Source organism: Patiria miniata, unplaced genomic scaffold, assembly GCF_015706575.1.
Source record: "Patiria miniata isolate m_02_andy unplaced genomic scaffold, ASM1570657v1 HiC_scaffold_1, whole genome shotgun sequence".
NCBI lineage: Eukaryota > Metazoa > Echinodermata > Asteroidea > Valvatida > Asterinidae > Patiria > Patiria miniata.
Window position 1 is genome coordinate 7,739,698 of NW_024037047.1, and position 557,475 is coordinate 8,297,172.

At 41.6% G+C, this 557,475-nt stretch overlaps 18 protein-coding genes, 1 long non-coding RNA gene and 1 other non-coding gene across 33 annotated transcripts; 8 read left to right on the top strand and 12 right to left on the bottom strand.

The window, feature by feature from the left end:
• Nucleotides 1–1,483: 1,483 nt before the first annotated feature.
• On the top strand, nt 1,484–53,544 carry LOC119730087 (leucine-rich repeat-containing G-protein coupled receptor 5-like). The gene is made up of 15 exons (XM_038202873.1): nt 1,484–1,629; nt 25,171–25,242; nt 27,342–27,413; nt 33,915–33,992; nt 36,161–36,376; nt 39,175–39,318; nt 41,560–41,628; nt 43,027–43,098; nt 43,369–43,434; nt 44,747–44,890; nt 46,714–46,785; nt 48,071–48,278; nt 49,397–49,445; nt 50,222–50,371; nt 51,196–53,544. Exons 1-15 carry the CDS (start codon nt 1,484–1,486, stop codon nt 53,409–53,411), a joined length of 3,774 nt encoding a protein of 1,257 aa, XP_038058801.1. The 3' UTR covers nt 53,412–53,544.
• A 23,437-nt stretch (nt 53,545–76,981) lies between these two features.
• On the bottom strand, nt 76,982–113,289 carry LOC119721488 (protein lin-9 homolog). Of its 2 annotated transcripts, none has more exons than XM_038191570.1 (14): nt 113,210–113,289; nt 111,230–111,327; nt 108,291–108,401; nt 107,212–107,429; nt 104,092–104,217; nt 103,067–103,230; nt 99,647–99,780; nt 97,693–97,775; nt 96,426–96,558; nt 94,746–94,826; nt 93,337–93,462; nt 83,283–83,462; nt 80,966–81,060; nt 76,982–79,291 (listed from the first exon to the last, which is right to left on the bottom strand). In XM_038191570.1, the coding sequence occupies exons 1-14, from the start codon at nt 113,232–113,234 to the stop codon at nt 79,189–79,191; spliced, it is 1,677 nt and encodes a 558-aa protein (XP_038047498.1). In that variant the 5' UTR covers nt 113,235–113,289; the 3' UTR covers nt 76,982–79,188. The 2 variants fall into 2 exon arrangements, with proteins under 2 accessions (XP_038047498.1, XP_038047504.1); XM_038191576.1 differs by lacking the exon at nt 113,210–113,289 and adding an exon at nt 112,935–113,168.
• A 61-nt stretch (nt 113,290–113,350) lies between these two features.
• Nucleotides 113,351–118,231, top strand: LOC119721506 (protein SPT2 homolog). The gene is made up of 6 exons (XM_038191586.1): nt 113,351–113,550; nt 114,183–114,306; nt 114,637–115,674; nt 116,218–116,386; nt 116,952–117,029; nt 117,822–118,231. The coding sequence occupies exons 1-6, from the start codon at nt 113,491–113,493 to the stop codon at nt 117,922–117,924; spliced, it is 1,572 nt and encodes a 523-aa protein (XP_038047514.1). The 5' UTR covers nt 113,351–113,490; the 3' UTR covers nt 117,925–118,231.
• An 883-nt stretch (nt 118,232–119,114) lies between these two features.
• LOC119721517 (collagen alpha-1(X) chain-like) lies at nt 119,115–128,272 on the bottom strand. Of its 4 annotated transcripts, XM_038191602.1 has the most exons (7): nt 128,119–128,272; nt 124,814–125,057; nt 123,748–124,144; nt 123,184–123,345; nt 122,127–122,393; nt 121,700–121,774; nt 119,115–120,127 (listed from the first exon to the last, which is right to left on the bottom strand). In XM_038191602.1, exons 3-7 carry the CDS (start codon nt 124,136–124,138, stop codon nt 119,943–119,945), a joined length of 1,080 nt encoding a protein of 359 aa, XP_038047530.1. In that variant the 5' UTR covers nt 124,139–124,144; nt 124,814–125,057; nt 128,119–128,272; the 3' UTR covers nt 119,115–119,942. The 4 variants fall into 4 exon arrangements, with proteins under 4 accessions (XP_038047530.1, XP_038047538.1, XP_038047546.1 ...); XM_038191610.1 differs by lacking the exon at nt 124,814–125,057; XM_038191618.1 differs by lacking the exon at nt 124,814–125,057 and having other exon boundaries at nt 128,115–128,272.
• Trnad-guc lies at nt 121,368–121,439 on the bottom strand. Its single transcript has one exon. It is a non-coding gene; the product is annotated as a tRNA-Asp (tRNA).
• A 2,545-nt stretch (nt 128,273–130,817) lies between the features above and the next one.
• Nucleotides 130,818–203,947, bottom strand: LOC119721605 (cytoskeleton-associated protein 5-like). Its single transcript, XM_038191684.1, has 46 exons — nt 203,849–203,947; nt 194,853–194,976; nt 193,839–194,032; nt 192,550–192,676; nt 191,832–192,083; nt 190,056–190,188; nt 188,627–188,730; nt 187,879–187,992; nt 186,638–186,742; nt 185,530–185,619; nt 184,308–184,472; nt 183,077–183,205; nt 182,441–182,602; nt 180,821–180,916; nt 179,720–179,830; nt 179,486–179,578; nt 178,679–178,864; nt 177,638–177,735; nt 176,773–176,956; nt 174,878–175,126; nt 173,791–173,889; nt 173,094–173,207; nt 171,549–171,677; nt 169,663–169,857; nt 168,278–168,469; nt 167,263–167,385; nt 162,638–162,745; nt 160,405–160,554; nt 158,531–158,734; nt 157,613–157,748; nt 156,791–156,984; nt 155,811–155,959; nt 153,918–153,941; nt 150,959–151,162; nt 148,772–148,871; nt 148,241–148,417; nt 147,319–147,506; nt 146,056–146,131; nt 144,498–144,686; nt 142,455–142,607; nt 141,809–141,907; nt 136,943–137,132; nt 135,382–135,563; nt 134,354–134,401; nt 132,076–132,108; nt 130,818–131,029 (listed from the first exon to the last, which is right to left on the bottom strand). The coding sequence occupies exons 2-46, from the start codon at nt 194,907–194,909 to the stop codon at nt 130,910–130,912; spliced, it is 6,225 nt and encodes a 2,074-aa protein (XP_038047612.1). The 5' UTR covers nt 194,910–194,976; nt 203,849–203,947; the 3' UTR covers nt 130,818–130,909.
• A 75-nt stretch (nt 203,948–204,022) lies between these two features.
• Nucleotides 204,023–206,906, top strand: LOC119721546 (post-GPI attachment to proteins factor 4-like). Of its 2 annotated transcripts, none has more exons than XM_038191629.1 (2): nt 204,023–204,201; nt 205,630–206,906. In XM_038191629.1, the coding sequence occupies exons 1-2, from the start codon at nt 204,121–204,123 to the stop codon at nt 206,863–206,865; spliced, it is 1,317 nt and encodes a 438-aa protein (XP_038047557.1). In that variant the 5' UTR covers nt 204,023–204,120; the 3' UTR covers nt 206,866–206,906. The 2 variants fall into 2 exon arrangements, with proteins under 2 accessions (XP_038047557.1, XP_038047564.1); XM_038191636.1 differs by lacking the exon at nt 204,023–204,201 and adding an exon at nt 204,220–204,243.
• A 5,963-nt stretch (nt 206,907–212,869) lies between these two features.
• On the bottom strand, nt 212,870–214,237 carry LOC119721575 (thioredoxin-like protein 4A). Of its 4 annotated transcripts, none has more exons than XM_038191672.1 (2): nt 214,039–214,237; nt 212,870–213,473 (listed from the first exon to the last, which is right to left on the bottom strand). In XM_038191672.1, the coding sequence occupies exon 2, from the start codon at nt 213,416–213,418 to the stop codon at nt 212,990–212,992; it is 429 nt and encodes a 142-aa protein (XP_038047600.1). In that variant the 5' UTR covers nt 213,419–213,473; nt 214,039–214,237; the 3' UTR covers nt 212,870–212,989. The 4 variants fall into 4 exon arrangements, with proteins under 4 accessions (XP_038047600.1, XP_038047606.1, XP_038047592.1 ...); XM_038191678.1 differs by having other exon boundaries at nt 214,030–214,237; XM_038191664.1 differs by having other exon boundaries at nt 212,870–213,512; nt 214,030–214,237.
• Nucleotides 214,238–214,344: 107 nt separating this feature from the next.
• LOC119721621 (NADH dehydrogenase [ubiquinone] 1 alpha subcomplex subunit 9, mitochondrial-like) lies at nt 214,345–223,583 on the top strand. The gene is given in 10 exon segments (XM_038191685.1): nt 214,345–214,471; nt 216,782–216,955; nt 217,379–217,476; nt 218,200–218,291; nt 219,078–219,219; nt 220,098–220,200; nt 220,337–220,404; nt 221,253–221,329; nt 221,673–221,835; nt 223,403–223,583. Coding segments are annotated over 10 exon segments (1,197 nt in total). The 5' UTR covers nt 214,345–214,359; the 3' UTR covers nt 223,571–223,583.
• A 2,645-nt stretch (nt 223,584–226,228) lies between these two features.
• On the bottom strand, nt 226,229–234,715 carry LOC119721564 (KRR1 small subunit processome component homolog). Its single transcript, XM_038191646.1, has 7 exons — nt 234,671–234,715; nt 232,377–232,564; nt 231,385–231,519; nt 230,189–230,455; nt 229,147–229,398; nt 227,009–227,164; nt 226,229–226,338 (listed from the first exon to the last, which is right to left on the bottom strand). The coding sequence occupies exons 1-7, from the start codon at nt 234,699–234,701 to the stop codon at nt 226,240–226,242; spliced, it is 1,128 nt and encodes a 375-aa protein (XP_038047574.1). The 5' UTR covers nt 234,702–234,715; the 3' UTR covers nt 226,229–226,239.
• Nucleotides 234,716–235,025: 310 nt separating this feature from the next.
• LOC119721637 lies at nt 235,026–343,574 on the bottom strand. Of its 5 annotated transcripts, XM_038191686.1 has the most exons (32): nt 343,448–343,574; nt 343,265–343,341; nt 338,864–338,921; nt 304,976–305,056; nt 303,145–303,530; nt 300,541–300,644; nt 299,092–299,198; nt 297,774–298,076; nt 296,140–296,811; nt 295,101–295,372; nt 292,822–294,140; nt 291,972–292,162; nt 290,200–290,396; nt 289,660–289,808; nt 288,863–288,982; nt 287,849–287,994; nt 286,369–286,570; nt 284,250–284,390; nt 282,155–282,388; nt 280,232–280,333; nt 279,606–279,744; nt 278,764–278,963; nt 272,627–272,858; nt 271,753–271,866; nt 270,295–270,407; nt 268,355–268,489; nt 263,582–263,842; nt 257,971–258,135; nt 255,085–255,227; nt 245,887–245,913; nt 238,469–238,617; nt 235,026–237,884 (listed from the first exon to the last, which is right to left on the bottom strand). In XM_038191686.1, exons 1-32 carry the CDS (start codon nt 343,528–343,530, stop codon nt 237,835–237,837), a joined length of 6,672 nt encoding a protein of 2,223 aa, XP_038047614.1. In that variant the 5' UTR covers nt 343,531–343,574; the 3' UTR covers nt 235,026–237,834. The 5 variants fall into 5 exon arrangements, with proteins under 5 accessions (XP_038047614.1, XP_038047616.1, XP_038047615.1 ...); XM_038191688.1 differs by lacking the exon at nt 268,355–268,489; XM_038191687.1 differs by lacking the exon at nt 245,887–245,913.
• LOC119721694 lies at nt 314,084–316,558 on the top strand. Its single transcript, XM_038191691.1, has 2 exons — nt 314,084–314,324; nt 314,743–316,558. The coding sequence occupies exons 1-2, from the start codon at nt 314,085–314,087 to the stop codon at nt 316,435–316,437; spliced, it is 1,935 nt and encodes a 644-aa protein (XP_038047619.1). The 5' UTR covers nt 314,084; the 3' UTR covers nt 316,438–316,558.
• Nucleotides 343,575–346,251: 2,677 nt separating the features above from the next.
• Nucleotides 346,252–348,604, bottom strand: LOC119721710 (forkhead box protein B1-like). The gene is made up of 2 exons (XM_038191692.1): nt 348,120–348,604; nt 346,252–347,433 (listed from the first exon to the last, which is right to left on the bottom strand). The coding sequence occupies exons 1-2, from the start codon at nt 348,460–348,462 to the stop codon at nt 346,544–346,546; spliced, it is 1,233 nt and encodes a 410-aa protein (XP_038047620.1). The 5' UTR covers nt 348,463–348,604; the 3' UTR covers nt 346,252–346,543.
• A 59,517-nt stretch (nt 348,605–408,121) lies between these two features.
• On the top strand, nt 408,122–424,937 carry LOC119721726 (homeobox protein DBX1-like). Its single transcript, XM_038191694.1, has 4 exons — nt 408,122–409,100; nt 412,483–412,629; nt 418,093–418,298; nt 422,881–424,937. Exons 1-4 carry the CDS (start codon nt 408,395–408,397, stop codon nt 423,286–423,288), a joined length of 1,467 nt encoding a protein of 488 aa, XP_038047622.1. The 5' UTR covers nt 408,122–408,394; the 3' UTR covers nt 423,289–424,937.
• Nucleotides 424,938–450,141: 25,204 nt separating this feature from the next.
• On the bottom strand, nt 450,142–452,777 carry LOC119721733. The gene is made up of 3 exons (XR_005270294.1): nt 452,763–452,777; nt 451,773–451,927; nt 450,142–450,201 (listed from the first exon to the last, which is right to left on the bottom strand). It is a non-coding gene; the product is annotated as an uncharacterized LOC119721733 (long non-coding RNA).
• A 1,542-nt stretch (nt 452,778–454,319) lies between these two features.
• LOC119721742 (rhombotin-2-like) lies at nt 454,320–460,329 on the bottom strand. The gene is made up of 3 exons (XM_038191710.1): nt 459,859–460,329; nt 456,938–457,153; nt 454,320–455,562 (listed from the first exon to the last, which is right to left on the bottom strand). The coding sequence occupies exons 1-3, from the start codon at nt 459,975–459,977 to the stop codon at nt 455,373–455,375; spliced, it is 525 nt and encodes a 174-aa protein (XP_038047638.1). The 5' UTR covers nt 459,978–460,329; the 3' UTR covers nt 454,320–455,372.
• Nucleotides 460,330–461,292: 963 nt separating this feature from the next.
• Nucleotides 461,293–479,887, bottom strand: LOC119721737. Its single transcript, XM_038191706.1, has 9 exons — nt 479,624–479,887; nt 474,886–475,034; nt 472,585–472,780; nt 471,266–471,463; nt 469,405–469,582; nt 467,191–467,324; nt 465,886–466,027; nt 464,457–464,626; nt 461,293–463,128 (listed from the first exon to the last, which is right to left on the bottom strand). Exons 1-9 carry the CDS (start codon nt 479,790–479,792, stop codon nt 462,974–462,976), a joined length of 1,491 nt encoding a protein of 496 aa, XP_038047634.1. The 5' UTR covers nt 479,793–479,887; the 3' UTR covers nt 461,293–462,973.
• A 341-nt stretch (nt 479,888–480,228) lies between these two features.
• Nucleotides 480,229–508,870, top strand: LOC119721745 (putative cation exchanger C521.04c). Of its 2 annotated transcripts, XM_038191714.1 has the most exons (20): nt 480,229–480,392; nt 482,913–483,145; nt 483,508–483,616; nt 486,855–486,971; nt 487,727–487,965; nt 489,859–489,936; nt 492,258–492,371; nt 493,884–493,961; nt 495,057–495,162; nt 495,727–495,803; nt 496,867–496,931; nt 498,355–498,544; nt 499,756–499,908; nt 502,688–502,756; nt 504,197–504,344; nt 506,123–506,268; nt 506,974–507,068; nt 507,542–507,620; nt 508,067–508,175; nt 508,663–508,870. In XM_038191714.1, the coding sequence occupies exons 1-20, from the start codon at nt 480,293–480,295 to the stop codon at nt 508,749–508,751; spliced, it is 2,394 nt and encodes a 797-aa protein (XP_038047642.1). In that variant the 5' UTR covers nt 480,229–480,292; the 3' UTR covers nt 508,752–508,870. The 2 variants fall into 2 exon arrangements, with proteins under 2 accessions (XP_038047642.1, XP_038047645.1); XM_038191717.1 differs by lacking the exon at nt 489,859–489,936.
• Nucleotides 508,871–515,412: 6,542 nt separating this feature from the next.
• On the bottom strand, nt 515,413–520,304 carry LOC119721763 (microtubule-associated protein futsch-like). Its single transcript, XM_038191726.1, has 2 exons — nt 520,057–520,304; nt 515,413–518,870 (listed from the first exon to the last, which is right to left on the bottom strand). The coding sequence occupies exon 2, from the start codon at nt 518,818–518,820 to the stop codon at nt 515,758–515,760; it is 3,063 nt and encodes a 1,020-aa protein (XP_038047654.1). The 5' UTR covers nt 518,821–518,870; nt 520,057–520,304; the 3' UTR covers nt 515,413–515,757.
• A 1,125-nt stretch (nt 520,305–521,429) lies between these two features.
• Nucleotides 521,430–550,090, top strand: LOC119721774 (RNA polymerase-associated protein CTR9 homolog). The gene is made up of 22 exons (XM_038191736.1): nt 521,430–521,579; nt 525,357–525,455; nt 526,449–526,688; nt 527,577–527,694; nt 528,329–528,418; nt 531,195–531,451; nt 531,620–531,727; nt 532,261–532,380; nt 532,500–532,706; nt 533,682–533,810; nt 534,572–534,755; nt 535,320–535,408; nt 536,616–536,801; nt 538,249–538,392; nt 539,180–539,272; nt 540,505–540,621; nt 542,129–542,346; nt 543,146–543,281; nt 544,492–544,635; nt 545,630–545,769; nt 547,347–547,544; nt 548,371–550,090. Exons 1-22 carry the CDS (start codon nt 521,523–521,525, stop codon nt 549,224–549,226), a joined length of 3,930 nt encoding a protein of 1,309 aa, XP_038047664.1. The 5' UTR covers nt 521,430–521,522; the 3' UTR covers nt 549,227–550,090.
• The last annotated feature ends 7,385 nt before the right edge of the window (nt 550,091–557,475 follow it).

The window sequence follows — 557,475 nt, forward strand, 5'->3', positions numbered from 1 at the left end:
CCAGGGTTGAGTTCAACTCGGGTGGAGAGGCTCTAGTATGAAAAGGCCTTAGAAGAACCTGCATCCACCACTACCAAATGGGTTAGTTCACTTCACCTTTCATAAGCCTGTCTGAACTTTAAAATAGTGCTCATACATTTGTAGGATCACAGGTGCATACATGTATTACAATTGCTAATGTTTTGTACAGGGCAAGTTTTATACCAAGTTCTCCTTGCCCGCCAAAGTTGTTTCTTGTGCATATTGACTGAGCTCCTCGACAAATACGAAAGATCCCCGAAGAAGGCCACATATATGTGCCCATATTCATTACCCAATCCTGATTTTGTCCGTGTGGAATCGTTTTTGAGTTCCCATCTTATTCGACGGAATTCTCCGTGATTGATGATGTATATTTTTTTTGGACGGCCATCATCTCCAATCTTTTACGGGAGTGTGCACGTAATGAACTATGAAGAAATCAACCCCCCTAGGGGTAAGCGCAGTGGCTGATTACACACAGACGTGTCTTGTCAAAAGGAGGGGAAGTGCAAATCCCCCTCCCTTCCTCCCCCCCCCCCCTTAAAAAAAATGCTCTTATGCCAGAGATCCCATCAGAATGGCCCCTCAATCAATTGAATTAGACACAGCAGTTTTAACCTCTACAGAAAGACCGTCTCAAAATAGCTTTTTTTTCGGCAAGAACTCTCACTCGTAGATGTCATGTGAGGTCCCTTTCAATTCTGATTAAGTTTCCTATCTGGGTACTTTGTGCACTTCCTCACACTTTAAGTCCATTCTGACTGTCCTCCTTAGTGATTTTTTGATTAAGATTTTGTTGGAGCAATCTTCTTCTTTTTTATCATTTCCATTCAACTGGATAGTGGCAACGGGATCGGGCTTCGGAACAATTTGGAGGTTGGAATTTGTAGTGAAATTCTTCATGAAGTTGTTAGTTGATGCACTTTTGTGTACGGTCCAGTAAAACTGTAATCTTGTTTGTTTCTTGCTGTCATCATGGAAATAAAATTGACGTCATGATGACGTCATCATGTGAGTTTTTATTGATTTCTAAATTGTATTAATTTATAACACCACATTCACTTCTAGACAACCAAATATTTTCAGAACCATACACTTGTAGCCTACATGCCTGTACATCCGACTTTGATGATACCACTAAAACTATTGCCAAAACAGCTACGTGTTTGTCCACAAACACAATTCTAGTTTGTTTCTTGCAGTCATCACGTGGTCCCTTAAGCATAAAGTGAATCGGTGGCATATGTAGGATCATGCTGGGGGGATGGGGAGGGCAGTCCCCATCCGTGCTGGAGGGTAGCCAGGTTTCTTTCTCCGGTTGGGGGGGGGGGGGGGTGTTCACTGTCTGACAAGAGCATTACGATCTTGGACACTATCGAAGATCTCAACATCATCTTCACTACCAACCAATCCAGGCGTTAAAGAAACTCATTCAGATTCTCATTCTTCAGTCCACACCAATATGGAACAGGCTCCTGCTGGAAGCAGTAATAGCACCATCAGTTACAGCTTTTCAGGCAGTGGCCCTTCCGGCGGTGAGAAACATGCGTCCCCGCCACCACCACCCACCAGCAACTCTAAGAAGCGAGGATGTTTTTACTTGCACCTGTATCTACTGCACCTGCACAACTGCACAACTTCTGTATCATTCATTATCATCAGGCCTATAGACGGTAAAGCATCCCAGGGGAAACATCACACCAACTTAGAGAGAGAAGACAATGAGAAGAAATTACAGTTTTAGAGGTGGGAGGAAAAGCCCAGAAGATATTCTGGGGAAAACCCACGGAATCAGGTCGGTAGGGACTGAAAACCCAATCCACATATTGACCCAGGCGGGATTCGAACCCGGGTCACAGCGGTGGAAGGCGAGGAAAGTACTGCTACGCCAACCTGACTCCCCTTGAACCACCTTGACTATATACTCCTTGGACAAGCAGCACTGCTTTCCAGGAGTCTACACACCAAGCACTGAACAATAAATGGCACTCTTCATAGCAGAATATATGCCAGCAGACAAACATTGGAAAACACCAGTTGATTATGTCTTCTGAAGGGGGGGGGGGGGAGGGGTACGGCATCATGGCCCCCCTAAATATGCCACTGTCCAGAATTTATAGCAACAGTCTATTACATTAATACCTGAGACCTCTGATCTGTGGGTGCAGCTCAGCAACAGACTTATTTTCTTACAGTCTTAATTAGGGCTGTCCGTTTTCGAATAATTTAGTATTCGATTACTTTGAAACTGCGTTTGACCGGATATTCGAAACTGCCACCTGCAACTGCGAGCCATGCTGGTCAGAAGTTGTTGCATGCAGAGCGCGCCAGTTAAAATTTGCATGCGGCGATCGATATGGGCCACTGGAGTGTTTTGCAGTGATATTTTATAACTGTCAAAGGCTTTAAGTTTAACATGCTGAAAGGATGGGAACAATAAACCACCGTGATTGATGATTTATTTTTTTTTGACGGCCATATCATCTCCAATCTTTTACGGGAGTGTGCACGTAATGAACTATGAAGAAATCAACCCCCTAGGGGTAAGCACAGTGGCTGATTACACACAGACGTGTCTTGTCAAAAGGAGGGGAAGTGCAAATACCCCTCCCCCTCCCCCCCCCCCCCCCCCCCCCCCACCTGCCAAAAAAAATGCTCTTATGCCAGAGACTCCATCAGAATGGCCCCTCTGTTAATTGAACCAGACACACCAATTTTAACCTCATCAACAAAAATATGGCACCTGGCAATAAAGTGCTGAACTTGACGATAAAATAACATCACAGTTTTGTGTGTACGGTTTTTGGGTTTTTTTTTTGTTTTTTCCTCGAATATTCCAACTGGCACCAACTTAATCCATGTATGATGTACTTTTATGCGTCTGTGGTAACTTTTTAGAATTTATTTGTCCACTTAAAGAGAATAGACAACATTTGCAAACATCAAAAAACCAAAACTACCAAATTATTATGAAATACCTTACTGGACTGTTAGTGAACGATAGTCTAAAGCATCCTGTAAAATCATGGCACCTGGTGTGCTGTCATTTTCAAGAAAAGTGGTATTTTTGTATCAATTCCCAACGCTGGTCAGCCAACCAGCTTTGGATAAAAATAGCTTTTTTCAAATACTGCCCCTAATTTACCGCATTTTGTTTGCAGTTGATTACACACCTCCAGGTACAAGCCAGCTAGACTGGTTCCCTGACCTTACAATTCCCCGATGTCTATATATTGCTCTGTTTCATCTAAATTGGGGCCAGGGAACCAGACTACAGGAACATGATTGTTTTTCTTGGTTTTTCCAGCATCTGTGAAAACTTCACAAAACTTCAACAAGTCAGTGTGACAATATTTGCTATAAAATACTAACCCCCGGATCCATCCATTTCTGAAAATGACAGCAAAAGTAAATGTTGTATATTCCCTTTAATACTGACCCAACAAACTCGTCGGTAAACGTTTTACTTGTTTTGGGGTCCTCCCTGAGCATTGCTTCTTTTTCCTAAGTCTCATTTCTTTTTCAAAAGAAGGAACAAAATTTTCAATATTACAAACCGACTTTGAACATCCACAGACAGTAAGGATCACAATTTGTCAAAAGAGAAATGTTTTCAAACAAATGATATAGAATAACCTTGTTTCCACCAAAACATTTGCATCTCGGGTGTCTGGTTTCATCCGAGAGGGTACTAAGCTTTCGCGTGGTTGCTATTTTAGGCGAGAGAGCCACGTCGAAGACACTTCAACGAAAACGTAGACGGCCGTCATGAATTGAAACAGAACCCCAAAGAGTTGGAGCAAACAGGCCGGCGGCGGCAAAAAATATGGTCACAATTTTTTTTTCCTGTGATCCTGCGGCCGTCGGCATGGCTAGGCGTTAATTGTCCTCGTGGCTTGAGTTTGTCGTGGCTGCATCACTTGAGCCGAGTGCCTCAAGTCCCCTCCACATATCGCCGCAGCTTCATGAATTTTCATAATCGGTTTTCCGAGATATAAAGGTAGTCACTGATCCAAACGGTTCTGACAAACGTTCCTCTTGCCGCCAGACACAAGACAAGAAAAAGAATTCAAGGGAGAACAAAATTGAGAGGTGGTAGTTTGGTTTTTTTTTCTCCCCGAGGGTAGGGAGTCAGAGGATCGGGGAAAATATTGGAAATTTGAGATTTTTGTCCCTGCATGTGTGAAGTCGTGATTGGAGATCGGAGTCGACTGGGGAGGGACGGAGGGGAATAAAAAGAGCGGCGTTATTGAGGAATTGCAAAGATTGAATCGAGTTAGGACAGGGCAGAGGAAAGATGAGATAGACGGAAAGAAAAACAAACCTTGGCGAAGCCGCGGCTCCAACAGAATTACACGTGTTACATCTCTGAGTTTGTTATGTTGTGTCATATGAAATTGGGCAAACTGTGACATGAGTGGGTGTTCAAGTGAAGTGATATTATCAAGCAAGCCAAGTCTTTCAGGGTTTGTGTTTCACATGTTTGTTTTTCTTGTCTTGATTGGTCAATTTTCCTGTTTGTTTAATTTTCCTGTTTGAAGAGAGGGTTGCGGGTAAAATATTGTAACAGAGGTAGATTTCTATCTCTAAAAAGTCGCTCTTTAGAGAGTTTTTAATTTTGTCTTGTCTTGCAAAGTTGTCCTGTGAAGACAGTCTTTTTGTTTTAGGGAGAAATTTACACTATTTTTTTCTCAAAATATAAGCGTCTTAAAAAATACTTCCCAAGTCTTTAACCTGTCTAATGCCACTTCCAAAACATTAAAAAGTTTCAATTTACATTTCTGTTTTGAAAGCCATTTGTTGTTTTTATCCTTCCTGGACTAAAGAATTTTAGCAGATGACATCGGTCAATAAATTTGTCAGCAACTGTTCCAGATGACTTCAATAAACTTTCCCTTGGCTAGACTATCCTAACCGGTTGAAATTGCTGGCCAACGAAAAACGATTACGTTTTTGTGAAGAGCAACGTTTAACTTGGAGTTGACAACAGAGGATTTTGTCTGTCTTCTTTTTTTTTTTCAATTTAGGATCTCATCATCACCTTCTTTTCTGTCTACACCTTGGAAGTTCTGCGTAATACGGAACGCGTCAGCAGCATTTTTGTAAGTTTTTTCTCCAGGTGACCCCAGATGAGGAGCAGACAGATCAATCTCAGATGCTTTAATTCCCAAAAGATGAGAAAAAGATCTGCCACCTTTGCTATTCTGGGTTTCATACCAATTAACATCTGTGTCTAATGTCGCATCACGAACGTGCCCTCGCATACCAAAAATGACAGCAACAGATTTGTATCTGTTGTGGAAGACAATGAAACAGCTCTTGTTTTCGTTAAGATTTTTTTCTTTTTTTTCCTTTGAAAAAAAATTCAAGTGACCTCAAATGATGTTATTACATGTCATGTGACGTCACATTAAAGGGGCGTTTTTTGATGAAAGGCTATATATCTTTAAAATTATATGTTGGATTTGGTTGAAACTTGATATGCACTTATACTGTGATGTGTTATAGATGAAATTTGTTGAAGTGACGTCATGTACGTCACAGAGTCATTTCAAACATCCTAAACAGCTGGTGTTTGTCCACAAACGCATTCTCTAGTTTTTAATTCAGCTGCTGGTTTTGCCGCTATTAACCCGGTCGGCTCCGTTTTCTTTCCAACCTCTTTGAGGTCCAACATAAATCGTGATTGCCTGCGCCATCATCAGACATTGGTCCCATAACTCCCGGGTCGGTTTCATAACTCGGCAATTAACGCGGAAGTCCTGTGTAACCGCAGATTCAGCTTAAACCAACACCACCCAACGAGCGGCTCCCGAGAAAATGTCATTTGAGACCTCCGAGAAATTCTGACGCGAAATAAATTTTAGAAAAAAAGGAACGAATATCTTCTGTCTTAGACGGAGAAAAAAAAACCTAGTCAATTAGTCTTTTGGACGTGGCACAGTTTTCAGGTTGGTATTCCGTCGGTCGTCTACTTCGGTTGTCACGGTAGCCAGCCGCGTGTAATCCATCTGCTTTTTGGCGGATCAGCGTTCCGAGAGGCAGATGCTTTTTGTGGTACGTCAGCACTCAGCGGGATGGCTTTTGTTTCAATGCATTTTGTCGTGGGGCACTAATTGGCTGGCCGGCAGGTAGTATGTTATGCAGATTCAGAGTGTGTGTATGATGGAGCACTTCCAACACCTACTTTATGAAGAAAACAATCAGACAGGGGGCTAAGAAAACAGTGCAAAATGAGTTTTTTGTTTTATCAGGACATGATTCTCAGAAAACTCTTTTGGAAGTGTTTAAAAATTCCTGGCAAATATGTGGACAATGTTGGGTATTTTTGTCAGTGAAGGAAATGAGAATTGGAGGTACTTGTTGGGAAATTCGACCAAAAGATTGGAAATGACGTCATCTTAACTAGCACAAAATCCCTGGAAACTTCCAAAAACAATTTAGATAGAGATTTTGGAAGGATCTGCCCCCCCCCCCACCAGACCCCCATAGAACTTAACAGTACTATTGAGGTATCTCACATGATGTCACAGGTCACCTACATGCCCACCATATTGGACGTCTACGGTTGCAGACTAGTAAAGACACTGCCATATAGACCCCAGTGATAAATATGCCAACTTCCGAAATTCGGGACAAAATACTCGCAACTCTCCAAGGTGTTTGAAACACATATCAAATTAAAGCTAGTTCATCATCTTTCATTTTCTCTTCAATTTTTGGGGAATTTATTAATGACTTTTGGGAGAAAAATTGGGTATTGAACTTGACAAATACTACAGAACATGCACGTTATGCATATTGCAATGTACATGTAATGTACGATCGATGGAGCACGCTATAGACGTCCAAAATGTTGGATCTTGCACAGAGTCACGTGAGATAATGTCACATGGATGATAAACCTTCATTACAAATGTGTATTTTTTTCTCTTTTTTTTGGTGATCAATTTAGGTTTCTTACAATTTAGGCATTACATTTTGGTTTCTTTGAAGTGATTTTAGCAAGCATATCCCGTGCTGAGAATATTGCAGACCAAAGACAGATTTAATTTGTGACCACAGATGTTTTAATAGAGTTACGAGGTAATTTGCTGACATCGTTTTGCTAGCTTTGATTGTTGTTGTGACAGCCCGGGCTTTTTTTTGGTGGTGAAGTTGGGACCATTAGGGAATATCATGAACTGCAAATGTTTTGTTCAATAAGTGATGTTTTCCCCCGTAGCCGTGATTTATCTGCTGAGAAGATGGAGACGCCTGTACGCCTTTATTAAAGTGATAAATCCATACCCCTAGAGAGGTTCAAAGTTCCATTTATCCTGATGCAATGTCCCATGTGTGAAGTCTTATATCTTTATACCTTGCATGCGGCAAGCTTAATGAAAGCGGAAGTGCCAGGAAGTTCAGGACAATTTCCCAGCTTCTTGTTTGTATCATTAATGTGTTCTTTTTCTCGGAAGACTATTTTGAGCTTGAAAATCTGTCACGTTGACTGCCAAGCCAGTGTTTCAATTTGAATGTAACTCTTTGAACTAGCATGAAATGGCCTTTAGTAAGAGGAGGCTCTTTTCTTTAACCAGCTTGCATCGGAGGCCGTGATAACACGCACTGGCTGTTTTTTTACACACAGGCACGGCTGACGGGTTAAGACGTCAAGACTGCCTTGACTCGCCTCCGGGTGACTTCTAAGCATGCTAATCTCTCATTCCTTTTGTACACACACACAAATTCTGTGAAGTCTGTGGAGGCAGACCATGTGTTGATCCTGAATTGGTCGTGGGCACGGCCTATTGTTGTACAATTTACGCCACAATTTTGCCATTTTTATGCCCCGCGGCGAAGCCAAAGGGGCATACTGTTTCCGCCTTGTCCTTCCGTGGGTGGGTGGGTGGGTGGGTGGGTGGGTGGGTGTGTGTGTGTGTGTGTCCGGACAAATCTTGTCAGCGCGATAACTTGAGAAATACTTAACATATGAACTTCAAATTTGGTTTGTGGATTGTCCTAAGAAGCCTTTTGCATTTGGGGCCGAAAGGTCAAGGGTCAAGGTCACAGTGGCTGAAACAATAGAAATTTTGTCAGCGCGATAACTTGAGAAATACTTAAAGGGAATATACATCATTTGCTTTTGCTGTAATTTTCAGAAATGGATGAAATTGGGGGGTTGGAAATATATAGCAAATATAGCTACACTGATTTTTTTGAGGTTTTGGGTTCGAAAATGCTATAAAAACCAAGAAAAACGATCATTTTCCTGTAGTCTGGTTCCCTGACTCCATATTAGAAGAAACAGAGCAGTTTACATACATTGGGGAATTGTAAAGTCAGGGAACCAGTCTAGCTGGCTCGTACCCGTTCATAGGTTTGTAATCGATTGCAAACAAGTGCGATGGTCAATTGGGGCCAGTATTTGAAAAAAAAAGCCAGTTGTTTCCAACGCTGATCGGCCGATCAGCGTTGGAAATTGATACAAAAATACCACTTTTCTTGAAAATGACAGTATACCAGGTGCCATAATTTTACAAGATGCTTTAGACTGTCATTTACCAACATCCTATTAAGGTATTTCGCAAAAACTTGGTAGTTTTATTTTTCGATGTTTGCAAATGTTGTATATTCCCTTTAACATATGAACTTCAAATTTGGTTTGTGGATTGTCCTTGGTAATCCTTAGAAGCCTTTTGCATTTAGGGCCGAAAGGTCAAGGGTCAAGGTCACAGTGGCTGAAACAATAGAAATTTTGTCAGCGCGATAACTTGAGAAATACTTAACATATGAACTTCAAATTTGATTTGTGGATTGTCCTTGGTAATCCTTAGAAGCCTTTTGCATTTAGGGCCGAAAGGTCAAGGGTCAAGGTCACAGTGGCTGAAACAATAGAAATTTTGTCAGCGCGATAACTTGAGAAATACTTCACATATGAACTTCAAATTTGGTTGTGGATTGTCCTTGGCAATTCTAAGAAGCCTTTTACATTACGGGCCAAAAGGTCAAGGGTCAAGGTCACAGTGACTAAAACAAAAGAAATTTTGTCAGCGCGATAACTTGAGAAATACTTTACATATGAACTTCAAATTTGGTTTGTGTATTGTTCTTGGTAATCCTAAGAAGCCTATTGCATTTGGGGCCGAAAGGTCAAGGGTCAAGGTCACAGTGGCTGAAACAATAGAAATTTTGTCAGCGCGATAACTTGAGATATACTTTACATATGAACTTCAAATTTGGTTTGTGGATTGTCCTTGGCAATCCTAAGAAGCCTTTTGCATTTGGGGCCAAAAGGTCAAGGGTCAAGGTCACAGTGGCAAAAACAAAAGAAATTTTGTCAGCGCGATAACTTGAGATATACTTTACATATGAACTTCAAATTTGGTTTGTGGATTGTCCTTGGCAATCCTAAGGAGCCTATCGCATTGGGGGTCGAAAGGTCAAGGGTCAAGGTCACAGTGGCTAAAACAATAGAAATCTTGTATTTATTCTGAGATCATAGGGATTAGGGATTAATTCATATAAAACCTACAGAAGACACTAATGCTGTCAATGAACGTTCCATTTGACCAAGGTACATGTAATTTGATGTTAGAGTGGTGTTATGTCATGGAAACAGTCACGGTTGCGGGGCATTTGTGTTTGTAAACACACCACTTGTTTACTTTTTTCGGGGAGGGGGACACATTTCTTTTCTCAAGATTTTGTCTCAGCCAGCAATCAGGTGATATGGACTGGCCGATTCCAGACTGACATGCTAGCCTCTACACGAGCCGCTAAGACTGGCACTTTGATTGCCGTTGGATAAGGGAACAATCTCATTGACTTTGTGCGTTCTCAATTTACATACCTCTTGCCCTGTCAAACTATCTCGCCAATAATTGGCCCTTGTGTTTATAAGTCACTTGACAAACTCTGTTATTACTACAGATTAGCTGGATCAGATGCGGAATTAAAAAGATTATGCCATGCATAGTTCAGGCCCATGTGGAGGATTTCTGGAGTCTTGTTCTGGCTGTGACCTTCAGAGCAGTTGTTATAATAAAGAAAACTTGAACGAGCTGTTCAAGAGTTCCCAACAACGTTTTATTTGTCCCTGTCGTGGGCTATGTGCACAAGTACTCCTTCAACGGCCACAAAAGAGGAGTTCGGGGAGACCACTAGGAGAGACATTTGAGCACATTGCCGATGACACCTGACACTCATGCTAAGATGAATTGGCTTTGTGCACATTCAGATTAAAACAATTTGTGCGTACTTCACGCCATAACGCACGCAAACCAGTATGCGCACATGCTGTGTGTCCCATCATCCACTCACCCAAGTGTGTATTTACCTGCAATCGTGTACCAACCTCTTACCATCTTTATGTGGACCTGACAACAAAACAGGTCCACATAAACGCAGGTTGTGTGAACCTTATGTGGAATGAGCCAGGTCCACATAAGGTTTCACCCTCTCTGGAAAACAGGTTTAGAGGCATTTGGGGGTTTGGGTCATCGTCGCAAAATGGAGAGGAACACTCATGGAAATCAGGATAAAATATTTGGGTTGAGAGAGTTTTCACAGTGTGAGTAAAATATTTTTTTCCTCCTATCCGGTTTTCCTTAACAGTGCGAAAACAAAGGAATGTCCACATAGGGTATGTAATGTAAACATGTGTGTACCCCCCCCCCCCCCACCCCCCCTATTGTCCCTCTTTTGTTTGTACTTAAAACTTTTTTGGAAGACCTCCCATATGTTTTGTACACGATTGTAAATTGTGGACCTTCAGGAATTGTGAACCCTATTGTCCTCTATTGTTCAACGTCCCTATTGAATGCAGAAACAAACTCATGGGCTCCCGAGAAAGTGGCTGAAAAATGCCAACTGCTGTCTATGGACAGAGCCCATAACTGTATTATGACATGCGTTACCACAACCTAATGTTACTGGACAGTGGGAACACAAGATTGTTTGGGGGTTTATCCTAATTTATTCCCCAGAGATAATTGAGGGGAGGAGGATTAGAATTAGTGAAGATATAGTGTGCAAGATGCTTGCATCCTGTTAGCACAATTGCAGCAAAGGGTCTTTGTGTGTTTTTTGCTGTTGCAACAAAACAATGAGAAAGTATAGACCTGTATATTTGGTTGAGTATTTGAAACCACCCCCCCCCCCATTAAGAGCCCGACATTTGAAGATGTGACTCCCACATACTCAGCAAGAACATCAAGTGTGTAATCGGTGTGGATTTCAAATGTTCAAATTTACTTAGAGGAGGATTAGAATTAGTGAAGAGATAGTGTGCAAGATGATTAAGTGTGAACCTGTAGATTTGGTCGAGTATGTGAACCCCCCCCCCCCCCTGTTAAGAGCCTGACATTTGAAGATGTGACTCCCAGATGTTCAAAGAGAGACTCAGCAAGAACATCAAGTGTGTAATCGGGTGTTGATTTCAAATTTACTGATTTACGCAACTAACTGTTCCCGCTCATCCGATTTCTTCTGCCTGAAACTTGTCGCAAAGTTATTCCCCCCGAGTCACCGTCCGAAATGGATCCCCCGACGACGTGAGCCTCTCAGAGATCCTCCTGAGATCTCTTGCTCCAGTCGTTGCCCTCTTCCGATTTCATCCTCCCTTTTTACGAACGCTGAAGAGAGTAGCGGATAACGTCCATTTATCAAATTGCCCATTACCTCCTTGAGAGGGTCATCTGATAGCCAGCAGTGGTCACTCTTGCTTTGCCGTGGAGATAAATAACGTCTGCAGACGGTTTCAACATGTCTTCTTCTTCCAACCCCCCCCCCCACCCCCTTCGGTCCTGCTGAGTATATAATCCTCAAACATTGGTCATGGTTCTTTGAGCTGAGAGCTTTAGGATGCATGGCTTGCGTGGGTCTTCGCTCTGTCCTCGTTACACAATTGTCCTACATTCTACTGTAGAACTGAGGTTGTAGTCGAGTCCATCACAAGTCCATCACAAGTCCATCACAAGTCCATCACATGTTCATCACAAGTCCGTCACAAGTCCATCACATGTCCATCACAAGTCCATCACAAGTCCATCCCAAGTCAATCACAAATCCATCACAAGTCAACCACAAGTCCATCACAAGTCAATCACAAATCCATCACAAATCCATCACAAATCCATCACAAGTCAATCAAAAATCCATCACAAGTCCATCGCAAGTCAATCACAAATCCATCACAAGTCAATCACAAATCCATCACAAGTCCATCACAAGACTATCACAAGTCAACCACAAGTCCATCACAAGTAATAGACTTGTGACCAGACTTTGTACATTACTGGTCATAAAATACCGCGACTGGATTGTGGTCACCCAACATTTTACATCCACAAAAGTACAGGCTTCTATGGAAAATGTTGTTGCTGGTGTCCATACAGGGGCGGATCTAAGTTTGGCTGGGGGGGGGGGGGGTTAGCAGGCATGTTTTTTTCTCTCACTTAGCTTTTTGGGCGTCCTAAGGGTGGATTTTAACCCCCTAACCCCCCCCCCCCCCACCTTGTAGATCCAACACTGCAAATTTAAGCATGACATTAAAGCATGAGTGTCGAATTTGAGGCAAGGGTGTAAAATAGTTTAAAACATAATAAATTTTGTACATTCCTGCAGTATATCTGTATTCATCCAAAGATACTTTATTACAGAAAAGAGAAGTTAGTCAGAGTAATAATAGTCACTCGGTTTACATTTTCAAATCTGTGTAACCACTAAACAAACAAGGGTATATGCCAAACAAAAGGGGTAAAAGCTTTCTGTGTGTTTTGCAGGCAACACTTTTGCCCCAAGTGTTAGTTTGAGAGAAAACAACTGGCACGTTTTGAAACACTCCAGTCCATGCACAGCATCCCGATAATAGACGGAGGGAAACTTTTTTGGCGAAGACGTGGAACAATGTTGCTTTTTGAAGCATTTCCCTGTTCCACACTGAACAGCTTTTTATATTGAAGTGGCACGGTGGGAACCTGAGCTCAATCCATTTCACAGGTCTTCAAATTTGACAAATGTACCCTTCCTAGTTTTGTTCAAACAGTAGTTTTCCCGCTTTTATTTGTTAAGGCAGACCATATGTGTTATTCCTTCCTGCCTTGTGTGTATAGAGGTATAAAAGCAAGATATATTCATAGTTTTCATGAAGAAGCAATGCACTCAGGTCTATTTTAGTCCTTTTTTTAACTAAATGTTTTTACAATAAACCACAGAGTGTCATGGTCTAGCGGTTAAGAGCACCGGACTCATGCTCTGGTGTTTCAGAAGCAACAGTGGCGTGGGTTCGAGCCCGGGCCCGGGCACTTGTGCACTTTAATAAGCAAGGCACTTAACCATTGTTGCTTCGTCCTTCGGATGGGACGTTAAGCTGGAGGTCCGGTGTGTTATATAAGGCCTAATGCACGTAAAAGAACCCAGTAACACTTATCGCTTAGAGAAGGGGTTTGCCCCGGTGTTTCTGGCCTCCTAGTTATACTCCCTTGTGGAAGTCCTTTGGAAAAGAACCAACCAAGTACAAAGGAAATTGACCAGCTGCGCTATTATAATTTTAAAGTTGAATAAAGAAATTGGCTTTTAAACTGGTGCCCCTTGAACAAAGAGATTAACAAAATGGGCTACCGCCAAGGCACCAACATAGTGCTGAATAGCTCAGTGGGTAGAGCACTGGAATGGCAATCCAGAGGTCGCAGGTTCAAACCCCGCTACAGTCAATTGCTTTGTTCAACGTTAAAATTCAAACGGTTTTGTTTGTGTGTTTTGAGGGACACTTACCAGTCCTAAATTCTGTATGACCGCATCCCTGTATCCCGGTATGTTAAAGTTTAGGTTGAGTTTTTGGAAAAAAGTGTATAACTTCCTTTCATGGATTTGGATGAAACTTGGATGCATTGACCCTTGGGTGGGAAGACGCAATTCGCCATGGGATTACTCAGGTCAAAGGTCATGTATTGTCATTAGAGGTCATTGTTCAAATATGCTTCAAATGTTTCTTTGTCTGCAGAATTTGATGGATTTTAATGTAACTTGGATGGAGTGATCCTTGGGTGGGGGTTCATCACACCTCATCCGAAATTGGATGTCAAAGGTCATCTAGGGGTCATTTGAGGTCGTTGTTTAAAAATGCACAAATTTCGTCTTTTTTTTAAGAACAAACAACACAGTAGGATCGACCACGAAAAAAGGCGACACGTGCAATCCGCGTATCACCTTGTACTTAAGAAGTGGATCTTTTCCCCGCTGGAATTTGTCTTTTTGTGAAAACAGCAACAAAATAACAGAAGAAAAGTCAACGTTGTCTACTGGAGTCAACATAATCCCCAATCTGTCCCGAGAAGTTGGCCAGCTAAGTGCACTTCAGCTGAAACCTGAGCCGCACTTCTCCTGATAGCCTGTTGAATCCCGGTCCATTAATCCAATCTTCCAGAAGCGCGTTCATTGTTTTGAGTTCCAATTTCACTTGTCCTTGTATCCCTTCCCCTCCCTTCCTCCCTATGCACGTCAGAGTTCTTTACTTGTCGTAACTTGGGCACAAATATTTGTTCTTTCTAGCCACGCACTGTACTGTCCTGGGTTTTGGAGTTTGCAAGCTTCTTCCGAGCTAACAAGAATCAAGTCCACCGGAAGGGCGTAGGTGGCCGAAACTTTGTTGGAAAGAAAAAGGAGTCTTGTGTGTTTTATTTTGTTTCGGAGGGTTCGGGGGGGGGGGGGTTGGGGGGGATTTAATTATTGCTAATTCTGTTGAATTGTCTTTGAAGAACTTGTTCAATTAAACAAATTGTGGGATGGGCCAAAGTTGTTATAGCCATCGTACAACTTTGATTTGATAAGCACATGTTGGCCAATCGAGTGTGTTCTTATGTAATAGCTTAATTAAGTTTGTCAACCAGTCAGGCAGTGAATCAGTCAGTCAGTCAATCAGTCAATCAGCCATGGCAATCAGTCAGCCACAGGCCCATCGCTAAAGGGGGGGGCCTGGCGAGCAACTGCCCCCCCCCCCCCCCCCCCCCCCATCGGCTAAAAACATAAGCATAACTAGACTTATGTTTGTGGACAAACATAGGGCTGTTTCGGCAACTTTTTTGTGACATGTAACATTTTTCAACCTGCCGCTAGAGGGCACTCCAGCATTTTATGACGACACTGGTAACTGTTTTTTATGGAAGTACAGCCTAGCCAGTGACTGACATCGTTGAAAGCAAGTTCACACCTTTTTCCACTTTCAAATTATAACGCACTTCCAGTTTGGACCGGAAGGAAGGGTCACGTGATTTAGCACACATAAGATAAAATGAAGATCATGGATTATTCTATCAATCCTGTAAGCGTCAAGTTCAGGTCTCTCAAGGTTGATTTTATATTGATTTTCAAAGATTAAATCTATTAATTTTTAATGTGACGTCACGTGACCCATGATGACATCATTATTGTGTACCCTCCTAACTGGTACTTTGGCCCCTCCTAATACCCGGAGCTGGCAACGGTGCTGGTCAGCCAGCCAGTCAGTCAAGTCAGAGGATAACCTGGCTGTTCAGATCCAGCAAAAAAAGAGGCCATTCATTTGAATGCAACGAAGCCATAAGTTTGGCTCTCCGTTATTGTCCGGGTCCGTGGCTTCTTGATGGAGCCAGGTACCGTCATCATCAGGGGGGAGACTTGTTTGCCTTCGTGGTGGGGAATAAATCAGGGCACTCTCCAAGCAGCCGCCATGCCGATCCGCGGTCCGATCCCTCAGTCGTCTTGTCAAAACAAATTTGTTGTGTAGTCTTTTTTTCCATTTACGATGATGATGCTATCTGCACCACTCATGTGCTCTCTTACATCTTGATTAGGCCAGACAGGACAGAAATTCCATATAATGGGCTCTGGAAAACTCATTCTAATTAATCTATTTAGTTTTTAATCAATAAGGTGCTGAAAGAAGGAATCACTTGTATAATAATGTTCACATTGTTCTGCCAGTGATCTTTTAGGTATTAATTTTGACAAATTGGTTTTGAGACAAATTGTTAGGCATTTTAAAGTTCTTTACGGACCAGATTCACATATACAAAACCTTTGATATAATAATAATACCGGAGTCTTCTGTAGCGCATGTATCTACCAACAATTAGGTACTCAAGGCACTGGAAATTATGTATATTATTAGAGACAGGTAAATGAAGTTTATGAGAAATATGAGACCCATTATGTAGCACCTTATATAAGGGTTTACAAGGTGCTGCGGCCACTGCTAGAAACACCGGGGCGAACCCCTTCTCTTAGCGATAAGTGTTACTGGGTTCTTTAATGTGCATTACACAACGCACGGGACCTACGGCTTTACGTCCCATCCGAAGGACGAAGCAATAATGGTAAAGTGCCTTGCTTAAGAGCACAAGTACCATGTTCCCACGGTCGGGATCGAACCCATGTACCACGGCACACTAGTCGAACACCGTAACCATTGGACCACAACGCCCCACAGTTTCCCCGATAGTAACACCTGTAAAGGTTTGAGGCAAATAAGATAAATTAGACCCCAAAAGTCAATCACTCTACTTGAAGGTATGTAGTTCTGTTATTCTGAATTGACTGCAGACATTGCTTTGAAGATCAATTCTTTGAAGCTCCTTGTTTTTTTTTTATCTTTTTTCGGGGAAAACTGTCCATGGAAGGCTATTAAAACAACAACTGGGCTGTGAACGTCCGGGAACCATGCCAAAACAAACAAACATCTTTGCTATAATTTGAGTGTGTTTATCCCCAGTTGTACATATTACATAAGTAAAGCTGTCATTTTCCTGAAGTCCAACAATTTATGGCAACACGTTTTCAGGAAAAGTTTTTGGGCAACAACTATAAAACTAAGTTTTGTAGTTCAATAGGCCCCCCAAAAAAGTCTCCGGTTCTGGTATGGAGCTTGCCCCAAAAGTGGTGCGGTGACGCGCCTTTTTTTTTTTTTTTTTTTTTTTTTTTTTTTTTTTCCCTCCAAATGTCGGCTGATGACTGCAAATGGTGCCCGACTAAATTTAGTGCAAAATATATGGGAGTCCAGAGAGGCCACATAAAGCTTATACTCGATCGTAACCCCATCTAAAAATACATTAAAATTGTGCAGCAGCAGGATTCCAGTCAAACCAGTGAGCTTGGCAGTTTTAAGACAACATCTTACATTGAAAAAAAAAACTTTTCATTTTGCCGACGCGCATGTCTACGGCAAAGCGCGCGCATACCAGAAACCGGAGACTTTTTAGGGGGGGGGGGGGGCCTTAGCATTGCTTGTAGTTAGCATTGCTCTACATGTCATGAGCCAATATGACCCATCGGGTCGGCGTTTATCTTCGATTTCCTTGGCATGAAGCGACTAAGAATATTTCTATTCCCCCTGAATGGGATGCCAGTCCATCGCAGGGTACTCAATCCCCAGCTAATACCAGAACCCATACTCTTGGCGGAGAGAGGCAAGTGGAGGTGAAGTGGCTTGCCCAAGGGCACAACACTATGACCAGCAGCTGGATTTGAACCCCTGACATAATTTGAGTCGCAAACCTTAGAACCACTAGGCCACACTCCCAAACCTGAACCAGGCAGTAATTGTTGATCCGTGTGGTACTTCGCACCATCCAAGTTTCAACACATAAACCTTTCATCAGCAGACTGTCCCTGTATTCTGTATAGCTATATACAGATATTAGGTGTGCAGTAGGATTTCTTGGTTTTTTGGGTCCACTCAATCACTACAAAAGTCACTACTGATCTATGTCACTCGCTTCCAGCAGGACTTTGCTTTTCCTAATCGAAAAACATAATTCAAATCTGTCGGAGCGAGTGTCTGGCAAGTGTTTATTTTCAATTTCATCGACATTATACAACTGAGTATTTGCTCAGATGGGATGCCAGTCCATCGCAGTGTACTCCCAAGCTTTTTCTGTGTTTGTCACAGCCCATGACAATTCTTGACTGGCTGAAAACAAAAAAAATGACAAACAGGTGCCTTGGTGGAGTCGGAAATTGGAAGACGTAAAGTTTTAAAGAACTGAGTTGGGAAAACTGTGGTTTTCCTTTCAGAAATTCTGAGATCTTTGCAAAACTTTTCAAAAATCTGGGGGACATTTGATATTGTGTCCCCCATCTTTCAAAAAGTGGGGGGTTCCCCCCCCCCCCCCCCCCCAGGATTGACGCCCATGAATGCGGGGGTCACAGGTTCCAATCCCACTCCAGTCAATTTGTTTGTTTAACTTTAACAAGAAAATCATTAAGAAATGTAACGGTCAGAAACCTAAATGTTCTCCAGTATATTTTCATAGGCCCTTCCAAAAAGAAAAACAATCAGCAGGCAAAAAAAAAAGACTTAAAAAATATTAACAACAACAAACAAAGATTTCGTCCAAGCTCTTACCCATGAATGGAAATTAGTGCAGTAATTTTTGTGTTATTGTTGAGGTCACGTTTTAATAAATAAAAAATTAATAAAGAAAAATGCTGTATGTGTGAGAGATTCAGCTTTCAACAACAGCAGGCATCGGGACACAGCGAGATCCGTTGGTCATTCGTGTTTATTTAAAGGGATATACATGTACAGCATTTTGTTAACATAAAAACACAAAACTACCAAATTATCACGAAAAGCCTTACTGGACTAGTGTTAGTGAATGACAGTCTATAGCATCCTGTAAAATCTTGGCATCTGGTGTGCTGTCATTTTAAAGAAAAGGGTTAGTTTTGTATCGATTTCCAAAGCTGGTCGGCTGACAGGTGTTGGGGAAAACAATTGTTTTTTTTTCAAATACTGCTCCCAATTTATCGTATTTAGCTAGTTCGCATTTTCTTTGCAATCGATTACACACCTGTGAATGGGTACAAGCCAGCCATACTGGTTCCCTGACTTCACAATTCCCCGATATCTAGGCTTATAAATTGCTCTGTTTCAAGTTAAGTGGGGTCAGGGAACCAGACTACAAGAAAATGATTATTTTCTTAATTTTCCAGCATCTACGAACCCAAAACGTCAAACAAGTCAGTTTAACAATATTTGCTATAAAATAATAAACCCCCAAATCCATCAATTTGTGAATGTTATATACAACAAAAGCAAATGTTGTATATTCCCTTTAAACACTGCAAACCGTTCTTTCCGTTGACATGTCTGTACTTTATGGAGTTCAGTTCACTGATTCCTAACGTGGCATTTCATAATTTAAAAAAAAAATCGAAAATGCCAGACCTGGAAAAAGTCATTCATGTGGATTTATTTGTCAATTAAAATTTGATTTATGGTGCATGCATGCTGTAAAGAGTCCCCTACCCAAACCCTGCCAGAGTCACGTCCCCTCACTTGAAATACTCCACGGATGAGGACGAACACAGCCTGATCTATTATTTGGGTCTTAAGGCTGTGCTAACAAAAGGAATAAATATAGCCCTCGTCTCTGGCTCATTTTTATTTTCTTGAGTGAGTGATGGATCTAAAACAATCTCTTTTAATCTGTTGGAGTTTGCTTTCCATGCTGTTAAAAAAATCAATTTAATGGATTTCTCCCCCCCCCCCCCCCCCCCCCCCCCCCCCCCGATGAATTATTGTTAAAAATTGTGCACTGAGTTCGGTTTTCCAAAAAATATGTATATTGAAACTTGTTCAATCAGTTACCCATGGTAAACAGATTTTGTGCATTGATTTATATTTGAAAAGCTCGTAACTTTAAGGGTGCATTCTGTGTGCTATTTTTTAGATTCAACTCGAAAAATATTTGTTTTTTTCAATTGCTGTTTTCCTAGTAAAGTAAAAGTCATTCACTATTAAATGAGACGTGGACCAAAAAAAGGGAGGGCATTTCCATTTGGGGGGGGGGAGTGTAGTGTGGAAGTCCAATTGCCAACCCCGGCCCGTTGTGTGATCCCAAGGGGGAGGGGTTGAAATCATAAGTGGAACTTTTTATATGTGAGCGCGGAGCGTGAAGCCATTATGGCGTGGGATCCGGGACCCACTCAAGGGCCCCAGAATATTTTGGATTCTAGATGGTCTGTGAAGCAATCTGAGGCATTTCCTGGCCACTTTCCCCTGACTTTTTGAATCAAATTTGCTTGTGTTTACAACTCGAAGGCGAGATTTTTAGGGGGAGTCTACAGTCAAGTTTGCATACATTTTCAAATTTTGTTAACATTTTTATTCCTCGACAGTGTTTCATTCTTTTTGTATCTCATATCTCCTGGCACTTGAAGTTTTTTTTCAATACTCGGCACATTGTGGCGGAAAAACAAATGTATGGGGTGTGGTACGGGTGTAAGATCATACACTGGAAAAACTGCAGTGTTAAATTTACACCATTGGTATCTATATGGCACCATCTGGTGTTAATTTTACTGGTGTTGTCCTATATAGATACCGAATGGTGTTAAATTAACACTACAGTTTTTGCAGTGTATCTAGGATGCTCCTGTAAGTTTTTTTGAATGCATAAAAAAAGATTAGCCACACAAAAAAATTGTTTTCATCAGAGGTAAAGTCCTCCCTGCACTTTTTGGGAAGATCCAAAAATATACCGGCAGTTTCAAATTCAGCACCGCAGGGCAAGAACCCGAACAATCCTAACAGCAGGGTTATTATATGAAAGCCAGGTGGGGGAACAATGTGTATTTCATGATCCAGACAATGTAGGCTTGTATGAACCCCAAGAATATGTTGTATTTTTTTCTTTCTAAAGATTTGTGGTCAAAAGTTGTAATTTCAACTCCCAGCTGGATCTTCAAGCCTGGTAGCATTATTCATATACAGAAAAAGCGGATGACATATGTATTTCATCAAAGTGTATGGGGGAGGGAAAAGCCCCCCCCCCCCCCCCCCAAAAAAAAATCACTACCAGGAAAAAAAGTATGAAACCAGATCCAGGGAAAAGTTTTGATATTGATGGTTATATGCCACTGTATGGGCATAGTTTGCATTTTTGCACGTGCGTTGCGTTGGGTACCTGCGTTCACCCCTACCCCCTACTGCGGTGGGGTTAGCTGTAAATTTCACCACACTGGCAGGAGTCGTAAAAAAAAAAAAATTGTGGAAACTGATTCCTTATTTTTTTTATGATCAAAAAGCCTGACTTGCTGTGTTCCTTTGATTTTTTGATTACTTGGGTTTTGTGGTTTTTAAATATAACTTGACTGTCAGACCCTGGAACAACAGTCACCTGGGGTTCTTGAATTATTGTTTTCAGGGTCACTGGAAGAAGGGTCATTTAAGAATCCAATCATTTGCATTGCCTTTCTTTGATTTTTTTTATAGCAAAAACAGAATCTTATGTACATAGGCCCTATGGTATTTAGAAAATGAGTTGAGTAATTTTTTGGCTCATCCGTGATGATTCATATTTTCATTTTCGGCATCTAGTTGTCAGTTGGAATTATTTCACAAAAAGCTTATCCTACCAAATTTGTTGCAAATTTTGACAATAATTTGGTAGATGGTTTCACCGTAATAAATGTCTTTAAATATTTCCAATTAATCATGTATGTCCTTGAAACGTTTGTTTGATAAGGTTTTTTTTGCCCCCACACAAAATTGACAGACTACATTACTCTCAGAGATTGTATCAAGCTTCAAAGATATGCAAGTCATTATTTAGGATTTATTGATGAAGTGTGTACCACTCCAGCAAATTTGGTTAGGTGAGGAATTCAAAACAGACCATCCGTACCCCCCCCCCCATAAACAAACAGACAAAGCTAATTTTGTTGGTTGCAAAATGACTTCTTACATCAGATCACTACATTAGTACTAGCATCTGATGAAACCATGTACTAAAAGGTGAAACAAACTAACACAAGGACTCTCTTTTTTTTTGGGGGGGGGGGGCTTTGGTCTATATCTATTTTTAACAATGTCCCAAACATGCACTTTGTGTTCCTACGACCCCAATGACCCCCTACTAACCCCCGGGCCAGCCATCAAAAAGAAAATGTGCAAATTTATTAGCCACGCCATTAGCAGAGGGGAAAACAATATATACTAACATGTATCCCCAGAGATTTCTCCCGCAAAAACAAAAAAAAGGTCTTTTGGCCGCTATCGAATCCTGCACAATTTGACAAACACCGTCAAGATAACATGTGTTGGCCTTTAGTTAAATTGACTTTTTTTTAAGTTTTTTTTTGGAGGGGGGGGGGGGGTGAAATATCCAGTCTTTTGAAAAGGCAAAAATCATTGGTTTGTCCTTTTTGACCTGTATTGTTTTCAGTTGCTGTGTGAAATTTAAGAAGGAAAAAAGGCAAAAGAAAAGAAAACCAAAATACTATCTGGAATGCCTTTGGGTGTAGCATGGCAGTCCGTAGCTTAGCAAGACATTTTTCATGGGGGTTACAAAATAGTTTTCCCACAATTTCAATTAGCCGGATGGACGTGTTGATGGTTTCAACCATGTCCGCATACATTATTAGCGCAATCCCGCGAGCGCGAGTGGAACATGGAAATTGGAATAATGTAGTGCGTCTGCAAATGTGAAATGGAGACTCACTACATTTTCTGTGTTCCACAAGCGTGAGTGGGACGATGAATTAATCTTCGAGCTAACTTGACTCGCAGTAAAGACGGGACACGCTTTCAGAACACAAGTTTATTATCCTCTTACATGTGCGTGTTGTGCGGAGTGGCGCGCACGTCTTAGAATAGCGCAATACACAGAGTGTGGTACAAGGTCCCCCAAAGAGTGCGTCCAAAAAATTTAATTTGTTTGCTTCAAATGTCGGCTGATGACTGCAAATGGTGCCCAACTAAACTTAGTGCCAATATATGGGAGTCCAGAGAGGCCACATAAAGCTTATTCTCGACCATAACCCCATCTAAAAACACATTAAAATTGTGCAGCAGCAGGATTCCAGTCAAACCAGTGAGTTTGGCGGTTTTGAGACATCATCTTTCATTGAAAAAAAAACTTTTTCATTTTGCCGACGCGCATGGCTACGGCGACGCGCGCGCATACCAGAAACCGGAGACTTTTTTTTTTTGGCCTAAGGGCCCCAACAAATTTTTTGATTCTAGATGCTCTGTGGTGCGACGTCACTTAAAAAAAAAAAATTGGGTTAGTTTTGGGAGGGGGGGGGGGCATGGCCCCCGTTGCCCCCCATGGATAAGAAGCAGGGCTTGTTGCCATGGATCAACCAATCAGGATCGAGGATTCAGGTTTACTTGAAGATTAGCTTGCCATGCACAATAGGGCAGGGGTGCAGAGACCGTATTCACCCCGTCGATCAGATGCGCTTGGCCCATCGTGCACACCAGATGCATGAAAAGACTTCCGATGAATATAACCAATCTGAATCAATCTGAATCAAAACAGAAAAATTGTGCACTCTGGGACCTTCGTGTTTGCGTTGTATTTGCATCTGCCTTGTATTTGCATCGTTCCTCTTCAAATTCCCATTGGTCTCCTTATGAGAGCTGTATCTAGGGCAGGGGAAGTTGCCCACACCCCCACCCCCCTCAGCTACCCCTCATCCATCAGATGAGGTGCAATGGGTTTAATTCACTCTTGTACATTCCCTCATTTGTTCCTCCTCCTCAACACGTTCTCATTCCCCCTCTTGCATCCTCGGAATCCCTCCGGAGGAGAAATGAGGTGGGGAATCCAGCGGCACGAGATGATTGATGTACGAAGCCGGACGCATCCACTCCATGGCACATTAATGTAATTGGCAATCTTGACAGAGACACCGACACTCAGAGCCCCCTGGAACATGTGACCCACGACCTCATCGGATCAGGGGTCATCCCTTGAGAAAGCACAGTTGTTTGAAGGGAGAGACAAGATGAATTTACGTCGGCTGTCGGCGAGATGTGTAAATGTTTAATGAATAAATCTTCCGACCGAAGAAATCTTTATGCCAGATAGGCCTTCCCTATGTAGACGGTGTTAACTCTGCACATGCCTCGTAAAAGAACCAGGGCCCAGTTTCTTGGCTGTGCTTACTGCAAGCTTTCTGCAAGCTGCAATTCCACTTATTTTATGGGTAAATCCTCACTAATTAATGGTTGTGTGCTAACAGGGTCGGTGCCGATATTCTGTCCTTTAAAGGGGAGATGCAACATTTGCAAACATCAAAAAAACGAACTGATCAAGTTATCACAAAATAAGTTACTGGATTATTAGGGAATGACAGTGTAAAGCATCCTGTAAAATGGCTCCTGGTGTGCTGACACTTTCAAGAAAAATGGTATTTTTCTAACGCTGGTCGGCCGACCAGCGTTGGAGAAAACTGGCTTTTTTTTTTAAAAGTGCTCCTAATTTTTCATATTTAGATATTCCGCATTTTCTTTGCAATGGATTACACACCTGTGAAGGGGTACAAGCATGCTAGACTGATTCTCTGACCTAACAATTCCCCAAAGTCTATAAATTGCTCTGTTTCATCTTAAGGGAACAAGATAGACTACAGGAACACGAATGATTTTCTTGGTTTTTCCAGCATCTACAAGCCTAAAATGTGAACCAAGTGATTTTAACAATATTTGCTATAGCATACTAAATCCTCCAAATCCATTAATTTCTGAAAATTGCAGCAAAATCAAATGTTTTATATTCCCTTTGAAGGTAGCATCCATCACTTGTCATTTGTGCATTTGTTTTCGTTTGAAGCAACAAAAATGCTCAAAATCTGAAGAAGGGTGCTTAACAACTTACCTGATGAAGTTTTAGCTCAGTAAATATTGTATATTCTGAGAAAACAATATTCTAGGACCTTGATTTCAGTTTAAAAGTTGCCGAGTCATGTTTTGAATTGCGCCCGAAATCAGCATCCAGACATGTTCACATTCAGTCGATTGCAGCTACGCGATGCCATGCTCTGAACCGACGAATTGTAGCAACCATGTGCGCGTGTATGTCATGTCAGCGCTTGCGCGCACCAGTCACCGAATTAAAAATGAATTACTAACGGAAATCCCCCCCCCCCCCTGCTCTGACACCCCAAAAAAAACAAATTAAAACAATTATAGTAATAATAAAAAAGATGACACCCTGCAGGGGTTATTATCTGTATCTGACGGGCCTGACCCCCCCCCCCCCTTGCAAAACCTCTTGGATCCGCCCCTGGACAAGGACATCATAAGGACAACTTTAATACACAGCACGTAGTATCCAGGAAACCTAAAGATAAGATTTTTTGCTCATATTTTCTCTTCTTTCTTTCTTTTAATTTTTGCAGAGACCTGAGTTTCAACAATATCAGCATCCTCCCTGCAGATGCCTTCCGTCATCTGCCTCGTCTAGATACGCTGTAAGTTTGCAAGAATTCTTGTATGTGTACAGATGGAAAAAAAGACCAAAAAAAGTTGGGTAGAAGAAATGTCAAACTTTTTTTTCCAGAAAGTTCCCAATGAGCCCTTTGCAAAATTGAAAGTGATGTGTGGGAACTGGCAAGTTCTGGCCAATTCTTCACCTTTTACACGAATTCACTGACACGTACCCGCTGTGTGCTATCAGTACGTGAAAACCCTGTCATCGATAATTTCGGTTTCATGAACTGACACGCGGGTGTGTGGGTACACTTCGTACACTGACGGGTTAAAGAATAATTTTGGTTTTCACGAACTGAAACGCAAGCATGTGGCAGAAATACAATTCGGAAATAAAATGCTTTGAATTGTTTTCTTCACGAATTTACTCCATCCTATACTTGTGGGCTTACACAAAAATGTAATTAAAACCTTTTTAGTGGTGATATTAAGACCCGTTTCAGTTCGTGAAACGAAAATGTACGGAGTGCGGGCATGTAGCAACGGATGTCAGTTCGTGAAAACTCAAATTACGCCGTTCTGTAAAGTGTCGGGTACTCACGGGCAACCAAGTGTCAGTGTGTGGTGTCGGTGACAAATTGATTGGGTTCTTTTGTAATACCTTTAGTCATTTTTTAACATTTACCGAGGATCAAAGGGAAAGGTCTGATATGTTTGTTTTTTTGGGGGGGTGTGCCCCAAATCGTTGATTAAATGGTTCAATAATGGCAAAATTAGTTAGCCTCCTGCAAAAATGAACCCAACCTGAAAAGTGCGCCATTTTTCCACCAGGTATTTCAATTGATATTAGGTTTTGCCCATCACAAACACTGCATACTCAGTGTGTTACCGCCCGAGTAAAAGTTGGAAAAATCATCCGGGTGGGACTCGAACCCACGACCTCCTGCTTTCTAGTGCAGACGTCTTACCACTCAACCACCGAGCTTGTGGGATCAGTTGGCTGGTTCGAATCTTATGTACATGTACATATAGCAGCAGGTACTGCTGCTACATGGTACCACCCGAGTGAGTCCCACCCTAGTGATTTTGAACTTTCACTCGGGAGGTAACACACTGAGTATACAGTGTTTATACGTCGGTGAAGGGCAAAACCTAATATTGATCTACATCACCCCGATGCAAATTCCATCTTATGAATAGTATTTCAATTGATTATCTGTTGTCTATTTTTGTAAGCCCCTAGGCAAGCAGGGTAATTTTATGCTAAAATTTTATGAAAGCGTAGGCTGTGGTTTGATTTTTGGAAATTACTCAGTTTGCCCCTCCTGTGTTCATTTCCGCCCCTCAACAGGTATCCCCACTCCTACATGACCGCAGAAACTTATAGGGTGGAACAAACCAAAACGTTTGACACAGGGGTGTTTTCTTTTTTCCTCATGAGGGTTGAACCGTTTTAATCATTAAATACATGTACATGTAAAACACTCATTTGTTGATTCCGTTGGTTGACGCTGAAATGTAATATTGATTGAGTTTTAACCATGGTGGAAATCAGGGTACCAGTTAATTAATCTACAATTTGAAGATAACGCTCGACCTCTACAAAATGAATGGAATGGTCTGTGTACCATGGCAACCTTTTTTTTTCTTCAAGTGTGGGTGTCATATGAACTTTGCATTTTTTTATCAAATGATTCATATTTGGTTCATGCTGTGAATGCCGCAACCCCGTCCTAACGCTAAAATTGGTGACTTATATCATATTACTTGCCAGTTATATCGAGCTTAGAGGTATAAATAAACCTGCTGAAATCGACCCCACACATTGGTTTAGAGTACAAGTGAAAGAAGAAAAAAATCCCTGAAATTTTCATGAAAATTCAATCCACACTGTCTTTTACCAACCCTGCATAACATATGAAGGGATAAAGAAAATAACACCCCCACCCCTATAAATTTTGAAAAACTTGAAAAAAAAAAAAATTTTGCACAGAGCATAAACATAAATTGGGTATGATTTCTCCCCCCCCCCCAAGAAAAAATATGAATGTGCAGAAAACCTCAAAGTTGTTACAGGAGAAAATATTCAAAGTTGTCTCACCTTGGACTAAATTCCTTTTTCAATTTCTTATTTTTACAGGATATTGATCGGCAATCGTCTGTCTACTCTCGACAAGAACGTCTTCAGAGGTCTAAGAAACCTAGACACCCTGTGAGTCTAATAAAATGTTGATTTCTGTTTAAAAGAAGAAAAAAAAGCAGCTAAGAAGTGAATTATCAATTCATTATGGTAGGGCTGTCCATTTTCGCATAATTTAGTATTCAGTTATTCAAAACTGCGCTTGACCGAATATTCGAATATTCGAAACTCACTGATCAAGTTTTACACACGCCAGCTGCAGCTGCCTTCCTCACTGGTCACAAGGCAAGGGCGGATCCAGAACACAATTTTTTTGGGGGGGGGGGGCAAACACATTTTTGGTTCCCTCAAAAAGTGGGTCAAAAAAGTTACAGCGTGGGGTTAGGGCCCGCTTAAGGGCCCAAAAAAATGTTGGATTCTAGATGCTCTGTGGTGCGATCTGAGGCAATTTCTGACCACTTTAACCAATTTTATAACACCCTCCCATAGACTTAGCACGGAAACTCACTATCGAGGATCGCTTTCAACAAAAGATGAACTCTCAAGGACAACAAAGAATCTGTTGTTCTCCCTTTGTCCTCGGGGTGTATATAATTCACGTACGCACAACTTTGCGAGTGTTTGGCACAGAGTACACACCAGTTACGTGCACAAACATGTAGGTTCTTCATGTGACCATAAGGCGCGACTGGCAATGCGTCTCCACCAACTCTCCCTGTGCAATTGGGGAGGGGTTGTCCGAATTTAGTCCCACATTGTTACAAATTCAAAGCCATAGTTATATAAGCCTTTTCGGAGTTCCAACTGCGCGCATTCGTAACCTGTGACAACACACATTGTTTGTCTCAAATGCCCTTTGACAGTACCCACAATGCACAAACAGCCTTTTTGTAAAGTCAGTGGCGCGATGATGTCAAAGGCCATTTGAGACAAACAATGCGCGTTGTCACAGGTTATGAATGCGCAGTTGGAACTCCGAAAAGGCTTATTAAGTTGCACTTCCCCTAACTGTTTTGGACATCTAGCCATAAAAGTTCTGGGACTACTGGGAGCCTGGGCTCGGGTTTGGTTTGTTTTGACAAACAAAAATACTGCCGGTAATAAAAATGCACTCAGCAAGTTCATCACCAAAAATGTGGCCTCCAGAAAGGTAAAGTCCCAGTGCATTCCTTTTTTTATTCAATTCAAGGAGGAAGGTGTTTTGGCAGAATTATTAGCTTCCATTCCCAAATTGTTTTGGTTCGCGTGTCAAGCTTTTTCCCTGCGAGACTCCTTCCAATTTGGAGGGAAAAGAGGTCACTGATTCCTTGGGGACGCTTTGCTGTCATCAACCGAGAAATTTCCCTCTACTCCTGAAAACTTTGAAATGGAACTCTGAAACGCAACTCTTCTCTTTTTTTTGTCAAACTCTAAAAAGCAATTTTGGTCTAGGCCTATACTTTACTGTCTCCATTTGTAGACTGCCGCCGCTGCTGTTCAGGCAAATTCAGCCACTACTCCATCCAAATTTCCCGTTGAAAGCGGAACAATTTGCGCCGGATAATTGAATGTCTTACGACCCAAATATTTGCGGAGGACATCCGGCCAAAGTAAATGTGTGTGATTTACGGTTCCGGAGCCGGCCAGCTGTCAGGAGAAAATCCCGAGGCCGAGTTACGCCACTGGCGATTTACTAAAATAGTAAATCTCGGCAGAATTACATCCAGAATTCATAATTGGGGTGTGCTGGGGGGGGGGGGGAATACGTTACCTACAGTGACAAGGGTGTTCCAATTTCAAATTGGGTTAAAGTAGGTCTTGCTGAAAAAAAGCATGTCATTGTTCATTGAAAATGGAATTTTTCTACGACCTCCTGCTTTGTAGTGCAGATGTCTTACCACTTGACCACCGAGCTTGCGGGATCGGTTGGCTGGTTTGAATCTGATGTACATGTAGCAGCGGGTACCGCAATCAAACTATTCATAAGATGGAATTCGCATCAAGGTGATGTAATTTGTAAATCATTCATTCGGTGAAGGGCAAAACCTAATATTGATTACATCATCCCGACATAAATTCCATCTTAAGAATGTATATTGAAATTATGAATGCAAATATCTCGGAAAAGTCTCAACAATTGCGACTGAGCAAAATATCTCACTTTTTTTACCAAATTACGCTACACGCTGGCCCCTGAATTAAAATCTTAAACACTTATGTTGGAAAAAGATGCATATATTTCTTGTAAATTACACGAAAGAAGATCGTCCAAACAAATGCAAAAACAACACTGAAAAAATATGTTCAATATTTCTCTTTCCTCACCCCAACCTCGAAAACTTTTCTATTTCTTTAATTTTTCATGAGAAAGGGTTTGTTGTGCATGACCAGAGGGCCACGAATTCAAATTCAGCTCCTGGCTATATTCTATGTCCTTGGGCAAGCCACTTTACCCCCACTGTTCACTCTCCACTCAGGAGCATAAATGGGTACAACTATTAGCTGGGGTTACAGTAACTTCCGATGAACTTGCATTCAAAGGGAATAGAAATATTATCAGCTAACTGCCGGTCCTTCAATTAACAAAAAAAAAGAGATGAACACCTGCCTGCATAGCCATATTGACTTAAATCTGGCTTTTACCTTTTAACTTGCAAGGGCCTGGACCAGGGCATTTCCCCCTTTTCTTTCAACCTTCCCAACACTAGCTGGGCAATTCCACACTAATAGGCCCAAAATTGTGACATTTGAGAAGACCTTTAATTTAAGTTTTGATGATAAAAGCACGATCTTGGTCTCTCAATTTTTTGCTGTAAACATTGCAAGCTTCGAACAAATATCCTGACCTGCAAAGGATATAACTGGTATTGTGTTTTAGAAAAATATAGTGGATATATATAGTATATAATATAGTATATTGTTTTAAAAAGTGTTACATATGTAACGAAGGACAGACATTTTAGATAAATTCACAAAGTAAGCATAAAATTTCATGATACCCTAATGTTGACTTATAAAAATAAATAAATATTAAATAAGAAGATGTACCCTGGAGGAATGCTATCAGTCAAAACCTAGAAAACTCAGAGTCAATGTGAAGAATTATTTGATATTATATAATCAGGATTTATACGTACGAACCAAGGGCGGATCCAGGGGGGCCAAAGGGGGCCATGCCCCCCCCCCCCAAAAAAAACCATGTGACATCGCAATAAAGCCAGGCAATGAGTACACCACCATCTTTTCTCAAAAAAACATTGGTTAAAGTGGTCAGAAATTGCCTCAGATCGCACCACAGAGCATCTAGAATCCAAAAAATTTTCGGGGCCCGCCCACTTTTTTGGGGGACCAACATTTTTTTTGGCCCCCCCCCCCAAATTGTGTTCTGGATCCGCCCTTGGTACGAACAGACTGGACATTTGTCACAAAATGTCTGTCCTTATTCGTACGTAACCCAAATCACATCATAAATTTGAAGCCAGTGTGAAAACTGTTATATTTTGGTTTGATAACAATGTAAAATGGCTTAACAATGTCACTGGAAGTGCAGTGTGTCTGTCCATGTTACATATACATGTACGTATCACACAGAAAAGATGCCTGTTATTTTCTCCCCCCAAAAGATAACATCTTTTTGTCTTGTCTTGTCCTAGTCACTTTCAACAATCACAAGGTATAGGGAAAAAACGAAGAAAATACTAGCTCATCTTCTACCCTGTGTATGCAACATCCATAAACTTATGTTTATGTATTATTGGAATTGCCCAGCTCTGAACAATATTTGGTGAAGGGTTTTTGTGACTCAAGATCAGAGGGTATAAGGTGTTCAAACGTAGCTGCTGCAGGGGTACTACGTTGTGTCCTCGCGGGCAAGCTCTTTTACCCTACCTATCTCTTACAACCCAGGGGTGTTTAAAATGGGTGGCATTAGCTAGGGAGTCACTTGTGATTAACTGGCTGTTATCTTCAGGGTAATTCATCTTCAGTCATTGCATGCCAAAGAAAGAAGAGACAGACACCTGACAGATGACCCACGCTCACTTGATGCTAACTTTTTACCTTTCTTGTTAGTGCCTGGCCCATTAGTAAAACAAATCCTGCAGGAAGGTTTTCCTTGCGTTGGGAGTACTTAGCCCTGTCAAACGGTCTTTAAGCAAAGTGCATTAACCCCGCCGACGGATCATAGCAATTCCCCAAGTTGGCGTCTCTCAGTCGTCCAGTAAGCCATGTTGTAAACAAGCCCACGGCATTCGGACTCACTTTTAACACCTTCATAGGTTATAGAACGATCTACTCTTGCAACCCCCCTCCCGTCCTCTAGTGGCCCACGCATCAGACACGTAACACAGACACAACCGATGCCTTTTAATTAATCAGCCGTGAATCGGCAATCAATCTTTAAATGGCGCGTACGTACGTCCGTGGCCGCTCGAGCGAATTCGACGGCAGACAACGACATAAAGCAGCAGATGGCCAATCAGATGCTTTTCTGTGCAGTAATTCACCCGTCCACAGAGATATAGAAGTGAGCTGTGATTATTCTCAGATGCACACACACACACACACACACACAAGAAAGAGGGGGGCTAGGATTAAATTCATGCTCGGCAACTCATAAAAATCACGTCGCTGCGGACCACACGAGGGAATTCGCGTCGTGTGATCAGTCACTTTACGGAGGTGTCACCGGCATTGAAGCTTCCCAGGACATCGTTCTGTCTTTCTTTCTGGAGAGACACATGATGCTGCCGGACTCCCTCGATAGAAATAGACAGTAACAGGTTTATTACTGTTTCCCAATTGATATGGAAGTGTGGGAGATGTGCAAACTGTCCTCAGAAGGGATTAGGTGGCACCTTTTTTTAGTGAATCTGGTTTGTTGGATGCAAGCAAGGGCATCAATTGCTTCTCAAAAGTGGGGGGACATACCTTGATCAGAACTACTGCAAGTGCGAACCCCTAATGGCGTGGGGTTCTGGGCCCTCTGTAGGGCCCTGAAAAATGTTGGATTCTAGATGCTCTGTGATGCAATCTGAGGCAATTTCTGACTACTTTAACCAATTTTTTGAGCAAAAGATCATCATTTAAACATCATTTTCAAGTTTGGAGTCATTGAATCAGCTCTTCTGAGCTATAGAATCATATGTAGGCTACAATTTTTATTCGAGGACGAAAAACGTGGGGGGGGGGGCAAATGATGTGATATCCCCCCCCCCCCACTACATTTGAAAGAAAATTATAGCCAAAATTTGGCTCATGAAACCTCATTTGTCTTGGGGAAAAAAGGTTTTTTTTTATCTTCCCTTTGTCCTCCTGAAATCTCAGCTTTCCGATTCCAAACATTTATTGAAATTTAGTTTGCCTAAGCTAAAAAACAAAAACCCTCATAGTTAGTAGCTAATCTGCAAAGGTTCAGACAAGGCCAACTTTCAGCAGTGGCATATGCAGCATTTTGCTGAGAGGGGCCCAAGCAGTCTCACTGTGCTGAAAGATAGCCAGGAGTTTTTTTTTTTTTATTTTCAGGCATGAGATTTTTCAGACTTTTGTCTGAAATCAGACTTATGGAGTCTGAGAGAAAGACATTATCAATATAGAAAGAGATACACCTGTAAGACCTATCATCCAATGGTCAGATTTTTTATTAAATTGACAATCTCATCCCTGTTTTTTTTTCTGTTAGCCGGTCGTTGCAAAGTCAAAAGGTGTGGATGGGGGGGGGGGGGAAACGCCATGTGAATATTGAAGGTGTGCTGCACAAAGCAGACAATATTGGTCATTATATAACCGACATACATATCCTTGTCATTTGATTGGTGGAACCCACATCACGTGACATTCGTTATTACTCCCATTCACACCGGGTCTCAAAAAGTACTATCCACCCATATGGGGAAGGGGAAATACTTTTGAACAGTTAGGATCATTCTTGTTCCAATACGCGGTATTTGTGCGCAAAGGCATGCTGGTGTGCGCGTTCAGCGTTGCACATAGCGCATATTGTTCCAAAGAGCCAGCGCTACAGAGTGGGGTTCAAACATTTTTGTGAAGGGGTGGTTTGGAAGAGAGAAATACATTTCCCATCAATTTTGTAGTGAAATAAAAGTTCAATTATATCAAATGACAAGGATCTATGTCAGTTATATAAAACAAATATTGAGTGGCTTTAAATTGCTTCGCCTCGTGAAATGGAAGAGTCCAGATTTTACCTTGCGATAATATTCCTCCCATTTCACTCTAAGCCACTCAATATTTGTATACCATTGGACAATAGGTGGTGCTCTTCATCGCCGCAAGTCAACAAAGCTGTGAATTAAATATCCATTTTAAATCTTTTTGGGTTGACTCTTCCGAGACAGGGGGGAGGGAGAGGGCACACCCTGCCAAACCCCACCCCCACCCCCCTCACGCCACTGGATATTAGTACATTTTCACCATTGGCAATTCACCATTGGCATTCACTATTGACCTATTCACTTTTGGCAAGTGAATGAGCATTTAAGAACACCTTGGCATCGGTAAACACTGCATGCCACCCATCCAAATTGTGGTTTATCTGAATTCTGAATGTCTTTATTTGTTAATTACACTTGACAGAAATCTCAAACTCAATCGGTTTCAACAAGTCCCAAGAAAAGCCTTCCGCAACGACGACTTGGCCAACCTGAGAAAATTGTAAGTATGCCTTGTAACGTTTGTTTGTGCAAAAGGGTGTTTTTATATAGAGTGGTGTGATTTAATGATAAGAGTCATCTCAGAGAACACTTAACAATATGCCGTAGAAGTGTGACGTCACGCGGGGTCATCTCCCTTAGTGATCAGTCTAAACAATGCCTGGTCTGCCATTTTTACCAATTAGGATTTGCACGGGTGATTTGGGTAAAGTTGAAATTTCTGGGAAATTGAGAATAAAATAAGACTATAATAGCTAGGGACAGTACTTTGTTGGTGACTGTAACCATTGTTCAGAAAGTGAAGAATGTCATTATTTTCTTTTCCGATGGATGAAAAATTGATGAAAAAGCGGGCACCGTGCCTGTCGCTATACGTAAGGGTGTGTGTTTAGACATATTACCCGGGCAATGCGTGACCTCAGTGGCATATGACGTAACCACTATTGTTGACTGCTGTGATATTGGATAAGACATTCTTCATGGGAAGCGCTAACTGGGTGCAAGTGGGGTTGGTTCATGAATAATATAACAATGCGACATACAATTATAGGGCTCATTCAATGACGGCCATCTCTGTAGGAGAAGTGCAACTGCGTATTTTACGCAATCAAGCACACCTTGCACAGTGTTGAAAATGTTCCAAACACGCGTGCTTGAAATGTGTTCGAAATACAACGCAGCTGATGCGCGTTATGCAAGTTGACGCTCAAAATCCCGATGCACGTGGATGGTCTGTAGGAAATGACATCATTTGAACGAGACCTATTAGACTATTGTATTTCACGTCATTAATATTCATGAACCAACCAACTTGCGCCCAGATTTGCACTTCCCAACACCCTCGGGCTCATAGCTGTGCGCCCTGAGAGTGTAGGGAGGATTTTGACGACGGGAGACCAAGTAGTCCCTCCGTGCTGGAAGATATTTTCTTCTCCGGTCCGTCACAAATTAAAAAACTGGGGGAACATCTGACTGTTGGAGGTGCTGTTCAAACCAGATGATATTGGACACCATCGAACAAAAGGTGGCGCTCTTCGTAGCGGCAAGAAGGCAAAACTGAGAAACACCTTTTTTTGCAGGCAACGGGGCATGGCACCATTCTCCCTTCTTAATGCACAACTGGGTGGGAATGCGGAAGCTATGCCCTATATTAAGTCATTTTGTTTAAGAAAGAAGCACCATCATGAATTGTGCAACCTATAGTGTCAAAGTGGCATTAGTCTCCTGTGCATGTACAGTACCCAGTTGATGTCTTTGTGGCAGCAATTTAATGAGGGAATATTTCCTGGCTATACATTTTTGTCCAGAGTTGTCTAGGTGTCCAGAAAATTGTATCCTTGCACCCCGTAACTCAAACTTGTCTTTTTTTAACCACTTCACGCTGGGATTATTTTTGCCGAAAATTTCATTTTTTGCAAAAGGCAAACTTTCCCAGCCAACTTCTGATATACAGCCAAACGCCACAGATACTGATTCGCAAGAGTCATTTCAACAGTATTTGTAGGATATATCTTGCTGAAACCTCATATATTTCAGTACTCCGGGGTGTGCACTGTAGCGTAAATTGTATAATAGGCCGTGCACAATGGCCAACTCCGAGTCAAGATCAACACACGGTCTGCCTCCACAGATTTCACGGACTTTGTGTGTGTACAAAAGACATGAGAGATTAGCGTAATTAGACGTCAATCGGAGGCAAGTTGAGGCAATCTTGATGTCTTAACCCATCAGCCGTGCCTGTGTATAAAAACAGCCAGTGCATGTTAATTATCATGTCCTCCAATGCAAACTGGTTTATAAAACACAGAGACAAACGAGGACAAACGAGAAACGAGGTACACTATAACAATTTGTATATGTACCAATGTAGTCAGGGATCACACCAAAGGCACAATGCTAGCAACATCAGCAATGCTGCAAACATGGGAAATAGCAAATGGGTTTATGGCACCCGTTGAACATAGACATTGACAAAATGCAGAACCATGCCACATAGGGCTGGATAGCTCAGTTGGTAGAGCACCGGATCGGCAATCCATAGCACGCAGGTTCAAGCTCCGCTCCAGTCAAATCTCTTTTCAACTTTTAAAAATTAAACTTGTCTTGAGATCTCTTGTCTAAGAATTATTTGTATCCCAAATCTGTGTTGGTTTTTTCCCCCACCATCAGACACCTGGACAGCAACTGGATCCGTGACGTCCCCGCCGACGCCTTCATGAATCTCACCGCCCTGCACCACCTGAATCTCGACCATAACCAGCTGAGCGAAGTGCCGACGGCTGCGCTGCATCACCTCAGCAACCTCCGAATCCTACACTTGGAGTACAACAGCATCCCCGTTGTACCCGACCACGCATTTGCCGAGAATAGCCATCTGATGGAACTGTGAGTCTTTTTGTGGCATGAAATTTTGTAAATTTTGCGGTGTTTTTTTTGTTTTGGTTTGTTTTTTTAAGTCAGTGTAGGTTTTCCAAATCTCGGCTTCTCCTTTCATAATTTTAAGGGCCCAGACTTGGAGGACTCGGCTCAGCATAAATGTGGTTTTTTTTTTTTACTTTGGGGAACATCACTACATGGGTGGCGGGACAGAGGTGGCAGTTGCCACCCTAAAATAAACTAGTGGAGCGTATTGGGGTGGCAGTGCCAGCCCAGTAAGTTTCAAGCAGTAACATTTCATAATGCAAAGATTTCAACATATAATAATTTGGGAGGCTAATCATCCTTACTGGCAGCTGGTATGCTGCACGTAAAGGCGCCTATGGCTGCCGGCCACATCGACCCATATATGACCACGGAGCACAGCCTGAGATCAAAAGTGTTTGACTGTGATTGGGTGTTAGGAATAAAAATGCACGAAGTTCAACACAATGTATTTGCATTTTTTTTTTTCATATTTAATAAAAACGCTAATTACCGCAAATACTGTGCTGTCATTGGCTTCTATCCAATTAGCTCCATGACCATGTGACGTTATTTGTGACTGGACCTTACGCGTGATGGCATTGTATTCTAGCAAACTCGTATGCAGTGTGTAAGGCAATTTTGTCCTAAATTGTGTTCTGGAACCGCTCTTGTGAAATTAAAGTGTATTATATTTTGAGGGAAAACAAAAAACAAAACAAAGTTTATTCAAAGGGCCTTTCCGTCCCTAAATAGCTGAGCAAAGCTCTCAGAGTGCATCTCAAAAACAAAGTTTTCCGGGGCCCTTAAGCGGGCCGCGCCCTGGCCCCACGTCGTTAGACACTCTGCTTGCTTAACCCGCTCTGCTTAAAAGGTAACTATTCATTCGTCACCCCAATAAAAATCTGCTTCCGCCTCCCTTGCACTATGATATCATATATTATCTTCAAGCAAACTTGAATCCTCGATCCTGATTGGTCGATCCATGGCAACAAGCCGTGCTACATATAACCATACCGCACGGCCACGGTTCATACCGCACTCCGCGTAAATTGACCCCATGTAAATTGGCCAAAGCGCACAGCCAGATGACCTTGGACACATAGAGATAAGAGCTCCCGGGCTCTGTGTATATACAGTAGCGCTGCTTAGCACGTGTACAATAGACAGACCCTACGCGCTGAGCCATTGAGCAACGGCAAATTTTATTGGAGTTTAGATGTACAATTCTTTAGTAAATGAATACACGCGAGCCTAAACCTTAACCAATCACAATAAGGGTTATATTGTTGGAAAGCTGACGAGACGAAGAAAAATGACTCAAGAGATCTAAGCTCCCAGGTGGCGCTATTTAACGTTATGATGATTGGACCAGTTCTTGGCTGAACGCGTGGTTTACACACAAAACAGGGAGATTTTTGACTGAAAATGCAATGTTTAACATCAATTCGCGAGTGAAACTCAGTGTTTTATTCAGGTTTTCTTTCATTTTCTGAAAGAGTATATTGTTAGGGTCACACTGTAGTGAGATCTAAGGTATACCCTGTCGAATAATGAAGTGGTGGCGACAGATGTGAAAAAAAGGCCCGTTTTTAATGATTTTTTCGCCGCGTTCTCTCCTAGAGGTTGCACATAAAAACCGGCCCAGTGGGTTAGTTCCCCAAAGGAATTCATATGTTGCGCTATCTAAGCCTACATGACGCGATTAGTGCTGCACAATTCACTGTGAATTCAAAAGTTGTGCGTAGGTTACACAGCATGCGTGTTCCAACTTTACTGTGCGTCAAGTTTGCTTGAAGATAAATTTGTTATCGCGCTCGCGCGTGTGGAACACGGAAAATGTAGTGCGTTTGTGTCCCACATACCACTCGGCCTTCGGCCTCGTGGTATGTGGGACACAGACGCACTACATTATTCCGTGTTCCACACGCGCTCGCAAGATAACTAATAATATACAGGTAATTAATGTTTTCATATGAGTGCAGTGGAAGGAATATTTTCATGAGGTGAGTGTTGAGTTGAATGAAAGTTGAATGGAACTCACCTGTATCAGGCGAATCACAAATCAATCATAAGTCAATCACCAACCTTGCAGAGGAATTAACAATGAAAAGAATTCCCTCACTGTTCACAGTACAGCTTGTCACATTCGACGTCTGACATTGTGATTGACTTGCAACGATGTGTGACAACTTGTATGATCACATTATCAAAACCCACTCCGTGCGCATATGCGGCAAATCTACTGACCGCTTAAAGAAGTTGTGGAATGCTCGAAGACATTTCCGTCATTTTTCGGGTATATGTAGCCTAAGATGTGATGAAATAAAAACGACTATTGTGTCTGTCATGAAATGAGTACAAAAGGTACTTTTGAGAGCTGTTTTTTTCAGGTCCTGTTTCGACCCGAACGTGCAATTTGTGTAAAAGTCGTCGTTGGGGGCAGCAAACAAAACATAGTAAATCTTGACGTAATAAACAGGACTCGTTCATACTACGCTGCATCGGGAGTCCTGTTTATTACGTCACGATTTACTATGTTTTGTTTGCTGCCCCCAACGACGACTTTTACACAAATTGCACGTTCGGGTCGAAACAGGACCTGAAAAACAGCTCTCAAAAGTACCTTTTGTACTCATTTCACGACAGACACAATAGTCGTTTTTATTTCATCACACCTTAGGCTACATATACCCGAAAAATGACAGAAATGTCTTCGAGCATTCCACAACCTCTTTAATATTCACTTACAAATGTCGGCATGTGAACTCCGATTTCCATAGGATTCTGCGCCACAACAAGATCACACATCTCTCTGCGCATGCCTTCGCCGGTCTCCCCAACCTCTGGGTCCTGGAGTTCTTGGGCAACAGTATCACCAGCATTGCCCACACCGCCTTCAGAAACCTCCCTGCTCTTCAGAACCTGTAAGTCAGTCCTTGCAGCCATTCATGTCTAGGTTTTAATCCTTTGACGCCGGGTGACGTCTATAGCCATGGGCGTCGGACGGGGGGAATGGGGGGGAGTTCCCCCCACTTTGTAAAGTGGGGCATATCATATCATTTGTCCCCTCCACTTTTTTCGTCCCCCTCCAAAAAATCGTAGGCTACATATGATTCTATAGCTCAGAATAGCTGATTCAATTACTCCAAACTGAAAAATGATGTTTAAATTACGATTTTTTGCTTAAAAAAAAGCGTTAAAGTGGTCAGGGGGGCATTTAGAATCCAACGCCGTAAGGGCTTTCGCTTCGCACTCACATTAGTTCAGATCAACGAATGTCCCCCTCCCTCCCCCCACTTTTGAAAAGTGATTGACGACCTTGTCTGTAGCTGCAGCTCAATGAAAGCCGATAAGACTGCTATAGCTGCATTAAACGGCGTAGCAGGGGGGGGGGCATAAAATGTTCGCGCCCCCTCCTCCCCCCCCCCCCCAGGCACCCCCCACATAGCCGCATTCATTCATAGACAATGACCAAATGCCTGCACGTACACATTCCACTCAAAAGTGCAGCTGCTGTGGCTGAACAATACCAGCATTCAGGGGTTAAAGTTAAGACAAAAAATATGTATTTTGCAGAGTCAAGGAATAACAATACAATAAATCTGAAGCAGACCATTAATAAACAACTACAGCTGCTCGAAATTGCAGCTCAAGTAGAATTTTTTTTTTTTTGCTAGAAAACTATGAAAATGCATTTTCATTTTTCACGGCACAAAGCAAGTTTTCCATTGAAAGCCCATCCCTTTTGAATTCGTCAGTTTGTGGTGTCGATGACGAATTGTTCATTAATACTCGCACCCTCTTGTGATATGATCCCAGTTTGTCACTCAGAAAATAATAAATCTCATTCACGAATATATGTAACTGATGGCAAACTAAAACCAGCTTCGGTCAGTTGGAAGCAGAATTTGAAAATAAGTCTTTTTTTTTTCGTGATGGTTTGATTCTAACCATCACAAGGAAATGACGGTAATCCCTGTTTTCTTGAAAAAGACACCAGCATGCTAGGCTTGCTGGTTTGACAGGATGCTTGGTAGTACCATTAGGAAGTTGTGTGCAGTATTTTTGCAATTTCATTTTTGAATGTTTGCAAATAGTTGTTCAATACCTTTACTGGGTTCTCAGCACTTTATGAAAACAAAATTCGCAGAGTTTTTCCTGTTATTGCCCTGAGAAATTTCCAAAAAATCCACGAGATGTATTTTCACTTTAACGAGGTTGCTGGGAAGTCAAGAGGTGGTGTAGCAAAGCCAGTTGTTACTTTCTCTGGAGAGGTGTGTAATATTCACTCTGCATAAACACTCAAAATCCACTGGCACAATCCAAACTGGTAGAAGCATTTCCCCTTTGGGTCACTGTCAAATTCCCTAAGTTTTCCCTGATTTTTGGTCTTTTTCCCCGAATTCTCTGACTTTTAACTTATTTATTTCCTTAAAGCCATTTCTCCCTGTGGAAACTTACTTAAGTACAAATTTTCGGGCGTCTCCCGCCCCTCGTCAGGTGTGATTGCTTGAATGTGTCGTTGAAGAACAATCCGACGCACGTTGTGTTTTCCCTGACTTTTCCCTGGTTGGAAATATGGAAACACATACTGGGGTGATGTGGTCCAATGGTTACGGTGTTCGACTTGTGTGCCGTGGTACATGGGTTCGAACCTGACAGGGAATGGTCCTTGTGCGCTTGGGCAAGGCACTTTGCTACGATTGCCTCTCTCCACCCAGGAGTATAAATTGGGTACCTGTGAAGGTAGAGACCATATTGCGCGGATCTCTCAAGCTGCTGCAGGGTCTCATTCCTGATGAACAGGGATAATACTTGTGTTGCCCATTTGATCATATTTTTTAAAGAATTTGTGAAATACAAATGCATGAATTATTATTATTATTATAAATTAGCACATTTTGAAGGGTCTTCCCTGATTTCCTGAGTGGCTGGGAATCCTGTTTTAGTTGGGGAGATGAAAATGATATTTATTTAGTGGTGTTGCCTTTCACTGACCCAAAACCTTGGAAACTAGGGAAAAAGTTAACTGTTTCTCTCAGTTTCCAAGGTTTCATGTCAGTGAAGGGCTGCAAAACATTGTCCACTTATGTTGTGGGTTGTAATGAACAGCCCACTTAATACAAAACGTGAATATTTACCCGTGTTCATTGAAAAAATTTCAGCATAATATCGGAAGTGAAGAACCTGTCCGTGTTTCCTGACCTGACTGGGACCACAAGCTTGGAACATCTGTGAGTATTGCTCAGTATAAGGTTTTTTCCCCCCTGATATTATTTTTTATTTTTATGTTTTTTAAATAATTTTTCTGAAGGTCGTATTATTAATTATTCAATGCTGGGAAGGTAACAGACTCGCTGTGGAGGAGGTGTGGCGATCCCCCACAGCAGCATTTCATGGACTCGAGTCTGGCCCAATCGGTTCGAAAGAGAGATGGGCACTCCGTTCCTGTGAACACAGATTCATCCCCCTGAACGACGTACATGGGCTTCTTTCACAAGTACGGGGGTACCCCTTCCCACGGTTACAAAGCGAGAATTAGGGGAGACCACTGGGAGAGACATTTGACTGCATTGCTGACGATACCTGATGCTCACCCTATGTCTTTGTGCACATTGAGAATAAAATTAGTCACCGACACCACAAAGTAACACTCCACGTGTTACTTTAGATGCCGTTTTGTCCGATTGCTAGTTTTTACTGTTATGTACATGGGTGTTCGTGGTGTTGCTGATGAATTAGTCATGCCTACTTTGCGCCATACTTGCACGAACCAGTACACCTCTGCAGTGTGTGTCCCGCCCACTAGGCTCTCAAACTTGGTAAAAAAAAAGGGGCCACATCTCTTGTTCGTGCACGGAGTCCATTTCCGAAGGAACTAAGTGTACATGCTAAATAAACGTGGTATTAAGGGCACCCATACTGTAGTGTTTTGCGAATCCGACCCAAAACCGAAACCGATCCAAACCAAAACCAACTTTGGGTCGGTTTGTCCATCATTTCAGTCGGGTGCGGGCAGTTTCGGTTTTGCGTTTGCGATTTTCGGGTCGGGTCGGGTCGGGTCGGTTAAGCCATTTTGAAAAAAACAGAAATAAACTGAAATAAACGGGGGAAAAAAATGAAACAGTTTGGAAATTCACACGGTGCAATATTTATTGCAGAGTCACAGTGCCCGGTACTACCAAAATGGTTTGCGGTCTATCACGCACGGTCTATAACATGTACATGTAGGCCCACCAGTAGGTCATGTTCTGAGTACCGTACGGCATGATTCAGTTACTAAGAGACGATGATTTTCACGCGACGCAGGTTAAGTTCAGGCACAAAAAGCAGACATAGTTGCCCAAGCCCGATATTTTTTTTTTCGGGTCGGTTCGGGTCAGTTTTCCTTGAATTTTTGTCGGGTCGGGTCGGGTCGGATCGGTTTTAGAGAGTTCAGATCAGTTTCGGTTGGGATTCGGTTTACATCTATAATGTTTCAGGTCAGTTTAGCCTGGTCAACCCGACCCCTTGCAGAAAACACTACTATACTGTCTCTTTCTGGGCTCTTTCTAGGAAACATCCATCCTACTGTAATCATTTTGGATTTTTTTGGATTTTTGTGAACTTTCTTGTGAACTTCGTCTCCACAGAGGAATTGAACGCTGCTCATTGAGAGCCATTCCGGCAAACTTTTGTGACAATATGACTGGCTTGACATCACTGTAAGTATATTAGATAAGATTAGATTAGATTTCTTTATTGTCATGCTCAACATTACTTGAAAATTGATTTTCCAGTGTACAATAAAAAAAAAAGTATACATGCAATACATTAAAAATGTAAAAAAAATATGACAAAGCCAAAAATATATTAGTCTGTATACATAACTGAATGTTAGGTCTTCTAAAAGGTATAGCTTCAACTTTGTTAAATTCACAAAAAAATATTGAATTACACTTGTGACCTCTTCAATCTGACTTTTGTTTGGCCAGTAATCTCCATAACAACCTGATCGAAGGCCTGCCCAGTCTTGCCAAATGCTCCAGCCTCGAGGTCCTGTAAGTACAATTTCCATTTCCCAAATTTCCAGAGCACTTTCAATTAAACCTATTACCACTTATATTACCCCTTCTATTACCCTTCAATTACCCCTTCTGTTACCCCTTTTATTGAAGCCCTTCTATTACCCCTTCTATTAACCCGTCTGTTACCCCTTCTATTACCAATTCTATTACCCCTTCTATTACCCATTCTATTACCCCTTCTATTACTCTTCCATTACCCCTTCTGTTACCCCTTCTTTTAGCCCTTTTATTGAAGCCCCTCTATTAACCTGTCTGTTACCCCTTCTATTACCCATTCTATTATCCCTTCTATTACCCATTCTATTACCCCTTCTATTACTCTTCCATTACCCCTTCTGTTAACCCTTCTTTTAGCCCTTTTATTGAAGCCCTTCTATTACCCCTTCTATTAGCCCGTCTGTTACCCCTTCCATTACCCCTTCTATTACCCATTCTATCTGTGGTTACCTCTTCTATTAGCCTTTCATTTCCCCTTCTATTACCACTTCAATTACCCCCTCAATTACCCCCTTCAAGACTAGTAGTTCTTCCATTACCTTCTATTACCCCTTCTATTATCCCTTCTATATTACCCCTTCTATATCAACCCCTTCTATTACCCCACATATTTATTCCCTGATGAATCCATCAACCTGGACAATACTGAGGTAATGCGTACAGTTAAGGGCGCTTTTTGACCACTGCTGAAAGCTGTGCGTTGCACACGCTGCCTGTGCACACAGTCGTATTTTCCCATTACTCTCGAGGACAAGGCTTTGTGTGTCCCTTTGTTCTTTAAAAAAAATTATAAAAAAAAAAATCAACATTTCAAACGGCTCTGTGAATAAGGGCCAATTAAAGCTTCTTTTTTTTTAACGGAACTAAAATGGCCCAATTTGTTCTCCTTAAGATCAAGACGGTCAGAGCATACTGACCGGAACGTCAAGTTTATACCTCTGGTTCTTTTCAGAACCATATTCTCTTAGATGAGAAAATATTCGCACATGCATGTTCCGCAAACCTCTCTTCATCATTACTAACTGTTGTTCTGCTTCAAGTCGATCATTTGCTTTATGACTGCTGCACAGTATGAGGTATGTTTCATATCAGCTTTAATCGTTGACCGCGCTCTTTGACCACTGGTGAAAGCTCTGCATTCGACATGCTGCCTGTGCACACGATCGTGTTTTTCCATTACTCTCGAGGACATGGCTTTGTGTTTTTCTTTGTTCCCATAATACAACCAAAATATATAATTCAACGTTTCAAACGGCGTTTCAAATTGTTTTTGTTTTTAAATTGACAGTCATCTTGGTACAAACAAGCTAACATCGCTCGAGGGTCAGCCGTTCTCTGGCCTTCACGATCTGTACGACTTGCAGCTTAAGGAAAACGACATCTCGTACATCCCAGCAGATGCCTTCCAAAGTCTGTCTCACCTGGACACTTTGTAAGTAAAACACGTGCCGTTGTAAGTAAAATGTGTGGTTTAGCGGTAGAGCACAGGCCTCGTGATTGTGGGATTGTGGATTCGCGCCTCGCCATGGCCATGCGTGTTGTGCCCTTGAGTAAGGTGCTTTACCTCAATTGCTCCTCTCAACCCAGGTGTTAAATGGGTACCGGCATTATTCAATGCTGGGAAGGTAACAGACTCGCTGTGGAGGAGGTTTGGCGATCCCCCACAGCAGCAGCATTATATTGAGTCTGCACCCGATTTCATCAAACTCTTCGCAGCTGCGATGCGTCCTGCGATCCATTTCACAAAACACGTCTTAAGTGCGACGCGTCGTAGGTGTATTTATAGCACAACTCGGTGACTGTTTTTTGTATTTAGTCAGCGTACAGTAAATAGTCATCTGATATTCAACAAAGAGTCGTCGGATCTCAGCTCGAAATTTGTTAAAACGTTAAACAAAATGGCGGTCGTGCGATGCAATTTTGAAGGAAAACAAGCTCTCAGTGGACTGTATAGCTCCAGTGTAATTCATAATTATTCAATAATTGTGGTCTCGAAATACTTTAAAATGTATTGTTTGAAAATGGTCCTGTTGCTGCGTATTTACTACACTTCTAATTGCAACAAAGCAGGTGAGTGCTATGTTCCGATAAGAATTTAGCTGCGGCCAGTGGCGTAGCTAGGATTCTTTTAGTGGGGGAGGGGGGCACAGGGCTGCGTCAGAATATCATGGGGGCACATAATCGCAAATGTCCTATTGCAGTTTTCCTAGTTGGGCCTCGTAATGCCTTGCTATATCCATTGACATAAGAAATTGCAAACAGTAAGCCTTTGGCTAACTGAAAATATACAACTTAGGCGAGCCATCAGATAACAGACCGTTCGGGTACCGGGTCCGGTATGCTAATTTCTTTTACCCCAATCGGTATGAAGCCAGAAGCCACCCGGTTACTGAAGCGTGATGCCCCAATCGGTCCAAACTGGTGACTCAGGGTTTCACAATAGGCAACATAAATTGAAGTCTGGCCATTGTTGGAGGATTATTCGGCCCGCTGGGCGTAATAAACTATGGAGTGGAAAGTAAGACTTAAAGGTTTTTGCTTTTAGTTTTCAGTCATTAACGTTAAGTACTGGCCGGATTTTTTAATTTACGTTTTAATTCACTTCGGTGTTTTATGAAAATATATTTTGATTTTTTTCTTTTGTAGGGCTTCAGAAATAAAAAAAAAACCTAAAATGTGTTTTCGAACTTTTTGCCTGCATCTGCATTTCTTCAATAGGCTTATACATGCACATACTCCGATACTTGTCCCTGTCTTTTAAGCCAAGGGTATGCGGGATTACCAGCGGCAACTTCTTTGAAGCTCACAGTCATTGTTGACTACTGGAGGATTAGCCCGTCACAAATTGGTTCCTTTGTGATGAGCCAGAGCCATGGTGCAGAAGCCTGGTGGAGTTAATCCATGCCGATCGGTTCCATGCAAGGTCCCAATCCCTTCAACATACTGGGCGGGCTCAACCCCGAAGGGTCTGGGGAGGGATTCTAATTTGAGGGCTCGCCTTACAAAACCCCTTGTGAAGGTAAAGGGACATTATCAGTATTTTGGTTGGGGGCACGTGTCCCCCAGGCCCCTCTGTGGATATGCAACTGGCTGAGGCATACACATACCACACATGTCGCAACCAACAAACTAATGGAGAAACGTGATAACTGGAGCTGCTCAGCCGCATGAAGTGCAAATGATCCTTTGTATTTGTAAGGAGAGAATTCAATCGTTACAATGCCTTCTTGATTTTTTTTTGTTGGTAATTTGCAGATCGCTCAATAACAATACAATCCGTGAGATTGACAGCCAGGCCTTTGCCTCATGTACAAGTCTGCAATACCTGTGAGTATGGCTTTTACTGATTGATAATGTGATGACAAGTGAGGGCACTTTTGGCAAACAAGTGAGGGCACTTTTTGGCCACTTCCAAGAGCCTGATGAACAAGAGACACTGAATGCACACCCACTCTTGTTTTATTATACTCCCGAAGACAATGCTTTGTGTTTTCCTTTGTCCCTGTAATATAACACCCTCCCACTGACTATAGCACACAAACCTACTACATAGGACCGTTTTGAACAAAAGACCCAACGCCTGAGAACTGAAAGGATCTTTGTTCTCCCTTTGTGTGTCTGTCCTCGGGGGCTATGAAGAACAAGTACAGACAGGTTGACGTGTGTGTAGGGCAAAGAACGCACGACTCATTTTATTCTGAGTGTCTACAAAGCCATTGCGTGAGCATCATTAACGTTATCCCTGGCGAGTATTGGTTTGATATTTTAAAGAGTTTTAAATTTAGTCGTGTTCAAATAAAGGCATATCAAAAACAAACTCAACCGATTTAAATGAACATTGATGATGCGGTACATCAGATGCAAACCCGAGTCAACAAGCTATTGCAATAACCCCCCCAAAACAGGTGATTTATGTTAAAAAGACATTGAATTGAAACGAAGAACAACATTGTGAATTTATTTAAGTTGTAGTCTATGTGGATCGAAAGAAAGGAAACACAGAAAGTAACAGGCGATAAGATTGTCATATCATGAACATGAAGTATTTCCACTTCAGAAAAAAATGTGCATGATTGATTTTCCTTGAAATCAGTTTAGTTTGTTTTTTTTGACATGCCTTTATTTGAACACAAATAATTTCAAAACCCTTGAAAATCGAACCAATAGTTGGCAGGGATAAAGTTAAGATACCGAGCTTTAAAATGATATAAACAAAATAATGGCGGTACGTGTTTCTGCGGTGACCCTAGATCCTCGCAAAAACAAACAAACTTGTGAAAACTTGTTTCTGACTTGCGAAGACAGAATGTGACTTCTGTTCGACTTGTGACAGAGTTGTAACAAGTCACTGAATTTTGTGACTCAAGTTGAGTCATTTGCTCGCAGTGACTCGAGTGACGTCAATTACCCGTTGGGACTCAAGTTTAGTCAACTCACCTAAAATTGTGACTCAAGTCGGACTCGAGTCGATTTGCTGACTCGAGTCATTACAGCCCTGACTTGTAATGGACTTCTGCTTGAGTTGTCATTTGCTGGTGGACTTCTTCTGACCACTAAATTGTCTTGAGACTGACTAATGACAGGCTGGCGATTGATTGTAATTTGTCTGCAGAGACCTGAGCAACAACTCGTTCCCCGTCCTTCCGACCGCCGGCCTGCAGATGCTGCTCAAGATCCGCACTTACGACAACGAGCAACTGGAGGACTTTCCCCCACCCTCCGAGCTCCCGAGCATCACTGAAATCGCAACCGCTTATCCCTACCACTGCTGCGAGTACATTGAACTTGCTGAGGAGTACTTACAGTCTCTTGCAGATAGGGTAAAGTCCCCCTTTTTTTAACCCCCAAAATCTTCCCGTCTTCCTTCCTAAACCCAGTTGTGGTGTCGTGAAGATGGTCAAAACGTGCTGATTGATATGTCGTGTTCACCCTTCCCTTTCAGGGACACACAAACTAAAACAGAGATTCCCATAATTCGCTCTTTTCACACTTCCGCCATGGGCATGCAGATCCTCAATCTGGCAACTTTACACAATAAATATAGCTGGTTCACTGATTCCCGTGTCGGGGTTCAGATCACTGAACCGGCTATTTTTATTTTGTCAAGCTGCCAGATCGAGGCTGTGCATGCCCAATGGCGGAGCGTGAAAAGAGAGAATTGGTGCAGTTGCAACCACATGACAAAATTATTATTTAACCAATAAAAAAAAAAAAATTATAAGGCAGATAACAATAAACAAATTTCATTAAAAAAAAAAAAAGCGCTGAATCTAAGGAAAAACAAAGCAAAAACAAAGCAAAATATCACTGAAGAAAACGAAAAATCCTTAGATCTGCTGTCCCGCATGCAGACATTGGAAAAACGATATACATAAATTTTGAGAAGTATATGAAAATTGTCACAAAAGTATGTGTACACGAATGCATTAAAAAGGTAGAGATGGAATGAAAATTTCATTAAAAGATAAAAACAAAAACGTACACAAAGAGTTGACTTTTTATGCAAGAATTCTAGAGTTTTAGGCCAAAAAAAAAGTCTCCGGCTTCAGGTATGTGCCCACGTTGCCGTAGCCATGCGTGTCGGCAAAATGAAAAAGTGGGGGTTTTTTCAATGAAAGATGATGCCTCACAACCGCCAATCTCACTGGTTTGACTGGAATCCTGCTGCTGCACAATTTTAACATGTTTTTAGATGGGGTTATGATCGAGAATAAGCTTTATGTGGCCTCTCTGGACTCCCATATATTTGCACTAAGTTTAGTCGGGCATCATTTGCAGTCATCAGCCGACATTTGAAGGAAAAAAAAAGTTTAAAAAAAAAAAAAAAGCTGCGTCGCCGCACCACTTTTTTGGCAAGCTCCATACCAGAAACCGGAGACTTTTGTTTTTTTGCCTTATGAGCCTGTGTAACATCTTTCTCTTTTCTTGCCTTGCACAGCCAAATATCAGTGAGACAACATATTGGGCTTCTGGATCTGTGCCGGACTGTGAGTTCTCCCATTGGAATTTTTTCTGTTTTTGTTTGTTTGTTGGATTGTTGTGTTGGGTTTTTGTTTGTTTGGTTGGGGTTATTTTGGGGCTGTGCATCCTGAAAAATTATCATCTGTTCTACACTTTCATAATCATCTAATTTGGGTGGTATGGGTGGCTTGTGCGTAAAGCGCTCGCCTCTCACCAAGGTGACCACGGTTTGAATCCTGGCCGCGGATCGCATGTGGGTAGAGTTGTGCGTTGGTTCTCTCCTGTGCCAAGAGGGTTTTTCTCCGGGCCCTCCGGTTTTCCTCCCTCCGGAAAAATCAAACACTTTTGATCTCAGGCTGTGCTCCGTGGTCATATATGGGTCGATGTGGCCGGCAGCTATAGGCGCCTTTATATGCCAGCGGCCCGACCACATTGTAGCTGCGTCCTTCGCAATTCAGCATACCAGCTGCGAGTAAGGATGATTAGCCTCCCAAATTATTATTATTATTATTATTAATGCCTTTTCATTAGAACCCACATTTTTGGGGTTTTTTCTGGTTTTGTTTTGTTTGTTGGATGTTGGGGGCGTTTGTTTGGTTTTTTGTTGGTTGTTTTTTGGCTGTGCATACTAAAAAAAATGATCATCTGTTCTATACAATTTAATAATCAACTAATTTGTCATGCAATCCACATTTTCCAAACCCTACGTATAAATATTTATGTGGCATTATTACAACTCCATGTTCACAATGTCATAAGTCCTAATTTACGCTTGTATTGGCCGTCTTTTGTTCTCTCCAAGATTACAATATGACCTTTGACATCAACTCCGATAGTTGGATTGACTCCAGCCCTGGATTCGGTTCATTGTTCATCGGCTCGCAAACTTGGCTGAATGGCAACTACAGCCGTTTGTTGGTGCCACACAACATCAGCTGCAGACCTAAGCCAGGTAAACCTTGATGTTATGTGAAAGGCCCCCCTTCTCTCCCCCACCCCCCCCCCCCCCAGTAGACTCCGCCTACGGATTGTAGACGGCACTTTTTTATTTGTCACATTTGTGAGAGCACACATACTAGAATTTGTATCCTTGTGGAGACATCCCTTTGCTCTCGTGCACTAAAATTTAGATTGGTAAAATCTAGGTTCAAATTGCTTCTATATCAACCAGGACCACCGTGAAGGTATAACTACTGTGCCAGGATTGGTCTACAGAGGGAGCTGTTTTGCCTACACAAACTTTTCGCTGGCTGTTCCAAAGGGTGCTCATCGTTCAAAACAAATTTTGTGAAAGAACTGAAAAGCATTGTTGATCAATGGCTGACCTCCGTAATCAATGCACTCATGGGCATCACCAGGATTTTTTCCGGGGGGGGGGGGCAAAGCAAATTTTCCCCCCAAATTCCTTAATTTTTTCATTATATCCTCAATTTATCATTTTTCCGAGCGTGAGCAGGGGAGCATTTGCCCTATACCCCCCCCCCCCATAAAATTAACAGCAATAAGGCTTCGCACCTCTTTTTTCTTTTTCTTTTGGTTTTTTTTTTTTTTCGGGGGGGGGGGGGGCTCCCTCGTGACGCCCATGAATGCACTTGGTATATTTTGCAAATATGTTGTGTGTCATGGTGGGAGTACATTCAAATCCCCAAGCTTGAGTGGGCGCTGTTCTTTCATAAGTCTTTTAATTATGGTTTTGCATAAACGTGGTTTTGAGAAAGATTTTAAATCTGCCTTATCCTGATCTAATTTGCTGCTGTGTTTTGTTGTGTATTTTAGGGCCCTTCATGCCTTGCGTGGATCTTTTTGGCTCTTGGCCTCTTCGCATTGGCGTCTGGCTCGTCTTCCTCCTGGCGATAATTGGCAACGCCATCGTCATCTTCGTCATCATCGTCAGTCACACGAAGATGGACGTGCCTCGCTTCCTGATCTGCAACCTGGCCTTTGCCGACTTCTTCTTGGGCGTGTACCTGGGGTTTCTGGCGGGGGTGGATACCTCCACGCTGGGCGTCTTTCGCAAGTTTGGCGCCCGCTGGCAGCTGAGTGCTGGTTGTCGCTTGGCCGGGTTCCTGGCAGTCTTCTCCTCGGAGTTTTCCATCTACACCCTGTCTGTCATCACCCTGGAGCGCTTCTATGCCATCAAGCATGCCCTCCATTTAGAGAAGCGGATGAAGCTGCCCCATGCCATCACTGTCATGTGCTTTGGCTGGATCTTCTCCGTGACGGCTGCGGTCCTACCGCTGGTCAATGTCAGCCATTACCACCGGTTCCCTGTCTGCCTGCCATTTGATGTGGACACCACAGTGGCTAAGGTCTACGTGGGCAGCATCCTGATCCTCAACATCCTAGCCTTTGTCATCATCATGGCCTGCTATGCCAGCATCTACCTGGCCATCCAGGGCTCCCACGCCTGGAACTGCAACGACTCCCGCGTGGCACGCAGGATGTCCCTCCTGGTCTTCACCGACTTCGCCTGCTGGGCTCCCATCGCCTTCTTCAGTCTGACGGCGGCTTTTGGGCTCCGGCTAATCTCCCTTGATGGGGCCAAGGTGCTGACCATCTTTGTGCTGCCACTGAATTCCTGTGCCAACCCGTTCCTGTACACCATCCTGACCAAGCAGTTCAAGAAGGATTGCAAGACCATCATGCGGTCCCTCAGCAACCGAGTCTTCAGGCAGCGCAGCATGTCACGCTCGATCACCCTAAGCCTTGGCCGTCACCCCTCAATGAGGAGCACCCAAGCCCATCAGACATCACAGCTGCGCTGGAGAACCAATGGCAGCATCAGTCAGGACCTGACAGGAGACCCCTGCCTCGTCTCTTTCAAGACTGAAAATGCGGAGACCTCCAATGTCTACACAGTGTCCAACTTTAGTAGCCTGGCCGATCCCCGGGCAACGGAAACCTCTAATACCAATGGCTCCTGTTCCCATGATCACTCGCACTCCGATTCCTCGACAATGCTGGATCCCAACACCAGCAACCAGACCCTGGCTGACCCACGCCGGGGTTCCCGATCCCCCCTACTGGACCTTGTTGCCCATGTGAGGGGAAAAACCCATGATTACAAGCCCAAAGCCAAGACCAGACGTAAGTTCTCCATTCCCATCCCTTTTTTCTCCAACCGCAGCCCAAATAAAACCCCAGCCGGGGATTCCGGGCAGCCATCACCAGCTCGCTCAAGCCCACTGGGCCATCGCCACAAGCGTAGCCACTCAGTGACAGAAGGCCTTCTGCACAAGATGGGCAGGAAGAAGCCACTCACCTCAGTATTGAGTGCTCCAGGGGTCACCTCCCCGATCAGTAAGAGCTCTGAGCGTCTACACCAGGGGAACAGCGTGCACAGCGGAGCCATCCGCATCATCATTCCACAGAGTGAGAATCCCGGCAAAGATTCGACATCAGCGACGTCAGCAGAGGACGGGGACCTCCAGCACCAGATAAGAGCCCTCCAAGATCCCTGGAATCCCTCATCCACGCTGTTCAGATCCCAAAAAGGTCCAGACCAGATGGAGGCGCAGTGTCTCCTTGATTCGCCGAGGTCATTCAATGATCCGAACTCATCCAAGGATGAGGCGTCGGAAGATATCAGTGAAGCTGAGAGGCTTCTCAGGTCCTCTCATGACAATCCTGTCCGGGATCAGCTTTCATCTGCCAATCCCTCCCCCTTGCTGCACAGGCCGCAGGAACTGGAACTGGTCACAGTGCCGGCCACCGGCAGTGACAACCCCGACTGCGATTCTGGTCTGGGCACGGCCTCCTCCCCGTTTCCCGATTCCACCGAATACATGAAGTTTCTCCCAGAATCCCCTCACAAACTTAACTCCGGCGAGATTTGTGCGGCCGAGCCAGACTCCCAAAAGACAAAGAGCCAAGGCCTTGGAAGCCTGCTGGTCCACCTTACAAGATCCGAGCAAAACAACAGCTACAACGAAGTACCCAGTAGTCCCAGCAAAAGCGATATCTTATGTAAGCCGAGAGAAAGTGTTGTATAAATCTGTATTAAAATTTATATAAACAAAATTGAGAGATCAGTTTTCCAAAATGTATTCCACTTACATGTAAATAAAAGCATCGATTTTCAGGTGGTTTGTCAATTGGACGAATATATTGAAATACAGGGTGGTGCGAAATGAAGGAAACCCACATTTGATACCAATTTTCACCTACTTGCTGAGCACATTTCAAAAATTCAATTTAATGGTATTAAAACATTGATCTTTAAACATAAGTGTAAAAAAACTGAGGGCAAATGCACATTTTGTCTCTGAGAGATGGTGGGTTAAAAAATTCATGTGCCAAACCTGTCTGTCCACGGACGGCTTTATTCCATCTGCTTGACTGAGCTCCAGAGCTTGATTTGAAGATAACCCTACATTAGACTTACACATGGACAACAGTGATGTGGGTGACTTGAATTCAAATTAGCATAATAACATTATTCTTGCGACTTTTTAAAAAGATTTTTTTCCACCGTGTATGGTTGAAGAGCTATGGGCTCCGTGCACCAACGAAAGAGGGTGCCCTTTTACCTAGCAAGGACGTCCCATGGGCGGGACATTTAGCTGGTTGACGCGCACTGTTGCTTGTGTGTGAAGCACGTACATGTACACCAGGGGATTTGTACTATGTACACGCAGTGGTACGGCCACGCGTTGCGGAAAAATTGCAGTCGGGCAAGATGGCGTTGGTCGGTCACCCCCAACTGTTCCTTCTTTGCCGGTGAGGGGGTACTTGTGAATGGAGCGGATACTGCACTATATTATTTTTTACAAAAAAAAACTTCAAATAGTCAGAAGTGGGTTTCCTTCTTCTTGAACCACCCTGTACCTGGCATTACCATCACACTGTATAAAAGAAACTGTTCATTTTTGTATGCAGCTTGCCAGTCTTTGGTGAATGTTGGGACATGGGATATACTCGTTTCTGAACTTGTATAGTTTTAGAACAAGTTTCAGAACTTGTAGGGTATATATTACCTCATCCATAGCTTCTACTGATTCCATTGTAAATATTATACAAAAGTATTTGATGTTCTATTGGGGAACAAAACAAATATAGACCACCGATATTTTATATATATATACTACAATGTATATATTTCCCTGACTGAAACAGGATATACAATGTATTGTGAAATGTATCATTGTTTTAGCTATATTATAATACTATTAAAATATTATTTAAACAGGGTTGACGAAATATAAGATAGTTACTATAAGAATAGAACGTATATTTTTTAATACTGGTGCCTTGTATACTATATGTGCGTACTTTGAGTTTTAGGTTTTATTGGAGATCGGCAATTTTGGCTGCAGATCTGTTCCGTTCATAATGTAAATACAATAAATATATTTTTTTTTCCTGTCAATGTTGTGTTTTGACCATACTGCACAGGATTTTTACAAGTGGCCATATCACAGATAATTTATTGTGTAGATTTTATTGTAGATTAGCCTATATAGCATTCCTGTTAGAAACAGAGAACCTCAAGACTTTTTTGGGGAGGGGGGGATATTATTATGACAGCAGGCTTTCAAGAATTCCTACTTTTCCCTGTTTTTTTTTTGTTATCTTGTTCCTAATTTCCCTACTGTTTTCTTGAAATTCCAATTTTTCCCCATTTTTTCCTAATTGTTTGTCCCACAGCTCTGAAAAATGAAATCTCATTGAATATTTTTCATAACAGTGTTTACACACACTGTCATTATGTAAAATCATACAATGAATGGCTTGGGCGCAGGAGTACTGCAACTGTACTTCCAAGAGCTTAGTTGAGGATGGAGCACAAGTGCTGTGAGCACAGAACATGCCAAATGAGGCTTATGATGCTGTGGACATGGGTGAGTATCAGCGAAAGCTGCTCCTGAAAGCCAGCAAAAGTCCTACTTTTCTCCTGATTTTGTCCTCCAAAGTCCGACTTTTGTCCTTGTTTTTTTCTTTTGGGAATTTTGATCCTACTTTTTTTACCTGGGTCTGCTTGAAAGTAAATAGTCTTCGCAGATATTTAGCATCAACTATTGAGGCATGCATTGGTTTGACTTATTTTGGGGACTCAACGTTCTTGTAAACAAGAAGAATTTGAAGACCCAATTAAAAGAATTAAAGAATTAAACAAAAGCAAATGGGACTTGTCAGAAAATGTCAACAAAGGAGACGAATAGAAAAAAGGGAAGCAATTTACAGAAGTACCTTAACACACTTTTTGAAAAATTTCTACAGATGTTTACACTGTAACTTAATTAAAGATGCGTGCCCCTTGCTCTTCATGAAAATACACATTTTCTTCTTACAACTTTTCAACTTGTATGTTTTGTTTTAACGAAGAAAACAAAACTGATTTGAGGCATCTGCTTTCATTTTGCGCACAAATAAACCAGCCCTGCGAGAGCCGAATTATCGTTGAGCTACACATGACTCAAATTTGGTAAAGAAATAATTCAATAACTTAATGTTGGGGGATTCTTTTTCGTTCGATGTCTCATTCAAATGTGACAAATGTTATAGTATTTGTGGTCAAACTCAGAATAGCACGGATAATGCATCTTTAAACAAGACACGCAGTTATGAGACCAATACTCAAAAAGTTGTTTAAGTGGAAAGCAGTTGTTTAAGGAGAACAGCTTTGTTTATTTATAACAGTAGCAGTATTACACTTGTTTGGAAATTAACCAAATGTAGGCTACCTTTAAAATCATAACGCAGTGTGATATTTGGTAGAAGGTCCCAAACACTATCCAAAGTGCTAGTGGTGCGGTGATTGTGTGAGTGTGCCCTATATACCTAATTCTGGCTTTGTTGTGAGGAATAAGTGTGTGGATTTATTTTGTCGGCTTTAAGAAGGACAGAGATGATGATGATGTTAAAATGTGAGAGAAAAGTGTTGGTGAAAGCCTGTTTTATGACTACTCTAACAAGCAGGAGTGGGTCGTTTCTTCGTATAGAAAAATATGGTCAAGAATACTTTGAAACATTACATATGCTCATTCTCTGAATTTAATAACCTTGGGGCTTGTTTGAATTTTATTTTCTTTGAGGTCCAAAGTGATTTTGCACATGGGATGGACACTCTCCTTAACCTTCTTGAGGGGGTGGAGAAGGGGTGGGGGAGGGGGAAGGGGTCTGGTGATGTTGCAGATGCTTTGGCAAATTCAATATGATGTTCGTCAGAGCTGCCACATTCATTTATTTTAAGACAGGGTTGTTAGCCATGGAGACCTCAGAAGAAATTTGGTACAAATACAGATTTCCGTTTTAAACTTTAGATGTTGCTTCTCAGCTGGAAAAGATTCAAAACATTGTGGGCCAGTGATATACAATGCTTACCTCCCCTCGAAAAACTAGAGGTAGGATGGCAAAGAAATTATGCCATACATTATTTTAATGAGCCTGTTTGTCCTTTTTGCCGAGTGTTTTGGGACACAACGGTAGTTTTTTGCATTGATTTCTTGGTGTGTGTTCGAGTCTGTGTAAACGTGTATACGGAGAATTTTCAGAGAGCGTATATAATTGGGGTTTTTTTTGGGGGGGGAGGGTCTGGGGTCACTAAATAGAATTGACTGAAACGTGAGTTAGTGAGTGAAGTAAAGTAAAGGAAGGTCAAATGAATTTTCAACAAAATTTAAAGATGTTTTCCCTGCTGAAAGTTATTGACGTTGGGTATGTTGTCTGTCGGTCTAAATATTAATTTCTAAGCTCAACCATGTTTCCTTCCGCTAAAAGTATTGGTTTGTTGTGATATTTTTTATTGGTTGTTTGGTGCATTGTTGGGGGGGGACTCACAAAAATTATACCTGCTGAAAGTTATTGACGTTGGGTATGTTGTCTGTCGGTCTAAATATCAATTTCTAAGCCCAACCATGTTTCCTTCCACTAAAAGTATTGGTTTCTTGTGATGTTTTTTATTGGTTGTTTGGTGCATTGTTAGGGGGGGGGGGACTCACAAAAATTACACTTCTTCCAATTCTTACCATGGTTACCTACCTCTTCATTGTTTGTTGGCAAGGATCCCACTCAGGTCCCGTTAATACGAGGATCGGTCGATTGTTTCAGCTAATTCCTGCAAGAAGCAAGACATTTTTAACAGTAAGAAGGACCCGATTCCCAAGCAGTATCTGGAATCAATTTTCAAGGTTGTATCTGTAATTAGCTTCTGTACAAACACCTAGCGTGGCTATCGCGTACAGCTTCACGGTGTATGCATAAGGATAACTGCCAGAAACACCGGGGCAAAACCCCTTAAGTGTTTGCTGGGTTCTTTTACGTGCATTTATACAACACACGGGACCTACAGCTTTACGTCCCATCCGAAGGACGAAGCGATCATGGTTAAGTGCCTTGCTTAAGGACAAGGTTGTCATACAGTATGCCCAAGTCACAAGAGCAATGAGGAGGGATAGCATGCTTGTACACAGAAGCCTGTTTTGGTGTTGTTTTTGGTTTTTTCGTCTCGTGAGAGTGGGAGAGAAAAGACCAAGAGTCGAGTTGAGTCAATTTAAGTACTGAAAAAAGGTTAATGGATGGTATGGGAGACGGGAGAGTATGCATGTAAGTGGTAGAGAATCCCTCACTTACGTCCATGGAGTGGCTCGCAAGACGTCAGCAAGGTTTATTTTGAGAGAAGCTCTCTTGTAAGACAAGTGGCCCGAGTCTGCGTACTTTCTAAAGTAAGAGCCCTTGAAGCTTTGCATACGGAAAAAGATAGTCATCCTACTTTTGATTGGCTGTAACTGTGTACAACCGTTGCAGAGTCTGTCTGCTCGTAAAACATATACGTGCGGACTTGTTCCTTCTATCGCATAAAAAAAGTTCTGAAATAGGTCATTTAGACTAAAGCTTTTACAAATGGGGATGCCGACCAAATTGTTAGACTAGTCTCAGCCCCAAATCTTTGCAATTTTTGTGCCGATTTGATCAGCCTACGCGCACATAGCCTCACTGTACTGTCATAGGCTTCCTCCATACGTTGGTAATAAGAGCAATTTGCCAAGTGTTGTCCACTGACTAACCATCGTGAAGTAGCTTGCTTAGTACAAAAGTAGCACAATGCTTTTGGCAATTACTAAAGGGCATCTGTAATGTGGATTGGTTTCCACCACCAGCAATCTGGCTGACACTGCATGGTACCAGCAGATGTGATGATACATTATGTAAAAAAAAAAAAAACCTTTTCTTGACATGCAAGCAATCTTGGGGTTGGAGCTCCAACTTCAAATACCCAGTCTGAAATTGGAGATATAAATCACTGCCTATTGCTCAAAAGGAGCATCTTTTAAATCCAATATTTATATGAACAGTACACAGACATAACTGCTCACGCTCCTGAATGCGACCAAAGGGAAGAAGCTAATGAATGATTCGGTGGTTTGAAGTGAGGTTTCTTCGAGAGGAGTTTGGAATGTACGTGCAGGGCAGGCCGGGCAGCGTGTTTGAACTACAGTAGAATAATGCGTGTGAATAAAGCGTGTAAAGTTGGATGTTAAAGAGGAGAGATGTGCGTATGAAAGACAAAGTGTGAAGGGGTCTGTGACATCGCATCTTTAAAACTTTTTCTAGTTGGGCTTCATGTCTGGGTCTACACAATCAATCAATTAGAAACCTTTCATTTAAATACGTAAAACTTTCATTTACTCACGTAAAACTCACTGTAATTTTTTTGCTATAATAATATAAGTTTTCCGGTCAATTTAATAAAATGTTCATTCACTTCTGAAAATCGGTCATTCATTTTCGTCTGAATTTGAAAATCGCTCTGAACACGCGTTTCATATTTGCTTTCAGAGCATTTGATTCCATTTCAGTTCAATCAATTAAGTGATTGAGCAGCACCTTTCGTTTATGTCCATTCAGATTCATTTACAAGACTTCTTTTTTCGCTTTTAGAGGGCGATTTAAAACGTTCACCATTCTATTTCACTTTTAGTTTAATGCCATCAGCACCAGATACAATTAGGGGGTTCTTTTTCATTAACCACCAATCAAATTAGCTGTACCTGAAATCAAAAGGTATGCTTGTGTAAATGAATGCACAGGTAACGTAATTGGCCGTCTGTTTCTCAAAACCGAATTCTCAAAGACGTGCATTCAAATTCAGGCGAAAATGAATGACCGAATTTCAGAAGTGAATGAACATTTCAGGAAATTGGCCGGGAAAACCTGTAGGCCTATTACAGTATTTGATGTTTCTGAAGTCTAGCCTATGCTAAACCTAGTTCCCATAACATACAGCCACTGTCAACTAAGTTACCTGCATTAAGATTTTTTTTGAAAATTGAAATGTGTTTCATTTGGTCAATATCAACTTAATTATTTTTAGACGATATAAACAAACATAAAAAATTAGAAAAAAGAAAAAAAAGTTCTTAAATACATTTCACAAGTAACAGAGCACGAATAATGACAAGGGGAATGATCAAAAGCTAGTGACTTGAATCGAGACAGAAGGTCTTGTGATGGTCTTGTAATGGTCTTGTGATTGACTTGTGAAGGTCTTAAAGGGTCTTGACTATAACACTGATGAAATTTATATGATGGAGTACATCTTGGTATAATCATATTGTACAATGTACATGTATTCATCTAATGAAGTAAGCATACATGTTTGTATGTGTATACATTGTTAAAATGACGAAATTAAAGAGTCAAAGTCAAAACTGGGTACTGTAAATGAATTTTCTTCTCTTCCGGAAAGCGAAGCTATTTAGCAACTGTGAGAATCAATGGAATTCGCAAGGTGAAAAAACAAAGAGCCAGACATCTCATATAATACAGGCTGAGTCAAAAACAACGAAATCCAATTGTCGGGACTAGTGTTTTAGTGAAGTTCTGCACTTAGCACTTTCAAAATCTAGGATATAAAAGCCCAATTCATAAGCTTTCTGTTAGTACAAGAATTATTCAAATCGCTTATGTACTTTTCAAGTTACGGAATTTTAAGCACAACCACCGTTTTAAAGTTCTGTCCATGACTCACCAAAAGGAAAGTGTTCAGCAAAACGACATCACATACGGATGTGTGTGAATTGTTTTCGTTTTGCTGAAAGAACGCCCACTTTTGTTGTGATCCGTGGACAGAGCTTTAAAACGGTGGTTGTGTTTAAAATTCCGTAACTTAAAAAGTACATGATGATATGAATGATTCTTGTACTAAAAGAAAGCTTATGAATTGGGCTGTCGTATCCTAGATTTTGAAAGTGCTGCATATAGTACCTGACAAAAAAATAGACCTGACATTTGCGTTTCGTTATTTTTTACTCACCCTGTAGAGTAATGTTAGCAGGTCTTTTTGTCCGTATGCCTCTGTCACATTACAAGCCTGAAAGATTTGAATGAGTTCTTGCGACAGTGATGGATCAGGCACAAATAATTCTAACAACTTTTCTCACATCATAGAAGTGACAAGCGACCATCCGTCACAATAATATACCAGTTGCAAGTCGCATGTACCTATCCCGTAGTCTTCTGACCGCGAGGGCATCCCTTGAAGACTTGTCAACCAGCTTTCTCCATCCCTCTCGATCCTCAGACTTTCTCAGGGAGTCACTCGGCGTCTGGCATGCATGTCCACTCCGAGATGTTGTCTTCCCACCTCTTTCTCTACATGCCTGCAAATTTCAGTCCAGCACAACAGGTTATGGAGATTTTCTGTGGATTGTTGTGACTCAAGTTACTCTCCGTAAAGGCCAAAATTAAATTTCGATGACGATAACAATTGTTTATCTTAATACTTCATATAGGCCTTTTGAACTAGTCATGACCAATCACTAAGCAAAATGTCAATCCAGTAGGACAGGTATTTAAATAAGCTATATTGTTCAAGCAACGTGTGTGTTCTTTCTGCGTTTTCAACAATTAAGGAGTTTTTCTGTAGACTGTTGACTTCAATTACTCTCCGTTAAAACAAAAACCAATTTTTGGTGACGACAGCAATTTTTTATATTAATACTTCATAGGCCTGTTGTACTAGTCATGACCAATCACTAGGCGAAATTTCTATCCAATACAACAGGTCTTTAATGAGCTATTGTTCAAGCAACGTGTCTTCTTTCTGCGCTCTCAACAGTTCGGGAGATTTTCTGTAGACTGCGAATTCGATTACCCTCCGTGAAGATAACAGTTAAGTTTCGGTGACGACAGCAATTGTTTATCTTAATACTTCATAGGCCAAATTTGCTAGTCATGACCAATCACTAGGCGAAATTTCAATTCAGTACAATAGGTATTTATTAAGCTATTGTTCAAGCAACCTGTGCGTTTTTCTGCATTCGTGTTGAACAGTCAGGGAGATAGACTTTGACTTCAAGTAATCTCCGTTAAGACAAACATAAAAGTTTCGGTGACGACAACATTTGTTTGTCTTAATACTTCATAGGCTTGTTGTACTTCCATTGATCAATCATTAGGGCCTAGGCGAAATTTCAACTTAAAACACTATTAAACAAAAATACAACACTCTAAGTTTGTTGAGACGATAACTCAAGAACAACATATCACATTGGATTGAAATTGCGAACGATTATTTACCATAACATTTGTCACAACCTGTTTGAGAATTGACGTGAGCCGTGGAAGAATACATTTAATATTATTTAAAGAAAATAGGCCTAAGCGTTTAATTTAATTACGAAAACTTCACTCCGAAGTTTATTCTCTTTTAACACTCTTTGTTGAGACGATAACTCAAGAACAACATATTGCATTGGTTTGAAATTGCGAACGGTTATTAATCATAACATTTGACACAACCCGTTTGAAAATTGGCGTGAACCGTGGAAGAATACATTTGATATGATTAAAGGAAAGAAGTGCTTAGAATTACGAAAAATTCATTCCGAATCTGAGTCTATTTTAATTTTTAAAAAAAATGAAGCACTCTTTTGGAGACAGTAACTCTAGAAAAACGATTTGTTCTGAAACGAAACTTTGCTCGATAATAAGTCGTGATGTAGTGACAGAAAAAGTGGAAATCGACTGGAACCGTGATAACCAACGGCCAACAGTGTGCCAGATTTTTCTACCCTCTATGATTTTTTCATTAAGAGGGCGCCCTACACAACCACTGGTCAGCACGCGGCCACAATCTGCCCATTAAACAAAAATACAACACTTTTTGTGGAGACGATAACTCCAGAACAACATATCGCATTGGATTGAAATTGCAAACGATTATTAACCATAACATTTGACACAACCCGTTTGAAAATTGGCGTGAACTTTATAGGAATACATTTAATATGATTTAAAGAAAATAGGCCTAACCCCTTGCATTTTTTTCAATTTTGGCCAAAAAAAAAGAAATTGCTTGAAACTTGCCAGGAAGATGCCTGAGGGCCCTTAGAACACATTCCCAACATCGCTCGTGACAGATGTGGCGTTCAAAAGAAATATGGTATTCGCGAAATTGGTAAAAATTGATTTTTTATTGAAATTTCTTCCAAAAATCCTTCATATTTACCCAAATTTCTTAAATGAGCACTTCAGGATGATGAAAACATGCTCATCATGCTTACTGAAGTGTTTCTAGACTGTTTTCAGAAAAGTCATTTTTTGACCCAAATTTGCTAAAAATGTAAGGCTAACCCCTTGCATTTTTTTCAATTTTGGCCCAAAAAATGAAATTGCTTGAAACTTGCTAGGAAGATGCCTGAGGGCCCTTAGAACACATTCCCAACATTGCTCGTGACAGATGTGGCGTTCAAAAGAAATATGGCGTCCACAAAATTGGTAAAAATTGATTTTTTTATTGAAATTTCTTCCAAAAATCCTTCATATTTACCCAAATTTCTTAAATGAGCACTTGAGGATGATGAAAACATGCTCATCATGCTTTCTGAAGTGTTTCTGGATTGTTTTCAGCAAAGTCATTTTTTGACCCAAATTTGCAAAAAATGTAAGGCTAACCCCTTGCATTTTTTTCAATTTTGGCCCAAAAAATGAAATTGCTTGAAACTTGCTAGGAAGATGCCTGAGGGCCCTTAGAACACATTCCCAACATTGCCCGTGACAGATGTGGCATTCAAAAGAAATATGGCTTTCACAAAATTGGTAAAAATTGATTTTTCTTGAAATTTCTTCCAAAAATCCTTCATATTTACCCAAATTTCTTTAATAAGAACTTGAGGATGATGAAAACATGCTCATCATGCATTCTAAAGTGTTTCTGGATTGTTTTCAGGAAAGTCATTTTTTGACCCAATTTGCAAAAAATGTAAGGCTAACCCCTTGCATTTTTTTTCAATTTTGGCCAAAAAATGAAATTGCTTGAAACTTGCTAGGAAGATGCCTGAGGGCCCTTACAACGCATTCCCAACATTGCCCGTTACAGATGTGGTGTTCAAAAGAAATATGGCGTCCACAAAATTGGTAAAACTTGATTTTTTATTGAAATTTCTTCCAAAAAACCTTCATATTTACCCAAATTTCTTTAATGAGCACTTGAGGATGATGAAAACATGATCATCATGCATTCTAAAGTGTTTCTGGATTGTTTTCAGAAAAGTCATTTTTTGACCCAAATTTGCTAAAAATTGCATTTTTTTTCAATTTTGGCCAAAAAATGAAATTGCTTGAAACTTGCTAGGAAGATGCCTGAGGGCCCTTAGAACACATTCCCAACATTGCCCGTGACAGATGTGGCGTTCAAAAGAAATATGGCGTCCACAAAATTGGTAAAAATTGATTTTTTATTGAAATTTCTTCCAAAAATCCTTCATATTTACCCAAATTTCTTAAATGAGCACTTGAGGATGATGAAAACATGCTCATCATGCTTACTGAAGTGTTTCTAGACTGTTTTCAGAAAAGTCATTTTTTGACCCAAATTTGCTAAAAATGTAAGGCTAACCCCTTGCAATTTTTTCAATTTTGGCCCAAAAAATGAAATTGCTTGAAACTTGCTAGGAAGATGCCTGAGGGCCCTTAGAACACATTCCCAACATTGCTCGTGACAGATGTGGCGTTCAAAAGAAATATGGCGTCCACAAAATTGGTAAAAATTGATTTTTTTATTGAAATTTCTTCCAAAAATCCTTCATATTTACCCAAATTTCTTAAATGAGCACTTGAGGATGATGAAAACATGCTCATCATGCTTTCTGAAGTGTTTCTGGATTGTTTTCAGCAAAGTCATTTTTTGACCCAAATTTGCAAAAAATGTAAGGCTAACCCCTTGCATTTTTTTCAATTTTGGCCAAAAAATGAAATTGCTTGAAACTTGCTAGGAAGATGCCTGAGGGCCCTTAGAACACATTCCCAACATTGCCCGTTACAGATCTGGCATTCAAAAGAAATATGGCGTCCACAAAATTCGTGTAATTGATTTTTATTGAAATTTCTTCCAAAAATCCTTCATATTTACCCAAATTTCTTAAATGAGCACTTGAGGATGATGAAAACATGCTCATCATGCATTCTAAAGTGTTTCTGGATTGTTTTCAGAAAAGTCATTTTTTGACCCAAATTTGCTAAAAATGTAAGGCTAACCCCTTGCAATTTTTTTCAATTTTGGCCAAAAAATGAAATTTCTTGAAACTTGCTAGGAAGATGCCTGAGGGCCCTTAGAACACATTCCCAACATTGCTCGTGACAGATGTGGCGTTCAAAAGAAATACGGCGTCCACAAAATTGGTAAAAATTGATTTTTTTTATTGAAATTTCTTCCAAAAATCCTTCATATTTACCCAAATTTCTTAAATGAGCACTTGAGGATGATGAAAACATGCTCATCATGCTTTCTGAAGTGTTTCTAGATTGTTTTCAGAAAAGTCATTTTTTTGACCCAAATTTGCTAAAAATGTAAGGCTAACCCCTTGCAATTTTTTCAATTTTGGCCAAAAAATAAAATTGCTTGAAACTTGCTAGGAAGATGCCTGAGGGCCCTTAGAATACATTCCCAACATTGCCCGTTACAGATGTGGTGTTCAAAAGAAATATGGCTTTCACAAAATTGGTAAAACTTGATTTTTTATTGAAATTTCTTCCAAAAATCCTTCATATTTACCCAAATTTCTTTAATGAGCACTTGAGGTGATGAAAACATGCTCATCATGCATTCTAAAGTGTTTCTGGATTGTTTTCAGAAAAGTCATTTTTTGACCCAAATTTGCTGAAAATGTAAGGCTAACCCCTTGCATTTTTTTTCAATTTTGGCCAAAAAATGAAATTGCTTGAAACTTGCTAGGAAGATGCCTGAGGGCCCTTAGAACACATTCCCAACATTGCCCGTGACAGATGTGGCGTTCAAAAGAAATATGGCGTCCACAAAATTGGTAAAAATTGATTTTTTATTGAAATTTCTTCCAAAAATCCTTCATATTTACCCAAATTTCTTAAATGAGCACTTGAGGATGATGAAAACATGCTCATCATGCTTACTGAAGTGTTTCTAGACTGTTTTCAGAAAAGTCATTTTTTGACCCAAATTTGCTTAAAATGTAAGGCTAACCCCTTGCAATTTTTTCAATTTTGGCCCAAAAAATGAAATTGCTTGAAACTTGCTAGGAAGATGCCTGAGGGCCCTTAGAACACATTCCCAACATTGCTCGTGACAGATGTGGCGTTCAAAAGAAATATGGCGTCCACAAAATTGGTAAAAATTGATTTTTTTTATTGAAATTTCTTCCAAAAATCCTTCATATTTACCCAAATTTCTTAAATGAGCACTTGAGGATGATGAAAACATGCTCATCATGCTTTCTGAAGTGTTTCTGGATTGTTTTCAGCAAAGTCATTTTTTGACCCAAATTTGCAAAAAATGTAAGGCTAACCCCTTGCATTTTTTTCAATTTTGGCCAAAAAATGAAATTGCTTGAAACTTGCTAGGAGGATGCCTGAGGGCCCTTAGAACACATTCCCAACATTGCTCGTGACAGATGTGGCGTTCAAAAGAAATATGGCGTCCACAAAATTGGTAAAAATTGATTTTTTTTATTGAAATTTCTTCCAAAAATCCTTCATATTTACCCAAATTTCTTAAATGAGCACTTGAGGATGATGAAAACATGCTCATCATGCTTTCTGAAGTGTTTCTGGATTGTTTTCAGCAAAGTCATTTTTTGACCCAAATTTGCAAAAAATGTAAGGCTAACCCCTTGCATTTTTTTCAATTTTGGCCAAAAAATGAAATTGCTTGAAACTTGCTAGGAGGATGCCTGAGGGCCCTTAGAACACATTCCCAACATTGCTCGTGACAGATGTGGCGTTCAAAAGAAATATGGCGTCCACAAAATTGGTAAAAATTGATTTTTTTATTGAAATTTCTTCCAAAAATCCTTCATATTTACCCAAATTTCTTAAATGAGCACTTGAGGATGATGAAAACATGCTCATCATGCTTTCTGAAGTGTTTCTGGATTGTTTTCAGCAAAGTCATTTTTTGACCCAAATTTGCAAAAAATGTAAGGCTAACCCCTTGCATTTTTTTCAATTTTGGCCAAAAAATGAAATTGCTTGAAACTTGCTAGGAGGATGCCTGAGGGCCCTTAGAACACATTCCCAACATTGCCCGTTACAGATGTGGTGTTCAAAAGAAATATGGCGTCCACAAAATTGGTAAAACTTGATTTTTTATTGAAATTTCTTCCAAAAATCCTTCATATTTACCCAAATTTCTTTAATGAGCACTTGAGGATGATGAAAACATGCTCATCATGCATTCTAAAGTGTTACTGGATTGTTTTCAGAAAAGTCATTTTTTGACCCAAATTTGCTAAAAATGTATGACTGCATTTTTTTTCAATTTTGGCCAAAAAATGAAATTGCTTGAAACTTGCTAGGAAGATGCCTGAGGGCCCTTAGAACACATTCCCAACATTGCTAGTGACAGATGTGGCGTTCAAAAGAAATATGGCGTCCACAAAATTGGTAAAAATTGATTTTTTTTATTGAAATTTCTTCCAAAAATCCTTCATATTTACCCAAATTTCTTAAATGAGCACTTGAGGATGATGAAAACATGCTCATCATGCTTTCTGAAGTGTTTCTAGATTGTTTTCAGAAAAGTCATTTTTTGACCCAAATTTGCTAAAAATGTAAGGCTAACCCCTTGCATTTTTTTCAATTTTGGCCAAAAAATAAAATTGCTTGAAACTTGCTAGGAAGATGCCTGAGTGCACTTAGAACACATTACCAACATTGCTCGTGACAGATGTGGCGTTCAAAAGAAATATGGCTTTCACAAAATTGGTAAAAATAGATTTTTTATTGAAATTTCTTCCAAAAATCCTTCATATTTACCCAAATTTCTTAAATGAGCACTTGAGGATGATGAAAACATGCTCATCATGCATTCTAAAGTGTTTCTAGATTGTTTTCAGAAAAGTCATTTTTTGACCCAAATTTGCTAAAAATGTAAGGCTAACCCCTTGCAATTTTTTTCAATTTTGGCCAAAAAATGAAATTGCTTGAAACTTGCTAGGAAGATGCCTGAGGGCCCTTAGAATACATTCCCAACATTGCCCGTTACAGATGTGGTGTTCAAAAGAAATATGGCTTTCACAAAATTGGTAAAACTTGATTTTTTATAGAAATTTCTTCCAAAAATCCTTCATATTTACCCAAATTTCTTTAATGAGCACTTGAGGATGATGAAAACATGCTCATCATGCATTCTAAAGTGTTTCTGGATTGTTTTCAGAAAAGTCATTTTTGTGACCCAAATTTGCTAAAATGTAAGGCTAACCCCTTGCATTTTTTTTCAATTTTGGCCAAAAAATGAAATTGCTTAAAACTTGCTAGGAAGATGCCTGAGGGCCCTTAGAACACATTCCCAACATTGCTCGTGACAGATGTGACGTTCAAAAGAAATATGGCGTCCACAAAATTGGTAAAAATTGATTTTTTATTGAAATTTCTTCCAAAAATCCTTCATATTTACCCAAATTTCTTAAATGAGTACTTGAGGATGATGAAAACATGCTCATCATGCATTCTAAAGTGTTTCTAGATTGTTTTCAGAAAAGTAATTTTTTGACCCAAATTTGCTAAAAATGTAAGGCTAACCCCTTGCATTTTTTTTCAATTTTGGCCAAAAAATAAAATTGCTTGAAACTTGCTAGGAAAATGCCTGAGGGCCCTTAGAATACATTCCCAACATTGCCCGTTACAGATGTGGTGTTCAAAAGAAATATGGCGTCCACAAAATTGGTAAAACTTGATTTTTTATTGAAATTTCTTCCAAAAATCCTTCATATTTACCCAAATTTCTTTAATGAGCACTTGAGGATGATGAAAACATGCTCATCATGCATTCTAAAGTGTTTCTGGATTGTTTTCAGAAAAGTCATTTTTTGACCCAAATTTGCTAAAAATGTAAGGCTAACCCCTTGCATTTTTTTTCAATTTTGGCCAAAAAATGAAATTGCTTGAAACTTGCTAGGAAGATGCCTGAGGGCCCTTAGAACACATTCCCAACATTGCTCGTGAAAGATGTGGCGTTCAAAAGAAATATGGCGTCCACAAAATTGGTAAAAATTGATTTTTTTATTGAAATTTCTTCCAAAAATCCTTCATATTTACCCAAATTTCTTAAATGAGCACTTGAGGATGATGAAAACATGCTCATCATGCTTTCTGAAGTGTTTCTAGATTGTTTTCAGAAAAGTCATTTTTTGACCCAAATTTGCTAAAAATGTAAGGCTAACCCCTTGCAATTTTTTCAATTTTGGCCAAAAAATAAAATTGCTTCAAACTTGCTAAGAAGATGCCTGAGTGCACTTAGAACACATTACCAACATTGCTAGTGACAGATGTGGCGTTCAAAAGAAATATGGCTTTCACAAAATTGGTAAAAATTGATTTTTTATTGAAATTTCTTCCCAAAATCCTTCATATTTACCCAAATTTCTTAAATTAGCACTTTAGGATGATGAAAACATGCACATCATGCATTCTAAAGTGTTTCTGGATTGTTTTCAGAAAAGTCATTTTTTTAAAACCCAAATTTGATAAAAAATGCAAGGCTAAGGCCATCAAAAAAAAAGTCTCCGGTTTCTGGTATGCGCGACATAGGTGTTGCGACACAATACACTGTTTAGGGAGAGAAAAACAACATTTCGTTTAAATATTCTGTCTATTTTGTCTTCTTTTCGTGACCAATCATCTGGCCAAAATTCAATTCAATGCTCCAATTAATTTTTGAGATAGCATGTCGTCGTGGACTTTCGTTCCTGTGCAAAAGTGAGGCAAATGTTCTGTTTGGACTGCCACTGCAGCCCATCGCTATGTTTTGCAACATGTCGCGACACAAGACACTGTTTAGGAAGAGAAAAACAATATTTCGTTTAAATCTTCTGTCTATTTTCTCTTCTTTTCGTTACCAATCATCTGGCCAAAATTCAATTCAATGCTTTATTTAATTTTTGAGATAGCATGTCGTCGTGGACTATCGTTCCTGTGCAAAAGTGAGGCAAATGTTCTGTTTGGATTGCCACTGCAGCCCATCCCCAAGTTTTGCTAGGTGTTGCGACACAATACACTGTTGAGGGAGAGAAAAACAATATTTCGTTTAAATCTTCTGTCTATTTTGTCTTCTTTTCGTGACCAATCATCTGACCAAAATTCAATTCAATGCACCAATTAATTTTTGATATAGCATGTCGTCGTGGACTATAGTTCCTATGCAAAAGTGAGGCAAATTTCTGTTTGGAGTGCCACTGCAGCCCATCGCCAAGTTTTGCTAGGTGTTGCGACACAATACACTGTTTAGGGAGAGAAAAACAACATTTCGTTTAAATATTCTGTCTATTTTGTCTTCTTTTCGTGACCAATCATCTGGCAAAAATTCAATTCAATGCTCCAATTGATTTTTGAGATAGCATGTCGTCGTGGACTTTCGTTCCTGTGCAAAAGTGAGGCAAATGTTCTGTTTGGACTGCCACTGCAGCCCATCCCCAAGTTTTGCTAGGTGTTGCGACACAATACACTGTTGAGGGAGAGAAAAACAATATTTCGTTTAAATCTTCTGTCTATTTTGTCTTCTTTTCGTGACCAATCATCTGACCAAAATTCAATTCAATGCACCAATTAATTTTTGATATAGCATGTCGTCGTGGACTATAGTTCCTATGCAAAAATGAGGCAAATTTCTGTTTGGAGTGCCACTGCAGCCCATCGCCAAGTTTTGCTAGGTGTTGCGACACAATACACTGTTTAGGGAGAGAAAAACAACATTTCGTTTAAATATTCTGTCTATTTTGTCTTCTTTTCGTGACCAATCATCTGGCAAAAATTCAATTCAATGCTCCAATTGATTTTTGAGATAGCATGTCGTCGTGGACTTTCGTTCCTGTGCAAAAGTGAGGCAAATGTTCTGTTTGGACTGCCACTGCAGCCCATCCCCAAGTTTTGCTAGGTGTTGCGACACAATACACTGTTGAGGGAGAGAAAAACAATATTTCGTTTAAATCTTCTGTCTATTTTGTCTTCTTTTCGTGACCAATCATCTGACCAAAATTCAATTCAATGCTTTATTTAATTTTTGAGATAGCATGTCGTCGTGGACTATCGTTCCTGTGCAAAAGTGAGGCAAATTTCTGTTTGGAGTGCCACTGCAGCCCATCGCCAAGTTTTGCTAGGTGTTGCGACACAATACACTGTTTAGGGAGAGAAAAACAACATTTCGTTTAAATATTCTGTCTATTTTGTCTTCTTTTCGTGACCAATCATCTGGCAAAAATTCAATTCAATGCTCCAATTGATTTTTGAGATAGCATGTCGTCGTGGACTTTCGTTCCTGTGCAAAAGTGAGGCAAATGTTCTGTTTGGACTGCCACTGCAGCCCATCGCTAAGTTTTGCAACATGTCGCGACACAAGACACTGTTTAGGGAGAGAAAAACAATATTTCGTTTAAATCTTCTGTCTATTTTGTCTTCTTTTCGTGACCAATCATCTGGCCAAAATTCAATTCAATGCTCCAATTAATTTTTGAGATAGCATGTCGTCGTGGACTATCGTTCCTGTGCAAAGGTGAGGCAAATGTTCTGTTTGGACTGCCACTGCAGCCCATCGCCATGTTTTGCTAACCGTGATAACCAACGTATGAAGCCCGGGAAGGGACAAGGTGGATTTTTTTTTTTTGTCGTTCCCACGAATTAGGAAATCGTGCGAACGAAATAGCAATTCGTGCGAATGAATTAGCAATTCGTGGGAACGAAATAGCAATTCGTCGGAACGAATTAGTAATTTGTGCGAACGAATTACTAATTCGTGCGAACGAATTACTAATTCGTTCCAAAGGAATTAGTAATTCGTGTGAACGAATTAGGAAATTTCAAAAACAAATTTCCACCCTGTCCCTTCCCAGGCTTCATAAGTTCCCGTTTTCACTATAACTATGTTTGCATCTCAACGGCCAGACGTCGGAGCGCGGCGAGCAGTTTTTGTGAAGCGCGCCCTCTTTTGTAAGAAATTGTTGCATGAGGATAAAATACTGAGTGTCCTTCATACTGCAATTTCCTTAAATTATATTACATTTATTCTTCGGCGGTTCCTGTCAAGATCCTAGATTTTTGTGTCAAATACCATGACAAAATATTACAGGAAATTTCATTGCAATACAATGTGTTTATCTTGAGTTCCCAATTTCACAACTAACTGTGCTGACTTGACGAGACAATACGGGGTGCCCTTACGGACGGGTGCAACAGTGTAAAATTCCCTGTGTTTGTATAGCGCGCCCTCTTTTGTAAGAAATTGTTGACAATTATTGGTCGCCCCTAGCGGAAGTTCCGGGCGACCAATGACTTCCGCTAGAGGCGACCACTATTGTCGCCCCTCAGAGGAACGAGCGTTTCTGTATACCGCTAGGGGCGAACAATAACGGTCGCCCCTAGTGGAAGTTCCTTTATTTTAGGGGCGACCAATAATTGTCGCCCCTAGCGGTACGCGCGTTTTTGTATACCGCTAGGGGCGACAATTATTCATTTGCATCTTGAACGGCCAGACGTCGGAGCGCGATGGCAGTGTTTCAAAGATTTGGGCACCAATGACCGATTTATTGAGAAACAAATCATATTTTTCACAGATTTTGACCCAAATTTTCGATGCATTGTTCCTTTCTAACGGCACATATGTCCAGAAATCGAGTTGGAATGTCTTCTAAGGCAGGGGGCCTTGGAAGATTTCCGCAATTGTATTTTTTGGACAACATTGAACAAAAAGTGCATGGGCTTAGCCTTACATTTTTCATCAAATTTGGCCAACAAAAAAATGACTTTTCTCAGAACGACGCAGCAATGACTATTGATGCAAGGAGAGTATCATACAATATTCCGACTGTCATTATTTCAAAGATTTGGGAGCAAATAATCGATTTATTGCGAAAAAAAAGGAATATTTTTCACCGATTTTGACCCACATTTTCGACGCATTGTTCTTGTCTAATAGCACATCTGTCAAGAATTTTTGAGTTGGAATGTCTTTTAGGATCCCTTGCAAGGAAAGATGCCCAAGAGACCCTAGAAGACATTCCAACTCGATTCCTGGACAACAGATGTGCCGTTAGAAAGGAACATTGTGTCGAAAATTTGGGTCAAAATGTAAGGCTAAACCCTTGAATTTTTTTAAATTTTGGCCCAATTTGAAATTGCGCCAAACTTCCAGGAAAGATGTCCAAGGCCTTGGGCATCTTTCCTGGAAGTTTGGCGCAATTTCATTTTTTGGCCAACATTTTTAAATCAAATTTAACCAAAAAATGACTTTTCTCCAAACGACGCAGAAATGACTTTTGGTGCAAAGAGAGTATCATACAATATTCAGACTTCCATAATTTCAAAGATTTGGGCACAAACAATCGAGTTATTGAGAAAAATAATCATATTTTTCACTGATTTTGACTCAAATTTTCGATGCATTGTTCCTTTCTAAGGGCACATCTGGCCAGAAATCGAGTTGGAATGAGTTCTAGGGTCCCTTGGGCATCTTTCCTGAAAATTTGGCGCAATTTTCTTTTTTTGGCCAAAAATGAAAAAAAAAATGCAAGGGTTAAGCCTTACATATTTCATCAAATTTGGCCAAAAAATTACTTTTCTCCAAACGACGCAGAAATGACTTTTGATGCAAGGAGAGTATCATACAATATTCAGACTGCCATAATTTCACAAGATTTGGGCACAAACAATTGAGTTATTGAGCAAAAAATCATATTTTTCACGGATTTTGACCCAAATTTTCGACGCATTGTTCCTTTCTAACGGCACATCTGTCCAGAAATCGAGTTGGAATGTCTTCTAGGGTCCCTTGGGCATCTTTCCTGGAAGTTCGGCGCAATTCAATTTTTTGGCCAAAATTTAAAAAAATTGCAAGGGGTTAACCTTACATTTTTCATCAAATTTGGAAGCAATAAGTAGGCCTCTATCACCATATCTGTGGGAGCTAGGTAAAAAATAATGCCGGTAGGAAAATGAAAATTACATTTCTTTTTACTATAATGACCTCGACTTTCACCTGAATCCCGTGATCTTGACCTCCAGCTTTTTTAGAATCCTTGCAGATGGATTCAGCCCTCCCCCCCCCCCCCAAAAAAAAACCCTCATAATTTTGACACCAAGGTTTTCAATATCGGCTCATTATTCACTGACATATGACACTTAGCGTTTTAGTTATTCGCACGGCAGCCATCTTGGAAATTAGGGCATCGTGGAACTTTTTTTTTTGGCTGGCAACATCAAAATTCTTTAATCCGATGTCCTAGGCCAGGGATTCTAAAAATCATCTTGGAATTTTGTTTTAGGGGGTGCATGGGAACCCATTTCTCCTGCCGCACTATTAATTTAGCAGTCTTTAATGTTTTCTTGCATCTTCAAGAAAAGAAGGAAGTTTGTCAACAGAAATGGTAATTACCCAAAACAACCTCTTGAACAGACAACAAACACGGATGAAGCGCATTAAATATACAAAACCAACCAATTTTTTTTTACATGGATATTTAATCGAAATACGAACTTTACCTTATTTATATTATTTACAAGTTTTATACACAAAATGTAAATAAAAAAGCTCCTCAGCTCATACAATTATCAGAAGCAATCACAAAGAAAGTGGTCAAAGAAATGGAAATTGTTCAATAAACAAAAAGATCAGAATGAAATACATGATTAGTATGGGCACTCAAACTATATCTGTTCAGCTAGATAGCCGAGTGCACAACTTGATATAGATTTTGCTTGTACCTGTAGAGTAGGCCTATGTTCTTTCTAATTTCTCTTCACATACTGTAACTTTCTATGCTACCAATTTTTTTTGGGTGTGGGTACAAGTAACAACGTGAAGTACTGGTGTCGCTCTTTAAGGGCGAATTTTAAAATGAAAACTATGCATCTAATAAGCCAGTTTGCGAATAACGTATCCTTTGGGAATTACATTTGAAAAACGTCTGGTACACTGACTTGCTCGGAATGCTTGCCACGTTTTAACTTTGAATTCTCCAGACCAAAGACACTGTTGCTGTATCACATGATTCGGGGCAAGCTCTTGCACAGTAAGAGACGCTCAGCATCAATACATTGCTCACGATGGGTGAGAATGGCACAAAGACGCCTGACCATGCCGGCAAGGCTTACCCCAGCCGGCCCGAAATCACGTGATATAGCAACAGTTTCTTTGGTCAGGAGAATTCAAAGTTACAATGTGCCAAGCATTCCAGCAAGTTAGGGTACTAAATATAATTAAAGGTTTGCGGAAACACCATGTGCGAATAATTTCTCAACTAAGAGAATGGTTCTGAAAAGAACCAGAGTTGTAAACTCGACGTTCCGGTCAGTATGCTCTGACTGTCTTCAGGAGAAATGCCTAAAGACGGTCAGAGCATACTGACCGGAACGTCGAGTTTATACCTCTGGTTCTTTTCAGAACCGTTCTCTTTGTTGAGAAATTATTCCCACATCGTGTTTCCGCAAACCTTTCATTGTTTAGTATCTCCACCATGAAAAGCCTCAAATCTTACTTAAGTTAGAGCACCAGATGTTACTCGAATTTAATTCTCAAATGGCTTATCAATTTAATTAATTAAAGACCGACTAGTGACAACGCAAAACACGCTTAAAGACAAAGGTGCTACCGAAACATCTCACTGAAACACTGTTCTATTTTCTTGCTCCTTCCTGGCATATCTAAAGCACACTCAACTTTCTCATGTAAAAAGTAAAAACTTCAAATTCTTTGCAAAAGTGATATTATGTCTACTCTCTTTCTGTATGGAAGTTTTCCCAGCAAAAACGTCTGAGTTAAAAGGATTGATTTTGTTCCAGTTTTTAGACTACATTGTACACAGATACAATCTTAACCGAAACTAAATGGATGTTTAGTCCGATATAAAATACACGTATTAGTTCATTATTAGTTCAGTTTGAAGTTAAGTTTTTATTGACTTTAATTAAAACAATTTTTGTGTGTGGGGGAGGGCTAATTAACCCTTACCCTACTTGACCCTCCAACGCATGCCAATTGTGCCTCAAGAAAATCTCCTATGTTTTTTGCATGGCCCTCCAATATCTGCCATGTCATTTCAAGGGTAACTGGACAGGCACTCCAATACATGCCACAGAGAACAATGAGAGTCCTCTGATAACAAAGTGAGTGCCCCCAGCTGGTCAGTATCAGGCACCCTCCAGGGCCTCCAACTCCTGCCAATTGGAGCCTTCACTGCTACATCAAAGTATCCTCCAATAAACTGCAGCTGGAGGGCATTGGCATAACCAACTGACATGCAGTAAACTACCCTCAGAGAGTAAGGGTTAATACAGGGCGAGTACAAAAACCCAAAACCCAAATGTCCGGCCCATTGTTTTAGTGAAGTCTGCATGTAGCACTTCAAAGTCCAGGATACGAAAGCCCAATTCATAAGCTTTCTTTTAGTACAAGAATTATTCATTAATGCATTACAAGAACAAAATGTCAGGTTTCTCTCCAATCTAATGGTTTCAACAGAAGGCTATTAGAAGCTTGACTGATTCTTGGGACATAGAAAAACGGTAAACTTTTTTGCAGTGTTGTAGTACTCGTGTACTACTCGAGTACCTTTTTTTTTTAGTACTCGTACTTGTACTCGAATGTCAAAGTACTCGTACTCGAAATGACGGTACTCGTACTCGGGCAGCAAAGTTCTCGTACTCGACATGTTGAAATTGTACTCGGGGGGAAAAAGCGGTATAAAGCTTCACTTACCATGGCCTTATTTTATCGATACTTTCAGTTTGAAATAATTGATTGGCTTGTGGAGAAATCGAGATTTTGTGATTTTCCTCTGTGCACGTCCGGACAAACACATTTAACAGCTAGCCGTGAGTGGGTCTGTACATTGGTCTGACTGGGCCTGGGCCAATTACGCACAATGAACCATTTGCCGTATGGCCGTATTCGGAAATGGGAGTACTCGTACTTGTACGTACCAGTACTCGTACTCGTACGTACCAGTACTCGGAAGTACCAGTACTCGTACTCGTAAGTACAGGCACTAGTACTCGGAGACCCGTTCTTGTACTTGGACGTACAAGTACTCGTACTCGGCAACCTGAGTACTTGACTACAACACTGCTCTTTTGTTTACTCTGTGAGCATAGTAGGGAGTCAAACAAATAAACCTTCTTGACATTTTTATTTATGCCACTTTAAATTTCATTTTTGGCACAACCAATTCCAACAAAATAATCTATCAAATAAAGTGCAACGCTCGAAGCTTGCGACTAAACTCATAAAACAAAACTATTAATTAAAAAAAAAAAAACCTGTCACTTTTGCACGTCACAAAATACACATTTGTATTCACATACTTTACACATTAACAAATTTCTCAGATACTGTACATAGTTTTTCTCTTTTTGCTTATTAAAAAAAAAGCATAAAACAAATTCAAGTTCGTTAAGATTTAGGCAGTGATTCAGAGAATTAATCATCAGAAATGCGGTGAAGGAAACTGCAAATGATTTTCTTCAGCCTATTTGGCTCCAGAGAGAAAGAACTTGAACAACCACACAGAACTCAACAGTTTTTAATAACAGATGTTAGAAACTTTGAGGTATCTTTGAAGAGAGAAATTCCGCGATTTTCACAAATCGCAAGTGCCTAAATATGAGAATCCACGCTTCAAAAGCATAGAAGGCAATTTGAAAACATATGGCTCATTAAAAATCAATTTTAATAATTTCATAGTTGTCGAGAAAAAAAAAAAGAGGCCTAAAGCGTCGGAGATTGACAAAAGATTTGGTGGTTAAAAGTGTTTAGAATTTTTATTTTAGGGTGTCTTTTTATCACACAGAGTTTATCTTATATACCTGTAAAATGTTTGGCGATGATAAAAAGGCAGAAAGAATGTAGTATCCAGACGCCACTTTGTTGGTTGAGTACAAAGTCTATGGGAAGTCGAGCAAATTTTCAAAGTATTTCTAACAAAATTGGAAATGTTTCTCAGTCCCAGATTCATGTCTTTTCAACATTTTTGCAATGACTGGCATTCACTGAGAGATGTGAAAAAAAAAGCGGTGTCAGGGTGCAACATTCTTTCCTAAAAGACTACACGTACCTTGAATGTCAAGGATCTAATGGTTTCTCAAAGGGAAACCAAGGTCATGATTTTGTTGAGTCAGTACAACAAGGTCGGAACTCGATTCTACAACAAAGTTGTATCTCGCGCGAATACGCTCCGTGCAACAAGGTCGCATCTTGCGACGTCCACTGACTTTGTGTGTTCATCCGGGTTATTTTAAACAAGATACGACTTTTTGACATTGATATCTTGCGTTTCACGTACATGACGTCACACGCCATTTTAGGAGATACAACCTTGCTGCATGGACACGATAATTTGGTGATTAGCAACTCGAAATGTCATGCTGCAACTAAAACTTTACAAGACAATGGACCGAACCATTATGGCTCCGCTCCATGATTTTGAGACACCACAGCCTACTTGCCAAGGGTGAGATTGGGGGAATATGGAAAGCCAAGGAAATAATCGTCAGAGTGTTTTCAGGGTTGCCGAGGGCCCCAGAGCAACGTAGGGTCTATACTGCACAGATCCAACGCTGTTTGCATTTGCCTAAATACACCCTTTACAATTCCTGTTTCTTTTGTTCTATATCAAGTTTCATAGGTTAACCCTAACCCTGCTAAATGCAACATAATGCACCAGTGGTAAAAAGTTGTTGCAAGTTGTTGCATTTAGCAGTCTCTTGTTCTGATGCATTCCACCCCTGAATTCCGTTGCATTTGGCAGGTTTAAAACTGTAGTTTAAAACTGCTCTCCCAGATTATTATTCCCTGAACCCTAACCCTGCTAAATGCAACAGAATGTACCAGTGGTAAAAAGTTGTTGCAAGTTGTTGCATTTAGCAGTCTTCTGATCTCGAGCATTCCATGCCTGCATTCCGTTGCATTTAGCAGGGTAGGTACTTGGTACCAAGGATGGCATGTATTACTTTTTCATTTGGCAGGGTGCCTAGAGAATACCCCTTGGGGGTTTGGGTTAAAACACCAGTATGGAAAACGTCAAAGTTCAAAAGGCTTTCTATAAAAATCCTGAAATCGGGAAAAATCCTGACAAATCTCACCCCTGACATGCATGTACTTACATGTACGTGTAACATGCCTGGCTGGAAACATGTAGTGGTGGCGAAGGAGAGGTGTGTTGTTGCCACATTCAGAGTGGGCGTGGCCTAAGGGATCTGTCTCTTTGGGTGTCACATGACCCTCGAGGTTCCAATTACATTAGGATGTCGCGCTGATGGAGGAGAGGTCACGCTGAAGGTCAGGGGGGTGAATTCGAGGTCGGAAGTGGCCAGGATTTAGTAGTCGACGTTCTTCTCGGCAAAGGCGTGCAGATTACCCATCTGGCTCATGCCGCTCTGAATGTGCGCAATGTGAACCTCTACGTTGTCCTGGAAACATCTGAAAAAACAAAAGTGGTCGAGCGTTTTTAAGACTTAGTTTCTGCTACGTGTGAAACCTGTACTAACGTAACTCATGATTGGCAACCAATGTCACTAGTCTTTTTGAGACAGGGCGGACACAAGAGGGCGCTATTTGGAGCGGATACATTTGGGTAAACACAAAAAAGTTTACCCAAACTAAACAGTGCCCTCCTTTAGTGTCGTCATCTCAAAAAGGCTAATGGGGTGACCTGGATCACAAGATGAGGCCTGGATCATGAAAGGCAACCTGGGTTATCCAAGCAACTTGGTCAGAGGTTACTTGGACTGTCCTGGATAATCAGGTGGTGCCACAATTTAACAGGGGTAGCCTGGGTGGACATGGGTGACCTGGGTGGTCAGAGGTGACCTGGGCCGACAGGGGTGACCTGGGCCGACAGGGGTGACCTAGGCCCACAGGGGTGACATAGGCCCACAGGGGCGACCTGGGCCCACAGGGGCGACCTGGGCCGACAGGGGCGACCTGGGCCGACAGGGGCGACCTGGGCCGACAGGGGTGGCCTGGACCGACAGGGGCGGCCTAGGACGACAGGGGCAACCTAGGCCGACAGGGGTGGCCTAGGATGACAGGGGCGACCTAGGCCGACAGGGGTGACCTAGGCCAACTGGGGCGACCTAGGCAAACAGGGGTGACCTAGGACGACAGGGGCAACCTAGGCCGACAGGGGTGGCCTAGGATGACAGGGGCGACCTAGGCCGACAAGGGTGACCTAGGCCAACTGGGGCGACCTAGGCAAACAGGGGTGACCTAGGCCAACAGGGGAACCTAGGTTGACGCTGGGACTTAGGACAACAGGGGTGACCTAGGCCGACAGGGATGACATAGGCCGACAGGGGCGACCTAGGCTGACAGGGGTGGCCTAGGCAGACAGGGGTGGCCTAGGCCGACAGGGGTGACCTAGGCCGACAGGGGTGACCTAGGCCAACAGGGTTGACCTGGGCCGACAGGGGTGACCTGGGCCGACAGGGGTGACCTGGGCCGACAGGGGTGACCTGGGCCGACAGGGGTGACCTAGGCCGACAGGGGCGACCTAGGCCGACAGGGGCGACCTAGGCCGACAGGGGCGACCTAGGCCGACAGGGGCGACCTAGGCCGACAGGGGCGACCTAGGCCGACAGGGGCGACCTAGGCCGACAGGGGTGACCTAGGCCAACTGGGGCCACCTAGGCAAACAGGGGTGACCTAGGCCAACGGGGGAACCTAGGTTGACGCAGGGACTTAGGACAACAGGGGTGACCTAAGACGGGTGACCTACAATCCCGGCCAAAATGGTTGCGACACAACCACACAATGAGCATACCCTTCCCGGTTCCCCAGTCAATGTTGTCATCTCGCGCTTGAGCACAGACTGCCCAATGAGAGGCAACATTGGGGGGGGGGGGGGCGCAGTGAGTTTTGGCCAGGATTGTAGGTCAACAGGGGGAACCTAGGACAACAGGGGTGACTTAGGAGGATGGGAGACCTAGGTCGACAGAGTGACCTAGGTCGACAGGGGGACCTTGGTTGACTGGGGCTACCTAGGTCAACAGCAGGTGACCTGGGAAGACAGGCAAATCTTTTCACACTTCCTTTTTTGCTCAGGAGTCCGAGCACAAGCCACTGGTCAAAAGTCTAACAACCAAAAAAACTGACCTGAGATTTGAAGGGTCGATCTTCTTCTTCATCTCGTCTAACGATTCGTTTAGCGACTTGAAGCCGTAGGAGTTCATGTCATTCTTTGCTAATGACTGCAAATAAAATGAATACAGAAATTGTATAATGAATACTTCCATGCAAAAACATTTTTCCCTTGAGAATTCCTAAAAAGAATCCACAATGACAGTCTTTCAAAAGTATTTCCCCTTCCTGGCCAGCTGTCGGAACTTTCTTTAGGACGACATGACACAAAGGGCCACATGTACTTATTTTGTCTGGAAGTGATTAACTTTTTTTAGTTTTTGTTCTAGAGCCTGTTTTGTGAAAAAGTGGGGAGTCATTCTGTCCTGATGAATTACTAAATCACGCCTACGAATTTGGATTAACCCCAACTCCCTAGCGTCTTTTACTAGGAACTGGACCAAGTCCATCGAAATCCATCAATCACTGTGCGTCCAATTCAAAACTGTACATGACATAATGGAATCCACCACTGACGCACTGGTTGACATTCATGGACTTGATACACATGGTTTTTATCACAATAGCAGTACAGGAAGCTAGGCAAAATCAATCGGATACCCCTAGCACTGCTTCAGGCCATTAGGCCCAAGTCCATCACACTCCATCAATATTTAGTCACGCCAGGCCTTCTGGACCAAGTCCCCCCCCCCCCTAGACTTGGCCAAGTCTGGGTTGCGCTCGGTCTGTGCCTATATAGTAAATCCACTCACAGCGCATATCGCATATTTACAGTACATAACGCACGCCCTCATACGTCGAATCCGGACCATCATGTTAAAAACGTACATGTACATGTTATTTTCAAGTGATGCAGCAACCCAGACTTGGTCAATCTGCCAAGCGTACGCGCTGGTTTGTTCCACGTTTGTACACAGTCTATGGAAATTAATTCTCGATGTGATTGGCTTCTACCGATTTCGGTAGAAGCCAATCATATCACAGTATTTCAGGTAATGAGCGTTTTTATTCTTAAAAACGCGCGCAGATTGTTTTGATAATATTCCTAACACGCAATCAGCGTTGTCTACGTATCCGCGCATCCAAAGTTTCGCGGAGAACGCACACGCATCCCATGGTGTGAGGAGTAGAAACAGATACACGCACGCGTACGTTCGAATGCTTAGAAACGGGTATGCACAACACGGGGTATGCACAACACGAAGCGGTATCAATGGATCTCAACATCTTTTACAGGTTAACCCCAATAAAAATTCCCTTTTGTTTTGAATAACATTTGAATATCTCATTCTTTATTTATTCAATCCAAGAGCAGCTGATCTAAGCATTATCATCCCAATATAATGTGTTTGAAAGCTACAAATTAAGATTACGTTTTTAAACTTTTGCAGATTGTTATCCAGCCTTCCATACCTACTGAAAATAATAAACGAGTCTTCGAAAAACGGTTACTTTGATTGGTCAAGCGATGTTGCTGCATATGCATAGAGATGGTGTTGCATATGCATTGATGAATACAGGCGCGTGCACGCGAGGGGGGGTGCTGATGGCAGATTGATCAAGTCGGAATTGCTTACTTTTGCACCACATGTATGCACATGCTCTGAAATACATGCACACACATGCAGTGACATGTACGTGTAATACGCGTGTTGTACAATGTACATACAGTGTGTGCGCATTGTTATACGGCACTGAAGTGGAACGCGCGCTGAAGTGTACCTTGTCGGGCATCTGGAAAGACGTAAACTAAGTGATTCTTGCTACTGTTTTTTTAAAATTAAGATTAACGACTTAAAGCAATTCCGACTTGAGTCAAGTCTACCCCCCCCCCCCCCCCCCCGAAATCCACCAAAATGGAAGGATGGATTTTGATGGAGTTGGGGTGGTTAGGGTTAATTATGTAATATTATATAACCGACATACAGATCCTTGTCATTTGATTGGTGGAACTCACATCACAGACATTTGTTATTACTGCCATTCGTGTCGGGGATCAAAAAGCACTACATGTATTTCAGTTTACTCGGCTCTGCCTTGTGAAATGGAAAAGTCCAGATTTTACCTTGGGATAATATTCCTCCCATTCCACGCCGATCCACTCAATATTTGTACAGTACCCACATGAAAGATGTGTGCTTCACAAAATAGGCTCTGTAGCAAAAACTGCTGGACCGAAATCATATTTCTTCTAAAAAGATTCTCCATCCTTTGGTGCAGGTGGTTTGAGTCTCAAGGTAGTGTTAGTGCGCCATTCCCAGGTTTTGTTTGTGGAGGGGGGGAGGGGAGGGGGCATCACCCTGCATAGGGTCAATGTTCCTTATGTACTGACCTTAATCTGCAGCATTAACGATGTCAAGCTGGCTATCAAGTCGTTCAGCTTGGGGTTCTTGACAGCCTGGTCGCCCAGCGCTAAGTTAGCGTCGTGGACCATCTGACTAGCTTCTTGGTCACACTGTAACCTGTCTGCCGTGGGTTCCGATAAGGGGGGTAGTCCCTGCTCTGGCGCAATCTGAGAAAAACAAATCATAAAGGAACCAAATGTTAAAGGGAATATACATCATTTGCTTTTGCTGTAATTTTCAGAAATAGATGGAATTGGGGGGTTGGAAATATATAGCAAATATAGTTACACTGACTTTTTTGAGGTTTTGGGTTCGAAAATGCTATAAAAAACAAGAAAAACAATCATTTTCCTGTAGTCTGGTTCCCTGACTCCATATAAGAAGAAACAGAGCACTTTACATACATTGGGGAATTGTAAGGTCAGGGAACCAGTCTAGCTGGCTTGTACCCGTTCATAGGTGTGTAATCGATTGCAAACAAGTGCGATGGTCAATTGGGGCCAGTATTTGAAGAAAAAAAAAGCCAGTTTTTTCCAACGCTGGTCGGCCGACCAGCGTTGGAAATTGATCAAAAAATACCACTTTTCTTGAAAATGACAGTATACCAGGTGCCATGATTTTACAGGATGCTTTACACTGTCATTCACTAACAGTCCAGCAAGGTATTTCAAAATGATTTGGTAGTTTCATTTTTTGATGTTTGCAAATGTTGTATTTTCCTTTTAATGCCGATCTGTTTGCCTTTTGTCAGTACAGTGGAACGCTGCTACAACGAACATCGTGGGATCCACAGAAAGTGTTCGTAATAACAATCGTTCGGTACATGTATAGCAATCTTGAACCGCCTGTACCCTCTTTCGACCAATAGTGAACTGGCATTTCTCACATCTCACATCCCACGGCCGCACGAGGAGTCGTCACAAAACTTAAGCAATGGTTTTCCCTTTTATTGCTTTGGAAAATAATAGCCATCTATTGCTCTTCAACATTCGAACAAGATGTAACTATGGGTCGTTTGTTGTTCGGGAATTAAAAGTGGCCCAAAAAGTGTTTAATACACCCATGTACATTGTACAACCGGCAGATTTGTGGTTGATCTGTTGACTGTTTTCAACAACGATGTTCGGTACAATTTGTACATTAAAACCAGAAGCCAAGGATGATGTTGGGTATAGCCGAATGTTTGATATAGCAGTGTTCCACTGTAAATCATTTGATCAAAAACCTTGAGAGTCTTTGAGCTGTTTAAGAGTTACCGCCAATTTAAGAACAATATTGTTGATATATGATATTTGTGATTTTCTTTGGGCAGTAACCTTGGGCAATATTGACTTTTTAACGTTTTTTTTTTAACCTGAATCCCTAGGCCCTTTTGGCTAGGAACCATCCTCAATCCTGCAAAATCCTCCAGTTGCCACCATGTAAACATTGGATTCAGCCTCAATCCTCCAAAATCATCCATAATTTCTTGAATTTTGTTCAGTTGAGGAGTGATCATTGCCTCAATCCTTCAAAATCCTCCAACTTTCACTGGTTGAGGCAGTGACGATGACATTTCAGAAAGCAGTGCGGAGGATATCAAGCATAATACAGGGCTCAATTATGCATGGCTGAACGTAAACAATGCAGGGTACAGCCTACGAACTTGACACAATGCATCCCTCAAAATCAACCAACAGCTTTTTGGGCATTCAGCCTCAATCCTCAAAATCCTCCAAAACCATCTGGAGGATTTTGCAGGATTGCGGATAGTATTCACAGCAATTTTATTTATTTACAAGGTTCCAGATTTTTCTACAATCAAGTCTCATTTACACACACACATACATGTACATGTACAGTACATGTACTTCCACCGTAGCTCCCTCTGTCCAGCTAGACTCCAAATGGACACATTATTTGGCATATTTTGTTAATAAGGCCGTTTTTTTTTAATTACTTGGATTACGGAATCGCCGCCGGAAAAAATCGGAATTTTGAAAAAAATTAAAAAAATCGCCGCCAGAAATTGTCGATTCTGACTACCATGACTACCCCAAAAAAAAAAAAAAAAAAAAAAAAAAAAAGTGCCTATTGTACAAAAAACTCTATATTGCGCGCTGTCCAGGCCTGTAAACCATAGTATTAGTACTGGTTTGATCGAACGACATGACATACACCGCGTTCCCACTTGATTTGGAAAAAGGCGGATCAAGATCCGGCATTTTGGTGTGATCGTTATCTTACCGCAACGAAACCGCAAGTCGCGTTCCCACTTATGCTTGATCCACCTTTTCGTAAGGAAATGTTGGGTCCGAAAGGTCACTGAGTTCGGAATTACGCGCGCTCTGTGGGAGTGCCATTGTTGCATGGTTGCATGCTAGGCCAGGATGGGTCAGTTTTCAAACAGCACTATCAGAATTAACAGACAAAAATTACGCGAATTCACCAACATAAATCACGGATCCGTAGAGGATCCGTGCGTGCATAAATTAAAAGGTGAAATCCAACAGAGCCGCTCACGTGTGACATCACGGCAGAAACCAATGCATCGATAAGGGATTCCCTGGTTCTGAAGCTTCTCATTGGTTAGAAACGGTCACATGATGTACTACGACATCACTTTCCAATTTTCTATAATCAATAGACCGCTTGCAGACGCGTTCGATAATTGACGCGCTAAGGTGAGCGACGCCATGTTATGGGACAAAATGTGCGTGAATTGATATACGCCTGTCCCACAACATGGCGTCGCGCGCCTTCGCGCGTCGACTATCGAACGCGTCTGCAAGCGGTCTATACTTCAGATTTGTCACCCCCGTACGTACCGCGTTATCGGCACTATTCCCATCGCATACTCGTAAGCTTTTCAATGATTCTGTGCCAAAGTGAAGTCTTTTGGTGAGTGTGGACTCAGAGTCATTTATGGATGGAAAAATAAGTAAAATTTCAGGAATGAAAAAGGTTTAGTAATGGACGAACACGCAACAAAAATAAGGCCTATAGTGTAGTTTTAGGATACCACGTGCGCTTTTGCATGCGCGGTGCTAGCCCGTAGTTCAGCGGTTGTTTATTGTGCATGTTGTAAACGCTGGAAATGTCCACATGAGCTACACGCCTGAAAACGTGTTTCTTCGTTCATGAGACCGCAACATTTTCGCGCCACTCGTGCACCGGGCGGATGTTAACAGGTCAAATTGCCGGATCAGATCCACCTTTTGCGTTCCCATCTGATCGTGATCCTGCAATTGCCGGATCTGATCCACCAATTGGGTGACTGTTCATTCTCGTGCCCGTTTTTGTTTCTTCATGTCTCTATGGGCGCCGCCATGTTGGATGATAGGGCGCCCCCATTTTTTTTTTTTTTTTTTTTTTTTTTTCATTTCCCGCTCGCCGCCGGAAATGGGGACCCAAAAATTCCGTAATCCAAGTAATTAAAAAAAAAACGGCCTAATTGGTCCCCTCTGCTATGAAAAATTGCTTTTGATAACCAGCCGCAGTAGGCTGGTCCTGAATATTCACCCAGACTAGTCCAACCACGGTAGGCTGGTCCTCAATAGTCGAATAGACTAGTCCAATGGTTAACTATCCGCTCCGTTCACAAGTACCCCCTCACCGGCAAAGACAGTACAGTTGGGGGTGACCGACTGATGCCATCTTGCCTGACTGCAATTCAATTGCCGCGAAGCGCGGCCACTGCGTGGACATAGTACAAATCCCCTGGTGTGCGTGCGTCACACACAAGGAATGGTGCACGTCAACCAGCGAAATGTCCCGCCCATGGAACGTCATTGCTAGGTAAAAGGGCGCCCTCTTTCGTCGGCGCACGGAGCCCATGGTCCTTCATCGAACTTGCCCTAGGCTTAACGTGCGGCGTACACAAACGTTTCCAATGCTGTCACATGGCCACCGCAAAGAGCCAGCGATTGGACTGCAGGCGTTGCGGTTACGGGTGTGACGAGTCCAATCACAATGGCAGTGTGCACAGATTATCCCATGCCCGACGTGAAAAGACGAAGTGCGCTCGGCAGTAACCACTCATGAAGAAAGTTGTGTGATCTTTTGTACACTTTTTTGTGAGAGTTTCAGCAGCAGTTTCTTTCGGATTGGCCTAACAAAACTTCAAGGTAAACGGAGGTACCGACACAGGCATTTCGAGTTACAGGGGGTGTACAAATGTAGGTACTCATGTACATGTATAGACCATTATAATGTTGCAGCCATTTTGATTTTTTTCCCATTCAAATCAACGTAACCAAAGCGAGGCAGGAAGGAAAATTAGTCTGGTTCCTTTTTCCACAAAAACCATTATCATTCAGAACTGTTATTGGATACACGGAACATGACTGAAATTGTGACAGCATGATGGTCTATAAAATCCCATTCTCTTGACGGGAATGCAGTATGACTTTGAGATAAGTGGAGACTTGACTTTTCATATGACTTTGAGTTATCGGGATTTCACTGTAGTTTATAAATTATATGGGATTGCAACATAACATTGCAAAACTTATATATGAGGTTTAAATGTCCAAAGGGATTGAAGCGCTGAATTCGGCAGCTCAACAGGACAGATGTGCATATTAAGAGTGCCCAAGGTGCAGGGTTCAAATCTTGGTGAGAACTTTTTTAGTTTCCCATAATATACATTTTCCTATTTTGTTTTTAATCAAATCACATTTTAAACTGAGGTCGGGGCAAGAATGTTGCATTCTGAGGTTGCTTTTTACATATTATCTCAATGAAGGTCAGTCATTGCAAAAATGTTGAAAAGACATGAATCTGGGACAGAGAAACTTTTCCAATTTTGTTAGAAAATACTTCAAAAATGCACTCAAATCCTTATCGCAAATAGCAAAATCTGAGAGCATCACGGGAAGACTCAGGGACATTGACTGCATACATGTACGTATGCTGTCAAAGCGTACGCTGTATGGCGCACCACTGCGGCGATGGTGTGCGCGTTCGAACACAGCGTTCGTGCGTAGATCTTTGCCCCCTTATCCTGCAAATAATGCTTTGCGCAGATGTGTAGTTTGCTACATGTATGTGTGATAAGGCTATAGACTTTGTACACAGAAGTAGCGTCAGGATACAACTATTTTCTTTCTGAGGTCAATATTTGTTTTGATCGTAGCTCTGGAGGATATTTTTTTTTTTTAATTGAAATAAAGTCCGAGAACCATTCAGTTGACAACTGACGCATGGGTGCAACTGTGACAGGTGTCTCCAAAAAGTATCCAATGAGTTGATGGCCTTTCATTTGTGAGTTACGACAAACCCTAACATGCCGAATAATCTGTATATTTTTAGTCAGGTGTACTTTTGACATTTTTTTTTGTAGCGTGTTGCAAATTCTTCAGCTGTGTACAGTGTAGTAGGGCAACAATAGTCAATACCATTGAGCAAAAAATTCCAAACCATTGTGTACACTTGTCAATGTACATGTATTTATTACCATTCATTCACCATTGCAACTGCATAGGATTCAAGTGTCATGTTCAGCATGTTCAGTGACAAGGGGGGAAATATCACGACCGTCATGCTTTAGTTTTATTTCATTGTTCCCAAATCAATCCTAATATTTTGTAAAGGTGTAAACTGTTCATGTCTCTTATTCAAAAAAATCCAAACCTAGACCATGAAAACCAGTCAAAAATGCACGCAAAAATGGGTTCGTAACATACTCGACGCAGCATACAATTTTACATGCAGAAAGCAATGCGGCTTTCATGCGTGTCATGACACAATGGTTTTATGTACACAAACACGAGGTTTTCGCATACGAATGCGTGCATACGGCTCCAGCACGAGATTCAGCCATTTTTTCCCACGATATTTACCGCCTCGTTTTCCTCCAAATCCCCGTTCTTTTCGTCTTCATCCTCGTCCTCGTCGTCCCAGTGATATCCATTGAAGTCCTCTTCGTCGTACTTGGGGATTTTGACGACTTTCACGGGCACATAATTCTTCCGTTTCCGCGGTGATTTTTGCGGCATAGCCGCCTCGGCTAAACGCCGTGCCACGCCCGGGCTTCCCTCGAAATTCACGGCGAGTACCGATTGGTTCCCGTTAGCAGCGAAATATACGCCACCTTGGGGTTCATCTTCCATGATTCTGGTTCAAATCGGCTCATTTTAACGCCATTTCTCCCAAGATTTCTCACGTAGCAGTGGCGATTTCCTTCCAAGGACGTCGAACAAAGAGCTCCAATTTTCTCCTGGTTTTTAAACTGCGGAAGCCATATTGAAATTTGGGCATTTAAATTGATCCACGCATGCTCAGAAAGGTTACGAGTCACGTTGATTTGACGCGATTGGTCGTGAAAAGTCGAACCGGCGGGCCAATCAGATTTGAGTGGGTCGATGTATTGACCAATCAAAAGCGCGCACGCAGGTCATGTACGAAAAAAATTGCGGGAAAATCGCGCGAATCTTCAAGCATTTGCGAAGATTGAAAAAGGGAAGTTTTTCTTTTTGAAAATTCAAATCCCAAGTGTTTTCAAAATGAATCGCCTGAAATTGCAAGACACTTTCAGTTTTTAAAAGGGTAATTTATTACCATAAAGATGGTCAATTTTTCTCTGCTGCTGTCAGGTTTTTTTTCTCAATATATTTTTTCCCCCACAAATTCCAATTTTCAACTCGTTTTCAATTGATAATTGATTTTTTTTTCAATCCAGGATGAACTCTTCAAACTTTAAGTAGGTAATGTCTTATTTATGCACTTGTGTGTGTTTTTTTAGCAAGAAAAAAATCATTTCAAAGTAATTTCAGTGAACTATACACTTTAAAATGAAAGTTTAAGGGCAAAATTATCAGCAACTTTTTTTTTTAAATGGTCCAATAATGTAAAAAATTTAAACGGATATACTCTATGTTGAACAATCATTCTTTGAAAAATATGTATATGAATCAAATTATCGGTAAAAAAAACCCTCATATTATATTTTTAAAAAAAAAACGATCAGATGATAAAGTGCAATGACGGAGGATTTTTTTCTCAAACTGGGCCCCATCGAAGGCATTAAAATGAAAAATTTTGTATTTTGTTTTCTCTCTTAGTTTCAAGGGAATCAGGTTGGCACAGTGGTTACTTTCCTCACCTCCAACACTATGGCCCGGGTTCGATTCCCGCCCGGACCACAGAATATTCTTTTGGGGTTTTCCTCCCACTTCTAAAAACTTCCATTGAAATAAATTGTTCAAATATGGATTTTCTGCCCTATTCTTAACCTGAATTTAAAGAATTGAGGCATATTTTAAGAATAGGGAACAATTATTATTATTTATAAATTTTACAATGCAGTATGATAATACGTTTCTTTTTTTGTTTTCTTACATAATGAAACTGTTTATAAATAAAGAACACAGACACGATCAAACAAATGGCTTTTATTCTTTGGACAGCTTAAACAATAAAAATACTTTAACGAAACACATCAAATACAAACATTAAAACAATAGCCCAATTTTTTTTTTCCTTAAGTTAAATATATAAGTAAGATTTGAGGCTTTGCGTGGTGGAGATACTAATGGATGAAAGGTTTGCGGAAACACCATGTGGGAATAATTTCTCAAACAAAGAGAAAGGGTCTGAAAAGAACCAGAGGTATAAACTCGACATTTATAAATATTTGCAAATGCTTCATGCCATACGCACACAGTAGACACAGATTTGAGGCAAGTTTGAACCATAAATATCTTTTAAAAACTTACTCCCTTGTTAAAAATTATTCTGCTTAAAAAAAATTCTTCAAAGATTGGAAATACACTGGAGTATTTTACAGGAATCAATTAGAGTCAATGACATCTCGGTGTGTCGCGTACTTGAAAATAGAGAAAAAAGTCTGTAAGCAATTGATGGGTTAATACTCTCACAACTTTTAAACTTTGGTCGTGTTTAAAATTCCGTTACTTGAAAAGTATGTGAGTGATTTGAATGATTCTTGTACTAAAAGAAAGCTTAGGCCAAAAACAATAATAGTGCTGCTTCCGGTTTCCCTACCTTCCCTATTCTGACAGCCCCTACCCTGATTTTTTTTATGGGAAAAATGAGAAGAAGAAAAAACACCCAAAACCATCAATTTCTACCTTTTACCCTTGACTATACGCAGACGCCGCCATACGATCGTACACAATAAAAGTTGCCCCCCAAAAAAAGATTCCCTACCTACTTACCCTATTTCGAACGCCATAATCAGAAGCAGAATTAATTTCTTTGGGCCTAATATGAATTCGGCTTTCATATCCTAGATTTTGAAAGTGCTACATGCAGAACTTCACTAAAACAATAGTCCCGACATTTGTGTTTCGTTTTTTTTACTCACCCTGTAGAACAATGTCAGCTACAAATTAAAAAGTCGGTCCATCTCATGAAATCACGACAAATGCAACTGATCCTATATACCTTTAAAGGGAATGCACAACATTTGCCTTTGCTGCAGTTTTCAGAAACAAATGGATTTGGAGGATTAGTGTGTTATAGCAAATATTGTCACACTGACTTGTTTCAGGTTTTGGGCTTGTAGATGCTGGAAAAACCAAGCAAACCAATCATTTTCTTGTAGTCTGGTTCCCTGACCCCACTTAAGATGAAACGGAGCAATTTTTAGACTTTGGGGAACTGTAAGATCGGAGAATCAGTCTAGCAGGCTTGTACCTCTTCACAGTTGTGTAAGCAATTGCAAAAAAACCAAGGAATAACTAATTATGAAAAATTTGGAGCAGTTTTTGAAAAAAAGCCAGTTTTCTCCAACGCTGGTCGGCCGACCAGCGTTGGAAATTGATACAAAAATACCATTTTCTTGAAAATGTCAGCACACCAGGAGCCACGATTTTACAGGATGCTTTAGACTGTTATTCCCGAACAATCCAGTAAGGTATTTTGTGATAATTTGATCGTTTCGTTTTGTGATGTTTGCAAATGTTGTATCTTCCCTTTAAACAAGACTCTTGAATGAATTGCTACATAAGCCTGGTGCTCACTCAAAGATTATACAGGTTTGTGAACATACAGAATAAAATAAGTCTAGCGCATGTGCCTCAGTGCCCTGGCAGGCACCTCGTTATGGGGAAGTTTTCTATTGTTAGGGAAATAGGGACCGAGTTATGGGGACTTTCTGCTGTCCCCATAGTGTCTTCGGTTCCCATAATAACTATAGCTCAACAGGTGTAGTCCCCACAGTAAGCCAGTTTGGTATTTCAACTGCGCATGCGCACAATGAAATGGGTTACGGGTCATTCAGGATGATCAAACGTTCATCAAAGGCGCATGAACACGCAGGGAGACAGTTGTGCGATGCTCGTGCATTAATTACTAGCAGAATGGGCATTCACGTAGCATTGTGTAATATCGCGCCAGTAATTTTATCCCAAATGACCTTTGACCTGGACTACCTCATCGAGATACGAACTGGCTTATAACAAGATAGAGTGTATTTGTTCTGCATAACCCCCGAGGACAGACACACAAAAGGGAGTCTTTGGGAGTTGGGTCCTTTGTTGAAAAGGCTTTTGTGCTTCTATCTATGGGAAAGTGTTATATTACATGGACAAAGGGAAACACAAAGCATTGTCCTCAGGAGTATAGTAAAACAAGAGTGTGTGGGTAGGCATACACCGCGTTATGGGGAAGTTTTTTTCATTGTTAGGCAAATTAGGACCAAGTTATGGGGACTTTCTGCTGTCCCCATAGCATTTTTGGTCCCCACAAATACCTTGCACAGACGACTGTAAGTCCCCATAATTACGGAACAAGAATGTGTGTACTCATATGTGTGTATCTACTGTTTATGCGTAGAGTCCATAGACTCTAGAATAGGTCACTTCATAGAGATTGCCACATGCATCGGCATTTTGGGCATCAAATTTTCGTGACCTGCATCGGCTGTGCCATATTGCGACGACATTTCGAGCAACACACGTGCATGAACATTTTGCACACTGCGCGCACACGCACCTGTTGGCGTTGAACACGCAATTGTAATTTTCCTACAAAGGTGGCGTCCTATGACAGAGATCTATAGTTACATAGAATGTGTTCGTCTTTCGTAATCCTTACCTCTTGACAGTATTGCTGGACGTCGTTCAAGTGCGTGTTGAGGGCGTCGTTCAGTTTCTCCAACTGCAGCACACACTTTGCATAGTTCTCCTTGAAGTCCAGCGCCGAACTCTGGTTCAGGGATTGCTGTGAGGGTTGACAATAGGGTGGACACATAGGCATGCGAATACAGTGGGGGAAGTAGTCGTAACAACAAAAACAATTGAGGCATTCAAAAAGACAATGTGTTTAAAATATGGATCCAATATCATGATGTTGCTGATGTTGCGAATTGATGGATTAAATATTTGCAAACTGTCAATAATTTGTTGTAAAGTAAAGTGTGTCACGAGCCAATGTGGCCCATCAGGCCAGCATTTATCTCCGGTTTCAGTAGCATGAAATGATTGAGAATATTTCTACTCCCCCTGGATGGGATGCTAGTCCATCGCAGGTTACTCCCCAGCTAATGCTGGTACCCACGTATACTCCTGGGTGGAGAGAGGCAAGTGGAGGTGAAGTGGCTTGCCCAAGGACACAACATGACCAGCAGCTGGATTTGAACCCCTGACCCTCTGATCATGAGTCACGAACCCTAACCACTAGGCTACACTCCCCAATAATTTGTTGGAATCAATTTAACTAGTTAGAATTGTATCAAACAGTCCGGAGCTTGAAGTAAAGTAATTCCAATGTGAAGACGAAGGCTTACTAAGTAGTACAACCAGATAACCCTAACCCTGCCAGACGCAGCACAGTGCATCAGGTGGAAAAGAACTGGTGCACTTTGATGCATTCAGCTACCAACACCAGTGCATGAATGGCCAGCTCTGAAACAATGAGAGCTAGTCCCATTGAACAATGCAACAGTTGTATCCTGCTGCATGCGGTGACCACGAACTCTGAGGCAGTGTGGCCTTGAGACTTTTCCCCTGATGGATCTTGCTACATTTGGCAGGCTTGTCACTTAGTCAAGTGTTGCATGTTGCTACGTTTGGCAGGGTTCTAGCAAACAATAATTATTTGGGAGGCTAATCATCCTTACTTGCAGCTGGTATGCTGAATTGCGAATGACGCGGCAACAACGTGGTCGGGCCGCTGGCACGTAAAGGCGCCTATGGCTGCCGGCCACATCGACCCATATATGACCACGGAGCACAGACTGAGATCGAAAGTGTTTGATTTTTCCGGAGGGAGGAAAACCGGAGGGCCCGGAGAAAAACCCTCGTGGCACAGGAGAGAACCAACGCACAACTCTACTCACATGCGATCCGCGGCCAGGATTCGAACCGTGGTCACCTTGGTGAGAGGAGAGCGCTTTACACACAAGCCACCCATGCCACCCTTAAAACATGCCGTGGATCGGGTAAGGGTTAATCCAGTCATGACTTGAAAGAACTGGTTTGCGCCGGTCCAAACCGACCACTTACCATCCTCTCGGCATCTGTGTTCATGTCTTTCAGTTCTTGCAAGAGGTCCTTCTTGATGCCTAGTATCTTGGATAATCTTGTCTGCGTGCACATCAAGAAAATGAAATTTGACTGCTTGGACAAAATGAACTGACACGATCAACTTTGAATTGTCTCATGCATAACGTCAAGTTAATTCACAAAACACAATATAAAGTTCGACCTACATGTAGTACTTCTGCTTTTGTAAAAAAAATTATAAAAAATGCTTCATCCTGAATGAGTGATCCACGATCGTCTTTCCCAGGTTTGCAACACTGTTAACTAATTCACGCCAGGTTTATTTTTGCTGAAAATTTTGATTTTCACAAAAGGCAATATTTCCCAGCCAACATCTGATATACACCCAAACGCCACAAATACTGATTCGCAAGAGTCATTTCAACACTATTTGCACGATATTTCTTGCCGAAACCTCAGATGTTTCAATATTCCAGGGTGTGCCCTGGAGCGTAAATTGTACAACAATAGGCCGTGCACAATGGCCAATTCAAGATCAACACACGGTCCGCCTCCACAGACTTCACAGACTTTGTGTGTGTGTATAAAAGGCATGAGGGATTAGCGTGTTTGGACGTCACTCAGAGGCGAGTCGAGGCAATCTTGACATTTTAACCCGTCAGCCATGCCAGGCTATAAAAACAGCCAGTGCATGTTATCACGGCCTCCGACGAGAACTGGTTGAATTTGCTAGCATTTATTTAGGGGGAATGGGGGGGGGGGGATCTTGTAAATCCCCCCCCCCCCATTCACCCTTGAAGTACTGTGACGTAAAAGTATTCCTTAGCCACATGGGTGTTAAGGTCATTTACGGCAAAATAATTATGAGTTTGGAATAACGGTGAATATATCAATTTCATGGCTCTGTTGGCCACAAAACCCAGCTTTTTCACAATCACCATACTGAGCGTACAGCACTTTAAAAAAATATGAATTTGGACGTGTACTGGCAAATTGAGAGAGTTTTTCTTTCTTTCCTTTTTCATTAAAAAGTGAATTTTGATTTTCAATTGTTATTTTTTACCCATCCACCCACATTTTCACGAAATGTTTTGAAATTTTAAAACATCGATAATTTTAAAGCTATAGTCCATCATTTGCAGCCATCCGAAAAGTAACTGGCGTATTTATTGTTGAAAAACATACTTAGTTGAAAGATAGTGAGGGAACTAAACTCCCTGTGAAATTATTCTTTCTGGGAAGCTGTCATTTTGAAGTAATCAACGAAAGAAGGCATTTCCAACGGTGATTCTTAAGAAGCACCGTAGGAAAATTTAAATTAGTAGTTCGTTTTGTTATTCAGCGCAGCGCGCGCAAGTATTGGAACGACGCACACGCGCGCGCGGTTGTTATAATTCGTCGGATCAGTGCACGACGTTGCGTATAGCTGCAATTCAAAACAGGATTCAGTAACTTTTGATTTGAAATTGAGATCTTAGAATGCTGGTTTTTCTCGGAATGTACAGCTGAAGCTTAGCTGAAACTTCATCAGGTTAGTTGCTTAGTATCCTTTATTAGATTTTGAACTCTTTTGTTGCTTCAAACGAACAAAATGCACAAATTACAAATGATGGACTATAGCTTTAATGTCAGTTAGCATGAATATTAGATTTACAGGAAGCAGGGCCATTGGACGCTTACCACAAGGACCAGGAATTTCACAGGGAATCCACCTAACTTCTTCTCATCCCCCTGCAGTTTGCCTCTGAGCGGTGACATGCCCAGCATGGGGTCGTGGTCCAGACCTGGGGAGTGCAAGCCGTCCAACGTTATCCTGTTTTCAAAAAAAAATTGAAACGTTTTTTTAATATTAAGGATCTCCAGCTAAATTAAGGATGTCCCACTATGTGGCACATTAGGACTGCAGTCGATGTGCTTAAAGTAATTTTTTTTCTGGAAACCATTTTTTTTGTAGAATGAGATTTTGACATGGCATTATGAAGGGCGAGTAAAAAAAAAAAGGAAACCCAAATGGCAGGACCAATTTTTTTTAATGAAGCTCTGCATGTAGCACTACCAAAATCTAGGATATGAAAGCCCAATTCATAAGCTTTCTTGTAGTGAAAGAATCATTCAAATCACCTATGTACTTTTGAGGTTACGGAATTTTAAACACAACCACCGTTTTAAAGAAGCTCTGCATGTAGCACTACCAAAATCTAGGATATGAAAGCCCAATTCATAAGCTTTCTTGTAGTGAAAGAATCATTCAAATCACTCATGTACTTTTGAGGTTACGGAATTTTAAACACAACCACCGTCACAACCACCGTTTTAAAGTTCTGTCCACGGATCACAAAAAGGTAAGTGTTTTTTCAGCAAAATGAAAACAATTCACATAGGGATGTGTGTAAATTGTTTTCGTTTTGCTGAAAGAACACACCTTTTTGTGCTCCGTGGACAGAACTTTAAAACGAAGCGCGCCACCAGGGGTGAACTTTCAGGCTCGATTCACACGAGAGGAAATTCCATGGGCATCTTGGAGACAACCAAATGCGCCGCAGACTAAAGGAACCATCGGGAAGAACAAGGTATATCATTTCAAAATCAAATGTGATATGGCCCCTAACCCTCCTCAATCCTCCAAAATCTTCATGTCACTTTTGGAGGATTTTGGATGAATGTTGTTTGAGAAACATGATTTTGGAGGATTGAGGATGAATGGTGTTTGAAGAAGAGGAGGAGTTTGGAGGACTGAGGTTGAATGCATTTTGAGAGGCAGGACTGTCTGACCATTTTGCAGGATTGAGGTGCTGGATATCCTTTGTTCGAACATAAGTGCACAATTTTGGAGAATTTTGGAGGATTGAGGATGGTCCCTAGCAAAGAGGGCCTTGGGGGTTAGGGTTAATTAGTTACACAGTTCTGGGGATTTATTCTTCCTGACAGACTGGTTGGTTCGACGTACCTTGGCGGTGAGAACAGACTGGGTCTTGGTCTCTGCTTGTTCAAGAAGGCGGATAATGGCATTGTTTCCTGCGGCTCTGTCCCCTGGTTACATACAAAAATGATAGGGATTATAAAATGAAGAATGGGTTTGTAGGATTTTGCAGGAATGAGGGAAAGTAGAGGCCAGCCATCATTCACTAAAATAATAATAATCGGCATTTAAGAACGCTCTCATTAGTAAACTAAATCACAGCGCTTACAGTATTATTATTATCCCTAATCATTGGGCCAATTAAACATTCCAAATACCATCTCAGTTCCCTGGGGAGCATACAGCTCGATGCTGCCTGTTAGGCGCAAGCAAGCTTATTCAATCACAATAACCATCTCTGCCCTCACAGGTACCCATTTACTCCTGGGTGGAGAGAAGCAATGAGTGACAAAGTGCCTTGCTCAAGGGCACACGCACCATGACCCCCGGCTGGACTTGAACCCACAACCTGCAGCTTTACCCACAGACCACGAATCCAATGCCCTTAACCACGAGGCCACAACACGCCACGAGATGGGGCTTGATGTCATTTGAAACTTGGTAGGTACAAAGAGTGAGCCATTGGGTTCCTGCACAGTGGAGGAGTTTGCAGGATTGAAGAAATTAGAGGACAGCCACCATTACTTTGTATGGGGCTTGATGCACCTTCAAACTTGGTAGGTACAAAGAGTGTGCCATTGGGTTCCTGCACAGTGGAGGATTTTGCAGGAACGAGGACACTGTGCCACAAGGGTTTTTCTCCGGGCTGTCCAGTTTTCCTCCCTCCTCAAAAATCAACACTTTTGATCTCTGGCTGTGCTCCATAGTCAGACATGGGTCATATGACGGCTGCCTAAGGCCCCTTTACATGCCTGGGGCTCAACCACATTGTAGCCACGTCCTTCACAACTCAGCTTCTCAGCTGCGAGAAACGATGATTAGCTCCCCCCCCCCCCCCCAAAAAAAATTATAAGACAGTAAACTCCTGCTAAACCGGCACTCTTGGGACCCGAGAATTTGTGACGACTTACGCGAATGCTGATATGTGCTATAAGTTGTCATTTTGCCGACTTACATGAATGGTCTTTTGCACACATGATTCATTACACTAATTGTCTTCGGTTTACCCTGGATTATCTCCTTAATGCTTGAGTTGAATCCAGCAAATTAATCCTCGAATTGTATCATCACGTTTGGGGTATTGCTAGTGGAGACCACGATGTACATATGTACATGCACAGTAACAAATTAAATGCGTGCGTGGTCCGGTATATACCACGCACGCATTGACTGCAGCTAGCAGTAGTCATTCAATAAGAGGACCCCCAAAATGGACAGAGCGCATGCGTACAGCCGAGAGGGGGTACTGGTATTGATATGCTCACGATACATATGTGATGTATGCAGCAAAGATCCTATAGCGCCGCGTAGTAGTATACAGTAGGACACCCTTTTTTCGACACCGATGCATGCAGCGATCACGGGCCGTGCGAAACCACTTTTCACTCGACACTTTGCCAACCGCAGTACAGGAAGTCGATGCCAATGCGTGATTTGTTGAATGCGGACTTACACAAAGGATTTTGTAATGCTTTTTATGGAAAGGGGACCGAGAGTAACACGACGACTTGAGCGAATGGCGACTTATAAAAGCCGACTTAGAAATAAAAAATTCAATGGAAATGCATTACGGATAATCGGGACTTCAGTCAGACGGCCGACTTGAGCGATTTGACGAGCTGTACGATGTCGGTTTAGCCGGAGTTAACTGTATGAAAAAAACCATAAGCCCCTCCCCTACTTAAAAACAAAAACAAAAACGAGCATTAGCAATAACAAGTCAGTTACACTGAGTGACTCCTACAACTATCATCTACCAATGTGAGAGGATGTCACGGAATGCTGCCCAACTTCATGGGAAGACCCGTAACACCAAACTTACTAAGACTTCCGTGTCTGGAATAGTGTGGGTTCCCAGGCCGTGCCGGTCAAAGGTCACCCGGTACGTTGCATTCTGGGTATCGATGGCGTCAATCTGTCCGGTGAACAGCCCGTCGTGGGGGTTCCGTAAGCGAGCTGGAAATACAAAATCCTAATTCCTTCAAGATCAAGTCACTCAACAGCAACAAAATTACACAAACAAGTCCAATAGGTGGGAGCGGACATCCGGGGAATTTTGTTTACATTGGCTTATCTCGCTCCCAGACTCATGTTCTTGAAACTCAATGGTTCTTGAGTCTAGAGTGTCAAATAGAAACACAAAGCAACTGACGAAAACTAGTGTGCAAATGAATAGTATATAAATAATGAATGTTAATTGAGTGCAATGGTGAGAATATTTTCATTAGTTACAAGATTGAATGTTCCATTCAACAAGGCAAAGCCGAGTTGAATGGAACATTCCATCTTTAAATGAATGAAAATACTCTCACCATTGCAGAGATGCCAACTTTACAGACTACAAAATAGTAATGATTCTTCCTGCAAAGAGTAATGCTAATGTAAATACATAGGACAACAGTCAAGTTTTAGAGTAACCACAGTGCTTTTCAGAGTAACCACAATGTTGGCGTATAGGACAGCTGGAATTTTCAAGAGTAGTAACATGCCTCAAAATCCTAATAATTACTCCAAAAGAGTAATGGTTGGCATCTCTGCCATTGCACTCATAAACAGTCATTTTTTTTGTTTTATATGATATCCATGAAGATTTTTGTTGTTTGGCTGGAGTATAAAACTTTAAAGCTATAGTCCATCATTTGCAGCTATCCGAAAAGTGGCTGGCGTAATTATTGTTGAAAAACATACTTGGTTGAAAGATAGTAAGGGGACTAAACTCCCTGTGAAATTATTCTTTCTGGCAAGCTGTCATTTTGAAGTAATCCACAAAAGAAGGCCTTTCCAACGGTGCTTCTTAAGACGCACCGTAGGAAAATTTAAATTAGTAGTTCGTTTTGTTATTCGGCGAAGCGCGCGCAATCATTGGAACGACGCAAACGCGCGCGCGGCTGCTATAATTCGTTGGATCGCTGCGCAACATCGCGTAGCTGCAATCGGCTCAGCGAGAACGTGTCTCGGACGCTGAATTCAGGCGCAATTCAAAACATGATTCAACAACTTTTGATTTGAAATTGAGATCCTAGAATGCTGTTTTTCTCGGAATATACAGCTGAAGCTGAGCTGAAACTTCATTAGGTTAGTTGTTCAGTACCCTTATTTAGATTTTGAGCATTTTGTTGCTTCAAACGAACAAAATGCACAAATTACAAATGATGGAATATATCTTTAGAACAAACAAAACTCACAAAATTGTATCAAATCCATTACTTTTTTTCAGCTTGTTCAAAGCTAACAATTGGTTTAAAAGTCAAATCACTGAAAATAATGAAAATGAACGTTAGTTCTTAAAACAATGCAAAAAATCTTGTAGGCAACTGCATCAACTTAAAAGGCAAGTTTTCTACTGCTATGACGCATGCTATGGCCTAATAACGCAAAGATCGTATAGCGCCGGGCCGTCGCTGAGCGTATTAGCGTGCGCGCGTCGTGCAATAGATCAAAAGGGGTGGGACGAAAATGCACTGTAAATGGAACCAAAAATGCACGATTATGACGTAGGCCATGCAATAGTTCGATTAATGAATGCCGTGTGAACTACAATCCTCCACTCAAATGACAAGGATTTACTTGGGTGTTATATAAATGTTTTCATCGGATGACGTCACTCTGCCCCGATCCATTGAATAAATAAAGGACTGCCCACGCCCATGAAATATAAAATAAGTTCTTATACATGTCAGATGTAACAGGGACACAAAAAATTGGACCCCAAATTTACGGAATGGCCCCATTGGTGTGAATTCATAACATATTTCAACTTCAGCAAACTTTGTTATGTTTTTCAAAATTAACGTTCTCCTTTAAAGATTTCCTCCCAAATTTCAGTTTTATTTATAATTAATAAATACCTTGGAGAGTTGATGGTTTCTGATTGGTCGAGACTCGATCACGTGGCCGGGCATTAACGGTGATAATGGACCGGCTTCAAAGATCAAGCGAATAAATGGCCCCTGAACCAGCATTGATCAAGCCCCGTTCAGCCCTATACAAGCCAATGATTGGTCAAAATATAGTAACAGGCCTGCGGTAGCTTGTAACAATAGAGCACTGCACATGCGCTCAACCCCCATCGCGTGAGACTGACGCGCGCGTACGCAACACAGTCGCTAGGGATGCGTGCGTGTGCGCGCGTAAGGAAGTTTTGAAACGACATCATACAGCAGTGCAGTAAGTTACGACGAAAGCGTAGATCTACGATTTATTTTCTTTGAAACACTTCACCCACCGACATATTTACCTTTCCTAAACCAAGCATCTTTGTAATTCCGGACACAAGGAATGTGTAAACGAGATTTCAGCTTTCTCCATTAGGTAAAGATATGAAAACATTGTTGTAATTTGTTTCGCTACGGCAGCAGTTTCTGTTGAGTTTACGTCGTTATAGCTGTTAAGCTAAAATATGGCCCATGAACATGAACACAAAAAAGTCTGGAAATATCGCCAGAAAAAAGTCACAAAATTGGAGCATTTTAACTGTTTATTTCGTTAAAAAGGTATTTATTAATGGGAATAATAGTGTGAGGATCCAGTCTTCACTGCGTGATAATGACCGGGTGTGGGGGTGACCGCTGTTAATGGACCGAGACGAAGTCGAGGTCCATTAACAGCGGTCACCCCCACACCCGGTCATTATCACGCAGTGAAGACCGGCTCCTCACACTGTTATTCCCTTATTCTACGGATAACCCGACTGTTACAGTACCAAGTACCTGTATCTCAGATTGTCCGCAAAAAAACCCAACACAGCCCTCCTAAATCTTTTCCACATATTGAAACATTCCTGAGCTACGGTTACTGTAACAATAATGTGCTTATATAGCGCTTTATACCAAAGGTCTCAAAGCGCTTCACAATTATTACCCCTGTTCATCAGGCCATGAGACCAGTTTTCTGCAGCAGATCGTGATCAGCGCATTCTGGTTTCTACCTACACGGGTACAAATTTATACACGTGGGTGGAGAGGGCAATTGCAGTAAAGTGTCTTGCCCAAGAACACAAGCACCATGTTACCCATTAGGGTTCCAACCAACGTACCACGTACGGCACGTGAGTCGAACGCCGTAACCATTGGACCACAGCACTCCACAATACTTACAATAAGCCTCTGTGCTGATGACGTCACACTTTGTTTACATGTGCACTTTCCTATGGAGCCAGTGGGGGCCCACGGTCCATTGAGCACCATAGGAAAGCACACCCGTAAACAAAGTGCAACGTCATCAGTATTATTCAGAAACCTACCGGTGACTTTTGTTCCGATGACCAAGGGAAGCGGTATCTCCTGAGGAAGGTCTTTCATGTCGCTGGTGTCCAGCTCGTTGGATTTTCTTTGCTGCAGCAGCCTCAGGCGGCGCCGCTTGGCGTCCAGCGCCGCTCTCTCCTCGGCGAAAAATGCCGGGGAACATCTGATAAAGAAAGGAAACGTTATTAAATGACGTTTTGCGCACTCTCCATAATTGAACAAATGAGAAACTCCATCGCCCAACGAGCTGTAAAGTTCCAAAGGTCGACAAATTTTGTGACCTAGGTGGTTAAGGTTTTGTAACTCGTAATCAGGCGGGGTTCAAATCCAGCCACTGGGCCCAATTTCATGGCTCCAATTACCATTAGTGAAAAATCCCTGCTTAATGTAGCAGGGATTTTTGACGGGTTAGCGAGGTATTTTGGCTTCTGCGCATGCGTACATCCGTAACTAAGGATTGTGTGCGCGTACGGGACTGGATCGTGTGCAAAGTACGCACGACTTATTTATCCTGAATGCGCACAAAGCCAAGCTGTAGCGCCTTCCCTCGTGAACATCAGGCATTGTCGGCGCCCGAATACGCTCGAATTTAACTTGTGATAGTCTCGCAGACAAATCCCGCCCCCCATTTTGGATCATTCAAAGCAGTGCATGGACCAGGAACTAGTCTGGGTCTCCCCCAACTTTCCTTTTCTGGGCCGTTGAAGGGGTACTTGTGCTCGAGCCCATATCAAATATATTCACAAGTACCCCTTCACCGGCAAAGAAAGTACAGTTGGGGTGACCGACCGACGCCATCTTGCCTGACTGCAATTTTGCCGCGACGCACAGCCGGCCGGCAGTACATGTACCACTGCGTGTACATAGTTCAAATCCCCTGGTGTACGTGCGTCACACACAAGGAACGGTGCGCATCAACCAGCTAAATGTCCCGCCCATGGGACGTCGTTGCTAGGTAAAAGGGCGCCCTCTTTTGTTGGCGCACGGAGCCCATAAGACTCCGGTATTATTAGTTAACACCCACCTCCTAGGTTTACCCATCAACCTGCGAATGATGCACCATTCCACCCTCGTCAGCTTCCGACACTTGAGTTGAGGGAAGGACTCCCTCAGGCAGATCAGAAAATCGTTCTCACCACTGAATAGGGCCCTGCGACAAACAATAAAAAGTAGAAAATGTTACTAAAATTGCAAAATGAAAAGTAAAGGAGCTATATGTGAACCTTGGACCGGGAAAGTTCAAGTCCAGTGCTCTACCAACTAAATTATGAACTATTGAGCCTAAATGTGGTCTCTGTGCAGAAAAAAAGGTGGACACATTACTGAAATTGGAAAGACGAAAGTAAAGGAACCATAGGTGAACCTGAGACCAGGAAAGTTCAGGTACAGTGCTTTACCAACTACATTGTTAACTACTGAGCCTTAAGTGGTCTCTGGGCACAAAGAAAAACTAGACATTACTAAAATTGGACAAATAAAAGTAAAGGAACCATGGGTGAACCTGAGACGTGGAAAGTAAGAGTCCAGTGCTCTACCAACAAAATTATGAGCGATTGAGCCTTATGAGTGCAGATAAGCCAAAGCATCCTCCAATACACTTAAGCTGGACTACACTAGTATATTTCAAGTTTAAACGTTTAGCCACTTCACAAAGGCTGACGCCTGTCCCAGTATGTTTGCACTTGGACGTGTTTAAAACAAAAAAATTCATGATTTTATTCATAATAGCACAATGAGCGTCGATCTTGTGCCAGCAGCATATTGAAATCATAAAACACAATAAATTGAACACATTGTATAATATTGACACAACAAATAGGGCCAATTTTTTTCCGTTTCAGAAAAGTGCAAATTCAGTTTTCAAAAATCCTAAATTCCGTTTCCGGCTGAAAAATTCCGTTTCACATTTATTCAATATATAAAAAGGCATTTAAACATATACCATGTACACAGAAAATAATTCCAAGACGATAATGAAATATCGTAATTGTCGCAATATAAGCCGCAGCTTATACGTTGAATTTGCCCATGAAAATGTTTACTGCGGCTTATACACAGGGCGGCTTATACGCCGAGACTTGAAGAATAAAAATGACATTTACATGTGTATTTAATGTACTGGTACAAGAAGAGATGTGTTGCTGAAATAATTATCAATTAAGAAAGTCATTAACAAACCGAAAGCACGTCCCACAAAAAGGTACCGAGCGGTAAAAAGTACGACTAGTGAAAGCTGTCCCTTGGACATCGACAACCGGTTGTACGTGATGCTGCCTATGCTGCATGCATGCTGCGTGAATTCCCCATGGACCACACCATTTGTGGTAATAAAGGGGTGTACTTTATTGGGAACAATAATTACCAATATTTCCCCTGTTTAAAAAAAGAAAAAAGACAACTAATACTTTTTATGGAGTTTGAAACATATCTTTATTTGATAATCAGTTGTTCAACGTCACAATATAATTTTTTTTTCTTGAAATGTATTCAAGAAACGATGTAAAACTCAAAACAGGGGTGAAATCACCCCTTACGAAATTAATGGATTCGTCCATAAAAATCTCAGCATCGTGTTACAATCCAAACTTGAATTTTTGACGTTACTACTCGTTAGTAATCACAACAATTTGATAAGTTTTGCTGTAAAAACGGACTTGTTTATCCTTTAGGACAAAACAACTCAGCGTCTGTTGCCACAAAGCAGGATTTGTAGCACTCCAGTCAGACAACACATGGTGGGTTGCATACTCTCTCAAGTGCTGGGGGAAAATAATGTCATTCGCCGGCACAGGCTCACTGACGAGCCAGCCGGCAGCAATTCCCGTTTTTTATTTCTCATCATCAATTTCCATATTTGTTTGTAAGAGTAATCGACTGTAAATGATTTGACATAACTTATGTGGCCCTTTTATAGCTTTCGTAGTGTAAATGGAACTGGTTCAGAGCATTTTGACTAGAATTTGGAGGCCTTACAAAATTGAACCGCTGCGGTTGGTGCGGCTTATACGCCGATGCGGCTTATACGCCGACTTCAAATCTTAATTTGCAGATTTTTGCGTGCTGCGGCTTATACGCCACGCGGCTTATATTCCGAAAATTACGGTAGTCGTTTGGTTGGAACGCGGGAAAATTGCCCCAAAAAAGATTGCTATTTTATCGACGGCCGATCAATGTACAGACGTAGTATTTAACGTCACCACAGGCAAGTCGTATACTGCACCGTCAGTGCCACACACGCAAGAAACATGCAATAGCCGCACAGGCCAATCCCATGACCTCACACACATCAGCTGGCCGAAGCGAAGTTCATGTCCGCCATTTTGGTTTCGCGATAAAGTTAGCGACAAAATAGGATGGTTTACAGTAGATTTTTGGACCTAAGCACAGTATGCATTTCAACAGAGCCAAAGTTAGATTTTATACGAATGGTTGATTGATTGAACGGAGAAAAATAAACCTGCCGATGGTGCAAAAGAGACCTGCAAGAGCGTGCCGTGAGTGTGATGATTTTCACCGTGTGCTGACCGACAGCTACGGCGTGCGTTTGGATTTCGCCCCCCCCCCAAAAAAAATCTCAGCCATCGAGTGACAATTTTTTTTGAAACTCGGTACATGCATAAAGCAACTCATCATGAACATACCCAAGAAATTTCATGACTATAGGTCAAAGGGTTTTGGAATTATGGTTAACTAATTATTCATATGTACGAATGGTAATTGTGCTCTGTGTAAACGACGTATATGGGAAAGTTCAGATTTCATGGCGCGTAGCACCGGAAAATTTTTCGCTGTGCGGCAACCCTTGGTCCGATTTTTATGTTTTTGGTATCAAAAGATGCGCAAGGCTCGAGGCTAAAAAGTCATAACAGCTCAGGTCGCGAAAAAAATTTTTTTAAAGCTAACGCCGAAAATGTTTGGGGGGGGGGGGGCCCTTTTAGGGTGAAAGGAATCCTCAACGCTTTATGAAACGCATGTGGCAGATCGAGACAACGTAAAATCATATAATGTAGGTTTCGTTTATACAAAAATTTGTCACCTGATTAAGATTATTTCGTTTAAACATTTAAACGTGTAAACTATCCTCACAACCAACATGCGCTAAATTACACCAAAAGAGCATGGTTTAAGGGGCGCTAGCACTGACTTGTCAATGTTGGAGTAGAACCACTCGTAGATGCACCACTTGTAGGCTTTAGGGAGCTTGAGCAGGTTCTTGAGCCGTGCCCCGGTCTTCTGGGCAGACTTCTTGGCCGGGGTGCTGAGGATCAGGTTCTGGATGGCCGCTGCGGAAGACTTATGAGGGGTGGAGGGCACCGAGTGAGACTTGGGGTGGGGGTCCCGGGAATGCTGGGATTTGGCCGGCTGAACAAAGGAGGTTGGGGGGGGGGAAAGAATGGTTCAAAATGTGTAAGACATTTAACACTTGTATTACATTGTATTACATTGTATTACTAAGTATATATTCCCTGATGGATCTATCTATCTATTAACACACTTAACCAAAGAAAGTCCCCCCCCCCTTCCAATACTTTTTTGTCTAACTCAAAAACTACTGAGCACCTCTCGCTCAAATAATGACTAATCAGTAAAGAAATTCCTTAGCAATCCAGCCATACTCTTTATTTGGCCCAAAACAGTGATAATGTGTACAGATTTATGCAATTTATGACAAACGATACCGAAAACAGTTGTACTTTTGTATACGTGCAAGTTGTGGTTCACACTCACCTTACACGCATACAAAAGTGCAACATTTTTTCGGTACTATTTGTCATAAAGTGCATAATTCTGCACACATTATCACTGTTTTGGGCCAAACAAAGAGTATGGCTGGATTGCTAAGGGATTTCTGTACTGGTCAGTTGTAGTTTGAGCAAGATGTGCCCAGTAGTTTTTGAGTTTGACAAAAAGTATGGGGGGGGGGGCTTTCTTTTTTGGTTGAGTGTAGTTTAGGCGACTCCACACTGATTTTACTGGAATGAATTAAGAACTCAGACTCAAAAATGTGATTTCGTCTTACAATGACCTTGCACCAACGATTCACTGTAATAGTTCGTTATAAGTGACATTTTCCAGGTTTTTTTCATTGATATTTTGCCAGGTAAAATTGTGATCAATTCCGAACAGAATCTTAACTCCTGGATGGAATCAAAAATCAGTACCAACAGTTTTTGGTTTTTTTGAGACGCCAAAGCCTATTATACAGCTGAAGCTGGGACTTACCGAATTTGTGGGCGTGGTTCTGTTCCTCTTAGGGGAGGATCTGATAGGGGACATGGACGTGTCTTCGTCATCGTTAAAGATGAGTCGGTTGCGCTTCCGAATTCTTGGAGGCTGTGTTAAGAAAGATGTACAAAAAAGATGACCAAAACGGCATACATAAAATATACATTTGTTTTACAGCCAGACATCACTAAAAACTAATTTTGAGTGTTCATCATGTGCAATTGCAACATAAAATGAAGCTACAAAAACATGTTCATTTTAAACAGGTAAAAAAAGACACTGATAAGGCCAAAAAAAAAAGGTCTCCGGTTTCTGGTATGCGCGCGCGTCGCCGTAGCCATGCGCGTCGGCAAAATGAAAAAGGTTTTTTTTCAATGAAAGATGATGTCTCAAAACCGCCAAACTCACTGGTTTGACTGGAATCCTGCTGCTGCACAATTTTAATGTGTTTTTAGATTGGGTTATGGTCGAGAATGAGCTTTATGTGGCCTCTCTGGACTCTCATATATTTGCACTAAGTTTAGTCGGGCACCATTTGCAGTCATCAGCCGACATTTGAAGCAAAAAAATCAGGTAAAAAAAAAAAAAACAGCCGCGTCACCGCACCACTTTTTGGGCAAGCTCCATACCAGAAACCGGAGACTTTTTTATTTGGCCTAAAATGGGAACTGCCAAAATAGGACTATATACCGGTAGCTCAGTTGGAAGAGCACTGGAACGGCAATAAGGAGGTCGTAGGTTCAAACCCCGCTATATTGACAATTTACAACACTTTTACAAATTATTAACATGCACCTAGCCACTTTCCCTTTGGGTTTATTTGAAAATGAGTATGTTCACATCATAGAGTGAGCACCATTACAATATTGTTTGTGATGATTTCTTTATATCTCGGGGACTTTTGCATCAACCCATACTGACCCCAATCCTTTAAAATCCATCAATATGATTCAGAATATTTTACAGGATTGAAGCCTTTTTTTGTTTTTGTGTACAACCATAGACCAGTGATAAAGCAGACAACTTAAAGGGAATGTACAACATTTGCTTTTGCTGCAATTTTCAGAAACAAATGGATTTGGAGGATTATTATGTTAGAGAAAATATTGTTTAACTGACTAGTTTCACGTTTTGTAGATGCTGAAAAAACCAAGAAAACCTATCATGTTCTTGTAGTCTGCATGGTCTGGTTCCCTGACCCCACTTAAGATGAAATGGAGCAATTAATTCACTTTGGGGAATTGTAAGGTCAGAGAATCACTCTAGCAGGCTTGTACCCCTTCATAGGTGTGTAATCAATTGCAAAGAAAAGTCAGAATAACTAAATATGAAAAATTAGGAACAGTTGTTGGAAAAAAGCCAGTTTTCTCCAACGCTGGTCGGCCGACCAGCGTTGGAAAAATACAGTTTTTCTTCAAAAAGTCAGCACACCAGGAGCCACGATTTTAAAGGATGCTTTAGAATGTCAGTCCCTAACAATTCAGTACGGTATTTCGTGATAATTTGATCATTTTGTTTTTTGATGTTTGCGAAAGTTTCTTTTTTTTCTCAGTGCCAGGACAAGTCGTGGAATAACATTCCATCCCTCTCCCATCCCACCAAAAAGAAAAGAAATTCAGAGTAGGGTTGTCCATTTTGAAACTGCCAGCTGCAAATGCGCTCTGCGCTGGTCAAAAGCGCCAGTTAAAATTTGCGTGCAGCCATCGATATGGAGTGTTTTGCAGTAAGTATTTTATAAATGTTAAGGGCTTGAACCTGCTAAAAGGGATAGAAACAATGTACAGCCGTCGACAAACAAGTTATCGTCGACAAAAAAACTGAAAATGAAATGTTGCAACTTTATGATAAAGTAACATCACAGTCGTGTGTGTATGTGGGTAGTTTTGTTTTCTTTCGAATATTTAAAGCGACAAAAAGATATTCTTATATTCGGTTGATGATCGAATATTTGAATATTCGGTAAATTTGGCACAGCCCTAAGCTCTTTGTTCCTTCAGGCATGAGAATGAACTTCAATGAAAAAAACCAGGAAACTTGTGCCCAAAAAAAAAAAAAAGATGTGAAATTAGCCAAAAAAACAGTCTCAAAATAAATAAAAACGCAGAAATTTGGGCAAACCCCCCCCCCCCCAGGAATTCCTGTTTAAAGTAAACAGGAAGATTCTCATGCCTTCCTTCTGTGTTATGCATGGGTACACACTTTGATCACTCATTGTCACTGAATTAAAGAGGTTGTGGAATGCTGAAAGTAGTTTTGTTTTTTACATTTTTTTATTGTAGAGTAGATCCATATCATAATGACAAAGTCCCATTCTTTAATTTGTAATATGCGTTTATATGTTTATAACACTGAAATTCATCGAATAATTTGTTGGTCGGCAAGCGCATAATTGAAATCAACAGTCGTCGGGTTCTTCGTAAAATGAGAAAAAATTGTGACGTAATAAACAGGACTCGTATATACTACGCTGCATCGGGAGTCCTGTTTATTACGTCACAATTTACTATGTTTTGTTTGCGGCCCCAACGATGACTTTTACACAAATTGCACGTTCGGGTCGAAACAGGACCTGAAAAACAACTCTCAAAAGTACCTTTTGTACTCATTTCATGACAGACACAGTAGTCGTTTTTTATTTCATCACACCTTAGGCTACATATACCCGAAAAATGACGGAAATGTCTTCGAGCACTCCCCAACCTCTTTAAATAACAAAACCTGTCGACAGTTTGGATGTTACGCTGCAACTATGGCATCGTCCCAACTATAGTTAGAATGATCCCAATTACACAGGTAGCACTGTCCCAGCTATAGTTAGGAATTTTCAAACAATAGTTGGGACTGTCTCAACTATAATTGGGACCATTGCCATCGTTGGGGCATAACACGGGCACTCTGTGCAGGCTCTCTATTAATTTTTTTCAGCCGATACTTACATTTCCCCTCCTTGGGGGTGTGGGTACCGGGTCTTTGATAGGTGAGGGACGGTTCCTACCAGCACTGCGAAGGCTCATCAGAGCCTCCACAGAGGAATCTGCACACACAAAAACAACAACAAAATAGGAAAGAATGTTGCAACCTGACGCCACTTTTTTCTTCATATATCAACTCACTATAAAGTAAAGGTCAATCATTGCAAAAATGATGTTAAGACATGAATCTGTGCCTGAAAAACTTTTCCAATTTTGTTAGGAAATACTTTAAAAAAATTCTTGACTCTCCATAGACTTTGCACACAACCGCTGAAGTGGCGTCTGGATACTACAATCTTTCCAATAAATAATATGATTAAATTAATTTAAAAGAAAAATCGAAAGGGCATTTTTTTTTCAAGAAACGGCAATAACTGTTGTAGCAATTCCTCTGTGGGTACAGCCGGAAATGAACTTAGAGAAAGTGCTCGCCATACCAAATTTTATTTAGCACAGTTACCATGGTCTGGATGGAAACAAAAATCATAAACACTTAAAAATGTGCAACTAATAAAATACAAGCTAATTTGTGAAATGAGCAAGTGAAGTATATTTTTGATAGGTTTGCCAAGTATCATATAAAGTGATAAACCACTGCCACGACAAAGCACGTTCCCGTTCGGTTTCTACTTCATGTCCAAATGTCAAAAAGCGATACGTAGAGTCCTAGTTACTCAGACTAAGTTCGGGGCAAAAAATAGTAGGCCCCCACCAAACATTGACAAACATGATCGACAGGTTTTCAATTTTCAAGTCAAAACTTCTTCCCTTCCAAGTGTCCCTTTTAAAGGGAATGTTCATCATTGGCTTTTGCTGTAATTTTCAGAAATGGACTATTTGAGGGGTTAGTATAATTGATCAAATATTGTTTCACTGACATTTTTTAAAGTTTTGTGTTCGAAAAGGTTGGAAAAACCAAGACAAACAAAAATGTTCATGTAGTCTGGTTCCCTGACTCAACAAAAGATAAAATGGATCAATTTATTGATGATGGAAAATTGTAAGGCAAGGGAACCAGTCTAGCAGACCTGCACCCGTTCATGAACATGTAACCAATAGCAAACACAATTTGGACTGAAAAAATGGTAAATTTGGAGCAGTAGTTGAAAAATAGTTAGGTTTTTCCAACGCTGGTCGGCCGATCACCGTTGGAAATGTAAACAAAAATACCATTTTCTTGAAAATGACTTCACACCAGGTGCCATAATTTTACAAGATGCTTGAGACTGTCATTTACCGGCATCCTAGTAAGGTATTTCGTAAAAACTTGGTAGTTTTATTTTTCGATGTTTGCAAATGTTGTATATTCCCTTTAATAAACATGTTAAAAATATATTTCATTCAAAAGAAAAAAAAACCTGGCGTTACTCATGTTATTTATCAGAACATGCTGGGTGAGTTTCAAGCTCATAAATATTGAGGTTTGACAAAAATGCAATCAGATCAGCAAATTCATCATTCTCGGCATACTCGGTGATGAACTTTTTGGCGAGCCAAATTAGACTAAAGGAGTAAAGAGTAAAGTGAAACTTTAAAAAGTCAATCATCGATTTCAAAATTCACATTTTAGTACTTGGCCTACTTCTACTCCTATGCTTATATTTTTTAGCAAATGGTGAACATCAGAGCCTACTATCGTTAAATTAAAAACAAGTGTAAATGTATAAACCGCAGTTGCACAGCGCAGCAGCCGAGCAGGGCCGGTGACCCGTGATTTCGCACACACAGACGGCGCACACGTACACAGACTGCCATGCGACGACTTGCGCAGTTAGCCGGAAAACTTTGCCCGCACCTTCCACACCGAAAACAACTACAGAAACATAATTTGAGATATCAGGTGGCTGCGTAAAATATTCATGATTCTGTTCGAAAAGTTTCAGACAGAAATGCAACTTGACAATGGCAGACGGTGAACTCAAATGTGACGGAATTTTTGCTTACTTTCCAAGGCAGACGCATCCGCCATCTTGACGCGCCTCTTTTTAAAGATTACCCATGAATCCTGGGATATGGAAATCAAAGCCGAAACGATCCGGAAGATGCCGAAGTTGAAACCGGGTCAAAGGGCAATGAACTCTGACACACACATCGAACACAACAAAATAATTCGCTCAGAGTCAGAGACACCGGCGTAGGCGAAGATTCCTAAAATTTTGGCATTTTTTGACAGAAAGTGGTCACGGATTTGACTTTTTATTGGTGGCATAGATATTTCAGTGGTCATGGACTTCCAAGAGCTGCTTAACATCGCTGCTGAAAATAATAAAAAGGCACAAAAGGAGGTAAAAAAATTGCCAGTTTGTACGGACAAAATGACGGAAATACGGATTCTTCATGATGACGTGTTACAGCATACACGTACATGATTATTGATGCAAAATGTTGCGCAACGCGAACGTTCACAAACAGGGACAAACATGAAATGGGCCTAACAAGATAATTCAGTATTTTCATGGGAAAGAATCATGTTGGTTGTGTTGATTTTTTCAGTCCCACATTTATGTAAATTTGTATCTTTCTTTTTAGTAAAAGTTTCTTTAAATTTATTTGTCAACATCGCCTAATATTTCCGTTGACATCTATCCTTAAGTCGAGTTTATTTGGTAAAGAATACTAGGAAAAACTGTTAAAACCTGACGCCACTTTTTTCTTTATTTATCATCTCAATGAAGGTCAGTCATTGCAAAAATGATGATTAAGACATGAACATGATGAACCTGGGACTGAGGAACATGTTCAATTTTGCCAGGAAATACATAGACAATTTTCTTGACTCTCCATAGACTTTGTACACCATTGCTGAAGTGGCGTCAGGTTGCAACATTTCTTCCGAATACTACATTCTACCCTTTTCTATTTGTATAGTTCTAAGTAACAACTTGTAAGTATCATTTACATTTTATTTCTCACTCAGGTCACCCAATCTAAGCGGTACACCACAGCGATTCCGCCTCCGAAAAAGGAGAAACGACTGAGTGTGGACCGGGCTGCAATTCGGGCCAGACTGGAAAAAAAGCAGCAAGAAGCACAACAGAAAGGTACAAAATGTGTCTTTTATTTTTTTGAGACCTTACGTTTTTTATTATTGAAATATATTTGTATATTTTCAAAATTGTACCCAAAAAAAGAATGAGACTTTATGTACAGAAAAACATGCAAACCAAATCAGTCGAAAAGTTTTTAATCATTTAAAATTAAAACTCTCAATATCGTTTTCCCTAACGTGGCATTGTTACAGTTAAAATGTCCGTGGTCTAGTTTTTCCCAAATTTGCAGAGAATAGTGAAGGATTTACAGAATGAGTACAAAAACTATGAATCACCAACTTTAAAATGAACATTTTTTTAATCCCATTTTTTCCTCAAAAGCTTCGGAGGAAGAGGCCAAAAAACAGCAGCTCCTCAAACTTCGGGCGGAGACGAAAAAGAAAGGCAAGAACAGTGCTGAGAAACCCAAGACGGAAAGCAATCCAAGAAAACAGGGCTATGACGACCAGAAACACGAACAGAAACACCAATCATTTATGAAGAAGGTCCAGAAAGTTGCCGACAGGACTAGAAGAGAGGAAACCGACAGACCTGTCACTAAGGCAGCGCCTGATAGGCCAACAAAGCCCAAGAAGGCTGCTTCTGCCCCAAAAGGACCAATGAGTTACGAGCAACTTCTGGCATTGGCAGCCAATCAGCAGAAAGGCAGTAGTAGAGATGACAGTAAAACTCCAACTCGGAATGACACCCTAGCCGCAAAACCGCAACCAACTACGCAGAATGAGTCAAAGAATCACAGAAAGGACGACATGGCTGCCAAGAAGGCGCTGGCCGCTCGGAAGCTTGGGGAAGCCAGGAGGGAGGAAGGGAACAAGCCAAGGAAAAATGGTGACTTGAAATCTACCAGCACTTCAAGTGGGAAGACTCCAGGCTCGACAACTAGCACCGCATCTTCTCATCCCCACAGAACTAACGGGAAATTGAAAACCGCATCCGAGAAGCAAGGAATTCCATCCAGAGTGAAGAAACCGGAAACAGTGACCTCGAAACCGACGGCCAGCACTGCCAAAACAAAACACTCTTCTTCGGCAGGACCCGGCAAAACCCGTCCAAGCGTCACAGACACGAGGAGAAATGGTGCTCAAAACAGCGACCGTGCGAAGCTGGCGAGACAAGAACTCGAGCGCAAAGGACCGCCGGCGAAGTTGCACCAGAGCCGGGTCCAGGAGTACTTTGAGAGGAAGCCCGTGGCCAACAGGCCGCGCATCGTCCCGCCGGAGCGCTCCCCGCCCAGACGCCAGAGCAAACTGGACAGTTACTATGACAGGGCGCCCTCAAGCAGCAGCAATGGCAGGCCACAGGCTGGTTTGGATAGGAGGGGGCCCTCTGGTAGCGGGCAGGTACCCAGGAAAAGACCAGGTGAACTCAGATGTCAATATACTGCTGCGGTCAAATTAGCCTTGGGGTGGGGGGGGGGGGGGTAATATCTTTGGATTTCAGCCATTTGCTTATTGTGGTGGATAGCTGTAGCATCAGTCAACACTGCCTTTTCGGACACGCCCATATTGGCTATCGTGGAATTTGATGGGGGAGGCAGAAGCTATTCATGCAAATGTCTCCTGATCAATTTTATAAGATTGGGAGGTTTTGGATTACACTGGGCCTGATTTCAAGCAGCTTCTGTGCAAAATCGCTTAGATAACGTATATCCTAAAAGCAAAGACAGGCTTAGAACCAGTCAAAAACAAGCTTCTAAACACAGAAATTTGCCAATCCTAGAAAATATTTGCTTAGCAAAAACAGGTTACCAGGAAAAAGTTACGCTATCTACCTATTGCTTCCTTCCTGGTTGATTCTCACTTAGCGCCTAAATTTACAAAGCAATGTTATCTGCTTAGCAGAGCCATGATATTGGGCTCCGATCTAAAGCACATCAATGTTGGATTTCATTCGTGTGTATAGGTCCTCCGCCGGGCCATCCGTCCTTCCGTGCTAAGCGCGGACGCCTTTTGAGCGAAGAGGAGAGCGATTATGAAGACGACGGCTTCATTGACGACACGCCCCTCGAGGAAGGGGGCGGGGAGGACGTCTCGCACTACATCAAGGAGATCTTCGGTTACGACAAGTCCAAGTAAAGCCAAATTCTTGTCCAAGTATTCATCCAATTATAGGCTACCCTTTCAGCCGGTCCCTGACATGCGTGGTCGGTAGAGGACGCAGTCAACAAGATGAATCAAATGCAGTTTTGGGAATATCGGCAGTGCTACCCAGGAAATTAATTCTGAGCATACCTCACGTGTTGTATTCAAGCTAATGCATGCGCACGAAGTATGCTTGGAATTTCCTGGATAGCGCTGCCAAAGTTCCCAAGATTTGATTCATGTTGATGCACGGAGGTAGGAAACATAGCACTGCCAAAGATCCCAAGATTCGATTCATGTTGATGCACGGAGGTAGGAAACATAGCGACCTCTACCATCGCTGCGGCTTTATCGTGCTTGTCAAGGACCAGCTGTATTATTAGGGGAATAAAATACAAATTCAGTTCTTGAACCAAGACTAGCCAACAAAGGGCTGGATCAGCCTGGATGCTCAATTTTTTTAAATTTAATTGTAAATGAGTGAACTAGTTATATGATTGGTATCTTTTCTGATCATTTTTGTTTCTCGTTATTTTTTCTTCTCTTAATTGTTAGGTATGAGGATGTGAGTGACTGGCAACTGAGGAACATGGAAGCCAGCTACCGTGAAGTCCAACAAGAAGAAGCTCGAACGTACGTCCTTCTTTTATGTGGTCCCACCCCATTGCCACGCCCCTCCCACTTCACCCTTCAAATCCAATTTTCTATTTTAACATAAATTCTGTTTATAAAAAATCAAATTAACAAATTACAGGGATGTACATATTAAAGGCATAAAGGGCATTGCATAATTCGACAATTGTGTACTTATCGTCAAGAATTAGTGTTTTTTTCAAGGGCTATTACCCCTGATGTACACACATATCTAATGATCACTGGGCTGAAACCAGTTACTGATGATTATTCTTTTATAGAGCTGCAATAAAACAAACTGAATACTAAACACCATCATCATGCTTGGATACAAAAAAAAATTACAGTAATATGTCTTGCCCAAGGACATTTCAGGGTTTTAATGTCTGCTTCTCTTGTTAGTTATTGCTTGCGTACATGAGTACCAAGTGATTTGTGGGTTCGGTTTGAACCCATTACAGTCGACTCTGGTTGATACAAACTCAGCGCAGACCTAGCTTAAATGTTTGTTATATCAGGATTTTGTAATAAGAGGAACGTCGGTCCAATTCATCATTTGTGCACATAAAGCACAGTTGGGACCAAGGCTTTATTAAGGTTATAACCAGAATTTGTATTAACAGTGTATGTATTTATAACGAGAGTCGACTGTACTACTTATTATTTTTCATAGAACAGGCTACAATGTGAATACTCAATGTCCTCATACTTTGAGAAAAAAAATTGCAGTCGAGTGTCTTGCTCAAGGACACAGATTTAATTCTTGTTCTCCTGTCCCTGTGGATTCTGCAGAGCCCGTCTGGGAATGCAGGAGGATCTGGAAGACATGAGGAGGGAGCGAGAGGAGCTGAAAAGACTCAAAGGCAAAGCTGCAACCAAGAAGAAAAGACGATGATGAAAACAAGAGATGCTTTCTGCCGACGGTGGCATGCAATGTCCCCCTCTTGAATAGCATCATTTACTCCAACGGTCATCATCTCAAGGTTTTTGCAACCCAAGTTTTGCAATGTATGTTTTGGAAGACATTAATTTGTACATTTTTATTTCTTTCTTGCCAAATGGGAAAAGAACCAAAGATTTTGGAACCTGTGGGATGTTACACATATTAAGTTTAAAGGTAGAGTAGATTATTTGTCTTTTGTGCATTTGTTTCGTTTGAAGATCAACAAAAGTGCTCAAAATATAAAGACGGGTGCTTAACAACTAACCCGATGAAGTTTTAGTTCTGCGAATGCAGTATATTCCAAGAAAACAATATTCTGAGATCTTGATTCCAATTCAAAAGTTGCAGAGTCATACATGTCATATTTTGAATTGCGCACGAAATCAGCATCCGTAGCACGTTCTCATTCAGCCGATTGCAGCTACGCGATGTCACGCACTGAACTGACAAATAATAGCAACTGCGCGCGCCTGTGCGTTGTGTCAATGCTTTGGCAAAGCCATTCACAGATTCACCCAATTACAAACCAACTACTAACGGAAGTTTCCAAAAGTGCGCCACTTGATGCATCTTTGGAAATGACCTCCTTTTATTGTTTTCTTCAAAATGACAGCATTCCAGAAGGAATATTTTCACAGGGAGTTTCCATTACTATCTTTCAACCAAGTAAGCTTTTTAACAATAATTTTGTCAGTTTTTTTTTTATAGCTGCAAATGATCTACTCTACCTAAAAGTATCATCTTTATTTGGACACTGGTGCTTTATGTGTTTTTGTGCAATTTTAAAATTTCAATTAAAAGCAAATGATGAACTTGGGAAGCATTATGAACCTCGACATGTGCTATTTTTAAATCTGGTAAACAGACAATTGCTCACTTTCATAAATGTTCCCCCTCGCAAAAACAATACATATACCATGAAAATGCAGAATCATTATAATTTCTTGTTTGTAATTTGCCTTTTTTTTCAATCAAGGGAGAAATAATGAATAAAAAAGATACTTTTGAAGGGGTGTGTCAGACATATTTTTGATTGGAAGAAGGGATTGGGAATATTTTTTTTCAGGATGTTAAATTATCTGTACTTGGCTGGCGAAAAAACTAACAAATAAATAATGAAATGTATAAAAGAAAAAGCCAAGTAAGAATTCAAAATTGCCTCTCGTCGAGTATTTAATTGATTCCCCCGTTTATTAGTACTACCATTGAAGTTATTTATGTAACACCAAATGTGCTTCTTCATAGTTTCGTGTAAGGTAAATAATCATCATTCAAATCAAGTCCAACAAACTCACCTGCAGGAACAAAAAGTTTCAAATTTAGCATGAAATATTTTGGAGTAAAAAATTGTGACAAATGGTTTGAAGTTTGTAAAGAATAATTGCGATAAATTACCAGTAGTGTTTATCTTACGAACCTGCACGGAAAATTAGTCAGTTTATTTAGTTTTTATCAATTTCCCAAACTATAATCTTGAGACTTTGTTTTGGATTTTTCTCTGTAATCTTCAGGGATGTAATTTCAAGCATAAAATTTCTGAATCTACAGGTATTACTATCTCATCTGTGTCGCAATCTCGAACTCACTTTACAGTTAGCCCCTAAAAAGTTACAGCATTAATATGTATGAGTAATACTGTCATATGAAAAGTATATTTTTGTGCAAGTTGGTGCCGTGAGAAGAACTTGAAGGGAAAGAAGTAAATAAAATTATTATTCTATTTGCAGTTCTTTGTTTTGTTCTGGATTTAGTTTTTTGCTACTCTGTCTCCATTTACAAGTTCATTAAAATAGTAAATATTACAAACACAACACTGCTCCCCCTAAAAAAAAACAGTGCATAACCCTTTACAATATTAAACCATAGTGCAAGGAACAGCCCCTTTCTCAGTTTTGCATATTTGGGCTATATTTATTGTCCAATTTTAGCCCCTTTTGGATGGACGATGGTTTGAACATTAAAAAAAAAATTTAAGCTTCGAAAAGCAGGAAGCCAGAGAAAGTGGTGAAGCGGTAATGGCTGCTATGCAGCTCCCGTCCGTCGTACAGTTGGAGGTAGACCTGGTCGCCGACCTCCAGGTCCAGAATCACGGTGTTGCTGGCCGCGTCTTCCGTGTCCGAGGTCCCGTAGTCGATCACCGCAATCTGGTGGTCACCTGTAGCGGGGGAGAGACGGGGGAGAGGATCTAGTCAGACACGGTGGATGAACGTCACTCGGACCAATGGGCTATAGACCGAATACCGATGTGTTCAAAATATGCTCGAGATTTTGTTGACTCAAAGACGGAGTTCTGAACAGGGCTGCGAGCATTCGTTTCTAAGCTAGAAATTTGAATGGAATTTCGCCCGGAAAGAAAGTGTTTTTACAGTAGAGGGACCTTTTCTTTTCAAAAGAAAATGAGCTCCATGACTAAACGATGATCAACTCTGGAGGACATCATCACTTTTCTGTAAGTTATAGCGGAAGATGATTATTAAAACGTCATTTTAAATTGCACAGGAAAAAAAACAAGGCTACCAGCATGAATTTTACCCCAAGTAAACGTAATTTAAAAAATATATATATTAAGTAATCAAAATCATGGGAATTGATCTATATACCTAGAGAACTTTATGGGAGCTTTTCCACCGTCGTGTGAACATAAACCATTTTGCGGAATTAAAGGGCCATCGCAGATTTGTCCGTTAAAAAAAAAATCATAGAATAACATTCAATGGCCGCCATTTTGAAAATTTTTAAAATTGTTTGCTATTCTATGGTATTTTTTTTCAAAGGACAAATCTGTGATGGCCCTAAAGCCAAATATCTTTCCCATGACGTACTCTAACTGTGTGCCAAACTTTTTCATGCATGTTTTTATCATCAAACTGAACAATTTTATCACCAATCTGCATGACTTGTTAGATTCGGTAAATGTTGTATTGTGTCACGTGTTTTAACAAATGATGTACATTATTTTTAGTTCCCAATAAAAATCGATTACAATGTGCTTGGAGTTTATCAAACTTTTATGCCTATAGTATCTCCCTTGACTTGAAATTCAGCAAAGCAGACATGAATGACTAACCAGCTTTAACTTTTTTTCTGTAAGTACAAAGTCACTTTTGAGCGGGAAAGAACAGATGTAAACAAATTCTCCAGTGAATTTAAGGTGAAATTGTGTAAATACGATGAACACTAGGCTTGGGAGGCAACTTTGAGGGCCAACTTTTTGCTCATACAATGACACAAATTTGCAAATTAGTGCCGCAATATCAAAACAAAATTTAACACATAAGAAAGAAAATAAGAAATGGAAAAATAAATAATCTAATCTTGTATCCACATTATGGCTCTTGCAGAAATACATAGCAAGTATTTCGAAAGAAAAAAAAAGACACCAAAAAATATCAAGCCTCCCCGGCGGGGAATCGAACCCCGGTCTCCTGAGTGACAGTCAGAGATACTTACCACTATACTACCGAGGATTGACAATTGCGTAAGCGTTACTAAGGCTTATATCTGATTGGTTGGAATGTACGTCTGTGCAACAAACGTGTACACGTCATACGTACGTACGTACGTGGTGTGGATACGTTACGTACCGTGTCTCGTATGCGGTATGCATGCATGCATGCATGCATGTACTCCGATTTTGTTTTGCCCTGTACGACGTATGCATATGCAGCACTTATGCGCTATGTAGGCCGCCTACGCACCCACTGTGATCACGTAATCGTCGACTCACCGTTCAGAAGAAGTTGTACGAGTGGGAAGTTCTGAGCGGAGGACTTGTAAATATTCATACTGAAGTAGTAAGTCCCTGCAAAAAAAAGTGAAATAGAAATCCCACGATAAATAATTATATATACGGGGAGTTAACCCAAAAAATGCAGAAAATAATTATCTGATAACCATTTTTCAAAACTCGGTATCGTTTCAGCTGTGGCCACAGGTCTGGCGCCAGAAGCTTTTAATATCCCAAAAGCAGAACATAGGCCTAAACATTTAAGCTTTTTAAGCGCAGATGAGCAGGGACCACCAACAAAATTAATCCCAATATTGGACAAAATGAATCCCAAATTTGGGAGAAACCCTCAACAACATATTCTCTCTTTTTTAATCTTTCCTCTTTTTTTTGAAAATAATAGTGGAGTAGTTTTATAACCGCTCACCGGCGATGGCGCAGGAAAATATCCCGGTGTCCTTATCGAAGTGGCCGCCCCTGTTGGAGAAAATCGTATGGTACGTGACCACGACGGGCCCGCTGGTGGCCAGCAGGCCGGTCGTGCGAGCAGCGGAGAAGGCACTCGTTGCCCCCGTGGATCGGCGGCTACCGCCGGTATTACCCAGCGGGGGAGAGTCGGTGCCGGTGGGCGGTGAGCAGGCGCATTCTCCCGGTAGCCCTTGAAGGCCTAGTTCCCCTCGGTCACCCTTTTGGCCTGTGAAGGTAGCAGACGAGTGAATGATTTTTCAGATATATGCATAATGACATGGGCCAACTGGAGACAATGACAAAAGTAATGAAGCGCATCATTTTGAGAGCTTGGTCACAACAATCTGAGGAGGTTGTAATATAATTATCCCCTCCGTTATCCATTGAACAATAAAAGTTTTATAATTAAAATTCCGTTTTCAAGCTCCGTGACGTGAGCGTTCGCACGTCCCTGGTGAAAAAAAGGGTTCATTCTTACCTTGATGAGATTTTACCTAAATGTGCAAATGTGTAATTGTTTTGTAATCCTGACGCACTTTTCATTAAACTGTTTTGTACAGGAAATTTTGCTAAGCACGGAAAATATTTTTGTAGCAAAAAAAAAGTTTACCAGCCAACATTTCATGTGGTGCAATTTACTTTTAACTGGTCATCATTTCATTAGTGGTAAATTTATAGATCAACTTGTCAAAGTAGTATTTGCTGCGGGTGACTAGACCGATCAATTAGGCCCCGCCCACAGCACACGTGGTAACAATACTTGCACCTCTCCAACAATCCGGTGACATCATTTCAACTTAAACCACACCCACTGCACACGCCGTAGAACCATCGGAACCGGAAGTAGTACAAAGTGAAGGGTTTAGCCAATGGGCGCTAGTAATAAGTGGCGCTGTATGACGCAGTTCTGAATTACGCGCGCGTCATGTGCGAGGGCACGGCATGCCGGACACAAATCACGGTTATGATTGGTCAAAATATAATGGGGCGGAACTTAGCGGGTCGGAGTAACTTACCAGGGAAGCCGATAGGTCCGGACAGGCCGGCCGGTCCTGTACTTCCCGGCGCTCCGGTCAGGCCGTGCTTGCCCGGTGTTCCGAGGGGGCCTGGGCTGCCTGTATCGCCCGGTGCGCCCGGTGGGCCTGGGGGACCGGTGAACCCGGGACCGCCCGGGGAACCTGTAATTTGGGTGAAGAAATTGAAAAGAGTTTAAAATATCGACTGTAATTTCAAACAAATTCCGTCCAGAGGATCCAATGAGGACACAAAGAGGTCAAAGAAATTATGGAGGTCTACAGCACTGGATTACGGTGACACTCTAAAAGTTCTGGGTCAGATGACCCAGAATGAGAATTTTTTTGACCAGATACTTTTTAGGGTCAAAATAACACTTATCAGGTCAAAATGACACTCCCCGGATCGTGGACGTCATTTTGACTCTAAAACCATGGCGAAAGTATCAGTTTGACCCAGAAAATTGTCCATTTTTACTCTCAGCAGTTTCGAGTCAAATAAAAACTCGGATTCCGGATTCTGGGATTTTTTTTTTTTTTTTAGAGTAGAGGGCCGAGCGAGCTTACCTGGTAAGCCGGTGAAGCCCGGTTCACCTTTCTCCCCCTTTCCCCCGGGCCTGCCCGTCGGCCCGGGCTGTCCATTGTTCCCGTTGTTGCCCGGATTTCCGGGAAAGCCCGACGGGCCTTGTACCCCTGGTATGCCCTGCGGCCCGGTGGGTCCGGCTGGTCCAGGCAAGCCGACGAGTATCGGCGAACCGCCGCTACAAGGGTCCGGTACCCGGGGCTGGGACGGTACGCCGCGGCCCTGGTTTGGAATAGACTCCTGCGTGTCGATTGGCTGAACGACACTCTCCCCCTCGGACGGGCCCTCCGGTGGTTGGTCGACGCCCGCGCGGCAGCAGCCAATCAGGAGCGAGATGCAAATTAAAATAGCTGACGGATGTCGGTAGTGATTCATCGTGTCCTACGAACAATAGTAAACGGCGGACAAAAATAACAAAATTAGTGATGATAAAAAGGAAAATGAAAATGTGGAAATACTGATCATACAATACGAGCGGATGTGATTGAATTCACGAGGAAATGGTCAATTCCTTACAAGGTTATTGTTCATTGTCTCATTTCTCCAGTCCAATTCATTCAACACAAAGAGACGCTGTTAATTGTTACGAATACCAGACAAAGAGTTAGGCCTATACCATTGTAAAAGAAATATATACGATAAAGCTTACAACTCGCCCAAAGTTCCCTTGGCAAAATATGTTTTATGTAACAACGAAAACCTAGTATGAACATTTACTGTGTGGGTTATACATTGAATATCACCGAAGCATTACGATTTATAAAACAAAGTTAACAAACAAAAAACAGCGTCTCGAACATTAGGTTTGCAATCAACTGTTGAATTTTAGTAAGCTCAAGAATGAATGACTATTAGACTTCTAAGTACCTTTGATGAAAAGGTGTTAATTGAGATAAACAGTTTAAGACAAGAAGTTGAAATTAAAACTTTATTGCCTCAACATTGCAACTCGAGATAACGTACAAGAAGCCCTGACAGGCCGACAAAAATCTAAAATTGTGCATGAATCAACCCGAAATTGCTCGCTCCGTTAAGTAAATTGCAACTAACCTTTTCCGTTAGTTCTGCCACTTGGACGCTATATCTCTTGAGCCTCAGAAGCAAGAGCAGCTGCAAAGCCGGAGTCCGCGAAATTCTCCCGTCTCACCGAGAATTCTTCAGCAAGCTGGACGAGCCACTCTCCTGTAATTGCCGGCACACCGACTCGCAGGGCGCGCGGTGAAAGTCGATATTGGCGGAGGAAGAGTCAAAGACCTTACTACCACTGAACTACGCGAGCCAGACAACTAAAATACTGGACAGACCGGATGTATAATAATGATCGGATGTCTGGTTTATTGTGTCATCATTATTTGTGGAGGCAGAATATTGAAATCACACACATTCAAAACTCAACTCGTAGCAGGGTCAAACAGGCCTCTCAACCGGCCCCGGCCCATAAGGGCCAAGTTGCACAAGGCAAATTTCGCTGGCAACTGTAAGCATCCGACGCACTGCATGCCACACGAACCTAATATAATTATGTACCTTCAGGTAAAATTAAACAAGTTACCTAACGTTCTTGAACCTAAAGTTTGCCAGTGGCTAAATTTCCTCTTGTTGTTGGCCCTGAGTGCCTTGAGTTGTTGCCTGTACATTAAGACACGGTCAGTACGAGTCATACTGACGGTGTGATGAGGTTCTCATCCCCCTCCCACGCCTATACCAAGTCCAGACCATCCCTTTATTAAACAAAATCGGGAGAATTTGACGAGTTGAATCCCTCCTATAAGATTTGTTGGAGCACCATGTACGGTTTTCTCTTGTGCGAGTTTGGAATTGTTCTATAAGCAGAAAGGTTTATTTAACCATAGGATTTAACATTTCGAATAGTTTGCTCATCTTTGTTCATCTACTGCGGACGAACATAACACAACTGAACAAAACCAAGCTAACGAAAAATCTTAACAAACTCAAGACCATTTAATTTCTGAAAATCAAGGGCAAAAAGAGGTGACGAATCTTTTATGCAAACAGGAACCACGCTTTCCCTTTTCTTGGGTCAGTCGGTTACCCAGGAGGAAATCATAAGGCCATTTTGACCAGATCGGAAACCAAATGGTTTATGACACTTCGGCTGTGAACTTCCCGAAAAGTGGGTCTCGAAACTGTGACATGACTTGTGGGAGAAGATTGCGCAAGATCGTTTGCCAGGATTTTTTTTTTTGGGGGGGGGGGTTGACAAAACAAGAATTGCTCGATGAGGCGTTCGCTTCCGTGCGTTTTGTAAGGGAAATTTCTACTTTGTACGTAAAATACTTGGCAATTTAGAAACGTTTATGAAGTGTTAAAATGACAGATGGAAAATGCCAAAACCGTGAGACCTTTAATTCCCAGTGTATGTTTCATTTGTGTTTGTACCTGGGCTAACGACTTGTAAGAAAATCAGATCAAAAGAAACAATTTATGATTACATGTGCAAGGAAAGAAAAGAGTGGAACGATTCTTCTTTGTAAGACTCTTTTGTGAATCCTCCTTTTTTTCGAAACAGTATTCTCAAAAGTTTCCTCCAATACGGGCGATTCCCAATAGTGCGCCTCCAAGAGTTTGCAACGCGTTGGCCAATCACAATGCGCAAAATCTGTCGACCCAATGCGCGTTTGGAAAAGGTCGACTGATTTCGCGCATTGTGATTGGCCAACGCGTTGCAAACTCTTGGAGGCGCACTATTGGGAATCGCCCGTATTGCGTTACATGAAATGCATCTTCCCGGTCTTCCGTACGCGCGTAATACGGTGGGGATGCTGGGGGCTGGACTAAAAGTCCCCGCATATCAGCGTGGCAAAGTACTCTAACCCCGTACTCTTATAGTTATACTCGTACTCATCGAACAGTACTTGTACTCATACATCAGACGCGGTTCTACGGGGGGGGGGGGGGGGGGGGCTAAGGGGGGGGGGGCTGTAGTGTCTAGCCCCCAAAATAAATTCCGTAAAGAAAAAAAATGCATTAGCAAAAAGAAGGATTGTGATGTACATGCGAACGGTCTCCCCCAAAAGAAGAAATAGCCGTGACAAGGGTGCATTAGTTAATATAGTGTGAATAATTTTAGGATTTTATTGGCGCTCCCCATTGAAAATATGGCATGAGCCCCCGCCCCCCCCCCCCCCCCCCCCCCCCCAATTGATTTTCGGAGGCCTTAGTGTCTGGAAAAAATAACCGGTCTACATTTCAGCACGCCTCCCTGAAAAAAATTCTGGATCCACCGTGCTAGCCCCCCCCCCCCCAAATTATTGGTTCTAGAACCGCACCTGCTCATACTCTTAAAAATACAGTGTAACTATTAGAGAGCAAGTTTAAGTACCAACCATTATCAAACCATATTAATTTGCATCGCATGCGTGACTCCAGTCACAAACTGTTCCATGGCCCCCACTTGTTCCAGTTTTACTCTGAAGAAGCCTACATGTGGCTACACTCCTATTTGGGTTTAATAAAAGGTGCACCTTTGTTCATGTGTTACGTTCATGAACAAACTCGTTGTTTCGTACTCGTGGGAATTTACTTGCACTCGTGGAAAAGTCACGACTACAACACTGGGGAGATATCCGATTTGGGCGCCGCCCGTGGGCCACGCGACTGCACGTGAAGCATTATTTTTTTTCTTAGCTACTAGCTTGCGGCAGGGGCGTGACATCAGGAGGTGCACACTTTTTTTCAAGGGGGCACTGAAAGTAAATGGACTGCGGCTTGCCTTCTTCGTTTTTGGACTGATGCATGATATCGACCTACATGAATGTCAAGGGCAGATTCAGAGCACACTTTTTGGGAGGGGGGGGGGGCCAACAAATGCGGTCCCCCAAAAAGTGGGTCAAAAATACGGCGTGGGGTGGTTCGGGGCCCACTCAATTCTGGATGCTCTGTGGTGCGACCTGAGGCAATTTTAAGAAGGTGGTGTACGCAGTGCCTGCCTTTATTGCGACGTCACTTTAAAAAAATGGGTTGGTTTTTTTTGGGGGGGGGGGGGGTCCTTGATGTATAGGTCCTATGGATGTAAATGCTATAGCTGTTATTTATACTTTTTGAAACACAAACCGCAGGGAGTTATAAAGCTCCTGTTGTTAACAAATCTTACCAATACTGTGTACAATTGGATTTTCTACTTCTTGTGCTTTCCCGAAAGGCTTTTTGTAGAGTCCTTTTTTTTTTGGAGTAAGGGACTCCGCCATTTTGAACCTACGGATACAACATGCGTTATATATTAGTTTTGTAAGACTAATGCAGGGACAGCCTCAAATCACACTCCCAAGACTGAATGCATAGGCCTAAATGAAATTATGAACAGCTACAGAAACTTATATGAAGAACATACTCACGGGGAAGAAATTTCTTGCCAACACCCGCTCATTAGCCTGGCGCCATTCACTGTTTCAAAACTTACAACACATCAATAACATTGTACTACAAACGGCAAAATCGATGTGTTCTTGAAATTCACAGTGCAGCGCATGCACTGGACATTACACAATGTACAACCATGCGTAATCATTGCGGACGTAGTTTGGCCAACAGTTTTGGCACGTCAAGTGTGAATACATTGGCGTACACGTACGTAATAATACAGGTTGATACATTTAGCTTTATTTCTCCATGGTACATCATAGCGCTCACTTTTTTTGTTCATTTCAAGATTTCAAATGGGGGGGGGGGGGGGGGGGGAGGGCAATGTGCCCCCCTAGTTACGCCACTGGCTGTGTCATGCCATTGCTTAAAATTATGCAAGACAACCGCCTCTTGACCTCTACATTTTGACCAATCAGCAGGCGCTTTCTACACCTGGTCTTCGGTCATTCGCCAGTTGTCGCGTCATAGACATGGATACAACTTGAAAAAAACCTAGACCCAGCAAACAAAGGTCACACGCTCTGTGTAACGCGCCAAGCTTGTCTAGTTTTTATGGATCTATGCCCGGCCTTTGTTGCATTACAAAACACTGCATTCGAATTGACCAATCAAACTGTTAGTCCTGATTTGGGAATGAAATGACGTCACGATTTAGTAAAGTCGACTCTGATTGGCCGAGGCGCAGGATCGCATAAATTTGCATGCTTTGACATATCAGACGTTATACAGGAGACTGGGCTCCGTGGATAACGGGTGACACTCAGACTAGCCACTGGAATGCCCTGTCTGTCTGGGTTTGTCTGTCGGTCGGTCGGTCGGTCAGTCAGAGAGGCACAAAGAGAACACTACAACTGTCTCTCTTGGACCAAGTCCCCTGAGAAATAACACACACCACTCCGCACTCTACAAATGCCGTTGGTCCAAGCAGCATTATAGCTTTCGTAGGTTTTATTAGTCGTATAATTTACACCGATCTGACAGAATCACTGCAACGAGTTAATTAGATATTATGTACAATTTTTCTTTTGTTTTGATACAGAGAAACGGAGAGCACAATTTTAAATACACACTTTGCTATTGCCGAAAAAAATGTTAATGAGATCTTTTTTTTTTAGATTATGTACAATGGCCTTTTTCCAATACTGTTTAATACAGGATTTATCGTAGGGAGAGAATAAGTTGATGCGGTTTTGAATCAAACTCCGCAGCGAAAAACAAAACTTAACGAGACCACTGATTGGCTGAATTATATCACATGATGCAACCATGTCAAACAACCTCAATTGCAAATTTTCACAAACAAAATCGCAAAGGACTGTACATGAGATTTATTTTATTAGTTTTATAAACGACAGAGTGCATTCTTACTTTACCTTCAGGATTACCCAGAAAAAATTATTTCAAAATGGCTGCCACCAAATGACCTATGAACTCAAATTGACGGCTGTAGTCAAGTTGCAGGATGTTTACGAAATCTTGGCTTTGATTCCAGCTTCGGTTCTATAATATAAGGCCCCTGACTTGGGGGAGAAAAAACATTTAAAGGAAAATAAAAGTAGTGTGTACATTTTATGTACATGTGACCAACCTGGCAGGAAACGTTTTTAACTGTCCAAAAACAATCTTTCATTTGTTATAAAATTAATCTTTGAATTAACATAAGGCAACTCAATTAGAAAAATCCAAACCAAAATCATGACCATGTACAAAAAAAATGAAACTTAACTTTGTACATTTGTGATGATGTGCATGACAGGAGACACTTTTTAAATTTTGAGTGCTTATCATTTGCATTATCGTTATCGTTTAAGTACCTTAAACGAGGGAAAAGAAAAAATTAAAATGGCATTGCTCTAGGTCATGCAGTGTTTGCTCCATAGGAGCCTACCGACAATGCATAAACTATGATACATTAATATTCATAGAACAGATTTGCATATGAAAAGACTCGGTGAGTTAACCAATCGGAATGACAGCAACCACCTATTACTCAACCACCAATTCAATGAGGCAATCTCCTAGCCAATGGATAGCTATACACGATGACCTTTATATGAATATTCATACCTTCAAACAAACTGCAATAGCCAATGAAAAGACAGAACCAGCCAATGATTCACAAGAGAGACATAATATCAATGTAGACTCATTATGTAGTTAACAATGCGAAATGAAGCAAGTATCTGATTACGTGTCGGGGGGGGGGGGGGTAGCAAATGGACAAGAAGCAAGAAAATTTAAATACATGGAGAGAATACTTTAAGCAATGAAAGACCTCCAATTTTACGTTAGAATAAATGTTCTTACCATGGAGTACGCGACTGTAATGCATTTTTATGCTTGTTTAAAACTCCATTCCAAAATACTCCCTTGCCATGTATGCAGAACCGATTACTAAAACTCCAACCATCTTGCCCGTGGTTTCTGAATATTCAACCACTTTGCGACAATTTCAGATCCTTTCACTCTCACGGTGTATCCCAGCATGCATCATACCACAGATACTGCAATCTGTGCCACACTCCTACCGCGGGGAACCAGACCCAGACTAAAGCACAATCTTGCGTATGACCGGAACCCTGTGCTTGGATGGTTCCGTTCTTTGGAAATGGTTTCAAAAGATATTCCTCAGAGGAAAAAGAATCGAAACCAGACATTTCTTGTGCCAAAATGATGCTGTCCTTTTTGACTTCTTGCCACCTCTGTTGCTACAGCAACCACTGGTGCTTCTCTTTTTCTTTTGTTGCTGTTGTTTTTGTCTGACTACTTGTTCAGAGAGCTCTTGATTCGCTGTAGTCTCTTCTTTAAGTCCTCCATGTTTGCATCCGACATCGACGGGGCCGGATTCGCCGGCACTGAAGAGGAACTGGAACCCAACGAAATCTGAAATTTGAGTGGAGAAAAAAAATGAAAAGGAAAAGTCAGAACTGGAAAAAGTTACGACTTAGTAAAGCAAGTAAAACACTATTGTGGAATGTTGCTATGGGCTCCGTGCGCCAACAAAAGAGGGCTCAAATGTGGTTTCTTTTGACTGAAATATAAATGTGATCCGTGGACAAAAGTGTTCAACTGCGTTCGTGTTCAAAATTCCATAGCTGTAAAAGTACTTGAGTGATTTGAATTATTCTTGTACTAAAAGAAAAAAAGCATATTAGGCCAAAAAAAAAAAATATTCGGTCTCTGGTCAGACCAAAGTTCCGGAATTGATGCGGCGATGCAGCTTTTTTTTTGCTTTTTTTTTTTTCTTCAAGTTTGGATTGTACAGACAAGGTGGGGTACTATTTTGCTTTTTTGGTGTCCTCATGTACATTGGTGTCCTCCATAATTTGCCTTGGTGCTCTCGATCATTTGCCTTTGTGCAATTTCCCATTCCTTGGTGCTCTTTGGTAAAACAAATTGAGGAGGTTCGGAAATAGAGGGCGCTGTTGGAGCTACCGCGGAACATTTTGGAAAAAAAAAAAGATCGACGCGCGCGCTGACCAGAGACCGACTTATTTTTTTTTTGGCCTCAATCGGCTTTCATATCCTAGATCTGAAAAGCGCTACATGCACAACTTCATTAAAAAATAGGGGGCGCCATTTGGGTTTCCTTTTTTTTTTACTCACCTTGTGGATTTTGGTTTTAAGGTCAGTGGTTTAGGTAGAAGTTATTGGTTAAGAAAGTGGATTAAAAACAACATTTATGTCCTTTTTTTTAAACAGGATTCGGATGGATAAAAAATGCCTCCTTGCCATATAGGTTACGGTAAAGGCTGCTTCACATTTTGCGCGAAAGCGAACGTGAATGCAAATTTGCCACGTCACAGCAACTTGATTTCACAGGGACTAGTTTCGTGAAGTCAAATTCGCTTCCTTCACATTTGTATGAAGAATGAATGAATGAATGACAGTGATGTTGTACATCATGAGACGACGTGAAAACAACTTACTCGTTCTGGATTATACAGATGCCTTCCCGTGCGCTGTTATGGGTTAGGAAGCATGCAATGAAAAAAAGATACGGGCAAAAAAATGAAAGCATTAACATGTTAGTATTGCCCGCCAGCTGTTAGTGCTGAACACCTACTTTTATGGTGCTGCCAAACACAGATCAATTAAATGTCGCTTTAGGGCCTGTCTCCTTTCATATCCGGGATGAGTTCTGGACAAGTTGTGGACATTGTATCGGGTATAAGTTGCAGGATTCTGAACAACTTCCCTGCAATTGACCTAAACGCCATTTGCAAGTTAGCCACGCCCCTTAGACAACCGTATGGAGTTTTTGTATACTTAGTTTTGTTTGTCTCAGATTTTGCGTGGTCCGCGTCCGTTTGTATGTCATGTAGTTGGACAACGTTTCACAAGCTGCGCTGACGTGATTCTACCGCAATTCTACCGCGACAGGTCAATTGTACTGGTAAGTCAAGCAGTTGCCAATGAACATTTCCCCGGATCATGTCCGAGACGAATGCAGAGCTTTTTCCCGACAAAATGAATAATTCCACCCGCAACTTGTCCAGAACTCGTCCCAGATATAAATTGAGCTCCATAAATTCAAGTCCCCAAAAGTGTTTAAAACTTCCCAAAGAAAGCGTCCTTATAAAACACCGACTTGTCAACATGTCGAAACAGTTCTGTCAGGGATTCCCCACTTTCAAGAATTAAGAAAACAAAAGGCCATAAAAAGGCAAGCAAATTGTTTTAAAAAAAAACGGTTGCATGCAAACATTTACAATCTTCACAAGCATACATCCATGTAAACGGTATATGGGTCATTCCATAAATTTAGAGTCCACATTGTGACTTTTTCCTGTCCCTGTTACCTTGGTACTTTTTAAGTATCATTATTGAAAAGGTAAGAATGACTTCAAAATATTTTTTATTTCTTTGATAAGTAGTTTGCTTTTCATAATCCCTATTGGAGGATGTCGAATGCATTAAGGAGTGCATCAGAATTATAAAATCATAAATGTCAAATGTAACAGGGACAGGAAAAAAAGTGGACCCAAATTTTTCAGAATGACCCATATATTGTCCTGATCTTCTGACGTGCTTCTTATGGTGTATGTGAGGACTACAAGCATTACATTGCAAGGTGCTTTTTTTTTTCTTTTTAGGCAAAATCAAGGTGAAAATGCAGGCAGTGCAAACACAGCTTTGAGGTCGAGTTTATTCTAAATTCTTTGCAACAGTGAATATGAACACAGCAAGCTATAATTCCACTGGGCTGCAAAGCACAAAATGTTAAATCAAAAATAAAACTTTTAATAAACATTCAGCCAAATTGTAACAGAACATTCTTTGGAGCAAACAAATAAAGGACGGAGCAGTTATAAAAAAAAAAAAAACCTCAAAAAAAAAATTAATATTAATAATAACCCCAAAAAAAAAAAAAAATTTGAATAAAAAAAATTAATAAATTGGACCTTATTTAATTAACATGCTCATTTTCACCGCATGCAGAAATTATCCACAGAGAAAGTGTCAAGCAGTTTGTTTTGAACCAAGTATTTTTAAACATAAACCGCAAATGTTTTTATTTAGCTTTTGAAACGCGGGGCATGCACATGTCGATGGTTAAAATTCAAACACATCAGCCACAGCCAAAACATTAGACTTGTCCATGTTCTCCGTCTGTTTCTTGTCTAGCTTTCTTTCATTTTTTTATTTTTAATACAGTCGTTTGTGTTCCCACTTTATTTTCCCCAAAAGAAACAAAAAAATGGGTTAGCCAACAAGCCTTTGAAAGTCACGTCACGTCAGCTTGTCTTGTGTGCACTCTGTCTGGGTCCAATGAGCAAGTTTTAATAGTCTTAACCCTAACAGAACTCAACCCATCAAACCCCAACGGCATGTTTTGTTGGAATCTGTCTGGATGGGTACAGTACCCCTAAACTGACAGTCTTTTACATTGGGTTGGCACACCTCCAGAATCAAAGTCAGAAATATGTGTGTGCAGTTCCCCATATGGTGTTGGAATTTGCCAGGATGGGTATGGTTCCTAGTAAATCATGCTAGGGGGTTAGGGTTAATAAGATTCAACATCAAATCACGACGAGAATAAAGCTACACAGACGAAGTGCCCCCTCGGTAAGTTTTTGGTTGTCCCCTGAAATATTGAGCTTGCTCGTTTGACCCATGTCTCACTGTGTCTGTAACCCACATGTCTCACTGTCGCCCGGTCTGTCACCGTTCCCCACCCTTGTTAGTACATGTTAATTAGTTTACCTCGTTAGTTTGATGATGGTGGGATGAGGTGTGATGCTCAGTGTGCAGCTTTGATAATCAAACATGAAAGAAATTCAAGTCTTAATTAATTAGTTTATCAACCAACTTGCATTAACCCTAACTTTTTAGGGGGTATGCAAAAACGTATTGAAATTGGAGGATTCAGGACTGTTAGGGTTAAACAGGGGTGTGAGTGACCACTGATAAAAATAGCTGAAAACAGCTGAAAAAGGTGTAAAAAAGCTGAACTTTTGAAATCTCCTATACTTTTGTACACAGCAAGTGAGGGAAAAAAGCTGAAATCCAAAACAAAAAAAAGCTGAAATCAGCTTTAAAGCTGAGATTTCACACCCCTGGTTAAAGTTGCATTCTTGTTCTATTTCCGCATTCCATCCTGAACAATTTCTTTTCTTAATTGTTATTTTCTAGCATACAAAAGTAATCCACTTTTGAATGAGACCTCGACCCCCCCAAAAAATCAGCCCATGTTTAGTTATTGAGTTATTATAATTTCGAATTATTGGCTGCTAGACAACAATTCCCGTTCTCGCGGGGTAGGCTGGTTCCCGACCCACAATAATGTATGGACGGGGAGCCAGCCTGCTGGCAAAGCGGATCTGTTCGTGCCTGAACAACTTTTCTGAGTGACGTCCAAGCCAAGGAAAAAACAGCTTTTTGGTTGAAATTTTAGAGCCAAAAAGCGCATTTGTCAGGCATGCAACTGGGAAGTCACAAAAAAAGAGGAAGTTCAAATCTTTCCAAGACTTTGTACAATGTTTTTCTATTTTCAATGGCACACATTGGAAGTGAAAAAAGAGGAAATCAGCTGATCCGAGGATAAGTTGCATGCCTGATTTGTTGAAGGGCATTTGAAATAAATATAACGCAAAAATATTTTAATGTTTAAGTGAAACTATTTGGTTTGGAGAAGTAATGCCAGTGCACTATCATGACTGTCAAAGACCAGAAGATACTTTTATCAATGTGTCAAAAAGTCAAGCCAACGTAAGTCGATTGCAAGTACTGACCAGGGGATCTTCCATGCTGGCTCGCGACGTTTCCGTCTTCTCCATTCCCGCGGGCAGGTTCTCCGGTACGTCCGGCCCGTTGTCTAATCCGCAGCGAGCCCTCAGGACCTTGATGCGTTCCCTGAGAACGTTGGCGGACGTGAAATCTTCCTCTGACGGCGAGATGGCGGGACTCGTAGACTCTGGTTTGGGGGAAAAAAGGGGGGGGGGGGAGGAAAAAAAGACACAGATGGAATGAAGGGGCATAGTCGATCCAGGACAATAGGACAACTGGTGGTTGATTAGTGATTGATGTTAAGTGTAAGTACTAATAATAACACGTTCTTATATAGCGCATTTCAGGACCGTCGGAGCTCGCAATGCGCTTTACAATTCATAAACAATAATATATAACTAAAAAATTTTCAAATAAATGTGTTTCAAGGCTGCTCTTAAACAATTCCAGGTCAGTTATTGATCGCAGTGACAGTAGGGCCCCCACATGCAAATGCTCTTTCACCATAGTTCTTCATTTTTGTGGGGTTCATGGTGAGAAGATGCTGGGAAGACGATCTAAGGGGCCTTGATGGATTGTATGGTACAAGTAGTTCTGAGATGTAGGCTGGACATAGACATTGGATAGCTTTGAAGATGATGAGAATAACCTTATAATGGATGCGAGACTGTACTAATAAGAGAGTGTGAACATCTCCAGTCAAACGATGGCAAAACGTCATCAGAGGTTCCAACTGTATGATGTCAAAGTACCACGTGACCATTGTGGTGTATTTGAGAAATAGTAAGAAAGAAAGCTGTATCCTCTCTGAGTGATCCCCGTTTGCTATTTCCCAGGTTTGCAGCATTGTTAATGTTGCTAGCATCGTGATTTTGGGCGTGATCCCTGGCTACATGGCATATATGGGTTTATGGCTTCTGACTAGCACCCCTTGAACAAAGACATTGACAAAATGGGGAACCACCAACATAGGGCTGCATAGCTCAGTTTGTATAACCAGGGGTGTGAGTGACCACTGATCAAAATAGCTGAAAACAGCTGGAAAAGGTGAAAAAAAGCTGAACTTTGGAAATCTCCTTTACTTTTGTACACAGCAAGTGAGGGGAAAAAGCTGAAATCCAAAACAAAAAGATTGAAATCAGCTTTAAAGCTGAGATTTCATACCCCTGTATAACACCGGAGGCTGCAGCTTCAAAAACATACTCCAGTCAATCACTTTGTTCAACTTTTGAAATGTTATTATGAAAAAAAACAGGAAACTTGAAAATAATAACATAAATTTGGCAATAAAGATTTGTCAGTAAATAAAGCTTTAATTGCTACCAACTGCGTGTCATTCCTGTTTAGGACGACTGAGTAATCATTGTTTATTTGAGAGGCCCAAAAGTGTTGATTGTTATTTGTAACATATTATAACTGTGATGTGAACGTGGGTATTGTGGGAGACAAACATAGCTGCCAAATCGGCCAACAACACTTTCCTTTTTTCTTCTTCTGAAAGAAAATGAAAATTTTTTTATGTTTCTGGTAACTGAAGGTTCGGTTGTTTTAACAAAGAAAACTGACCAGCTTCTTCATTGTTCTGTGGCTTAGGAACCGTCGGCGCTGTAACGGCGCCTTTCTCCTGTCTCTCCATGGCGATACTCTTCAGTCCACGCTCGATGTAGCTCTGGAATATCTGCGATGTCTTCTTGAGGAACGGGTCGATGTCAACGTCGGGGTACTTCTGCTTGAAGTCGTACAACTCGGCCAAACCCTGTGAGAGGGACAATTTTCCTTTTCATTTAAAGGTATACAGGATCATTTGCTTTTGTGTGTGTTTTTTTTTCACTTGAATCAACAAATTTGCTTAAAATCTTAAGCAGGGTGCATAACAAATAACCTGTTGAAGTTTCACCTAAGTGGATACTATACAATTTGAAAAAACAGAGAAAATGTATCCACAATTTTGGGGTTCTTGTAACTGGATTCTGTTAATAACGCACATAAAAAACTGTGCCAGCTGGCACACTTTCTTAAACCACCTTCAATGTTGTTTTTTTCTGAATGATACTATTTCACAGTGTATTTGCTACCAGTCCTATCTTAACGTTAAAGGGAATGTACAACATTTGCTGTAATTTTCAGAAATAGAACGATTTGGGGGATTAGTATTGTATAGCAAATATTGTTACACTGACTTGTTTGACGTTTTGTGCTAGTAGATGCTGGAATCAACCAAGAAAAACAATGTTTTGTAGTCTGGTTCCCTGACCCCACTTAAGATGAAAGGGACCAATTCATAGCTGTCGAGGAAATGTAAGTTCAGGGGACCAGTCTAGCTGGCTTGTAATTGATTGTAGAGAAAATGCGGACTAACTAAATACAGCAAATTGGGGACAGTATTTGAGAAAAAAAAAAACCCGTTTTTTCCAATGCTGGTCGGCCGACCAGCATTGGAAATTGATACCAAAATACCACTTCTCTTGAAAATGACAGCACACCAGGTGCCATGATTTTACAGGATGCTTTAGACTGTCATTCACTAACAGTCTGGTAAGGAACTTCATAATAATTTGGTAGTTTTGTTTTTTGATGTTTGCAAATGTTGTATATTCCCTTTAAGCAAGGTTTCTGTCATTAAATCGCTAGGTACTTTTCCGGGAAATTTCTAATAATCTTACCTGGCTTTAAACACAGGGCTTGAATTGAACGACGGCCACGACGGCCAGTGCCGTCGTTGCCTTCTTACTGGCCAAGGTGCCCCACAAAAAATCCCTGTCTTCACGGCCAGTTTTGCCTTGCCCCATAATTACCTTGGCCGTCGTGCCTTTTTTGCAAAAACATGCATCAGCCTATTAAAACCACTACAATCCTTGATTCCAGTTGTTTTTCCACACATTGACAATGTATTTCGATGCCATGCCAGCCCGATCAGTTGTCTTATTAGGGCTAGTGAACTTTTTTTTAAATGGTTGTATTTGTTTAAGAGATTGCTTTCATTGTAAAGTCCACCCAAAAAGAAAACAAATGATGGTAAAATTGCAAAAATTGACCCATGCAATCCAAAGTTATGGCCAAATATATGTCGATCAAATGACGTTATTTTGTATAGGAAATGTGTACGAAAATGGTGAATTTTTGTGAAATTGAATAAAAAGGCATATTTGAACATCTGTTATGGTGTAAATAAACACTTTGGTAAACTTTAACTCGTTTTTGTCCATTGTTTATCACAAATACTATTGATTTCAGTTGGTTTTGAGTTGATAAAAAACTTGCAATAAAATGAATGTTAAAGATGTACTTTTACACTAAAAATCATGAACGGCAAGGTTGAAAAATGACTAAGTCCTACCCAAAAAGCACTACAAGTAACAAAACTTCCATTCACTAGAACATATTTTCACCAAATTTGGATGACACAAGGATTGTGTGTAGATACAGCATGTGGACCCAAAAAAGACCACAAAAAAATCTAAAATCTAAAAAAAAACCTACTGTTTTTGGCACATTTTTGGCCAAAATGGAGAAATTTCAGTCTGGCATGCGTAAACGTGTAAACTGGCCCAAGCCGAAGTCCAATTCTCAATGCCCAAAATCCCCAAATTTGACAAAAATTTAAACAAAGATATAAAACTTGGGTATCCCATTTAGGTTATAAAACGAAGGTTCTCTCATATTTGGGTTATTTTATCCCATTTTTGTGCAAATCTCATAAGCCTAGTAATTTAGTAAAAAAAAGTATGCGCTGTGCGTAATGATTTTTCTGCGTAATTCCAATGGCCTAACGTTACATCAGTGCCCATCACATTTGTACACAAAAATCGTACATGCTATAGCCACCCAACAAACTTTAAAAACATCAGATTTCACTCTCAAAAACGGCCACAAAGTTATTAGATATGCTACCTGAGATACAAGGAGAGATCGATTATTAAGATCGAGGAACTACGATGTGGGCAAAAAGTGAAATGATCGCCGGTACTGCGGTAGCAAAATCACTCTGAGTTCCATTTCGTTTACACCACGTGCGATGGAGTCTGGACGGTGTCCGAAAACGAAGGACTTACACTGGTATCCACTAATATATTCTGACCGTACGGGCCATGAAGGGAACCAGTGTAGAATATGCATTACGCGACAATAATACGCATCATGTGACAATGTTTTGGCTGCACTCGATCTCAAACGTGATAATTTTCTGTTGCGTTTACATTATCGCGTGCCGGGAACGAAACAGTGATGCTTACAAGACGCGCGCTGTCAAACAGAAGGCACCATGATGAAAATCCATCGCGACACAAATGTGTCTATAACTCTAAAATACAATCATATTTTGAAGGTTTTAAAAAAAGCAATTCAAGCTTCGATATCACTCATTACAATTTTCAAGGTTCCATTATTATTTTCAATGTATTTCGTGATGAAAAAGTTTTGGGAAAAACAAAAAGAATCGTAACTTTGCAACGCATAGGCCGATTATCATGGAACGTGGATGGTTGAATGGCATTTTCAATAAGCTTTCGACAGACGTATGGTTTCTTGACGTCTGCTATGCTACACTACTGTCAAGACCGAGTTAAACACAGTCACTAGGGCAGACAATTCTTGCCGTGGATCTTGAACGCATGGACCGGTCTGTGCGTGCCGCATGGCCCGTGAACGTAACATGTCATGCGCGCAGCATTTTTCGTACTCGGAGTTAAAATGAGACTTTTCAAACAGCAAAAACCAGTGTAATTTCGACTCAAATCCCAATCACAATGGGAAAATATGTAAGTTTATTACATCATTGAACTATCTTTATAAATTACGAGGAATATTTCAAAATTTTAACTTATAAATGGGGAATGAAAACATCCGACTTTTTGAAACAAAATCACCGGGCGTGTGTATGTTGCGCGCATTCGTTTTGTACACAAAGTGATCACCGGCAGCAAACCGCGAGTGCGCGAGCCCTATTAATATCTCGATGAATCAATCACAAGCGCGCAGTACGGCCGTGGCCGGCCGGCTAAACACCGTCGATTCCCCACTGTACGATGTACACACACGTACATACGTACGTACGTACACTGACAACTGAATCTCCAGTTCCTGTATGTGCCGATACTTCAAGAAGCGACACCCCCGCCGCAAAAATATATGTCTGTATTCGTACACACACATACCAGCAGGAGTAAGTACGGCAGATCTTACGTGCAGTCAACCGACTTTCTTTTTCTCTGTGCTTGCATGCGCGGTATACAGAACGCATTGATGTTCGTGTACGAGGCAAACGAGCTTGACACATAGTCAAAACACGCGTGCACATGGCGTTCCGAATCCCGATTGTCAAAAGCGGACATTGTAAATGGCGATCGTGTATTAATTATGGGCCTGATTCCCAAAGAGAACAAAATCAACTTTTAATCCACATTAAGAACATGCAGGTAGGTTATAGATAGAGGGAAGGGTTTCGAATTTTGAAGGGAAATTTGAGGGAAAACGACAACGAAAAAACGCAACACGAAAATAGAGATGGCGATCGCACGTCACCAACAATAAAACTGCTTAAAAAAACGTAATTTCTATCCCCAAAAAGTGTTCAAAATTACAAAACAGGTGCAATATAAGCTGAGAGAAGTCTGCTTTAGGTTGAAAACGTAATTTTTTGAATGATAAAAAACACCTTTGGCTCAAATGTGATCGAAACTAAAGGGGGGCCCTAAACTACATGATCGCTGATATAAATTCGCATTTTTTTTTAGCCGGCCTCTGTGCCCCTTCTGCAGATATTAGTTTGGCCTTAGTGCCCTCCCAACTGGCCTTGGTGCCCTCTATAATTTTGCTCCATTCAAGGCCAAAGTGGCCTTGCCCTAAAAATCCCCAAATTCAAGGCCTGTAAACATAGTTTGACTTACCCTTTTTTGCTTGAGCTGGGACCAATTTCATGATGCAGAGAGGTTTTCTTTGCACAACCGCTTTTGTTTTGTTGTGTATTTGCTCAACAAAACTCGCTAGGCTCAGCTAAAGCCGCGTTTGCATTGGGCTTAATTTTGTAAAACATTCCTGCGAATGATTGTCAACATTCCATTGTGGTTATACTACCCTGTGTCCGCACTTACAGAGGTCAATAATGTTAAGTTTTACATAGCAGTGGCCGTCTGTACGGGACTTTTCAGTGATGTAAAACTAACACTGTAATTCCTCCGCGACCCATTTGGCCCTGAAAAACTTACCGCTGCGGACCGTAAAGCTTACAATCGACATTTGACAGTTTGAGAAATTTACCGGCTGCCTGCACTGGACTTCATTTGGTGAAGTTAACAACAGTCTTCGTAAAGTTAACAACAGTCTCTGTTAGTTTTACCAAAAGAAGTCCAATGCGAACACGTCTCTGCTTAGCAGAGTCAGTAAGTCTCTTTGATTCGTGAGTCACACAACCTGGATCTTATTACAACAGCTCACCTCTCGTGTGTTTTCTTTGGAGCCGACTTTCTTGAAGATTTCTGCTAAGATATCGTTGGTTCTTGCGGGCGCTCTGCGGGGCGACGTCTTGGCTCCGTTCTGTAAGGCGAGAAAACAGTCAGATTATCGGTACGGGCAACGGTTTATATTAGTACTAGTCACACACCCTTCCAATTTTGGATGGAGAACAAAAATATACTCAATTTTCAATTTGATAGATTCCCAATATATAGAAATTCACAACTGTTGTTTGAGGTGAAAACGCTGCAGGATAAGTCAAAAGTCGATTGCATAGTTGAGAGTTGGGGGCAATGTCTGCACAGACACACACGTTGTAAACATTTACAACTTTTATTGTAAATTTAATTAAAACGGATTCTCACTATTCATAAGATGGAATCTGCATCAGGGTGATGTAAATTCAGTATTGGATTTTGCCTTTCTGCTTAGCGCCACTTGAACAAAGACACTGACCAAAATTGGGGAACCGCCAACATAGGGCTGGATAGCTCAGTTGGTAGAGCACCGGAACGGCAATCTGGAGGTCACAGGTTCAAACCCCACTCCAGTCAATTTCTTTGTTCAACTTAAAAATTTATAGTTATTACACCCTTTAGTGACTTCTGAAGGTGCAGTTGTCATTTACCTGTATGTTTCCTCTCTCTTGCTCGGCTGATCCATTGACTGGCTCCGATGACATGCTACCCTGGGATAATCTGTTGCTTCTCAGCACCCTCTTCAGGTAGCCGTCCATCTCGGAACTCTCCGGATCCGTGATCAGATTCTGGTAGCTCAAAATCTGCAACGAAAGAGAAGAGGGTGGTGGACGTTTCATTCTGAGTTTGAAGTATAATACTTCTCGAGTCAAAAGGTTCCGATTGTATGACGTCAAAGTAACACGTGACCATCCGATTTCCCAGTGATCGGCCACCATTGCAGTTGGCAAGCCTTTGGTTAGCAATTACGTCACATGTTGTTAACTGGACAATTAGGCCATCAGCCTGGGGGTTTGGCCAGTATCAAATCAGGGCGTAAATGATTATAGTGCGCATGCGCAAGGTATACCGCCCCTAGAGTGGTAACAAGCATTTTGATGAACATTTTGAAAAAAAGGGTGATAACATCCAAAAAGCTGCCACCGCTGCAATGCCATCACATATTTTCCAACTCTGGAGGTGTATACCTTGCCAAAAATCGCTATGACGATTATTCCCCTCATTTGATACCGGTGGCCAAAATTTTGGACCGAGTAAATGACTGCAAATTCTTTATCAAATGGAATAACGGTCAGTAGTGTTGTGCAAACCCGACCCAAACCCACCTAGGGGTCGGGTCGCGTCGGTTAGTCCATCAATTCAGTCGGGTTGGGTCTGTTTTGCATTTGCAAATTTTCAGGTCGGATCGGGTCGGTTAAGTCATTTTGAAAAACCAGAAAAAAAAATTTAAAAAAATGAAACAGTTCGGAAATTCACCGATGCAATATTTATTGCAGAGTCACAGTGCCCGGTGCTACCAAAATAGTTTGCGGTCTATCACGCACGGTCTATAACATGTAGGCCCACCAGCAGGTCACGTTGTGAGTGCCGCATGGTATGATTCAGTTACTGAAGGACGACGATTTTCACAAGACGAAGGTAAGTTCAGGCACAAAAAGCGAACACAGTTGCCCAAGCCAGATATCCCGGGTTTTTCTGGGTCAGTTTACTATCGGGTCAGTTTTCCATGAATTTTAATCGGGTCGGTTTTAGGGAGTTCAGATCGGTTTCAGTTCGGATTCGGTTTAGATCTATAATGTTTCGGGTTGGTTTGGCATGGTCAACCCGACCCGATGCACAACACTAATGGTCAGTACCTGTGTGGTGCATGTTTGTCATTATCGTGCCGACCAAGCCCTGGGTGTTGGCTCTGTGTTGTTCTTACAGTTTTTGCCAGCCATCACATCTTTGAAGGCTTGCCTACCACCTACTGCACGCAGCTTGCCTACCAACTTCTGTACCCAGCGCTATACAATCTTTGGAAAGATTTTCATATACGAAGTTCACTCAACACCCTGTGTACAAACCCTATGAGATTGGACTGAAAAATTCTAAGTGTTTTCTAAGAAAATGCTTGTATTTTCTCACTGCTCAAATTGACTTTGATGACATGAAATTGCTATCTGGGGGCTTGTTAGTCAATACAGAGGAAAATTAGTGAACTTCGTATATGGAAATTTTTCCCAATCTTTGCCTACTACAATCTCGACACTAACTTTCCAGTACCCTTGATGTAGGCCAGGTCACGTGTCAGTAAGAGATCTCTATTATATAGGAGGGAATGTTGACTGTTCTACTGATTTCAAAATATGCAAGCTTTACATAAAAAAATCAATTACTGAAAAGTAACTCTGGCAACTTGTGACTCATTTGGTTGGGTTGGGTTACACACAACATTTGTGATGCAATTAAGCTAAATGAGTCGTTTGTCGACCCTGGTCAATTCATTTTTTTGACAGTTTTGAAAAGAGCACAATCTCAGCATTACTGATGTGAAAACTGCATGCTGATACCACATTTAGTCAAAAATTATGGAAGTCGGAACACCAAGAGATGTGATGAAGTGATGTGATGAAGTGGCCCTATTTTGGCCTGAATCTCCAAATGAAATTTCCCGACAAACGACTCATTTAGCTTGATTGCATCACATGTACCTTTTCACCGTGGATCTTAGCCATAGAGTGTAAGATGGTCTTGACGGTCCGCAGCGGGGTGTCGCTGGGCCGGTCCCGCCAGCTGTGAGAGGGGAACGCCTTGAGGAACTGGTGCAGATCCAGCAGGACTCGGTCCACCTTCAGTGTGTCGATAATGTTGGGCATCATGCGCACCATTCGCCACAGGCACTGGAGACAAAGAATTAACAAGGAACAAAAATTGTATTTGCCCTGTCAAAAACCAAAACCGCCCGGTCTAAAACCACCCTGCCTGATACTTTCCTGTGCTGCCCTAAACTGCCCCAGCACTGTATTGTTTATGGATTCATCACGGAGAGAATACACTACTGTAACGCAGGCGCACATTGTCAAACTGTATTAGATTTACCTTTGACCTTGGTTGCATAATTTATTCATTAAGTCCGTAGACGTCACCTAGCGATGCACTGTTTATCGGAGTGCGCGTCCAAAAAGTATACTTTCTAGGTCACCGACTGTAAGTGTATCATGCAATCTGTACATGTACAACGTGTTCACGTGTGCGGGTTTAGGCACACGGTGCGGTGTCAAGGACAACTGCTCGTATCTGAGTTACGCCAGACACTTTTGTTCCTTGCTGTGAAGGCGTTGTCGATGTCAACATGACTTAAGGTAGTTACTGATTTGTAGCTGCAGTTCTGCCGCTGGATAGCCAGTTATCTCGGCAGAGTCGTAAGTCCATATTTTTGGTTTATAAGTCTGATTGTTTTAGTCTAATTTCTTGCCAAATTGTGGACAGTTTTAATGATGTGCTTTGTAACGCTGGGTTATGTACGTTGCATTGTATCTTTGACTTATTGTAACACCCAGACACTTCAGAATGTCACAAACATTTTATTGATTTATATCACAGATTAAACGGAAGTCAACATCCCAAGGTGACAGGCAAACTTGTGTCGCATGTCTGTTATATTTTGGGGTGCGTCAATGACCACAGAGTGAAGGCTTATCATCAGCAGTCGCGCAGAAACTGCAACAACTACAATATATTGAGATGCAAGAACTAATGAGTTAATGGGAATAAACACGACTGAGGAGTACACTTGATTGCTTTTAAATGCTTTTTACCACTCAATCAAATAAAAGGAGTAATTTCGAGGTTGCCCCATGTAACAAAAATCTCTTTCGTGAATTTGTGTGGTTCTGAAAAAAAAACAGGGAAGTAACCCCCCAAAAATTGGGAAATACCAAGCTTTGCGAGACTTTATACAGTGTTTTTCAATTTTTAACGACATAAGTGAGAAGTGAAAAAACAAGGAAATCAGCTGATCAGAGGAATAGCTGCACGCCTGTAACTGTCAGTGCTCTTTGCCATTTTCACCGTTGAGGGAATACTTGCCCACAAAGTCTATAAAGCTTCTCGGGTTATTACTATATCAACTTTATACACAAAGATATTAATCAACACAATACACACAGCTGGATATTACGTTTATTGTGTAAAGAAAAGGCCAATCTCCCAATGGTAATTCTGGGGACTTGTGGTTCAGTTTGTTTTTGGTTCACGTTAAATCCTTACCTTCATTACAAGTTGCACAAACTTGGGGGCACTGCTTTCTCGGGCTGCGCAGTCTTGCAACAGCTTGATCAGAGCACTGCCAAACAAAACAAGAAAATAAATTTAAAAGTCCAGTTCTTTTAAACAGTTTCAAAGTTGGTATATGCTGTTGATTAAGGGGTATGATTGGAGTAAAATGAAAATCCACGAACTAATCGACGGAGGGTTTGAGAGTTGCCGAGCGCTCCACAGCAATGTAAGGTCTATGGTATTCATTTGTATGGGCCTTATACCTGACAGGCAGAAGACCTCAAGCCCGGTTCATAATTCACGCGAATGCGAAGCGAATTTGACGTCACGAAGCATTCGCTGCGAAATTCGCCCGAGTTGAAATATGTTCAACTTTTACGAATTCGCAGGACGAATACTTGCCATGACATCACAAATTCGCGATCGCGTTCGCGCCGAGTATGAACCGGGCTTTAGACTGTCAAATCTCGCAAATGTGGATGTCAGAAATTGGACTGTGTGGAACAGGGCCATTTAGGAAAGACAACGTCTCATCACAGCGTGGGAAAAATGGACGTTAAATGGAAACGAATGATGATGATGATGATGATGATGATACATGTATATCAAGTTTTATAAGTGAAAACACCTTAAGGGTAAAACCTCATGATTTCACAGATTTCAAGAGGGATTCTTTAAAAATTCTGAAACATGGAAAAATCCTGACAAACAAATCCTGAAATCAGGGGGAAAACTGGCCAATTTCACTACTGGCTGATTTCAACACAATAAATTGCTTATAGAGAGTAGTAACTTATTCAAGTTTAGGTCCTGAAAATTAAATACTGTGCTGAGGTGACAATCTTACATGTTGGAGATGTGCGTTGGTGCATACATATTAGATCTTATACATATTTAGTTATAAAATTATAAAAAAGTCTGATGCAACAATGAAAGAAATAAGAACAACAAAGTTGAGAATAAAATGTGATGCGATCAAGCTAAATTAGTCGTTTGTGGACCCTGGTCATTTTTTTTTTTTTTTACAGATTTGAAAAGAGCACATTCTCAGCACTACTGCTGTGAAAACTGCATGCTGGCACCATCTTTAGTTCAAAATCATGGAAGTCGGAACACCAAGAGATGTGATGAAGTGATGTGATGAAGTGATGTGATGAAGTTGCCCTATTTTGGCCTGAATCTCCAAATGAAAGCTCCCGACAAACGACTCATTTAGCTTGATCGCATCACAAATATGAAACGCCAAACTCTCACCCCATTGTGTTACTATGGTCGGCGTTCTCCACGACCTTGACCAGCAAAACATTGACTGATCTCATCACTTGAGGGCCTCCTTCAAGCGCCATGAGCCGGTCGTCCAGCAGGACCGTGACCAGACCGTTGAGGAGATCGCACAGAACATCCTTGGAGGCTTCCTGGGCTAAGGGTCGACTGTGGAATAACTGGAAAGCGAATTGAATATTCATGAGCCGAAATTATTCAATATGCATGAATAGGGCTATTCAATATTCGTGAGCAAGGATTATAAGCCATTTGCGAGTGACCTATACCCTTTGGGATTTAAATTTGAAAAACGTCTGGTACACTGACTTGCTCATAATGCTTGGCACATTTTAACTTTGAATTCTCCAGACCAAAGACACTGTTGCTAATTACATGATTCGGGGCAAGCTCTTGCATAGTTACGTAAGAGACGCTCAGCACCAATACATTGTTCACAATGGGTGAGAATGGCAAAAAGACACCAGACCATGCCGGAGCTGGGGGTTGCTAGCATAAGGTTTGCCCCGAATCACGTGATATAGTAACAGTCTCTTTGGTCTGGAGAATGCAAAGTTAAAACGTGCAAAGCATTGGATAAAGTCAGGGTTCCAGATTTTATTCAAATTTAACTCGCAAATGGCATATTGAAAAGTCATAAGATCACACAAGACGTCCTCCACGTACGTTTCATCCCAATGGGACGTGTGATATTTACAAGTTTATAGTAGGTGCGGCGGGAACTTGACTGCGCCCTCGGAAACCATACGGAATCGGCCCTGGCAACCAGGTACCTCCTCTTGTTAGATGCCGAGTTAAACTGCTTTTTACGCCCGTAATTTAAAGAAACATGTACATTAAATCAATGTTCTGTATTAAGCTTAGCAGCTCTGTGACGAAGGCCCCAGTTCCTCACCGACATGAGCAGAGCCACCATGCAGCGGCACATCAAGACCACATCCTGGGAAGTGGAGACGTCCCCCATGTGCTTGCTGAAGGCCATGCGTAGCTGTAAGGAGGTAGCCACCAGCAGCTGGTCCACGTGGTCCTTCAGGATCTTGTTGCGTTCCGGCTCCTTCAGGACTTCATCAAGCTGAAAAAACAAAAAAACAGTATAAATAATTAAAAACCTGAAGAGCCATTTTACTCCGAAACAAAAGCTGCAGAGGGAGATATTTTTACAAAAGATTTTAAAAGTTTCGACATAACAAAAATCTTTGAAGGTTCTTTATTAACTTAGTCAATCTAGCCTCCCTCAAACTTTAGAGACTAAAGGAGTTGTTCTGGGGGAATTACAAATGTTCAAGATCTGGTCCTTTTTTTTATTGTCTCTCTCTTTAAACTGATGAATGTATCAACATATACGTACCAACAGTAACACAAACATTAGACACTACAACACACTTGATCCCATGAACTTTGACAGAAATTCAGAACATTTTCTCACCTTAGCTAAGGATTTGATGCTGACAGACAGGTCGTTGCTGGCAACTTGGGAGATCATGAAATTCAATTGCATGATGGTGGGCAGGGGCGACTTCTGAACCCTACACAAAGACAAATCAGAGAGATTTTAATTGATAACAGAACTCCACCATTTAATAATGATTCCTCAAATTATGCAGAGTTGTAATGGCTCAAGTCAATGACTGAGTCACATTCTTTTGGCTACTTGACTAACAGGTAACTGACTCGACTCGAGTCGCTGCGAGCAAAAGACTCAACTTGAGTCCCTCATCAGAAGACTCAACTCGACTCAAGTCGAAGGCTAATAACACTCAAGTCCCAAAACTGTGTAAAAATAATGTTCTCTACTTTATTCAATGGTGTTCAAAAAGCAGTGAGTCCCTCATCAGAAGACTCGATTTGACTTGAGTCGAAGGCTAAAAACACTCGAGTCCAAAAACTGTGCAAAAATATGTTCTGTAATTTATTAAATGGTATTCAAAAAGCAGTGACTAGAATTGACTCGAGCACAAATTTGACTCGACACGACTCGACTCGAGCACATATCTGACTCGACACAACCACACACTGTGACCCGACTCGACTCGACCTTCTTGAAGTAATGACTTAACTCAACTCGATACATTTCCTTAAAGTGACTAGACTCTAGTTGTACTGAGCCACTAAATTTATTGACTCAATACAACTTTGAAATTGTGCCGTGTGAACATGTAAGGCCAAAAAAAACAGTCTCCGGCAAAATGAAAAAGTTTTTTTTTCCTATGAAAGATCATGTCTCAAACCGCCAAACTCACTGGTTTGACTAGAATCCTGCTGCTGTACAATTTTAACGTGTTTTTAGATGGGGTTATGATCGAGAATAAGCTTTAATAAGTTTAGTCGGGCACCATTTGCAGTCATCAGCCGACATTTGAAGCAAAAAAAAAAACAGGCCAAAAAAAAAAAAATTGCCGCGTCGCCGCACCACTTTTTGGGCAAGCTCCATACCAGAAACCGGAGACTTATTTTTTTTGGCCTAAGGCACAGACACCAATTAGTGCCTACGGGCTTGACAATTGCAAATTCTAACAACTTTCTCTGTTACTTCTGCATACAGTAACGTCAATGTTTCACCCATGAATATGGACATTTGAATTAGCATAAAAATCATGTTTATAAGGATGCAGTATTACATGGCAAGGATTGTTTTGAAAAAAATATCGCATCGGAATGTAAATTTTAATATTGGATTGATGTAAATTTTAACATTGGATTTTACCCTTTTTATCAGTGAAGGACAAATACCAATACGGCTAAATACTGCTATAATGAACGTTGCAAAACCAAACACTCAGCTGTAATGAACATCTACTTCGATTCACCAATTTTATTAACAAATACACACAGCACTGTTGGCAGAAAAAATTGGTGAAACCAACAACCGATCTAGTTCTGTGGACCTATAAGGCCGGTCTCTGGTCAGCGCGCGCGTCGATTTTAATCATGCGCGTCACTCTTTTTTATCCCCAAAATGTTCCGCGGTAGCTCCAACAGCGCCCTCTATTGCCGCACCTCCTCAATTTTTTTTTACCAAAGAGCACAAGGAATGGGAAATTGCACCAAGGCAAATGATCGAGAGCACCAAGGCAAATTATGGAGGACACCAATGTACATGAGGACACCAAATAGCAAAATAGTACCCCACCTTGTCTGTACAATCCAAGCTTGAAGAAAAAAAAAAAAAGCCAAAAAAAAAAAACAGCCGCGTCCCCGCGTCAATTCCGGAACTTTGGTCTGACCAGAGACCGAATATTTTTTTTTTTTGGCCTAACAGTCTACTTCTGCAAACATGCAGGATTTTACACAGCTTACCGGTACATAACACAGCAATGAAATTGATTAAGGCAATGAACTTGGTCAGTGTCCAAAAATGTTGTTGTGCTCAATTGACAATTGTGCAGTGATGCGTGACTGAAATTAAATGAAACTCATAGGGGTTGAGGCCAAGGATAAGGAGTATCTGCTCAACAAACAATTTTCCAAATCCTCAAAATCCTGACCTCATGGTTTGGTAGTTATTTCAATAATTGTCAGACGGACACTTTTTTGGGGACATGCTGTTTTCAAAATTTACTTCTGCCAAAGCAAACGTCCATCTTTCAAAGGGCATATAATGATGGTTACTCACTTTCTCTTGGGCATGACGATGGGTTCGGCCAGAATCTCGTCCACGTTGGTGTCCTGCAGCGTGGGCATCTCGGGCTCGCTCTCGCTGCGCTCCAAGCCCAGCTTGTCCAGGTCTAAGGAGAACGTCTTGGGGCAGTGGCTGCCGCCTGGCCCGTTGCGGACACCCGAGGGCGCTGTACCCGGCCGCTGCGATTTGCCAGGGTTCCTGGGACAAAAACATGGCGACATCGATGAGAAAGAGAGGGACGGAAAATGAGGGTGGAAAAGCTTTGCGAGAAATGAACGGCTATAAAAAAAAGTTATCAGTGGAAGAACAAAAGGCTGTATTTAAGGCAGTGTTATCGTTGAGGCCATCACAAGTCATCATAAGTCATCACAAGTCCATCACAAGGCCATCACAAGGCCATCACAAGTCATCACAAGTCATCACAAGTCCATCACAAGGCCATCACAAGTCATCACAAGTCCATCACAAGTCCTCCAGTCCCAATTCAACTCACAAGCTATTCAAACGAGCTTTGACAAAGGCACTCCTTTGCTATTGCTCATCCCTTGTTAATTGTGACTGGACATGTGAAAAGACAACATGTGATTTTACTTTTGACTGGACGTGTGACGGACTTGCGATCATTCAGCTACGACACTAATGTCAAGTTGAGGATGAACTTAAAGGGGTGCGCTAGGGAGATTTTAGTTCAAGGAAAGTAAAGTGTCAACACATTTAAAGAATCCTGCAACATATTTAATGGTAAATACATGCAAAGTCTACACTGATCGCACTACACTGCAAGACAAAGAATGAAAACTACAGCAAAACGAAAGTGAATGGCTGCTATTGGCTGTGGTTTCAATAGGCGACAAGAGTTTTTCCACTTCCCAGCCTTTAGCTGATACGTACAAATTCATTCAAATAGCCAAAAATTGTCCTTTTCAACCGAATTGTGCAAAAGGCCGATTTCGTTCAGATATAGGCACAGAAATCAGCAAAACACAAGTGCAGTTGATATTGATAATCTTTTAGAAAGACAGAGGTGGTGCAACTGACGCTATTGTTTGCAAATCAAGCTCAGGACAGTGTGCTAGGACAGTGTGCTAAGGCAGCTGCCAATTGCGCTTATGGAAATGTTGGCGCCCAAAGCAAATAAAACAAGTGCAGCGATATAAAGCAATAAAGCACATGGCTACAGAAACTGTTTCTTAACGCACACCTATAGATGGGTCATTCTATAAATTTGGGTCCACTTTTTTGTCCTGTCCCTGTTACATCATGTACATCTGGCATGTTTTATAATTTTGATGTACTCTTTAATGCAGTTTTCCTCCAAGAGTGATATTGAATACTGGCATGCAACTGGGAATTTACAAAAACATAAGGAAACTCCAAACCAGAGTACAAGACTTTGTACAGTGTTTTTCAATTTGTAATGGCATTCATGAGAAGTAAAAAACGAGGAAATCAGCGGATCCGAGGAAAAGTTGCATGCCTGTGAATAGCAAACTACCCACCCAACAAATAAAAAGTCATTCTTAATGATACTTGAATGGCAAATTACAAAGTACCAAGGTAACAGGGACAGGAAAAATGTCACGCTTTGGACCCTAAATTTATAGAATGACTCGGGTACACACACAAGCCAAATAAAGTTCACACACTTATTCATTCTAAACAAAGAAAAGCAACGTGTCCTGCTTGTTGATCAAAACCACAAGATTCAATCGCTCCAAGATTTTTTTCTCCAAATGCTGATCTAAAATGTCCTTTAAAATAGAATTTATCCCCGCACAGAAGCAAAAGAAAACATTACAAAAGAAACACACTTATTCCTTCTGTGAACGATAAAAGCAACAGCTGAAGTCTGCAAATAAAACGCAATGGAATCAAATGTACTGGCTGCAATTTTCATGGCGTGCAAATGAGGCAAAATAAGTTGTCAAGAAGAAAGCTGAAATAGGGGATCACTGCATATAACTAAACACATACAATACAACCAAAAAAAAAAAGAAGGATACTTAGTGAATATTTTTACATAAAGTCCCTTTCGTTTGGTTTTTGAGTTAACGGTCTCAATATGTTTTCACCAGACATTTGGGAAACTAATTATCAAGGGAGCAATACATGATGGTACAAGACATGTATCTGCCAAAAAATACCACCCCCAATTTTGTTTCAATATTTTCATTACAAGGACTTTGGATGTATCCTGCAAAACAAAAGATTACTCGAACTAGAATCGTGTCTTTTATATTGGGTTTTGCAACTGCAAGCATAGTTACAAGCACGGAGTGAAGCAGAAAAGATTTTACAAAGGTGACACAATACACTACAGACACTCAGCTACACACAATATTCTTACATGTCCGCCATCTTGGTCTAGTCCCCCAAAGAAACAGTACTGTTCAACCATGGAACAAGCCAAAAGGCACCAGGCTTTCATGGAACCAAGATGGCCGCCATGCAGGAATACGGCTATGTCCATCTTGGTCCATCTAGGTCCAGTCCCCCAAAGCCATGGTACTGCTCATCATGGAATAAACCAAAAGGCACCAGGCTTTCATGGAACCAAGATGGCCGCCATGTAGGAATATGGCTATGTCCATCTTGGTCCAGTCCCCAAAGCCACGGTACTGCCCAACCATGGAACAAGCCAAAAGGCACCAGGCTTTCATGGAACCAAGATGGCTGCCGTGTAGATGGCTATGTCCATTTTGGTCTAGTCCCCCAAAGCCACAGTACTACCCAACCATGGAACAAGCCAAAAGGCACCAGGCTTTTATGGAACCAAGATGGCCGCCATGTAGGAATATGGCTATGTCTACATTACTTGACTACGGCTTACAAGTACACATGCCTATGGAAGCGGCTAAGGCCACTTCCCAAGTACACATGTCTATGGAAGCGGCGGCGACTACTTCCCATAGACATGCGTGTTCCTCCTAGCCGTAGCCAGGTAAATTTTTACCTGTACTGATCCCTCCATCCAGGGCTATTGTAGTTAGGAAAGTGAAATGGCAAGGGATTAAGAATTGACTACTTGTGTTAATAAAGTACAATTCCTCAATACTCTAACGCACTATGCATAATCAGTGCAATCTACAATGCACACAGAACTTTGCTATTGGTTTTAGGGACACTGCTATGCAAAATTGACTCACTACCGAAGTGTTTTGTATCTTAGAAGAACTACAAGGTAATGTTAATTATATTTCTAGGGACAGATTTCATGATCTCCATGTCAAATCTGACTGTAATCATTTGAGAATTGGTGGAGACATTTTCTCTAGGATTTTCAGGGCAAAAGCCTGCCGTGTACTCATTTCAAAATGCAAGACAGTTGCGTGCTGCTTCACAATTTCTGTAACGGACACACGATGCATACATGCACGTGGACAGGTTCCAATGTTTTATCAACGCTCTCGTAATTGATTTGGCGTATAAAGGTTGGTGTGCAGTAGAGGTATAATATATTGCTGCCTTTGATCTGCGCTTGCTGTGTTAAACATGAACTGTCTGTTTTCTTTAAAAAAATGCTATTTCTCGATTAAAGGTAATATTTGCAAACATCACAAAACAAAACTACAAAATTATTATAAAATGCATTACTTGACTGTTGCTATTAAAGGGAATATACAACATTTGCAAACATCGAAAAATAAAACTACTAAATTTTTGCGAAATACCTTAATAGGATGTTGGTAAATGACAGTCTAAAGCATCCTGTAAAATTATGGCACCTGGTGTGAAGTCATTTTCAAGAAAATGGTATTTTGGTATACATTTCCAACAGTGGTCGGCCGATTACCGTTGGAAAAACCTGACTATTTCTCAACTACTGCTCCAATTTACCATTTTTGTTCAGTCCAAATTTTGTTTGCTATTGGTTACATGTTCATGAACGGGTGCAGGCCAGCTAGAGTGGTTCCATTACCTTACAATTTTCTGGCATCTATAAATTGATCCATTTCATCTTTAGTGGAGTCAGGGAACCAGACTCCTCGAACATTTTTGTTTTTCTTAGTTTTTGCAGCATTTTCGAACACAAAACTTCAAACATGTCAGTGTAACAGTATTTGATCTATTATACTAACCCCTCAAATAGTTCATTTCTGAAAATTACAACTGCCAATGATGTACATTCCCTTTAATAATATCTCCAGCATCCTGTGAAATCATGGCACCTGGTGTGCTGTCATTTTCAAGAAAAGTGGAATTTTTGTATGAATTTCCAAGGATGGTCGGCTGACCATCATTGGAAAGAACTGCCTTTTTCTCAAATACTGCCCCCACTTTACCAAATTTAGTTAGCCCACATTTTGATTGTGAATAGGTGCAAGCCAACAAGTCTTGTTCCCTGACCCGACAATACCCCGACGTCTATGACTTGCTCCGTTTCGCATGAAGTAGGGTCAGGGAACCAGAAAACAAGAACAGCATGTTTGGGTTTTTTTTTCCCCAGCATCTATGAACACAAAACTTAAAACAGGTCAGCGTAACAATATTTGCTATAAAAATACTAGCCCCCAAATCCATCCATTTCTGAAAATAACAGTAAAAGCAAATGTTGTATATTACCTTTAATGAAATTTTATTAAAAAGAAAATAAATTCTTTGTTATATTTTGAGCATCTGCAACACTCTGAAAAATGCCTTGCAATTTGGGTTGTTATTGCAAACAGATCTGCACTGCGAGTAGACTGGTGCCCAGTCCCTACAGTATCAAATCTAAAAGAGGGACCGGAACCAGTCTACACTACAAACGAACTGAATTATTTTCCTGCTGCAAATAATTCGAAATTTGTTGAGTAATTATAACTGAACTGCGGGCTGGGTATAATATGTCTTGTATCAGACTTACGGGAGTCCCGATTTCTTGGGATCCGGTCTGGAGTTCTTGTCGTCCTTCTGCTGGGCAGCCGGGGCTGTCTTGGCAGGTGGTGCGGCCGAGTTCTTCTTAGCTGAACGCTTGATACGCTCCTCAAGCATACCCATGTCCTTGTCGTGCAACTACCACCAACAAAACAAAAACCAAAGGAAAATTATTTCAGTGTGATCTTAAAAATTTACAAATGAGGATTTTCCTACTTTGTGACACAGAATTGTACATAAAAAGCACTGCCTTGCAAGTTGCGACAGCAAGTGGACATGTACGTGTTCTACATAACCCCCGAGGACAGACACACAAAGGGAGAACAACAGATCCTTTCAGTCCTCGGGCATTGGGTCTTTTGTTCAAAACCGTCCTCTGTAGTAGGTTCGTGTGCTTAGTCCATGGGAGAGTGTTATATTACAGGGACAAAGGGAAACACAAAGCATAGTCCTGAAGAGTATAGTAAAACAAGAGTGTATTTCATTGCCGACCAAAATTTTGAGCGTCGCAAAATGCAATCCGACCGTTCGTGATTCGAAAAGGAGCCTGAGCAAGTGACGGGAATTGTAACTTTACAACACAGATAAGTTTTACAGAATTTCCTACATTATTATGCTTTTCAGCGAGAAAAAAACATCTCTACACTGGAATAAAAGAGTAATGAATCAGTCTTCATGGCTATTTCAAACATTGGAGAGACATGACCTTGATGACGCGCAGGTCACTGGTCACGCAATATCCAACCAATCAGAACGTGAATTCATCAAGAGTATCCCAGCGTCCTATTTGCAGAGCGGGGGGTACGAGCGAAAGGGTAGCGGAAGTATGGAGTTCCGTTTTTTTGGGGGGGGGGGGGCCCAACCCTGTATAGTTCCCAATCCTGCAAAACCTTTCAAAACCCCCAGATGAGTTTTTTAAAGATTTTGAGAGGTTAGGTTTAAAGACAGCAACCGATCCTAGATACTCACGTGGCCCACAAACTTGTAGATGTCCTCTCCCACGGTCTGGTAGCCCAAAACCAGGGTGTTGAGGGCAGCAGAGCGCACGCTGTTGTCTCGGTCGGCAATCTGGCCAGCGATCTCCTTCATGGCCTTAGGGGGCGAGGGCTGGCAGACGTTGATGCCGTACAGCTCTATCAGGCAGCCCAGTTCCTCTAGACACTCTGTGAGAAGAGGAAGTTGAAGGATATTATATGGTGTGCCTCAAATGGTGGATTCAAAAATTACGGGTTTTGAGAGTGAATTTAAGTCCTTGGACAATGTCAGTGTGGTTGTATCCCTTAATAGGGGGCACGACCTGGCAGACGTTGATGCAGTACAATTCTATCAGGAAGCCCAGTTCCTCTAGACACTCTGCTGTATTTAACAAAACCTGAAAACATCCGATCTTCGCGTACACGTGTAGTTGGAATACCAAATAGCTTTATTGACTGAAACACCCCCCCCCCCCAGTACCAGGAGTGTCATGGCCTAGCGGTTAAGAGCACCGCACCGGACTCGTGCTCTGGTGTTTCAGAGGCAGCAGAGTGTTGGTTCGAGCCCAGGAGGACACTTGTGCCCTTCAGCAAGGCACTTAACCATAATTGCTTCGTCCTTCGGATGGGACGTAAAGCCGTAGGTTCCGTGTGTTGTGTAATGCAATGCACGTAAAAGAACCCAGTAATACTTATCGCTAAGAGAAGGGGTTTGCCCCTGTGTTTTTGGCCTCTTGTTAAAACTCCCCTGCGGAGTATTTAGGAGAAGAACCAACCAAGCACCAAGTACCAAGTACCAAAAGAAAGTTATGGGTACCTGTTCTCTGACGTGAGTTTTTGGACTTGAGGCCGTCCATGATGAATCCAAACATCTTGCTGGACGGATAGACTTTGGTCAGGAGACGCATGACGGCCCGCACGTCCTTACGGATGTTCTCCTTGTTGTCCCCGACCTGGTACAATTAAATGGAAATAAATTGCAGTTTGTGTTTGGCAGAGGCCATCTTGGTCTAGTCTCCTATGGTTCACACCGGATAGCAATGAGGGGAATCAGCTACATTCATGTCACCAGACTGGATCACAATAAAGTTAGACTGGCTTTTCAGTTGAATCACATTTGTTTTTTCTTTTTTTTCCTGACAAACATAAAATGACATTTGTTTTATTCACCGACTTGTCTGAATGCTTTCCTGGCTACACTGAAGCAGTAGATGTCTCATGGGTGTTAGGGAGAACTATCTCAAATTCCTTATTTTTGTATAGTTAAGAGGTGTATATATATCCCCACTCAATGTAAAATTCATTTCATTGGTACTTTTCCCAATTTTTAAAGGCATATAGGGTCATGAATGCAATTTGATCGTTTCCAGAAATAATACCACTCAAAATCCAAAGAAGAATGTTCAAAACCTAACCTGTTGAAGTTTCAGCTCAGTGGATATTACACTTTTCGAGAAAATAGTGAGATACCATGCACGACCTTTTGATCACCAAACACGATTTTGTCAATAGCACTCTTAATTTCCAAAAATCAGTCAGTTGCCTCATCGTTGGAAATCACCTACATTTCTTGATTTCTTCTAAATGACAGCAAGCCAGATGGAATACTTTCACAAGAGTGTTTAGTACAAGTACAATCTTCAATCCAAGTAAGTTTTTTTGATAATTCGGTAAGTTAACTTTGGGATAATTGCAAAAGATCCTATGTGCTTTAAGACGGTGTAAGTTTTCTCACCTTTGAGATCAGGTAGGGAATGAAGGAGGAGGCCTCGTGTTCCCGCAGGCTGAGGTCTTCCTCCGCCATGTAGGTGAAGACGGCCTTGAGGTACTGCAGGACCTTGAGGATGACGCTGGTGTTGGTGTCAAAGAAGCGGATGGTAACGTACTTGAGGAGGACATCCAGGGAAGCCATGGTGGCCTCCTTGTAGAGGTCCAAATTCTGTCATGAGAAGAAGTTAATCAGGTTTAGTCCAGGAGCAATTCCACGGGAAAGTGGACATGCTGGGTTCCCACCATAGAGCTATATTAAATTACTAGAGCGCTAACTCGATGTACAAAGTAATGCCTGATGGGCGCATCCATGTTTGTGCACAAACCTATGGAAAACTCAAAATTTCGCACGGCTTTTGTACGGCTATTTGCATATCTGCGTTTGTATTCCATACCGGTGTGTCATCGAAGCCGATACGCCCAAAACCGAAACGCACAATCAGCAAATGAGCGTTTCATTGTGCTCTACCCAAACAGCGCAACGTGTGCGCGTCCGGCCCTCCGCTGCACTATGCTTTTCGCCGTGACGTTTTTTTTAACCGTCATGACGCGCTTAAGTTGTTTGCGTATCTTCTACTTACGCGTTGCATTTAGAGTACACTTTTAAAATTCAATCCATCTATTTTGATTGTGTCCTACAAATACGCACATGAATTCAAAATGTCTGCGCCCAGAGCGGCTTCAATGCGTCTCTGCGCGCAACAATGAAGAGTTAGCGCTCTAGTAATTTAATATAGCTCTATGAATACCAAATTCCATGACTTTTCCTAGACTTTCCAGGACTAAAATATGACAATTTCCATGACATTTAACACCGTTTTGCAGAGGAAAGTTGTTTGGTATTATGATACTGATGAACCGCTGATGTTAACCATTTGTTAGCCTTTGAAAATAAGTTTTAATTAACCCTAACCGCCCTGAATCCTTCAAAATCCTCTTTGCCAACGTGGAGGAATTTGGAGGACTGAGGTTACATGGCAAAAGCGCGTTACTGATATCGTAGGATGCACTTTGTCAAGGTCTTGGGCTGGACCTTGTGTTGTTTTTGCTCAGCCATGCATAAATATAGGCCTGGATTGGGCTTGAAATCCTCTGTACTGCTCCAGGATCCTCAACATAGTGACAGTCACTGCCGCAGGATTTTGCAGGATTCAGGCAGTGGTCACCCTCCACGGATCATATTCAAGAAATAATGGAGGAATTCTCAGGATTGAGGCTATATGCTATTTTTCCATGAGGCCAATTGGAGGAGTTTGCAGGATTGAGGCTACATCCTAGCAAAAAGGACTAGGGATGAATAATGGCCTCCTCCTCCCCTTACAGCCATCCTTAAAGCGGCCCATCAAAAATAACCTTTACATGATCGTGATTTCCATGACTTTTCCCACGACTTTTTTTTTTCCTTTCCACTTTTCCGTGACTTTTCCATGACTTTCCAGGACAACCTTTTTCCAGGACCTTCCATGATTTTTCCATGACCGTGGCAACCCTGACACGGTTGAAAATCTGAAAATTTATGAAATCTTCAGAATTACAAGCATCGCGAACTCAAATGTGGTATCAAATGAAAACAAGACAAGACCTTTTAAGTGGTGTACAAGTGAGATGGAATGTGCTACAATGGTTTTTTTTTGGGGGGGGGGTTTAACAATCTGGGTTTTTTGGGCTAAAATTATGAATTTTACGTAGTTATTTTAGAATCTTGTTTTCACACACATAATGCCAGTGGTAATGTGAGTTTTCGTTTTAAGGCAGAGAGAAAGGTTCGTTTTTAATTAAAATAACACACCAAACTTAGAATGCCATGATTCAGTATGTCTTTTTATCGGGTTTGTTTACCTCAGTGAGCGTGTTGAGGGCCTGTATGTGATACTTGAAATCTGCATGGAAGAGATGTGCTATCATGGGCCTACTGACGCAGGCCTGCATCTGGTCCTTGAGTTGCTCGATGTACTCTCCTCTGGGCGTCGTGAAATTCCACTTCAGGACCTACAAGAATACAAAAGGAACACAGACCATTTTAATTGAAGCTGTAAAGTCAGGTCTGTTACGAGCCAATATGGCCCATCAGGCCGGCGTTTATCTCCAGTTTCCTTGGCATGAAGCGACTGAGAATATTGCTACTCCCCCTGGATGGGATGCTAGTCCATCGCAGGTTACTCCCCAGCTAATGCCGGTAACCATTTATACTCCTGGGTGGAGAGAGGCAAGTAGGGATGAAGTGGCTTGCCCAAAGACACATGTGGCCAGCAGCTGGATTCGAACCCCTGACCCTCTGATCATGAGTCACAAACCCTAACCACTAGGCCACGCTCCCCGACACAATTGAAGCTGACAAAACTGAAAATGTAGGAGTTTATCCAAAACTTGACTGTGTCTCCAGCTTTGGGTCACAGGAGATTTGTGGGTCCATGACTTGGAGGACACAGGCTTAATATTCGTCCATGTTTTCGCTAAAGGAACATCAAATTCTAAAACAAGGAGCCAAACTTGAAGGTATCTCCATTTGATTTGGCTGTTAAAGGCTTCCAAAAGGAATCTGCAGCCAAAGATGAAGCCAGAGCCAACTCAGGTGAAGCCAAAGTTTGGAGAAAAAAAAAATTCCTGCCAGACAAATCAAATTTCAAGGCTGTGACTATAGTTTCCTCACTTAATCAAACTGCAGCTAAGGTAAAACATGAATAGCATACAAATATTGAGTGGCTCAGAGTGGAATGGGAGGAATATTATCGCAACGTAAAATCTGGACTTTTCTATTTCACTAGGCAAAAAATGGAAAAGTCCAGATTTTATCGAGCGATAACATTCCCCCCATTTCACAATTTAAAGCCACTCAATATTTGTGTTATATAACTGACATATAGATCTTTGTATTTCAACACAAAATTGGCGAGAAATGTATTTCTCTCTTCCAAACCACCCCTTCACGAAATGTTTGAACCCAATTCTGTAGCTACTGGCTCTTTGGAAAAATACGCGCTACGCTCAACGTGCAACGCTCAAACCAGCATGCATTTGCACACAAATACCGCACCATGGAACAAGGATGATCCCAACTGTTGAATAGTAAATCCCATTCACCATGGGCGAATGGGACTTTTTGAGTCCCGGCGTGAATGGGAGCAATAATGAATGTCACGTGATGTGAGTTTCACCAATCAAATGACAAGGATCTGTATGACAGTTATATAATGCAAAATGTTGGTTTTGTGATGCAGTGCTTACCTTCAGCTCCTGCTCATCTCTGATTCTCTTGTCTTTGCCGCTTATGCAAAATGTGGGTTTTGTGATGCAGTGCTTACCTTGAGATCCTGCTCGTCTCTGATTCTCTTGTCCTTGCCGCTTATGCAAAATGTGGGTTTTGTGATGCAGTGCTTACCTTGAGATCCTGCTCGTCTCTGATTCTCTTGTCCTTGCCGCTTATGCAAAATGTGGGTTTTGTGATGCAGTGCTTACCTTGAGATCCTGCTCGTCTCTGATTCTCTTGTCCTTGCCGCTTATGCAAAATGTGGGTTTTGTGATGCAGTGCTTACCTTGAGATCCTGCTCGTCTCTGATTCTCTTGTCCTTGCCGCTTATGCAAAATGTGGGTTTTGTGATGCAGTGCTTACCTTGAGATCCTGCTCATCTCTGATTCTCTTGTCCTTGCCGCTTATGCAAAATGTGGGTTTTGTGATGCAGTGCTTACCTTGAGATCCTGCTCATCTCTGATTCTCTTGTCCTTGCCGCTTATGCAAAATGTGGGTTTTGTGATGCAGTGCTTACCTTGAGATCCTGCTCGTCTCTGATTCTCTTGTCCTTGCCGCTTATGCAAAATGTGGGTTTTGTGATGCAGTGCTTACCTTGAGATCCTGCTCGTCTCTGATTCTCTTGTCCTTGCCGCTTATGCAAAATGTGGGTTTTGTGATGCAGTGCTTACCTTGAGATCCTGCTCGTCTCTGATTCTCTTGTCCTTGCCGCTTATGCAAAATGTGGGTTTGGTGATGCAGTGCTTACCTTGAGATCCTGCTCGTCTCTGATTCTCTTGTCCTTGCCGCTTATGCAAAATGTGGGTTTGGTGATGCAGTGCTTACCTTGAGATCCTGCTCGTCTCTGATTCTCTTGTCCTTGCCGCTGTTCATGATCAGCACCGGGCCCGTGTCCTCCTCATCCCCCTTGCCTCGCTTGGTCGACTTGCCACTCTGAATATAAAAATCACAAGTTACATAAACAGTCACAGCCAGCCAATCCTGCTTTAGACTAGGAGCTCTTAACTGTCATTTGACTGATTTTGACTGAAAGGATTACTTGGCACAAAATGTATGTTTGCATAGGAGGCTTAATGAACAAACTGCTCAACATTTTTCTTTGTTGGGTGGATCTAGACAGATAACGCTAATAACTGCAGGCATCATTTCGTTTTTACTATACCTCATACATATTCGTGAGCGAGAACCGAGTTCTTACTGGTCCATTCACCATCACGTGTCAGCCGCTAGTTTATGAAGCGCGCATACGTGCGAATTTGTACACAGGGTAAATACACAGATCGCATGGGTTCTCCGTGTGATAGTCGACTACGCACGGGCTTTACTAAGCAATCGTGGAGCTATCGCACGGGTGTAGTGCGCACGTGCGAACATCACAATAGCTACTAGAAAAGATGGCGGCGTGCGCAAAGGAACCATTTGCAGAGGTAACTGATGCGTAACAAGATGAAATCTTGGTGAATATGTAAGAGGTATAGTGAAACAAATATAACACGGTTTATTTCTGGTGGATAGATATTAGGTCTCCTCGATATTGGAAGGGAGCTATCGTCTATCCCCCGAAAAAAACATGTTATATTTGTGTACTAGATCACCGATCTTGCCAAAGATGCTGATTCTAACACTGATGTTAATGTGACAGTAAGTTATGCGATCTTAATGTGACTCCTGTAAAAGAGTTTATATCTGCCATTCTACGATGCCCTCCGTGGTAACAAATAAAAAACACTGCTGTCAACGAAGGAACCACGTTCAGGCGCATTCCTCCTTTGTGAAGCCACGATAGCATCAGTTAGAAATTAGTTGCATGCACTCAACGTAAAGTCTACATTTGCATAACACCATGGCCCTTCTCTATAACTCTCATGAGTCATAACTTGAAGCTTTGCACCGAGGATGAGATCAAGTAGAACAAGTCAGGTGTGTTTACAAACACAAATGCCCCGCAACGGTGACAGTTCCCATGACATAACACCACTCTTTTAACATCAACTTACATGTACCTTGGGCACATGGAACATTCATTGACAGCATTAGTGTCTTCTGTAGGTTTTATATGAATTAATCCCTAATCCCTATAATCTCAGAATAAATACATGATTTCTATTGTTTTAGCCACTGTGAACTTGACCCTCGACCTTTTGGCCCCAAATTCAATAGGCTTCTTAGGATTACCAAGAACATTCCACAAACCAAATTTGAAGTTCATATGTTAAGTATTTCTCAAGTTATCGCGCTGACAAGATTTCTATTGTTTTAGCCACTGTGAACTTGACCCTTGACCTTTTGGCCCCAAATGCAAAAGGCTTCTTAGGATTGCCAAGAACAATCCACAAACCAAATTTGAAGTTCACATGTAAAGTATTTCTCAAGTTATCGCGCTGACAAGATTTCTATTGTTTTAGCCACTGTGAACTTGACCTTAGGCCTTTTGGCCCCAAATGCAAAAGGCTTCTTAGGATTGCCAAAAACAATCCACAAACCAAATTTGAAGTTCACATGTAAAGTATTTCTCAAGTTATCGCGCTGACAAGATTTCTATTGTTTTAGCCACTGTGAACTTGACCTTTGGCCTTTTGGCCCCAAATGCAAAAGGCTTCTTAGGATTACCAAGAACAATCCACAAATCAAATTTGAAGTTCATATGTTAAGTATTTCTCAAGTTATCGCGCTGACAAGATTTCTATTGTTTTAGCCACTGTGAACTTGACCTTTGGCCTTTTGGCCCCAAATGCAAAAGGCTTCTTAGGATTACCAAGAACAATCCACAAACCAAATTTGAAGTTCATGTGTTAAGTATTTCTCAAGTTATCGCGCTGACAAGATTTGTCCGGACACACACACACACCCACCCACCCACACACCCACCCACACACCCACCCACACACCCACCCACGGAAGGACAAGGCGGAAACAGTATGCCCCTTCGGCTTCGCCGCGGGGCATAAAAATTGCGGGTAACACCATGTAAATAATTCTTCTTGGAAGAAGTGTGGTTCTGACAGAGCACACTGTCTAAAACGTCGAGTTCTACACTCAACCAACCGCTCGTTTCAGAACCACACTTCTTCCAAGAAGAGATTACTTTCCACGTGGCGTTACCCGCAACCTTTCTACTTTATCTCATGAGTCACCTCGTCAATTGATCCAGGTCAAATTCAGGGTTATCGAGGCGTACACTACCTTCAAGTGCTTGCCGGTTCTCTGACTCAGTATCTAAAATCATTTTGCACAGAGCCTATAGACTCCGTGCACAAGTACCCCCTCAACGGTAACAAAAGGGAGAGTTGGGGGAGACCACTGGGAGGGACATTCTAATGCATTGTCGACGGCGCAGACGCTCACGCGCAGACGCTATGTGTTTTGTCCACGTTCAGAATATAATTGGTCATGGGTCTTTTGCGCCATAGACGACGAACCAGTGTGCGTATGTGGTGTGTTCCTCCCATTGGGGCTTTAAAAGGGTTACAAAGCGCCCTCTATAGACCTTTATCATGCTGCCACCATTTCAGTCATGTTTCCTGTCTCCAATAAAAGTTCTGAATGATAATGTTTTGGGCAAAAAGGAACCAGACTATTTTTCCTTCCAGCCTCGCTTTGGTTACGTTGATTTGAATGGGAACATATCGAGATGGCCGCAACATGATAATGGTCTATTGTTTGTACACTGAGTCCATCGGCTGCTAGTACTACAAATGAGTATTAGTACAAGAAGGTTATTTCTGGGAGTCAACTACCTCAAGTTGAAATATTGACCATTAATAATAACTCATTAATACGAATAAGGTGCTATTATTATTTATATCAGGCTTCCAGTGGTAAAAATAAATCAGCGTATTGTATGCTTTCGTAAAAAGTACCCGGATGACTGCAACAGTGTTTCCCCTGCCCATTCAAATGTGAGGTGGCCCACCTCGCTACTTTCAGTGACCACCTCGCTCAATTTTTGCCAATATCACCACCTCGCTGTGAAGATTGGCAAAAAAGGAAATATCAATTGAAAAATTTTCATTTTGTGTAACATATGAGCGTTTTCCTTTACCTCCATGTATCAAGAACTCACAATTTCGATGTGTTTTTGGAATCATCGCGCATTTTTGTGAGCGCTGCATTCCTTTCAGTTTGCAGACTGCGTAAATTTCGTTTCAATCATCAGCTTGAATTGTTACCACCTCGCTCATTTCATTAGCCAGGGGAAACACTGGACTGCAATATCATTTTTTTATATTGCAGTCGTCCGGGCATTTTGGCTGGTTCCTGCACAATCTAGAGCGTAGAAAGTCACAGTTGTCAACCAGTCAACAGAGCGCAGCGCGCGGCACCAGGACGCAGCGCACAGCACTAGCAGGGTTTACTCGCACTGTTGTCAACAGCCACAATGGCAGCTTAGAGCAGTGCGAAATTTGCTTCGGTAAGCGAAGAATAATTGGACGAAATTTGGGAAATAAAGGCAGTGTCCTGAAATTTATTTCTTGTAGATCAAGTCAGCCTATTATAAATAATAAAATGTTGTAGGGCTTTTTTCGGGGGATACAAGATTATATTGCACTCGCTATAACAATATTAAACTCGTCTTCGACTCGTACATAGCTCGTGCAATATATTCTTGTATCCCCTGATAAAAAGCCATCCAATATTATATAATTTTTTCTAATTCATAAATACCTCAAACAGTTTACCCATTCCTTTTGGTCGAAAAGCCCGTCACGTGGCCGGTTTTCACGGTTGATAAAGACCGGCTGGCTGGTCTTAAACACTTTTCCAGTGTCACATGAAATTTGGACTCCCATGAAATCCGGTGCCTGAACGTTCACAATCCTCATGTAGGCATGCGCGAAACTACCAGTGAGACAGAAGTTCATAGTCCTAAATTCACAATACACCGGCTCAGCTGCGTCACAAGCCACACCGCGCAGTACGCGCACAAATCTCCATATAAGGAGTTGTTTACGACACTCGCAAGACTGGACATACCATAATATAGCTAGAGGGCTGTCCCGAAAAACACGAGGTAAAATTGTTGAACAAAATTGTCGGAAATGTATAATTTTTGACTTGTTTTGACTTTTAGACCGAATTTTTTTGATTATTTGACCGAAAAGAATTAATGAATGGGAGAAAATATGTACTTGGCCAGTATTAAACACTTTGTTTAACACTTTGTTTAAGCACGGTTGGAGTCTGGATGCGGAAAATTACCCGAACCGAATCCAGACTCCAACCAGTCTTAAAAAGAGTGTTTAAAACTGGCCAAGCACACATTTATTCTGTTAGTAATACTGCTATTAATGTACTACAATAATTACTTACATCATGAACAAAGAAATAAACATATGCAAAAAGTAAAATAAATTTTTAAAAAAAATTCAAAACTAAATAAAATATCTCCATGCATGGGTTATTTTCTTCCAGTATTAGTATACCACCGGTCAAACAAAATGGTGGTCTACCTTGCCCTTTGACCCTGCTGGGGCTGCTTGTTTGCTTTTCTTTGCTCCAGTGCTGGAGGCACTCGGAGCACTGCTTGTTACTGGTTCGTTGGAGGAAGAGCTACTGACTGAACTCGTATCAGGCTGAGAGAAGAAAGAATTAGGCACGGAGTGCACAAAAAGACAATATACAAATGAAGGATAAAAAGGCGAAATTTTAAAGTACAGGGTGAGTCAAAATAAACGAAACCCAAATGGCAGGACCAATTTTTGAATGAAGTTTTGCCTGTAGCACTTTCAAAATTTAGGATATGAAAGCCCAGTCATTAAGCTTTCTTTTAGTACAAGAATCATTCAAATCACTCATGTACTTGTCAAGTTACGGAATCTTGAACACAAACACCGTTTTAAAGTTCAGTCAACGGATCACAAAAAAGGTTAGTGTTCTTTCAGCAAAACGAAAACAATTCACATGCATCCCTATGAGAACTGTTAGTGTTCAAAATTCCTTAACTTGAGAAGTACATGAGTGATTTGAATGATTCTTGCACTACAAGTTAATGATTGGGCTTTCATATCCTAGATTTTGAAAGTGCTACAGGCAAAATTTCAGTCAAAATTTGGTCCTACCATTTTGGTTTCGTGTTTTTTTTACTCACCCTGTAGTGGTGGGATTCAAATCCAGTCAAAAGAGCATACGGGGATACAGTCTTACAGAATTTAGGACTTGTAGTGTCGCCCAAAACTTCGTTTCGGCAACACAAAAACCATGAGGTAAACCACAAGTTTCTGCCTGTTTAAATTTGCATTGTCCCCACACATGGAAGACTTCAGATCAATACATGTCTGTGTTCTGCTTCAAGACCATCAAATTCTGTCAATACGAGGACAAATTCTTTCGAAAATTTTCAGTTAATCTGGAAATGAAAGGCTTCTTTAACGAGAAAGGCTTCTGGAGAATGTGATGAAGCTGAAGTTGAATTCAAAGCCGTGGCTTCGGAAAAGGCAACTGAGCATTCAAGTATGCGGTTTATACCTTTGCCGGTGCGCTCTTTGGTCGTTTTCCCTTTGGTTTTTCTGGTTCCTCTTCCGAGACAGGAGACGCCTCTTCCACGGCCTTCTTCTTCTTCTTGACGGCTTTCCCCGAGCCGGCCGGTTTTCCGGGTTTTTCCGGGATATTTGGTCTCGCCTTTTCCATGATGCCGCAGATGTTCGTCTTGGATGTTGGCTGTTTGAGAAGAAGAAAAGACCATGTTTTCTCACAAACGATGATTTGGGGAGGGGGAAAATAGACTCAAAAAGTCGCCTGGATGAAAACGAACCAGAACAATCAATTGCAGAATGTCAAAATCCTTTGCAAAACTGAAATTCACGTACAGTACAAATTTTGATAGAGCACATCTGCTTTTTCACTCAAACAAATATGGTATATGTCCAGCTAAAGTCAGATTTAATCTCGTTCCCTGGTTAACATTCAAAGCTTGTGCACTATGGTTCAAGTTTAGTGTCCAACTCATGGTTACGATCCCAGAAAGACATCATAGTGCTTGTGTCTTTGGGCAAGACACTTTACTACAATTGCCTCTTTCCACCAGGGAGAATATATTCAACCCATTAGTCATTGTAGCGCCCCAAACCGCCCTGCCTATTACCCACTGCAGCGCCCGAAACGACACCCGAGCATAAACACACACGATGTCACGCACTGAACCGACGAATTATAGCAACCATGCGTGACTGTGCGTCGTGTCAACGCTTACGCGCACCCATTCCAGCTTCGCCGAATTAAAAACGAATGACTAACAGAAATTTCCTAAACTGTGTCTTAAGAAGCATCTTTGGAAATGACCTTCTTTTATTGTTCTCTTTAAAATGACAGCATGCCAGAAAGAATAATTTCACAGGGAGTTTAGTGCCATCACTATCTTTAGACCAAGTAAGCTTTTCTACAATATTTTTGTCAGTTACTTTTTGGATAGCTGCAAATGATACACTCTACCATTAAATTGCTGTAAAAAAAAAAAGATCCGCGGGCAATCTTGTCGAGCTACTTCACGTTCTTGGCAAAAAATATTGTTTAACAAATGTATAAGCTAGGAACTATCAACAGGGAACTCGTCAAACAAATTAAATCTCACGACATTCAGACACGCAACTGGGAATACAGAAAAAAAAACGAGGAAATTCCAACCACACAAGACTTTGTACAGTGTTTTTCATTTTTGTAATGGCATTCATGAGAAGTAAAAATCAGCGGATCCAAGGAAAACTTGCATGTCTGAAATTTATAAGCTAAGCACATATCAGAAGAGAACTCTTCAGTAGAAATGAAATCTCACAACATTTTAGCAGGTAATGGGTCTTTTTTTGTGTGCACAGTGAATGTCTTCAGTGCTTAGCAGATTCCTAAAGGCAACTCACCTTGAGTTTGCCGGTCATCTTGACCATCTTATTGTAGTCCAGGTGCATCATGAAGAGCGGCAGGGCAGCCTGGGCCTGCTTGCGGACGTCACCGCTCCGGTCCTCCAAGGCGGCAAACAGGACATGGACCGACAGGGCCAGGTCAGGGGGTAGGGTGCGGTACTTGGCTAGCTTCTCAGCCAACCAGCCGAATATCTGAAAAGGGGTAATGTTTTGAGGGAGTTAGGCTACGTTTCACGAAATACTCTGCATAAAATGTGAAGGAGGATCCAAAAGTCATGGTGTCACGGTAAGTATTGACCAGCAAGTTCGCACATCAATTTCGGCCAATTTCGCCTCAAAGGTCAAACACAATGGGGTAGATTAAGGTACAAAAAGTGCTCAGACTTTTTAAAATGAAATAGCAAAATAATTTAGTTTGAGCTGTCAAAGGCAGAGTGCAAAATTTGTTCACTTATAATAATAATAATAATAATAATAATTACCCTGGATTGGACATTTGGGAGCCATCCCCATAGACTTGTGCACAACATTTTTCAAACTTAAATGTGCCCTAACCCAATAGTCCCTTGTCCTTTTTCCACGAATTTCGGTATGTTTACTAATTAGACCACGAGCAACAAATATAATCTAATTGCAACAATAAAATTTTGCCTCTAAATGGGAGCTGTGACATTAGGGAGACATTGTCAGATGTCTCCTATCGTGCGAAGAAATTACGATAACGCGTCTCCTTAATGGTACCATTACACGTATAATTAATTTATATTGCGCAGATTCCACATTAGTGTTCAAGTGCGCAGTACATACATGTACACAATGTCGTAAAAATCTAACTACCCAGATACAAGTGGAAATTAAAATACACAAATAAACAATTAAATACACTACCAGTACAAATTTAACAGAGCAACGATTGGAAAATTATTCCACTTGATTTTAAGTCAGGCCTTGAATTTGGGAATTTTTAGGGTAAGGCCACTTTGGCCTTGAATGGAGCAAAATTATAGAGGGCACCAAGGCCAGTTGGGAAGGCACCAAGGCCAAACTAATATCTGCAGAAGAGGCCGGCTAAAAAAAATGCGAATTTATATCAGCGATCAAAATTCGAAACCCTTCCCTCTATCTATAACCTACCTGCATGTTCTTAATGTGAATTAAAAGTTGATTTTGTTCTCTTAGGGAATCAGGCCCATAATTAAAACACGATCGCCATTTACAATGTCCGCTTTTGACAATCGGAATTCGGAACGCCATGTGCACGCGTGTTTTGACTATGCCCCGAGCTCGTTTGCCTCGTACACGAACATCAATGCGTTCTGTCCCGCGCATGCAAGCACAGAGAAAAAGAAAGTCGGTTGACTGCACGTAAGATCTGCCGTACGTACTCCTGCTGGTATGTGTGTGTACGAATACAGACATATATTTTTGCGGCGGGGGTGTCGCTTCTTGAAGTATCGGCACATACAGGAACTGGAGATTCAGTTGTCAATGTACGTACGTACGTACGTACGTGTGTGTACATCGTACAGTGGGGAATCGACGGTGTTTGGCCGGCCGGCCACGGCCGTACTGCGCGCTTGTGATTGATTCAGCGAGATATTAAGACAACTGATCGGGCTGGCATGGCATCGAAATACATTGTCAATGTGTGGAAAAACAACTGGAATCAAGGATTGTAGTGGTTTTAATAGGCTGATGCATGTTTTTGCAAAAAGGGCACGACGGCCAAGGTAATTATGGGGCAAGGCAAAACTGGCCGTGAAGACGGATTTTTTGTGGGGCACCTCGGCCAGTAAGAAGGCAACGACGGCACTGGCCGTCGTTCAATTCAAGCCCTGTTAAGTATTTTGATCCGACTGAAGTTCATGACAGGTTTCTCTCACCTCCATCCTGAGGAACGGCTTGTCCACGTTGAGCGCAGTGCTCAGTATCTCGTCCTCGATGAACGGCGCCAGGCCCACGTGCTCCTCAAAGGCGTTGAGTGCGGCAACGGCTGCTGCCCTCACAGCCGTCTGCAAGACAAGAAACCACATATGGACGAATCAATGCGATATGTTCTGTATGTGGTAATCATTTTAAAAATGAAGTCACATTTTGAGCGGAGAAATAAACGGATTAAAACAACTGCATAGCTTTTGACACCTTCCCTTCTATGTAGGGGTGTGCCTTTACAGGTAGTACAGGAACCGGGTACCCGATTGATACAAAAACACGGGTACCTGGGTACCGGTTAAAGAAACCCAACGCCAAACATTCCAACATTCAAATCTCGGAAGTTGCTGTTTGAGATTGTTTACAAAGGTCCGCATGATAATACTACGGCATCGGCGCATCAATACAGCAAGATACAAGTGTGTACAGTGAGCTTTATAGCTTTACGGTGTAAACTGCAGCTTTCGCGAGTGTCATAAATGTGGAATATGTTTTGTTTTCCCATGTGGCCTGGTTTTCATTTTGAAAATTCCCCACAAATGACTTCAAAACCTTTCTTTTTCATTGGCTGAGAAGTTACTAAGTAATTTGTAAAGTTGGTTATGGGTACCGATCCCATAATCTAGAACCGGTTCCTGACATTAACGGTCGGGAACTCAGGTACCCGGTTTCGTTGAACAGCCCTACTTCTATGAGAAACAAAAAGAGGTTTCAATCAATTTCCAACTCTAGCGTTGACCCTCACAAGTTGTACTGAGAGCAATGAAGTCCAAAACTTGAAGAAACAATTGACAAACAATTCATAAATACCTAGGAAAGTTTAAGCATTCCTATTAGTCTAGAGGCCGTCATGTGGGTGGTCTTAAACCACTGTTTAAACACAGCGATGTTTAAAAACGGTTGCCAAACCCTGTGCACACGCAACATGTGTGCAGTACATGCCACATGTGCACCACGCGCACTGGCTACAATGGGTGCCTGAGAACCAATGGCATGATCTCCATATAAGATGATGTAGAGCACACCGCGCGCAAGAAGCGTAACCATACAAGTGGCCTGAACATGGAGCAAAATGGCAGACAAATCGTTGGAAGTTTGTCAACTTTTTATGGTTTTTGATCGATACGGTATTTACCAACGGGAACAATGTGTATTGGAGCAGTTATATTATATGTGATGTTTAAAACCGGTCAGGAGAGCCTGGTCTCTGACAGACTAGGGCCATTATCGGCAACCAGGACACTCAAGCCCGGTTCATACTCCACGCGAATGCGAAGCGAATTTGACATCATAAAACATTTGTTGCGAAATTCGCCCGAGTTGAAATGTGCTCAACTTTTACGAATTCGCAGCGCGAATAATTGCCACGACGTCACAAATTCGCGCTCGCTTTCGCGCAGAGTATGAACCGGGCTTAACTGGTTTTAAACTACACGTTTATATTTGCTCCATCGAACTATCAACCCCTCATTAACAGAGAAAGTTTAATGACATACCTTCATGTCTGCAGTGAGGAGGAACAGTCCGGGTACCAGACGTGTGACGTAGGCTTTGACTGGGGGACCCATGGCGCTGGCTATTGTGGCACAGATGTTGGCTGTGGCCGTTTGCTGCACATAAGAAAACACACCATAAACAGTTCAAGTCGATTTTATATGTAGGGTGGTTTCACTGATGGACTTTTGTTGAAAACATGGAATTTACTTTGTATGTGCAGTTTAAAGTTTGTATGCGTGCTTGTTTTATATACTGTCTCGGTAAAAAGCCAAATTTCATTGTTGTCAATGATGACGATAAATTTATCTTCCAGAAAACTTGATTCCTCGATCCCGACTTGGACCATCCAGGGCAACGACAGTGTGGTATTATCCTGTTTACCACAGTCCACATCGCACTCCGCGCATGGTGCTATTTTACTGCAGCCATGTGTAAAAAGATAACCACTGAAACATGTGTTTACAGCGTGCTTGTTATATCTTTAGTGTGTTTCAAGTTAAATTCAATATCCCACTCGCGCTTGTGAAACACGGAAAACGTAGTGCGTCTCTGTGTCCAACATACCACTCAGCCTTCGGCCTCGTGGTATGTGGGACAAAGACGTACTACATCATTCCGCGTTCTACTCGCGCTCGTGGGATAAATAATATCTTGAAATGAGGTTAAGTCCATTTACATGGAGGGTTTTTAACTCACCAATAGTTTGTTGGAATCTCCTAGCCGTGCCTTGAGTGCTCCAGCGAGCTCTCCTAAACTTGGCGTGATGTGCTTTGCCTCGGCCAGAATCGTTGCAACCTACAGTTGATCACACAAGAAATATTTTTGTTAAAATTATAAAAAATTACCCACATAGATTTAAAAGAAGTAAAAACAGACAATTTTAAACGTGATTTTTAGTTTCTACACGTAGATTACACCGATCAAAAACATGTCCACCACAGAACGGACCAAAATCATGTCTTTTCTTATGAGTTACCTGATTGGCCATTCATGAACAGTTTCCCGAACACTCGTCAAAAAACTATCCATCAGGTTTTTTTGTTATGAATCGTCCTTTATGTGATACCGGATTGGAATGTATCACACACACAAAAACAATCAAGTATTCTGTTATGAATAATCCCTAATGCCCAATTGGTCAGTAATTCGAAAATTGCCAAACACTCAACAAAACCAACCAATCAAATTTGCTGTCACAAATTGTCGTGTGTAGTTAGCTTTTCCAAAGCATCTCCCCTGATCTTCCGTTTTGGATAATTTCTCTTGTGTTACCTGATTGGTCCTTCATTATAATTCCCCTAAAATTGACCGATCACATCTGCTGTTAAGAATTGTCTCCTCTGATGTCATTACCTTTTCTAAAGCCTCTGCTCTGATCTTTCTTTTGGGTCATTTCTGTTGTAAAACCGGATTGGTTAGTAATTACAATTTCCCTCAACACTCCCTACAACTGACCAATCAAATTTGTTTATATAAAATTTCTTGTATTATTACCTTCTCCAAAGCCTCTCCTCTGATCCTCCATGTCGGATCATTTCTCTTGTAAAACCTGATTGGTCAGTAATTATAATTTCCCTCAAAACCCCCTAAAACTGACCAATCAAATCCATTGTTATGAATTGTCTCCTCTGATATTATTACCTTTTCTAAAGCCTCACTTCCGATCTTACATTTTGGGTCATTTCTCCTGTAAAACCTGATTGGTCAGTGACTACAATTTCCCTCAACACTCCCTAAAACTGGCCAATAATATCTACTGTTAAAAACCTGTTGTTTTTATTACCTTTTCCAAAGCCTCTCCTCTAATCTTCCATTTCTGGTCTCCCAGCTCCTCGATCAGTCCCGGGGTGATCTGCCCCGAGATGTCCGTTCTCTCGACCAGGTCCGCCAGGTTCATCCCTCCTCCTCCTCCGCCTCCTGGTGCGTCCTCGTTAACTTCTTCATCTTCGTCTTCATCTTCGTCCTCGCCAACAGCGCCTGGCACCTTCGACTTCAGTCCCCTGAAGGGGGCTGGTGGCTGGTTGCCTGCCACCTGTGAAAAAAAACCCAACATTTCGGATATCAGGAATCTTTACTCCTATCTTCTTGGAAAAGTCTGAGTGGTAGTTGAGTCCATCACAAGTCCAATCACAAGTTAATTACAAGTCAATAGGGCTCATTTTATAACTGACATACAGATCCTTGTCATTTGATTGGTGGAACTCACATCACGTGACATTCGTTATTGCTCCCATTCACGCCGGGACTCAAAAAATCCCCTTCGCCCATGGGGAATGGGAAATACTATTCAACAGTTAGGATCATTCTTGTTCCATGACACGGTATTTGTGTGCAAATGCATGCTGGTGTGCGCGTTCAGCGTTGCGCGTAGCACGTATTGTTCCAAAGAGCCAGCGCTACAGAGTTGGGTTCAAACATTTTCGTGAAGGGGTGGTTTGGAGGAGAGAAATAGATTTTCCACCAATTTTATGTTGAAATAAAAGTTCAAATATATCAAATGACAAGGATCTATATATGTCAATTATACAAAACAAATACTGAGTGGCTTTTCCAGTTCACTCGGCTTCGCCTCGTGAAATGGAAAGGTTTAGATTTTACCTTGCGATAACATTCCTCCCATTTCACTCGGAGCCAATATTTGTATACTCAATGGCGGCCATCTCTGTAGGAGAACTGCAATTGTGTATTGTACGCAATAAAGCACACATTGCGCAGTGTTGAAAATGTTCCAAACACGCGCGCTTGCTGCTCAAAATGTGTTCGAAATGTGACACAGCCGATGCGCGTTATGCTAGTTGACGAGCAAAATGCCGATGCACGTGGATGGTCTGTAGGAAATGACGTCATTTGAACGAAATCTATAGAGCGTGTAAGTTGACCTCAAAAACCTGCGAGATTTTACGAGAATACAGCACATCCGGACACCATGTATAGGATCTACAATGTGTGTAATGCCCTCATTTTTGTGGCATTAATTTTGTGTCCCGACTGAGCCCATCCGATCAAGGGCAATAAAAACAATTTCAAAACAAAAGAAAGCATTTCAATTTATAACATATTAAAAATACTGTGAATTGATGACTATTATAAAATTAAAATTGTTGACCTCAAATTCTGTTCAATCAATCACACAGATAACAATTGGATCAATTCAAACACGCAGTCTGTGACTAGACTAGTCAAAATTTGATATGAGGACATTCAAATATAAAGTAATCATGGACTGGCGAGACTTATACACTTTTCACAAGTCCTTTTACAAGTCCTTTCACAAGTTAATCACAAGTCCTATCACAAGTCAATCACAATCTAATCACAAGTCATATCACAAGTCCTTTCACAAGTTAATCACCAGTCCTATCACAAGTCAATCACAATCTAATCACAAGTCATATCACAAGTCCTTTCACAAGTTAATCACAAGTTAATCACAAGTCCTATCACAAGTCAGTTCACAAGTCATATCACAAGTTAATCACAAGTCCTATCAAAAGTTATTCACAAGTCAATTCCCAAGTCTGGTCACAAGTAACAGTGGATGTGATGTTTGTTTCCTAATGTCACAGACAGTTGTTATGAATCACTCAGAGGGATCATGGGTTTTAAGTTCTAATCGCTTAGTAGAATCAACTTTTCTTCAGTAAATTCTCACAAATTTCAGAAAAATGTTTAACTGACCTTTTCGAACTCGGAGTCGATCTGGGCCAGCAGCGCGGGTTTCTCGCTCTCAAACAGCGTGCGTAGTACCCCGCCCATGTACATGTACATGACACCCATCAGGGCGATGCCAGCAGTCCGGACCTGGGGATTGACAGCCGCCAGGGCCTTCTTGATGAATGGGATCAGAGGCTTCACGTTCAGACTGGGAAAAAAATAATAATAAATAAATAAATGTAAAAATCAAAATAAATGTAGCTCACAGTTTATTGCCCCATTAGCACCTATACTACATTGTATAACATTGTATTTGTTCAGTGAGGATCTCGTTTTCTAGGATCTCGTTTTCAATTCAAAATGTGCAGTCAATTGCAGCTACGCGATGTCGAGCACTGAACTAAGAATAATAGCAACCGCACGTGCGTGTGCCTCGTGTCAACGCTTGTGCGCATCATTCATGGATGCGCAGAATTACAAAACCAACTACTACCAGAAACTTCCAACGATGCGTCACCTGACTGATCGTTTGAATGACACTTCTTTCATTGTTTTCTTCAAAATGACAGCATGCCAGAAAGAATAATTTCACAGGAAGTTAAGTGCCATTACTATCTTTAAACCAAGAACGCCAGTCACTTTTTGGATAGCTGCAAATGATCTACACTACCTTTATCTAATGAGTACTTTTACTTTTCTTAAATGTTTTAAATATATATTGAATGTTATTTCTTCATGTTTTTTCAATATTGTAATAATTGTTGCAATTCAGTTTTTTTTGCTGTGATGACAATTTTTAATAAACCTTTTATGAATGAATGAATGAATGAGTACTCGAGACGTTTCGTGTGGTACAGGGAGTAATAGAAAGGGCGGTTTGAGCACTTACGTTGTAAAGCCGAATTCTTGGATCGCTTGGGCCAGCCAGTTGATTGTCTCGGCCTGGTTCTTGGGGTTCTTCTGCTCGTTGAATGCGTAACACACCATCTACAGAGTGACCAAGCAAACAAGAGGTAATCAACAACATATACTTGGCTGTATCAAGGTCACATAATACAGGGCTAGTAAAACAAAAACCGAACCCCAAATGTCGAGAATTTTGTTTGATTGAAGTTCTGCATGTAGCACTTTCAAAATCTAGGATATGAAAGCCCAATTCATAAGCTTCCTTTTAGTACAAGAATCATTCAAATCACTTGTGAACTTTTCAAGTTACGGAATTATAAACACAACATTCCGTAACGGTGGTTGTGTTTAAAATTCCGTAACTTGAAAAGTACATGAGTGATTTGAATGATTCTTGTACTAAAAGAAAGCTTATGAATTGGGCTTTCATATCCTAGATTTTGAAAATTCTACATGCAGAACTTCCCTAAAACAATGATCCCAACATTTGGATTTCAATTTTTTTGACTCACTCTGTATACCTAGTATTGCCCCCGAATGATTGTGAGAAAAAAATCACTCGGGTGGGACTCAAACCCACGACCTCCTGCTTTCAAGCGCAGACGTCTCACCACTCGACCATCGAGCTTGCCAGGGTCGGCTGGCTGGTTTGAATTAGAAGTGGATGTGTTCTCATCGTTTCAATTTGAAAATCATATCTGATATCTGACCATGAAGTCAGGGTTCCCACAGAAATTGCATGACTTTCCATGTTAGCTTTAAATTCCGGGATTTTCCATGACTGTGGGAACCCTGCAAGTGTAAAAATCAAAAGATCCTTTAGATCCCTATAGACCTTCATCACGCTGCCGCCATTTCAGTCATGTTCCCTGTATCCAATAACTGTACTGAATGATAATGGTTTTTGCGCAAAAAAAGAACCAGACTATTTTTCCTTCCAGCCTCGCATTGGTTCTGTTGATTGGAATGGGGAAAAAACCAAGATGGCCGCAACTTGATAATGGTCTAATTGCTTCTAACTCGCCTCGTCCGCGATGTACCCGAGCTGGGTGGCCTCGGCCACGGCCGTCATGGACTCCTTGACCTTTGACCCTGACTTGATGTCACCAATCTTGTCCACCAGGCCGGGGATGACGCAGCTGGCCGTCCGGCGGGAGAAGGGCGCCTTCTCGGCCAGGATGCGAACCATGCTGATCTTAGCGTTCAGCACCTGTAAAAAAACAAGGAGGTAAACAAATGAAGAGGATTCAAGACTAGCTAAGAAATTGCGTGAGAATACTGTGAATTTTTGGGGACAAATTTAAGTCATTAATATTTACAAGAAATAAAACAAGTTCAATTTCTACATTCCGTATACAAATAACCCTAATTCCCTAGGCATTTTTGCTAGGATGCAACCTCAATCCTGCAAAATCCTCCAACTGCCTCCATGTAAAAATTGCATAGTAGGGTCAGGGAACCAGACTACATCAACAGCCCTTTTTCCTTGGTTTTTCCAGCATCCATAAACACAAAACTTTATACTGGTCAGTCTAACAGAATTTGCTGAAAAATTACTGACTCCCAAATCCATCCATTTCTGGATATGACAGCAACAGTAAATGTTGTATATTCCCTTAAGGTTCGAGTCACTTCGCTGGTCGGCCGACCAGTGTTGGAAAAATACAAGTTTTTTGAAAATGTCAGCACACCACAAGCTACGATTTTACAGGATGCTTTCTTTAGACTATCATTCCCTAACAATCCAGTAGGTATTACGTGATAATTTAGTCATTTCATTTTTTGATGTTTGCAAATGTTGTATCTTCCCTTTAAATGATGCTTCACTGACCTGAAAATTGACTTCCTTCCAGCCCGGTTTTCTGCATATGATTCGGATGAATACCTGCGTGTCCATACTCTCTTTGTCCATGTTGTGGATTTTCTGTAAGACAAAAACCAGAGGATAATTTCTCAAACTTGTACTGAAGAAGTGCACGCTACCAAAGTTCCACAGGTGAGGAAACATTCTTTTATCCCGAAACACATGTAAAGCCATGGAGTATCTAGAACTTCAAGAACTGACCGTTGTAAATTCCTCCATGGCTGCTAGTCTTTCTTTCCAGTTGGCGCTTTCCAACTGCTGTATGATGGGTGCCGACAACGCCACCTTTGCTTTCTCAAGAACATCCTCATCCTACAAAAAAAAGAGAAGAAAACCTCATCAAAACTTGGAAGGAGGCTAAAAGGACAATACGCACATGGAGTGTGGCAATGACAATGTCACTTTTGAGTTACGAGGTTTTGAACCACCGGGAATAGACAGTAGGCCTACAAGTACTAGGTTATTCAATTAATAGATCGTCCTTTGGTTAAATATTTTGTTTTTAAAAGTGGCACTAGGTCCTGAAATCCCTGAAAATTTCATGTTTTGGATTGTTTACTTATCCAATTTCAAACATCTGGTTGAAAGGAAACCAACCTAATGTCTTACCGTTCCCGAGAAAAGACAAAAAAAAACCTGGTTGTTTACATCGGACACGACGGAGTACGAATACGTTTTTCCTGTCGTTCTCAATGTACGATATACACGTTGTGTGTCTATTATAATGTATGTTTTACAGCACTGTGCTCGCAAACAGCGGTGACCAATCACCACTGCACAAAATGTGGTTTCTTACACATCCGCAAAAGGCGAACACTGTACAGATGAAATCACAACTAGCATCCAAACAGCTCGACTTTTTCGGGTCGCAAAAGTGGACCCAGAAGTCGTTCTCGCACGCATAATACAGGAATAACACAAAAACGGCCAAATTTTTAAAGGATAGTTGTGTGGATGTTTATATCCTACTTTTAAATGTTCTTTCCGACTAACATCATTTCATTCAAAGTGCGTTTTGTAGCCCAATTGGGCTGGTCCAGGACACAGTGTCCCTTTAACCCTAACCTCCCCTACTCTTTCAAAATCCATCCCATTTTGGTGGATTTGGGGGGACTTGGTCCTGCAGGCCTGGTTGGACTACATATTGATGGAGTATGATGGACTTGGGCCTGGAGGCCTAAAGCAAAGCATGCATTGGAAGCAGTGTGATTGATGGATTTTGGCGGACTTGGTCCAGTACTTAGTAAACGACAGTAGGGAGTTGGGGTCAAGTTGGAAAAGACAGTTGATGATTGACATTACCGAGAGCAGCGGCTCCGACTTCATCATGTCTTCAGCACTATCGGCCGGGGAGGGTTTCTTCTTTGCCCCTTTCTTTGCAGCTGGCTTCCCTGTGGGCTGTTGAAAAAAAAAAACAGGTGTAGAAAAAGTCTCCATAACTGCCTTTGCTTTCCTTCATCTATTATGCTGCATTCTCAAAGCCTAATCATCTGCCGAAGGGCCCCGAAAATTTTTTGAAATGTAGATGCTCTGTGGTGCATTTTAAAGCCTCCTGACATGCCTGGGCCAACTATTGGTCGAAAATGTTTAGCAATTTATGCATGTTTTTAAGTTAACTTTTAATTCATATTGGCTTGAAAGTGCCCACATGGCCAACTTGTATATGAAAACTGGGAAATTCGACTACGTTTTCCATATTTTAACTCCTTACTACAGATGATACACATCGTCATCGCGTGTCCCGGCTTCTGATCGAGTCGCCTAATTTCTGCCCATTAACTACATGTGTTCCATCCAAATCCATTTCCACGGATTCGTAACCTGAGGATCGGTCTTGTCAATGTCCGTATCAAACTCCGAACCTCTTTGGATAATAACACATTTGTGTTGCACTGACATCTTGCGGAATTAATAATGTCAAAATACGTTCGAAACATTTGAAACGACACACTGTACTAACGTACGTATCATCAGCATGCAGCGGAATACACGCAGCAGGATGCGTGCATGAAATGCACACATGAACTTTGCCCCGCATGATGCCCTCTACTGGCGCGGCACGGCGACAATCTACTAGTCTTATTTCAAGGCTTTATATTTGCAACAAGACGATGTTTACAGCGAGTTATTGTGGAGATCATCGCGTGTCACTACATGCAAAGACACAGGAACGGCCGCAAAGAGTCCCAACGCGCTTCATGGCGCATGTGTGAATATTCATATTTATCTGCAGCCAATCACAGCGCAATGACTGTTGGTTCCCCGGATGCTGTTTACATGTTGTGTACACACGCGGCTTCGAGCTGAAAAATGCATGCACATGGCATCGTATAGTACACACATACATGTACGTACGTATGTACATTGTACATGTACAATGAATACTCGTTTGCACGCACACAAGAGCTACGTGTATGTTGTAGAGAGCGGATTGCGTGCGTTCGGCGGCGGCGGAAAATAAAATAAACGGAAAATAAAATCAAAGCTTACGCGTGGGGGAAAAAGCGGGGGGGGAAATCTGGACCATCGGAAGAAAAAAAAGCGGAAAACAAAATGTGGCACACTGAACAAAAAAGCGGAAATCCGCTAAATAGCGGAGATTTCACACCCCTGAATATTCACACTGCATAAACACTAAAAAAAACCTACCACAGCCAGTCAGTCATTGGACACAACTTGGACAAATGGCACATGATGCACATATGCCAAACTAGCAAAAAACCTTTCCCTTCTAGGTCACTGTCAAATTCCATGAGTTTTCCTCTAATTTTTTTGTGTTTTTCCCCATTCCCTCAGTTTTTCCTAGAACTGGACAAATCTAAACTCATTTTCAAGGTTTCCCTGATTCACAGATAGGCTAGGAACCCTGCTGAAGTCTCATTGACTTCCTTAACAATTTTCCGGAAGAAGTCTCCAACTCACCTTTGCACTTGCTGATTTTGGTCTGGTACCGGCCTTCTTGGGAGGCGGGGCCTTGGCGGCGGCAGCCTCTTTCTTGGGCTCCTGTTTCTTCTCCGGCTTGGGCTTGGCCTTCTTGGGTGCGGTGCCGTTGTTCAGCTCCACCTTCTCGGCGCATTCGTTGATCTGTCCGGAAAAAACAATAACTTTTAATTAGTATGTGTTCATTTTGAGCATTTTACATCAACCATGCGGGTGTGACCTTGTGGTTAGGGTTCGTGGCTCATGACCAAAGGGTCAGGGGTTCGAATCCAGCTGCTGGCCATGTTGTGCCATTGGGCAAGCACTTTACCCCCACTTGCCTTTCTCCAACCAGGAGTGTAAATTGGTGCCGGCATTAGCTGGTGGTAAACTGCCATGGACTCCCATCCATCCCGGGGAACAGAAATATTTCTATTGTGATTTTGTCCAAGTCGTTTAGGAAGGGCAACATGGTTTCTCTCCGACTTTTTAATTTGAACGAAGAAATTGAGTGGAGCGGGGTTTGAACCTGCAACCTCCAGATTATGTACTTTATTTAAAGCTTGGGAATCGTTTGGTTTGGCATGACTCAGGAACTCTGGAATCCAAATTTCTGCTGACAAGCGGAGTACACTTTACCTTGTCCATTTTGAGTTTGTCCAAGTCAGATAGGAAGGGGATCATGGGCTTCTCTCCGACGACCTTCTGGGCAGTGGCCAGCGCCAACGAGGCTCCGTCGCGAACGTCTGGGAACGTGTCAGCGAGTTTCTGTCAAAAGGAAAAGATGCAGAGGTCAGTTGAAATAAAGAATTAATCGAAAAATCAACAACACAGCACAGGGCACCTTCAATTAGGACAGTTTTCAGTTGTCTAGGACAATGAAAGTATAAAGCGTCTATTCATGAGTATCACAGAAACAGAAAGACCCGTGGGAGGGGTTTACAGAAAGGGACATAAGCGTTTATCCATCAGGCATGCAACTGGGAATTTAGAAAAAACGAGGAAACTCCAAACCACACAAGACTTTGTACAGTGTTTTTCAATTTCAAATGGCATTCAGTAAAGTTAAAAAAAGAGGAAATCAGCGGATCCTAGGAAAAGTTGCATGCCTGATCCATAGAGCCGTGGATTATTTTGCATATAAAATCTATTTGGGGCCATTTCATGTAAGAAAGTCGAACATTGATACATTTAATAAATCTCTAAAATATCTGGTGATGGGGGAATTGCTTTGTTAAATGCTCCATCTACGAAGTGGTCCAAAAAAAAGTTTACACTTTTCCAGGGCAAAGATCTCAAAATTGAAGAGACATGTTCAAATTGTTTTAAGACATTCCTTTACTACAAGATCTTGGTGGTGTATGGTGAACACGGCGTTGAAAATAAAGCTCAAGTTAGGAAAAAAGGGGCCATTTACAGAAAAATTGTCCAAAACTAGTTTGTCCACATCTATGGCAGTCACGTAGACCTAATAGGGCTAGACGATACGATAATATCAGCGCGATACAATATTCGTTACAAAATAAATGGAATCGCATAAGCTTTGAAAAATATCTAAATATGGGCGATATCGTATTTAAAACACCGATTTTTTTCTCAACCAGCATTTTCCTAGAATATCGGCGATAATTTGTTTTTTTGGCAAAGGGATTTGTTTTTGGGGCGAAGCGCAAATTTCAGTTTTTTGAGGGGTTTCGGGGGGAGGGGGGATGGCTAGGCGCTGGGAATTAAACAAATACTCATAAATACCTAAGAAAGTTTACCCATTCCTATTGGTCGAGAGCCCATCACGTGGGTAGTTTTAAACGGTTGATAAAACACCAACTGGTTTTAAACATGATACTCCTGCACTTTTTGATTGATGACATACCTTGACTAGGAGGATACAGAGCGGTTTGAGAACGGCTTTGGGCAGCATGGACACGGTGCATATCCGGAACGCTCGGCTCAGGAAAAAGGCGGTCTCGGCCCGGATGGAGGGATTCTTGTTCTCCAGGGCGGCTGTGAGGTCATCCAGGATATTCTGTAGAGACGTCTGAATCGGAAGAAAGTTGAGAACGTCAGTAGGGCCCACATTCATGTAGTTGCATTTTCAATGGAAGTTGCATTTTCAATGGAAGGCCACTCAAACTATAGGGCTAGTAAATTAAAGCCTTATAGGATCATTTGCATTTATCCCAAAAGTAACCTAACAAACTATCCTCAAAAAGCGTACTTGGATTAAAGATCGTACTGGTACTAAACACCTTGTGAAATTATTCCGTCTGGCTTGCTGTCATTTAGAAGAAATCAAAAAATGTAGGTGATTTCCAACGATCAGTCGACTGATTTTTGTAAATGTAGATTGTTATGTGTGAAATCGAGTTTCGTGATACAAAGGTTGTGCATGCTTTTTCACTGTTTTCTCGAAAAGAGTAATATCCACTGAGCTGAATATTCAACCAGTTAGGTTTTGAACATTCTTCTTTGGAATTTGAGTGGTGGTACTATTGAAAACGTACAAAATGCATGAAAAGCAAATGAAAATACTAACAATTTGGGAGGCTAATCATCCTTACTGGCAGCTCAGAAGAGCTGAATTGCGAAGGATGCTGCTACAACATGGTCGCGCCGCTGGCATGTAAAGAGGCCGCTGGCATGTAAAGAGGCCGCTGGCAGCCGCCACATCGACCCATCAATGACCACGGAGCACAGCCAGAGATCAAAAGTGTTTGATTTTTTTTCTGGAGGGAGGAAAACCGGAGGGCCCGGAGACAAACCCTCGTGGCTTAGGAGAGAACCAACGCACAACTCTTACTCACATAAGGCATGTATGGTCCGCGACCGGGATTCGAACCAGGGCCATAGTGGAGAGAGGGGAGCACTTTACACACAAGCCACCCGAATAATCCTATAGGCCTTTAATTCTGAACCTGCACAACCCCACATCGTCTTTGAATGCAGAACAGGTGCCATCGGCAATGTATTTAAATGTGCCTCTCAGTTGTCGCCCCTTATTCTCCCTTCGTAACCACTGAGGGGGCCCTTGTGCAAAGAGGCTATTGTTCTGTCTCTGATGGCTGGTTTCCGACCTTCTGGAGGCTCTTACTCACCGATGGGAAGATGGCATCGGAGGCGTCTCGAAGGGCTGTTACCACGGCAATTTTCTTCTCTTTGAACTTCTCCAGTATTGTGGACATACACTGCCGAGAGACCAGGTTTGTGTTCAGTCAATAAATGTATGACTTAAAAACAGTTATATACTAAACATTTTCTGATTTGCCCCGATACTTCCTAAAAAATATCAAAAATTCAGTGAGAAATATTTGCACTTTAACAAGGTTGCCGGGAAGTCAAGAGGTGATTGCAGCAAAGCATCTAAGATACTGATAATACACAGGCAACTTGTTGACAAGCGAGGGCCTCCCTTCTCCCCTTATAGCCATCCTTTCCACACCATATGTAACAGAGTGGCAGCCTGTGCATGCAATAATTTTAACTTATTTCCATTTTCTGTAAATTTCCTTGAGTTTGACCTGATTTTTGTGGTGTTTTTCCCAAATTCCCTGACTTTTCCCCGACTGGAAAAATAAAAACTCATTTTCGAGGTTTTCCCCAAGTGGCTAAGAACCCTGATATTGTGAGATGTATATGTGAAAGGAATATTTTTATTACATCTTGGGTTAAAGGGAATATACAACATTTACAAACATCGAAAAATACAACTACCAAGTTTTTACGAAATACCTTACTAGGATGTTGGTAAATGACAGTCTAAAGCATCCTGTAAAATTATGGCACCTGGTGTGAAGTCATTTTCAAGAAAATGGTACTTTTGTATACATTTGCAACGGTGGTCAGCCGACCACCGTTGGAAAAACCTAACTATTTTTTAAGTACTGCTCCAAATTTACAAAATTATTTTCAGTCCAAATTTTGTTTGCTTTTGGTTACATGTTCATGAACGGGTGCAGGCCAGCTAGTCTGGTTCCCTTACTTTACAATTGTCCGGCATCTATAAATTGATCCATTTCATCTGTAGTGGAGTCAGGAACCAGACTACTTGAACAGTTTTGTTTGTATTGGTTTTTCCAGCATTGTCAAACACAGAACTTCAAACATGTCAGTGTAACAATATTTGATCTATTATACTAACCCCTCAAATAGTTCATTTCTGAAAATTACAGCAAAAGCCAATGATGTACATTCCCTTTAACTTACACTTGCAGCGTAGGGTGAGAACTTCTTTCTGATGCCGTTGGCTAGGCTGGTCAGGCACTTCGCAGCGAGCGCTACGATCATGACATTGTTGTCCTTGGCCACAGTCTGCAATAGCAAATCATCACATTCAATGATATTTATTGTTACAAAATGATGAAAATTTCAAGTTTACCAGAGTATACATTCTTGAGGGGGATTGTGGTCTAGTGGCTAGGGTTCGTGACTCATGATCAGAGGGTCTGGGGTTCGAATCACATGTAGTGTCCTTGGGCAAGCCACTTCACCCCACTTGCCTCCCACTTGCCTCTCTCTACCTAAGACTTTAAACGGGTACCAGCATCTATTCTTGGTTAGGTTTCGTGACTCATGATCAGAGGGTCAGGGGTTCGAATCCAGCTACTGGTCATATGTTGTGTCCTTGGGCAAGCCACTTCACCCCCACTTGCCTCTCTCTACCTAAGACTATAAACGGGTACCAGCATCTATTCTTGAGGGGGAGTGTGGCCTAGTGGTAAGGGTTCGTGACTCCTGATCAGAGGGTCAGGGGTTCGAATCCAGCTGCTGGTCATATGTTGTGTCCTTGGGCAAACCACTTCACCTCCACTTGCCTCTCTCCACCCAGGAGTATAAACGGGTACTAGCATCTATCCTTGAGGGGGAATGTGGCCTAGTGGTTAGGGTTCGTGACTCATGATTAGAGGGTCAGGGGTTTGAATCCAGCTGCTGGTCGTATGTTGTGTCCTTGGGCAAGCCACTTCACCCCACTTGCTTCTCTCTACCTTGGACTATAAACGGGTACCAGCATCTATTCTTGAGGAGTGTGGCCTAGTGGTTAGGGTTGGTCACTCATGATCAGAGGGTCAGGGGTTCGAATCCAGCTGCTGGCCATGTTGTGTCCATGGGCAAGCCACTTCATCCCATCTTGCCTCTCTCCGACCGGGGGTATGATTGGGTACTGGCATTAGCTGGGGGAGTAACCTGCGATAGACTGGCATCCCTTCCAAAGGGGAACAGAAATATTCTCAGCCGTTTCTTGCCACTGAAAACCGGAGATAAAAACCGGCCTGATGGGCTATACTGGCTCATGACAGACTTTACTATTTTTTAAAAATCTATTCTTGCCAGACAGACTTTACAACATTTCACCAAATGGCCATCACTTATCACAAGTCCGACTTTTGTTTTGCGAAAAATAGGTTACTCTTAACACCCCACCTAAACAAAAATCAGATCGCACTTACCTTCTTCAGTGTTCGTACGAGATCCCCAAAGTCGCCAGGCTCAATCTTGGGGTTGGACACCAAGGGGAGAAGGTTCTCTAGGGCCTCCTTGCGTATCTGCCACTTCTTCTCTTCCTGTAAGATGCAACGTGGGAAGAAAATGCTCATCAATAAGATGATCACGCGGAGAAATATACAGCCCACTAAATGTCCATTGCAAGGCGAAAATGAGACCTGTTCCCACGAAACCAGGACACGTGAATGTGCAGTCATTTTGGGGTGAAACTGATCATTTGAGGTTTATAGCTTTTCTGAATCAGTAACTATAAACCTCCAACTTCCCAAAATATGAATATAATCCATCCAGCAGAAGTGTGTTTCATTGGTCAATTTAGTGACAGAAATGTGTATAGAAATTGATTTAAAAAATCATTTCAATACGTGTGTTTATCTCATAATTGGGTTATCAGCATTTATCACTTAATCCTTCTCCAAGGAGTTATAGCATCTCAGTACCTATAAAATCCTACGTCACTCTGGAGCTGAAAACCTCAGGAATTTCAAAATGCCAAAACTTAACAAAAAACAAAAACATTTCTAAACTTAGTATGCATTTTGTGGGAGCAGGTCTCAAATTTCAGGTTAACTTGGAAAGTACAGGACTTAACACTCGATAATTTTACTGGAGGTGTTTTTATTTATTTTCACAAAATGAAACAAAAAGTCACAATCCGATTCGGAGAAATTGAGGGCCAAGTTTGGAATGTACCATGTTGTCGTAGAAGTCTTTGGGCATCTTGCTGAGGATGTCCACAGCCGTCAGGAGATCGTAGGGGTCAATGGCGGGCCCTGCATCAGCTACATCATCATCATCTGTCAATTATCAATATCATACATTGATCAAATTAATCAATTAGTCAATGACGTTCCATCCAGGGGGGAGGGGGGGGGGGGGGGAATAGAAATATGTGACCTACTGTGGCAAAATAAGGAATGTCCCCCAACACCTTATTTTGAGTAATCCATGCCTGAAGTTGGATATACTAGAAAACTCATGTCAAAATCAATATAATTTTTTTTTTTTTTTCAGTAGCCAAGGTATCCAAGATTCACACTCTGCATTTTTCTTGGGGAAAAATTACCAGTAAAAGTGGAAAAATTGAAGAACCCTTTTTTACTGCCCGGGTGGCGCAATACGTTTTTTCTTTTCTTTTTTCGAAGCCTTTCTTCTTGAAATGAGGTCGGCAAAGTTCGGCGGGACACTTTTGAAGTTCCTGCGTCATGTCTTTGGGATAAATTAAGCTACAGAAATAAATTTGTTATCACTGGAAATCCACTGATTTGCGCTTTAGCATGATATGTAACTTGAAAAGTCAAAGGTGGGGGTATTCCTCATTATGATATGGCAGGTCACATATTCTCAGTCATGGCATGCTAATGAAACCGGAGACAAACGCCGGCCTGATGGGCTATATAGGCTCTGTGCACAAGTACACCATCAACAGCCAGAAAAGGAGAGTAGGGGGAGACCTAGACTGGTTCCCGGTCCATCCACTGAGTATTTCGAATGATCCAAAATTATTGGGGCGCATTAGTCTGGGAGACCATCGCAAGTTAAATTTGAACGTATTCTGCGCGTGCCGACGACGCTTGATGCTCACGCATGTAGACGCTATGGCCTAACTTTGCACAATCAGGAACATGTGGTGTTCCCTCCAAGGGGCTCTCAAAAGTGGCAAAGACATGCTGGAAAGATTCCCATATCTGGGCCCAATTTCACGGCACTGCTTAACAGTTGGCAGAAAAGTTGTGCTTAGCACAGCAGAAAATATTGCTAACCTTAAGCACTATTTCACGGCGCGGACGTGCTAATGGAGATTTCTATTGTTTCGTCACTGAGTTAAGCAACTTTGTCCTCTGAAGTAAGCGTGCCTTTTGCTGTGCTTTTGCTTACGGTATCCATGAAACAGACGGAGGCTCTGTTAGCATATAATCGTGTGCTTAGCAGCGCCGTAAAATTGGGCCCAGGCCATCACTTGTCACCCTGTGCACAAACCATATGAGACTGGTCTGAACATTTGCAAGTGTTTTCTCAGTAAAAACTTCAATATTTTCCCATTGGGCTCATTTACTTTGATAATTAGTGAAAAGTGCCTTGCCCAAGGACACACCACAAGTATAAAGCAATGTCCTCTCACCTTCGTCCTCTTCTTCCTCCTCGTCTCCGGCTGCCTCGGCCGCTGCCTTGAGGTCCTGCTGGGACTTGAGGAAGCGCGTCTGCTTGGGAGGCTTGTTGGGAAGCTTCTCAAATTCCTCCTCCAATTCCTTGAGCTGTGAAAAGGCAAAGAAAAATAAGAACAGAGCCATTAGCCCTAACCGCCCTAAATCCTTCAAAATCCTCTTTGCTAAAGTGGAAGAATTTGGAGGATTACATGGCAAACGTGCGTTACTGATTACGTAGGATACACTTTGTCAAGGTCTTGGGCCAGACTTTGTGTTGTTTTTGCTCAGCCATGCATAAATACAGGCCTGGATTATGCTTGAAATCCTCCGTACTGCTCCAGGATGTCACTGGCCAAGCCTCAACATACTGACAGTCACTGCCGCAGGATTTTGCAGGATTCAGGCAGTGGTCACCCCTCCATGGACCACATTCATGAAACAATGGAGGAATTTGCAGGATTGAGGCTATATGCTATTTTACCATGTGGCCAAGTGGAGGATTTTGCAGGATTGAGGCTACTTCCTAGCAAAATGGCCTAGGGAGTTAGGGTTAAGAGTGATGAAATGGGCACTGCAAGGATCCCATTTATACATTCCTGGCACCTTTGGCCCTTGAACCTTTACATTCTCGGCTCCTCCAACATCCACTAAACTATGTAGGGGATTTTGCAGAATTTAAAGAGATTTAGCCCAATTCAGGCGATTCACAATGCAGTGCGCCACCAAGAGTTTGCAATGGAGAATCCATTTGGCAAGTTTACTGTCGACAAAACACAGCCGATTTGAATGAATGTCAGTAGACAACTTGAGCTAATTTGTTATAGATTGGGGCACAGTGTTTGCCGCCTTACAAAAAAACACCATTTCGAAAAACAGAAACGAAAAGGGCAAACAGATCCTTGAATCATACGCTTATGAAAAAAACTAACAATTTCAATGGTCCTGCGCTGTGAGTTTGTCGACCACCTCCCACAATGCACTGGGAAAAACAAACACTCCTTGGTAAACTCTTGAATCGCATGAGTTACTCTTACTTCACATGGGACTTGACGCCTTTGAATAAAACAACATTATCGCTGGGTTTCTGCACATAGTGGTGGATTTAGCAAGAGTCTTCACAATTAATATCCCTGCTCTTCAGGCCATGAGACAAGGTTTACGCAGCAATTCCAGATCAGCCTAATGTGATCATACTTGTGATGGACTTGTGATGGACATGTGATGGACTTACGATGGACTTGTGGACCTATGATAGACTTGGGATGAACTTGTGATGGACATGTGATGGACTTGTGATGGACATGTGATGGACTTGTGATGGACTTGTGATGGACTTGTGATGGACTTGTGATGGACTTGTGATGGACTTGTGATGGACTTGTGATGGACTTGTGATGGACATGTGATGGACTTGTGATGGACATGTGATGGACTTGTGATGGACTTGTGATGGACTTGTGATGGACATGTGATGAACAAGTGATGGACTTGTGACAGACATGTGATAGAATTGTGACAGACTTGTGATGGATTTGCGATGGAATTGTGATGGGCATATGATGGACGTGTGATGGACTTGTGATGGACATGTGATGAACTTACGATTGATTTGTGGACTTATGATAGACTTGGGATGAACTTGTGATGGACATGTGATTGACATGTGATGGACATGTGATAGACTCATGACGGACTTGCGATGGACGTGTGATGAACTAAACTACAACACCGATAATAAACTAATCAAGTACCTGTACAGGTTTGATGTTGGATAATAACGGTTTCAGAGCGTTGTTGATCCATCTGTACAACTCCACGGCTAGCAATTTGGCTTCCTCGCGGACGGACTTGTCGCTGTGCTCCAGAAGTTTCGTGAACGATCTGACGACTGGTTTGAGCGCAATAACCTTTGACCCAAAGTCGCGGATGGCCTCCCGGATAATGCGGCAGCAGGCCGCTACAATCTTGGGCTGTTTGTTGGTGAAACCTTTTATAAGTTCCTCCTGTAATGGATAAAAAAAAATCGAGTTTGCTAAGAAAATATTTTTCAAAAAGTTGGCCTGAAACTGTTTCACCCTTCTTTTTTTTAAATTTAAACCCTCCAAGTCTTTACAACCCTTCAAGTTTTGCAAAACCATTTTTTGCCCATAGAGTTAGCACCCACACTTCAAATTCCTTTTGAGGTAATCTTCTGTGGAGTATGGATAACACTTCAAATCCCTGCATGATTCTTGTGTGTGGTTAAGCTCAGGGCAAGCAGGCAGATTCGGTCATGCTTCACTGCTCTCCAGTGCTGTTTTTGTGGGCAGTGACTCTCTGTGTGACACAGTTAATTTAACACTTCATATCCCTTCACCTGAAACTGACCTGCAGGGTTTTAAAGGGTTTTCATTATTATTGCTCTGAATATTGACTTCCCGCTAGGAGGGTTAAGGAAAAGGGGGGGGGGGGGGCGAGATGTAAACTTACCGTGACTATTTCTTGTTTCTCCAGTTCAATGTACACCATGATGATCTCGGATCCTTTTTCTTTAGTCTTGGTCCTTGGGGAGTTCAGACACTTGAGGACTACGGCTGAAACGACCTCGCCACACGTCCTTAAAAATCAAAGGATGGATAATGTATTAACACATGTGTATCATATGCCAATATATCAAAGTGAAATGCTGCAAAACTGTGTTAACCTTAACCTTCCTCAAGACCAAAAATCCTCCAGCCGGTTTTGGAGGATTTTGGAGGATTGAGGATGAATGGCCAAAAAAAAAAGTGTCTGTTGATTTTGGAGGATGCATTGTGTCGAGTTCGTAGACTGTACCCAGCATTGTTTATGCTGGATATCATCCGCACGGCTTCTGAATGTCATCGGCAATGCCTCAACCCATTAACAGTGATTGTTGGAGGATTTTGAAGGATTGAGGCAATGGTCACCCCTCCACCGAACAAACTCAAGAAATAATGGATGATTTTGGAGGATTGAGGCTTAATCCAAATTTTACATGGTGGCAATTGGAGGATTTTGCAGGATTGAGGATGGTTCCTAGCCTAAAGGGCCTAGGGGATTAGGGTTAGGGGTGTGCATCGGAACCAGGTACCCGAGTACCCGACCGTTGATGTCAGGAACCGGTTCCCGATTACAGAATCGGGTACCCGTAACCATGGCGTAACCAACTTTACAAATTACTAACAATCAATTTTCTCTTGTTTTGTCATTATATTCTAATCAAACAATTCAAGTTTCATTCAAACAATTAGCGCTCATGAGTCCAGAATGACGATTAACTTGACGTCACTAGTTTCGTCCGTGTAAAATCCAAGATGGCGGCGCCCGTAGAACGCAAAAGTGACGAAAAGTTAACGCCGAGTAAAAGCTCTCCCAGCATTTATAACAGCTTGGCACCACTTGGGGTTGGGTTTCTTTAACAGGTACCCATATTTTTTCCATCGGGGACCTGGTTCCTAACTAACCGTTCCCTACTAACCGCGGATGTACAGGCCTAGTTAGGGTTAATGCATATACAAACATTCTGTTCTGAATCGGCTAATGAACTTGGTTTTGGGTGAAAAAGGGAGTTTCAAAATCCCTCTATACATTTACCACATAACATCTGTTTCAAATGTCTGAAACTGAATCACAGCCAACTGGCATAGGCTTCAAGAGGGAGTACACTTCGCTAAAAAGTGTCACACATGTAGGTCCAGGAATGAGCCACTGTTATTTTCCTGACATGAAATTGTTAATTCGATTTGATTACTACTGACCTGGGTGCCAAGGCCGCCTTCGCCAGAAACGCCAGCACGGCGTCCAGCCCCTTCTCCTGGGCCACGGCGTTGGAATCGGTCACAAACTTCTTGAGCAGGCCGGCGTACTTGGAGAACTCGGGGCTCTTCTCGTCGGTGACGCGGCCGAAGATCTTGGCCGCTTCTTCGTAGCCGTGCAACCGGGCTTTCCATAACTAACAAAGTAAATAAGTTGTCGATCATATAATTTATACTGTAATTTCTTCTCATTGTCTTCTCTCTGCAGGTTTCTTAAGGCTTTCGAGCTATGTACAGTTCCTATGGCACTTTTGAGGAATCCTTGGTTTCATTACCAGAAAATAACAAAATAAATAAATACAAAAATAAAATACATGTAAATTCTAAATTACACATAAAGCCATTGATATTGTCAGCTGCGGGATAGCAGCTGAACAAATTATCATGTCTCTCTGTTAGTTAGTTAGTTAGTTAGAAAGTTAGTTAGTTACTTAGTAACAGAATTGACATTGTCTATTGCGCCAACATATTTTGATCGATTTCAACCAAACATTTTGTCAAAAGTATCAGTAGCCCAGCCCCAACATGTCACATGACCAAACTGGGGTCAAAAGTCATCCTGGGTCACTGGAGTCAAAAAGCTGATTTTTTTTTTTACTAGAAACACTACTCCTTCCAGAAATTACATGGCACAATCACGTGACTCTTGCATGAACACGAATTTGTTGGCCCGCAGCTTCCGAGATCCGATCAAGCTTGTTTTACCTGAACTCAACCCCCCCCCCCAAAAAAATACCTCATAATTCCAGATTTTTGAGGATTTTGTTTAAAGGATTGTATGAAGAGAACGTATAAAAAACATGGTAATATACAAATAATGGATTACAAACAATGCATCATCACTGTGGTCTGTGTGTTGAAAAGGGAGGTTACCTAGACATGTACATGCAATGCCCCCCCCCCCCCTTCCCCCAAAAAGGGTTACCATCAATTTCTTTCCCAGTTTGGCAAGTTTACCTTGTGGACGCACTGCTCGTCAATGGGTAACTTCAGGTATTCTGTGTCTTCGGCCATCTCGGAGGTCAAAGGTCATTCATCCAGATAAATGTCAAACTTTGAATTGTGAACCAACGTCAATGATCTGCAAAAATGAGAAAGTAAAAAAGAACATAAGACATTACGAAAAATGGTGAAATTACACCAAAAACTTCCGATAAAATGAAATAGCACAGTTGACGTTTTATTTGCGGCATGAAGACTGTCAACTTCCTTCACTACACGTAACTTACAGTGAAGAAAATGGACTGACCACATTTGATGTTGTACCAAACTACTACGATAAACGGTTGAGACAAAGGATGATGTTCGACAGTAATTACACTTCTGTCACAAACTGTTCTCAAAAAATGCAACAAACACTAACATCAATAGCCTAATGATGATGGTGTAGTACAAAACTGGAGTGTCCGTACGGACGAAGAGAAAGTCGGAAAACCAGTGACTACTTAGAATGCATAAACTTCTGTCACTGCCACCCCACCTCAAATTAAAATAAAATGGATGAACAATGGAGAGTAATTAGTCCAATTTCCTGCAATGTGCCAACAACTGCTTCTGTTCTGTCAAAGGTGATTTTCTTTAACGCGTACCTGCTCATGAAAATCAGGGCTTTGTTTTTTTCATGCATAATGAGAGTACCATTTTGGAGGACAACTTGTTCAAACGTCTACAGGGATGTATTTGAGTCCATCACAAGTCCCTGCAAGTCCATCACAAGTCCTCCAGTCCCAATTCAACTCACAAGCTATTCAAATGAGCTTTGACAAAGGCATTCCTTTGTTATTGTTCATCCACTGTTACTTGTGACTGAACTTGTGATGGACTTGTGATGGACTTGTGACTGGACTTGTGATGGACTTGTGACTGGACTTTTGACTGGACTTGTGATGAACTTGTGATGGACCCGACTACATCCCTGAATAAAAACAGGACCACAAAATGTGTATTAATTGCCCTGTCTGTATTTGTGCAAATATTGATTCTTTAACCCTCCTGCTATCTCAACAGTCACAGACAGTCAAAAAATCAATCCTCTTCCCTGCCATGCCTTTTACACAGGCTAGTCGCCGACAATCAGATCATATTTCAAGCAAGCACTGTGACTAGTCAAATTCAGTCAACAGACAAAAGCAGGCAAGTGGTAGGCAACAGCGTGCTGATCACCTACAGTCAAAGCATAGCTGTATCAAGTTACGTAAACAGTCACAGCCAGTCAATCCTGCCTCATGTAGGCAGGGAGCACTCAAAATTTAAAAACAGTCACTTGACTGATTGTGACAGAAAGGACACTTTTGCACAGAATGCGTGTTCATATTTAGCTCCTTGCCAAAATCAACCAATTATAACTGAACAAAAACCCCAGAAAATTAGTTACAACACAACACTCAACATTCTAGAAGCTGAGCAGATTGGAAAAAAAAAGCAAACAGAGGATGCAAGAAAGCCCTTACATGTAAATATGAAAAGAAAATTGGGCATCTTTCGGAAGACAACTTAACACTGACTTAAAAGCAGTGAGCACCTACTGACCTTGGACTGAATGTCACAATATTCACACCATTTTCCAATCCCTATTGATGGCGTTCAGTATTTGTCATTACTCTGTGGTTCCATGCAATGTGTGCGTGTTCCATAACTTGCATGTCTTCAGCATTAATTACCCCACAGGTAGATGAGTCATGCAGTACATGTACATAAACATGTACGTGGATGTCCTATGAGACACTGCATGGATTCAGTATGTGCATCTTCTAGGAAATCCTTCATACACTTACATGTATGCATTGTATAAAGCAATGCATGTAATGCACACTGTACATGTACAGGTATCATATACATGTACATACATGTACATGTGTACACTGTATGTCTCTAGAGGTGAGATTGGGGGCAAATGAAAAATCCACAAAATAATCGTCAGAGGGGTTTTGGGGTCACTAAGGGCGACAGAGCCCGAAAGGCTCTATGGTATGTTTGTATTTGCCTAAAGGCATCCCATAAAGGGAATATACATGTACAACATTTGCAAACATCGAAAAATAAAACTACCAAGTTTTTACGAAATACCTTACTAGGATGTTGGTAAATGACAGTCACAAGCATTCTGTAAAATTACGGCACCTGGTGTGAAGTCATTTTCAAGAAAATGGTATTTTTGTATACATTTCCAACGGTGGTCAGCCGACCACCGTTGGAAAAACCTAACTATTGTTCAACTACTGCTCCATATTTACCATTTGTTTCAGTTCAAATTGTGTTTGCTATTGGTTACATGTTCATGAACGGGTGCAGGCCAGCTAGACTGGTTCCCTTACCTTACAATTTTCCGGCATCTATAAATTGATCCATTTCATCTTTAGTGGAGTCAGGGAATAAGACTTCTTGAACATTTTTGTTTTTCTTGGTTTTTTCGAGCATTTTCGTACACAAAACTTCAAACATGTCAGTGTAACAATATTTTGATCTATTATACGTAACCCCTCAACTACCGGTAGTTCATTTCTGAAAATTACAGTGAAAGCCAATGATGCACATTCCCTTTAAAATAATCTTCTTTTGTTTTATGTGTGCATAACGTGTAACATGCAAATCTTCATAGGTAACAACACCAATATGATATGATCTCAGGAATTTCAGATTTCAAAAGTTGTTTTTTTTAATCCTGAAATCAGCAAAAATCCTGACAAATTTCACCCCTGTTGTGCTGAACACAAGCACATGTAGATAGTATTTGTGCAATTGAACAATAATAATTAAGACTATAATTAAATACACAAATATGCATCTTACTCTTTAATGTGCATGCATGCCTTTGCAAAAAGAACAGTGAGTCTGCACCAGAACTGGAGACAACTGATTCAAAACTCGAAATCAATTGGAGTCATGCCAACCTCCCCCCCCCCCCCATTTCTATCATATTTTGATTTTTTTTTTTTCAAGAACAAACTGTTTCAGAAACCTACTCTAATTCCTCTGGAATCAATTGCGAGTGATTGCTGACAAATCTGTACTATTTTAGTTCAAAACTCTAGTAATAACTTGAACACTTTTTTTTTAAATTCATGACATATTTTGATCATGTTTCCGCACCGGCGCTAGAGCCTCGCAAACAAAAACGGTTGCGGGTATTTTAAGACGAGCCGCACAATATGAAAATCAGATCATAATGCACCCAAAAAAAGCATGAGCATTTCAAGATTTTACATGTAGAACCGAGAGAATTTTTAATGAGTATGTCGGATATCCAACGTAATATGAATGGAATTCCAAAGAAAAAGAATGTTCCCCTACAGTCATCATGAGTGTAAAGAGAAGACCAAAAATCATTGCCATATTTATATAAAACAATCCAAACACTTCCGCCCTTCTCACCAAAGCAGATAAAAGCCAATGTTTATCAGCGCTCATTTTTCACTGTCCACCGAAATGAAAATATGTGACTCAGGCAGGCCGGCCGGATGAGGGATAATGTTACATTCCGGAATGGTTGCAGCAAAACAGCAGAAGGGTCTTTACTCTAGCACGGGTGGTTATTTTTAGGAATGGTGTGGCGTGACCGAAAATATTGGGAAATGGTTCAGTGGTCAGTCAATGTCCAGGACAGAGCTAAATAAGAACTCAGTGAATAAACCTGAAAATGTCTTTTGCAAATCTAATACAATGTCCGTCATCTACATGTAGTAGGCCTAATGGTCAAGGAGATTACAGACTAGGAGTTTGGGTTCATTTTGGATCGTTATGTACCCGGTACCCTTTTAAGAGCTCAGTGAAGAAACCTGAAAAAGTATTTTTCCAATCATATAAATACATCCATCATCTAGTAATGGTCAAGGAGATTACAGACTAGGAGTTTGGGATCATTTCTCTGAATCATTAATTAGATCTCATGGTTAATTGGCTCTGTCACAGACATTATGACACTTCCTTTCATAGCGTTGGAATTGCTCGAATACATCTATACGCTGCAAAACTTCAGTTTTTTTTTTTTTCCAGATGAAAGACATGATCTACAATTTGATTTAAACTAAATTAAAGCTGTTCTTCCAGTGTTATTTTTTCTAGCTTCTCCCCAAAAAATAGATGTTGTTTTTAAAGGGAATATACATCATTTGCTTTTGCTGTCATTTTCAGAAATGGATGGAATTGGGGGGTTGGACATGTTGGAAATATATAGCAAATATAGTTACATGTACACTGACTTTTTTGAGGTTTTGGGTTCGAAAATGCTATAAAAAACAAGAAAAACAATCATTTTCCTGTAGTCTGGTTCCCTGACTCCATATAAGAAGAAACAGAGCAGTATACATACGTTGGGGAATTGTAAGGTCAGGGAACCAGTCTAGCTGGTTTGTACCCATTCATAGGTGTGTAATCGATTGCAAACAAGTGCGATGGTCAATTGGGGCCAGTATTTAAAAAAAAGCCAGTTTTTTCCAACGCTGGTCGGCCGACCAGCGTTGGAAATTGATACAAAAATACCACTTTTCTTGAAAATGACAGTATACCAGGTGCCATGATTTTATAGGATGCTTTACACTGTCATTCACTAACAGTCCAGCAAGGTATTTCAAAATGATTTGGTAGTTTTATTTTTTGATGTTTGCAAATGTTGTATTTTCCCTTTAAATTGCTGTTTTCCTACCAATACAAAAGTTATTGATTTTTGAAAGAGAAATCAAACAAAAACGTCTGCCCACATACATTTACTGTACAAATTTGGATGTTTCAGGCCTTCATATCTTCTGTGCATCGTGGGTGCAAAAGAACCCCCCCCCCCTCCAACAATAGCATTTTTAAAAGCTTTTTTCAACTAATTAAATAAAATATACAAATTGAAAATCCATTAGGAAAAAAAACCTTGAAAACGACGTCTGGATAGAGCAATATTAAATGAACTAGAACATATTTGAATCCTTTCAAGAGTGTATTACAACTTTCTTTTGTGAAATTAAAATTGTTATTTTTGGTACAACTGTGACAACAACCGTTGAAAACTTCAGAATGTGTTTACTAAACACATTATTAGAATGTCTCATTATTTAGTACCATTTCAAAGGCATGGACAGGCATGAAACTGATTTCCATGTACAATGTACATATTTCACTGTGCCTTGAAAGAAAAACAGGCAAGTTTTATAAGCCTTCATGTTTTACCATCTAGGTCCTACATGTAGCTCTATGGTTTTACAAAGCCCCTTTCTATGCATGATTTGAGAGCTCCCATGAAGAAAATTAGCTCAAGTTTCATGTTTAAATCGGTAAAAAATATCAGCCATTCCGCTAACCTGTTCTTAACATTATTTTAGAAAAGCTCTTTGTTCATTTTTGACAAGCTAAGGCGCATGCCAATGGCTGCCAATTTACATGTAGGAAGGCGCATGCATGTTAAAATTGATTGGCACATTTCAAAATCAAATAGTTGATCAAGTACAAATTATTCAAAAATGCTCCACCCTACCGGTAACAAATTTGAGCCCCGACATTTCAGCAACACACGCATACACACCCACCCTTACACAGGCATAGAAGTGGGGTACTTCCTTTGTTCTCGTGTCCTAAAATTTTGCAATGTCGCGCACTAGTTTCAAAATGCTCTTATTTTTAACCAGAATTAATTTCCTGGGCTGAAATTCGGACTTAATATCCCTTTTCTAAAACTCTTCCATTTGCGACACATCAACCCACCTTGGAAATTCCTAGTTTTTGAGTAAAATCCATATATCTATTTCGTGAAAAACTTGTGGGGTACATAGTACCACTTTAGTACCCCACAAGGTCACAAAATGGACTTGTGGGGTACCTCCCATTGTTCCGGTACCCCATAAGGCAGTGTTCAAACATTCACGGATGTTTACATGTACATGTACATGTACGTTACATACCTAGTGTGGACATTCTTTTGTTTTCGTGTAGTTAAGAAAAACCTGTGAAAACTCTTTCAACCCAATGTTTGTTTCTATGATTCCCTTGAGTGTTTCTCTTCATTTTGCAACGGATAAACCTAACCCAAAAATGCCTCTAAACCTGTTTTCCAGAGAGGGGGAAACATTGTGTGGACGTGGGCAAGTCCACACAACGTCGCTGCTACCTGGTTTATGTGGACATCTTTTGTTTGGAAGTCCACACAGTGAATGTAATGCTTGTACACACGCAGTCGTGTTTTACTATACCCATGAGGACCGCCCCTTCATTTTTGGGGGGTTCCCTTTTGTTTGTACTTTAACTTCTTCTCAACAGCTTTCATAAGGTTTGTACACGAAATTCTCCTGAGGACTAGTGCCTAGGTCCTCGGGCAGCGTCAACCCATTGTTATCCCACACACCCCATTGTCTCAAGTCCTCAGTCGTATAGGATAACCTGTACATACATCGTACATACTTATGTGCGTTCTTTGTCATCCATGGCTACACCCTCAAGTTTCTTATCTACTGTCGAACCCCCCCCCCCTTCCCTTGCAGCCCTAGTATGAGTAAGGCCCCTGTCTAATTGAACATCCTGATCTCTGAGATATTTTTACTTGATCTACTATAGTAGCTTGCAGGGACCCATGAAGGAGCACGCCACAAAGAGATCTACAGAGAAACAAGAAACAGCTGCATTCCTAAGTTGAACTATTCGAGAAATTGGGTTTCCGGCATAATGTCCCAAAAGACATACATTTTTGTTGGTACATGTACATGTACGTCTGATTTGACTCTTTGTATTCTGACAAAGAATATACTGAAAATGCTTTTTAAACTTCAAATGCGTATGATACAACCCTAACCTTCCCAAATCCTTCAAAATCATCTTTGCAAAATGGAGGATTTTGCTGGATTGAGGCTACATGTACATGGCAAAAAAAGTGGGGCTGATTTTGGAGGATGCACTGTTCAAGGTCTTAGGCCGAACCTTGTATTGTTTATGCTCAGCCATGCATAAATTTAGCCCTAGATTATACTTGAATTTATTTAGAAGGGTTTTACATGCACAGATGCATGTAACTTTGGCTCTGTGATTTCAAGTCAGGGGTCGATTTAGAAAATATAAGTTACATGCACATTGCACAACTGAGATTTTTCCTTGAAAATGGGCTGAAAAAACTGAAAATGTTGCATGCACAGGCAAATGTGTACATGTACAAGTTTGCCTGTGTATGCAACCGAATCATCAGGTTTTTTGTACATTTTAGTTTGTGTTGTTGTGTTTCAAGTCGATACTTTCGTGAATGACTGCTGCATGGTATTAGGTGATTTAATCTCAACTGGGTTTGGATAATGGAGGAAAAGGACTATTATAGGTTGGGGCCATTTTTCACAGACCCCACCGCTGCAAAAAAATATATAGTTGTGACCACAGCGTTAAATGTCGAATTCCCGATGAGAATTTGCGCTGGGATTTCCCAAGCTAATCCATGCCCTGCATGCTCCTTCTAGTAGCCCCTGTGTGTTTTACATTTGTGCACTGGTAGTGACGAAACAAAATATGAAGTAAACATCGTTTGGAGCAAGATAAAATATGACGGTTTTTGCTACGTCTGAAACCTGATTTCTCCTTCCTTATGTATGTAATTTTTATGTGCTTTCATAGGTTTTAACTTTCGAATTCCTTTTTAGTTCCGTGATGCAAGTCAATGTGGCATTTCATGCCGTGTATGATGCGCTGTTAGGCTGATTCTGCCACGGCGCGTTCCGTACTACAGGCGTGTGGTTCGTGCACAATTTTTTTTCTTTTCACAAAGTTTGGTAACTTTACTAGGGCAAATTTTGATTCAGTAAAACTGAATCAGAATGACGACAGTTTGTTTGAGCACTTTCGTGTCCAATACCGTATTTGAATTACTGGGTGCACCATTCCATTATCATGGGCACGCTGTAAAGGGCGCCCCCACATGTGTGGATTTTTTTATTATTACTTATAGGCAGTGTATATTTTGCCGGAGACGGCAAACCTTTAGTAAACTTTAGTTTGCCGGATATGCACTGAACATGTGCATTTACAGTTTTTTTGTACTTAAACATTTTCCGGTGACAAATTTTAGTCTGGCTCCATGCCAAAATTATCATTGTAACCTCGTATTGACAAGATGGGATTCAGACCATTTTATATTTTTTAAAATAATAAAGAAGAATATTCTTATTTATTTGGGGATAAGAACAAAAAAACTTTAAAATGTGCCACGGTCGGAATCGAACCCGAGTCATCCCGCTTACTAGAGCCTTTGCTTAACAACTACACCAAACGTGCTACACAACTTTAGGTGGGAATTTAATACATCTTATAATTCAGCCCTATCTTAAAGAGTACAGCGCCCTCTGTTGATATGGATTGCCGCCGGCAAACCTTTAGTAACCGTTAATTTGCCGTCATTACCTCTGGCAAAATATACACTACCTTACTTATATTATTATATTATTAGGCCTTTTAATTAATTTTTTTCCTGCTCGCTGCCTAGTCCGGGGATCAAAAAAATCCATAATCCAAGTATTTAAAAAACTTGGCCTAGCTGAAAAAAAAATACACACACACGCAACAATCAAAAGAAGTGGGGAAAAAAACATAAACTGAACCGAATCATATTCATAAATTTAAAATAATTGTTCGAACAAATGTCAGTTTGACGTTGACAGCACAGGGCAAAACCATTCTAAAAATTAATATTAAAGTTCACTGAAATTGAAAAATAAGACACAAATTTTTTAAACACGTCAAATTTCAATGCCCAAAATATATATGTTAAGTCTGGCACCCAAATCTTTTAAACAAGACTTAACATTCCACCAAAGATAAGACAAGGTACCAGACACAAGTCCCAGTCGATCCAGACTGACGTTTGTCTCGGCCAAAAACAAGTTCTTTTCGACAAAACGGCACATTTCTGACGATAAATCAACCTTTTGGCGCACCATATATACGACGTGCCCGATATACTCGCTTCTCAATTGATCAGATAGAAAAACCAAGTATTTTCTTACCGTTTTCCGAACGAAAATTATTGACAGATTTGCTCAGACGTTCCGCTGTTTTGGATCGCCTTTCAAAAGGATATGCGGCCACGTGACACGTTATCCCGGTTTTGATTGGCTCATAGGGATGACCTAATTTTTCAGCTAAAGTTAAGTAGTCATCACCGCGCGGTGGCGCTAGATCAAATTTACAGCATGCGCTGAGTGACGTCAGGATGTGTTGACATTCTTCGGCAGGCGGACATCAGCGGTCCTGCACAAAATGCAAGTGGGCACTGTGTATGCCAGCAGTTATGTCGTGCCTCATCCCCACTCGGCTATTAATTTGGCTGTACACCTCATCTTCAAATGCATTTTTTCAGGCATGTGAAAACTGAAATCAATAGAGTGCTTGCATGGACATGGTAGAGCGCCCTCACTGTTGACAGGTGTTGTCTGGGAAGTGGGAGTAAACACTGTTGTTTTGTTGTTGAGGGAGCTATTTGCTTTTCATTAATGCCCCAGATGGTAGTCTGTTTCCCCGACCTGACAATTTCCCCCGACGTCTACACGTCTGAATTGTAGGTCAGGCAGCCTCCGTGGCTAAAAATAAACATGACGACATTGACGGCCCTTTTTCAAAGCTCGGCTTCGTTTCCGATTTGCTTTATCACATAAAGCTTTTAATGTTCCGATTATTTTTTTTTTAAATCAATCACTTGCTTCATATATCATACAGTTATGATATACAGTTTAATACTTCTGTAAGAAAACATTGACTATTTTGACCTGGAATCTTCAAAGTTAGACACCCAAACAGCACTGTAGGCAGGTGGAGCTGAACTGAGACCATGCCGAGTTTTGGAAAATGCCGGTAACGGTCGTCAAATTCAAACTAGTGCATGACGCAGCAAAAAATTCGCCCCTCGTATACGATCCGAGTGCAAAATCGTTGTTGAATTTCAAGTTTTCTAAATAAAAGCAATGGATATTAATTATCAACTAGTTTTTTTAAGTTTTTAATAAGCAATTAGCAGTTAATAAAACCTATATTATACTCGGAAATACTCGGACACTATCCGATTGTCGACGAAATGAATTCGGCAAACTTCGGACATTTTCGGAAAAAGGAGGAATTCCTCCCGTTTTAGTCACGTGACGTAAATTGTAATACATTGTAAACTATTACCGGAGGCTACCTGACCTAAGATTCATCAGGAATAGTCGGAATCTTTTGGTCTGGGAACCAGACTACCCTGATGGTTGCCTTATGCATCTATAATTGGGCTGGGTAAAAAAAATAGACTAGTTTCCCGTTCGGGCTTTTAAAAAAAAAAAAAAGAAGAGGCAGGTGTTGTTTTTTTTCACCCCAAAATGGCAGATTTTCCAAGATGACGGATGGATTCATCCGGGGGAATTTTTCACATTGGCTTATCTAGTTCCCAGATCTATGTTGTTGAAACCCGATGATTTTTTTAGTCTGGACTGAGTGCTGAATGGTGGCCACGTACACCGATGAAAACTGGTGTGCAAATGAATAAATGTTTTCATCGGATGACGTCACTCCGCCCTCGTGTATTAATTATTTCCAGACTTAACTCAGTAGTAAAGACCTAATTTTATCCTAGTTTTTCTCGTGGCAGTTGAGGTTGAACATTAAATGCAAACTGCTCAGGTGATCATCTTACTAGCAAATTCCACTCCTGGATAAAGTATGGGTCAGGTTGGTCCATTTTTGCACAAAGTTGTACATGTACATGAAAGTAACACTTGCTGTGAGTGTCTGTTGTTTCTTTCTCTTCGTATTGCAGTGGAAGGGTGCTTTTGTCAAGACTGCCACAGTTTACGGTGTGACGTTTCTCCTGGTGCTGCCGCTACTGTGCCACAATCTACCGTATTCGGTGTACTTCATCGCACCTCACGACATTGAGCAAAGACCTGTCCGGCTCAACCAACACAGGGTGGAAGAGGCAGAGCAGTATCTCTCAAAGCTGGAGACAAACGGTCCCCTGAAGGCACTGCCGACATCCAGCAATCTGCAAATCGCCATCGGGGTCGTTAGCGTCTCGCGCAAGGTCAAGACAGTGAACACGAAGTACCTCACGCAGGTGATGGTAGGGCTGCACGATATCATAACCAGGGCGGGTGTCGCGGACAAGGTCTTCGCTTTCATCTGTAACACCCAGAAGGCAACACAAACGCACCCGGAAGCAGACGATCTGGCCAGTTACTTCCATGTGGCCCGGTTCCCGCCCAACCGCACGCGGCACAACGCCTGGAGGCACGAAGAAGAGAAGGAGAGTTACTCCTTCTGTTTAGAAACCGCCGCCAAGTTCAACGCCCGGTACGTCCTGCTGATGCAAGACGACGCGCTGCCGCACGCCAATTTCTACGAAGTCGTCGACCACCTGTTGCGGCACCGCTTGGAGAGCACCGTCTCCCAGGGACAGCCCGTGGACGGCGCTCACGACTGGGGCTGGCTCAAGCTGAACTTCCCCAACGAGTTTGCCAACTACCACCGCAGCCCTTTCTTTGTCTTCGACTGGGTCGCGCTCTCGCTCGTTGGGGCCAGCCTAACTTCCATCGTCTACACAATCTACACCAAACAAGACCCTCCTGCCATCCCCAATCCTCCCCAGAAAAAGACGTATCGCAACCGCCACTCTTGGACCACGTATTACATCTTCGTGGTGAGCTTCGGCTACTTCTTTCTTGCCGTCTGGCTGATCGGCCGGCAGTACTTCCTCCGACTCTACGGTCTGTCCAAGTACTTCGCCAGGCTGGACCCAGGTACCACCTGCTGCATTCCTGCTGTCCTCTTCCCCCAGGAAAGAGTCGCAGGCCTGGTGGAGTACCTCAACGATGTTTTCTGCAAGCCGGGGTTCCCCTTGGACTTCGCTCTTGAGGTGTATCGGGAACGAGAAAACCTGAGACAGTACCTGGCTGTGCCCAATCTCTTCTCGCACATAGGGTTCTACTCTGCCCTGCGTGGAGGAACGAACAGGGGGTTAGCGTATGCCTTCCTGGACGAGTTCACATTTCTTTGAAGATTGTTGCAGTCGAGTTCATCAGAAGTCTGATAAAAAAACAAAAACACTCAGAATGCCTCAGTCATAGTTCATTTGGATAGGTCTCGTTCAAATGACATCATTTCGTACAGACCAGCCACGTGCATCGGCATTTTGAGCGTCAACTTGCATAACGCGCATCGGCTGCGTCGTATTTCGAACACATTTAGCTACAAGCGCGCGTGTTTGGAACATTTTCAACACTTGGTAATGCGTGCTTGATTGCGTAAAATACGCAGTTGCAGTTCTACAAAGATGGCGGTCATTGAGCAAGCCCTATAGCTGGATGTCTTGTGTGGACTTGTGTGGACTTGTGATGGACTCGACTTCAGAACCGTCTTCAACCCATTTGTCCCAGAACTGCCCTGAACCACTCTGCCTGTCATTACACGTACCGCCCCAAACTGCCCTAGCACTCTATGGCTTTTTGGATTCTTCGGGGAATAAACACAGTGTAATACGATGTAGCACAGGTGCTAATGATAGTATTCACAGTTTCTCATGTTAAAAACATGACTGCCTTTAATACAACCATGTTTGTGACAAGGTGCTTAATCCTCACCCTTCAAAATCCACCAAAACCCCAAACACTTGGTTTTGTGGTGACTGCTCTATGTTCCGACACCCCTATGTTCCGACAACCTAGATTGTGTTACTCCCGGTTAGGGTTAGGGTTAGGAATAGGAATATGTGCAGTCGGAACATAGGGGTGTCGGAAAATAGAGGCGTAACCGGTTTTGTTTGACTTTGTAGGATTGAGGACTCTTTTGGCCTTCCACAGCATTACACAGGGCTGAATGTCCTGCCTTTATTTCAGTACCAAGAATCCATTGTGTTTGTGCAATATACTTCTTTCAAATAGTGTTGGGATTTTTTTGGATTCAAGAAGATTGGTAGTAATACCAATTTAGCATCCCCGCTTCCAAATGATAGATTTTAGCAGATTTAATTTCTTTAACTGTGCCTTTCTTTTTACAAATTATTTTTTCAACCATGTTTTAAAATTCAGTATAGAATTGAATGAAGAGATTGCCTTGAATATTTTTTTAACTTGCTATATTGTGTCCTTTGCCAATATAATGTTAAGAACAGCCAATTGTTTTCAAAAGATCAAGTAAAAAATATTCACAAGCTTACTGGGGTGGGACTCGAACCCACGACCTCCTGCTTATTAGTGCAGATGTCTAACCACTGGACCATCGAGCTTTGCCAGGATGGGCTGGTCATTACAAACACAATCATTCAATTTTTCAAAAAAAAATTTGCATTCAAAAGATATAAAATTTAATATTCGGTTTGGAACTATAGTGACTTTTAAACAAACCTAAATATTAAAATAATGTCCATACAAAAGTCAGTGTGCATTAAATTTTTCCAATTATTTTTTTTTTTTTTTAGTGTCATTTTAAATGTCACTTTTATATCCATCATCACCACCATGATCACTGTGCTGCAAATTGTTTGCAAGATCTTTTCAGTTTATTTCTCCAAAAGATTATAGTATGAATTTTCAAAATATTTTTGGATCATTAGACAATGCACGCAGTTCTTCTGATTTGAAAATCACAGGCGTGTGGAAAAAGGCACACCTGGATTTTTCTAGGCGTGTGGTTTTTGTAGGTGTGTGATTTTCTAGGTGTGTGATCTGTGGTCCAGGGAAATTCAGGCGTGCGATTATTCACACTTCTCGGGAAGCTTTTAGGCGTGCAATGGTGTGGGGGTGCGATCGCATGCCTCAAATCAGGACTGTGCACCCCCTTTTTTCTATGGGGGGGGGGGCAGGTCGTCCACTTTGTGGCGGTAGCTTGTGTGTTTTGAAATTAATCATTGGTTGAAACATTGTTGGGTGTTGCTACTAATACTATTGCATCATATCTGAATAGCTGTATAAGAACAGTAGAATTATGTATGGTGATTTGCAAGTGTGATAAAGAGTGACAATACTCATTCAAATTGTATTTTTATCAAATAATAAGCTTAAATCATCGGCCAAAAAAAATTGCCTTTTGTGAGCATAAAAATGTATATATTTTGTTAATCTATTTAGTGAAACGTGTTTTTAATTTTTATCTCGCAAATGTTAAATTAATAATGATGAACATTATGATCTGATTTCAAAGAGTATTTTTGTAAATTTGTGTACCAGCATTTTACATTCACTATGTGGACTTCCAAACAAAAGATGTCCACATAAACCAGGTAGCAGCGACGTTGTGTGGACTTGCCCAGGTCCACACAGTGTTTCCCCCTCTCTGGAAAACGGGTTTAGAGGCATTTTGGTTTATCTGTGGCGAAATGAAGGGAAACACTAAAGGGAATCACAGAAAAACATTTGGGTTGAAAGAGTTTTCAGTGATTAAAATGAGATTTTTTCCACAGGTTTTTCTTAACTACACAAAAACAAAGGAATGTCCACACTAGGTATGTAACTTAAACGTGCGAGTTATCGTGTGTGAAGTTGCAATAGTCGTAGAACGCACAAATCATGGCATGTTAATTTGGAATGCTAACTTCTAAAGATGTACATGTAATATGTATTGCATGTTGTAACTTGTGTCTTGTTCTCTAATCCAAAAGGATATCACAGAAGTTATTAAATTACTATTTTTTTGTTCGAATCAACATGACAAATGTAACATGGCATATTTTCCAAACTTTGGCTGCTGCTCCAGTTTCGGCTTTAAGCCCAATGTTCATGATTTGAATTCCCCGCCATTGTAGGCACAGGCTTAGTATTGGGTGCATTTTCTGCTGCTGAACTTCAAACCAGACTAAAAAATGAGGCAAAACTTTTAGATCAGTTTTGTTTCTTTTGGTTCAAACACGACAAGCTTTCAAAATCATTCTTGAGCCACAGGACAAAAGACACAGCTGGAAGCGAAGTCCAAGTTTGAAAATGAACCCAGTGATTAAACATGGGAAAGAATACATGCAGACGCCACTTCAGTGGTTGTGTACAAAGTCTATGGAGATTCAAGAATATTGTGTGTTTTCTAACAAAATTGGAAACGTTTCTCAGTCCCAGATTCATGTCTTTTTCAACATGTTTGTAATAACTCGCCTTCATTGAGATATTTGATAAAAAAAAATTGGCGTCAGGATGCAACATTCTTTCCTGAATATGTACCATGTTTTAGGTTAGTCTGAACAAGACTATTGATTAGGTTAAGGAGAATGCACGAGAAAGTGTGGATTCGTAAATTAAGAATCCACACTTGCGAGTGTATTCTTTGAATAAACCATTGCGTCAAAAGAAGTATTGTCATTAACAGTCCAGTGAGTAGAGATGAACAGACTTGCATATCTCGTGTCGAGTCGTGGCCATTGGGTAATTTACAAGTGAGTTTTTCGAGGCTCTTATAGGTAATCCAGCATTGTGGCGTGTTTAGCATGTGTATCGCCACACCCGTACAACCAAATCATTTTGTGTGTAGGCTCCTTCCGTCAACATGGATGGTTCAGACGACGATTTCTTTCCGACTCAAAGTAGTTTTTTTGCAGTGACGGCGGAGAATCTGACAGTGAAGATGCATTGGTGATTTTCGGAAGGAAAGTTTTCATGCATACGGTCCTATTAATGCTCATTATGGAGAACAATTGTCCGACGTGTTCAAAGTGTGGATTTGTAATTCCGAATCCACACTTTACTAAAGATTCTTCGTTCCGAATCCACACTTTGTGACCAGTGTAACAGATTCGTAGTTCCGAATCCACACTTTGTGACCAGTGTAACAGATTTGTCGTTCCGAATCCACACTTTGTGACCAGTGTAACAGATTTGTCGTTCCGAATCCACACTTTGTGACCAGTGTAACAGATTTGTCGTTCCGAATCCACACTTTGTGACCAGTGCAACAGATTCGTACAGGCGCGGTTCTAGAACCAATATTTTGGGGGGGCTAGCAGGGTGGATCCAGAATTTTTTTCAGGGAGGCGTGTTGAAATGTAGACCGGTTATTTTCTCCGGACACTTAGTTCCGAATCCACACTTTGTGACCAGTGTAACAGATTCGTAGTTCCGAATCCACACTTTTAACAACAGTGTGACGTCATAGCAATGGTTTAAACTAGTTTAACCATCGTTAACTTGTGCACATTCATTGGAAGTTAGTTGAACTGTTCCATCAACCAAAATTCCAACTGGCTTTCCTGTATATGGCGTGTGCTCCATGTCTGCTTCATAATTTTTCAAACGGTGGTATTTCACTTCATTTGATATCGACCGTAGTCCTGTAATCGTGGTGTATGTATGTGTTGTGTATTTAGTTGTGAAATAAAGAAATAAAATCACATTTTCTCGCCAATGTCAGATTTTGTCAATTTTTAATGTTTTATTTTTCTTTGTAGTCTGTTTGCGTAAACAAACATGTAATTTACACGTTTATCTATAAATAAATCTATAATTTTGACGTGTTGTGACGACCGTGGGAACTGTCTAATGAGCTTAGTTTAACAACTAGAACAAACATAACAATTTAGTTAACTTTTTTGCCTTTTTGCTTATTTGGGGGGGGGGGGGGGGTAAAAAAGAAACATTAGACCCTGTGTGATGCATTTGAAATTTTGACTTTTTAGTTTGGGAGACAATGGGGGACACTAAAGGGGACTTGTGGGGTTTTCCCCTGAAGAAAAAAAAAATCAAAATTACCAATGTTAGCATATTTTTTTTTGTTGGTTGTTTACAAGTGAGAAAAAATATTCTAACTCCCTTTTTGCACAAATTAGAATTTTTTTCAAGGGCCTTAAAATGTAAACTAGGCAGAGTCATGGAATAAGCAAGTTTCACAAAACCTCATTTACTACAGTTGCATTCCCTGTGTTCTTCAGCAAATCTGTTTTTTTTCTCTACATTATTAATTTAATAAATTTCAACTTGAATGTTTTTTCCAACCAAAAAACCCATCATTTTTGGACATCTGCAACCGTCTGAAGAAAGGTTGGGAAAGATTTCCATATAAGAAGTTCACTAATTTTCCTCTGTATTGACTAACAAGCCCCCAGAATGGCCCAGATAGCAATTTCATGTCATCAAAGTCAATTTGAGCAGTGAGAAAATACAAGCATTTTCTTAGAAAACACTCTCATAGGGTTTGTACACAGGGTGTTGAGTGAACTTCGTATATGGAAATCTTTCCGAAAGGTGGTTGTTTTGGGCACAAACATATCCACTTTGCAAGCAGACTGGCTTCCGGTAGGTACCATTTTCAATTACGAGGAAAAAATGTTGCAACCTGACGTCACTTCCGCGATTGTGTACAAAGTCTATGGAGAGTCAAGAAAATTTTCTTAGTATTTTCTAACAAAATTGGAAATGTTTCTCAGTCCCAGATTCATGTCTTATCATCATTTTTGCAATGACTGACCTTCATTGAGATGATTTATGAAGAAAAAAAGTGGTGTCAGGTTGCAACATTTTTTCCAACTACGATTGTGGAGCGGGAACCAGCCTACCCCAAGAGAATGGAATTATTGTCTGGCAGCTAAGAATCAAACTTCAGTTCATAATTAAACATGGGCCAATGTCTCCCTCAAAAGTGGATCACTTTTACATTGCTGGAAAAACAGCAATTTAGAAAAGGAATCTATTTGAAGGATGAGACGCAAAGTGGCACGGGGATCGCATTTTTAAAACGCTCTCATTATAGAGTACCGAAGTGAATACGTCACGCGCACTGTCACAATTATGTGTGTAAAAGAATAGCGCGTGATTCAGCCCATGAACCAACACGCTCGCGTACTCCACTCGTTTGCACTACACTTCCCCGGTTCAAAATGACGTCACAATTCGGTGCTCTGTACACATGCTAAATACACACATAGCGAGTAACGTTTCTTTATGGTGTAAATCGAGGACACACATGTACAACATCATCGGTGAATCGAGGACAGGAACCAAATTGAGGACGACCTCAATTAGGAATGTACAAAACCAATGAGAGCTGTAAGTACAAACAAAGGAAAAGGGAATAGGAACAAGAAAATCCTCGATTTTCACCACAAACAAATTTGTGTGTGTACATATATGTGAAGTCTTAAGTTACAAAAGAAAGGAAAAACAATGCATGACGTAGCCTGGAGGTAGTTTTGTCCCAAGATCGGCCGATCAGTATCTGTACTTGGTGGAGTAATCCTTGGGCGAGACCACCAGACCACGCCCCTTCCTCGCCCCCTTGTACACCGTCTCCACAATGTCAATCATCTCTTGGGGGTCCTCCAACGCCCAGTTGATCTTATTGTTGTTGCCCGTGCCCAAGTCAATCATGATGTGCTTGTTGCGGAAGAAAAACATGGTAGTGCATGGATCGTACAGCTCGTACATCTTGTTGAAGTCAGGCACTTTAGTGATGTCGACCAGGTAGACCATGGCAAAGTTTTTGACCTTGTCGGCGATCTTGAACAAGATCTCGTCCATGTTCATACAGGTGGGGTCCCAGTCGTGGCCGAAGCGGATGATGACCACTTTGTCCTCCTCCGAGGTAATGGCCTGGTCCACTTGCCAGCCGTTGTGCAAGTGCGTCAGCATGTAAGACATGGCTGAGGGATGGGTCGTTCCACTTCACTCGAGGGGAGGTCTCCGTTGATTTAATCTGACGCAGGAAAACAGGAAGATGGAGATATCACCTGACCTGTTTAAAATAGTCCAAATAAAATTGTTACTTAAGTCATTCAAAAACATTTGATTTATCCAAATTGATTTATCGTTAAATTCATCAAATTTAATTCCATCTAGCATTTACACACGCATAAAAAGCTGGCGTAACCAATATAGGCCTATGTATATGACCGTATGACGTAATTATCCGAGAAAGCCTCCATGTAAAATAATGGAAAGAATCTAGTATTCAGATGCCACGTCAGCATTTGTGTATGAAGTCTTTCTTTGGAGAGTCAAAAACATAGCCTACCTAGGCATATTTCCTAACAAAATTGCAAATGTTTCTCAATGTGATGAATAAGGTAACATCAGGATACAACAGTCTTTCCAGGCCAACTACAAAAAAAGTACAAGTATTACTAGTAGTACTTTTCGTAGGCCTAATTAAGTTAACGGCGCCGGCCAAATAGCCACTGCCGCACCCCACTGCCTATGACAAAAATGTATGAATCATTTCACATTTCATGATTTTAGAAATTAAATTTCACCTAGCGTACCTAACGTTAGGGGTACAATCTTTCGCTGCTGTGCTACTTCACTTGCCAGCGCAGTCATACAAACACAAATATAAAACACGAAAGAAGCTTTAAATGCGTTGTTTATCGACGGAAAATGACGAAAATACCGGACCGGTGACAACGCTGCGATTGCGTTTATATTTCGTGAAAATTCGTTGACCATTAGTCAGATCCCTTGTTCCATTCAATATGGGTTTTTTGTATCGGGATACCAGGTACCATACAAAAGTAGAAGGAAATTTATTCCCTTGCGCCCTATGTTTGTTATCGGCATCCATAGTTTATTGTTGCGCTGGTTCCATGTCACTTTTCGTTCTTTACTATGGCAATTTCGACTGGTCACCAGTGGAGTTGAGAGGGTGAAACATGGCGGCGCTCACGGTCGTCCTTCGAAAAACGTCCGCATTTACAAGTAAGTTTTGAGCAAATGTTTTAATTTTGCGCCTGACAGATTGTTATGTAATATTTCTTGTTATGATTTTGAAGATATTTGGAGATATAACACTTTATTTAGGGTTTTAAATCTCATAGCAAACAGCAAGAAAGAAGTTAGAAGAAGTCCAGTTTGTTGTGTCTACGGAGGCCTATGTGAACCATTGCAGCTTTTAACAGTTCTTTTGACTGTAATTTTACCAAATTACTGTAATTCTACCAAATTACTGTAATTTTACCAAATAACAATTCACTAAAAACGTGTCACTAAAATTCACTAAAAAAAGGTCATTGAGTGTAGGCCGAGTATCAGCCTGCACAAGCACTGAATTCTTTAAAATTAACCTGTTTAACGTTAACCTCTTTAACTTAGTTAAGTCTTTTTGTTTGTCTTTTTTTTTAAATGGGACGCAACTTTTGCCTCAATTCCGGTTTCCAACGCGTGAGCGTGGTGAAACCATTCGTGAGGTGAACGCACTATCGCTACGTAAAGCTATGTTTCCAAGCGTTTGTTTTCACTTCGCATATTGACCCGAGGTCAAAGTTGCGTCCACCTATTATTTATTTATAATTATAGGCCTGTATACAGTTAGCGATGTCAAATGGGTGCCGCCATCTTGGCTTCCTATTGTTACTGTGTACAAATAATCGCTCAAACATCGATCAACATCCTTCAAATAAATAATTAAAATAATCTTTTTTCTGTCGATAACAAAAGAATAATGAATAGGTTTTACCTTTATGTTGTTATTTTTCATGTAAAATTATATTTTAGTGGTGTATTTTACATTAACATCCGAGTAATTTCCGGGGTAAAAATTTTCGTTGGCGGCCATTTTGAATTTTTTTCAGACGTCGGATGTCGTCACGAAAACGCGTTTTCTCGCGAGATTGGGGGGTATTATGGGTAATATACGCTACGATCATGCACGTAACATGGAAACCTACATTGACAGTGTCTACAGACGATCTTGGTCACCGAGAACGATTTTAAATCGCTAAAAATCGTACAGATTTACGAAAAATCTTGTCAAAAAAAGTGAATAAACTGTCGATTTTTTTTAAATGGAGAGGGTTCGCGGTGAAATTAAAGCTCTAGAAATGATTATTGGAGTGTAATCTTTGAAATTATAACGGGATTGTTTGCTGCGACAAGCTGCGCTTTTTTGTAAAATGGGATTTTTTGTCATGTAATGCGCGTGCGCGCGGCCAGTATTGGCGCATACGCGCAGTGCAGTGGCGGGTAATTTAATATTTTTTTAGTGAACTTGTAGTGTCTTGCTATACCAAAAGTATACTTTTAAATGTTTTTGTTGTTGTTGTGGTATGTATGGAATAGAATAAATGATGAGCCAACATTACAAATAAATAATAAATTATAATTTATATTTAATAAAAATTAGTTTGTGTCCTACTAGTTTTCATGGAAATTTGGTGGAATGACCAACCTTCCTGGAATTTTTTTGGCCATCATGACCATTGACATGTCAATCTCGTAATCATATATTTTGTGGGTTATACATGTATTTGACCAGAAAATAATGAAACCATACAATATATTGGTACTAGTAGTAGTACCCTAATAATATTTGTTGTAAATAATTTCAAACTTTTTATTTCTAAAAGTTACAATTTACCTTAGGGTACTAAGATGTACATTGGACGGTTTGTGTATTAGGGGGCCTACAGACTTTAATAAGGTAAGGATATGCAAATATGCTAATTACATTTTAATTATGAACAAATGTAATCAGAAATGTGATATTTTATTCATGCAGCTGTTTTGGTTTTCAGTAAATCAAAACAAAACAAGATTTTTTTAAATTAACTACATGTACATGTTGCCCAATATTTCCCCACACAGTTATCGAACTCAACTAGTATAGGTAATTAACATACGTGGATGTTGGCTAATTAAGATAATATGCAAATTTACCATGTATAAATGGGCATTCAGTAGTTATACCTTCTGGCACTGTAATGGTACAATTTATACCCATAAAAATCAGAGAGAATATTGAAATTGATACCAATATTGATACATTAGCAGCACGGTGAAATATCAGGAGACGGTATATGCGTATACGCATAATTAATTAGTGCTAATTAGAATACGTTACATTTTTTTTTTAAAAACGACATCTCATAAGATAGAGGACATCATGAGCTTCAAAATGAGGGGTAGTGTGATATAGTTCACTTCAATATTAAAATTGTGTTTGGCATTGCTAATACAGTATACATAATACTTGTGACTAACCCTAGACCTATGCATCTTTTCTTTTTCCAGAGTGCATACTGCGTCCGATCGCCTGTGCCAGCGAGTCGCACCACCGCCATGCAGGCACATACCACTACTCCCTCATCCCTAAAGGGAGGGGTGGCCGGTCTTCATTCAGCGGCATCGTAGCTGCGGTGTTTGGCGCCAGTGGATTTCTGGGCCAGTATGTTGTCTCCAGACTAGGTGAAGACTTTCTGAACAAGATTTTTGACTTGATAATAATGATAATAAAGGAGAATAATATATCGGACATTTAACTAAGAGTAAGATCAAAGCGCTTTACATTATTGTTACCCCTGATCGTCGGGCCGATGAAAAAATTATAAAGGCAATCTCAGCTCCCTGGGGAGTACACAGCTCGATTGCTGCCATTGTGGCGCAAAGCAGCTAAAATCAATCACAATAACCATCTCTGCCCTCACAGGTACCCATTTTACTCCTGGGTGGGGAGAAGTAATGAGTGACAAAGTGCCTTGCCCAAGGGCACACGCACCACGACCCCAGGCTGGTGACTGACAACCAGTGAGAAGCAATTGTAAAGTGCATGGCAATCTGGGACAGTCACCAGCTTTTGTTAAGTGAACATTTCTTTTACTTGGGTCGTAGGTCGCGAGGGGTCACAGGTCATGATCCCACACCGCTGCGATCACTACCACCTGATGCACTACAAGGTCATGGGGGATCTGGGTCAGATCCTCTTTAGGGTAAGTATGGTTTAGCACGATTGACACTTCTAAATCATGTTACCACAAATCACCACCAACACCAGAACTGACACTTGGTTGCTCGTGAGTGCCCGGCACGAACGCGTACTTTACAGAACCGCATTATTTTGGTTTTGACGAACGCGTACTTTACAGAACCGCATTACTGACACCCTGTATTACATGCGCGCACTCCGTACATTTTTGTTTTTCACGAACTGAAACCCATCTTCATTACATCAGTAAAAAGGTTTTTAATTAACATTCTGTTTAAGTCCACAAGTACACAGATGGAGCAAATATGTCAAACCTTTCAAAGCGCTTTTCTCCGAATTGTATTTCCGCCACGTGCTTGCGTTTCAGTTCATGAAAACCAAAATTATTCTATTCGCGTCGGTGTATGAAGTGCGCGTGCACACCTGCGTGTCACTTTGTGAAACCGAAATTATTGATTACGCGGTTTTCACGAACTGACAGCACACAGCGCACGCGTGTCAGTTTGTGAAAATGGTGACGAAATGAGAGAACCAATTACACAGTAAAAGCTTTCCCGGTTCAAGTTTGCCATTTCATGCTTGTCCAGTACCCTTGTTTTATAAATGTTTTGTTTTTTGTAAAAGAATTTTCATGCAAGAAAGCCCTACAATTGTACAATGTGTTTCATTACTAGAAAGAATTATAGTAAATAAGTAAAATAATTTTTTTTTTTTTTAACTTTGACAGCAATGTAATTTGCGAGATCTGGATCTGATCGCGGACATCATGCAACACTGCAACGTGGTGATCAACCTAGTAGGCAAGGACTACGAAACCAGGTGAGCTCATTGGTTGATTTAAGCCCCTCCCACTTCCACTTGTTGTTTTATGAATGAAGGAAGCTTTTATGCGAGTAATAAACTGCTTGTGTGTTTTAAGTAACAATTTTTGTTTAGATTTTCTTGGGGATCTGGGGCTTGCACTTACAAAGCTTTTCAAGCCTAATCTTTATACATATAATTCACTAATTTTGATTTATTTATCTTGGTTTAACCCTAACCCCTTGAGCACTTTTACTAGAGAGTATCCTGAATCCGTCAAAATCCACTGATTTTGTCATGCAAAAAAATGTTGGTGTCCTGAGTCCATCAGAATCCACCAGTGTAGTACATATGCCTCGTACACACCAAACATATAGCCAAGGAGTTAAACTATTGAGATCCTGAATCCATCAAAGTCCCCGAACTGCACAATATAGAGGTATCCTGAATCCATCAAAATCCTGCAGTACCGCTAGGCTTACTGTCCTGAATCCATCAAAATCCCCCAACTTTTTCAATATGGAGGTATCCTGAATCTGCCGAAATCCTCCAAAACAGGGGTGTGGATTTTGATGGATTTGGGTACGTTCGGAGTAAAAAAAACACCAGTACAAGCATACAAACTTGGTTATTATTCAAAACTTACGAATATTCAAATCTAAAAAAATCTAAAATCCAAAAACATCAAGAGATATTCAACTGAAAAAGGTACCACTAAAATTATATTAAAACATAAGATTAAAGACCCTAAAGTGATCATGATTTGTAGCAAAATACACCCTCTTTTGCATCTTTCCCCCCCAGGAATTTTACCTATGAGGACACGCACATAGAGGGCGCCCGTAACCTAGCCCGCATTGCCAAGAAGACGGGCGTCGACCGCTTCATCCATGTGTCGGCGCTCAGCGCCAACATGGCGTCGCCGTCGAAATTCCTTCGAACAAAGGTGAGCCTGCCTGTATTTTGCATTGAAAACAATATCAGATCATCTACGGAATATTTGAATAGCAGTTGGGTTAGATAACAATGATGTAGAAAAGTGAGGTTTATTCTTTTTATTATTATTATTATTAATCATTTCTGGTAATGAAACCAAGGATTCCTCAAAAGTGCCGTAGTCACTGTAGCTAGCAAGCCTGAAGAAACCTGTGGAGAGAAGACAGTGAGAAGAAGTTACAGTTTAAGAGGTGGGAGGAATATCCCAGAAGAATATTCTGGGCGAAACCCACAGAATCAGGCAGGGACTGAAAACCCAATCCACATATTGGCCCAGGCGGGATTCGAACCCGGGTCACAGCAGTGGAAGGCAAAGAAAGTACCGCTGCACCAACCTGACTTCCGCCAATCTTGACTTGCCTGAAGAACAGCGAGCATTATAATCTTTAAATTATAAGTCAATTTCAATTTCAAGAACATTTATTTCCATCAAAAGCAAAGTAAAAGCATCATGAGAACAAAAAAGTAGTTTTGTTAAGATGGAGGCATGATTTCAAAAAGCCGACGCTTATAGGGGCATGCCTATACTTAAATACAAAACTGTAGCAAAGAATTTCAAGATAAACAGACAAACCAATAGACAAGTACAAATGAAACGCAAACAATAACCAAGAACGGACTGACAAACATACAGACAACAGGGGTCGAAGATTGACATAATAATAAGACTAAATAAATACTAGGAGGAAGAAGGGAGCAAAAGAGCTGGTCGGGACGGAGAAAGAGAAAGATACTATGCTAAATAATGAGACACAAGATGGTTCTTGAAACTGATTTTGATTGATGTTACTCTACTTTAACTGTTGAACGGCTGGGTTTTTTTTACAGGCTGCTGGCGAGACGGTCGTGAAGGAGGAGTACCCTGAAGCCACCATCCTGAAACCCGCTCAGATGTTTGGCAGAGAAGACCGATACTTCAACCATTTTGCCAGTAAGTCCAACCCAACCATCAACATTACTGTTGAGGATTTCATCACAAAGTAAACGGTTAAACCGGTTAAAAGAAGTCAAAAGAAGTGTTTTTATTCAAAGAACCGTTGTAAAATTATCACATTTCTGTTTTACAGATCAGAGATTCTTTGGCGGTGTTCCCTTGTACGTCACAGCAAGTCAAGTAGTCAAGAGGCCCGTCTATGTAAGTCGCTGAGCATTTAAGAGACTGCCATTGTTGACTTTCAACATTCAAGCCTGTTGGTTTGAAGCGGGAAGATTAAAATAACAGTGCCATTGTCACAAGCAGTGCCTAGTGGTAAACATGCTACGTACCATAAGCAAATTTAGGTATCTGCAAAACAAGCACATGTTATTAATTTACAAGTTACAAGAACATGGTTCATTTACTGAATCCTGATGGGGAACATGGTGCTTGTGCTCTTGAGCAAGGCACTTTACCATTATAGCTCCGTCCTTCGGATGGGACGTAAAGCCGTAGGTCCCGTGCGTTGTGTAATGCACGTTAAAGAACCCAGTAACACTTATCGCTAAGAGAAGGGGTTTGCCCTGGTGTTTCTGGCAGTGGCTGCTTAATGCGCCGCAGCACCTTGTAAACCATTATAAGGTGCAGGATAATGGGTCTCATATTTCTCGTAAACTTCATTTACCTGTCTTTAAAAATAGACATAATTACCAGCGCCTTGAGTACCTAATTGTTGGTAGATACGTGCGCTCTTTATAAGACTCCGGTATTATTATTATCCTCCTTTCAAACTGAGGACTTGGAACAAAGGCTTACCCGAGATAACAATAACCCCAAATAACAAAAGAAGGGGTCAGTATAGGTCCTCAGTAGAGTAGTAAGACTAGACTGTGTGTGTGTTCACAGACATATTGCCACTTCGGTAAGGATTTCTAATTGTCGCCAGATAAAGTCGACATCACCCTAATTATGAGATTCTTGATTCCTTCAAAAATTGTTTAACCTTTCCCCCCCAATTTTTAACGTCTTTTCTGTTGCTTTTTGGCTGTTTTTTTTTTGTCCCGCAGGTGGCCGACGTTGGACAAGCTGTCATGGAGGCCATCCGAAACCCAGAAACGGCAGGCATGACCTTTGAACTCGTCGGGTGAGTTCCACGTGGATTTGATCGTCCCACTTACGATAGCCGACGGTGTTATTAGTTACGCCATTATTTGTTGCACAAGTTGACAACTGCATAACATGCCATGAAACGGTCGTAACTTTTTCGGTCGTAACTGGCTGTACAAGTTATGCAAAATGTTGCACAAGTAAAGTTACTAGCTTTTGTGAAGTAAGCCACATAAACATGACCTAATGTAAACAAGCTATATTATGATTTTTACTCTTAAAAACCCTTTCCAAAGTATTGCATAATTATCACATAATAAGATATCACATAATTCTTGAGAGTTATAGTATAAATAAGTTTCTGTCTTTTTTCCTACCAGTCCCAACGGCTACCTACTACCCGACCTGATTGATTTCATCTACCGCGTGACGCGCAGACCCTATATCAAGTACCCCGTCCCTAGATATCTGCTGCGCTTCGTGGCAGGCGCCCTGGAGAAGTGGCCGTTTGAGCCACTGATGACGAGAGACATGCTAGAACTGGTTAGTTTTTTGCATTTATCCCAAAAGTAACCTAACAAATATTTTACCAAAAAGCTTACTTGGATTAAAGATCGTACTGGTACTAAACACCCTGTGAAATTATTCCTTCTGGCTTGCTGTCATTGAGAAGAAATCAAGATATGAGCTGATTTCCTGATAATCAATTGACTGATTTTTTTGGAAGAGTGCTAGTGATGAAATTGTGTTTCGTGATCAAAAGGTCGTGCATGGTTTTACACTGTTTTCTCAAAAAGTGTAATATCCACTGAGCTGAAACTTCAACAGGTACATGTAATAGGTTTTGAACATTCATCTTTGGATTTTGAGTGGTGTTATTATTGGAAACGAACAAAACGCATGAAAAGCAAATGATCCTTTAATGCATTTAAATTAAAACATAACAAATTGGATTTTCTGTTAAGAGAAATCGAAAACTGTATTTTGTTGAAAAATACAAGGAACAACAACATTAAAACTCAAAAAGTGAAATTTCACAACTTTAAAGCCTATAAGTGCTGGAAGGAAACGTATTTATGCATTTTTTATCCCCCTGGCTTTCGAGCTAGACGGGGATATTGCGATCACGTATTCCTGTACGTGTTCATCTTTTCAAACCGTGGACGAAAAATACCAGAGAACGAAAGAGAACAATATCGTCCACGATTCCCAGCATACGTCCGCGATTGGGGTCGTGTACAAAACCTATGGGAGTCTTCCTACAAACAAAAGAGGGACAATAGGACGTCCACGATCGACGGTGAACACACGTTTGTGTGCGTGTGTCCGTGTGTGTGTGTGCCATTTTGGTTAGGTTGACTTCAAGTTCAGTCATCAATCTCAACTAAAGCTGAAAGGTGGTCTGTGGAGAGAAGGCCAACGTCAAAAAAATCCTTTCCAATATGGATATTTACGAGTTCTCTGGAGAGCTCAGCTCCAGTACAATCTCAACCAAACTTGAAAAGTGGTCTGTGGAGAGAAGGCCAACATCCAAAAAAATCCTCTCCAATATGGATATTTACGAGGTCTCTGGAGAGCTCAGCTCCAGTACAATCTCAACCAAACTTGAAAGGTGGTCTGTGGAGAGAAGGCCAGTGTCAAAAAAAACCTTCTCCAATATGGATATTTACGAGGTCTCTGGAGAGCTCAGCTCCAGTACAATCTCAACCAAACTTGAAAGGTGGTTTGTGGAGAGAAGGCCAACGTCAAAAAAAATCCTCTCCAATATGGATATTTACGAGGTCTCTGGAGAGCTCAGCTCCAGTACAATCTCAACCAAACTTGAAAGGTGGTCTGTGGAGAAAAGGCCGACGTCAAAAAAAATCCTTTCCAATATGGATATTTACGAGGTCTCTGGAGAGCTCAGCTCAGTATTACTAATGACTCGAACATATGTCAGTAGTAAGTCTACTGCTAATGCCTCTACATGCTGCAGTGGCAAGGGGAACGCACCAAGACTCGCTGACATTAGGCGGCACGGAGTACCGTGACTCACCCAAACTCAATTAAAGTTTTACTCGCAGTATTTTTTTACAATTCGCTTTATTTGTCTGACTTTCTCTTGTCACAGCAACACTCTTCGGAGTCGGTCTCCCCCGGCATGCCAGGCCTAGAGGATCTGGGCATCACCCCTAGCCAGGTGGAGACGGCGGCGATACGCGGCCTGCGCAGGCACCGCGCCGATCGCTACTTTGATCTTGGAATCGACGAGGTCGAACCAGCGCCCACCGTCAAGTAGATGCGGAGTTGTGGAAAAAACAACACATCCAAAATTGTACATTTATTATATTAAAGAGGGTGTTTAAATTAAGTTGCACTTGCTGACTCATTTAAGGTACTTTTATCAGCAAATTTCACAGTTTAACCCTAGCTCCCTAGCCTCATTTACTAGGAACCATACCCATCCAAGCAAATTCCAACACCCACATGGGAAATCGTACATACACAATGTTGGACTTAGTTTCTGGAGGTGTGCCAACCCCAGTGTAAAAGACCATCAGTTTAGGGGTACTGTACCCATTCTAACAGATTTCAACAACACCTGCTGTTGGGCTTTGATGGGTTGAGTTCGGTTAGGGTTAATGTAGATCCATTTATAACCCTAGCTCCCTACTGTCTGTTACTAAATACTGGACCAAGTCCACCAAAATCCATCAATCACATTGCTTCCAATGCATGCTTTGCTTTAGGCCTCCAGGCCCAAGTCCATCATACTCCATCAATATTTAGTCACACCAGGCCTGCAGGACCAAGTCCCCCAAAATCCACCAATATTGGGGGATGGATTTTGATGGAGTTGGGGTGATTAGGGTTAAAAAAAAAAGTGTTTGCATAGCTAAGGATTTCTTGGGTTAAAGCCGTGTGAAGCATGTAAATTAAATTTCCATTAGTAAAGACTGGTCAAAAGTAATGAAAATCAATTTACGTGTTTGAACTGGCAGTTGATAGTGTAGCGGCGACAAAGGCCAACACAATTCACTGTGCTTTAAAAAGTTAATTATTGCCAGCCAATATATATATACAGTCCACTCTCGTTAATACAAACACTGTTAATACAAATTCTGGTTATAACAAACACAAAGCCTTGGTCTGGACTGTGCATTTGTGTGTACATTGAATACAACCAGCACTCCACTTAATACAAAATTCTGATATAACAAACATTTTGGCTAGGCCCGGCTGAGTTTGTATTAACGGGAGTCAACTGTACTACTTTTGATGTTTTTGAGTACGCATTTGGCATGACGGCAAGAGTTCCATATCTGGCCACCACACATTCACCACCAAACAACAAATTTTCACCTCGCCTTGTGTTTTTTCGTTCAAGACAAATCTATAAAGCTTGGGGAAAAATTGTTTTGAGGAAAAGTTGGTTCTTTAGGCCATATTTCGGGTACACATATCGTTCGGGCAGCCATATTGAAGAGTCAGGAAGTGTATGCGGTGTGCATATGCGGTGATGGCCCGATACGGAAGTCTTTCCAGCATGACATTTTGGTGTGTAAATTAACAAGTTGCGAGTTAGAATTTGATAAATTTTATTTTCTGGTTTTGAAATTTGTAACCAAACCTGTCGTTCTGGTCAAACTGTACAAAAAGCAAATCTAATGCGGCCAGTTTTTTGACGATTTTAACCCTAACTCCCTAGCATGATTTACTAGGAACCATACGCATCCTGGCAAATTCCAACACCATATGGGAAACTGCACACACGTATGTCTGAATTTGATTCTGGAGGTGTGCCTACCAATGTAAAAGACTGTCAGTTTAGGGGTACTGTACCCATCCTGACAGATTCCAACCAAACATGCCGTTGGGGTTTGATGGGTTGAGTTCTGTTAGGGTTAAACAACCTGCTTAAATGTGGCCGTCTCCGATGGCCATTTTATGACAGCCCAGATTTTAAAAAATCCATTTCTGGAAAATAAAAATAAGCAAAGGAACACATAATCTGTACAACTTTTATTAACAATCTGGTGATTTTGACAAAATGAATAAATAAAGTTAAATGTGAAGTTTTCAAATAGTGGTTTGCATGTATTTTTTTTTCTTGGCACAGCGTTTGTTCAAACAAGCATGTAAGTTTGCGGTAGTCAAATGTGGGTTTCCTTTGTATCACTTTATTGTGTGAGAGATGCATCTTGTGACCTTGACCAATATGAGTTGTGCTGAAAGTCATGTGACTATCTTTGACCAATGAAAAGAGTGCGCAGTGTCATGTGCTTTTCTCTCTGACCAATCAAAATAGGGAATGAATGTAGTATCCAAACGCCACTTCAGCGGTTGTGTACAAATTCTATGGAGAGTCAAGAAAATTTTCTATTAAAGTATTTCCTAACAAAATTGGAAATGTTTCTCAGTCTCAGATTCATGTCTTTTCAACATTTTTAAAATGACTGACCTTTTTAGTGAGATGATATTTAAAGAAAAAAGTGGCGTCAGGTTGCAACATTCTTTGCGAAAATAGTGCGCAGTGTCATGTGACTATCTCTGACCAATGAAACTAGTGCATAGTGTCACGTGACCATCTCTGACCACTGAAAATAGTGCATGGTGTCATGTGACTGTCTCTGACCAATGAAAATAGTGTGTGGTGTCATGCAACTATCTCTGACCAATGAAAATAGTGCACAGTGTCATGTGACCATCTCTGACCATTGAAAATAGTGCAGTGCCACGTGACTATCTCTGACCAATTAAAATAGTGCGCCGTATCATGTGACTATCTCTGGCCAATGAAGTTAGTTCCGAAGTCAACTTTGAACCAATCCCACAATTTCCCTGCTATGGCCAGCCCGGCTTTTCTATTCACCAAATTGGTTACTGGTCTTTTACGCAAGTTTGGCATCAACCTATTTTCACAATAACATTGGCAGCAGTTTTTATTGTTCAGAAATTTTACAGTCGTCACGGCTTAGCTTTTCTTTTCTCTACTCTGGCCTTTTTTCTCTCCTGTTTTGACAACGTTGCTTTCAGCGCTTCTGTCGGCTTCCGGAATGGGGTTTTCTGAAAACAAGGAGAACAGAAAGTATAAGAAGTTAAAACTCTCTCCAACCTAAGAATTTTAATATACGAATTACAAACCCCCAAAACAAGAAAATTGTCCTCGGGGGGCAAAATACAAAGAGTGTGGCAAATTTTTGTGTTCTTTTTTTGGGGGGGGGGGGGAATCTACTGTGGCCTCGTGGTTTAAGGGCACTGGATTCGTGGTCTGCGGGTAAAGCTGCAGGTTGTGGGTTCAAGTCCAGCCTGGGGTTCATGGTGCGTGTGCCCTTGAGCAAGGCACTTTGTCACTCATTGCTTCTCTCCACCCAGGAGTAAATGGGTACCTGTGAGGGCAGAGATGGTTATTGTGATTGAATTAGCTTCCTTGCGCCTAACAGGCTGCATCGAGCTGTATACTCCCCAGGGAGCTGAGATGGTATTTGGAGTGTTTCATGGGCCCAATAAGCAGGGTAATAATGATGTAGCGCCTTGAGCACCAGTCCTGGTGGATACGTGCGCTTTATAAATACCCATTATTATTTTAATTATTAGAATTATTAGAACTAACTGTGCCATATTTCATGCAAATTTTAGAAAATTTTTGCAAATTTTTATAAATTTAGTTTCCGTGCTTAGCGAATTGTTCAACTCAAATTAAACTTTCTCTGCTCTCAAATTAAAGTGTGGATACCTGGGATTTCTTGATCTTGGCCTTCAGTGCCTTCACGTCCACCTGGGTGTCCGTCGTGGGTTGTGTCGTGGGTTTTGTTGCAGAGGGCTCCTTGGGCGGGACAAAGGATTGGTTACGTTTCTCGTGGCGTTTGACCTCGGCTTCAACTTGCTTTGCCTAAGGAGAAAAAAAAATGTCAAAATGTCAACAAATTTTCTTAAAAATCCCAAGTGTGTTCAAAATGTTTTAAACACCTATGCAGGCCCAATGATACCCATGGAAAAGCTAAGGGTGCCATTTGTCTACTGAGGGTGTAACAAAATCCATGGACTGTATCACAACAGACAATTGTTCTACCACCGTATTTTCGTTTCGATCAAAAGTGAGCGTATTAGGGGGAAGAATTTGTATGATTAAAGGGAAGACATAGCATTTGCAAACATCAAAAAACAAAATGATCAAATTATCACGAAATATCTTACTACATTGCTAGGGTCTGACAGTCCAAAGCATCCTGTAAAATCGTGGCTCCTGGTGTGCTGACATTTGCATGAAAACTTGTATTTTTCCAACGCTAGTTGGCCGACCAGTGATGGAGAGAACTGACTTTTTTTCAAAAACTGCTCTTATTTTGTTGTATTTAGTTATTCCACATTTTCTTTGCAATTGATTACACACCTGTGAAGGGGTACAAGCCTGCTAGACTGATTCTCTGACCTACCCATTCCCCAACATCTATAATTGCTCCGTTTCATCTTAAGTGGGGTCAATGGCGTATTTTTGTTTCATCCAGTAGTTCAGTCGTTGACGCAAGTGGGTTTGTAATGCTATGCACACCCCAGCGTACATTACCTACCTTGTGAGAACTGTGTAGTCCAAAAGCAGCAAAGGTGAAACTATTGTTAGGTTTTGAGATTGATTCAGGCAGTGTGACCAGGGTACAAAAGTGATGTACTTTGTGGAGTACACTGCGAAAAATTGCCTCTATAGCCCTAACTCCCTAGGCCTTTTTGCTAGGATGTAACCTCAATCCTGCAAATTCCTCCAATTGGCGCCTCATGGCAAAATAGCATATAGCCTCAATCCTGCAAATTCCTCCATTGTTTCTTGAATCTGGTCTGTGGAGGGGTGACCACTGCCTGAATCCTGCAAAATCCTGCCGCAGTGACTGTCAATATGTTGAGGCTTGGGCAGTGACATCCTGGAGCGGTACGGAGGATTTCAAGCATAATCCAGGCCTATATTTATGCATGGCTGAGCAAAACATCACAAGGTCCGGCCCAAGACCTTGACAAAGTGCATCCTGCGAAATCAGTAACGCAATTTTGCCATGTATGTAACCTCAATCCTCCAAATTCCTCCACTTTGGCAAAGAGGATTTGGAAGGATTCAGGGCGGTTTAGGGTTAATAGTGCATCAGGTGTAAAAGTCTGTGGGACCTTGTTGTATTGAAACATCAACACCAGTGCGTAAACGTCCGCTTTTGAGACAATGAGAGCCAAGTCCCATTGAACAATGCCACAGTTGTATCCTGCTGCATTCAGTGACCACAGAGTCTGAGGCAGTGTGGCCTTGGGATTTTTGACCTTATGGATCTTGCTACACTGGGCAGGCTTGTCATTTTGACGAGTGTTGCATGTTGCTGCGTTCGGCAGGTTTTCTAGCCAAAATACCCTAGGGGGTTTAGGCTTAATGTCCAATGTGCATGGACAAAAGTCTGACGTGTGAATTAGCATATGACACGCGGCCAGAACAGCACACATGCTTTTTTGGTACTTGGTACTTGGTTGGTTCTTCTCCTAAGGACTTCCACAAGGGAGTATAACTAGGAGGCCAGAAACACCGGGGCAAACCCCTTCTCTTAGCGATAAGTGTTACTGGGTTCTTTTACGTGCGTTAGGCCTTATACAACACACGGGACCTCCGGCTTTACGTCCCATCCGAAGGACGAAGCAACAATGGTTAAGTGCCTTGCTTAAGGGCACAAGTGTCCAGGCCCGGGCTCGAACCCACACCACTGTTGCCTCTGAAACACCAGAGCATGAGTCCGGTGCTCTTAACCGCTAGGCCATGACACTCTTTTTGACATGAGCGCAGTGGGAAGGGCCTATCAGAACGGCCCATTGTTCCTACTTGACACAAGTTTTCAAGGACTGTACCTTCTTCTGTTCCCTGGCCCTGGCCTTGCGCTGACTCTCCTTCAGGAAGTACTGTCCCGTGGCTAGCTCCTGGTCCACCCTGCTCTCGGGCTGGGCCGGCGGGAACGGCGTGTACTCCTTCGCCTTCTTGCGGACCTTGTGCGGCTGCTTGCGCCGTGATAAATTCTTGGACTTGAATTGCGGCAGGAAGCGGTCCCAAGACTCGTGCTTGAGTTTCTCATCCTTCATCAGCTCTCTCTTGATCATCAGTGTCTACGTGATAAAAAGTCAGATCCGTTGGTTACAAAGAATCAGTTTTCACAAAGCAATATTAAATAACAAGAACACTCAACTCCTCATTCTCTAATGAAGAACATTTTTTGAAAAATCATCTCAGGGCAGACTTTTTGAATGCATGTGTCTGCTTGTAGAACAACAGCCAATTTCACGAAACAGGGCGTAATTTACGCCATGCATAAACTTACACAACAAATTTATTACGCAGCTTTGCAATAAACTTACGATCAATTTCCTTTTTGCCTTTTTGGTTTTTACGATAATGCAAATTTTCATATTCATGAGCAAAAGAGTGATGTCATTTCAGGCAGAAACCTCAATGTTACAGCTATTTTAGCACCAAAATTTGCCAGAATTTTGGATATTATGCTGTCATAAATGTTCTTTTCTGTGGTGACTCGTCGTGTCAGTGCATGGCAGTAAGCCAATGAGCAAACTTTTATCACAAATATAATTTTGGGTTCACAATTTGAACAGAAAACCCCTAAACTGAACAGTGTCTTCCTGAAATGACATCACAGCAACAGCACCCTCAGTTGTCCAGAAAAGCATGGACAACTCTAAATGTTTAAAGAAGTGCACTTTTCAATAAAATCTACCAAAAACGGATGACAAACAGTTTTCCTATATTTAAGAAAAGTAGAGTTGCACAAAATGTGTTCCTCAGAAAAAAATTACTTTATGGACCCTTTAAACCCCCCTCCCCCCTCTCCAACTCAGGTCCCCCACCCCCCACCCGTAAAAATCAATCACTATTTCACTGTACCTTGATGTTGTATATGGGATGCACGTTGTGCATGGTGTCTACCACTATCTTGTGTACGTCCCGGAGCCCCTTGTACGGCCCCACCGCCGACACCGTGTTCCCCTGCACCATGATGTAGCACTTGGTCAGCAGCTCGATGGCCTTCAGCGTGGAGCCGTTTGGACCAATCAGGCGCTGCCGTCGCTTGACGAAGCGGTCCTGGTTGCGCACCATGCGCCCGACCTTGATGACCTCTGCCGAGATTCCGTCTTCTAAGACGCGGATTGCCTGACGGAAAAATATCGGCCAATAAAATAAAAATGTAATTTGCAGTTGAAGTTTTATGTATTAAACTGTTACTATGGGATTTTAGATTATGTCTGTATTAAGGTAAAGATACAACATTTCGTTGCGTCAGTGCAACAAGGCCGTAACTCGATTCTGCAACAAAGTCGTATTTTGCGCGAATACACTCTGTGCAACAAGGTCGTATCTCGTGTATCGTGACGTCCATTGACTTTGTGTGTACATCTGGGTTATTTTAAGCGAGATACGACCTTTTGACATTGAAAACTCGCGTTTCACGTACATGACGTCACACGCCAATTTAGGAGATTGCACGGACACGATGATTTGCTTTTGCTGTCATTTCTAGAAATGGCTGGATTTGGGGGTGAGTATTTTATAGGAATTGTTGTTACACTGACCTGTTTAAAGTTTTGTGTTCATAAATGCTGGGAAAACTAAGAAAAACAAGTGCTGTTCTTGTAGTCTGGTTCCCTGACCCTACTTTGGCCAAAACGGAGCAGTTTATAGATTGACAGGTCAGGGAACCAGACTAGAAGGCTTGCACCCATTCACGGATGTGTAACCGATTGCAAACAAAATGTGGGCTAACTAAATTTGGTAAATTGGGGGCAGTATTAACAAAAAAGTCAGTTTTTTCCAACGCTGGTCGGCCAACCAGCATTGGAAATTGATACAAAAAATCCACTTATCTTGGAAATGACAGCACACCAGGTGCCATGATTTCACAGGATGCTTGAGACTATTATTCACTACCAGTCCAGTAAGGCATTTCATAATAATTTGGTACCCTTGCTTCTTTATGTTTGCGGATGTTGTATACTGCCTTTAACGCAGCCAGTCTCTCCCTGACAGTAGGAGGATTAATACCCAAGGTGTTTTTTTTGTTGGGGGGGGGGGGGTTCTTTCACCTGTTCGTAGGGCACACTGCGAGCCAGGAGTTTAATCATGTCCCGAGCCTTGATCAGAATGAACGGGTCCCAGGTCTTGCGCGTCGTCACCACCGTCATACTGCCCTCAATGACATCCAGCGAGGCTTTCAGATGCTGAAAGAGAATGATGATAATAATAATGCGGTGCTTATACAACACTTTACACAAGGGCAAGTCCATGAAATTCGGACGTACATGTCAGACACTTTAATGAGCTGCTGTTGGAAAAGTGAATGTGATGACATCGCTAATAAAGTGACATCTAATGAGTAGAAAACAATTATAGACCAAACTAAGGTACCACCACCACCTTAACCCAACCCTCCAGGATATTTTGGCTAGAAACCCTGCCAAACCAGCACCGTGTGCAACATTTGTCTAAGTGACAAGCCTGCCCAGTGTAGCAAACAGTGTTGTGGTCGAGACATCCATGTCCGAGACCAAGACCGAGACGGAAACATCAATGATGTCGCCACCACAAAAGACAATTTGGTGGGCCCCGACACAAAAACCTTTTTCACTTCTGTATTTTAATCTTGACAAATTACTACCCCCTCCCAAAGACTTCAAAGACTTTCGTAACGTCAGTAACCGATTTTGTGCGTCTTGTTTATCATACATAACACATTTTTCTGGATGTCATCTTTGGTGCTTAGGTAGGTCTAGGTCTACTCTATCTACCATGGGGATAACAGTTATTAAACCTTTTCAGTAAGGTAATTACAGCCCAAGCAAACTCAAAAGTACATCAAAAATGTAACGTGAGTAACCGTGGAATTGCCCATAATGTCCATTTCTTAACTACCCCTCCCCAAGACTTCATAATGTCCATTTCTTACACCTTCATATTTGCTCAAGATCCATGCATTCTTTTGTTTCTTTTTCTGTGAACAGCTAAATTTGTGGCTGGATATGCAAGAGCACAGAAGTCCTGCCAAAAAAATATATATACACTGTATATTGACACTCACATGTTCCTTGAGAGTTTTCTCTACCAGTGGCCAACACTCCCGCAGATATTTCTCCCTGTACTTTGGGAACAGCGTGGCGAAGGAGCTCTCCTCCAGCACACCGTGCGGGTTGTCTTCTGATGTGAACTTTGGCTCTTCCCATCCCGGTGGGATCTCCAGCAACTGATCCTGCTGGCTTGTGGTTTTCCCTGGGGGAAACAAATGACGCTCATTTCAAAGTTACAAAATCCTAATCTGTGATCACTTTTTTATTTTCAGACATCTATATTTCGTGTAATTTTCAGGTTTGTTTGCACACGTTTGCGTATCAAAATTCCAACACAAAATTACACGAAAAGTACAATGTAGATGTCTGAAAAAGGGGGGACTACTTTTCTATTGCTATAGTATAGTATAAAGAGGGTGAGTGTGCTTCTAAAGCGTAAATAAACTACAAATAAAGTCTAAATGTAAATATCCAAATTAGACAAAGTTCTACATTTTCGGGTACATGTTCCAAGTGTGGCCTTTATTTACGGAGGTAGTCCAGTAAATTGGCCACATTTATGGGGCTACCACCAACCGTAAACTGCGTAGGAAAATCATAATCTCTACTCCAAGACACTGTTCAAAAATTACAAAATGGTGTCATTATATTGAGAGAAGTCTACTTTAAGTTGAAAAGGTCATTTTTGAGTAATAAGCAACGGAGTAATTGCAGAATACCCCGCCACTCGGAAATACACCCCTAAAATCTCTGGCTACAAGGTTGGAATCACTGGAAAATAAACAATTCAAGTCCATGCCAGCTACGCGGATACTGAGTGGGGGTCCATTATTTGAGAACGAAGCAACACAAAAGGATTGGGATTTGCTGAAAAAATTCTCTAAGTCCAAACCAACCACCCTGTTGGCGGCTACGCGGATACAGAGTGGGAGTGCAATGGAGCATGACGCGTGGTACATGCAAGTCAGTAGCGCTGAGAAGGTTTATTGAGGGTAATCAACCGTGACTCCGTATCCGGCTACGAGGTGGATAGATTGAGTGGCGGGGTATTCTGCAATTGTGCCTTAAAAAACACCCTTGACTCTAATTTCATCGAAACTAAACAGGGGCCCAACACTACCGCTTAGGAGCGTACTGCTCCACCCCTTGGGAGCGAGGTTAAAAAAAAAGTAGCCATTGAAATAAACTAAATATTCATGAGAAATAAATATTCATAATGACGTATTGCACTATCATTGGCCGGCTCATGCGACGTCATAGTTGTCGATGTCATACGTCATGCGTACCGCTGTCTGTCAGCCACTTCAATCAGTTTTGACCGGCTGCTTCAACTTAGTTCTGCACAACGTGTGCATCCAAAATGGGCTCTAAAAACACATTTTGCCTATTTTTTTTTTCGCATTAACACAGCTTCCTGGATTCCTCTTGGGTGAAATCACAAGGTGAGGTGAAAATTGATGTGTTTAGCGGCAGGTAAAGTCGTGGCCCAGTATGGAATTTTTCCCCCAGTGTCATTTAGAGTTGTATTGGTATTGGTATTTATTTTTCGATGAATTTGTGGACTTTTTCGGTGTTTTTTACTACATTTTTCAAAAATAAAAAATAATAAAAAAATTCAGGCGGCCTCCAGAAAGGAAGCGGGCGGGGACGAGAAACTTTTTTTTTTTTTTTACTTCGCCTTAGGGACTTTGCATGCTGCATGCAATGAATCATGTAAAAAAAAAACGAAGTCGCTATCGTTACAGCAGCCATTGTTTAGTGCCCTCTACGATACTTTTTTGATACGCACGCAGGTATATAATTATTTGTTTCCCCACGTTTAAGCAAGCTGTGCGATAGCTCAGTCGATAGAGGGTAGGATTTTGCACCGCGAGGTTGTGGGTTCGAATCTCAGTTTTGCACTCGAATTTTTTTTCCTTTGCTAACCTGAGGCTTTGCTTGGAGGATTTTTTTTAAAAGGGAAATGAAGTCCGAATTCCATAACGTTCAAATTCACTTTTTTCCTTATAATTTTATATTTTCTTCTCATGTTTTTATAACAGTTGCAGTACTACCGTAACGATAGAAAATGGGAAATGCGTTACGGCTGCCGTAACGATAGCCACTGCGAAAAAAAATGCTTCCGTGTCGAAAGCACATGCATTATATTATAATATAAGGCATCAATAACTAACAATAGCGATACTAATATTGCTAAATTTTGTTACGACATACAAACGTGGCTTCATGGTAATATGTCTACGTCAATAAAAGCGAGCAATTTCACTTGGGTTCATTAGAAATATTGAGGAGAAACAACGTGTCTCACCTGATAACTTATCAGCCATGGAGGTCGCCATTTTGAATAGCGCCCTCTTTCATCTGCTTTCTGCACCGCGTGCAAGGGGCGGGGACCAGTGGGGGGGGGGGGGGCGGTTTCCAACACCCCACAATAACCCCACCAAAAAACAAAACAAAAAGCACAATTTTGATATGGGGAGAATAAATTAAGTACTGAGAAAATGTAATTTCTTCTCATTGTCTTCTCTCTAAAGTTGGTGTGATGTTTCCCCCGGGATGCTTTGCCGACTATATGATACAGATACAGAAGTCCTCATTAAGAAAATGAATAAGACGTAAGGCAGAAACGCCATTATCAATCACAAAAAGCGGCAAGAAACACATTTTCTCTAAAATAACCACAGCATTTTAATATTTCTGTTCTATATCAAAATATTTGTGTTACCTGGAAGCACCTAAAGAGTTATATTTACAATGTCACTTTTTTCTTCTTCTACAAAACACCTCAGATTTTATTACTCTTTCTAGTACTCGAGTGTACTGTTAAAAACAAATTATGATGGAAAACAAATCAATGACAGAAAGATCTGCATACATTTAACTGTCTGTCACTAAGAAAAGTATAAACTTAAAACTATATTATCGGATTGTTTAGTCACAAATTGTCCAACATAGTTATTTTGCTTTGGGAGTGCATGTTTTCATTTCATTGTTACAGTTTGAATACTACTTTGCAAAATATACCTTTAAAAAAAACTGGGTTTTTAGTTTTCGTTTTTTTAAGTTTCTTTGTATGATTTTTCACAGACAACATTTACATTCTTAAGCAATGTATAAACACCACACGATGTTCTACAGTAAGGCAAAGTATTACAATGTTAAATTCATTTTTTTCTTCTCCAAAGGCAATCAATCAAGACTAAATTACCTGAAGTTGCTTTTTTAAGTCATGGCGCATAAGCAAAGGGTTGAATAATTGACCAATCGTCGTGGGCGAGTTAGCCACGCCCCTTAGCCATTACATTAACAAACCAGATATGGGGCCTAATGAATCAGTATGATTAAATGAAGCTGCTGCGTAGAATGGTTCAACTTGGCGGCCATCTTGAAAAAAAAAAAACCTGCCATTTTAAACCAGTCTGCTTCGTTCAAACTGTTTTTAAATGCATGCCTTCCCCGTTCTGGCAATCAGACCCCTTCTCCAAAAAAAGAATACACAACATAAAATTACTCTGTTAGTATTTCAAATTTAAAAGAAAAAGAAATAAACCCAGCCCATTTTAAAATTTGATCTGAATCTGAAAATTTTTAGTACTCTACTCACCAAATCCACAGCAAACCTTCAAACCATTTTTAATGGCAAGTACATTATGAGCGAAGTACGTGAGGTAAAATATATTTGTTATTTTCTAAATTAACACAAATTAATTGGCCCAAAATACCAAACTGTAAAATGAACTGTCTATATACACATTAACAAAAGTAGCAAAGTAAAATATAATATTCTACAAAATATTGTCTGCACTTAGTACTTGTAAATGAATTTTTTTTTTCAAATAATATACAACGGAAGTGCACTTTCATGCAATTAGTGCTGTACTGTTGGAAATAATTTTGAAAATTTCACTGGAATTAATGAAAATATGTTTTCCATTTTAAAAAATACCAATGTGACAAAACTTAGAATAATAAAAAAAAAACTGTGACAACAAAATTGAAAATGAAGTTTGGTGGCAAAAGTTTGCTTCGCTTGGAGCATGTGCAAAGTTTATGAAGAAAGCAGTATAATCATTTAAATATTCGCATATTATGAATAAATCAGTGACTTAACATTTTGCATTTGACCAATCGGCATCGATGAATTATACTTTTATTTTTTGTACAAATGATAGAGGTAAAATGATTGGTTAAGCAAATGAATTTACATAAAGTGCACGCATGCATACTGTTCTGTCAACCTGGTTCTTCAACAAACATTTTAAACAATTTCAACAGAACTGGGAAAACAGCTCAACTTCCAAAATCTTCCCGAGAATTGAGAACATTTTTTTGTCTGGCAGTGAATAACAAAACAAAAGTCTGTGTTAACAGCCAACAGACTACTAAAACATTTGCAACTTCTAAAAAAAGGTAAAATTAACAAGTGATGTCAAATATTCCGTCAAATCATATGAAAAAAAGAACTAAAAATATCGCAATTTACACTTAAAAAATAGTCTTTCAAACTTTAGTAAAATTTCCTAGACAAACTGCGACACCAACTCTATGTAAAAACTAATCGCTACAGATTTCAGTAGTAGTAACAATATTAATGTTAATGCAACAGATTTCGAATCTAAACAAATCAAGCGATCGAAAAATTCAAAATACAGCTTAAAGATTTTAAAAACTAGAAAATACAATCGGTAAACAAATCTATACATTTCTTATTTGCAATTTTTTTTGTATGCATACAGGTAATAACAACGAATTAAAATGCAAATGTGAATACAAAATACAAACGAATCTAAAAGAAGTGGTGTCATTGTCAATGCCCTCAAATTATGGATTTCAAAAAAAAAAAAAATCCCCAAACTCTCTTTTTAGTATTTGTTTGCAAGAACGCCGTCTGCTTACATAACAATGGTACATTCTTTGTCAAACAATATTTAGACATCGGGGCCCAATATCACGGTTCTGCTTACCAATAGCAAAAAAAATCCCTGCTTACTGTAGTAAAGAATTCTGTGCTTATGGTTAACATATTTTGCTGGTTTGCGAGGCATGTTGGCTTGTACGCATGCGTACATCCCGTAGCTAAGGATTTTGTGCTTCCAGGCTTAGCACAGTAGTTTTCTGCTAGCGCTTTAAGCAAAAAGGGAGATACATGTAGTAAGCGCAGAATTCTGTGGTTAGCAGAGCCAAGAAAATCGGGCCCAGGCCCCATGCAAAGTTCAAGTTGGGTGTGGATTCAGTTTGGATACAAAATGGTGATTCGATCAAGACCTATTTGATTCAACTCCAAAGGTTTTATCCCATTGACAAAGTAATTTAGGAATTCCTCAAACTTTCTGCTTGTGGAGTGAGACGTTCACAGACGGGAACGGTGCGTCTCCTTAACACAAGCTTTGACAGTTGAGATTTTGTATGAGATCCGAGTTGCCTTGACGACGAACTGGTGGTGTTGGCATGGTAACCGTGGCATCAACAACATCATCTCGCTGCCAGTTGTTGAGTCTCAGTGGTCATCCGCATGCTTCGAGCTAGCCATGCACAAAAACAATAAGAGTTAAGACCCAAGATGTTAATGTAAGAACTATGGGATCCGTGCACAATTAAGAAAGCAAGAGTTGGGGGAGACCACTGGGAGAGACATTCAAACACATTGCCGACGCTGCCCGAGGCTCAGGCGAAGACATTATGGCTTTGTGCACATTCACAATAAAACTAGTTGTACGTACTTATGAAAATCTAGGTTGTAGGCTTGTGACCTATGACCCCACACTGACCTGTCATGACCTTGCTCTGCTCTTTGACCTCCTGGACTAGGGCCTGCTTCATGGTGATTTCCAGTAAATCCAATCTGTTTACATTTGCCTTTAAATACTCAATGTATATTATGGAATCCCAACCGCTCGGAAAGCTTGGTTATAGGCTCGTGACCTATGACCCCATCTGACCTGCCACGACCTTGCTCCGCTCTTTGACCTCCTGGACTAGGGCCTGCTTCATGGCGATTCCCAGTAAATCCAATCTGTCTACATTTGCCTTACTCAATGTACATATGGAACCCCAACCCCTCAATAAATCCAGGTTTCAGACTCTTGACCTATGACCCCAAACTGACCTGCCATGACCTTGCTCTGCTCTTTGACCTCCTGGGCTAAGGCTCGTCTCATGGTCAGCACTTCCTGCCGAGCTTGTTTCTCCTCTTCCACTTTCTGCCTCAATTGCTCTGCTTCTGGGAAGCCCCCCGCCTGGTCCCACGTGGATAGGCTGAAGACACAATAAAAAAAGAGAAAAGTAAATCACCTAACCGCGTTCAACTCGAACTCGTACTTGGGTATATTCCTACTCGTACTCATTCAAAATGTACTAGTACTTGTACTCATGGCAAAGTACTTGTACTTGTACTCCTAAACCTTCACAAAGTACTCGTACTCATGGCACAGTACTTGTTCTTATACTCATGGCAACGTACTCGTCCTTGTACCGGTACTCATGGCAAAGTACTCGTACTCATGGCAAAGTACTCGTACTCATGGCAAAGTACTCGCACTCATGGCAAAGTACTTGTTCTCATACTCATGGCAAAGTACTCGTACTCATGGCAAAGTACTCGTACTCATGGCAAAGTACTTGTACTCATGGCAAAGTACTCGTACTCATGGCAAAGTACTCGCACTCATGGCAAAGTACTTGTTCTCATACTCATGGCAAAGTACTCGTACTCATGGCAAAGTACTCGTACTCATGGCAAAGTACTTGTACTCGTACTCATGGCAAGGTACTCGTACTCATGGCAAAGTACTTGTACTCGTACTCATGGCAAGGTACTCGTACTCATGGCAAAGTACTTGTTCTCATACTCATGGCAAAGTACGTGTACTCACACTCATGGTAAGCACTCGTACTCATACTCATGGCAAGATACCCGGTACTCGTCCTTGTACTCATGGCAAAGTACTCATGCTCATGGCAAAGTACTTGTTCTCATACTCATGGCACAGTACGTGTACTCGTACTCATGGTTAAGTACTCGTACTCATGGCAAGATACTCGTCCTTGTACTCATGGCAAAGTACTCGTAGGTCCACAATAGGTCAACGCATGTACACAAGTTTATACAGTGTATGATAAAAATCAACACCAAAAGTGTAAACCATTTGAGGAAAAGTCTCCATAAAAAAACACCATAAACAAAGAAAGAAACTAGGCCGAGAGGTGAACTAACAAGAACAATTTGTGTAAATAAAAATATCGGCAGGAAATTTCTTCAGTCAAACAGGAAAGATCAGGGTTCCCAGAACCTTATAAAAACAAAATTCCCTGACCTTTCCTTGCTAAATTCCAAAAATTCCCTGAGAAATATTTCCATTTTCACGAGGTTGCTGGAACGTCAAGAGGCAGTTGCAGCAAATTATTCACACTGCATAAACACTGAAAAGCCACCATAGCCAGCTTGTCAACACCCCGGTGAAATGAACATGGACTTTTCATGAATGTTCATGAACTGTTCGTGATCATTCATTGCTTAAAGTACATGAACGACCATCAAAGTTATTCAAAATATTCATGAACAGTTCATGAATGTTCTTGAACAACAAATGAGACAATCGATGTTCAAGAATTATCATGGACAACGATGTTTCATGAACATTTCATGAAACTAGTTCATCCAAATTTGTCAATTGAAATGATGGACATATTTCATGAACAATTCATGAATAAAGGAAACAAAGTTCATGAACAATCCATGAAGACAACAGATTTCGTGAACAATTCATGAGTAAAGGACACAGGTCATGAACAATCCATGAAGAAAGGACGTATTGCGTGAACAATTCATGAGTAAAGGAAACAGGTCATGAACATTTCATGAATGAAGGGCACATTTCATGAATAATCCTCCATAAGTTCATCAAAAGCAGTGTTCTTCAAAAGAATTTTCATGCAATGTTGATGAGTGAGCAAAATGAACCGTAAATCCCAAAAAACAAATTAAAAAAAAATTTAAAAAGGAGGGGGGGGTGTTAAAATTTTGTACCATTACCTTCAACACAAAGCAATAAATAATAACAAAATAAACAAATGTTGAAGTACAATTGGGCAATTCCACGATTACTCACATTACATTTTTGATGTACATGTACTTTTGAGTTTCTTTGGGCTGTAATTACCTTACTGGAAAGGTTTAATGACTGTTTTCCCCATGGTAGATAGAGCATTTAGACCTACCTAAGCACCAAAGATGACATCCAGAAAAATGTGTTATGTATGATAAACAAGACGCACAAAATCGGTTACTCATGTTACAAAAATGTTGGAAGGAAAAAAGGGGGGGGGGGACTCCAGAAGTCCTTCCAGTTCCTTTTTTTTTCAAAAAGGCAGGACGCTAAACATGTTTTTATTTTTTTATTCGGCCTTAGGTCATGTAGGTAATTCCCATTTTTTTGTGTGAAAGGTAAAAATTGGTGGTTTTGGGTTTTCTCCCCCCCCCCCCCTCATTTTTCGCACAAAACAAATTACGGTAGGGGTTGTCAGAATAGGGTAGGTAGGGAAACCGGAAGCAGAACTATTTTTTTTTTTGGCCTTAGATCCCTATTCCTTTTATTTAAATTTCATCTGAAATGCCTAATTTCATTAAACAGGTGTGAGCGCCTGCGGACTATTAGTCCACCATATTCTAAGGAGTCTTGATCGGCAAAGGAAGTGGCACTTTGTGTTACACATTTTTAGACAAATACACAAGGGACTATCCGCCTAAAAAAAATCCAAATTTTGTCGTAATATGAATTCCCCATAAAGTGAACGTGCAAAGGCTGCATGCCAAGTTTGAGGCCGAATGATTTTCTTTAAAAAAAAACCCACCAAAGTCAGTAACTTTTTGCTGTCAAGGCAGCATGGGAAGTATAAGTATGGCCCCTAGCATGGAGTCTACTCTACTGTGTGGCCATATTAACATGAATAGGAAAGAATGTAGTAGTATCCAGACACCACATTAGCGGCTGTGTACAAAGTCTATGAAGAATCAAGAACATTATATGAAGTATTTCCTAACAAAAGTGGAAATGTTTCTCAGTCCCAGATTCATGCCTTTTCAATTTCAACGTTTGTGCAATGAGTATGACTGACCAGCTTTAGTGAGATGACGTGAACTATGGTGTTGAAGAAAAAAGTGGCGTCAGGTTGCAACATTCTTTCCAAAAGAGATTGCTTCGGGCTGCACACGTCATTTTGACAAAAATTGGTCATTTGCAAAAGTCATTTTTTTAAATGGAACAGGTAAAAAAAAAAGGGGGAGGTGTCCTAAAATAAACTCCACCATTATTTATATCTGATGAAACATGCAGCACAATGTATCCTGGAGTCACCATTATTGACGCAGATAACGCTTGCAACGCACGGCACGTTGTCCAACGCAAATTGAATGCGAGTGCGTCAAAACATATCCTCGTCATTTTTTTAGGCATTTAGGGGGTCCGACGATACATCATAGTCATGATAGTAGGCCCTACTCATAGTTTTCATACTAGGCCTACTAGTTCAAACGTGCTGCCCGATTAAATAAAATTTGGTTGAAATCAGTTAAAATATATCACCTATCGACAATTTTCATGGCAGTCACGATTCGTTTGGGTCACTGTAACCACTTTTGGCTGTGTCAATTTTAACATTTAAGGCACCGCGCGCACGCAACATGTGCAAACATGGCGGCAAAGACGAAAGGCAACTCTGTCACACTCACAGTCACAGTGCTACAATGCTTGTGCTACTTTTGCAAATGGTCATGACGTGCGCGCACATTGACAACTTTCCTTAACACTGCTCAATCCTTATCAAGGTACAGTAAAGATTATAATGCTAAAACATCCACCATTTCATCAAACAATATTCACATATTGTACTTGAATGTCATAAGAAGTTACAAACGCTTCAAAGTCATAAAAAGAGCGACAGAAACTACGCCTTACTTTGCTTTCACTCAGTTCAGCAACCATCACGATACGTTTGTGTGCTAAATTAAAACGTGTAGTTCATGACAAACTTCGTCAGGCTCTGTGCATTAATAATACCTGGAGACTTTTTTGACATCACCTACACGTAGTAATGAATATTAGAAGGATTGCGCCATTATGATTTTGTGGGGGTTTTAAAGATTAAAATCGCAATTAAAGTGAAAATAATTATGATTTTGTTCTATAAAAAAGTAGTTTCATCTATTTAAATTTGCTTTTATTTATGAAATAGGCCTACATGTACTATTTCTTTATTCCAGGCTTAAAAAAACTTAGCAACATTACTGTTCAGAATTGACTTACCATGCAACTCACCCATTTAAAAAATCATTTTCAGTCTTCCAAATAGAAAGCGCGATGTATAAAGTTATCTGCGCGGGAACTTGACAGAATGACCGTTTTAGCCGATTTTCGGCTAAATTTGACAGATTTTTTTGTTAAAAAGTTTGACAGAAAATTTGATAGAATGGATTTTTTGGGCAGATTTCTGGCAGAATTCTGAAAAAGGGTTATTTTTAAAGTGTTTACACTCTATTTCCAGTAATTCTGGGGAAATTTGGCAGATTTTTGATAAATCTGACAGGTTTTTGAGGTGTATTTAGCAGAATTTTGCCATGACCTTACGGTCACCTTGGAAGTTGATACCCCATGTCACAAGGCGCAGCAATGTACGATGTTGGCCACAGGCAACCAGGCACTTTCTTTCGTTTTTATGCAAAGTTTTACTGTTGTTACGCGCCAAAATTAAAGAAATATTTACTTAAAAATTAAATGTTTTTGTATGAAGCATGCAAGCATTAATAACTATGTTAGGCTAGAAACTTATTTGGGGGAAAATTTCATGGTGAATTTTCCCTTGTCTAGCCGGTCGAGTGAAATCCCAGTCAACTGGTCAATTTCCTGGGATCCACCTACCTCAACTGGGATCCCACTGCGGATCCTGGGATCCCACCGCGGATCCCACCTGGAATTGGGATCCCACCGGGATCCCACTTCCATCCCGCTTTCATCCCACCGGGATGATGATATCCCAGTGGGATAGACCTATCCCGCCGGTTAAAGAATCCAAAGACTGTGAGTGTGATACAGTCCATGAATTTTGCTGAACATTCTTGATTGGTGAACATCTGATGAACATTCATGGGCATTAAATTTTTCAAAAACCTTAAATTTTTGGTCATGAATGTTCATCAAATGTTCACCAATCAAGATTTCAGTTCAGTTCAGTTCAGTTCAGTTCAGCAAAGTTCATGAACTGCACAAGAGGTTCATGAACATTCATGAATGTTCATCAAGGTAGCTGAAAGACTGTTCATGAACAAAGTTCATGAACTTCTATGATGAACCATTGAAGGACAACTGATGAACGTTCATGATCAGAACATGAACGTTCATCAAAGTCCATGAGTTCATGAACTTCGTTTCGCCGGGGCCGGGACACATCTTGGACACATGGCTAAAGACGCACATACGCCAAACTGGCAAAAACCTTTCCTTCTGGGTCACTGTCAAATCCCCTGAGTTGTCCCTGATTTTAAGTGTTTTCCCCAAATTCCCTGAATTTTTCCTGACTGGAAAAATGGAAACTCATTTTCAAGGTTTTGCCTGATTTCCAGAGTGGCTGGGAACCCTGAAGATTAAGGTTCTGTTTCAGATTACAAATCTGAAATTTGAACCAACGTGATGAAATGTCAATATGAAAATGAAATTGACGCATCACAAAATGCATATAAATTTGCACAAAAAGAGAAGAAAAAAAAATTATACGACATGCCAGCACTAAACTAGCTTCTATGCAACGCTACTGCTGCTTCTCTTGACACACACAAAATATACACTCTGTGATCATTGTAGTGTTATGGATATGGAGCTTTCAAGCAGGTAAAACATATTTTAAGCGAGGAAAAATATACTATGCACTATGAATGCGCAATACTAAAAATGTACTCTAAACTTGCCATGAATGTCCAATGACAAACTTGCAAAGCTACGCCGTGAATATGCAAACACTGCTCATACATATGTTAATGATATGCATATATGTTAATGATCTCGGTCCAATCAAGAAAAACATCAGGAAAGTTCAGAAAACTATGCACAAAATAACCCTCAAAATCCCAAGATTCCAAAACTCTGTTTATCCCTATCATACACGAACAAATATGACTCAACGAATGAAATAAAAAGTTGAACACACAGTCAAATTTAAATTTAATAACATAACATGTAATTCTTGCATGCATGACCGACATGGCGTAGCGAGAGATCTTTTTTGGGGGGGGGAGGGGTTAACCACATTTTTTCTTCGAAAATTTTGATTTTGATGTGGATGGTTTCAACTACGTCCGCATACAGTGCACCCCGCACAAGCAGGCCGTGTGTGGAGAATGCCTTGAGTGCACTGATCAGATATCCAGATGGGGGAAGGGGGGGTGTGTTATGTTGGGGGGAGGGGGGGGTGTCATGTTGGGGGGAGGGAGGGGGGGGTGTTTCAACCCTCCACTCACTACGCCATTGATGATTGATTAAGTGTGGACAGAGGCATTACTGAAATGAATTCATGCATGGAAGACAGTGCAGACATTCTAATATGGGCATAGTTCGCAGATGGGCTGGACATGAAAACAGGCAACTTGTGGTGTGGCAATGTCCGAATCTTTTAGCTATTACTAGGTCCTCATCCAATGCAACTACCAGGTACGCAGTACCAAGCTGACAATGGACGTAACAATAGCTCCGGGGGAGCGTTTCGGACACGGCCCAATCTTTGCCAAGGATGGGATGGAACGATGCCTCATTGCTAATACATGTATACACATGCAGCAGAGCGAAGGTACAAATGTTTACGAAATCCCGGCTTTGGCTTTGACTCTGGCTATGCGTCTGCAGCATCGTCTTCATCTCGTATTAAATAATCCTGCCAGTTTCAAATCAAATACACCAACCATCTTATTACTTGGTGTCTCTTTTGTAGAAAAATGGACCAATTTATACTAGAGTCTGTCTAGTAAGGGGACTCAAATCATGAAGCCGAAGCCAAAGCTGGAACAAGACCAAGATTTCATAAACCCCCTAATAATACAACCAGCGCACTGGCACTAAGGCCAAGTAAAAAAATATACTAGTTTCTCACCCCTGCTTAGTTGCTCTTTTCCGCCTGCCTCCTTCGTTTTTAAATCACATATTTGAAATATCTTTTGTTTTCTTATTTGTTTCCAACAAAATTGAAGTTACATATTCAAGTTCAAAATCTGGTAAAAAGGGTGACGGTCTCCATTGGGCACAAAAGTACTAGCAAAAGAGTCTAGAAAATGGAAGACTCCCTCCTCCATCTTGGACAATCGGACATTTTAGGAGGAAAGAAGGCTTCCTTTCTTTTTTGAAAAAGCCAGGATGAGAAACTATTTGTTTTTAACTTGGCCTAAAACAAACTCCACTGCACTAAAACCACCAAAAGAATGAAAATGGAAATAACGGTGCAAAATAAAGGTGAAAGAAGGGAGAAGATGAAAAGGTGTCAACTTACATCTCGCTGGGACTCCACTCTTGAAGACTGGAGGGAGACACCAGATGGGGGCGGGGCATAGAGACAGAGAGAGAGTTGAAAAGGGGGGGGGGAGGAAACAAGAACAGAAAAGAGTAGCGGCACAGCAATCATGAGATTTATTTAAGGTGCTCTACATTACACAGCCAACTGCATGAGGGCGCTATTTGCAAGATGAATAAAAACCTTGGGAATGTTGGCAATGGGATCCAAGAAACTCCAAGCAGACCTGACGCGGCCGCATTAGCTTGCTTAAAGCGCAGGTGAAGTGTAGTATGCTCAGAGTTTATCAGATCGCAGCGCCAAAGTTCCCAGAATTGGATTTGATTCATGTTGTGGATGGCGCCCTCTATTGTGCGGCAGCTTATCCACGCTTGCTAACGACCGGCTCCATTTGGGGGAATAAATTCCAGTCTCGGACCACGACTAGTGTCGACCGATCCGACTTCCGGGCAAAGAGTTGCTTTACACTCACGGGGTTGGTCCCGTAGCTGCGGAGGCATTGTTCAGAGTGTACAATAGCTATAGCACATAGCTTCAACCATCCACCATTAGTGGGGGCCACCGTGAGTGTGTATACAGCGAGTCTGGGCCTGTTGAGTTAACAATACAGCCCCTCTCTTGGCTAGCTTTGACCAAGAGTGTCTACTTGTTCTTGCAAGCCACATCTTTTTGAAAAGAAGAATTAACTTCCTGTGGGTAAAACTTGGAAGTAATTAGGCAATGGACATTCCCTATTCAAATTTACCTACTGTATGCTTATTTTTTCAGCTGCAATGTGGCATTAGATGGCACAAGCCTTATGGGTCACTTTATAAATTTGGGGTCCACTTTTTATTTCATTGACCCTGTTACATCTTACATCTATGATTATATAATTCAATTACAAAGTACCAAGGTAACAGGGATAGGGAATATGTCACACTTTGGACCCTCAATTTATAGAATGACCTTTCTACAAAGCTCAAAATTAGTTCTTTATTTATTTTTTAATTTTTTTTTAAAGCTATAGTCCATCATTTGCAGCCATCTGAAAAAGTAACTGGCGTATTATTGTTGAAAAACATACTTGGTTGAAAGATAGTAAGGGAACTAAACTCCCTGTGAAATTAATCTCTCTGGCAAGCTATCATTTTGAAGTAATCAACGAAAGAAGGCCTTTCCAACGGTGCGTCTCAAGACGCACCTTAGGAAAATTTAAATTAGTAGTTCGTTTTGTTATTCGGTGCAGCGCGCGCACCGTTGCTATAATTCGTCGGATCAGTGCGTGACATCGCGTATAGCTGCAATTCAAAACAATTCAAAACATGATTCAGCAACTTTTGATTTGAAATTGAGATCCTAGTATGCTGTTTTTCTCGGAATATACCGCTGAAGCTGAGCTGAAACTTCATCAGGTTAGTTGTTCAGTATCCTTTGTTAGATTTTGAACACTTTTGTTGCTTCAAACGAACAAAATGCACAAATTACAAATGATGGACTATATCTTTAACTATATTGCAACACCAAAATCAGCACTCATTTACAAATGTATTGACTTTAACACTCAAAACCATAACAACATTGTTTCTAAATTTGGTTGAATAAAGGTTTTGATGGGAGCTGGAGTTGAATGCAACTTTAAGATGATGGCAAACCTACAATCCCGGCCAAAATGGTTGGGACACTTGGAAATAACCTTAGCCTGCCACGGTCACCCACTCCCCCGCTCCCCCGGTCAATGTTGTTCTCTCCAGCTGATGGAGCACACACCGCGCAATGAGAGACAACATTGAGCGGTGGCCGGGGGGTTGGGGGCCCAGCGAGATTTGGCCAGGATTGTAGCACGACAACAAAACAAAACGTGTGAAAAGTTTGCTTGCCATTCTATGGATGACCAAAGTATACTCCCACACTTGTAAAGCATTTGGGATCAATTCATGCATGTTGTTCGTTTCCAATAATAACACCGCTCAAAATCCAAAGGAGAATGTTCAAAACCTAACCTGCGCAAACTTTCAGCTCAGTGGATACGACACTTGGAGAAAACAGAGAGAAACCTCACTGTTCCATAGCTCTCATTATTTCCAAAGAAATTAATCAATGTTGGAAATCACTTTATACATTTCTTGATGTCTTCTAAATGACAGCAAGCCAGACAGAATAATTTCACAGGATGTTTAGTACCAGTGCGATCTTTAATTCAAGTTAGCATTTTGATAACAATTTGGCAGGTTACTTTTGGGATAAATGCAAATGATCCTATATGCCTCGCAGGCTAAAAGCTGCGCAAAACACACTTTGCGATGATATTTTTCCACCTTTTTTCACTTGCCTGGTATGATGATGACACAAATATCAAACACACTTCTAACTCTAGCGATGCGCTTGTCTCCTAGCATGGAATGACTTGAATTCGGGCGATTCACAATGCAGTGCGCCATTAAGAGTTTGCCACGGAGAGTTCATTTTTCCCAGTGCATTGTGGGAGATGGTGGACAATTATAGCGCATGACATTTGAAATTGTTAGTTTTCCCGGTCAGTAGTTTCATAAGCGTATGATTCGAGTATATGTTTGCCCTTTTCTTTTCCTTTTATCAATATGGTGTCTTTTTGTAAGGCGACAGAATGCTATGCCCCAATCTATAACATATCAGCTCAAGTTGTCTACTGACACTCATTCAAATGGGCCATGTTGTGTCCACCGTAAACTTGAAAAACAGACTCTCCATGGCAAACTCTTGGTGGCGCACTGCATTGTGAATCACCCGAATTGGGTTTCAAAGGCCTTAAGGCCACCCCTCTTTTATTTTTTTTTAAGAGGGGGTTAGGGCAGTTTTGCATGTACATGAAATGCTTGTCTACTGAACAATTAAATACCGGTACCTCCAAAACAAAAATATGTTGCTAAACTAATTTCAAAAAGTGAAAACACTGGGCACATATAAATTAAAATGCTGACCTAGAAATGCTGTTTTGCACTATAATTTGTTTTAAACGTCAAAACGTGGAATGAGAATCCTGTATAACGATCAGGATTTACAAATGTATGAAGGAAAATATCGTGAGAAAAAAAACCACAAATAGTTGGCTTTTAATAGGCTACAAGAGACAGTACTCAATACTATTTCACTGTTTTGTATTCCAGATATCTGACATGCACAGCTCTGCACATGATTCCAAGCGCGTCAGGTTTAAACAAAAAGACAATACTTTAGGACTGGACAAAAAGTGAGACTTGTATTGTAACACAACAGACAAACAATGCAACCAACCCCTTAAAAACAATTAACAAAGACAAAAACACACTCAACGCATAACATTTTACATGCAGATTCATTTCTCACACACATGACCAAAAAAAAAACACTGAACAAAAACAGCACTCACCCAAATAAGGAAAGAACATAACATTTACAAGAAATGAAACAAACAAAAGCAAAAGTGTCTTTTTTTTGTTGGAGGCCATACTGGCACATCAGTAGCTTTGATGTATTAAAACTGCGCACAGTGAACATTGATTTGAGGATAAGTCTGGATTAAGCTTGGACAATATGAGGATATTTATTGTTATCGCAATTTGTTTTTCATATCGAAAATCAAATCGGCCCTTTTTTAAAAAAAAAGTAATATCGGGAAATTTGATATATGCAGAAAAATATTGCGTTTTTTTTCTTGCAGTACCGCCTCTATGACCAATATTATGAAGCCACTGTGAAAATGTCACACGTAACTCCTTTCGTGTCCTGTCCACGACAAGCCGCAAATGACTTCCCTATTGGGGGCGGGATCAAATGACAAAAACTTATTTGAAACGATGAAAACAGTTGTTCAAATCTTGATTACAATATTTTTTTTTGGGGGGGGGGGTATAGATAGTATCATGGTTACCTATATCATGGTTAATGTTAGACAATAGCTACCGCTATTTTACTTTCCACGGACATTAAAATAAACAGCCGCTCGTGAAAAGAAAGGGTTTTGGTAAAAAATACGCACACAATCGCAGAAAATGGGACTTTATGTTCTTCCAGCTAATCATGGTATCTCATACGGCTGTGCTTTTCGCCAGATGCCAAACTTTCCGTGGGGGGGGGGGGGGGGTTAATGGGGGGCGCAAATTTGTTATGGGGGGCGTTATTGTTTTGATGGACAGCGTTTGCAACTGAAACTCAACCACAAAATACAGTGCAGTCTGCAAACATGACAAGACATATTGAAATCTGTATTGTGAATACATCACTCAAAATTTTACTTTGTGAAACTAGCATGTATGTTCTTTTTTTTCAAATGTTCATTTTTTTTCAGGAAAGAGAGTAAAGGTCATCTGTTGCGATTCACTGAGTCTCACATGATTTCTTTGCCTTGCATTTTTTTCTAAAAATCAAGCATGCGTTTCGTCTTCTACATTTCATGCATCTACTGGCAAGATTCATTTAAAGCTATAGTCCATCATTTGCAGCCATCCGAAAAGTAACTGGCGTAATTACTGTTGAAAAACATACTTGGTTGAAAGATAGTAAGGGGAATAAACTTCCGGTGAAATTATTCTTTCTGGGAAGCTGTCATTTTGAAGTAATCAACGAAAGAAGGCATTTCCAACGGTGATTCTTAAGAAGCACCGTAGGAAAATTTAAATTAGTTGTTCGTTTTGTTATTCGGCGCAGCGCGCACAAGTATTTGAACGACGCACGCGCGCACGCGGTTGTTATAATTCGTCGAATCAGTGCGCTACGTCGCGTATAGCTGTAATTCAAACAATTCAAAACATGATTCAGTAACTTTTGATTTGAAATTGAGATCTTAGAATGCTGTTTTTCTCGGAATGTACAGCTGAAGCATAGCTGAAACTTCATCAGGTTAGTTGCTCAGTATCCTTCATTAGATTTTGAACACTTTTGTTGCTTCAAACGAACAAAATGCACAAATTACAAATGATGGACTATAGTTTTAAAGATTCGCTAGGGTTTCCCTCCAGATTCCCAACATTGCTGAATTCAAATAGCAATGAAATTGAAATGCTTATATAGCGCTTTCCATTGTATCAACTATCATTCCTCCCGTTCATCAGGCCAAGAGACCACACGGCAGCTGATATCAGCACACATTGGGTTCTCTACCCTCACAGGTACCCATTCTTACTCCTGGGTGGAGAGAGGCAATTGTAGTTAAGTGTCTTGCCCAAGGGCACAAACACCATGTTCCTGGCAGGGTTCAAACCCACACATCTTCGTACATGAGTCAAGCACCGTAATCACTGGACCATGGCATTCAGCGCTCAAATCTATGGTAGGCTTCTCGATATTGTAAGGATGCCTACTTTGAAATGGCTTCAATGAGTCATTCTGATAATTCTCCGCAGTCGACAAATTTCTATTTCATGCAAATGAAAACCTTTATTTTCTTCAAAATCACTACAGCTACAAAACGTACATTTCAACCTGCTAAGAGTTTCTATAGTAACGACACTGTTCAGCATGAAACCAAACATTGGCGGGGGGGGGGGGGGCACTTTTTTTCATGCAAATGACTTGTGACACAGCAGGCGACCTTTGACACAGCATATGACCTTTGACACAGCAGACGACCTTTGACACAGCAGATGACCTTTGACACTGCAAATGACCGCGCGACATAGCAGGTGCACTTTAGCCTGAAAAACAAGTCTTGACGAAGCAAATGACTTGCAGCACAAGTGACCTTTGCACAAGAATGACCTTTGACACAACAGATGACCTTTGACACTGCAGATGACCTTTGACACTGCAAATGACCGCGCGGCATAGCAGGTGCACTTAAGCCTGAAAAACAAGTCTTGACAAGGCAAATGACTTGCAGCACAATTGACCTTTGCACAACAGATGACCTTTGACACTGCAGATGACCTTTGACACTGCAGATAACAGCGCAACATAGCAGGTGCACTTTCGCCTGAAAAATACGTCTTGACAAAGCAAATGACTTGCAGCACAAGTGACCTTTGCACAACAGATGACCTTTGACACAACAGTTGACCTATGACACAACAGTTGACCTTTGACACAATAGTTGACCTGTGACACACAACAGATGACCTTTTTTTACACAGCAAGTACTGAACAGAAACAAAAATCAACATCAGATGATGGAGGGAACATGCATGAGAAAACAAAAGGTTTTTTTATGAAACACCTCAAATGTCTTTATTTTTTTGAGAAGTTCATTTCGAATGAGAGAAGGCAAGTTCTTGGAAGCATGATGAGGGTTTTCCGAAAACTGGTACCCACCTCTCGTCGTCGTTTTCGAGGGCCGCGCCATGCTCTGAGAGTCTTTATGAGGAGGTGGTTTAGTTTCGGGGGGTATTTATTAAAGTTCCGGTTTTTGTTTAAAAGGGTGGGAGACACAAAGAAAGACAGCAGTTAGTACAACCAGAAAAAAAAAGGAACAAATATGAAAGATACAGCTGGAAAAGTGGCAAAAGGGTGAAAAACTGATGGGGGAAAAAAGGGAAAAGGTACTACGTGTCAAAAAAATTTCCTACTTTTGATCCTAAATAACTCTGTTGTTTACCAATGGAATTAGACCAAAATCTCAGATCATGTAGACAAGGCATGGACAAATTGTATGGAGCGGATTTCATCAGCTTTGTGCAAGAGGGTGACATTTAAACGCCATACAGAAAAAAATAAACACTTTCAGAATCTGCCACTTTTGACTTGGCATCCTCCAATGTCGATACAGCTCTGAAGCAGTGGCGGAAGACGCGTGCCGTGGCCCAAAGCTTCTGAAGGAATGCAGGATCACCCCTGATGTCATTGCACACCCCCTCGATCGTTTGATGCAACACAAGATCCAGGAGGTGTGCAATGACATCAGGGGTGATCCTGCATTCCTTCAGAAGCTTTCGGCCACAGCATGCGCCTTCCGCCACTGTCTCCAGCGCTGTATCAACATTCTGAAAGTTAGTATTTGTTTTCGTACGGCATTTAAATCTCACCCTCCTGCACAAAGCTGATGAAAGTCACTCCATAAAATTTGTCATACATTGTTTACATGATCTGAAATGTTGGTTTAATTCCATTGGTAAACAACAGAGTTATTAGGATCAAAAGTAGGACATGTTTTTTTGACACGCAGTAGAGATACATGTGAAATTAAGAGAGTAATCACTTGATCAAACTTCGGTGAGATTCTGGGTAATACAACCCAAAAAGTTACAGAATTAGGAGGGGATTATAGGGGAGAGGAGTTGAAGTACAATTGATTGATAAAGTTGTCGGAGGGATAGGTTGGGAAGTGGGGGGGGGATAGTTTGATGGATCATGGGGCAAGGTAGGGCAAGGTGGGGCAAGGTGGGGCAAGGTGGGGCAAGGTGGGGCAAGGTGGGGCAAGGTGGGGCAAGGTGGGGCAAGGTGGGGCAAGGTGGGGCAAGGTGGGGCAAGGTGGGACAAAGGTAAATATGTAGGAAATTGTGGGGAAAGGGATGTACGTACCGGTACAGGGCACGGGTGGATTATAAGATAGAGGAAGATTGTGATAAGGATTGCAGAAAAAGATGTGAACCGAGGCAAGATTAATTCAAAAGAAAAAACAAACTGATTACTGTCCACTAGGTTCAAGTCCATTCTTACGAAAGACAAGTTTTGACATTTTGTTTCTCCATCACAGCACTTTCTAAATTAACCGAGTATTCTCTAGTGAACTGTACTGTTAACCACTGATCAATGAATGACTTTTCTAAGAAAGGAATTGTCACAGTTTTTTTTTTTTTTTTAAAGTACTTGGAAATGATTTGTTTAAACTCTAGGCTAGTTAAGCCGCTTAGTCTATATTGCAATTATCATCCAACAGAGTTGCATAATTTTAAAAGCCTACAATGTGCCATGACAATCACGTATCCCCACACAGACCCCCTGACGGACCCCCAGATAAACACAGCAACATCTGCAGTATCCGTGTGATTCCACTCCAAAGCTAAATGTTGATTTGAACCTTTCATTTAAAACACTCTGATAACATCCCTACACACATGCCCTGACAAACACCCCCACACAGGTTTGTTTATGGTGTAAGTCGTGGATTTTCTATTGTTCCTCTTCCCTTTTCCTTTGTTTATACTTTGTTATAGCTATAACAGCTCTCATTGGTTTTGTACACGTTTTCTAATCGAGCTTGTCCTGCATTTGGTTCCTGCCCTCAATTCATCGATGATGTTGCACATGTGTGTCCTCGATTAACACCATAAACCTACTCCCTGATACACATTCCCACACATGCAAGTGTGTATTTGCCTGCAATCGGGGACCCCCTATTGTCCCTCTTTTGTTTGTACTCTAACTTTTTAGGAAGACCTTCCATATGTTTTGTACACATCGCCAAATTGGGGACCTTCGGGAATTGGGGACCCTATTGTCCTCTATTGTTCAATGTCCCCTATTTAATGCAAAAACAAACCCATAACCCCTTGCAGACACCCTCATACACATCCCCACACATAATCCCTACACACGCCCTGATATCATACCCCCACACACAACTCCTGGCAGCCACCCTGCTACACATCCCCACACATACCCCCACAGAGACACCCTGATGCATGAGGGACAGGCTGTGCAGACAGCATGTTGGTGATGCAGCCCACCCTCTCCTCATGTTTCTCTCTTTCCTTCGTCACCATGGTGCATTCCTCTGAACGCACTCTCACACAAACCCCCTGACAGACACCCTGATACATGAGGGCAGGGGATTACTAACCAGTGTGCTGACAACATCTTGGTGATGAAGCCCACTCTCTCCATATTTTTTTAGTCTTCCCTTTGTCATGGTGCGTTCCTCTCAACACACTTTCACACAAACCCCCCCCCCCCCCCCCGACAGACAACCTGATACATGACGGAAGGGGTTTACTAACCTTTGCGCAGACAGCATCTTGGTGATGCAGCCCACTCTCTCCTCATGTTTCTCTCTTTCCTTTGTCACCATGGTGCATTCCTCTCAACGCACTCTCACACATACCCCCTGACAGACACCCTGATACATGAGGGAGGGGATTACTATTAAACCAGTGTGTTGATAGCATCTTGGTGATGCGGCCCACTCTCTCCTCATGTTTCTCTCTTTCCTTTGTCATCACGGTGCGTTCCTCTCAATGTACTTTCACACATAAACCTCCCCCCCCCCCCCAACAGACACCCCGATACACGAGGGAGGGGTTAACTAACCTGTGTGCTGACAGCATCTTGGTGATGCGATCCACCCTCTCCTCATGTTTCTCTCTTTCCTCAGCCGTCATGGTTGGCTCCTCCTCGTCCTCCTCATCAGGCAAGTAGCGTTCGGGGATGACAATCTTGGCTGGCATCCCAAGCTGAGGTAGGTAAAAAATTAACTCTGTTTCATAAAACAAATGAATGAAATGAGAGATATACAGAATGATTTTTAATAACTTCTCACAATCCAGGGAACTCCAAAAAGTGTCGCAATGTTTTAAGAACTTCAAACTCTTTTTTTTTTGGTCTGACTATTTTGACTTTTTTGGGGGGGAGCAAGTCACATATTGATCCTGTGCATTCAGCGGCCAGCTTGGAGGTGTTTTGTTATGTTAATTCGTTAACTGTAACAATAAATGCACAAGAGGTCTAATCATGCATACCGCTGGGTGAGTAACTCGATTACTCGAGTACTCGCTAGTAATTTATGCTACTCATTGTACCGTGGTTTTTCATCTACTCGTAGTTTTTCATCTACTCGAGTACTCGTCCTGGCGTGAGTAGAAGCAGGTACTCGCGAGTAGCAATTTAGGGTTTAGGGTTCACGGCTTAATACGTCCCCTGCAAACAGGGAATCACTCCCTCCACCTCTCTCCCCCTAGGATTCCATTCTTCAAAAATTCAAGTAAGTGACCCAAAACGTCGCACAATAACGATATCTCAGTGCTGAAGAATGTGATAAGACTTGCATGCTGCTTGCTTGTGGGTACTTCCCAAATTTAGTTAATTACTCGCGAGTACTCGACTACTCACGAGTAATTTCTTTGCGAGTACTCGACTAGAAAAAATCCACTACTCGCCCAGGCCTACACATGCATATCCCTGTTGAACAATAGCACACACCCTATACAAAAATGTAGATAGCTGCAATGCACTCACTTAATATTGAGCTTATCATGCAATGAACACAAAGAAAAAAAAATTCACAAATTCGCAAATATTTTCACATAAAAGTTAGACTAGGTTGTTGTTTTTACAGGGAAAAAAAGACAATCTGAAAGCATATGTTGGAATTTGACAACACTCAAGCTGGCTATTCAATGCAACAGATGACATATAAAACATTATATTTGCATAACGGACGTCTCTTGGATTTTGTTGGGATTTTTTTTCGAGACTTTTAAATACATGTACGTGCACAGATAAATTAACTAGTTCTACAAGTACATTTTTATTCCAACACATAAAGAATACAACTTTTGACTTGATTAAATTCAAAATATAGCCTCAGACAGAAAAATCTGGCAAGAACTACAAAGCGTAGACAAATTTTATCACAATGGCTGCCTCACATGTTCAAACTATTGAAAATTACGTTTACAACAAAACCCACAAAATCTTGCAAAATAGCATACAGACAATACGACAGCAAAACATTATTCTTACAATCGTCACGTCCAGAGACTTCAAAAGGAAATGTGTGTTAATGTGTGCGTGGGATAGAAAGAGAGTAAAAGGCAAACAAGATGTTAACTTGAACATGTCAAGATCGGCATTTTCACACGATGTTCTCAATCACAACAAGGAAGGGTTGGGAGTGTCTCTTGCAAGCATGACACTTTCAAAGTGTGAGTGAAAGGATATTACGTCAGGGATTCTCGAGCCTCACTTATGATTCCCCCCCCCCCCCCATACTGGAGAATATGAACAGATTTATCATGGGACCTCTTCAAATGTTTGACGCAGAAGCTCTCCTCTGTATCAATAGTACATCAGCTTATAGAAACTCAATTGATGTCTGTGCCCGAAATCAGCATCTGGGAAACATTCTCATTTCAGCCCATTGCAGCTATGTCATACACTGAACCGACGAAGCAACTGTGAGCACCCACTTGCGCGTGCGTCACTTGGAATTGACCTTCTTTTGTAGTTTTCTTCAAAATGACAGCATGCCAGAAGGGATAATTTTACAGCGAGTTTTTTTAATAGTGCCATTACTATCTTTAAACCAAGTAAGCTCGTCAGTTACAACAATAATTTCGTCAGTTACTTTTTGGATGGCCACAAGTGATCTACTCTACCTTTAAGTAAAGTCATAACATTCAGTGAGTCAGTGGGGGAGAGGGTTGGCAATAAGGCTTCTACAACAAAATGCAGGAAGGCACCGAAAGAAAAAACTGAAATCAACCTGAGGGGTTGTTGATTCAGTGGAAGCAAAGAACCACTCCCTCAGCAGTTTGCGCTTTGTCTGGAAGTATGTGTGAGGGACGAACGCAAGATCGGCGTAGGACTAGATGAAAGAGGACGGGGGAGGGAATCGAAAGGAATAATGGGTGACAAGAGAGAAGATGAAGGAAACAAATGGAAGGAAGATGAAGTCATGAAATTTGTTCCTAGGTGTCATGGGGCCCATTTCATGGAAGTACCAAGTAGAAATTAGCCAAAACATTAAAGTGTAATGCAGATAAAATCACTTTCAGCTGGTTTCCAGCTTTGTTTTTGTTTTTTACTTCTAGCTTTTTTTCAGGGGCTCTCTGTTCCACTCGCTGCGGGGAACCAGTGTACGCATGCTTTGTGTCATTCCTTGGGCTCCGTGCGCCAACAAAAGAGGGCGCCCTTTTACAACTTTTGAGAGCGACGCGGACAGGCCTTCCTAAACGTGCCAAAGCTATTAGCCACAGCGTCTCCCAGACTAATCCCCAACCCCAATAACTTTGGATCATTTGAAATACGCAGTGGATGGACCGGGAACCAGTCTAGGTCTCTGCCAACTCTCCTTTTCTGGCCGCTGAAAGGGTACTTGTGAACAAAGCCCATAGACAAGTATTTTAAATGCATAGACAAGTATTTTAAGGCTCTATGGTTTTGAAAATTTTCTTAAAAATCCAAAAATGGACTTACAAGTCCACCGCCCGTTGATTCGTCCACATCGATGGGTTTGTACTTGCCACTGACAATGTCCGAGGGGCGGGGACCCGACGGCTCAGGGATGACAAGTTCGTTGAACTCGTCCGGGTCTATCAGAGCTTTCTGCAGTTCGTGTATGGCAATATCGTCTTGGGCACCCTGAGAAAATATGCGAAATATAAAAAAGAAGGAAGTGTTAAAATTTAGGGGAGAATTTGGTGGTGGAAAGTTTTGGAGTTTTGTTCTACAAGGGGAATCTGGTGGTGCATATAAGGTCAAGTGAGGTCCAGGAAGGTCAAGATGGGGTCAAAGGTCACATGGCCAGCCTTGTCACTGTATAGACAATACAAGAGAATTTTGGATAAATTCTGTCTGTGGAATGAGAATGCATTCAAAACTGCAGGGTGTATAGCAAAATCAGTTTAATAAGAAATCCATACATAAAATCCGTAGTCTACAATGTAAAAATAAACGTTGAGACTGGCAATTTCTCCAGGGTCTCGCAAATTCCTGTTTACATCGTCCACTCGTTGGGTAGCGCTTACTTCAAGCTCTATGGAGCGTTATGAGAGGTTTGATGGCCATGTGTTCTACACATGTACATGTACACTGCACATAGGACTTCCATAATGCTGCCTTACGGGTGCAGGCCAGTAAATCGGTCCGAAATTGCCTACGCTGGCCAAATCACAATTTGCATGCCCTCAAATTCTTCGGTAATTGAGCATATTGTGGGCCATGAACTTGAGGGTTTGTAAAAAAATAAGGGTTGGAAGCCGTGCACAGGACTGTGAGCTTGTAGTTCTGTGCAATTTGGATGAAATTGGGGCCCTAACAGCGCTCTATTTTGCAATGGAGTGTAGGCACTGTTTTTCAAAAATGGCGATGGGCTTCAGGGCTTTTTTAAGGGTGATCATCTTCGGATGGAAATTTCTCCCAAAAATCAACTGCTTACCTCCAAAAACTTGAAAAGAAAATGAAAGATGGTGAAATAAGCTTTAATTGGATGTGTGTCTCGAACACCTTGGAGAGTTGTGAGTATTTTTCCTGAATTTCTGGAGTGGGGGCATTTATCATTGGGGTCTATGGCAGTTTATTTTCTGGTCTGGACCACAGCGGACACTTTCGTCATGTAACCTTTGACCTTCATGTAACCTGTGACCTCTTGACCTGTTTGAAAGTGCAACACTGTCGTGTCTATGTATCAGCTGGTATCAGCTGGTATTTCCATACAGCATCCGTGCATACAAACGTCAGCAGTACATGTACTACAAACTCGACCGGGAAGCCCATGTCAATTCTACCGAGTTGTCCAAAATCGTTATATGATCTACCACAGACAAAATACTTGATGATGATGTGACTAGTGTCATACAGGTACACCAGACTAATCTACAGTGCAATGTGAATGGATGAAATGGAGTACCGAAGTGGATACGTCACGCGCACAAAATGTGTGTAAAAGACATCAGCGCGTGATTCGGCCCGTGAACCAACACGCGCGCGTACCCCATTCGTTGGCGCTACACTTTCTGGTTCTAAATGACGTCACACTTCGGTACTCCATAGTGGATTCTGGGCGGCTTTTTAAACTGGTGTGCATTTTTTTTTCTGAAACTCTTGCAACCAATCACTGCAGTCTTTGTCGGCCCTTCCACACTATCAAAAATCTCCGTGTTGGGACCCTGTTCGCACTAGCAAGGATCCACCACGGTTTCTATACGGATCTGGTGCTCTGCACGGGTAACACCCACCGTGGTCAGGACCAGGGTTTGAGAGGCTCTACCGGGGTAGAATTCCAAAATCTACAACCGACCCTTGTACAAAACAGTGTTAAGTGGGAACGGTACGCCTTGCCTACCCGTGTTTGATATGAACCCGGTTCCGCTAACGGTGGCCCGTGTTGATTTTGACAATGGTAGGCAAGACAATAGTGTCAAAAGGTCATGTGATTGTAAACTGGTAAAACTCCATGTGCTTTGTCTGTATCTATTTCAAGTCATAGCATTTAGTGTTCACAAATATACAAGAAAAGGTTAACTTGACCACTACAGGGTAAGTAAATAAAAAAAGAAAACCCAAAAATGTCAGGACCATTTTTGTAATGAAGTTCTGCATGTAGCACATTTACAATCTAGGATATGAAAGCCCAATTAATAGGCTTTCTTTTAGTGCAAGAGTCATTTAAATCACTCATGTAATTTTCAAGTTACGGAATTTTAAACAGAAACACCGTTTTAAACTTAAACTGTCCACGGATTACAAAAAAAGTACACGTAAGTGTTCTTTCAGAAAACGAAAACAATTCACATGCTTCCTTATGTGAGTTGTTTTCGTTTTGCTGAAAGAACACTTACCTTTTTTTTGTGATCCGTGGACAGAACTTTAAATGGTGTTTGTGCTCAAAATTCCGTAACTTGAAAAGTACATGAGTGATTTGAATGATTCTTGTACTAAGAGAAAGCTCATGAATTGGGCTTTCTTATCCTAGATTTTGAAAGTGCTACATGCAGAACTTCATTACAAAAAAAAGACCCGGACATTTAGGCTTCCTTGTTTTCTGACTCACCCTGTGTAGGTTAGTTTAGACGCCTATTAAGCCAGAGTGTAAATTCTACACTAAACTAGAAGTTCAACCGATACTAAGTTCACATTTTGCATATGCCATTTTCTCATGAATATTCATCTCCTACCTGGGTCAGGGGTCACAAGCTTGGTCTCTTGGCCTTCCTTACAGCACCTCCCTCACATCTCATGAATATTAATCTTTTTTGGTGTTTAATTTGCATATGTGCTAAAAACCCCTGATTGGTTATTCACACTACCTTTGCAACCGCTTGCATCCCCAAAAACTGAGAACGGATTATTTTCCTGTGCGCATTTTTTTTATTAACTATCTTAATATTATTAAAGGAAATGTAAGTTGCATTTCAGTTGAAAGCACTTAAGTTATAAACAGCATATTTTTTTTTTTTTTTTTTTTGGTCAATGTTAAGATCAAACTCTGCATTAGACAGAAATTGTATTTAATTTTTTAATTAAGAAGCCGAAACCAAAGAAAATCAAACAGCAAACTCGAATTTTAATTTTAAAGCTTTGCAGTGAAAGAAATTATCAATCATTCTAAAAGAGCCGAAAAAATTTAAAAAATGAAAAAAACCATATTAGCTTTTCAAAACAATATCAAATGTTGCTGCACTTAAGAAGAACAGTTTTCTGAAGCAGACAGCTGTGGCAGTGTTGGCTGATTATTCAATCAAAAATATCTTTTCATTTTCCTGGATATCCCAATTATCAACCTAGAAAGTATGTTCAAAGAATACCTTCCGACTGTTTCCTTTCCAAGAAAACCTTGCTTTGCGTCGAGAAAAACAAAGATGCATTTTCACAGTTTTCTCAAAATGTAATCTACTGAGCTGAAATTTCGACAGGTTAGATTTTTAATAACCTGCTTCGGATATATTGTATTGTTGTTCCTTAAATCGGCAAAAATAAATGCTTGCAATTGTTGTCCATTAACTTTAAGGCTTTCACACTGTTTTCTTTTTAGGATTCTCTACTCCGTTCATGGAGGTCTGACTGTTTATTTCTGCTACGCGGGTAGAGACAAAGTGGCAGGCACAAACTATAATAATAATAATAATAATAATAATCAATATTACCCTGGATTAGACATTTGGGAGACATCCCCATAGACTTGTGCACAAAACTTTTCAAACTTAAATGTGCCCTAACCCAATATGCCCTTGTCCTTTTTCCAGGAATTTCGGTACGTTTACTAATTAGACCACGAGCACCAAATATAACCTAATTGCGACAATGAAATTGTGCCTCTAAAGGGGGGCTGTGACATTAGGGAGACATGAAAATGTCTCCCTAAAGACCGGTGTCTCCCACTGTTCGAAGAAATTACGATACCGTGTCTCCTTAATGGTACATTTTAGTCATATAATTTGAGAGGCTAATCATCCTTACTGGCAGCTGAGAAGCTGAATTGCGAAGGACGCGGCTACAACGTGGTCGAGCCTCAGGCATGTAAAGGCGCCTTGGGCAGCCAGCCATACGACCCATGTGTGACCATGGAGCACAGCTTTGATTTTTTTTCTGGAGAGAAACCCTCGTGGCACAGGAGAGAATCAACGCACAACTCTCCCCTCTCATATGGTCCGTAGCCAGGAATCGAACCAGGGCCACAATTGTGGTCACATTATTTAAAATGTGACCTACAATCCTAAATGTTCATTCCAAAGTTCTGGTGCTTCCTAGATAATCTCAAGGTCTGGCTTTCCAACCAATGTGACTTTCTGTTTCCCTTAGATCATGTGTACTACTGAAAGTCTATTGCAAGCTGGAAAATCTTCCCGTCCTCCCCAAGAAAAAACAAAATTCTTAACCTTCAGAATGGCGATCCAACATTGAAGTCTATTCAGATAAAGGTACCCGGTTCCATTTTTCCAACAGTCTAATGTCTTCTTTTTCTTTGAAACAGAAAACCTCTACTATTAAACTATTGCATTACTGCTCTTCAAACTGTGACATAAAAGTGTAAAACTTACTACAGCTAAATTTACCAGTGTTGGATAGCTAGACTTCGTAGACTTTTTAAATAAAGTTTTATGGTGTTTTTAGAAGGCGTACATGTATGTTTTCATTTTCAAAGAAGTCGCAAAAAGCATTGTGAAGTTTGCTTTTTTGCCCCAATACTTTTCCTTTTACCGGGAGAAATTCACGTCAAATGGCATGTGCAGATTGTGACAACAAGGTGCTAATGAATAGTATGGGCTCCGTGCACAAGTACCCCCTCAACGGTAAGAAAGGGAGAGTTAGGGGAGACCACTGGGAGAGAGACATTAAAATGCCTCGCCGACGACGCCTGACGCTCACGCAAAGATGCTATGTCTTTGTGCACATTTAGAATAAAATAAGTTGCGCGTAATTTGCGCACGTGGTGTGTTCCATCCAAGGGACTCTCGAAAGTGGTCAAAACGCGTCCTGTCATGTTTGTGCATGGAGCCCAAGGAAACACAAAGAAGTGAACAACAACAAAATGTGGCATCCTCCATTTTTTGCTGATCTCATTTGAAAAAAACAACTGGTAACCCATCTGAAGCAGATTCATATGTACTTGGGAAGACCTGAACGGCTACCAACACTTTTTCAACTGGTATTCATCCATACCAAACCTGTACTTTGGAACTTATCTGGTTACCATCATTTTCTGTTTTTTCTTTGGTTTTGTTTTTTGTTTCTGGCTGGTTCATATTTTCGCTTTTGCTAAGCGTTTTAAACTAGCAGGCAATGTTTGTTTTGCATAAAAATATGCTCATGGAATGCAATGAGTAATGGAAAAAAAGAGGAATAAAAAAGTTTTCCAAACTTTCTACAGTGCTTCAACGGCAGACACGGTTAAGGGGAAAAAAACACCCCCCCCCCTCCAAAAAAAAAAACATGACGAAATCAGCCAAAAACAAAATTCACAAATGGAAGATACCACTTTTTTCAAAAGGGGGTGTCAGTATCACTAATAGTGCAATTTGGATGTGTAAAGCGTTTGAGAGTTATTCTAACTACCACTACTACTATTTCTAGCATGCAGAGGGCGTGCCTTAGCAAATGGTCTGGCCCGCGGCCCGAGCGGTTGGCCGCTGAACGTGTGTCGCCGGTTCCGTTCTGGCTGTCGTCGTGGCAACTCGTCCTGGTTAGTGGCGGCGCCTTCGTCCCAGCTGTTAGTGGGGTCGGGGGTTATTTGAGGCTTGGGAGCATTAAGGACAGGGGGAGTGTGCGGTGTCCCGTTTGCGAAGCGGCCGGGAAGGGTCTGCGCACGTGCAGAGCGGAGATGGCGGAGGGCGGGGCCTCGTGTCTTTTGCTGGGGAAGGAGGGGGGGGGGGTTACAGGAGGTTAAATCCAGCATAAGCATGAGCAGCACGTTTGGGTTTGCGGGGAAAGGGAACAAAACAAAAACAAAAAAAATACCAAAAAATATGTTAATGACAATGTTACTTACAGCAGGTTACATGTACATTTATGTATAATAAATATATCAAGCACTAATAAGGTATGACGGTTGAGACAAACGATGTTAACTACAAAAACTTAGCTTAAAGTTGTCCCCAAACGCTTAGTGTCATGTGAGGGCACACTAACAATGACAACAATCGATACGTCTGCGACAATCTCAACTCATTTCTGACTAATCCACTTCGCAATGATAATTTCATTTGGTGCGATCAAAAAGCAATTGCCCAAAAACTGTTAGATGAAGAGTTAAAAGCCTTGTCAATATTTTTACGATTTTAAATGATATTTGGCTCTAACAAGCAGCCAAACCAGAAGCAGGGAGGATGTGAATTTTGAAGGTTTGTGCTTTTTGTGTTTTTTATTCATATCATCCCTTTTCTCTCGGCCAAAAAACTACGGAACTTGGAAAATGTACTAAGAAAATTCCTATGCTGAATATTCTATTTCATTTTGTTTAAATCTCGGGGTTTTTTTACTATGAAAAGGTTTTTAAAATCTATTCCCACAACCCAAAGGCCCGTTCTAGACGCCGTGCTACTACCATGCTAATGAAGTTTCAGCGTGATCAAGATATTTGCGCCAATTCTACTTCCTGTGATGCAGATGCCAGAGAGGGTATTTTGAGCATGTACTTGTTCTACATAACGTAAAACATTTACCCCATCTTCAAATTGAAGGATTTCAGCACGGTAATGGTACAGCGTTTAGAACAGTGCCGTGCCACTGCCGCTCGGAATGAAGATAGCGCAGCAGCCCTATAAAGGGCGTTGCCGTGCCGAACTCAATTTGCCGAGGCAAATGGTTCTAAACGCTATGCTATATCGCCGTGCCGAATTCAAACAAGTCAAATTAATGGAGTTCAGCATGGCAGTAGCACAGCGTCAAGAACAGGCCTAAACTATTGAAACGCAATTACAAACACAAAAACAATGGCAAACTACAAAAGCACAAAACAGCAAAAGCAGATAGCGGAGATGGGAATAGAAAGAGAAAACTCCGATTTCATGCGTCTGCACTGCAGACTTGGACTAAAATGTGATTTGAGCTTTTGAATGTTGTAAAGTATACGGGGTTCCCACAGTCATGGCAAAAATATCCTGGACAATCCTGGTACTTAAAGCTATCATGGAAAGTCATGGAATTTTGTTCTTTTTCAAGCATTCATGGAAAGTTGATGTTCCTAGCAAAAAAGGCATGGAATCCTGCACAACCCATATGTGATGATGGGTTCTTGGTTCTTGGTTGGTTCTTCTCCTAAATACTCCGCGTTGGAGTTTATACAGGAGGCCAGAAACACCGGGGCAAACCCCTTCTCTTAGCAATAAGTGTCACTGGGTTCTTTTACGTGCATTGCATTGCACAACACACGGGACCTACGGCTTTACGTCCCATCCGAAGGATGAAGCAATAATGGTTAAGTGCCTTGCTTAAGAGCACAAGTGTCCACCCGGCGGGCTGGAACCCACGCCACTGTTGCCTCTGAAACACCAGAGCATGAGTTTGGTCTGGTGCTCTTAACCGCTAGGCCATGACACTCCACTCCACTGATGGGTGATTATTGTATTAGGATGAGGATGTACTCCACTTTCTCAGTTATAGTTGCATTTAGTGCATATGTGCATTTACTTTTTTCTATACTTGCGGTGTTCAGAGTTTTGTAGTACCATAACATGCTAGGAAGACAGGGGCAGGATGCCTTTCAAGCATTTAGTGACATGTAAGTTTGACTTGAAAAGGTGGGCAGATTGGATGGCTATGAGGGGAGGTGGAGGCCATGTTGTTGATGAGAATGCACGCTACATATAGACCTTTATTTTCAGTGTGATGATGTATGTGTGGTCAGTGTATAGGGCTCTATCAAAGACGGCCATCTCTGTAGGAGAACTGCAACTGCGTATTTTACGCAATCAAGCACGCATTACCCAGTGTTGAAAATGTTCCAAACACGCCCGCTTGTTGCTCGAAATGTGTTCGAAATACAACGCAGCCGATGCGCGTTATGCAAGTTGACGATCAAAATTCCGATGCATGCGGCTGGTCTGTAGGAAATGACGTCATTTGAGAGAGACCTTTTGTAAAATAGGCTCCTTAGATGCCAAAACAGTGCAGGAATATGTCATGGAAATCTCGAGTTTTGTTCTGGAGAAGTCATAGAATTTCATTTTAGGATTTCTGTGGGAACCCGGATACAGTACACAACGTTGGATTTGCAGATGCACTACATCAAGTGGCTAATCTACAAAAGTCAGGTGTTGAGCAAAAATCTTCCTTGCATGTCTTCTTCTCTAATCAGTGAAACAAAAGCTAACTACATGTACTTGTACTGTTGGCTACCAATCCCTGAAGACTAAGAAATGAGACTAGTTTATAGTGAGAAAAATCTTTGGGTGGTTAGATTTAAACTAGAGGTGTGCATGGGAACCGGGCACCCGGGTACCCGACCGCTGATGTCAGGAACCGGTTCCAGATTACGGGATCGGGTACCCGTAACCAACTTTACAAATTAGCTAGTAACTTCTCAGACAATGATACAGAAATGTTTTGAACGTCATTTGTGGGGACTTTTCAAAATGAAAACCAGGCTACATGGAAGACCACATAAGAATTCACGTTTATGTGCATTTTAACGCGCGACAGATGACACTTGCGAAAGTATCAGTTTACACCGTAAAGCTATAAAGCCCTTTGGACAACTTTCAGGATTTGAATTTTGGGGTTGGGTTTCTTTTAAGGATACCCAGCTACCCAGGTACCCAGTACCCAGCTACCCAGTACCCAGGTACCTGTGTTTTACTTCAATAGGGTACCGGTTCCCCTAACCATAAATGCACACCACTAATTTAAACCTCTAAAATCTATTAGGATTTTCAGTCAACACAGGAGGAAAGATGCAGTGCATAGCAGTCTAAAATGGTCTATTTCTTGGCCTCTCGTCAATCACAAGTCTCGTCCCAATTCAAATCACCAAGTATCGGGGGATGAACAGTGACAAAGGAAGGCACTTGGTGCAGTTCATTACGGCTTGCTTGAGACGCCGTGCTACTGCCGTGCCGAACTCAATTAATTTGACTTTTTTTTAATTCAGCATGGCGATAGCACGACGTTTAGAATCATTTGGCTCGGCGAATTGATTTTGGCACGGTAGCGCCTTCAGGGCGTTACGCTATCGCCGTTCCGAATGACAGTCGCACAGCACTGTTCTAAACGCCATGCCATTGCCTCGCCGAACTCAATTCAATTCGTAGTTGGGGCAAACATTTTAGGCATGAGCAACTCACAATACCCTCTCTCGCAGCCGCATCACGGAGAGATCGGCGCGAAGATTTTGATCGCGCTGAAAGTTCATTGAACAGCTTGAACTGCTTTAACCTGGCCCATTACTCCAGATGCGTTAAGGTTGGACTATTACGTTCGGCGTTTAGAGTAACTGCAGTACTATAGACGAGCTATTGACGCAATCATTTCCATAAGCCATTTGCGAGTAACCTATACGCTTCGGGATTTAAATTTGAAAAACGTCTGGTACACTGACTAGCTCAGAATGCTTGGCACATTACAACTTTGAATTATCCAGACCAAAGACACTGTTGCTAATCACATGATTCGGAGCAAGCTCTTGCATAGTTACTAAGAGACGCCCAGCACCAATACATTGTTCACAATGGGTGAGAATGGCACAAAGACACCAGGCCATGCCAGAGCTGGGGGTTGCTAGCATAAGGCTTGCCCCGAATCACGTGATATAGTAACAGTCATCTTTGGTCGGGAGAATGCAAAGTTAAAACGTGCAAAGCATTGGATTAAGTCAGCGTTCCAGATTTTATTCAAATTTAACTTGCAAATGGCTTATTAAGTTTGGCGTGGCAGTAGCGCGGCGTCTAGACCAGGCCTTACATGTAGATAGCTTGCAAGGGCGGATCCAGGGGGGGGCCAAAGGGGGCCATGGCCCCCCCCAAAACGAAACCAATTTTTTTTTTTTTAATGTGACATCGCAATAAAGGCAGGCAATGAGTTCACCACCATCTTTTCCTATAAAAAAATTGGTTAAAGTGGTCAGAAATTGCCTCAGATCGCACCACCGAGCATCTAGAATCCAAAAAATTTTCGGGGCCCTTAAGCGGGCCCCGAACCCCACGCCGTAATTTTTTAGACCCACTTTTTGGGGGGACCAAAAAATTTGTTGGCCCCCCCAAAAATTGTGTTCTGGATCCGCCCTTGATAGCTTGTGACTTGACTTGGGACTGTCTGACTCGTGATTGACAAGTGACAAAGTGATCTCAATTCAGCTACTTTCTGCCTTTCTACAAATATCGTTTTTCTTCTTCATCTATTTTTCATGCCGACACTGCAAACCCAATACCTGAGCGCCGTCGGAAACCCGCAGGCTTTTTTTCTTGGACCTGAGGGTGGACGATTCGACCTCCGTGTCCGACACCGCGCCGTGATAGGGATCATAACTGGTGTTCTTGTACGGGGAGCCGGGCATGAGGCGATCCTGAGAAACGTTAGTTTTTAACCACAGTCTCAAGTTAAAGTTTTAAAGGCATATAGGATCATTTGCATTTGTCCCAAAAGTTACCTACCAAATTAATATGAAAAATAACAGCGTTGCTGTTGAAACCCCTCAGCCAGAGTCAAGTTATCATCCGGAAACCATTAACCTTTAACTCAACGTGGTGACCTTGACCTTTGGCCTTTGACCCCAGAACCAGTCCCAACATGCCTGTACCAATGAGAAACCCCCTACCGAAGTTAGACACCAACATTTCATTTCTAACTCAAGTTATCATTCGGAACCATTTACATTGAACTCACCACGGTGACCTTGACCTTTGACCTTTTGACCTCAAAACCAATCCCAACTTGCCTACTCCCAAGGGCAACCCCCTACCGAAGTTACAACCCCAAACAACATTTCTAACTCAAGTTATCATCCGGAAACTAAGCTGCCCGGACGGACGGACGGACGGACGGACGGACATACATCCGGACGGACGGACGCCCTAGGCGATGACAATACCCCTCGAGCCTCTCGGCTGAGGGGTAAAAAGCATATGTGGATTAAAGATTGTACTGGTACTAAACACCCTGTGACAAGTGACATTATTCCATCTGGCTTGCCGTCATTTAGAAGAAATCAAGAAATGTACGTGATTTCTAATGATAAGTCAGTTGATAAGTCAGTTGAAGGAAATCGTGTTTCCTGATCAAAAGGATGTGCATGGTTTTTCACTGTTTTCTCGAAAAGTGTAATATCCACTGGGCTGAAATTTCGACAGCTTAGGTTTTGAACATTCTCCTTAGGATTTTGTGTGTTGTTAATATTGGAAACGAACAAAATGCATGAAAAGAAAATGATCCTATATGCCTTTCAAATGAGAGTTTATAACATCTATGCCGACAGAACCAGAGATGCCAACTTTATAACAGACTACAAAATAGTAATGATACTTTCTGCAAAGAGTAATGCTAATGTAAATACATAGGGCAACAGTCAAGTTTAAGAGTAACCACAGTACTTTTCAGAGTAACCACAATGTTGGCGTAAAGGACAGCTGGAATTTTCAAGAGTAGTAACATGCCTCAAAATCCTAATAATTACTCCAAAAGAGTTTTACTGGTTGGCATCTCTGCAGAACTGACATGATCATAGTGTGCAAATATTACGAGCTAATACAATGCTGACAAACTTTTGAAAATGGACTCATTTTTGTTTAGCTTCCTCCAATTTTGGAAAGTTTTAACAAAATTTTTGTGATATTCTGAAAAATCTGCCAAAGTATGCTAAATGAAACACTATTTATAAATTTGATGAAATAAACAGACTTTGTGAAATACTGAAAGACTGTACTTAATGTTCCAAAACATAAGTTAGAAATGTCTGTAAAGTTCTCGCCTAATTATTAGGAAGGAAAATGGTGCAAAAAATAAACTGACTTTTAACCCAAAACGGCAAAACAGTGTTATGTCCACATTACATCTGTAATCAATTTTCTGTAATCAATTTACCCTGAAACTAACGGGAAAAAAATAAGACTCACAACCAAAATCGACAAACACAATAATAAACAACAATAATGTACTTTAATAATTTTTTTAAAGGGATGAGTCTTTCCCCGTTACATACACAACTGGACAATCTCAAAAAAAATTAAAAATTAACAAACAAAAAAGTTTAATTCACCGTCCACCAAATTATGTGCAGGGACTTCATTACAATGAATTTGTTTGCAACAAGCAGATGTAATAATGAAATGATCTCAAAAATTTAAAAAGGAGAAAAAGAAATTTGTTCCGTACCATTGCTGAAGATTTCCCGTCGTCTGCCATTAGTCCCTCGCGGTCGGGCACTGACCTGGTTCTCCGCATCGGGGAATGGTGGACGACATCCCCAGTACGACTGATAGTGTGGTCTGTCATTTGAAAATACGCAACGAAAAAAATGAACAAAACAAAACAAAACAGAGAGTTTATTTTTTTGATGAACGCGATTCAAATAAACACCGCAAAAAAGTCCACACTCATTGGAGGGGTCATAATTTTGAATCTGATCGTCTTGTGATGACGTCATTTATATAGACCTTTGGGGAATGTTGTTAGCTACATTTTGATACACCGTTTGCTACCAAAGACTGTAAATCGTCCATGATTGACAACGGTTTATGAAGAAGGATGAAGTTTGAAAAGTTGCAAAGTTAAAGATTACGCGAGGAGAAATTGCTAAGAGTAAGCACACATGCTCTTAATTGGCCTCTATCGGCTGCACAGTGCCCGAACAAAGAGCGAGAAATTCAATTTCGCGAACTCCCATGCATACAAGCACTGTGCGATCGATATTCCTTGCCGTTTGTTTCGGGCAGTGCAACATTGTCACGCAGCAATTTCCACTCGCGTACTCTTTAACGTTGCAACTTTTCAAACTGCGTTTTTTTTTCATAAACCGTTGTCAATGTGATGTCAATGAAAAAAATGAACAAAACAAAACAAAACAGAGATTTTTTTTTTGATGAACGCGATTTAAATAAACACCGCGAAAAAAGGAAGTTCACACTCATTGGAGGGGTCATAATATTGAATCTGATCGTCTTATGTCATCATTTATATAACTTGTGGGGAATGTTGGTAGCTACATTTTGATATCCCGTTTGCTACCAAAGACTGTAAATTGTCCAATATTGACAACGGTTTAAGAAAAAGTATGAAGTTGCAGAGTTACTGTGCTTTGGTAGCAAACGGGGTCTCAAAATGGACTCGCATCCAATCCAGGGGGAATAGAAATATTCTACGTCATTATGTGCCAAGGAAAACCGGACATAAACGCCGGCCTGATCTGCTTCTGGTTCTGGTTCTGTCAGTAAAATTCACTTCAGTAGAATATCACACCAACTTTTAGACCTTTTAGAGAAGGGCGAACCCCTTCTCTTAGTGATAAGTGTTGCTGGGTTCTTTTACGTGCATTTATACAGCACACGGGACCTGCAGCTTTACGTCCCATCCAAAGGACGAAGCAATAATGGTTAAGTGCCTTGCTCAAGGCCACAAGAACCCACGCCACTGTTGCCTCTGAAACACCAGAGCATGAGTCCAGTGTTCTTAACCGCTAGGCCATCTCACCCCCCTGATTTGGCCTGATTGGCCATTCTGGCTCGTGACAGACTTTACGTTTTTCATGTTCCTGTGGTTAACTTCATAGGGCTGTATGATGTAGATTATTTTCCTGAGCAAGATATTTTATGGTAAGCATGAATTTATACTTACATTTGGAGTCGGGCCTAGGCCCCTTACTCCTTTTCCCATAGCCTCCGAATGTCTGTCTCTTGTCGACCCGGTGACCTTCGTCATGCCAACCAGATTGGGTCGGTCCACTGCGTACTGGGAGGGAGGAGGAAACAGAAGAAAACATTAACAAACAACAATCATATCTTTGCCAAACCACAAAAGATAAAAAGAACAGTTTTGAGTTTACCTACATTCCAGTAGTAACACCAATGTATAAAGGTGGTCCAAAATAATGTTTACACTTTTTCAGACGCATATTTCTCAAAATTGGGAGACATGTTGACATTGTTTCAAGATATTCCAAAACTACAAGGTCTTGGTGGTATATGGTGAAAACGGTGTTGGAAATAAAGCCTAAATTATGAAATGGCAGCCATTTACAGAAAAATGGTCAGAAACCAGTTTGTCACACGCAAGTCTATGAGACGTGGTCAAAACAATAGCACTGCGTGCACAATGAACTGCAACAACGATGACTATATCTCATACACGCGTGTGGACAAACTGGTTTTTGACAATTTTTCTGTAACTGGCCACCATTTCTTAATTAAGGATTTATTTTCAATGTCATTTTCACCATATACCATATAGTTTAGGAATGTCTTAAAACAATGTCAAAATGTCTCCCCAGTTTTAGAAAAATGTGCGTCTGAAGAAGTGTACACTTTTTTTGGAACACCCTGTAAAATGAATACCTGCAATGAAGTGTTGCTCGGTAATTTTGAAATTGTGTTCTGAAATATGAAATTTCAAGAAAAAGCAAAAAAGTGGACTTTAAGTTCATGTAAGACAGGTTATAAAGTTTCCAGTCATAGAGATTATTACAATTATAACAGAGACAGTTAAACTTTACCCCTCTCCTGTGGCGACGCATCACCCCTCCTGCGGTCAGTGGAAGGGCCCGAGTAGTACTGATTCTCCCAATCGGGGGATAGCCGGGGCGGCTCCACTTGTCTGGCAGGGAGTTGCTGGTAGCGGGGCTGGGGATGGAGGATCTGAGGGGAGGCGTGGTAGGAGGACTGGGCCGTGGAGGAGGCCACGGATTCCAGGACCGGGGATTGTTGAACTTGCTGCTCTTTGATTTGCTGATGAAAAGGAAAAAACGAGATTCATACACTAAACTGAAAGTTGCGGTGTCTTAGGGCAGCCTTCAAAATTGAGCCCTCGCGAAGTCAGTGAAGTTCGCGAACTAATTTTGATTCCAAGTTAGGAGTAAACTTCGAGCTGTGCAGGTTCATTTGCATCGCATGACAATGCGCCTTTGTTATGCTAAAACTATGCTAATATGCTACAGCTGCTGGGTTCGCGAAGTGCGCGAAACTGGCGTACGCGGAGTTCGCGTAAGCTACCGGTCAGTGCTCCGGTAATATTCAGGCTTAGTTGCGTCGGCGGTATTTGTTAAACCAGGAGCTAGCAAGGCGCTGTGTTCCCAAATATTTTTTGATAAGTGGCAAATTTCCGTCACATCGTTTGATAATGTTGACAACTTGAAATCAACTTCCTGAAATCGGAATGAAAATTCTTGCCGCAAGTTTCTTGGCCCTTGGGCAATATTTTAACTTCACACCTGCGGTATTCATCAAGCACAAAGACTGCCAAAATGTATTTTCAGAAAGCGTTTCGCCTCAAAATACGATCTATATTATTTGTATATGAACTGCACTTTTTTTTAAATATAATTAAGCACCGATTGTCGTGATACGGAAAAGTGTACTATCCATGGCTTCCGATTTCCGCATTCTGTAGAACTTATTTACTGGTGATGTTGTCTGCATGTAGCCCTTTCTATTTTTCCTCCGTAAGGTAGAATTGAAGAGGAGTATATCAGGCCTAATACGTTTATCAATAAAACAACTTCAAGTTGCTGCGGATCTCCCCGGCCATGCTCAGAGTTTCACTCCGAAAATAAATACTTCCGTCTTTTTTGAAATGCCTTAGCAATACATAACAAATTTTCTTTTGAAGGAGGTAATGCACCCAAACGCAAATATTTTAGCCGTACAATTATTAATCTTTATGCTTGATGACCGTAAAAGCAATTAAAAAATCAACTGTTATTTTAGAGGGATAATAAAAAGCGTCCAATTAGGATAGAATAAATCATTTCCCGTTTCTTCAAAACATACATGTATATGAAAATTTCGTTACAGAATTGGAAAGAAATTATTATAGTAAGACACTGAAGAGAACGGTTAACAATCAACTTTGACTATGCAGTTTAGAAACTGTTTTATGAATATTTACGAAGCCGACACACGTCACTAGATATCCTTGACAATAATGTTACTATGGAAATGCCTTGCACTAGTTAACCTATATATGGGATGTTTGGGCGGGTCTTATTGCCTATCAGTGAACTCCAGTTTGGCGGGAACGTTTTCACAGCTCGTCGCATTGGTGGTGACACGCCGTCGTCATGACGATCTACCTGTCTGTCTTGCGCTTCACAAGTTCCCACGCTCTTATTTGGGCAAGGAGCCAAACCAGCCAGACCAGTTTTGCGCCAGGCATCGTGTGGAGTTGCCGACGGCTGTTTAATGTGCAGGCTGTTGGGCTGAAACGCGGAGTTCGCGAACCTCATGCTCAGCTAGCTAGCTAGCTAGCTAGCTGTGCTGCCGTCGTGATCCCTGTATCAATGGATGGGCCAACATGTAAAAGGTCGCGTGGGAGCTGACTTCAAGCGCAATTGTAATGTTTTCGGATTGTACAGTACAACGTGTGCATGCACATGTATGTTGTTCTATATCATGTATGATTGCATTTTTACTCCGCATGGAATTCTGAAACCTTTTACTTCTATGGGCGGATAAATTGTGATTCAGTTTTGGTTTTCTTTATTGTGTTCGGGTGAACTCATAAGTCTGAAATAAAGCAATTTTGAGGAGGGGGTGGATTTTGCATGCTTGTATATTATTATTATTATTTTTTTTACAATTTTTACAATTTTCTTCTCGTCAAAGATCTCCATTAGGATCTGTACATTTCTAATATGATTGTTCTTTTACACTGAAGTTCAATGAGTAAATAAATATGAAATTAGTAAGTTACTTTATTATTGCATCATTGAACTCAAAGTTCACCAAGATATTATGTTGAATATGAGCTAGGCGGCAGGGTTTTGATTTATGAACGGGAATCAAAAACTATAATTATAATATACACGATTACCTTAAATTGTATGATAATTGATACACATCGAAGTGAATTGGGCATAATAATAATGGGAATGTAGACACTACACGTATCATGGGCGGCTGCAGAGTTGGTCTGCTACTGCTACAGTACTATAGGCAAGATGATTAGTACATCAACAACATGTAGACTCATCTGATCTACGATGTGAAGACTCAGTCGGCCAAGGAAGGCAAAATTCTGCACCTCGTTCGTGTCATTTCTCACTGGATACGGGTGCTTCTTTGCATTTGGTGATAGACTCTGCAATGTTCGCGGGAGCCCTATCACATGTGCATGTGTTCCCATAACCTCAGTGCATTGTTCGGCCTGGAGCTGACTACGGTTATTGCGTGCTCATGCATTGCGTGCTCATGCATTGCGTGCTCAAAATGGGAAAGTCCCGAGTTATTTACATGGCTGTTCATGTACATGAATTTTTGTCATTCAGGCCGACAGCGTAAACGAAATAAACTAATAAAAAGCTGCGAATATTTTCCACAATTAATATACTGTACTGAATATGGGTAAGTTCAGTTGAACAGCTACTTTTACGAAACTATTACTGTGGTGAATTTCACGAGTGAGCTTTTTTTCTCAACGCCATCCATCATCTACGAGAAACATGGGGGTATTTTTTTTCTCGAAATTGTCTGAGTGCGTCCGGCCGCCCATACACAAACATTTTGGCACATTTCCCGGGGTTGGATTGCGAGGGTGGAACGACTGCTTCTCGCTCACGGGAGTTTTTATAAATGTGTCTAGTGTGCACGGTTGCTGGGGTGGCGGTGGGGCGAAAGCCTCCCGCGGGAATTTCCCATGAGTTTATTTACCGGGAATTGGTCTGTATAGTTTGGAAAGGATGATCAGAACGCGGATGCCTTTATGTTCATCTATATACTAGATCTGGTGACAAAAAATTATAAAACTGTCTTATCAACTTCTTATTTCAATCCAGAAAATTGCAGAATCGCATCACCATGCTTGCTGAATAGTACGATCACTTAATATGGGTACAATGTACAGTCGAGTCAATTGAAAATGTGGTGCCGATAAAGGGGTTTAATGGACAAAGGGTTTTTTTATCAACTGATCTGAAACTACCTCCCTGGCCCGACTTCACTTTTTGAAACATGCATAATTCATTGTCGGTAAGACCACCCGTTTCTTGATGAAGGGTATAGCAACACTCGCCTCGGCTCATTTGTGGATAAAAATATTCCAAAGAAGCTACATGTGTACGGTCAGTACAAATGCAACAAGTTTTCCAGAAATTACGATTTGGGGGGGGGGGGGGGTAGGCCCAATAATAACATGTCATCCAGACCGTTCTGCCCGATAATACTCATCCAATACAGTACATGTTTTTACAAAAAGAAAGAAAATATTTACAAAAACAAAGAAAGTAATACGGAAAGTATAGGAACGGGACACGCAGGGGAAGTGGCTGCTGGTCTTGTCTCACATTCGGACTGGCCTTTAAGAGTTGGCTTTGGGTATAATTAATTTCTGGTGAAAGTGGACTACCGTCCACTTGTGAGTTGGGTATCAAAATCAATGGAGCTTGAATCAGCTAGCTTCATAGGTGTTTGCATTTTTAAATGGCCGAATTTGGAGTTTCAATTCAGTGAGATTTACATTATACTTGTATACTTTAAGCATGTTTTAAAAATCTTAATTCTGTTCCGGGAAAAAAAATTCCAAATGGTCACAATTTATGGCCAACCGTCCGTTTTTTCCCCTAAATTCACACTGCACCAGACCAGCCGTCCCTTCGGAATGCCTTGATATCGGCGCCCAATATACGCAGTCAGTAGTTCGACCCAAAGGAACGGGCATTATTAATCTGAGCACACGTTGCGCTGGAAGTCAGGTCCCATGCAACCTTTATACGTTGGTCGATGTATGTTGGCACGGGGAACACGACGGCAGCACAGCTGAGGTTCGCGAACTCCGCGTAGCCTGATACAACCTGTACAGTAAACAGCCGTCGGCAGCTCCAAACGACGCCCGCATGCTTTGTCATGTCTGGCGCAAAAGGATTCTGGTCAGTTTGGCTACTCGCCAAAATATAAGGGCGTGGGAACTTGAAATTGTCACCGGCGCTGCGCAAGACAGACAGGTTTATCGTCATGACGACATTTCACCACCAATGAGATGAGCTGGGAAACGTTCGCGCCAAACTGATTTGATTGATAGACAATAAGACCCGCCCACACATCCCATATATAGGTTGTCTTGCGCAAGGCATATCTATAGTAACAATGTTGCCAAGGATATTTTAGTGACGTGTGGGTTTCGTAAAAATTCATGAGTGACAGTTTCTGTACTTCCCGATAGAGAGTTTATCACCAGTTGTCTTCAGTTTATTCGCATTTCTTTCCAAACCCGTTTCGGTTCACTTTTAAACCGAAGGTAATAAAAATAATTACATGTACAATGTATTTCAATCATTTAATGTTTCATTTACTTGAACCGTGTTAAGCATAATACCGTAATTTAGGTTCCGGTTAGTATTGTAAAAAAGTAATCAAAATAATTATTACACTTAATGGAGAGAAAAGTTTTTGAAACGATCTTTTAAAACGATCTTTCGTGTTTTTACGTTAATTTGTTTTTGGACAATTGGTGTTTCCTTCAACTTTATTTTTGACAATTGAGTGATTGCATTATATAATACCGAAACATCTATATAATACCAAAACAGAAAGTTGTCCAAATATCCGTTCGGTTGTTTGACTAATTCCTGCAATAAAAAAATCGACATTTCACATGCTACTTCTGGACACTGATTGCGAACAGTCTCTGGAAAATACATCGGCACGCATGTTCGCTGACTTCGCGTTATGATAATAAGACGTGCAAGTGCTGTGAATTATTCAGTACGACCATTAACATAACAAAGGCGCAAGTTTCGCGCTACCTCATTAACTTGACCACGGATGGATGAGTAGCTCCGCGAAGTTCGCAAACTGGCTAGCTCTGGAAATATTCGCGAAGTTCGCGAACAGTTCGCGTAATCAATTTTGAAGGCTGCCCTTAAGGTCCTTTCATACTGCATGTAAATGCAATATGAAGTGAACTTCCCCTGTGAAATTTGCAGTAGTAGAAACTTATTCAACTTTTGCAAATCTACAGACCGACAACTTGCGGGGACCTGACAAATTCGCCTTCGCATTCGCTTTCGCACTGAGCCAGCCTTAATAATAATAATGGCGTCTTGTATAGCGCTCATGTCCGTCACAACGTGATGCTCCTGGCGCTCTTATTATTACCCTGGCTTTAGCACGGCTGCCATTACGGCGCTCAGGCATTGAAGGAATTTCTTCCTACCAGGTACCCATTTTCTACACCTGGGTGGAGAGAGGCAATCGTAGTAAAGTGCCTTGCCCAAGCGCACAAGCACCTTGTTCCCCGTCAGGATCCGAACCCATGTACCACGGCACACAAATCGAACAATGTAACCATTGGACCACAGCACCCCACAGAGTGACTATAGTGTAATTCACCCAACAAAACTAGAAGCCATTTTTGCGCATGCCGCACGCGATCTTAAAGATGAGGCACAGGCACATTTTAGTAGCCCGATTGGTCGAAGGAGCCCGGAGTACGTGCGTACCCCTTGAGCGCAACACGCGCGAGCCCGGTGCCACCGCAGAAAATGGCTGTTGCCTAATTAGTCTATACATGTCTACATGTGAGTTTATGTGTGCTATGGAAAGAACCTGTGAAAACCATTTCACTTTATTTTCTTATCTAATTCCTGTATTTCAACTGTAAGATTTCCCCCCCCCCCCCCCCCTCATCAGATCAACGTACCCGGACTTTCTTGATGCTGTCCCCCCTCCGCCGCAGTGGTGGCGCCGACTTGGAGATGCCCTCGTTGGCCGTTGCCATGGGAGCAGGCGATGATGCGCTGAGGTCACGTGACACCATGGTATCCAGGTCAGTGACGGTGTACTGCTTGGGGGTGCGGGGTGAGTGCTCGTGACGGCGACGCGGGAACTTCTCACGGTTAGCTGGAGAAAAAAAAAGGAGATCAAATTCGAACCACACTTATCTTAAGTGTGTTTCCAACCTATCCAAATGTGACCGGCTCCACGAAAAAGGGTATTAAGTCGCGCTGAGCATTATTGTGTAGTGGCCCACTCAACAGTGAGAGGGTGATTATTTTGTCAAAATGTGATTTTCCTTTTTTGTCATGAATGACATCTTCAGTACCTACAGTTTCAGGTTTCATTCACAGAAATGTTGATTTTGATTCATGAACAAAGTGGAAATTTTGGATTTTGTGTGCATTGTTCTGTTGTTCTACAACAAAGCTAGTTATTTCAAAGCCGGTTTTCTTAGTTGTTAAATTTGAACTCCGAGGAAGTAATTGATATGCAAGTACGTCATATCTCCAGAACGGAAGGGGCTATGGAGCTCTATTATATATCAAATGAAAGCTTACATTGTGGGCTTTCCAACCATGTATGTAACTCAATTTTGCTTTTTTTGTGACAAAATACCCTTTTTGGGACATAATACCCTTTTTTGTGGAAAAAAATCTATCCAATCACAGCTCACAGAATTTTAGATCACTAGCACCCTCGAATAAAATAGTGAGCGCGAGCAAAGTGTGGCCTTGTTAAACAATACCACCAGAGGGCGCTGTTTACCTTCCGTTGGTCCGGTCCTGAGCGTCTGCATCTGGTTGACCAGTAGGTTCCTCTGTTTGCCCAGACTGTCCAGCAGGGACTGCACCCTGGTCACCTCGTTCTCCATCTGAAGCCGCTCCTTGGTTGTAGCGCCCTCGTGCTGCAGAAAACGGCAGGCAATTTTTGTAAGGTTTATAAATAACTGGGGGTTCTCCATTGAGAACTCGTGTACGGCACTAGAACTTATTGAGTGTGGCCCAGTGGTTAGGGTTTGTGACTCATGAGGATCAGGGGTTCGAATCCAGCTGCTGACCATATGTTGTGCCCATGTGCAAGCCACTTTACCCCCATTTGCCTCTCTCCACCCAGGAGTATAAATGGGTACCGGCATTTAGCTGGGGAGTAACCTGCGATGGACTAGCATCCTATCCAGGGGGAGTAGAAATATTCTCAGTCGTTTCATGCCACTGAAACCGGAGATAAACGCTGGCTGGATGGGCCAAATTGGCTTGTGACAGACTTCACTTTACTAGAACTTAGCATCCAAAGCTGTACGACCGGTGAGACAGAGATCAGTGCAACTCGAGTCTTCAAACTCAAAAAAGTTTTCATAGTTGTGCTAAAAGAGTTTGCTTGGAGCAACTTACTGGACTCTTGGCGTTTCTGTGGTGACGACCATCGAGTTTGGATCTGAGCAGCGTCACCTCGTACTCAATCTTCCCGTTCTCGGCTGCAATCTCCTCAAGTTCCTAATAGACGAAAAGAAAATGGTCACCCAAAGTTTAACAAATGAAGAAAAATTCTCTCGTTTGAAAGTATTTCCTTTGGCTTTATCATAACAGATGCAATAAAATCGGCAGTGATAACCATCTGATATTTAAATTGTGGACTTAGGATTCTTCTTATTAACCAGTTCGCGCCGGATGACGTCTATAGGTTTTGCGGTATTCTGAACGGATGACGGATAAACACGCAGGGAGCGAGGCCGGAAAATATCTGTCAGCGACCTGGCTTGAGGTCAAGTGAAAATCAATCCCGCGCCTCGTTCCGTTCTTGGCAAAATAATGCCGGATTGAAATGGTTAAAAGAGTAGGTATCAAGATGAAAAGGCAAGAATTCAAGAAAGACAACTGGAAAGATTCCTACTCAGTAGAATACCACTTTAACCAACACCTCTTGTACTGTTTGTGCAACACCCCACTTTGCTGTTGGATGTTATGAATAATTTTACCCAGCATTAGTGGCCTTAAGTAGCTAATAGATATCGCTCAAATGACGTCACTGCCTACAGATTGTCATGTGCATCGGCATTTTGGGATGCGCATCGGCTGTGCCGTATTTCGAAGAAATTTCGGGCAACACGCGCACGTGTTTAGAACATTTTGCACACTGCACGCACATGTACCTGATGGCATTGAATATACAGTTGTAATTTTCCTACGAAGATGGCGGTCTATGACCTGGGTCTATATCAAAACCAAATATACTGAACAATTTTTTAAGGACCACACTGTGTATGTTATAACGATGTTCAACTGCATGAACCCAGTTATCTCGTGGGTTGCTGGTCCTACATTACACCCAAGACCTCAGGCCCATCATCCTAGTACTGTTCCGTCTCCCGTCCCACCCCGTCCAAGTTAGGCCTACACCCCTCCCTCACTCCCTCCCCACTCCCCCTACTCACTAACCTTTGTCCCATAAGCCAGCTGGGTCCGGACCTTCACCAGGTCCCGTTCCAGCCTGCGTTGCTGGTCCTCCATTCCCCCAAGGATCTCAGGCCCGTCGTCCCAGTGCCGTTCCATCTCCCGTCCCACCCCCTCCAAGTTAGGCCTACCCCCTTCCTTCATCCCCCTCCCCCCTCACTAACCTTTGTCCCATAAGCCAGCTGGGTCCGGACCTTCACCAGGTCCCGTTCCAGCCTGCGTTGCTGGTCCTCCATTCCCCCAAGGATCTCAGGCCCGTCGTCCCAGTGCCGTTCCATCTCCCGTCCCACCCCGTCCAAGTTAGGCCTACCCCCCCCCCCCCCTCACTAATCATTACCTTTGTCCATAAGCCAGCTGAGTCCGGACCTTCCCCAGGTCTCGTTCCAGCCAGCGTTGCTGGTCCTCCATTCCCCACAGGACCTCAGGCCCGTCACCCAGTGCCACTCCATCTCCCGTCCCAGCCGGTCCAAGTTAGGCCTACCCCCCCCCTCACTAATCACTAACCTTTGTCCATAAGCCAACTGAGTCCGGACCTTCCCCAGGTCTCGTTCCAGCCTGCGTTGCTGGTCCTCCATTCCCCACAGGACCTCAGGACCATCACCCAGTGCCATTCCATCTCCCGTCCCAGCCGGTCCAAGTTAGGCTTCCCCCCCCCACCCCCCTCCCCTACCCCCTAATCACTAACCTTTGTCCCATAAGCCAGCTGGGTCCGGACCTTCACCAGGTCCCGTTCCAGCCTGCGTTGCTGGTCCTCCATTCCCCCCAGGATCTCAGGCCCGTCGTCCCAGTGTCGTTCCATCTCCCGTCCCACCCCCTCCAAGTTAGGCCTACCCCCTTCCTTCATCCCCCTCCCCCCTCACTAACCTTTGTCCCATAAGCCAGCTGGGTCCGGACCTTCACCAGGTCCCGTTCCAGCCTGCGTTGCTGGTCCTCCATTCCCCCCAGGATCTCAGGCCCGTCGTCCCAGTGTCGTTCCATCTCCCGTCCTAGCCGGTCCAGGGAGGTTTCTATCTTGTCCTTGTCCTCCTTGAGGAGGGAGACTTGGGCCGACAATTCCTGAAGTTTCTTGTCCAGCTTGTGGAGATGGTTCAGTTTGTCCTAGTGATTAAAGTAAATAAGTCAATTAAGGGAAGGGAGAAAAAGGCAAGTAATGCTCTGCCTTTTATTAACAGCTGGGCCAGCACTGAAGTCAGGTTGATGTCGGGGAGTCAGGTTGGCGTAGCGGTACTTTCCTTGCCTTCCCATCGCTGTGACCCCGGTTCGAATCCTGACCTGGCCAAAATGTGGATTGGGTTTCAGTCCCTGCCTGATTCCGTGAGTTTTCCTCAGAATTGTTTTCTGGGGTTTTCCTCCCACCTCTGAAACTGTAATTTCTTCTCATTGTCTTCTCTCTACAGAATTCATCAGGATTGCGAGCTGCAGTGCCTAGGTTGCTTTTGAGGACTCCTTGGTTTCATTACCAGAAATAAGTAAATGATAAAAATTACTGATAATGGGTAGCTAGGAAGACATTCCCACAGACTTGTGCACACATTTTGTTCCCAACATTAATGACCCCTAACCTCAATTTTACCTTATCCACCCCCACAAATTTTGGTATTTTTTACTAACTGGACGGCAAGCAATCCTTCTAGCCTATTTGCGACAATAAAATGTTGCCTCTAAATAGGGACAGAGGCATTAGGGAGACACTGAAATGTAAAACGTAACAGTAAAATTGGGAAAGGAACAATCATACCAGACAGGGGAACAAGTACTGAGGCATTATAAAGCACATTCCACTTCATCTTTAGAAATCAAAAGCACGGGTGGACATTTGTTAGAACAGAAAGACATTGCTACATTCAGGATTTTTTACAAATTCTGTATATTCCTTGCACTATTCAACCATTGAAATACTGTTGTCTAGTTCTCTGCTAATTAAGACCGTGGGCGAATCACTTGCCTACGGCCGGATATACACGCGCACCTATGGAAGCCACTGGCTAGCGGCTGCAGCCACTTCACATAGACTTGAGTGTCATTGCCAGTCGTAGCCGAGTGATGCGGACACGCCCTAAACTCAAAATAGATGTGATCTCCTGCATGCTGGGAAACAGCCTGGTACACGTATGTCACTGGTTACCAAGTAAATGTTTACATGGAGTAAACCCACATAACATTCCAGCAATATACCAATTTATCAATGTAGAAGAAGATATGACAGTCTGGCAACCCAGGAGAGCTGGTGTAACCCCTACTCTATAGCATGGTGTAACTCTGGGAACAACACCCTCAGGCTTTGATGCACACAGAGCAGGTTTAATAACCAATCTCTATGAAATTAGGATCCAGGGGAACAAGGGCCATACTTCATGGGGTATCTATTGGGTATACTCATGGTGGGGCAAGGGAAGGGGCAATAAGACTTGGGAAATACAAAAGGGGACAATCTTGCCAAGTTTACCTGTTGTTGGAGGAGATTTATAATCTGATGGGACGGGTGAGAGACGAAATAAAGAAATAACCAGGAAATTTTTTGTTACTTTTAAAATCTGGAAGTGTGCGAAGTTGACGAAGAAAGAAAAACTTTGATACAGCACACGTTGAGGCACAAAAATTAAACTCTTATTTTAAGTGGTTGCAGTATTTTGAGAGGTAAATAATTGGTCAATTGTCATGTAAAACCTATAAAAAAAGGCCTGATGAAGAAAAATAAATATTGATGTAGTTTATGAAGACAAACCAAGACAAACCTGTAAACAAACACCCTTTTTCTTGGGGGTCTTGAAACTGATGCAAAGATTCAGAAATAGCTCCTGAATGGGTATTCCATCTAATCTGTGTCTGCAAAAACTATGCCCTCAAAAATGAAAAGTCAAAAGATACATGAAAGTGCACATTATCATGAGCGACTTGAAACATGACTACCAGATTAGGGCACTATATAAGATTGTATATAAATAAGTTGACCCCTGACCTCTAGTAGTCTATCTTCAGCCGTCTGTATCTGCTCCAGCTCTCCCTTCAGGTCTCTCTCCAGTTTCTCTTCTTCCAGTCGTCGGGAGAACTCGATCAGTTTCTTCGGCTGGATGTAGTTCAGATCCTTCTGAACCTTGTCCTACAAACAAACAAACAAACAAATAAGTAAGACAAACAAATAAACAAACAAATATAGATGTAGATAAAGATGCAAACAAAGTGGAAACATTTTCACAAATTCAGTGGTTTTTGTTTTTTTATTTCAGGACCACAGCAACACGTTGAAGTGAACTACAGCAATGTCAGTAGGTCTGTTCTGTTTTCCGAAGTTAAAGAATAGGTTTGAGTACAATCGTCTGAACTCCCAGCGGATCTCTACATATCCGAGACAAGTAAATTAAATTCAAATTTCCAAAAATGCATCAATTGATGCCTATTTGAAAATTTCCATTCGTAGTTGGTTTGTAATTCGGCGAATCCGCAAATGGTTGCGCAGAAGCGTTGACGCGACGCATGCGTGCGCGCGGTTGCTACAACTCGTCTGTTCAGTACATGACATCGCGCAGCTGCAATGGGCTGAATGAGAATGTGTCCCGGACGCTGATTTCAAGCGCAATTCAAAACATGACTCGGCAACTTTGAATTGAAATCGAGATCCTCAGAATATTGTTTTTTCGGAATATACAGCATTCACTGAGCTGAAACTTCGTCAGGTTAGTTGTTAAGCAACCTTCTTTAGATTGAGCACTTTTGTTACTTCACACGAAAAAAAAATGCACAAATTACAAATGACCTACCCTACCTATAAGGGCAGAAATTACAAAACTGCCGTGGGTTTACACATGACAGCAACACATGTGACATAACACCTCATCTGCGAGTCCTTCTGTTTTCCCTTGGCTTCATCTCAGAATAAAATACTCAGAGAGTCACCATGAGAAGCTACTTTTACAACACAACCCGAAGCAGTCAATAATGTGCACAAAGCTTGGGGACTTGGCAGGAAAGATTCAACTCCGACCATACTCCAAAATAGTCTGAGTATCACCAGTTATCCACAGAGCAAGTCTCCTGTATAACGTCTGATATGTCTAGACATGCAGATATATGCAAGCTGCGCGCCAGCCAATCTGAGTCAACTTTACTAAATCATGACATCATTTCATACCCAAATCAGGGCTAAATGGTTTGATTGGTCAATTTGAATGCAGCGTTTTGAAACACAACATCAATATTTTTGCCCACACAAATTTGGTGAATTGTCGATAAGGTCAAAAAAATTTAAAAGGTCGGTCTCTGGTCAGCGCGCGCGTCGATTTTAATCATGCGCGTCAACCTTTTTATTTCTTCAAATTGTCCGCGGTAGCTACAGCAGCGCCCTCTATTGCCGCGCCCTCTATTTTGTACCAAGGAATGGGGAAATTGCACCCAGGCAAATTATGGAGGTCCCCAATTTATATGAGGACACAACAAAAGCAAAATAGTACCCACCATGTCTGTACAATCCAAGCTTCCAAAAAAAAAAAAACAGGCCAAAAAAAAAAAAAAAAAAAACCCGCATCGCCGCATCAATTCTGGAACTTTGGTCTGACCAGAGACCGAATGGTTTTTTTGGGGCCTAAATGTCCCCTATAAACATACTTTTGCCCTCTTGCCACCCTCCCCCATCCCCTGCTTCCACCCTTGCCCCCTCCCCTCCTGTTGCACTTGTGTACCCGTTAGATACTCATTCTCTTTCTGCATATCTACCCAAAGACTACTCCCCCGCTTTCCGTCCACATTAAACAAGATTCAAGGAGTCAAAAACTAATTGTGGCTGAAATTGGCCACTGAACACAAGCCCACTCATTCTGGGAGGTGAATCAGCGCGGCCGACCGTGGGACATGATACAGAGCGCGTGACACATGTTTTTTTTTATCCATTGTCTATGACGCGCAACGGGCGATTGACCGAAGACCCGATATAGAAAGCGCCCACTGATTGGTCAAAATCTAGAGGTCAAGAGGCGGTTGTCTTGCCAAATTAATCAGCGAATCTGCTCACATATCATAGACCACGGCATAGACTTTCTTAAGTGAATTTTACCGACTCAACCAGACCCAGAACCAGAACCTACCCTGTAGAACTCCTGCGCAATCATCTGGTTCTCGCCGCCGTACAGGCTGCCCATGCGCACCAGGTTGTCCACCAGGTGAACTAAAGGGCGACTGATCTCCAACTCACGAGCGACTTCCTCGCGCTCAAGCGACAGCTCCCCGAAGAACTCGCGGTCCTCGCTCAGGTTGGGGTTGGAGCGACGGTGGAGGGAGTCACCATGTCTGTTTAGAGAAAAGGGGGGGTTGTTGTTTAAGGCAGAGCCGTATATAGAAAGAGTTGTGACATAAGGGTCACACTGTTTGGAACCAAAATGGTTGATTATGCAGCAGTGCACATATATTCGTACACAATAGTCGCACACTGCACTCTACACATAATGAACGGCCATTATGGTTCAACAGTCCGAAGTTGTCGCAACTCTCTCTATATACAGCTCTGGTTTAAGGGGTCGAAGTCAAAGTTCACAGAACAGGCAACAAAACAAGGGGTCATTGTTGTGGAACTGCTATTAAGTACAAAATATTTTCACTTTTTAACGAGGTGGCTGGGAAGTCAAGAGGTGGTTGCAGCAAGCAACTAAAGGACATTGATAATATTCACACTGCATTAACACTAAAAAGCCAGCAATACTGAAATTTGTTTCCTTGTGGAGACATTTCTTTGTTCTCATGTAGTAAAGTTTTTGTGTTGGAAAGTGAAGTTTCAAAATGCTTTTATTTTAACCAGAATTAATTTCCTTGGCTGAAATTCGGACTTAATATCCCTTTTCTAAAACTCTTCCATTTGCGACAGATCAACCCACCTTGGAAAATAGTTTTGAGTAAAATCCATATATCTATTTCGTGAAAACCTTGTGGAGACGTATTAATCTATAGAAATTGCCCTGTGGAGACGTATACAATCTTTTGTTCCCTATTGTGTGCACGTCTCCAGAGGGCACGGTGTATCAGATCATCATAGCCAGTCAGTCAATGAACACAACTTGGACACATGGCACAAGACTCATGTACGCCGAACTGGCGAAACCTTTCCCCCTTCTGGGTCACTGTCAACTTCCCCGAGTTTTCCCTGACACTTGGTGTTTTTTCCCGAATTCCCGGAGTTTTCCCTGACTGGAAAAATGGAAACTCATTTTCAAGGTTTTCCCTGAATTCCAGAGTGGCTGGGAACCCTGCTATAGACCTTTATCATGCTGCCACCATTTCAGTCATGTTCCCTGTATCCAATAACATTACTGAATGATAATGTTTAGTGTGCAAAAAGGAGCCAGACTATTTTTCCTTCCAGCCTCGCTTTGGTTACGTTGATTTCAATGGGAAAAAATCAAGATGGCCGCAACATAATAGTGGTCTATTAGTCACTGTATCGTCCCTAGCCACCCAAAACCATCCGAACACTCAATAGGGAATAAATACCACGTGATACAATGCAATACAAGTACTGATGGATTCAACAGAGAGGCAGAGAGAATGACCGACAGACGGACAACCAAGACAAACCTGGCTCTGATGCGACTCGGACTGCCCGGCGGCGAGCTGGTGGGGTCCATCAACAGCGCCATCTCTTGGTCAATCATCTCCAGCCAGCGCTCCAGGTTGGACTGGTCCCTGCGCAGCTGGATCAGCAATAGCACTAGCTCCTCGTGCTGCAGGGTACCAACAAGGTCAGAAAAGAAGTTGGAATGGAACGTTCCGGATTCGGCCACAAGCCCCACCCACTTTTAAGGTGGGTAAGCCCCTCCCACTTTAAGGTGAGAAACAAACATACATGCATCTCCCCAATCACCGACGCGGCTTTGATTGGTTAAAACAGAGTGGGGGCGGGTCTTAACAGTTCTGTCTATTTAGTGTGGTTGTCTTGAGAACCATTGTCCTATGGTTACAGCATTCCACTCATGTGCGGTAGTAAGTGAATTTGAGTTCCAAAGGGTTGACTTGTGTTCTTGGGCAAGACACTTTACTACAATTGCCTTACCTCTCCATCTTGGGTATAAGTGGGTTCCCATGAGAGTAGAGAAACGTAATTGTGTCTCTCCATTGAGGTTCATATGGATCACAACTGAGCATTAGAATCAGGATAAATGTGTCCTTGGGCAAGACACTTTACTGTAACCCTATTGCCATGTTAGGGGCGTGTGGCCCAGTGGTTAGGGTTCATGACTCATGATCAGAGGGTCAGGGGTTCGAATTCAGCAGCTGGTCATATTTTGCATCCTTGGGCAAGCCACTTCACCCCCACTTGCCTCTCTCCACCCAGGAGTATAAATGGGTACCTTCATTAGCTGGGGAGTAACCTGCGATGGACTAGCATCCCATCCAGGGGGAGTAGAAATATTCTCAGTCGTTTCATGTAACTGAAACCGGAGATCAACTCCGGCCTGATGGGCCACATTGGCTCGTGACAGACTTTACTTTTTTACTATTGCTGTGTTGGTAACCATATCACACTACTGGCCATACAGAGGGGTATTACAACTACGACATTGGAGTAATAATCAGCCTGTCATTTCTTACCGATTTGCCAAGGAGGTCTCCGGCAGCAATGCTGAGGCGCAGGCGGATCCCGGTGGACAGGAGGATGTAAGGCTGGGCCTTCATCTGCCACTTCTTGAATCGACTTGTTGGCTCCCTCGGCTGAAAAACAAGAAGACAGGTGATGGGTTTTGAGTGAAAAAAAGAACCTCACAGGATACCTCATGTGAACTTCATACAAAAAAGGTAACCTCGAAAGTGTGTCATGAGAATGGGCAAATTTAGTAATGTGAATCAACAGTCTTATGAAAACAGAAAGCTCTATAAAAACAAATAAGTTAATGAGAGAGGACTTCATGCGAATCATCAACCTTGTGGGAATACAACCTCATGAAAATTGGCAACCTCATAAAAAAAACTCTCATGAACCTCATTTAGCAATGGACAAACAGACTGCATCTTGAAAAGACTCAACCGTATGGAAATTAACATCCTTTCAACTCCATTGTGACTCTTAGAGGATGTACTTCATCATGAGAAGGAAAACCTCAAACATAAAAGGAAAACCTCAAACACAAAAAAGAAAACCTCACAACATGGCCTGCCTGTGGACACGAGCAACTTTACAAGAACACAAAACCTCAGCAAAACATTAAGGAGGGAATGCAAAATTAAACAGGCAGTAACTCAAGGTTTACGTCAAAGTTTAAAATCTCGCGGTTTTGGGAGGTTTTACAGGGTACCTCAAGGTTCAATCTTGAGTAATACTTTCTATTTTGCATTCTTTCCTAAAGAGGCAACTACAGCATCAACCTTTTCTCCAGTCTCGAACCACTCACCCCCTTGCTCATTCCACTCCCTTCAGTGAGGGGCGCCAGCTGATCCCCGGTGTCAAACTCGTTCCTCTCCAAGGTGTTCCTGTCCGAGCGGCGCTTGTGGCCGGCGTTCCTCGCTCGTCTCGGGGCGATGTCTGGCTCAGTGGTTCCTTCTGTGTTGGAAGAGGCAAGTCAATTTTTTTTAGACAAATACTGCAAATTACTAACGGTGGCCATGGGACAAACGCATTGTGAGACTTTTGAAAAACAAAAAGTGACATTGGGAAAGTTATCAAAAACTTGGCATGCTGGAGACATTCTACTTGGAATATTTCCTGTTCTATTTATTAGCTTTACCTTTGACTCCAGATTTGTATGCTTTTAACTGTTCAATCTGAATGGATATACACTCAAGGTTTTGCTTCAAACTTGTAAAATTTGTCACGCCACAGAAAACTTGATACATAACAAGCCCCAGATTCCTTCAAAGTCAGAGACTAAGTCTTGAAACCTCAAGACTTCAAAAACCACAGGAATGTTCTGAGTTTTGAGACACTCCCTTACCGACTTCCTCCTCAGTGATCGGCGAGGCGAACCTCCTGGGCCGATCGTAGTTTGACGTTCTCTTCTGCTCCTCGGGGTACCTGTCCTGAGATTCCAGGGGAGGGGCGGAGGCAAAGGTAGCATTGGTGGGGGTGGAGCGCTGAATGACGGCCTCTACCGGCTGCGGGATGTAGTCCGCATGTGGCTGGTGCTCCGCGCTGTGAACCGGTGTTTAAAAAAAAAGGGTTGAAACTGGAACCATGTGTTTCGTGTCTTAACCGATCAGTACCTGTACTACACTGTATTAGCCGACAAAACCATAAAAAAAACACTCAGTGCTTGGCCAGTCTGGGACAGTAATGAGAGTAAAATACATAAGCAATATATTTTACATTATGTGATGCGATCAAGCTACATGAGTCGATTGTCGACCCTGGTCATTTAAAAAAAAAATTTACAGATTTGAAAAGAGCACAATCTCAGCATTACTGCTGTGAAAACCGCATGCTGATACCATCTTTAGTTCAAAAAAATTATGGAAGTCGGAACACCAAGAGATGTGATTGTAGCTATGTAAAAAGGGCGACGGCTCCCTTGGACACAAGTTTGTATCAGCAAAAGCGTCAAGAAAATGGAAGAATCCATGCACCATCTTGGAAAATCCGCCATCTTCAGGGGAAAAAAAGGGCCGTCTCCTTCATTTTTTCGAAAATCCCGGACGAAAATCTATTTTATTTTTTTTACTTGCCCTAATGTGACAACTGTAAATATAAAAAAAGGGTGATGGCTACTTTGGACACAAGTTTGTATCAGCAAAAGCGTCGAGAAAATGGAAGAATCCATGCACCATCTTGGAAAATCCACCATCTTGGGAGGAAAAAAGGCCACCTCCTTCATTTATTCAAAAATCCCGGACAAAAATCTTTTTTACTTTTTTTCCTTGCCCCAAAGTGAAAACCGTAAATGTAAAAAAGGTGATGGCTTCTCTGGACAAAAGTTTAGCAAGAGTTAAGAAAACTGAAGAACCATCCGCCATCTTGGAAAATCCACTATCTTGGGAGGAAAAAAGGGCCGCCTCCTTAATTTTTTTGAAAATCCCAGACAAAAAAGTAATTTATCTTTTTACTTGCCCTAATGTGAAAACTGTAAATGTAAAAAAGGATGACGGCTACTTTGGACAAAAGTTTGTATTATAAGCAAGAGTTAAGGAAACTGAAGAAGCCATCCGCCATCTTGGAAAATCCACCATCTTGGGAGAAAAAAAGGGCTGCCTCCTTCATTTATTCAAAAATCCCGGACGAAAATCTTTTGTTTTTTTCCCTTGCCCTAAAGTGAAAACCGTAAATGTAAAAAGGGCTATGGCTACTTTGGACACAAGTTTGTATCAGCAAAAGCGTCGAGAAAATGGAAGAATCCATCCGCCATCTTGGAAAATCCACCATCTTTGGAGGGAAAAAGGGACACCTCCTTCATTTTTTCAAAAATCACAGACAAGAAACTATTATTTTTTGTTCAACCCTAACCGAACTCAACCCATCAACAAGTTCAACAGCAGGTTTGTCTTTAAATCTGTTGGGATAGGTACAGTACCCCTAAACTGATGGTCTTTTACACTGGGGTTGGCATACCTCCAGAAACTGGGGTTGGCACACCTCCAGAAACTAAGTCCAACAGTGTGTGTGTACAATTTCCCATGTGGGTGTTGGAATTTGCCAGAATGGGTATGGTTCCTAGTAAATTAGGCTGGGGAGTTAGGGTTAATACTCGGCCTAATGTGAAAACCGATATCCTACCTTTCGGCTTGTCTTTCCTTGGCCTTGTAGTAGGCCTCAGGTCGGCTGGTGGGCCAATCTGCCTCCTTACGCTGGTAGACCATAGGACTGTTGATATCTGCTCGCTGCTCGGGGGTGAGGAGCTCCTGGTTTGGCTGAGCCAACGGACTCTGCAGGAAGGAGCGCTGCTCCGGGGTGACTTCACCAGGATACTGCAAGCGACCACGACAGAAAAGAAAGGTTACCACCCAAAAAGTCACGTGACGAAAGTCATGTGACGGATACTTCATGTGACTGGTTATTCGTAAGATGGAAATTATATCGGGGTGATGTAAATCAAGTTTGGGTTTTGCCGTTCACCGATGTATTTTTATAAACACTGTATAGGTCTCTCTCAAAGACGGCCATCTCTGTAGGAGAATTGCAACTTCGTAGTTATCGCAATCAAGAACACATTGCGCAGTGTTAAAAAAGTTCCAAACACGCGCGCTTGTTGCTCAAAATGTGTTCGAAATATGACGCAGCCGATACGCGTTATGCAAGTTGACGCTCAAAATGGCGATGCACGTGGCTGGTCTGTAGGAAATGACGTCATTTGAGAGAGACCTACACTCAGTTTTGTCCGAGGGCTTGTGACAAAAAAAAATTAACAAACTACTCGGTTGGGACTTGAAACCACAACCTCCTGCTTACTAGTGCAGACGTCTTACCACTCGCACCACCGAGCTTGCCGATGTCGGCTGGCTGGTTGGAATCTGATATAGCAGCTGGTAGCTAATTAACTGGGTATTTGCCAAAATGCCATATGATTTAAATTGCTTGTGATTGGTTTCCTGTTCCCAGCAAATTTTTGCTTAGCAAATTTACTAACCATCTCCCCCGTCTTGGGAAACTTGAAATGCAGAGGCTCTGGCGGACGTCGTCCCTGCACTGCCTCCATCTCCCTCCTCCTGTCGTCCCTAGGCCCGCCCCTGTGAGGGTCACTCCTTCTGGGGTCACCCCTTGGGTCACTCTGCCTGGGGTCACTCTGCCTTGGGTCGCCTCTGGGGTCGCTTCTCCTTGGGTCGCCTCTGGGGTCGCGTTGCCTTGGGTCGCCTCTGGGGTCGCGTTGCCTTGGGTCGCCTCTGGGGTCATGTTGCCTTGGGTCACCTCTGGGGTCACCTCTCCTCGGGTCATGTCTAGGATCGCCTCTCCTAGGATCATCTCGTGGGTCACCTCTCCTAGGGTCACGTTGCCTTGGGTCACCTCTGGGGTCACGTTGCCTTGGGTCACCTCTGGGGTCACGTTGCCTTGGATCATCTCTAGGGTCGCGTCCCCTTTGGTCATCTCTGGGGTCACCTCTCCTTGGCTCACCTCTGGGATCATCTCTTGGGTCACGTTCTCTGGGGTCGCCTTTTCGAGGATCGCCCTGCCTGGGGTCTCCTCTCCTTGAGTCACCCATTCTCGGATCGCTTCTTCTTGGGTCAAATCTCTCATCTCTTCCAGGGTCCCGATGTCTTGGGTCACCTCGGGGATCCCTCCTTCTGTTATGCCGGGGATCGCTCTGTGGATCACCTCGCCTGGGGTCACCTCTTGGATCACTTCTTCTGGGGTCCCCTCTAGGGTCCTCTCGTCTCAGGCTTCCAGTCTCTGGATCCCTTCTACCCCTTCCGTCTACAGAGCCAGGGGCTGAGCTGGTCGGAGTTGACATCTTGGAGATGTCCGCGTCAGGCTGGTCTTGGGCCCCAGCGTAGTCGCGGCGTCGGGCGTCCGCACTTCGGTAATCGTGAGGGAGGGTGGCACTTTGCTGGGACGCCCTCGGCGGTGAATCCATGGAGGACCGGTGGGGCGGCCTCTGGTTGCGATCCAGCGACCTTGTGCCGTGCATATCCCGTGGGTTGTGTACGCGCCCCTCCAGGTCCCGGTAGGACCGAGGTTGGGGTGAACGTTCGTCACGGGGGCTGGGACGGGAATCAGACTGCGAGTCGGAATCGCGGTGTGGTCGTTGGCGCCGATGATCCAACGAGTGCACTCTCCGGGGATCGTCATGTGGGTGTCTCCGTCCTCCTCCACCCAGCGGATGGGAAGTGGGGTCGCCCGACGGGCTAGGTAAAGAGTCGGTCGTGGAGGAATCGTAATGTGGCATCTGGCGACGGTCCAACGACCCATCTTGGTTCTGGCCCCTGTTGTCATTTGGGAATCGGCCTTCATCTGTTCCAAAAAAATATGTACGAAATTCAAAACTTACCTATGATTCCTTTAAAGGTTCCCCAACAAAGTGACTACTCTTATTTGCTAATGACATTTAATAACTTTACCACGACCCCTTGCTTGACCCAAGCCACCCAAGGATAGAAGTTCATGGGTCTGCTGATCAGAAAATGTTGCTTAACAAATGAATGTGTTAAGCAGAAATCAGCAGAGAACCAGTCAAAAGCAGTGTTCATTGAATGGCATTGTGGCTGGTAACCCCATTTTGCTAAGCAGACGAATTCAGTGCTTAGCATTCTTTCCTGAACCTCCCAAAATCTGCAATAATCTTTTTCTTGTAATCATTTTTGAAGACTTTAGTGCACAAAATAGTGGTAGGATTAAAATCCGGACTTTTTAAATATTCGGTTTGAATTCCACTGTTCAATTTCGATTCTGGAAACCGGATATTCCAAACCAACCTTAAAAAAAATTAAGACTTCCGTTTTTTTGTGTGACACGTGCTAAAGAAAACAACTGGAACATCCCCCGATTTGCTCCATTCATAAGATGGAATCTTCGCTGATTGTAACCGCATTCACTCACTTGTGGTCTTCTTGGTTCATGAATAGCCTGCCCATTTGACTGATCAGAGGATTCCCACCCAATTTGTCAACACCAGCTTTGGAACGTGTTTTTTGTAAAGGCCCAGTGGTCATGGAATCCTGCAAACTGTACCCAAATCATTACGGAGGGCATTGCATGCGGCACCTCACTCGACACTTTTTGTTAGCATGACTCTGAGCTTAATGGGAGCTTCCGGTGAAATCGGATAACCATTCTTCGGTTTGAAAATAAATTGGATAACCGGATTTCAAAATCTCTGATTTCTCCCACCACTAGCACAAAAGACAGAATTAGGTTATTTACACTGTACTGGATCAAAAAGAATCAATTTGAAATCTGGAATCTCCCTCTTACCTGTGTTACTGCGTTCCCGGGACTTGGACCTGGGTCTGGGCAGGGTGTTGTAAGACTCTGGGTACTGGCCTGGGGAGTGGGGAGGCGGCCTGCCACCCCCTCCCCCTGCCCGCCGGCCTCGCCCTCCCGGGGACCGGCCGCGCTGCTGGCCCTCGTCCCGGCTGGACAGCGACTCGCTCCCGCGGTCCCAGCTGTGGCGGGGTTCCCCACCCTGTCTGTCACCGTGTCTGCCGCCATGTTTGTCCTGGGATGCCCGGCTGGAGTGGGAATCTCTGGATTGTGATGAGAAATCCAATGCATTCTTATGTTTCTTTAAAAATTGAGCCAAATACTATGAATGGAGAAAAACCAACCAAGTTTCTGAGTTTTCCCACTCCACCTTTTTCGTTGATCCACTTTATCCACTTTATTAGCACTTATGAAATTGTCACATTTCCTACGATATGAAAATGGAAACAACATTATTTGTATGCACATAAAATTGCTCAAAAGCAAAGTCAGGGTTCAGATTTTCATAACACTTATATTTCGATAAAACAAATGACAAAACCATTAGATGACAGGACATTTTCCAATCTTAGATGCCACAGTAAATAGTTTCCCCGATAGTAGTTAGAACATTTTCGATGGGATTGGGTATTTTATAATGTACATGCATGTTTTTGTTTTCTTTGTACAAAAATGTACTTGATAGCATTTTTAGGATTGCCACCAGATAGTGATTATAAGTTCGCTTTTGGCAATCCTTCAGGGGTGTTATCAATATTGTTTTTGTTTCATTTGTTTTGTTTTTGTTACACTGGCATGTTACTGTAAATGGTTGCATTGTGTTTATGAGTGTGTTCTTACCTGAGAAATAATAAATGAAATGAAATGAAAGTTATTTTAATTTTGCCATTTACCATAAGGAGTTAAAATCTCATATAGACAAACAAACAAAAATAGACAAATATGGAGTTAGAAGTGTATAATATACATAGATCTTAAATACTGGATAAGCAAATTTTGAGATATAAGGTGAAGAGAGTTGCATTCTAACCTTGACCGAGCTGTGCCCCTCTCGTCCTCTAGGGAAGCTGACTTGGAATCTTGCTTCCCATGACTACTATCCGAGGTCTCCCGAGGGTCGTAACCGGCTTCTTGGACAGGCGCCGCTGCGCTGACAAGCCTTTCCTCCACGGGGACGATACGTCGGTCCTGGTCGCTCTCCGAGAGGGAGTTGTACTGGTCGCGTTCGCGGTCCTCTCCGCGTTCACCCGGTACCCGGCGGTCTTGCTGCGGGGAGAACCGGAGTTTGGTGTACTCGCCGGCATCGGGACTCGACAACCCTTGGTAATCTTCCCGGGATCGGTCCGAGTCATATCGGTCCCTCTCGCCGCGATCGGGTTCGGGTTCGCGAATGTTGTCGCGGGGTTGACGCGGTTTCCGGTCGTCGGGACGGTCGCCTGGGTTTCTCCCGCGATCCGATCCAAACTGCTCTCTGTCGGACATGTCCCTGTCGACTTGTTCGCTGTCGGGCGGCAACCGATGGGCTAAGTCGTCGTCATCATCGTCATGGAAACGGTCACGCTTCACTACCTCCTCTGGAGAGGAGTACCCGTCGATGTCCTCGTCTGGAGGGTAGTCATATATTGCCGGCGGAACTGCGTGGTCCATTTCGTCCTGTCCGGGCCTGTTATCCTCCGGGTAGTGTCCATGATTCTGGATGTACCTGGGGGTGTTACAGAGTCATTGATGTATCAATTAAGGACAACGACAATCATTTAATATGGCAAAAAAATCAAGATTAACCCCAACCTTCCTCAATCCTCCGTAGTCCTCCAGGCAGTTTTGGAGGATTTTGGTTGAATGCAACATACAATTTTGGAGGAATGTGGAGGATTGAGGGCACATTGACATTCGGTATCGGTTGATGTTGGAGGATTGAGGCTGCACGGTGTTTGAAGAAGAGGAGGATTTTGGAGGATTGAGGCTGAATGCATTTTGAGAGGCAGGGCTGTTGGAGGGTTTTTGAAGGATGGAGGCAGTGGGTATCCTTTATTTGAACACGAGTCAAAACTTTTGGAGGATTTGGGAGAATTGAGGATGCTTCCTAGCAAAAAGGGCCTATGGGGTTAGCATTAAATATTAACATTACAAATAAAGTTACAGCCAGAAGTGATACATATCCTACTATTGGTTGATCCATGGCAACAACAGTGTGGTATTATCCCATATACCACGGTCCATACCGCACTCCACGTATCGCGCTATACTAACATGCGTGCGCCATTCCTGCTGCACACGAGTGTAAAAGGACAACCACTGAAAACCTTATGTACAGTGTGCTTGTTCCATCTTTACTGTGTATCAAGTTTGCTTGAAGACAAATATGTTATCCTTCGTTAGCCTTCTGCCTTGTGGCATATGGGACGCTCGCGCTCGTGGGATAACTACTATTATCTTCAAGTAAACTTGAATTCTCGATCCTGATTGGTCGATCCATGGCAACAAGCCGTGCTACATTGTACATATAACCATGTAGCACGGCCACGGTCCATACCGCACTCTGGGTATTGCGCTATTCCAAGATGCGCGCGCCATTCCGTACAAACATGCACGTTTAATAGAATTACCGCACTACATTATTCCGTGTTTCACTCGCGCTCGTGGGATAACTACTATTGTATGTACCTCTCCCTTGCTTCCCAGTAACCATCAGGGGCGCCCTCCACGTAATCATTCCCATTATGGTAACGCCCGTCGGCCTCGTCAGGCTCGCGCGGCAAGCGCCCGTCTGGGTCAAACCCGTTCTGTGGCGGGGCCGTCGCGTCGCGGTTGTCCTCGTAGTCGTCTGGGAGGGCGCCATTCAGGTCCTTGGAGCTCTTGAACAGCCAATCTTCTTCCTCGTCATCTCGTCCGTTGTGGCCGCCGTTTTGGGATGGCGAGCGGTAGTCGCCGAATCCACCGGTTTCGTCTTCGCCATACTGTTGACTCCTGTATATATTCAAAGTGTATGAAAATTACGATTAACCTTTTTCCGTCCTGAATCGTCCAATTTAATATGATTTTTGACACACTGTAGGGTATTATGGGTTAAAGGGAATATACATCATTTGCTTTTGCTGTAATTTTCAGAAATGGATGGAATTGGGGGTTGGAAATATATAGCAAATATAGTTACACTGACTTTTTTGAGGTTTTGGGTTCGAAAATGCTATAAAAACCAAGAAAAACAACCATTTTCCTGTAGTCTGGTCCCCCTGACTCCATATAAGAAGAAACAGAGCAGTTTACATACATTGGGGAATTGTAAGGTCAGGAAACCAGTCTAGCTGGCTTGTACCCGTTCATAGGTGTGTGTAATCGATTGCAAACAAGTACGATGGTCAATTGGGGCCAGTATTTGAGAAAAAAAACAATTTTTTTCCAACGCAGATCGGCCGATCAGCGTTGGAAATTGATACAAAAATAGCACTGACAGTATACCAGGTGCCATGATTTTACAGGATGCTTTACACTGTCATTCACTAACAGTCCAGCAAGGTATTTCAAAATGATTTGGTAGTTTGATTTTTTGATGTTTGCAAATGTTGAATTCTTAAGACGCACCGTAGGAAATTTAAATTAGTAGTTCGTTTTATTATTCGGCGAAGCGCGCGCAAGCATTGGCACGACGCACACGTGCGCGGTTGCTATAATTCGTTGGATCAGTGCACGACATTGCGTAGCTGCAATCGGCTTAGTGAGAAGGTGTCTCTGACGCTGAATTCAGGCCCAATTCAAAACATGATTCAGCAACTATTGATTTGAAACCGAGATCCTAGAATGTTGTTTTTCTCGAAACATACAGCTGAAGCTGAGCTGAAACTTCATCAGGTTAGTTGTTCAGCACCCTTATTTAGATCTTGAGCATTTTTTTTGCTTCAAACGAACAAAATGCACAAATTACAAATGATGGACTATAGCTTTAAGGAACCAGTGTACCGGTATTATGACTTATACTCCTTACCTGTCGAGTTGTACATTTGCGGCCAGTTTCAATGCTCTGATCCACTGATTCATGTCCACTTGGGTCTCGGCCGCCAAATAGTAAGTTCTCATATTGTCATGCTCGCACTGTCATCATGTAAAAGAAATGTACAAATATGTATCAGACGTAGAGACAAATCAGGTGCAGCCATTTTCTGCAGTGGCGCAAGGCTTGGGGAGTCCACACACATTCCGAGCTCCTTTGACCAATATGAATACCAAAATGCGCGCGTGCCACGTCTTAAAGAATGCTTGCAGCATGCGCGCGAGCGTGACACCACCGCAGTAAAAGCTTCTAATTCTGTTATAAGATGGAATTTTGCGTAGGGGTGATATAAATCAAATTAGGTTTTTTGCCTAATTTACTTTTTTGCCTAATTTGGCTTCTAATTCTGGTAGCCAGATTCCACTATACAGGGTGAGTCAAAAAAAGTGGAACCCAAACCCCATAAAATATATTTCATATTTAAAAAAGTATGTACCAGTAGTACCAAAAATAATAATGACTAGAAAGCCAATTTCATAAGCTACTTTTAGATGAAAAAAATACTGAAATTGTTCAATCCGTTCAAAGAATATCACCATTTAATTACAATGACTCTAAAACCAGTCTTGTCCAAAAAAAGCAATTCATTGTGTGATTTGACCGTTTGGAACAACAAAGAAAATGACACAGAATACTTGTTTCAACAAAGTCAGCAGCTGTAGTACACAATATCTTTATTAACAACCCTGGTTAGGCAAACAATATGATTCATAAAATCTTCTTTTTCTGAAGGACGGGCCCCTAAAGGGATTCTGTTGAATATTTTGAACGTTTAAACCAAGTTTTTATCGCTGGTGATGACAATTGCGACGACGATTCTTGAAAATCACATTTTTGGGGGGGACGAAACAGGTTTTAGAGTCGTTGTGTTTAAACAGTGATATTTTCTGAACGGATTGACCAATTTCAGTCATTTTTTCATCTAACAGTACCTTATGAAAGTGGCTTATCAGTCATTATTATTTTGGTTCTACATATTTTTTTTAAATATGAAATATAATTTTTGGGATTTGGGTTCTGCTTTTTTTTACTCAACAGTCAGGTTGGCACAGTGGTTACTTTCATCGCCTGGCCCGGGTTCGATTCCCGCCCGGACCGCATGTGGATTGGGTTTTCAGTCCCTGCCTGATTCCGTGGGTTTTACTAAAAATAATCTTCTGGGGTTTTCCTCCCACATCTAAAACTGTAATTTCTTCTCATTGTCTTCTCTCTACAGGTTTTTTTCAGGATTGCGAGCTACAGTGCCTAGGGCGCTTTTGAGGAATCCTTGGTTTCATTACCAGAAAGAAATATAATAAATGAAATAAATAAATTTGGAGAAAAAAAAAATGTATTTTTTGAAAATTATTATCCAAATTCATTTCGAATGATATAATTGATTACCTTGAATGCAAATTTCCGGTTGATTTTGTCCTGCGGTCCGATGGGACTGATCTGATAGCTTGGAAGCAATATGGAGCCTGATTCAGACCTTGTTTGATCAGACCCTGGATGGGGGAAGAAAAAAATCATCATTGTATTATCATTATTATTTATGACTGTGTGGGCTTTTTACGACCTGCGAATATTACGAGAGTCGTTTTCATTTCTCATAAACCTGGGCCGATTGGCATCATTATGTGAAAACATAAAACATCACCCGGTATTGGCTCTGTATTGTAGCACACATGCCTACAGATGCAGACACATTTTTAATCAGTCCAATGAGACCAGAACTGTCCAATACAACATAACTGTCTTAGAACTGTCATGATCCTACATGTATAAATTAAAAAAGATACATTATGGTCATGAAAAACTAGGGTTTTTCTTCCGAATGACTTGTGTAAATCACAACATATATGAAATGGCTTGTAATGTGTTAACTACATTAACCCTAACTCCCTAGGCCTTTTTGCTAGGATGTAGCCTCAATCCTGCAAATTCCTCCAATTGGCCTCATGGAAAAATAGCATATAGCATATAGCCTCAATCCTGCAAATTCTTCCATTGTTTCTTGAATATGGTCCGTGGAGGGGTGACCACTGCCTGAATCCTGCAAAATCCTGCGGCAGTGACTGTCAGTATGTTGAGGCTTGGCCAGGATTTCAAGCATAATCCAGGCCTATATTTAAGCATGGCTGAGCTAAAACAATACAAGGTCCGGACCGAGACCTTGACAAAGTGCATCCTACGAAATCAGTACCAAACTTTTGCCTTGTAACCTTAATTTAAACATTGCACTTATAATAATTTGCTATATAACAAAATGAAAAAATAAAAAGCTGTATCCTCTCTGAGTGATCCCTGTTTGCTATTTCCCGGGTTTGCAGCATTGCTGATGTTGCTAGCATCGTGACTTTGGGCGTGATCCCTGGCTACATGGCCATATACAGGTTTATGGCTTCTGACTAGCGATTCTTGCGCAAAGACTTTGTCAAAATGGGGAACTACCAACATAGGGCTGGAGAGCTCAGTTGGTAGAGCACCGGAACGGCAATCCAGAGGTCACAGGTTCAAACCCCGCTCCAGTCAATTTCTTTGTTCAACTTTGAAATTATAATAAAATTGACGACTTTTTTTTTTCATTTCGTCACATTTGCTTCAAGTGTCACTCCTAACTTCATGAGACTTAATTTTACACAAATTACTAAGAACATGCATGCACTTCAATTAATTTCACCTTTGAATAAATTACTTTCACTCAACCTTGAACACGTATATTCTACTGAGCCTTACATGTAAATGTAGAGTAGATCATTTGCAGCTATCCAAAAAGTAACAGACCAAATTATTGTTGAAAAGCATACTTGGTTTCAAGATAGTAATGGCACTAAACTCCCTGTGAAATTATTTCTTCTGGCATGCTGTCATTTTGAAGAACACAAGGTCATTTTGAAAAAGTAGGCAATTGCCAATGATGCATCAAATGACGCATTTTTGGAAATTTCCGTTAGTAGTTGGTTTGTAATTGGGTGAATCCGTGAATGGGTGCGCGCAGGCATTGACACAACGCATACGCATGCGCAGTTGATACTATTCGTCGCCGTCGTCAGTAACTGCAATCTGCTGAATGAGAGCATGTACCGGATGCAGATTTTGGGCGCAACTCAAAATGTGACTCAACAACTTTTTACATGTAATTGACATCAAAATCCTAGAATGACGTTTTCTCAGAACATACAGCTCAAACTTCATCAGGCTAGTTGTTTATACATGTAAGCACCCTTCTTCAGATTTTGAGCACTTTTGTCGCCTCAAACGAAATAAATGCACAAATGACACATGGTCTACTCTATCTTTAAAAAATAAAATTAATTTTCACTTATTGAAGATCTATCAAGTGCACTCATTGATCCTTGGAGCATTGTATCTTCCCTTCCACATTGCCTCGGGAAAATGGAAACGTTCAATGGATCACCTTGGGAGGTTAGTTCATTATATGGAGTTATCCATAGATATTGTCTCTTGATTGGCCTCTACAGAGCATTTCACATGTTACAATGTACATAAATTTTAAGATATAGGTACATGTAGTATAACAGGCAATATTTTTTTATTGTATCACTCAAAGCAGTCAATATTTGTCTGCTATACCACTCAAAACAGTCACTATTTGTCTCTACATATTTATCACTCAAAACAGTCAATATTTGTCTCTATATCACTTAAAACAGTCTAAAATTTGTATCTACATGTACCGGGTACATGTATATCACTCAAAGCAGTCAATATTTGTCTGCTATACCACTCAAAACAGTCACTATTTGTCTCTATATCACTCAAAACAGTCTAAAGTTTGTCTCTACATGTATATCATTCAAAGCAGTCACTGTTGGCTATACCACTCAAAACAGTCACTATTTGTCTTCACATCACTCAAAACAGTCAATATTTGTTTCTTCTATCTTTGTTTTCTACATGTGTACCACTCTTGAGCAGTCAAAATTTGTGTAAAATATAACATTCACTGTCAAATAAGTCTTAAAACAGGTACTTGCACTATACCTTTGTAGTAGAACAGGCAGTAATCGGCCAGCACACACCAGCGCTTGCGCCACGCCTTCAGCGCCCCGCTGTCCTGCTTGAAGAGCCACCCTTCCATGGACGTCACAGCGTCCCGCCGCCGCTTCAACGAGGGCGCCGATGTCTTGGGCACGACCCGCTTCCGGAAGCTGGGCCGATCCCCTGAGGTGGGCGAGGTGGGTGTGGTCGGCTGGTTGGGCGTGGTCCGGTTGTCGGGCACGGTTGCTTGGGCATAGACCGGGGAGGATGGGCTGAGGGCGGGGTCATATTGGGAGGGGTCGGATTGGGCGGGGCCTGGGGTGGAGTTGTTCGGGGGCATTTGGAGGGGTGCCAGATTGGGGCGGTGGTAGGGCGGGGTCTCGTGTGTCCTAAAATAAGAAAATTTTTAAAGAGAAGGTAAGAAAATGTATTATGGTGTGGTAGAATTAAACATCATAGAAGAAACAGGATTGAAGATGAAAACATTATTTTCTGTTGACGTATTCATATTAGGTGTTGATGCCTTTAAATAGATATCAAGTACATGTACCTTTATCTGCTCGTGCCCCTTTAAAATGACATTAAGAACAGGGTGTCCTGAAAATAATGGTGCATGTAAGCCCCGCCATTTTCGCCAATTTACAACCGGAATTTCCTGCAAATGTTTACACGATCTTCAAGGTTACAGATTTAGCTTGAGAATACCGTTTGTTTAATTAATATTGCTTTTGTAAATCCAGAGATATGTTTGAATAACTGCAAAGCCAAAAAAAAAAATTCTGTGCCATTTTTAGGAAGCGGGTGCTTCCAAGATCAGACAGTGCCAGTATGGCTCTTTTGATAAGATTATCCCTACGGGTGTAAGACAAACATTCCATTCACACGACAATATAGGGTTTTGTTCTTATGTTGAAACAATTATCAGTACAGACAGGTTCAATTCATTAAAACTTCACTGAAAGAGTTCAATTAAAAATAAATAAATATTGCACACTCTGCTTAAAAATGTTAAAATCACTAACAGTAAAGTGATTTGGTTTTAGACTAGGACTACTGTACATGTATACTGATTTTAACTGCTTCACAGAAAGTGGCACAAAATGGATTTCTTGGCTTTGCCGTTATTCAAACATATCTTTGGATTTACAATTAAAGGGAATATACATCATTTGCTTTTGCTGTAATTTTCAGAATTGGATGGAATTGGGGGGTTGGAAATATATAGCAAATATAGTTACACTGACTTTTTTGAGGTTTTGGGTTCGAAAATGCTAAAAAAAACAAAAAAAACAATCATTTTCCTGTAGTCCGGTTCCCTGACTCTATTTAAGAAGAAACAGAGCAGTTTACATACATTGGGGAATTGTAAGGTCAGGGAACCAGTCTAGCTGGCTTGTACACGTTCATACATGTAGGTGTGTAATCGATTGCAAACAAGTGCGATGGTCCAGTTTTTTTTCAACGCTGGTCGGCCGATCAGAGTTGAAAATTGATACAAAAATACCACTTTTCTTGAAAATGACAGTATACCAGGTGCCATGATTTTACAGGATGCTTTACACTGTCATTCACTAACAGTCCAGCAAGGTATTTCAAATGATTTGGTAGTTTTATTTTTTGATGTTTGCAAATGTTGTATTTTCCCTTTAAGCAATCTCAATGAAGCAAACGGTATTCTCAAGCTAAATCTATTCCCTTGAAGATGGTGTAAACATCCGCAGACAATTTTGGTTGTAAATTAGCACAAATGGAGGGGTTTACATGAACCATTTTTTTCAGGATGCCCTGTACATGTCCCTCTCTATGCATGCCCCTTTAAGATGACATCACGTACCTGTCTATGAGGAAGAACTCATCGTCTGCTTCCGGCTGTTGGGTGATGGGATTATTAAACGTCGTCTCCCCCGTGTGATGGCTGGAGAGAAAATAAAGAGAATATCAAATCCACTTATGAATTTTTTTTTTTGATTGCCTGGGCGAAGATAGAGGTTGCAGGCCAAGCGTCGATTACTTTTTTTATTTCCCATGGTGGTATTTTTATGCAGGGCGAGGGACTCGGTGAATCTGAGATCACTGGGCTTAAAGTCATACAGTCTGTATTTTGTTTCAATTCGGGCGTTTCACAATGCAGTGCGCCACCAAGAGTTTGCCACTGAGAGTTCATTTTTCCCAGTGCATTGTGGGAGATGATCGACAAATTCGCAGCGTGGGCTATTTGAAATTGTTTTTCCGGTTAGTAGTTTTGAAAGTGTATGATTCGAGTATCTGTTTGCCCTTTGTGTGTGTTTTATAAAGTGGCAGAACGCTTTGCCCCAATCCTTAACAAATTAGCTCAAGTTGTCTACTGATACTCATTCAAATGGGCTATGTTTTGTCGACCGTCAACTTAAAACATGGACTCTCCATGGCAAACTCTTGATGACGCACTGCATTGTGAAACGCCTGAATTATGCATCCTGAAAAATAAATTTCAAAACTGAATTGCTGATTGTCTTGCATTAATGAGATATGTACATGTACTGTAAGCACTGTACATGTAAACTACCGGGTACTGTTACACATAAAGAAATATGTTTTGACTCACAGTACGCACTGATAACAGTCTGTGAAGTTTCTTGCTAGAATTTTATAAAATACATGTAACCATGTTGTAGTAGATTCAGGTTTGCTCTATAAAAACACCAAGGACGTTTTACAAAAAGGAACTTTGATGTTATGGAAACACCATGGTTTTGTTGTTACAGACCTTACAATATAATGTTACGGACGTGTCTGAAATCAACTTCAAAATGCACTGATAACTCTTCAACAACTGCACCTACAGAAATTCAAAACATAAACCTTGCCAAGACTTGGTAAAGACATCTGGAAATATTAGTGAAATACAGAAAACATTTCAAATTCAAACACAAGTCAAAGTAGCACTGTGTACTCACAATTTGCCCAAACTAAGGATCCTCCATTATCACTGAGCTCTCAGACTGACCAACTCCAAACCCACAAAACCCTAAAACCAACCACAACAACTAAAACCAGTTCTCCCCTAACTATAAGCTGCACGTACTCTCCACACCAAACATTTCATGACGCCAGAGACACACAGAGAGAATTTAACCAGCCTACTCCAGCGTTCTAGTTTTGCTCGCTGGGTCCTTGCGGGGAGTCTAGACAACTGGCATTTCATATCGTCAATGTCATTTTCGGTTGCATGCCGCGACCTGGAGTATTATTTACACATGTTGTGTGCGATGTACTGGACTGGTAGTAAAATACACAAAGTGCTCCGGCGATGTGGACAATGTGCTCTTTAGACTTGTGACATTCGCCACACAGATGTATTTTTAAAGGTAGGGCCTATATGATCATTTGCTTTTCATTGATTTTGTTCGTTTGCAACAATAACACCACTCAAAGTCCAAAGAAGAATGTTCAAAACCTGATCTGTTGAAGTTTCAGCTCAGTGGATATTACACTTTTCAAGAAAATAGTGAAACACACATGAACAACTTTTTGATCTCAAAACAATATTTTGTCATGTTTTATGTAGCACTGAATTTTTAAAGGAACTTTCAAAGTGTTTAAACCTATGTCTTTGATCATCAGGATGTCAAAAATGAAGAGATTAACAGATAACTTGCTTTTTCATGCATTTTGTTTGTTTCAAATAATAACACCTCTCAAAATCCAATGAATGAGTTAATTGAATGATCAATGCAAATCTACATTTTTTAATATCTTCTAAATGACAGCAAGTCAGATGAAATAATTTCACAGGGTGTTTAGTACCAGCACAATGTACAAGTAAGTAAGCTTTACGATATTAGGTTACTTTGAAGATAAATGCAAATTGATCTTACGCGCAAGATTAATTACACGTACACGTATGTGTACACATGTGTACACCGTAGTTTGTACTGAAATATTATGTTCATTATGGAGAAATTCAGTACATATCTTTAAGGGCATGCAATAGAATCCTTGCTATCATTATTAAAAACATTTAAGTCACGTTCTAAGGCAGACCGTTTAGTTTTTAATTGTCAAACAAAAGTTTAATTTTTGACTTTGGTTTTAAAACGTTTCCGTGTTTTGCGCTTCCTTTTGGTACATGACAACTTGAAAATAAACTCCGAGAGAAATGTTGTAGGGCTGTGCATCGGAACCGGGTTACCGAGTACCGACCGCTGATGTCAGGAACCGGATCCAGATTATGTGATTGGGTACCAATAAGCAACTTTACAAATTTCTTTAAGGGAATATACAACATGTGCAAACATCAAAAAAAAAAACTACCAAATTAGTATGAAATACCTTACTGGACTGTTAGTGAATGACAGTCTACATGTAAAGCATCCTGTAAAAGCATGGCACCTGGTGTGCTGTCATTTTCAAGAAAAGTGGTATTTGTATCAATTTCTAACGCTAGTCAGCCGACCAGCGTTGGAAAAACACTGGCTTTTTTTTCCAAATACTGCCCCCAATTTACCATATTTAGTTAGTCTGCATTTTGTTTGCAATCGGTTACACACCCATGAATGGGTGCAAGCCAGCTAGACTGGTTCCCTGACCTTACAATTCCCTGACGTCTGTAAATTGCTCCATTTCATCTTAAGTAGGGTCGGGGAACCAGACTACATAAACACAACTGTTTTTCTCGGTTTTTCCAGCATCTACATGTACGAACACAAAACTTCAAACAAGTCAGTGTAACTATATTTGCTATAAAATACTAACCCCCGATCCATCCATTTCTGAAAATTACGGCAAAAGCAAATGTTGTATATGCCCTTTAAGTTACTTTTCAGACAGTTAAAAAGAAAGTTTTTTGAATGTCATACATGTATGTGAGGAATTTTCAAAATGACAACCAGGCTATGTGGAAAATTAAACCAGATTTCACATTCATGTGCATTTTAACGCAGACAGATGACGCTATGCGAAAGCTGCAGTTTACGCCGCAAAGCTATAAAGCCATTCAGACACCTTCAATACTCACACTGTTAAGTTTTGTTAAGGGCTTGAGTTCCCGACACAATAGAAGGAATTTTAACAGCTTGCATTGTTTTGTCGTCTTCAGTTGTATACGACTGTCTTTTGCAGGTACCTGCATTCCAGGTACACCCATATAATGTGTTTACTTCAATAAGGTGCCCGCTTCCCGTACGACCCGTAAATGCACACCACTAAAATGATGCAATATATGCTAACACTGTCAAGACGTAAAGTGACATCACAGCCAAATCGCAAAAAAAAATGTACATTTTAAAAACAATTTCAGCTCAATCGGTTCACCATTATTTTCATACAGTTCAGTACCATGGATATAGAGTACCAAAGTGTGACGTCATTTACATGTACGGTAGAACCAGAAAGTGCAGTGCAAACGAATCAAGTACGCGCGCGTGTTGGCTCACGGTCTGAATCACGCGCTAATGTCTTTTACACACACATTGTGCGCACGATGTATTCACTTCGGTACTCCATTTGCAAAAAAATGTTTTGGGTTTGAAAGTAATTTTATGGCCCCTTTAAAACTGGGCAACCTTCTGTTTTTGCTGGTTGCTATCAAATCGGGATGTAAATGTCAGGCAATTTAATGAGCTGTTGTTGGAAAAGTGAATGTGGTACATCACTAATAATGTGACATCTAATGAGTAGAAAACAACTACAGACCAAACTAAGGTACCGGGACTACCATCTTAACGGCCTTGTAAGTTGTACATCATGTGGTGGGATGTGCGCAGAGAATTGGATTTTATGGAATTGCACAACAACAACAATGTTATGGAGGATGCACACATAATGTATACAGTCGTGTTTTACTATACTCTCGAGGACAATGCTTTGTGTTTCCCTTTGTCCCTGTAATATAACCCTCTCCCATAGACTAAGCACACAAATTTAAGACTACAGAGGACCGTTTCTAACAAAAGACCCAACGCCCGAGGACTGAAAGGATCTGTTGTTCTCCCTTTTCTTTTGGATTACGACCCCAAAAATGGGTCAGAAACGATCAGTAAACTTGTTTATGTGTACTGCACGGCTGAGCATAAAAAAAACCAAAAGGTCTGGCCCAAGACCTAGTGTGTCCTCCACAATCAGCCACAGATTTTTGCAATCCTGCAATCCTGCATGTATTATCCTTATCCTCAATCTGTTTTGCTAAGAGGATTTTAGAGGATTTGGGAAGGTTAGGGTTTAAGATATAGTCCATCATTTGTAATTTGTGCATTTTGTTCATTTGAAGCAACAAAAGTGTTCAAAATCTAATGAAGGATACTGAACAACTAACCTGATGAAGTTTCAGCTCAGCTTCAGCTGTATATTCTGAGAAACACAGCATTCTAGGATCTCAATTTCAAATCAAAAGTTGCTAAATCATGTTTTGAATTGTTTTGAATTGCAGCTTTACGCGATGTCGCGCACTGATCCGACGAATTATAGCAGGCATACGCGCCTGTGCGTCGTGCCAATGCTTGCGCGTGCTGCGTCGAATAACAAAACGAACTACTAATTTAAATTTTCCTATGGTGCTTCTTAAGACGCACCGTTGGAAATGCCTTCTTTCGTTGATTTCTTCAAAATGACAGCTTGCCAGAAAGACTAATTTCATGGGAGTTCAGTCCCCTTACTATCGTTCAACCAGTATATTTTTCAACAATAATTACGCCAGTTACTTTTTCTGATAGCTGCAAATGATGGACTCCGGCTTTAAGGAGTGCATCAGAATTATTAACATCACGAATGTCAAATGTATCAAACAGAGACAGGAAAAAAGTGAACCCAAATTAATAGAGTGACATTTACATGTAAGGGCACCCCAAAATATTGATCACTTAAAGGGAATGTACATCATTGGCCTTTGCTGTAATTTTAAGAAATGAACTATTTGAGGGGTTAATGTAATAGATCAAATACTGTTACACTGACATGTTTGAAGTTTTGTGTTCGAAAATGCTGGAAAAACCAAGAAAAACCAAAATGTTCAAGTTGTCTGGCTCCCTGACTCCACTTAAGATAAATTGGATCAATTTCCAGATGCCACTGAGAAAATTGTAAGGTAAGGGAACCAGTCTAGCTGGCCTGGACCCGTTCATGAACAAGTAACCGATAGCAAACAAATTTGGACAGAAAAAAACAGGTAAATTTGGAGCAGGAGTTGAAAAATAGTTAGGTTATTCCAACGGTGGTCGGCCAACCATCGTTGGAAATTTGTACAAAATATCACTTTTCTTGAAAATGACTTCACACCAGGTGCCATAATTTAGCAGGATGCTTTAGACTGTCATTTACCAACATCCTCGTGAGGTATTTTGTAAACATTTGGTAGTTTTGTTTTTCAATGTTTGCAAATGTTGTAGGCATTCCCTTTAAAGATGAGAATATATACAAATATAGCACTACATTATAAGTTGTCTGATGTAAGGACTGGGAACCTAGTTGTTTGGGTACCAGTTATGCGCGTGTGGTGACTGAAGATCATTATCAACGCAAAGCCATAATGCAAACATTCCTGAGTGCTGAACGAGCCAGGTTTGGGAATCTGGCCTGTGTTTACATGAATGACATCCTAAGCTTATAATTCCTCCAAAATGAAAGAAGGTTTTGGACCTTAGGCATGACCATTCCTCCCTCGTAAAACTATGACCAAGAACTTCTCCAGTTCAACGTAAATGAAATTCGATTGACAGGAATGAACTTAGTTTGTCAAAATTATATCTGGTTTAGATAGAGATACCAAACATACAAAAGACAACAACTTTTGTTAAAGCTATAGTCCATCATTCGCAGCCATCCGAAAAGTAACTGACGTAATTACTGTTGAAAAACAAACTTGGTTGAAAGATAGTAAGGGAACTAAACTCCCTGTGAAATTATTCTTTCTGGGAAGCTGTCATTTTGAAGTAATCAACGAAAGAAGGCATTTCCAACGGTGATTCTTAAGAAGCACCGTAGGAAAATTTAAATTAGTAGTTCGTTTTGTTATTCAGCGCAGCGCGCACAAGTATTGGAACGACGCACACGCGCGCGCGGTTGTTATAATTCGTCGGATCAGTGCGCGACGCCGCGTATAGCTGCAATTCAAAACAATTCAAAACATGATTCAGTAACTTTTGATTTGAAATTGAGATCTTAGAATGCTGCTTTTCTCGGAATGTACAGCTGAAGCTCAGCTGAAACTTCATCAGGTTAGTTGTTTGGTGTCCTTCATTAGATTTTGAACACTTTTGTTGCTTCAAACGAACAAAATGCACTAATTACAAATGATGGACTTGGGCTTTAAAAATTGGCTAATTCCAGGCACACTGTACATACCACTTTTGGTGGTTTTGTTATTTTTCAATTCTGTACAAAGATTGTTCAACAGAAATGCTATTAGGCCAATAACAAAAAATAAAGCATTTTCTCAACTCTGCCCGCTTCCTTTTTCCTATCTGCCTCTTTTTTTTTCTTCTTTTTTTTTTCTTTTCTTCTTTCAAAGGGAATGTACAACATTTGCTTTTGCTGCAATTTTCAGATATAAATGGATTTGGAGGATTAGTATGTGTTAGCAAATTGTTAAAATGACTTGTTTCACGTTTTGGACTTGTAGATGTTGGAAAAACCAAGAAAACCATTCAGGTTCTTGTAGTCTGGTTCCCAGACCCCACTTAAGATGAAATGGAGAATGTATAGACTTTGGGGAATTGTAAGATCAGAGAGTCAGTCTAGCAGGCTTGTACCCCACAGTTGTGTAATCAATTGCAAAGAAAACACGGAATAACTAATTATTAAAAATTAGGAGCAGATTTGAAAAAAAAAGCCAGTTTTCTCCAACGCTGATCGGCCAACCAGCGTTGGAAAAATACAATTTTTCTTGAAAATGTCAGCACACCAGAAGCCACGATTTACAGGATGCTTTAGACTGTCATTCCCTAACAATCCAGCAAGGTATTTAGTGATAATTTGATCATTTCGTTTTGTAATGTTTGCAAATGTTGTATCTTCCCTTTAATCATTAATGTATTTGCAATATATACTTTGTACCATGGAACTGTCTTAATGCATTTTGGCCCAAATAAGGCAACCACGCCCTCTAGCGGTAAAACAACAAGGCCACAGACACGCCCACGTACATTGTAACAGTACATTCCATTGTGAACATTTCCCACGCATGAAAAGGGAGCAGACTTGAATGAGCAACACCAGGTTCACAGTACATGTACATGTATGTACATTTGACTTTTACTGAACTGTTCCTAACCTTCAGCTACCGAAGCACACAGGAATTTTTCGGTCTACCACTGTCATACACATTTTTTTCATCAAAAACAGGACTCGACGGTTTTCATCACAACACATCCAACGATTTGTCGCTGAAGGTTTGTGCCAGTCTTTGTGCCAGTTAGCACTTTGTGTATGGATTTGACTCCATTTTAGAAATGTTGAGTTTCCATTTTAAGATAAACCCAGGCCTCACACAGTGCGCCTGTTCATCAACACAGAGCAAGTTCGAGCAAGGACCAGTTGTTAACTAGTGGATGTGCACTGAAGTTGAAGTGCGAACGACTCTAGTCGAACTACTGTCATGTCAACGACCGTCAAAAAATGGCGGTTGCACAATTATTCAACACTTGTTGTTTCTCTTTATTTACACAAATAATAGTGATTGTGTATAGTTGAGGACATCTTACATGGTGACAAAAGTGACATAATCGTAAACTAACATGGAAAAAACTGTGCAATGAAAATGAAATTTAGCACTCACAGTTTCGTTTTCCGCCGTTTCTATTGATAGTTGGTCCCCTCTGCACTATGCTATGGAAATTGCTATTGATAACCAGCTATAAATCGTTGCACGACCAGCCGCTGTAGGTTGGTTCCAAATAGTCGACTAGCGTAAGCAGTCAACCATCGTCGCCTAGACTGAGTTCAGGCTAACTTTAGTTGAACTATGGTTAACCACTATGGTTAACTATGGCTAACTTTAGTTGAACTATGGTTAACCACTGGTCAACAAACTTGCGCATACATGTAGGTTTTTTAAAAGGTTGTTAGGGTGCAAGTTTTTCAGCATGAGGTAGCAGAAACACAGCCAATCGCTTATCTGGACACTAGATACAATGTAGTTACATGTACATGTACATGTACCTATAGACCGCTTGCAGACGCGTTCGATAATCGACGCGCGAAGGCGTGCGACGCCATGTTGTGGGACAGGCGTATATCTATCCATGCACATTTTGTCCCAGAACATGGCGTCGCTCACCTTAGCGCGTCAATTATCGATCGCGTCTGCAAGCGGTCTATTGCAGGATGTCATGCAAATTGATCAATTCTGAAACACTTTTTTAAAAAGATTTTTAAAACAATGTAAGAGAGGTACGTTGACAATGTTGTTACTTTTAAATTACCGGTATAAGGCCAAAAAAAATATATATTCGGTCTCTGGTCAGACCAAAGTTCCGGAATTGACGCGGGGACGCGGCTTTTTTGGTTTTTTTTTTGCTTTTTTTCTTTTTCTTCAAGCTTGGATTGTACAGACAAGGTGGGGTACTATTTTGCTTTTTTGGTGTCCTCATGTACATTGGTGTCCTGCATAATTTGCCTTGGTGCTTTTGATCATTTGCCTTGGTGCAATTTCCCATTCCTTGGTGCTTTTTGGTAAAACAAATCGAGGAGGTGCGGAAATAGAGGGCGCTGTTGGAGCTACCGCAGAACATTTTGGAAAAAAAAAAGATCGACGCGCATGATTAAAATCGACGCGCGCTGACCAGAGACCGACTTATTTTTTTTTTTGGCCTAACTAAACATTTTTGTGGGCCAAATTGATTTTTAAACGTAAAGCTATATTAAGCCTTCAGACAACTTCCAGGATTGGAATTTTGGGGTTGGGTTTTTTTTTATGGGTACCCGGGTACTGATGTTTTACTTCATTAGGGTACCCAGTTCCTGTACCCTAAATGCACACCATGACACTCTTTGTGCTTCCAGATAAAAACATGGACGTCAGAAAGGGACACTGCTGGCGCTGCGAGAAACCCCTACCCAAGCATCCGACCAAGTGCCGCGGGTGCCCCCAGGCCGAATACTGCAGCAGCGGATGCCAGGGAAAGGACCAAGTACGACACGGCAGTGTGGAGTGCAAGCTGTTTGGGCCTAAGCCGTGCAGCCACTGCGGCAAGTCTGGACTAACCAAGGAGGTATGGCAGCTCCACAAGTTGTTAAGGATGATACTCATTTTAGACAAGCGTGCCAAAGTTGTGGCAAACAAAAGAGTATTAGGGTGTCATTGCAAAGGTCAAATCTGCGATGGCCCCATAGCCAAATCTTTCTCATGACATCCTGTGACTGTGTGCCAAATGCCATGCTTGTATCATCAAAGGCACAATCCCATCACCTATCTGCCATACTAAATTCTGGAACGCCTTTTAAAAGAAAAGGGTGCTATGCGCCCCATCATTTTAGAACCTGAGTCAGAGTGTTTTCTTCTACCAGCGTGAGAATCAAGTTTGCGAGAGGATAAACATCAGGGTAGGCTTTGAAATACACCATGTCTCTTCAAACAAATTTGTCTTTGGTATTAATTTGTGTATTACTTTTTTTCCTTGACATCGTCAGTGTGCAAGTTGCAACCATGCCTGGTACTGCGACGCCAGATGCCAGCATACCCACTGGGCCACTCACAAAGAGGAATGCAAGAACATCACCAGAAACGTGAAGGGCACAGCCCCACTGGTCGGGCAGTATCACACAGAGAAAGGGGGGCAGATATTCCGGACGGAGGAGCCCCCGGCTTACATTGGCAACACCATCGCCAACAACTTCCTTCGCCTGGAGGAGAACGAGTGGTCCGAGCTGGCAGATGTCGGGCAAGAGGAGCTGGCAAGGGATTACCATGTGCTGTCAGCCGGTTGCGGAGACCTCAGGAACACTGTGTTGACTATTGCCTCCTTGCCTGCGAGGTACCGGGGACGGCTGGACGTCACTCTAGACGACTTCGACCCCTTTGTGATGGCCAGGAACGTGCTGTCTCTCTTCATGATGGCGCGGTATGCAACGCGGGACGGCATCGCGTCGTCGATGGCGACCATCTGGTACTCAATGCACATCTCCGGTTCTGAATATGAGCTCATCCGGGCCGCACTGCAAGAACTTGTTGAGATGAGTGTTGACGACTTGCGTAATCAAACCCAGGGTCTGGTGAGCATCGGGGAGGCTGATGTTGGGTATCTGCGTGAGGTCTGGAAGGGCTGGCTGGCACTCAAGTGTCAACGCTCGGCAGGTGACTCTATCAACCTCAAAAGACAAAGGAAGGAGATCTTTGACGGGGACACGGACTTCAAGAACGGCTTCCAAAAGTACCTGAACCGGATACCCGGAACAGATGCCAAGTACATGGAGGAATGGTTTCAGCATGGCTTGTTCCTTCCCAAGGATGTTGACCAGTCTTGCCTCGCCTTTGATAATCCAACACTGACTGCGAGGCCATCCGTAGGTGAAGCCTCCAATGAGACACAGCAGAGGCTTGGAGTGACCACTCCCAAAGAGTACAGCTTTGTGTACAGCACCAGGACCGACCAGACACCCTACTTGGTCTGGGACTGCCTGAGAGTGGATGAGCTTCAAAGCAAGCGGGGGTCGTCCGTCATGGTCAAGTACCATGCCTACGTGACTCACCTCCTGCAAAAGACCATCAAGTTTATCAGCCAGCACAGACTCGTCGTTCGCGTTTTTCTGGCCAACTGCCTGGACTTCCCCAACCATCACCTCACTCTGGGGATGCCAAACTATGACCGGATCTTCACATCCAATCTTGCCGACTATCTCGGTCACTGCCGCTTGCTGAAGACCTTCAAACCGATGCTGAACAGCGCCAACAAGCACTCCACCATCGTGACGCAGACCTTGAACTGGATGGTGTGCTTCATGCCCGAAGCTAACGTGAGCGAGGCGTCATTCCACGATGTCGCAAGTTTGAGCCTCATGTGCCAGATGGATACAGGTTTTAGTTATATGCTCTCCATGGATGTCGGCAATCAGTTTGAGTACTACAACAACACACACTGGTTCCTGGCCTTCCTCCGCACCGAAATCATGGCAGGGGGAGTTGGGATACCCGTCATGGACCACGTCCCGAAGCTCAGCGAAGTGATGCAGTACGAAGGGTTACGGATGCGGGACTTCAGGAAGGAGCGGAATAGACTGGTGCCCTTCCAGTACCGCGTCAACGCACGCAGGATCACCATGCTGAGAGGCCATGAGAGGAATGTGGAATGGTGCCTAAATGATCCTAACACTAAAGAGTCCCAATAGTTGAAATGACAGAGACTTTTTAGGTACAAGAAAATGTGTATTTGTGGTTATTGAGAGTTCTGCTCTGATGTATTCTTTTCTCCTCGGCACTATGGACTCCAAGCAGCAACAATAGAGGGCGCTTTGTGGCCTACTTACTAGAGCCAAGCAAGAACACAGATACAGGCAAATAATGTGGAAAGTGCACACAGTTTTCTAACTCCGTAAATTTCATAATTTTAGAAATCTTGTGATTCTGGTTGTTAATTACTTTTCAAGCTTTAGTTACATGAAACTGTACATGTTATACGTAGTTAGAATTGGACATCAGTGTAAAGAACTGATCAATGTATTTAAACGAACTTTATCTTCACGCAAACTTGAGTCCTCGATCCTGACTGGTCGATCCATGGCAGCAAACCGTGCTATGTTATCCCATATACCGCAGTCCATACCGCACTCCGTGTATCATGCTATTCCAAGATGCGCGTACCCTTCCCGCTGTACGCATGTGTAATAGGATAACCGCTGAAAGGTCGTGTACAGGGAACGTGTTTCATCTTAACTCTTTCAGTGCCAAACTCGTACATGTACGAGGTATATTTTTTAGTACAAAAGCGCCAACCTCGTACATGTACGAGGTAATGTTCGTACTTAAAATTGCCAAACCTCGTACATGTACGAGGTAGAGTAAATATGTTATCAAAAGGGGGCGCTCTCACCCTTTCTAATGGTACCATTTTCATGCATGTACGACCTGTATTTATTTTTTCATTCGAGTTCTTGCGAGAGGGCGCAGCACTAAATCTCGTATTTTCTGCAAAAAGTGCGGAATTCCCCTGTGTTCAGGCCAGTGTTTCAGGGTGTATCACTATGTTTGTGACTATTTTTGACTTTCCAATATATCAAGGATATACCGTACCAGAGAGCAACAACAACAAATTTAGTGAGTAAAACTTATTTACTTTTTTTTTTTACAGAATTTCGAACAATTAACAAAAACCTTGAAGTTGGGCACTTTAGGGTTAAACTTTTCAAATTTCGCGGGCACTGAAAGAGTTAACTGTGCACAAAGTTTGCATGAAGATGAAGTTTTTATGCCACTCGTGCTCATGGAACACGGAAAATGTAGTGTGTCTGCGTCCCACATACATGTACCACTCGGTCTTCGGCCTCATGGCATGTGGGACACAGGCGCACTACCATGAATCCACTAGTGCTTGTGGGATATACCGGTAAGGCCAAAAAAAAAAAATAGTCGGTCTCTGGTCAGACCGAAGTTCCGGAATTGATGCGGCGACGCTTTTTTTTTTTTTTTTTTGGCTTTTTTTTTTTTCCAAGCTTGTATTGTACAGACAAGGTGGGTATTACATGTTTTTTGCTTTTTTGTGTCCTCATTATACATTGGTGTCCTCCATCATTTGCCTTGGTGCCCTTTATCATTTGCCTTGGTGCAATTTCCCCATTCCTTGGTGCTCCTTGGTACAAAAATTTGTTGTAGCTTCCGTGTTAATTTGAAGAAAATAAAAAGGTTGACGCGCATGATTAAAATCGACGTGCGCGCTGACCAGAGACCGAGTATTTTTTTGGGGGGGCCTAACCTACAGCTTGCACATTTAATTATACAAACGTATTTTTTTTTTAATATATATTGTGATGACTTGTGTGTAGAGGTCAACATTGTGATAATTACACGCGTATATGTCTGTGTGTTTGTAACTATTCAGCAATTGGCTGGGATAGCCCACAAAGTCTCTCGACTTCTTTCCAGTGGGGTCCCTTGGTAGATGATGTGGAAGGAAATTACAGTTTCAGTGGTGGGAGGACAACCCCAGAATGATATTCTAGGGAAAACCCACGAAATCATGTTCCTGTAGAGACTGAAAACCAAATCCACATATTGGCCCAGGCAGGACTTGAACCCGGGTCACAGCGGTGGAAGGCGAGGAAAGTACCGTTATAAAGCCAAACCTGATATATACATGTACACGTACATGTACTTGCTAGCGCTCAAAAGAAAATGAGAGTTTATGGATATTCACAATATTTCTTTGACAAAGAAATGACAAAGAAGTGTCAACTTGCATTTTATTGTTTACGTACTGTGCATGGAACTGGTTGATAAATTACCCTAAATATTTAAATATGAAATGATAATGTTAAATGTTAAGCCACAGTCAACAATGAAGACAACTGTACCGCAGACTCATAAAAATGAACATACGTCAGTCAATTGTCAAATCATATCGTGGTCAAGGTTCAAAGATTGTAAAAACCCAGGTTGATATTCATGTACAAATGCATCACAAGTCCAGTCTAGACACAATTTCAATTCAATTTCAATTGACACATACCGGTACATTGTGTTCCCAGGTAGAAACCGTATTTACTTTTGAACGTGTTGAGTGTAGACCTTTAAGGACTATAAATAGTTTTTATAAGAGGTGTGTTTTTCTATGTTAATGATTCACTGGTTACCATGCGTTTACCGGTAGATGATTTGTGATGCTCCCACAGTACATGAAATACACATTGGACCAGCAGTCAAGATCAATGAAGTGAATGTTAAGAATTCCCTTCCTAACCCTCGTGCTACATGTAATTTAAACAGTCACACACAGTCAAAATTTCCATCTACTTCTCTGCTATACTTTTAACACAGGCTAGTCACCAGCAGTCCGATCATATGTCTACCAAGCACTATGACTAGTCAAACTCAGTCAACAGACCTCGAACAGACAAAGCAGGCAAGTTGTGGGCACAGCTGGCTTATCAATTACCCACAGTCAAAGCAAAGCTGTATCGAGTTACATACACATTAACAGTCACGGCCAGTCAATCCTGCTTTATGTAGGCTGGGAGCTCTTAACTGTTGAAAACAGTCACTTGATTGATTTTGACTGAAAGGACAACTTGGCACAGAATGTATGTTTGCATAGGAGGGTTAATTGATATAACCATGCTGTGACTGGATTTGATTGATATGCCAGCTGTACAGTTACCTCTTTTGTCTGCTGATGGAATTTGACTAGTCACAGTGTTTACATGAATGTGATCCGACTGTTTTTTACAAGTCTGTATACAAATGCATGGCAGAGGACGTGGAAGACATTTTTGACTGTTTGTGGCTGATCACACAAAGAACAGGTATCGGTATATTTGCATTGACTATTCAACTTTGCAATGTTAATAATATACATGTAATTCAATAAAAGTTGCTCAATCCTACGTCATCAGCTTCAGTCCACAATTTTGGCCATTGGTATCAAATGAGGGGAATAATTGTCATAGCGATTTTTGGCAAGGTATACACCTCCAGAGTTGGAAAATATGTGATAGCATTGCAGCGGTGGCAGCTTTTTGGGTGTTATCACCCTTTTTTTTCAAAATGTCCATCAAAATGCTTGTTCCCACTCTAGGGGCGGTATACCTTGCGCATGCGCACTATAATCATTTATGCCCTGATTTGATGATGGCCAAACCCCCAGGCTGATGGCCTATATCATTAATTAAAGGGAAGATACAACATTTGCAAACATCAACAAACGAAATGATCAAGTTATCACAAAATATATCTTACTGGATTGATAGGGAATGACAGTCCAAAGCATACTGTTAAGTTGTGGCTCCTGGTGTGCTGACATTTTCAAGAAAAACTGTATTTTTCCAACGCTGGTCAGCCGACCAACGTTTTCAAAAAGTGCTTCTAATTTTTCATATTTAGTTCGTCTGCATTTTCTTTGCAATTGATTACACACCCATGAACATTACAAGCCTGCTAGACTGATTCTCATGATCTTACAATTCCCCAAAGACTATAAATTGCTCCGTTTCATTTTAAGTGGGGTCAGGGAACCAGACTACAAGAATATGATTGGTTTTCTTGGTTTTTCCAGCATATACGAACCCAAAACGTGAAACAAGTCAGTGTAACAATATTTGCTATAACATACTAACCCTATAAATCCATTTCTTTCTGAAAATTGCAGCAAAAGCAAATGTTGTACATTCCCTTTAACAAAAACTGTTGAAATTACAAAAATTGACATGTGAAGCTACATGTAATTTCATGGGGCGGTTTCAAGGGCATTTGCATGAATGCTGAGGGCCAAGTCACCTAATCAATTTAATTTTTTGTAACCCCCAAAAGAATGAAGTATCGATGCAGTGTATGAAAATTCCTCAGAAAATTACAGGCAATTGATATATGGCTGTCCTTTAAAATTCTTCTTGGAAATTTCCTCCAACGAGTTGCCTGTAAATTGCCTCATGCGAGACACTAACAATAAACAAAATTTGATTTTTGGATTGCCTTTTTTTTTTGGGGGGGAGGGATGGATTTCCCAAGTGGCAAATCTACAGGTTCGTCAGAAAACTACAGGGAATTGATAAAATGGCTGCCCTTTTCTTCTTGGTAATGTCCTGGAGCAAGTTGCCTATAAATTGTCTCATGTGAGACACTCCTAACAATAAACAAAATTTCATTTTTGGATTGTTTTTTTTAGGGGGGGGGGGGAGGGAATGAATTTTCTAAGTGGCAAATCTACAGGTTCTTGATCAATCAATTTCACAGACTGCACCTGTCGCTCGTCAAACATCATCCCCCCCCCCCCCCCCAAGACACTGCAGACCAGAGCCTCTTCACATTTACATGACCTTTATAGGCAAGGCTCTGCATTAAAGAGTAAAAAAGCTCCGGTAATATCAATAATTTGCGCTTTGCTTGTGCAGACGATAAATCATTTATAGGCGTTTGCAGTGGCATGGTACTGAGTGTGCATTATTTAGACTTTGATTTATTACTCTACCTGTAGGTATACAAAAAAAATGGCAATTACAGAAAAGCAGTTTGACAAATTGCTACACTGTCTGGTGATACAGGTAGTTCTGCAAAAATTGTGGATGTAGCACCTGTAGTACATTGTATCACATTGTATCACATTGTATTACATTGTATTACATTGTATTACATTGTATTACATTGTATTACATTGTATTACATTGTGTTTATTTCCCAATGAATCCATGAGAGTCATTACATAAATTTGGGGTCCAAGTGTTTGTCCTGTCCATGTTACGTCTGACATTTCTTGATGCAAGTGCTCCTTAACTCTAACCCCTTGAGCACTGTTACCAGAAAGTATCATGAATCTGCCAAAATGCACCAATTTTGTCATGCAAAAAAATGTTGGTGTCCTGAGTCCATCAGAATCACCAGTGAGTCCATCAGAATCCACCAGTGTAGTACATACGCTGTACACACCAAACATATAGCCAAGGAGTTAACCTGTTGAGATCCTGAATCCATCAAAGTCCCTCAACTGCTCAATATGGAGGTATCCCGAATCCATCAAAATCCTGCAGTACCGCTAGGCTTACTCCTACATGTACATGTAAATCCATCAAAATGCCCCAACTTTTTCAATATGGAGGTACCGGTATCCTGAATCCGCCGAAATCCTCCAAAACAGGGGTGTGGATTTTGATGGATTAAATTAAGGTACGTTAATGCAGCCGTCCTCCGAGAGTGATTATGAACAGTTCTACATGTACAACGTTTGCAGTCGTTCGTGATGTTTCTTGAATGGCAAATGACAAAATACCAAGGTAACAGGGACAGGAAAAATGTCACAGTTTTAACCCTAAATTTATGGAATGTACGGTATAGATACCCATAACCAAAGCATAAATGGCTCTGGAGAGAGTTTAAAAAATGCCATCAACTACTGTAGCCTGAAAACCTAGTTCACAGTGCATAAACAAGTGATCCGCGGGCCGCATGGGTCGCCTTTTTTCTTGGTCGATCCCTAGGCTATATGTTCTGTGTTCTACTTAAAAAAAACGGCAAATTGTGTGCATATTGAAACACCAACCTCAAATGACCCCTACATGACCCTTGACCTCCAATTTCAGAAGAGTTGTGATGAACTTCCACTCAGGGATCACTCTATCATTTAAGTTACACGAAAATCCATCAAATTCTGTACACAAAGTTAGCATATTTAAACAATGACCTCTAATGACCCCTACATGACCTTTGACTTCAGTAATCCGATGAAGAATTGTGTCTTCCCACCCAAGGGTCACTGCATCCAAGTTTCCTCAAAATCCATGAAAGCATATAGAAGTTATACATTTTGTTCAAAACTTTAACATGCATACATGTATAGGCTATTGAGCCACCGTACGTGTCTACGGTTACAGTCATACAGAATTTAGGACTGGTTAGCGTCTCCAAAAACTTTGTTTACGCGACACACATAAATTACATCACTGAGGGACAAAACACAATATCCTATAGCAAATTTCCATCACATTTATAAGGCATTCAATCACAGAGAAAAAAAATGTGCTTGTACAGTCCTCCAATAACTACTCGATACTCTCTCAAGTGCAAATCTTTTATGCTGGATTGATTTTGTTGGCGGTTTGAGACAATTCCTCCGGATGTGTGGCACACCGGTTCGATTCATCAGGAAGTCGGAACAAATTGCTTCAGCTTGGAGGTTAGGGGGGTTGGAGGTGGGGATGGGAGGTGGAGAGGGGAATGCCCACAGGAGAAGGTCACATACAGTGAGCGATGCTGAGAGACTGGCTACCATAGGAGGCAAAGATGGGATGACGGATTACGACACGAGATGCGGTCGTCATGGCAACAGACAATTGGTGTTAATACATCACTATTGCATTGACCAAGCTGTTAATGGTTTACTTGATAAGATGTTGTATGTACACTGTGTCTGACAAGAATATTGTGTAGTGCGATTGAGATTTATTTTGCCACATGTAAATGAACATGTTGCAATCTTAAATCTACATAAAGTTGATAGTTTTTTTTCTCAAATTTTCAAGATTTGGTGTTTTTTTTGCAGCTAGGTGAAATATTGCAGATCATATTATATAGTACATGTACACGCGTGTGATTCTTTTTCTCCATACATGCATATGTACATGTACATGCATTGGTGTCTAAATTTCATTGGAAACCACTTAAAATCAGTGAAACATCTGTGGAATTATGAATAAACAGGTACCAGCTGTGAGTATACTGGTACATGTACATGTACATTATATTTCTGTCATATTACAAACTAATTTTAACATAGGATTTGCATTACATGTATGTGATGCAAGACTCTGCGACATCAATTGCGCACACAAAATCTTTACAAATTATTTCACTGACTATTAATTAAAAACCTCCTTTTATTTGATCAGTCACAGACAGTCACAAATTTCAATCCTGTTCCCCTGCCTTGCCTTTTAAACAGGCTGGTCACCAACAGTCAGATTATATTTCAAGCAAGCACTGTGACAGTCAAATTCCATCAACAGACAAAAGTGACTGGTAGGCACAGCTGACTTATCAATCTCCTACTGTCAAAGCACAGCTATATCAGGTTTCATTTATAACAATCACAGCCAGTCAATCCTGCTTTGTGAAGGCAGGGAGCACTCAACTGTATAAAACAGTCACTTGGTTTATTCTGACTGCTGGGCTGGCCTTGTTGAAATTGACAGCCAGAGAGGGAGGGGTAAATAGACAAACTGGAAGTATGAACTTTAGACTAAGGATAGCTTAGGCCAAAAAAAAAAGTCTCCGGTTTCTGGTATGGAGCTTGTCCAAAAAGTGGTGCGGCGACGCGGCTTTTTTTTTTTTTTACCTGACTTTTTTGCTTCAAATGTCGGCTGATGACTGCAAATGGTGCCCGACTAAACTTAGTGCAAATATATGGGAGTCCAGAGAGGCCACATAAAGCTTATTCTCGATCATAACCCCATCTAAAAACACGTTAAAATTGTGCAGTAGCAGGATTCCAGTCAAACCAGTGAGTTTGGCGGTTTTGAGACATCATCTTTCATTGAAAAAAAAACTTTTTCATTTTGCCGACGCGCATGGCTACGGCGACGCGCGCGCATACCAGAAACTGGAGACTTTTTTTTTTTGGCCTTACTAGTAAGGCCCAAAAAAAATTGCAGAAAAAAAATTCTCCTGCTTTCATTATTCCAAACTCTCAGATCCTTCAGCATCATCAAATTATAACAGAACCTTGTGCCCTGTTACATATACATTGTATGTCAGTTGAAGCAATTAAAAAGCTTCTCCTTTTTCCCTCCCTTTTTGATATGCAAGGCCAGCATCACTATTTGCACAAGCCATGTCTTGTGTGACACCGGGCACGGACAGCCCAACGACTTCCCCCATGATACGTGACATGATTCCCACTCACAGCTGGATCGGGTGACCATTAAAGAAACACCGGTAGACGGCAGCAGGGCCATCACAGCGGCTCACATTGCACCGAATCGGTCACCGATCAATTTGCAAAGATCCATTCTTGCTGGGGTCACAATGCTTGAATACGACTAGAGTGCCACGGATATTTTTCTAGCAAGTTTATTCCGAGCCCATGGGCATGGGGCTCAAAGGCATATAGGGTCATTGGTATTTCCTACTAAATTGTTATCAAATGGCTTACTTGGATTAAGTTTTACTAAGATTAAGGTTTTTCACTGTTTTCACGAAACGTGTACTATCCACCCAGCTGAAACTTCAACAGGTTAGGTTTTGAACATTCTGCTTTGGATTTTGAGTGGGGTTATTATCGGAAACGACCAACATGCACGAAAAGCAAAACAATCCAAACAAAAACATGTGATTTGTGATGCATGTGAATTGTTTTCGTTTTGCTGAAAGAACACTTACCTTTTGTGTGATCCGTGGGCAGAACTTTAAAACGGTGTTTGTGTTCAAAATTCCGTAACTTGAAAAGTACATGAGTGATTTGAATGATTCTTGTACTAAAAGAAAGCTCATTGATTGGGCTTCAATATCCTAGATTCTGAAAGTGCTACAGGCAAAACTTCATTCAAAATTGGTCCTGCCATTTGGGTTTCGGTTATTTTTTTACTCACCCTGTACATCGCCCCGAAGCAAACATTCCATCGGATTTGATTAATTTCTTACCTCGGTATTTCCTCCGCCATTTCTGTCATGATTTCGGTGAATCCAAATTCATCAGCACAATTCCAAAATACACGTATCACTCCAGTGACTTTGCAAGGTTAACACACACATTTACGGCACATCATTGGCATTTCATTTTGGGGAAGATCGCTGCAAGATGTTGTCAATGTTTAAAGTTGGCACTTACATGTAGACACAGCTGAAAACAGACGACTACCAAATATTACATGGAAAATGATTGGACAACACTTAGGAACCTAATTTGCATATCTGCCACACTGAGACATTCCAGTTGTAGACCCCAAAAAAGACGAAATTCATCATCCACTGAACAGCTCACAAAATCCAAGATTTGTTGAAATTTGGCATGCAGGTGCTGTGACTAGGTTCCAAACTCTTCAAATTTCAACCATCAAGTTTTGGTTTGTTAGACCCTACAAACAAATTACAAAATGTATTACAATACATATATTGATAGGGTCACGGCCGGACAATCTTTCCAAAACTACATGTAAATGAAGCCAACTTTAAATAGTCCGTCACAAAAGATAAACTGGCAAAATATCAAGAATCACTTGTTCCAAATGTATTCCGCATGTGTCTAGCCCACAATTGAGGTTAATGTCAACCAGAAACTCGGCTAGCTCCAAAAATACCAAGCGATCAGTCTGGGATCCTATCTCCACAACACACTGTGTGAGGCATTTAATGCTTGATATGAAAAAATACTGTTCGGGCTGCAGACTAAACTGGGGTGCCAGAGTACAGAGACCTTTGTTTGAACAACGAGGTGGGATCGTGATATCGCGAGTGCCTATTGTGTACTCCTATCACCGGACCCACATTCAAATTCATGTACCGCCAAACCGTACCCTAGAAACAGTCCGACACATCGCGTGCAGCAACGGACGACATTATTGTGCCCGGTGACTAGTCACTAAGCTATGCACAATTCATGTGTCACTTTATCACACAATACATCACTCATATCCAGTAACAGGCAAAGCAAAATAAGTTGACAAAATTAATCACGCATACTTTCTGACAATGCGTCAAAGTATGTGGGCACGCTTTGGGACAATAGGGGAGTCACAGTTAGGGCACTTACATTGTCCTTTTGGAGTGGGGGTAGCATGGGTGTCATTTATTATTTTTGGCACAGGGCCGAGAGAGGCTGCTCTAATCATAGAATGCTGTGTAGGAGTAGGCGGGGCAGAATTTGGCAAATCTGTGGGGTTACGAATTCACAGACAACAATGGAGAAATGTCGCCATCAATGATCATCAATGTAGTGCGGTCAAACAAATGTTTAATTGTGTTATGGTACATGTCTGTACGTACGCCCTGACATAACATTCAGTGGTTTTTTTCATTAATCCTAATGCTTTTCTACATGTATTTGTCATGTTTTTATTATGCTTGTTTATTTCTTCCTATAATATGCAACAGGTTTTGCACAAATTATTTTGAGTTGAACCCAATGACTTAAAAAAGTTCAAGAAATAACTTTTGATTGTGAAATTTAAATGCACATTTTGTACCATGTACATTTTGTTTGATGCTACGCACGTTTCATTCCCTGTAATTTCCAGTACAAAATTCCTATTAATTTCACATAAAAACAAGCTTTGAAAGTTAAAAATTGTTTAACACCTTCATTCGTCTTCCAACAAAATTGAATCTTTTTGGCATAATATCAGAACTTACAACCAAACTACAACAAAAACAGCAAATCCAAGACTGAATTTCTTTCTTAACTTTGTTAATTACATGTAAAAGTCCAGTACTAGTCCGAAAATTTGGGACTTTCTCAATACTGTGTATGAGAGAGCCAAAACTAAAGGTATTGAAAACATGCAATACAAGAAAATAGACTGGCACCTAAAAACAACCAGTCCAACACCGCTTCAGTACTGAATCAATCAACTGTAAAAACTGTCACCAAAAAACGTGTGGCATGAACCGGAAACTAGTCTCTACGTACTACTCATTTCTCCATAGTCAGCCACCAGACTAAAGACAATAAATGAAGAGGTCAGTCTTTTCAAACAGTTGGACCATGGACATGTACACGTCACGTGTACCAGTCTAGTCTTTAGCCTCATTTTGAAATCACTTGACTTCCCTCTCATGTGCAAACAATTGAAAAAAAGTCTCCTTTAAAAATTGAATTGAGTCTGCAAACTTAATTGGTGAAATACTGAGGACCTTTTCTTTGCCCAATGAAATTTTTGGAGAACTTTACTGGCTGAAGAGTGAGCAAAGTTGGCCTGATTTAGTTTTGCATGTTTCAGAGCACTCCTGGTCCTAGTCTGGCCCAGTACATGCTCTTTGTACATAAGGTAAAAAAAAAAAACTTAATTTTCTTTAAAAATCAATCCACAATTTGCAACCATTTTTTTTCCAGAAAAAAAAAAATCCTGTGCGCCCCTCGACCCCCAAAACCCTGGTACGCTACAACAACATGATTGGCAAATGCCAGATCCAGCATTAAAAAAAAAGGCCACTTGGCAGTTTTGATTAAATATTGTCGCCGATCCCTTGAACCAGAACAAGGCCTCAGCAAGCAAGCACACTGAAATGACAACAACACACCATGCCATCAGATGAAATATACGAAAACCAATCTCGGCTGTTGCCTGGTAACCTGCATCCAGACCGGTAACCGGGCACCTCTGAGGTCAACTGGAGGGAATGAATAATGAGGGTGTAAAGATCAAAGGGGTACAGCGCACACTGAGCAGTTTGTTCAAGAAAATGACAAAATTAGAACTATACATTGTAGACTGTACAAACATGAAGACTCTGAAGAGCCATTTTCCAAATCTCGACTTGAATCTCCAACTTTGGCTCACCTCTGGCTCCAGGAATGACTGTGGTTGTAAAGATCAAAGGGGCAGAGCGCATGTTGCAGTTTGTTTAAGAAAATGCTGAAATTAGAATTACACCATATAGTACCGGTATGTTAAAGGGAAAATACAACATTTGCAAACATCAAAAAATAAAACTACCAAATCATTTTGAAATACCTTGCTGGACTGTTAGTGAATGACAGTGTAAAGCATCCTGTTAAATCATGGCACCTGGTATACTGTCATTTTCAAGAAAAGTGGTTTTTTTGTATCAATTTCTAACGCTGATCGGCCCGATCAGCGTTGGAAAAAACTGGCTTTTTATCAAATACTGGCCCCAGTTGACCATCGCACGTGTTTGCAATCGATTACACACCTATGAACGGGTACAAGCCAGCTAGACTGGTTCCCTGACCTTACAATTCCCCAATGTATTTAAAGGGAATATACATCATTGGCTTTTGCTGTAATTTTCAGAAATGAACTATTTAAGGGGTTAGTATAATAGATCAATATTGTTACACTGACATGTTTGAAGTTTTGTGTTCGAAAATGCTGGAAAAACCAAGAAAAACAAAACTGTTCAAGTAGTCTGGTTCCCTGACCCCACTAAATATGAAATGAATCAATTTACATATGCCGGAAAATTGTAAGGTAAGGGTACCAGTCTAGCTGGCCTGCACCCGTTCATGAACATGTAACCAATAGCAAACAAAATTTGGACTGAATTAATGGTAAATTTGGAGCAGTAGTTGAAAAATAGTAAGGTTTTTCCAACGGTGGTCGGCCGACCACCGCTGGAAATTTTTACAAAAATACCATTTTCTTGAAAATGACTTCACAGCAGGTGCCATAATTTTACAGGATGCTTAAGACTGTCATTTACCAACATCCTAGTAAGGTATTTCGTAAACACTTGGTAGTTTTATTTTTCGATGTTTGCAAATGTTGTATATTCCCTTTAAACTGCTCTGTTTCTTCTTAAATGGAGTCAGGGAACCAGACTACAGGAAAATGATTGTTTTTCTTGGTTTTTATAGCATTTTCGAACCCAAAACTTCAAAAAAGTCAGTGTAACTATATTTGCTATATATTTCCAACCCCTCAATTCCATCCATTTCTGAAAATTACAGCAAAAGCAAATGATGTATATTCCCTTTAATATGTAAACGTGTATGTTGAAAAGCCATTTTCCAAATCTCGGCTTCATCTCCAACTTTGGCTCACCTCTACCTCCAGGAATAAAGATCAATGTTTAGAATTCAAAAACCAACAGAGTACAAAATTAGGTTCGACACTGCACTGTACATTATGGAATGCCATTTTCAAAGCCACGGCTCCGTCCTCAGCTTCAGCTCCATCCCTGCCTCCAAAACATGAAGTCTAGAAGCCTGAATTATGTTGAAACAAAATAGAACTATGCTAAATTTTGGTCCTACAGGTATTTTATAGACAAGATGCATGAAAGGACTTCCAGTGAATAGCCATTCTGAAATTGATCAGTGAGCAGAAGCACTTGGCCATGGATTTTTTTTACAATGAACCCTTGAGTCACTCATGAAGACCCTTCACAAAATCTCTGTGCCGGATCTACAATCCCGGCCAAAAATGGTTGGGACATGTGACAACAAGCATACCCTCCACTGATCCCCTACTACCCATCCCCCCCCCCCCCCCCCAGCTCCCTCCAGCCTCGCTTTGGTTACATTGATTTGAATGCGGAAAAAGTACTATGGTCTATAGTACCGGGAAGGGTTTAAAGACGAGATTGCAGGTACGATATCCTTGACTTGATCGAATTTTCTAATTCGTGGCTTCGGAGAATTTTTTTTTGAAAGGGAAATAAAGTCCTTTTGCGAAGGCATTCCAGCCAGATATGGGTGTATTCTTAGAAACGCTCTGATCCCTATTAACTGCACGATGCGTGACTTATGGCTGAAATCTGGCCCAATGGCAAGTTTGGTCCACAAAAAATAAAAATCGCCGTCAGGACCAGGGTTGAGAGGCTCTACCTACAATAGTTAGTAGAATAATCCAAAGTCTACAGCTGGCCCGGTGAAGTGTGAACAGTATGCTTTGTCAAGTTTTGTTTGATTCAAGGCCATTTTCCGCTCACAATGGACCTGATTTCAACACCGAAGATTTCAACAAGGATGCCAGAGAGCTTAAAGATGGTGTGAAAGACCTAATGCTATCAATCCTTCTTGACGATGGGCCCTCTCTCGCAAAACCACTTCATTAGCAACTTTGAGGTGTCCAGCTGTCGTCGTAATTGGCAGTTAGTGATGACAGATATGACGCAGGGCTGGGAGATTAAAGCTCAGGGGCCTAAAATCACGGAGACCCTAATAAAAAATACTGCTTAGCAATTATGCTGATAAAACAAAGAGTACAGAGTACCATGGAACAGCAATATACATGACATGTGACATATTGGCTGGTAACCTGTTTTGCTTAGCATTTTCGAATAATTTAGAGTTCGATTATTCGAAACTGTACTTGACCGAATATTCGATTATTTGAACCTTGCCGATCAAGTTTTACACACGCCAACTGCAACTGCCTTCCTCTCTGGTCAAAAGTTGCATACAAAGCGCGTCGGGTAAAAATTGCATGCAGCGATGGATATTATAGGCCACTGGAGTGTTTTGACAGTTAAAGTACTGTATAACTGTCGAGGGACTTCAACCAGCTAAAAGAATGGGCCCAATAAATAAGCGTCGACAAAAAAGTTACCGTCGATAAAAATGTGACAATAAAAAAATACAACTTTACGACTAAAATAACATCACAGTCATGTGTGCATACGTGTGCACAGTTTTTTTCTTTTTGAATATATTTAAACTGGCAAAAAACTATTGGAATATTTGGTCAGTGATTGAATATTTGAATATTTGGGACAGCCCTACTGTGCTTGGCAGAATACTGTGCTTAGTGGCTACAGCATGTAATTGACCCAAGCTTGGATTAAACGCATAATACCTAAGACAGTTTACCCATTCCTATTGGTCGAGAACCTATCACATGGCTGGTTTTAAATGATCCATAAAGACCAGCTGGCTGGTCTTAAACACTTTTCCAGTGTTACATGAAATTTGGACTATTTGAAATCCGGTGCCTTTTACTGGCTTATTGGTTGAACATTCACAATCCTCACATAGGCATGTACCGTATACTACTAGTGAGTCACTGTTGCATAGTCCTAAATTCACAATACACCAGCACAGCTGCGTTCTGCGCCACATCGCGCTGTGCACAGTGTGCTTGGCCAGTTTAAGACTGGTTGGAGTCTGGATGCTTATAATGACACTTGCCTAGTTAGCATCCAGACTTCAACCGGTATAAACGTAGTGTTTAAAACCGGCCAAGCACACATTAATTCCCTTATTAACAAGAAACGACTTTGGAAATTTTGAACAAGAATCTGTCTACAGAGGCAATGTCTTCCCCGCCGGTATTGAGGAATTTAGTTCGGTCAGAGTCTTTACCGTAATGACGCGGAGTTGGTCGTTAGAATTCCGCCAGAATTCTTCGCCGAGTGGAAGAGGCTCAAGTGTACAACGTAGCGTTCATGTTCAAGATGTCTCAACATCGTTTGTTTAGATTTACAACACCGAGCATGTGCAATGTGCCGACTGGTATATTTTTCATCTAAACAGAAGGGGCTTGGAGTCTTGCTGTTGATGTACACGATGTGTACTGTATGACATTTCAGAATTCCATCCTTCATGTACAAATGTATGTACATGCCCTAAAACTACAGTATTGCTCTTTCCCTGTGGCAAAACAAGAGAAAAATTGCTGCGATACAAAAACAAAATATAAATTGAAATGTTAATGACTATTCTCAGGCAGCTTGTTACAAGTTTTAAATACCCTACTACATTGCAAGTATAACTTTTGGTTCGCTATATTCTTTAAAACGCTCTTTTGTTTATTTTCTTAAATTAAAGATGCGTTTCCCCGTGCTATTTTCGAGTTTCATCCCGAAAAATAGATTCCTTTTCTAAATTGCTATTTTTCAAGCACTGCAAAAGTTATTCACTTTTGAATGAGACACTGACCGGAAAAATCAACCCATATTTTAGTTATGGAATTTTTACTTTATAATTTTGAATTATTGCCTGCCAGACAATAATTCCGTTCTCGCAGGGTAGGCTGGTTCCCGCCTCACAATCAGTATTGATAATGTACAGAATGGGAGCCAGTCTACCGGTACTCGCAAAGTGGATCTGTTTGCGCCCAAAACAAAAAGGTTTTTTTTCCCAGAGGGTTGCAGACGTCCAAAAAAGAAAAAAGGAGATTTCTGTGTTTGGAATAAAATGTAAAAGTTGAAAATTTACAAATACCTGTACCGGTAGGAAAAAAAATCTAATTTGTTGAAGAGCACGGGAAATGCAACTTTAAGCATTTTCAAATTAAAGTTTTCAAATTAACCATAAAAATATGCATCTTATGTTTAATTAATGACATGTAAAGCCCTAACACTCTGCAATCGTTCAATTTCCTTCAGGAGTTTGTGAAAAATTTGAATGCTGGTTTGAAGAAGGCGATGTAGAAATCCAAGCCACTTTTTCTTTAAACGGGGGTTGATACCTCTTTGAATTTTAGTCAAACTACACAGAATTATATTGGGTTGATCTGCAGAGTGAATTACAGCGATTTTGGGAAGAATCATCACATGAAAAAATTCTGTTCGAGTAAGCAAGGAGACGTTTCATCATAAATTGTAGCTCTTACATGTACACTGTACATTGCTTTAAAGTTTCACGCAATTACATGACAAGCAAGAAAATTTCTTTCAGGATACTGAGTGCCAAAATGAAATTACTTCCCTCTGACGTCATCAAAAAATTCACATTCCTTTCAGCAATTACCGTAGTTACATCTGATCGAGCCTTTGAAGCGAAAGTTGATCAAAATACTTTGTCAACCGAAGTAGAAGGTAGTGTCGACTCACAGCAGAATAATGTACATTGTATAGATACATCCGTCATGTACATGTATGGTAGCACATGTATTGTAATTGAAATTGTCAATACATGTAGTATGTGACCTTGCTCATTGTGTTCACATGTATTACATGGGAAAATGTATGGCCTGTGTACATATATAACTTGGATAATCATTTTAACGTCAGGGTCTAGCTGTAACAAAGCAGCCACCACCGAGGCAGAAGATATGTCAATATTCCTGACAATGGCCTGGGAAAAAAATGACCCTGTCTTTGATTCAATTGAATTCTGGTGAGGTCGTCCAGCGTGTGAACTTCAGGTTCTATTATGACCATTCAATGGTTGGAATGCATTCGTAGTACTGTATTTAAATGTACGGTTGTACAGGTCCCTGCACAGTATATGCACTGTATATTTAATAAAAAAAGAACTGTCCAGCACTTCATGTGTAGGGCTGTGCATCGGAACCGGGTACCCGAGTACCCGACCGCTGATGTCAGAAACAGGTTCCAGATTACGGGATCGGGTACCGTAACCAACTTTACATATTACTTAAAGCTATAGTCCATCATTTGCAGCCATCCGAAAAGTATATGTAACTGTCGTAATTATTGTTGAAAAACAAACTTGGATGAAAGATAGTAAGGGAACTAAACTCCCTGTGAATTTTTTCTTTCCGGGAAGCTGTCATTTTGAAGTAATCAACGAAAGAAGGCATTTCCAACGGTGATTCTTAAGAAGCACCGTAGGAAAATTTAAATTAGTAGTTCGTTTGGTTATTCAGTGCAGTGCGCACAAGTATTGGAACGACGCACACGCGCACGGTTGTTATAATTCGTCGGATCAGTGCGCGACGTCACGTATCTGCAATTCAAAACAATTCAAAACATGATTCAGTAACTTTTGATTTGAAATTGAGATCTTAGAATGCTGTTTTTCTCGGAATGTACAGCTGAAGCTTAGCTGAAACTTCATCAGGTTAGTTGCTCAGTATCCTTCATTAGATTTTGAACTCTTTTGTTGCTTCAAACGAACAAAATGCACAAATTACAAATGATGGACTGTAGCTTTAAATTTACTTCTCAGAGAATGAAAAAGAAGGGTTTTGAGTATCATTTGTGGAGAATTTTCAAAACGAAAGCAAAGCTACATTGGACACATGAAGCCACAATTCCTATACTAAATTGCCACAGGAATCAGCAAGTTCGGGCAGGGGCCAGTAGTCCACCCACTAGTGGTTGATTTGTGATGTACATTTTGTACCGGTATCTTACGCCTGCACACTAATCGCATTGCCAAACACCTCCAGTCAAATTCTGGTCAAAATTCAATCACAAAACTACTGCGTCCTGGCTCCCTGTTGTGCTTCATGATGCGCGCGGCTATTGGTAACCAGCGATGCAACCGTGCCGGGTGGTCCGGGTCCAAATAGTCAAACTACAGTAGTCCAACTATCCTTCGTTTTAGAGTGAAGTTAGACAAACTCGGGTTAACTATACTAGTTCACGCCATTAACTTACTCACAGTTGAACACCTTTATAACAAGGTCCTTGGGACTCTACGAATTACATGTACCTTGTTGTAACAGGTACAAATGTACCTTGTATTGGTAATGGAAAACAAAGAAAAAATAAAGACTTGGGACCTAAAATTGTGCTTGCTATAAGCAGGATCTTGTATTAAAGGGAAAATACAACATTTGCAAACATCAAAAAATAAAACTACCAAGTTGTTACGAAATACCTTACTAGGATGTTGGTAAATGACAGTCTAAAGCATCGTGTAAAATTATGACACCTGGTGTGAAGTCATTTTGAAGAAAATGGTATTTTTGTATAAATTTCCAACGGTGGTCGGCCGACCACTGTTGGAAAAACCTAACTATTTTTCAACTACTGCTCCAACTTTACCCCTTCTTTAGTCCAAATTTTGTTTGCTATTGGTTACAATGTTCATGAACGGGTGCAGGCCAGCTAGACTGGTTCCCTTACCTTACAGTTTTCCGGCATCTATAAATTGATCCATTTTATCTTTAGTGGAGTCAATGAACCAGACTACTTGAAAATGTTTGTTTTACTTGGTTTTTCCAGCATTTTCGAACACAAAACTTCAAACATGTCAGTGTAACAATATTTGATCTATGATACTAACACTCAAATAGTTCATTTCTGAAAATTACAGAAAAAGCCAATGATGTACATTCCCTTTAACAGTGCTCTTCTTATCAGGATTTGACTGTACATGTAAGTCACTCTCCAACTATCTGTGAAAATACAGCATTGTCATTTTACACTAGGCAAAGCACTTTCTTTTTTAATGATTTAACACAAAAACAGCCTCAACTGTCTGTGAAAAATAGCAACGTCACCTTCTGAATCAGCAAAGCCCTTTCCTATTCAAAGTTTCACCAAAATCCATCAACATTTTGACACATTGCCGTCAGACAGACTCAGATTTCTCAACTGTCTTCAAAAACCTCATTCACAGGACTACGACACACACACACAATGACAACCGAGTTCCATTACTCTGGGATTATTTCTGCCACAGTTCAGTCCACAACTGGGGCACCATCACAGAAATTACCTGGGTAACACAATGCCACAGACTACCGTACATAAAAAAGGCGGGGAAATCACATGAAATCTGGGGCAGTCAAACGGCCAATGATGCCCGACTCCTATGGCTACAGACGGACTGAATAATTCTGGGTTCAAAAGTTTATACATGAACCCAGTATAGCGCGTGTCAATAAAAATGTAGCAGTCGATCCATAAAATATTAAAAATAAAAGCACTCTCTTTTTGCAAAAGGGTCTTTCTATAAATTTGGGGTCCACTTTTGTTCCTGTCCCGGTTACATCTGACATATATGATTTATGATTTTAATTCACTCCTCAATGCAGTCGTCCCCCAAGAGTGATTACGAATAGCAAACGACCTACCCAATAAATAAAACATCATTTGAAGTCATTTTTAATGATACTTGAATGGCAAATTACAAAGTTCCAAGGTAACAGGGACAGGAAAAATGTCACACTTTGGACCCTAAATTTATAGATTGACCCAACAGGGTCTTTCCACACAAATGGTAACAAAAGTGTGACACTTAAAGAGGTTGTGGAATGCTCGAAGACATTTCCGTCATTTTTTGGGTACATTGTATATGCAGCCTAAGGTGTGATGAAATAAAAACGACTATTGTTTCTGTCATGAAATGAGTACAAAGGGTACTTTTGAGAGCTATTTTTTAGGTCCTGCTTCGACCCGATCGTGCAATTTGTGTAAAAGTCGTCGTTGCGGGCAGCAAACAAAACACAGTAAATCGTGACGTAATAAACAGGACTCGTTTATGCTACTCTGCATCGGGAGTCCTGTTTATTACGTCACAATTTACTGTTATTTGTTTGCTGCCCGCAACGACGACTTTTACACAAATTGCACGTTCGGGTCGAAACAGGCATGACAGGACTTGAAAAACAGCTCTCAAAAGTACCTTTTGTACTCATTTTATGACAGAAACAATAGTCGTTTTTATTTCATCACACCTTAGGCTACATATACCCGAAAAATGACAGAAATGTCTTCGAGCATTCCACAACCTCTTTAAAGGGAACCAGGAGTTGATACATGAAGTATTAAATCTGTCATGTTTTCCCTCTTTCTACATCCAATATCCTACCGTAGTAAGAAAATTGCCCACCAACAAGTTTGATACATTTCTCAGGTTTCCAGAAATTACAGAAGAGGAAAGATTCCCATATCTGGCCATCACTTGTCACCCCGTGCACAAACTCCATGAGACTGGTCTGAAAATTTCTAAGTGTTTTCTTAGTAAATTTATACTTCCATATTTTCCCTGCTTAATTTGATTTTTTTAGGGCAAATTATCACTTTCTGATAGCCGATAGGTCACTACAGGGGAAAATTAGTGATGGCTGCAGATATGGGAATCTTTCCACAGAGGATAATCAAGATTTAACGTTCACAAAATGGACAGACATTTCATTTTTACATGTACCGGTAAGTGTTGGGAAGCAGTAAATGAAATGTATGAATTATCCCAAATTGTGCTCCCAAAAGAGAACAATATCAAATTAGGTTTTGCCCTTCACCGACGTTTAAACACTGTATACTCAGTGTGTTACCTCCCGAGTGAAAGTTGGAAAAAATCACTCGGGTGGGACTCAAACCCACGACCTCCTGCTTTCTAGTGCAGATGTCTTACCACTCTACCACCGAGCTAACGGGATCGGTTGACTGGTTCGAATCTTATGTACATAAGAACAATATCGTCGGCGATTCCCAGTATACGTCCGTGATTGGGGTTGAGTACAAAACATACATGTAGGCTATAGGGAGTCTTCCCTAAAAAGTTCAAGTATAAACAAAAGGGGGACAACAGGACGTCCAAGATTGAATACGACTAAATGTGTATGTCAAAAAATGTACTGTTATAATGGACAAATTACTAAATACGACTTTACTGTGTACATTTATTTGCTTTTAAAGCAAGTGTACATGCTTACACAACTCACATCAATATGAGAACAGAACACAACACACTCTACTGTGCAGTGAGTGCTTAACAATCAGAGTGAACATGTAAATCCTTACAATTCAAAAGCTATAACAGGATGCTGAGCCGGATTGCAAATCTTTGCATATTTACGGGGCTTTGGATTTGTATGGGGGTTTGCTAATCTCTATCACAGATTAAACCATCACAAAAGCAAATAATCCGTTCAGAGATTTTGCCCTCAGCTTTAACAGTTGGCTTTGCATTGTGACAGAGATTTTGAAGTCTGGTTAGTGCAGAATCAGCGATTATACATTTGAAAGGTTTTTGCCTCAGGATGAGAACCTAACTGTAACTACATTGTATCTAGTGCCATAATTAGCATCTATTCCCTTGTTCAGCAACAACTTTAATACTAACATTTAAAATAGCAACTCCTGCAAACTTTGTTTTAAATTTTGACTCTACCTTTGCACTTGCAAATATGCTACTGGTACATGTATACAAAGAGATTTTCAATTAACTAGAGAAAGTTACCAAATACTGAAAGATGCAGATTACAGCTGAACAATTTCAAGATAGACTTCACATGTCCACGTGACGAGGCTAAACATATTGTTAAAGCTATAGTCCATCATTTGCAGCCATCCGAAAAAGTAACTGGTGTATTATTGTTGAAAAACAAACTTGGTTGAAAGATACCGGTAGTAAGTGGACTAACGTCCCTGTGAAATTATTCTTTCTGGCAAGCTGCCATTTTGAAGAAATCAACGAAAGAAGGCCTTTCTAACGGTGCGTCTCAAGACGCACCGTAGGAAAATTTAAATTAGTAGTTCGTTTTGTTTCGGCGCAGCGCGCAAGCATTGGCACGACGCAGTTGCTATAATTCGTCGGATCAGTGCGCAACATCGCGTATAGCTGCAATTCAAAACAATTCAAAACATGATTCAGCAACTTTTGTTTTGAAATTGAGATCCTCAGAATGCTGTTTTTCTCGGAATATACAGCTGAAGCTGAGCTGAAACTTCATCAGGTTAGTTGTTCAGTATCCTTCATTAGATTTTGAGCACTTTTGTTGCTTCAAACGAACAAAATGCACCAATTACAAATGATGGACTATATCTTTAAATAAACAAAAAACGGAAATGACTTACTTCATGAAGTATGCCGCACCTTCCCTTGTTATTCCTTCCTGCCATCCTGGCGGTAAATCTATTGCAAAATAAAAGTGGGTAATGATAAAATGAGCACATTTCTAGTATTTGTAACAAAACAAAACAATGTAAACAGCTACACAATAATTACATTTTTTCTAATTACTTACAGTGTACACTATGTGAATAGTCCTGCTATCAGAGCCACTGATTTTAATTTTAAAATGCTGTTTTCCTTTTAAGAAAGTTCAAAATATCATTTTGACCATTAAAAATGTACCTTATTCCATTTCCACATCATCACAATAATTCTCTCAACTTTAACTTTGTATTTAAACCCGTTCCCCCAACCCTTATTGAAAATCCCGGTGAGACTACTGGATGAAAATATTTATATAGCGCCTTTTCCAAAGGATACAAAGCACTGGGGGAGAATGCAACGAAAGACAGGTATTTAAATGAAGTATATAAACAGATAAGACCCATTATGTAGCACCTTTTTGCTAGGTGCTTTGGCGCAAATTGCAGCTACTGCCAGAAACACTGGGGCAAAACCCCTTCAGTTAGCGATAAGTGTTACTGGGTTCTATATCGTGCATTACACAACACACGGGACCTACGGCTTTACGTCCCATTTGAAGGACGAAGCAATAATGGTAAAGTGCCTTGCTCAAGAGCACAAGCACTATGTTCCCACGATCAGGAATCGAACCCATGTACCACGGTACAAGAGTCGAACACCGTAGCCTTTGGACCACAGCACCCCACTTTGAAATTTTGTTTGTTTAGACGTCTGTATAAAATTTCCTGATCTCAGCACAATTATGGTGTGCTGTTTTTAGCATCTCTGTAAAATTTCTCCTCTCATGATCATTCTCAGCAAGAGGGAATGTTTTGTCTGCTGGGACGGTGTTCTTGACTGATTCTTGCATGCCAAAGGTCAAGGTTTCATGGTGCTAGCTGACCTCAAAGTCAAAACTTTAAAGCGGGAACTCTCTTTCACTTTCACAATGTCCATGTACAACCCTAACCCCCTAGTACTTCCTCAGGACTACCCTGCTAAATCCAACAGAGTCCAACCGGACTTTCCTGTTCAATCCACTGTGCCTCATTTTCAGTTGTCTGCTGAATCCAATGGAGTCCAACATGGTGCTATAATGCGGTTCAGTTGCCTGCTGAATCCAACATTTTGCATGAGGAATGTACACAAGGGGTTGACTGCTCAATCCAACAGGCTCCATCGGGTATATGACATAGTTGGATCCTGTTGGATTCAGCAGTTAATTAATTAATTGTTTTTCAAAGAGGAAATTTGGCAACCCCCTGCGAGTGGTAAAGTGATGATTTCCTGGCTTTTTTCTCGTGACCTCGATTTCCAATCACACATGGGCTGACGAGTGGATTAGGTTTTCAGTCTCCACCTGATTCCACAAATTTCCTTAAGAACTTACATGTATCTAGGGGTTTCCCTCCCATCTCTAAAACTGAACCAAAACTCCTTTTTGCCTCAGTTGAATGCCGTAAATTATTGATACCACGAACAGCCTTATTGTAATTCCTACAGGGCATGACAGTAAGAATATGTACAGCCAATAGTTTTGTAGTCTGGACAATACATGAGCAGAAACTAGTGGTGTAAGAGCAGTACTGCAATCAGGTACCCTATTGAAGTTTAAATACAGGTACTTGGGTACTTGTAGAAGAAAACCCAACTCCAAAATTCAAATCCTGGAAGTTGTCTGAAGGGCTTTTATACCGGTACCATAGCTTCACGGTGTAAACCGCAACTTTCGCGAGGTCATCTGTTGCACGTTACAAAAATACACATAAACGTGAAATCTGTTTATATTTTCCATGTAGCCTGGTTTTCATTTTGAAGATTCCCACAAATGACATTCAAAACCTTTCTTTTTCATTGTCTGAGCAGTAACTATTAACTACGTAATTTGTAAAGTTGGTTACACAGGTACCCGATTCCATAATCTGGAACCGGTTCCTGACATCAGTGGTCGGGTACTCAGGTACCCGGTTCGCTCGTATCCCCCGAACTGCAAAGTAACGCTCTGATTGGATAGATTTTGCGTGACCTGTGACCTGCAAGTCATCACGGCCACGACCCTGCAAGGTTTGAAACGGCCGTTAAGACTGAGTCATTCATCACTCTTTTATTCCCATTCATAAATGCGGCACCCTTTTTTGGTTGAAAAGCATAATAATGTAGGAAAATCTGTAAAACTGATCTGTGTTGTAAATGTTCAACTCCCGTCAGTTGCTCAGGCTCCGTTTCGAATTCACGAAGGGTGCCCTTCCCAGCACCCTGTTTGCAGGGCGGGGGTACGAGCGAAGGATACCCGGTTCCGATGTACACTGCTAGCAGAAACCAATTACATTTGAATGTACCAGTTCTACCACATTCCCCAAAATACCTCCAGTGATATATTTTCTTATGTGTGGGTGGAAGGAGTGGGTAGACAATGACACACAAGTACCGGTACATAAATATAATGGTCCCAAACCGTCTCATTATTTCAAACGTGATCCAATTATTTTGTAATCTTCGCACTACGGGACCTAAGGGACTTTAAAACAATGAAATGGGGTCCCAAGCTACCCAGCTATCTGAAATTTATTGTACACGTAATACATGGCACCCCTAGGAGCACATATCGGGTCCTTTTCTTTTCGTGAGGTTATTTAGGGTTCAGGGCCTGAAACAAATCCCAGCACCTGTAAGGCTCAGATACTTAACCCACAGGTGAAGGTGGGGGGTAAACATAACAGGTGTTTTGACAAGATCAAAACAAGATCATGTTCAGAATGTGTGTCGCCAGTGAGGCATATTCAGTCCATTGTACAGCTTAAAGATGGTATGTCGATACTTTTCATGTGTCACCATACAAATACAGTATCACTGTAATTCCATCTGTGGAAAGAATGTATTCATTTTGACCACTTTTGTGGGTGTGTAGGTAATAAGTCTATGGGGAGTCATGAAAGTATTTTCTAAACATAAGTTCTTACATTACGTGTTCAATGTTTATGGTGAAAAAAGTAGCAGGTGCTACATTAAAGGGAAGGTACAACATTTGCTTTTACTGCAATTTTCAGAAATAAATGGATTTGGAAAATTAGTATGTTAATGTTATAGCAAATATTGTTAAACTGACTTGTTTCACGTTTTGGGCTGGTATGCTGGAAAAACCAAGAAAACCAATCATGTTCTTGTAGTCTGGTTCCCTGACCCCACTTAAGATGAAACGCAGCAATTGATAGGCTTTGGGGAACTAGAAGGTCAGAGAATCAGTCTAGCAGGCTTGTACCCCTTCACAGATGTGTGATCAATTGCAACTTACATGGAGAATAACTAAATATGTAAAAAATTAGGAGCAGCTTTTGAAAAAAGCCAGTTTTCTCCAACGCTGGTCGGCCGACCACCGTTGGAAAAATACAATTTTTCTTGAGAATGTCAGCACACCAGGAGCCACAATTTTACAGGATGCTTTAGACTGTCACTCCCTAACAATCCAGTAAGGTATTTCGTGATAATTTGATCATTTCGTTTTTGATGTTTGCAAATGTTGTATCTTCCCTTTAACTGCCTATACCCCTACATTTGTGAATGGGGACAATCAAGTACAGTGAAAAATGAATAAGAAGAACCTTAGATTGTTTATTAAAAATGGCAGTTCTCTTCCAAAATGTTTTTTTTCCTCTTTCATTTATAAATATACAAAAACAAACAAAGAATCCAATAAACCGAGAGAAATTCCAGCCTGAACGACAAGTGTTTTGTTACAAAACAAACATAAATCATTCTTGTTATTTTAAGATTTATCGTCATCACGACCATAATAAGATTTATTATTTACTCTTAAGTCTTATGCCCTACTCCATATTTAACAATTAACAAAATTATACAATTGTGTGTAATGCTAATGCTATTGATAATGATATTGTTAATGATATTTAGTATTTCTTATTAACCCCTCAAACGCCATGAACGCTGCCACTTGCCAGTCACGCCAATATTTATTTACTTTAAAGCAAGGCCCTGACCATTCGATTGACAATAGTGAGTATCATCATCCGTGTACAATAACGGCATGGTTGAGTGGTTTTCAAACAATCTACATACGTTATGCATGGCCAATTCTATTGACACTGTACGTGCGCTACAAATAGTAGTGCTCGCTAAACGAAAGGCCACCAAAAATCTAATCAAACCAACTCAAAAATCCACCATATTTCAACACTTTCCAGACACTGACAGCTTTTCTTAACACCACCTAATGAAAGATCATTTATCCAAAGTCCCCAATCGCCCACCGGTGATGGAAATGAGTGATCGTTTCCGATCAGGAAGTAATCCAGATTATTGCTTGTTTAAGTAAAAACACTCACCGACGCGGTCGTCCCAGCCAGACGAGATTGCCTTGCCAGTCACGGGGTGTAGCCAAGTGGTTGAACGGGTCTCTTCGCTGCAAAAGTACGGCACAAAAAGTGGTCAGAAAAGTCCACTGAAATCGGTGGTACGGGCTCAGAATTTGGTTCGAGGGTGGGTGGATAATTAAAGAAGATACTCACTTGATGAAGAAGATTCTCCCGTCCGCTTTGACCCCGTAAGACCACTGAGGGGGGAGGGGGTCGCGACGGAGTCTTTCGGCCATGTTGAATACTACTCCATTGAATGAATCAACGGTTGAGATATGGGTGCGCTATAAAGCGCCCAATCCTCCACAGCAGATCGTGCGGAAAATACGATATTGGGCGCGATGCGCTTTGGAAACATCCCTTGACGTTTTAGGAAACCACAGCAAGCCCATTTGGGCTATACAAATCGCAAGGCAGGTGACCTCTCAATCAAACGACCAGCAGTGTTTACAAGCGTCAGTTTACATTACGGGAAAAGAGCATTAAAATAAGACCAAAGTTCACGAATTTTGATCCCAGTCAAAAAGTTTGGATAAATATTTGAAGAGAAGCGTCGATTCCTGTGTTCAAAACTAGAGCATTTTGTCGAGCGAGCATTTTACCGATAGAAAATGATCACCACCCCATAAATTGCTATTAGTAGTATTAAAACTTTTTTTTCCAGCAGAAAATTCAGTCGCATTAAATAAAAAGCTGTATTGGGAATTAATGTTTTGCAATCAAATAAAAAATATCAATATTTGTCAAGCTTCTTATCCGATGTTGTAATTCGCTATCCTAATACAGATTAGCATTCTCGCAATAACTTTGACTCTTTGTATTTAACATATTGCGTGTCTGCAAAAACTTTGAAATTTGTAAAAGAACTCATAGCTAAACGTGGCGCACTTTTTTTCGTTCGAAGTCTCATTTAAAATGGTTACCTTTTGTATTGCTAGAAACATAACACTTATTTTTGTTTTCCCCACGGTTGAAATAACACAGTTGAAGTGAACTAGAACGCGCCCAGCTCAAGTTCATGATCGTGAATTATGCGCACATATTAAGTTATCTTAAACAGCGCCACCTATTTTCACCTCCCCCTCCCCCGGTATAGCATGATGTTAAAAACCCATCTCTTTCCCTGGTGAGTTTTCATGTAAATGTGGTTAATTTTAATTTCTACAATCGATAACTGAGAATAACTGCGATATTTTATTAAACAGAAAGCATGAAACAAGCATAAGTCCCCGCGGGACCCACCGCTCTCTTTGGGGGAAAAATTTCCAACAAACTTCAGCACAGTCAACAGCATGTGCTTCTCATTCCGTTTAAAAAAAAATGGGGGAGGTATTTTTTTCGTTTATTTTTTTTTATTATGCACCAGACTACAGCAGGTCATTTGATTGAAATGTCTCCATCAATGAAAACAAAAACTTTGTGTAAAACATTGCGCATGCGCGTGTGAAATTTTCAAATATCGATTGGAAAATGGCACAGAAGAAAGGACCGCTTTAAAAGGTATCCCTTTTCATGTCCAGTCATTTTGCCTCCGGTCACACGCTGGAATCGATTTTAACCGAAATAATAGGTACCCGAAACAGCTACCTGCCATGGCCTTGCTGGTCCAGTCGTGCAGAAATTAAACGATCGAACTCCAAACAAACAGAAGATAAGTAATCGATTCTATAACATCCGTTAAGATTCAACTTTTTTTTATTCAAATAAGACACAATCCCAAAACACTTCTTTAGGGAATAGAACAAAAAAAGGGTCGTTCTTTTTAAAGTGAGTCAATTTTGAATGGGCTACATTTTGCTAATATTAGCAAAATCATGGCTGACATTCAAACGAAAGGAGGCTGGATCAATTGAATTTTGTGGCGCCCCCAACGGCGCGGATGTCTCATCACTACCTTGTGATAGGCCTAGATTTTGATCACGTGTATGGCGGACTGAAAACAGGTTTAGATTTTTGTTTACCTGATGAAACTTTTTTTTAAATGATCAAGTGTCTGAGACAATGAGGGGCAGTTAAGGGGCGCATGGGGGAGCAACCTACCTACCCCCACCGCTCAATTGTGCCCATGGGCGATAAACCGGTGGGGGACAGGGGGGACATGTCCCCCCCCCCCCCCACACACACACAAACTTTTTAAAGTTGGGGGATATCATATCGTTTGCCCCCTCCCCGCCCCCCCCCCCCACTTTTTCGTCCCCGAATAAAAATTGTAGCCTATACATTTGATTCTATAGTTCAGAATAGCTGATTCAATAACTCTATATGATGTTTAAATGATGATCTTTAGCTTAAAAGAAGTTAAAGTGGTCAGAAATTATCTCAGATCGCACCACATGTCAGGGCGTCTAGAAGCCAACATTTGCCAAGGCCCTTAAGCGGGCCCCGAACCCCACGCCGTTAGGGCTTCGCGCTCGCATCCCCCCCCCCCTTTTCAGTAGTGATTGACGTCCATGCATGTGCCCCCTTTTATCGTTTGAAACTCTGACAAATAGCGTTTGAAACTCTGACAGAGCCCCCTGTGTGATCTCCAAAGTGTCCTCTCTCACCCCCCCCCCCCCCCCCCCCCCCCCCAGTTATGCTACTGTCAGATTAAAAAAATTCTGTTCAGGATTAACATTTGAAATTCGTTTACAAAACGGGAGACTACTTTTACCAAGATTTTGTTTTAGAACCCCAACCACCACTAAAAAGAAAGAACATCAATGAAATTTAACGTGGTCGGCCCATTGAATTCAGTTTCTACAATGTCATTAGCATTGTATTAATTTTATTGCAGTTTCAAATAATAAAGTTGTAAAATAATAACGGTGAAAAAAATAGCGCCCTCATTATGCATTTTACAATTGCGTTCTCTCTTATAGAGCAAATTATCATTTTAAACATCAGTGATCACTGTGACAGGAACAATTTATCGATTTAAAAGGAACAATGATTATCAACACATATTTACACGAAAACATTTTTCAAATTCATTTTTTTAAACTGTACACCTTAGCTTTCTCAAAGCAAATTAGACATCGTATATAGTACATAATTATATACAAAAGGTTTACAAAACTATAGCAAGTTACTCAAAAAATGGTTTATAATTAAGAAAAAAAAATTAAGAATTTTCATTCAGATTTTTGAGAAGTCCAGCTCATGTTCAGAAAGCGCTGAAGTGTGTTTTTTTTTGTCGAAGGCTTTCATATACTTTACGACGAATGTTTCCATTGTCAAAACAAATTTCTTTAAATGTTCAAAGAGTTTTTAGTGCAAAAAACGAGGAATGGCGGACTCAGTCTGGTAACTGCCCAGGGAGCTCGTGATAACTGATTGGGAAACGGCAGGGTACCCGTACCCAGGAGCCGGGGCGAGCCCCAGGGTTGTGGGTGGGTATCTGGCGAGGGGTGAGTCTCTTGATGTTGGGGGACTGTAGTGGAAGGGCGACTGGGTCGTAGAGGGAGGGTACACGTAGCTCGGCTGGGTTGATGGGTAGGAAGACGGCAGGCTGACGGGAGCGTGCTCGTAGGATGTGGTGAAGATTGGAGAAGACTTGCCGGGGATGGCAAGGTTGAGTGGCGAGCTCCGCCGGGTGGAGACTGGGCTGGTAGACGTGGAAGTCATCGGTGGAAGTGGGTTCAAAGTGGGCACTGGGTAACCGGCTGCTGGGTAACTGCTGGGTGGGTACACGGCAGTGGAGACTGGGTACGGGGGTAAGGTGGTCACAGTCATGGGCACGAATCCCAGCGGGGTGGCGGCCACGGGAACCGGGTAGGCATGAGCGGGTGTTGATGGAGCGGCATACGGGTGGTACACCGAGTAGCCGTGGAGCATCATGTCGCTGGCCCGGACTCGACGGCGGGCCCGGCGACGATGGAAGTCCCCACGGGAGAAGTCCTCGACGTTGGCCGGGTGGACGGCCCAGAAGTTGCCCCTGCCGTCGCCGCTGCGGCCGTACTTTATGAAGCACTCGTTCAGGGAGAGGTTGTGGCGGATGCTGTTGCGCCAGCTCCGGTCGTTGTTGCGGTAGTAGGGATAGTTCTCCTGGATGTACTGGTAGATGTCGCAGAGGAGGAGACGCTTCTCTGGGGAGGCGAGGATTGCCATGGCGATGAGGGAGATGTAGGAATGGGGAGGCTTCTTGTGTTCATCTGTATCTGTACATCACAAAAGAAAAAAGGGAGTGGAATGATTTAGACGATATGTTGGAAATAAGATGTATTTTTCTGTAGGAATGATGCTTGTTTAACAAGTTTCGTATCAAACAAACCGTTTCTCAAAACTTAAGTACACGTCGTCTTAATATTTTGTGCCGAAAGTATGATGGAAAGAAGAACTTGTTCGACAAGAGTTTTTTTTAATCTCAATCTGCATAGCCTAAATATCTGGAATTTGCTGAACTCACAGTGAATGAAGGTTACATTTTAAATCAATATTGGCGAAAAGGGTTCGTTTGGAATGAATGTTGCAACCTGACGCTACTTCGGCGGTTGTGTACAAAGTCTATGGAGAGTCAAGAAAATTGTATTTCCTAACAAAATTGGAAATGTTTCTCAGTCCCAGATTCATGTCTCATCATCATTTTTGCAATGACTGACCTTCATTGAGATGGTATATGAAGGAAAAAGCAGCGTCAGGTTGCAACATTCTTTCTGTTCTGTTTACTGGCAAATTATCTTCGTCGTTTTTAGATTATTGGTTTAAAAAAAATGCAGTGCAAGGCAACACTTGAAAAAAATAGTTTGTGAAATATATTTTTAAAAATGCGTTGGCATTATTAGCCTCAATTGATTTCGATTCAATTACAACAATTATTAGCAAGGAATCGTTTTCCTGCTCTTACCTGATTTCTTGTTGTTGTTCTTGTCGGTAACTTTGGAAGGAGCCTTTTCCGGTTCGGGCGACCCAGCCTCGCTGCTGCTGACGGCGCTGTAGCCCCCGGGGCTGACGGACGGGCTGCCCCCAGTGGAGTTGAGACACTCGTCCCGTCGTTGTCCGGACGGGCCGGTTACCGGTAGCGGGCTGGAGTGGGCCAGTTTGCCGAGGTACGCCGGGTAGCCGACCGGTGCGGCATCGCTGACGGTCGGGTACGGGTGGTAGGGCTGGAACCGCCGGGCGTGGTGATGATGAGCAGCCGGCCTCGGCGCCGCCTTCTCGGTAATCTTATCGATGGTGAACAGAGTCATGCTGGTCGCCGAAACAGAGGAATTCCTAAACGATGTTCTCTGCAAGACGGTCAAATCCGAAGTGATGTCTTCCGGAACACTCAAGTCGTATTTCTTAGTGAGTTGTCTACACAAGATTAAAAGTGAAAACAATCCCGTCACTCACTTGGCAAACTTAGCTTGGGCGATAGATACTATAACCACGCGCTATTGTCAGCGTTTCCCAGAACGCCCGAGATAGTTTGTCAAAATTCCCAATTGATTGCTTTTTTTGATAGGGTGGTCTGTGTGGTTTGGGCATTGTGGCCCGTCCTTATTAAATGAAGGGGGCAGGAAGCTAAATCAAACCGATTGTCTGATGATAATAGGGTTTACTGGGGCGACATCAACACGGTCATTAGGGCAGTGAATAGGGGGTTGATAAACTGGTTGTCAATCAGTGGTTTGGTATTGTGCTCCGTTACGTCAATTAACGCAACATGCTCACGATGTGTTATGGGCTTGTTTTTCAAGTCAGTCAAAATAGAAAGGAGGACCATTTTAAATTGTCATTCTGTAAATTGGGGTCCATTTATTTGTCCTGTCCCATCTGGTATCTATGATTTTATAATTTTGATGCACTCCTTAATGCAGTCGTCCACCAAGAGTGATTATAAATAGTGAACTAACACATAAAAAAATTGTTTGAAGTCGTTCTTAATGATACTTGAATGGCAAATTACAAAGTATCAAGGTAACTGGGTCAGGAAAAATGTAACACCTTGGACCCTACATTTGAGGAATGACCCATTTTGGCAAACTAATTATTGAGAGTAGATGGGGTGATAACATAATTTCAAAGGTTCGTGATAATTTATTTTTAAAAATGGTTTTCAGCTCATTCAATTTGAAATGTTTGTTTTGGAAACTAAATGAGGCAGACTTGACAGGCCGATAACATGAAGACTCGACAATATTATAGGAAAAGCAAATTGCTGCATCGGGGTTTGAACAAAACCCCTTTATTGCTGACACCTTTAAATCATAGAAATGTATTTTTGAAATTAAACTTTTCAGCCATGCAACGACTAGCCAATAGCGGATTTAGAGGGGGGGTCGCACCCCCCCCCCCCCCCGTTCAGCCACCGACTAATGACATACACAGTAAATCGGGCCATAAATAATAAATGGAACACTGAAGTTCCTAAATTTATTCTAAAATTGCCTTAGAATATAGAAAAAAGTATCGTAGATTTCAAAATTTTCAATGTGTGCCTTCGTCACGCCTTCACTTAATCCCCGCCGTCATGTCACCCCTGGTTTCCTGAAAGCTAGATCCGCCCCTGCTGACTGCGGAGGATGAGTTTGAACGCAATTTTTCATATGTCAATCCAGCAGGCACGTTTGAACTTAGAAAAAATGGATAACTTCATGATTAGACGCGGGAAGAAACGGGACATCGGCATTAGGCACCATTCTGACAAACCCCATCTAAGGAAAGCTGGATTTTTGACATCGTCAAATCAAAGAAACTGCTTTAAAAAAATATTCAGCGCATTTTGATTGAGATCAGTCACTTACCAAAAGACCAAGGAGCTATAGAGAAATTCGTGAATATACACAATAACGTGATCAAATTTGTTTGGTATCCACGATATTGAATTGGTTGTTACCATCTCGACAGCAAAACACTTTTTGTACACTTTCATGCAAACTTTTTTTTTTAAATGGTGAAATAAGATTTTTTTTTGTAAACTTCGTCAATAGGTAAAAACTAGGCGAAAATATAAGACAACTAATCTCAAAATAATCACAGGTTAAAGGCTGGCTTTATATACATTTCCTTTGATTTTATGAAGTTTTAAAATCTATAGAGTTCCTTTCATATAGAAGTCCTGAATTTATATAATAAAACGCTCAATACCCACTCGTACACTCTGTAGTGAACATCCTTCACTGCATTAACAAATGAGATCATGAAGAATAACATTTCTCCTTCATGTATGCTTGATTTACGCTGAACTGAATGATGTGAAAGAGGGATTATTGAGGTATGTGTATGACACATGGATTTAGAAAGAGCCCCCCCCCCTTGCTCATTACTTGAAAACAGCCACACCCTCCCTGCCAGCCCAGCTTCCCTCATTAACCTTGCTTCGTTAGCTTCGTATTGAGTTGAAGTTGATGGTCTCAATTGTCATGCCCCAAGTGACGTGCGTACTGCGCGGGGAGCATTTGGCAATGCGGAAGCGCAGACAAAAGCTTGGCGGGCAGTTTGTCACAAACTCCCCCTCCCATCTCGCAAACTCTGCACGCTCGAGCTTTCGCGGTTTACGGACTTTCTTCCCGGTGGTCATGTCCCGTCTCAACTGAAACAGACAATGTTTCTCATCTTCCAAAGTCATGTGCTTATTTTCTTCTTAACTCAGTATGACAGCGCTGCCTGGCGAATTATTCAAGTGTTAATGATGCGGTTGAGACTTGCAATCGTGGTGTATTTTTCGCGGAACTTCGATGAAAACTTTGAGGAATTGGATCAAAACTGAAAACTTTTACCTACGGACAGTGGTTTTGGGGGAAGTTGGAACTGAACACAAATTACGGCATTTTCCTTTTGTCTTTCTTTTCTTTGCTAGTCTGTGAAACTCAAAATTAGACAAAATAGTTCAAGTGAACCGGTGATGTAAAATCACCGACACCACGAAGTAACACCCATCTACATACCAGTAAAAACTAGCAATCGGAGAAAACGGCAACTAAAGTTGAACGCCTTCTAAAACAACACTTTGCGTCAAAACGACAGAGTATTTTCAGTTGGGTTTCTCGTTGTGGACACTTGATGAATTGAATTTATTAAATCTGCTGTTTTTCACTCGTTTGTGTATTAAATAAACAAGAAATAAGAGAAAAAAGATGAGTGTTAGTTCGTGAAACCGAAAAAGCTGCGAAACTATAAATTTTCGGATTTCACGAAGTAACACTCTTCAATGTATTTAACACGAGGAAAGTGCAACTTCAGGTCAGCGCGCGCGCGCTCATACAACTTGTTACAAGAAGAGTGTTACTTCGTGAAAACGTTTTTGCTCACTTATGAGCAGAGTGCGCGCCATGCATTGCAATGGAAAATGGAACTTGAGTGTTACTTCGTGAAAACGAAAATTGTCACTTTTGCGCAAAAGTTGCCATGGATACTTAGCGTAATTATTAAAGTAAAGCTCTTGAAGCTTTGAAACTTCGTGCAATGGTAGGCCTTGATGAATAATGTTTAAAAATCCAAAAAACTGAAAATCGAAAAAAATATGCTTTAACACGGTAGAGTGTTACTTCGTGGTGTCGGTGACGGTATATATACGTGATAATTTTGTTTTCGGCACAGTTGTCTTTTCCTGACTTAATTTACACCGATTTGGTCGCCGAACGCCGATTGTGATCTCTGATATTTAAATTTATAGGACAGGGGACGACAAGGACCTTTGCATACAATTTCTGTTTTCGCTTTGTTTGTAATATCAAGAATATACAATGCCTATTTTTGTTCAAACATTAACGATTAAGATTAAGATTAGAATGAGTATATATCTTTAACCATGACTCTCTAACACGGTCATGGCAGATGTCTAAGGTCAAACAACAAAAATTCGCTGTTACCTGCAAGAACTAACAGGTAAAAAAAAAAGCAGTCCCTTTTTTATCGACATTTTAAATAATTAGGTTATCTCCCACTAATCCAAATGTACTCATAAGTATTTTTACTACCGGAACTTCAGTGTATGTATATAACTATAAGCGCGTCATAGTCCTTACCGTTTTTTTCTTAAATGTTTTATATCCACTGTTTTATTTAATATATTCGCATTTTATTTGCTATAATGTGAATTGTATTTTTTTGTTTATTTCATGTACCACACTTTTAATTTGGCCTCAGGGCCACGATTGGTGTGAAATGATGAATAAATCTTAAATATTAATCTAAATTATTACTGTGAAACACGTAAAAACTCTAACAACGATTTCAAGGAATGGAAAAATACATTCTTTCTCAATCTGGGTAGTTACCATGGGGAGACACACAGAGGGGATAGAATTAGCCTAGAATGTTTCTCAACGCTGTTTAAAAATTCTCTTCTTCCATCAAAATTTAAGTTTCTTCTAATACAGTGAAGTTTAGGCCCCCAAAAAAGTCTCCGGTTTCTGGTATGGAGCTTGCCCAAAAAGTGGTGCGGCTACGCGGTTTTTTTTTTTTACCTGTTTTTTTTTGCTTTAAATGTCGGCTGAGGACTGCAATTGGTGCCCGACTAAACTTAGTGAAAATATATGGGAGTCCAGAGAGGCCACATACAGCTTATTCTCGATACTAACCCCATCTAAAAACACGTTAAAATTGTGCAGCAGCAGGATTCCAGTCAAACCAGTGAGTTTGGCAGTTTTGAGACATCATCTTTTATTGAAAAACAAACTTTTTCATTTTGCCGACGCGCATGGCTACGGCGACGCGCGCGCATACCAGAAACCGGAGACTTATTTTTTTTTTGGCCTTAGTGAAGTTCTTCATGTAGCACTTTGAAAATCTAGGATATGAAAGCCCAATTCATAAGCTTTCTTTAAGTATAAGAATCATTCAAATCACTCATACTTTTCAAGTTACGGAATTTTAAACACAACCATCGTTTTAAAGTTCTGTCCACGGATCACAAAAAAAGGTGTGCGTTCTTTCAGCAAAACGAAAACAATTCACACACATCCATATGTGATTTGTTTTCGTTTTGCTGAAAGAACACTGCACTTTTCTGTGATCCGTGGACATAACTTTAAAACGGTGGTTGTGTTTGAAATTCCAAAACTTGAAAAGTACTTGGATTGAGTCATTTTAATGATTCTTGTACTAAAAGAAAGCTTATGAATTGGGCTTTCATATCCTATATTTTGAAAGTGCGACATGCAGAAATTTCACTAAAACAATAGTCCCGACATTTGGGTTTTTTTTGTGTTTTTTTACTCACCCTGTATATCTCAAATCCAATCAAAGTGGTTTAATTTGTTTAAAACGCGTCTATCCATCTATAAACTCATTACAGACCTCGGGAAAATAAACTCTAAAAACCGCACCCACAACAAAAAAGGACAAACAAAACAGATTATGAATAGTTTGGTTTGAAAAGGGGCTGGGTTGTTTGTCGCGTCCAGCGTTGCGTAAATGGTGGGCGAGCTGTCAATCATGCCTGACTGACGGGTGGACTCGTAGCCAGTCGACGCCTACACACAATCGCCATTGTTCGCCACAAGAGGGCGTCTGGATGAGCGGATTAGCAGTTACGTCTTTGTATTGGCGGATTAAGTTCGGATTAACCGTATATACAGCTTGATGAGCCCGTAAGGGTTGTTGATGTGACAGACGGACAAGCTAATAAAACAATCGTCTTTGTTGCTAGGCGAGAAATTCTTGGACGCGTGAGGACCCCCCCCCAAAAAAAAAAGGGGGGGTGGGGGTTAAAATTGTGTCCAAAGCTGATGGGACGCTTTTTATAATCATTATCTGATTTCAAATCAAATAAACTTTATTCAGACGGCCATCTCGCTGCTGATACAAAAAAAAAACCTGTTGTCAGCAGTGGATCTGGGGGTGGGGCGGGTAACCCTTCCCCCGTTTTGACAGCAGAAAAATGATATTAGAAAAATAGGGCAAAAAACAAAAGAAATAATGTTAAAGTTCCTACATTAGCTCTTAAATGGCCTTATAATACAGGGTGAGTAAAAAACAACAACAAATGACAGGACCAATTTTTGAATGAAGTTTTGCCTGTAGCACTTTCAAAATCTAGGATATGAAAGCCCAATCAAAGAGCTTTCTTCTATAGTACAAGAATCATTCAAATCACTCATATACTTTTCAAGAATTTTAAACACAAGCACCGTTTCAAAGTTCTGTCCACGGATCGCAAAAAAAGGTAAGTGTTCTTTCAGCAAAACGAAAACAATTCACATGCATCCCTATGAGAATTGTTTTCGTTTTCGTTTTGCGGAAAGAACACTTTTGTGATCCGTGGCCCGAACTTTAAAACGGTGTTTGTGTTCAAAATTCCGTATTAACTTGAAAAGTACATGAGTGATTTGAATGATTCTTGTACTAAAAGAAAGCTTAATGACTGCGCTTTCATATCCTAGATTTTGACAGTGCTACAGAAAAAACTTCATTCAAAAATTGGTCCTGCCATTTGGGTTTCGTTTTTTTTTTTTACTCACCCTGTACAGGAGAAAGTATCGTCTTAGACCAAACAGCCCTTTTATTCCCCCCCCCTATTTCCGGAAAGTTAGATCCCTCCTGGTTGTGTTGTTCATTTTAGCCAATCCGATAATATTTTGGAATTGTAATGAGCAAAAAAGATTGGATGATGCCCAAGTCCAACTTACGAACTTAAAACGAAATCTATAAATAAGACGCAATTTTTAGGTTAAATATAATAGCGCGGATATATTCAATTGCGCAGACGGATGGGGTTACAATGTTCCAGTGTAATTTAAGCAATAATATAAGAGAAAGTAACGTGTGATTTTTTTAAATAAATACAAAGGTTGCTAAAAGATTTTGACTTATTTTGTATCAAGTATTTGATACCTGCGAAAGATGAATTAGGCCTAGGCCTATAAAGTTTGTTTCTAAACTTATGCCTTGGTTTGAAATAAATAGCATTGTTACCAACGTCAAGAAAACTAAATGCCATCATATTTTTCTTATTTTGTGGCGTCTATACAAAAGGGATCTTGTCCCAGCATGCATCAGTGAAGAAAACTTGGGAAAAATAAGCTTCCCTATATAGGACCGAACGTCTAGCTCTTTCCTGCTACCACTTTCAATGATATAAACTAATGCCAGGCGAAATCAAAGGCAAACGGACATGCCCCCTTTCCAAAAATCCCCAATACCCCTGACACTTGTCTTCAAAATGAGAACAATTAAAAAGCGTGTGTATGGGAGATAATGAAGACCTTATCCTGAATGAATCACCGTGACTCTTCACCCACAGCACCGCGCGCCGGCGCCAGCCCCCACCGGCAAAACCCTTCATTCTCCCCCTCTCGAGACTGTCAATCTCCGCTAGCTCAAAAGACCGCGCTTACAAAAACCACCTAATCCCCAGCAATCAAGGCCTAGTGTATAGCCGACCGATAAATGCAGCTTTTCTCGGTAGTCGGAAGCTCGCAATTGTGTTCTTCGTTTGTTTATCCAAACTCCCCAATTCGACACTTCACTGCGGGAATTGTGTTGTTTGTCGTATTAAGCAATCAATTTTGTTTGGGATGTGATCTGAATTGTCTTATGAGCACCGTTTTTTTCCATGTAATTACGCATGCGCAAACAGCCGATAATTTAGAATACGGAACTTAGAGCTACGACTACAATAGGCTATAGGGCCTACGTATACGTATCTGTCACTAACTTAGTTGTAGCCGTAGACATAGACTAACCATCGCATAGTTTGTGTTGCCATGAGTGGGGCGGTCCTCCAGCCCGCGCATGCGTGTTCCGCACAGACCTAGCGTGCTAAAGAAGGCCTACATACGGCGTTTTGCAAAGTCAAACAAGACCATGTACAACACAAGAGAAAATCCATAAACCTCCCAAAGAACTCAGAGAAATGTCTTCATATTTATGACGCAAATCAAGCTTTTGTGGATGGGGCTCGAACCCACGACCTCCTGTTTACTAGTTCAGACGCTTTGACCACTCGGCAATCGAGCTTGCCAGGGCAGGGTGGCCGAATTTGAAACTATAACAGCGACTACCGCTGTTTAGTACTGACAATTTACTTTCCGTAAAAAAAATTGAAATCTTCCGTTGGAAAGATATCCATCATTGCATTATTCTACATTCACACATAACAAAAATGTTCCTTCTTTTTCTCTTCACAATATGCCTACCATAAAATGGTTACATGAACCGTTTTCATGATCCACCAAAAATCTAGAATTTCTGTCATTGCTTTATGAAATTTTATGCAAGCTTTCATTCATCGCAAGAGGTCGCTCTAAATCACTCCGTTCTCACACCTTGCGCGTGTTTGTGACCCTTGGAATGACGTCCAAAGGTCGCACGGTGGCGCTATGCCACGTAGTATAGCAGAACAAAGGGTGCGAGCGGGCGGCGGTCGGTACAAAGTCGACGGGTGTCGGGCGGGCGTGCGCCGACACACGCGCGCATAGTAGCCGCCTCCATTTCAGTGGTTTGCGGTGGAGATAAACAAGGGACCACAGCACGGCTACCAGTGATACTGGAGGCCTGAGGATGTTGTTAACTCATCCTGTGTTAACTTAACTGACCAACCACCAGCCAAATGTAAAATTCTTATTTTCAGTTCGCCAGCAGATGTTTGTTACATGTTTAAAACTTAACTGTTATGATCAACTTGAGAAGTTTGTGTGCGTACACCAAAAACAGATGCAAGTAGGCTGTAATGTACAAAGCTTGTAATCACAATATACACAGTTAAGAAAAGTGAAAATAAATTAATCGACAAATCGATACATTGTGATCGAGAAATCAAGTCTTAGGTTTACTTACCGGGGTACCAGTCACTGACAGTACACATCACATAGCATTTTGGCTGGTGACAAAGTGTTAATAAAAAGTGTCTGACTTTTTTTGCCAGCTCTCTGAGAATCTTCGTGTTAAGTTGCTCAACCGAATGACACCTCATGTGACCGTTGCCCACAATAAAGATAACAATGATAAACAAACAGCTATAGAGGGCGCCTCACCGATCAGACCACAAAAATGCCCGTGTTGAACTAATTATTTTATTTACACTTTAATCTAACCTCGAGCAAAACAAAGTAAAGCAGATTTATTTGTACTACGGCTTTGACAATTTGTGATCCAAAACGATTTCATTTTTTTCTCGTTCTTTCCCAAGATATTTACTATTTTCCTGATCCACCCTAGGGGAACTGGAGTAGGTTTTTAAACCAGCTCAACTACACGTGTGATCCTGCTTGAGTTATAAAGGATTACTTTACCAAATTAATGGCCCACCATGTTAAGTACTTGGGATCAATTTTAAGGTTAATTTCACTAATGGACAACAAAATTGAGTGTGATTATTGTGTTTTAATAACTCTTATAATGAGAGTTATGACGGGGTTCCTGCTAATACGAGAAGTAACCTGGGGCACACTATGTGGACGCGGACCGCGCGGAGTTCGAGTTCGTGCCGAGTTCAAAACCGCACGGATGATAATGAATCGATTTAACCCGGACATACCCTCGAGTTATTTGAAGAGAGTGGTCCATTTTTGTTTGTCGTGCTGGTCCGAACTGGACGTATTATCCGTCAATTTTGGGGTCAAGCCAATATCATGGGCCCACCGTTTACAGCCTGTGTATTCACACGATTATAGCCTACCTAGTAATAAACAAAAGAAGAATGCAGGTTTAAGACTTCATTTTTTTTAAAGTGATTCTCCTCTTGTTTTTCTAGTTAGAAATCATCACCAAGTGCAAAAAAAAAAATGCCAGGAAATCTCACTCATTGTTAAAAGGCTTACGGGGAGAATTATTCATCTATAGACGTGTAATGCAATCATGTTTGTCACACAAACACACACAAAAGAAGTTCGTGGTCCACTGATCGCGTTGTGCTCTCTGGCTCAGCAATTGTGCAACAGCGCCATCTGTTGGCGAGCATTGAGTAAGCGTGTGCACTTGTGGCGCTCAATCCAGATTTTTCTGAGGGAAAAGTTCCTCAGTGGAAAATGAACGGGGAAAATGTGCTAGATCCAGTAATCAGCATTTGAATTGGTTAGACGGTTAAAAACAGTGGAGTTATTTCCTGAGGTCATCTTAGTAAGGGGGCAATGAGATAACATGGGTGCAAAACTGACCTTGGATATGAAATGAGTGTCACTGATTTGTACACAAATAGATGTTGACAATACTAGTGCACAATGTGAATGTTGGGCCCCGAGAAAAAGAAACAGCGCCCTCTCGTGGCGAGCGAAGTCGGCTTGTCGAATCGTTTGCAGGCTTCTCGACTACTGCTGAAATTGTGCTTGGGAAAAAGATGTGCAAATTATGTGCAACGGTTGCTGAACTTGTGTGGGGCATTTTGGGAAACAATTTTTGGCCCATTTGTGATCTTAGGAAGATTCTTTCTAAATGTCTTTCTAATGAAAAAGTGGCCTGTGAAAAAAAGGTCTGGTTTCAGACTCCACGTTGTAGTCTTCGTTGCTTAGCCTCATTCCAACCAGTTTCCTTATTGCAAAAGGGTTCCTATTGTGACACGCATACAGGCCTTCACAAGTTCAGTTATGCTGTGGTCCTCAACAGTGGAATTTGAAAGCTTGATTATCTTCATGCAATTATTGAATAAAGTGCTAAATCCAGTAGTCCTACCCATTTTGGATGGCCCTTACTAAATCTTGTTTTCGTGGGCGATTGGGGTAGCGGTGGGGCATGGGGGCATGGGGCCTAGCCTCACACTCCCTACTTCTGTGATCTTTTAAGTTGTTTGTAACCTTTTTCGGGTTTTTATTTTTCCCAAAAACAAAAACCAGGAGATAAGTGTTTGTCAAATCTCAGCACCTTTCTTAGAGAAGCAGCATGTCTTCCGTCATGTTTGTTTAATTAATAGTAACAAAAATCTAAAGCTGTTTAAACGATTGACGACAAAAACAGATCTCCAGCAAAGTCATAAACAAACGCCATCACATTTTATTTATCAATAATTCCTTCGGGTTTTTGTGTGTCCTACCCGTATACCCTTACAAGGCCGACCTACTTTTGTGAGCGCTAGTCCGCGAGAGCCCAACATGGCGGCGCGCACGTGCCGGGCCAAATCCCTTCATTGTGCCGCGGTGCCGACGGAAGATCCTTGCGTTGGCCCGGTCCAGACGGCCCGACGTTGTTCCCCCCTCTCCCGGTGTCTGTCTTTCCGAGCTCGTCTAAAGTTTTTTTTATTAAATTTCTCCCCCACCCCGCAACCCAAATTGTTTTTCTTTGTGGAAAATCAGCGTCCGGTTGAGTTATTTGTTCTGATTCCCCAGATTTTTTTTCACCTTCTTTTGTGGTTCAAAGTAACCCCGTGTAAAACGAGACATTATCTTAACCTTAATTTATTTGGGGCAACATTTTTTTTTTTTTTTAAAGAACTTCACAACATTAGGTTTCTCATTACACGCTGTCCTGGTTTTAGTCAAGGCCAGTGTGATGCTCAATTTGGACCCACATGAACAAAAAGGACTGTAGAACACATTGCGCATGCTCAGTGCACAGACACAATGGGAACAGTTATGTTCAAGATTTCGTTTGACATCGTTCCTGTCTATCGACTATTTCAAAACCCACTTTGTTGGAGGGTGAATCCAACTTTTTTATTGGTATGCATTAAAACTCACTTATGTTTACAATTTGATGCGCAGAATCAGAAAATGGACACGATGAGTTTTTGTTAAAACACGCCTTCGTCTCAACTTCGGCTTCAGAGTTTTCGAAGCCCCTGACTTAAGGGAAACTCTGGTTTAACATGAGTCCATGTTATACTTCAGTAAAACTACATCATATTAAAACGAAGCCAAATTTTGCAGTAAACCCATCTGAGATGGAGAATAAAGGCTTCGAACTGATCACTGTGCCGAGGATGAAGCCGAAGCTGGAAATAAGGCCGGCATTTGGAAAACTCCCTCAGTGTGTCTCTCATCATAGAGAAAGTTCTCCCAGATTGAAAGGGACATTACGAAGACTACGGAGCGTGAAGCCAAAGCCAAAACGAAACCAGGGTTTGGAAAAAGACAAAAGTAACATAGAATATCAAAACGTTGGCAAGGCGCTACCCTTGTTCCCTGATTTTTTTTTTTATTTCGCACTGGCTCGAACCTGTTTGACGCTCGTCAGGAATTCTCCAGGCGAAGATAAAGAAGATGTTTTTCGTTTTTACTGCCTCGGCTCAGTCTCCACTCTGAGGAAATCTGTCGGTGGTCACGTGACTGAGTCACGTGACTGACTTGACTGACTGACTCCCCGACTGATTGACTGACTGGGGTCAAATTCGACTCAGAGGCAAGTCTAGTCTTACCTATAGTAAAAACAAAATTGGACGATTAGGATTAAGTACAGGGAGGTGGTTGTCAGTTCTCATCCAAGCAGTTCATTTAGCTCCTTTCATTCAATTTCATTTCTTTAGTTTCCTTAAATTTGGGTTAGCGGATTTCCAGCAACTCTTCAGAAAGTATACAACAACGCTGTCATGTCTCAAAAACTCAAGACAGATTACTGACAATGAATATGAATTAATTAAAATATGAAAGAAATGATAATGATTATTCATCGTTCAAAACGAGTTTGAAGTCTGGAACTTCACTCTCTGTTACTGTAGTGATGCAAAAATTCATTTCATAATCGTCAAAACAAGACTCAGGCCGTCAGGCGATGGCAATTTTCGAAGTTTTAGAGCGGAAAAAGCGAGTATAAAATAAGTCGCACAAAAGCCGGTATTATTCTCAAAAGAATTCAAACAGCTTTTGTGTACAAAACAGCATAATATCCCGATATAGGCACACGCCAGCGGTACTTGTACCTTCCAGCAATTTCTGTGTTGTTATTTTTGTTCAATTCTACCCTAGATCGAGTGCTTTTTTCCTTCTTTATTCGCAAGAACCCTCTTGGAAAAACACGGTGCACGGCCGTTGTAGAATGCGCAGTAATGACGTGTGTGAGGGATATTGCACGCAGTATCACACAGCGAGCGTGCGCTGGGCATTTAAACAGGGCGGTTAGTGAGTTAAGTGTGCACAACACTTGCCTGCAGTTTTGTGTTAATAGGCGGACGGGTTTTGGGAGCTGAAAACGGGGTTTGAGGTTGTGGAAAAAGGAGGGGGGATGGATGGTTTTCTTGAAACAACTCGAACAAGGCAAGACGAAAACACATTTCAGTTCAGACAAAATTAAGCTGTCTTTGGGTTTTTCTCAAAACTCGACCTCAAAATTGGCAATAAAACGTTGCACTAATTGAGTGAACGTTTCGTAACTGGTTAATTTCGCTCCGTTGTCAAGTTAATGTGTAACGAAGATATTTAGGACAAGTGTATTTACGAGTTTGTTGTGTATGAATTGTGGGAAAACAAAAGTTAAAATTGCGAGAAATTACTCGCAAATTTGTTGAACCGAACGACTTCACGTTATGAATGAGAGGCTTTCTTTTCAGTTTTTGTTTTTGAGGGGGGGGGGGGAGGATTCAGTGCGTGATTAAGATGTGTCTTCATTGTCTTCGTTTCATAAAAATTGTGATGATGAAGTTTTAAACAACAGATGATCTTCGGAAAGGGGGAGAAAGATTCGAAACATTTTTTGTTTCTAAACCACACTGAAAATAACCGTGTAGTGATTGCAAGGTACACCGTACATCAACAATGATTTAAAAGTTCGTTTAACAAGACAGTGTGTTACCAAGACACGACAAAATTGAGTTTTTCTATTCCGTAAAAATGACAAGTTACCATAAAATAGTAAAACTATTCGATTTCAAGACAGATTACGAATCTTGCCACTGTGACTAAATCATTCCCTCAGGGCAAACTTGAAAAAAGAATCTGCTCTGAATTTTTCAAAGAGTATAGGCCTACAGCCTTCCATTAAAAATGTACACCTATGTACCAGAGTCAACTATTTCCTTGTATAAAAATGCTTGATATCTGAGTTAAAAGCGCAAGTTTAGTTCAATTTTTGATGGTATTTTGTATAATTATATGATTTTTTGGTGTGCTTGGTCGTCGCATGCAGAACCCCACGTGGCAGTGCGTGCCCGTGACACACACACACATTGATGGGAGCAATCATCACGATGCATTATACGAACCATCCGGTGTTGGTCATGATGACATTATTTTTTCAGGGGGCGCACATGGGCAAAAAGAGGGGAGAATACACCGCACAAAACGGTCGTCTGCTCCGAGGATGAGTTAAAAGAATCCGCCATTGAAGTCTGGAAGATGAAGTTCTGAAATTATTGATCACAAAATCTGAACTAGAAAATGTGTAAATTATTTAAATTAAGATTCAAGCAGAAAAGCAATGTCATTAATGTTTCAAAAATGGGGTTTTTGGTGAGTAGTTCAAAATGGTCGCCTGCGTCCTTCCGCGGTTTTGCGCGTTGTGTTTTGGGTCATCAACGAAGCCAATTAATAAGTATTTCAATAGAACGAAGACAAATGGGAGACATTTTCGAAATGTTTGTGTAAAAATATGGTGGATTTTTATCTGCATTCTTGGAAGAAACACGACTGTAACGGAAAGGAACAGAGATCGGTGTTGCTCGCGACGCGGTGCTGAGCGCGAGCCGACCGTATCAGAGAGACGAACAAAAGATTGGAATAAAACCGTGAAAGCCGTTTGCCACTCCACAGGGTCCAAAACCAACGAATATGGCACAAAAATACTGGTTAAAATACTCGCAAATTTAATCCAGAGAAGAGGAAGGGATTTCAGAGAGGATGAAGTGGGCTTGAGGTTTTTTTGAGGGGGAGGTAGGGCTCCCGAGGGGAGAACTTGGCCGTTCGCCCGCCGTGCACAGAGCTGGGCTTCGCTCTACCGACGCTCAACAAAAGGCTAGCATAATCTAATTATTCATTGTAAACACAGGAGGTCCCTACTGCGCAAACGCGGAACTCGGGAGGGCGCTAAAATTGAAGTGGCCAAACTTTGGGCCAACGGAACTTCTGGCGCGCTTTCTCGCGCGGGAAATCGAAAACCGGACAGCTGTCAGGGGCCCAGACCTGCGCATTGGGTGCCTCCTGGGCCCCTCCAGATACACATCGGCGAATTTCGGGCCTGGCTTGCCGCACTTTGATCAGGCGACGTCTCTTCCGGGTTGCTGAGCTCGCGGGGAAGTTCAGAAAAAAAAAAGTTGCGAGAAGTTTTTTTTTGTTTTGGCGCGCGGTGGATTGTTTCGCGCGCGCGCGGCTCCGAAGCTGCACAGAAGGTGCACAACGTGGTGCGATGCAAAGGGGCGATAAGTTTTTAAATAATGTGGCAGGCTGGGAGTGGATGAGGCGCATGCTGTCTGGCCGTTGGTGCTTAGGCTATTAAGGAAAGGGTTTTTCTGGGGAGCGGGGGCTTGCTAGCTATCGGGGACCCGGCTTGTGCCGTGCACACAGAAGCGGGGCTGGCGAAGCTAGCGTACGGCCTGACTCTCCCGCACGTGGCCGCTGCTTTTCATCCCCACAATGAGATAGACAAAGTGGCATATTAGGCCGCCGATTGGGCCTTTATTTTGGCAAGGGGGGTTTGCCGGGGCGAGAGAGCGCGACGGGTCAGTACTGCAGCTGGCGGGGGTTGAGAAAAAAACACAGCCTTTTTTTTGCCCCGATCGAGGAGAGGCAAACACGGGCTGGGTTCGCCCGGGTTTCGCTGCTGCTTTAACCCAAGCAAGAAAAGGGGGCCCTTTGCCTGCCCGCTTTGTCTCCGGCCACTAAATGAGCAAAAACAGCTGCCATTTCTAAATGGGGGGCATTTAAAATCATATAAATAATAAAGCTGATGGGGGTAGCGACAATGCAAAAAGAAAGAGACCCGGAGGTACAGCGCGCGCGTTTGCCGAGGAAAAACCTAGCCAAGCGATCTAAATATGAATGTCACCTCCGTCTGGCGATGTTCGCTCACTGATTGGTGATTGCAAAAAACTCCGAGTCAGGGCCCCCGCTCGCGAATCCATTAAATTGCGTTTAATTACATTTTGCCCGGGAAGTTGTAATGCTAACCGATTCCCCTTTGTGGAATATGCAAATAGTCCGGATGGATGGGGGAGAAGGCAGGGAGAGCGCAAGAAGTGGGAGCCATTCAGGCCGGGTGACAATTACTGGGGGACCGTGGCAGGTGCAGCAATTGTTGGCCGTCGCCTGATGTCGTTTTCGGCGGAGTGATTGGAGAGGGAGTGCACTCGATCACCGGGCTCTCTCCCCCCTAAAAAAAAAAAAAAAAGCGAGCCGAGCGCCAGGGCAGATTGCCGGCTTTCTTCGCCCGTCCCACGCCCAGTTTGTTCTTTTTGGCTGGTCTACCACACTCTCTCTAACTCTCTCTAACTCAATCCAGCCAGCTTCTGCCTTCTCGCCTACCGGGGCGACGGCTTCCCCTGCTCTCCTCCCCTTTGTCCTTACCCCCGTTTGCATCCTACACACGACACCGGTCTCTCGGGCCAGGCCCCCCTTAAGATGCCTCCCTGCGGAGTCTTGGAGGCTGGCCGGGCCCTGGGACCAGCAGTCGGGACCCAGAAGACGCCAGGGGGTATGGCAAGGAGACTCCACTTCCCGGGCCTCTTGTCCATCTCGCCTCGGCCAGTCATCAAGCCAGCCACGTGCAGCCTAGACAATTGATTCATTGCAGGGAGTGCAGGACACGGGCACATATTGCCAAGTAATCAAGCCCGATATGGGATCTCACGAGTCAAATAAAAAATCATGCGAACTAATGAATTTTATTTTATTTTTTTTCTCTCTCTCTCGGCGGTCTTTCGGGATTTAGAGTTGAGGCACTGATTTTTTTTTTAATTAAGCGAAGAGGGATTGCTGCTAATGCACTTCTCCAGCTCTTGACCTTACCCTATGCTAATTCTGGCTGACCCCTGCCTGAGGTCAAAGGTCAAATTACGAAGCAGATGACCCCACCAGACCAAAGTGCCCGGTTTTCGTCACAAAGCCGGCACGAGCCGGCACTGTCAAGCGAAGAGAAAAGGGGAGATATTCTAGAAGTTAGAGGAAAGTTCCGGTAGGTTCCCAGTAGGGCGTGTCCCGCCGCGTCATAATTGACTCCCCTTTGGCACCGTGTCGGGTCAGAGGTCACGGGGTCACAGGGAAATGACCTGGTTTCCGTGACCCCAGCTATCAGGGGCCGGCACAATGCCGGCACAAATGAGCCACTCGGACGAAACTGGCGCAGCAAGGAGCATTTCTTCGCAAAACTGTCCTGAAAACCAAACTTGTAGTTTCACCGATGTTTCGTCGATCCAGGCATCACATTCCGACGACGAGGGGGTCATTGGCCGGGGTCAAAAGGTCATATGCTAATGAGAAGGTCCCATTGTCACGATGTCTTGTTTTAGATTGTGCCGGCACAATGACGGCACGGGCGATCGGCGGGCTCAAATTTTACAAAAATTCAAATGTACTCCGGCAACAAATGTTACTCTCCCCTCTAACAGAATGTTCTCAATGCGCTCATTACACAACATGACTCATTGTACTCACCCTGGTGACCTACAGGCTTCATGACGACACACATGACGTCACTGGCCAATTCCACACACAAATGCCATTATTTGGGCCTTTTGCTCTATGCAATTTTTGCAGTGATTTTCCGGAGAGAGAAAAAATGAAAACGAAAACTTGGAATAACCTTTAATTGCAATAATTGTCCTTTTTTTCATTTGTACTTGAGGGTTTGGTTATGGAAACGGTCAGTGACCTCACCTTAGGTCAAAGGTTAACGTGTTCTTTGAGTCCTGGCCAAAATTATCTGTCAAACTGCAAAAAAGTACGGTTCTCTGAAAAATAATTTATTCTTTAAACTGCGGTTTTTAAAAATATAAAAGGTGAAATCTGTCGAAAGATATCCAGATCCTCGCAAGAAACTCATGCATTTGCGCTTTATTTATCTTTGAATGCAACATGTGTTGGTTGGGTAGGCTAAAACGTTGCATGACGAATACCATGAAAGACAGTGTATGTTTCTGAGTTGTATTGCTTTGAAGATCATTTTCCGTCACGAACACTTCTTTGGTTTCTGTAAAACTGAAAAACAGGTTGTTCGAAAACAATGTCACACGTGGCAGATTGAACACGTTGTCCTATGCTGTGCTGTGTAGTTCAGTGTGGACTGACTCTCGCGAAACAAAAGGTCAAAGGTTATAGAGTTCCTTGTGACCTGTGTGAGTGTGTCACTGATTAAATCTTGTGATGTTCATATTAGGCAAGAAACTTCGGGAAAGCCTTCGGTTAATGAACGGGGCCACAAGAAATTGTTCTTTGAGCATCACTGTTTTCTACAACTGTCACATTTGCTTGTCGATTCGATGATATCAGGCCTGTCACACACAAAAGTTTTTTGGTTTTCTGAAGTATTGATGTGACCTAAAATTTGCGCCACACACGGGCTTGGAATGGTTTAGTTCTCAGTAGCGTGTTCTGGTTGCTGTTAGCGCGAGAGAGAGCGCGGGGAATATACATTAATGGTTTTCTGGCTGGCAGACTTGGAGTTATCGATGGCTCACTTTCCGATTTTGACGTGTAATTCCGCTGGAAAAATAAGAGGGGGTTGCCGGGAGAAAGGGGAGTGGATGGCGTGTAGCGGGCGCGGCCGTGCAGCCCGCCTGCCGTGACGAGCAGGCTGCTGGGGGAGCCAGCAGGTCCCGCCCGGTGCTTGGATGGGGGGCCAACTCCACGACGCACGGCAGGGGCCCACAAGGATCTCCGCTACTCAAGTATAGGATGACAGGTGGGCTAGTCCACGGGATAAGAAAGAAAAAAGAAAAGAAACCTGTTCAGCCGACGAGGACATGACACAAAAGAGAAAAGAGAGAAGAGGTTAAAAAGGGTTAACAGAGAGACAGAAAGAATGAAGGATCATCACACAATCTGGAGCGAAAGTTAGCCGGTCTGTTGCAGTCCGCTTACAAAACACATGCCTCTTCAAACTGTTGGCGAGAATGGGAACATGCAGACGACACTTATAAAATCTGGCGGCTCATAACTTTTCCCAGTGCGCGCGCCATCATTCTTTTATTCTTGTTTTTGTGTGTGTCATGTATGTGGGAGTTAGGAGCGGTGTGTGTCGTGTGTGTGCGAGCCATTCTTAACATCACAATCACGTGCGCTCCCATTTTTTTTTATCCCCATTTGCTGATTTTATTTCATTAATGTCGATGTGATGTTTATATAGATATGTTCGTGTTCACATAAAGGAGGCCGAGTTTTTTTTTAAATCACGAACACCATTTTGTCTTGGTGATTCGTTGGATAAGGCGCAGAGATACCATATAGATAATGAACGACAGTGCTTTTAAACAACAACGACAACAACAACAAAAATGTGGTCCTCGCATTGACAAGAAACATGCCGAAAATTCTTACAAAATAATTCACCAACCTTTCTGTGTCTATCAACGTCTTGTGAACCGCACGTCGTCTGGTTAAAATATGAATTGATGACAATACCCGTTCTGAACTTGAACAATCAAAGGCATCTTCCAAATTCTGGAATCTCTCATTATCTGCCAAGAGAGATAAACAAAAAGACTGCATTATAGTAAGATTATTTTTACGGAGGGAAAATTCAAGTCGAAACACAAGAAGCTATAACACTAAGTCTTGTTGCCTATCTTCTGTGCACATTGTTTATAAAAAAAAACAGATTTATTCAAACGAAATTCGTCTTATAAAAAATTATAACTAAAGGATGAAACTGGGGAATTATTATATAAGCCATCATTAAAACATGCCACACTCTAAACATAGCATTGTCAGAGTACTGATTTCTCTAATTTTGAGAACCGGCTTGAATAAGGCCGCTGACTTTCTTGTGTAGGTTGTTCCAAACGGCCTGTAGGGAGACTACATTTCTTATTTTAACAGGAGGGTCGTTTTTGGAGGATCGATTCGCAGTCTTCTCTCCAGCCACACAGTCGGCACACAACTAACGATATGCCTGGGTTTCTTGTACCTGGTGCAGTGCTAGTCTCATCAATGGGCTCGAATACTAGACTACCTCAGCACCACTACCGCCTGCAGGAAAATATGTGGACAATTTACATGTTTTTGTCTTTGAAATATGCAACACGTCACGATTTTTCGCTAGTTTAAAAGCACACTTACATGATTACTAAACATCACATGACAATAAATCTGGTGTTTCTGGATTTCTATAAAGTGTCCTTGTATTTTGCAGAAGACAATGTTGATTGATGGAAATTTCCTCTTAAAATTAAACGCAAACTAGACAGCGTGAAATGCCCAAGTTAATCTTTCTGTGTTAGTAACCAATTGTGCTTCCAAACTAATAATCAGTTTGCAAAACAGTCTTTATTTCAAAGCCATAAATGAAAGTTTTTTTCACGCACATTTCCCTATAGATGGTAGTGGCTCGGTCTACAGAGGTAGTGTAGTTTATGAACCCCATTTATGGGTCTAGAGCAGTACTGTAATGACCCTCAATGGCTCTCACTGGGAAACTGCCAAGATGTGGTCCTTAAACAAACCCTCCCCCATTGATTCTAAAAAAACAATTTCGTCCACCAAGCTGTGTTAACCTCTTTATATGACCGGACAGTGGAACGAGGAAAAAAGCCAATAACACCGGAGTTAGGGGTGAGTGACTTGGGCCGTGTTGACCCGTCGATTCCCCCGGGTTCGTGTGCTGGTCCTGCCCGCCTGTCGCACCATCCCCGGACCAGTGCCAGTCCATCACAGCTTCGCCTTTTTTCCACTCTCTTTCTCTGTCTCCCTTCCACTCTTCTCTTCTTTTCAAAGTCAGGTTGATTTGTTTTCTCCCTGATGTTTTGTCGTCCCGTGTGAACCAACCCATGTGTCGCATGAGGAGACGTACCCTGTCCTCACGCCGCGAGAACCAGCGATTCCCTTCACAGAAGTTCACACCCGTGTGGGGTTTGCCTACTCGAATGTTGAAACACCCAGTGTGCGCACCACACAAAAAAAAACCCACCTCAAAACCTTCTCTTCTTGTCTGAAGAGTTTTAGGGTGAGAAAACCCTCTTCAGAAACACGACTGGTCGGATCGTTTATTTACATTGGGATGGTGAAGGGTTGAGTGTTAAGTATGCATCTAATAGCCTAGCCCCGGTTTGTTTTAGATCTTTTGATCCTAGGCAAGCCCCTTCCCCCCCCCCCCAAAAAAAAGGGGAGAGATGAAGCGACTTTGTTTGCTGTTTCTTTCAAAGACCCTCGAGTTGCAAGAGCTTTTGTCAGCTGTGGTTATGGGGGAAAGAACTTTGATAACATTAGTGCGGTTCTCAACCTCCGAATGTATTTTACATTCATGGGAAGTTTGGTGTGTGTGTGTGTGTGTTTGTTGGAGATCTTTGTCCCTCAGGTTTTTTCTTAGGAGGTTAGAGTTGTTAGCTCATTTTTGGGGAAGGTTCTAGCAAAGTTATCAAAGTAAAGTTATCTTGTCGTAAACGCCCTCGTGTAATTAAACAAACTGGGTTGTTTGTATAGTACTAAAAGCAAGGTTTTGACAGCGCAGTCGTGATATAAATTATACTGTATATAATTCTGTGCGGATTTTTTTAAAGCGCGCGGATTCTGCACTTGCGCGGTGAACAGCGCCCCCATGCGATTTCCATTTTCTTTTAAGATATTAAAAAAAAAATCCGCAGAATCACACAGGTGGTGTGTGACGCATTCAATATTTGACTCACCCGAGCTGGTAAATGGAGTACGGGGGTGAAGAAAAAGCAACACCATGTTCAAATGCTATATATTCAACAGAAACGGGAACGAGGTTGGGTTCCAAGAACAGTCAGGTACCTATGAGGAGTGGGTCGTGACTCCGTGAAGAATATATTTCACGAAGTCTGGCAACTAGATATGATGCTGATTCACATCAGGGTAATCTGCGGTTTCTTTTCAAAATTGTTGCATATTCCTTCTTTTAGATCTAGAGTTTAAAATGAGGATATATTAAAGAAAATAATCTCCATGGAAGAACCCTCCATACATTTTTCTAAAAGTGAGGAACCATAATGTAAGTAAAGTAATGTAAGTAAAGTAAAGTCTGTCATGGAAGTCTGCCGATAAGGTCCATCAGGGGTTTTCTCCGGTTTTCTTGTCCTAAAACGACTGAGAATATTTGTATTCCCCCTGGATGGGATGCCAGTCCATCGCAGGCTACTCCCCAGCTACATGCCGGTACCCATTTATACTCCTGGGTGGAGAGAGGCAAGTGGTGGTGAAGTGGCTTGCCCAACGACACAACATATGACCAGCAGGTGTATTCGAACCCCAGACCCTCTTATCGTGAGTCACGAGCCCTAACCACTAGGCCACCCTCCCCATAATTTGGTAACAGTTCAAAATGGAAGTCTGACAAGCGCACGATCGAATGAATGAGTAAAATCTCTTCAGAAGATCTTATTTTTCTCAAATTCGATCAATTTTAAGTCACTGCTAAAAAAGAAAATTCCCCTGCGAGTCAGTCCCCGAGTTCCCGAGCAGCCACATCACCCCCCCCTCCTCTCTCAGAGGCTTATGTCGCTATCAGAAGCAGACCCTACTTCCTAATCCAGTTATGGCTCTGAAAGGAGCGGAAATGTATAGCCGGCCAGAAGACCGCGCCTCAAACTACCGGTTAAAAGGGGCGCGCGCACGGCGCGATCCCGGACCGCCTATCCGCTTTGCTCCGGAAGGAAATCGCAGGCAAACACTAACGGCAGGTCGGCTAACCTCCGGCCGGCCGTCCCGTTCAAGGCAAAACTCACGTTTCTCCCCCAGCCCCCCTAAACAACCTGACTACCGTTTGCTGCTGTTAGTCCGGAAGTTCCTGGAGTTTGGTCGCCGGGATGCTAAAAGGGGCTTTCGAGAGGATGTGTTGGAAGGATTTGTTAAGTCTTTGGAAAAAAAAAATGGGGGGGGGGGGGGGGTGCGGGGGGTGGTGAGGGGGGGGGGGGGGGTTGCAAAAGCTTTCAGATTTGGAGGGGGCAACAGGGAGTTACAGTTGTGTTGGTGGAATGGGTGATGAGGTGTCATTGTCATTGTCATTTTGAGGTGTCATTGTCATATTGTTACAGAACTTCAAACCTTCAAATTGCTACGATAAAGACACATAGGATCATTCCCTTTTCATGCTTTTGGTTCGTTTCCAATAATAACACCACTCAAAATCCAAAGAAGAACGTTCAAAACCTAACCTGCTGAAGTTTCAGCTCAGTGGATATTACACTCTTCGAGAAACAGTGAAAAACCATACGCAACCTTTCGATCAAGAAACACGATTTCGTCTATAGCATTATTTTTTTTTCAAAAATCATCATTATTGAGTGATCATTGGGAAATCACCTACATTTCTTGATATCTTCTAAATGACAGCAAAAGAGAAGGAATAATTTCACGGGGTGTTTAGTACCAGTACGATCTTTAATCCAAGTAAGCTTTTTGAAAATAATTCGGTAGGTTACTTTTGGGACAAATGCAAAATGATCCTATATGCAATTAACTCTAAAAGGGGCGGGGCGAAATCTGCCCGTCATCCCCTTTACATTTCGTGTCCAGCCTTTGTGGTTTTGTAGACTGGTGTCTTGTGGACATTTTGACAAAACTTTTTACAAAACTAATGCTCGCGCAAAATGTCAAAGTTTCAACGCATGTATCGAAAAAAAAAACACAGTTGCTTTCCATTGAGCACGTAAAGGAAAAAACACGGACGAAAGTATGGAATATCAACGGCCATAATTACACAAAGATTCGTTCGATTGAGCTAAAAACGTTGCATATACGGGAGCGGATCCAGGAACGTTTGCAGGTGCGGGGGGGGGGGGGTGTCAGGCCCATCAGATTTTGTTAATGTCCGATTGTTGCCAAGGGCGGATCCAGAACACAATTTAGGGGGGGGGCAAAAAATGTTGGTCCCCAAAAAGTGGGTTAAAAAATTACGGCTTGGGGTTCGGGCCCGAATTTTTTTGGGGATTCTAGATGCTCTGTGGTGCGATCTGAGGCAATTTCTGACCACTTTGACCATTTTTTTAAAGGAAAAGATGGTGGTGTGCGCAGTGCCTGCCTTTATTGCGACGTCACTTAAAAAAAAAAATTGGGTTCTTTTTTTTTCGGGGGGGGGGATGGCCCCCGTTGGCCCCCTGGATCCGCCCATGATTGTTGCGGGCAGGCGGACATATTTATAGGTAAATATAGCACATTGTTACTTATAATTGTTGTTTTGTGTCAGAGCAGTTTTTTTCCGAACCCCCCTCCCTCTGGATCCGCACCTGATACATACTAAACATGAATGTTTCTGCTGACCTAATTTCATAAATATCGGCTACTGCATTGTTGAGAAAAGGCGGGGGCGTTGTCCGCCCCTCCCCGGGAAGTCAGATCCCCAACAACCCCCAGCTCATTTAGGGTGAAGACAGCGAATCGATATTGCTGGCCATTGCGCGCACTCTAAAAGTGACCGATTTTCACTAAACAGATTGATTTATAAATGAAAACTGAAAAACAAATAAATATTGAAACTGTATAATGCATTGGCCCACATAGGGGCTAACGACCACTTTCCCCCTCCCCCCCCCCGTCTCAGAATTGAGGGAAGGCAAAATTGAGGTTTTATTGTAAAAAAAAACCCCACAATGACTGCACCTCCTTGGGAAAGTGAAACCCCTAAATGTCCCTTTCCCTTCAAGTTCAATCCCAGTCTGGCAACTCTAACAATGGGCGGAGAAATTTCATCATAAATTTTATCCACGAGTGTTGTAAAACTGTAAGTAAGAACAGCATTGAAATCTGGGGGGGGGGGGGGGGGGGGGGGTAGATGTTTTAAACAAGCCGATTATCATTTTCCATCTTGAAAGTTAATAAATCTGAAAATCCGAATCTGTCACTCCATCAAGCTCGAAAAAATACCATTACGTGTTGGTCATCGCCCGCATAATAGAAAAAACACAAAGTTTCACACTAGGGACAGTGGGCTATTGGTCAGCGAGGCCGGTCAGCCCTCCGCCACTCACGGGGCAAGCCAAGCGTATCTCGTCCGCCACGCGCGCGCGGGATTAAACAACTTCGAGACGGCGGACCCTTGTATTCATTCCCGGTCCCCCAACGCACCGGGGCCGTACCGCACACAAAATGCATGAAATCATATCCCAACGTGTTTAATCTGCTTAAACTGTGAGCCGCTCTGTTGTACACGGCCCAGTATCGAATCATTTTCTTAGCGTGTTATTGTTGTTGGGTTGTATAGGGGTCTGAAGGGGAGATATATAGGTCCCGGTGTTAGGGTTGGGGGGGGGAATTTGGGAACTTTTTTTGTTGTTTGGCAGGATTGTTGTTATCTCACACCCCACCAGGGACGCGCGTCCGTTGGGCCGGCGCGTTGACGAACGATAACACTGCGTATCTAGTAACATTTCTGGTTTCTCACACTCAGTTTTTTTTGTTCATTATCAAATTTTCTCAGATTAAAAAAAAGTAGTCAGTCGAGATATAAACCCGTACTTTTTTGTCTCCATTGCGCTTCAACAATAAATTCACCCAGACGATTACAAAACAAAAGCTACCCAATGCGACTGCGCAGAGGAAAAGTGTAGCAGAAATTAAAGGGGCACGCGGTGGATTTTACACAACTGCATATTTTCGGCAAAAAAATTGTGCCTATTCCTCTTAAGTAAATATGATCACAATGAGATTTCTTTTCTGTTTCAAGTGCACTTCTGTGAGTTATTTACAGAAGCTATGCTATTTCTTGACAACCGAGGGCGCTGTTGTTTGTGATGTCACTTTAGGTATTCACTCAACCGTTTGAATATTTTCTGAACAAACATGAACCTGAAGTGTAGCTTACTTTAAATGCTTTAAATGTCTGTGCACAAATTTTGTTCACTGCCTAAATTTCGTTCACTGCAGGCACTAAATGAACTTGAAATACTCCCAACTAGAGAACTAACACCGCAGAAAACCAACAATTTTGGCAATTTATATATATATATTTTTTACACTGAAGCAACGTCCTAAACTGGCATTACTGTTTTTTTCTCAGGAATATAGAAATTTGTACAAACATCAACAATATTTTAAACACAGCCTTACAAATGGAGATACGAAAGCTGAACATGACGTTTACTTGAACAGAAAGATGGATCTGTCATTTTAAGAATTTCACTGCATGGTCTCTTTTTAAGGCATAGAGGATAGTTTGCTTCTCATGCATTTTGTTCGTTTTCCAATAATAACACCAATCAAAATCCACAAATTACACTTGTCAAGAAAACAGTGAAAAACCACGACGAATGTTTTTGATCACGAAGGACGATTTCTTCGAAAGCACCCTTTATTCCAAAAGAAAATTGCAGCTCAGTGGATATTACACTTTTCGAGAAAACATAGCACTCTTTATTTCCAAAAATCAGTCAACTGACTGATCGTTGGAAATCACTTACATTTCTTGATTTCTTCTGAATTACAGCAAGCCAGACGGAATAATTTCACAGGCTGTTTAGTACCAGTACAATTTTTAATCTAAGTAAGCTTTTTGATAACAATTCGCTGGGTTACTTTTGGGATAAATGCAAATAATCCCATATGCCTTTGACGGTACCAATTACTTACTGTTTTGTATGATTTGGCTAAAACTGTGTAGATTTACTTTGCATGAAGGGATTGGCATGGGTAATAACATTCAATAAAATCAGTATTGCATGACCGAGATAGGAGGTATAGAATGAGAGACGATCCCAGCTTTGAAACGACAACCAACCGGTTATTTTCGCGTTAAACTGCCAGACGTCGACCCAAAAAGAAATCCAGATTTTTATTCCCAAAACTCCTTACGCCGATTATGGATTATGCGTGAAGATTAAAAATTTCCGTTAAGAAAACACCCGATATTTCAACAACAAATAATATTAGCGTGTTTAGGTGGACAAATGAAAAAAAAATATGAAGAAAATCTGAAATTTTACTTCATTCTCACTCGATATTTGACTACGATCTCGTTTCATCCGCGCAGTTCCATTTGCCGAAAAATTAATAACGGGTATGGATTTCTTGTACCTCTTCCGTACACTATCGTACAGTGCCCCTTTCCTTCGGCTGAAAAGCCCAAACTCGATTTGTTTTTATGACCGACAAATTATCGATTTCCCCCCGTCTGGATTTCGGCAGGCAATTGAAGAAAAAAACCAGGCCAGTGTATTTACCGGAGCTGTTCCGTTTCCTGGGGGTGGGGCTGAGTGGGGGAGGGGAGGAGTTTAGTGGGTAAAAGTTGATTATTTATGTTGAAAACAGTCGTATTTAGGGACTTTTCTGGGGGGGGGGGGGGGCTAATGCAAGGCAAGACAATTCTATATTACTAGACAACATCAATGTGTGTTTTTTTCGGGGGTGGGCGGGGTGTTTAGAATGATGCACAGAGGGAGGGGGGGGGGAGGGGGTCTGGTTGCCCCGAATTTCTCCAAATCTAGAGTGCTATGCTCTTTCAAGGCATTTACTTAAACTTCAGATTTACACAAAAAAAATCAAAACTGTTTGGACCATCACGTTAATTTGCGTACCAAACAGTTGGTACAAATGCGCGTTTGTCAAGTTTAGCTGCAGAAGAGTTCAGAAGCCCGCTGTCAATCAGTCATAAACAAACACATTTTTTTGGGTTTTATTAATGGCATACAGGATCATTTGCGTTTATCCCAAAAGTAACATACCGAGTTATTATCAAACAGCTATACTTGGATTGAAGATCGCACTGGTACTAAACATCCAGTGAAATTATTCCGTCTGGTTTGCTGTCATTTAGAAGAAATCAAGAAATGTAGGTGATTTCCAACAATTAGTCAATTGACTGACTTATGGAATAAGTAGCGCTATCGACGAAGTCGTGTTTTGTGATCAAAAGGTCGTGCATGATTTTTCACTGTTTTCTCGACGAGTGTAATATCCACTGAGCTGAAACTTCAACAGGTTAGGTTTTGAACTTCTTCTCTGGATTTTGAGTGGTATTATTATTAGAAACGAACAGAATGTATATAAAGCACATGATCCTATATGCCTTTAATTATAACATTGTCTACGTAGGCCAAATCACAATTTGTGCATCCTCATTTTTTGGCTATTAGAGCATTTTGTGGGCCATGAACTTGAATGTTTGTAGAAAAGAAGGGCAGAAGCCGTGCACAGGAGTGTGAGCTCGTATTTCTGTACAAATTCTCATGAATTTGCGCCCTAAAATTGCTCTATTTTGCAATGGAGCGAAGGCAACATTTTTGAAAATGGAGATGGGCCACAGGACTACTTTTCGGGGTGATCATCTTTGGATGAATTTTCTCCCCCCCCAAAGTTATCAGATAAAGGGACAAAAAAGAAAAGAAAATTAAAGCTTATGAAATAAGCTTTCATTTTGATGGGTGTGTCAAATACCTTGGAGAGTTGTGACTATTTTAAATATTTTTTGGAAGTACGCGTAATTATCACTGAAGTCTATATGAGACTCAATTTGCAGGTCTGCACCCTTAAAGGTTCATTAATTTTATATCTCCAGCTTGACAAAAAATGGTGACTTGCCATCTCGCATTAATGGATAATCCGTAGGAGCGTCTAGGCACTAGACACGAAAACAATTAGACTGGCATATGTGACATGTGACAAGGTACATTCAAACTGCTTTACATAATTATCCCATATTCCAGGTTACCAGACAAAATGGCCGACGCAGTTTGCAGTTGCTACACAATATAAACTTAAATAAAATAGACTGGTAACCAGTAAGAAAGTGGTTACCGCGGAGATGTGATTTCAAAGCCTGCCAAATACCATGCCTTCCAGCTACATTTTTTTAAAGATGGCTTGTAGTGCACTAGAGCTTAGATTATATGTGTTGAAATAAATAATAGACTGTCACCTGTGACGTATGACCCGTTCGATGTAGTGATTTTTCTCGTATGCCTTCAGGGTACAAGACCAAAACATGGCCGATATCTGAGCTTGCTATGGCGTTATCACTTTCAGTCCCCCTCCGGTGTTTCGTTTCATTAGAATAAATCGTCAATTCTGCTGCTCCCTTTTCCGAAAAAAAACCCTCCCCAATCCGTTGCCAACCGTATAACTCCCCTTTCTCATTTTTATTCTTCAAATTTCCAGGTGGAAAGCATCGATGATTAATTATCCGAAGGAACCCTTTCCCAGACGCCCGTCCCAATGTGTCCGCCGTACGGTTGGTCTTATTGTCCGTCTCCGTCTGCGCCTCTGAAAAGAAAAAAAACCCACGAAATATCGATCCCGCCGTTTGTTATTCTTTCGACTTTTTTTTTCATTATCGCCGATTTTAAAAGAGTCGAAATCGACACCGGTGCTGTGTCCCTTCCCTCTTCAATGTCTGCAGTCTGCCCATGTTATTCCGGCCGGTGACTTTGGGTTTTTTGACGGGGGATAGGAACGGGGCCAATCCAGGCAATTAAGGAGGAGCACCTGTACCCACTGCGCTAATAAGCACCAATTGTGTGGCTTTGGAAGAGGATACCTGACGTGATCAAGTCCGGATCGGGTAACCGGAACGAGAGGCCCAGTCCGGGCCAGAAAAAAAAACCACCCAAACCCAGCCCCCAATCCCAAACCTTCATCACCAGGGATAAGAAGAATTGCCCGCCGTGATTTGATTGATTCAGCCGGCCGGAGGGGTGAAGGGGTGACTCGCTGGGTTGGTTTACCGCCTTGAGCTAAAATTAAAGAAAAAAAGTACGAAGCACCAAGGAAGGAAGATTTCACCGGTGATCCGAGGAGGGGCTGATGGGGGTTGAAGGAGCGCTGAGCCCGGGAGATACCGGTGGCGCTTCGCTATTCGCTGCTCCTTCCGGGGATGCGTGCGGATAAGTGGGTGTCATATACCGTGACTGGGCTTTTGAGATGGGAGGGGGAGGCAGGGTGGGGGATTAAAGCAAAATACAAATGGAGGGAAATCTTATAAGCAGCAAACGGACATCCGAGAGACCAATGGAAAAGGACACGGACAGATAAATGAAAGGTAAAGCGGGGCCACATTTTGCTCTACGAAATCGAAGAACCAGAATAAATATCACTTTCTGTAATCGAATGATTTTTCACTCAATATTTTGTTTCCAAAATAAAAAAGTCTCAAATTATGAATTGGAAGTTTTGATGTCCAATCTGAAATAAATGAACACTGCGCGCTGTAAGTCACTTCGCCAATCTGGAGAGGTTTTTCACCAATGTGTTTTTCCTCACTAACTCTGCAGCTTCGCCTCCGGATTGTCCGTCTTCATCCCATGCCTCCAGATTTGTATTCACAGTTCTTAAGTATCAGCATGATGCCCAGCGCTAATAGACTTTATTCACGAGTCGGCCATATTTGAATTGAAAGCGAGGTAAACTCTTCATTTTTGGAACTTGCGAGTAGAAAGAAAGCAATGAAATAAAAAGTTCATTACAAATTAATACCAGTCTGCTCCGATGAATAATTTACAATTTGTGATTTAACGTACCCTAATGTTTTAAGCCACATTAAACAAAAGTGAGGCTTGGAACGCACTCCAATCATAAAATAGTCTGGCACCATTCAATTCAACAGTTTATAGTTTATAAAATAGATTCACGGAACACGACCAATGTAGCTTCCCCGCGAAGAAGGTCTATTAAACTGTTGTATATACATTTTGCTTTATATTGTATTGGAATGGATGTTCGTGAAATGAAACATGCAGACCTCAGGCCTATGTTGGTCCAGAGTCCCCAAAGTATTGGAGGGATCCCCAAGCCAAAGCCCAAACCGACACGAGGTTTGGAAAACCTATACCCATACTCCAAGACTTGCATTTCCCCCCATTAGATTCCGTGGGTATACTTTTGTCACGATGCGTAGATTTAACGGTATATACGATCATTTGCTTTTCGCGCATTTTGCTTTTGTTAAAAGAAACAAAATTTCTCAAAATCTTAAGAAAGGTGCATACCAACTAACTTGTTGAAATTTCAGCTTAATGGATACTATACATTTTGAGACGACAGAGTAAAAGTATGCCCCATTGTTAGGCTCTCTTAACTGGATTCCGTTGATGACGTAATGAAAAAAAACTGTGCCAAGGGGCATATTTTTTTAAAACTACCTACAATGGTTGTTTCTTCGGAACGATACCATTCCAGGCGGAATAATTTCACAGGGTGTTTGGTACCAGTCCTATCTTCACTTTGAGCAGAGATTTTCTCTTTAAATCGTAATGTATATTTCAGGGTCATTACAAATGTTCCTGTGCCTTTAAATCCCGTTATAGGTGCCACGGCACTCAGAAACATGTCTATGGTTACAATATTTTCATTCGAATTTCTCAAATAAAAGTCGCATACACAGCAGTTCCCCTTAGCCCATAGTATAAGTTGTCCTTAATGTAAAGTTGATTGACATATAAAAAGGGGCAAACCACAAAATGAAACTGCTCGACCGGAACGGAACCAGTCCCCGTGCAAAGCAAAGGGGTCGTCACCAGGCTCCCGGGCATGAAGCCATCGGGGGACTAACGACCAGTTTCCCCCATCAGCTCATCCCGCCGCGCCCGCTGAATGCCTCGCAGATTAATCCACCGATATGGCAACATTAATAAGTCCTTTGAAGAAAATTTTTCAAGCCCGGGGGGAAAAACACTTTACTGGATTTATATCGCGCGCAAATGAGGCCTTTGTAAAGAAATTACGGTTGGCATTGAGACCCCAGCTGTCGTCAAGTTTTCGTCATTTTGTCCCAAAAGGTGCCTCTTTTCCGGACTTTTTTTCTCCTTTGCCATCATCTAGCTGTTATGCAGATATCTACACGAGTGAGATACATGTCTCCGTTACAAAATGGCTAGCATGTTAGCCCGCGGGTTCAATTTTGTTTCGAAACATTTTTTTTTTTTACCTTTTGCGTCGATTGAGAGGGGTGTCGAAAATGGGATCATATTCTGAAAATCTATCTGTCATTATCTTCAGTTGGGTGTCATTATTATCAGGGGAAAACTGGTCCGGCCGCCGGGGGGAATTTTGTCTGAGACGCGGGGTCGAGAGGCATTGAAGCGAGGAGAAACTCCGGTGTGGAAAAAAATTGAGAGTGGCGGGAAATGAATGGATGAATCTGTGATTACAGATCACAGATGCGACGCGCGGTGAAAGTTTGGGAGTGGATATATAAAAAAAGACCGTCTAATAATGCGAGCTGACCGTGATTTCCATGCTGTGTGCTGCCGTCCAGAGCGGCCAGGCAGCGGTGCGGCAAAGGGACGAACGCGCGCTTGTCGGTTGATCGTTCCGGCCGTGGCTATGACTTTTCACAACACTTGCACTGTAAGGTCTTCGGTGGATGACGGGAGATTAAACAGTAGGGACTTGAATAGTCTGCAAATCACAAAACGTGTTCGTCAGCCGAATTTGGAAATTTACTTTACACAAATATTGGAGATACATTAATGTTCCAAACATGTTCTATCAGTGCCTGCAAAACGAGCATCGTCTAATTTTTGACAGCTACTTAGCACACAAAGCACACAAAATATTTGCTTACCCCCCCCCCCCCAATGGTCGATGTTTCGCTTAGCAATTTAGATGGTAACTGAAAATGTGCTGAGCACCAGCGAAAAGGAGTATAATGAATCCCATGTCGTTTTGGTTGGTTACCTTATTATTGCAAAGCTCACAACATTCTGTGCCTGCCAATCGTTATTTTTCTTAGCAGCAATTGGCACCGGGTATGCATGAAAGACATCCATGCTTCATTCCAATCGGAAGTCCGGTCTGTAGAAGAAGGAAGTCCGGTCTTTAGAAGAAAACACCAAGAAGGTCAGGGGAGAAGATAGGGTGCTAGATCGAGATTTAGGGTAACAGATTAAAGGTAGCAGACCAGTAAAATAAACTTCCATAGACCCCAATGGTAAATGCTCACACTTCAGAAATTCGGGAAAAATACTCACAACTCTCCAAGGTGTTCGAGACACACATCAAATTAAAGCTTATTTCATCATCTTTCAGTTTCTTTTCAATTTTGGGGGGGTTAACTGATGACTTTTAGGAGAAATTTCCATCCGAAGATGATCACCCCTGAAAATAGTCCTGAAGCCCATCGCCATGTTGAAAAACGATGCCTACACTCCATTGCAAAATAGAGCGCTTTAAGGGCCCCAATTTCATCCAAATAGAACGGAACTACAAGCTCACAGTCCTGTGCACGGCTTCCACCCATATTTTTTTCAAACCCTCAAGCTCATGGCCCACAGCATGCTCAAATACTGAAGATTTTGAGGGCATGCAAATCGTGATTTGGCCGGCGCAGGCAATTTCGGACCGATTTACTGGCCTGCAACTTTATGAACCCATCGTGATGTTCATCATCAGTGGGATATCCAGTGTATGTGTGTGTGTGTGGGGGGGGGGGGGGGAGACAACTTGCCACCCTCACGACATGACTTGTTTCCATTTTGTTTTTAGGAAACAAAAAAAAGCGTCAGCACCTCACAGGTACACTCTGGTTCTTTTAGCCTGGTAACTTTCAGGGTCAAAACTGACACTTTCAGGGTTCTTTTATATTTCGGGGTCATTTTGACCTGGAAACCCTGGCAAAAGTGTCACTTTGACCCTGAAATGTGTCAGGTTTGACTCTGAAAAGTGTCAAGTTTGACCCTGAAAAGTGTCAAGTTTGACCCTGAAAAGTGTTAGTGACTTTTTGCAGTGAACTATACTACTACTTTTGTAATACCCCCTCTTTTTGGGATAATTATTTATGAACGAAAAACAATTTGGGCCCCTTTTTTCAGTGAAGGAAATACCAGTCTGCCACCCCCAATCCTGGACCCCAAACCTGGAAAGGCTACTGATGTCCAGCCTCTGATGTACACCGGTCATCACAAGCCTTTTTTGACCGGCGATTTTTTTTTCTCACGGTTTGACGCGCCTGTGTCGGCACTCATTATAGAAATGGCCACCCGTACACATAAACGATATGACGCGTCTCGTTGAGTCGCTGATAATACCAATTTTAATCATTCTCTTCTATGACCGGCCAGAAAATGAGGACAAATTTAATGGTCATCAGCCACGTGACACGAGAAGCATTTTGAATATTTTGATCAGATAAGATGATAGGAAATTCTATTACGTTTTTGTCATCGACCAATCAGCGACCGCACTTAGCCGATTCGCGCGTTATTAGAAGTCACGTGCTCGCGTACTCACTCATGAATAAATAACGCGTCTCATGAATAATGCATGCACATTCTCCGAGGCCGCCCGTCACTCGATCGGCATCGAAAGACGATGAAGAAGAAAACCGACGACAACCGACCACGATAGGTCGTAATTGGATCATTATCTCAAGGCGGTATAATTAGTGAGATGACAGAGGGGCTCGGCGGGCAGGATGGACGGGGGATGGGACATACGCTCCCTATCCGTGCTTTAATTACAACTAAATCCTGATTGGAGTGCTTTATAAATACCCTAGCAGACACCCACCTCATTTTGGCAAATCACAGATCAGCTTATATAATTACAAGAGAAAGAGAAAGAGAGAGAAAAAGAAAATGGCGGCGATCGTCCTGAGGAGATCATTAAGAGTAATTTGCACGATTGGATTAAAGTCTTCTGCGCCGTTTACCGCCAAAACAGAGAGGGGGGAAAGGGGAGAAAAGTGGTTTGGGCGCGGAGAAGGCTATCGGGTCCCGATTGGTTAAATCAATCAGGATAATAGTGTGTAAAACGGCCTGTAATCACCGGCCGCTCGGGGCGTTGGCTGCGGGGGGAAGAAAGAGTGCTTTGACCGGGGAAGACTTGTCTTCTTTGCCCGGTACAATATGCGTTGCTGGTGTCACAATGTAATGTCCACTGGTGGGATGGGTTGAAGCATTTCGCTCCAGGACTAACCAAACAATTTCCCGCTGCATACGATTATTAATATCCTCAATATTATTGCAATATTTAGCCTTAGGTTTCGCATTCTACTGGGCCTCATACATCTTATTTAATGGTAGTTGATAAAGCAATTCAATTTAAAACTGGTGATAATTAGAAATAAATATGTGAAGATTTGTTCTGATTTTCCGAAAATAGAGAGGGCCGCAGGCGACACTTTATAGGATCTTGATGTTGATATTTAAAAAAAAGATATGACACGGTCGTTAGATCGTTCCTATGGAGTATGGGTGCCTGCGGCCGAATATTGGGATAAAACGAATCAGTTTTTTTTTTAGATGTCGTTAAACAATTAATGGCTTAATGATTTCAACTTAAGCAAACCGTGCTAAGCATAAATCAGTTTTAAACCTTATTGTCTTCTGTTGTTGGAATTGGTATTTGGAGGCACATAGGATAATTTGCTTTTATCCCAAAAGTAATCTACCGAATTATTAGCAAAAAAACTTACTTGGATTAAAGATCGTACTGGTACTAAACACCACGCGAAATTATTCCGTCTGGCTTGTCATTTAGAGGAAATCAAGAAATGTTTTCATCAAGCAGTCAATTGACTGATTTTTGGGAATAAAAGAGTGCCATGGATCGATGACATCGTGTTTGTGATCAAAAGGTTGTGCATGTTTTTTTTCCACTGCTTTCTCGAAAACTGTGATATCCACCGAGCTGAAACTTCAACAGGTTAGGTTTTGAACATTCTTCTTTGGATTTTGAGTGGTGTTATTATTGGAAACAAAACAAAATGCATGACTGATCCTATATTCGTTTAAATATAGCTGTAGCCTACTCGTCTCCCTTTATCCGAATGTGCAATTAACCGTTATATAGGCGACCAACACGAGTCGAAAAGAAATTATTAACATTTTTTTGCCCCGCAGCCAATACCAATAATTTGGTTCTAGATCCGGCAGTGTCTACAATGCAATAAGTACATATAGGGGCAAAAGTTGGTGCATACGTGCTTTTTGGTGTAGCACCTTGAAAAGAAGATTTTCAAATTAAATTGGTAATTTTCTAGCATTCAATTAGTTATGAGCTTTCCATTGAGACATCGCACGAAAATGACAAGAAATCAATTAATTAATTTCAACTTTTGAATTAAGAGCGGGACGCCCCTAATTCGTTGTGAATAGTGTGCGCAATTTCTGAACTGGAGCGCGCCATTTAAAACCACTTTTTAAAACTGTATAAAGGCCTGCAAAAAAAACCCAAGCAAATGTATTTGTTACAGGACATTGTACAGGGCGAGTCAAACAAAAACGAAACCCAAATGTTGGGACTGTTGTTTTAGTGAAGCTCTGCATGTAGCCCTTTCAAATCTATGATATAAATGCTCAGTTCATAAGCTTTCTTTTAGTACAAGAATCATTCAAATCACTCGTGTGCGCTCTTTCAGCAAAACGAAAACAATTCACACACATCCCCATGTGATTTGTTTTCGTTTTGCTGAATGAACACTGAACTTTTTTTGTGATCCGTGGACAGAACCTTAAAACGGTGAATGTGTTTGAAAAGTACGTAAGTGATTTGAATGATTCTTGTACTAAAAAAAGCTTATGAATTGGGCTTTCATATCCTAGATTTTTAAAGTGCTACATGCAGAACTTCACTCAAGCAATGGTCCTGACATTTGGGTTTCGGTTTTTTTTTTACTCACCCTGTACTCCTTTACATCTCGCTTGGAAAAGAAAATCCAAATCTGAAAAGGCACGGACTATATACCAACTTTAAGAGCTCAGTGAATACACCTGAAAATGCATTTTTGAATCTTACGTATACATCCATCATCTAGTAACGGTCAAGGAGATTACAGACTAGGAGTTTGAGATCATTTTTTGGATAGTTATGTGACGTCCGTGACAGAGCAGATAACAGCTCAGCGAATAAACCTGAAAATGTATTTGTCCAAATCTTATATATTCTCCCACCATCTGGTAATGGTCAAGGAGATTACAGACTAGGAGTTTTGGATCATTTCTCCGAATCATTACTTAGATATCATGGTTAATTGGCTCAGTCACGGACATTACACTGCCTTTCAGCACACCAGAATTGCCCATAGAAGGAGAAATGACAACCGGTTTTTAATCACTGCCGCGTAATCTTCTCCCGTTAAATTGAATTAACTGTGCTGGAGTGGGTGAGAGGCTTGGGCCCTCGAATGAAGACCGGCAATTTTTCTCTCTCAAATTCAGTGAGATGAAATCTAAAGGAAAAAAAAACCCAGCTCGCTCAATTTCGATTACGAAGGAATTTGAGCACGAGGAAAGGAGTAGGTACCAGTTTTGCTGTTATCTTTAAAGGCGGTTCTACTAAGCTGTATTAGGGACATGCCGTGAAAAATTCCCTTTTACTTCTGCTAAATAACCCGTATATACGAACGTACAACTTTGAGCTCGTATACATACAGGTTATAATTTACAAGGCGAACGGATATGAGTTTTAAGTCGTACGTGCGAGTTAGAAGTCGTACGTACGGGACAGCAGAAGTATAAGAGGGAATTTTATTTTCACCATGTCCCTTATACTGCTTCGTAGGTTTTTAATCCCCCCCCAAAAAAAACAACAACAACAACAACAACAACAAAAACAACCCCATATTGGCCCTCCTTGGAAGCGAATTTAACGGAAGCCTTATGCAGAAATTCCCTTGGAATTTTGACGGAAGCTCGTATTTGACATTACCAATAATAATGTCTTTATTCGATGCATGTTTGAATGTATTATTTTGTTTGGATTAATCTGGATGGTTTTGTTTCATTTTGGTGACAGTAAAGTTCAAAGGTATAAACGTTTGAGACAGGACAGAAAACCCCAGCCATTTCGGTGCAGTGCCGTAAATGCAGGAGGGGGCTTTCTCCCCCTCCCCCTCAAGGCCTTTGGCAAACTGAACCTTTTAATGTTTGAAACCCACTGAGTGCTCCCTCCAGAATCTGAGATGCCAATGCCCCCCCCCCGCATGTTGGACCCTAGTTATGGTACTGTTCTGTTCTGCCCTGCATTGTTCTTTCCCTATACAACCACTTCTTTTTTTCCATGTCCCTTTGTTTTGATTTATTTCCTCACTCCTTTGTTTGTGTGCGAGTCTTTTTCCTTTCCTCCTTGCTATTTATCCCTATTTATCCTCCAGCATACCTTCCCTTGTTCCCTAGGCAGCCCGTTCAATGTGGTCCATTGTGTACGTGTTCATCTTTTCAAACCGTGGACGAAAAATACCAGAGAACAAAAGAGAACAATATCGTCCACGATTCCCAGCATATACGTCCGCGATTGGGGTCGTGTACAAAACCTATGGGAGTCTTCCTAAAAAGTTAGAGTACAGTCGACTCTCGTTATAACAAGGTCGATGGGACTAGCCAAATTACCTCTTTATAACAGGAATGTTGTTATAAAAGGACAGCGAAACAAAGAAACACAAAGAGAACCTGAGATTTGGGACCTCAGATTTTGCTCTTTATAAGCAGAACCTCTTTATAAAAGTGTTCTTTATAATGAGAGTCGACTGATATATGCAAACAAAAGAGGGACAATAGGACGTCCACGATCGACGGTGAACACACGTTTGCATGTGTACACTGTCAAATTGTCTGTATTGTAGGTATTTGAATGTTTATGTGCAGACCGAGAAGTAGAATTTCATGCTGGCATGATGAATGAATCAATTGAATTGAATGGAATTGGTCTATATTTCCCACGGGTCGTTAAAAACATAAATGTGCAGGTATCAAATGTTTTATCAATGCCCGTGTGAATTAGTAAAAAATCGCAGCTAATTGGTTTCTTTGTGTGTCAGGTAGGGGTTTATGGTTGCAAACCAGTAAATAACATGCAGCAGACATCGATAAAATACCCACATTTAAACCAAAAATAACAAACAATTCTCATGACTCTCTGAGGTTTTCAAGACAAACATTAATAGGGAAGATACAACATTTGCAAATACCTAAAATGATAAAAAAAAAAAAAAAGATCAAATTACCACGAAATTCTTTACTGGACTGTTACTGGAATGACAGTTTAAAGCAACCCGTACAATCATGGCTCCCGGTGTGCTGACATTTTTAGGTAAGTGGTATTTTTGTATCGATTTTCAACGCTAGTTGGCCGACCAGCGTTGAAAAAAACTGGGTTTTTTTAATCAAAACATGCTCCTAATTTTTCATATTTAGTTATTCCGCATTTTTTTGAAATTGATTAAACACCTGTGAAGGGGGACAAGCGAGCTAGACTGATTCTCTGACTTACAATTCCCCAAAGTCTATAAATTGCTTCGTTTCATCTTAAGTGATGGGGTTGGGGAACCAGACTACAAGAACATGATTGGTTTTCTTGGTTTTTCCAGCATCTGCAAACCCAAAACGTGAGACAAGTCAGTGTAACAATATTTGCTTTTACTATTCCTCCAAATCCATTTATTTCTGAAAATTACAGCAAAAGCAAATGTTGTACATTCTCTTTAAAGTATAGACCTTATGCGAAGCGGCCAACCAAGAAATGTTTTTATTGCAATACTTGTTTTGATTAAAGTTGGTGTATATGTGCTTTTTGGGTATGGCCCCCCCGTGAAAAATATATTTTAAAATTGAATTGATAATTTTCTAGCATTACATTAGTTATGAGCTTTCCAATGAGAAATCGCACACACGAAAATCGGCCCATGACAAGTAATCAATTAATTAATTTCAACTTTTGAATTAAGAGCGGGACGCTACTAATTCGTTCTGAATTAATAGTGTGCGGCGCAATTTCTGAACTGGAGCGCGCCATTTAAAACCACTTTTTTTTTAAACTGTATAAAGGCCTGCAAAAACAAACAAGCAAATTTCCTTGTTACAGGGCATTATTTTCCTTGAAATTTCGTTCGGAAAAGAAAATCGAAATTTTGAAAAAGCACGTATCGGTCATTTTCATTTTCCTGAAGGTAGCTTACATAATCATTTTCAAAAGCTAGCTTTATACTTGGAGTAAAGATCGCACTTGCCAAAACAAATTGTGGGTTTACGGTAACCCGATTTAGGGGCCTATATGCATTGGGAAGGGTGGGCACAGTGCCTACTTCGAACTTTTTGTTGCCTAATTTGGCCAAAAAAAAATGTAAAATAGCATTAATTTTGTAAAAAAAAAAGAAAAAAAAAAGGCTTCCCTACTTTCTAAATTCCAAAGAGTCACTCCATTCGAGTGAAGATTCACTCCCAGTCGGAAACTAGGGACTAGACGTTTTAGAGTGAAATTTCTTCAATCGTTAAGATGGAATTTTCACTCGAGCTTCGACTGAAGTGGTTCATTTTTCAGACTATTTCAATCAAAAATGAGAGTGATTTTCACTCTCAACCGTCCAGTCCCTAACTTCACTCTTTGGAATTTAGAGAGTATGCCATTTTGTTTGTGTGTTATCGATTATTCATAAATACCTCAGACAGTTTAGCCATTCCTATTGGTCGAGAGCCCGTCACGTGGCCGGTATTAAACGGATGATAAAGACATGGCTAGCTGGTCTTAAACACTTTCCCAGTGTCACAATAAAATGTGGACTCCTAAAAATCCAGTGCCTCTTATCGTTTCATTGGTTGAACGTTCACAATCCTCACGTAGGCATGCGCAACACTACCACGGAGTTAGAATTTTATAGTTCTAAATTCAAAACGCAACGCGCCAGGTGCGTTCTGCGCGACATCGCATAGAACATGATACGCGCGCGTCAATCTCCATAAAAGGGTTGTTTTCATCTTACTCGCCAGCTGAACACTCCATTATTTTGCAGGAGGGATGATTCAAAAAGCATAAAGTGAATTTGTTGAACAAAATCGGGATGTTTTGAACGAATTATATGATTTTTTTTACCGAAAAGGTATTTATGAATGGGAATAAATATGTACTCCGTCGGTATTTATCACTCTGTTTAATACCACTTAGAGTCTGGGTGCTGATAATTACCCTCGCCTCCGGCTCGGGTAATTATCAGCACCCAGACTTTAAGTGGTATTAAACAGAGTGATAAAAACCTCCGGAGCACACATTTATTCCCTTAATTAAACAGTTAAACAGGTTGGTTAATCAGACCACTGTCAAATTTAGCTAAAGTAAACCAAGTATAAAAGACTGTCAGAGAAACCTAAAAAATAACTTGCAAAATACCTACCTACCAGGATAATTTTTAGAGCGTGACCAGTAAACACACCATTGTTTCGGTCGGCCTAAGCACTGTTGTCTGCTTAGCCGGTTAATGCAATGTTGCCCCAATTTAATGTGACTTAAAAACAAATTACCAGAAAATGAAAGGGTACAATTAATACATTCGGTTTTCTGTCATGAACGACTGTCATGAATGACAACAGCAAGCATGATTTTCCCATGGTTTTATGACATGTTGGGGAAAAAAACACACCAAGATTTAGTTTAATCTGATTATATCTTCACCCTGCGTGACGCCGACGATAATCGGGATAAAAAATCGCTAATGGGATATACCAGGACAATCAATTTTATCTGCTGGTATATACGCAGCATGTGTGCTGTGCCGAGATTGCCCCCGTGAGGAGTTTGAATCGTTCCCAAATGCGCATGCGCGGGTCATGGCAGCCTTGCTATTGGAACCCATTGGGATGTAAAACAAGCATGAATACCGGACACAATGCTGGTACGTTATGTTTTATCCTCAATCTTGGGGAATGATCGAAGATCAAGCAAAAATACACACAAACTGTTGATCAGTGCATAATTTAGAGAGAAAGGAAAAAAAGAAGCGGGTACGGACACTCCTTTAATGATCCATTAATTGAGTCATTGCTGTCAAGGACAAAGACATTTGCAGAACTAAATGGATCTCATGAAAGCTAACTTTGGTGGGGTGGGAAAGCGGGTTTTAAAAAATGTATTAATGTATGTTGACAAATACAAACAAACAAACAAACAGTGGCACATAAACAAAATGAACGTATTACATGCAAATACAAAGTCAAGGATAGCCCAAAAGCTGTTTACAAGACGACTTATTTCTATCGGGTTCCTTAAAAACACACAAAAGCAAACAAACAATTACATTATAAAAAGTTCAGTTAAATTTCTCAGGAAATAGCAAAGAATGATCATTAGAAAAATGATCATTAAAAACTCAGCTGCTTCAAAAAATGACTGAGAAGAGAGATATTCTTCAACTGCCCATTTTAATTGAGGATGATTGTTGGAACATTTTGATACTGTTGGGAAGTAAATTCCATTCACGAAATCCGGTATAAAAAAAATTGCATTCTGGCCCTTTTATTCTTGGAACAAAAAACTTGGTGGAACTACCCCTGATTGAATACTTATGCATTTCTCAAACCTTCCTAAATTTATGACAGAGGTAGTCTGGTGCCATTTCATGTAGTTGCAGTACAAGGAAATATAATTTCGTGGACTTTGGAATGCTGCTCTCTAATTTCCAAAGAGTGAAATTAGGTACTAGACGTTTTAGAGTGAAAATCACTCTCATTTTCGATTGAAATAGTCTGAAAAAAAGAACCACTTCAGTCGAAGCTCGAGTGAAAACTCGATCTTTACGATTAAAACAAATTTCACTCTAAAACGTCTAGTCCCTAGTTTCCGACTGTGGGAGTGAATCTTAACTCGAATGGAGTGAATTTTCACTCTTTGGAATTTAGAGAGTTTCATAGTTTTTGCTTTAACCGTCAAAATGGAATTGGTGAGCAGATTTCGTTATATTGTTATATTATAAGGCATTAGGATCATTTTGCATTCATCCCAAAAGTAACCTCCCAAATTATTATCTAAAGTTTGCTTGAATTAAAGATCGTATACTAGCACTAAATACCCCGTGAAATTATTTTGTCTGGCTTGCTGTCATTATAGAAGGAATCAAGAAATGTAGGTGATTTCTTACGATCAGTCAATTGACTGATTTGGGGAAATAAAATAAAGAGTGCAATAGATGAAATCGTGTTTGCTGATATGATCAAAAGGTTGTAAATGTTTTTCACTGTTTTCTCGAAAAGTGTAAAATCCACCGAGCTGAAACTTCAACAGGTTAGGTTTTGAACATTCGTCCTTGAATTGTCAGCGGCGTTATATTGGAAACGAACAAAATGCATGAAAAGCAAATGATCCTATGCACAGGGTGAGTCAAAACAGACGAAAGCCAAATGTCGGGACTATTGTTCCAGTGAAGTTCTGCATGTAGCACTTTCAGAGAACTTTAAAACGGTGGTTGTGTTTAAAAGTCCGTATAGCTTAAAAAGTACATGACTGATTTGAATGATTCTTGCACTAAAAGAAAGCTTATGAATTGGGCGTTCATATCTCAGATTTTGAAAGTGCTACATGCAGAACTTCAAACACAATGGTCCCGACATTTGGGTTTCGGTTTTTTGACTCGCCCTGCATGCCTTTAAATTGTCAAATAATTGACATTATTGCCAAGTGAGTATTTTGACGAATATACGAAATGGATTTCCACGACGTTTCAATGTTTAAAAGTTGAACTACCTAGTTTCTTCTAAATTGAGTGTTTGTGAAAAAGTAAGAAAAGTTGGAGATAAATGTTAAAGAAATGAGTTTACCAACTTTGCAAACTCATTACTGCAAGGTTTTTGTTGTTGTTGTTCTTAAGGAGATAATTGCTATCCAAACGCGTAACCACTCTTTCCGCTTGTTCGAAGCTATTCAATACCGATTAATAACGGTTAAACAAGTTGTGTAATTGTTATTGACTGAATTAAAGGTACGCGTTGGTTGACATCCTTCAGATACAAAGCAATGCACTTTTGTTGTCAACGGCACAACAAAGACAAACCCGTATCATTACACATACAGCTGCCGCGCGAAGCGCCGGGCATGGACGTCATCATGAGCATGGGGAAAGATTTTGCTGGTACACACACGCGATCCGCCATGACAGCTTCATCCGTCATGATAGTGAGAAAGAAAAACGCGGAGCACACCGCCTCAATGCATATTACACACACGCGCGGGCTTAAAGTGTCGACCACGGTCACATGGTCGGACCAAATCATCCAATAAGAGCTCGCAGATATTTAGCCGACACCCCACCGGCGGCCTTGGAGCGGTCGGTGGGTACGAGTTGGGACTGGAGTCTATGCTAGGAAGGGCAAGGACTGTCTCCGATCGTTCACCGTTATTTCCTCCGCCAGTGAGGTTATGTCTTCATGGGATTTTGTTGGTTGGTTGGTTTGTGTGTTAACAAGATAACTCAAAAAGTTATGGAGTGGATTTGCATGGACATTTGTTTTAGGGGTGGTCCTTGGTACAAGTACAAATCGATCAGATTTTTGGAAGTGATCCGGATCTGGGTCTGGATCCAGGATTTTTTTAAAGGATTCTTCACCATTTATGCGAGTATGTCTTTTGGGTGTACTGACAATATGGCGAGGAATTTTGCGCTCTCTGTAATATTCCTAGTTAAATAAAGAATTCGTTTTGATCAAACAGGAACTTTTATTTTTTTAGACAAGATATTCTGCAAGGGTTCCTGTAGATGTACTGTGCATATATGCCTCTCTAAGTCTACTAAGTTTTCATATATTATTTGTTTGTTGTTTTATTTAATCGGGCTGGACTCACCAGTCACTGTATAACTGACAGAACAACAGACGAATTTCAATTAGCATTGAAACCAATGCTCTCCGTGCTTAGCCATTGTATGAATTGAGGACCTTTTCTTTGTTTAATCTTCTCAACAAAACAGCACTGATGCCCTCGGTTTTAGTGCCAATTTTGAAATTCGTCCATACGTAATCGGAAAGCTGAAATTGTTATTATTATTTATTTCTGGTAATGAAACCAAGGATTCCTCAAAAGTGCCCTAGGCACTGTAGCTCGCAATCGCGACGATAAACCTGTAGAGAGGAGACAATGAGAAATTACAGTTTTAGAGGTGAGGGGAAAACCACGGAAGAATATTCTGGGGAAAACCCATGGAATTAGGTGGGGACTGAAAACGCAATCCACATGTTGGCCCAGGCAGGATTCGAACCTGGTCACAGCGGTGGAAGGCGAGGAAAGTACCGCTAACCTGACTCCCCTGCTCTGCCCCTTCTCCGCGTTTGTGCGAATTTAAAAAACAAAACAATGCAGGCTATTTTAGAGTTGGCACAGACCAAAAAGTTATCGAACTACTAATTGGTTTAAGTTAAATCGTCTAATAGATATAAAAATGCCCGCTAAGACTACTTTCTCATCAAATTATGCCGGTACCCTTTTCATTTTCTTCTGAGTTTATTGACCAGCACATCACACGGAGACGTGCCAATCACTAATTACCTTCCATTTCAGGAAACGATAACTCCCCCAGTCCGTTCATTGACCACTGGGTTTAATCCAAACTTAATAGTCGCTGTTTTATGGGATTATCTCCCTTTTAGGCGTCTATAATAAGGATTAAGGTGCGAATGCCATGATGCGTAAAAGTCGATGCGGGTCTAGACAATAATGAAAATCCCGTTATAGTTCAACAAAATCTGGGCAATTGTTATCCCATGGAAAAGTACGACAAAACTTCCATCGTGGTCTAAAAACATTTTTCCCCCTCAAAATCCATTTTAAGAAGAATGTTCAAAACTTTACCTGGTGAAGTTTCAGCTCAGTGGATATTATAATACAGTTTTCGAGAAAACAGTGAAAAACCATGCACGAAACACGATGTCGTCCATAGTAATCTGTGTTTACATAAAAATCAGTCAATTGACTGATCGTTGAAAATCACCTGTCTTCTAAATGACAGCAAGCCAGACGGAATAATTTCAGGGGGTGTTTAGTACCAGTACAATCTTTTAATCTAAGTTTTTTTGTCAATAATTAGGTAGGTTACTTTTTTTATAACATTTAATGAAAATGATTCTATATGCATTTAAGCTAAACAGGAAGTTTATTCGAAACCCCCCCCCCCCAAAAAAAAAACCACCCAAAATTGAAAAACCATGCACGAAACACGATGTCGTCCACCGCGCAATCTGTATTTTTAAAAAATCAATCAATTATTGACTGAGTCGTTGGAAATCACCTACACTTCGTGATTTTTTTTATAACAGTAATCCAGGCGGAATAATTTCACAGGTTGTTTAGTATCAGTATGATCTTTAATCCAAGTTAGCATTTTGATAATATTTCCGTAGGTTAATTTTGGAATAAATTCAAATGGTCCTATATTGCCTTCAAGATATAGATATGTACCAATGGACCATTATCATGTTGCGGCCATCTTTATTTTTTTTTCCCATTCAAATCAACGTAACCTAAGGGAGGCCGGAAGGAAAAATAGTCTGGTTTCTTTTTGCACAAAAAAACATTATCATTCATTATTGTTATTGGATACAGTGAACATGACTGAAATGGTGGCAGCATGATAAAAGGTATATAGATTCCAGTTATGATTGTGGCTTTGAAGAAAACGAAATCATCGATGCATGGGTCGAATTTGGAGATGAATTCCATCTTTGATAAAACATTGAATTGTACCCGTTTTTTGGAGCCAAAGTACGCGTATGGATAACCGATAATTTGACGTAAGTGATTTTCTGTTGGAATAAGGATTTCATCAAATGCGTATTTCCAAAACCAACCTTACACAACCTTTGAACAAAGCAAGTTATCATTAAAAAGCAGCGGCTCTCAGAGAACTCCATCCACAATAATGCGGCACGACCCGAGTGACAAAATCGGCACGGCCGAACCTTACCGAACTCGAACCGACTCGGCCCGAACTTCAAAGCCAACTTTTTTTACCCCAAGGTCTCCCACTTACGATTTGCTTATCAATCTACTCACTCACGCACGCACGCACTCTTCCGAAGTCCATCAAGGGAGATAACAACATGATCGAATCCAAAAAGATTGATTCAATCAGATTTGCCCACTCGAACTCCCATCACCGATAACCCGTGATAACGACCAGCCAGCCGTGGTCAGCGTCGTAACGCGGGGCTGACCGCACCGGGCGTGCCGCGCCACGCCGCGCGGGGCGCCGCGCACACAAAGCCCCGGCCACTTCATCCCTGTATCACGCTCCCCGTGTTTCGCTCCTCCTCGCTCTGATGCCAACACTGGTCCGGAGATTTTCCGGCCCGTTTGCCCACCTCTAGCCCTCCAGCATGATGAATAGCCGGCCACCCTTCACGGTCCATCACCGTGGGGTCGTTTTTTTTAACCACAACTACAGACCCTCAAGTATACATTGAATTATACTTGAAGTCCTTGGCTTAAACAAACGAATTTTTGTTCAATGGCCCGCAGAGAACTGACGACGGAGCTTCATCACGCATTGTCACGAGGACGCAAGTCCATTAATAGTGTATGATATTTTCGTATGTACAATGGCTTGACCAGCGGTGCGTGTGTTTGTTTTACGGCGCAAAGGTCGTAGCGGGCATTTTTGACGGCAACTGCGGCCGCCCGGCTGTGTTATGGTACGCGCTCTGCCAATGACCGGATAACGGTTTTGTGTAACTTTAACCACAGCAGTACTCGTTAAACATGTTTGAGCTCTTCAACAAAAGCTGATTTTGACCAATTTTTTATTTCAAAGATGGTACCGGGCTATTTTCGAGTTTCCCCTTCGAAAAATAGATTTGTAGGTTTTTTTTTCAATTGCTATTTTCCTAGCGATAGAAAAGTTATTCATCGTTTAAACGAGTCACGGAACGAAAAAAAAAATACCTACGTTTAGGTATTGAATTATTTCTTCAAAAAAAAAAAATCGAATTATTGGACACCAGACAATAATTCGGATCTAGCAGGGCGGGTTCAGTTTTTTTCCAAAGGGACGCAGACGCCCAAAATCGTAATAAAGTCGATTTTTAATTGTTATTGGTAGGCTACTGAAACCAAGTATTTAGTATTTATTTTTGGTAATGAAACCAAGGATTCCTCAAAAGTGCCGTAGACACTGTAGCTCGCAAGCCTGAAGAAACCTGTAGATAGAAGACAATGAGAAGAAGTTACAGTTTTAGAGGTGGGAGGAAAAGCCCGGAGGAATATTCTGAGGAAAACCCACAGAATCAAAACCCAATCCACATGTAGACCCAGGCAGGAATCGAACCCGGGTCACAGCGGTGGAAGGCGAGGAAAGAACCGCTGCACCAACCTGACTCCTGGTCCCCCAAATGGGTATGCATCTTTAAGGGGCCATTCAAAATTGTCATTGTTTTAAAATTTCGAAGTTTAAAAACGACATTGTTTTGACCCACCCATCAAAACCAGGTGTCGTTTTTTAAAATGTTGAACTGCTATTCAATATATCCTATAAACCGAAGAACAAAGTAATGCTTCAAAATAATGAGCCAGATATTTAAGGCCAATGCTCTCCCATCTCAGGAGTTTTCATTAGCTTTTTCCAGGCTTCCAGCATGCAACTTTGAAGTGAAAACAAGAGAAAATTGCTAATCACACAAAACTTTGTAGTGCTGTTGTGAATGCCCATCGTTTGTTGGTTTCAAAAGTCATTGAGATTAAAATTTTGCACTGACAAGCTGAAAGCTGAATGATTATAAGGTTCACCAATCCTTCAAGAAATATTTTGTCTGAGATACATTTGAAGACCCCACTCCCAAATATCTGTTGCTGAGTTCTCAATGAGTTGCTTGGTGTGGCGACTGGTAGTCGACGCCCGCGGTGTGTAAGCCAAACGAGCACATCTGGTAACTTTCCATACTGTTACAGGGCTCAATTTCACGGCGTTTCGAAGCACACAAAGTTGCTTAGCACAAAAAGTCTGGCTTATAAAAGCAGTTTACCAGCCAAAACTCCATGTGATTTTCATGCTAAGCAAACAACAGCTGAATACTTATCACGAGCAATATACATCACACATGGAGTTTTGGCTGGTAACCTGCTTTTATAAGCCATACAACAATGTGCTTAGCAGCGCCGTGAAATTGGCCCCAGATCATTCTGTCTGTTACTGGAAAAGAAATGCGCATCGGAGTTCCGGCACGTCACAAGATCTCAGTTTTAAGGAGATCAATTAAGTTTCCGAAATGATTTGGTCCCAACTTTTTGGACATCGGAGAGGCGACTGATCACATCACCAAAGTACAATAACCTTCCTCGAACCAAAAGAGCGATAGACACAACTTTATAACAAAGAAGCGATATCAATAGTGCTGTTTTATAGAATAGAACAAAAAAATAATACACGAAGCGTGACCAATGCTTTGATTGCCAAAAATGGTAATTATGAAATATACCCGCAGAAAAAAAACAACTCAATAAAATGTGACAGTTATTACCGTGTGAGAAATAAACTGTATGGGCGAATGGTTTAATTGACGAACCCAAACAACAGAGGGGACTTATTGAAATTCGCCCTGTCAGTGGGCGTGTGTATTGTGGAGGGGTGGGGGGATGTACTTTTCCCAAGATTTCTTCTGTATACCAGACTTCGTCCATTTTAATAGTTGATTTAACGAAATAGTATCTTTAATTTCAGAGTTGTAAAACTCGCGCTCGTACTCGAACTCGTACTCGTACTCGGACTCGGACTTGGACTCGTACTCGTACCTGTACGCGAACTCGTACTCGACTCGGACTCGGACCCGCCCTCGTACTCGGACTCGTATCCGTACCCGTACCTGTACTCGTTAGGCGCGGTTCTATAGCCATTATTTTTCTGGGGGGGGGGGGCTAGCAGGGTGGATCCAGAATTTTTTCAGGTAGGCGTTCTGAAATGTAGACCGGTTATTTTCTCCGGGACACTTAGGCCTAAAAAAATCAATAGGTGGGGGGGGGGGGGGGGGGGGGCTTCTTGGCATATTTTCAATGGGGAGCGCTGATAAAATCCTTCAATCGGGAACACTATATTAGGCCAAAAAAAAAGTCTCCGGTTTCTGGCATGCGCGCGTCGCCGTAGCCATGCGCGTCGGCAAAATGAAAAAGTTATTTTTCAATACAAGATGATGTCTCAAAACCGCCAAACTCACTGGTTTGACTGGAATCCTGCTGCTGCACAATTTTAACGTGTTTTTAGATGGGGTTATGATCGAGAATAAGCTTTATGTGGCCTCTCTGGACTCCCATATGTTTGCACTAAGTTTAGTCGGGCACCATTTGCAGTCATCTGCCGACATTTGAAGCCAAAAAAAAAAAAAAACAGGTAAAAAAAAAAAAAAAAGCCGCGTCGCCGCACCACTTTTGGGGCAAGCCCCATACCAGAAACCGGAGACTTTTTTTTTTATGAATTGGGTTTTTATATCCTAGATTTGAAAAGTGCTACATGCAGAACTTCACTAAATCAATGGTCCCGACATTTGGGTTTCGTTTTTTTTTACTCACCCTGTAGAGTTGTTCGCACTTCAACTTCAGTACACATGCGCTAGGTACGTCACGAACAGTACATGAGTGATTTGAATGATTCTTGTACTAAATTAAAGCTAATGAATTGGGCTTTCATATCCTAGATTTTGAAAGTGCTACATGCAGAACTTCAATAAAACAATAGTCCCGACATTTGGGTTTCGTTTTGTTGACTCGCCCTGTACACGTCCTAAGTTTCATAACGCTGACATTGTCCATAAACTTGAGCACCCTCCTCCATACTTTGCCCATGCACCTAGAATCTCACTGTCACAACTTGACACACTAAAACTTCAGGTTTCAAAAGCCCACCCCATAACCATAAACTTCGGCACCCCTCCTCCGTGATTTGCCGTGCACCTAGAATTTCGCTGTCACAACTTGACAAACTAAGACTTCAGGTTTAACTCCACAAGCTACCCCCCTACCCCATCCCACCCCACCCCCACCCCTCACCAATTCTTTGTTCTATAATGATGTATGTTCCCGCGGTATCCAAAAAGCAAAAAAAATCTTGCTGGTATCATCCGTTTAGTTCCGAATGTGAAGCGTGGCGTTTTAAGCTGAAGTTGTTTACAAAATTCATGAGTTACTAACTTCGGCGGGGCACAATATAATAGCTTAATATCTTTGTATAGAAAATGCCATTCATTAATATGTGGGAGCCGAATGTACCAAGTCGAAACTATGCTGGGAACTTTGAACACTGACAATGGACGCATTAATGCATTTAGCCCTATAATGTCACGCTAGTTGCGTACACTGTCATCGGCTATATCAACATCGAGCCATATTGAGGGTTTTTGTGAGGGTTGTTGTTTATTAAAGGTAAGTGTTCTTTCAGCAAAACGAAACTAAATCACATAGGGATGTGTGTAAATTGTGTTCGTTTTGCTGAAAGAACGCACACCTTTTTGTGATCGTGGACAGAACTTTAAAACGGTGGTTGTGTTTAAAATTCCGTAACTTGAAAAGTACATGAGTGATTTGAATGATTCTTGTACTAAAAGAAAGCTTATGAATTGGACTTTCATATCTTAGATTTTGAAAGTGCTACATGCAGAACTTCAATAAAACAATAGTCCCGACTTTGGGTTTCGGGTTTTTTTTTACTCACCCTGTACAGCGAGGCGATTCGCATGAGTAGCCCGCTTTTATTACATTCACTGTTGTTGAATTAAAATAACCCTCACAAAAACCCTCAATATGGCTCGATGTTGATATAGCCGATGATAGTGTACGCAACTAGCGTGACATTATAGGGCATAAATGCATCAATTGCGTCCATTGTCAGTGTTCAAAGTTCCCAGTATGGTTTCGACAGCTCATTCGGCTCCCACAATAGTTAATGAATCGCATTTTTTATACATATATATTAAGCTATTATATTGTGCCCCGCCGAAGTTGGAAACTAATGAAATTTGTAAACAACTTCAGCTTAAAACGCCACGCTTCACATTCGGAACTTAACGGATAATACCAGGAACATTATTTTTGCTTTCTGGATACCGCGGGAACATACATAATTATAGAACAAAGAATTGGTGAGGGGTGGGGTGGGGTGGGGTGGGATGGGGTGGGGGTAGCTTGTGGAGTTAAACCTGAAGTCTTAGTGTGCCAAGTTGTGACAGTGAAATTCTAGGTGCACGGACAAATCACGGAGGAGGGGTGCTAAAGTTTATGGTTATGGGGTGGGCTTTTGTAACGTGGCGTTAAACCTGAACTTTTAGTGTGTCAAGTTGTGACAGTGAGATTCTAGGTGCATGGGCAAAGTACGGAGGAGGGTGCTAAAGTTTATGGACAATTCCAGCGTTATGAAACTTACGGCCCAAATGTCGGGAGTATTGTTTTATTGAAGTTCTGCATTTAGCACTTTCAAAATCTAGGATATGAAAGCCCAATTCATAAGCTTTCTTCTAGTACAAGAATCATTCAAATCACTTATGTACTTTTTAAGTTATGGAATTTTAAACACAACCACCTTTTAAGGTACTGTCCACGGATCACCAAAACGGTGTGCGTTCTTTCAGCAAAACGAAAACAGTTCACACACATCCTTATGGGATTTGTTTTCGTTTTGCTGAAAGAACACTGAACTTTTATGCGATCCGTGGACAAAACCTAAAACGGTGGTTGTGTTTAGAATTCCTTAACTTGCAAAGTACATAAGTGATTTGAATGAGTTTTATACTAAAATAAAGCTTATGAATTGGGCTTTCATATCTTGGATTTTGAAAATGCTACATGCAGAACTTCTTTAAAACACTTCTCCCAACATTTGGGTTTCGGTTTTTTTACTCGCCCTGTATATGCATTGGCGTCGCGGGGGGGGGGGGAGTGGGACCTCCCCCCCTCCCCCGAAACGCAAAAAAAAAGAGGAGAAAAAGAAGAGAAAAGAAGAAGACGAGGTGCGAGGTCATATTGCTGTTAATTTAATGTGGGTGGGGTGGGCAAACTCCGCCCACCCTCGAAAATGACACATTGAGAATATGCTATAGAGAAAGTACCAGGATTTGGGGAAATAATGTGCTTTGACCCCCTCTAGAAAAACTCCTGGCGACGCCCATGGACGTGTAATGTCCGTGACAGAGCCAATTAATCAGGACACCTAATTAGTGATTAGTGATTCGGAGAAATGATTCAAAACTCCTAGTCTGTAATCTCCTTGACCATCACTTGATGATGGATGTATAAGATTTGAAGAAAAAAAAAGTTTATACGCTGAGCTCTTTAAAGCTCTGTCACGGACATTAATTTATTTATACATATTGGAATTACTAGAATAGACCTTTATCATGCTGCCACCATTTTAGTCACGCTCCCTGTATCCAATAACAGTACTGAATGATAATGTTTTTTGTTCAAAAATGAACCAGACTATTTTTCATTCAAGCCTCGCTTTAGTTACGTTGATTTGAATGGGAAAAAAATCAAGATGGTCGCAACATGATAATGGTCTATTGCCCATACAGGCAGAGTTTACTAATCGTGTCACTCATGAGTCAAATCACAAATCAATTCGGCAGTCAGTTCACAAGTAATAACAGGGAATAATCAATATCAAAAGTATGTCATTTTCACAGTTCAGTTAAATAGTTTGTAACATGACTAGAGAATGGAGGACTTGCGATTGACTTGTGTAGGGGCGTGTCCAAGGTTTGGTTTTCGGGGGGTGGTGGTGGCAAAACGAACTTTCCTGAAAAAGGAAGAAGGTGTTCTTCCAGGGGAGGGGAGGGGGGGGGGGGCGGGGGCTGGACACCATCCGACTATTGGGAGCGCTGCTCAAAGGGGACAAATTTGAACACGATCTCACAATAGGTGGTGCTATACGTGGCGACATAATTGGCCCCCATGCGCATTATTTTGCCGGGAGGACGACGATTTTGCCTACAGAAACAATTAACGTGGGTTGTAACATCCCCTGCCCCAATAGCGCCCTGAGCACCTTGGTGGATATGTGCGCTTTATAAAACTTCGTTATTATTATTATTAATATTATTATTATAGCGACGCCCATCGGAACTTTCGTTTCGGGTTTTTTTTTTTGGAAAGCCTACTTCAGTCCAACAAATCCGCCCTCTTCATCTATACGTTTGCAGACCAATAAATAGACTTCTACAGACCTCAATTACGCCTCCGTTCCAAAAAAAAAATATTTAAAATACTCACAACTCTCCAAAGCGTTTGAGACACACATCAAATGACAGCTCATTTCTTCATCTTTCATTTTTTGTTCTTTTTTTTGGGGGGGGGGGGGGTAACCAATAACGTTTGGGAGATACTTTCATCCAAAGATGATCACAACTACAAGTGGTCCTGAAGCCCATCGCCATTTTGAAAAAGGATGACTACGCTCCATGGCAACATAAAGCAATTTTAGGGCCTAATTTCATCCCCACTTCACAGATTCGGCGAGTGGCAATATGACGGTTGAAAACGAAAAGCGTTCTTTTGTTTGTTTTTTTCTTCCCAGTATAAATGGACACAACACATTGCACGGGTGAGTGGAGCGATGTGTTTATCTCCATACATCGGTCGATTTCATAACACTACGGGCAATTATTGCAAAATGTATACAATACCAGCAAAATTATAACGATGCCAGCAACATCACGTCTAGTCTATGTAATACTACCTGGCGAAAGCCATGGTCCATAACACTTGAGCAGATTCGCTGATTAAAATATGTAAGACAACCGCCTCTTGACCTCTAGATTTTGACCAATCAGCGGGCGCTTTCTACATCGGGTCTTCGGTCATTCACCGTTGTCAAGTCATATAGACATGGATACAAAATAGACACGGCTCACGCGCTCTGTATATAATGTTACGCGATACCCGAAGGGCGGATGGGGGGGGGGGGGTGCAAAGGGGGCCAGCCCCCCCCCCCCAAATGGCAGGCACTGTGTACACCACCATTTTTTCCTCAAACACAAATTGGTTAAAGTGGTCAGAAATTGCCTCAGATTGCACCATAGAGGATCTAGAATCCAATTTTTGGGGGCCCTTAAGCGGGCCCCGAACCCCACGCCGTAATTTTTTTGACCCACGTTTTGGGGGACCCAAAATTTTGTTTGCCCCCCCCCCAAAAAAAAGATTGTGTTCTGGATCCGCCCTTGCGCGATTCGCGCCTGGCTCTTGTTGTATTATAAAACACTGCATTCGAACTGACCAATCACACGTTTAGTCCTGATTTGGAAATGAAATGACGTCACGATATAGTAAAGTAAACTCCGATTGGCTGAGGCACGAATCGCATAAATCTGCATGCTTTGACATATCAGACGTTATACAGGAGACTTGGCTCCGTGGATAACGGGTGATACTCAGACTACGGCGAAGTCGACCATGGTCTATGATAGGTAAACAGATTCGGTGATTAATTATGCAACTAAACTGCGTATGACCTCGAGAAACTGACCAATCAGCAGCCTTCTATGCGCGCGTAATTCGAGCTCCCCGCGTGATGCGTAAACGTCACGCCCACGATGAGTGGCGTTTTTGTACAGGTTGTTGTTTTACAAAAACGCGGCATCGAAATTGACCAATCACAATCTTAGTCCTCATTTCGGAATGAAATGACGTCACGCATGCTTAGATACATCAGACGTTAGACAGGAGACAGGCTCCGTGGATAACGGGCGAAACTCAGACTACATTACGTCATGGTCTCTTGGCTTCAACCGAACAGAAACCATTTGGTAAATGGACTATATCATTTAAAAATGTTCCACGTTTTTCCTGATAACCGAGGGCGCTCTTGCTGCGATGTCATTTTAGGAACACACTCGTCAGTTTAGGAACCCAAAAAATTGCTCATTTTAAAACATTTGTGAGAAAAGTTTTCTCATTGACTTACTGTCCTGTACTGAAACAACAACGAATCACCCCCAAAAAACCCAGAAAATTTACGACAACAAATTATCCAAAATTCTGTCAACTTTTGGTGCTGAAAAAGTGTATTACTGAGGTTTCTGCCTAAAATGACAACACATTTTGCTTATGAATATGGAACTTTTCATTAAACATTAAAACCAAAACGGCACCTATTTAACCTTTGAAAACGGCAATAAAAATGCAAACTGAAAATAAAGTTAAAGGGGACACAAAGGTGCGTCTACAAGGATTGCATTAAAAAAAATATTATATTACATTGGCGGCCGGCCCTTCAAAGTTTTATTCTTAAAATAATCCCCTTCTATTCAATCCTTTCCCTTGAATATATTCGAGCCAACAGTCTATTTTATTTAATTCATCGCAACGCACGTGTTATTTTCTTTTATCAGCAGAGGGTGCGGTCTACGAAGGTACTGGAAAACTATGGACCGTGAAGGCGGGGAATATTCATATATTTCCCCGTTGAGCCCAGCTCTGAAAAACGGTCATGCGCCGGCGAGATTGACAGGTATATACGGAATAACACGCTAGTGAACGGCCAGTTCCAAGCGCGCGCCGATCGCTCATGCCCCGCGGGCCTGTAGCGTCAAAGTGCCCCGCGGCTGTGCCACTCCAGGATCGGTACCGCGGTAGCACCGTAATTTAACAAGAATCCGACCTCAGACGAGTGATATGGCTGTTAAAAGACTTCAGAAATAGTTTTTTTTATACTCCAGAAATGTTGTTTTTGTCAATGTAGTTCATAGTGGTCATGGTTAATACGGCTCTTTTCTCAACACGAAGGATTTTACACACCTTACTTAACACAGTACTGAAAGTGAATAAGGCAAGAAATTTGGTCACAGTGTCCAAAAATGTTGTTTTGTGATCAATTGACAATTGTGCAGTGATGCGTGACTGAAATTAATTGAAACTCATAGGGGTTGAGGCCAACTTAGGAGTATCTGCACAACCAAAAAAGTTTCAACATTGACTTCGTGGTTTTGTAGTTATTTCAAACAAAAATAGTCAAACGGACACTTTTTGGGATATGCTGTATATTGAATATCCGAATACTCGATCATCCGCCAAATACCGATAAGCATTTTGCCCAACAGAATATTCGAAAAGCAGGAGCAGAAATAAGTCAATGTTGTAATTTTTATTCGTATCAGTGGAGTGGTTTATTGTTTGGTAAATGCAACATTTTTGTGGACAGCCACTTTTAATTTCGTGCATGAATTGAGACCTTCCATTAGGATTAATAGCCCTAATAATGTGCATCTTTAAAAGCTGTCAAAATATCAGCTAGTCACCTATCTCAACAAAATATATCGATACATTCATTTTGTTTCCCTACCTCAATGTCAATGTTCTAACAACTTCTCGTTCTGCTAAGTCGAAAATTGCCCATCGCCCGGGGCGAACCCGGGCAGTAGGACGTTGAGGGCTCTCTACACTTTTTACCGCCGCACAATGAGCTGTACTGCGTGCACGCTCTTTTGAGGTGTGTGTTCAATTACAAGCATTGAAATGAATAGCAGACCCGTATTGAGGTGGACAATGTTCCTTATCCCGACCTTTCTCATGATTTTCTTGCCCGTAAGTGCAATCATAATATAGGTTTTCCCGGCCAATTTCCTGAAATGTTCATTCACTTCTGAAAATCGTTCATTCGTTTTCGTCTGAATCTGAATGCACGTCTTTAATCCCATTTCAAATCAACGCAAGTTCAATCGTTTTCATTTGTCCGTGCATTCGGTGCATGTTGAGAAACAGACAGCCAATTACGTTACCTGTGCATTCATTTACGCAAGCATACCTTTTCTAAATTGATTTCAGGTACAGCTAATTTGATTGACGGTTAATGAAAAACAGAAACCCCTAATTGTATCTAGTGCCGATGGCATTAAACTAAAAGTGAAAAAGAAGGGTGATCGTTTGAAATCGCCCTCTAAAAGCGAAAAAGAAGTCTTGTAAACGAATCTGAATGGACATTAACGAAAGGTGCTGCTCAATCACTTAATTGATTGAACTGAAATGGAATCGAATGCTCTGGTAGCGAAAATGAAACGCGTGTTCAGAGCGATTCTCAAATTCAGACGAAACTGAATGACCGATTTTCAGAAATGAATGTACATTTTAGGAGATTGGCCGGGAAAACCTATAAAAGGGAGTTGTGTGGCCCGGCATTTAAAAGTCTGTGTACTAAGAGCTGACAGAACGGTTAGTGAGCTTTAACCCGAAAGTCGCACTATAACATGTTTTTAATATACTTGGTGATCTTTTTCTTTTATTCCACAAAAATACCAAATGATCAATTAAATAGGATCATTTGCTTTTCATGCATTTTGTTCGTTTCCTTAAAACCACGCAAAATCCAAAGAAGAGTGTTCAAAACCTAACATTTTGACGTCTCAGCTCAGTGGATATTACACTTTTCGAGAAAACAGTGAAAAACCATGCACAACCTTTTGATCACGAAACACGACTTCGTCCATAGCACTCTATATTTCCAGAAATCAGTCAAAGGACTTATCGTTGGAAATCATCCATGCATTATCGTGAGTTTCTTCTTAAACTAATGACAGCAAGCCAGACGGAATAATTCAACGAAGTATTTAGTACCAGCACGACCTTTAATCCAAGTAAACTTTTTGGTAATAATTCGGTATAGGTTACTTTTGGAATGAATGTAAATGACCCAAGATGCCTTCAAGTATAAGAGACAGGGAGTTGATTGCATGGACAGCACATGCTCACTAGGAATCGAGTACGTCATTCATACGGTGGCGCCCGATTGGCTGTTTTTGGCCCATACCCAGCGCGCACGCGCTGTGCGCGCATGATGTGTCTGACTGAGTCCGGTCCGAAGGGCACTCGGCTCGAACGCGGAAACAATCGGAAATTGTCCGTCTTTTTTTCCGAGGGGGGGGGGGGGTATTGTTCGTCCTTTCTCTTTGATTACCCAACGATACAAAGAAATCCGTACGTGCCGCTGAGAAATAATGGGTGATTTGGTTAGAGCAAAAGAGGCTGTTTATGCCTCTACGAGTGCCAATCGGCCTACCAACGACTTTGACTCTGTTAACAATAGCCGACTTTTTTTCCCGCAGTCATTTCAACGCTTATGAATGGAAAGTTGTGGTTTATTTTTTTTGTTCAATTCTTTTCAGAAACCTTATCTTTTTGTTGTTGTGATCGTTATCATTGCTTTGATTTACTTTTGTCCACTGCTGCAGTTTGTGAACTACAGAGAAGTACAGCTATCGTGCCGTTTTGGCACTAATTGGAATGGAAGAAGAAAACTGATAAAACCGATCTCATTTTTTTGTATTGGAAAAAAAATGGCTCGTTTTTTTAATTGCCGGTATTTTTGTCACTTGTCTTGCGAAAATAAGGGGTCACTATGTTGAGCTGTTAAAACCTCCCATTTTGTTTGCATTTTTCTTTTCATGAGAGCTGTGGTTTGGATTGCAAATCGTGGTCATGCATGCATTGTTTTTTTTAATTTAGGGGAAATAATTTATTAGAATCCATTAACCACTTGCTGAATTTGTTTACCCAATTTTGTTTGACTCGTATATACTCCGGTGGAAACAGGGTATAAATTAATTGTTGCTGGTAGTGTCTTAATTAGTATAGGCCTACCCTCCATATTAAGTGCCCGCCCCCTGTCCATCAGACACCCCCCCCCCCCCGCCCGGTACATTAAACGGCAGATAGTTGGTGGTGGTGATGGAGGGGGGAAGATCTGGTGGTTTCGCCGGTTCTGATTGATGACCGAGTGCTCGCAACACGGCGTTTTCTAGCACCGGGCGGCAACCGCACAACGCCCCGGTCCTTGCGCGGCGCGGCGTAAGCGACCAGCCGTGGCGAGACGGCGCGGGCCCCGCGCGTGGTCGATGCGTGGTGTGCACGGTGAACGACTAACGTCCACGTATATCCGACACCAGGAAAAAATCTCGCGGGGATATAAAGTGTGGAGTTTACTGTGGTTCCCTGCACAGCGCCCACACGCGACCAAATCGCGACAATCTCATCCTGTGTGCTATACATGTATATACACACACACACACAAGGGAGGGGGATATAATACCTTAGACACACATATATACATTGCCCCATATAATCACCCCGTATTATGATGATAATTGCAATCGCCGCAACCACTATTAGCCAGTGTATATAAACATGTCGTCAAATACGGCACTTGGTTACCTTGCCCGCAGGCCCCGCCCACTTTCATTGATGCTCCCGCGGTGGAAGTGCGAGGATCCGCGCTCGTCACGCGGCCCTCGGCCAATGGGAGAGCGCGCCCGGCCTGCCAATCAGCCCCGCGCGGCATTAAAAAGCCAAAACAAGCAAAACTTATTACTCGAACACCAGCCCCTGTGTATAATTCATAGGGGGTATAGACCAACTTATCGCAAACCAACATTCAGGCCATCAGTTGGAAATGTGTGCGGCGGAGCGACGGTACGGAAATCTGGAACTTTATTAAGGGGGAGTTTTTATATTTCAGTGTTCTTTTTGATTTGAGTGCATGCATCCAGCACGTGGAGACACAATAAATCAACGTCGGCTATAGCAAAAGAAAATCAAACCTTTTCAATTTGAAAAAACAGCGAGAGAGATTTTGCAGAGTTTGGAAGAAAACAAAAACATGACGACAGTGGATGCGCGAAGCTTACCAGGGGAGCCCCCGTATACCTACGCTCCTGCCAGCTCGATTGCGACGTTGCACGCCCAACACAGTCTCCACGGCGTGCCCCATCTACTGTGCCGGTTGGACCGAGATCGCGGAGAGGACAAGCCCCCGTTCGGGGGCCTGCTCGCCCCTTCCCCGCTCTACCACACCGTCTTCAGGCCCCAGGCCTTCCGGGTGCCCATGTCGGGAGCAGGGTCCCTCCAGCAACCCCGCCAACAGCAGCAACAGCAACAGCATCATCATCATCAACCGCAGCAACAACAGCAACAGCAAGCCAACAATCACCATCCACAGAATCACCACCACCAGCACCATCACCACCATCACCAGGCACACCAGCAGCAGCCGGCCGTAGTCCAACCGGCCGGTTCCACCACCTCTTTCCTGGTCAAAGACATTCTCTCGCACAGAACTCCCATCCACAAACCCATCCCCAAGCACCCGGCCTCCTGCACCACGTGCAACTGTCTCCGCCAGACCCAGCAGCAGCAGCAACAGCAGCAGCAACATCATCATCAGCGGAACGGTAGCGCTGAGGGCCGGGGCGATGGCAGCCCCTCGCCCGCCGCCGGTGCTGGCGTGGTGGCCGCATGCGAACACGGTTTCGGACTCAAATTCGGCGTGAACGCGATTCTCTCGGCCGAAGCATGCTCGTCGCAGGGTGAGTAAACACCGTGGAAAATACAAACAAACTTTCTCTTCCTTTCAATAAATAGTTTGACAGGGTAAGGGCCGACATCTTGACAGTTAGGAAGAGTTAACTCAGATCTGAATTCGGTGTTTTTTTTCATCTTGCATTCAAACATAATCTTTGCTAAATATTTACCCTATACTTTTATTTTTGAATGCATAGGGCTAGAGCTAGGGTTATTTTTGTATGCATGACAGTAGGAAAAGAACACAAAGTTTACAACCAATACCAATGACCACAGAAAGCATAAAAAATCTCCGATTTCTCCCAGGGTCATTCGGCCTTTTTTGACCATTTCTTTTTAACATCATTTTGCCTTTTTTCTACGAAGTCCGCCCGGGATCGTCTACAGTATAGTAAAATCAAATTTGCCACTTTATACGACTCAGTCTGTTCGATGCTCGTCATGACGATCGCAACAAAGTTCAATTCCCAATACCCGTCCGGCCTCTATCGTATGCCATGGTGATCTTGAGACGTCACAGGCACAAAAGACGATTATAGATAGTCGCTGATTGTCTTCGACACACTGAATATGAGTACAAGGGATGTTTGAAAAGCCGATCGGAGTCTGTCCGTCGTGCACAAAGTAACCCACTAGCTTGTCTGTCCGTCGTGCTGTCTAATGTGAATTTGTTGTCATCTATGTATTCCATTGGACTGTACCAAACTGTCCCTTGTATACAGTTGCACTTTTTTTTTTTAATTTGTGGGAAACAATTCTTTATTTTTCAATTGGAAATTAACTTCTCTACTGTCCTACAATGTCGTCCACTCTTTGATTATTACCAGTTTCCTTTTTTTCCCTTCACTTTTGCTCATTTAAACCTCTTTTTATCTTATATTAAAATCACCCTCCCTTTTTTAAAACAAGTTTCTTATATACTAACATCCGCAGTTATATTGCGATATCGGTAAAATTTTCTGTATTTAAGTTTTAAAATTCATACAGAATTCAACGGTATTCAAACTGAGAACCCCATTAAATTTCTTTTGGAGAAAATGAAACCGGTCGCATTTCACCAGTCCAACCCAAGCACAGCCGACAGAGTTGATGCAATAAAAACCCTCTAGATTCGCCCCTTTTTTACACATTGCCTGCGGTTTCAACTACTATCATCTAACGAGTGAGTAAAAAGAAGAAATCCTCGCCCTAAGCGTGCCACACACTGTCAATATAAAATGCGTATTAAGTTAATTAAATTAGGGATATAGGAGCGGGGGCCTGGAGCTTAGGCGGCATATCAGTTAATATGTCGTATTTCCTTCTTTTTTTTTTACACGTCGTGTACCGTGACTGGTGTTGCATTGCTAATTATGCCCCCGCCGTCAATAATAGCCAATGGACGGTCGGAGTTGGCCGCGCCGCGCGCGCTGGCAACCCGCACGCACACGCGCTACGCGCTGGTGACTTGTCCGCTGGCGGTGATTGGGCCAAAACAATCCCAATGAAACCGAGTATTTAAAGAAGCTTGGCTGTGAGTGGCTGGCGGGCCGACCGTCGGAGTAAGAAGAGCCCGTATTGGTTGAACGAGGGACAGCAAGTTAGCATGAGCAGTGATTTATTGCCGAGTGATCTCTCCAGCTCTGCGAGGGTCCTTTGTTTACGGGATCAAATTTTTAAAAGCTTTTCTGTCTTGAATTTGAAGATGTAATATCCTTTCATCTGCTGAAAGAAAAGATGAGACTAATTGAATTTCAAGATGTCGTGTGGATTTTTGTTTTGAAACGCGCGAGATCTCTCGAGATTAGACCTCGGACTCGGTGACGAAAGTAAATGCGAAATTTGTATGATGGAGAACAATGTTAAATATTTGTAATGGAACCATTGAGAAATCTAGAGTAATTATGTTGCAATAGTTTGCACTATTTTTAAAGAGAGAGAGAGCACATTTCCTGAAAGTCGATCCGGAAAGTGCGAGATGTTTTGAAATTCGAAAGGAAACACCGTCATCTATTTTCAAAACAATTTCTCTTAATCGCGATCAGAACGCTGTCTCTGTATCCAGATAAGACTGGTTTTATTTGATTGCCATTTGTTTTTCCCCTTTTGTTGCGACGTCGGCGTCAGCTGTTCCTTACTATCTCTGATTTCGTCGTGGTTTGGAATTATTTGCTGTTTTCATTTCGTTTTATTGATTTCATCATCAGATGGCTTGCTTAGCGCTTATCCAGTTACGTATTCCAATGTCGCACTTTTTAGTGTTTTTAAAGGTGACGGACACCAATCTTTTGAACGAACAACAGTACAATGAATCTGAGCAGTTTATTGAAAAGAATAATCCGTCGAAAGTTCAGCTCAGTTGATAGACTTTTTGAGACAACTGTGAAAATGTATCTACATTAATTTTTTCTCGATGCAAAGCATAGGTTTCGGTTGAAAGCGTGATGGTTTGGACATATACCTCGGTCGGATGGGGGGGGGGGGGGGCAACGGGGGCATGGCCCCCCCCCAAACAAAAAAATTTAAAGGACGTCGCAATAAAGGCAGGTTTTGCGTACACCACAATTTTTTCCTCAAAAACTGGTCAAAGTAGTCAGAAATTGACTCAGATCACACCACAGAGCATCTCGCTAGAATCCAACAAAACTTCGGGGCCTTCACGTGAGCCCCGAAACCCACGCCGTAATTTTTTTGGACCCATTTTTGGGGACCAACATTCTTTTGGCCCCCAAAGATTGTGTTCTGGATCCGCCCGGACCATCGCGAGGAAATGATTATAAACTCTCTTTTCACGAAAGACAGCATACTAGGCGCAACGATTTCACCTGATGCTTTGGTCCTGTTATTTACTTACAATCAAGTAGGAATATTTCATGATATTTTGACATTTTCATTTTGAATGTTTGCAAATAGTGCCGTTTCCTTTAATCTATTCACGACTCTCAGCGCATCATATGCTCTTGGCTTTGGAATTTTTCTTATTATTAAAAAACCTTTCGTTTATCTTTTTGGGGTGACTTTTCTTACAGCTTGACCATGCCAATAAGCCAAAGCATGGCAACAAAAATACACGGGAATGCGAAGTAACAATCGTCGGGCAGAACTTTAAATAAGAATTTAACAATTGTGCCCATTTACTGGTGTTTTTTTTACAAACACTACTCTCTTTTCTTTGTTGTATTGAAATGTAAACCGCCCTCTATTGACTCAAATATCGTCAAGTAAGTCTCATGGTTATGACCTGCTGACTTTTGAATCATCATTAATTTTCTCCTTCTGAGTTTCTAATAATTAAATTGCTGCCTTATTTCACATTCGCAGATTTGTGTAATAGGCTACAACTACAAACCAAAATCTACAGTAATTAACGGAACGACAAACTTACCAGCTTTATTGTCTTTTCTCAAGGTGCGCCTACCATGTGCACAACATCCGTGAGTGGCGCCTTGAGCGGAGGCTACAAACACCTGGGCGCGTCCCTGGCTCACCTCACCAGACCGCTGTACGGAACCGGTGTGCACTCCTCCATGGCAGGGCGGAACCCGTTTTTACCAGGTTGGTTACCTGTTCAGTTGCAAAGAAATTATACGATGGGTAGGTAGGGCACCTTTCTAGGGTGTTTTCGAAACCTTGTCTTCGTCCTCGGCTTCGGATATACTGAGACATTTTACGATCCCGAGTTTGGGTCGATATGGATCCATGTTTTGCTTCTGCATGAAACATCAAATGCTATAATGATGACTGTCATTTCATTTAGATATTAAAGGCTATTATATCTAGAGCCAGGTAATGGAACCGAAGCCGATAAGAAGCCAAAATTTCGAAAACTCCTTTATTTCAGTACCATTAAACGTTACAGGGTTGGCTGGTATTCGTGTTCAATGTTACTTCACCATGAACGAAAGCGGGAACCAGTTCTATACCAGTTCTACCAGAGTTCGGATATTAAGTCAACATGCAAGTCTTAAACTGGTATTCCAGGGATTGCAATAATATTTTATAAACTCATTTACAAAATTAACCCTAATTCTAATTCTAATTCGACCTTCCCCAATCAGTACTCGTACCCCAATTAGCTTCCCTTATGTTCTCAGATCATCCGAAAAAGCAAATTTGTCCAGTTCAGAAACCTTTTGATATATTCGTCAACTCCCGCTACGGCCGGGCGGTAATTTGTCAAGTTTAATTGGGGGACTAGGTCACAGCAATCACTGGACTAACGACAAAACCATCTACCTTAAAACCAAGCACCGAATACGCTACATAAAGCCGTCAGAATGCAAGGTCTCCCCCCCCCCCCCCAAGAGGTTGTATGTAGACTAGCTCGGAATTATCTGGATATGCTATGATGCTGCGCAATTATCTCTTGTTAGCGGGAGCAACTTAAACAGGTTAATTTTTATGGGCCTCGACGGCAAGTTATTTTTTTGTGGGACAGGCCCACCATAAAAAGTTATGCACGCGCGGTCAGCCCAGATACGGGAGTCGAGTAAGGGGAAACACGGGGTCCGTAGCGGGGCTAGCTGGGCGGCGGGCCGCACCGGAGGTTCGTCGCGAGCATGCGGACCACAAGTTGACGCTCACCCGAGGGACTTGTATCTTGGGAAATACAAGTGCTCATCCTGGCACGTCGTTTTAAGGTCGCGCACGACTGTTTCATGTACGTATCCCTGCTTTTATTCGAAGATAAGGATTTGATGGAAAGGAGGTTCCGTGGAGGAACTTGCTTACCACTGTTTGCTGGCCCCAGAGTGACAGCTTGTGTCGTCATTTCTAGTCAGTGAGAGACTTTTGCAAGTCTACTTCACAAGTGACAGTCAGTCAATCAGACGAGTCATTCAGTCAGTCAGATACGAAGAGGACACTAGACCATCATCATGTTGTGGCCATCATGATTTTTCCCATTCAAATCAACGTAACCAAAGCGAGGCTGGAAGGAAAATAGGCTGGTTCCAAAAATCGTTATCATTCAGTACTGTTATTGGATATAGTGACCCTGACTAAAATGGCCGGCAGCCTGATAAAGTCTAAAGGGAGGTCCTCTTTGACCGGCAAAAAAAAAAACCAATCTGTTTTAATCTGAAAGTGTATACGGCTGTTTCACGAGCCAGTTGTCATCAGTCATGAAATAGACACAGGGCTTTACTGCCTTGTGCGCAATGTCGGAACTTATATACGGAGGATCGAAACCAACACAGATTTTGGAGTGCCTAAAATAACATGATTTATTCTTCAGATCGGGAATCTCAACTTGGCGCAGTATTTTTTTTTCTGTCCTGATTTCGTCTGACAAAACATCAGTCTCACTTCGAGCCGGCGCATCAGCGCGCACGTGCCCAACAGAAGCTGATACGTGTAAACGCGGTTTGCATTTAAAAACTCAGGGGACGGCTGCAGACCGATTGAGTTTAATAGTGATTTATCACTATTTTGATTTCAAACTCTGCGTTATGACTTAAGTGCTGTGCCCATTAGAAGATTCCCCCCTGTTTTTACAAAGCGGGAGCGGTGGTAGGTTTGATTTTGACTGTTTAATTTGATTTGAGCCGAATACACAAAGGGGATGCCATGAAATATTGCCAGCCTTTTGAGGCAGAAATTTCCACAACAGCTTGTTTGTTGTGGTGATTTTTATTGAAGGGATAATGTTTACAGCCTCAAATTAGGCTATCAACGAGCGGCTTATGAGTTAAGTGGTAATATTATGATTGCTGTATATCAAAAAAGGATGGGCTGTTATTTTTCATTAAGCGCATTTCTCCTGTTACGAGAATCAGCTGGAGAACAAAATGCATGCATTGAATTAGGCTGGAGAGAGACATCCGGGTATTCTACAGTAGCGGATCTGGTGAGGGGGGGGGGGGGGGAGGAGGGGTGGTTATCCCCCCCCCCCCAGTTCAGCCGCTGACAAATGTTATGTTACATAATGTACTAGTAAAATGGGGCCAACAATAATAAGTTTAAAGTTCTTAAATTCATTCTCGAATTGCCTTATAAAATGCAAGAGGAAGAGTCGTATAGTTTTCAACTTTTTCCTCTCCCTATATGACCTTTATCATGCTGCCACCATTTCAGTCATTTCCCTGTCTCCAATAACAGTAATGAATGATAATTTTTTTTGTGCAAAAAGGAACCAGACTATTTTCCCTTCCAGCCTCGCTTTGGTTACATCGATTTGAATGGGAAAAATCGAAATGGCCGCAACATGATAATGGTTTATAGCAAGCCTTCAGTCAATCCACTTCATATCAACACCTCCCCCCCCCCTGTCTCGTGAAAGCTAGATCCGCCCCTGTCCCTGAGATGACTCTGATGGTGCCAGTGATGAGTCAAATTTGAGACGAATCCGTGGTTTCGAAAACCCCTCATGTTCACGACTGTACATTGAATGATTCCTTCAAGCGTTATCGGGGTTTCGAATAGGTTTAGGTGGTGTCATGTCATTGTTTGTGTTGTTTTCTCTTGCATGGGCGCAACGGCAACATTTCTCAAGTGGCCGTCTCGGCTGTGGAACTTCGCCCCGGCTCAAGTGGGCCTCTCACCCACGAGCTTTTGTCCGCTGTCACGCCAGTCAACACCCCGTCTCGAACAAATAGCCCCCCGTTGGCGAAGAGTTTAAGTCAGAAAGTCAATGAAAATATCTGAATTACCGGACTTGGAGCGAGTCATTTTTTCTTTCTTATGTATTCAGGGCTTTCTGTTGTTGTATAAGAGGTTTTCGGTTTCTGGTAGTTTTATCTGTGAATGAGTTTTTTTTTATTTGTCGTCCTTTATTCATAGCAGTGAAAAGACTGTTTTGTAATGCGTACTCTTTGTTAGAAGTTAATTTTAAAATTGTTACATCACAGAATTTCGTTGGTTTTTGTAGTATAGTGAGTTTGGCGGGAATAAAGTTGGTTGATTGGTGCTAGAATGTGGCGTGGGAGTGTGGCCAAGGGTGGATCCAGAACAAAATTTGTTCTTGGGGGGGGGGGGGGGCAGAACAAAAAGAAGCGGGTCCCAAAAATGACGGCGTGGGGTTTGGGGCCTGCTTAACCCTAACTCCCTAGGGGGTATGCAAAATCGTATTAAAATTGGAGGATTCATGACTGTTAGAGATCTATGGGCCCCGAAACTTTTTTGGATTCTAGATGCTCTGTGGTTCGATCTGAGGCAATATCTGACTACTTTAACCATTTTTCTTTGGAGGAAACGATGGTGGTGTACGCAGTGCCTGCCTTTATTGCGACGACACTTAAAAATAAAGAAAAATTGGGTTCGTTTTTGGGTGGGGGGGGGGGGCATGGCCCCCGTTGCCCCCCCCCCCGGATCCGCCCTTGTATGTTGCAAGTTTTTTGCCAGTCATGCATTCAAAGAGCAATTCTTGAAAGTTGAACAACACAATGCAGCAAGATAGGGTGAGTGTAGTGTCTATATAGTGGCCCTCTGGCACAACAAAAATGACAGTACGCTTATGAATAAAATGTGCTTCCTCGGTCTCTTCTTTATAGCAGACAAGAAGTGTTGTCTCTTCCGGGAATGGCGGAGAAGCACGCGTTGCTGCCGGGCGCGACCTTGCCGTTGGGGTCCCGCCTCACACCCCATTGACTTTCACTAGCCATGACCGCGCACGCGACACGGGCCGAACTGAGCACTCACCACCTTAACTTAAAATGTCCCCCACTACCCCCTGCCCCCCCCCCCCTCCCACCCCCGATCAACAAATCAATCCCCCCGGTGTTAACTGGCCATAAATTCCACTTGTTTGCCCATAAATTCGGGCCAAATTGGGCCCATAACCATCACGGCTTTAATACTAGCGGTTCATAAAAAGAAATTGGGCGCGTAGCGTTGCCGTGCGTGCGCAAAATGGCGGGAATTGGCCATAAAAGTGTCCAATTATTCCCCCGCCCAGAGGTCTGCTGTAATGACAGACGGCCGGGGGAAACACGTTGAGTGGTGTGTCAGCACAACTTAATCCACTCTGCTCAACAAAATAGCTTAGCATTATACTATGAAAGAGGCTCTACGTACGTATCGGAGATACCTCATGGTTTCTAGCTTCTGACTGATTCTAGATCGTACTGTCTATCGACTCCGTGCATAAGCAAAGAGGGCGCTATGAAGTTCTACACAACGAGAGCATTGTGAAGGACATTTCGCTGGTTCGCGCGTTTTCACTTGGTTCACCATTCACAACTCTCCGGGCACCAGTGCACACGTGGCAAAATGACGCCGAACGGTCCTTCGGGCGGTTCTTTTTCTCATTCCCACCGTTGGCGGTGCTTGTGTCCTTGAGCAAGACACTTCGATGCAACTTCTCTCACATACACGTTAGCAATGGCACTATCAACAATGCCCCTTCGGAAATCAAAGATTACATTAAACAGTCGTCAATATTTTCGAGAGAATTGAGAGGAAGTTAGTAATAAGTGTATGCTCGCTGTCCCGGGGTAATATTAAACTATAGAACCGGTCAATATTTATAGTGTAAGGCCTATTCCATGGTGCTACTATTTGCTTAGCAAAACAGGTTAACAGTAAAAATGTCTTACAGTGCTTATTACTTGTGACTGGTTCTAAGCTTGTTTTTTTTTTTGGCTTGGCTCATTATATGCTAAGAAATATGTCATGCTTAGCACCTGTTGTTTCTTTATTTTCTTACCTCTGATCAGGCACCGATTTCGCAAGGAGAGGCTCCGCCAGTTTGACTGTCCTTTTTCCAAATGGCCAAATGACCAAATGCCATTCAGTCTTCATTTTGCTCTCAAAAGTTATTCATGGTGTCTTTTCCTCTCTAGGTTCAGCTATGACGTAAGCATCCATTCAAGAGGTCAAAGGTTACCAGGATACACCCGTGCAAATAGAGAGATTGCATAGAGCGCCCTCACTGTGGTCTATAGTGTGGACAAGTTTTAATTAATCCAGTGATAAATAATTACAGCGTCCATAACCTGATTTGGACAGATGCGAGCTGACTGATGCAAACACAGAGTCAGTTATTTCAAACCTGTCTTCACTTTTGTTTTGTTTTTCCAGTCACTCCATCCTCGGTCATCCCCGTGCCCGGGACCTTCCCTTGGCCGGGGGCCGCGCGCGGCAAGCCCCGCCGAGGCATGCTGCGGCGCGCGGTGTTCTCGGACGCCCAGCGGAAGGGACTGGAAAAGAAGTTCCAACAGCAGAAGTACATCAGCAAACCCGACCGGAAGAAGCTGGCCGCCAAGCTGGGACTCAAAGACTCGCAGGTGAGAGTGAAGCTTGTGTCTTGGAGTCTGTTTCTAGAATTTTTGAGTTAAATTTGGTGTCCTCAGATAAAAATTACTGCATGCTATATCGCAAGCTTAATGCAAGTTTAAGCATCCTTCGTGTTCTGGAATAGTCTGGTGCCTTTCTGGTATTCTTAATCAATGCAGACTAGGTATGAATGCTGGACGTCAATTACGTAACGTAGGCGAGACCGTGCCCTTAAGTCGCATGATATTATAACGTCTTTTAGTCTGGTGAATTCAAAGGTAGGAAATGATGTGTTAAACGTAGGTAGAGGTCAGTGTACAAGATAATCCCCGGATAAAATAATATTCAGTTACTTTTATACTTTGTATATCTTCTTTGGTTCTTTGTTGTTTTGTGATTATAAAGAGGTACACTTTCACTGTGATTGAAATTACCATCAATTGCAAAATAACAGCTGAGCGGGATTTTATTACGTCACATCGCAGCGGTTTCAATAGACTTGGCTATTGCCGACGTGTAGATGAAGTCCAAATTGCAGATCCCTCGGGTCCAATTCCCAAGCGTGTTCCCGTCTTGTCGTTGTCACTCGACACCAGCTACACGACATGAAGTTAAAAAAATATATAAAAAAAATAGTCCGCCAAGTGAAAACCGTCCACGCGACCCACATTATGCCGTGGTTCAACGACCCGTGGTGATAATGTCTTTTACGCATGTCCAACAACTCTTGTCAGCTGTTCGAAAATTGGGACGTTCTTGTTCAGAAAGAAAAGAAATACGACTTCAATAACTTCATTTCTGAAGGACATGTTTTAATGTTTACAAATCTTTACCAAGATTTCATCTTTATAATCTGACAGCGGCTGCCGAAGAGTGGCGCAGATAATATGCTCATTCAATATAGTAAGGTTGAACACTTCAAAGAATTACCAAAAGAGGAATAAGATGGCCAATCACAATCGATCAAACGATAGCCGACTTTATACAATAATCCCGCCAAAATAGATGAGCTTAACCAAACCGTCTGCACGTGCAGGTTTGATTGTGTTTATGTCTTCTTCTTTTTTGTAAGTATAAAAAAATAGTCTTCTTTTGACAAAAAAATAATAATAAAGAGAAGACTGTTGGTCTCGTTAATTCAGCAGACGAGTGTTACTAATAAGCAGGAATAGTAGGGGAGAACGTCGTAAAGTTTTACTCCGGCGAGGTGGTGTTGCCATGGCCGCGTCCGCTCAGAAAAGACAAGAGGTCAGCTGCGCAGTGACCTCTGCGCTTATTGAGCTGAATGGGTATTGTGCGTGCTGCCGTGGCCGTGGCGTGGACACGAATCGCGAGGTTTTCTCTTTTTATTATTTCGCAATAAAATGTAATATTCATGTTGGCATCATCTCGGAGTGTTTTTTGGGGGGTGGGGGTGGGGTGACTCCCGCGTCTGCTGCTTGTGGGCCGGTGCATGGTGCAATCCACGTTACGCGATATCTTGTGGCAATCGACGACACAGGTTCACAAGATTTTTATGCTAACCGGAGAGAGGAAATATAATCGACTTATCTTTAAAAACTTATAGGGGTAACCGAATCCGAAGAACAGCAATTTCATGCTAACATAAGGAAGAATTAACAACATTAATTCTGGCGTTGTGAATGGAATAAATAACCCACCGGAGCACAAAACAAGGTCTTCCAAAAAAAAAAGGAGCACACAGATGGCATTTTCAGGCTTCGTTGCTTTTTTATTACAAAAGCTTGACCTCCCTTGACCTTTGATTCGTTTCCAAACCCCGAAGTCTAGAAGAGGGGACAATCTCAACCCCCCTCCCCAAAGTAAATTTCAGTGCCCAAAAACGGAGAAAATCTATTAAAAAAAGTCATTTTCAAAGTTTGTCATCGGACTACCTTGATTTATTTGTTGCGATGAATTTTTTTTTCGATAAAAACTAAAACTTTGTCATTTTCATGATATAATTTTTTCTTTCTTGAGAAGCCGGTAACTTAACTCTAGCTCCAGGGAAACAAAGCCCTTTCAAGGTTAGGTAAAAAGGAAAATAAAAGAACACACTGAACCAATTCTGAATCTTGTACTTACTTAAACTATCGAAATGTTTCAGATCATTAAAAAATTATGATCATTCATTCACTCACGAAAAAAAACCCCGCTCCTTGCTATGTTATAGGAAACCCATCGCATGTACGCCCTGGCTACACGTAATGTCATAGCCATAAACAGTAAAGTCTATTTTATAGTCTGTGCCATAAATTATTATATTCTCGGACGGGGGGAAAAATATAGAACGGGCCCATGTTCACATTCGCAGTGATCCATGAACGTTGGCTGCCGCACGTACCGGCACACCACATGCGCAAACGAAACATGAATGTTTATCGGTATAAGCATAAGCTCATGAATGATTGTTACGCAAATTATATTCTCTGTTCTATATTCCGGGAGAATTCGCTCCATATTTCGTATGGGACCATTCAAGGAAAACTAGTCCAGCCAGAGTTAAATTGACTGCTCTTAACCGAAAACGTACAGCTGTCTTTTTTGCGTAAACGATGTACCGCATGGTTACAAGCACCATTGATTAACTACAAAAGTAATTCTTTACTCTACAATACGCTAACGATGGAAATAAATTCCCCAAACCATAACCTACAAATTCTCCTGTTTGTTGATATAGTTGAAAAGGCCACACGACTTAAGAAAACAAAACAGGGGCTCAAAGTGCGTGCCCAAAGGAGTCTGCAATGTACCTTTCTTTGAGTCTTTTGTTCTCTATACAAGAACTAAAAATGTTTCCCAAAGTGTTCCCAATCCGACGAACTTTGCGTGGTCGGTCATCAGTTCACCGTAACAATAAACGACCCCCGGGGGGTTCCTGCAGCGAAATTCACCCCTTCACGGTCTATCGCCAGCCCGGTCAACTTGTGCCCGAATAATATTGCCTCGGCGGTACCGATATAGAACGATTGAATTAAAAAAAGAGAACTATTATCTGCATATCTGACTTGCAAAAGTTTCGAATTTGACACCAGCCATGAATTCGAAGGCGGTCGGTGGAGGCAAAGGACTATTATTTGCCTGATGTTTTTGACCGGTGTCGAGTTTTATTATTTTCCTTTTGGCGGTAAAAAAAAGATCTAGTTCATGTGTAACACGGTGTTAACCTGCGTGCAAGGTAATGAATGTCAAACAACTGTGACATGAGATTACCAGAACAATTTCCGAGATTCCTCATTGTTAGGAATGGCTGTTAGGGTATCATCGACACCAATACCCAAATAGCTGACCAATGAGGACAGGCAAAAGATGAGCGATCCCTTAAACTTGCATGCAAGGTAATGAATGTCCAACAAAACTGTGACCTGTGATTACCTGAACAATTTCGCGAGATTGCTCATTGCGAGGATTTGTTGTAAGAGTATCACCGCCGCCATTGCCTACAAAATCTGACCAATGAGAACGGTCCAAAAGGGTGAGCGATGCTAGAAATACGAGTCGTTTCATTTTACCGCGTTTTTACCACACGTCGTTTTTGTGTTGTTGTTGTCGTCTGCAACTTTTTTGAGGCAACAGAACCAGATCGCATTTAGGGGGGTGTAAATTAACACTCATGGTCTCCCGCAGTTTGCTTAGGGATAAACAGCAGAGTTTTTTATTGCCATTTTGTGAATTTACAAAGGTAAATTTGGGGGAAATATTAGACTCAATGACGAAACGTACTAATTGTTTTCTTTTCATTGAAATGAATCAGGAATCATGCATTATTTTGTTACCGGATATCCGAAGAAAATGTCATGATCTTTTTTTTTTAATTTTACGGTGAATCTGACGCTTGTTTCCGTAGAGATATTATTATACATGTATATACAAGATTAGTGACGTGCTGAACAAGGCAAAGATCCCGGATGTTGCATGCGGAAAAATAACGGCCGGGTTTCAGGAATATAAATGAAATTGATCACTTTGTTGATTTTCTGAAAGGATTGTGTTATTCTATTATAGACAAAAATATGCCATAGACGCTAGTTCTGCTTTTAGCAGAAATTTTTTTTTTTAACCGTTTTACTTGTTAACCAGTTTATCAGAGACCCAGTATTGAACATAAAAAAAGTGACAACTTCCCGGTGTAGTGTGGAATTTTGACTCCAAGAAATACTGACTCCTTGGTTGTATTGCGCATGCCTAAGTGAAGTGCATGTCATGGGTGGGGTAAAAGGGACCAGATTTCATAGGAGTCCAAATTTCATATGAAACTGGCAAAATTATAATGTGCCTCACTTTGTGTACACTTCGCAATTTCTTCCCAAAACATTAACCAACACTTGAAGTAACTTCATATTAATTGACAAATATCTGGAAATTAACAATGCTCAACGTATTTTTCACCAAGTTGTTGACAGTGCATAGAGCATGATGGATTAAAGAGGGGACAATCCCACCCCATCCACCTAATATAACAACACCAGTTGATAAAGACACAGTGATGGTGTCGCAAGCTCCTGATACGAGCTCTGTAACCCAAGTCCCAAAAAGGTATCTTCTATTTACATCAATAATAATGTTAATTTTTTTCACTGGCTTCTTTCACAGGTGAAAATCTGGTTTCAGAACCGGCGCATGAAGTGGCGTAACTCCAAGGAGCGAGAGCTGCTGTCCTCGGGCGGCTCGCGGGAGTCCACCCTGCCCAACAAGTCCAACCCCAACCCGGACCTGAGCGACGTGGCCGAGGAGAAGTCCAGCCCGGAAACCCAGCATCCTCACGACCACCATCACCACCACCACCACCAACATGAACACCAGCACCATGGCCTGGGCCAGGCCGACCAGGGCTCTGACCTAGACGGAGAGATACTCGACTCGCCGGCCAGCAGCCCCTGCTCCACGGGCGAGACGGCCGACGACGACGGGCGCAGGAGCCCCGCCGCGGCCGGTCGGGACGGCGAGTACGAGGACGACGAAGAAGACGAGGAGGAGGAGAGGGACATTGACGTCATGTGATGTCATCGGGGTCAAAGGTCATCACTGACATTTTGGCGGGAAAAAAGAGGACATTTCCACATGGGGATGGACTGTTAGGTCAAACTGGGTGGCAACGTGTGCATGTTTACACTTTGGTGTGCATGGAATGTGGTTTATGCCTCTCACAGGTGACGTCATGGAATTTGAGTGACGTCACAATTGAGATTCGATGTCTTGTGAATTTCAGACCTAAAAAGTAAAAAAAAAAAAAAAAAAGCAATAGGTGCTGCAAACTGCTCAATGCTTGCTTAATCTTAACTTTATGCATAATATTAAAAAAAAGTAAGCAATATTTTGCTGGGCTAGAAATAGGCCCTTTAACACCAAACCTCGCTTAGCGCACTGCGCATGCGCATTTGGCAAAACACGATTTTAAAAATATGAGTACACAAATTCTACGACAGCAACAAGCTCTAGTTTTCTTTTTTTCTTTTTAAACTTATACGCGCGTGCTTCGGCGATGCAATCTAAAGATGCATGTACGGAGTCCGAGTTTTCATGGGACATCGGATATCTTATGACGTCACTGGGTTACCACGACGCCATCATGACGTCACCGTTGTGGCGTGGTAAACAGTTTGACCTTTCTAATCACACAAAAGCAATACCAACACTTTGTATATACTCTGATTTGTTTTATATATCAACAATAATATCGACGGATAAACGAATGTAAAAATTAACTTATTTTCCTATTCTGTGCGTGATTAAAAAAAATCGAAGCATTTTGATTTGTCTCTGTTATAAAGAACGATTATTGATCCTTTGTCTAACAAGGCGCTCCATAGTGAGTTCTTATTTTTAAGGCCTCCTAAGTCAGTGAGTAAATGTGTTAGTTGGTAACATTATTATATTGTCGATACTTCTCAGTGTAGGATGTGTAGGCTACCAGGTGCAATCTTGATACATTTATGTAAATAACTTTGGCACATAGCTATTATCGTTTTTTTGGTTTTTTTTGTTTTTTAGTTACAAAGTGTTTTAAAAATGCTCATATTTTGTTTATACGTCGTTTCGGTTTGCAATGTCGTGACTAAGTTCACGATGTCTTGAAAAAATAAGTATCTTCTTGATATCCTTCCGGGGCCACCGTAGAATCGCATTTTTTTTTCAAAAGAAAGAAAATAAATACTTCAGCTGCTTTTTTTTAGTTTTATGGGGACATGCAAACAAATTTAATTGCAGCATATTTTGTTCGCTGGTTCCCAAGTAACACATTCACACAGACGCGATAGTTTCTTCAATAACAGGTCCCAAGCATTAACTGGTTCCCACTCTTAGAGCTTGCTTCGTTTGTCCTGATAATTAAGAAATGATGAAATACCATGAATAAAATAATTATTAATGACAGTTTTTTAATAACATTAAGATGTGTTTGTTCATGTTAATCATTAATCTCGCATAAAAAAATGCAAATTCTTGTCATTTCTTTGCAATAGATTTGTTTTGTTTTATATTATAGCAGCTTGTTTTATTTGTTGATTAAATCTCCAACGAACTACATAAATGGTCACACGAACGATATTTTATGGCTTGAAGCACATCTTTAAAAAAGTAGTAATTTTGTGAAAAGATTCCCCAATTTTCGATTAAAAAGAAGGAAAAATTAAAGATATATGATACAAGAACATTTTTGGCCTCTGTCGTAATTGTTGCTTTCCCTAAATTGACCTATCGCCGTTAGCCACGCCCCTTAGACAACCCTATGGAACTTTTGTACATTGAGTTTTGTTTGTCTCAGATTTTGCGCGTTCCGCGTCCATTTGTATATCTTGTTATTGGACGGGGTCCGCTCATAAGTCCGACGCCTCATAGGTCCGACGCCTCATAAGTCCGACAAAATCGCATCCCCTAACCAAATAAAGGCCCATAAGTCCGACGCCTCATAGGTCCGACGCCTCATAAGACCGACGCCTCATAGATCCGACGCCTCATAGCTCCGACGCCTCGTAAGTCCGACAAATTAAACGCCTCGTTTTTCCGTTGTCGGACTTATGAGGCGTCGGACTTATGAGGCGTCGGACCTATGAGGCGGAATAAATAAATTTTATGCCTCATAAGTCCGACGCCTCATACGTCCGAAATTTCGGACTTATGAGGCGTCGGACCTATGAGGCGTCGGACTTATGATACGGCCCCAATTGGACAATATTTCACAGGCTGCGTTGACGCAATCCTAACGCGATAGGTTAATTACATTGAAACATGATGAAGTTTGGTACTTGAACCATAGAGGGTTCTGAAAGTTCATTGAAATGTTCAGTTCTAAGAAATAACAATGGGACATTTGCGGAATGAATAAAAATGATAATATGAAACGTGTGTTTCAACTACAAGGTCGAACTTAAAGTCATGTTGGTCATTTGCATTTCGCGTATTTCTTTCAATAACAACATCACACACAATGAAATTTAGAACGATGTTAAAACAAAATTATGAGATCTCAGTTACATGTGTCTTCCTGAAAAAGGTGAAAAACTCATTCACGCAATTGTGTCCTTCGTCGTACCAAACCAAAAAGTGGTCAAGAATCATGACCCCAAAAGACGAATCCGAAGCCTGAAGCAAAATCCAATAAGTGGTAAAAGGCAAATTCAAAACGAGGTTCATAGTGTGATACCTCTTGTAGAGACGCGTACTGTGGTATGGTGATGTTAAAGGAACCAGACAAAGATGGCAGCCTCCTTCCTTCTAATTTTCTATTCCATATCATTGTTGGAAGCTATCTTTGTCTGGTTCCTGTAACACCATCGTACCACAGTACGCGTCTCTAAAAGAGGCACCACACGAACCTCATTTGAATTTGCCTTTGCCTGTACTGACCAATGTCATCCTATTATTTAGAATACAATCATTATATGAAATTTTAACTACCATAAATATTATCATTGCTTGGTTGTGACTCATAACTGTCATCAGATCTGTAAGGGAATAAAGGAGTTAGCATAGAGACGAGAGAATTAATAAAACCCCATTTCCAACATAAACTGCGCAATGGAGTATGAATGACGCTCAATTAGAAAGCATTTGCGGAACACACACACACACAAATCAAAGTGACAAATTATTCATCTCTCGCGTGACACAAAAATGAGGAACAATGGAAAAAAAACCGCGAAGGTTCAAGCTGTTGCCACATCGAAACAATAGGGCCGCACGTGCAACACCAAAACTGACACATCGCGCGCGCCAAATTTCTCGCAATTAATTAAATCAATTAGCATTATAATTAGGCCTACATCCAGCGATCCAAAGCCGACCATTGATTCACAAAAATAAAAATAGGCTTCAAATTGACGGATTTTAAATTGGCACTGAAATCGAGGGCATCGGTGATGTCGTTTGTTGAGAGGATTAAACATAAAGAAAAGGTCCTCAATAAATATTCATTGGCACTGACAGCCTCGATTTCAATTCCAATTTGACTACATTTTCATAACACATATTTACATATGTAAATGTGTTGTGAAATAACGACATAGTCTCCTCTTGTTTGCCTGTGAATTGTGTTCGTGTGTGATACAGGTTCGTGGTCTCCTCTCTCCAATAATTTACCAGCACAGCTAATGCCGCAATAAAAAAAATAAAAAATTAAAAAAAAAATATTTTTTTCCATTTTATGGAGCTCTTACGTTTCTAGACATGGCTCTGAAAGTTTTCAATCAATCAATTCAGTATATTTTTCCACAGGCAATAAAAAACATCAACAGCATGAAAAAAAAACACAAACAAAATTTAGTCTCACAAGAATATTTGAATATTCTCACTTCGAAAAATCGAAGGGGATTTTACCGCAGTGAAACATAAAGACCATTTATCAAAAAAGAAGTAAAAATGCATCAAAATTCATAGTCCAAAAATGCATAGTTCATAGAAAAAAATATTCGCTTGATATAAAACAAAAAAATCATATCTTTGCAGTCCTTCGGATGACACAGGAATAAACACAATAAAGCCAATTTACTTCAATAACCACCAGATCAATTTATTATATTACAGGTTAATTGTTTGTTCTTCAGCAACCAGTTATAACATTTTTTCCCCCAACACCTTCCCCTTCCCATGTCTGGGTTTAATACGCGAGGTGCCAGATGCTGCACGGAGAGGTGACAAATGATAGTAATTACGAGACAGAACAAACAGCTCGAACTACGGCTAACGAATTAGACCATTCATACTAATAAAAAAGACGATTAAATGGTAATTTGGCGAGTAAAAAATGGCGTGTTTTCTTTCTGTTTAAACCGAGCATGAATAATAACTATCGGTGATCAATAACGGGTGTTATCGGATAGGCAGTTTGTGAAATGGGAATTGGTATTTTCAGGACATCATTGTGATGAAATTATTTGGATTGTCTTGTTTTTATTATCAAAGTGAAGAATGCTTTCGTCGCGAAAAATAAACTGTGCCTGTAAATCTGCTGATTTTCAAATCAGTCCTGGCATTATGGTTAGTGTATGGAATATCCCCTTGCATAACACAGCATAACACAGCAAGGGTCTATGATATGTGAGCAGATTCGGCGATTAATTATGCAAAACAAGACAGCGTCTTGACTTCGAGATTTTGACCAGTCAGCGGGCGCCTTCTATATCGGGTGTTCGATAACGAAATAATCCGTTGTCAAAGCCAATATGCGGTTTTAATTAGATATCTTTGTCCGTTGTTGTATTACAAAAACATCCAAATAGACCAATCAACAGCTTGGTCCAGATTTCGGGATGAAATGACGTCATGTCGACTCCGATTGGCTGGCGCGCGAGGATTTCATAAATGCTTAGTTATATCAGTCAGAGACAGAGGGGGCTCCGTTGGACAACGGGTGATACTCAGACTAGCATATGGCAGGGATAGCCCCAAATAACTTTACACTTATTTCCAGTGGTGTCCTTTGTTGGAAGACGAGGAAGGAAATGATAGTTTCATATGTGAAAATATTATGTCGTTGCAGGAAGATATATTCTAAGGTGCATTAAGACGACGACATTTGGATAGCATTACACCAACTTGCTTGGCACCTTCGGAGCTCCGTAGGTACCAATATCGTTCACTGAAACTACTAAAACTATACGCATCAGGTGTGCCGAGGCACAACGCATGGCACATCTCACTGACAAAAGATAGCGCAGGAAGGGGAATGCAGCCGCAGGGCCATGGTCCATGAGTCATGTAACTGGTATCTAAAATGGGATTTGCTCCAAACTTTCTTTATTCTGACAACCATTATTTTTTCCCCTCATATTACCAATGAAATAATGTGTGAAAAGATAATCACGAAATACTTGACATGATAATTAGCAGGAGTTCAATGAAAGTATTAACTGGTTTACAGCCCCATTGGTTTGTGCACAAACTGCTTGGTTTTGTTTTGTCATCCATTTCCAAGATGCATTGCGAATATCGATAAGGTATACCCTCAAGTCCAAGCCTTGAGTCAATTTCACGGCGCTGCTAAGCACAAAAAATTCGCTAAGCACAAACAAGTCTAGCTTATAAAAGCAGGTTACCAGCCAAAACTCCATGTGATGTATATTGCTCGTGATTACTATTCAGCTGTTGTTTGCTAAGCATGAAAATCACATGGAGTTTTGGCTGGTAACCTGCTTTTATAAGCCAGACTATTTTGTGCTAAGCTAAGCAAATGTGCTTAGCCGTGCCGCGAAATAGGGTCCAGGTTGCGTAAGACCCAATATTTTATACAGAATTATTTTTATCCATTTTTGAAAAAAAAAGTACAGTTCGAATGCTCCAGGGCATGCGAGATGAATATCCATTGGTATACAATGCCATCAATGCATTTGATTTCAATCTCAAAAGAAAATTGTCTATGAATCGTACAATTAAAATTTGAATGGCCTATTAATGAGTCCCGTGCATGCGGCCAGTGGACCGGCAAATGGCACGGCTCAGTGCCGCCGGCCGCGCAGCACATGTGCAACACATGTTGACGACACTCGTCCTCTGTTTTTTGGTCTTGAATGTCGTGGAGCCACTTCAACATTCACAATCCAAAATCCCCCCCCCCCCCTTAAAAAAGAAAAATCCATAATTCCGTTAATTGGTTTATCGTCAACAGGTGTGATCTTCTCTTGCGAGTCTCATAATGATTTATACATTTTATCCTTAATTCGTTTTGCAGAAAATGATTGTTCATTTGGGTATTTTTTTTGTGGGAATAATATACTTCGTATAAATTAGCATGAAATGGCGCCATTGGGTTTTTTTTTTGCGACAACATTTTGTACGGAGGATAATGCACGAGCTGCAAAAAGGGATGTTGAATTTGAATTGAAAGTGAACTATTTGCATTGTAAATTGATAGTTTTTTTTAGATGAATGCGTAATAATCATGGACTGAATTTTTACGGGTAAACACGCAAAGTTAGCGTCAGCAGCTGCAAACTGACAAAATGATGGAAAAGAGAAAGAAACTGGATAGAAATAAAATAATGACATCTCTTCAACGGCATTCTTCTCAAAATGGAAACTATGATTTCTGCCCCCTTAACAGTTGTGCAGAGTTGTATAGAGTCGCTGGTTTGTGTGACTCGAGTCGAGTCGAGTCGAGTCGTTTTAAAGAAGTGACTCGAGTCGAGTCAAGTCATTAGGTCAAGAAGGTCGAGTCGAGTCGAGTCACAGTGTATAGTCGAGTCGAGTCGAGTCAAATATTTAGCTCGAGTCAATTCGAGTCACGAATATTTGAACAATATGCAACAAATATAGACAAGAGAGAAATATCTTTTGTATCACTAACACTAAACAAGAACTGAAACTTCGTGTACAGACACGTTGTATATCTGTACACGACAAGCAGCCGCTGTACCATATTGCATTCGCAAAGTGACGTGAACATATTTTGCACCATGAGTCATTGCAAATATGTTTCGAAAAATGTTGCTTTTATTTTTTGGGACTCGAGTCTAATTAGCCTTCGGTCAAGTCGAGTCGAGTCTTCTGGTGACGTGAGGGACTCGAGTCGAATTGAGTCATTTGTTTGCAGTGACTCGAGTCGAGTCGAGTCATTTACCCATAGGAACTCGAGTGGAGTCAAGTAACCAAAAATGCGACTCGAGTCGGACTCGAGTCGAGTCACTGACTCGAGTCATTACAACTCTGCCTGTATGCAATGGGTAAAATGGTTCTCCAACCGGCACGACATCTACGGCGTGACAAAAGAGATTCGCCCGTCCGCAAGTCCAAGGGCTACTCAATGATGATGGAAACTACAAACAAGAAATGATGAAGAGGGTAATGTTACAGAGAGAGAAAAAGAAGACTGAAGGAATCTGTTGATAGTTTCGCTTGAACCGTGGTCAGTTTTAAGAAGGGGAAAAGCTAGATCTTGGCACGAAGCTACACTTCTTCTTCTTGTCGTGTCCACGTCGCATAGCTAAATTTTGTTCAACCAAAGTTGAACACATTCATCAGCAACATCATTATTTGCTAGGTCCTAGCTGTGCTGTGCATTCGTGCTCCAGTATACTGGACATCTCATCGGGTGATCCGTGGTTCATCACTGCCACATGAACATTTAAGATCGTTAGTTTCCTGGTATCCACATTTGTTGAGCCATGCTTTGCAGCGTCCAACACCACATCTTAGTCGGGTTAAGACACCTCCACTTGGCCCAATGTTCGTTCGAAGCTACACTATGTGTGGCAGTATATGAGGAGTAAAACTGGAAGAGTATACTTCACGGTACGACCCTTTGAACTTATGGATGAGAGGAGGCAGCGAATTGAGAAGAGCGAGATGGAAGAACAAGAACTGAGAGTCCAAAAAGTCGACTAAAAAGACGCCATTAACACTGGAATTTTTGGGCCGGCTCACATTCCTAGAGGGCCAATAAAGGGGCAAGACATTTTCCCGACTGAGAGTCAACAGTTCATCAACAATACGCGGTTGGTCGTTAACTTTCGGAAGACTCTTAGATAAGAACTTGTTGAGGCGCCAACACTTTTCGAATGTTTAACTTCGCGTCGGGAGATACTTGACTACATTATAGCAATAATCCACGCCCTCCTTTTATTTTCAGTACATTTTCGACAGTGCTTGGGACCGAGTTTGATTGAGCTACCGTGGTCACCTGACCAAAAAATCGCCATCTTATTGGTCAGAAGTAAGCATATTTGATTGGCAGGGAAGTAAGGGGAACAAGAAAAATAACATAAGAGATGATTTGGGGGTGTTTTTTTTTTAGGGGGATGACCTTCAGTGGCGTATTCAAGTTTTGGATCCGGGTAGGGAAAAAGTTTGATTTTTTTTTCTGTCTGAATTGAGGGCATGTAGTTTTAATATTTATTCAGTGTCCGCAATGTTTGAGCTTTTTCCGCGAATTATCCATGCCTTGTGAAGTTATGTGAACACAACATGTGCTTTTGTGGTGAGATTCTTTCAGCTTGAATACTGAAGCCTTTCGTTTCTAAATACTTGTATCAGTCAGGTTTTTTTTGGTGTGATTACGCTCCCTCCTTCAGAGTCTGAGAAGGTTGGTATTTATTTTTCCGGAATTGAAGTCATTTAGTTTTGATATTTATTCGGTGACCGCAATGCTTGAGCTTTATGATCCGTGATGAGCCGTCTATGCTCTAGGCCTTGTGAGCGCAACATGTGCTAATGCGGTGGGTTTCTTTCAACTTACAAAAGCGAACCCCCCTCCCCATAATTGTATCAGTCATGCTTTTACATTATCTTCCTCTATCAGAGTTTGAGCCGTGTATATATGTACAATACGAATGATATTTAAACGTCATTGAGTTGATCAATTTTTGTCCGCACAGGACAATCCTTAGGGGTAAATACGGGCCTTGTGTCCCGTATTTGGTTTTCACGCCAGATGATGAGCTCCGATCCGAACGGAGTATTTTCCCCCCTTTCTGGCCACCGGGAGTTTACCGGGAGCTGTTGTGGGGCCACGGGAAGCTTTTGTCCCGTGCGCGGCCAGCGCGCGCTGTTTGCTTACTCGTCCCCGTGGTTGGGCGCTGTTTACCCTGCGCATCGACAGCATGTGTAAACCGCTGTCGGCACACATACACCGTAGTGCTGTAGTATTCTCTGGTCTTTAGGTGGTCATTGCTTATCCCCCCTCCCCCCTTAAAATTTGAACAACAGCTGGTTAGGTAGTGCGGTCATACTTCCACATACTGATCCCCATTCGATGGACTGATGAACTGATGATTTTTTTTGTGGTGGTGGGGGGGGGGGGTTAAATAATATCGATCCTTGAACACAGCTGGAGTCAAGTTGAATTTAGCGCGCCAAATTAAGTACCGTGAATTGAAGTGGTTGAGAAATGACTCTGGTTGCGGTTATAATATTTCCACTTGAGCACTGGGCAAAAATTGTCCTTTTTTACATCTCATTCAAACGACTGAATTTTTTTTTCAGGGGAAAAAATCGGTAGGATGGACCTTTTTTTGTTAAGGAGAAATTGATCGAAGTTATAACAGGTGCAGTCAAGTTGATTTTCGATGGTTTGGGCGGCAACATCTATTGACGAAATGCAGCATAAAGTGATCCCGGCAATTTGTTTTTATCCAGTGGCGGATCTAGGGGAGACGGGGTGTTTGAGCGGTCCCCCATCCACCAACTTGGGCCGAAAAAGGGGGAAATCCTGGTAACTCCCCCCAACAGCTATCCTCCCCCGGCCCTTAAGCTGGATCCGCCCGTGTACGCAGGTGGCGGCGCGGCAAGCTGCCAAATTACCGGTCGATTGTTGTATGTCACTGCTTGACAAACTTTCCACTTGTAAGACGTACTTTTTTGGAGATATGTCAAACGAACCGAGGCTTGGAAAAGGGTTGTAAGTCTAACAAACAAATTCAGATAATCTTCTCTCTCTTTCAATTTCAAACATTAAAGTAAAAGTCTGTCATGAGCCAATTATGGCCCATCAGACCGGCGATTATGTCCGGATGGGATGCCTGTAAAGCGCAGGTTACCCATCCTGGGTGGAGAGGGGTAAGTGGAGGTGAAGTGGCTTGCCCAAGGACACAACATAATGACCAGCAGCTGGATTGGAACCCCTGACCATCTGATGATGAGTCACGAACCCCGACTAGGCCACACTCCCGCACAACAATCAGACCCAATAATGCGCCTATCAAAATGTTCTCCCCCTTCCTGCGCTGCCCCAGGTCCGATGTCGGGACTTGGTCACGTTTTTCAAGCCCCAGGGTGGGGATTTTGGTCACCAAAGTTACCTTGTTACCATTGGCGTACTACATGGAAAGGCAATCACTGGTGCGCCCCACGTATGTGTGTCGGGGCATCAGTCGGGGATTGTCACTTAAATTTTGCCCGAGGGGTGGGGATAACGTCGTTCAAAATACGCACAATCTTTTTAAATGCAAGCTCCGGGGCCCGGGATTTCTGCCTGATTACAACCTAATACCTAACACAATCGCGAATGGGACACTTGCCTTAACAGCCAGCTTCTATGTAGGGGGGGGGGGGGGTGTCACTAAATCATTCGTATCTTAGTTCGGCCCTTCCAATATGAACTTCTATCCATTTTGATATTGTTGTCATCTTGTTCAAAACCCGATTATCTTTGACAAAAGGCTAACACCAAAGTTAAGTTTCCAATATTGTAGCATATTTGTCAGAAAAAAAAATCGAAAAAGCGGAGACACCGTCTTTGTAGATGATGAAAAATGATGACTATGTAAAAGACTTGTTGGCAATGTTGATATCTACCCACAGTAAACAGCCGTTTGCATCCGAAAATAAAAAACGATGAATATTCATACCGTGCACTTGATTCCATGGGAACTATCGCACTTGTGAAGTCATTGATATGCAAGTTTCGAATTGGCTTTTTTTATCGTCGTGGGGAAAACTCATGCATAATACAATAGTTGCTGTCGAGTTTCATACCGTGGCTTTGCAATTCCATCATCGGTCCAGTTGTACTCGCACATCGTGCATAATCGCTACTTTAGTTATTTATTATCGTATTACCTGGAGGTAATTGCTTTGCGCTATGATGCTAACCAAAGTACATCGTCAACTTTTAAATATTATCACATCTGTCTTCACTAAACTGAATCCAATTAAAAAATTAGGCCTGTGGCATCATTTGCAATTATGCGAGAGCTTACGAAGTAAATTATTACGAAAATAAAGTATCGTTAAAAAACAACAAGGACGACAACAACATGTGTGGTAGAAAATACCTTGTGGATTGATATGTCTGTCTAGCATGATGAAACACAATGAAAGGTAATAAGCCATGCACATAATAAATAAAATAAATAATAATAATGGAAGTTTTCATAGCGCCGAATCCATGTAAAATGCTCCCTGGCGCTTTGCAATCATACTATTTATACAATATAAAAATGTTAATTAAATATACCATACCATGATTTGCCGATTTTTGACTTCGGGATAAATACAGGAGACAAACTAGGATCATACCAGGACATGCAAACAAACAAGTGCGATTACGTGACAATAAGCGCTGGTCGTCTTGCATGAAAGTCTTGCATGAAATGGTACAATTAGTCACTTGGTCATGATTGTCAATTGAAAGAAGGATTTCCCGTTTTGTTGAAAGTCACAATGCAAAATAATAGTGACCTTCATAATGCAACTGTATCCTATGCCGCGCCCAGGAGACGCGTGAAACTGATACATGGCCATAGGCAGGGGTGATGTATAGTCACAGGTGTGTAGAAGTTCGTAGCGCACAAAAATACCACGTGATCATGTACCACATATATATCTTGCCTCTATTCAAACAATTTCATAAACAGTGTCACGAATTAATACAAACAGTTTTTGTCAAGTATTTAATGTATTTTTTTTTACAGCTACAATTTGGCACTTACAGTTTTATGGGTGAGTTAGGGGGCTCAGTTTTTTTTTTTTTGGGGGGGGGGGACCGACCGACCGACCGACCGACACCCGAGAAGCTCTGTTGCCAGAGCTTAAAAAGATTGAACAACTGCGGTGTCAGATCCAGGATTTGCCAAGGGAGGGGCGGGTGATAATGGCTGGATTGTTTAGGGGGAAAGGGGGAGGGTGCCACTCCATAGGCCCAGCAAACCCCTTGCATACGCCCTATTTGTTTGCACAAAGCTTGGAGTAAAAGACTGAAAAGCCTGAGACAGTGCCAAAAAAAATTGTACTTAATGAAGAACAAGAAGAACTTTGTTGGTAAACGCTGTAATTTTGCAGAATGTTTATCTTGTAGAGACATAAAATGATATGCGCAAGCGCAGTTGGATTATACCTGACATAATTTGCATATTAAATTAAGAGAATTGTATCAAGACATCAAGACTGGCATGCCCCCCTTTTATCTACTTACGCCACAGAAATGGAAGAAAGAAGTCTGCAGTTGTTTTGTTTTTGACAAATGTTATGGTATTCAAAACTGCAACACATTCCCTTAATCAATATTCGTTCCACTTCGATTTTTGTTGTTTCAAAATCGCTGTATAGTAGTCAATGATTAAGAATAAGCTAATCGTCCGCCGGCTGACTCATGAATAAGCATTCCAATACGCCTAAAAAACTTCGATCGCGAAAAGAAATTATTCCGGAAAGATATTCCTATGTTTACATTGGATACTTTTTTTGTCAGCTAGACTTCTGCCTAGTTCTTTTAATAAGGCGCCTTATCTATGCATCGTTAAATAATTAGCATACCTGCGCGTGCGCGCCACGCGCTTTGAATAAAAGGTAATACCCGGATGTATACGGGCGCAGGCCAGTAAATATAAGCCCAAAATATTGCCTACGGGCGCTGGCAAAATCACGATTCTCTTCTATTCGAGCATTTTTGTGGGCCATGAACTTGAGGGTTTGTAAACAAGAAGTTTGGAAGCCGTAAACAGGACCGCGAGCTTGTGTTTCTGTGAAATTTGGATGAAATTGGGCCCTAAAATCGCTCTATTTTGCAATGGAGCGTAGGCAACATTTTTCAAAATGGTGATGGGCTGTAGGACTACTTTGAGGGGGTTTATCTTTGGATGGAAATTTCACCTGAAAGTCATCGGTCACCCATAGAAATTCAAACAGAACAAGATAATGAAATAAGCTTCAATTCGATGTACGTGTGTCTCAAACACCTCGGTGATTTGTTAGTATTTTCCCTAAAGTTTTGGGAGTGGGTGTAATTATCACTTGGGTCTATGGCAGTTTATTTGCTGGTCTCAATCAATCATTCATAAATAATGCATTTCCGACCATGTAGATTGTTGAGACAATGTTTAAAGCCTTTCGAGGACCTAAAGTCTCTGATGTCCTCGTTCGTAGGCCTTGTATCAAATTGTTTATTTTTTTTTAGGTCTTTTTGCTCTAGACCTAGGCGTTTTAAAACAGTACAATGTGAACGTAGTATGTAAGAAAGTACGTAAAGAGGGCAACAAATAGGCCCTCGGCCCCAAAGACTTTAGGCCTCCGAGGACCTAAAGTCTGTTATGTCCTCGTTCGTAGGACTAGCAAATTGTTAATTTTATTTTGGGGTCTTTTTGCTCTTGACCTAGGCGTTTTAAAACAGTACAATGTGAACACAGTATACTGTAAAAAAAAATACGTAAAGAGGACAACGATGTAGGCCCCCGGCTCTTTGATGTCCTCGTTCGCAGGCTTTGCAAGTTGTTTATTATTTAGGTCTTTTTTGTCTTGACGTAGGCGTTTTAAAATAGTACACTGTGAACACAGATTTATAGAAATTACAAAAAGAGGACAACATGTCCTCGAAGGTTGCCAGCTGTCCTCGGTTGGGACTGAGTGCAAATCGAATAAAGGAGTTCAGGTGCTAAAAAGGAAAAAAAGTACTAAATAAAAGAAGCCATTGGAAAGCACGTGAGACTCAATTTAGCCCAAGCTATTAACAAGCACGTGTTTGAGGTTTGAGTGATGTAAAGTGAGGGGATGAGTTACTGTTATTTTAATTTTTTTCGGGGGGGGGGGGGAGAATAAGAAATAACCAGTTTTGTGGGCTGGTGATTGTTAGTCCCCTGTCATTTACTAAACAATTCGAAATTCCCTGAAAAAGTTCCGCAATGTAAATAGTAAACGAGATCGTCTGCTTTCTCCCGCCAAAAAGAGTTTAACTTTCCAAAAAAGAGAGACAATGTCACCATCAAATCGTTTATCCAACAGGTGTTTATGGGTTTTTAATCATCCCTTCTACCTATCTGCCTCGTTAGTCATCCAAAGTTATCTCGAGAGCGCGACAGGTATTGATTTTTTTCTCTTATTTTTGGCGGGAACCAAACAAAAAAAAGTATGTGGATGTGTCGCTGGCTTTAGCGCGCAGTTTACACACTAGACTCGCCCAGTTTATACAAAAATTATATTATATTCAGCCTCGTTTAAGTGGTGCTTGTATTATCCGCCTATGTTTTTATCGACTGGCATAAGTGGCGATTTTATTTTAATGATTTTTTGGTTCAAATTCTGCCGCAGATTTTCGATTTTTGCCGTTTCCCCTCGGCCGACTGTTTCTATTTGTTCTAATCTCAAGGGCTGGAAATGGCGGTTCAAGATGACCACCTGTTGGCCCGCTGCGCGTCTGACGTCACGTGCCACGTGACCAGTGCTCGGTTTTTTTTGGTATAGCCTCTGCTATCCAGGATCCATAATGCTAATTATTTCATAATAACTCGGTGAGTAGCATGATAAAGGATCGATAATATTCAAAGTGTTAATAATTATAGGCTTACATCATTTTGAGATTAAAGGTATCTGTCGTGAAGTTTAAGTCACCCGTTTCGGCAAAATTCGAGTAAGTTTGGAAATATTTAGCAATCTAGTCTGATTGGAATCTCTGAGTGTTTGCTTTAACAAGATATCATTGACAGTACAAGCTGACTAACAGACTACAAAATTGTGCTTATATACACTTTAAGGCATATAGGATCATTGGCTTTTCATGTATTTTGTTAGTTTCCAAACTTTCCAATAATAACAGCACTCGCAATCCAATGGCGAATGTTAAAAAACTCACCTGTTGAAGTTTGAGCTCAGTGGATATTACACTTTTCGAGAAAACTGTAAAAGAAAAAAAACCATGCACAACCTTTTGATCACGAAACACGATTTCGTCATTAGCACTCTTTATTTCCAAAAACTATAGTCAATTGACTAATCATCGTTGGAAATCTCCCAACTCCCTTGATTACTTCTAAATGACAGCAAGCCAGACGGAATAATTTCACGGGGTGTTTAGTACCAGTATGATCTTAAAGGGAGTATACAACATTTGTAAACATCGAAAAATAAAACTGCCACATTTTTATAAAAATACCTTACTAGGATGTTGGTAAATGACAGTTTAAAGCATCCTGTAAAATTATGGCACCTGGTGTGAAGTCATTTTCAAGAAAATGGTATTTTTGAAAAAAATTCAAACAGTGGTCGGCCGACCACTGTTGGTATTTTTGTAAAAAAATCCAACGGTGGTCGGCCGACCACCGTTGGAAAAACCGAACTATTTTTCAACTACTGCTCCAAAATTACCATTTTTTCAGTCCAAATTTTGTTTGCTATTGGTTACATGTTCATAAACGGGTGCAGGCCAGCTAGACTGGTTCCCTTACCTTACAATTTTCCGGCATCTGTAAATTGATCCATTTTATATTTAGTGGAGTCCGGGAACCACACTACTTGAACATGTTTGTTTTTCTTGGTTTTTCCAGCATATTCGAACACAAAACTTCAAACATGTCAGTGTAACAATATTTGATCTATTTTTCATTTCTGAAAATTACAGCAAAAGCCAATGATGTATATTCCCTTTAAATCCAAGTAAGTTTTAAAAAAATCGGTGGGTTACTTTGGGATAAATGCAAATGACACTGCTTATATCGTCTATGTGAGGAAAATAGGCTTGATTAAAGAGTCGGCCATATTAAATTGAAAGCGAGGTAAAATCTCCATTTTTGGAACTTGCGAAGAGAAATGAAACCAACGAAATAAAGTTCATAACAAATTATTATCATCTGCTCTGAAGAATATTAAAAAACAACATACCCTGATGTTTTGAGCCACATTAAAAAATGAAAGTGATGCTTGGAACGCATGAATAGTCTGGCACCATCCCATTCAACAGTTAACAATTTGTAAAATACATACAGGAAACACGATCGAAAATCGATCGTGTGGTTCTGCTTTTTTCCCCTTCTTTGATAATTATTCCATAGATTCAAATGACGAGTCATGGTCCCCTCGTATATACAACACCTGATTCCTGTCTACTCTTATTTTTGCGTCAAAATCAGAAAAAAACCCAGATTTGTTTCCCCTCACATCTCGCTCCATCGTTCAGTTCTCTCTCCCTATAATGCGTGATTTTGTTTGCAGTGCGCGGTGTATAATATTATTGTTCCCTTTCTATAAATTTACTCGCGTGTGACTTTGACTGCAGAGTAAACGTCCAGCGCGTGAAGTGACACAAATCGATGCTAGAGGGGGCAAAACAGACAGATCCTACCAGATCGATTATTCCCAAAAGGCGAGCAAGAGTATGCGGGTCGATAAAATTACCTAAAAACTGTGGCAGCCATTATTTTTCTCGTACATTTTTCCTTCATTGATTGATTGTGCTAACTCCTTTCTTTTTGTTTTATTAAAAGGGAGAGGTGGTTCTGATGGATCGATCTGAAACAAAAAGGTGTATACAATGTCAACTTTTCAATGCCAGTAGAGTCGGTTTAGAGTGGATTAGATATTGTTGATTGAATAGTTTCACGCCGACTGTTATTGTTTTGAGGATGAAATCGAGCGAAAGAGGAGTGAAGTTGGTTCAATTCAGCAAGTGATGCATGCCTCCCGGCACACACTTCTGTGGCCCACACTCTAAAAATGTCCTTGTCATATGATCTGGTGCACGGTACCCTCTGGAGACATGTGCACACTATAGGGAAGATTGTACACGTCTCCACAGAGCAATTTCTGTGGGTGAATACGTCTCCACAAGGTTATCACGAAATAGATATATGGATTTTACTCAAAAACTAGGAATTTCCAAGGTGTGTTGATCCGTAGCAAATTGAGGCATTTAATGCAAGGGATATTAGGTCCGAATTTCAGCCCAGGAAATTAATTCTGGTTAAAATTAGAGCATTATGAAACTGTACTTTCGAACTCGAAAACTTTAGTACACGAGAACAAAGAAATGACTCCACAAGGATACCGATGTCAGTATTATTCTAGTTCTAGTTAGCATGACACTTTGTCCGTGTCAATTTAGGGAGTGATACATGCTTTCTGCAACATAGGTCTTTACGTCTGTGGCCAAGGTTTGAATCTTATTCGCCGTACACTCTAAAAACTCCCTCGCCAGATTGACCAAAAATCCGAGTTCTTTGATCTGACACTTTCTCCGTGTCAAACTGACACTGCTCTCACTCATTTTCCGGATCGTTTGTCCCTAAAACCTTGAGGGGAAAGTGTCAGTTTTGACCCTGAAAAGTGTCAGGCCAAATGGAAAGCGGATTCCGGGTCGACGTTTGGTGACTCGAATACAAGTCTGTAATCAAGTATGATTTAGCATCAGGCCGACTCTATGTGAACTCACGGCTCGAAAGCATCATGCAATTATAACCGAAATTCATTAATTCTAACAAATAAAGTTATTCCCACAACGACAGCTGCATGTAGTCAACATTATATCTGATCGTTATTAATGTCATTCAGTTTTTTTTATGCGCGCTATAGTGATGATACCGAAACGGCAACAGTTAGAGGGTCGATATGGTGATGAAAGAAATAAAATTAACGAATTCAGCGGACAATGTAATTACTGGATGGCAGCGATGCATGTCGGGGAGGTCGTGGACAGTTCATGTGTCCTACTTTGTCACTTCTGTGAACGGCAATTTTGGATGAAATACATAACTCGTTATTGCGTTTGTCGTTTCTGTCGTCGTCGTTGTCAATGTCTTTGGTTCGAAGGAACTTTACATCAAACTCATCAACATCAGTGCAATCTGCATCACTTTAAGTAACGTCATTATTTTCATCTTTCGTCGTCATCGTCAATGTCATTGTTTTATCATCTTAATCGGTTCATCAATGTCATCGTGTCGTCATTGTCATACGGCGCATCCCCGTCAGCTTCATCGTCTTATACAACCGCATTGTCACGTTATTGTCATAACTGTTTTCTCATTCATTGTCGTCATGGTCACCATTATAAATCGTCGTTATCGTCATTCGTCATCGTCCATAATCATTCGATTTTGTCATCATCACATCACTGTCATTCATAATTGTCAGCGTCAAGGTGTCATGAATATCGTGACCATCATTTGTCATGTTATACACGATTGTAGTTTGTATCAACATCTTTGTGCACTCTTATAGGCCTAGGTATGTCGCGGACCAGCTATTAAACGGTAGCTCAATATTACCACATCTTGTGACATCTCGCGCAGTTTATTCTCCAAAATTGTCATCATAAAAATATCTATCTGACTTGAAAATGTCACCATTCAACACGAGTTTAAATGTTAAACTAAAAACAAAATTATTATAATTCCTAAAACAAGTCAATCATGGCGTAATTAGATCAGAATCTATCAGTTCGGCAATATTAGCCTCATCATTTTGCCAATGGTTAATTTAAGGTCGGCTACCATCCGACGGCAGTTTGCATATACTGACATCTTTTCTCACACAAAACAGCCGTTGAAAAGTCATAACAGAAATCGGTTTTTTTTTAATCAAATGAACTACAAATGCATGTCATCTGTTCTTTTCATGATTGTTGTGTATAAAGGAGAGGGATTTGCATTAATTTCAAAAGTGAATCCGGACCAGGTGATTGGAATGAATCCAGTGGTTGGAATAAATTTTACAGGACTTTAATTTGAACTTTATAGCAGCATTTTTTATAGCGTGGCGTGAAGCAATATTATATTCCACAAGGTACATTCAAATCAGAACTACGTAAAGTCATGAGTTAGTGATATTTCTGTCAATAACACACTAGTTCAAAATGAGCTGATCTACGGAGTTATCAAACTTGGTTGCCACGGTAATTTAGAGCCGGATCGGGAATTTCCCCGTGTTTTTTTCCCAAAAGGGTTTTCGTCCATCCCGTTTAATCAGCAATTCATGTTTTATGACTTGAATGTTTAAAATGATCTTGTGTATATAGCGTTAGTTGTGTAAATATTTTAAAGTACATGCATGTTCGTAGTCTGTTTTACTAATACATTTTTTCTTTATGAATTTTACTTTGCTTTAACTTTATTTAATAATTTGTAATGCATGCAGGGCTCCAATGGAAACCAGTTTTAAATTGTATGGGCATACACCATGGGAAAAGAATTGTAATAAATGAATGGGTTGATACTTTTTTTTTTACCATGCCCAGGTGGCCGAAATTACATTATTAAAAATATTTTATTCATAAACGTAAACATTAATCTTTATCCTTCACTCTCATACAAAAAAAGAGAAAAATTTGACGAAACCCAAGCATGGTCACTTTATACACACTACATATTAATGACTAGGTACCGAACTCTAAGTTTGTTAGTAGTTTCTTTTGAGTGCATTTTTTTTCAAACAAAAATGGCCTAAGGCATTTTTAAATCTAACCATCAGGTCCAAAACAAAATTGGAAAATAGGTCTAAACTCGCCATGACAAAGTGTGACACCCAATACATGTAATTTAATTCCCCAAGGGGGCCTTCAAAAGCATATTGAGAAAGCAGTCATTTTTCGTTTTTAGGTGAAAAACAGATCACAGCACTGCGGGTAAACACGCTATTGACCCATGCTCCGATCCCAACAATAATATGACGACAATAAGCCACTCACTTTGGAGAAAATAATAATATTGAAGTGCCCTCATAAATCCCAAAAGGACAATAACTGTTAATCCACCAACCCCAAATAAACACAACTCCAACTCGAAAAAAGGTGATCACGTACACTACACCCCTTCCCTCGCCGAGAGCTTTCAGCACCACACGCGCCATTTTGTTGTCAATTGTCCGAAAAGTTGACAAACTTCAAGCAGGCATTTTGGCAAACTGTCGCGATCTCACAAAAAAAAGAACAGAGCTGGCCGATTGAAAAGCCATGAATTCTTGCGGAGTCGAATGAGGCAAGTTCCTAGCAACAACGTGCACTGAGTGTTTGAACAGTGCATGGGAATTCGTAGCAAACGCGGGCAAGACTGCAGCTTTTGTGTGCACACGTATAACAACTTTTTTATGAGGGCTATACCTGTAGATTTTTTTTAGCTTTGCCATAGGTTCGTTTTGTGTGGATGTTTTCTAAATTCTAAGCCACAGTGTGCCTTCGGTTGCAGTGGTCGCCGACAGTGTCTGTGACGTCACATCGCAAACAATCTGGGACGTGGTATAATCCCATTAAGATGTGACGACAGAAGACAAGGTTTGTAAAATCACAGTCACCTGTGCGCACCGACGACACACAATCTGCCACTATACTGTTACCTTAACTGTTTTCAATTCGAGGAACAAAACTCCCAATTAGGTTTCTTTTTGAATAGTTTTGGGCAATGTGCCGGTTCAGTGAAGTCTACTCCGGACTTAAAACTAGTGCCGAATGGAAAATTTGAAAATCGAATCCTCCACTACACTTTTAACACATGCAGCATAATCAAAGAACTAAGTGGAATCCTTAGTCGATTGTTGAGCAACGATTGGAAATCCTCTCTTTACTCGGTAAACCCGCCATTCATGTTAGCTTTCAACTACGTTCCCGTTCACCTTATTTTCCAGTCAATAGCATGCATTATAATTTTAAGCAGAAACAAAGGTTATTTTGGACTGTAGTAATTTTAGTGTAAACAGGAAAATGAGACTGTCTTCAGATTCAGATTCGAATTCAAAATACTCACGATAAGGATACAGAACCAGCGGTGACTGCTCCGACACCCCTATGTTCCGACAACCTGCACACAAGATTGTGTTACTCCCGGTTAGGGTTAGGGTTAGGAATATGAGCAGTCAGAACATAGGTGTGTCGGAACATAGGTGTGTCGGAACATAGGTGTGTCGGAACATATGTGTGTCGGAACATAGGTGAATACTACCGAACAAGCTATGGTCCAATCCTTGGATTTTACACCAATGGTTCTACCATTCTCATCAGAAAGAACAAATCAAATCACTCTTTATGCAAACCAAGTTTCAAGCAAAACAATCGTACGTAGCTGTAAGATTGACGAATAGAGTCGACTGCTAGGCTAGGTCATCAGGCCTTCTTTCGGAATGTTTGAAGTATGAAATATTTTTTTAAAGAACGGCTGAAATCACTCTTTATGCAAACCAAGTTTCAAGCAAAACAATCGTAGCTGTAAGATTGACGAATAGAGTCGATTGCTACTTGCTAGGCTAGGTCATCGGTACCTACTTTCACAATGTTTAAGTATGAAATATGTTTCTCACAAACTGCAATAAAAAGGCTGTGTACAGATGTCTGTTTGGTTTGAATGCCATAAAAGTGTGAGTGCAATCATAGAGTAAGGAACAGACGACAATTCCTACACCATCACATTATCAATGGAAGCTAGTTATAACTAAAAGAAATGAGCTACTGAGATAAAGTTCTACTTCACTAATTTTCTGTTCCGAGGAAACAATTTGATGTTTTCTGTCAGATTGCTTTTTTTTCAAACTCATATTTGTACATCCGTTTCCGCTCTTCAAACAACTCTCAAACAACACTCCATTGTCCCCCAAGGCTAAAGACTTGTTGGCTCATCCCCAGCCACCCCCCCCCCCAAAAAAAACAAAACCCACAACCCTTTAAACTTTTCACCACCAACAGTAGCTTGTGCAAACATGTTATCCTTGTGGACAAACTCACCTTGTGTTGGCCAGAGGTTGTTAAATGGGTGTTAAGTGGGGACGCAAACTTCGCTACTCCGTTGGGGAGTTGAATGGAGAGTACTGTGGAATCAGTGAAAACTAGAGATTAAGTTCTGTCGTAAGTCACTCTAGCTAAACATACACATCTTTAAAGGCACACAGGATGATTTTCAATTCATGCATTTTGGTCGTTTCCAGTATTACTAACACCACTCAAAATCCAAAAGAAGAATGTTCAAAACCTAACCTGTTGAAGTTTCAGCTCAGTGGATAGGCTAAAAGTTTTCGGGAAAACGGTGAAAAACCATGTACAATCGTTTGATCACGAAACACGATTTCGCCACTAGCACTCTTTATTCCAAAAACCAGTCAACTGACTGATCGTTGGAAATCACCTACATTTCTTGATTTCTTCTAAATGACAGCAAGCCAGACGGAGTAATTTCACGGGGTGTTTAGTACCGGTACGATCTGGAATCCAAGTAAGTTTTTTTGATTGATTGATTGATTGATTTCTATAGCCCATTCAGTGGAATCCACTTGTCTCCCATGGGTCCCAGTAAAGAGAAGACAGTGTAAAGAAACAGTTTTAGAGGTGGGAGGAAAAGCCCAGAAGAATATTCTGAGGAAACCCAACGGAATCAGGCAGGGGCTGAAAACCCAATCCACATATTGGCCCAGGCAGGAATCGAACCCGGGTTACAGCGGTGGAAGGCGAGGAAAGTACCGCTACGCCAACCTGAATTATTTGATAATAATTCGGGAGGTTACTTTTGGGATAAATGATCCTATACAGGGTGAGTCAAAATAAAAAACGAAACCCAAATGTCGGGACCACTGTTTCAGTGAAGTTCTGCATGTAGCACTTTCAAAATCTAGGATATGAAAGCCCAATTCATAAGCTATATCTTTTAGTACAAGAATCATTCAAATCACTCATGTACTTTTGAAGTTACGGAGTTTTAAACACAACCGCCGTTTTAAGGTTTTTTCCACGTATCACAAAAAAAGTTCAGTGTTCTTTCAGCAAAACGAAAACAAATCACATAAGGATGTGTGTGAATTGTTTTCGTGTTGCTGAAAGAACGCACACCTTTTTTTGTGATCCGTGGACAGAACTTTAAAACGGTGGTTGTGTTTAAAACTCCGTAACTTGAAAAGTACACGAGTGATTTGAATGATTCTTGTACTGAAAGAAAGCTTATGAATTGGGCTTTCATATTCTATATTTTGAAAGTGCTACATGCAGAACGTCACTAAAACAATGGTCCCGACATTTGGGTTTCGTTTTGTTTGACTCACCCTGTACATGCCTTCAGCAAGGTTGAAAATGTAAGGACCCAAGTTTTGCCCTTTAAGAATGGACTTATTTAACTCACATTAAGATGGAGCATTGGGGTGGAGGGTGGATGTTTGGGCAAGGTATTAACGACTGAATGATTGACTCCTGTGAACGCGGCCAAAATGGACAAACACTTGAACCTTATTCATGAGGTCTCAAGTGGGGGATTTTCGACATGGAAACCAGAAATTGTTTTTCTTTAATGGACGGTGGAAGAATAGGAGTTTAAATACCGGAAGCTTCGAGACTGGGACCTAAATGGCTGTGCCCATTGTTTCGTTTGGACTCAGGTCTTTTTGTGGGCAGAAAGGAAAATGCAATCACAAACACGACATGAATGTAACAACAGCAGGAATCGATACACGTTGATGGACAAGCAACATAATTGACCTGAATGCGATGGCGGCTTGTGAAACCTGGGCTTGTCTCCGGCTTCGGTTTTACATCTGACTTCAGAATCATTATGACGTCTTTAAAGACAACGCCACATTGAAATATTCTAGCTTTGGGCCAGGTGTTGTATTTTCCCGCAGCAGACCGTTGACCCTTATTGTGCCACGCAGGGCTCCCAAGAGCCGACAATATCCTGAAGGCGATTCGGAGACGAAGCCGAGGATTCGGTAATGGCGTTGGACATGATGGCATTCCCAAGGTTCGTACACAACCCGGTGGTTACAATAGTAATGCATATGTCCCTGAGCAGGCTGCACAACTGCAATCGTTTCGTCTTCAAAACAAAATGGCGTCGAAAACAAAATGGCGCCTGATGCTCAGGTGAGTCACGTCAATCATGCACGTCAGTTCACGAGTCAAATCCCAAGTCGTATAAGTTTTAACAAATTCCGTCTCCCGAGTCATAACAAATCACAAGCCATAACAAGTCACAAGTCAGAACAAGTCACAAGTCAGCACAATTCATTAGTCAGAACAAGTCATAACATAAGCTGTGCCTGTTGCTGATGGTTCACTTACTTACGTCCGAAAGACATGATCAATACATTGCATGTTAAAATGTCTGTTTTGTTAGGGTCTACGGTTGAAACACCCATCTTAATTCTACGTCAGTTATTGACAAAGAACATAGACTTTGTTTAAAAGAAAGTATCTTCAATACCTTGTAATCTCAATGTACGAGTACTTCTGGACAAGGATTGGAAGGCCGAGGGCCTCTTTGCAGCCCAGCAGCTGATCTTGCCCGTAACTGAATCAGGGCGCCCTCTAGCAGGTCTGGATTAAAAGAGGCAAGTGCGGTTTTCAAAACATCGGCTTCGCTCCGTTTTTGGCTACATTGTGCATATCTATATCTTCAAATAAATTTGAAGCCTCTTTTGTCCGAACAGATAAAATAATCCAACTTTTGACCTACCATACAATTTCATTTTCCCTGAAGCAGAAAACTTTCCTATTTGAGTGTTCAAGTCAGGGACCAAAAGATCGCGTGAAGCCCAAAAAACACAGAGGGCGCTCCGCCATCAAAACAAATTCACTGAGGGCGCTATTACCTTTTGTCAGTCGAGTAAAAGCAACTAAACCGGTTTCCTCGGCATCTTGCGATGACCCAAATAAGGCCAGGCTGCATCCAAATCAGCTGCCTAGAGCTAGGTCAAGGTCTGCGCCCACTGAAAATACGAGGGGGCCGGGCTGACAATAGACGGAGCCGTATCTGGAAGCCCGTTTCGGACACGGCCTAACCAATAAATTCGCCCGTTCCCACTGCCTTATTTCGTTGTTGTATGAAATTTGGACTCTTATTAACTATGAATTAAGTCTGGTCTCTTTTACCTTATATGGATTCTAACCCTTACACGTGACGTGAGCTTAGGCATGCGCAATGCAGTTATACAACCAAGCAGTACGTATTTCATGGAGTCGAAATTTCACACTACAACGGTTTAATAATGCACTAGCGGGATGCCGCGCTTCGCGCGGCACCCGCTAGATGGGTGGAGTTGACTGTTTCGTAATAATTACTGTATACAGTGAAATCTCGATAGTAACTCCAATAACTCCAAACAACTGTTAAGTCAAATAAAGAATCAGACGCTCTGCTGCACGCGAGCCTATTTGGGCTCGCCATCAGTCTCACCTAAGTTGTATTTGCGTTTAGCAACGTGCGCGCACATAACATTTCCTGTGGAGATTGTGCGAGGGTCCAGGACATATTGTCAATATAGGGGAGGGGCTAGTTAGGGTGAAAGGTGCTAGTCGGAACGCCCAATTTCCGTACAACCCGTCAACCATGTCACAAATATTTCCGGGGATGGGGAGAAATATATCCTGGGACGGGGAGAAATGGTTTTTGTTATAGAGGGGAGATGGTGATATTGAAATCGCTGATATTGTGGAGGTTTATGTTTGTGCTGGGATTCATACCGTTTAAATGTTGTTTTAAATTGCGCACCGATTAGGAAGGTCTTGCTGTCAACAGTTGAATGAAATTAAGTATTTATTGCCGACCGATTGTCTCATGCAATGTCTCATTACATGTATATAAAGCTCATAACTAATGTTGTGCTGGAATATTGTCCAGTCAAATTGAACATTGATTTTTCAAGGTGCCAAACCATAAAGGACGTATACACCAACTGTACAATTAGGTAGTTTAGATGAAACGCGGTTTGATCTTGACCTTTACAACGTCGTATTCATAGTTCTCACTACAGAGGAGAGGAGGAGGAAGCCAGTGGGGATGGGGGTTGGATATTGTGTGGCCTATTTACATGGGCGTCGCCAGGATTTGTTTTCTAGAGGGGGCAAAACATATTTTTGCCAAAAAAATGCCTGTTTTTCTCAACACATTCTCCATTTATCAGTTTTAGAGAAGGGCAGGGACATTTAGCCCCCCAACTCATTAAATTTAAAATTGAACTCATTTTTTCCCCTTCTTTTTTCTTTTTTTTTTGCTTTGGGGGGGGGGGGGGGGCAAGTGCCCCCCTTGCCCCCCCCCCCCCCTTGCGACGCCCATGCCTACTTATGTTACACCTGTGAATGGTCACTTATATTTCCGGGGAAGTGGGCAACAATTTATATTCGTTATGGTGAAGGGGGTGTTTTTTATGTATTAAGTAGTAGTTAATGTCATTATAACAGTTCGTGTTTTTATTGTGGTGATGGGGTTGTAGAGCAAAGTATTGTAACACGTTTATTTGCAGAAGAGAGTAAAACTATAAGAAAGGACATATTGGAGTTTTGCATAATTATGTCAAGCACCACATGTTAAATGTATTTATTACAAAACTGTGAAAATGAAATCAGGTACAATGCACACACAAATTTTTTAGTAATAATGTATTTGCATTCAATACAGGGTAGTACTTTGACAAAACTCAGTGGATATAATTGTAGCAAATTTTCGGAGCGATTTTCGTAAGGGACGTCGGTCCAGGCTTGTTTAGCATAGGCAAAAACATTCCATGAAAGACTTTCAAGCGAGACGGGTAATCATTCCATAATTATTCTTGGATACAACTAAGCCAAGGATATAACTTTAAAAAAGGATGGACATAAAACAGCAGAAAAGAGTGATTATTTTTGCACTATTTCATTTACATGACTTCTAAATAATAAAATTATGGCTAGAAGAAAAATGTGTTTTGAATGGGTAAAGAGAAAAAGCACGTCACGTCTTCGTCTTGAGTCGAGATTCTTGCTTTGGGAACTGGTTGAAGCATGCACTGGAGCATGCTTGGAGCATGGTTGGAGCTGGTCATGTGATGTGGGTGTCATCGGGAGTCCTGTGTAAAGGAGTAACAAAGAAAACTTGTAAAAAAATACATCGGCTAACAATAGCTACAAATAAATTGTTCCTGCGCGGTTTGTGCCTTACGATTCTGCGCGCCGTGCGTGCTCACGGGTGTCGGACGCTTCGCCCCATTTCCACGTCGCCCCATGTCACTTCGCCCCTAACCACTTCGCCCCATCCCCACTTCGCCCCATCTCCGCTTCGCCCCATCTCCGCTTCGCCCCATCCCCACTTCGCCCCATCCCCACATCGCCCCATCTCCGCTTCGCCCCATCCCCACTTCGCCCCATCCCCGCTTCGCCCCATCCCCACTTCGCCCCATCCCCACATCGCCCCATCTCCGCTTCGCCCCATCCCCACTTCGCCCCATCCCCGCTTCGCCCCATCCCCGCTTCGCCCCATCCCCGCTTCGCCCCATCCCCACTTCGCCCCATGTAGTATAAAAAAGGAAAGGCTAGGGGTGCAGACCAAATAAACTGCCAAAGACCCCAGATAATAAATGCTCCCAATTCTAGAAACTCAGGAAAAATACAAACTCTCTGATGAGGTGCTCGAGACACAGATGAGAAATGATGGCTTAAATAAAATCATCAGCCGCTGGATTCAAAAGAATCCCGTAGGTATGGGTCAGTGAGTTCAAAGGAACTCACTGCCTTGAGGAAAATGTTCCGTCAAAATTTGTCTGATATGTGAGACTTACAACTTCATTGATGAGATTGGTTCCTCCAAGAGTGAAATTAGGATGTCAAAGGTATTGTCGTTCTCAGATAAGTGGGAGACGGGTTGGTATAGCCGGGTTGGGAACAAAGTTGGATCTTTTACTTCAAGCTTTTTTCTCGGTAGGGGAGAGCCTAGCTTGAGAGGTTGGTTATGAATTGTTCATTTGGTGATGGGCTAATTCTTTCCGTTGGTTAGCAATTAGTGAATCTATTGAAATAGTTTTTTTTTAAGCCAAAAAAATAGATGAGATTTTTTTTTTTACATGTAACGGCTGGGGCGAAGTGGGGATGGGGCGAAGTGGGGATGGGGCGAAGTGGGGATGGGGCGAAGTGGGGATGGGGCGATGTGGGGATGGGGCGAAGTGGGGATGGGGCGAAGTGGTTAGGGGCGAAGTGACATGGGGCGACGTGGAAATGGGGCGAAGTGTCCGACATTCGTGCTCACAGCACATCGCGCAGAAATCGCCATCTTTATTTTCGGGTTGCGTGTTTTCGCTGTGCTGTCATCGTAATTTCCCCCCCCCCAAAAAAAATTTCTCTAAAAAAAAAATCAAAACCCGGCCCTCTATCTATGACATACCTGTTTATTGAGAATGTCTCCACCTATTTTGGTCGGGCTTTTTTAAAGTGGATTTTGTTCCCTATAGGAACCGGGCCCTTCTACTAAATACTACACGATCGCCATGTCCGAGGCCCACGCGATTGGGTCACACTTTTCACAAACAACAATTGTCATTGCCAGCAGTGGTGTTCGAAAGAATACTTATAATCCTTTGCCAGAGGTGTTCGAAAGAATTACTACTAACTATAATCTATAATGTGTCATAGCACAAACCGGACTTACCATTGAAAGAGAAAATTGTAGCATAATCAATGCATCAAACGACCATCAAACGAAGCTAGTAGTGCTGAGAAAATGTGGGGCAAGCATGCCTTCAGCTTTGCATGTTGCATGGAATACCGTTGCATGCGCTGCAGCGCATGCTCCTCTATACGGTCCTACTAAAGCGCGTCAACAAGCGTCAACAAGCGTCAACAAGCGTCAACAAGTTTTAGTAGTCGTTAAGTGCGCGTCAACAAATTATGTATAGGCTTTTGAACAACAAAAACAGCTTTATATGGTAGAAAACGCAATAATGAACATCTTCTGCATATCAATTAAAGTTAAAATTATTTAAAAAGTGGTTTTCCAGCGCGAAATCTACGACGGGTTTTTCGGTTTAGTATTGGCCGCCATCTTGTTTGAGATCTACATACTACGCATGCGTGGAGTGTACCATTTACGCATAGGGGTTTCTTCGTATGATCAATCAAAGCGCCCTCTGTTGCCGAAAATATTCAATTCTAGAAATTCGGAAAACTATTTTTTTTTTCAATTATAAATTATGCAAAACCTGGTCACGGTACTTGGCTAATTATTTGAAAAATATGCCTACTGACACTGATCACAATGTCTGCCAAAAAATCCCAATGCAAAAACCAAACGAGGTATTGCAAATGGTATCGTATAAAGAAACCCCTATGCGTGAATGGTACACTCCACGCATGCGTAGTATGTAGATCTCAAACAAGATGGCGGCCAATACTAAACCGAAAAACCCGTCGTAGATTTCGCGCTGGAAAACCACTTTTTAAGTAATTTTAACTTTAATTGATATGCAGAAGATGTTCATTATTGCTTTTTCTACCATATAAAGCTGTTTTTATTGTTCAAAGGCCTATACAAAATTTGTTGACGCGCACTTAACGACTACTAAAACTTGTTGACGCTTGTTGACGCTTGTTGACGCTTGTTGACGCGCTTTAGTAGGACCCCCTCTATACGAACGTATACGTATACGTGGCACGACAGGTGTAGCGTGAATATCCGACTCCATGAAATGTGGACTCATTGGTAGTCCTGCGCACGCGTGAGTACGATACTGTGCTATTTTTAGGATCATTTTGGGAGAGTGACCTGTCACGTACGTGCGAGGGATCAACCAATAATAGGGAAATAGGGGTCCGATTTTCATAGGAGTCGAATTTTCACGTGACACCGGCCCGTACGCAAGATGGCGGCCGGCTCAATGGGGAAAGGAATTCTGGGAAATATGGGGCGAAAATAGCCGGGCCCCGTTCCGCATCCCCCGCAGCCAACAGGCGCGATGGGGACGGGAGACCGGTCGGGAAAATGGCAGCGCCCCCGAATCATTTTCGTGATTGTAGTATAGATGATAAAGATCATTACCATGTTGCGGCCATCTTGATTTTTTTCCCATTCAAATCAACATAACCAAATCGAGGCTGGAAGGAAAAAATAGTCTGGTTCCTTTTAGCACAAAAACCATTATCATTCAGTACTGTTATTGGACACAGGGAACATGACTGAAATGGTGGCAGCATGATAAAGGTCTATTGTGTCAGTGACAGAATGCATTTCTGTTGCCATGATATAAAGACGAATCCGGGTAAGGGCAACCTTGTCCCCAGTGCTTACTTTATTTCCAACACGGTTTCCAATAGTAAACCCTGGATAGGAAACTTTCTTCCTGTATCCTGATTCGATATCGCAATTGGCTAGTAATGGATTTTTATCGTGTACTTGGTGTTGTTATTCACAACGTGCAGTACGTGTTTTCGCAATCATTCGTCCACGCCTTCTCGAAAATATTAATTTCCTTTCCAATGTGTTAATATTAACGTGAAATGTGATACTGCATATTGTTTCGTTAAGATCGTAACAGTTTAATTGAATAAAAATCGTGTTTTCGTAACTCACGCCATGCTCGCGCTGCTACGAATTGACTCTGTTTTTACCCCAGACACCGCATACAAAAACAAACGCTAATGTAACGCACTTGCAGGCACCAGACTATTCCTCATTTGCATACGTGTTCAAAAATCTTGCACATGCAAATGATCCAATACCAGGGTGAGAGAGCAGGTAGTGATGGGCGCGTACTGCTCGACACCATGGGGACGAGGTTGGGGTAAGTGATCACTGTACATTCACAAGGCCCCCATCAATGGAGAAACCATTGTGCATGCTATTGTACAAAGCCACTGCCCCGTGAGGGATTATCTGAACAATAGCTAGCACAACGCTTTCGCCAAAAGGGGGCCTCCGTGATAGAATTCATCCTGCACTATGTAACCTATGAGCCAATGCCTGAAAAACTGAGTTTTTCCCCCCAAAAAGACGAAAAACGCCCATAAAAACCATAAGAAATATGTTCAGAATTATGCTAATTTCTGTGTTAATTTTTGCACGTCCATGAAAATTAAAAGGAAATGCGTAAAAGACGCTAGAAATGGAGCAACAATGATGAAGAGATAAAATATACATAACGTAGATGAGAAAATATATTGGTGTTTTATCTTTACAAATTCACTGCCGAGACGCTTGGTCTCGGCTCAAGGATGCAGGCACTTTCAGTTTATTTCCGTAAAATGACGCATGATGATTTATCGACATTTACCAAACAAAGCTCATCAAAAGTTCATTAGTTTGTAATTTTAATTAATCAATGGCCCATTTGGATTATTGTCTCTCCTCATCCACGAACTAATTTTGAGGGAAAACAAATCTTATTAGTGATAAAGCTTTTCCACTCCAGTCCCCCGAAAGGGAACGTTTCTTTTCGCGAAGAAAAGTCTGTTGTATTAAAAAATATATTGATCAACAGCCTCATTGGCCTATCTCTAGTGTAGCAAGATCTTCTGACCAAAAAGATGAGCCCTTGTATCACATGCGGTCGACAGCTTATTCATGGCAAGAGTTGATTGGTTAATGCAATCGTTCTGAATGATTGACCAATGACTGTTTAGCTTCTATATGGCCAGTGTGTAACCAATCAGTGAATGTTTTCCTGAGCGCAAATCGTGCCGCCAAACTAGATGGGAGGCCATTAAAGTTTGCACCACGTAGCAAGCTTCCGATTGGTTCACTGGAGGATCGACCAAGGGTTAAATGTGCAATTTTATTGGTTCAGTTCACAGGTAGTTCTCGTTATTGCCACCGTCATCCAATCACAGTGGTCCATCCAATCCAGGGCTTTTCCTGATTGGTTCAGTTCGCTACGTTATTGCCACCGTCCACCAATCAAAGCAGTTCACCCAAAGTCCTCCAAAAAAAGTCCTATCAAAGCGTCTCCCGATTGGTTCAGTTCGTTCGTCCTCATTATTATCACAGCCTCCAATCACAGCAGTCCACCCGTGGCATGCGTCTCCTGATTGGTTCACTTTGTTCAAGAGTCCACATTATTGAAACCGTCCTCCAATAACAGAAGCCCGTCTAGTTCTACGTGGCTTCTGATTGGTTCATCCATCAGTGGTCCTGCAGACCGGCCCGTCCTATGCGTCTCCCGATTGGTTCACTTTGCTCAAGAATCCTCATTGTTGATACCGTCCTCCAATCACAGAAGCTGATCTAGTTCTACCCGTCTTCTGATTGGTTCATCCATCAGTGGTCCTCGCAGACGATGTTGGCGCCCATCAGGTAATACTTGTCTCCCACGCAGAAGTGTTTCTCGCACTGCGAGCACTTGAAGCACTCGAGGTGGAAGACTCGGCCGGGGGCCACCGTCATGACCATTTCGTAGGCCGGTATGGACCGGTTACAGGCGGAGCAGACACCGCTGGGCGCGAACAACCTGCAAAAGAGCGAGAAAAGGCGAGATAATGTGAGAATAGAACTTCCGTAAGCAGTTACTTTTTAGCATTTTTCAGAAACGTAATTTGAAGGGAAGACTTCCGTAAATATCCTTGATGTACCAATTTTTGAGTGTAAGTGGGTGTAAGGATTTATTTGAAGCAAAAGAAAAACACCGACGTAGCTTTCGGTTTCCAATTTTTTGGGCTGGCGGTGGACACGTACCGCACACACAACAAATCAACTGGTTGCGTAGTACTAATCTGCGCTTGTGCGTCGCTACAAGGTCAAACCTCGAAAACCTGATGCCTCGAAAACAGGTACACGGACGATAGTGTTTTTTTCATTGCTGGGTAAGATCAATCGCGAGAATAATACCGCTTCCGTAAACTTTTGCATTTTCGGAAGCTGGGCGGAAAAAAACTGAGATAATGAGACACAGAATAATACATCACTTCTATAATAGCAGTCAGAGCAATTTTCACTTGGTGATGCGCGAGAAAAAGCGAGATAATAAGGAAATAAAACTGCGTATAAATATTTAGCTTCCATACAGTCAATACGTTTTAGTGCTGGGCGAGAAACAGCGAGATTTAGAGAATGTAAATTTATTCCTTCCTTGAAAGTGCAGCCTCATAATGTATGAGGATAAACACATGTCAGAAACACCGGGGCGAACCCCATCTCTTAGCGATGAGTGTCACTGGGTTCTGTTAGGTGCATTGTACAACGCACGGGACCTACGGCTTAACGTCCCATCCGAAGGACGAAGCAATAATGGTTAAGTGTCTTGCTTAAGGACACAAGTGTCAAGACCGGGACTCGAACTCACACTCTGCTGATCAGAAACACAAGAGCTTGTAAGTAAAGGGGACGAACCTGTGTTCACAGGAACGGAGTGCCCATCTCTCTTTCTTTAGCGATTACAATGGGCCAGACTCTTTATGCTGCTGTGTGGGGATCGCCACACCTCCTCCACAGCGAGTCTGTTACCTTCCCAGCATTGAATAATGCCGGTACCCATTTAACACCTGGGTTGAGAGGAGTAATTGAGGTAAAGAGCCTCACTCAAGGGCACAACACGCATGACAACGGTGGGGCTCGAACCCACAACCTTACAATCATGAATCCTGTGCTCAACCTCTAACCACACGTGCCCAGTTAGAGCTCGAGTCCGGTGCTCTTCGCCGCTCGGCCATGACACTCCACATTGGGAGCAACAAGAAGGTTTGAAATGTTTTGAGTTTGGAAACATTTCTAAGAACGAGTTAATTGAACTGGGGTGGGGTGACCACCAACTACCGACAGACCACCAGGGCAGCCAGGATGTTTTCCCTCAATGAAAAAGCTAGAGATTCGAAAGAGAAGACCCATACCTGAGGTAGTCCCTCTTGCAGAGTTTCCGGCCCATCTTGGTGTACATGTAGCAGTCCACTTCTCCCAGCCGGCACTGGCACAGCTCACAGGTCAGGCAGTCCTCATGCCAGTACCGGTCCATGGCCCGCAGGAAATAGCGGTCCCGTATGGACTCGCTGCAGCCTGAGCATTCCAGAAACGACGGGTGAACGTTCAGGACTTCGTCTACCGTTTCCCTGATGAGAGAAAATAAGCAGAGTTAGGGTTGTGTGATCAGTGGATCAGCCTGAACGTTCCGGAAACGACGGGTGGACGTTCAGGACTTCGTCTACAGTCTCCCTGGTGGATGAAACTAGGAAATGTTAGGGTCTGTGTCTAGTGATCAGTGGATCAGCCTGGGCAATTCAGAAACAATGGGTGGACGTTTAGGACTTCGTCTACCGTGTCCCTGATAAGAGAAAGGACAGATATGTTTGTGGTTTATTTCTAAATTCTAGTGACCAGTGGGCCATGGTCAGTCCCTCCATGGTCAGCCTGAGCATTCCAGAAACGATGGCTGGACATGAAAAACGAGGTTTTAGACCACGTCATATCAGACGTCATGGTTAATAGTGTTGTACTCGAGAACTTTCGAGACCTTATTATTTCCAAACCAACACCAAACCCATAAAATGACATTTTTAAGGGAAACAAGGGAAATGTGCCTACTGATATTCTTGAGTCAAACCGGTGCAACTGTATTTTTTTCAGAGTCAGGATCATCGTTTCGAGACCATTTTGAGTTCCCATTTTCACATAAAACAGTGATTTTTACATTCAAAATTAACATACAAAAAAAAGGCCAACTGTGTTGTATATATATGTTCGAAAGGAAGTACTGCGAGTCTTTTCTCATTCAACTGGACTTGGCTCACTGACGTTCCACTAAAAAGCATTATGGCATGCAGTTGCAACAAAATGTGTACAGAAGGTTTTCTATGAGCGCATTTTGATTCTGTCTTTAAAGAAAATCCGAGATCACGCACAGGCAGTGTACGAACAAACCGGCCGCCATCAGTAACAAAAAAACCGAAGACCAAGAGTTGCATTTTTCAGGAAGTCCCCACGGAGAAACGTTACTTCTTTTTTGTTTAGCCTTGAAGCTGTCGCGTGCGCAAGACAAGTGTCTCCACTGTTTATCAGCGCGACACACATGTTGTAATCCGTTACAAGAAAAATACCGCATGCTGCTGTTGGGGACGTTAAGTGCGAAGAACCAAAAATAGATAGACCACGTAATATCAGTGTTGCTTTTGGAAGGAAAAGCAGACGAAAGTGGACTTTCTACTCAGCTAGTGAGGCAGTGACCGAGTAAACATGTCCCATGATAAGACGTTTGTTAAACTTTGTTGATAAGTTAACTTTCCTGATAGGGCTACAAAATACGGTTATCTAGTGTTATTTACTTGCAGTTGCAGCATGCTACTTCATCCATAGAGCATGCCGTAGCCAAGTTTATGTTGCGAGTCATCAAACGTCTGTTATTTTCTCGCCGGAAGTACACGGACATCTGTACAATTGTGTCAGGGTCAAAACTCATGTCTAATTCTACGTGAGGGATTCCAACAGATGTCGTTCTAGTTTCGTTGCTGTGAATTATATTACCATGGTACTACGCCATTAACAAACCACGAGATGCAGAAATGCGATCGGAACCTTTGCATGGGGCATAGCATTCTGCATGGAGGAAGGTATAAGTTGTGGCAGTTCTAGCATAATGTGAAAAAGCGATAACTAACTTTAAAATAACGGATAAGGCATTTCTGTAAGAACCATACCAAATAATGAATAATGAATAATACCATATAAGAACCATACCATGGAGCTAGAATCATACAGATGTTAACTATAGGTGTTACCGTCACTAATAAAGGGCTGAGCGTTATCGATAGGGGAATGTCCGCCACGTGATCTTTGGTGCGCTTTTATGAATGATTATGAGTGCAACGGTAAGAATAATTTTATGAGGTGGCAAATAGAATGTTCCATTCCACGAGGCGAATGGAACATTCCATCTGTCACCGAGTGAAATTATTCTTTCCATTGCACGAATGTGAAGCATTTATTATAAGTTTTATCCAAACCTGAATAAATTCTCGTTATCTGATTGGTCAGAGCCGCCAATAGTGTGACCGTGCAAGGGAACTTCTATTCACCGTGGAATAGAACTTTTTTGCGGTGCGGGCAGGTTGTGGGTTGGGACGAATAATTCAATGACACGTGATCATTACTGATCTATCAATCAGGTGACGGGGATTATTCAGGCGTTGGGTAATACAAACTATCCGAATCACTGTCCCAAGTTTAGAAAGTGTGGTGTACAAAATCTACTATAGTATGAAATTTTCGTCCAATATACTTGTTGGGGAAAAATGTCGTGCAATTTGGGATTATGCCAAGAAAAAAAAGGAAGAACAGGTGACCTCGTTAATAAAGGCAGCCCATGACACGTGACAACATCAATCATATCAGTCAATGTAAATCCCAAGGTCTGCAAATACTTGTGACAGGTAATGGTTGTAGCATGATAAACAACCACCTAAGCGTAGCTACATTGTTCCGGTTGAATATAAATATTTCATAAAATATAACAAACGCAGTTCTACGCTGTCTTTGGGCGAGTGGGTTTGGTTGAAGTTTCGCTAACAAGTAACATTCTTGAGAAAATGACGATTTTTTTTCCGTAAAGATGCGCTGAGCTGAGCTCTCGGTGGACTTAACATGCCAAACTAGTTGAGAATTCAACCTGTTATTTGGGTGATTTCGGCTCATTTTAAACACTTCTTACACGAGTGCTGACAGTCACAATAGGCGTACGTGCATGTACACGACACATGCATAGCTATGGCAGACAATTTTTTTACTGAAATTATTATCAAAACAGGAGGATTATTTTTCTTACCCGTTCGGGTCAATCTGCTGTCCCCCTTCGTGATCCTTTGACGTCACCCTGGTTACCACGGCAGCATGCGCGCGCATCAGATCTCCCACGGTGGCGTCCATCTTGTCACCGGAAGTCATGGCCGCCAAGGGATCTTCAAATCTCTCTTCTTAAAGTCCAGTTTTGTTTTGTTTTGCTTTTTCCTTATAAATGTGGGAATCAAGTCTTATTACAGATGAAGGCTCTTTTTGGAAAGAAATGTTTCCATGTTTTACGATCGGTGACACTTTTGAAGAACTTCAGTTTATTTCATTTGCTATTAAGACTTAGGCTAAATGATTTGTAAATGATTTACAAATTTCTACTAAAATAAGATTCTAACAACATTCTTCCAAGGTCTATAAAAGTGAGGTTTCAACCAAAAGGGCAACAGGCATGTACTTGCAAATATGTTAAAGGCAATCTTTGCTGATTTTGACGAAGAATTTGGGGAACTATTTTTGCAAAAACAATTTCTTCACAAGACCAAGCTCCAATAGTCGGTGAAGACACATGGGCCGTTCCCGCATGGAATCTAGTACACGATGTGGGAAGAATGAAAGAAAACTGACAGTTTAATATCTCAAGTTCAAGCCAACAACCATCCTTCCTGATTCACATGTATACGGTTCAATGTTTGGGAAGGGGGAGTAGGGTGGTGGGAGGGGGTGTTGTGAACAGGTGGCTGTGGGGCAATTAATCATAAGCGCAAACACCTGCTATGCTCGGTCTAGGGTATACGGGGCATTATTCTCCCACATAAACATTTTGAAATGCAGATGCTTTCCTTTACATTTTAGTGCACTTTCTTGGACCATTTAGGGATTTATTCATTAAGGAGAAACTACCATTTAACAGTCCTGTAGCATGGAGCTCCAAGCTCGACATTGTGTTGTGATATAATTAGATTTAATATTCATATTACAGCTAGATCATTTAGCATGTTTAGACCCAACCCAAAACGCGAATGAACGGGAAGCTACAAAACTCAACAAGGTTGAAAAACAAACATGATTATAAAGGGGAGACAGGTAGGCACAAGGCTGTCTATTCAAAATGACAAAAAAACCAATAACTTAGTTCAGAGTTAGGGTGACTTCAAATTCAAAGCAGGGGTGGAGCAACGCGGGGGGGGGGTTCCGAGTCGGGCATGGTCCGTAATTAATATTGAACGTGATACGAATTATGCTCTTTACTAATAACGGTAATACATTAGTTCTACCGTGGAGGGTTCTACAATTAACAACACCAACATTCGAGGACGAATTGAATTCACGCAGACACTGATCGCCTGTTTTGAGAAGTCCACGTGCAGTCGTGGACTGACACTGAACACACAACAACAACATGAACACTGAATGTAAAAACTGTTAGGGATTACTCACCGTAAAAATGACCAAAACCGGGACGTGTTGTGCAAGAAAGTGAAAACACAACTAACGACTTGTTGGAGGCTAAACCACACGAACAGGTTGTTCACCGATAGCGGAAATATGACATGCTAGGACACCGACAACAAAAAAGTACACCAGAATACAGCAGCATGCACTAGCAAATTCCCTTGCACACGGGGCAAACGTACATGTGCATTGTAGTGCACTTTCTCACAAGACAAAAATTACTGTACGCACTTCCTGTTTATGGGCCCGTGTGGTATATATCGCCATATATCACCAGATAAACGGGAAGTGCATATTTTTCACTTTCTGTAATCGGTATGAGATAGTCCAACATGTTTTTCCGCGTGTCCGATCCCGACTCTACCATTATTACACCAGGGGTGGCGTACGACACTCGTAACAAAATCAACAGGTCGTGGGTAGATCACAGCGTTTTACTTCCCCATAAATATTTTTGGGATGTACCATTTATGACACAGTGACCGTGACCCGACACCCTTGTAATAAATCATACAAAATTGTCCCAATTTGGTTACATGTTGGCAATAAAAAGCCCCTCCGTATTTCAGCACCTTCCCTATTTTTCAGTGTAATGGCCTTTTGTGACACCGAGAGACCTTTTAACCAATAACATCTGTGGGCGGCCACGCGAGTTAAAAAAATTGTTTCGCGTGCACTGGTAATAATCAAGACTACTCTCAACATCGGGATGATTCTGAATTTTTAAGATATTTTGTTATTTTCATTTGCAAATAAAGTTAAAATGTTTAAATGAAAAGGCAAAAAGGAAAATCTGCAATGCATGATAAAGCTTGGACACAATTTTAAGTACATTACCAGATACATTTACTATATTTCTTACTATGTAACAATAAAAGACAAATAGAGCAAAAATATATTGAAATGACATGCAACTTAAATACAAATAGAAACAATAACCCCAACAAAAGCCAAACAGCTCCCGAAGAAATTTGAAAAAAATAAATTACCAAGAGGCTCTCTCAACTAATAAGTTGCCAAAATATTGTAATATCAAACAAAATACATGAATATAACAATTTTTTTAAACATCAAAATGCTGTTCTCAAAACGAAAAAGATACTGTAAAATTTCTGATATTGCAGTTTAAAAAATGCTGTATATTTATTCAGATGAATATTCAGATTAATATTCACTAGTCACTTGGCATTGCAACCCATCAAACATACATCTGAAATCACCGAATGACTGAAATGGCGCCCTCGATGGATAATGCGCATACAGATTAAGCAGTGATCCTTTGAGCTGAAACACTGCCCATGATACCCAACATTCAGCACAATTAATTCACTGAATGACTAAAAGAGCTCCCTCAACGGGTAATGCGCATACAGATTAAGCACTGGTCTTTTGGCAGCTGAAACCCTGCATATACCCTACATTTAGCTTAATTCACTGAATGACTGAAATGGCGCCCTCAATGGATAATGCTCATACAGATTAAGCAGTGATCCTTTGAGCTGAAACACTGCCCATGATACCCAACATTCAGCTCAATTAATTCACTGAATGACTGAAAAAGCGCCCTCAACGGGTAATGCGCATACAGATTAAGCACTGGTCTTTTTGGCAGCTGAAACACTGCATACCCAATTAACATTCAGCTTGATTCAATGAAAGACTGAAATAGCGCCCTCAATGGATAACGCGCATACAGATTAAGCAGTAACCCCTTGGCAGCTTGAGCCCATTCCCGATGTACAGCCGAAGCAGTGGTTGTCGGTGACGATGCGAAGGTCGATGAGGTCATCCGTCGATTCGATGTCCCAGACAGACGGGGCCGTGGAAGGCTTTGAAATGTCATTTGCTGGATCTGTATTGAGAAGACAGTGATGAAGGACAACATTTTTTTTTAAAGGGCCCATGACAAGAATTTTACTTTTGAACATATTTTGTGCAACTTTCTACTCCTCTTAAATGTATGAAAACTATTTGACATCCCATTTTGGTGAATTTTATTGAAAAGTGCACTTCTTTATTAACATTTCAAAACTTCCCAAACTTTTCCCGACAAATCAGGGCACTGTTGTTGTGATGTCATTTCAGGAAGACACTGCTCAGTTTAGGGGTTTTCTGTTCAAATTGTGAACCCAAAATGTGCTCATTGAAAACATTTGTGAGAAAAAAATTGGCTCATTGGCTTACTGACATGTACTGACACAACAACAAATCACGGATAAGAAAATTTACAACAGCAAAATATCCAAAATTCTGGCAAATTGTTCAAAACATCACAGGGCAAGGCTACTGGAATTTGTATCGTTATGGAGTCTTTTCTTTGTTCTCATGTACTAAAATTTTAGAGTTTGAAATTGTACTTTCCAAATGCTCCTATTTTAACCAGAATCATGAAATTCGCACTTAATATCCTTTATATAAATCTATACACAATCTTTTGTTCCCTATTATGCACATGTCTCCACAGGTTACCGTGTACCACATCAAGGCTGAACGGATCAGTCTAGCCTATTGCATTAATGAATATGGGAATAAATATGTGCCTGCCGGTTTTTAACAAGTACGTTTAAAACTGGCTAGGGGTCTGGACGTGATAATGGCCCCAGCTGAAGAGGGCCCTTTTAATATCCACGAGCAGGTCCCTAGCCGCTCTTAAACGTACTTGTTGAATACCCGATGGGGCGCAGAATGCTGCGGCGCAGGAGAAAGTGTTTAGGTATTTATGAATGGTATTTAAAACAATGTGCAATTGATGGCGAACTGATTATCGTCTTGTTGTTTCCAGTGGTATCATACACATACCATACAGGTGTCACGATTCCATTCCAAATTGAATCCAGTTCTATCCATTTAAAAAAAGCATTGAGGAAAGAACTCCTTAATTTCACTAATGAATGACATTGTAAAATGTAAAATCTTGTCAAACTGATCGTTTGCCACAAATATGTGACAAAAGTTGCTTTGAAGATTCTGCAACCTATCCTTGGAAGAACTGAATTGTGATTACTGGGAATCGGTTTTCCTCAAAAAAGGTGGAATCCTGACTTCTATTCCAAGTTTGGAATCGACTCTATTTGATTCTGACCTGGAATCGCCCAAGCCTAGTGTGCAAAGTTTGTGTTTGGGAACAGCACTTGATTTTGTAAACTTTATCAAATCATTTACTGAAAAACCGTTGTATACCCATTGTGCTGTTCACCCTGCTCATGCCCATGTCCAGTTGTTGGTTGAAATCGCAGTCAAAGAGTCGTCCATCCCAGTTCACGTTGAGGTGATTGCGGCACATCAGGCCCTCCACCGACGCCGGATTAAAGTTCCTGACCAACAGTTGCATGTAGTCTTCCAGCTCGTTCCTGATTGGACGGAAAAAAAAGAAAGTATCACTGGGCCATCATTTTAAAGGTCTGGTTGTCAATTTCATGAAGCACTACAGTCCATTGCAACTTACAATGGATGTCATAATTACATACTTTATAATGGCTACAATATGATTTTAACAAGCCTAAGTTGGGCAGTTTTGTGAAACAAGTCGATTACAAGTCCGTCACAAGTCCATCACAAGTCCATCACAAGTCCATCACAAGTCCATTACAAGTCCATCACAAGTCCGTCACAAGTCCATCGCAAGTCCATCACAAGTCCATCACAAGTCCACCACAAGTCCATCACAGGTCCATCACAAGTCCATCACAAGTCCATCACAAGTCCATCACAAGTCCATCACAAGTCCTTCAGTCTCAAGTCAAGTCACAAGCTATTCAAAAGAACTGTTACAAAATCATTCCTTTGTCATTGTTGGTGCTCAGTAAAAACTTGTGACCTTTCTTGTGATGGACTTGTGATTTGACTTGTTATGAAGTTGTGATTAGACTTGTGATGGACTTGTGTGATTTGACTTGTGATTTGACTTGTAATTGACTTGTGATTGACTTGTGACTGACTTGTGATTTGACTTGTGATAAACTTGTGATTTGACTTGTGATTTGACTTGTAATTGACTTGTGATTGACTTGTGACTGACTTGTGATTTGACTTGTGATAAACTTGTGATTTGACTTGTGATTGTCTTGTGATTGACTTGTGACTGACTTGTGATTTGACTTATGATGGACTTACTATTTGACTTGTGATAAACTTGTGATTTGACTTGTGAATAGACTTGTGATTTGACTTGTGATGGACTTGTGATGGATTTGTGATTTGACTTGTGATGGACTTGTGATCTGACTTATGACGGACTTGCTATTTGACTTATGATAGACTTGTGAATTGACTTGTGATTTTACTTATGACGGACGTGTAATTTTACTTATGACGGACTTGTGATCTGACTTGTGATGAACTTGTGATTTTACTTATGACGGACTTGTGGTTGAGCTTATGATTGGACTTGTGATGGACTTGTGATTTGACTTGTGACTGACTGATGATTGGACTTGCGATTTTACTGGTGATGAACTTGTGAACTGACAAGTGATGGACATACAACTAGTAATGGAATCCACTACATAAAGGGACATGCTCGGTTTTCGCAGAGCCATTTGTTTTAATGACAAGTCCGAAAGAAACAAGACTAGCAGAAACATGTTACATATTGGGAAATCAGACTCACCGTCGGTACAGAAAGTCAGCAAACCTCTTGATGGGCATGTTGGTGATGGTGTACAAGTTGTTGAACTCGATGCCGAAGGTATCCCATAATTCCTCCTTGTACTTTGCCTCCAGCTCTGCCTGGGATGGGGGCAAAAACCCTCCTGACCAAAAAGATTTGACGGGCAGAATATATGACAGGGAATTTATTTTTCGGTCAAAACCTTCGACTACGATGAGCGCCCAATCCCTGTGAAAAGGATTGAAAGTATTAAAAGTTGAGCAATAGTATGCTGTTTGATAGGTCTCAGTAACGAATCCCACTGCATCAAATTCCTTCATTCAATCTTACATTGATTAAAAATAAACCTACCTGGCTACATGGCATATATGGGTTTATGGCTGCAGTAGACTAGCGCCCTTTGAACAAAGACATTGACAAAATGGGGGACTGCCAACACGGAGCTGGATAGCTCAGTTGGTAGAGCACCGGAACGGTAATCCGGAGGTCACAGGTTTAAACCCTGCTCCAGTCAATTTCTTTGTTCAATTGTAAAATTAAAAATACACCTAATTCAGGGGGAATGGGACCCTACCTCAAGGCCTCTGCTGTCTTTGTTGTAATGCTTAATATTTGGAAAACAAAAATATGAGCTTTGTACTTTTCGAACCAAAACTCATTCCTTCCCTCATATCCAGAAATTCCCCAAATTGCAGTGTTGTAGTTATGGTAAATATGCCTTAGAAGTGTGACGTCACGCGGGGTTGTCTCCAATAGTGACTGTTCCAAACAATCGCCATATTTCCCATTTGATATGTACGGGCGATTTAGGTGAACATTTTCCAGTTGAAATTTCTCAGATATCAAAATGAGGTTTTGCCGTTCACTGACGTATAAACACTGTATACTCAGTGTGTTACCTCGCGAGTGAAAGATATTAATAACAAATAAGACTAGAAAATGGGACAGTGCTTCATAGCTGACTGTAGGTATCACTCAGGGGGATTCCATGGTTTTCCTTTTCCAATGGATAAAACAATTATGAAAAGTAGGCACTTTGCATATCCCTATGCAATCCAGGTTTGTGTGGAAACATCAACCCAGGCAACACGTGACCACGCGAAACCACTTCTATGGCATATTGTGATGGATCACACGTCCATTGCAAGTTTGGTCATGAGTAACAACTAGGAACCGACAACAGTTAAATGGAATACCTTTGTCACAATTCATTTGAATAGTTTGTGAGTTGACGTGAGACTGCAGGACTTGTGATGGACTTGTGATGGCTTGTGATACCATCTTGTGATCCATCATGTAACGTACCTAAAGGGTTGTACACCAAGTCCAGTCTCAGCCCCCCGTCCTGCCTCCCGTAACCGAGTTGGTTCAGCAGCAGTAACGCCTGGATGCTCTTGTCAAACACTCCGCTGCCTCGTTGGGTGTTCACATTTTTGGCACTGTGGGAAAAAAAAATCAAAAACGATTATTGCTGGATGATGGCCAGAAGTGTTGTTTTCATTTTCCATGGAATCCATTGCTAAACTTGGGTTCAATTTGCAGGAGGGCAGGGGGAGGGACTTCATCTTCTAGAAAGGGGCAGCCCATGGGTTTAAAACAATAAAAAAAGCCCCCTTCAGATTATCAGTGGGTGCGACGAGGTATTTAAAACGAAAAACAAGTACAGTGGAACGGCGCTATACCAAACACCGCTATACCGAACATTTGGCAATACCGAACATCGTCCTTGGCTCCCCATTTTTGTGTACAAAACGTACCAAAATTTTTTGGTTGAAAAATGTCAACAGAAGTACAACAAGTGGCTATTATTTCCTCCAGGAATAGAAGGGGAAAGCCACCCATTGCTGTAGGTAGTAAACTAAAAAAACTGCTATTACATAATTCAATATTCAGCATGTGTTCAAAGTCATCTTTCATAACTATCAGGGTGTGCAACGTAAATTCTGAAGGGCGCTATTTATTGAAAAGTGAGTACAGGAGCACCAGCAGCTTACAATCACTTTACCAAATGATCGCTATTATAAACAATTTCTGTGGATCTTGCAATGTTCGTTATAGCAACGTTCCACTGTGAAAACAAAACTGACCCAATACCCAAATGAAGATAAAAACCCAATTGCGAACCTACTTGTAGCAGCTAGCCAGGGCACGAATACCACGGCATATTGAACGTAGGCATTTTTGGCCATCTTGCACCAAAGCCCAATTGAAGATAAAAAATAACAGCGTTGCTGTTGAAACCCCTCAGCCAGAGTCAAGTTATCATCCGGAAACCATGAACCTTTAACTCAACGTGGTGACCTTGACCTTTGGCCTTTGACCCCAGAACCAGTCCCAACATGCCTGTACCAATGGGAAACCCCCTACCGAAGTTAGACACCAACATTTCATTTCTAACTCGAGTTATCATTCGGAACCATTTACATTGAACTCACCACGGTGACCTTGACCTTTGACCTTTTGACCCCAAAACCAATCCCAACTTGCCTGTACCCAAGGGCAAACCCCTACCTCAGTCAGACACCAAAATCTCATTTCTAACTCAAGTTATCATCCGGAAACCATTTACCTTTATCTCACCATGCTGACCTTGACCTTTGACCTTTTGACCCCAAAACCAATCCCAACTTGCCTTCTCCCAAGGGGAACCCTCTTCCAAAGTTAGACACCAAAATCGCATTTCTAACTCAAGTTATCATCCGGAAACCATTTACCTTTAACTCACAATGGTGACCTTGACCTTTGACCTTTTGACCCCAAAACCAATCCCAACTTGCCTACTCCCAAGGGCAACCCTCTACCAAAGTTAGACACCAAAATCTCATTTCTAACTCAAGTTATCATCCTGAAACCATTTACATTTAACTCACCACGGTGACCTTGACCTTTGACCTTTTGACCCCAAAACCAATCCCAACTTGCCTACTCCCAAGGGCAACCCCCCATCAAAGTTAGACACCAAAATCTCATTTCTAACTCAAGTTATCATCCGGAAACCATTTACCTTTATCTCACCATGCTGACCTTGACCTTTGACCTTTTGACCCCAAAACCAATCCCAACTTGCCTTCTCCCAAGGGCAACCCTCTCCCAAAGTTAGACACCAAAATCTCATTTCTAACTCAAGTTATCATCCGGAAACCATTTACATTTAACTCACCACGGTGACCTTGACCTTTGACCTTTTGACCTCAAAACCAATCCCAACTTGCCTACTCCCAAGGGCAACCCCCTACCGAAGTTACAACCCCAAACAACATTTCTAACTCAAGTTATCATCCGGAAACTAAGCTGCCCGGACGGACGGACGGACGGACGGACGGACAGACACACATACATCCGGACGGACGGACGCCCTAGGCGATGACAATACCCCTCGAGCCTCTCGGCTGAGGGGTAAAAACCCAACTCAGAACAGCTACCTGTAGCAGCTAGGGCAAGGAAGCTTTGACAGTATTGCTTAAGGCAAATATCTTGCACCATGCCTAACTGAAGATAAAAACCCGACTCAGAACCTACCTGTAGCAGGGCAAGGATGCTATGACGATGATCTTGTTCTCGGCCAGGAACTCGGCTGTGTCCTCCTGACCCGGCTCAAGTAGCGCTGTAAGGTTACAGCGGTCGATGACCTCGCGGCCGAGGTCGCGACCTCCCCGGGCCAGGAACCTGAACTCCTTGGAGAGTTCTGGTGCTCCACCTGTAGTGAAAAGAAAATTGACTGAATCTCCTTAAAGTCACTGATCCAACAAAGTCCTTTCCAATACATGTTGCCTTCCAAAACACAAAGTACAGCCTGGTTTGAGGGACCCATGGTTTATAGCGGAAAGAACTATAATCTAGTACTTTTAACAAAGATCAAAGTCTGCTTATCATTTGAATTGCTAGGGACTTGATTTGAGACTGAAGGACTTATGATGGACTTGTGATGGACTTGTGATGGACTTGTGATGGACTTGTGATGGACTTGTGATGGACTTGTGATGGACTTGTGATGGACTTGTGATGGACTTGTGATGGACTTGGGATGGACTTGGGATGGACTTGGGATGGACTTGTGATGGACTTGTGATGGACTTGTGATGGACTTGTGATGGACTTGTGATGGACTTGGGATGGACTTGGGACGGACTTGGGACGGACTTGGGATGGACTTGTGATGGACTTGTGATGGACTTGGGATGGACTTGGGATGGACTTGGGATGGACTTGGGATGGACTTGGGATGGACTTGTGATGGACTTGTGATGGACTTGGGATGGACTTGGGATGGACTTGGGATGGACTTGTGATGGACTTGTGATGGACTTGTGATGGACTTGTGATGGACTTGTGATGGACTTGTGATGGACTTGGGATGGACTTGGGATGGACTTGGGATGGACTTGTGATGGACTTGTGATGGACTTGTGATGGACTTGTGATGGACTTGTGATGGACTTGTGATGGACTTGGGATGGACTTGGGATGGACTTGTGATGGACTTGTGATGGACTTGTGATGGACTTGTGGTGGACTTGTGATGGACTTGTGATGGACTTGTGATGGACTTGTGATGGACTTGTGATGGACTTGTGATGGACTTGTGATGGACTTGTGATGGACTTGCAGGGACTTGTAATGGACTGGTGATGGACTTGTGACAGACTCAACTGCAACACTGTTATGAGTCGGCTTGGGACTAAATGACTAATTGTGATGGACTTGTGATGATCTTGTGATCCATTACCTCTACTATAGTGGTGTTCCCTAATGTGGCGCACTTCGATATTTCCCTTGACTTTCTTCATGCAGTGTTTCCAAACCTCTTTGTTGAAAACCTTCAAATTCATTCAGTTAAATACTGGTACTATTACCTTAATTATGCTTGCTCTTGTACCATTGTGAACAATTTCAGTGTCGTGATATTTAAGTCCGAAATTAAAAAACTATGGGGTCCGAAAATTGGGCACAAATACGGCAGAGTGCTCCTAACATGGCGCACTTGAACAAATCTCGGAAAATCCCACATTAACATTTACGAATTTTAATTTAAGAAGTTGACAAATCCTGACAACTCATTATTATCTCCACTCACATACCCAATTACAAGTTAGTCAGAAAATTATTTTCTTATTTTGGGGCGCATTTTAGAAGGGTTCACTGTGCACTTCAAAATAAAATGGAAAATCACCCCAAACTGGAATTTCTCTTGAACTTTGTAGTGGGTATGTAAACTCCAGATATATGAACGGGAATGTTTATAAGCTTGTTGAAATTTCACTAACCATGAAATTTGAGGTAAAAAGTTTGCTCTAGCAAGGCATTAGAAGCGAAAAATCAAAGTGCGCCATGTTAGGGGCAACAATACGCTCCCCTCCCCTATTTCTCTCTGTCCCCATACCTGTAAGATCCAGGGTGTGGACCGACGGACTGCTCCTCAAGATCTCCAGGCATCTTTCGGCCGTCTCCCTGTTCATCATCTCCGTCCTCTTTGGTGATGACTCCACATGACAGTGATTGCAGGCCTGGTTGCAGTACAGCCCGATGTTCAGCTGCAGGATCTCGATTTCAATCTTCTTGAGTTGCTTCTTTAAGTTCTCTATTTTAAAAGGGGAAATTGTCATGAGCCTAGTAAGCTGGCTATTTCTAGCTGATAGTTGGAACTGTCCAAACTATGGGCTCCGTGCGTCGACAAAAGAGGGCGCCCTTTTACCTAGCAATGACGTCCCACGGGCGGGACATTTCGCTGGTTGACGCGCACCGTTCCTTGTGTGTGACGCACGTACACCAGGGGATTTGAACTATGTGGGGATTTGAACACGCAGTGGCCGCGCTTCGCGGCAAATGAATTACAGTCAGGCAAGATGGCGTCGGTCGGTCACCCCCAACTGTTCCTTCTTTGCCGGTGAGGGGGTACTTGTGAACGGAGCGGATAGTTGGGACCATTGCCATACACAGGGCGGTAAAAAAAACAACCCCAAAAACCCCCGGAACCGCATACTTCCACTACATTGAGACTCAAACCACCTGTACCAATTGATGGAAAATTCTTTGAGAAGAATTATGATACCAAAATATCCCGATTCGGTCTAGTAGTTTTTGCTGCAGAGCCCATTTTGTGAGGCACAATTCATTCATGTGGGTATTCAATAACAATGTTAAGTCAATTTTCGGGATGCGGCTTAGTAAATCATCGGGACAAAAATGACCTTCAACTTGTCTTACATTAAACAGGTTCTAGAACAAAAACTACTGGACCGAATAGGGCGATCTTGGTTTAATTTTTTTTCTAAAAGGATCCTTCATGCATTAATAGAGAGTGTCATGGCCTAGCGATTAAGAACACCGGACTCATGCTCTGGTGTTTCAGAGGCAACAGTGGCAGGGGTTCGAGCCTGTCAGCTAGACACTTGTGCCCTTGAGCAAGGCACTTAACCATTATTGCTTCGTCCTTCGGATGGGACGTAAAGCCATAGGTCCCGTGTGTTGTGCTATGCAACCCAGTAACACTTATTGTTAAAGAGGGGGTTTGCTCCGGTGTTTCTGGCCTATATAAACTCCCACGCGGAGTATTTAGCAGAAGAACCAACCAAGAACCAATTAATTGATATATGTGGTTCGAGTCTCAGGGTAGTGAAAGTATGCCATGCTGGGTTTTTTTTTTTGACCACTCTGTATAGTTGGGGCATAACAAGCATCTCTGCCCCTATAAGTTTTCACCTTGGCCAGGCTGCTTGCTCCACTTTGTGATAAACTCCCAGAAGTCGGGAATGCCTAGGTTGTCTAGCGCCCTCTGTCGTTTCTTGCGCTCCTCCCTGGTGAGTTTGGCCTGGCCCATTTTGCGTAGGTTGGCCGCCGTGATCTGGAAATCTTCGTTCTGCTCCATTTCTTTGAGTGTCTCTGGAATGAGGGAACCCTGTATCAAGGATAAAATAGTTTTCGCTGAAAACCAAATTTTAATATTGAGTCGCCATTGACATCATCATCTCCATCAGCCTCATCACCATCAATGTCAAAATTGTTCTTGCTGATGTCATCACCACAAAATTTAATTTTTTTTTCACAGAAATAATTTCCATCACCATTGTTGTATTCTTCATATTTGTTGTTTTCATTTTAAACAACCTTCACCATCGTAAGGCCCAAATAAAAGGTCTCCAGTTTCTGGTATGGAGCTTGCTCCAAAAGTTGTGCAGCGACACAGGTTTTTTTTCCCCCTAATTTTGTTTACTTCAAATGTCAGTTGATGTTGCAGAAAACGCTTCCATTCCCTTAAAACTCTCAAAAATATCCTTCAGAGTGGAGCTTGAGGTGACCTCAGTAAGGCCATAAGGCTTGAGAATTCTGCATCCACTTACGATCTCAACCGACATGAAAATTCTTCGGGAAATTTGGATAGTCAAGAGAAAAATCAGAGAAAATAGTAACATTTGACCATACAGCGACATCGACATCGTGCATGAGCTGCCAGGCTGGTCATTAGTCTGCTTTCTTACATATTGCGCTAATTAAAAAGCGTTTACAGGTTCCAGACACTGGACTTTCGCTCCCAGAGTCTGGCTTACAGATGCACAATTACAAAACAACAACACCATCTGCAAATGGTGCCCGACTAAATTTAGTGCAAAATATATGGGAACCCAGAGAGGCCACATAAAGCTTATACTCGATCGTTACCCCATCTAAAAACACGTTAACATTGTGCAGAAGCAGGATTCCAGGAGACATCATCCTACATTGAAAAAATTACTTTTTAATTTTGCTGACATGCATGGCTACGGCGACGCGCGCAGACCAGAAACTGGAGACTTTTTTTTTTGGCCTTAATAATTATTTCAATTTTTTTCATCATCAGATCATCATTGTCAGCTTCATCACCATCATCATTGTCACTATCATCAGTATTATCATAATCTTAATAATACAGTATCATCTGCAACAAAATTATACTACGTGTCAAAAAAAAATGATCCACTTTTGATCCTAAATAACTCTGTTGTTTACCAATGGAATTAATCCAAAATTTCAGATCATGTAAACAAGGCATGATAAAATCTATGGAGTGAGTTTCATCAGCTTTGTGCCATACAAAAAAAAATTATCACTTTCAGAATCTGCCACTTTCGACTTGACGACCTCCAATGTCGATTCAGAGCTGGAGACGGTGGCAGAAGGCCGAAAGCTTCTGAAGAAATGCAGGATCACCCCTGATGTCATTGTACACCTCCTCGATCGTTTGGCGCAACACACGATCCAGGAGGTGTGCAATGACATCAGGGGTGATCCTGCATTCCTTCAGAAACTTTTAGTCTCGGCACGCACCTTCCGCCACCCTCTTCAGTGCTGTATGAACATTGGAGAATGCAAAGTCGAAAGTGGCGATTTTGAAAGTGAGTATTTTTTTCGTACGGCGTTTAAATCTCACCCTCTCACACAAACCTGATGAAACTTGCTCCATAAAACTTCTTATGCCTTCTTTACATGATCTGAAATTTTCACTTAATTCCAATGGTGAACAACAAAGTAATTTAGGATCAAAACTAAGACATTATTTGTTGACATGTAGTATTAATACTATTAACCTAACAATATTTATAGATGAATATCACCACCATCAAAATCATCATCATCATTAAAATTAGACTCACTAACTGGGGCACTAGAACTCCTTTATTTGACATTTGGGATGTGGTCTGTCGTCTGTCTAGTACGACAGACCACATCCGAAATGTCAAAAAAGGAGTTCCACTCTAGTACCCCAGTTTATTGTGTCTACATCAAAATTATATCAACAATCACTGTCAAGTGTCGCCATCATCATCCCAAACAGACAGCAGCATCATCATTAAAATAATTTCCTCAACAAACATGCATAACACACTTGAGATAATCCAAACTTTCATTGTGCAACACACAAGGGGTGCCTTTTGTGTTCTTAATTCTAGAAGTAATGTTTAACTTTCATAACTTTTCAACTAACTAGTACTACTTGAACTACAGAACTAGATCGTCTTTTCTTGCCTTCGTTCGTGCTTTCAGTTCGTCCAGCCCCTCCCATTTCCTTCTTGACGGAGGAGGTTTTTCAGGCCGCTTCAGTCTGTGCTCATGCACATTTACACTCGTGTTGTAGTCGGGAAGTTCAACCTGTTCATGTTGTTGAGGAGGAGGACCTATACCCCGCAAGATTTGAGACCAAAAAATTTTGCACTATGTGCGTGTAGATACACTACACCCTACACCAATAAAGCACCCTCACAAGGCAGCAGGGATGAAGCTAGATTGATCATGGACAACCTGCTTATCATGACGTGACAAAACTTTAATATGGAAGCATGCGCATCGGTCATGTAATTCCAGAACACACAGTTGGCATATCCAATCGTGTACCCTCTCTTACGGTCACATGCACACAAAAAGATCTACACTGTCTGCACAGTGGTTAAGAGATCTACAGCATCTACACAGTGCTAAAGAGGTCTACACTATCTACACAGTGGTTAAGAGGTCTACAGCATCTACACAGTGGTTAAGAGGTCTACAGCATCTACACAGTGGTTAAGAGATCTACAGCATCTACACAGTGGTTAAGAGGTCTACAACATCTACACAGTGGTTAAGAGGTCTACAGCATCTACACAGTGGTTAAGAGATCTACAGCATCTACACAGTGCTAAAGAGGTCTACAGCATCTACACAGTGGTTAAGAGGTCTACACTATCTACACAGTGGTTAAGAGGTCTACAGCATCTACACAGTGGTTAAGAGATCTACAGTATCTACACAGTGCTAAAGAGGTCTACAGCATCTACACATGGTTAAGAAGTCTACAGCATCTACACAGTGGTTAAGAGGTCTACAGCATCTACACAGTGGTTAAGAAGTCTACAGCATCTACACAGTGGTTAAGAGGTCTACAGCATCTACACAGTGGTTAAGAAGTCTACAGCATCTACACAGTGCTAAAGAGGTCTACACTATCTACACAGTGGTTAAGAGGTCTACAGCATCTACACAGTGCTAAAGAGATCTACATCATCTACACAGTGCTAAAGACGTCTACAGCATCTACACAGTGCTAAAGAGGTCTACAGCATCTACACAGTGCTAAAGAGGTCTACAGCATCTACACAGTGGTTAAGAAGTCTACAGCATCTACACAGTGGTTAAGAGGTCTACAGCATCTACACAGTGGTTAAGAGATCTACAGCATCTACACAGTGCTAAAGAGGTCTACACTATCTACACAGTGGTTAAGAGGTCTACAGCATCTACACAGTGCTAAAGAGGTCTACAGCATCTACACAGTGGTTAAGAAGTCTACAGCATCTACACAGTGGTTAAGAGGTCTACAGCATCTACACAGTGGTTAAGAGATCTACAGCATCTACACAGTGGTTAAGAGGTCTACAACATCTACACAGTGGTTAAGAGGTCTACAGCATCTACACAGTGGTTAAGAGATCTACAGCATCTACACAGTGCTAAAGAGGTCTACAGCATCTACACAGTGGTTAAGAGGTCTACACTATCTACACAGTGGTTAAGAGGTCTACAGCATCTACACAGTGGTTAAGAGATCTACAGTATCTACACAGTGCTAAAGAGGTCTACAGCATCTACACAGTGGTTAAGAAGTCTACAGCATCTACACAGTGGTTAAGAGGTCTACAGCATCTACACAGTGGTTAAGAAGTCTACACTATCTACACAGTGGTTAAGAAGTCTACAGCATCTACACAGTGGTTAAGAGGTCTACACTATCTACACAGTGGTTAAGAGGTCTACAGCATCTACACAGTGGTTAAGAAGTCTACAGCATCTACACAGTGGTTAAGAGGTCTACAGCATCTACACAGTGGTTAAGAAGTCTACACTATCTACACAGTGGTTAAGAAGTCTACAGCATCTACACAGTGGTTAAGAGGTCTACACTATCTACACAATGCTAAAGAGGTCTACAGCATATGGTATCCGGCCGGCCGGTCAACTCGGACCCAAATCAACTTAACTCATGCCAACTCAGACCCACGCCAACTCGGACCCACGCAAACTCGGACCCACTACCAATTCAGACCACTACCAATTCGGACCCACGGCCAACTCGGAACCACTACCAACTCGGAACCACTACCATCTCGGACCCAAGCATGACCCAACAATGATTCAATCATTAGTTTCAGGGATTATAGGTCATCTTACAGTGTTGGATGTATTCTGTATTATATTCGGCTTTAATTGTTTTCTTTTGCTGTCATTGAGCGGTACTTTATGATGTGTACGGAAGTTGTTGCTAAACGCTTATCGTTTGGAACGTCATGAAACTCAACGTGCTTAGCTTTCCGAAACCGTGACTTAACCATGGCGGGAATATCTGTATATGAAACTAAACCAAGAGATGTGTACATGTACATGTAAAGCAGGTTAGGCCCAAAGATTAGGCCTACCATATATCATTTTGTACAGGTTGGTATATATGTTTTAAGGACCGTCCCGCCAAAGTTGAAATTAATTAGTTGATTACTTGTCATGGGCTGTTTTTGTTGTGTGATGATTCATTGGAAAGCTCATTACTAAAAATTATCAACTTAATTTGAAAATGTTTGTTCAAGGTGCTACACCCAACAAAACATGTATACATGTACACCAACTTTAAATCCCTTTAAAGCCTGGTTCCTTACAAAATGGTAACCTTAGGCCTGTTGAAGCAAACATTATGTAACTGTAATCGATTAAGAGCACAAAATCATATTTTTTGTTGTGACTGTTGGTCCGCCATGTTAGGGTATTTAATTTTGACTAGGCGTTTGTAATTAAGTTCGATGTTTGAAGACACTGTCGCGCTTATGCCATGCAAACGTAACACTAAATCAATTTTATTCGACACAGCATAAGCACATTTGAAAGAGGCCTTACCAAATTGTTTATATTTTTGATCTGTGATGAACGGTAACCTGCTCGCATCCAATTACAGATGTGCACAATGTAGACCTACATATATCTTTGATATACGATCACTACGACGAACGGTAACCTACACATTTGTTGTTATTTTAGGATGTGAAACAAATGGTAACCGAACGGTATTTTTTATGTACTACGAGGCAGTGAACGTGTTTCAGTGAGGTCAGAGGATGTTTTTCATTTGAAATTACTATTTAGGCAAAAAAGTAATTGATTATTTTTTTTTAAGTTCACATGCTTACTTTGATTTTTGTTCTTTTAACTTATTTGTTTAACTTTTTTATACTTTTTTGATTAAATTTTTTATATAGATTCATATGGAACCTTCGTTTTTCTTATAAAGTGTATGCAATGGTGTTGATGTACGTATCTTTTAAATCAAACTTTTTTTTTATTTTTTTCATATTTTGTTGGCACTTGGAAATGGCACGTTTTGTTTATTCAAACTGTAAGGTAGTTTTATAGTTATTTATATTATTTTTTACCCATCTAGGCTGTTAATTTCATATTCAAAATATGCTGCGAAGTGGGTGTTGCGAAGTTGCTTATCGTTTAGATCAGTGAATGGTTTATATCTTATATTTTATTTATTGACTTTAGTTTTATCCAGTATTATATACAAATGAATAATGTTTTGTTTGAAAGTGTTTATATTTCAATGTTCATGCTTTCCGATTTTATTTTTCTAAGAAGATCTGTGCTAGATTCGTTAATTTCGTTACGTATAAAGTTTGGATTAAAATGAAATAACATGAGAAAAATGGCATGAACGATATCACTTAACATGTGTTAATTTTTAAAAAAATTAATAAATAATAAACTACACTTTTAGTAAAAGTTTTACTAGAGTTATCGCATTACAATTACAATGAAAAATTATACTAAACAGCATCACTGTAACACATGTAACTTGAACTGAATGGGGAATGTTTGAAAATGTGCATAATGAGTCCGAGTTGGTTGTGGGTCCGATTTGGTAGTGGGTCCGAATTGGCATGGGTCCGAGTTGGCTTGGGTCCGATACGTGCACAGTGCTAAAGAGATGTTGAAGACCCCTTTAGCATTTATGTAGATAGTGTAGACCTCTTTATCACTGTGTAGATAGTGTAGACCTCTTAACTACTGTGTAGATGCTGTATACCTCTTAATTACTGTGTAGATGGTGTAGATCTCTTAACCACTGTGTAGATGCTGTAGACCTCTTAACCACTGTGTAGATGCTGTAGACCTCTTAACCACTGTGTAGATGCTGTAGACCTCTTAACCACTGTGTAGATGCTGTAGACCTCTTAACCACTGTGTAGATAGTGTAGATCTCTTAACCACTGTGTAGATGCTGTAGACCTCTTAACCACTGTGTAGATGCTGTAGACCTCTTAACCACTGTGTAGATGCTGTAGACCTCTTAACCACTGTGTAGATGCTGTAGACCTCTTTAGCACTGTGTAGATGCTGTAGACCTCTTAACCACTGTGTAGATAGTGTAGATCTCTTAACCACTGTGTAGATGCTGTAGACCTCTTAACCACTGTGTAGATGCTGTAGACCTCTTAACCACTGTGTAGATGATGTAGACCTCCTTAGCACTGTGTCGATGCTGTAGACATCAAAGCTCTGGCACTGTGGCGGAAACTAGTTCCAATTAATATTATATTGGGATGTTTCGCATGCTCAGTAGTGTGTAGCGTGTAGTGTATCTACACGACGTGCGGTCTGTGAAAAGTGTGTAGCGTGTAGTGTATCTACATGACGTACGGTCTGTGAACCTGGTCTCAAATGCTGCATCATATGGGAGGACCCTTGCTTCCCGAATTTTGGTTTTCCTCGGTTGTATTTTGGGAAAAAGATTCACTTAGACGAAAGAACCGGCAAACAAGGTTGGCAGGACCATCACAAGTGGGGTACGGGGAACGTTGGTGGAGAAAATTACCGATACTGTTTGTTAATCTCTTGCAAAAAATCGACATTTTCAGCTGATCGTCACTGACGCATTTAGTGACAAATTGATGTATTTTGTGTTGTGTACAATCCAAGAGATCATGTGGCTGGTCATGTGACAAGACTATTTTTAGCAAGAGGCTTGGCAGTTTGTACGCATGTGCATAAGTGTACTGCAAAATTCCGATTTAATGACCTTTAAAGTTTGATACCAACGTCAAAGTGTGTTCTTGAAAAAACATAATCGACCCCAAAGTTTATCAATCTGTAGAAATACAAACAGGAAGCCAACAAAATAGGTGGTGTTTACAAAAGTCAAAATGTAAACAAAATGCACGTGATAAGCTTAATGTCTGGTACCCATCACAATTGTGCACTTTGGACCTGAGCTGCTGTTCGAGCAGACTGAACTACTGAAAAGCTGCACTTCTCACGTCAGTGGTACATGGTACGGTTCGTGGTCCCGTCGTCGCATTTGTGTGGGTCAAGTTCATTTCGATTTGTCTAAAGTAATGTGCCTTAATTCTGTATGAAAATGACCGATTCTGAAGCCAAGGAGAAGAAGAATGTTTCACAGACAGGTAAACTGTCACTGGAAGAAGGTGAATCTTCATTTCAAAATAATGAAGGTAGGTATGAAAATCACAAGTTCAGCACTGCAGTTTTGTTCAGGGCAATTCCAAAAAGTTTCCTTCCTTCCTTCCTATGAGGATAAATGCACTGTTTGATAAATGCACTTTCCATGAGAAAGTGCACATGCCATAGCATTATGGCTAAAAAATGGACAATTAGGAAAGATTCCCATATCTGGCCATCACTTTGGCGATCGTGTAGTGTAGGGCCCCTGTTTTGTTTGATCAAATTAGAGTCAAAAAATGTTTTTGTAATTGCTCAAAAATCACATTACAATCAAAAGCAGACTTTTCTCAGTACTAATGACACCCGTTTTGCAATTTTGAACAGTTTCTTGCGGTAGAAATCATGATTTTCCTGCGTGGTTTGTGCCTTGCGATTCAGCACGCCGTGCGTACTCACGGTACATCGGGCGGTGATCGCCATTTTAATTTTGGGGTTGTGTGTTGTCGCCGCGCTGTCATTGTCATTTTACCCCCAAATTTTCCTAAAAAAATCAAAACCCTGGCCTCTATCTATGACATACCTGTTTATTGAGAATGTCGCCAGCAAGTTTGGATGGTCTAATATAATTTTAAAGTGGATTTTGTTCCGTTGTAGGAACCGGGCCCTACACTATACGATCGCCAAAAAAGCTGTTTATATTTTGGCTAAAATAATGGATTGTTAGCCCCATAAATGCGGCCTAGCTCTACTGAGTGGAGCAAATGTCGTGACGGCGCGCTTGCGCATAATGCAACGGCAGATTCCCCTGCGCCGCGCCGACGACTGTTTCCTGATGTAGAGTGCTGTGTAAGTTCGCGGTACGCCTAGGAGTCGCGCTGGCTAGCCAGGCGCATGGCTGGCGCTCTACATCAGGAAACAGTCGTCGGCGCGGCGCAGGGGAATCTGCCGTGCATGCAGTGCATTATGCGCAAGCGCGCCGTCACGACATTTGCATGAGGTCGAGGTCAGACGCCATTATCATGCAGTTTTGAACGTGAGCACAACAACGACAACCTAGGCAGAGGGGGTCTTCAGAATTGATCGGAAAATTTCACTTTTTTCCGGATCGTAAGTAAACTTAAGTACAACCATCTTAATCATCTATGTCTACTTGTACCTCAGGTGACATATCTAGTACTTTGGAGGCCGTTTTGAAGGTGAAATCTGATGTTTTTTGTTGGACAATGTTGGTTTTTGGGACTGTGTTGTCTAGGTCTCGGTATTAGCTTGGACCTTACTATCGCCAGACCATGTCCAAATGTTAAAAAAGGCGATAAGTTGGGTCCAAGTTACTCGGACTACGATTTGCCATACTTTGGTGACGGATACACGGTAGCAAATTGTACATACCCACGCGAGGACAAAAGACCCCCCAAAAAACCATAAAGAGAATACAAAAGAAACAGACAGCTACCCTGGATAGATCTACACATTCATGACATTCCATAAGACCCCGTATATTGTTCCCAAACAGTGACAATTTAAAAAAAAAAACAGTAAAATAGTCTGAAATAAAACTCACCGCTCAATGTGTTTGCCGTGTCCCTTGCACCGAGTTGACGGATGAGGGCGCTTGACGTGACGTGACCATCATCGCTCGATCGAAGAAAAACAAGTTGTGCTTTATCAACGACTGTTTCATGTAATAATACATGGCTCTGATCCGCGTCGTACTACAGTATTGGGCTTTGAATACGCCGTGGATTAGAGCACGTAATCACTACATGAAACAGTCGTTGATAAAGCGCGACTTTTTTTCTTCGATCGAACGACGACGGTCACGTCACGTCAAGCGCCCTCATTCGTCAACTCGGTGCAAGGGACTGAGCAACACGACAAACACATTGAGTAGTGAGTTTTCAGACTATTTTGCTGTTTTTTTTCAAAATTGTCACCGTTTGGGAACAATTTAAGGGGTCTTATGGAATGTCATGAATGTGTGGATCTATCCAGGTAAATGTGTGGATCTATCCATCTATCTCTTTTGTATTCTCTTTACTGGTTTTTTTTGTGGGGCCTTCTGTCCTCGCGTGGGTATGTACAATTTGCTACCGTGTATCCGTCACCAAAGTATGACAAATCGGTAGAGCGTTAGTTCTTAGGGGCACTGTAGTTCAACGCTCCACCCAATAGAGCTAAATGCAGCCAATTTACTGGACTACCTCCGTAAATAAAGGCCACACTTGGAACATGTACCCGTAAATGTAGAACTTTGTCAAATTTTGATTTTCACATTTTGACTTGCCAGGATGGGTATGGTACGTAGTAAATCATGCTAGGGAGTTATAGGGTTTATAAAGAAAAGTCTCCCTTAAAAATTGAATTGAGACTTCGAACTTGGCTGGTAAAGTACTGAGGACCTTGTCTTAAATGCCTCATGAAAAATTGGGAGAGTTTTGTTGGCCAAAAGAGTGATTAAAGTTGGCCTGATTTTGTATTGCATTTTTTTTCAGCACTCGAGGACCCGGTCTGAACTAGACCATAGTTTACAGTGTTTTCATCACACACTTTTGCTTTCTGATTTCAACCAGATGGCCCAAGTAGAGGAACCTCCCCGCACCCCCTCTTGGTGGTGGATCAGCTCCGAGACAGAGAGAGAACGTTATCCGCATCAGGTGCCTACTCGGAGACCAGCGAGGGGTCGGGCGGCGTTCGGCACAGGAAACGAGCCAAGCCGTCGGAGCCGGCCGAGGAAGACTTTGTCTTCTTAGACGTCGTTGCGGACAACGAGATTGAGGCTCATAAGATGGAGCAGAACTACATGGTACGTTGGTCCAGAAAAATTTAGTTCCCAAACCTAAGGTATTTGAAAAATGAAACATATACAAAAGGAGAATAACTGGTTGATGAATCAAAAAAGTCCTATTATAAAAATAATTATTTAGCAGTACCCTACCCCTCCGCTCCCCACATACCGACTCAGAATTTGGGAAAGCAAAAACAACATTTTTTTGGTCAAAAAACCATATAGTGACCTGTTCTCTCCCACTCTCTCCCCCGCCCCCCACCCACCACCTCCCCAGAGAATGAGCCCCCACAATTTGTGCCTTTTGCAGATTGGACCTCAGTTATGCCGCTAGTTCATAGAGTTAAATAGTTAAGAAATTGTTCGTTTCTTTTTTCCAGTTTGGGTTCAAGAAATGGAAGAGCCACGTGACAAAGCGCCCTCTAGATGAGAGATCAGAAATCGTCAAGACACTGTATGAACAGCCAAAGAAGGTCAAACCATTCATACGTAAGTCTCTTTGTTTTGTTTTTTGTTTTGATCAAAAACAGGTTACCAGGTAAAAGTCATGCAATGTGAATTGCTTGTGACTGGTTTTAGGCAGACTTTTGCTCCTCACATGATGCAGATGAGTTTGGTAAGCAGTATTTGCTGCTTTACATGCAGGTGCTCCAATCAGTTTGGCGCAGAACTCGACCGACTGAGCTATCCAGCCCTTTTTATCCCCCTGGCTGTAAGCCGAAGGAGGATATTGCGATAGCGTATTCCTTCTGTGTGTATGTCTGTTTGGGTGAACGTATAAGCACTACCTAAGTTATGGGGTACCGGAACAATGGGAGGTACCCTACAAGGAATGCCCATCGACTTGCGGGGTACCATTTTGGTACCCCACAAGTTTTTCACGAAATAGATTTATGGATTTTACTCAAAAGCTAGGAATTTCCAAGTTGGGTTGATCCCTCGCAAATGGAAGAGTTTTAGAAAAGGGATATTAAGTCTGAATTTCAGCTCAGGAAATTAATTCTTGTTAAAATAAGAGCATTTTGAAATTAGTGTGCGACACTACAAAATTTTAGTACACGAGAACAAAGGAAGTTCCCCACTTCTATGCCTGTGTAAGGGTTGAGTGTGTGTACGTGTTCATCTTCTCAAGTTAGATTCCTTACTTTTTTTTTTCTTTCTATATCAAAACATCAGGCCCTCCGACTCCCCCCCCCCCTCAATATTTCAATACAATATATCTTTTGATCAAACTGAAATTTCCACCCCCCCCCAAAAAAAAAACCCACCCCAAAACATGAACTTCTGGCGACCCAACTTTTTCGGGGAATGTTCTGAATAAAAGTTTCCTGCCGGAATGCAGTTGCATATTTTATCAGTAATATGTATACAAACCAGATACTTTAGAAACTATTCCTAGAAATATTGTTTATTTCATTTTATTGTCACTGTGACTTTTTGTAGATTTCAGAACTCCTTTTTTTTTTATTAAGTTCCATAAACTGTAAATTGATTTACGTCATGTGAACTGCAAGTTTGCTTTTGCAAAAATCATATGACATGTATTTGTCTTTCTTTTCCGACTACAGTTCGTTTTCTTGCCCATTGAATTGAAAATGGGAGCAATATATACAGTGCCTGTTACTTTCATTATCAATATAAACTGATAACTACATTTTGTTGTCGATAGTCAATCTCTTTTTTTTGTTAAGGGCTTTCCAAAATAGTCAAGAGTGGTGCTGGTAGTATCATGTGATTCAGGTTGGCTTACTTGTACGGGTACCCGTGTTTTACTTCAATAGGGTACCCGGTTCCCGTACCACCCGTAAATGCATGTACCACTAAAATTCGGGGCTTGGAACTCTAGTTGAAAAAAAATGCGAAGTATTGAATATAGCAATTTTGTCAAAAAATATGAAAGATAAAATTTGCATAATGGTTGTCGTTTTTAATACTGACTAAAACAAATTTCTTCATGACAGCTGGTAAATTACTGTGCCTTAGGCCAAAAAAAAAAAGTCTCCGGTTTCTGGTATGGAGCTTGCCCAAAAAGTTGTGCGGCGACGTGGCTTTTTTGTTTTTTTTACCTGTTTTTTTTGCTTCAAGTGTCGGCTGATGACTGCAAATGGTGCCTGACTAAACTTAGTGCAAATATATGGGAGTCCAGAGAGGCCACATAAAGCTTATTCTCGATCATAACCCCATCTAAAAACATGTTAAAATTGTGCAGCAGCAGGATTCCAGTCAAACCAGTGAGTTTGGCGGTTTTGAGACATCATCTTTCATTGGAAAAAAACCTTTTTCATTTTGCCGACGCGCATGGCTACGGCGAGGCGCGTGCATACCAGAAACCGGAGACTTTTTTTTGGGCCTTATGTTGCATTTTGTGTCGGAACTCTGGGTGTATAAAATGTTCTGAGTGAAAACTTTTTGTATTGCTACCGTACACTGTATGGGTGAATTATGAGTACATGCTTGGCAGCCATGTCACATTGGCCCTTTTCCAATATTCAGGCTGGTCGAACTTTCAGATCGTCACACATTCATAAAATGCCGGTTATCGAAATGTCAATAACCTCTGGACTTGGTATCGCAGATTACATTTTGAGGGAAAGATATTTAGGCCAAGGTTCAGTATTTATAAAGTTGATTCTGTGAAATTTGCTTCAAGTCAATAATTGTCCCACATTTTATGACGCATTTGGTCGCAGCTGAAAGATACTTGTTTTGTGCTAAGTTGCGTTTTTGCTCAATAAATGGTTCATTTGTACAAGTCTATTTATTTGTCTGTTTTTCTTTAAATTCTTTGACATCACGTTTCATGGTTTTGCATTTAAAGGGAAGATACAACATTTGCAAACATCAAAGAACGAAATGATCAAACTATCACGTAATACCTTACTGAACTGTTAGGGAATGACAGTCTAAAGCATCCTTTAAAATCGTGGCTCCTGGTGTGCTGACATTTTCACGAAAAACTGTATTTTTCCAACGCTGGTCAGCCGACCAGCATTGGAGAAAACTGGCTTTTTTCAAAAACTGTTCCTACTTTTTCATATTAAGTTATTCTGACTTTTGTTTGCAATTGATTTCACACCTGTGAAGGGGTGCAAGCCTGCGCTAGACTTATTCTCGACCTTACAATTCCTCAAATATGCTCTGCTTTCAACAAACTTTCCTCAGGTCTTGTTTTCACAAACTACTGTTTCTTCATGATTTGAACTTCCTATGTACCGGTACATGTAAAGGTAATTTAACCCTAACCGCCCTGAATCCTCCAAAATCCTTTTTGCAAATTGGAGGAATTTGCAGGATTGAGTTTACATGGCAAAAGTGCATTGCTGATTTTGGAGTACGCACTGTGTCAAGGTCTTGGGCCGGACCTTGTGTTGTTTATGCTCAGCCGTGCATAAATTTAGTCCTTGATTATACTTGACATCCTCCGCACTGCTCCGGGATGTCACTGCCTCTGCCTCAGCCTATTGACAGACATAGCCGGAGGATTTTGCAGGATTCAGGCAGTGGTCATCCCTCCATGAACCATATTCAAGAAATAACGGAGAAATTTGCAGGATTGAGGCTATATGCTATTTTTCCATGAGGCCAATTGGAGGATTTTGCAGGATTGAGGCTACATCCTAGCAAAAAGGCCTAGGGAGTTAGGGTTAAAGGTTATTTACTAGATTTTTTTCTGTTTAGGTCAGGGACTTTTGATATGTGTCTGAATTTGTCGCCATTTCTCATGCAGACTCTACGTTATCCATTGGCAACGTCCTGTACGCCATCTTGATTGGCTGGTGGCTGGCCCTCGTCTACCTGCTAGTTGCTCTGCTGATGCTCATCACCGTCATCGGAAGACATCATGGTAAGTTGACAGTTACATTGTACCAAGCATTACACTACAATCAGAGGCCTTAACTGGGGCAGCAGCGTAGCCTTGCACTGCTTTGCCCGTAATGGACCGATCCAGTAAGCCCCTCCCACTGCGCACTGGGAAAATTAACACGTGCTCTCTGTCCAATGCCACACTGCATTTTCCTGCCGCGCGCATCATATGCGCGTGCACGCATGTCGGACTTTTGTGCACGCACGGCAGACATAAATCACGGCTGTGATTGGTCAGAACACCATGGGGCGGTGCTTACTGGATCAGTCCATTGTTTGCCTGATTGTCTACTTTTATACTTTAGACTAAACCCCACCCCACCCCCATTTGTTGTTCAATGTGCATTAAATTAACAGCAGTGTGACTTCGCACCTCGTCTTCCTTTTCTTTTTCTTGTCTCCTTTTTTTTGTTGGGTGCTTTTCCGGGGGGGGGGGGGGGGGGGGGGGGGGGGGGGGGGGAAGCGCCCCAGTATGCTCCCGCCCCCCGCCTCGCAAAGCCTATGTGTGTCAAGCTTGTTAAATTGGTCGAGTGGTTTAGACATCTGCACTAGTGAGGTTTGTGAGCAAGCTTGTGAATTTTTTTTGTCTCTCACAACCTCTCCGAGACTGAATATATAGATCTGAGACATGTACATGTTGAATGTGGTCAGTGGAAGGAAAAACCCAGTGTTGAAACTTACATCTCCCGGATGCAGAAATTTCATTAGTAATAACTTCTATTCTTGATTGTTCAGCCACATTCTGCCTGGCTCTTGCCCAGTACTTCCTGTGGCCCTTTGGCAAGTTTGTCAAGGAGAAGACCTGCTATGAGCTGGAGGAAAGCCAGGAGCAAGTCGGCGAGGAGAAACCACTTCTCGGCAAGGAGAAACCGCTTCTCGGCAACGGGATCAGCGCCAGTCAAGACTCAACCGCCTCACTGTCGCTATCAAACTCCCTGCCGGCTTACGTCAAGAAACACAGCAACGATTACTTGGTGAGTCCAGTCGGGTAGAACCAGTTTGGTCTGTGTGGGAACTGGTTGGAACTGGGTTGATCTGGGTGAGTAGTGGTTTGCGCCGGGCCGGAACTGGTTCAAGCCAGATCAGAACTGGTTGGATCCAGGTCACAGGTAATTTGATACTGGTCAGAGCTGGTTTCATTTAGGCTTCAGCCAGAATTGGCTTCAGCCAGGCAGGTCAATTCAGTTTTAAACTCAGTTTAATCCGGAACTGGGTTGATCTGGGTCAGAACTGGTTTGAGCCAAGCCAGAACCGGTTTGAGCCAGGTCAGAAATGGTTTGAGCCAGGCCAGAACAGGTTTGAGCCAGGCCAGAACAGGTTGAGCCAGGCCAGAACAGGTTGAGCCAGGCCAGAATGGGTTTGAGCCAGAACAGAAGTGGTTTGAGCCAGGCCAGAACTGGTTTGACCAGGGTCAGAACTGGCTTGATCCAAGTCAGAAATGGTTTGATCCAGTCTGAACTGGTTTTATCCAGGTCATGGTTTAACCAGGTCAGAATTGACTTTAGCCAGGTCAGAACTGGTTTAAGCAAAGTCGGAACTTGTTTGAGCCAGGTCACACTGCTTTGAGCCAAGTCACAACTGGTTTGAGTTAGGTCAGAACCGGTTTGAGCCAGGTCAGAAATGGTTTGATCCGGTCTGAACTGGTTTGAGCCAGGTCAGAACTGGCTTGAGCCAGGCTAGAACTGGTTTGAGCCAGGTCCGAATTGGTTCGAGCCAGGTCAGAACTGGTTTGAGCCAGGTCAGAACTGGTTTGAGCCAGACCAGAACTGTTGTGATACTGGTCAGAATCAGCATAGGTTAAGAGCAAAACCAGTTAATGTCAGAATGATTTGATCCAGATCGGCTCTGCTTTGGTCAAAACCAGTTTGGTCTTTGAGCAGAATCCAAGTCAGAACTGGAGAATTAAATCGGTGAAGGCTCCCCTGCCTTGCAGCACCAATCCACCATTGTGTTCACACATCTGCATGCTTTGTCATACTGTTGTGGTGCAAGTGAATTTCACCTCAAATGTCTGCGTCATTCGGAACATGCTTGTTTTCAAATATTTTCATGTTTTATTTGCATTATTCGAGGTTGATTTGTGATGATAAAAGGGTTTTCGGGGAGGGCACAGAGGCCGTTTGAAGTTCTGTGAGCGAAAATTATGAAGTCACACATGTTTTTCAAGCTCTGGCAGGAGCTTCTACATGTCACTTGGTGGTTGGTCGGTCTGTCAGTTGGTCTGTCTGTCTGTCTTTCCCCAAAAATTGACTACAAATATTTAAACTGTTATGTCGTTGTCAGTAAATGCACTCTTGACGAAAGTTAAGGGATTTGTCTCCATCGATGCGCATGCGCGTCTATTTTGCATATGTCTTTCCCAAAAACGAGCCCTCTAAGTTTCTCATAAAATATTCTACCAAATTTAAATTTAATGAAAAAAAGCAAACAAAAGAAATGAAATACTTTAGCAAAACTTGTTTGTAACAGTTCGTAAAGTTGTTTATGAAAATTGTGTAAATGGAAGCAAGATAATTTACAGTAATAGTCACGTGGTATATAGCGCATTATTTTTGTAGGAAACTTAGAGGGCTTATTTTTGTCAATTTTCAGCGCGTGATTTTTTGTGTGGGACCACGGCCCGGGCTTGTACATGCAAGGCGGCCAGAGCTTTTGTGCATTCGCACTTGTTTATCACCAACTGCTTGGCGTGTCGACAAAATCCTTCTCAAAACAAACTAAGCTCACTCGTATTAAGCCTTCGGCATTTTTTTTTTTAGCAGGGACCCTCTAAATGTGTCTTTCATACCTCACAGCCTCATCTTTGTCACCCTCACCATATATTTTCTCCATGTCATCCCATCTTCCCCCATGTGCTGTTCATGTAGGACACAGACAGCTCCGAGGGTACAGTCACTCTGTCCATCGTCAACTTTAGGGGCGTCCGGAGTGACTCGGGATATTGGGTAAGCAGAAAAAAAAAAAAAAACATTGCTTAGGAAACCTGCTATGCCGTGCACCAGGGCCAATGTCATGGAGCTGCTAAGCACAGACGTTTGCTTAGCATGAAAAGTTTTCCTTGGTAAAAACAGGATTACCAACCAAATGTCCATGTGATGTATATTGCTTGTGATTGGTATTTAGCTGTTGTTTGCTTAGCATGAAAAGTCTTCCTTGGTAAAAACAAACAAAACCCAAATGGCAGGACCAATTTTTGCACTTTCAAAATCTAGGATATGAAAGCCCGGTCGCTAAGCTTTCTTTTAGTACAAGAATCATTCAAATCACTCACATAATTTTCAACTTACGGAATTTTGAACACAAACACCATTTTAAAGTTCTGTCCACGGATCACAAAAAAAGTAAGTGTCCTTTCAGCGAAACGAAGAACAATTCACATAGAGATGTATGTGAATTGTTTTCGTTCTGCTGAAAGAACACTCACTTTTTTTGTGATCCGTGGACTCAACTTTAAAACGGTGTTTGTGTTCAAAATTTTGTGTTTAAAAACCTGAAAAGTGCATGAGTGATTTGAATGATTCTTGTTCTAAAAGAAAGCTCACTGATTGGGCTTTCATATCCTAGATTTTCAAAGTGCTACAGGCAAAACTTCATTCAAAAATTGGTCCTGCCATTTGGGTTTCGTTTTTTTTTGTACTCACCCTGTACATTAAGTTATGTCGCTTTTGACCAGTTCACCCTGGTCTTCCAAATATTGCCACCAATATACAAACGTGCGCATACATATCAAGATTTGACACATTTTTGTGTTCACGCTTACATTTTATGATGTTCTAAAAAGGACAAGTTTCCGCTGTGATTACATTTTCAAACGTCGCAAAAAATTAACTGCGACATTTGAAAAGTGAACCGTGACGTTTGACACACTCTCTGTACACTAGCCGGTCAGTATATAGAGATCATTGGTATACACACCGGTCTTGGTAACTCACCATCATGGTCCATGTATGGCCACGTCCAAATGACTATGGCTATGGCTAGTAATTACACATGTGGCTATTGAAGCGGCTGAAGCCACTTCCCATAGTCACCTGTGTTACTAGCCATAGCCAGATAATTTGGACGAAGCCTCATCTGCACCTAGTCACCTCGCCATGCAGAAGTAAGAGCAAGTTGCTTGAGGGGTGCACCCCAGTACACAAATTCCCATAGACACCAGTGATAAATCCCCATACTTCAAAATTCTTTTACAAATACTCAGAACTCTCACAGGTGTTCAGGCTGCACAGAAAACTGATGATCAACATGTCATCTTTCATTTTCTTTTCCATTTTTGGTGGGTTGACCATTGACTTTTCGAGAAATTTTCATCCAAAGAACGAATGATGTTTGTTTCCTTAACTGGAAAAGTAGCCATTTTGGCTAAAAAGCACCACTTTCGGACTCAACTGCATCCAAAATGTTGTATTGTATTTGTACACTAATCTGTAATATAGTATTAATGATGGTCAGATTTGAACAGCGCCCCCATTGAGAGTATGGTACGTCGCATTTATCATCATGTCAAAAAAGTAAAACGCTGAGAAAAGAAGGCCTTTATACCGTTTCGACTGTTGTGTAGTCGTGAATATGAAAGATGCCAATTGTTTTTCCTTAAAAACCCTTTTATTCCATGATTTTTATACTGTTTGTTTACAAATATGCGTATTAGACATGTAATAAAATCACCCCCATTTGGTATGTTGCATTTTTCTCCACTACGGCCTCTGCCCAGTTCCGTCTCATTCTGCCAGAACGCCTCACAAATTTCGGTCCCTTTAGACACGGAAGCATTCCTTCAGTACTGCATTCTGAAAGTGCAAAGCCATATATATGTTTGAAGGGGTGTAATTGGCATAGCAGGGTACTCTGCAATTCGGGCGATTCACAATGCAGTGCGCCACCAAGAGTTTGCCATGGAGAGTTCATTTTTCCCAGTGCATTGTGGGAGATGGTCGACAAATTCGCAGCGCGGGACATTTGAAATCGTTAGTTTTTCCGGTCAGTAGTTTCGTAAGCGTATGATTCGAGGCTCTTTGTTTGCCCATTTCTTTTCTTGTTATCAATATGGTGTTTTTGGTAAGGCGGCAGAACGTTATGCCCCAATCTACGCCATATTAGCTCAAGTTGTCTACCGACACTCATTCAAATGGGCCATGTTTTGTCGACCATAAACTTGAAAAATGGACTCTCCGTGGCAAACTCTTGGTGGTGCACTGCATTGTGAATCGCCCGAATTGCACCATATGTTGTTTGTTTACTTATTTTGTTTTGGTTTATATTGCAGAGGAGACCATCGACCTACGTCTGGTTGGTCCTCGGATGCCCCATCCTGCTTCTAGTGCACACCATCATCATCGTTGTGACTGGCCTCTTGGTTGTCTTCATCCCAATCTCAAAGGTAAAAAAAACTGACTCTCTCAAAATGTGGCCAAAATGTCGAAGTTTGGTGATTATATAAATAATTATTTGCTCTAACTTTGATTCTTCGTAATCCACAATGATGTTTTGGAGGATGAAAGAGGCCAACCATGTGCACAAAGAATAGCATATCTGTGGGCACATTTTCTATTGGTCAGTAGGCCAGTTAAATAGAGAAGTGGCCGGTCGCGCGTTCACCATTAAAGGCAAAGTCCATCATTTGTAATTTGTGCATTTTGTTCGTTTGAAGCAACAAAAGTGCTCAAAAGTCTAAAGAAGGGTGCTGAACAAACCTGATGAAGTTTCAGCTCAGCTTCAGCTGTATATTTCGAGAAAAACAGCATTCTAGGATCTCGATTCCAAATCAAAAGTTGCTGAATCATGTTTTCAATTGGGCCTGAATTCAGCGTCTGAGACACGTTCTCACTGAGCCGATCGCAGCAACGCGATGTCGCGCACTGATCCGATGAATTATGGCAACCGCACGCGTGTGCGTCGTGTCAACAGTTGCGCGCGCTTCGCCAAATAAACAAAAACAACTACTAACGGAAATTTCCAGTGGTGCGTCTCAAGACTGGAAAAGCCTTCTTTCGTTGATTTCTTCAACAGCTTGCTAGAAAGAATGATTTCACAGGGAGTTTAGTCCCCTTACTAACTAAGTTTGTTTTTCAACACTAATTACGTCGGTTACTTTTTGGATAGCTGCAAATGATGGATTGTAGCTTTAAAAATAGACAGCTCTAGCTTGTTGTATTGTATAGTACATACAAAAAAATTTCTACAAGATACCGGTAGAAGTGAGGGAGTTATTTAGATATCTTATCTGATAATGTGAATGTACTGTTCTAATTGATTCCATAACAGACTTTATTTTTCCCAATTTATTCTTAAAGGGAATATACATCATTTGCTTTTGCAGTAATTTTCAGAAATGGATGGAATTGGGGGGTTGGAAATATATAGTAAATATAGTTACACTGACTTTTTTTAGGTTTTGGGTTCGAAAATGCTATAAAAACCAAGAAAAACAATCGTTTTCCTGTAGTCTGGTTCCCTGACTCCATTTAAGAAGAAACAGAGCAGTTTACATACATTGGGGAATTGTAAGGTCAGGGAACCAGTCTAGCTGGCTTGTACCCGTTCATAGGTGTGTGTAATCGATTGCAAACAAGTGCGATGGTCAACTGGGGCCAGTATTTGAAAAAAAGCCAGTTTTTCCAACGCTGGTCGGCCGATCAGCGTTGGAAATTGATACAAAAATACCACTTTTCTTGAAAATGACAGTATACCAGGTGCCATGATTTTACAGGATGCTTTACATTGTCATTCACTTACAGTCCAGCAAGGTATTTCCAAATGATTTGGTAGTTTTATTTTTTGATGTTTGCAAATGTTGTATTTTCCCTTTAAACGGTGAATGTTTGAACTTGAATTGAATTAGTGACTATTGTCTGAGGGAAATTATTTTTAACAACATTTTGCTTGCTTGCAGCTGAACATCATTGCTGTCAGAAAAGTGCTTCTCCTGCCCCCAGAAAAGCTCAGAATAAACAAGACCAGTGACTTCAAGGTAAGTCAGTTTTCTTGGGATTTGTCTTGTAATTTGACTTGTGATCTAACTTGTGATTGATTTTAAGATTGGTTGGGGATTGCCTCGTGATTGCCTTGTGATCAACTTGTGATATTCTTGTGATTTGATTTGTGATTGACTTGTTGGCTTGTGATTGACTTGTGATTGAATTGTGATTAATTTTTGATTGACTTGTGTTTGACTTGTGATGGACTTGTGATTGATTTGCAATTGACTTGTGATGTGATTTGTGATTTGATTTGTGATTGACTTGTGATTGACTTGTGATTGACTTGTGATTGACTTGTGTTTGGCTTGTGATTGGCTTGTGATTGACTTGTGATTGGCTTGTGATTGACTTGTGATTGACTTGTGATTGACTTGTGATTGACTTGTGATTGACTTGTGATTGACTTGTGATTGGCTTGTGATTGACTTGTGATTGGCTTGTGATTGACTTGTGATGGGCTTGTGATTGACTTATGATTTGCTTGTGACTGACTTATTATGGTTTGGGAACGCCTTGTAAATTGACTCGCGATTGACTTGCGGTTACTTTTCGATTGACTTGTGATTGGACATGTGATTGACTTTTGATTTGATTTGTTATTGATGTGTGATTGGCTCGTTACTGACTTGGGATCGACTTATGATTTCCTTGTGATTGACGTGTGATAGGATTTGTGACTGACTAATGATATGACTCACAATTGGCTTGTCATGAAGGTGTGATGAATTGTGATTCGACTTGTGTTTTGATTTGTGATGACTTGTGATTGACTTGTGACTTGACTGACTAGTGATCGATCGTAACTCTTGAATGACATGCTGCTGAATGGTGGCCTTCAGGCCAGTTTTTAATCCATGCAAAATATGTGACGTCAAGAACTCAAATGCAAAAAAAAAAAATTCATGCAGCCAATTCACAAAAAGCTGCGCACATCTCAACTCGGTCAAAGTTTGCCAGAAAGGTCTCATGACATCAAGTTGCTTTGTAATTTGTTTGATTTCGTAATTTGTATTCATGTGAAATAGGAACAAGAATTTGCTTGGAGTTTATTTGCCCTTCCCCCTTTTTTTCTGTTGTTTTTGCAGAGTGATGACCGCACATATTCCCTTGAGGTCATCATGTGCTCCTACCAAGCCGTCAATGTCTACTACTACAAGTACACGGTGGATGGAATGAACGTCATTCTTGTCAGTATCCTTTGGCCATACTGGGGAAACAACATTTTCAGACAATCGGGGGAAAAAATTTGCTCAGTTACAACCAATTCGGGCGATTCACAATGCAGTGCGCCACCAAGAGTTTGCCGTGGAGAGTCCATATTTCAAGTTTACGGTCGACAAAGCATGGCCCATTTGAACGAGTGTCAGTAGACAACTTGAGATAATTTGTTATAACTTGGGGCATAGCATTCTGCCGCCTTACAAAAACACCATATTGATAAAAAGAAAAGAAAAGGGCAAACATATACTGGAATCATATGCTTACGAAACTAGTGACTGGAAAAAAACTAACAATTTCAAATGTCCCGCACTGCGAATTTGTCGACCATCTCCCACAATACACTAGGAAAAATGAACTCTCCGTGGCAAACTCTTGGTGGCGCAATGCATTGTGAATCGCCCGAATTCTCATTGGTTAAATTATTGCATTATGTTATGTCTTTGACAGACTTTTAACAAGCTCAGGAATATACCTGAAAATGTAGTTTTCAAATCTTTAATATATAAATTGATCCTTACCAGTTGTCTTGCACAGATATGCTCATCTTCGTTGTGTTCACCATTGTTCTAGGCTACGCAGATACAGACAATGTTGTGGCTCACCCGATTGTTGTAAGTAAAGAATTGCAACATTGGCTTTGTTTTTTTGCCTTTAGTGGTGTTATGATAATGACACATCCATGCTCCGTGTGCGAAAAAGGCGGACAACTTTTTTGTTTTGGGGGCTCTTGGTAAAAAACATAAATCTTGGTTTTCTCACTGGATACTGTCAGTAGTAAGCTGAAATCTTAAGAGGATTGATTTCTGGCGTCTAGGTACCTTGTGTGAACTTTTGAGAAATTTTGATCAAGTGGGATTTTTGGGCCAAAAAATTACTCTTTTGATGGTGCCAGACATAGAAACATTTTACTTTCAGTGTCAGTAGCTGAGCTAAAAAGATTAACTAACCAATTAAAGCACATTATTCGTTTGTCGGTCGCATGATTTAAGAAATCGGGACTCAAGGCAACAGGCTTTAGAAGATTTGCACAAAAATATCTTAAATCACGTGTACAGAGTACGTGATGTATGGGCTTGTTAATCTTTTTAGCTCAGCACATAGCTCAGGTTGACCACACGCGGTAAATGTTCGTCCCGCGAGGCGATATAAATCAAACAGGATAGATATTTGCCTCGCGGCCTCGCGAGGCAGAAAAGTCAGCAAAAATTCACCGCACACGGGGATATTTTGTGAGCTACGTGCTGAGCAAATGGCCTGGAATGACTTTTTGTTCAGCACGTAGCTCTCGTGTGCGGCAGGTTTTAGCTGGGAGTAACCTGCGATGGACTATCATCCCATCCAGGGAGAATAGAAATATTCTCAGTCATTTCATGCTACTGAAACCGAAGATAAATGCTGGCCTGATAAGCCATTTTGGCTCGTCAAAGAATTTACTCTTTTATTTTTTTACCTGACTCTCTGGCCACGAGAGAAAAATGCTAACCACTGGGCCTCTTTTCCCCGTTGTTTTCCAAGAGTTTGTGAGAAAAAGTTTAATAACAACCACAATTGGATTCGAACCAACAACCCCTGGTTTACAAGTGCGGACGTCCCCACAACTCAACCACCGATCTTGCTGGTATCGGCTGCACAGCTCAAATCTTGTCACTTTTTTTGTTTTTTTCATATCATCAGAAATTTGTGATGGGTCTGGTAGCCATCATCCCGCTTGCCTACTACATTGGAATGGGGATAACAAGGTAAGGCACCAGTTTCCATTTTTTTAATATTATTGGCACACCACTTCGCATTGCATTGTTTCACCGTCTATGGATATGGATAGCCCACCACAGTGTGTTAGTGGTGAAGAGCCTAATCCATAGCCCCCAAATGCCAAAAGTTGGACCAGCTTGTGCAACAAAAGCAGGTTATCTGCTACTGGTTACCAGCGAAAATGTCATGTAATGCACATAGATTTTGACTGGTACTCATCATCAGCCTGGTTTTTTTGTTTGCACTGAAATCATTCTCTCTCTGCTAAAATGGTGACACTTCCCTGGTAAACGTCAGTTCTAATATGAAATTGCAGCATTGAATACAACACAACCAGTGAAACGTTGTTTTAAAGTATTAAAAGAGCGCCCTCAATGTTTCATGGTCCCTAAATCATCAATTCATCTCGTCAATTCGTAGACAACAGTTTACCCTGCAAGATTTGAATAAGTGTCATTTGGAAAATATCTGTTGATATCACTATCACAACGAAACTCAACAATTTTTTTTTCCGTATTAATAAATTTCCAACTTGTATGTTTTATTCCAACCCAAAAACCTCCTTTTTAACTTATTTTTTTTTTGGAGGATTGAGGATGAATGCATTTTGAGAGGCAGGACTGTCGGATGATTTTGAAGGATTGAGGTGCTGGGAATCCTTTACTTAAACATAAGTGCAAAATTTTGGAGGATTTTGGAAGATTGAGGATGGTTCATAGCAAAAAGGGCCTAGGGCGTTGAAGGTTTAACCAATGCCATTTTTTACCCCTCAGCCGAGAGGCTCGAGGGGTATTGTCATCGCCTACGGCGTCCGTCCATCCGTATGTCTGTCCGTTCTGACCAGACCACCCTTGTGGGGTGATGTTCCTTTCAGAACACATCACCCCACTTTTTACACAATGGAAAAACATCACCCCAGAAGGGAATCTTTAGAAAAAGGGATAATGGGAACACAATGCTATCACCCCACAATTCCGTCTGGCTGGAGCGTCCGTCCGGGCAGCTTAGTTTCCGGATGATAACTTGAGTTAGAAATGTTGTTTGGGGTTGTAACTTTGGTAGGGGGTTGCCCTTGGGAGTAGGCAAGTTGGGATTGGTTTTGAGGTCAAAAGGTCAAAGGTCAAGGTCACCATGGTGAGTTAAAGGTAAATGGTTTCTGGATGATAACTTGAGTTGGAAATGAGATTTTGGTATCTAACTTAGTTAGGGGGTTGCCCTCGGGTACAGGCAAGTTGGGACTGGTTTTGGGGTCAAAAGGTCAAAGGTCAAGGTCACTGTGGTGAGTTAATGGTTTCTGCATGATGATTTCAGTTAGACATAATATTTGAGTTTGGAATGTCAGTTTGCCCTTTTCGACAAACTTCGGCTGAGAGGTTTCAACAGCAACGCTGTTATTTTTTTTATCTGTAGTATATCAGCGCAGAGCACCAACGCCGTTGGAGCCGTTCTCAATGCAACATTTGGTTCCATCGTTGAGCTGATCCTGTACGTCTCCATGCTGCTCAAAATGAAGGACGCCAAGACGTCATCTACGTGTTACAATACCCTGGTCAAGTCGGCGCTCGTCGGCACACTGCTGGTTACAATGCTGTTTATTCCGGTGAGAGCCAGTTTGAACTGGCACCCTCCAAGGCCCTTCTAAATCCAGTGGGGGATTTCTGCAAAAGCGAGCATTTTGTAAAAAGCCAAGCCATTATTAGTCTATGTAATAGACCACGGCGAAGAGCCATGGTCTATGCTATGTGAGCAGATTCGCTGATTAATTATATGCAAGACATCCACCTCTTGACCTCTAGATTTTGACCAATCAGCGGGCGCTATCTGTATCGGGTCTTCGGTCATTAACAAGTTGTCGCGTCATAGACATAAACAAATAAAACACTAGACACAGCAAACAAAGGCTGTGGTCACGCGCTATGTATTATGTTATGTGATACGCGCCAAGCTTGTCTAGGTTTTATAGATCTATGCCCGGCCTTTGTTGTATTACAAAACACTGCATTCAGATTGACCAATCAAACATTTAGTCCTGATTTAGGAATGAAATGTCGTCACGATTTAGTAAAGTCGACTCCGATTGGCTGAGTCGCGGGATTGCATAAATCTGCATGCTTAGATACACTCAACCAAAAACGAGTGTCCCCCCTTCCAATACTTTTTTGTCTAACTCAAAAACTACTGAGCTCCTCTCGCTCAAATAACGACTAATCAGTACAGAAATTCCTTAGCAATCCAGCCATACTCTTTATTTGGCCCAAAACAGTGATAATGTGTACACATTTATGCAATTTATGACAAACGATACCGAAAACAGTTGTACTTTTGTATACGTGCAAGTTGTGGTTCACTCTCACCTTGCACGTATACAAAAGTGAAACTTTTTCCCGGTACAATTTGTCATAAATTGCATAATTTTGTGCACATTATCACTGTTTTGGGCCAAACAAAGAGTATGGCTGGATTGCTAAGGAATTTCTGTACTGATCAGTCGTAATTTGAGCAAGATGTGCCCAGTAGTTTTTGAGTTAGACAAAACAGTGTTAAGGGGGGACTTTCTCTTTTGGTTGAGTGTATATTAGACGTTATACAGGAGACCGGGCTCCGTGGTGATACTCAGACTAAGCCATTGTTAGGCTGCGTCCCAATTACTTGGCTACGGCTTTGCTTTACACACGTGGCTATGGAAGCGGCTACAGCCGCTTCCCATAGACTGCCTGCTGTAGCAAAGTCATTTGGACTTGGCCTTAGTTGTCATTGGGCTTGATGCTCCATAACTACTGCGGATGTCTTTGTTTCCTTCTCCCACACCAGGGTATTAGCATGGTTGTGGGCGGGATCAAGCACAGCGTCCAACACTTCAACATGAAGACAGCCTCAGTCAGCTCCACGCTGCTCTTCATCTCCATTGCCGGGATGTTCTCCCCGACCATCTACAACACCGTCTACGGCGTCTTCAGCTGTCGGGTAAGGCCCCAATGCCCCCCCCCCCCCCCAGGCCCCCCCCCCCCCCCAACCCAGTTAGCAGGGGCGGATCTGGAAATCAGTTAGGATGGGGTCTGATTCTTAAACGTTGCTTTAAAGGTAGAGTAGATCATTTGCAGCTATCCAAAAAGTAACTGACAAAATGATTGTTGAAATCTTTACTTTTACCCTTCTATGCAAACATACATTCTGTGCTAAGTTGTCCTTGCGGTAAAAATCAATCCATTGACTGTTTTCAACCCGTAAGAATTCCCAGCCCACATAAAGCAGGATTGACCGCCTTGGACTGCTTAAGTAACTTGACCCAGCTATGCTTTGACTCCAGGAGAGTACGTGATAAAACAGCTGTGACCACAACTTGCCTGCTTTGTCTGTTGACCCAGTTTGACTAGTCACAGTGCTTGCTTGACATATGACCTGACTGCTGGTGGCCAGCCTTTTTAGCAGGGGAATTGGAAGTGAATTTTGACTGTCAGTGACTGCTCAAATAGCGGGAGGGTTAATATAGTAATGCCACTAAACTCCCTGTGATATCATTCCTTCTGGCATGCTGTCATTTTGAAGAAAACAATAAAAGGTCATTTCCAAAGACGTCAAGTGATGGATTTTGGGACATTTCCGTCAGTAGTTGGTTTGTCATTTGGCGAATTCGTGAATGGGTGTGCGCAGGCGTTGACACAACGCACACACGCGCGTAGTTGCTATTATTCATTGGTTCAGTGCGTGACATCGCGTAGCTGCAATCAGCTGAATGGGAACGTGTCCTGGATGCTGGATGCTGGATGCTGACTTGGAAACTTTTGAATTGAAATCGAGATCCTAGAATATTGTTTTTTGTTGGAATATACAGCATTCGCTGAGCTGAAAGTTCATCAGGTTAGTTGTTAAGAACCCGTCTTTAGATTTTGAGCACTTTTGTTGCTTCAAACGAAAAAAATGCAGCAATGACAAATGATCTACTCTACCTTTAACTGCAAGAAATTTTGCTCCAAAAAATGCAGCATTCCGGACACATGTTTTTGTAGACATTGGATAAGTTCTTTTTATAAAGTGAGTGCACAATTCCCAAAAATGTTTTTAATGTATTATATTATTTTTACGGTTACAGTATTTTTTAGGCTCCAACCTAAAATGCAAGCTATATTTGTGACCCGCACCACAAAAGAAAGGGTGTAATGTCGCCAAAAAGTGAAATTGAGTTATAAATACAAATACTGAATGCTTCGAGTGGTGTAGTAAAACTAGCCTCCTGAGGTGATCGAGGGAAAATAGAATGGTCCATGGATCACCGAGGGAGACTAGTTTTACTTCACCACGAGATAAAGCATTCAATATTTGTTTTATAACACTTCACCCACAGATTCTGCTTTATTTTAATATTTTAAATTATTTAAATCTGAACACAGTTGAAATAAACTTCAATTTCAATACAAAATTGGTGGAAAATGTATTTCTCTCTTCCAAACTACCCCTTCACGAAATGTTTGAACCCAAGACTGCGGCGCGCTCTCTTTGAAACAATACGCGCTACGCGCAATGCGCTCACAAGCATCCATTTGCACACAAATACCGCGCCGTGGAAATAGTACTTTGGTTGCTAATGGTATAGTACTTTGGTTGCTACGGGTATAGTACTTTTGGCCGTGCACAGAAAGATAGCAAAATTAGAAAGTAACATGTGACTCCCTCTCGGCCAATCAAGACACAGAATCTGTGGGTGAGGTGTTATAAACATGGATAGAAAGCACACAACTCAAGCTTTCATTTGGTATATAATAGAGCTCCATAGCCCCTCCCGTTCAGGCGAATATGACGTATTTGCATAATATTTCCTTCGAGTTTGAATTACACAACTGAGGAAACGGATTTTGAAAGAGCTGGCTCTGTTGTAGATTTGGGCGAGATGCACTCGAAAATGTACTTTTTTCCCAACTTTATTCATCGAAATCAACAGTTCTGTGAATGAACCCTGAAACTTTAGCTAATAAAGATGTCATTCATGACAAAAAATGAAAATCACATTTTGCCGAAATTTTCGCCGTCTCAACATGGAGCGGGCCATTATACAAATAATGAATGTTTGTGAGTGCAATGGTAAGAATAATTTCATTCGGTGACAGATGAAATGTTCCATTCCACGAGGCGAAGCCGAGTGGAATGGAACATTTCATCTGTCACCGAATGAAATTATTCTTTCCATTGCACGAACGTGAAACATTCATTATTTGTTTTATATAACACCTGAATAAATCTTTGTCATCTGATTGGTTGACTTTTAATAGCCAATTTATTCAGGTTAAAAACTGTTTGAAAGTTTGACAAGGAAGTTCATCATATTTAATTTATGCAAACTGTTCAACAGGTTGAGAACCATCATATTCAAGTAATCTCGATTTTAAAACAGCGCCACTGCCAGCAGCGATGACACCGTGCAATGGAAGTTCTATTCACCGTGCAATGGAACCTCCATTGCACTGTACGCTGCGCGCCGTGTGTTGGGATGAATAATTCAATAACATGTGATCAATGATCCACCAATCAGATGACGGGGATTTATTCAGGTGTTGTATAATACACGATAATGCACAGCGCGACTTAATACCCTTCCTTGTGGGGCGGGTCACATTTATGTTTTTCTGTTGGATGCATGAATTTTTCCAGATTGCAGATTACCTTTTGTGGAAATCCTTAAATCTGACGTGCACATAAAGCAGCAGGAAGACCGATTTGGCTGATTACTTTCGCTTGTTGTTTCTTGCAGAACTGCACCAGCACGATTCAAAACATGACCACAGAGGACGGATTCAAATGCAGTGAATGCAGCCAGACAGTAAGAAATGTTTCTTCATTGTTTCATTGTTTTTATGAACAGAGATTGACCCACGTGGGGCCGATTTCACAAAACGTTAAGACGCGTTCAACACGTCCTAACTTCCTTAGCAACGCGGCTGAACTCGTCTTAACTTAAAGATCGGTCTGACGGTCATCTTATGTCATTAATGCATGCGTTAATTTGTATATCGTCTGGAAATCATTGCCGTTAAAGATGAGTGTTGTCTTAAGTTATAGTTTCGAGGAAGAAAACTACTGTAAAATCAAATTTGAAAAGATTTCTGATAAGTGGGTAGTTTGAATGTATATAGCTTATTTACAAAATTTCTTTATACGCCAACACCTAGACGACTTTTTAAAATAGATAGATGAAACGGGGAGCAAGAATGACTCTATCGTATCATGTGAAGAAGTACCTTGCGTGTAAAATGTATTGACTAGAGTAATTTTTCTGGCAAAACTTCATATTCTATGCACACGCACGGGACGTTTGTTTTGCACGTTTCTTTTCAACAACTGTTTCGTCAAGTGGTAAAAACAAACATGAAACAGCCATCAAATTGGTAGTTTTAATGCGTCTTGCTTAAGATGGGTTTAGTTAAATCGGTCTTAAGAGGCGTCTTAGCTAAGATTGATCTTACAATGTAGGTCCTCTTCTTAGGTCCTAAGATGAGTCGCAAGATAAGACGAGTTTCATGAAATCAGCCCCTGGTGTACACCAATTAGCGTTTTTATGTAACAAACCGTTCATGGGTAAACTATGTGTTGACCAGAACCACATTTCACAAAGCCGGCGAGAGAGCAGTTACTATTGCTTCTAAAGTGCTGGTCATAGGCATTCCACAATAATAGTGAAATTTTGACCATTACCCTGTTGTAGTTCAGTATTTTTTTTTCTGAGCAAGTTTCTAGCCCCCAGCAGCTTTGGGAGAGTGCATTTTTGTGTCGCCTAAATTAAGTTTTTGGAGACAGTTACCAGTCCTATCTCTGTATGGCATAGACCCGTAGCCCCGTACCGGTATGTTAAAGTTTCAGTTCAGTTTTTGAATTTTTTTTATAACTTTTACATGCTTTCATGGATTTTGACAAAAGTTGCATGCAGTGACCCTTGGGTGGGAAGACACTATTCTTCATGGGATTACTGAGGTCAAAGGTCATGTAGGGGTCATTAGAGGTCATTGTTCAAATAGGCTTCAAATGTTTCTTTGTCTACAGAATTTGATGGATTTTAATGTCACTTGGATGGAGTGATCCTTGGGTGGGGATTCATCACAACTCTTCCAAAGGTCAAAGGTTAGCTAGGGTTCAGTTGAGGTCGTTTAAAAAAGCACAAAGTTTGACTTTTTTTAAGAACGCAAAACATGCAGGGAACGACCGCATAAACAGTTGATGTACGCGGATCACTCATTTTGAGAGTGAAATGGTTTTTCCCCTCCAGTTTAACCCAGAATCGAGTTTCTACATGGACAAAATCCTTCCGATTGTCTACATCTGCGCCACGTTGCAGCTTCTGGCCTACGTGGTGGGGCTGATCTTCACCCTCAAGACACACTCCCACATCCTGCAAGAGCAGATGCATCTGCCGGGTGAGTGACACACATGGTGATAGATACACTGACAGATGCTTGGGTATCATTGTGACATACAGTAAACTCCAGATAAGACGGCATTCTCGGGACCAGAGAATTTGTGACGGCTTACGCGAATGTCGGCTTCTGCTGCAAGTCGTCATTTTGCGGACTTACACAAATACACAAATTGAATCACGGAGTGAAAAAACAAAAATGTAGATTGAATTAATGGCCTATGCGCATCTGTATCTGGATCATGCAAACAAGATTCATGGCTAAAATTCAAAGGCTTTGATTTACCCTGGTTTATTTCTACATCCATGGTTGATTCCAGCAAATATATCCTCAATGTTTATCATCGCAAACAGACTGTGGTATTGATCACAGAAAGTCATGCATGTACATGTACGTACGTACAAAGCAAGGACAGCGCGGCCGGCAAGCATTAACAGTGGTACGATATACATGTACAGATCGCTTGCATACTGTATGTGCATGTAGTGTACATTGTGCACGTACGTACGTGTACAGTCACGAATTAAATGTGTGCATGGTACTGGCACAATAAGGGGACCCCAAAATGAACAGAGTGCATGCTTGCAGTCGAGAGGGGGTACTGGTATTGCATGTGCTATCGGGAAAACCCGAACGATGCACACAATGTACAGACTGTGCATGAAACAGTGTACACGTGCGATTAGTGTACACTTGCTGGCCAATGCATCAATCACGGGCCGTGCCATTGATAAACAGATGTCAGTTAGCAGTGTGTGGGACTTTTCTCTCGACACTTCTCGCAAACCGCAGAGCACGATGCCGACTTATACAGAGGAATTTGTGTGGTTTTGAGGAAATGGGACTGAAAGTAACACGCCGATATAGGCGAAATGGCGGCTTACAAAGGCTGGCTTAGAAATGAAAATGTCAATGGAAATGCATTAGAGACAATCGGGACTTTCGTCAGACGGCCGATTTAAGCGGTATAATGGTTTATACGATGTCGGTTTAGCCGGAGTTTACTGTACATGGTGATACCTACGCATGGTGATAATGCATACATACATGATAAACATATGTAGTGTGGACATTCTTTTGTTTTCGTGTAGTTAAGAAAAACCTGTGAAAAAAATCATTTTACTCTCGCTTGTGAAAACTCTTTCAACCCAAATTTATTTCTATGATTCCCTTTAGTGTTTCTCTTCATTTTGCCGCAGATAAACCTAACCCACAAAATGCCTCTAACCCTGTTTTCCAGAAATGGGGAAACATTGTGTGGACTTGCCCACGTCCACACAACGTTGCCTCTACCTGGTTTATGTGGACCTCTTTTGTTCGGAAGTCCACACAGTGAATGTAATGCTTGTACATACATATCAGTCGGAGTGCATGTGAGTGACGTACATGATGATTAATACAGTGATACACATATGCATATCAATAGGAGTGTCTTTGTTGTACGTCTTATTATTATATATTTCTGGTAATGAGTCCAAGGATTCCTCAAAAGCGCCCTAGGCACTGCATCTTGCAAGCCTGAAGAAGAGAAGACAATGAGAAGAAATTACAGTTTTAGAGGTGGGAGGAAAACCCCAGAAGAATATTCTGGGGGAAAACCCAGAAATCTCAGGTCGAGACTGAAAACCCTATCCACATGTGGACCAGGGCAGGAATCGAACCCGGGCCATAGAGGGGGAAAGCGAGAAAAGAACCACTGTGCCAACCTGACTCCCCTGTTTTTTTCACCAAAGATGTTCACATATTTCTGACTATTGCTCGTGGTTGGTTCCCCGTAGCCGGTTCCCAGGAGCACGCCATGATGCACTGGGGTCGTATCAAGAGCACCGTCATCCTGCTGTGTGCCGTCGTCATGATGTCGTTGTGTGCTGAGGTTGTGGTTCAGAACATTGAGCCGGTGCTGAAAAGCACCACTCTACCAGATGTAAGTCACGAACAAACTGGCCAGGAAGCTTGGCCAATTTCTGTACACAGGATTTTTCTTCAGTTGTCAATAGTGTCATATTTCAGTCAAATTTCTTATTCGGAATTCTCCTGCTTGGGAATTGTTTACAATTTACAGTCCGAGATGCCAATATTTACGATTTAGGCGTAATTTATACGATTTAGTCACCCCGCTTACGATTGTACGATCCTTACATGATTTTCTACGATTTTCCAAGATTTTACGTGAATAAAATAACGTGTGCACAATTTGTACTATACATGTAGAATCTTGACTCCTGTTTTTGCAAAGCGCGTATTAATAAAATGGGAGTTTGGTATCAGACTATAGGGTGTGTGATTTTCAGCGCATAAAAGAGCGCCAACATGTAGTGTGTGCACAAAAAAGACATCACTCAAAGTAAAAGAGCCAAATTGGGCGTAGTAAATAATAGTCTGGTTTCCCAAGTGTGCACATAAGCAAAACGTGGAAGTAGGTTGGCAACTAGTTATGGACAGTAGGGTTTCGAGTCGAGTCAAGTAACCAAAAATTGTGACGCGAGTCGGACTGGAGTCGAGTCATTGACTCAAGTCACTACAACTCTGACAAAGAGTCTTCCAGTAGTTTTCAATCTCATCAGTCACAAAAATTGTTTTTCACTTTTTTTTTTTTTTTGAGAGTTGAGTCTTTTTATTTCTCCCCCAGGTATTCTTTGGGGTCACGCTCCTCGCCATCGTGCCAGATATACCAGAGCTAATCAACGGAGTCCAATTTGCCCTGAAGAACAACGTCAATCTCAGGTTGGTGTTACAACCTTTTTTTTAAGAGATGGAATTTGCTTCGGGGAGATGCAATTTTACTATTGGTTTGGTTTTTTTGCCGTTCGCCGACATATTTTATAAACACTTTATACTCAGTGTTGTTATTGGTAAGACGTCTGCACTAGTAAGCAGGGGGTCGTGGATTCGAGTCTTACCAAAGTAAGCTTGTGAATTTTTTCTTGCGAGTCCCAGGACAATACTGAGCATACAGTGTTTATAAACTTACATTGGCAAAGGACCAGAAAAAAAATTCCAAAAAACAATATAAACCCTTTTTTAAAGTACTGAAGGACTTGTAAATTGGCAGTCTCCCAATTGGTTGAGCACCGATACGCAGTTGGTAGCGCACCGGTGCAAGTGTTCGAGAGGTCGCAGGTTCAAACCCAACTCAGGTCTAGGTTTCTTTGTTTTCATCCCTTAAATGGTTTCTACTTTTTCCTCCTATATTTCAGCATTGAGATCGGCAGTTCAGTAGCCGTTCAGGTCACTCTTCTCCAGGTGCCCATCCTGATCTTGGCTGATGCTATTTATGTAAGTATTCTGATTTGTTGTGTCCCTAAGCAGGGCACATTACCTCAATTTAACCTTAGTATTCCCATTGGCTGTGTCCTGGTTGTGTCCCTAAGCAGGGCACATTACCTCAATTTAACCTTATGCTATTCATGTAAGTATTTCCATTGGTTGTGTCCCTAAGCAGGGCACATTACCTCAATTTAATCTAGAGTAACATTAATGTGTTTTATAAGCGTGATAAAATTACATTCTACCATTTGGTCTTGAACAGAAAAGCGTCACTTTGCTCAATCATCAACTGTTTTAAAAGATGCACATTTATCCATACTTTAGTGTTTTAGATAGTTTACCGACAAAATTATCATTTTAATGGGAAATGTGTTTTAGAACTCGAAAAGGCGCATTCCAGAAGAAAAAGCTACGTTAAAGGCTCAAGAAATGTTGTAATTTTCATCTCCAAACAGCCTCTGCATTTCTACATGATCTTCTCTGACGTTCACATGTGGTCGGTCATCATCAGCGCCATCATCATGAACTACATCTTCATCGACGGAAAGAGCAATTATTTCCAAGGTAAGAACCTTCAAACTTTGTGTTATCTGTGTTTAAGTTTACTCCTCAAGCCACCTTGAGGAGTGTGTAAAAAACGTGGCTCCACTTCAAGGTTTCCATGGGAAAAACCATCTCGTTTGTTTCAAGTACTACTGTGCCAATGTGGCCATCAACTTGCGGAGCGCCGTGGTCAAATGGTTACAGTGTTCGACTCACTTGCCATGGTACGTGGGTTTGAACCCTGACAGGGAACATGGTGCTTGTGCTCTTGGGCAAGAAACTTTACTACAATTGCCTCACTCCACCCAGGAGTATGAATGGGTACCAGTGAAGGTAAAGACCAGAATGCACTGATCTCGAGCTGCTGCAGAAAAACTGGTCTTATGGTCTGATTAACAGGGGAAATAATTGAGACCTTTGGTGTAAAGCACTATATAAGCACCAATTATTAACACACACTTCTAGTCCCACACAATATGATTTTTTTCCCCATCTGTTTTCTCCTTAGGATCCATGCTGTGCATCGTGTACTTCATGCTCCTATCCTTGTACTTCTTTGCCATCGACAACGACTACAGTGGATGCATACCGGGCTGAGCTGCTATGACGGCATTGCCGCGGCAAAATGGGTGTGAGCTCCTTTTGCAGCCGATCTGATCGATTCACAGCACAACGTATCACCAAGAGTACCATTTGTTTTGTACCACAGGGGGAGTCAAAACAGCAGAACCTAAGCCCCAAAAATTATATTTCATATTTAAAAAAATATGTAGCACCAAAAATAATAATGACTGGAAAGCCAATTTCATTAGCTACTTTAAGATGAAAAAGTTACTGAAATTGAACAATCCGTTCAAAGAATATCACCATTTAAACACAATAAACCTAAAACCTCTTTCGTCCATGAATGCGATTTCAAGAATCGCCGTCACAATTGTCTTCAAACATCACCAGCGATAAAACTTCAGTTTCAAAGTTAAAAATATTCAACAAAGTCCTTTTGAAGGCCCGTCTTTTAAAAAGTGGATTTATAAATTATATTGCCTAACCAGGGTTGTTGATAAAGATATTATGTACTACAGATGTTGACAGTTGTTGAAACAAGTATTCTGTGTCATTTTCTTCTTTGTTCCAAACAGTCATAATACACAGTAAATTGCTTTTTATGGACGAAACTGGTTTTTAGGGTCATTGCGTAATAAATGGTGATATGCTAAAGTAGCTTATGAAATTAGCTTTTCAGTTATTATTAATTTTGGTGCTACATATTTTTTAAAATATGAAATATATTTTTGGGGGTTTTGGTTCCGCTTTATTTGACTCGCCCTTTATGACACTGTCCGACAACAGCAATTTTTTGTTTGTAATGCCTAATCATAAAACAAGGTGTGATTGTAATTCCTTGTTAGATTTTTTTTTTTTTATTAATTTTTTTTTTTATTATTTGGTGTCCTGGCTGCGAATTTTCTTTTCCCAAACGAATGGGGTTTCCCATCTTGTGATTGGTACATTACATGCATAATGCCTTGTTCTCGACAACACAGCGTGTAAGCTGGTAAGAAGTGTTCGGTCCTCACTGAATGTTATTTACAAGATCAAATGAGAAGCAGCGAAAAACGACTCACTTAAATTTGAACTCAGATCACCTGAGTAGAAGTCAGGACTACTTCCAACCAGTTCACGAATCCGCTGCCTTAGCGACGGTGATTTAAACACCATTATTCCTTATTATACAGGCTGACTCAAAAACAGTTGTGCAAGCAGATATCATTAAATTTCTCAAAAAAGTACCTAACTTGAGGTTTTCATTTTGAATGGAACATATTAATTATACTCTTGTTTATATCAGTGAAAATGTCATTGAAACCCATCCATGCATACCAGAGCTGTAACAGATTATAAAAGGATATGCATTTTTCAACCATTCCAATGGGAATTACACATTGCATTGGAAATCGCTCAACCGGCACTCTGCAATGGGTCTTTTCATTAACTGTGTAAATCACATTGGAACCGGTGACAAACACATTGCCATTTATAATCTGTTGTATCTCCAGTTTGCTTGAATGGATTATACACAAGAGTACAAAGTATATACTCCATCCACATGAAATGCCGATGTTGGATACTTTTTGAGAAATTTAAAGATGTCCGCTTGCACACCTTTTTTGGGGGTCAGCCTTTATATAACTAATTCTCTAAAGCCCAGGACATCTATGAATATGCATATTACGGAGAGGGCACCCTCTTTCTATATTATTGGATCCTGTTTGGGAAAAAATGCGCCCTGGCTAGAACAGTAGTGGCTTTTAAAATATGATAAAGGGAAAGAGAAGGTATCAAAATCAGACACCTTCTTATTTGCCTTCTTAATAAAGTTGCAATATTAATAGGCCTGTAACTCGTAACGTTCTGAAATACTTGGTACTGTGTTGTGTAGATTCAAGAGTCGTTGACTGCTGTGGGCAAGTTCGGGCGAGGACCAGTAGTCGACGAGTGGTTGATTTGTGACGTCACTTACGCCTGCGCACTAATAGCAACGCGCGGACGCCTCTAGTCAAACGCTGTTCAAAAGTCCTGGTTCCCCGTTGTGCTGTATAATGCGCGTGGCTCTTGGTAACCAGTCATGGAACTGTGCCTAATGCTCCGGTTCCAAATACTCGACTAGAGTAGTCCAACCATCCTTCATTAGTCGTACCCACTGATCTCTATATAAAGACTGGATAGCGGATAAAGAGCCGCACAATGAATGAATTTGACGCCATATTGGTGAAACCGGCTGGTGATCTACAAAGGATAAGTTGCCATCTTTATAGACAGCATGATTACTTTTGTAACATCGCGGTTCACTTGACTTATATTTTGACCACCACCACTGACCAAGGTTTACTATTTTTCTAACGTCGTGGTTTACTTTTTGTTTAATGCCGCAGTTCACTTTTTCGGTGTTTTGGAAAAATAATCACTACGGAAATGTGTCCTTTTTACATCATCATAATAGGTGTTATGTAACCAAAATGCGCGTCAACTCTTGATACAGCGCGCGCTGTATATACACGTAGAACGTTCGTAATATACGTGGCCATCTTCGTGAGACCGGGGGCGAATTGGTCAATATGCAAAGTCTACTGTGTGACTGGTGTATGAATATCCGCTATCCAGTCTTTATATAGATATCAGTAGTCGTACCATGGTTAACTATACAGCACTCCCGAACTTGCCACGTAATGTGGGATATGGGGTTTCTAACACCCGAGGAGGGCCCTTAAAATAACATATCCCACTTACATCACAGCAGTCAACAATTGTTTTGTTATAGCGTACAAATAAGTAAAAAAATAAAGGTTTTAAACATGAAATAAATGAAATAACTGCAGTATAATCTTTGGATTACTGTGAGCTCTCCGGCCAGACCTGAGATTGAGAGGTTGCACTTCTCTGTTGCGAGGCGCGCGGGCACTACACGCGCACCCTTCACCTGCGCGCAATATATGCCACGCAGTGTATATCAGATAATTTATATGTAACGCGGTGTATATGAGGTAATTTATACGCAACGCAGTGTATATGAAGTAACAGTCTTTATTATAGACTGGACACATGACTGTTGTAGACCAATGAAATTACAAGACACGATATAACAAATACGTTTATCGACTGTTATACTTGTATCCACTGAATAGTTTGAGACATTGTTGTGAAGTTTAAGTTGCGTCTTGAAAATTAAGTTGGTTATTTAAAGGGCTCGTGTGTGTTTCTTTACTTAATTTGCCTGAAATTTGAGCAGTAGTGTAATTAAAAAAGAAAATTATATTTATTTTGTGAAAGTAAAAGAGAAATATAAAGCTATGATTTGTTCAAATGGAACAAATGACTTCAAAGATAGTTCATTGCATTTACATTGTGCCATATACAGTACATGTAGTAGGTTTTGTTTTTCTATGTGAAATGAAAGTTTGCTCACGAAAAGGATTTAAAGTCTTCGTGTCTAAAAAGAAAGTAAGAATCACTTATAAAGTGGGCTGCATTTGAAATAAAAGAGCTCTTTGTTTAAAATCTGTGTGAATTTGGTCTTTTTTTCTGGCCAAGCTTCAATTTTAAAATTAGTACATGTATATTCTCTTTAGTTTGCACTATCGGTACACCATCTTTTCATGTTTTACTGTACAGGGTGACCAAAAAAAAATTGCAACTCTGAAACATTTGCCTTTTTTTCAAAAACGTGATCTGTTAATTTTTATGTCAGGGATATCAGATTAAAGGGAAAATACAACATTTGCAAACATCAAAAAATAAAACTACCAAATCATTTTGAAATACCTTGCTGGACTGTTAGTGAATGACAGTGTAAAGCATCCTGTAAATTCATTGCACCTGGTATACTGTCATTTTCAAGAAAAGTGGTATTTTTGTATCAATTTCCAACGCTGGTCGACCGACCAGCATTGGAAAAAAAACAAGCTTTTTTTCAAATACTGGCCCCAATTGACCATCGCACTTGTTTGCAATCGATTACACACCTATGAACGGGTACAAGCCAGCTAGACTGGTTCCCTGACCTTACAATTCCCCAATGTATGTAAACTGCTCCGTTTCTTCTTATATGGAGTCAGGGAATCAGACTACAGGAAAATGATTGTTTTTCTTGGTTTTTATAGCATTTCGAACCCAAAACCTCAAAAAAGTCAGTGTAACTATATTTGCTATATATTTCCAACCCCCCAATTCCATCCATTTCTGAAAATTACAGCAAAAGCAAATGATGTACATTCCCTTTAAAACTGAGAGCTTCTTATTTCAAATACTGAAGAAAACCAGTTGAGGGTAAAAAGCCAATTATGTAACACAACTCATTTTTGGTCCATTCCAATGGCATTACCACAGTTGTTGGTTTACACTGTTACTATTTGTGCATGTAACGCATTGTGTCCTAATCCTTAACATAATATGACGAGTTCAAATGAATCTGATGGAAATACCTTTTATTTTCCACCTGAACAGGTATCTTATCCTTTTTAGTTCTATCTTAAACTTTTTCAGCATCATAAATATGTCAAATATCAAAGAAATTGCACAAATGAAAGACAATTGTGCAGTGCGCTTACAGTAACACGTTTCACTGTTTGGAAAGGATGGAAAATGACTTATTTTACATTTTTTTTAACAACCCATTGTGCTGTTTACATGAGTTTTTCAGTATTTGAAAAAAGAAGGTCTCAACTTCAATCTGATATATCCAGAACATAATGTTTCAGGGTTGGATTTGTTTTGTCATCGTGTACAGGGTGAGTAAAAAAACCCCCACGAAACCCAAATGTTGGGACCATTATTTTAGGGAAGTTCTGTATGTAGCATTTTCAAAATCTAGGATTTTCAAAATCCAGACCTGAGATTGAGAGGTTGCACTTCTCTGTTGCGAGGCGCGCAGGCACTACACGCGCACCCTTCACCTGCGCGCAATATATGCCACACAGTGTATATCAGATAATTTATATGTAACGCGGTGTATATGAGGTAATTTATACGCAACGCAGTGTATATGAAGTAACAGTCTTTATTATAGACTGGACACATGACTGTTGTAGACCAATGAAAATTCAAGACACGATATAACAAATAAGTGTATGGACTGTAATACTTGTATCCACTGAACAGTTTGAGACATTGTTTTGAAGTTTAAGTTGCATCTTGAAAATTAAGTTGGTTATTTAAAGGGCTCGTGTGTGTTTCTTTACTTAATTTGCCTGAAATTTGAGCAGTAGTGTAATTAAAAAAGAAAATAATATTTATTTTGTGAAAGTAAAAGAGAAATATAAAGCTATGATTTGTTCAAATAGAACGAATGACTTCAAAGATAGTTCATTGCTTTTACATTGTGCCATATACAGTACACGTAGTAGGTTTTGTTTTTCTATGTGAAATGAAAGTTTGCTCACAAAAAGGATTTAAAGTCTTCGTGTCTAAAAAGAAAGTAAGATTCACTTATAAAGTGGCCTGCATTTGAAATAAAAAAGCTTTTTGTTTAAAATCTGCGTGAATTTGGTCTTTTTCTGGCCTAGCTTCTGTTTTAAAATTAGTACATGTATATACTGTAATAGTTTGCACTATCGGTACACCATCTTTTCATGTTTTACTGTACAGGGTGACCAAAAAAAAATGCAACTCTGAAAAATTTGCCTTTTTTTCAAAAACGTGATCTGTTAATTTTATGTTTGGGATATCAGATTAAAGCTGAGAGCTTTTTATTTCAAATACTGAACAACATCAGTTGAGTGTTGCTGAGAAAATGCCAATTATGTAACACAACTCATTTTTGGTCCATTCCAATGGCACTGTTACCTCAGTTACTGGTTTACACAGTAACTATTTGTGCATGAAATGCATGTAGCGCATTGTGTCCTAATCCTTACAAACAACACGGCACATAATATGACAAGAGTCCAAATGAATTTGATGGAAATACCTTTTATTTTCCACCTGAACAGGTATCTAATTCTTTTTAGTTCTATCTTAAACCTTTTCAGCATCATAAATATGTCAAAATATCAAAGAAATTGCACAAATGAAAGACAATTGCGCAGTGCGCTTACAGTAACATGTTTCACTGTTTGAAGCACCTTTGGAAAGAATGAAAAATGACTTATTTAAAAAATTTTCAACAACCCAATGTGCTGTTTTCATGATTTTTCAGTATTTGTAAAGAAAAAGCTCTCAACTTAATCTGATATATTCAAAACATAATAAAAGCAAATGTTTCAGGGTTGCGTTTGTTTGGTCACCGTGTACAGGGTGAGTAAAAAAACAACGAAACCCAAATGATGGGACCATTGTTTTAGGGAAGTTCTGCATGTAGCATTTTCGAATTCTAGGATATGAAAGCCCAATTCATAAGCTTCCTTTTAGTACAGGGATCATTCAAATCACTCATGTACTTTACAAGTTACAGAATTTTAAACACAACCACCGTTTTAAGGTTCTGTCCACGGATCACAGAAAAGTTCAGTGTTCTTTCAGCAAAACGAAAAGAAATCACATAGGGATGTGTGTGAATTGTTTTCGTTTTGCTGAAAGAACGCACACCTATTTTGTGATCGGTGGACAGAACCTAAAAACGGTGGTTGTGTTTAAAATTCCGTAACTTGAAAAGTACAGAAGTGATTTGAATGATTCTAGTACTAAAAGAAAGCTTATGAATTGGGCTTTCATATCCTAGATTTTGAAAGTGCTACATGCAGAACTTCCCTAACACAATGGTCCCGACATTTTTGGGTTTCGGGGTTTTTTTTACTCACCCTGTACTCCCATAAGCCTGCTCAACACACAGCTTAATTATGAAATAATCGTTCATTTTGAAGTAGTTCCAGTCAATAGCACACCACCTTTTTTGCCACTTAATTTCCCTATATGGCGGCCGCGGCACACACACACCACTGACCAATGACGTAAAGCATTCGACATGAGTCGTAAACAATCCAACCAATCATCACATCTCGCGATTTCTATTTGCATATTATGCCGGCCCCATCCACGCACAATATTGACCAATGACATATCGCATTTCATACTCGCGTTTTGAGTCTGGTTACCAATCATTTCCCGTTGGTCAGTGCAGCGATTGTTTGAGGGACATCAACTGTTTCTGAGCCTCGTGGAGCAGCCTCTCCGCAGACCTAGTGTTCACCGGAACGGGATTCCCATTCACGTCCGAGGGTTGTCCAAGTGGACGAGGCAACCCGGCCACCTCGCCCGGTCTGCCCATGGGCTGCAGGCCCAAATTCGGCACCGAGTTCCGCTTGTCGGTGTCCAGTCTCGTCGGACTCGCAAAACCGGCAATGGATCTCCGGCGATTTTTACCGGCAGAGTTGTTCTGCTGCTGCCTTTGTTCGTCTTTCAGCAAGGCAAGGAGTGTGCTTTCCCTGGCCAAATCTGGTTCCGGTTTCGCGGCGGATTTTTTCCGCTTTTTAGCACTCTTGCGAGGATTGTCTTTGGGTGAGGTGCTGGGGGCGCCTCCGAGTTGAGCTAATAAGCGGTTGAGTTCGTCGTCATCGCCATTACCCGCGTTGGGGGTTACTGTTCCCCGATCAGACACACTGGTTCTACTCTCCGGTCGCGATTCATCACCGGCTCCGGCCGGTTCGTTTTCCACCGGCTCCGGCGGTTCTTCACCGGTCTCTATCAGCGAAAGCAAACCGGCCAGGTCCACCTCTGGTACCGGTGTTTTGGGCTTGGCTTTCCGTCTTGCTTCCTCTTCTTTCTCCCTCTCTTCTTCCTCCAGTAATTTTCTCTCCCTTTCCAGCCTCTTTTGCTCTTTCCCAGTACGTTTTCTCCTCCTTATCTTCCTTTGCTCTGTGTTGTAAAAGTTATCGTCCGAGTCTGAGTCGTCGAATAAATTCTCTGACACTGGCGGGCGCCGTCTTTCCTCTTTGAGAGCAGCGTCAAGTTTTTCAACAATGCCGAGCGATGATTGGCCCACCGGTTGCGGTTGGACCGCGTGAGCGCGCACGTTCTGGCTGGCTATTGGCTGATTGTTATAATTTTGCGGATACGCATTCTGATTGGTTGGTTGGATTACTGGCTGCTGAGGCGGTGCCGGCTGCTGATGAGGCGGTGCTGGTTGCTGGAAGGTTGGATTTTGCTGGTAGGGAATCACCGGGTTATTTACTGGTGGCATGGACATGGGCATTGTATACGGTGGATAACCGCCGTACGCGGGCGGCATTTGCGGGTAAAAATACGGGTTGGGCGGACCGTAAAACGGTGGTGGCTGGAACATGGGATAGGGCACCATCTGCGGGGAAAGACCGGTATATGCCGTGTTTGGAGGAAATGCGGGAGGTTGCGGTACCGCCGGCTGCTGCTGTTGCTGCTGCTGTTGCTGCTGCTGCTGTGGCGGCTGTGGATGCTGTTCCTCGGTTTCCGGGAGAGGTTTCCCTGTGAGAGCCTGAACAATGGACCGCTGCAGTGACCCGTCATTGGCACTCGCGTTGATGATAATCACCGGTCGGTTCGAGCCGGTGTCTGGGTCCGGTTTAGCGGCCTGTTGCGGCTCCTTTCTCGGGGTTTCCTCTGGAGGTGAGGGCGTGGGACTCTTCGCCTTAGGAGGGGTCACTGTTTCCTTTTTCTCTGGCGGAGCAGCCCCAGTTTCCTCGGCCTGTTTGACGGAAATCACGCTCTTGCTCATGCTGCTGCTGGCCTCTCTCGGGCTACTATTGCTCATCAGGCTCACCCGGGACGCCCTCATAGCCGCGTCGTCATTGGGTTTCTTCTTCCCGAAGAGCTTCCCGAAGAAGCCCTTTTTGGGTTTCTCCTCTTCATCGACGGTGGAGTTGCTCCGGAGACTGACACGAGAAGCTCGCATGGACTCGGAGGGAACCTGTACCGCCGGGGCACGGCGGCCGAATAAAGTTCCCAGCACGTTCCGCGCCTTCTCCTTCTCCTCCTCGGTCAATTCCGGCTCTTTCTCTGGCTCAGGTTTCTCTTCTTTTTCTTCTTCCTTCGGCTCTTCTTTTGGTTCTTCTTTTGGCTCTTCCTTGACACTCTCAGGTCTTGCTGTTGCAGCCGCTCCATCCTCTTCTTCTTCTTTGTTTTGGGCCGGGGATGACGCTTTTGGTTCTGGTTCTGGTTCTGGTTCTGGTTCTGGTTCCGGCGTCGGAGTCTTCTCCTCTGGTTCCGGTTGTTTCACCTCTTCATCTTTCGTGGGTGATGGAGACTTATTGGCGTCTTCGTTTTCCTCCTCTTTCGTTTCCTCAACTTTTGGTTCTTCTTCTTTCTGTTCTTCTTTTTCATCTTCCTTTTCTTCCTCTTTTGCCGCTACTGCCGGTTGCTCATCCACCTCTTCTGCCGGTTTGTCCTCGGCTTTCGGCTCTTCCTCTTTATTGTCCTCCTCTTCCTTCTTTTCAGGCTCTGGTTCCGGAGCAGCTTGTTCTTGTTTCTTCTTGAAGAAGGACTTCATGAACATCCGGACCTTCACCGCAGTTGTGAACTTCAACTGTTTCTTGGGTTCTGCTGGTTCTGCTGGTTTTTGTTCCTCCTCTGTTTTTTCTTTCTCGGGTTCCTTCTCCTTTGGTTTTTCTTCTTCTTTGGGCTTTTCCGGTTTGACGCTGGGCGGCCTTTCCTCTCTCTGTGGGGTGACCGGCCGGACAGACTTAGTTGTTCCTGGACGCTGCGATGTCTCCGGCCGGTTCGACTGGGACGTCACCGGCCGGTTCGACTGCGATGTGACGGATCGATTCGACTGCGACGTGATGGGCCTAGTCGACTGCACGGTGGGAGGGCGTTCGATTCTGCCCCTGCCCCTCCCTCTGCCCCGACCCCTGCCTCGACCCCTGGCTGACGGAACCACGCTTGCTGCTGAGGTCATCCTCTCACTGACTGCTGGTGTCTCGCGCAGTTCTTCGATGCTCTCTAAGGGCTGTGCCTGCTGCTGCCTGGGAGGAGGTGGACGGCTCCCCTGGCTTCCTCCTCGCCCCCTCCCTCGACCCCTGCCTCGACCTCTGGCGGCTCTCTTCCGCCGGTCCTCGGCGGCCTTTATGGCGGCTCTCCGTAGCGACTCCTCTCGGCGCTCTCTCTCCTTGACCAAGTCTTCATCTTCCTCGTCGTCGGCTGTGCTTCCGGCGCTGGGATTGTAGGAGAAAGACACGGCTTTGGAGTAGTCTACCTTCCCCATCGGTGCCGTGAACGGGTCGGTCTTCAGAGTAGAATATGGGATTCAGATGCCTGAAGACGAAGACAAAAAAACACAAGTTGGGTTGAAAAAAAATCTTCAAGAAAAATCTGCACACAGTAAATACCGATATAGTGTCCCCGAAACATTTTTTTGCATGCACCTTACATGCATAATAATTATTACCCCCCCCCCCCAAAAGGGAGGGCTCGTTATCGTTTTGAAGAGATGACACTTAATACAAAAAGGCAAAATGTCAAAGAACAGGGCAAGTTCCTTACCCCACACCGGCAATTTTCCAAGATAGCTGATTTCTCGAAATGGATTCTTGCATTAATTTTCTCGACTCTTTTCTGTCCAGGGGAGCCGTCACCCTTTCCACCGTAATATTATATAAATTGGCATAGTAGCTTGAGAAACTCCAGCTCCGAAGCTCAACGGGAATTCGACATTTAGAGCTCAGTCAATCTACTTTGTAGCCAGCGCAGCGGTCGAAATATGGCGGAGGCCGTGAAATTTGGTCTCCTCTAAAATGGTCCTTTCCCCCTATAACATCCAGACCCAGATGAGATTAAACCTACTTCATGCCATGCAGCAATCATTCACGAAGCAGAAATAGTCGACTTGAAACAGAACTTTACAGACTGAAAAAAAACATTAAAAAATGATGATTTCCGTGGCTGTTCGGCGGCCATTTATCACGGCCTCCGCCATTTTTCGACCGCCGGCTACGAAGTAGATTGACCTCCATCTCTACATGTCGAATTCCACATGAGCATTGCAGCTGGACTTTCTCAAGATATATAGCTACAATTATTGCTGGAAGCATGAAAAGACTAATTTAAATTTATTGCAAAAGTATGATTGGGAAAAAGTAGAAAGGTAAAAATAAAAGGGAGGCGGCCAGGGAAAAAGGAAGCGGGCGGGGACGAAAAACTGCTTCTTCTTTTTTAACTTGGTCTAATAAGTAATCGACAAGAAATTTTCTTTGTTTTTCACAGTTCATTTGAAAAATAGATTGTCACTTGACTTGATGACGTGGTTGGTTGATAGGCCTATCTGAGAAACCCCTGTGCTGATTTTTGTCCTGGTGAAGTTCGCCAATTTTACAAATTCGTACAAACACAAAACTTGTACATGTACCAATAAAGTCTCGATCAGACATGTTACAGCTGCGAAAGCTTGTCAGGATTGAACATAACCTATGTGCAATACTAAATGCGATTATAGACAACTCACCATGATGATCTTAGTTGAAATACAGGCTTGGAAACGCATCGTTAAGTCCGTGTGGCAATTCGCTCACCAAAAGTTGTGCGAACAACATTTCCAGAGCTAGAGAGGCAACACGTCTACAACATTTTCTCCATATCATTCTACGTTTAAACACGATGGCCCCGGTTCTAAATATAAAACACCACAAAGTAGTGAAGTATTTATTAGTAACACATACCCGTGTTGGGGCGTTGCGGTACGACGGTGGGCTACCTAATCGATCGCGGGGTATTGTAGGAGGAAGATTTTATCGACTGATCTGGGAGTTCGGATCGATACGCAGATACCCAATGACGTCATCATCCTCAAGATGACCTCCGATGATTACCACTGAGGCTAAGATGTGTGTACTCTTTCTCGTAGTACGATCTTGTGTGTGCAAAATTTCACTTTGAAATTTCTTTTTTAATTCACTATAATTAAAAGTGGGCCCGTTCAATCATTGGACAGCCAGTCTCTCTCTCCTAGCTTAGGGTGTAGTTGGTAGAGCTGAGCGCAGAAAGGCATCCCGGAGGTCGCAGGTTCAAAACCCGCTCCAGTCAATGTCTTATAGTTCAACTTAAAAAAAAAATATGTTGATATTTTTATTTAGAAGGTATAGTTGATTTTTTATTTTGAACGTGTAGTTGATGTTTAAGCCGAATTATGAAGTTTTATAGGACAACCGAGAAATACGCAGCCGTCTGCCACTTTAAGACTTGTCGGAGAAGCGTATTCCAACAGTCGACGTCGGCAAGAGACTCAAATCCCGACGATGGTTACAACATAAAGCTCTATGGTTGTAGGAGGTATTTTATTCAAGCAAAAAAAAAAAGGGCAGGGGGAAACCCGCAACTTTATTGTAAAACATACTGAAACGTAAATGAATTCAGGAGTAGGAGACCCTGTTGATTGTTTTCAGCAATTAACGCTTCTCAATGGGAGTCACTGAGGCGTGACTACAGGGATCAACTGCCTGTGAGGTTTCAGGCAGTTTTGTGTATCACAAGAAAAACTATCTTGAAAGCTACTTTTTAAACTAAGTTGCGTTTCTTTCTTTGGCTCAGCCTCAGCGGCGTACTTGAAGGTAAAGCTGCTGTGGGGGCACATAATGGTGCGTGCACCAAATTGAAGGGGGCAATGTAAACTGCATGTTTAGAAAGCCCCTCCAGGCGTTTTCATACAGTATACATTTCTGAAGGTTCTGAAGCCAGGTTAATGTTTGTGTGCAGTTCAAGATTTCAAATGGGGAAGCACCGGGGGGGGGGGGGGGGGCACGGGCCTCCGCTGGGAGGGGGGTGGCACCCCCCCTTGTCAACCCCCCCCCCCCCCCCCCCCCCCTTACGACACTTGTCTAGTACTATGACATAATAAGTGGCAGGCTCCTTTGTAACTGTGATGCTGCCCTCTCTTGACCTCGATAGATTGCACGCTTCACCAGCACTGCAAAGATGGCGGCCGCGGGGATGAATCGATTTGTGGAGATCCCCCTCCGTGATACGGACGAGGTTTGTACCATTTCTGCTTTTAACTGAGCCATGTAAAGAAGTAATTTAGAGCCGGGATACAAGAAGTGCTGCTACCTTATTATTCTCTGACTCCTGAATTTGGTTTTAATTAATGAAATTCGTCCAAAAACAAAACACTGACATTTGCCCAATTTCCGGACAATAAATAATGACGTTTCTCGTTAGGCCGTGCCTGGCTACTTTTTCAGGTTGTCCGCCCGCTACCCTGGTTTCTGTCCCGGTTTCTGGCCCGATTGGGGTAGAAGTGAACTAAAGCCTTTAGTTGAATGTCGGTCGTTTCGTACCCAAGTCGTTTCGTACCCAGGTTGTTTCGTACCCAGGTCGTTTCGTACCCAGGTCGTTTCGCACACAGGATTCATGTTTGTCTTCTACGTGATTTTCTTTGGTTGCTTTTCAGTTTTTCGAATTGTACTTTTTATAATTAGGCCAAAAAAAAAAGAATAGTTCTGCTTCCGGTTACCCGACCGACCCTATTTTTAGGCTGCGACCATAAAAATTGTATCGGCAATTCCAAAAAAAATAAATAAAAAATGATTGAATAAATAAAAATAAAAATCTTATGTCTTGTCTGTCTTTACAAAGTACCTCTCAACAACCCTTTTGCATCAAAAAATGCTTGTATTTATTGTTTTCTTACTTACATTCGCTGTTTTTTTCAAAAGAAAACTCCGTTATTTTTACAAATTCACTGCGCGATTCAACTACATGTACTTCGCAATTCGATGTCTATAATCACGTGCGTAATAAGCGCAATGCGGCGACGACTGGTTCCCGCCGCGCCGCGCAGGGGCCAATGATGAAATGCGGTAACTAGTCTGTGCACAGCTATGCGATCGATAGCGCTAGCATGGCTATGCAGGCGCAGGCACGTGCTCAGCGCTCTGTCAACTGGTCGGATTCGACATCGTAAAAATGCTGAGAAAGACATCGTAAAAATGCCAAGAAAACACCGATGGAGAAAGAACATTTTTGCAAGTTAATTCACCGATTTGATCTAGCTTGTCTGTGTATGTATTTTCCGTGTTTGCATGACTGGCTTAATCTCCTTTGTGCATCATAATTGACTGGGTACGAAACGACTTGGGTACGAAACGACTTGGGTACGAAACGACCTGCTTCGCTTTAGTTCACTTCTACCCCAATCGGGCCAGAAACCGGGACAGAAACCAGGGTAGCGGGCGGACAACCTGAAAAAGCAAAAGTGGGCTCCTTTAGTAAAGGAGCCCACTTTTGCTTCGTTCCAAGCCCTTTTTGGAAAGAATGTAGTACCCAGCATGTGCGCCTCTTCTTTGATTATGTTGATTGTGTACAGGTGTACAAAGTCTCGGAATTCTAATTTCTATTCACAAAGTCAATGACGTCTGTGAAGGGTCAAATGCATTTTCAAAGTATTTTCTAACAAAATTGGAAATGTTTTTCAGTCCCAGATTCATGTCTTTTCAACATTTTTGCAATGATTGTCTAGTTTTATTCGGTCCTACTAAAGCGCGTCAACAAGCGTCAACAAGCGTCAACAAGCCTCAATGGTCGTCAACGAGCGTCAACAAATTTTGTATAGGCTTTTGAACATTAAAAACAGCTTTATATGGTAGAAAAAGCAATAAAGAACATCTTCTGCATATCAATTAAAGTTAAAATTATTTTAAAACTTGGTTTTTTGAACGCGAAATGTACGATGAATTTGTCGATAAAAGTTGGCCGCCATCTTGTTTGGATGGCGCTGTAGACTTCGCGCATGCGTAGTATGGCTCTGTACACTTCACGCATGCGTAGTACGGCTAGCTACACATAAACAAGATGGCGGCCAAATTATCGACAAATTCGTCGTACATTTCGCGTAAAAAAAACAAGTTTTAGAATAATTTTAACTTTAATTGATATTCAGAAGATGTTCTTTAATGCTTTTTCTACAATATAAAGCTGTTTTTAATGTTCAAAAGCCTATACAAAATTTGTTGACGCTCGTTGACGACCGTTGAGGCTTGTTGAGGCTTGTTGACGCTTGTTGACGCGCTTTAGTAGGACCCGTTTTATTAAGATAATGTATGATGACAAAAATGGCGTCAGGATGCAGCAGTCTCTCCGGCGTGATCGCCATCTTCATTTTCATGTTTTGTTTGGTCGTCATTGTCGATATTTTGATCCATTTTAACCCGATTGGTCAAGAAAATGGTGCATTTACTTGTGCACTTGTGATTTGTACGACATCATCATCATCAAATAGGTCCATAAGCTAAAGACAAACAAGCCCCATAAATGTGGCCTATTTACTGGACTGCCTCCGTAAACATAGGCCACACATCCACATGTACAAAAACGTGTCGCACTTTGCCAAACTTTGATTTTCACATTTAGGCTTACTTTGTAGGTTTTTTTTGCTTTAGAAGCATACTCACCCTCTTTATAGGCTAATCAGAAAGTGCTGCCTTTTTCAGATGTCCATTTTTCGTGAAATTTCCAGATACATTTGCACACGTTTGCGTATCAAAATTTCAACATGAAATTTCACAAATATTAGACATCTGAAAAAGGCAGCACTTTCTGATTAGCCTTTAAAGAGGGTGAGAATGCTTCTAAAGCAAAACAAACCTACAAAGTAAGCCTAAATGTGAAAATCAAAATTTGGCAAAGTGCGACACTTTTTTGTACATGTGGATGTGTGGCCTATGTTTACGGAGGCAGTCCAGTAAATAGGCCACATTTATGGGGCTTAAGACAAACTAAAAAAAAAGAGAAAGAGCAGAACAAACTGAAACTGGATAGGATGGGCTTTTATTCACAAACTTATTACACTCACCCCTAGTGATACTTACAACCCATTGGAATGATGTGTATAGAGGGCACGGTTGTGATTTTTTGTGTGTGTGTAAACTTTGCTCTAAAACCACGATGAAGATGACAAAACGCAACACAAAATATTACAGTGGTGATGCACCTTGAATGCAGAAAAACCGTGCTGATTCGCATGGCATCAACAGAAAAAATGGATAAGAAAATCCCATTTTTTTACCCAAAGATACAGTTCAAAATGAAAAAAAAAGTAAGGTCATTAGAAATAAAAGAAGACTGCTTAAGGTTGCAGAAGTCTTTTTGTAATGATAAAAACACTCAAAGGACAAAAACGAAAGAGGGGCCCATAACTACACAATTGCCAAAATTATTTAAAAAAAAATAAATAATAACTTAAAATTACACTTGACAAGTAAAGCCTGTATTAAAAGTAAAGGGAAAAAATGTTGCAACCTGATGCCACTTTTTCTTCATGTATCATCTCAGAGAAGGTCAGTCATTGCAAATATGATGATAAGACATGAATCTGGGACTGAGAAACATTTCCAATTTTGTTAGGAAATACTTAACAAAATTGTCTTGACTCTCCATAGACTTTGTACACAACCACTGAAGTGGCGTCAGGTTGCAACATTCTCTCCAGTGAAGCTCATGCCTGCATTTGACGTGTTTTTGTTCCGTAGGTTGCAACATTCTCTCCAGGTTGCAACATGGTCAGGTTGCAACATTCTCTCCAGTAAAGCTCATGCCTGCATTTGACGTGTTTTTGTTCCGTAGGTTGCAACCTTTCTCTCCAGGTTGCAACATGGTCAGTTTGCAACATTCTCTCCAGTAAAGCTCATGCCTGCCTTTGACGTGTTTTTGTTCCGTAGGTTGCAGCATTCTCTCCAGGTTGCAACATGGTCAGTTTGCAACATTCTCTCCAGTAAAGCTCATGCCTGCATTTGACATGTTTTTGTTCTGTAGGTGATTGAGTTGGATTTGGACCAGCTACCAGAGGGGGAAGAGGTACTGAGTATCCTGAAGCAGGAGAATGCCCCGCTACACACATGGCTGGCCCTCGGGGTAAGATACCCTTCTCAGTCCTCTACAAATTCAACCAGACTGTCTTGGAGAAGTTTGGAGGATTTTAGGCTGTATGTTAACCCTAACTCCCTAGGCCTTTTTGCTAGGATGTAGCCTCAATCCTGCAAAATCCTCCAATTGGGCTCATGGAAAAATAGCATATATCCTCAATCCTGCAAATTCCTCCGTTATTTCTTGAATATGGTCCATGGAGGGGTGACCACTGCCTGAATCCTGCAAAATCCTCCGGCTATGTCTGTCAATAGGCTGAGGCAGAGGCAGTGACATCTTGGAGCAGTGCGGAGGATTTCAAGTATAATCAAGGACTAAATTTGTGCACGGCTGAGCATAAACAACACAAAGTCCGGCCCAAGACCTTGACACAGTGCGTACTCCGAAATCAGCAACGCACTTTTGCCATGTAACCTCAATCCTGAAAATTCCTCCAATTTGCAAAAAGGATTTTGGAGGATTCAGGGCGGTTAGGGTTAAAAAAGAGGTCTTAAAGGCATATAGGATTGTTTGCCTTTCAGGCATATACACGTAGGATCGTTTGCCTTTCGTGAATTTTGTTCGTTTCCAATAATAGCACTACTGAGGTTTCAGCTCAGACAGTGGATATTACACTTTTCAAAAAAATACATTTAGGCCTAGATTATATTTGAAATCCTCCGCACTGCTCCAGGATGTCACTGGCTCTGCCTCAACATATTGACAGTGATTGCTGGAGGATTGTGCAGGATTGAGGCAGTGGTCACCCCTCCAAGGACCACATGCAAGAAATAACGGAGGATTTTCCAGGATTGAGGCTCATGCAATTTTGGAGGCAGTTGGCAAATTTTGCAGGATTGCGATTGCATCCTAGCAAAACTGCCTAGGGAGTTTAGGGTAAATCCAAGTCAGCTTTTTGATGTTAATTTGGTGGGTTACTTTTTGAAATAAATTCTTATAATCCTATACCCCTTTACGTTAAACATGACCTGTTTCCCTTAGCTGGAGTACTACAAGCAGAACCAGGTGGACGACTTCATCAAGATCTTCGCCTCCTGGCAGTCGGACGCCAACCTGGACTACGGGGGCAACGAGAAGGACCAGATGACGGCCTTGGACACACTGGCGGCATACTACGTCCAGCAGGCGCGCAAGGAGAAGAACAAGGACTCCAAGAAGGACCTGTTCACCCAGGCCACGTTGCTGTACACCATGGCCGACAAGATCATCATGTACGACCAGGTGAGGCTTTCGTTTCACTCGCTTTTGAGCTGGTGATGCCAGGTTTACTGTAGTGGGCGGCCTTGCTGTATTAGTCAGAGTAGGAGATCGTCCACAAGTTAAGGAGGATGGGAGGCTCGCTGAAGATGGCAATCTTCGGACTTCACAGGAGTCTTAATTCACTTCAGACTGCTCTTTGATTGGCTCCTAGTTGGCGATTTATTACAGTGATGCTTATGATCATATAAGAAACCCTACGCACAGGAAGCAGAAAATAATACAGTAAACTCCGGCTAAGTCGACATTGTATAACTCGTCATATCGCTTAAATCAGCCATCTGACAAAAGTCCCGATCGTCTCTAATGCAGTTCCATTGAAATGTTTATCTCTAAGTTGGCCTTTATAAGTCGCCATTTCGCCTAAGCTTCGGCGTGTTACTTTCGGTCCCAATGTGATCAGTTTTTTTGTGTGATCAATACCCATGCATGTATGTGATGATAAACATTGAGGATAAATTCGCTGGAATCAACCATGGATGAAGAAATAAACCAGGGTAAACCGAAGCCTTTGAATTGGTGCAATGAATCCTATGTGATCTCATAATCATGGGAGATATGTTTGTAGTATTGATAGAGATCCAGATGTGTATAGGCCATTCAATCTACATGTATTTTTGCCTCCATGATTCAATTCATGTAAGTCGGCATTCGCGTAAGTCGTCACAAATTCTTGGGTCCGAGAGTGCCGACTTCATCATTTTTCACAAGCCGTTGTCAATCTTGGACGATTTACGGTTTGGTAGTAAACGGGATATCAAAATGTAGCTAACAAAATTCCCCAAAGGTCTATAGACAGTTGCAGGGTTTTTAATAGGAGGATTATGTCTGGAATAATTTTTCTTTGCTCAGAACCACTTGCTTGGTAGAGCCTGTTTCTGCCTGCTGGAGGGCGACAAGATGGACCAGGCCGACGCCCAGTTCAACTTCGTCCTCAACCAATCGCAGAACAACATCCCTGCGTTACTGGGTAAGCTGCATTGCTGCAGATTTAGCAGAGCTAAAATAGCAAGATGCATTATTTGCAAGTGCGGGCGGTGCTCACGAACAGAGATGCTTTTTCAAACACATAGAGGGCGCTTCAAGCAGTTAAATTCGCATTCACGCCTTTTCATGGCACTGTTTTTCTTAATTCTTCATCAAAGAAGATTGGGTATCCACTTTAATGTTTGTTAAAATGTGATTTGGATGATTTTTTTTTTTAATGATGGATACCAAAAAATTTGTGGGAACATGTTATAGGGTGTGGGGAGGGCATCTCCAAAACCCTCTTTTGGAAACTACTGCATCACTTTCTCACCAGTTAAGATTAAGATTGATTTATTCAGCCAATGATTAAAAACAAAAGCAGGAATTTGTAATGTTGGACTTGCATAAAATGACTTAAATTGTTGTCTGCGCTTCTTGCATCGAAATCATAATCTCTTTTGACTTACATTTAGTCCGAGGCATTCAACATTTGTAAGTTGATAACAGGCCATTAGCCTTTTGCTTTTTTTCGTTAGGATGTAAGTCTCACTAGGAAGAAAGATTTATGGCCTCTTATAAAACCTACCAACATCACAGTAATGTTTAAGTACTGACTTATTTGACTTGGTTTATAGGGAAAGCCTGCATATCCTTCAACAAGAAAGACTATCGCGGTGCCCTGGCATTCTACAAGAAGGCACTCCGAACCAACCCAGGCTGCCCAGGTAATAATCAGTTCATAAGAACCCTAACTCCATAAACTACAGGGAGGTCCAACTAAAAGTGTACACTTTTTCAGAGACAGATTTCTCAAATTTGGGGAGACATGTTGAAATTGTTTTTAAGATATTCGTAAACTACAAGATATTGGTGGTACACAATGTATATGGTGAAAATGGAGTTGAAAATAAGGGTAAAGTTAAGAAATAGCGCCCATTTACAGAAAAATGGTCAAAAAGAGTTTGTCCAAGTCTGTGGTAGTCATGTAGACCTAATTAACATTATTGCAGTTCTTGTTGCACGCAGTGCTATTGTGTTGAACGTATCTCATAGGCTTGCGTGTGGACAAACTGGTTTTTGACCATCACCATTTCTTAATTTAGGCTTTATTTTCAGCGCTGTTTTTACCATATACCACGGAGATGCTGTAGTTAAGGAATATTTTAAAACAATTTTAACATGTCTCCCCACTTTTGAGAAATCTGCGTCTGAAAAATTGTAAACTTTTTTTTTACCACCCTGTAGGAATCACCCTGTTTAATTAATGGCATCAAGGTCTTAGGCCGGACCTTGTGTTGTTTATGCTCAGCCAGCATAAATTTAGCAGGGGTTTCCCTTAACTTTTTCCTTTACTGGCTGGCCGGGCCAGTAAACCAGAGTTTTCACTGGCCCGCAACCTTTTTCACTAGCCCACATGTTTTAATAGTAACTTTCAATCAAATCACCATAAGCATTTTTGATAACATTTTTGATAATAAATTATGCAATATGAATACAATCGGCAATTAGCTTAATCATGTACATAATATTGCATGTAGTTCCTTTTTAAGTGATGTCAATGTTTCTTTAATCGTCCATGCTTTAACATAGAGCAAGGCTTTAATTAACAGGAATCAAATAGGGGGAGAAGTTATAATCAAAATTTATGCAGTGTGCTTCGTTCCGAACTTAAGGCTTTAGGTGTTCTATTTCCGACATGTTTTGATAAAACACGAACTAAAAAAGCGTTATCTTGAGGAACAAGAAATCATTGCACACAGTCGTGGTATTAATGGGAGTTTACCAAGTTAGTAACTGAACTGTTTTAACTTAGTTGAAAATGAGTGAGAAGGCCAGTATTTTCAAAAAAAATCTCTCGCGCGCGCCATGCATTTCTAGCGAAGAATGGTGCAATCAGCGTGCCTAGCCAAGAAGCGCTGTGGGCGGGCGACCCACGAACTTACGCTGGTCACGTCAATCCATAACGTTTTCCGGAGCACGGTCCACTTTACATTCACTAGTCTTTACATTCAAAATAGGCCCCTCGAATCTCATATTGTCCTCATCTTTTCGGTACATTCGTTTGATAGTGTTCAAGAAATCATTCCAAGAATCCGTTCGGGCACAAGTTTTGGCACTGGCAGTGAAACTGTCATGAAAGTTTTCTCCTCACCACGTTGTATGATACGAATACGATGTTAACGTACGTACATCCGTACCGTGTGGACTGCAGACAAGTAAATCACGTGCGCTGCATGTGTGCACAATGTGTAATATTTATTATACACGTTGATTCGCCTCATGTTCGTCGTTGGGAATTCAATGCACAGCGCACTGCGAATATACATGGAGTGATACGAATTCGAACTACCGATGTTTTTATTTCGGTCGGCGTGGCAAAAGTATTCATGTGTTGTATCACCCTTAACTTTTTATTTTGATTGATTGAAAAATACTGTAGGGAAAACTTTGTTATTTTTATTTTTTTTAAACAGTTTTTTGACTCGCCCGTCGGACTACTGAGAGGAGGGTTTTGACTCGCCCGCCGCTGTTTTCACTCGCATTTGACGAGCGGGCGACCGCTAAGGAAAACCCCTGTTTAGGCCTAGATTATACAGTGTACATGTACTTGAAATCCTCCATACTGCTCCACTTTGTCACTGGCTCTGTCTCAACATATTGACAGTGATTGCTGGAGGATTTTGCAGGATTGAGGCAGTGGTCAGCCCTCCAAGGACCACATGCAAGAAATAACAGAGGATTTTGGAGGATTGAGGCTGTATGCAGTTTTTACATGGAGGCAGTTTTTGCAGGATTGAGATTGCATCTCAGCAAAAATGCCTAGGGAGTTAGGGTTAATGGATGTCCACTCATGAAAAGTTGGAGTCAAGTCTGGGGTGCTGTGGTCCAATGGTTACGGTGTTCGACTCGTGTGCCGTGGTACATGGGTTCGAATCCTGACCGTGGGAACATGGTGCTTGTGCTCTTGAGCAAGGCACTTTACCATTATTGCTTGGTCCTTCGGATGGGACGTAAATCCGTAGGTCCCGTGTGTTGTGTAATGCACGTTAAAGAACCCAGTAACACTTATCGCTATGAGAAGGGGTTTGCCCCTGTGTTTCTGGCAGTGGCTGCAATATGCGCCGCAGCATCTTGTAAACCATTATAAGGTGCTACATAATGGGTCTCATATTTCTCATAAACTCATCTCTCTTTAATAATAGACATATCTCCAGCGCCTTGAGTACCTAATAGTTGGTAGATACGTGCGCTATATAAGACTCCGATATTATTATTATTATTAAGACAGATCACAAGTTCATCACAAGTAGCAGGGAATACCTTTCTCACAGTTCATTTGAACAACTGTGTGAATTTGAAAAAAACCTTAACTTGACACACAAGCACTGGTGATTGACACGTTTGACTCAATGCAGACTTGCTTTCAATTTCGGACAGAGGTTATTATTCCATTGCAGGGTTTTAAACTGTCCCAAACTGTCCGTCTCTTATACTTTTCAGCGGCCGTCCGTCTAGGCATGGGTCACTGCTTCAATAAGCTGAACCGGCCAGAGAAGGCCCGGCTGGCGTTCGAGCGGGCCCTGGAGCTGGACCCCAAGTGCGTCGGAGCCATCGTGGGCCTGGCCATCCTGGAGATCAACAGCAAGGCCGCCGACTCCATCCGGACCGGGGTGCAACTCCTGTCCAAGGCCTACACGATCGACTCCAGCAACCCTATGGTGCTCAACCATCTGGCCAACCATTTCTTCTTCAAAAAGGTAAAATAAAAAAAAAAACAGCGGCTCACTCTGTGGTCTCCGTGTGCACACAAGAAAAGGTGCTCTTGGACCACTTTCCGGAGCCCCGTGGATGGTACACACCGGTTTGAACAAGCATAGGTCTAATCGAACAAGTCAAATATTTTGATCTTGTTTTTGCTTCCTCAGGATTACACCAAGGTTCAGCATCTGGCCCTGCACGCCTTCCACGGCACAGACAATGAAGCCATACAGGCTGAGAGCTGCTACCAGCTGGCTAGGGCATTCCATGTGCAGGTACAGTAAGCTGTTACTTCATGTAGACCTGTTTGCTGGGGGAGGGGCAGGGTGGGTGTAGGGGGTACAGGGTGCGGCATCTTGCCCTGCATGCCTTCCATGACACTGATCATGAAGCCATACAGGCTGGTAAGAAAATGCCTGATGTTTTACCATAATTTTCCCCTCTTGATTTACTAATCTGGCTGTGCTTGAAGCTCATGTTCCTTCTCCAATTGGAGCGTAACAAATAAATAGGACTGTGTTGTTATACACATGTACCTATAATTACATATGTATAAATGGTCCTTTTAAAATGATTTCTGGTAAATTGTAAATTGTAAACCATCACATTCAGTCTTTGGACTGCGAGAATGGTAGGAACAAAAGAAAAAAACGTTCAATCTGAAGAAAAAAAACCTTCAATAATTGTTTCATCCAGATTGTTAAATATAGTGTGTGGACGCACCGTGAACTTGTATCCCTATTCAAGACTAGACACCAATCTGAATTATAGCCTTTGTTATCCTTCACCTGTCTTTTCCTCCATTTAGAACGATTATGACCAGGCTTTTCAGTACTACTACCAGGCTACCCAGTTTGCATCCACTGCCTTTGTGCTGCCGCACTTTGGCCTGGGACAGATGTACATACACCGCGGCGACAGCGAAAACGTGAGTACCTCAGCACTTGCATTCCAAATAACGAAATTTCAGAAGCCTTGGCCAGAGTGACTTATTGAGTGATGACTATTGCCATTTTGCCCTCCCCCTTCTCCCCCTAATATCCGCAGGCTGCCCAATGCTTTGAGAAGGTCCTGAAGGCCCAGCCAGGCAACTATGAGACCATGAAGATCCTGGGCTCTCTCTACGCCACCTCCCTGGACGAGACCAAGAGAGAAACGGCCAAAGGTCACCTCCAGAAAGTCGTTGATGAGTTTCCCGACGATGTGGAAGCGTGGATCGAGCTCGCTCAGATCCTAGAACTCACAGACGTACAGGTAAAGTTTTCTTAACCCTTCCTGTTAGTACGGCAGTATCCATGAACGGTTCCCTACCGGAGTTTGCAGTAGACGTTACAAAAGGGTTTCAAATTCATTCAACTATTTGCTGTCTATCAAATTTGGGTTGTATAGTGGTCGGACGACTGCAAACAGCCGTTACTTGACTTTGCTGACTGGTCTTGTTGATAGAATGATTGATTATCCATGCCCTGTGGCGAGCCCGGCTAGACTCACTGTATTGATTTTATTAGACAAACATGCGGTTCTTGTCTGAGGGTCTAGGGTTTGGCTAGAATTTTCAGGGTCAATATTTCAACTCTGATTAAAGGGGCTCTCACCACTTTACTTGGCTATGTTTGAATGAGGAACTTGCGAAAATATGAAATGTTTTGACCAACAAAATGTCCCCTTTAATTGATACCACTTTAAGGTTGTGATACTTGTAGTTCTGAAGATTTGATTTCAACATTTCAGCCGTGTCCACTTTTGTGTGGAATTGCCCATAAATCAACTTCCTGGGATGTTATCAGCTGTCAATGCAGTGGTATCCTAGCACTCAATGGGTTGCTTTTAAAAAGGGAAAGTGTGTTTTAACCCTAACTCCCTAGCGTCTTTTACTAGGAACTGTAACAAATCCATCGAAATCCATCAATCACTGTGCGTCCAATACAAAACTGTACATGACATAATGGAATCCACCACTGACGCACTGGTTGACATTCATGGACTTGCTACACATGGCTTTTATCACAATAGCAGTACAGTAGCACTGCTTGAGGCCATTAGGCCCAAGTCCATCATACTCCATCAATGTTTAGTCACGCCAGGCCTTCTGGACCAAGTCCCCCAAAATCCACCAAAATGGGGGGATGAATTTTGATTGAGTTGGGGTGGTTAGGGTTAAAATTGGATTAACATTTCTGTATAATCCTACCCCTCCAACATTTTAAACCGTTCATTGATTAATTCCAGGGGGCACTGGCAGCTTATGGAACAGCCACCCGTATCCTCAAGGAGAAGGTGCAGGCAGACGTGCCGCCGGAGATTCTCAACAACGTCGGCGCTCTGCATTTCCGTCTTGGAAACCAAGAAGACGCAAAGGTCAGAAGAGGACGCTATTTGCTTCTTTTTTTTGAGTTATTGAAGTAGTTCTACCCGTGCTCTTCAACATATTCAATTTTTTTCTCCTAACAAATTGTCAGTTTGTTTGTTTTACTTTGACAGAAAAAAAGCTACGATTTATGTTGTTTTTACATTTTCAACCCTCTGAAAATATGCTTTTATTTTTGATTGCGCTTGCACCCATATCGCAAAAAAAGAATACACCTGAAATAGTGTCAGCTGCAAAAAATTCAAAATTGTACGTGAATATTCCATAACTAACTGTCTCCTTCAAAAATGAATAACTTCTGTATTGCTAGAAAAAAATTTTTTTTTAAAAAAATCTCTTTTTTGGGAATTTTGGAATGAAATTGAAAAAAACACAGGGGAGAACAACTTCATCTATTTGCTTATCCTTTTAGTCTTTGAGAAAGATTCTTAGTTTTCTTTGTTTCCCTTTCCATTACATTTTTCATTTATTAATCAGATATTTTTCTGGATATCCAGGTAGCCATTGGAATGTCATGATGTTTTTTCCATGCTTGTTACAACCTGCAAAAAGATCCGGGGATAGCACTGTGATTTAAAACTGGTATGGGCTTCCCAGTTTCATGCCCGCAGCTTGGAAACATCATCATTACTTGTGTAAAAAGCACTATATAATTCATTTAGTTTGACTATGGAGCACTAGCACTAGATAGTCTAGCAGTCCAATGGATATTTCAAAACCCTTCAACTTTACGAATCCCTTTCTCTCTCAGCGTTACTACGAAGCCTCCCTCCTCCATTCCAAGTCGGAAGCCGAGCACGACGAGACATACTACGGTGCCATCTCGGTCTCGGTCTCCTACAACCTGGCCCGTCTCTACGAGAGCATGTTCCAGTTTGACAAGGCCGAGAAACTGTACAAGGACGTGCTCAGGGAACATCCGAACTATGTGGACTGTAAGTAACTTGGAGGGGGAAGGGGGGGGGAGCTAAGGGGTAAATTTTTTTCTTGAGGATGGGGCTGTCAACAACTGACCTGCATGAATGATGGAAAGATCTGGAAATGTGGACAATTCTAGCATTATGTAATGTCCGTGACAGAGCTTTAGCGAATAAACTGAAAATGCATAAAATATGGTCAACAGTAGAATGTGAATACATGTACTACTACCGGCGGTATGCCCCCTGGATGGGATGCTAGTCCACTGCAGGTTACTCCCCAGCTAATGCCGGTACCCATTTATACTCCTGGGTGGAGAGAGGCAAGTGGAGGTGAAGTAGCTTGCCCAAGGACACAACATATGGCCAGCAGCTGAATTCGAACCCCTGAACCTCTGATCATGAGTCAAGAACCCTAACCACTAGGCCATACTCCCCCACATTTATAGTGTAGCTACTGAATAAGAGGTTTATCACGTAACTTAAGTCATAGCGTGCTTGATGGCAGTGGCAATGTTTTTTCCATTTTGGGGTACAATTTTCATGGCTCAGTTTTTGATATGTTGTGTATTTTTTACACAGGTTATCTTCGGCTTGGATGCATGGCACGTGACCGGGGCCAGATCTATGAAGCCTCGGATTGGTTCAAGGAAGCTCTGCAGATCAATCAGGTAAATCCCAGCTCTCTTGAAAACGTCCACAATCGGGGGATTCGAACCTGCGATCTTTGCAATACAGTATCAGTGTCCAGTGCACACTATACAGGGTGGCCCCCCCCCCCCTAATAAAATACGGAACAGCATACTTCCACTACCTTGAGACTCAAACCACCTGTATCAATGGATGGAGAATTTTAAGAACATGACACCAAGATCTCCCGATTCGGTCCAGTAGTTTTTGCTGCAGAGCCTATTTTGTGAAGCACAAATCTTTCATGTGGGTGTTATTACATAACAATTAATCCCTCTATCCAATTAAAAGTCAAATTCGCAGGTGCGCTTTAGTAATTCATTGAGACAAAATGACTCCCAACTTTGTTTCACAAAAAGGCTCTAGAACAAAAACTACTGGACCGATCTTGGTATCATTTTTCTTTTAACAGAATTCCCCATGCATTGGTATAGGTTGTTTGAGTCTCAGGTTAGCGGATTTACCCCGTTCCATATTTTTTTGGGGGGGGGGCGCCATCATGTATTACTTACTGAGTAATCGAGCCCGATGTTGGCAGTTTCGTAGGTTCTGACCACATCCCATAGGAAAATTAGCAACTTTAAACATAGGGCTTGATAGCTCGGTAGGTAGTACACTGGAACCGTGTTCAAATGGTTGCAGGTTCAAATCCTATGTCCTGGCTACATGCAGGGTTGCAGCTGGGTACATGCACGGATGCAGTTCAGTACATCAAGAGACACATGTTGATCAATATACACTAAAACAATTTTGCCATAACTGACCTTTTTGTTTGCCATGACTATTTAACGCTAACCCCTTGAGCACTTTTACTAGAAAATCCACCAATTTTGTCATGCAAAAAAATGTTGGTGTCCTGAGTCCATCAGAATCCACCAGTGAGTCCATCAGAATCCACCAGTTTACTACACACCAAACATATATCAAAGGTTAAACTGTTGAGATCCTGAATCCATCAAAGTCCCTGAACAGCTCAATATGGAAGTATCCTGAATCCATCAAAATCCTGCAGTACCGCTAGGCTTACTGTCCTGAATCCATCAAAACCCCCCAACTTTTCCAATATGGAGGTATCCTGAATCTGCCGAAATCCTCCAAAAAAGGGTTGTGGATTTTGATGGATTCAGGTACGTTAGGGTTAATAATTACAAGAATTTGAATATTTTTTTTTCCTTTTCTGTTCTTTAGGACCATCCTGATGCCTGGTCCCTGATCGGCAACCTCCATCTGGCCAAACAGGAGTGGGGGCCCGGCCAGAAGAAGTTTGAGAGGATCCTGAAGCAGCCGGCCACCCAGAACGACTCCTACTCCTTGCTGTCGCTGGGCAACGTGTGGCTGCAGACGCTGTATCAACCCACAAGGGACAAAGAGAAGGTGGGTGGGAAAGGGTACAACTGGGTGGTTTGAGGGGGTGGATGGGTATATGGAGGGGTGCAGGTGGGTATATGGAGGGGTGCAGGTTGGTACATTTAGGGGTTGGACTCCTACCTCTTGCTTTTGCCACTTGGGATATAAAGACAAGGTGGGTGGTAGGGTATAACTGGGTGTATGATAGGGGTTTTGGTGGGTATATCAGGGGGTGCAACTGGGTGCAAGGAGGGGTACAGCATAGCTGCCAACTATTACAAATTTTTCGTAATTATTACGAATTGTTTGTTAAATTATGAAAATACGATTTGCTACTATAACATTACGAATTTCCCATTTTCTACCTAACAAAAAGAAAATACTTGTAAAGTATCGTTTTTGACCAGAAACTTCTGGCGAAATGTCGCGATAATGGATGGACTGGTGACAAGTCTAATAAGAATGCAGTCAAGCACCTGATAGACATCAATGCAGTGTGCGCAGTGGAGTACTTGAGGACCAGACTAAAAATATTTTTCAATGGTGTGTCATTTGTGCATCTCGTGGATGTGTGGTTGTGTGTACTGTACGTGAGTACTTTTCAGTGACGATCGTGAGCACATTTGGTCGCTTATTGCCGGGATGAGACCCATCAGTGCGAGATTTTAATCATGGAATTTACTAAGAGTATGGTTGGAATAATTGGTAATAGAGTTTGAGTTTGTCACAACGCCCAGAAAAGATAAATCAGCATGCGTTAGCAAAGTATGTTTGCGGGATATTTCTATTGCATACGGTCATGACGGTGGCCCTAAATCATTGTGTGTAAAAACATGATACGAACTCAAAACTCCACATCGATAGCATGCATCTCAAAAAAAAATATGCGCACGTTATTATTGTTATTATTTATTTGACTTCAACAAACAAATACAGACATTAAAACAAAATTAATAAAAAATAAAAAAATCAAAAAAAAATTATTTATTTTTTATATTTTTTTTATTTTTATTATCTTTTGGCCTACAGTACATTATTATTCACAACAAGAAGGGTATGCACATGTATGTGTACATGTAAACCATGTACCTGTACTCGATGTTGGTAAAGCTTTTGATAAAACGAGCAGTTGAAAATGACCGCGCGGGTTGATTACTAATTGGGATTTTGAAAAGTTGGCAGCTATGGTACAGCTGGGTGTATGGAGGGGTATGACTCCTACTCCTTGCTGTTACTGGGCAGTGGGAGTATATGGAGGGTGCAGCCATGTGCATGGAGGGGTACAACTGGGTGTGTGAGGGGTGTTGGTGGGTATATGGAAAGATAAAGCTGCTTTTATGAAGGGATGCAGTTGGGTTCATGAAGGGATCCTTTACGTTTCCAAATCAGTGTGCGCACATGTTGTGTCTTCCCCATTGGAGCTCCCATTAGGGGCTTTGTATCCAAATTTTATTTTGTCATATTCTTTTATCAGGAAAAGCGTCACCAGGACCGGGCCCTGGCCATGTACAAGCAGGTCCTGCGCAACGACGGTCGCAACCTGTACGCAGCCAACGGCATCGGGGCCATCTTGGCCATGAAGGGCTACATCAGGGAGTCCAGGGACGTCTTCTCGCAGGTGGGTTGGTGTTATAGCTTCCGCGCGACAAAATTGAGGGCGCTGTATTGTACCTTTTTATGAGAGCTAACCATGGGGCTAGACTGGCTTCACCTTGGTTGCCCCTGTATACGCCCAATCCCCAGGATTTACGCCCTTGGGTGCAGGCTTGGCTGAGACAAGTATGGCGATGTGGTGCCACGCATAACGGATATGTTCTTTGTAGTGCATGTTTAATTTTAAGGGCATTATAGGATCGTTTGCTATTCATGCATATTTTCCGTTCCCAATAATAATATTACCACTCAGAATCCAAAGAAAAAGCTCAAAACCTAACCTGTTGAAGTTTCAGCTCAGTGGATATTACCCTTTTTGAGAAAACAGTGAAAAACATGCGCAACTTTTGATCACGAAACACAATTTTGTTAATATCACTCTTGAATTCCAATGATCAGTCAACTGACTGATCCTTGGAAGTCACCTACATTTCTTGATTCTTCTAAGTGACAGCAAGCCAGACGAAATCGTTTCACAGGGTGTTCAGTGCCAGTACGATCTTCAATCCAAATTTTGATAATCCTTTTTGAAAATCATTTGGTAAGTTACTTTAGGGATAAATGCAAATGATCCTATATGCCTTTAAAACCCCTATTGGTCAAAAGAGCTCCGAGTGCACACTTACCACTTGCACATGAGTGCTTCTACGTTTGGGCGTTGGATTACTCTGCAGGAATGATCCTGTGTCTATTGCTTGTGGATTTTTGTTTGCATAATGAACAGAACGTGATTTGTTTTTTGTTTAATGCAGGTTCGTGAAGCCACAGCAGACATGTGTGACGTGTGGCTGAACCTGGCCCACATCTACGTAGAACAGAGGCAGTACATCAGTGCCATCCAAATGGTAAGATGCAGTCATGTTTAAAATATAGAACGGATTGCGGCAAGCACTTATTGAGATCAACGAAAAAGGGCATCGTCACATCTCATGAATTCAAATTTGATTATTACTTGTTGATAGTTCTGGAATTGTTCTTCTTTCAATGTAAGCACCTATACTGGAATTCGCCGAACAAAATTAGAAGACATTTTTGTGGTTGTGGCTAGTCTAGGGGCTAGACGTTGTTATGGTTTGATACGCGATAACCCTCTGCAGGGATAACCCATCGGCGCGAGAGAGCACTATCATGACCAACCAATATCACCCACGAACCGTCGGAACAACATCTAGGCCAATTCGTACTGGTTGTGTAATGCGTGCGCACCTGTTTGGCCTTATATATGCAGCGTGCATTCAAAATAAGTTCAAAGTATTTCCAAAGCAAACGCTCAAATTTCTTCCAGTAATGTGAAAGATGCAGTTTTGTTTGTACTAAAAAGTACAAACAAAAGAGGGACAATAGGGGGTCCCCGAGATGCAGGAAAATACACACTTGGGTGGGTGTGTGTGTGGCAGTTCATAAAAGTTCAGTCATCAATCTCAACCAAACTTGAAAGGTGGTCTGTGGAGAGAGAAGGCCGACGTCTCTGGAGATATGCCTGTACATGTACACAAACTAACTGACATATGTTCGATTCATTGGTAATACTACTGGAGCTGGGCTCCCTAGAGACCTTTTGTTTTCCTTGTACGATAATTCTGTATGTAAGGTTTAGTTTTGACTAAAAGCTAGTGAATATTTTATCTATGTTTTATGGTTTGACTCAACTTTCAGCCACTTAGTTGAAATTTTTTTTCTCAATATACTCTATTAGCCATACAAAAAAATGGTCAACTTGGTTCCAGATAATTCTGACTCACCCTGTAGTCTATGGGATAGTGGTATGCTATAGGAACAAAGGGAAACACAATGCCTTATCCACAGACATAATTGTGTAGTACGAATGAGTGTTCATGAGTTGATCGTTCATGAGTCGATTGCCCGCATTTCGCCGCATACCCAGCAAAGTGGCCAAGGCAAAGCCTCGTCTTAATGTATATACAGGTATCATGTTTATCATTGTATAACATTCAAAGGCATAACACTGAAAAGTAGCTCTTGGTCTTGTGACTCATTTTGTTGGGTTGGGTCACAATTGATGAAAATGACGGGAAAATTAATTGATTCTCCTTTTTTTGTATTATTGAAATCACAGTACGAGAACTGCATCAAGAAGTTTTTCAAGCATCACAACACGGAGGTGCTGACCTACCTAGCCAGGGCCTACCTCAAGGCCGGTAAACTCAAGGAATGCAAGCAGTGTCTGCTCAAGGTAAAGGAAACAAAACTCGTATCCCAAATTCTTGCATGGCCTGAAAAAAATCATGAAAGTACGGGAAGGCCTAGAACCAGTTCTAGAGATTAGGAAAAGTCAGAGAAATTTTGCTAATGGGAAAAAAAAAACATCTTTTGAATAGTTAAATGCAGTACCCGCTGCTAAGTACATCAGATTTGAACCAGCTTATCAATCCCGTTAGCTCGGTGGTCGAGTGGTAAGACATCTGCACTAGAAACCAGTAGGTCGTGGGTTCGAGTCCCACCCGAGTGATTTTTTCCAACTTTCACTCGGGAGGTAACACACTGAGTATACAGTGTTTATACGTCAGTGAAGGGCAAAAAACCTAATATTGATTTACATCACCCTAACGCAAAAATAATTCCATCTTATAAATAGTAATGGAAAAGAATCGTCTAAAACCAAATTACTGCACCAAGAAAATGACCTGGAGTATCAATTCAAAACTGATAGAAAGTACACAAATTAGGGTTGTGCCGAATATTCGAAAATACCCGAATATTTCCGATCATCCTCCGAATATCCGATTAGAATTTTACCAAATAGAGTATTTGAAAAACAGGAGCTGAATGTGTAGGTGATGTAATTTTTATTTATATTATTAAAGTTGTGTGGTTTATTGTTTATCAAATACCAATTTTTTTGTGGACAGTCATTTTACATGCATGATTTGAGAGCCTCCATGACACACATTTTTTTTCGACAACTTTATACCTGCTTGATATTTTTCTCGATTTTTTTTTTTTCATGGTAAAGAAACCGAGGATTCCTAAAAAGTGCCCAAGTCTTGCACACCTGAAGAAACCTGAACAGACAATTGAGAAATGTTCAGTTGTAGACATTTTAAAGGAAAATAAAAACACCCGGATGAACATTCTGAGGGAAAAACCCCATAAACTTTAGGCAGAGACTGAAAACCCAATTGAAATGTCAGCTGGGTGGGATTTGATCCTGGTTTTACTGGAGAATAGACCAACCGATGTCGACAGTAATAAAGTGTCTATATTTTTCCCCCAAGATATATATTTTTTTCTCTAACGTTCGATCCTAAACAGGATCTTTTGCCGATGAAAAAGATCCTGCCCAAGTATAGAAACACTAGGCCAGCTTATTTTGTTGATTGGACATTTCAGGTGAATCTTTATTTCTTCAGTCTGGTAATGAAACCAAGGATCCCTCAAAAGTGCCCTAAGCACTGTAGCCCGAAAGCCTGAAGAAACCTGTAGAAAGGAGACAATGAGTAGAAATTACAGTTTTTAGAGGTGGGAGGAAAAGCCCAGAAGAGCATTCTGGGGAAAACCCACGGAATCAGGCCGGGACTGAAAACCCAATCCACATATTGGCCCAGGCGGGATTCGAACCCGGGTCACAGCGGTGGAAGGCGAGGAAAGTACCGCTACACCAACCTGACTCCCCAGTCAGTATAAAAGCAGTTTTGTAGCAGTTTCATTCATTTTCATGTTTTCCCCTCTTAATTTCACAGGCTCGACGAGTGGCGCCCCATGACTCGTTGATCCTGTACAACATCGCCCTCGTGCTGCAGCGTATCGCCATGGCGGTGCTGAAAGATGAGAAGAGCAATCTCAAGACAGTCTTGAGCGCCGTCTCGGAGCTGGAGACGGCGCAGCGGTACTTCACTTACCTCAGCAAGCATGGAGACAGGATGCGATTCGATCTGGCCCAGGCCGTAGCTGAGGCTAGGTGAGCCAAAGGCGAAAACTGTGATTTAAATTGTTGAATGTATCACGCTTTTAGATCAATGCATATTTGGGTAGAGTACGTACTTGCTACTTGGTTGGTTCTTCTCCTAAGGACTTCCTCAAGGGAGCAAACCCCTTCTCTTAGTGATAAGTGTTACTGGGTTCTTTTACATGCGTTAGGCCTTATACAACACATGGGACCTCCGGCTTAACGTCCCATCCGAAGGACGAAGCAATAATGGTTAAGTGCCATGCTTAAAGGCACAAGTGTCCAGGCCCGGGCTTGAACTCACGTCACCGTTGCCTCTGAAACACCAGAGCATGAGTCTGGTGCTCTTAACCGCCAGGCCATGACACTCCACGTCATCAGCTTAAAATGATACCAAACTCAATGCTTTCCTACTTTTCCCGGGCAGCTTAAGTTTTGATATGTTGCATCACTTGTGTACCTTTTGTACATCTTGTACATCATGCTGATCTTATTTTCTGTTAAACCCCACAGCCCCTCCCCCCCAAAAAAGGAAGAATTCCCTATTTTGAAATTGTCAATCATATGCAGATTTTAAGAGCTGGAGGAGAATACTATAGACTACTTATTTTTCAAAACATTTCAAAACCACCAACCGACAACTGAGCTTTCCATAATGTAATGCAACACTCCAGCCCACCAGTCACCAGTGTTTGATGGCCTCAAATACTTTTCCAGGACTGTTGTTGAGTTGACTCCTAAAACAAGCAATTCTGTGGCACAGGCCCTTAAACCAGACGCCATCATCTCTTTGGCTTTTATTGTTTTGTAGGCAATGCTCTGACTTGCTGAGCCAGGCTCAGTACCACGTGGCCAGAGCGCGGAGACAGGACGAAGAGGAACGAATGCTAAGACAACGCCAAGACCAAGAGAGAGACACACTTCGGCAGAAACAACTTGACGAACAGGTAATTGTCCAGGGTTGTTTCATTCAGTAATGTCATTTTGTCCATTGGCAAGGTTCTTTACTGCAATTTGCTGTCAGAAACAACTAGAAGAATCGATACTTTGCCATAGTTGTTTCATTCAGTAATGACATTATGTCCCTGAGCAAGGTTCTTTACTGCAATTTGCTGTCAGAAACAACTAGAGGAACAGGTACTTGTCCATGGTTGTTTCATTCAGTAATGCTATTATGTCCCTTAGCAAGGTTCTTTACTGCAATTTGCTGTCAGAAACAACTAGAGGAATAGGTACTTTGCCATGGTTTTTTCATTCAGTAATGCCATTATGCCCATTGGCAAGGTTTTTTACTGCAATTTGCTGTCAGAAACAACTAGAGGAATAGGTACTTTGCCATGGTTGTTTCATTCAGTAATGCCATTATGTCCATTGGCAAGGTTCTTTACTGCAATTTGCTGTCAGAAACAACTAGAGGAACAGGTACTTTGCCGTGGTTGTTTCATTCAGTAATGTCATTATGTCCCTTAGCAAGGTACTTTATTGCAATTTGTTGTCAGAAACAACTAGAGGAACAGGTACTTTGCCATGGTTGTTTCATTCAGTAATGTCATTATGTCCCTTAGCAAGGTACTTTATTGCAATTTGTTGTCAGAAACAACTAGAGGAACAGGTACTTTGCCATGGTTGTTTCATTCATTAATGTCATTATGTCCCTTAGCAAGGTTCTTTACTGCAATTTGCTGTCAGAAACAACTAGAGGAACAGGTACTTTGCCATGGTTTTTTCATTCAGTAATGCCATTATGTCCATTAGCAAGGTTTTTTTTACTGCAATTTGCTGTCAATGGGGTGTTCGAATCTGAAGTACATGTTACCAACGTTGGGACATATCTCATTCCCTTCTTGGACATGCATGCACACATCACAGACGTTTCATCACTGTTTCATTCAGTAATTCCATTATGTTCCTGAGCAAGGGTCTTTACTGCAATTTGCTGTCATCGAACAAGGAGTTAAGTGTAGTGCAGTTTTACAAATAGAACATAGCCTGGGTGGAAGTAAGTGCAGAAACGGCTAGAGGCACAGTGTGGTTAGGGCTTTGTGGTGTCCAGGTGTCCCTAGGCAAGGTTCTTTACTGCGATAGAGATCAGTATCGTCGTGACCATCCCAAAATTGCATCCTAAAACTTGTTCCTCTCGCTACTCTTTATATTCAGCTCGCTAAGCAACAGGCGGTGGAGGAGCGCAGCAAAGCACTGATGGAGAAGCGGGCTCAGTTCATTGAGAAGACCAAGAGCATCTTGGTGGTCAGCAATGAGCCGGAACCCTCCCGAAAATCTGGTGGCGGTGGCCGAAGAAAGGTTAGTCATAATAGGAAACCCTCACCAATTCAGCTAAGTTTGGTTGGTAACATTTTCTGATTGAAACATTGACCTGATTTTTTGCTGTGAATGATCCAGTGATCTCAGTCCGATGGCACACCTTTGTTTGAAAAGCGGTACTGTAGTCCAGGTACTTGACGTCCAGTCCCAAGTCAACTCATAAGCTATTCATAATGATCTTTTGACAAAGACGTTCCTTTGTCATTGTGTATCCCCTGTTTTAATTGTGAGTGGAAAGGTGAGTGGATTTGTGATTTACAGGGATGTAGTCTAGTCCATCACAAGTATAGTCACAAGTAAATCACAAGTCCAGTCACAAGTAAATCACAAGCCTAGTCAGAAGTAAATCACAAGTCCAGTCTCAAGTAAATCTCAAGCCCCAGTCACAAGTAAATCACAAGTCCAGTCACAAGTAAATCATAAGTCCAGTCACATGTAAATCACAGTCCAGTCACAAGTAAATCACAAGCCTAGTCAGAAGTAAATCACAAGTCCAGTCTCAACTAAATCTCAAGCCCAGTCACAAGTCCAGTCACAAGTAAATCACAAGCCTAGTCAGAAGTAAATCACAAGTCCAGTCTCAAGTAAATCTCAAGCCCAGTCACAAGTCCAGTCACAAGTAAATCGCAAGTCCAGTCACAAGTAAATCGCAAGTCCAGTCACAAGTAAATCGCAAGTCCAGTCATGAGTAAATCACAAGTCCAGTCATGAGTAAATCATAAGTCCATTCACAAGTCCAGTTACAAGAAACAGTGGATGAGCTATTACAAAGGAATGCCTTTGTCAAAGCTCATTTGAATGCTTTGTGTTTTGAATTGGGACTGGAGGACTTGTGATGGACTTGTGATGGACTTGTAGTGGACTCGACTACATCCCTGAATCCGTCGTAAGTACCTCGACAACACTTATTAAAACCAAAAAATTCCATTTCTGACTTTTATTTGGTTGTCTCTTTTGTTTCCCTTCAACCCAGAAAACGCGAGCAGAGGTTTCCAGCGAGGGCAGCGACAGCGAGATGGAAACAGGAGAAGGCAAACCCAAGAAGAAACGCAGGAAGCAACGCAGCGACGAGGAAGGCGATAGCGAGGGCAGACCGAAAGCCAAGAGACGAAGGTCAGTCAAGGAGTAGCCAACAAAACTCTCTTGTTTTTAATAAAGCCATGCAGGATCTTTTGCTTTTCATGCATCTTGTTCGTTTCCAATAATAACACCACTGAAAATCCATAGAAGAATGTTCAAAGCCAAACCTTTTGAAGTTTCAGCTCAGTGGATATTACACTTTTGGAGACAACAGTGAGAAACCATGCAGAACATTTTGATCACTAAATATGATTTCATCAATGCCAATCCAAAAATCAGTTGAGTGATCATTGGAAATCACCTACATTTCTTGTTTTTTTCTAAACGACGGAATAATTTCACAGGGTGTTAATAGTACCATCAGGTTTTTTTGTGTACAGTCCTGCCCGACCTTTTATAGTGAGAAGCCTGACCACAGTAGTTTGGTCAAACTTGGTCATGAGCACTTGGAGAATTGCTCACAAACCGAAGATGGGGGTGGTTTATAGCAAGATTTGGAATGGTCAATTGTTTTAAGGGGAAAATTTGAACTTAAACAGGCCATAATTTGAGGTTTACTTCAAGTTTTCACAAGGTTTTCAAGGGTATTACTGGGTACCTTTGGGTTAAACTCTGAGTTAGGGGAGAATGCAAAATTAAACAGGTGGTAACTCAAGGTTTACCTGGAGGTTTTATGAGGTTTTCCAGGGTTTTACTATGTACCTTAGGGTTAAACCCTGAGTTACGGAAGAATCCAAAGTTGACCCTTTCATTACCACATTGTTTATTGACTTGTTCTCCCCAGGACCAAATTGTTTGCTCAGTCATGCGGAAATCACTAGAGCGTGAAAAAAATGACCACAAGTCGAGAACTCATTTTTTCAACCCAGATTTTCACTGCCAAGGAGTGATTAAAATCATAGGTGTTGTGTGTAAAGTTTGTTCCTTGAACTTTACTCTTTTTCTCTTTTATGTGATGTAAATATGAAGTCCATACGTGCAAATATAAGAATGTTATGCCTTTTTGTCCAAATGGTCCCATTTATCAAACTGCAAGCCATCTCACCACATGACCAAATGCTCCATACCTCAAATTGTGCGTGGATACTTCTGAAGCATTTTTTTCATTTTTTTGTAATGGTAAAACTATAAATAAACTACACCATTAGAACGATCTGAAAACACTCTTTCAGCTGGTATATGGTTGATGTATGGGCAGCCAAACATATCAACATGCCATGCCTTTCTGAAAAGTAGTAAACAATCTGTGTTGAGGGTGTTCTGTGTGTGGTTTCCTGGTCGACAAAAGTCGCCCATGGTAAGGAAAGGGTTAAACGGGCAGTAACTTGAGGTTTACCTCGAGGCTTAACAAGGTTTAACAGGGTTTTACTAGGTACCTTGGGGTAAAACACTGAGTTAGGGCAGAATGCAAAATTCAACAGGCGGTAACTCAAGGTTAACCTGGAGGTTTTATGAGGTTTAATGGTTTTTTGTGGGGTACCTCAGGGTAAAACCTCCAGTTACCCCTTGTTTAATTTTGCAATTTTGCATTCCTCCCTTACCGCATGTTTAATTTTGCATTCTTTTGTAATTCTGACCGGTGTTTTTTTTTTGTGATCCTACAAAACCAGATCTCGCAAGAAGGGCGAAGGGGAGGCACCCCGCAAGCGCAGGGAGCGCAAGCAAGACGAGGGCGGCCCCAAGAAGCGACGACACTTCTACAGCGAAGCCAAGATTGAGGAGAAACCGGGCAAGTTCAAATCCAAGGCCATCGTCTCGTCCAGCGAGTCGGACTCAGACGGAGAGAGACTGCGCATCGACGACGCCAGGTATGTCAAGTTGTGAAACATGGAATTTGCGGAAGAGATGTGAATTTTACATTGTTTTTTTGGCCCTTCGCCGATGTATTTTTGATAAACACAGTATACTCGGTGTTGTCCGAGGGCTTGCGAAAAAATTCACAAGCTGACTTCGGTGAGAGTATCACTAGCTAGCAGAAGGTCCTGGGTTCAAGTCCCACCGAAGTGAGATTGTGAATATTTTTTTCGCGAGCCCGCCGACAACACTGAGTATACAGTTTTTATAACATACGTCGGCGAAGGACAAAATCCAATAAGAAAGGCAACTTTTAATCAAGTCAATCGTTATTCAGTCAGAAGTCGAATCACAAGTTGAATCACAAGTCAATTACAAATTACGGCCCAATTTCATGGCTGTGCTTACCACAGAATTCCGTGCTTACGGTCACCATTTTGTACTAACTGCGCTAGCAGGAAACGAGAGGCCCTTTTTTCCCCCCTCCAAAATGGCCACACGACCGGGCTATTTTTCAAGATGGCCGACAAATTGTTTTTTAAATGGCCGCCATTGGACTCAGGAAATGACATACCAGCTTTATATGGGCTAGATGCAACAGACAAAGAGGCCAAAATGATGTCACTGTTTCAAATGTATCATTTGAAACAGTTTAAAAAAAAAAAAAAAAAGGCGGTCTCTAAAAAGCAAGTGGACGGGGACGCTAAACATGTTTTTTTTTATTTAAGCACAGAATCCTTAGTTATCGGATGTACAGATTTGCACAAGCCAAAATTCTGGTATCATTTTGGTTCCTCTGACAGAAGTATTTACATTGTCTATGTTGTATGCTTTCTACAGTGACAAGGAGGAACCTAGAAAAAGCAAACCTGCTCCTTTCAAAAGCCGCAGTCGCATCCGTCGCATCGACTCCGACTCGGATTCGGACTCAGACGACAATCGATCCGACCGACAGGGCTCCGAGGCTGAGGCGAATGATCAAGCATCTGAATCGGAGTCCGAGGCCGAGCGGAGGCCCAGGAAACGCAAAGCGCTCCAGTCGGATAGCGATGAGGAGTCTGAAGGAAAAGGGTCAGGTAGCGAGCATCAGAAGTCTGGTAGCGAGGGCCAGAAGTCTGAGTCCGAGAACGAAGAGGCGGGCTCGGGAGAGGAAGGAGCAGAATCAGGTGGTGAAAGGGCGGAGTCAGGCAGCGAAAGGGCGGAGTCTGGCGGTGAAGGGGCGGAGTCAGGCAGCGAAGGGGCGGAGTCCGGTGGTGAAAGGGTGGAGTCTGGTGATGAAGGGGGGCAGTCTGGTGATGAAGGGGGGCAGTCTGGTGGTGAAGAGGCAGAGTCTGGTGGTGAAGGGGCGGAGTCTGGTGGTGAAGAGGCAGAGTCTGGTGGTGAAGGGGCGGAGTCTGGTGGTGAAGGGGCGGAGTCTGGTGGTGAAGGGGCAGAGTCTGGTGGTGAAGGGGGAGAGTCTGGTGGTGAAGAAGCTGGCTCTGGTGGTGAAGGGGAGGAGTCAGATTTGGAAGGAGACAGAGGTTCAGAAGATGCGCAGTCAGGAAGTGAGGTGGCAGAGTCTGGCGGGGAAGGGGAGGGGTCTGGTGGTGAAGAGGCGGGGTCAGGTGAAGAGGCGGAGTCAGCCGGGGAGGAGGCAGAGTCAGGAGGAGGGGCCTCAGAGAAAGAGGGTGGAGTGAGTGATGATGAAAGCGACTAGAAACCCCCATTAAAATCAGCCAAATTTGAACATCTGTACTCTTAAGCATCAACAAAACATCACTATTTATTTGACATCAACACCACAAAAGACAATCTTTGGTCATGTTTACATAGTGAAAGACATTTTTTTTTAAAGACATTTGTGCGTTTAAATACCACTTTTAAAATACAATTCTCTTTTAAAGTTTAAATATTTCCCTAATGTTCTGAATATTTTTGTTATCTAGGGCCTCAGAATACAGTAGGCAATTATTCCCCTGAACGTGCAAGAAAGATCAGTGAATGTTTCAGAAGCTGTAAAAATGTGTTTTGTTTTTTTTCAAACTAAAACAAAGAAACATTTCTCCACAGAAGTCGTCTTTGCACTTTTGTAAATTCATGTGTCATTGGATTTTTTTTACGTTTGGTTAAAAAAAAAGCTTATTGAATTCTCTGTTTTTACATTAAGCTTTCATTGAACAGTGAGCCGATATATCCACTGGACTTGCTGTCACATGCTAATTGGCTAATGCGCCTTGAAGCAACTGATCCGCCATGTTGGATCCCTCAAATGTCTTCCCCAGATATACATAAATATCTTCCAGCAGTTGTTGGTTTATTTCCACACTAAAAAACAACTCCGCTAATGATAAATGAATCTTTGGATTTTGGCCAGTCCCAGGAATAGGGTTGCTTAAATCTCAAAATCCTGTCAGAGGTTACAATTTTTATTTTTGCTGCCTGAACTATCTGTTAAAAACAAAAAAATTGTGGTTTGCTGCGCGTGCGTGACCCAAGATAGCGGCAGCTTCAGTGCTTGGGCATTGTCGGCCAGTCCAGCTAGTATAGAGGCCAGTGGATATATCTGATTGAGGATCAACGTGCATTGTTGAATAATTCCCTCTAATGAAGGCAATCCATTCTGTCGTCAAAGAGTTAATTTAGGTAACTGCCTCTCACACTGAGTTGTATCTTATCGTCGTGTCCGTGCAACAAGGTCGTATCTCCTAAAATGGGCCGTATGCAAAATGTGAGTTTCAGAATGTCAAAAGGTCGTATCTCACTTAAAATAACCCGGATGTAACACACAAAGTCAATGGACGTCGAGATACGACCTTGTTGAACGGAGCGTATTCGCGCAAGATACGACTTTGTTGCAGAATGGAGTTACGACCTTGTTGCACTGACACAGTGTTATGTAGTGTATGTACGTGGCACTGTGTTTAGGGCACATTTTAATTTGTTTATTCTTATACATGTACATGGTAAACATCGCAGGTAGTGGAATATCCAACTAAAATGGAAGTCAGTGGACTCTTAAATACTAAATGCACAACTGCTTCATACGAAATTGTACACGCCAGACCGTTTCGGGTTAAAATACAGTTAAAGGTGGTACTGGTAGTAACTGTCACGTTAATTTCATTAATCAAGATAAACTTCAACAATGTACCCACGTGTCAAATACAAGGGGGTAAAACGAAGTTGAGAGTACAGCAAAATTGGAGAGTACAAACAAAAAACGCAGAATGTACCAACTTGTCAAATACAAAAGGGTAAAACGAAGTTGTGAATACGACATAATTGGAGTGTACAACCAAAAAACGCAGGATTATAAAAAGAGGAAAAATGTAAATAAGTCAAGGTTAAGCCATTAACGTAAGGCACCTTCTTACTCTGAAAGCTGTAATCTAGTTTAAAAATGTAGTCACACACAGGTTAAACTAAAAGGGCATTACGGCCTAAAATGTGCCCAATCGGGCTACAAAAGGCATTTTAAACAGAGTAGAATATAAAGGTCTACACAACCATCCTTTAAAAACTGGGTGTTTTTGAGTAATATTCTTGCAAGAACCATGCGAGAACGAATTTTGGGGGGTCAACAAAAAATCGAGCTGTTGGTGCTAGTTGTAAATCTATTACGCACAGTGGATCGCATTCTGCGGATGTGTAAACAACATTTGGATATTGGTACTGTGTATTGTGTGACACAAAAGCAAAACGTTTATTGTATGTTTAATGTAGACAACTGGAAATATGTATGCGTATGTCCACGGTAAACAACCATCTTTTTTTCGTCTGTTCTCGGGAACGGTTGAGACAAGTTAGTTTTCTTTCAACCAGACCTTTGAAATATCATACCTAAATACAATCCAAAAACATGGATTTTTTTTAGCGATTTCAGGCCGTTATGCCCCTTTAAAATTGTAGTGAAATGCAAATGTGGCACACCATGTTCAATAATAAAAAAATTAACAATTTGATAAAAAAAAACAAGAAAATGTATCAATGGTTTTGTATTCTGTAAATTGCTGTTGTCAATTAAGGACAAAATAAGTTGTTCCATTTTCCCTGTTATTTGTTGTTGCCATATTGACTTTCACCTCCAGACCCCACACTGCGGCTATAATGAGCCAGGCACTCCTTGCATGACGTCACAACGCAAAGCTGCTGCAATCGGGAACACAAATTTCATGGCGCAATACACGTGATTTTAAGATATTTGTGCACATCTTCTTAAACCTGCTGGCGTTTGTTCCCATTTTTAAAAATCCGATAAACAAGAATCATGAGCTTTCATTGGCTAGTGAATCTTTTTAGCTCAGCTTGTAGCTCAGGCTGACCGTGCACGAAAGGGAAATAATCAAACTGGATAGATATTTGCCTCATCATGCGGCCGACTTATCACACGTTCCATTACTGCCCGTTTTATATTTTCCTAACAACGATACTACGGAGTTACCTAAAGTCATATAATTATTTAAATATCCAATTCATAGTGCCGTCGTGGAATATCTGTCTGTCACAAGCCTAAAGTACATAGACTCGAGTCCGAGTTCCAATCAAAGATTTATAACTAAGTCCAAAACGACGCCCAATTAGAAAGCCGGGCGAGTGTACAGAATTTTCCCCATTTGAATCAAGAGGGCGGTATTTATTTTCATTCCAAATTAATTGATTCTAAGGGTTTTAATTATAGGAAGTGTCATTTTCACTGGGGGACCCAGGTAGCGAACCCGGTAGAGGTGCCGATCGGTAAGCCGGCGCCCCTGGTTCGAGTCCCGGCCGCAGCAACTCGGACTGGCTGCAGGGAAACCTGCGGCTGGTCCGAGTTCTGTATCGCTCGTCTACCCCAACTATATAAAATAAAATAAAATAAAATCGAATTTTACTCTTTTTAAATTAAATAGGTATAAAGTAAAAATAAATAAAAGGCGCTGCTGGGACCTCGCTGGGATTCGAACCCGCAACCTTTCGGTTGAGCGCTAGGGTGCCTACCACTAGGCTATTGCGCTCTTCCTATTTAAAATAGTTGGATTTAAAATATAAAGCTTCGGATCGGATTTGCGCAATAAAAAAAAAAATTACGTTGGCGCGCATGCGCTATTTACCAAAGTTGTTTGTACGCAGTACATAGGTAGAAATTGTTTGTAGTGCAAGTTAGCGCGCATGCGCTCTTCTAATCAAAGTGATCTTGATAAATGGCCAAGTCGGGGCATAACACTTTTTTTGGTAAATACGCTGATTAAACAGAAGTATTAACTACGGGAAACAAAAATACAAGGAGATCAGAATTGTGATTTGTCTTAGTATGGCCACATTTATTCACACCATATTTAGACTGAGCCGTTATAATGAGATGTTATAAAACGAGAGATTGAAAGTGTTAGTTCCTTCTTTCTAAAACCAAGCAAAAGTGGCATTATAAAGAACGATTTTCAACAACGTTCGTTTATGTTACTGTGTGAGAACGGAAGGCGCGTTTTCGAAAATTTAATTTAAGGCCAAACTATACGCTTATTAAAGCTATGTTCAAAGTGAATTTAAAAGCCGCTAAACTGGCGTAGATAGATACGAAAATCAAGAGGCATTGCAACTACTGCAATTTCTGCCTGGTACATTTGGCGTGAACATTAATTCAATAATTTCCTTTCCAACTTTACCACGGAAAACGGGTAACCAAAATTGTCGTGTGCTGCGCTAGATTTCGGCACAAGCCGCATCACAGCCATGTATTGATATTCTCTCGTATTAAATTGTCCGTTAAAATTGAAATGTGAAGTCGCTCTTCCCGTGTACGGAACTCAACAATAAGATTTTTTTTAACGGACTTTTCAAGTTACCGGTATTTTTTTTATATTTTTTAACGATTAAACTTTTTAATAAACTACATTTGTCTGTTTTTGGATTCTGAAACCCTCTTAAAAAATGACTTTTACGTCTTGGTACTTTTCGGGCCACTAATGCCACAAGAATTCGCGCCGCAAATATTTCAATAAATAACGTGGCCGATTTTCCCGATCGAATAAAAGTAAAAACCCTTGTATTGCTCGACAAATAGCAACAGATTTTAAAAGAAATATTTGTAGGGTGTTAAAAAAAAGTTACAGAAAGAACAGCTTTCAATAAATTTAAAGGGACCATGCGATAGACATTTTGTTTTGAAAAGAATCCGTAAAATGCACTTTTTTTTTGAATTGTGAGTTGCATTTCTTTTTATCATTTTTCGGGATGTTTCGAGATCTTTTTTGATTTGATGCTCGTTTAATTTCCATAAACACGATACAATCGGTGTTTCCACTATCAATACCAAATGATAATATTTGGTTTTCTGCTGTGATAATTTGGTTGAGGTGTTTCTGGGATTATTAGAAAGCCTGTAAACGTATAGGGCTAGCATTATTAACAGATATTTTCAGTATAAAGTTATATTTTGGGTTCATAAAATTGAAGAAAATGCTAAAAGCGCTGCTAAAAACGCTGCTAAAAACGGTGTAGTGCTTAATTGCCTAAAACTAACTGACAGCAACAGCGCCTTCAGTTGAGAGAATTAGTTTTTAATATAATGCCGAAATGTGCACTTATAATACATTTGAACCTGAACAGGTGATGCACAATGTTCATGCAATTAATGGAAATGGTTAAAATCTCATTAAATTATATCTATCGCATTGTCCCTTTAATATAAACTCCTTTCTTTCCATATATTTAAAGAAATACAATAAAATACGTGCACATATAAATAGATGTACACCTTTCACCAGTTTTCAAATAATATATATTAATGTGAATAATTCTACCAAACTATTGCGAAATCATTTTAAGGATTATTAAACCATCTCGAGCATTTGTTTTGTAAAAAAAAATGGAGAAAACTCATACAGAATGCAGCTTACTACTATATCAACTTTGAATTTGTAACCAAAATATTACAAGCTTATCCTGTGAAAAAAAAAATCCCCATTAAAAGTCATTTCCTTTTCATGTCCACTGTACTCCACAAATTGGTCTTTTTTTTGGCGAGCGACCGTTTGCTTTCAAGTCGTTTTCTTTTTAAGCCATTAGCATGCAGATGTAAGAACACCTACCTTTATATAAAGAGGTTGCTGATTGCCCAGTAATATTTTGGGACGCATTGTTTTCATTTTAGAGAATGACTAAATAACAAAATGACGCATTTTTTTTGTAGTAGCTGTTTTTGTATAACTACCGGTATAGTGCTTGTTTTTTTTAGTGCTTTTTTGTTTATAGTGCCTGTTTGTTTTGTAGAGCCTGTTTTTTTTGTTTAGTGCCTAATTATTTTTGGTAGTGTCTGGTTTTTTTTGTAGCACATTTTTTTAATGCCTGCTAATTTTTTGTAGTGCTTTTTGGGGGGTAAGTTTTTTTTCGAGTGCCTGTGTTTTTAGTAATGCCTGTTTTGTTTTGTAGAGCCTGTTTTTTTGTAGTGCCTGTAAGTTTTTATAGTGCTTGGTTTTTAGGGGGGGGGGGGGGTTGATAGTGCTTTTTTTTTTATAGCGGCTTGTATTTTTTTTGGTAGTACCTGGGTTTTTTTTGTAGTGCTTTTTTTTTGGTAGGCTTTTTTTTGGTAGTGCCTGTTTGTTTTGTAGTGCCTGTTTTTTGTAGTGTCTGTTCCATACAGTGTCTGCGAAACAATTTCTTTTTGACAAATGATGATGTTTAGGCAAATAGAGTGATTGTGCATAGATGGTGCAACAATTAAAAAGGAACAAAAGATTCCAAACATGTTAGGATCGTTTTATATGAGAAACGTTTGCATATTGTTATATTTGAATATACTTGAAGCTAAATACACTTAATCCTGATGATGCACATTACTTCCAGCAATCAACAACCTCTTTAAATTGTCATCTTCAACCTGCTGCCTTGTGCCATCAACCTCCTTCCCAGAGATCAGCTTCTTGTACTTGTTTTTCTTTCTCAACCTTGAACGTCCGTCAGGGCTCCAGCTTTCTTTCTTTAATGTAACCTTGACAAGAAAACAAAACAAATACAGAACGTCGAAAACAAATCACCAAAATATTTTAGGATTGACGGAATTTCAATGGACTATAGTATGAATAAAACAAATTTCAGGAAGTGAAACAAGACAGGTTTAATTATGATCCACTGCAAAACCACCTGCAAGAGTTCGCTCCTACCCATCACCCCAGGTTTCCAGTTGCAATTTTCCTTTTTTTTGTTAGCTACAGGTATCACCCAAACACAATGTCAAGGGCTTCTCAAGGTGTCCCCCAATTTCTTTGAGCTCTCGTTGGTCAGACGGGCCTAAAATTAATCCTGATCCAAACTAGTTCCTTACGTCAAGAAGTGGCATTGTGGTGAGCCGGGGCCAATTTCAAAGAGCTGCTAAGCACACAAATTTGCTTAGCACAAAAAAGTCTGGCTTATAAAATGCAGGTTACCAGCCAATTTAATTTAAAATTGGAAAAAGATGTGAATTTGCTTTCAACTATGTTGGTCTCTGGCTAGGTTGTACTTCACAAAAAAATTACAGGTGACGTCATAGCATGTTAGAGCACCCTCTAGCGGCAGGTTGAAAAATGTTTAAAATGAATAAGCAGTTGATGTGTGTGAAGGAGTTTGCTGAAATCACTTTATAAATAATGTAAATACACGTACATATTATTACTACTCACATCACAGAACTCATTCCTGGAAATGCAGTGGGTTAATACCACTTCTAGGAAAGGAGGCTCCTGACATCATGGTTCCATGCATAAGTTCTCCTTCAACGGCAAGAAAAAGAAAGTCGGGGGAGACCTAGACTGCTTCCCGGTCCATCTGAAGGGCACGGTGTACCACTGTAAACTGCAAAAGAAAATTATTAATTCTAGCCCAAGAAATTGTTTAAAATTTAAAAAAAAAATTGTCATTAGAAATACATTATAATCAAGAGAAGTCTGCTTTAGATTGAAAAAGTCATTTTTGAATGATGAAAAAAAAACAACATGACTCTAATTTGATTAAAACTACATGATCGCCGCTAATTCTACCTCCATGGTTTTACACAGTACGTAGGCCTACATGATACATGTTGTCATGTATGTGATTTTCACATTGGATTAATGGATTGAAAAGCTCAAGCATGACGAGGGTTGTACTTACTTTGTATTATTTCGCATCTGCCATACATCATGTACGTACATCCAGCAAAGACTGATTTCCTATGCATTTTGGGGTCCATTCTCGTTTACAAAACGTACGACTTTACACAGTAGATAACGGAGCCGCGCACACGAGTGTTATTATGTTGTGTGTGCATTTTTATCCGGGCGTCTGTAATTGTGTTCCAGATATGCAGCCAGCTTTGCAGCGTTGTGACATCATGCACGAAGTGCCTGGCTTATAGCCGCAGTCCAAATCCAATACCCTTTTTCATGTACAATCTACCTAATCTCAAGATTTATGACAATATATATAGAGTCACCTAAAATGTTTTGTGAATACGCCATTGCTGCTGTAAAAGCCATATTGACCTTGACCTTTGACCCAAAGCCCCCAAATTCAATAGCCGGATTCCACAAACACGTTACAATGTACCTATACCAAGTTTCATGACAATACATCAAGTTCAGTACGAGTTACGATGGACACCATTATCTTTTGTAACCAGTTACTATAGAGGCCATGTTTCCCACCCCTCAATAAAATAGCTCCGCCCCCTATTTGATCTCCAACTTACATGTAAATCTTTGGACCAATAATTACAAAAAAGTCAATATCGATATATACCATTGCCTTTGAAAAATACTTTGAAATATTTTTTTAAAATTCCTTTAATAATACTGCTCTTGTTTATACAATTAAAGCTGTGTGCGCAACGTCACAAAAATATATTCATGAAACCCTGTTAAGTTTTCTAGCAAAAACCGAACCCTGTGTTTGGAGGAAATCGGACAGGAATGTCTGACGAATACAAAACAAGTCTGAGAGCTACAACTTCAAATATACTTTTGAAAATCTTTA

Bases quoted from the DNA above. Each gene is read 5' to 3' on its own strand.
- LOC119730087 (XM_038202873.1), top strand. From the start codon at position 1,484: ATGGAACAGGCTCCTGCTGGAAGCAGTAATAGCACCATCAGTTACAGC. The intron at 27,414-33,914 runs GTGAGTCTAATA...TACACTTGACAG, and splicing joins CTAAGAAACCTAGACACCCT to AAATCTCAAACTCAATCGGT. The intron at 49,446-50,221 runs GTGAGTTCTCCC...GTTCTCTCCAAG, and splicing joins TTCTGGATCTGTGCCGGACT to ATTACAATATGACCTTTGAC.
- LOC119721488 (XM_038191570.1), bottom strand. From the start codon at position 113,234: ATGGCGGATGCGTCTGCCTTGGAAA. The intron at 99,781-103,066 runs GTAGGTTTCTGA...TTGTATTTCCAG, and splicing joins CATCGGAACAAAAGTCACCG to CTCGCTTACGGAACCCCCAC. The intron at 81,061-83,282 runs GTCAGTACATAA...TTTTATTTGCAG, and splicing joins CGTTAATGCTGCAGATTAAG to TCATTAGCAAAGAATGACAT.
- LOC119721506 (XM_038191586.1), top strand. From the start codon at position 113,491: ATGGACTTCCAAGAGCTGCTTAACATCGCTGCTGAAAATAATAAAAAG. The intron at 114,307-114,636 runs GTACAAAATGTG...TTTCCTCAAAAG, and splicing joins GCAAGAAGCACAACAGAAAG to CTTCGGAGGAAGAGGCCAAA. The intron at 116,387-116,951 runs GTAAAGCCAAAT...CTTAATTGTTAG, and splicing joins TTCGGTTACGACAAGTCCAA to GTATGAGGATGTGAGTGACT.
- LOC119721517 (XM_038191610.1), bottom strand. From the start codon at position 124,138: ATGAATCACTACCGACATCCGTCAGCTATTTTAATTTGCATCTCGCTC. The intron at 123,346-123,747 runs GTAAGCTCGCTC...CCCAAATTACAG, and splicing joins GGGCTTCACCGGCTTACCAG to GTTCCCCGGGCGGTCCCGGG. The intron at 121,775-122,126 runs GTGAGCGGTTAT...TTTTTTTTGCAG, and splicing joins ATTTTCCTGCGCCATCGCCG to GGACTTACTACTTCAGTATG.
- LOC119721605 (XM_038191684.1), bottom strand. From the start codon at position 194,909: ATGGCCGAAGACACAGAATACCTGAAGTTACCCATTGACGAGCAGTGC. The intron at 167,386-168,277 runs GTATAAACCGCA...TTCTTCTCTCAG, and splicing joins CAAAGAGCGCACCGGCAAAG to CCTGATACGAGTTCAGTCAG. The intron at 162,746-167,262 runs GTAGACCACCAT...TTTTATATTCAG, and splicing joins CAGCAGGGTCAAAGGGCAAG to AGTGGCAAGTCGACCAAGCG.
- LOC119721546 (XM_038191629.1), top strand. From the start codon at position 204,121: ATGCCAGCAGTTATGTCGTGCCTCATCCCCACTCGGCTATTAATTTGG. The intron at 204,202-205,629 runs GCATGTGAAAAC...TTCGTATTGCAG, and splicing joins CTTCAAATGCATTTTTTCAG to TGGAAGGGTGCTTTTGTCAA.
- LOC119721575 (XM_038191672.1), bottom strand. From the start codon at position 213,418: ATGTCTTACATGCTGACGCACTTGCACAACGGCTGGCAAGTGGACCAG.
- LOC119721564 (XM_038191646.1), bottom strand. From the start codon at position 234,701: ATGGCGACCTCCATGGCTGATAAGTTATCAG. The intron at 232,565-234,670 runs GTGAGACACGTT...TGTTTCCCCCAG, and splicing joins CATGGCTGATAAGTTATCAG to GGAAAACCACAAGCCAGCAG. The intron at 230,456-231,384 runs GTGAAAGAACCC...TTTTTCCGTCAG, and splicing joins GCAGTGTGCCCTACGAACAG to GCAATCCGCGTCTTAGAAGA.
- LOC119721694 (XM_038191691.1), top strand. From the start codon at position 314,085: ATGCACACCATGACACTCTTTGTGCTTCCAGATAAAAACATGGACGTC. The intron at 314,325-314,742 runs GTATGGCAGCTC...TGACATCGTCAG, and splicing joins AGTCTGGACTAACCAAGGAG to TGTGCAAGTTGCAACCATGC.
- LOC119721637 (XM_038191686.1), bottom strand. From the start codon at position 343,530: ATGGCCGAAAGACTCCGTCGCGACCCCCTCCCCCCTCAGTGGTCTTAC. The intron at 286,571-287,848 runs GTTTGTCTTGGT...TTCTCTAAACAG, and splicing joins CCGAGTCGCATCAGAGCCAG to ACATGGTGACTCCCTCCACC. The intron at 263,843-268,354 runs GTATTGGGTTTG...CTCCTTCCCCAG, and splicing joins GGGTTTCCGACGGCGCTCAG to CAAAAGACACGAGGCCCCGC.
- LOC119721710 (XM_038191692.1), bottom strand. From the start codon at position 348,462: ATGACTCTGTTCACCATCGATAAGATTACCGAGAAGGCGGCGCCGAGG. The intron at 347,434-348,119 runs GTAAGAGCAGGA...TGTGATGTACAG, and splicing joins GAACAACAACAAGAAATCAG to ATACAGATGAACACAAGAAG.
- LOC119721726 (XM_038191694.1), top strand. From the start codon at position 408,395: ATGACGACAGTGGATGCGCGAAGCTTACCAGGGGAGCCCCCGTATACC. The intron at 412,630-418,092 runs GTTGGTTACCTG...TTGTTTTTCCAG, and splicing joins GCGGAACCCGTTTTTACCAG to TCACTCCATCCTCGGTCATC. The intron at 418,299-422,880 runs GTGAGAGTGAAG...CTTCTTTCACAG, and splicing joins TGGGACTCAAAGACTCGCAG to GTGAAAATCTGGTTTCAGAA.
- LOC119721742 (XM_038191710.1), bottom strand. From the start codon at position 459,977: ATGACTTCCGGTGACAAGATGGACGCCACCGTGGGAGATCTGATGCGC. The intron at 457,154-459,858 runs GTAAGAAAAATA...TTCTCTCATCAG, and splicing joins CAGCAGATTGACCCGAACGG to GGAAACGGTAGACGAAGTCC. The intron at 455,563-456,937 runs GTATGGGTCTTC...GCTCTTTTGCAG, and splicing joins TGCAAGAGGGACTACCTCAG to GTTGTTCGCGCCCAGCGGTG.
- LOC119721737 (XM_038191706.1), bottom strand. From the start codon at position 479,792: ATGTCGATTTTTTGCAAGAGATTAACAAACAGTATCGGTAATTTTCTC. The intron at 471,464-472,584 runs GTGAAAACTTAT...CTTTTAAAATAG, and splicing joins GAGCAAGCAGCCTGGCCAAG to AGAACTTAAAGAAGCAACTC. The intron at 466,028-467,190 runs GTACGTTACATG...CTTTTTGGTCAG, and splicing joins CTTGGTGTACAACCCTTTAG to GAGGGTTTTTGCCCCCATCC.
- LOC119721745 (XM_038191714.1), top strand. From the start codon at position 480,293: ATGAAAATGACCGATTCTGAAGCCAAGGAGAAGAAGAATGTTTCACAG. The intron at 489,937-492,257 runs GTAAGCAGAAAA...TTTATATTGCAG, and splicing joins GGAGTGACTCGGGATATTGG to AGGAGACCATCGACCTACGT. The intron at 507,069-507,541 runs GTTGGTGTTACA...CCTATATTTCAG, and splicing joins AAGAACAACGTCAATCTCAG to CATTGAGATCGGCAGTTCAG.
- LOC119721763 (XM_038191726.1), bottom strand. From the start codon at position 518,820: ATGGGGAAGGTAGACTACTCCAAAGCCGTGTCTTTCTCCTACAATCCC.
- LOC119721774 (XM_038191736.1), top strand. From the start codon at position 521,523: ATGGCGGCCGCGGGGATGAATCGATTTGTGGAGATCCCCCTCCGTGAT. The intron at 532,381-532,499 runs GTGAGTACCTCA...TAATATCCGCAG, and splicing joins ACCGCGGCGACAGCGAAAAC to GCTGCCCAATGCTTTGAGAA. The intron at 545,770-547,346 runs GTCAGTCAAGGA...CTACAAAACCAG, and splicing joins CCGAAAGCCAAGAGACGAAG to ATCTCGCAAGAAGGGCGAAG.